At 38.2% G+C, this 576,716-nt stretch overlaps 5 protein-coding genes across 11 annotated transcripts in view; 1 reads left to right on the plus strand and 4 right to left on the minus strand.

Moving 5' to 3' along the window:
- Positions 1-127,301: 127,301 nt before the first annotated feature.
- RAB38 (RAB38, member RAS oncogene family) lies at positions 127,302-153,113 on the minus strand. Its single transcript, XM_079301097.1, has 4 exons — positions 153,092-153,113; positions 145,196-145,460; positions 137,395-137,675; positions 127,302-127,587 (listed from the first exon to the last, which is right to left on the minus strand). The coding sequence occupies exons 2-4, from the start codon at positions 145,398-145,400 to the stop codon at positions 127,435-127,437; spliced, it is 639 nt and encodes a 212-aa protein (XP_079157223.1). The 5' UTR covers positions 145,401-145,460; positions 153,092-153,113; the 3' UTR covers positions 127,302-127,434.
- A 6,563-nt stretch (positions 153,114-159,676) lies between these two features.
- CTSC (cathepsin C) lies at positions 159,677-176,211 on the minus strand. The gene is made up of 7 exons (XM_079301070.1): positions 175,983-176,211; positions 174,934-175,079; positions 166,676-166,842; positions 166,111-166,266; positions 163,964-164,079; positions 161,460-161,591; positions 159,677-160,725 (listed from the first exon to the last, which is right to left on the minus strand). Exons 1-7 carry the CDS (start codon positions 176,146-176,148, stop codon positions 160,223-160,225), a joined length of 1,386 nt encoding a protein of 461 aa, XP_079157196.1. The 5' UTR covers positions 176,149-176,211; the 3' UTR covers positions 159,677-160,222.
- A 46,330-nt stretch (positions 176,212-222,541) lies between these two features.
- On the minus strand, positions 222,542-462,876 carry GRM5 (glutamate metabotropic receptor 5). 4 transcript variants are annotated; one of them, XM_079301032.1, is made up of 11 exons: positions 462,752-462,876; positions 461,150-461,311; positions 452,663-453,542; positions 354,631-354,880; positions 279,824-280,059; positions 266,722-266,968; positions 260,913-261,081; positions 257,771-257,897; positions 246,505-247,444; positions 233,721-233,819; positions 222,542-224,627 (listed from the first exon to the last, which is right to left on the minus strand). In XM_079301032.1, the coding sequence occupies exons 3-11, from the start codon at positions 453,339-453,341 to the stop codon at positions 223,805-223,807; spliced, it is 3,570 nt and encodes a 1,189-aa protein (XP_079157158.1). In that variant the 5' UTR covers positions 453,342-453,542; positions 461,150-461,311; positions 462,752-462,876; the 3' UTR covers positions 222,542-223,804. The 4 variants fall into 4 exon arrangements, with proteins under 4 accessions (XP_079157158.1, XP_079157160.1, XP_079157157.1 ...); XM_079301034.1 differs by lacking the exon at positions 233,721-233,819; XM_079301031.1 differs by lacking the exon at positions 462,752-462,876 and having other exon boundaries at positions 461,150-461,824.
- A 26,342-nt stretch (positions 462,877-489,218) lies between these two features.
- TYR (tyrosinase) lies at positions 489,219-531,912 on the plus strand. The gene is made up of 5 exons (XM_079321040.1): positions 489,219-490,154; positions 499,543-499,759; positions 508,978-509,125; positions 527,011-527,192; positions 531,433-531,912. Exons 1-5 carry the CDS (start codon positions 489,312-489,314, stop codon positions 531,654-531,656), a joined length of 1,614 nt encoding a protein of 537 aa, XP_079177166.1. The 5' UTR covers positions 489,219-489,311; the 3' UTR covers positions 531,657-531,912.
- Positions 531,913-543,568: 11,656 nt separating this feature from the next.
- NOX4 (NADPH oxidase 4) overlaps positions 543,569-576,716 on the minus strand; it is a 121,840-nt gene continuing 88,692 nt past the window's right edge. For all 4 annotated transcript variants that reach the window (XM_079304331.1, XM_079304332.1, XM_079304330.1 and 1 more), the window contains 5 exons: positions 560,843-560,962; positions 558,104-558,212; positions 557,488-557,556; positions 555,323-555,423; positions 543,569-550,486 (listed from right to left, as the gene is read on the minus strand). In XM_079304331.1, coding sequence (XP_079160457.1) covers positions 550,366-550,486; positions 555,323-555,423; positions 557,488-557,556; positions 558,104-558,212; positions 560,843-560,962 — 520 coding nt within the window. In that variant the 3' untranslated portion in view covers positions 543,569-550,365. The remainder of the gene's footprint in view (positions 550,487-555,322; positions 555,424-557,487; positions 557,557-558,103; positions 558,213-560,842; positions 560,963-576,716) is intronic.

Below are 576,716 nucleotides of genomic sequence, written 5' to 3' on the forward strand. Positions count from 1 at the left end.
TGGGGACAGAGCAGAACTATTCTTAAAATACACTTTTGTTCAGAGGGCAATGCATAGCAACAGCTTGTTTTCCATTGTTCTCCATCACGCTCCAGAGTCCAGCTCTTTCCACTTAGAAGGACACAAAGAAATAGGCTTGGGAATAAACTCTGTTATGTTCCATTTCCTGCATTGGCAATAACCTTCTGGCCCATCTGTTAGGAAACCACACAGGATATGGAAAAGCTGGGTTCAGCTTTCTGGGGAAATGTGAGCCTGATTCCAAAAGCACAGCAGGTTTTGTATTGTGGAGGTACTTGAGAAAACTTCCTGGCCTTGAGCTGTTAGGGACAGCCATGTAGCACCTTAAAAAATTGGTGGCGTGAATGTGACTTCATAGAGAATTACAGGATCACAGAATTGCTAATATAGGAAGGGACTTCTGCAGATAGCCTAGTCCTACCCTCTGTTCAAAGAAAGGACAACCAGAAAGAGTCATGTACAGTAAAAATTGGAATATCTCAAAAGTATTCAAACACAGACTGTCTGGACATCATGCACTAGTGGTTTACTCTCCTCAAAGAAAAATAAAAAGGCCTTTTTTGTGCTTAGATTGAATTTTCTTTATTTTAATTTGTACCCATTGCCTCTTGCCCTGTAACGGGTCATCACTGAGAAAAGGCTGATTGTATCTTCATTACTCTACTCCATGAGGTATTTATAGGCACTGAAAAGATGCCCCAGAGCCTTCTGTTTTATAGGCTGAGTAATCCCAGCTCTCTTGACCTCTTGCATTGCAGATGCTCCAATTCCTGAATGACTTTTACTAGACTTAATCCAGTCTGTCTTTCTTGTGTTGAGGACCCCAGCACTGGATCCAGCACTCCAGATGTGCCCCCAGTGCTGAGTAGCAGGGGAGGATCTCCTCCCTTCACCTTCTGGTGATGGTCTACCTGAAGCATCAAGTTATGCTATTGATCTTTGCCACAACTTCCCAACTGTGGGTAATATTCAAAGTCTTGCCTCTGCAAAGCTGCATTTCAACCTGTTGCATGTTGGCTCATTTCTCCAGCTTGTTGAGATCTCTCTGTATGGAAGCACAACCTTACAGTGCATCAAATACTCCTTCCACTTCTGAATCCCCTAAAAACCTGCTGAGGATTCAGTTAGTCCCATTTTATGGGTTATTTGTGAAGATGGTGAGCAGTTTTGGCTCCAGTCCCAGCGGTGCCCCAATAATGTGTGGCCTCTGGGGACTCTGTCCTGATGACCACAACATTTTCAGCCTGACACTTGATAACAGTTTTCTGTCCACCTTGTTGCCCATTTGTCTTGTCTATGCTTCATCTGTTTGAGGCTAAGTTATGGGAGACTATTTTTTTCTAGAATCAAAATGAAGAATATACACTTCTCTCCCCTTATCCACTAAGATATTAATCTTTTTATCTTACTCATCTCTCTTTTTGGTTAGGCATGATTTTCCCTTCATAATTTTGTGCTGACAACTCACAGTCACCTACTTGTGCTTAACAAATTTGGAAGAGGTCCATCACCTTCCTAAGGATCAAGTTGAGGCTGACTGTCTGTACTTCTCTGCATCCTCCTTCTTGCTGTTCTTGAAGATAGGAGTGATATTCTGTCAGTCCTTAGGAAATTATCCCAGTTGCCTGGACTACCATGGCAGGAGTAGCCTCACAATGTAATCAAAGAGTTTCTCAGCTATCATTAGTTCTCATGTATGTCTAGTTTAAATGTTACCTAACCTGTTTTCCCTCCATTGAGGGTCTTACCTTCTTGTCTCAGGGTCTGAGATTCCTAAAGTCCACTTGTACCAGTCAATACTGAAGCACAAGTTTTTCATAATCATTCTTCTGCTGTTGATAGAGCTGTAGGAACTTTCTTACTGTTTTTGTCCCTTGGCAGATTCAGCTCTAGGTAGACTTTAACTTTTTTCAATCCTTACCTGTAGGTTTGGGCAGTATTTGTATATTCCTCCTGGTTGATCTGACACTGCTTGTATGCTTCCTTTCTATGTTTAAGTTTAGTCAGAAGCTCTTTGTTCATGCATACAGTCCTCCTATTACATTTTTACCAGGTTTTTGCATGCTGAGTTGGACCACTCTTGAGCTTGGAGAAGGCTCAATATGAATCTGCTATCCACCATTTTTTTCTCTTTTGTCTTTTTCTCCTGCCAGAATGCAAGATATTTGGGGTTGAAGTTTGAAATTTTCTGTGTGTATTTCTGCAAACTTCTTTTCTTTAAAACATCTCACATTTATTATGGACAAAATGGATTATGGTTTTCATTTAGAACTGCATATCAGATTTTAAACTAATAAAGAATGATAATTATTACCTGAGCACATTCCAGGATGAACAGATATTGTTGATTCATAAATAATTGCAAATAAGAGAATGTGGCTCAACCAATTCTATAGTTCAAAGTTGCATGTTAGTGATTTTGGAGGAAATATTAGCAGAACATTCAACAAAATCTGAAAGACTATAAAGTCCCTGGCAAAGACTAATGATAATTAATGAGTGGTCCTGTTTAAGACTTCCTTAAGGTAACAGAGTTTGTCTATGTGCACCTTGCTCCAGCTGCACCCTTCTCTGTGCTCCTCAGTCCAGTACCCTTCTGAGCTGGAGAAATATTATGCTTGGATATCCAAACTGAGGTGCAGAAAGGTTCTATGAGCTTAGACTGGGCCTGTTGGCCGAAGAGAGATCTTTTGCTTCCCTATGTTCTCTTCTTCATTTGGATTTTTATTCACAGACAAATCCTGGCTGCAAGATGTTCTGTAGTTCATATGTAGATTGAACATAGAGTAGAAAAAAATGCTGTGTTGTGATTCCCCTTGCTCTGTGGTTGAAAATGGCTGAGTGATACCTGGCTCTGTATGAATTGGCAAAAGTCTTTCAGAAAGTCTTGATCAAGAAGAAGATGCCCGCTGGCCTCAGTGGGGCACATTTATATCTTAGATGACAGTGTTATTAGAAGGTGAGTTTGCTATTCAAGCAAGAAAATTGCCATGATAAACTGAAGAAGCAAAGGTAGCTGAAAGACTTTATATTCTCTCCCTTATCTATAGTCCACTGTTTCCTACGTTTTATAGGATCTTTCCTACAATCTGCTATGTGTTGCAGCCCTCTGATTGTGAAAGATAAATTTTTTTGCTGGGTTTAGCTACACTATAACTATCAGGAGAACAGCAGAGCTACCAGAGCTCTGTCAGGATGTCTGTGTTGTGCCATTTGGATGGCAAAGGTAATCCATATCAACTAGCCCCAGTCTTCTACTTCATGATGTTCATTTTATCAAAGCAAGTTACTCAGAGTTTAGTCTCCTCTTCTGCACTGGATGCATAGATCAAACCTCAGTGTATTACACAGTGAAATCAATTGGTATTCAGCTGCAGATGCTCTGCACAGTGGCAGAGACTTGCTGGCTGCCTTCCAAGGCAGGTTTCAAAAGGACTCTTGAACATGTTGAAAATAGAAGAGACACTAAGAGGAATTATTTCTAAGTTAAGGATAAAAGAGACATGACTCTCAAAGTGACTTGAGGGTCTTTTACTGACCAATATTGATACAGTTTGCCTTACAGAGTATAGATCCCATTTCCCTTTGCTGCAATTTGCAATCTTTGGGGTTTTTTCCCATTCTTTGCTCTTAATCCTCTCTTACCCGTCAGTATGCCTCCCTCTCTACCTTGTGCTTGTTCAGTCAGCATGGGCTGGTTTATTTGGTGCCTTTTTAAAAGTGAAATGCATGGATGGTTCTGTCACTTGCCCATTATGGCTGGAGATCCGGATCTGGGAAACAGACACAATACATCCTTTTGTTTTGGATTAAAGAATCTTTTCCTGAACTGGAGCAGCAAGAAACACACAGCTCTCTCTGAGGAGAAATCACACTCTGAGAGTTGTGCTTAATGTCTTGATGTCCAAATGGATATTCCTTGGGAATTATTACTGGGACTAGTGCTCTTTTACATCTTTGGATTGACATGAACAGTGCTTTGAGGGCACCCTCAGCAGCTTTCCAACAGCACCAAACTGTGTGGTGCAGCTGACACAGGAGGGAAGGGATGCCATCCAGAGGGAGCTGGACAGGCTTGGGAGGGGAGCCTGTGTGCCCTGATGGAGTTCAACCCTTCAACAGAAGGCCAAGTGCAAGGTCCTGCACGAGGACTGGGACAATCCCAAGTAAACGTGCAGGCTGGGTGGAGAAGGTACTGGGACAGCCCTGGGGAGAAGGACCTGGGGCTGCTGGCTCAGGAGAAGCTCAGCATGTCCTGGCCATGTGCCACTGCAGCTCATAAAGCCACCAGCCATGTTCTGGGCTGCATCCAAGGCACAGTGGGCAGCAGGGGGAGGAGGGAACTCTGCCCCTCTGCCCCGTGAGGTGAGACCCCACCTGGAATGCTGCATCCAGCTCTGGGGGCCCCAGACAGTGGGGCCACTCCAAGAAGGACATGGATCTGTTGGAGCAAGTCCAGAGGAGACCAGGAAGATGCTCAGAGCTCTGAAGCACTTATTCTTCTGTTAGGACAGGCTGAGAGAGTTGGGGCTGTACAGCCTAGAGAAGAGAACTAGCATATTCCAGTACCTATAGGGAACTCAGGAGAGCTGGAGGACTTTTGACAAGGACATGTAGTGATAGCATATGGGGGAATGACCTTCAAACTAAAAGAGGTATGTTCAGATTAATTCTAAGGAAGAAATTCTCCACCATGAGGGTGGTGAAGCATTGATGCACATTTCCCAGAGACACTGTGGATACTTCATCCCTGTGTTCACAGGCAGGTTGGATGGGGCTTTGAGTAACCTGCCCTAGGTGCCAATGCTCATGACAGGGAGGGTGGAACTAGATGACTTTGAGGTCCCTTCCAGCCCAAATAATTCTATGATTCTGTGATTCTATGACTTGGGAGGAAGAGCTCTCCTGATCTCATGCAAAACAATCATTAAATAATGGTAAGGTGAATCATGTAAAAAGAAAAACAAACCATTTTTTTTCTTAAAGCTAGCACATAACATGACAAGATGCTTGCAAAACAAATAAGTCAGGCAGTTAAATAAGATCCCATCCTATGAAATTGTTGGAATAGTGTTCACTGTAAGGTTGGTGAGCACTCCTGATCTGTGCAAATGTTCATTTGCATAAGTCTTATAACCTGTCTGAAAAACTGCAGAATGGCCTGTCAGAGTCAGGCAAGAAGGTCAGCTTTGCCAGACAAAGTCTAATTATTTTCTGTATTAATTTTCACAGTAAGTCCCCTCTTGGAATACCTTTGTGTCAACCTGTCTGAATCCTTTGTTCTTTGAGGATCTGTCATCTGAAATACAGGGTAATACTCCAGGTTTTGGACAATCTTTCTTCTTCCTGATAATCTCAAAAAACCAGGGTAGATTCCAGATACCATTTCTGTCAGAAACGGGTGTAAGAGCTTCAAGTTTAAAGTTTTTCATTGTAGTTGTTAACAATGTTTAAGAGATTTATGTACCATTTTAAATTCTAAATATGAATGTTTTCTCCTTAATTAAAAAAAAAAAAAAAGCCAAAACAAAAGTTTTAGGAGACAAAGAAAGTTAAAATTCTAGGGAAATCAAGAATTTGGAAAATGCTGTAAACCAGACTAATCTTAAAATGTGGGATTTTTGAGAAGCTGGAAACTTTAATTATAATTCCATTTTCATAGAAACACATGATTTCTCCCTTAGATCTATGAAATACACTGGTGTGAATTTTGTTTCTGTTAGCTTTTATGTCCTTGGTCTGGCATTGTCTGGCTGTCAGAAGCAGCTAGGAAAGATGTCCAGCATTTTTCTTCTTGGATAGGGATGAAAATGTTCAAATGTCACTAACTCTAATCTGGATCCCTGTGACTGATATTTAGGGAATTTTTTTTTTCTTCTGGCCTTATTTACAAACCCCTTTGACATAAATGAACACTATTTTATGCAAATATAGAAAGGATCTTGGGCAGAAAGAAACTCCAAACATTTTTTGTGAGAGGGTAGGTGAGAAATGGATCACACTGCAGTGGGGAGGAGAAGATTAGGAAGGGGCACTGTCAATTTAAATTAGATTGGTAGACTTTTATATTATTGTCAAAACCTCTTCTCTCCTAATTTTAACAGTGTCTGGCTTGTATTTACTTAGGTGTTTAATACAACTCTTCTGACTCAACTTGAGTCCTGTTAGGCATGTGCACAAATGGCTGCAGTGATAAGAGTGGAAACATCCAAATGGAATTATGCGGGGATCCATATGTTTTAAACATCTGTGTCTTGAGTAGAGTGAAATTTGTAGGTGCACCAAAGCACTTAAATAAGTGTCTAAATGTAATTTCCAAAGTCTAGAGGGGTGAAAAACCTTGGCTTAATTTTATTGATTTATTCCTTGGTGATAAAGAAATAGAAACTGCAAACAAGTGTTCCATTAAATTAAACTACAGTTTTTCACAGTTTGCAAGTAGGCCCCAAGTGTCAGGGAAACTCATTGCAACATCAGCAAACCAGATTGCCACCTGCCAAATTGTGCTCAATCTGTCTACTTCAGAGCCAGAACAGCCCATGTGTATTATTTAGATACACTTAGAACAGTTGAGGGAGCAGGAAGAAGGGGAGGTTCTGGTCTAATATCTAAGATCATCAATATTGATGTGGTTTAAACTGTACTTCAGCTGCTGTTCCTCCTGCCATTTAAAACAGTGCAAAAACTCTGTGTCTGAGTGCTCTGGAATGTAGTCCTCCATGGTCAGTTTGTCTGTGCAAACTGGGTCAGAAGAAGAAACAATTTTAGCTGTTTGGATTTTTTCTTTGTTTGGATTTTTTGTTTGGTTTGTTTTTTGGTTTGTTTTTTTTTCTTGTTGTTTGCTTTACTGGTGAGGACAGGGGCAGAGAGAAGGTCAAGGCACTTTTTTAAAATTTCTTTCTGTTCCTTTGTTTCTGTTCTAGTTACTTAGGAATGTAGTGGTCGTCATGTTATTCCTGTCAAAGGATTTAGCTCTTGAAATAGCAACAAGACCAGCATGGCCAGTGCAGGGCTGCTCTGCCAGTATCTGGTGCCTTCTTAGTGGCCCTTGAAGGGAACCCTTGGGAATGGATGATGTGAGCATCTCTTGGCTGTAGGATGCTTGCAGCAGTGCCCAGGCTGGGAACCCCACAGTGGTTTCCTACTGTAAGAAAGCTAAAAGCATTCCTGCCAGCTGATGGAGTGTAAAGCCAGAGAGAGCAAAATATTTGCATACAGGGGCACAGACAAATGTAGGGATAAATGGAGATGTAATGTTCCTGGGATATTTCTTTCATCTCCTTGGATTTGTTGTCACTCCAAATCAACATTCAGTTTCAGTGACCAAGAGAATCTACAGGCAGTGATTAACCACAAAACTTCTTTTAAGAGGGAGAGATGGAGGCAGCAGGGTATGGTTGCTGTATCTCTGTCTGACCTAAACATTATGTTTAATTTGTGCTTGCATCTTACCTAAGCTCTGCTCAGATGTGCATGATAGACTCATCTGTGCCTACTGGTGTTGATTTGAGGTGACAACAGAGAGCTGATGTTGCAATCAGATGCTTTTGAAGCTGCAGCTTTGACTTGCTTTTGCCATAGATGGATGGACTTAGTTTAAAGGCTTCAGTTACTTTCCAGATGTCTTTCAAAGTGAAAGAAACGGGGCTTTGAATCTTTGGTGAATCTGGTGGGAAGAACTACCTGCAACTGAAGGATAAACTAAGCATGCTTTTCCTGAGTAAAGGTCATTTTTGCTAGCCTGTAAAAAATAAAATGGATATCTTTGATATGATGAGAATATACAGGACAGATGAACACAGACCCCTGGCAGTCCCAGGCAGTTGCTACTCTACTACATGTAAGAACTTCTTTCTGGCAGAGTTGATAAAAGAAAAAAAAAGTATTTTGGAGTTAATTAAAATACGTCAAATCATAAAAATATTTCCAGAGAATAATATAATGAGAAATTAGACTTACTGCTTCTGTAAATAGTAAAGCAGTGACTATTTAATGATTCACAGGTTTAATTACAGAGAAGATGACATCTTTATTATAACAGAATATAAGTAATTATGGATCACAGGAGCTGGACTGAACTGTGCCCAGTCCTGCATTCTCAGAGCGCAGCTGTGCAGAGCAGGTTGTCAAACACCCACAAGTCTGTGACAGTCTGCTTTTGTTTTGCAGTCAGCTGAGAATCTGTGAGAAATGATATCCCTCCCATGGCTAAGCAGTGTTTAATTGACCACAGCTAAAAAATTGGCAGGGTGGATTTTAAGCAGTCATGGTCTGAAACAAGAGATTTTGTATGATTGTATAGACAACAGAAGGTGCGTGCTGATGGACTACATATCTTTTAATTATTGTAAATAATGCTTGTTTTTCAATACTGAAAAATTAAAAAGATATTTTTAATCCTTTGTAATATACAGAATTTTTATTTGTGTGAAACATCCAACATCAAGTGAGTATCTTTGTAATAAGATTATTCAGGCCTCGTGCACAATGCATTATCAAGGCAAGTGGAATAAGAGGAACACTTCAGAAAGACACAAAGTAGCTAGGGACAGTTTTTGAGGGGGCGTAAAAAGTGACAAATACACTCTTCCAGTTTTTGTTGCTGTTATTTTTTATTTAATCTTTTACTATTACTATTATTAATTAATTAATTAATTTTGTTCTAGCTCAATTGTCTCTATGCCAAGAGAAAATGTGTCACTATGTTCACCTATTTTGTACTTCAATAAGTAATTTTTGTATGTGCATAGCCTAGCTGAAATCCAAAAGAAGAAGAAAAATATTGAAAGAAGGCAGAGTGAGAAGTAGGGTTCAGAGAAAAAGAATCTATTTAGGCAAACTTGCCTCAGTGTTACCAGGCTGTCACTAATATTTTGCTGTCTTACCTATTAACAAGCTTTCCTTATTGTCAGATTAAAATTTTCCTTTTTGTGGGTTTTAGATCGTGGTAATTTTCCCAGTCTCAGTGGACTTGAAAAATTTGTTTCCTTCTTCTTTGCAAATAACATTCACATATTTTAAAACTGCTCCTGTGGGATTCTTCTGCTTTTTCTTCTTTGCATCAAAAATCTCAGTCTATTCACTTTTTCCTCTTGAGACACATTCTACCATCCTCTAGCTATTACCTCTGCTGCTTTCTTTTGGACTTGGAGTGGCTCATTGTGGCAGCTAAAACTGCACACACAACTCCTGTTGAGAACTTTAATAAGTTACAGAGAGCAGAAAGATTGCTTCATGTGCCCTGCAGATTATATTGTTGACTTTTGTGTGACTTCTTTCAGATTTCTGCAGCACTGAAGGACTGTTTCCTAAGCAGCTTTCCCCCACTGAGTACTTGTGAAGTTAATAATTCCTATAAGAGTGAAATATTTTTGTGAATTCTGTTCCATGTTGTTGGGTTACTTTTTCAGTTTATCAGGGTCACATAGAATTTAAGTCCCAGTTCCTTCCATTTTTATCAGCTGAAAATTCAATCTCTACACTTAATAATGACAAGGATGGTAGGGCAGAAATATGGTTAGTACTGGCTCATGGACAGACTCGTGAAGGAACTGCACTTGATAAATCTGTCAAGTGACAGTACTGTTGTACCTTCCTGGTAATTACACTCTGACTGTGCTTCACATGAGTTTCCTGTGTGACAAGAATTTCATCCAGGTCATTTTGCCTTAGCTCTCCCTGAGAATGTTGTAGAAGGTAGCATGGCAAGCCTTATTACTGCTGCTCTGTCTACAGGGTGCTCTGTTCCAGGCTGGATTCACCTGAGGTACATTTTCTTGAGTCACTTGTGTTTTTCACATACTTAAGTCTGTTACCTGACACTTAAGAGGTAGTATTTTCTCACTCCAGGACAAAAAAGGGTGTTTCTTCTTCTGTTATAAGATAATTTAATTGTAAACCCATTTTCATTGTCATTGTAATATGTTTTCTAGTGTTAAATTTCCTCAGACCACAGTCTGAACATTAATTCAATATTCTAAAACCTATGAACTAATTTTCCTTCTCACTACCTTGTATTGCAGTATTTGTTGTGTTAATATTTTTTGAATAAAACCCTGATTCATCTTGGTATTGAAGAGATATAGACAAACAGATATCCAGGTGAAATCATCTGGCAGCTGTTAATTTTCCTTGCAGAGCAAGATAAAACAGTAAGTCAAATTCAACCCTGTTTTAAATTCTGTGGGTTTCAAAACATTTAAAAATTAATATTTTTCCCCAGGTTTGCTTTTAGTAAGAACAGTAGATCATGTAATTGTAACCAGGAAAAATAAACATTTTAGGAGGCCTGTTCTATAAGGGATATTGTGACAGACAGTGTTGAAAGCCTTGTTGAAGTTGAGGTAGACAATACCCACCTGTAATCCACACTAAATCTCCAATTGTGAATCAGTGAATTTGTGTTCCTTTGTTTGTAGAAGGCTGGCTGTGCCAGTGACTGTATTTCCTTGAAGGAGTGCCATGGAAATCTTCCAGAAGCTCAGGTAACTTGTTCACAAGAATGTTTGGAGTGGAAGTATCTCCCTAATCATCTTGAAGTTTAATTTCCCATAGCCTGCTCAGATAATTTTCAACTGTTGCCCATAGGAAAAAGAAGCAATATGACACATTTTTGATGACTGCAGGTCATTGTTCCTACAGTTCTTCAACTCTGGTACATTTGTGTGCAATCCACTTATGGTAAACAGGATGTTTGTGGGATCAATAACAGCAGGTTTTCTAGCTGTTGGTTATAACAAGACATCTTAAATAGTAGCACATCTCAAAAAAAGCCTGCACAAACAATTTCTTGTGCTATTGTTTTTTTTCCTTAACACTTACTAATCTCTGTTATGTAAAAAAATGTATAGGAAGATGTCATTGTAAGGCAATTTGAAATCTTTTTGGATTTAATAGCTAAAACCTCACTGTAAACAGATCCTACCAGAGAACAATCAAGTTCAGACATGATTTAGAGGCAAAGAAAAACATTCACAAGTTTTGGAAACATAAACAATTAGCTTCTCCCCTTGCAATTACAAAGAAGAAAAAAAAAGAAAAAAACACTCAGAGTTAAAAATCTGCTGGAAAAGTTTAAATCATCTGTAGTCTAGATTTTGAAATTATCTGAAACTGGCATTTCACAATTACTCATAACTGAGGTTTTGAGTTTCCTTCAGCTGTGCTTAATTCTGAATTTGAAGAAACAGTTCCTCATCTGTTTGCCCCATGACTTGGAAAATCAATTCAGGTCAGGATTAAAAATGGGATTGAATTTATTAAGATAATATTGTCATAGAGTAGCTGAAGTTGAAAGAGACCTGGAGACTGCCATCCCCCAACTCTGCCTAAAAGTGTCCTCTAGAATAAGCTGCTCAGGGCCATATCTATGCAGATTTTGATTAATTCCAAGAATGAAAACTTCACAACACCCCTGAATAGCTTTTATTGGCTCTTTCTCAATTGTTTAGGATTTTTGAGAATATTTTCTTTGCCTCTTTCTCCTTTCTGAAGCAGCTAAATTGTTTGTGCAGCATTATTTTAAAGCAGGAAATTGTATCCCTGTGGTCAAATCCATCATGCTGCTCTAAGAAATGGTCCTAGAAATGACAGGTAGGTAATGTCCATGCCAGAAGGTACTAGACAGCTTGATACATCTAGATTTGGATTCTTGGGCATACATTTCAGTTCTGTAGTTCAGATTATAAAAATGTCATCATTTAGACAACTTAAAATTATATTTTTTCTACTTTGGTTTTAGAGCTGTAGGCTGTTCGGGCTGCTTTTCTCACAGAGAGAATACTCTTGGTAGCATCTGTGCCTGGCATTCATGTTTCTGGGATAAAGCTCCTGTAAAAGACTTCTATGGAAATACAGGTCCTCAACCATGGAGCAGACACTCTCTTACATTCCATACCTATTAGTGGAGACACCAAATTCAGACTATATTGGTGGCTTGACTTAAATATGTGCTCATTTGCCTGAGTAACAGATGTCTTTTTCTATCACAGCCTCTGAAAGGTCATTTTACATAAAAAAAGAATTTTGTATATATTTGAGAAGAAAAAATCCTTCTTATCTGATAAATTCATTAGCATATGTTTTTCTGAACTACAAATATTAACATATTTTGTTCTAATTTATTAATTTGTATCTCACTTAATTTTGCATATCAATTATGGCACCAAAAAGCAGTATGTACTCCCATAATGTGTTGCTCTTTCATGGAATATATAGTATCACAGAAGCAGATCACTGATGATTCACAAATGCAAGAAAGAATCTAGTTTTGAAAATATTCTGCAATATGTCTGCAATTCCATAGGTTAAATATTTCTTGAAGGAAGCAAGATGTTTAAGTGAATAAACACATTCTGTATGCTAGTGTGAAATCATACTGATTATTCCTGCAAGATGGTACAGGCATAATCCTGATAGTATTGAGGCTGACAGAGCATCAGGAGTTTCAGGCAGGGCAAGCATAAATTCATCTCCCTACTGCCTTTATCCTTTGGTCACAGTGGTGGGATGCTAGAGACACACATTGTCACCAAGGCTGGTCATGTTTCAACCTTTAGCAATCTGAGGAGAGTTTGAGGAAAATCAGGTGTCTCGAAGTCCAAATATTCCAATTTGGAAACATCAGTGCCTGGGGATGGTTGATAAGGTGAAAGGCCAGAGTGGGTGGGATTTATTTAATGTGGAAGTGACTTCCTCAGCCATCTAAGCTTTGAAGTGCTAGAAGAGCCTTTCAGCAGAGGAGAGTTGTTTGCACAAGAGTTGCTCAGAACAGTATGTGAGATTTTCAATCAGGATAAACTTGCCAACCTCTCATTCCCTGTGGAGCCAGCAGGAGATACAGCTTGTGACAGAAGTGTGGAAACTAGTTTAGGAAATTTGCTTTATCTTTTCCACTGGAGAGATGACTCTTTTCTCTAGCTTGAAATAGCCTCTTTTCAAACCTGTATTGGCTTCATGTCCCTATTAAAATAAAAAGCTTTAAACTAATTATTCTAGATATTTTTTGTGGTTGTGTTCACTCTTTGCTTTGATGTAAAGCTAGACTTTTAAGCACAAAGTATGTCTCAAAATGCTGACCAGGATATCACTGGCCACCTGTGCCAGCTTTAATAGCAGATCTGCTGTGTGTAAAACCCCTTCATCCAAGGGGGCTTTGTTCAAAGTCCAGCACAAGCTGGAATGTGCAAACAAGAATATCTTAGAGGTTCAGAAGGTTTTTGGTTAAATATGTTCATGGGCTGGACAAGGATGAACTGATAATTGTCCATTAGTTATCAGGACAGGCCCTTCCTGAGGCACAGTAGGCAACCCTACACCCCTGTTTTTTCAGCACCAAACCTTATGTGGATAGTCATCCTGCATTTCTGCAAGAGGGTTTAGCTATGAATAACTTTAAATTCCTGAATTTATATATGAGTACAACCCAGTTACACATTCCCAAACCTAGAGAATACTTTTAAAAAATATGTCTTAGGTGCTTTTTAAAACTGTGTCTTAACAGCAGAGTTAGCAGAGTGAAACTCTGTTAAACCCAACCATTATCTCTGCATGATTTTGCAAATCTTCATCTTGTTAGGTTCACTCCCACATATTGGTAGAACTTCTCAGGACATGCCCAAAGGATCTCTTGAGTGCTGAAACTTGGGTACTTTTATGAATATTTTCTTGTGTGTTCTCTGGGGAAGGAGAAGTATCAGATACCACTGAGGGACTTTATCTACACTTTAAAATAGGCATATGGCAACTGAAATAAACAGTGGGGCCTTTATCCTACATACTTTCTAAGTTTTCTGGTGTTAAACCTGACTTAAAACTTCAACAGACTGAGTGAGATTACTTGGCATATGGAGGAAAGTGGGATGAGAAGTTTGATCTGACTTTAAACTTTAGCAAACTCTGTAGGGCGACAACTTGTGTGGCTTCAGATAATTTTCACTGTCATAAAAATTCAGCTATGTAACCAAGTTTACACCAGAATTTTTCCTGTTATGTCCAAGGTACTCAGTTCTGACAAGGAGGTTCCTTTGTATCCCTGTAAAATCCTACAAGGACAGAGCTTCAAGTCAACTATTGCCTAATGAAGGAATAAAATTGCTATTCTATGCTAAATCTGCATGAAACTTTCTATTATGAGACAAAAAAAAAAAAAAAAAAAAAAAATTAGCAGTGTGCTGATTACTTTTAATTAAGGAGTTGATGAAAAAACTAACCTAAAAATGAAAACTTCACAGTTTGCTGCATAAGAGAAATTGCAAAATTCTATCCTTTAATGCTTCTCAGGCTTGAGCATCACCAAAAACATTCTCCAGAGACCAGATCTTTTACTGCTCTTTTTCTCAAAGAGCCCCTGGAAGTTGTCAATAAATATGATTTTTGTTTGCCGACATATAAGGCTCTACTTCTTTGTATTTAGGCTTTTTTTTCCTGGAGCTTAGCCAAAAGAAAGCTTCTATTTGAGTGCCAGAAATTAGTAATTGCTTATTTCTTTGTAAGATCCTTGTGACAGACTGGATTCATCTGTTGAGGAAGAATGTCAGGTAGAATTTGGAATATCAGTCAGGTAGAATTATCAGAAGAAGTTTCACCCTCCTAAGCTTTAACTGAAAAGGCTAATTGGCTTTTAGAAAACCAAAAATGTGTGAGAATTACTGCAACATATCTGGAAGAAGCAAGATTCTCTGATTGGACAAACATAGAAATTTTTTTCTGGGAAGAATTGGAGTAACTTTTAATAGTAATCTTTCATCCATTGTCTCTTCAGTGTTTGGCAAGTATGAATCAACATTTAATCCACACAGGGAAACTAAGGCATAGAGTGCTTGTCGTCCTCAACAGTGGAGCCATTGTCTGGATCCAACATTGCTGCTAAGCTCATGTGTCTGTGAGCAAGTGAACAGTCCTTCTGACTTAAGTGGGTTTGCTACCATGCCTGCAGAAAGTGTTATTCAAATCATGATTTAACAGGAGCTGATAATAGAGATGAAGATACCCAATTCTCAGTCAGGAAGTTAGAATGGATGTAGATTGTGGTGCTCACCTTTCCTGACTGTGAATACCCATATCTGAACTACTCATCCTGTGCCCCTCCTCTCCTAGAAGAAATTGGCACTTCTAGGGCACAATTCATGTGAATTTTCATGGTGGGTTGACCTTGGTTGGCCACTACATACCCACCAAGCCATGCTCTTATTCCCTGTCCTCAGCAGGACAGGAGAGAAAATGAGGTGAAAAGCTCACAGGTCAAGATAAAAGCTATTTATTAAATAAAAGCAAAGACTGAATGTGAAAGCACAAAAATGAATTAAAGCTAAATGAATTTCTTCTCTACTTCCCATCAACAGGTGATTTCCATCCACCTCCTGGGAAGTATAGTCTTGCTATGTGCAGTGGTTGCTTTGGAAGACAAATGCCTTAATAATTAATGACTCCCCCCACTGCCTCTCTCCTTTTTCATAACTTTTATTGCTGAGCAGAAATATGGCATGGAACATTCCTTTGGCCAGTTGGATCAGCTGTCCTGACTATGTTCCCTCCCAGCTTCTTGCCTACTTCCAGGTCACTGTGCTTGGGATTCAGGGGTGGTTGGATTGTCACGATGCTGTGGGATCACTGCTCAGCAGCAGCTAAAGTGTTGGTGTGTTATTTTTTCAGGATGAGATGGACCTTGGTCTCAGAGTGCCTTTCTCACTGTGGACTGCAAAGTAAGTTAGTTGGGATGCAGAAAACCCAGAGTTTTCTCCTCTATTACTTAGGATTTAGGAATATTTTAGCTCACCAGACCTGTGTTGGATGGGGTCAATTTCTAAATAATTACTTTTATCTGAAGTTAGGAAGCAAGAAAATTTTATGGTTCTTTGTAATCAGAAATGTGTCACAGGTTTTTAATCTGACTGAAAGTGCAGAAATAATCTTTGTAGCTGCAAGTGCCTAAAACAAGGGTGCAAGGACTTTTCCATCTGCTGGACTTGATGAAGGTTGATGCAATCACCATGTTCTGCAATTATCACTTGACAACAGCAGATTAATACTTACAGTGGATGCTATTAATGCATGCTTAACAAGATGAATACTCTTGCTAATGAATCCCAGTACTCTCAGACATCAGAGAAAAGTTTCTGTGTGTGCATGTGCATGTGAAAGTAAAAGCAAAGCACCATGGGTTATTGGAAAGCTATTACCAACCCTCTGAAAGTGTAAATCAAGACAAAACAGCTTCCAGTTGGTGTTCCAAGTCTGGAAGTTCTACTACTAATAAGTATTTAGTGTTTGGACTAGCATATATGAAGTTTAATTTCTGTCCCAATGTACTGGAGACACTGACACCGTAGTAAGGCATGGTGGCCAAGGACACATGGGGTTGTCATTGCTAGTAAGAGGCAACAGACTGGAAGAATCTATCCTGGCATAAACCCATTTTGCATGCAACTTTTGTAAGTTGGCCATTTAAAGTCCAAAATTAGGAAAATTCAGGTGTCTACAGTTTAAACAGATGTCTTATGCACCACCATGTACCCTCAGTCTCAGTGGGGAATTATTTCCATCTAGTTCAACTGAATTGTATGATCGTGGTTTGCCATGGTACATATGGTAAAATGTGATCTTACCATATACAGAAAACCTCAACCAATTACCATGAGTAAAGAAAAATTACCTTGAGTCACACCAAGCTAAGAATCATGTCATAAGGCAGCAAATCTCATCAACCATCATAAGGTAGCAAATAAAGTCAGAGAACCCAAAGGAATGAGGGCAGAGCTTGCTGTGATGGGTTTGATGAGAGCAGTGAGCACTGGACTGTGGCTGGCTTGGGCACAGGGTAGTCCTGGGGCAGCTTTATATGGATACCTTCTGTCCATAGGGAAAAGGTGAAGATTCACCCCAAGTATCATGAACTCTCTCTAAGGTGTTACTGCAGGAAGCAGCAGACACAGATTGGAGATCCTGTGCATCTATCTGCCATCTTTCCTCTCTCTGGTAGGCCTTGCTTCTGATTCCTTAGAGTTGCTCTTTGTGAATGTTTGCACCCATCACATTTTAGTCACACAGTACATACAGGTGCAGAAAATCTTGGTTCCCATCTACCTACACAAGGCATTGTCCAGATCTGACCTTGATAGCTGTAGAAGTGATTCTGCCTTTCAATAGAGGTTACAAAGGCTCCCAGCTTTCCAGTTGTCTCCAGTCTCTGGTGTCCCATTGTTTGTCAGTGTCACATCTCTGGTGCCCTGAAGGACTGATTTTTCCATCACTCTGTGCTTCTGGCTCCTCTCTTCAGTAGCTGTTGTATCAAGATGAATGAACGTGAAATAGAGCTTCAGCAATTTCCTCTCTCTCTTGGCAATAGAAGGAGATTTTTGCAGGAAAGATAAGCCTTGGCTGTCTTCATCTGGACTTCCCTTTCCCTCTGCCACAGAACCTGCTGCTGCCTCTACAGGAAGACAGAAGATATCCATGGGCTTCCTAGGCCAGGGGCAGCTCTTGGTTCCTACAAAACTACAAACATTCAAATGCAGACCAGATTACAGAAGAAAGATCTTGCAGGCATCCAGCAAGCTTAGATGTTTCCTTCTTCTGATGACTATAAAGGGAAAAAAGATTAATTGATTAATCTTGTACTTATTTAGCTTTACAGTTGGATGCAGATGGTGATCTTTGCAGTGTTCAACTGCTGAAGCACCCGTAGCAGCTTCCCTAAGACACCACATCTAATCATATTCAGAAGAAGCATTTTTATTTCTTTTGAGAGTAGGCTGTAAGAATTGTATGTAGATTTCTTTTGAGATATCATTATGTCTAAATCTGACAGTAAGGGCAAGATAAAAATACCTACAGCAAATTTCATTCAAGGATACCATTTCTTTGCTAAAATAGATATCATTCATCACAACAATAGATGCTAGAAATAGGAGTCACAATGTGAAGCATTAGTACTCTAAATTACTGCCTTTTGCATAGAATAATCACTGAGCCAAAGCAGTAAATAGCTGATATTAAAGCACAAAATTTCTTTTTATATTCAATGTACTAAATATTTCTATTCTCTTGCACTTCCCTTGTTGCCTTCTCACAGTACTAAAGAAACTAATTTTTTCCTTTGCACTCTAACTGAAATGAATTTTCCTTCTGATATTAGTGCAGATGCCGGAGGCACTGCCTTTTCTATGGGGCTGAAAACGAGCCTGCAGTTCAATTCTGTTCTCACCAAAAAGGGTGATTCAACTTCCCAGTAACTGCATTAAGATGGATATAAATCCTGGAACTTTGCTTCAGGCAAAAACTCGCAGCCTTACACAGACAAGACTGACTCCTTCTTTCAGCACTTTACACATGTTATAACGAAAATGTTGTTTTTCCTTTTAAATGCTAGAAATTTGAGGGGAAGAGCTACACTGGGATCTTACCAGTGCTTCTGAGGAAGGATCACCCTTCAGGTACAATGGTGATTTACTTCCATTTCAGAGCACAGAGATACCTGTGCCTAGCACCTGTGAAATGGAAATCCCAGATCCAGATCTTTTCTCAACTTTGATATCTACATCTGTGTGATTACTGGAGCACACACAACTGATGCAAGGTGCTAGACCAATATCCTACCCTGATCTTCCTTAGCCTTTTCTGATCTGTATGGCAGCTGTAGGCAGCAGTGTTCCTCATAGTCAGTCCATAACTCCAGCCACAATGGCTGATTCACTTCAAATAAAGGTGGGAGTAAAGCTCACAGTTCAGCCCATTGGTTCTCTGTGGCTGGAGTCCTCTTTATTAATTATTTTCTTTAGGAGATACATTCCAGGCCATCACTGGAATTTCAGAGGTCTTATTTAGAAATGTATGAAGCACAGAAATGCCCATTCTCCACAAAGGTTTACTCATCACCTGGATGACATTTAGCCAAAAGCCTCCTGCAAGAAGAGTAAGAAAATTAATCTGCTGAGAGGTTATCAGCTCTTTCTCTGACTTTTTAAACTACTTTTCAAGACTATTCTCTTTAAAAACAGATTGTTGCCTGATTATTTCTATCTAGAGGAATTCTGAGCAGACCATGGGAATTCTGGGGGTGAGGAGAACCAGGGTACAGCCCAGGAAGAGTCTCCACCATCCTCTTTCTCCCAAGAAGCAGCCAGAGAGAAGTGAAAGCCCAAAGGTTGTTCTTTCTTACTAACCCTCTGGTACAAGCCTAGAAGTGCCTAGAAGTACAGGACAAGGATGCAGAAGGAATTTCACTCGTGTCTTCAGGTCCAAATCCCTCCTAACTCACAGGCAGAAGTCATGGGTGCAGCACTGACACATTTTCTCTCTGCAACCTGAGAAAAGTAATTTGATTTCTGCATTTCATCTCCCCCTCTCTGCACAGCAGGGCTAATAATAACCTCCCCCCACTGTGCTGGGTTTGCTCCATTAGTAGCTGTCAAATACCTGTAGAAGGGGAAGGGGTCATTCAAGGATATGCTGCTCTGGCACAGTGCAGCACAAGGTGAAGATGCATATTCAGGAGAGTGTAATTAGGCCTTGCTCTGCCCTGGTAACAAGCTCATGGGGAATATGAGAAATGCCAGCCAGAAAAAACCTTTGCAGTAGCAGCACCCAAAGTCTCCAACACCCAATGAGAGAGTAATCCATGCTTAAGTGCCTACTCTGGAGCTCATACACCAGCTCCATCCCTCTCTAACACCACTCATGCTTTTGGCCTGCTCTTAACCCCTTTCCCATGCATCCACCTGATCCTCAACCTCCTCAGGACCCACTGCACCTTGTTTTCTCAGGTGGCTTCTCTCACCGACATCCTTCGTGCTTGACCTCAGGAACACAGCAAAAGAAAGCCAGAGGCATGATTAGCAATCTGGGTAAAAGCCTTACAGAAGTTAAAAATTTACATATAGAAATAACTCTTTTCCAGGCCTGTAACTGTGGAACAAGAATTCTATTTTGGACTCAGCAGTGCCCCATCTCCCCATGCTGTGCACACATTCCTTGTGCCCAGGCAATTCACTGCAATCCCTGCTGCAGCCATAGCCCCCTCATTTCCAGCTGTTGGCTCTGTGTCTTCCCTTTAATTAAGGAAACTAGCCAAAGGAAATTCATTACCACTTGAGAGCATAAAAATGCCATTTTCAAAGCTTTCAAAATCCATTCAGAGTGTTGTAGGATTTGGAATTATTCTACTGAACTGAACGAGGCTGCAGCATAGAAAATATTTCAAAGCAGAAATTTCTATAGCTGGATTAATTGCTGGAAGGTTCACGTTCCTGGTGTGAACTTTGTGTCCATTATGTTTTAGATCTGAACTGTTCAGGTGTTTCTCTGTGTATTACTGAAGATCAGGAAAAACATTTGAATTGGTCCTGTTCTCGCAGAGAACTTCAAACAGTAAAACAGCAAAACATAGCACATGCAGCAGCAAAATTTAATTTGGGCACATATACACTGAATTCCCCGGATTATTGCAACATTTTTTTCTATATGAAATTCTAGTAGCAAAATGAAACACTAGCAAAAGAGTAGGAAAGAAGTAGATAAATTATGGTACTTTAGGGAAATATTTAAAAGCAGTTCAATTTGGGTTTTAAAATCAGATAATACAGTAGGATGCAATTAGAAAGGTAGGGAGAAGAGTTAGTTCATGTGTTGGTCTACTTAATATTAATCCCATCCACTGTTTCTGTTCATATTAATCAGCACATTGTAATTACTGTGTTGCCTCTGTCCTGGTGCTCCTGATGCCAACACTTACTGTGACAGCACTGCATGAGGATTAGGAAGGGTTTGATAAGAAATGAAACATTCAAGTTCAAACACTGAAACTCATTATAATGGGAACTGAAGTAGACTAGAAAAAAACATTCCACAAGTTTCCTTGTGCAAAGGTGCTCACATTGATATCCAGACAAAGGTATGTTTGCTGTGCTTCTGCCCCCAGAAACTAAGCTGTCACAGGAAGCTGCAGGGCAGGCACAAGGACATGATGTAGTAAATATTGTGTCCCTTTTAGATGAAGTGCTGAGTAGAGTAGAGTATCTTACTCCTACCAGTTAGTCCAGGGCTGAGGTATCTTTGGATGGTATGAGGCATTTGATTAAAGTGCTCCTCCCACTAAGTGCACACCAAGGGCATTCCCATAACTGCTCCACTTCAAAATCAGCTAATTACACAATGAAAATGTGGATACTTAACGAGAAGTCAGACTATGGCACAAGGCAATTTGGACTCCAAGTCCATTCCTCTTGCACCCTGATAACCTTGAGAACCTTTATTCATGAAACCAACTAAATGAGAAAGCACAGGTTACAAGAGGAGAAGTGTGAACAGTGGCCAGGGTATGATAAAGGATCATGAAGTCATCCTGGGATAATGTTGGTGAAATATTTCCAATGACACAATGACATTTGGAATGCAGATTTTTATCCTTTTTATTTCTTCTCTCTAGTTGCGCCATTCCCTGTCCCCCCCACCCCTTTTTTCTTTTCTTGGCTTTTTTTTTTTTTTTTTTTTCTGGCTCTTCAGTCCATTAGGCTGCAATCCTCCTGCAATCCTTCTTCTTCTTCCCCCTACAGAGCTGAGTGGGTATGTTGTAATCAGCACTTCAGACAGCTTTTCATGAGAAATTGCCAACGGATTTAAAAAATCACATATCAATGACTGCAAAAAAGTCACTGTAAATTGCTTGTAATCAGCATGGAAATTATCAGCAATATAATTACAGAAGACAGCCTTAAAGTATGTGTTTTGATGAATATAAACCATGAAGTGTCATCCACAACAGTTTCCCTGGTCTAAGATAAACCTTTGGATGCTCACAGTGCCCAACAGCCTCAATTCTTCCATCAACATCACATCCATATTCCAAGCCATGGTAATGGTGTATGGGCCATGATGGGCTTTTGAACAGGAGGCACAGGAACTCCTGCTGCTCTCTGTGACCTGAGAATCAACCACAGGGAGCATATATGTTAAGAAAGGGATGCCTGACCTACAGATCACATAACAAATTAACAGCAGAGGCAGGAAAAGAATTACCTTGTTTTAGCACACGTCAGCTCATCAGGCTGAGCTACCATCCAGCCAAATCATGTTCCATGCTAGTATGGACCAATGTTGAGCTGAGGATGGAAATGTAGTCACTCAGAAATTTAAATTGCCTATTTTTACATGCGGTAATTAAAGATTTCCTTCCTTTTCCTGAAGAATTCCCTTGTTTGAAAAAGAAATCTGTCATTTTCCACAGACAATTGGAAGCCTTTCTTTCCCACTCCAAAACACTCATTCAACAAGAGAGCAAATCACATGGTCTAAAACCACTCTTAAATAATCTCCTACCCCTCTAACAATAAGTCATTACTAGGCCATTAATGATTGCTGTTTAGTTTTGAATGTTTGTGTTAACTAATTAGTCTATTAATTACTGTTAGTTCCAATAAATAGGTTGAAATATTTCAAATTTCTTCATAAAATCAAACAAGAATGATGCATGTTTGACTCAAGAAAATGAAATATGAAAACATAAAAAATAAAAACATTTGTATCTGAGTCTCACTGCAACTTGAGCAATAAATGAATCCCCTCACTCTTCATGTGCATAATCAAACAAAATGCAAATGTACCTTGTGTAGATAACTTCCTACATTAGTCCATTTCTGCTAATAATTTGATTACACTTAAAACTGGTTTACTTTACAAGACTATAGAAATATCCATTTCACCAAATTTTAGTCAGCTGCATGTGAGCTTGCCCCAAATATTCACAAAGCAAGTGAAAATAAATGAAATATTTTTAGTGAAATTCTTCTTATCTGATGTACAAGTCTGTGACGAGCCATGACTTTAAATGCCTTCCACTTTCCCAGGCATTGGTAGCAACATGGACTTCGTTTGACTCTTGAGAAATTGCTAATCACACTGTATGCATTATTATGCATGATTTAATTTTAAAATAAATCCCAAATGGGAGGTGATTCCTTACAGGATAATCTTTCATGTTAAACACAGTATGGATGTGTAACACAACAAGACAGATAACAAAGAGCTTAAAAAAATAGGTGAGAAAAATAATAACTTTAAATGTTTCCTAAAATGAAATGGGAGAAGAGGTTGGCAAGACCATTTATGCAATAAAATAGTTATTGCAGGAGAGAGCCCTTCAAGAAGAAAGAAGACAAGAACAGACATTAACACATGTAATGACAAAACCCAAGAAGATCAGGGCACGGACTACAGAACAGTAATTAGGTAAACCAGCAGTATCAGCACTGAAAGTGACTGATCTGTGAAAAAGGATATAAAACCAGAATCAGGATGTCCTGCTTTGAATTTCTTTTGTACTTCTGTCTTGCCACTTACTTCACCTCCATTTCTACTTTGATTATATGACTATTCTATTTCTTCAGATTCCAAAAGACAATGTTTCTTTAGGGTGCAATAAGTTGTGAGGTTTTAATGAGTTATTTTTGATCTACTGGTTAGGAAGTTCATGAGTCTCTGTTTGAAACATCACATTAAATTTTTTTTTCAATTTGATTTCATTGTTAAATATCTATGTAATTTAGTTTGACTTTTGCTGATATTCTAGCTATTGGATCATATTGTGCTCTCCTGTATTAAAAAGCCTTATGATATTACATTACATTTTTATGAGTAGGTTAATTTAGACAATCCTCAAAATGGAAGGAAAAATATCTAACACCATTTTATTTCATGTCTTTGGAGAAGGAGCATGGTTTAGCTGTTAATGGAGAGAGACAGGCACCTCTACATAACAATTTATCCTTCCAATTTAATATTGAACTCCTGGAATTGCCTGACTGTGGAAGGGATTTAAACCACTGAATTTGAAGGGATGATCGAATCTTAAAATGGTAGATACAAGGTGTCATGACTTCTGACTTGGCAGGAGGTAGGAGCTCACTTGTTCAAACACAAAATGGAAATTAGTTGTTCACAGATTTGAAATGTCTGAAAACAGTACTAGTTAAGGATTGAAAAGAGTTCCTGAGATAAAATGTTAAAAATCTAGCCATTGATTTTTTAAATTTTGGTTGTCATGTCTGTGATAGATTGTAGCAGTAGATTAGGAAACAGGAGGAGTCAATACAATTACACTGAGGTAAAAAAAAACTATGACATCTGAATTTATATAAATGATAAATGATTGAATGCCATGACTTCTGCAAGACCATCATGTTGCCTCCAGTTTGGAAGTAATTTGAATCCAAGGGAATTATTTTGACAGACAGCATCAGATTCTGACATATGGCAGCATAGCTGAACTAAATTCCAAATTTCAAAACCTATTCACTCCTATGACAAGCTAATAGTTCAGGATACAAATGTGCCCCAGAAGAATAATGAAGCAGGGAAAGAGATAGCAATAGATTCTGCAATTTGAGATAAATTAAAGTACCTGTGAAATTGCTACTGGTTTTCATCAGCAAAACAGTTGGCTGCACTTGGGTCTTTTATCCATCTGCCAGTTTTGATTTCTGCCCCATTGTCACTTTGTAGAGGGTCCATGCAGCCTTGTGCCCTGACACAGACTGTCTGACTGATATGCTGCTGATCACTGCTGCAACATTATATTCCACACTCCCACATCTGTCTTTTTCTGAAGAGTGCTATTGTGCTGAGTGGGTGTAAACTGATAATAGAGCTAGCTGGCTAGATTATGTCATTGTTACACTCCATGGCAAAAATATTCTGTGCTTTTTTTTCTTTAGTGATCCCAAGTTTTTCAAATATTTTTGATGTCACTGGTATTAGCATTTAGCCCCTCTGATTTTTAGAGCTGATGAAAATTTTTAAAAAATTATATACAGAGGAAAACTTATATGTTAAGGGGTTTTGCAGTTGACTATTCTTGGTAAATGTTTATTTGAAATTTGAAATGCCATTAGCATCTTTAATAATAGTGGAAACGGACATTTAAAGAAAGAGTCCTAAGTATTTAAGTCCAATCCATCATGCATTTAAAACAAAACCATTTAAATATCTTCATTATGGAAGTTTCCTGTTTAAATTCTCTCAGTTTCAGGTTTATTTTAAATCCTAGTAGAATGTGGAAAATTAAACCTGCACTTTCAGTCTCTGGAAAAAATACTTTCATTGATCCAATTTCCTACATCTTTCCCATTCTTCTGCTAACTGGGAAACTCTCAGATGCCAATGGCTCTGGAAGAAGAGTATGAAGAGACGTGGTGGAATTATGGTGTCACCCTTATCTGCCTGCTCTGTGATTGGACATCTGTGAGTATGGAACCAGGTTTTCTCCCATAAAAAGCAATAAAAATGTTATCTCCAATCATAGAAATGAAAGATGATCAGTTGGTGAGATGAGAGGAACAGTTGGTATGGCCTACTGTTGGTAATTCTGTCATATAGCTCTAGAAATGCTATTCTGTGACTAAAGGTGTTCTGGCTAGAAATAAAGAATCAAAGGAGCAATAAACAGCTGGAGGAGGCAAGGGCTTGAAGCTCAGGTCAAATGGACAGTGAAAGTAGGGAATGGACACAAGTTAGAACAAAAATGTATATATTTTGTAAAGGATATGAGGATACCATGCAAAGATATAAAGTAAACAGGGAGAAATTTACAAGGAAATCAGAAAAATTATGATTTCAAAAAGCATTATAGAACAGTCTGTAATGATGATACATTGATATTGAACAAGTGAAGTCCTGCTGATACTGAGTACCCAGCTCCTCCCTGTCTCTGCAGCTTGCAGATCTTTTCTCACCTCAGGAATATTTGAATTCTTAACAATTGTTAGCATTGGTTGAATGATTGCAAATATGAGCTATGTTAATACTTTTAGGAGTACCATTTTCAAGGATCCTATTCAATTTACTTTTGATGAATAAGACAAACTGATCTATCCTTTCAGGATGTAAGATACATGTCTTTTACCTATGTTAGGTACTATGTATTTGTTCTCTTTATTATCAGTAAAGCCTCTTTGTCCAGGTCTAGTTAACTGCCCATTTCTGAGTTGTTTCTAGTGTGAGGTTTGCAGACCCCAGCTCAACCCCATCTCTTATCATCCCATACCTGTACTTCTTTCTGCTCCATCATGCACTTTCACATCTTGAGGCCTCTTCTATTTTGCCAGGTCTGTATTTCTGTATACTACATCACTATGTTAGAAATATCTCATTCCACACAGAATGACTTTTTTCTACCTCTGTCTACCTAAAACTGCAACTGTACTGCATGAAGATGGCAACAGCAAAAGAACTTAGCCACAGAGACCTAATCAATTAAAGAAATTGCTATTACAGCTAAATCAAGTCATTCAAACTGTAGACATGTCAATAAAGGCTTGGATGAAGCAAGCCTGGCAATCTCAGTCCTGAGGTCCTGTGGACCCAGTATCTGGGCTTTAGATTTCCAGTAAAACAGAGCTCCACAGTCACATGATATTCCAAGTGGATGTTATATAAAAATATAACTAAGCAACTTAATTTCAAAGGAAAGTATTATTTCAATTTCCTTTGGCCAAAATTCAAGTTTGCTCCAACCAATCTTATAACAAGAATATGTTTTATGATGCAAACCTCCTCATATGACAAATTATTTCAGATAGTGCACTATTTCTTCACTGGAAAAGCAAAAACTCTCCAAAGCTGAACTCTTTGCCAGAGTGATGCCTGAGTCATGACTTAATCACAAAAACAGTGTCTATTCTTTAAAAGGAAGGAGGCAGATGTTTGTGTTGGAAAGTTGGTCAGCTATGAAATAGACTTAGTCATAATGCTCCTCAAACTGCTAGGATGTGGAGGTTTTTGTGAACACTATCAAGTCACAAGGGTAATTTTTGTGATGGGATTATCTAGATGCAACTTTTTGTTAGAGTCACAGAAAGCACACCATGGCTGTGGTCTGTGAGGCACAGGAGAGCTCTGATGATTTACCCTGCTGTATTTAGCTGTATAGATTTCTAGTCTCCCTCAGCTCTGCTTGGTGGGGCACGGTATTGGTCTTGCCCAATACCTGGTATGAAAAGAACAGAGCTCTTTGAAGTCAGGTCTTAATTTAATAAAAAATCTCTAACTCCTTTTTTTTTTTTTTTTTTTCACTTTTCAGTCTTAGTCTATCCAGCTTTCAATTTTTTGTTCTGTGGACACGTTCACTTGAGTGGGTCTCTTTATTGCTTAGTAATGTGGTTTGCTCAGTAAGGTGATTTGGAGGCAAGTGACAGGCATAGGAATTATTTAAACCTAGGTTATCTTTATGTATATCATATTAAATCTGCATGACTGGACTTGGGCAAAATGCCATTTATTTTTTCCTTACTTCTTTAACCTTCTTTATGCTATTTCATTGTACTAATTTTATATTATAAGAGTGAGATTCTTCCCTGTTAATGCTGTTTATATTTCCAGGTATAGCTTTCTTAATGGCATATCCCATTGATGCAAAGACAGGCAGGGTGTGAAATTAGTCAATTATAAAGGGTGGCTAATTGCCTGACCTAAGATAGCCACATGGGCTAAGGAGAGACTGGGATAATTTTGCTGGAATAAAGAATTTATCCAAGGTAATTTTTTGGGAGCAAGTGGATGTAACTTCATGGACAGGGAAGCTGTTCAGACTTCAGCATGGTCTTTTGTGAGGTTGTGAGATTAGTTGCCTATGGGGGATGGAAGGGTTGGTGGATGGATGGATGGATGGACGGATGGATGGATGGATGGATGGATGGATGGATGGATGGATGGATGGATGGATGGATGGATATCTGATTTTCACTCACTGAAGGGAGCTGAATATAATTTTCTATACAGTTTGCATTGCTTTTGATAATCAGGGAAGGCAGGTCACTGCTTTTGAATTATGGACTCCACTTCTGTCTGATCAACAAAGATTAGTGTTCCCTATAAGTAATCTATTTATTCATGTCATCAAAAAAGATCTGATGTGGCAAGTTGCTCAACACTTACATCTTCTGATCTATTTCAACAGTTTGTTCCAGTCAGTACCTTGCAAAAATCCATTTGCTGGCTCTTTGACCATTTTGTGGCTATACTCTGAATCACCCAAGTTTTGTTGCAGTGGAGTTTTCTTAGGTAGAAACTGGGATCTCACTGCTATTGGGCTTTCCTCCCCAAGTAAATCACAATTTTCATTTCTAGAATTCTTACCACAGATCTGTTCCTGCTAACTAATGTACATTGCTTGCTCTGCTGAGAATCTGGGACAGACTGTGCAATGGCCTTGTCTCAGGGAGCTGATGTGATACAGGTGCCATCACATTCTCTCTGGCTTTGAGATCCATAAAATTTTCTAGGCATATTTGCATTTTTCATCTGTAAACCATACATTTTAATGGAGTAAAACATGACTGTACCCTTCCTTTCCAAACACTTAGAAAAATACTGTACCATTAAAAAATTAATGAAAAAGTTACTTGTGGGTTAATTCTTTTCCTACCAAAATCAGACAAGTTTCAGACTATTTCCTCCCACCTCCTGCTGCTTAGTACACCAACATTGTGTCCAAAAGTTGTGCAAAAAGTTAGAAAGCATTTTTCTCCTGCTTATTATTGTGATGACATTTGAATCATCCACCAGGGCAGAAATGATGAAAGAAAGACATCTAAAGCTGTAATTTTCAAGTTTCCTGTTTTTCTTTTTGCTGATGCTACTGCTTCAGCAGTCCCAGATCTTCAGTTAGATAAAGTGGTTTTCAAATTTATAAAACCCCTATCTGTTCTTAGTCAGCTGGATCTCTTCATTCATATCACTCAAAGCACATTAGGAGCTCAAGGAATTTGGGGAATAAATGCTATGTTGTCTCATGGGTTCACTTTACTCTTTTTTCTGCACCATTTTTGATGCAGATTTCCATGAGCTTTTAATAGAAATTCCTAAAAGTCAACCAAACCAGACTGTCACACTCACCAACAGCCTGAGTCTCCACTGGATCTGTTTACTTCATTCTGATACTTTGTGAAATAGAAAATAATAAATATTGTTCACTGTAATGAGAAATCTAATGGCATTTGTGCAAATTTTCACATGAAATAAAGAAAAAAGACAGGAAAAAGATAATCAGTTAAATTTTTGAAGGCAAATGAAGATTTATTCTTTTCTTTTAAAACAGGGAAAACGTTGTTGCCAATACTTAGTAAATATGTATTAATAACTGGAAAAGGAATCACTTAAAAAAAAAAAAAAACAACAAACACCAGGGCTATAAGAAACAACCACCAGCATTTGTGTACTCCACATTGGCTGCTGTAAGTCCACTGTGTGACTTAACATTTATAGATCAAGGATTTTTTAGATTTTATGATCACTCAGAGCTTCCCTGGGAATTTTGAGCTCTCTGTTTTTTCTTGAAATAGCAGGGCTGAAGGAGTTTTCTGAAAATCTGATATTGGAAGAAATCCTATATGTTAGAAATCTGACATTTTATCTTTATTTTATTTAGGGATTGATCCAAACGATCTGATTGCCTCTCAATCACTAATGGATTTAGCTTCCAAATACTCTTGAAGGTTAGGTAAATACTAAATATCTTCAGTTTCAAAAGCGAAAGAGAGATGAGGAGAGATTAATAGTTTAAGTTTCCATGGTATTAAGCAGCCACTTTTTAAAGACAGTCAATAGAAACAACAGCTCTCAGCACTTCTGAAAATTGAGTCATAATGGTCTTAATTAAGTCACCAAGTAAGTCAGTATCAGAGCTAAGAATGTAACTGAGGTTCTGTGACTCTCTGTTTGATTGTAAACATAAAACTTTCTTTTTTAGCCAGCAATCAGAAATGAGCATTGTTTGCAATTATTTTCATGTTCATAACTATCAGATTAAATGAAGTATGACTATCTGCAGGTTGATTTTTTGTTTGTTTGGTTTTTTGTGGGTGATTTGGGTTTTTTTGTTTGTTTTGGTTTGTTTTTTTTTTTTTTTTTTTCCAGGACAACCTGTGATTTAAGTCAATTGGTTGGTTTACAGCATAGCAAATGGCAGATAGCAGATGTCTTGTCCTACCCTCGTGAGCTAAGAGATCTTGGTAAAGTCCAAGGAAATTAAATGAAGGCACACATCTCAGATGTAAGTAGCCAGTAATTTATGTTCTAGGAAACATTCATATTTCAATCTCTTAGTGTTATACTGAATACCAGGATCACCCATCTCTTGGTTTTACAGCTAAATGCTTTTTTTTCCACTTCCTGAAAATCAGGACATCCATTTTCATTCTAGGTATTTTCAATGCTAGGCCAAGTCAACAATGAGAATTAATCTTCTCTCTCAGCACCCAAAACCAAGCTCTTAGCTATTTTTAATGGGAGTTTTTTTCTGTCTTAGAATTGCCACTTTATTATTCCTCATTATTTTACTGCAGTGATGCTGAACAGCCACAGCTGTGTCCCCTTAACCCTGCATTTCTAGACAGTCCAGAAGCAAATATCAGTCGCAGAGAATCCCTGGTTTTAAGGTAAGACTTAGACATGCAGTCCCTGGGTGTAACTATGGTCTGAAGAAGCTGAGGCTTGCTGAGCTCCTTGCTTATGCTTCCCAGTTGTGAAACTAAACTAAGGACAGATGAATTTGGGACTAAGTCCTCAAATATGGTAAATGACTTGCAGGCTCAGTGTTAGTTGTACTTGAAAAAGAGCTCAGTAACCCTAAAGTCATTATCATCGCAGGGAAGTTGATTGTCATTGTGTTAAATTGCAATCAAGAACCAGTACTAAGCATTGTGCATTATCCCCCTGTGCACTGTACATGATTATATAAATTTGTACATGTAATGATGCGTTTTTCTAATATATATATATTTCTGGATGTGACAAAGTGCTTCGTGCTGAGATCTGAGTGATGGTGTGCCAAATGAAAAAGCACTTAATGACCTGATTACAATATAGTTAAGAACTGGCACAATTCTTCACAGAATCTATTCATCATCAGGATGGGAGGGAGGGAGGGTTTAGCCCTTCCTAATGTTTGTCAGTAGGACTGGGATTGGATTCCACATTAGACAATCTAAATGTAGATGTCTGCATGCATGCTTTGTGTTTAGGATTCCCTCAGAGTCAAGGAAGAAAGCTAATTCAGGGATGAAATCTGTTGCCCAAATATGAACAGCTAGTATTATTTGAGATACTTTGAGGTATGTGAGATTACTGCCCATGTGAGAAGACATAGGACTTGCTACACCTGTGCCCTTCAGAAGCAGGAGATGCCACACTGGTTGCAGCATGTTGACCAACAATGTTTGTGGGCTCTAGGTATTCAGTTCCTGTAGTGGGAGCCCAGGCACCTGTCTCAGAACAGGGACTGCTACATACCTGCCTCTAAATGTCCATTTTCAACAGAATCTTAGTCTAGGGCCTTAATCTCCTAAATTTCTACCTCTGAGCTACATATCTACTCTTGGCCTTGCAAACATAAGTTCATGCATAGTCAGAGGGAAATAAAGGCAGTTTTGGATGTTTCTTGTCTGAATTTCTTTTCCACATAAAAATTTGTGAAATAACTTATACTCTGAAATGCCAATTTCTCCTCACTCTCTCTAAAGGGAATCTAATTTGACCGCACAAACAAGGACACCTCCATTTATAAGTTGCCACATTTGATCAGAATACCAGCACAGATTGCAAAAAAATATTTCAAAATGGGAATGCATTTTCAAAACATGAACAGCAATTAACTTAATGCAGAAGGATGAAAACAATTATTTATATCTCTGTGAAGAAATCCTTTCTGAGCAGGAGGGCCTAAAGGCTAAAAAAGCAGAATGGAACTGTGAGACCTGTTAGGATACACAAAGTTGTATGATTCTCTAATCACATCATCATCTCAGGAGACAGAGACAAGGATGAAGGTCTTGCCCAGTTACCTGATCATCAGCTGTGCAGCTTTGTTAAGAGCAAACTGAGAGTGGGAAGCAGACATCTCTAAGCATATGTGCTGATGTAAAACAAGATAGAGCTGTAAGCTGGATTTCAATTTTATTTCCTTGTATCTCTTTCTAAAAGATTACATGTATTTTATCTGTGTGATATGGAAGTTATTCATACTACTCCCAGAGAGCAGCAATTTGTGACTGATGATAAAGTCAGGCTTAGGATAGAACTTTAAATGTGAAACAGCTTTATGGTAGGCAGTGTCACACTCAGATACTCAGAGAATGCACCATGGATTTATATTTGTTTAGGCTAATGGTGTTCTTTCATTGTATTCCCTTCTAGAAGTTTTCCATCATCAATGGACAAAAGCAAGCAGATAATTATTGTACTGATTTGATTTTGTTCCCCAGAACAACTGCAGTTTTAGTAGATGCTTTAAAAAGGGTCACAATAATAAATACCCTGCACAGTCTTTTTAACTGTAAACGAGTAAAGTTATATGTTTTCAGAAATGAAATTTAAATGAAAGCAACAAACTTTACCCAGATTAATAATGTGAAATAGAACAAAATAGAAAGATAGAATTGAAAGACATTACTGTCTGAGTCTTTTTCTCACAGGATTAAACATAGCACCAGGAAATTCCAGATTCCTGCTTCAGATGTGCAAAATGGAAGACACAAGCAGAGGCAGCTATCCTCACATTTTTATATGGTCAATAACTGTGTGACTGCATCTTGTTTTAATGAGTGTATGAGTATACATCTGTTCAGTGAAAATGTAGATGATCCTTGTTTGTGAGAGAGGAGTAAGAATTTTGCTGTCATCCCTGGATATTCTCTTTTGTTTTTTTCCTACCAAACATACACCAAAAACCACAAACCAAACCAAACAAAAAAAAAAAAAAAAAAAAAAAAAAAAAAAAAAAAATCCACGTAATCTCCTGCCCCAAAGAAGCAAAAACCCAAAACCAAACAAAAAAGCCCTGCAGTCTGCTTTAAAATATTCAAACATTTTCAGCCTAGCACCAACTTTCATGCAATATTCCAATCTGCCAGACTCTCCAGCAGCAGCAACCCTGCTGTAATCCTGCACATACCAAAGCAAGTGCTGTAGTGACCAAGGCATCTTCACAGCCACGACAATGAGTGCCAGCAAATAGCTCTTGCAACACAACCAGCAAAATACATGATTCATACACTTTTACCCCAGAATTTGCTGTACTTCATGCACTACACAAAATGCCCTCCTGAATATTGTGTGGGTGAGACTTAACAACCACTATACATTAGAAAGAACTCACAGAGGGAACCAGCAAAGGAAAGAAACATGCAGTTATCACTGGAAAAACATTGCACTTCCTAATGCAATAGAATTCTAAAGAATAACTTATAAAGAAAGCCTAGAAAAGGAATTCATAACCATGGGATTATTAGAATTATGGTCTCAGCAGCAACACCAGCTATGGAGTTCATTGCAGTTTCTTTTTCCTGCCCTCATTCAATTGTACAAACACTAATCGTGTTTTCTTCTCACTGTTGCTCTTCTCTCTTCCCCTGCCAATCCCCCAAAGCCACCAACCATCCTTCTTTGTGTAACTGATTAACTTAATGAGGCTGGACTAACAGCACTTATATGCTGTCTGTGTTGGATTTTATTCCTTCTTATCATTCTGGATGAAGGCCATCCACTTTCCCAGCTAACCCACCTGAGGTTCAAAACACATGAAGCTTCTCCTAAAAACCTTGTTTCTACAAAATTATTTTTCACCTCATGACAATGTACTCTACTTGCTTTTTAAATAAGGAGAGTTTCTCTTAAACCAGTATTCAGTGTAGCCAGTGCTGAAGGCAGAAATCTCAGTGTAGCTCCAGCTGTGTCTGTAAAATGACTTCAGGGAATATGACCTTCAGGAGAGAGCTTGTTTCCTGAGAATTAGTGAAATTTACCTGTAGCTGCAGAATGGAAATCATGTCCTACAAGAGCTGATTGTCCCTGGAGAGACTGCAGAGTGAAATGCACTGGGTTATTCTGAAGCTAATATCTGGAGGTCTCCTCTGCTGAACTGCACAGAGGGGTGTTAGAATCACAGTTAGGGTTCTAATGGGATTAGGAAGGAGCAGTGCCTGTAAAATTCCCTGACCACCAGGCCAGCATGAGTAGCTAGGCTAGTAAGGGATGTCAAGAAGTTGCTATTTCATTACACTGGGGCTCTGAGCACCTGAATTCAAGTCACCATTCTGCCATGCCTCTGTGAGAAGTTAAGGCTGGAATTCAACAAATCATTTAGCACTGAGGATCTCAAGTACAAAGCCTGATTTTTTTTGCTTTCCCTGACATTTTGGTTATCTAAGGAAGCAGTCTGTCAAAAGCAAACAATTCCTGGCTGCAATGTGATGTCATTGAGTGGCATTTTCAAGATTTTGGCCTGTAGAGCGGATAGGTCATGGCTGGACTATTTAGGGACAGTTTGGATCACTTTAGAGCCTTTAAGTCTTAAAAGATTTGCTTGTTTGCTTGAATTGCAAGTGCCTAATTTGCAGCAGTAAAGTGTTTCCATAACCCTTCAGGCACAACTATTGCTTCAGCTGAGGCTGGGGAATGTAGAGATTTTGGAGGAAACAAAGCCTGGAGACCCCTGGGACAGAAGACTGCATGGGGATTTAGGAGGGACACATATGCCCAGAAGTGCAGGAATATTTCCACATGCACAGTTTAGGTGCTATGCACTTTACCATGACATAAAGCTTGACCAGTTATCCGGAAAAAAATTAGGAACAATGAAAATGACAGAGTTCAAGCATGCAACTGTTCTTTAAGTGTCCATCTGTGGAATGGTATAACTGCACATTTTCATTTTTAGGTATATATCAGAGTCCTGTAATACCACTACTGAAGCCCTGTGGTTTCTTTGTAGGATTCAAAAAGTCAGAATCATCAAAATTCACTATTAGGTAGTACCTACAAGGTCTCAAGTATTCCCTCTTATTTTCTGGTTAATGTTGAGATAGGTAGAACAGCATTAAAAATTCAAAGTATTCTGACTGCCACCAAGCCAAATCTGACTGCATTAAATTTCAGATGCATCTGAACTCTCTAGTGATACAGCCTTTAAGCCTTTGATGGTTGCTTTGATTCAAAGGACATTAGGCACTGTTTTTCCATGCAAATCCTCTGTACCTATAAGCTTCCAAATTGGGAAAAGTCTGAGTGGGAGGAAGAAATTTTCAGAAAAAAAAATAAAAATTCCTATGGCTCTTGTTGCTTGGCAACCTCTGCCTTTGCCTCTGTGTTAAGAAAAATAGCTTCCTTTGGAGTTGGAGTCTCAAGCCTGGCTTGAACTAGAAACAAGGGGGAAATAAGAGAAATGCATTCTGTAGGCTAGGTTTTTCAGTAATTACAGAGCCACTGTTTGCCCATTCCATTCAGCCAAAGGAAATAGGGAAAGCAGCCAACAAGGAGTAAGAATTCATGATCCTTCCTGTTGGTCATATGAATGAATATTTACAGAGTCCTTAAAATGATGCAAAAATATATTGTGGTGTGAGAATAAAAGATCTCTGTCCATTTCATGCATCAAAAAGAAGATGGAAGAGTCACTTCACTGTATAAATTAATGAATGGGGGAAACATCTTGTATAAAATTATTTTTCTGTCTAGGATACAAATGATAAATGAAAACCAGTTCTATGCCAGAAGGCATATTTGTGCTCAAATTAAGTGTCACATTTTTAACAATGGCAGCAATTAAGCATCAAAACAAACTGTCCAGGGAATCTTGTATTCTTTATCACTTGAAGTCTTCAGTTGAGATGGATGCTGTTTGGAAAACACACCTTAGCCAAACAGATTAAGTACAAGGGAAACAAGCTGCAAGGAAATGTTATGTGATACACAGGGTATCAATGTGGCTTTACTGTACATTTACCTTGGAACAGAGAGAAATGCTTGGAATGTTTTCCTCAGTTATAGTGTGCAGGGAGTGATTTTCCACTCTAGAACCTAGGACAGCCTGACACAATGGCTTCACCTCTGAAATATGAGGAGTGACACACTGAGAGTTTAGGGGCTAATGTCATACAGACAGGTAATGAAGTGACTGTTAGTACAGCTCTGCTAAGTTCCTAGGATAATTTAAACTCCATTAGAAAATGAAATATAGATCTGTAAATTTTACCCCCTTTCTCTTTTACTCATGCCAACACATAGTTTTTATGTGGGAGCTTCTTAATTTTTCATCCCTATGAGGACAGCTGGATGCCAAAAAGTATGAGGTACAGTACATACAGAAGAAGAAGAAACTTAAATTAAGACTGCTTCCTCAGATTCCCCCAGCAAATAGTGTCTCCTGATTTAAGAGTGCAATTGTCCTCAGTTTTTATGGTTGGTGAGGGAGAGAAGTTTTGCTCTTAATGACTTCTCAAGCTGTTCTGCAAGAGCAGCTAGAAGCTCTTGTAGTGAAGCACTTGCACTTGACTAAAGCAGAGAACTAATACAAAGGAAGAAAGAATTCCTAACCCATAAGAATCTCAAAGCTTCAGAAGATATTAATTTTATTGGCTTTTGTGGGAATTGTGTAATTTTCAACACAATTAGCAGAAGCTGTAGCTCGTATTAACAGGAGAGAATTGTTTCACACCAAAAGCTTGTGGAAAAACATATATAAAATATGATTCTTGTGTAACTACCCCAAATAGCATATGGCTGTGGTTAATCCCAGTAGGTGCTGAAGCACCATACAGCTTGTTCACACAACCACAACCCTGGTGGGCTGAGAGAACTGGAAGAGTTCATGGAAGCTCATGGGTTAACATAAAGACTTATGGATTGAGATAGACCAAAAGCTGTGCACCCAAGAAAGTAAAAGAAAGAATTCTTTCACTACTTAGCATCCTCAGGCAGAAATTTAGTGACTTCCAGGAAAACAGGGCTACATCACACATAATGATAACTTGGAAAGACAGATTCCATAACTCCCTCCTTCTTCCCCACAGCTTTTATCCCTCACCATGATGTCACATGTTTTGGAACCCCCCCTTGGACCAGCTGGGGCCAGCTGTCCTGGCTGTATCCCTTCCCAATTCCTTGTGAATCCCCAGCCCCCTCACTGGTGGCGTCAGGAGCAAGTGTTCAGTAATAACTAAAACATCCCTGAGTTAATCACAAATCCAAAATATGTCACTACATGATCTATGAAGAAAATTAACTCTACCTCAGCCAAAAAACAGTAAACATATATATAATACATATATTTATATATATAATATATTTATATTTATATTTATATAGCCTGTCATGATGAATACATAACCTGTACCTTCAATTTTCAGAATGTCACATCAGACAACTTACTAACTCATATGGTGAGGTATGCTTGACAAAGTTGGATGACAAGGGAGAGTTCATTTAATGAAGTTCCAGCAAAAAAAAAGAGAAGAAAAATGTTGGTTCCACTGATGCATGATGACCTGGGAGCAGCAGTTATGACAGATGAGTTAGGATCTTTAAATGGGCAGTCTGCCTAACACCCACATTGCAATCATACCCATCCATTTCCTCATTAGGACTGAGGGTCAGTCAGTCTAGAAACTAGTTATAAGTCATGAATAACCCTCCTGAATAAAATATGAAAAATTGGTGCTAGTTTAGACACTTGAATTAGGTAGTATAAACTTAGTGCTGTCTGGTTTAGAGAAAATGGGAAAATGCATTCTGAAAATATGCCAATTGTCCATTTACACAAATTTAGCATGAAAACAGTCTGTCTGTAACAGATTGTTTCTTAGTTCCAAGGCTATTGCTCAAGCAGGTTTTCATTGTTTTAGCTTAATCACATATATTTAATTGGCTCAATTCAAATCTGAGTAAGATTTAGCAGGAATTGCAGCTAAAGTTCACAACAAAACATCAAAATAGTTGGCAAATGCTGCATATTTAAAATGTCTAGTATATTTGCTTTTGTCAGTAAAGTGCCAGGCCATGAGAGTTTGTTTCACATCATAAATATGTGCTGGGTGGCTTCACACAGTCAGGACACCTGGTCAAAGCCAATGATGTGCAGATTGGAAGGCATTAGAAGAAGCTGATGGAAATGATGGCAGTCCATGCCTGTCGAGCATTTTGCATCTTCAGGTATGACCAAAAAAAAATACATTAGTCCCTCTACAGCTGGGGTGAAACGAGGCAGCGACTGGAATCATTATGAGAGAAAAACCTAAGATGGCATGCAGCCTAAATATGCTCTCAATTAATAGAAAGGGAGAAGCAGGATTTATGTTTTAGTTGAAGAGGAGATAGAGTATTTGTATGCCTTGGTCAAAGAATCACTCTAAACACTTTACTAAAGAGATGTGCTAACTTTCTTACTTGTCTTGTGTCTCAGTAATATTTAATTACATCATAAAAGCAGAACAGTTTTTATATGATGGCAAAAGAGTTTTCCCCTACTTTTGCACTGAACTGGGTGATTAGACTAATTTCCTCAGGGGATAAAAGAGAGGAGACTGTCTTAATCATGGGTCTCTCTGACACCCTCAGACCCTGAAAATCCTGGGCAGGAGCAGATCTGCAGGAAGCTTTATTCCTGTTTCATGGGTGCTGTAGCATGGCCCAGCACCTGAGTGATTGGATCTGAGATAATCAGTTTTGGACTTTGTTATGCACAAAGACTCTTAGTTAGGACATGGGCATTTGACTCCTTAATAGCCACAGCTCTAGGTGAATTTTTCATTTACAGTACCCTGAAGTGCTCTTATTTTTCCTCATATATTATTTGAGTGCTGGTGGGGAAAGGAAGATGATTATAAATTATGTTAATCATAGCACTGCCAAGTATTTCTGATTCTGAATTATTTTCAGAACGTGAGAAAAAGGACAATAAGTGGATTTAGAAACGAAATATAAGAAAGACAATGCACTTTGAAAGGAGGTGTGGTTTGCAAGATGTGTTAAAGCTATGATATGGTTATCATTAATAGTCCTTCTTCTGGTCCTTGACCAGGGAAGACCCTGATGGCTCTGGCCCTGTTTTGAGCAGGGATCGAGCCACAGGGCCCTCACATGCTCTTCTGAACTAGACTGCTGAACAAGTCAGTGTTTTTACACGTCTTGATGAATTAGGAACTGAGACTGGTTAGATACTAGCATGTACTAGCATGTTTTCCACCCAGGTCCCACTAAAAGATTGTGTGCAAATCTCATAGAAGTTCACAGTGATATTTTGTTCTTTAACTTTATTTTCACTTTCACTGTGTTCCTGAAGACCAAAAGGAGGACTAATAATGACAATCATGTGAGACTGACCCCCACCTGGCTAAAATGTCATTTCAGGCAGTTGTAGAGATTGATAATGTCACCCCTGAACATTTTCTCCAGGCTAAACAGCCCCAGATCCCTCAGTTCCTCCTCATAAGATTTGTGCTCTAGGAATTGTGGTATTAACTCATTAATTGTCAACATAATTTATCCACAGTGACATGAAGCACTTAATTTCTGAATAACAAAATTCACAAAATTTGTGGAAAGGGACAGAGTAATTTGGGCTGGGCAGAAAATAAGACTCTTAATTTTCCATAATAGAAGGAATGCAAGGATACCTTAAGGATCTGTGGCACCTTTAGCACGTGCCCTGTAGATGAAACCCAACCAAGGTTTGGTTTTCTTCTCTGCAAAGGTTCAGTGGCTGAAGATTGCACCTCTTAGTCACGTTGCCATTTGGCCTTAGTTTACAAAAACAATGCTTTGGGTTATTTACATTTCAGTAAATCCATTCATGGGGCTTAGTTGTTTTTTATGAATCTAGAAAGTAGTCTCAGAAGTTCACAAATCTGGAAGATTTGCCCACCTCTTTTGCAGCTTTGAATAATTGGAACAAATCAGACTGGCTTTGTTTTGCAGAAGAAACCACTCTGGATGTTCTTAGGAGTGCTTTTAAAGTATTTCCTTTTGATCTGTGTGTTCTCCAATTGATGTCAATTAATGTCAAAATGAAGCTTTCTATTTTCCCACCATTTCTTACAGCCTTGCAGAGTAATGGTCAGTGGACTGTAATATCTTGCCTGCCCATATCTTCCCAGCCATGCACACAATTTTGAGTGTAGGCAGCACTGAAACTTTAAAGGAACTTATCTAATTCCTGAGGCAATGGAAAAGCAAATTAGTTTCTAATATTTTTGTAATGGCCGCAAGAAAGCAGTTAAGAGATAAAAGCAAAATTCCCCTTTTCTGGAGAAATAAAAAAAATAGACTGAAACTTCAGGATTAGTAAAATTTTTCTTGGACAAAATCCTTTGTCTGACTTACAACACCACAGAACAATATATATACATGCCAAAAAAGAGTTGCTAAAGGATATTTTTAGACACTATTTGGAAGACCAACAGTGTAGAAATACTGACCAGGTTGTGATAGTAGTCTGTGCCTTTAACAAAGAAACATTTTCCTATTCATTTGCCTGTCTTTGTTAACAAACAAGGAGATGAGCCTGGTTAGAGCTGTGCTTTAGCAAACTGTTTTGAATGGGGAATGACTTTCTGTCAGAAGACACACACAGTCATCTTTCATTGTTCCTCTTTGCTATTATTTTGCTAATTGCTTCATATTCCCAGAAAAGGAGCACCTTTGGACTGGAATTAGAAATTCCTAGGAGCTGAGTAGGATGACTTCTTTTACATTTAATTTCCTGTTGCAGGAAGTTTTGGGTTTATTCCTATCTTAAGAAAAAAAAAAAAATTATATGTCTAACAATACAAAGAGAGGAAACCAAACACTGATTTTTGTACACTCAGAAACACACCTTTGGTACAGATGGTCAAAACCAGTTCTAGCATGCTGTTATTAAAAAGTTGATGAAAAACTAAAAAACACTTCTACTTTCTCCCACAACTTGCAACTCATCTGTAGAACTCATTGTTATATAACATTGCTGGAAGCTAAAAATCAGAGAAGAGTAAGGTGGGTTTTTGAAAAAGAAAACCTCATCCTTTTTCAGGACTATAATGTTATTCAAAATTATTACAATGGGCAACAAGAAAACCATGCTTTTTAAAGGAATCTATGACAGGGACAGGCTTACTCCTTGCAGGGTTCATGCAGGGAACAGACAAAGCTGCAATAAGGACAGGATACTAATGAGGCATGTCTCATTTTTAATTTTTCAGAGGTCAGAGTCCCTGGTGCATATTCCCCACTGCTGGCCACCTGCAGGCTTTCTTACCACAGGTGGCCACAGTCCTTATCAAGCACAGAATTTTGGACCAGCAACATAACTGCTCTAATGATAATGCTTGAATTCCTTGGAATATACAGGAAGACATAAAAGAACTCGTGCAAAACTCACACCACCTTGCATCTGAGGGGGTAGGAGTTTATTGAGATTGCTCATTGTAAAATATTGTAAAATTGAAAACAATCATATCAAGGAATAAAGGATTCAGCCATTGCCTTCCAATCTCTACAAAATGACATGTTAAACCAAGTGCAGATTTGACCCCCAAAACAGGAAGAATTGGGAGTTACACATTCAGCCCTGTGGACAGAAAAGGGACAGAATTTTAGTATGCCCTATTAATTCTGTAGCCATTCTGTTTTGCAGTGAAACTTGTAGGAGGCTTTTCAGATTCTTAAAGACTCCAGTCAGAAGTGAACACTTTGAGAGGAAAATTAATTACAAGTATCCCCCTGCCTATTATAAATAACGTGGACCTAACTTCCTGAAAAGGATACATCAAATCCCCTCTTCCAGTTCTGATACTGCTTAAATTACAATAATTTTCAGGATTGTAAGAAGCTGATAGATTGAATATAGTGATTTCCTGAACTCTTAATTCTAATTAAAATTCTGCAGGCTGACAACATAAAATACGAGTCAAAGTAATAATCCAAGGTCATTTTTTTGTGCTGCATAAAGTAACTTATTTGAAGTGTCATGCTTATTAGGAATATCTAACAGACAACACATGCTACTCCTCTGTGCTTGCAGCCATGTGATTTATTAGCTTGAAGGACAACTTTCTGCCATTGTCAAATAGACCTTGACAAAGGGGAAAAAAGATATTTTGAAGCCTGATCAGAAACCTGAACAACACAAAACACTCCTCACAATGGGGCATTCAGAAAAGATTTTTCTATTCTCTGTTTATTAATACTGTGAAGTATTTGTAACATTAATGTTATATATTTCTTACTGTAAGACAGAGATTTAATGGGCACAGTGCCTTGAACTCTACTGAGAAGGGGAGCAAAAATGGAGATGGACAGAAATCTCTCTCCTGTTGCTTCCAATTTTCTGCCTTTTTCCCTTCCAGGGACTGGCATTCACTATTGTTAGTGGTTTGACTCTAATAAGATGCAAAGTGCTGGCACATGTGAAATTCTGGTAGGTTATTTATAAATAAAATGTATGTTAGAACAACAGCAGAACTCTTGTAATGAAGAATGGGCACTGAAAATTTATGGCCATCTCTGCCAAATAGATGTAAAGTATTTTCTTTTTTTTAAAACATCATGCACGATGCATTTATTCCTGAATCAGAATTAACCCTGACAGGTAGTTCCAACATGCAAATCCAATATGATAAAATATTTTAAATTATTTTCATTTTACAACAGCATAATTACAATGAAGCTCTCTTAAGTGTAAGCTAGTTTCCCAGTCCTCAAATGTTCTGAAAAGAGTGGACTTCAAATTAAGTTTTCTAAGCCTATTCTCATTGCATTCATCATGTCTTTGAACAGACGAATTTCAGAATATCTTGGAGGGTTACATTTTATCTTCATCTAATAACTTCTGAGACTAAATTAATTGGGATTTTAAATCTTCAGTTTGAAATTTGTAATTATTTATCATTACAGTGCTAGTACTTGCCCTCAGAATTGTAATCAAGGCAAAGGTAGAAGCTATGCTAGGAAAAGAAAGAGAAGAATTCCTCACCTGGTTGTCAGTAATAACTCATTGTAAATTGATGGCAAAGACAAGGCAGGTTGACGTTTCCAAATACAGTAGTTCTAGTAAGCCCGGGGCTTGTTTATAATAAAGAGGCTTTATGTGTCACTGTCTCTTGGTTAGGGGAAACTCGACAGGTCCTATTCTATTTCCTTAAAAAAAAAAAAAATTGTTTTTAACTCACAAATGGGACAATTATTGCATATTTTTACTTCTGCATTTTTTCCATTTTCTTGCCATGTGCTCTCTTGGTTCAAGAAGTTTGCTGGATTTCAAAATAAAGCTTGATAATGTTCTGGCCTGGTACTGTTATTTAAAGAAATGAGCTTTGCTTTTCTGTAGTAGAGACTACAAGTGTGTTTGATGTGGTCATGCCCTTCCTGCCTTGTTCAGGCCCTTGCATTTTGTGCTAGCTTTGACAGAAAGTTCCTGACTTGGTATGCAAAATTATGTCCATGTGTGCTGCTGTGGCCATTATTTGCCATTTCCAGGGGGATTTGGATGTTTTCTTCCCTGAATCTATTGCAAGTCTCAAACTTTGCACCTCTCTCTCATACAGAAAATGTTTGCACCCAGTTAAAGTATTAGACTCTGTGGGTTGTGGCGAATAACATTTTTCATCTCCAGTATTTGGTGGTGTGAGTCAGTCCTTTTCTACAGTGATTTCACAGCTCTCTGCAGTCCTGGGAGATTTCTATGCCCACAGCTGCCTGTGTTTTCCCATCAGGTCTGCCTGCAGAATTACACAGCCCAGCTGAATTTTTTATTTCCCTGTGAACACTTGCCAAGGTGGTGTTTCAGACATCACCATATTTGAGATCCATCTCTTCTTTCTGGGCAAGGTGAAGCTCTCTATGTAATGTGTGCAAGAGACAAAATGAGCAAAAAGGTATAAAGCCCTCTTTATTTTATTTGTTTTATCATTTGGAAGGTAGAAGGTCCCTGTGAATGAATTGCTTGAAGATCATATTTCCTCAAATATCTACAATCTTTGTTTATGCACACACAGAAGACATTTGTGATAAGCTCTTAGCACATGGTGTGTTCCATTCCCAGGGCATTTGCATACCCTTTATAAATAGCCTGAACAAGAAAATAAGACTGAAAGATTTTAGGTAAATTATTCAGGTGATCAAGATGATTAAAAATAATTGGAGTTCCATTAATATGGTACCATAAAAAATAAAAAATGGAAAAGTACTGGGATGAGGTATGAAAAGAGAGACTTAAAAGGTTCATAGAAGTTAATTACACTTCAGTAATTTTGTATTGCAAAACACAATCATGTTTTAATACTCTAGTTTGTTAAGGGAAAAAACCTTCTGAATTTAATTTTTCCATAGCTACTATTGTCACCATTTTTAATACAGAAAGTCCTATATTGAATTACTTATAGATTTCACATTTAAGTATGGCATAGCTGAAGTTACAAAATGTTAACCTTGAAATCTTTTCACTTCCTTACTGCCAAGAAATACCATAAAATGGGGTGAAATCTATATTTTAATTTAGCACCAAATGAAAAAATATTTTTTTTGAGGCAAGGCAAATATTTAAATTAAAATACTATTTTTTTCACAAAAATGTTAAAAGTAAAAAAATTATGATGATCTATTTTGTCCATGAGTAGGTGATTTTCCACAGTAATTTTCCATTGCATATCTCTTTTTCCAGAAACTGATCTGACCGTTGTCTCACAGGATGATCCCCAGTCACCTCACACTGCATACTGATGCTTCTGTTGTTTCCAATGTTGCCCATGGTCTGTGGTGGATGAGTATGGGAGCTCTATTTGTCACTAATTCTTCTTGCTCCTAAACCTTCTTCAGTTCCCTGTTCCCCTGAGAATGACTCTTCTCTCTTTCATTTTCACTGTCACTAGAGGCACCATTTTTCATTTTCTTTGTGTTCTAGTGATTTAGCTACACCTTGTCCTTCAGGGAAACTTCTGCAAACTCAGGCTTGGATAATTGCAGTAGAGCCAAAAAAGGGCTAATACCTGCTTCTGTCTGAAAATCTTCTGTAGTGTAGTTTTCTGAGTATTTCTGAATAGTCCCCAAGACAGGATGCATCTGAAACTATACTAAACTCATCACAATGTGCCTGTACTGGACAGAAGAAGAGCAGGGACACAAGTTAGAGCAGATTACTGACAAAGTGGATGTTGCATTTGAGTGTCTATTTGGGTCAAATAGTGATATTAGTGATATTGCTCTGTTTCATGGGTGCTTTTCATTTTTTCTGGGTGCTATCTCCATCCCACGTGCTTCTTTCACTGTCGAAGTGGCTCAGGCCAAGTACTCATAGTAACCATCAAATCTTTCACCATTTTAATTTTAGGTCTCATTTTATATTGATGAGAAGGGATGAGATTACACACAGATCATTTGGAAGAAAATCCTGATTTTGCACTAGTTCTGTATTTCTCTAAAGTATCTTGAGATATATAAGTATTTGAATATTCAATAAGTGATGTCTCAGCTGGAATAATCTTTAGCTGGGGTATAGTATTTGGGATGAAATATTTACTGATTTGAGTATTTTGAGATTGCATGCTTACTGTATTGATTTCTTCCAACTGCATAAACACCCATTCAATATACAACTACAAAATGTCTTCACACTCTTCCAATCATCCATCTGCTTAGTTGCATCCATTGGGAATAACCCAGGAGCACAGAACAGACTATGTTCCCAGCTGTAGCAAATGTTCTGCAGTGCTCCCTGCTGTCAGCAGGATGATCCCCACAAAGGACAAGCTGTTATAAAATGTGATGTGTCCATCTCTGTGGTCTGGAGAGCACCCCCAGCTTAGGGCACATTTGGAGAACAGTCAAGGTGCAAAGAGAAGGTGGTTTTCTGGGTGAGGAGTAGGTGATTCAGGGTATTTTGGGTTAAAAGTAATGTTAACAACCCACTTGGGAGGCAATAAATAGCCAGTCCTCTATGAAAGTACCATGTTTCAGTAAGAGGAGAGCAGGGCAAGAACTGTCTGAGGAACAAAAAAAATGGTAATAAATTCTTCACTTGGCTCTTTACTGCAGCCTTCCCCAAAGATGAACCCAGCTACTCCTGTGAAGGGTAGTTTGATGCATTGTGTCTCAAAGGGGACACCTGAGTGTACCCTCTTAGCTTCTTTTTTTCTTTATGGCTATTTTGCAGTTCTCTATCACAGCAGTTCTCTTTTCTCTCACTTTTTCCCTATTTTTTTTCCCCTTTATTTGTTTTTTTTCAATTTTTCTCCCTAAGTTTCATTCCCTTCTTCATTTTCCTATGTGATTCCTCCTTTCCTCTCTCCATATACACAAAAAGAAGCCAAAGTGCCTTTTTATTCTTTCAGCATCTGCCTAGCTCTTTGGCTTGGCAGAGTTCATGGGCAGCTAGATTTCCTTTTGAAGCTGAACACTAACTTTCAAAGTCAGATTGGGAACAAATTTTAATGCTCCTTTACTGAAGTTCTTAATTCAAAGCTAGAATTTAAGCAGGCCAGCTCTCTTAGAAGCAAATGCCACAGGCAGGAAGAAGGACAAATGTGATCTAAGTTGCCTTCCAAGAGACTGAACATCAAAGAACAATCACTACCCATTCCCCAAGCTATGCAGAAGGCTGGATTTCCTGGGCAGACTTATTCTTATTTTAAAACCTTGCTCTTAGGACAAAGGCTTTCAAGTAAAGGACTAATTTTTTTTCAGTATCTCAAGTAGCAATGCACTGTGCTAACCAGTCAAAGGGCAGTCAGTGGGAGTGAAGCCTTTTGTTATTAACCTCAGGCTTTTGATTCTCTAATTTAAGTAGAAGTTTTCACACCAAAGGGGTTCCCTTCACCCCAATTATTTCTTCCTGCTTCTCTTCCCCAGCCTTGGTCTCAGAAGCATTTGCAACAGTTTGTCTTAAAGTTCAGTTTCTAATAAAACTAAGCTGGTGCTTCTTGACCTGTTCCAAATTTGACCCTTATCATGTGTTTTTTTTTTTTTTTAATAATTTTCAAGTTCAGAAAGACATCTTCTGAGCAGAACAGAGCATACGGAAGAAAATGGAAATGAAGGAATTCTCTCCTTTCCTTCCTTTCTTCCCTCTCCCTATTTATGAATCTCTCACTCTTCTCTCCCCAAGGGTCTTTCAGAGACAATCCCTGCACTCTCAGCTCCTCTGTTATGGCAGAGTTTGTTTGCTCTTTGCTTTTTTACAGATCCTGACACTTTTGGGAAGAAGGATTAAAAAGTTCTCATATTACCCTGCCCCTATCTCACACAATGCCCCTTTGAAAATCGGGGAATGACAGAAAGCAAAAAAAAAATCAAAGAAATTGTAACTTTTATACAGAAACTACCATCTTAAACTTGATGATGATTACAGTGACTTATTAGAGAGTGATGGTATGTGGTTTAGGAGATAGAAATGAAATGTATTGGCAGCTGTCAAATTTTGCTTTTTCTAGTGCTTGGCTCCATGAAAATATCAATAATTGAACCAAGTATACTAGAATAAGTGCTTTATTCCATGCTGAGAGACTGGTACTACTTTAAATAAATCAGCACACTCATAGCAATAAAACTCTTCATTTGAAATAAATCCTTGATGAATGATAGTATATATGGTGTTTCTGAATACCTTTCATGAAATTAAAATCATATTCTGATTATATTCTGGTTAGTGCAGCAGCCAAGCTTTGTTTACTCTGATTCAGGTAGGAATGATATGTCTCTTTCAGTAGCAAGCAAGAAGCTTGGAAACCTTTTTTTTTTTAGTTCCTGACAATAATTTCCAATACCTGTCCAGAAAAACTTCCTAAAAACTTCTTGCTTTCCCTTTTTCCCCTATTTTTAAATTACAATGCTGAAAAATCATAAACCTTATGCATCCTCAAGACACTCCTGTCAAAAAAGGAGAAAAGAGGTCCTCCTAGACAAGACATGAATGCAGAGAAGATTAATTTTAAATTTGAATATTTCTTATGATGTGCAGATTATTTGAATGATCTGCTTTCATAGAATGAAATATCTCCTTGTAGTTTGTCAATAAATAAAAGACAAGCACTTTTCTTCAATATCTGGAATCTTAAAAGACCAATAATCATCAAAAGAAAAAAGACATCAGGGATACTTTTTGCAATTGCACTCCAATTCAAGTGTATTTTTATGTTTTTCTTTTCTACAGAAATGACATAAAAAGTTTCAGTCATTATCTATATGAGGAAAATGTGCTCTTTTTCTCCTGATTTAAAAACTTCCTACTGTTTGGCATCCCGCAAAGTAGTATTATTGAAGTGATAAATTAGATTTTATTGCTTACTGAGCAACGATTGGACTTATGCTAATCATTTCTAATGAAGCAAATCATGTTAACAGTGGGTTTCTAGCAAATCAATGCCAGCAATTTTATTTTAAGGAACTTTTTTTATAAATTAGATAAAGGAAATTAAAAAATATTGTTGCTCAATAAAATGTAAAGGATTGGAAAAAATATGGCATTTTCCAAGTATGGGGCATGAAAATAATTTATATGAAAATATAAAACAGTAAATCTTTGTAGAAGAACAGAGGATTAATTCTTTCCCTTTGTTAGAAGAACCTATGTAGAGACAGGAGACTTCCCTGTGTACTGCTATTAGAGGATGAGGTTTCATTTCACTGTCTCAATTAACACTCCAGACTCAAGCATCCTCAGGATCACTTGCTAGTTATTAATATTTTAGGTAAGGTGAGCAAAGTCCCAACACAAATAATGGCAGTGATGAAATACTGTCCTTGGAGAAGCTTCAGACAACAGAAAGAAGTGTGAGTCTATAGTGGCTGCAGTTTTTAAATTTTGTTGCCCATATGATTTTATATTTCTCTCCTCCTCGTTGAATACTGGCCCTAGGTCTGGACCCCAGACCCCCATAGATGTGCCCTGTGGGTCTCAGTCCTCTTGCACTTCAAACCACCAGTAATCACCACTTTCTTCCTTACTTCCCTTATCTTTCTGACCTGAAACTTTTATTAATCCATTTTTCCTATAACCTTTTCTCTCTCTAATGTGCCTGATCTAGCCCCTGTGTGCAACTGCACAATTTCCATCAGACAGAAAACTCCAGGAGATTATGGAAATAATGTTTACCTTGGTGAACTAGATGTCATGAAAGTAGCTGTGTGCCTGGCACAAAAACTAGCATAAATTTAATAAGAAACTACATTTATTTTCCTATAAAAGAGAACACTGAAAGGCATCATCTGAAAAATTTAATTAAATGCAGCACAGTGGAAGAGTGCAAGCACCTTTTCTTTCTGGGCTTGAATTAGTTTGCTATGTTATGGGGTTTTTGTTGTTGCTGATATTGTTTTGTCACCTCTGCAGTGAAAAATTTTCCTGAAAGCATCTAGCTCCTCAAAGTGGGAATGGGACTGAGAGCTGCTCTTCTCCATGTCTAGGTTTCAGAAAGTTATCTGTACAGTTGGTTGAGGAAAGGGTTTGGGTCTTCACCTGCCATAAACTCAGTAGCCAAAATTTAAGTAAAAAAAATGCTACCCAAAATGCCACTGTTGATGTTTTATGCAGGCGTAGAGGATGGTTAAAGACAGATACCAGATAAGTAATTTTGTCATATGACACTGAGAATTTTACAGAATGATCCCATGGTGAGTGATTTGCTCCCTTAAGTACAAAATTAGTTGTCACTTTAACATCAGTATGTGGGAAATATTTGATGAGAATCAGTATGTAGGTGATGTAACTAAGGAGACTGCTTACTTTTGTTTTCCTAAAACATTTCTTGTGCTACTTTGTAACCTGAGAGTTTTTTCCTGTTTTCAATTTATTTTTCATCTCACAGACTCTGAAAGTGAATTTAGAAGACCTTTGAAAGAATTCTGGAAAGCCTTGGAGAGTTTTTGAAGAAATCCATCCTATTATTTTCACAGTAGCTCACATAAGAGTGGTCTGTGCAGTGCATAATAGAGACAGCTCTCCTAAACATCTCCTTCCTAGGAAAACAGTAGATTCCAGTCTTTCTGTTTCAGACTGACCTTCCCCACGTCCCCTTTATTAGGCTGTTTGTTAGAAAGTGACATCTGAGGACACACACTTGTGAATTGTCATTGAGGGGGAGCACAGGACTCACCTCTCAGGCTCCAGCTGCACTTAAAAGCCCTGAATGTCATGGCCTATTCATTCTTTCTTACCTTGGTTTTACATGTCTTGTTCAGGGCACAGCAAAGGCACTGATACCCTGGCAAAGACCTGACAGGGAACATCCAGCCCAGAATGCTTGGGTTTTATTTTATTTTATTTTATTTTATTTTATTTTATTTTATTTTATTTTATTTTATTTTATTTTATTTTATTTTATTTTGGGTGCTTATTTTATGGTACAGGCTGATGTTTGTGGTTCTGTAGGAGGGTACTGGAGCATCTCCTCACTGGTTCATTGAGCTGCTCAATCCAAATTAAAACAACTGCTGCTGTAGGGCCACTTCACTTTTCCTTAAATTATTTTAAAGTTAATCTAATTTAATGGACTTTCACCCACTTGTTAAATTCCACCTGCAAAAATAGAAGGTTTTTGAAAAAAAAAAAAATCTTCAAATCTTCATGAAGCAAAAATTTGACAGGATGACACAGCTCAGACAATGTTATAGGAAGTGGAACACGACACATGAGAGGCTGGTAATCTGTATATTAATTTATTTGTTATTGGGCTGCTAAAAATAACTCAGTAATAACAGTCTTGTTGGTACAGTAGCAAAACCATTCTGCTTAGTGCATCTACACTTTTTTCAGTGGGACAAATATCATGGTTTAGGAACGGAAACCCCACTGCAAAGAAATCCTCAAGCTGCTCCACTACCTGCCCTCTAGCTGGAGACACAAAAAGCAGAGACCAAGTTGAGATAAGAACAATTTACTGGAAACAGCAATGAGATAATGAAACAAACAGTAAAAGCAACAATATCAATAGCACAAAAGTGCACAAACAGAGGGTAATTTATATGCAAAATGCTGACCAAGCCTGAGACAATGAAAAACCCTATATCTGCCATGCTTTCTGCCCCTACTAGAAAGGGTCTCCTTCCCAGAGTGAGAGAGAATCCCTTGCCCCTGCCCCTGGTCTGCTTCAGCCCTAATTCTCCCAGGCTGCCAGAGCTGACTGAACTTTGCAGTGTAGCTGAAAAACACACGTCTAAACTACTCACCTGGGCTCATTTAGCAGCCCTCTGGAGATCCTTCCAGGAAGGTGATTCATCTCATTTGCCCAGAGAGCTGCCCCTGAAAGTACCTGTCACTTTCCATCCTCTACAAAGCAATCTTGGGCAATAAGCTGTAACTGCTCAAAGCCATCTTAGAGATGTAAGTTTTGGAAAGCTAATGGTAAAAGCTGCTGCTTAGAAGGGAAGACATTGTGGCCACATAGAACACATTATCCTCACCTCCATTTTAGAGATGGGCAGGTTAGGCAAAGAGGCTGCTGGTTGCTTTCTCAGTGTCCTGTAGTCAATTTATGGCAGTAATAGGTGCCCTATGAAATTCTGTACATTAACCATTAAATGAGCTATTAAGATGGCCAGGCATATAAGTTTATATAACAGTATGATGTGAGTGATTGTGGGTAGTTTGTAACATATTTATAACTTCACTGATTGAATTAATAGCTCAGATTTTAGGTCCTAATAAAACCAGCATGCAATATTTTGGAAATGATCTCCAGATTGCTGTTATTTTTCCTACTGATGCTTAAATAATTTTGATAGATTGATAAGTAGCTTTAAAAATGGTCAAACTGCATCTGACTTCAGCATTTGGACAGAATGACTTGACTGCAACAGATGTCATGTTTGTGTCAGAATGATGCATGAGTCACACTATTCTGCCATGTAAAAAGAAACATTTGTTATTTTTAGAATTTGGCTTATAAACAAGCCACATTTCCATTTGCTGCCCAAGGGTGAAAGAGTAGCTGTCACTTTACTGATTGCACATCCTGCACCATATGTCCGAACCCTGAACTCCTGCAAAGTTGGGTGGAAAAATCAAATGCAAAGTGGAACTTTCTTTCTCTCTCTCTCTGTCTTTGTCTTTTCAAGCATGAAATCTTTAGGGCATTATTTTCATGGTTGAACTCATTGTTTCCATCAACAGAGTGCAAGAATCAATCAATGATTATAAGGCTGCCTTATGTATTTACAGTGGATTTAAAAGTGACTGGGCTTTTCAGGAATTTGTACTCTTGACCCAAAAGACAATAGCATTTTTTGGAACTAAAGTTCTAAGGTTACCTAGTTCTGTATCCCCACTGTTGACAAATTTCTGAAATTGTGCCTTCTAGGTATATTTTTGTGACTATAATATCCCTTATTTTTTTCCTTGCCTTTTAAAACATAAAAAATCATGTCTTTGTATGAGAGCTCCTCATCCTTTGCTGTAGTTTTTGTCTCACTGAGAAAAAATTTTAAAGAAGAAAGACATTTAAATTATACAGTCATTTTCAAGAAAAGAGCGTTTTCATTATTTGTCAAGCAAATAAGATGGGAAGAATGTTGTACTGTGTTTTTGAAAGCACAAAATATTTCTTTCGTGTCCTGTTTTTTTACACTATTTCACTGTCTTCAGATACTTTTCCATTTAATATAGTCCCTGTAGTCATTATTTATCTAGGCTGAACATCCTCGTCTAAACTAATTCTTGATGCAACTCTGCTCTTTCTCTCAAATTGCAGCAGGGATGACATTATCTCAACTTTCTGTTCTTGTTGTGATATAAGGCAGGAGCTATTGTGAAAAAAAAAAAAAATCAGCTCCCCAGAAAATTCTTCACAGAAAATGAGACTTGATGGACTGACCCAGACTCAATTCTAGATAATATATTAGAGAGCCAACATTATAATCATAATTGGGAATGAAAATAAGAGGAATGAGGAATGAAAGAAAAGTCTGTATGAACAGCATACCTATGACTAAGTATTTTTAAAAATAAGTAGGTATCAATTTAGAAAAGAAGTGGATGGAAATTGGGAAAAGTGAATACAGAAGACCTGACCACAATAAAGACCTTGTTTGTATTCCTTGCAGAATATTCTATTCCCAGTGCAGAACTGAAAATAGCCCCTGTAATTTTAAAGTTTTTCCTTAAACATAGGGATTTTTTTTGCACTTGTTTATGTGTACATGTAAATATGTGTGTATATATATATATATATATATATATATATATATGTATATATGTATGTTTTCAGATAAACATAGGCCTTAATGCTCCTTCTGGTGCAAGAGAGGAAGAGAAAAGTTAATTTGGGCACATGAAAGCCTTCTGTTTGTGATGCTCAAATCTCTTGTCTCAAACTGATTGTGCTCCCAGAGCAGTGTCTCTGAGCCTGAATTCCTCAGTAGAGTCACATATCTGCTGGCTAATGGAGAGCCTGATGTCAGACAAATCACTTTTACCTCTTTTTAAGGGCTGGTAATTTTACACTGTCCTCAAACTAAGATCCAAATCAAGTTAGCCATATGACTTCCAATAAGGGTCAGTTTTAATAGTAATTAAATGGCGTTTCTCGTCAGCTGTGAAATATTTCAAAATTTTAACTATCCCTTAGTATTTTTCTTAATATTGAAATCTGTCACCTTTTCTTCTTTAAGTGGACATAATTCATAGCCACTTTCTTTGGCCAGATGTCACTTTAAATCATCTTCATGTTACTCAGAAAAATGTTGTTCTCAGTGATTTAAATGTAACTTTCTTCTGCTTGCCATCATTGACAAGTCTGTCTTCATTTTTTTACCTGCAGTAGACTCATTTTGGGAAGGAAAATGAAGCATAGCAGTGACTTTTGTTCAGTTATTGAAAAGGAATTGATTCTACATAACTGAAAGCAAGGAGAATTTGACAGGGTTTGAGTCCTAGTCCTGGCAGACTATAAATGTATGAAAGATTTTTTTTTTCCATCATAGATCATGGAACTTATTATGCCAGTAAAGAGGCTTTAGTAGCATGGAACTGACTCTTCATGATGCTGAGAATCCATCATGTTCACATATAAATTTACCACTGTGGCACTTTTAAATAATTAACCTTATTGACTGGTAGGGCTTTGGGTGTGCTCCTGGGCTAAGAGGCAGCAGATCAGAGAGGTGGTGATTCCACTCACAGCATGGAATTAGGGGTGAGATGGAGGTCTCCTTCTCCATCCACAGGAGCTGGAATAACCCATTAGATTCCATCCTCCAGTGGCCTGCTTCTAAACACCAGGACAGCAATGCCTGAAAATATTAAAATGCCTTATGAAAGAGCAAACATGTGACTCTCAAATGTATTATTAAACGTAACATGAATGGATGCATTTTTTAACACTTGGGATTGACAACATTGCAATATAACACTACTGTCGTAAGTTAATTTTGTGTGCTTAAAAATTTTATGAATCATATCAGATATAATTGTTTTTTGTTTAAGAAATGTCTGTTTCTACCATCAAGTTAATAATTAACACTGAAAGCTTCATTGGATTTAATTATGGAATACTCTGAGCAAACCAAACAACCTTTTTTGTCTTTAAGATGCCAGAGCAGACATTGTTTCAAGGACTAATGATGAGGCATTGGATAATGAGGGAAAAATGTGAATCTGAAACTCTTAGCCCACTCAGGAACTTAATGACTTTAATTTTTACACTGCAGATGAAGTAAAAACTAATTTTTCACTTGAGTATCCATCCCAGTAGCAAAACTGTTACAGCCTGTCCTGGAAGGTGAAATTTTAAAAACTGTTTTGCATTTATATTCATAGAAATTGGGAGAAAAAGAGTATTTTTTTAATTAAATAGCACAAGTATGAGGTTTTGAATACCACAGTGAGGGGCTTTGAACCATTCTTTACAAAAAGGAAGCATTTTAATGTTTTTTACAGATTCCAAAGCTGGTGTTCCTCCTATAAGGTGCAAACAATGTCAATAGAACTGCACCAGCATAAAACATGACAAGAAAATAATTTGTAACAGAGAAAAATGACTGTTTGGAAATTGCCCTTTGCTTATGGACAGTTAATAGACCAAAAGGAGGTCAAACTGTGCACAGTTGCTGTTAATCACTGCACAGTCCCAGTCTCAGCAAAGTGCCTTTGGAGACCTGAGAGCTCATGTACTTCCTTTGTTAGAAAATCCCTACCCACACAGAAAAATATAAGGCACCAATTTAGTCAACAAAACACACCGAAGCAGCAAAGACTGAGGCAATGGAATAAAGGGGAACCAAGAATCCCTGTAGAAAAGAGAACAAAAGTCTAACTAGGGATCCCTCCCATCTTTCTCCTACCAGGAGCCATGCCAAGTCCCAACACCAACCCAACTCTGCTAATGGTCAAAGGAGCATCTTGTCTTAGTTCATAAATTACAAAAATCCATTCATAATGAAAAGTCTTCGTCCACCCATCCCAGCTGGCATGAAGTGAGATGTGCAGTGCTCCACACCCCTCCCTGCTGGAACCTCTGGTCCAGAAATGCTGTCAGTCCCTGCCCATGGAGCCCCAGTTGAGCCCAGAATGGCCATCAGACAGGAAGCTCCACCTGGGTATAGGGGGCTGTCCACACGAGGCCAGAGCAGATAAAATACATTGCCCCAAGACAAATGTCACAATTTCCCTATTGTCTATTGGAGTGTATAACATAGAAGCCTCTCTGAGTTCCTCAGAGAGAGAAAAGAATGCAGGGATTGAATTAAAGCCTTCAGAGAAATTAAAATATATTTAGCCACACAGATTTGAAGTGTAATTAGTTTTAAGTAAGAATATACTTTAAGTGTTTGAAGACAGTAAAAAGCCCTAAAGCCTAAAGTTCAGTAACTTATCTCAAGACATAACATAACAAAAACATAGCAGAACATTGCTTGCATTTCTAGATAAAACAGATAGATCCATTTATGTGAATAGATAGAGCTATATGTGTTAATTATATGTAAGGACTGACACTACTTTCAGACTTTAGGATTGAGCTCTGATGGGTGTAGGAAGAATGCTTTAGATTCATGTTTTTTAGGTGATTTGATGATTTATTAGTAAAATCCCCTGTGCTGGGGTGAGACAAGAAGAAGAAGAAGAAATGGAAGGAGAAGAAGAAAAGGATGAAGAAGAAGAAATGGAGGAGGAAGAAGAAGAAGAAGAAGAAGAAGAAGAAGAAGAAGAAGAAGAAGAAGAAGAAGAAGAAGAAGAAGAAGATGAAGAAATGGAAAGAGAAGAAGAAAAAGATGAAGAAATGGAAGGAGAAGAATGAGAAAAATATGGAGAAGAAGATATAGAGAAAGAAGAAGAAAAATTCCAGGGAGCTGCTGTTGCCACTGCTGCTTCTGCTCATGACTCAATACCAGAAATCTTTTAGCATGAACTTCAGTGCTTTGAACTCTTTGTCTTCAAGATTGATGAATTCATGCAATAAACAACTTTGCAGCAACTAACAACTGCTCTTGCCTCTTTGAAGACCCAGACCCATGAAAAGCTCAACACCTGTCCTTTGATTTTATGGCAGCTGAGACCATGCTGGTTGCAAGGGCATTACCTATCTCTCTCTTTTCTCTCTCTCTTGCTCTCCTTTTCATCTCAAATTTTTCTCTTCTTGAAATATGGGTAATTTAAGGCTGGATGGGTTAGAGTCTGCTAAGACAATGTTTTCTGAGATGCTTTATTTTTGTTAAATGGTTAAGTTATCATCTTATAAAGTTTTCCAGTGAAGTTTCATCTTTAATATCAGGGGAACTTTTGCCAAGTTCTCCTTTGCACCACCTCAAGGAAAAGTAGTTCCTTAAACCCTTTTTAAATAAACTCACTAAGAGAGGAGCAGAGCTTTACAAGAGGCAGAACACCTCACACCCTTCCCCCTGCTCTAGAGTGGGGTCCCTCCCATGGGAGACAGTCTTCCATGAACTTCTCCAAGATGAGTCCTTCCCATGGGCAGCAATTCTTCATGAACTGTTCCAGTGTGGGTCTCTCCTACAGAGTGCAGTCCTTCAGGAACAGGCTGCTCCAGACTGCTTTATGCTTTGTTTTTATCTTACAAGATACAAGAAAAAAGGTGGGAGAAGAAAGAGAAATCTTCTGATCTTCTCTATAGATCTCCCGGAGACAGACAGCTTTGACATCAGACATGCTGATGAGAAGGAGAAAAAAGGCTCAGATTCCATTTCATGTACCAGCTATCATATAATAATTACAGCTGCTATATTCAACAAGACAAATTGCATTTGCCACTTCAAAATGACTGAGTCAACACAGCATAAACCTCAAGAAGCTGGAGATGATGAAGATGATAGAGTTACCTATTTTTAAGTCCAGTCACCACTTTACTCCAGGGTAATCCTAGAAAACCATTTCCCATGTAGGTGTGAATGTGTCCTGAATGTTTTCTTTGTTGGGTTTTTTTTTCCCAGTCAATTTTAATTTCGTCTGCAATATTTGCTGTTAATAATTTCAACTTATGGCTGAGTCTTCTTTCAAACATAACTGTAGAGACTGTAAAAAAATGTTATCTTACCAAAGTCACCACCCCTGGAAGTATTTAAAAGATGTGTTGGTGGGACACTTAGGACCATAGTTGACCTTGATAATCTTAGAGATCGTTTCCAACACTGGGCAAGAGGAAATGGCCTCAATTTGCATCAGGGAAAGTTTGGGTTGGACATTAGTGAGAAATATCTTCACTGAAAAAGTGGCAAGGCATTGGAACAGACTCCCCAGGGAAGTACTGGAGTCACCAGCCCTGTAATAGTCCAATAAATGAGTAGATGTAGCACTTCACTATATGGTTTATCATGCAGAGGGGTATGTGGTGAAAGGTTGGACTTGATGATCTTGACAGTATTTTCCAACCTTAATGGTTCTATGATACTCTGATTTTAAATGATTATATAATTCTATGATCTCAAAAGAAGTGGCTGCTGATCATGTGTGAGTTATCTCCCTGGGGTGTCCTTAAATATTTCTGTTTTCTAGTTTACTCTGTTATTTGTGAGAAACACAAGAACATGGGCATAAATCTAAGTATTGCCAGCTGAGAGAGACTGAAAGGGAGAAGTATGGTAGGCATATGAGTTATTTAATGAAATTTGAGACATCCAAGTTATTTTTTTCAAAGCACATAAAAAAGCCCTCAAAACAATCAACTTAAAGCAGCAGACCTATTTCCCACAGAACTGAAAAGATTGACCAGGTCACAGCAACCTATGAACAGTCTCATTCTGCTGTTTGTCATCCCTTTGTATAACAAAAAGTTTCTACCATTTTATTGAAAAGGTAGTACAGTTAACTACTGACTAAATTCCCCATAAAAGACTAAGGATGGAATAAAATCTATATTATAGAAACAATATATATTATATGTAATATTGTTCTTCTGTATTAGGCAATGCTAAGCTCGCTTTACAGAAGTAGGCTAATAAATGAGTATCCCTCCACAGACAAACTAGTACTCATTCAGTGGTCAATGTAAAACCACTGTAAGCTTACAAATTTAGTATGCTGTATGTTAAAAATAGATTGCTTAATTTCCATCCTCTGCTAATTATTCCAAAATTTCCATCTAATTCAAGTTTCCTGTGTTCATAGCAGACAGAATAAATTCACTCATTTTTACTGCAGAAAACTTATTTTTCTTTCAGATAAATTCACTGATTTCAGAAAAAGGTTCCACAAGTATACAATCCCTGGAAAGGGGAGACAAATGCTTTTGGAAATTTATATACATGGGGATGAATTTTAGTCGCCTGTACTGGAATGTCTCTCTAGTATTATCAAATAGCACTTTTAGTGCTAAAATAAGGAAAGAGACCAGTTACCCTGGGAGAAATATTTCTTTTATGATCTTTTTCCTCCTCACATACCTTCAGTTCAAAGTAACTAGTGTGAATCTCTTCTGATTGCAAGTAACAGATTTTCTTCTTTGAAGCAAACTCCCTATAAATTCTGGTAAAAATGTCTCCACTCTGCCATATTAAAAATAATTTGATTTAAAAGAAAAAGAAAAACAGCAGAATTTTGAAGTTCAAAATTACCAGTGCTAATACTGAGACATTGAAACACAGCTACAGTTCAGGGAAAAAAAATCAATTCAAAACAAAAACTACACCAAGAATAGAGAAAAAAAATATTTTCTTCTTACAGTGATCTTTCATTCACTTACAGTTTATGGGTTTCTATTTTGCAACTTATTTGAAAACATATTAAATGTCTTTTAGAATATCCCTGGGCAAAGAAAGGACAATGTTATGCCTCCTAGCCTTCAAAATATGGTGCTGTGTACTGAGTGCCTGCTGAGGGTGCTTTGTGCAAATTATAACTCCTGACTTCTGCCAGTAAAACCTGTGAATGAATTGCTGATATAGATAAGCATGTTTGAATGCCCAAGTACATTTCTTGGCATCATTTTAGTGTAAAGTATCTACTAGTGTAGGCTATTTCAATATTTAAAAGGAGCTTATGAGAAAGATTGAGGCCTTTTACCAAAGCCTGTAGTGGCAGGACAAGGGGTGGTGGTTTCAAACTGGAAGAAGGTAAGTTTAGAATGAACATAAGGAAGATTATTTTATGAGGGTGATGGTGAGACCCTGGAACTGGCTGCCCTGGAAAGTTGTGGATTGTCACAGACATGTTCAAGGTCAAGTTGGAAAAGACTATAAGTAACCTGGTCTAGCAGAAGGTGTCTCACTCCATGGCAATAGAGAAACTTAAAAGTACTTTCCAACACCACCCATTCTATCATTCCAATGGCCACACCTAGGGGGTCTTACTCCCTCAATTTCTACTGGAGGACTCTCCCCTTAAGAAAGACAGTGTAAGTAGAGATCATTAAAACCTAAAATCTTCCACTACATCATCCATAGCTCAGTGCATTAGGACTGTAAAGGAAGATGACTCAATTTGGCAGGCCTTGGAGAAGGCATTCTGAAGTGGAAAAGTTAGGGTAGGAACTGTGCATTGCTCCTGTTATAAGGCAAGGGAAATAAGGAACTAAGAGAGATGGAAGAAGACATGAGCTTTAAAGTCAAAAGCTCTTCTTCAGACCTGAGCAAGAAGCAAGACATTTAATTTCAATCAGAGACTGAGAACAATAGTTCTAAATTTAACTTATGGCAATGCATGAGATGGGAAAACCAGTTATGTGATACATTTCAAACAGAACATGGTGTTAGTAAGTGGGGGTGTGATGCAGTTATTGCTTCCTTTGAGATACAGAAAGGTGTCAGAATGAGCAGATCTGTCTTTTAATTTGACAGAAAAGCTATGTCTGTACATGAATTTTAGCAGCTAGACGAATTACATATTTCAATTTCCAAGTATTTTTGAAGGAGATGGGAGGCCCATATTGTAAGTCACCCTGAGGGCTCAGTACTGGGATATTATAGAAATAAAAAGTGCTTTGCTACTTGTAATAGTCTAGTTCTGCTCTCCTGATGCTTCCAGGACTTTGCTCAGTAAGTGTTCAGTCAACCACTGGCATGTCTTTGCCAGAGAGTGCAACACTAATGCAATAATAAAAAGTTTTGTTCCTGCAAGAACTATAAAGACTGTACATATCTGCCCTTGAGAAACTGCTGTGTGATCTTAAATAACTCAAGGGGATCAGGAACTTTCTGTGACAAGAACCACATTTCTGATAGAGTATTGCTTTTACCTATCATTCTTGAGGCAGTTCTGCTCTCCTGATGATATTTCTTTTTTTCCATAATCATATGTGGTAACACTCCCCTTTTAGATTTCCTGAGAGTCTCCCATCTCTGGGAAAAAAAACCAAAACTAGAATCATATGAATATATGTAATGATTTTTTAAAAGATAAGTGTGTTTCTTGCTCATCTTTTTCTTACCCTCCTTCAAATCTTATACATATTCTTTTCTGCTTCACTTCAGGTAGCAATTTCTGAAGGAGGAATTTTCATAGTGTTGATAGGTCCTTGTTGCCTAGGAACACTTTTCAATTTGCCACTGTGCTGGTATTTAGGTCACCAGTGAATTAATCTTTTAAAAATTATAGCTATGTAGTCAATCACCAATTCTGAACTATCCCATCGAGAATTGGCAGTACAGTACTTACTTGCTTATGGATTGAAAAGTTAAATTGAATGTTCTGTTTGGAAAGAAATTCTATGAAAGAGAAAAAAAGTGGTTTTCCTTTATAGTAAGAAAATATCTACACTTTGCAATAGTAAACTCTGATATTTTCTAACCTACATTGAATTTAACTGTGTTGTCTAAAGGACAGACACTGCCCCATTAGGGTTTTCACATAATTCCCTTCAATTCAGAAAAGCAGGATCTGTTCATATCAGAGCAAAGGGAATTCAGTCGTCTTTCTTTGAAGTCACCTTCTCAAGATCAATGAAACTTTTCCATATTTCATACTGCTATATATCTGGCAGTAATGACCATCCTTCATTTAGTAAAAACTAAATAGTCATCATTTCTGAAACATGAGAATAAATGAAAAAAAAAACAACTTTTCTTAATTATGAAGAAAGTTATTTCTTATGTCAGTATTACATTTTGAGCATCTAGAACACAGTTCTACTAATAAATTAGGGAAATTTGATATGTTCTGCTGATATGTTCTGCTACCTCATCATATCACTGGGAAAGAAAATTTGCAATTGAGGCTAATCTCTTACCATCTCCCTGGTAATTGAATCTGCTAATTCCTGGAATGCTGCAAAGAAAGAGAAATAACTGGATAAAACATCAATTGGAACATGCCTCGAGTCACCTATTTTCCCCACCAAGGATGAGTTCTGCCTATTGCCCTCAATATCTCAATGCTGGCCCTCAGAGCTCTCCAGGGATGCCCAAAGCTGAATGTGGTATTCCAGGCATGATTGTGGCAAAACATGTACAAAGGAACATTAACTGCCTTGCTCTGTAGTGCATCTCCACATATGCTGTCCAAATCAGTAAAGAAATTTTAATTATCAGCAGTTACTTCAAAATAATCCAGTAGATAATAAAATGAGTGTAATAGGCACAGAACACTGCTTCATTTGCACTGAGCTCTTCTGTCTTCTCATTATTAAATAAATAATGTGACACTGAATTTAGGAAAAGTTATGGACTGGATCCTTTGCTGGTGCTTACCTCATTACCATGTGCTATTATATCAGAATCCTTCCCCAGTTCACTGTTACAATGATAACTGTGCATGGCACTAAGGAGAGAGATCCAAAAATGGCCCAGGTAAAGGGTTAAAGACAAGTCTCAGGGGAGACCTTATTGCTCTCTGATACATAAAAGGAGTTTGTGGTGAGGTATAACCAGACATAGGACAAGAGTTGACTGAAGTTACACCAGGGGACGTTAAGCATGGATATTAGAAAAACATTCTTCATTGACAGAGTGATTAATCAATGGAACAAACTTTCCAAGGAAACGGTGGAATCACCATTCCTGAAAGCGTTCAAAAAACAAGTGGAGTTGTCAGTTTGCTATATGGTTTAGTGGGCATGGGAGTATTTGGTCAAAGGCTGGACTTGATTATCTTGAAAGTCCTTTCCAATTTCATTCAGAAACACAAATGGTTCACACTGGAGAGTGACTTCAAGTGAATGTGTTGAAAGGGGTACTAGTTCTAAGCCACACTCTAGTCATTACAGCATTTATAAAACTTATTTCCTGGCATTCTCATGAAGAATATTTTTAGGTTGATTGGGTTATTTATTGTATGTAAAGTTATGCTATATTATAATTTATATGTTGTTTTCTGATTTATTTGGTTTATGCCTTTTTAAATTCCATTTTTGATGAAGGTGAATGCCAAATAATATGTCAGACCCTTCATTCAGAAAAGGACACCAAACAGGTGAAAAACATAAGCAGCCAAAAAAGGGAAATAACTTAACAGCTTAGTAGATTGCATAATTAATCAAATCTTTAGGGAAATAAATTTAGAATTTCTGTATTTAAAAGTATTCTGGTAGAAGATGCTGTGATTGAATGAGGAAAGGAGGAGAGTGTGCTATTGTAAGCAAGAGTAAGGCTTTGTGAAAACTCTTTATAGTGATAACTGATGAACTGATGCTTGAGTTCCAAGTGAAAAAAAAAAAAAAATCCATTTTATTTGAAGTAAGGTTCTCTGACCATATTTACTGATTCTTCCATTTAGACCTCCTCTAAGAGCTACTGGAAATAGCTATCCACATTTACCCCACATTTTTATTCCTGACTTTACTCTGAGGATAAAACTCCACAGAACTCCTTTGCCCATGTCAGTTGGATAGAATTCTCTCCTGCCATGTCAGGACAGTAGAGTGGAGATTGAAGGAGACTCTGCCTCTCCCATTATGTGGGAACTTCTCACATCTCCTTTTGTGCCCTTCAGGAGATGCACAGTCCTTTGCAGGACATTCAGGAAGCTTGTCAAGTCCTGTTTGAATGCAGTAAGAGTAATTGGGTGCTGACTTTTGAAATGTTAGTTTTCATTTCTGTAAGAGACAAAGAATAACAAGCTGGTATTACAGAGAGGTTGTCAATTGCTCTCCAGGGGCACTTGTGCTCCAGCAGTTGACAAGTAATCTGTGCAGACTGTGTGTCATTTGTTAAGTTCCTTGGGAAGCTTTGGTGTACAAAGAGTTATATACTCAGTGCTTGTTTATTTTTTTGCTAAAATAAACATGCAAACATTGAAAGGAGTGGAAGAGCAAAAGGGATTTCTTTATAAACACGATTTTCACTTGCATTTGTTTAGCATTATTCCAAACTGTCCTGAAGATACAGAAGAGTGCTGCATATTCAAAGGATTTCAGCACTTTTGAGTCAATGCAGATATTAAGGGGGAAGATTTCCATAGCAACAGAATTAAAGAAAGGAAAATATGAAAAATCAGTGTTGGATAAGTACATGAGGAAATACATGTATTGGTGGTGGGAGGGGAGGGCAGATTATGAGGTGCTATAGAGCAAGCAATTGAGCTCTGATTGCTCATTTTTTCAGAGACAACAGAATCACCATGAAGTCCTCACTGTCATTTAATCAGATTTACATATGAGATCCAGTTGATCATCCCACTCTGACTGTGATTATTAATTCTATAAAAATTAAGATCTTAGTTATTTATTAATATTCTAAAGGATAGTATTTTTTCAGTAGTATTCAGTAGCTTCCTATATGATTGAGCAGTGACCTAAAATGATATATGTTGCTTCCCAAAGACCTCAGAGAAAGCATGAACATGCAGTGATTGTCTTGTCAATTATCAGACACACTGATAACATTCATCAAACACTCATTCAGGTGTTTTATTCAGCTGTATTTCTCATTCATAAATGGTCATTACCTGACAAATAAATTATTAAAATGCAATAGAGTTGTATTTTAATAAAAAATACAAGTAAAAATACAATAAAATTATATGTTAGTATGTCTTGAATAAAAGATTACAGGGGATTATAGCAATGGCTGTAGATTACTATTGAGTGAGGTCCATAGTCAAGAGAGCATAAAGACAGGTGTCTCAGTAGGAAGAGTGAATGTCCAGCTGTGTCCAGCTGCAGTTCACATTCTAAACTAATATTTTTCATTGATATTTCTCTATGAGAGAAGGCTCCAGAGAGACCTTAGTGCAGCCTCTGAGAAGAGAGCCTGTGTAAAATATGAACACAAACTTTCCAGTGGGGCTTGTTGAGGTAGAACAAGATGTAAAGTTTGCAATCTAAAAAAAGGCAGATTTAGACTACATGTAAGGAACAAAAATGCATAAAAATGGTGAAACATTGGAATAGTTTTACCATATTGGTGGTAGATGCTGTGTTCCTAGAAATATTCAGGGTCTCTTTGGATGGAGTTCTGAGCAACCTGATCTAATGGAAAAAAGTCCCTGTCCATGGTAGTGGGGGTTGGACTGGATAAACTTTAAAGGTCTCTTCCAATCCTGCTATGATTTATTGATGGTCTTAATGTTATGTTAGGGGACTTGATGATATTATGGTCATTTTCAGCCTAAATACTTCTATGAGGCTATGAAGAGGAATGAGATGTTTGAACTGGAATTGGCTTTATGGGAAGAAAACAGAGACAAGTGTGGTGAGAGCAAAAGCAAATGCATGGCTACAGGGTAAGGAGGGTCTGGAAAGGCAATGGATGAATCTGGAGCTGGAACTAGATAATCTCTAAGGGTCCCTTCCTACCTATTCTATTCTATTCTATTCTATTCTATTCTATTCTATTCTATTCTATTCTATTCTATTCTATTCTATTCTATTCTATTTCATTCCATTCCACTCCATTCTATGATATCCACACTTCAAGCAGTAGACAAAATTGTGTATCTGGTATGTTCTTGCCATGCCTGGACCTGTTCAAACTTGTAAGTAACTTCTTATGAAATATTTTCTGCTCTATCTGCTACGCTCCATGTTAGCTGTCATGTATAATTTTACAGCCAGTTAGGCACACTAAACATTGATTGCCTCTTTCCCCCATGGAACTTATCCTTAATTTCCAAACAGCTTTAATTTCTCTTGGCATATGTTGTAAAAGAGTAGAATGGAGGATAGCATATAATATTCTTCCCAGTAGTCAAACGATATTCTGCTAGTTCTGCCTCAGAAAACAGAAGCCTGTAGATTTTGACATCTGTACTGTACTTTTAAGAGAATGATGAATTCTCACCTGACCTTTTCTTCTGCCTCCACTTAGATGGACTATATATTTTTTTTTTTTCATATTTTGCAGACTTTTTTGTTACCTTTCCTTCTTCTGGATTCAGGTGTTGTCTCTTTCCTTCCATCATACCTCAATGTGCATCTCTGATTGCCCCACTGCTCACTCTACTTGTGTTGTTGGACTGGGTTTGTGTGGCAAGATTTTGGTAGAGGGGGAGCTATAGAGGTGGTGTTTGTGAGAAACTGCTAAAAGCTTTCCCCATGTTCAGTGGAGACAGTGCCAGCTGGCTCCAAGACAGAACTGCTGCTGGCCAGGGCTGAGGCTGCTAGCAATGGTGGTAGTGCAGAAAGGGAAAGGGCAGCTATGTGAGCTTGTGAGAGCCACAGCCCTGCAGAGCCCACAGCCAGTGCAAAAGAACTAGGGATCCTCACTGGAACAGTTTGTGATGGTCTGCAGCCCCTGGGAAGGACTCAGGTTGGAGAAGTTGGTGGAGGATGATCTCCTGTGGGAGGCACCCAGCTCTGCAGTAGGGAGGAGTGTGAGGAGTCTTTCTCCTGGAGAGAAAGGAGCAGCAGAAACATTGTGTGATGGACTGACTGCAGCCACCCTTACTTGTTCCCCTGTGCCACTGAGGGGAGGAGGAAGAGAAAATAGAAAGCAGGGAAAATGGAGAGTCAGTTTGTTTTTTCCTATGACATTAATTGATGAGTGATCTCTCCCTGTCAACCTATGAGCCCATCTTTGCATTTTCTCTCACCTGTCTAGTTGAGGGAGAGGTAGAAGTGTTTTTGATTACCAGCCAGGGGCTCCCCACCAAAATTCATGAAGCTGGCTGATGCTTCTCCATCCTAGCTTGTTTCCTTCCTGGTTTCTGACCCTACTGATTTCCTTCATCTCATTTCATTTACCCACACTCATTTTTACTCACTTCTGCACTAATTGCAAACAGTTCTTCATGTTCCTCTTTCTGTACCTGATCTTTATATTGAGACTGATTCTCACTATTGGGAGCACAGAGTACTTTGTAATTTTCCTGGATCTGGCTAAAATATTTTAAAATTTTGGTTAAGAATTCAGAGATGTACTTTTTTTTACTATCTTTCTTTCTTTCTTTCTTTTTTTTTTTTTTTTTTTTTTTTTTAACGATTTGACTTTCTTGTGCATTTAAAGAACTTTAATATAAAATCTCCAGTTTGTTTCCCTGATGCTCCTGAATGAATTCTGAAAATAGAACTAACATTATTAAAGGAATAATGGATAACAAGCATAAATCATGGGGTAATTATACAGTTGACTAATTGCAAAAAATACTTAAGACCAGGTGAAATTGTAGGTTCTAATGTCTTATACTGTTTTCAAAATTGTGCTAAACTTACAATTTTTCCACTAAAATTTGGATCACATATTGCAGTCAAGAGACTGCAATATGCTCAATTAACTTGCCCAATGTAACTTGTAAGAAAAATGCAGCTAGAAATATCTTATTTCAGCAAAGTAGCTGGGATGAATCAATAGAACCTGTCATAAAAAGTCATTGAAGAAACCAGTGAAGGTGAAGCCTCTGAAGAGACTTTTTAATCAAAATGATGTTGGCTTCTTCAAAATAATTTCCTCAATGTGATACTGTGGTTAAAGGCATCAGTAGCTTATTTTAATTTCTATTGTCCTCTGGGGAGCAACTGTTTTTGTGTTGAGGTTGATTTGCCATGCTGGCTGTATGTATGCTAATAAGGCATTTGAGAAAAACTTAAGGCACAATGTTGATAAACAGATTTCAAAGCTGATGGCACAGTGGGATTATTTAGATGCCTGGTGACATCTGTATTTACATTCACAAGTGTGGTCTGATATTTTCTGCTTCTTTCTGTAGTTCAGTCTGCAAAAAATGGGAAAGCATTTGCAGTTTTGGCATGAAGTCATGTGCCATATGTGACATTCCACCTAGTAATGAAATAACCTAAAGTCCTTCCTAAGTGGCCTTATGAAAAGTGAAAGCTGAGTTTACAGAGGAACAAAATCAGATAAAGCTGAACCAAGAGCTGTCCCTTGCTCTCCTGCCTTTACACTCTGGTGCTGTGGGAGAGTGAGGATAGGAAGCCTTCACCTGACCAACAGAGGAATAACCACCAAAGGTGTCATTCATGCTTGATTAAAGCTGGTGTAAGTGGAACAAGAATCAGACTGTTGTATCTATTTACTTTGTACAGGCACTGGGTTAACCTTGGCATTCTTGACTATGCAATATACCAACTATTTCAGTGATTAGCAGTTAAAAATGGCAACATTTCACCATGGTTCTGTAATATTTGTTTTGCACTGCAGATGGAAGAGGGATCTTATATAGGATTTCTTATACAGCACGTGCTACTGTGTGATTTGTAGCATACTGCAACCCTACAACTCCTACTTTGCTTAAGCTGTTTTTAAATGAAAATTTAATACTGCTTCTACTGCTTTAAAGAGCATTCAGATTTAAAACAAATCAAGTCAGCCAAACAGCCTTTATTTAACCCTTCAGAAATGATCCTTTAACTTAGTCCCTGAATAGCAGTTTCCCTTCAGAAACAAAAGAAACATATTTAGTAATTTTGGCTGAAGAGAATGTAGAAAGCAAAAAGGCACTAATATAGCTGTGCAATTCATATTAAATTACCCTTCCAAATGTATACATGAAAGTGTCTAGCAAGAAGAGATCCTTTCTAGTTCTCTAGTTCTAAGTGATTCCTACTAGAAAAGACCTCAAAATATCAAGTTCTCTATTAAACTTTCAATATGTATCTTGTCAGTCAAAACTCCCATTGGTTACACAATGGGCTAACCCAGAATCTTTCCAATGCTTGGGTAAGGTCTTTGGTGTCTGGATTTTATCCTCAGATTTTGCAAGAAATATTTATTTACATAAAAAAATGGTACATTTAAAGGCAATTTGTACTCAAAAATTACTTTTGTGAGTATCAGAGCTAACACATCTTCAGTCAGGTTGGATTAACAATATCAGCATTCCTATTTCACATTTTATTGTGAGATTTCTGTGGCTGTAACCTTGTTATTTCTAGATAATTTTGATTTTCTCTTTTCATTTGGTTTGTTAATGGAATTGGGGTAGGAAATCTATCCTTGCATGCAAAGTCAGGGTCCTGTGGATTACACAGCTCAGGGCTGTAACTAGTCATAACTAGGTTATGAATATCTCCAAGGATAGAAACTTCATAGTCTCTCAGGGCAATCTCTTTCATTGCATGACCATCCTCATAGGAAAAAAAAAAAAAAAAAAAAAAGAATTTGAAACTTAGATAGAATATGCTGTACTTTAATTTGTTCCCATTTGCTCTGGTCCTGTTGCAGGGTACCACTAAGAAGAGTTCAGCTCCATTTGCTCTACACACCCCACCAGGTATTTCTACACAATTAATAAGATCCCCTGTGACTCAGCTCTTCTTCAGGCTAAACAGGCCCAGCTCTTTCATTCTTTGCCTGTATGACTGATGCTGCAAGACCTAAATCTTCTTCCTGGCCCTTTGCCACTACAGTATGCCTGAGTCTCTCTTGCACTGGGAAGCCAAACACTGGACACAGAGCTCTAGATGTAGCTCACCTGTGCTGAGTAGAAAAGAAGGATCATCTTCCCCTTGAAGGAATTCGAACCTAAACATTTTCACCTCATGGAAAATGAAAAATCTCTCAGGTCTATAGCTAATGAATTCTTACTATGCCTTATCATTTTGTGACCCAGTGTGTGATTCCTGAACCAGAGTATTTCTTGTGGACAGCTGAGAGGCATTCTGCAATGTCATTATTTGCTTTCTGATCTGTATCCACCTCTTATTTGCAAGGAAAAAAGTTTGCTAATGTAGCCAAAAGGAAGGAGGCCTCTTTCTTTCCATGGAAAGATTATTCAAATTACATAACAGGAAAAGATTCAAATTACATAACAATTGAGACTATAAGACCTAAAGATACACAGTCCTCTTCTGTATTCCTCCATGCTGAATTAAAAATGCATTCATTTAAAATAGAATTTAAACCAGAAGATAATGTAACAGAAACAACAGCGGAGCAAATACTCTTGCTCCTCTTGACAGCATTTTTTTCTTTCAATTTTACTTTTGTTTATCCTTCTGCTTTTTCTTTATCTTTTTTTTTTTTTCTTTACATTTTTTTCTCCTTATTTTACTTTCAGCTAACCATCTAAATTAAATTCTCTGCTCCTCATACTGGCAAGTTTGAATGATTATTTGACAGAGCTGAAGTTCATCAGGGTAACCTATCGACTTCTCGACATTGCTCTGAGTAAGTTATAAAAAATGTTTCAAAAGTCTGTGGCACATTTGCAGACAAGGTGGTGAATGTCCACAGATGCAGTGAACTTATAAAAGAAGCAAGCAAGTCCAGCTGGACAGAGAATTTCAGTTTTTGGGAGTGCGCATGGGTGGTGTTGCTGCCCACATACAGATTTTCCTCACTTCTGGAGATGTATAATCCCCTTCAGTTGCCCCCACACAGGAGGCATTCTAAATCTTCACTAGACACAGATTTTGATGAAAAATCAAAGACATTTAGATTGATATTCCTAATATTTGTTCCACTCCAACATACAGCAGCCTAATTGGAGAATGGGGTGTGAATGACCTGGTGTAATTAAGTGGATTTTAACCCCAGCACTTCTTCAGGTTTAATGCTAGACCACAGGATGCTATTTACTGCATAACTTCAAAGAGAGCAAGAGACACACAGGGAATGTTTCAATCTTTTGAGTGCTGATTTTTTAATATCACCCTCTCTAGCAGTGCTGGCTTTTGGAAATGATTCCTGAAATTGTTCACTTATCGGTGCCTTGAGCAGGGCTGGGAAAAGATGTGTGAAGAAAGCAATTTATTAAAGAAGGAAAGAAAGAAGTAAAAAATAACTCAATAAATGCCGTACTTCCCAGCCATGCAACAGCTGGTGAGTCTCCAGAGGATGGGTGCAAATAGCTCTCCATGTCCCCTGGGTGTGCCAGTGGCAGCAGGCACATTCAGCATGGTGGCCAGAGCCCCAGGGATGATGGAGCTGGTTGATGAGAAGCACTGATCAGCTGGGCCCCTGCCAGCCTAGTTCAATGCTACTATGTGCATGCAGAGACAAAAGCCCAACATTGACATTGCCTCCACTCATTGTCTTTTTATGTCTCTTAAGCACGTGAGAAATTAACCTGCATGGTTATGTATTTATTATGAAATATAATAATGCATAAATTGGGAATAATGGATTTTACATGCAAATGTCTAGAGTAATGTTTTTACATTCTGCACATAAAAGTTATTCACAGGAAACCCATAACTTTAAATATCAGGTATTTCAAATATCAGTTAAACAGTCACAGAACCATATGAAGCAATTTTTATTTTTAGACCCTGTCATGATGGCAATATACAATTATTATTTATTGAATTATTATGGATTAAATACTTGAGGTATTTGCAGTGTTTTAACATGATGTATGTCTTAGCACTCGCTGGATTTTCTTCAGAACTTTATTTATTTATTTTGAGATAAAAGTGGGAAAAAATCTTCCAGGACACTGGGTCAAAATAAACCAGTAGCTAGTTTTATATTTCACAATCTCTGCCAGTGGTGATCAGTTAGGGAATAAATTAGTTTAAGTTACATGATTTGGGAAAAAGAGCCTGCTCTGAATTACATACAAAACCCCGTTTTATTAGCATTTGTAGAAGTTACACAAGCAGAACAAAAAGAAAAATCCTTGACAGAATTAGTAATATTGAAATTGGAAATAGACTTTTTGTTACTGCTTCAAGGGGGAGTGGTAATATAGGCTTGTCTCTGTAGTGAATTGACTCAAATAGCAGGACATCTATTATTTTCCATCTTTACAGCAAACCTCCAAACATCTGAATAGCATTGAAAATTGTGGTTGCTGAGAGATTTTATAATAAATTACTGGATATAAAAGGTGGCAAGGTAAATGATTGTGCAACAGAGAATAATTAAGATCATTATTTATTTTGCCTTTGGTAATGGCTTGAAAGTTGATGAGGAACAAAATAAGATAAAATGCTTATTAATTATGTTAATCAGTAAATATTAATGACATAAGGTGAAGTTTCCAAGCACCTTGGCTAGAAGGTCTTTTTTTTTCCTTTTGGGATTTACTGTTGCTTTGGGGGCCCTGAGGGCATGCTCCTTTTTTGGGGTTTGGCTGGTTGGGCTTAGGGCCAGCTTTGGTAGTGGGCTGTTAGCCCTTGCATTGATGAGCAGTGAGGAACCTCTGTGGAGGATGTCCCATTTCTTCTAGCAGCACTTTTAAACTCAACCTTCCCTGTTAGTCTCTGAGGCATTTTGCAGGTTGTTCCTTTACTCTGACTCTGATTGAACCTGTCAAATTGCCATCCTGATTTCAGCACACACCTCCCTCACCACAGTCACCTCTTCCCCATCTCACACAGTTCTTCTGTCACTGTTTGGGTGTATTATTGTAGCCCCAGCTTCTGAGCCTCTCCTCCTTCTATTTGATAGTTCTGGATAATCTGGCTTTAAGCACTTCAGAAGAGGACACACCATTAATCATAAATTTTAAATGACAGGAGAGTGAGACCTAGTGCAAAACAGAGACAGAGGGTTCTTCTGTGAGTGGCAGGGATTTTGATGCAAATTGCCTTTTTTTTTTTTTTTTCAGAGGAAATAATGGCAGAGTGTTTGTTAGAGAGAAAATCCTTATTTGTTCAGATCTTGGCTTAGGTAACACTTCTATAGGTGATCAAATCTCCTGTAGCCTCAGGGCAGTTGGAAGCTGACCAGCTGGCAAAGGGATTCTCTTGAACAGATCCTCACAGTGACATCTCCAGCTGGACTGGAGATGTATGCATTTAATATTTTAGTTTTGTATGTATTTAATAGCTTAACCACATACCAAATACTCTCCTACATGAAGGTAAACACCATCCCAGACAGAGCCAACACACCATTTGTGTACAGGCAGTTAATACTGCCTGTTCAGAGATGCCTTATGTGTGCCAAACACGATCTCTCCAGCAGCAAGGGCCACATAAGGATGTGGCTGGAGGGAAGGGACTGGCTGTCCCTTTGCTCCTTGAAGCAAACAGTGTGGGCTGGACAGAGCAGGAGCTGCCCAGGGGATCTCTACAAGAGTCTGAAATAGCCAGCTGTGACAGCACTCACTCAGTTGTGACTGTTCAGTCAATCAGCAAACATCAGGCTGGTTCTTTGTCTCAAACCATTCCATGGGCTCATCCCTTTAGATGACCAGCTCCTGGACCAACCAGGGAATTTATGATTTTAGTGCATGGCAGTGCAGGGATGATATCCAACTACATCACAATTATAAGTGAAAAAATAACTTCAGTTTCCTACTTATCACTCCTTCATGAATTGAATGTCATAGCTTGTGCTTTGAGGTGCATTCACCTTTACAGAGACAAGGGAGTCCTGCAGTGGGGTCACCTGCTAATTCCTAGAAACTGACTCTGGGACTGAAAATGCAATTTGTGAACAGTTTATAGATGCTTTATATTACATATATATTATGCATTGTTGAAGGCTGGTGAAGCTGTGCTCCACATGAGTCTGGGACTGGCTCTAAATCCTTTCTTGTACCCATCACTACAGAAGTTCAGGACCTGGAGGGGAATGCATGGTGTTTTACACCTGGTATTCCTTTCTTCTGCTCTGTGTTCACAGCATGTGAAACAAGACAATGTTTGCATGTGAAACACTTATGTTATTCTTTTTTGCTTTCTTGATGTAAATCCCTGTCTGGCAAGGGCAGAGGCTCAGTACAGCATGTCACAAATATTTATTTAGGTGTCAGGAGTGCTGGCTGAGCAGCAGAGCAGGCAGACCATGTGCTGATGTCTGTGTGTCTTTGTGTGTCTGTGTGGGATAAGACAAAGGGAGATGCAATTAAGAGCTATTGTAGATTGACTTTAGCACCATGCAAACAAGATTGAATTGGCCCATCTACTCAGCATATGGTTGGAAATCTGTGTGGCTGGATATATCCCCACAAATAATCTGAAAGACACTGTCATGGTTTACAGAGCTGGAACAAGCTATGCAGATTCAAAGAAGGGAGTGGGATGTGGGAAGGGGTTTGACTCTTTGTGATAAAAAAATATTTCAATATCAGTAAGAGACACATAAACATACACATATTTTTCCTGAAAATATCTTGAACATTATAAAACAAAGAACACTTTATTGTCCAGAAGAAACTTTAGGTTCCTGAATGCCAAGTGAATGGTTTCATTACCAGGGGTTGTTTTAAGGAATTGAATAAATATTTTACTAAGTGCCTTGGTAAAAGTAGGCCAGAGTTATTTACAAAAATAATGAACTGCAAATAGGGGTTCACTGTATGGAAGGAGAAAAGATGTTTTCTAATAATAGTTTTGATTCTAATGCTGTGACTGGCCAGATTCTCTTATATACAGGAAACTATCCAGTTACATTTTAGGGATCCTGGCTGGATGCCAGACACCCATCAAACCCTATCACTCCACAGATGGACATGGGAGAGGAAATTTAGTGAAACGTTCATGAGTTCAGGACAGAGAGAGATCACTCACCAAATACTGTAATGGGCAAAACAGACTTGAATCAGAGATATTAATTGAATTGATTACTAACAAAATCAGACAGGCTAATGGGAAGTAAGATCTTATAAAAGAATAAAAAAGCTTTCCCCCCACCCCTCCCTCCTTCCCAGCTCCAGCTCTCCCCCCTGAGCAGCCTAGGGAAATGGGGAAAGGGGGTTATGCTCATTATGTCCCTGCTCTAGCATGGGGTCCCTCCCACAGGCAACTCTTCCATGGTGTGCACTCCTTCGAGGACAGGCTGCTCCAGTGATGGTCCCTCACAGGGTACCAGGGATCCTGCTCCAGCATGGGCTCCTCTCTCCATGGGTATGTATCCAGTACAACTGCCCCTTCTTTTTCTCAGAAAAGGTTTTTGAGAACTACTTTTTTTCCTCTTAAGAGTTTTCTAAATAATCTAAGATTTTCACTTTCTCTAAAGCCTCTGAGAAAGAAAAGAAAAATATTGGAACTTTTTTTATGGCGCTGTCATTTATCATAAGTGATATTTAGTAAAAAAGAAAATGTGCAAGGCGATTTCCAAAACATTTTCAACAGTAACTGTAAATTCAAATTTAAGCAAAAAAAAGAAAAAAAAAAAGAAAAAAAAAAAGAAGTAAGAGTAATATGTCTCTTAAGCCTGTGAATTCTTAATGAAGGTGATGTTTTATATTTTGGCTGGCTCTGCAGACTGTGGGCTGGATGAAATAGAGTTTGGCATTTCTTCTGTAAGCTTCCTGATATGGAAAAACGACCATGCAGATAGCTTAACATTTCTGGTCTTTCTCTTACACATCACTCTAAATATCTACAAGAGGCTTTGTAAAAGAAAAAAAAAAGATTCTTCCTCGTGCATATGCTCTCTATTTCTTTAATCTCTCACCTTTTTGCCCAACTCTCACTTAGAATGGGAATTTTGATATTTTTTGTTGCAATCTGACTTCCACCTCTGATTTATGTTAACAAACTGAAAACTGTTTGGCTAAGCATGGTATAGTTACTATCAAGGAAACAGTAAATTATTTTTTTCTTTGTTTTAGAAGTCATGCCAGAAATTATCCAAATTGATCTTTAGTAATTTCTCTATTGAGTGTACACAAGCTTAATAAACTCTATTAAAATCTTATTACTGCATAAAATTTAGACTTTGATTTTTTTGTTTTTTAATCATGGTGAGATTTATTCCATAAGAAGCATCTCCTATAAAATGCAGAAATCTTCCATATGGTAAATTATGCTGAGAGAAGGAAGAACACTCTCTATTTAACACTGTTGGGCATCTGTTAATAAATAAATGGAAAAAGCTGATCATGAGTCAGTGTGTAGGCTGCTTAATTTCTTTGTAAGAATTTATTAAAACCATGAGGCAAATAATGATTTTAGGTGACATTTTAGCATCTTTCAGCTGTGAAAGAGAAAATTACAAAGGTTATGTTTTGAGAAAATATGTCTCTAATTCTCATCAAAATGTATACCCTTACCATTTGCTGTAGTCAGATATCTGATATGTTTCATGGATGCTGTGGTTGTCTTATGCAATATTGCTTAAAGACGAGACAGTGCCACCATTTATGTGTCAGCTTCCCAGATAAATTTTTTATAAGCTTGTTGTATTAAAAAGAAAATTTGGCTCAAATGCTCTTTATTTGAAAATCATAAACATGATGCCATGGCAAGATACAGACCATAAGAGTCCACTGTAAGGAATCAGAAGTTCATCTGCATTATTTTACTCTGGAGGAAATTAGATACCAAAATAAAGGATAAGGATTCCAATCCATGTTTTGTGCAGAAGGAATCTTTTGTGCAGAAGGAATCTTTTTCTCAAATCAGATACTAAGCTGAGAGGGTTTCTACTGACATTTGTATGCTGTCCTAGTCTTTCCTGTTTTTCACTTATTGGAAAAATCCTGTTGAATTTGCTAGGAATGTTTCTCATTAAAAGGTTTGTAAGACTGATGTCAAGACACCTTGATATAATAAATATAAAGAATAATAAAGATGATAACTAAGGAACAGAAAGTTTACACATTTTAAATTATATGGAATGTAATGTTTTAAAAGTCTTCCTTTTGAAAATTTTTCACTCAAATATCAGAGATACTCAAACTGCCTGTGACATAAACTAGGATGTTTTTATTTACAAATTGCTGAGAGCTGAAAGTCAAAAATTAAATGTAACTTGAAATTTATTACTTGGGCATCTTAATACTGACAATGTTACCTCCTGTACCAACTTCTCAGGAGAATATTAACTGACTTAGTAACCTCTGCAGAATGACTTGAAGTGGAAAAGTGCTATGCAAATGCTAGCTGCTTGTATTAATAGATTACTTTAGATCAAGAATCTTCTTTTTTGGAGGGGGCAACATAAATTGGAGGAAAGTGGTTATGTTTTTTGTGTTAAAAGTAAGGGAAATAATGTAATTCTGATTTATTGACTCTATCTCTTATTTTGTTTTCCATTAGGATCCTACAGATTATGTTGTTGATGTCCATCCAGTTTCACATCACTGTCAGTTAAATAACTTGCTACTACTCTTGTGTCATTGTGGTGCTGTGTCTTAATGATGTACAGGAACCCAGTGTCAGCCACTGAAGAAAAAGATAGCTTTCTGTGGCCCAGAATTTGCATATGAATAGTTGAATAGCCCTAAAATTATTAGAAAGATGCAGATGTACTTGGTTTATTAAAGTAACTACTCATTTCATCAAATTTTGGGGCTTTGTTGTGTGGAGGGCTGCACGTGACACAGTTACCTTGATTCATTTTTAGATCAGCAGGAGAAATACCCCTTGGCAGGCAGCAAAACTGGCCTCTTTTCAAAAGCTGGTTTAAAAAGGAAGGAGATTTGCCCTTTAAATATTTTTCTCTCCATTCTCTCTAAAGGGAGTCCAGCTCTGTAGCCATTCACTGTCTAAATATCTGGCAAACTACAGGACAGTTCAGAGGTAAGACTGAAAAAAGGATAATACAGCACTCTTGAGGATGTTCAGATGTTCTGGAATGAATCTTGGTTTGCACTACTGCACACTGAGTCAGACTGATGCTGATTATACCATAGAACCATAAAACTGAGCAGTGACTGTGAAGCACAGATGTAGTGCTCTGACTGTGTGATGTGTAAAGATGTATTAATTACTAGAATTAGCTTTGCTAGAAGCAATTCATCAAAGCCGTACAGGTAGTGCATTAAATTTTTTCTATTAAGAGCTAGTAAGTGGCCCTCAAAACTGTAAAAACTCAACTGACGTTTATAGGTTCATTTTCTCTTGATTTGTTTCCTCTCAGGTTTTCTTAAAGATTTTCCAGGAAAGATGAAGTATCTCAAAATATAAGCCTAGGTCATTAGTAGCTACAAATTCATTAGATAGATATCTTACCAGAGCATATTTCATATTCCTACCTCATTTCACATTTTTAATTTAACGCTGTTTTAATTTCAGATTGTGCTGCCTTTATTCCACCAAATAAGAGGAGAAATTTGCTTCCGAGGCAAATCCAGCTGCTGTGATCTACTTTGCAATCATTAGCTTGATTTTTTGTCTGTCAATGTTTCCTGTTTTTTTGGCCCTAGGAATGAAAATTAATGGTGAGGCATGACAGATGAGTGATGCCATCAATGGCCAGAAAGCTGAGAAAGAGACTGGAGATGTTCTTATTGCTGACAGCCTTTTGGTATTTTCTTGTTTACTGGAAGTGCTTGGGCTGCTGTTTTGGGATCTAAGGGTTTCTTGATACGAATCTCAGGAGTTTTCAAAAGGAGTTTCATTTGAGTTAAATACCTTTGATTCTCCTGCATGTACCACTGATTTGCCAGAAGAGACTTGAACAGCTGTGAGGGCTGTGCTGTCTGCTGTCTAAGCAGTCACATCAGTACCCTGACTGACAGTACTAAACAACAGGAAGAAATATCTGGAGAAAATAAGAGGTACTTTTTTATCAGACTTTGATCACAGATGAAGTTAAAGCATTCAAACTGTACTGAATGTCACAGCATTTGCTATGACTGTGGCTCAAGGGAGGGTCTGTGCTTTGCCACCTCTCTTGAATCAAGAGCAGTGTCCTTGTGGTTTTGCAGCAGATTGTTAATACAGTTTGATTCTTTCTCAATTGCTCTTGGTCTTTTGACTTTTTTGATTGCTGGCATCAGCTTTAGAACACATAGAAGCAGATGACAGGAAGGACTTGAGAAGTAGGTAGAATTTCAAAATTCTTTGTATAAAGCATGCAATCATGGGCTGATTTGGGTTGGAAAAGACCTTAAAGAACATAGAGCTCCAACCTTCTGCCATGGGCAGAGATACCTTCCACTAGACAGGCTGCTTAAAGACCCATTGAACCTGGCCTTGACCAGAAATGAGGAAGTCAAAACTTCTCTAGGCAACATGTGCCAGTACTTCACCACCCCCACAATAAAGAATTTCTTCCCAAATTTGGCATCTTTCATATTAAAGCCAATACTCCCTATCTTACCCCTATATGCCTTTGTAAAAATCAGTCTTTCATACTTGATAATAATGATAATAAATAAATTTATTCAAACCATGCAAATGTAGAATTATTTTTTACTCAACTAACTTCAGTGTCATTCAGGACAGTCAGTCTGAAAATCTGTTTAAGAACATTTAACTTCATTGTTTTCAGAGGAGGGAAAATTTTCTCATGTCACTGTTTGACTTTTCTTGGGACTGACAGTTCTGAGAGGTCTGAGCATCCTCAACAACTCCAAAAAGGTGCTGACTGAAATTTTTCTATTGTACCCAATATGACAAGATTTTAAACGTAAGTATAATTTCATTGCAATAAACAGATAGTCGGCTGGAAAAAAGATAATTTAAAGGAAGTACACTGAATAAAAGGACCTGAGCTCTTTTATTAGAATTCTACCAAAGAAATATGATCAGGGTGTCATGGACGTTATCTTATGGAGCATAACAACTAAGATAAAACTAACACATGCCAATTTCTGGAGCTTTTAAAAACAAGATTTCTGCTGTAATCTTGAAACAACTGTGGCTCATTGTGTATATTTCCCCAGTCAATTTTTGCTCTTAGTATAAAACATCAAAATTAGAGCTATGTCTTGTACCTTATTCAATTCTACATGGCCCAAATGTTAACCTAATTAATGGGAATGTGTAAATATATATCTCCATTGCCACTGCAGTCTGGGAACCTGTAAACCTGGTAGAGGACTCTGATCCTGCTAGCTATCAGATATGAAATGAGTGCCCAGCCTGGAGGACCAAGAAGTTCACAAGCCTCCTTCCCATTTTTCTAGTTCCTTTTCTGGTCACCTTCCTGGATTTTTATCTGCTGTGAGGTCACAAAGTTACACAGAGAAGTCTGTACTCAAGAAACCAATGTTTCTGCATGTAGTACCTGGTACACATCTTTCCTTCCCAGTCCAGGATGTGCAGCCAAGGAACAACACAGGACAGTAAGTTTAGTCTGCCTGTCTCTGTTCTCTCATTTGCATGGCCTGATAAGGGATAAGATGAATTTCATAAACTGCTTAGGAAACCAGCTTTGCTCCTAATCCCCGGTGTGGGATGCTGCCAGATGGGTTGTCAGAAGACAAGGGACTTGCAGGTGGCAAGGAAAAGGGACACAGCTCTGGAATCTGCTGATGTGGGGGCATTTGTTCCATCCTTCATGAATTTCATGGAGGGACAATCAAAATCTCCCCATTCAGGGCAGAGCAACAATAGTGCAGATCCATGCCTTCATTGTGGATAGCTCCACTCCTGAATTTCCCTGTGAATACTTTTTGTTGAGTCTTTGGCACTTCACTGCAATGACTAATGAACATATACAGCAAGAGTAGGGAATATTGTCCCAGTGTGACTGAGGTAACAGCAGAGGGCACTCAGTGTTTCTATATGTTCAACCTTTTGGTACACCCCACTCACCCAGACACTGCTGGGCAATTGGAGTACAGGCTTTCCTCGGGTACAGGATCTGTACAGGAATAACTCCTGCTTTATTACTGCATGTGCTGAGGTACAGCTTTTCACTGTGGGGTTCAGATCTGACCAAGAAATTTCCATTGTCAGCAGAGGGGTAGTAACATGTATGAATCCCACAGCATATGAAAAATTATGCCATTTTTGCCTCTAACCACTTCACAGTTTCCTGTTTATTTTTTTCCTGTGTTGCATCCACGTCTGCTGAAATTCAAATCTGGCCATTCGGTTATTTATGTTTAGCCACAGGATCCCCAGGTTAGTTCCCTGCTTGAAGCTTTACATTAATCCACTTTCTGCTTGGAAAAGATGTGAAATTTACTCAAGAATGAAATTGTATCCCACATCGTTACACTGTTCTCATTAAATCTATTATTTCCACATCATCGCCCAAGAAAATACCCGATGCAAGAATCCTCCTAGAGTTCACTTCCCTAATTCACAGGACAATTACAAAATTGTTTTTGCCACAGTGGGAAATGTTGACTGCTGGGTCACTTAAATTCTTGCAGAGCCAGCTAATAAGAAAGAGCACTATATCTGCTTGCAGAACTAGACTGCAGTAATGTAGCCAGAGAATATTAAAGAGCTTTTGAATTTGACTTCTTTTACTTCACTTTGTTTTGTAATTTTTCTTTTATTCTGTAAGAAAATATCTTTTCTGGAAAAAGTAAGTGAGATTTATATGTGGATTGTTGGGTGTTTTTTTTTTCCCCCAAGACTGCTGTCTCTGTGCTAAATTGAAGAAATTTTTAAATCAAGCATTACATTTATGTAAGTGATTACACTGAAATATATTTTAAGAAGATTCCCCCAAAACTGTTTTATTCCAGCATCCTTCTGATAGAAAAGTAAACCTCACATAAACAGTTTTAAGAGCATATTGACATATAAAAGCTTTAAAAACAAACCTCTCTCCACAATCTTTTATTCTGTGACAGTTATGAAAGCATGTACAGAAATATTTTTTGTCTGTAACAAAGATCTGAGTATTTTTGTAAATGCCTGAATAGCCTCTCCACAGAGAGCTGAGAAAGCAGCTGTGTGGACTAAAGGCTATTCTGTGTTATTTTGAGCAGGGACATGATCAGCAAAAGCACTCTCAAAATGCAGATGAAATAAATGATAGAAACATTTTTATTGATTTAAGTGAAGAGGCAAGGCAACTTTGAAGAATTTGGGCACCTCATCTTAAATTGTCCAAGGCTGCCCTGGAAAAGCAGAATCTTCCTCTAAGTTATATTAAATTGAATACAGAATCACCATGAGACAGCTCTTTGATTTCTCAATAGCACTGATTTGAATGATGGCACAGTGATCTTATCTCTAGTTTTTGCAAAAAAAAAACAACATAAGGCTTTCAAATATTTCCATGACAGGAGCAGTGTAAACTCTTCACCAGGCAATTAGTACTTGTCATTTAGATAACTTGAAAAGACAATTTTATCTTCCAGGGAAAAAAAGAAAAAACAAGAAAAACCCAAAAAAAACCACCAAAAAAACCACCAAAAACCCAAGCAATTTAGTAGTAAGCAAATATGGAAGGCTACAGTCCTTCATTAGACATACAAATGTAATCTACTTGCCTAAATGTTGCTTGTAGAGAAAAACATATTATGAAGCCAAATTTGACCCCACTTTTGCTGAACCCTGTGTCTATTCAATGCCTATGAAAGCAGCCTTCAGTGACTGTTCAGATGGTGCCTCTGTTCTGTGGATCTCCAGCATGAGAGCAGAAGACCCCTCTCTGATACTTAATTAACAGAACGAGAGGGTAATTTTCTTTACAATTTCCTCTTAATTATACAATTTACTGAAGCAAATTTAAGTCACAGCTACAAGAAAAACTGTGCCTTAAAAATACCCCACCCCCCCCTCTGAGAGACACAGTATTTTCAACTCTATTTTCTATTCAGGTTAATAAAGAGAAAAACAGAACCAGTTTTTATACCACATAAATATATATATATATATATATATATACACACACATATTTATTTATGTGTATGTAGATATCCATGTGTCTGCCTGTAATGTCTTCCATTCCTTCATGGTTTATAACCATGAAGGTTATAAATTAAAGCTGCCTCTGAAAGTGCTGCAGATTTTGCACATTCAAAGGAAATGCAGACTCCATACTTAATTTTCATGTGATTTAACAATCCTAACAGATGTTCAGGCAAGGTAAATGTTGCACACCTGTTTGAGTTTGTAAATCTGTTCTTGCTCAGTATATTTGCACTATTTTGTGTATCTAAAGCCTACAGCTTGTTTACATGCTTAAATGAAGATTCTGATCAAGACTCTGTGTAAAGTAGACTTGGATTCCTTACTCACTACAAGATATCTTCTCTCAAGCCTTGTCTCCTTCCACCATTCTTGGTAGAGACAATGTAAATAGATTAAATTCTCTGTAGATTCTACTTACTGGGCAGTGTTAATGTAGTCAATTGTTGGAGAAACAGATAAATACCTGAGCTTTTCAGAACATCACTCAAAGTTGAACATCCTAAAAGTTTCTTAGCATACCTCAGTTTTAACCTTCCAAGACTTTTAAAAATGTCTGGAGAACTTGAAAGCCTCTAGAGAGGTTACTTTTTCATTTTTATGAAAAAAACATACAATAATGTTCTTACTCCATTCTGATTTAGTATTTCATTTGAGGCCAAACTGCTACCTTCAGAACCTGTTTTCTGGACTGGATTAGAAGTTCTCTCTGAGGAATGCTGTATATTAAAGACACAGATTGATGATAATTTTACTTTATTCAAAAGTTAGAGGTGAAAAAAATAATACACTCCATTTTGATGAAAGAGTGAATGTTTGAAGACTATCTTCCACAGCATAAAAAAACTCCTAATCCTTTAGTGGCTCTGTACAGAAACTGACTGGTTTATGATGGTTTAGTGGAATTAAGCAAATAAACCTTTGTTTTACCAAAATGTGTTGCTGCATCCTCATCAATATCCAAACCAGAGAGTTGGGGAAGTATCCTGCTCAGAGGCATGTAACTCACCCTTCTTTCAAGAGCAGAGTTCCCCAAAATACTTGAGAGTTTTCAGATCTCTAGCAAATTTCCTTAAAAATAATCTATTCAAGGCTTTTTCATACATTCTGTAGGATGAACAACTATTTGCATTTCACCTCGATTTTAATTTTATATTATTTTTATCTTCTATGTTTCAGTAACACATCAAAAGCTGCAAAGTACTAAGGAAGTTCGTTTGAAATGCTTTTCATATTCTAAATGAGGGAAGACCATAAATATTTTAGTACTGGAGGTTTTTGCAAATGCTTTTTTTAAACATGACTAGTCAGTTCCAGCTCCCACATATTGCAGTCTCAAGGGTGATATGCAGTATGTTAAAAATATTTCTGCCAGATTTTACAGGTCTTAAAATATGAGATTCGAAGTTATAGATTGACTGGAGATCTTAGTAAAGCTAAATAAAAGAAGGGTAATTAAATTCATATTTTCTTTCAGGCTCCACACATGTATTTTCATCTTCCCAGTAACATTTTATCTACCATTTGCAAATGACCAGTTAATATTTGTGATGTTGACTGAACAACCTGAGAAAGGGCAAGAACTCAAAACAAGGCTAAAAAGGCCCAAATCTACCTGAAAACTGGTCAATTGAGAGAAATCTTCTACCAATATTGTTACAAATGGATCCACTTTATAAGCAAAAGCTGTTTAATTATTCACTAAAATCATATGAAACTATATAAGCTGTCTTGAAGGTGTTTTGCAGCAATTACACAGTCACAGATCTGTGTGGCCAAACTTATCTTTATAATGCTAAATGTAAGATGTGTTAAAGAGAAGAGATTTATGCAGGTATGGACTCTGATCAAAATTTATAGCAGAATCTAGATTATTTAGTTGTAGATAACCAGGGGTTTTTTGTAACTTAAGAAGTAACTGCACTACTAGCTAGTTGATGAAGAACTTTCCATTAAGTTGGATAATGTGCTTGGAAAAAAAAAGACACAAGAAAGTCAAGAAAGAGATTTAAGGAAAAGCTGGCACATCAGCTTTTTTTTTTTTTTTCCTTTCTTTTCCTAGCTATATCAGTCTCATAAAGGTTATTACATCTTCTTACAATTGCTGCCATATTGGTATCCTCAGACCTTTTTTTGCTATAACAACTCTGGAAGGTCTAGAGGTGGTGTGAATTGAAGGTAATGAGATTCCAGCTTAAATCAAGATGATCTGTAAATCTACTGTAGCTTTCTTTTGAATCTAGTGGAGAGTAATTAAATTGGGCAGGGAGGAGAGGAAATGTTATCGTTTCTCAGCCTGTATATCCTGGAAAGTATCTCACTCAAAGGAAGGTTTTCTTAGTCAAAAATAGGTAAAATATTTTGTATTCATGATATCAATGAACATTAATCTGGAAGAGACTGCACCACTGTCACCCAATCATAAAATTCACCTGCTAGGTCAATGTATGCCATGTTCAGGATAGTGCACTAAACAGTGCACTATTGCCTCTAAAGTGTGAGAGATATATATTTTAACTCAAGCATGTATGTGAAGTTCAGCAGTGGTTGTGGTGTAAAAAACTGCAGAAAATGTTAATTAAAGCATGGGTTTACAGCTTAGACATCTAGGGAATCCAAACTATAATTTATAAAAAAACTTATTTTTTACAAGTTTGTTTATGCTGTGAGCAAAACCCAATGTTGATAAAATTCTTCTTTGTACATTTGTAATTCTCTTGAATTCTTAAAAACAGAAAAGCCATAACTAATCAACACTGATTTGAGCCTTTCAGCTGATGTTTTATTGAGTTTTCTACTCTGGTCTTTCAATTAAGCTCCTTGGTAATAGCACAGATAACTGACTTTTTCTGACTGCATGGTGATCAAATATCCTTCTGCAATAATTCATAGTACTTTCAGATATGTATGCTTGAAAAAGTCCTTTTTCTCCTTTTGCTAGGTAGAGTGGGAAATAAATAAAAAATCACAAATGTATCCCTAAAAAAGTATCTTAATCATGTCATCCTCAAAGAAGTTTATGCAGTAATAAGCCAGGGTGTTATAATCTTGTCTAGTAAATCCCTGTGATGGCTCTGATGTGGATTCCTTTCACTTCTTTCATCTGCTTCTCATATAGGGTCTTTTACCTGAATTGGTACAGCAACCCACTTTGTATTATTATAATTTTCTTGGTTGGTCCACTGTTCTACAAAAGTTGAATAGACTGTATAGTTTTGAGTGCTGCAAGTACACAGCAGACATACATGATCAGACACTCACAGAATCTGTAGCATGGAGGCTAGTTTTCAATGAATAGTTGCTGGAGTGTTTATTTTACTAGGACAATTTTGATTTTAACTTTGTTGCTTTGTTCAAGGAAGCAGTCTTCTTCTTCTAGTGCTGGTTAATAGATGAAATAATATTTTAAACATTTTAGAGAAACCTTTCTCAAAGGGAAAGCCAGTGTCCCAAAACCAGAAAATATGTCATAAGAATGTGCTAATTTAGGCAATGCTTTTTATAAGGGAAAAATATTAGCATATTTTTTTTTTCAAAAGTACATAACAAGCCTAAATCAAATAAATTCAGATAATACAGTGGTAATAACAGATTTTATCTTATTAAAAATCACATTGCAAAGGTCTCAAGCTATTGTGGGTCATGAATCAAACCTCTGGATGATTTCCTTCAACCCTCACATTGATTCAAATCTCCCAAAGTTTTCATCTGTAGGAATTTTAGTTTAAATGTTTATGTTTCCATTTGGAAGGGGTGAGATGATGCTGAATTAGCTCAGTTGTTTTCTTTGCTCAGTGAGTGGATTATTACAGCTTCAGCAGCAGGAGCAGAGATGAAGTTCCAGGTGTAGCTGAAGCAGGAGGTGCTTGGTAGTTTTGTTGGATATTACCCTTGCTTGCAGTGTGGTTTGGAAATGCTGGGATTGTTGGCTTGCCAAGCAAGGGGTTATCTACAGGGGTTATCCTTCACTGTGGAGACTGGTTTGGAGCACATTGCAAGGTGGCTTTTGCAAAGAAAGCAGGCTCTGAACAGCTTTGCTGCTCTATTTCTTTGCACAGCCCTTCCTTGTCACTGAATTGTAGACATTTTCACAAGCTTTTCCCTAGCTGCTGACGTTTCAAGCAGCATCAGCTACTGTTTGCAATAGTTGACGACCTGGGTTAGCACTGGGTGCATTTTCAGAACATTTCTAGAGCAAAAAGGACATTTTTGAGAATGGAATCCATGTTCATATGAGTCGGTTCATTTCACACAGACTGTAATAGCCCTCAGACACATCTCAATGGACCTGGATTTGACCCAGATGTGATAAGGTCTTCACTTTTAATTTCAGAACTTCTGAGTGTGTTTTTTAACAGTTTCTTTCATTACCAGCTTCCTAATTTCATTAGTTTCTGTTTGTCGAAACTTCTCACAGCAGGAATTGTATTTAAAGAATTAAATTAAAAATATTTAAGGATCCTGGCAACTGCAAAAATCCACCAAAAAAAAAAAAATGGGGCAAGGAAACCGAGTATTCTTTGGTTTCCAGCTTCATCTGAAAGGGCTTAATAATATGAGACAGAACAATTCTGTGGATTCCCAACACTATATATTATTTTGAATGGATACTGTGAAAGGTGGTTTAACAGACAGAAAACTATTCAGCATGAGGTTGTAATTGTTATGCATTAAGCAAAGCCAACAAGTGTAATAAATAATCCTTTGCAAACATAATGACTACCACCTTTGTCATTATACAGAAAGTGAACCCATGACCTGCAGGGTTAGAACATCCATTGTCGGCACAAAGTATTTTACTGAATAAAATCTCACAGATATATTTCCTTTTCATTATTTTTTCTTCCACTGGTTTACTCCCTAAAATTATAAAATTTTATAATGTAGGATTTTCGTATTTTGCTCAAGAACAAAGTAAAATTAGAGAAATATTTTGGAAGTATGCTTCATAAATGAAATAAGCAATTTCTGTCAGGGATGGCAGGTTTTGCTAAGTACTCTTCTGGACTACTGCATTTATAAACAAATCCTGGTTGAAGGATTTTTACATTATTTAGGGAATAAAGAGGGAAATAGTTCCCAGTGTCTTGTTTTCCATTATTTGGAATTTGATACAATATATGATATTTTAGACTGATTTTAAAAAATCCTGTCTCTGCAGTTGAAGAAGTGTGCACAGAGTGCTGAACCTTTTGAAACCTGTTTGCCTGAAGCTTCAGTAATCTGGTCCTGTATGGGATGATGATTTTCATGGTTCTTTATTGATTTATTTCTGCATCTTTCTGTTTGAAAGGCTGCTTAAAAGGAACTTGTTCTGAAGCTGCATATAAGTAATTTTCTCCCTAAGAGTTCTGCTAGAGAAATTTTTTGCACTACAGTGAAAAGAATCAGGTGATATATTTTAAAAATGTGTGTAGATGCCTTTGGCATTTTTCATTAGTGCTGCAACAATTCTTGTTGCTATTTGCACTTGTTGTGCTTTGAGGGAAGGTGATTATGTGTTTTATATCAAAGCACTTAAAAAGGTTACAAAAGTCTGGGCTGACACCGAGGTTCTGATCAGTTTAACCAAGAGTGGATTATACAGCAAGGCATTTCTATTTCTACAGCCATTTTAACACATGGAGAGTAGGAATGTTATAATAATCATGTAGTGATGCCCATATTTATTAACTATTTGTACAATAAAGATTTTATAAATGGTATATGAGGCCACTGGCACTATTATTGCAGTAGTGGGATTTTGCTGATGTTTCATATATAGGATTGTAGGGCTGCAGTGTTGATAAACTTTCTGATTTTCATCATTGTTCCTGCTCTGTGAATGATTCTTCTGTAACAGTTTTATAGCAGAGTATCATGTGAAATGCAGAAATTCTTTTTCTGCTGGACAAAGACTGCATAAATAAAGGATTGGCACACTATAATGTTAATACTATTTTAATGTTTTGTGGATACATATGATATTACAGCAATCTAATTTATTATGAACTCTTTCCATCCATTCTAAGATGTCCATCCAATAATTATTTTAATTTAAAACTGTGGAAGTAAGTATTCCTCTTTTCCAAAGAGAACTCTGCATGTATCCACTAGGGACAAGGGCAAAGACAGGCTATGTTTCCTTCCTCACCTATTGTTTTCATACTAATCTTCCTTCCCTGCATGGTGAAAACTGGCTTTTGCTTAAATTTATACGGTGAATTTTTTATCACTGGGTTCCGTCCTTTGATCTTCATCATAACAGAATAGATATAAATACTAACCAGACAGCTTAATTTGAAAGCAAATATTAATTTAACCAGTGTTATTTAAAGCTGTATTACAATTTTAGTGTCTCTGATTAGCAAATCACCATACCAAATAATATCACTGATTACCAAACTATCTAAACCTATATTTTTTTTTCTCTTTACTAAAACATATATATATATATTATCAGTAAAGAATTTATCTTCTTTCTCTTTCAGAATTCTTTTCCTTTTTACCTGACACAGAATATTTATAGCAAATGTCTGCAAATAAAGAAATGTTATTTGGCTTTTTGGCTGCACATTTATTCTGCTGGCCTTGCAATACACCCATTTTCTCTTAGGTCATACCATTTAGAAACATTTCTGTTTGTGATCTTCTATACACACAGTCTGGAAGCCACAAAAGTCATAGCTTCTGCCTTTGGAATGGTAATTTTCAGGATTTGAGAATATATCTTCTTGCATCTAACACACAACCAAGCATTTTCCCTTACTTCTTAAAGCAAGAATAATCAAAAAGCCTTCTCTGATACTGAGGGTATTTTTTCTAAAATATATTTTATTTTTTTCAGTGGAGTGCAATTTTCCTCCTCCCCAAAAGTATTTTCTAATAGGGATGGAGAAAATTGTGTGTGTGGTTTTATAGTAAGATTGCTAGTCAGTAATCTGCACTATAATCACAGCTTTATACACGTGCCATAAAGTTAAATGCCTTACATGCAGGTTAGAGCTCTTTTTATGTTTTCAATATGTTCAGAGTAATCTTTCCCTTCCCTTATATCTTGAGAAATCAAAGCAAGCTGTCTCTTTGATTTGTTTCTGCTGCAGAATTCCATAAAAATGCTTCTACCTCCAGCCTGTCCTGTATCTGTCATTCCAGAACAAGTGGAGTGGTTTGCTCTTGGATGAATTCCAAGAGATTAGCTTGATTTGTGCTGATAGATGCACATTTCTCATAGTCTTCTTATTTCCACAGAGGAAATCTTAAAATTGTAGAAGAATCTAAACCCATCAAGCAAAGTGTGTGGCTGAATCACGATTTTGCTTTGCTGATGTATGCCATGTGCCCAGCATTGGCCACATCCCTACATATGGTTAGCATTTCCACAGTTCCACCCTTCAGGCAGGATGTGTACAAGGGTTCTGTTGCACCATTACTGCATCATTAAGCTCATGACTTCCCCTTTGGCTTATTCTCCAGGAATGCCCCTGGGAAGAATTTATGGACATCTCTCCCATTGCTCCAGGACTTTCCTCTTCAGTCACCATGGATTTATATAATCAAGAGGTAGGTCTACTTGACTTTTGAATGATGTGGTTAATCAAGGGTATATATTGTCCTTATGAGTGTCTGTCAAAGAAGAGAGGCTGGAGATCAGTATGCAACAATTTTCAGTAAGACGTATCAGCCTTTTCTCTAAGCCCTTTTCTTTGTACATTGTAATTATGTTATGTATATTTTTCTTGGCTTAGATGAAATCTCTGCAGATAAGAAGCAGGTGTCAAAATAAAGATCTCAGTTTGTCTGAAAATAGTACAACCAAACATATTTTATACCTTCATTAGATAGTCAAGTCTTTAGCTTCATAATTAAGCCGAATATCCTGCTATCTTGATGAGTGCATTTTTATAAAAAGAAACCATATACTTTTAAAATTTTGCTTAACTTTGTTTGACTTCTTTCATAGAAAAGAGCTGCAAAACTTATGGAAAGCAGAATAGAATATTTTTGTCTTAATATTCTTTTTCTACATTTTTCTATCAGGTTCTTAATATTGCTGGACTATTGCTGGAATGTCTGTGTCCATTTTTCATTCTCTGTTGATTAATGTGTCACTAAACCAAATATAAGCTAATTCTTAACAAAAATTCCACCTACCTCACTTGTTTGTGGGCTAAATTTCAACATTTGCAATGGTTTATTTTTCATATCTCAAGAGATTTCTGATTTGTTTTGCCAAAATTTGAACCTTTGCTGTGTGTAATGTAATCAATACAGTCAAACATCTGTCTGTAGAATAATTACAATTTCATTACTCTTTTTCTGTAAAGTCAGCATGCATAGGAATTAAATTCTCAAAACCATATTTTATTTTCTAAAAAGTATATTTTTTCTACAGTATGAAAAAGCAGTGCAGTTTCTTTGTACATTTTATACAGTTACCAACTTGTTCTTAAAAGACCAGTGCAAATATTTGGGCATATGGGAGCAAAACTCCTTCAGCCTCCTCCAGCCCATCACGTTTTTGAAATTTTTTCATTTCAAAAGCATCTGTGAAAATAATATCAGCCAAAAGTTCAGTGGTGGTATGATAGAGATCTTTACATCCAAATGATAAAGTTAAATGTCTTGACATGCCACTGAGTGTTTCTTTCCAATTATGTTTCTATCAGTGCTTTACATTTGCTAGAGCCTGTTGCTGACATATTTTCTTCTTATTTCCAAATTCTTTCCTTTAGCCACAATAAACATCACACACCACAGTAATTCTTCTCTATGGATAGAAATCTTTCTTAGTTTTTGAAAAGCAGCAGTACTAGGCCAGAAGAATAACACTGCATTTTATTCCAGGATTCTGTTTGCAGAAGATGTTAATTGTCCAAAATCTGTATTTCAGTAAAGTACTGAATCAACAGGTTGCCTGTTCCTTTATTTGTAGTCTCTTTTGAAGAGTTTGGATAAGCATAGTCTGGTACCTCTTTGCATGTTCAGATGTCTGCTGTCAGAAGTAGTTCAATCAGACTTATAACTTGTCACCAGTTTGGCATAAATTGGCAATGTGCTTTTCAAAATTCTGTTTTCTCATTATGTAAATGTTCCTTGACATATAAAATGGAATTGAAGAGAAAACAATGGTCTTAAATATTTCTCATTGAAGTGACTATGGCTGTGTGCAGTCAATACAGATTTTGAGACATGTAGAGCTTTTCCTGAGTTTTTTTTTTTTTTTTTTATTCTAGCACTACAAAGATATAGTTGATCTAGAGATGCAAAAGATTTGGAACTCCTGTACTGAGGTCTTGTGCTGCATATAGCATGCTTTACTTGTTCCCAGGATTGTCCCACAAAGCATAAACTGAAACAGCCAGTTCATGACAAACATTGCCAGTATGAAAAGCTGTTTCAGGAATTTGCTTTAAATGCTATTATTGATCCCAATGAAAATACACCACCTTACTTCCAGGAAATGGAAACTTTTCTTCCAGTCATGCCAGAGGTTTGTTTCTCCAAACACCTGATCATACTAGGTCAGTAGTCTCAGTCAGGACAATATTCTTGGAAGATTTCACTTGGAGCTTATGACAAAAGAGGTGCCACCATGAACCAGGCCAGAAGGATATGCTGATCCTTGTAATGCTGAAGCCACATAGTGGCATTTGGGGACATGGTTTAGTGGTCAATGTTGTGGTGTTGGGTTAACAAAACCTTAGTTGGACTCAATGATCTTAGAGGTTTTTCTAACTTAACCATTTAATGATCCTGTATTGAAGACCCAACACTCTTTTTCTAGTTGTTTCCAAATCATTCAACATATGCTTAAACAGGAATCTGGAGGCACCCAGACTTTCCATGTGTGCCTTGATTTCTGATCTGTCTAGATCTCAGAACTTTGAGGGAGGCAGGCTGTCACCCCCTGCCTTTTCCACAGAAAGCCAAACCAGTTTCACTTGCAGTTGAAGTGTGTCCTCTCCATCCTGCCACTCCTCACCAAGGTCAGCCAAGTCTGTGCTTGGCTTTGCTGACTTTACAATAAACTGGCTCTGCCTATGAATGAAGAGTATCTTCTTCCAGCCTATGTGGTCTGACAGACAACACTTTCATATTCAACCACATCCCAGTGCTTACATAGCACAGAAATTTCCCATGAAAATGGGGGTTTAATTGGGATTTTAAAAAATTAAATCCTCCTAACACATTCCTAACCTATATTTTTGGTGGCTCTTGAGGCCTCAAAAGGAAGTGGAGGGTCAGGAGGGATGACTGTAGTAGAGATCCTGAGGAGCCCTTCTGAACACACCCCATGAAATTTCCATGTAAATATCTTTATACAAGATCAGGATGCTGAAACCCATTTAGAGATGATACAGTAAAGTTTATATACCTAAGATATGGCTTATTAAATCCCCCAGTTGGTCAGATGATTCACATAAGTGACCATATCTATTGCCTAAAAAGGAATTCAAAGGAGACATGGTTGAATGCAGACATTTACACTATAGACATCACCAGACTGATAAATTCACTCCAAATCTCTTGATTCCACCACAAATATTCCAATAAAGTGGTCAGATGCTGTTTTCCTGCTTGTATGCAGAAATGCCAATGAACATTTTGTAAAGTTCACAGTTACTGGGAATATTACATCAGTGAGGAAATTCCATCACCACCCCCTTTGAAGACAAGATATTTAAAAACATTTAATTAATATTTTGCAGTTTATTTCAGGCCTCATGTTTTAAATGAGAGTGGTTTGAAATGTTAAACACTTTTTAGTTTTAATAAGTGAGCAAGCCTCCAGCTGTTCTGTAAATAATCAGGAAATGAAGGCCAATTGGTTCCCCTTTGCAGTCTGAAGCTGGATGAGATCTGAATGCTTGCTTCACAGTTAGAAATGAGCTTGCAACATCTTTAACACATTTCCCTCTTATTTATAAATAAATAAATTAGCTTTTTCAGTGGTCTTATGCTTTCTAGAAGGTATAATATAACTTTTTTCAGGTACACATTATCCTTTAGTCTAATTGTAACATTGAAATACTTTTGATGTTTCGCAATTAAATTAATTAAATGTTCTTCTTTTTCTTTTCTTTGTTTTCTCTGACATGCTAGCTTATAATTAGAACAGACAGTATCTCATTTTTCTCTGGCAGATATATTTATTTTTATTCCATAGATATAAGGAATTCTGATACTACATTTCTTATGTACCAGAACCTGTCTTTAATTAATTACTAATCTCCACAGAAAAAAACCAGTTTCCTTTGTCATAGTACAAATAGGTCTTCTGCATTGTTTTCTTTGAGATATTAAAATTAAAAAAATTCTCCTCATCTCTTTTTTTTTTTTTTTTCTGTTTTGAAAAATCTGGGTAGTCACAGACTTGTACGATCTTCCTTTCCCTTGAACCAAAGTTATCTGCTAAAATTGGCACAAAAACCACAGTCTATATGTATGTGAAATTGCTTTTGATAATCATGTTCTCCTTCTGAGAGAGCAATAATATTGTCAGTATCCTTCTTGGCACTTGTGGCATCACTGAATATAAAGAATAAGCATCAGAAAACAAATCTATCACCAACAATGTGAGCTCACAGCCCAGAAAGCCAAGGATGTCCTTGGGCTACATCATCATGGCCACCAGAGAGGGGCTCTGCTCTTGTGACATCCCACCTGGAATACTGCATCCAGCTCTGGGTCCTCAGCACAGGAAATCCACCCTTTGAAGGGGTTCCAGAGGAGACCACAGGGATCAGAGGGTTGGATCACCTCTCTTATGAAGTCAGGCTGAGACAGCTGGGGTTGTTCTGCCTGGAGAAGGAAAGGATCCAGAAGGACCTCACTGTGGCCTTCCAGTACCTAAAGGGAGCTTGTAAAAAGTGGGGAGAGGGTATTCTTGTACATGCAGTAGTGACAGGGCAAGGGGCAAGGGTTTTAAACTGAAAGAGTGCTGGTTTATGCTAGATGTTAGGAAGAAATTCTTTGTCCAGAGGGTGATAAAACATTGCAATAAATTCCCCAGAGGTGCTATGGAATTTCCACAGCTGGAAGTGTTGAAGATTGAATGGGATTTGATGGGGTTCTGAGCAGCCTGATCTAGAGAGTGGCATCCCTGACTGTGGTAGGAGGGCTGGAACACAATGATCTTTAATATCCCTTCTAACCCTAAACATTTTATGATTCTTTTTAATTTTGAAAGGCAGAATTTCATTCCACTTTTATTCTATATGCTGTATTTGTGGAAGTAGCAGCCATGAAGATTGAACTCCTAATCACTAGATAGATTGACTAAAAGTGTATGGTTTTGGAAGACAAAATTCCTCTGGTGCTGTGGTGGTATTTGCAATGAGTATTTGTGACTTTATGACAGTGTCTCTGCAATAAAACTTTTAGCAGAATAAAAGGTTCTTTGGAAAGGCTTTATTCCTTCTTCAGGAAGTTTATGGAACTGCAATGTCTCTGTTAGACATCAGGAGACAAATGGCTGAATGTCATTCTTGGGCTTTCAGCAGCTATTTGGGCTGTTTCACCTCAAGTGTCTGGATCATTTTGTACTCCATCCCTCATTTCTCTCTGGAGTCAAAAGAAGCTATAGCTTTATTATGATATTTAGCTTGCATGGATTCATTCAAGTGTTTTTTCAGGTATATGAATCTCTGCTGTAGACTGCTTGTTAATCTTGACACTGCTGATTCAGAGAGGCTTGTTAGAACCCACAGGTTTGGTATGATCTCTGTTTTGTCTTGGTATTTGATATAATGAGAGTGGCTCAGTGACTTTCAGTGTAGGCTGAAAGAACTTTTCCACCATTATACTTTAATAGTTCAGACTCCTGCCCATTGGTGAACATGAACATCTGCCCTGGACATCTGATTTCTCACTGCTAAAATTATCTTTCTATTGTTTTCATACCCCACTAGGAAGAAAACTATGTACTGGATTGTCTCTCTCATTTTCAATAGCTACTTACCAAGAAAGGTTGTGTGGCTGTCTAATCCACAAAAAATACATCATGTTTGAACAAATATGAAATTAATAATCAGACATTTCTGGTGCAAGTATTCAAAAGTTCTTGAATAATGTGTGAAGTCATAGTTTGGCAATGTCTGTTTACAATAATTCACTGTAAGGGCTGAATGTAGATTTGAAGATCCTTTGTCACAGATTCAACATCAGTTGGACTCACTTCACAAAGCCCCTTTACTCTCTAGAAAGGAAAATTAGAGTTGTCAAAATCTTTATTGAAATTTAAACTATCATTATAAGTGAAATACAGGTCTTAAAGATACTTTTTCAGACAGCAATTTCAGCCAAGAATTTCTGTGGAAAAAGAAACAATCAATAGGTGTTGCCAAATTCCCTGACATGTTTGGAACAGTTGGTATTGTGTGTTTTCTTCTTTACCCTGTATGCTCACATCTCTGCTTTCTCTGGGAGTCTATAATGACTAAACTCTCTTTTTTGTCTTCAGGCTACCTTAGAAAAACCTCCAGGCTGTATGATGAGTCATCCAGCTTTTCTTTAGGTATTTTATTTGTCTTCTGTAGAAATCAGACAGCACCATTATCCATTTCATACTGCTTTCCTAAGATTGCCTGTTCACAGGGACAAAAGCTTCAACCCTTGAAATCATTATTTTCCTCATAAAATGTCTTTAATTCACATTGAAAAATGGTAATGCACTTTGTTTTGGGAAGACGCCAGTCCTTATTAATTCTCTTTGCAATGAGAAAAACCTGTGTACCAAGAAATGGTGCACCAGTTTTCCAAATAACCTTTACAAAGAAAAACATTGAAATTCTCATTTAAGCCATCAAACAAGATATTGTATAAAAAATGTTCCTTCTCCTCTTTTATCAACCAAACTAGTCAAGTCATAGCAGAAGGTTATCATGCACCCTGCTTAATGCAAAAAAACCCCATGAATTATATTCTGCTTTCATTACTGGAATTCTCTTTCATCTTGAACACTATATCTGCTGTGATTGGAAATAATTTTAGTCCTGGCCAGGGCTTCAGGTGGCCCTGCCAGAACAGTGAGATTTGAGCAGATGACCTCCAGGAGCCCCTTGCAGCCTCATCTATTTTGTGATTCTGTAATTCTGTGAAAGTCAGAGCATTTTAGGTTTTTCACAGTCTTGCATGCACTTCTTCTAATTTCTCAAAACCTTTTTTTCCCCCCAGGATTGATTATTATTATCAGGCATGTTGAGGTTATGTTTTGTTTGTCACTTTTTTCTTTACCTTTGAGGAAGGAGGGGGATAAGAACCACTAATTCCCTGCAGCTTGGCCCATTTTGGATAGTGAACCTTCCTTTTTAACTATTTGTCTTCAACAAAGGAAGAAAAGCTTTCCTCAATAGTGGTGCTCTGAGGAAGCCAGATTGCACAAAGGAAGGCATGACTGTAGTTTTCATACACAGAGCTGTTTCTCTCTTAGTGGTGGCTGCAGGACAGTATCCACCTACTCATGGATCTTCTGGCTTCTTTTCTATTTCACTGAGATGAAGATTTGGCATTCCAACACAACCTATAAGTAAGCATCATATTTTCCTGCATATATGGTTCTCTTTCATGTTGTGATTTCCACTTTTCAACATCCTGAATAAGAGAAAGCATTTTCCTACTGTCTTAGGAAGGCAAGAAAAAAGCAACAGCCCTGTGATGATCAGAATTCCTTTCTTCTGTCTGCAGGGAGGAAATAATGATTTTTCCCTCCTCTTTGAAGTAATGTCCTTGCCTCCATAGTGAGACTTATCTTAGTCCTAGAGCCTTGCACTTTCCACTGTAATCCTACTTGTGCTTGCCCTCCTTCTCTTTTACAATGGTTTCTACTCCTACCTTTGTCACATTCAAATTTGTTATAGCTAATTTGCACCTAATTCCCAGTTTCTCTATAAAGGCAGCAGAGATGCTACACCTCTGCCTCTCCACTATACCCTCTGCCCTTCCCTCCAACACTCATCTTTCCTTCCATGTTCCCCTTACTAAATCCTTCCCATGACACATGCAGACTGACCCTGCCTTCTCATTCAGGACTGGAGTGAGAAGCTGACTCCTCTTTGGCCCCTAAAGTATGGATAGAAGCATTTTCCAGTGTTATTTGTCTAGGAAAGCAGAATGGTGAACAGATGATGATGAGGCAGATGTCAGCTTTATCTTTTTCTTACAGCTATGGGGACACCTTCTTTTTCCTAATCCAAATCAACTCTGTGTTGCTATGATTGGAAGAACCTTCAGGCACAAAACCTTTTCATAAGATATTGTTAGACCATAAGATTACAGAATTAATAAAATTGCATATTGCAAAATATTCCCTTTCTGAATTAGTTCAAATACCCCAAATACCTGTTTAAGTTCGTTTGTCAGGTATTTTGCTATATGTGTTTTCACATGCATATATTCACAAAGAGATTCTTTTGCAATTAGTGAATTACAGGCCAGATCCATCCTCTCTCTTGTTTAACATCAGTATAATGACTGTAACTTTATAAGTGAACTTGGTTTCTGAAGTCTGTAATTTTAATGTAGGTGCATTAAGTGCTGTTTTAGACACAGTCTCTGACAGTCATCCCATTACTTTTTTTTCTTTTTTCTTGGTGGGGTACAACTATGACTTTATATGGATAGCAGTAGCAAGAAGTTGCTCAAGGTAGAATGAGATACTTATGACTCTAACACAATAAACAGTACAAAGAAATTTGGCTCAGCAGTGCAGGTGAGCACTGTGGACCCCATACTATAAACTACCCTGTAATATTCACTTAAAAAAATTAAATCTGGAGTTGGACAAAACCGGGTTTAGAGGTAATGAAGAGAACAAAAAAATAACATAGGTAAAATACACCTCATATAATGCATTTGGGTGCAACCTGGTGTTACAGACCAATGAAGAGAGAAAAGTATAAATATATATATGTGAATATATAATTTATAATAATATAATAAATATATATGTGAAAAGGGTTTTCTTTTAGAATCGTATATTCAGTTTTTTAAATATCTTCAAGCAAATATGATATAAGGAATGATAGAGTGTCAACTGGGACTCTGATGCAATGAGCTAAAGATGTAGTAGGAGGCTTAGAATGTAAGAAAAGTGTGTTGTTTCAATAAGAATAACAGGTTCCATCAGCCTCAATTTTGTCTGTTGCTCACTTCTTAACACAATTTAGTGTAGATTGTTTTTTGTATCAATTCTCACTGTGAAATTCCTCCCAGTTTGTATGCACTCCTATGAACATTTTATCCTGATACACTGCATATTCTGTGCTGCTATCTGTGTTTATACCAAATCTTTCATTTCCTTATGTGAGTTCAGATGCATTATTATCATGAACTAATTTGAAAATGGAATGTTTATTGCTTGCATTTATTTTGGAACATCAAGATAGAAGCATTTCTGATTGATTCTCTCAATTTTCTACGCATTCAAGTTGCATTTTTCAGTAATTTCTTCACATTATTTGCATACATGAAATGCTGCATTTTATTGTGCCTATAAGATTGAAAGGAATTTCCTATCATTTTTTCTTCCCAAGGGAAACTGCAACCCGTAGAAATTTTCCACTGCTCAATTTTCATAAAAGCACTTGTCAAAAAAGTTTTTATATAATGGTCTATTATAGTAGATAGTTTTATTGCCAGAGAAACAGAAGCAGTAAAGTTATTCAAAGCTCACAACAGCACACTCATTCTATCTTCCTTCAAACAAGCTGAGCAGAAAGTATTATTTATTCCCTTTTTTAAAAAGTGAGGAGTCAATGCACACAGAAAGAAATAATCTTCCCATAGGCGTATAGTGCTCTAATTGATGAATAGCTAGCACTAATTCACAGAAGGTATATCAGTCCTGTGTAATTATTTTCTTTCTTGTGATACCTGCACGATGGGAGTGCTCCATTAAACTGTCTGTGTTGGAATATTTTTATTGCTGCACAGTATGCAATCATGAACAGAGCTACAAAAGCAAAACAAAACAAAACAAATCTTCAGGTCAGTTTCACAAGTAGTTGTATGTATTTGTGTGAATCTGTAAATTATGTATATGCATTGTATTTCCATATGTGTTCAGTAGAACATGCTGTGAAATTTCAATTTCAGATCTAATTCCTTCCCTAAAACCTTTCTTTGTAAAATATTACTCTTGTTTCAGATGTAAGCTCAGACATTTCTTATGATTGTGACCATCTTTTATTTTCCTGGGGTTGAAAAATCAACAGCCAACACTCAGAGAATGGTTTGTGTTGGAAGGGACCTTCCAGATTGTGCAGTTCCACCTGTCATTGTCAGGGACCTTTTCCACTAGACCAGGTTTCTCAAAGCTCCATCCAACCTGACCTTCCTCTCTTATCTGGAATTCTGAGGAAAGTCAAGACAAGACAGTTGGGGTTCTTTTGTCAGTTAAGAGTGTTGTGACATAAACTTGAATATCACTTGGGTTTTGGTATAAGTTATGCTTAACAGTGGCAGAACTTCACAAGGTTAAGTAAGAGATTAAGACACCTACCTTTAGACTATGTAAATATTAGCAAGTAGTTTGTCATAGCAGGGGTGAATCAGCAGTATGAAATATGTCATACCCATCTACACTAAGAGCCCAAGAGGACCCATCAGCCCAACTTCAATTCCTGTGAAAGTACTGGATTGAGTCCTCCACAAGGTGTTAGTAAACAAAAGAAGCAGATTATTGGGAAAAAAATAGGAGAGGTTTGCCAAGTACAAATCAAGCCAGACTAGCCTAGATCTCCTTTTATACCAAAATAACACTTTGTATTTATATGGGGAACGCAGTGGATGCTATTTTTCAGGTTTCAAGCAAGGGTAGAGACATGATCATTTGACTCTACTTAGCATTTGTCAGGCAGACCTGGAGTATTGTCTCCATTTCTGGGCCCCACAATTCAAGGAAAACACAGACTGACTGGAGAAGGTCTAAAGGAAAGCAACAAAGATGATCAAGGTCTGAAGAACTACCCCATGAGGAAAGACTGAAGATGTTGGATCTCTTCTCTCTGGAGAAGGATCAGGAAGGATCTTGTCACAGTTTCTAGTACTCCAAGGAGAGCTAAAAAGAGGATGGAGGCTCTGTTTTCCCAAGGCAGAAGATAAGGGACAAGGGTAGAAGTTGCACCACAGTTTTACCTTGGTGTAAGAAAGACATTTTTAGCAGTAAGAACAGTCACTAACTGGACCAAGGGAATTACCATCACCAGGGATCTGGTAGAATCTCCAGCACTGAAAGTTTTGAGCTAACATTGGATAGAGCCTAAACCATCTCATACAGATTCTCTTTCCCATGAAAAATTGTACCAGAGGATCTTCCAGGTCCCTTCCAGCCTAGGCTGTTCTCTGATTCTACAATATGAAGATGGCACCACTCTACCTACAGTATATGTCACTTGATGGGATTAGAATAGACAATTTCAGTCATGCAGTTCAGCTGCTGATTCAAAACCTTTGGTTTATTAAAATTTTCATGCTGTTATGTCATTTACGTATTTAGAAGAAATTAAATCTGTTTGTTCTGACCTGCAAATTCTTGTGTCTTACATATCATGACATAAATGACAGGCCATTCTATAAATCCACATTACATTGGTCACATCTATTAAAAAGTTAATAATTTCCTGCACAAACTAAAAATAATGCAATCAAAATGTTATACATCAATTAGTACACTGTGCATTTGTGAAAATAGGTAAATGAACCAAGAAAATATTTGAACATATGTAAGCCATGAGATAGCATAATCCTTTTTTATCCCCACTGTTATATATCTCCAGAAAACAGTCACATCCTCTCCACCTCTGTCTTTGGTTTGTCTACGCTCTAGAAACACAATTATTCAGTCTACAAGACATTAAAAATTGTGTGGTCATCTGACAGCTGCTCTGCCTATATGAGGTCGTGTCCTAAATCTACTGAAGTTAATTAGCACATCTGTGGAGAAATTCTGAAAATAAACTTTCTGTCATTGTTATTTAACTTCATTTTCTTATGCAGCCCCCTATGTACATTGAAGACAGTTAACTCCAGTAAATGAAATGCATTTTTGAAATGCATGAGACCAGCTGGCAAGAGATAAAATCATCGTTGATTGTGGAAAATTTCTTGATATCCTTTCATAACAAAGTCACAGTTATTTTGGCATGGTACCAAATTATATTTTTCAGCTGTCAGTGATGCTTCAAATGGAGAAGCAAAATAGTTGACACAATCATTATCATTGAATCACTGCAGTTTTGCAACTCCACCAACAATAGTTTGTTTCATAATTTCTATAAGTACAAATGAAACATTTGTGAAATAATCTTTTCCTAGCTGACTTCCTGGCTCTTCATTTTTTATTTACAAAAGGAAAGGGAAAAGCATTCTGAAAGCAGATTTTTGTCTATAGGAGCAAAGTGTTCTGTCTGAAAGCATTACACATCTTGTAACTTCTCCCTGAAAACCTGCATATCGCCTAAGGTAACTTCTTGATTAGTAATGAGGATTTCTTGGCAAATTGGCATCACTGTTAGACCTTTTGCCAGATGGAGGAGACTCCATTCTCACCTATGAGGAATAAAAACTCTACTGAGAGTGCTACCTCAAATTCTCATAGTCTTTTGCAAGTTGGATGAATCATAAACAGATGTCTTCTGTCTTTTGAACTGCCATCTGCTGTAACTGGTTGGAAGATCTCTGGCTATTTCTGTCAAAGTATGCTAACTTTTTTTTTTTCTGAAAAGACTATTCTTTAGACAGCATGTTCTGAAGAGTAACCCTGGAAAGAAAGCAGCTGTTTCTTCAGAGCCTAGCAAGGCTCTGGTTCAGTTAATTATTTCCTTTTTATTCTTTTCCTTTTAGAATGGAAACTGGTTGCTATTCTCATTCATTCTGAAAGTTTTAAGAACTGTCCAGGCTATATAACGAGGATTTATTCACATGCATCTTCTGCTGTATGGTTCACTACTGTTGAAACAGATGAAATCATAACAATTCCCTGAGTCCTTATTAAGCTGGTCCAATGTCATAAATGAATTTTTGTATGTGTTTGATGTGACTTTTTTAATCCAAAGGTCCTAACTGTCTAATTGAAGGAGCTCCTATAACCATTATAATGGGTATGCAGTTTTTGTGAATGATACACATGCTATGTGCATAAGTCTGTCCACATTATTTCAACCTTTAAAATAAAACCTTCTAAATGTCACTAACTTTCTAACTTGCAGAGACAACAGCATCATTTTAGCATATAGCTGAAATATTTTTAGGTCTTGGAACTTTTTGTATCTCGTATCACTCTGTATGAAGCTTGTTACCAATGACAGTGCTCTTATTCCACCCTGTCTGGGAGACATCAGGATTAAGTTGCACCCCTGCTATTGGTGCACTCCCTCTACATGGGGAATGTAATTTCTGTAGTCTCCACCTCTTCTTTTTCCCTCTGCTTGAACACCATAAATTGCATGCCAGGGAAAGACAAATTACAGTGGTGCTTTAATTGTAAGATAATTTGTCATAAAAATTGCCAGTCCCTTCAAAAAATTAGTTAGTGATGGAAGAAATCACACTTTAGCTGCTACTTATCCTCAGCTTTCAAGTAACAGATGCTATGAATACCACAGGTCCCCTGTTTTCTTAACCATTCACAAAAGCACTGCCCTTTGGTCCAATGAATTTGCAGAGCTGCCTGTTTCATTTTCTGAGCTCAGGGAATTATGAGTTATCACTTGCAAAAAGCATAGCTTCGCACCATTCCCTCACTGCAAGTGGGACTGCTCAGCAAAAAAACCCTGATTCTTTACACCAGGAGAATACTTCAAAGAGCTTGAAATACACTTTGTTTCTAGTTGCTATCTCAGTGCTTAATTCTGTCTCACTGTACCTAATTTTCTTCTTTCTCATTTTAATTTCAAGTCTGTGTATAACAGAACATTTATGTGACATATTAATATACGAAACTGAAAGATTTTTAATGTGGTATGTTAATGTGTATTCTGCAGTGGCCCACCATCCCTATGTATCTGTCAGTCTGCCCATCCATCCACACATCAATCTATCCATGATGGAAGCAAAACAAACAACTTGGAAAGAGAAAGTTGCTTCTTTCCCATACCTACATAACATTATTGCATTTGAGATAACAACAGTAAATATAAAAGTAAAGATATGAACATGTGAAATAGAGATATGACCCAAGAGTAAAAAATGCAGAAAAGAGAAGGCAGAGATTTAAAATGAAGTGAAAAGGTGTTGGGAAGGAATAATTCATGATAAATGGAAAGAATACATTTTGAAATTTTGTAGTATATTTTCCTCCTACTCACACTTTTGTGTTTGCAAGGTGAATCACTTACTCCAGGACCAAAATCAATTTGTTTTTCCATTGACAAAGCATAATTACAGACTTCCAGTTTAAACAACTTTGGATAATTTGTTCAAAGAAAACAACAACAAAGAAGAAATATAAACATCTGCAAGAGATCACAGTTATGTGTTTAACTTTGTACCTCCTTCAGGAACCTTCCTTCACATATGACTGACTAATGCCTAGAAATGACTGGAAAAATAAAAACAACCACTAGAAAGAAAACTAAAATACTAACATTAAAGTCTTCCCAGCAGATAATGGAAAGATTTCCTTCTGACTCAATAGATTTGAGAAAGGAAAAGAACAGAAAGAAAATTATATACATGACATTGACAGAACTGAATAATGTTTGAAAGCAAACCAAGCCAGAAAGAATGTTGAAGCAGTGACAAAAAGCAATGAAAAGTAGAAATGTTGTTTTGTATCTTTACCAACCTAACAAAACCCTTTTTCTGGTTTTCGTTACTTATAGGGCACAGGAGAAGTTTCCCCAAAAGCTCAGATCCTTCCTCATTTCCTGAGATCTAGGGAAAGGTAAGACAATGTTCTGAGCCTATGAGCCACAGGAATTTGTTATGGGACCTAAGGTATTTTTTACTCATCAAAGTTAGGAGGATCTAACTCCTAATCAGCTGCTTAAATTTACTGAGGATGCTGCAATAGCCTTCAGCCAACCAAATCTAATATTATTGAAGTGCAATATCATTATTAGTTATTTATACACACCATCAGCCCATAGCATACATAAGCAGATGTGAGAGCTTTTGTCTTTGTTAAACGAAAACATAATCATAGGGGAATAATCAGCAGAAATAAATTTAGAATTTAGGACTTCACAGTGAGTATATTTATCTTTCTGCTCATTTACTGTTGCTACTAAAGAAAGAGAGAAAATAAATGTTCCACCTTCAGGTCAAACAGCTCAATAGTTTTCCCAGACTCCTGGCACTTTCTCACCCCCCTTTAACATGGTGTGATGACACTGTCTCTGAGGCACAAAATGTCAAGTACAGCTGTAACTCTTCAACCAGTCAAGTTTAGAGCTTATTAGTGTTGATGATCAGCACAGGTTAGCAAAAACATCATGTTGCTTCTTCCTACTGAATTTCATCAGAATCTAGAGAGTGGTTTAAAACAGCAGGTTTTGAAGTGTTTCAACGTTGGCAGAGCACCCTGACAGAATTGAGAAGTGTACTGGGGACAAAGCCTCACTTTAGCATCTCCTATTGTGTCAAAGCAGTTTCTAAAGCTTCAAGAAGATTAATGTTTTTTCATAAGTATTCATTTCTTCCTCTCAAACGCTGTGTTGATAAGCTTTTTAGATTAGCAGATAATGTAAAGGACTTCAAAGGCTTATGCAGCATTCCCACTTGACTTCCTGAATACAGCTGGGAGTCAAACTAAGAGGCAGTCTGAGGCAATTAGCCACAGGATGAAGTAAATTGGAAACAGAGACCTAACATTATATATGTATAATTACTTGGATATGTGCTTTGTTTTGTGTGAGTGGAGCTACTATCAGAGTATTGAGATAGTTTTAATACACAAATACCTACATTTCATGTGTGGGACAGGTCTGAACATCCCCATTTGTATGCTGTAGACAAACTGGCCAACCAAGTAGGGTAAAACCATTATTTTAAAAATGTGTGTTCCAATTGCAGATTCTGTACTTGGTAAACCTGTACTAAAGAAGTGACCTCAGGTAGGTCATGACCTCTATCACACAGTAAAATTCAAACTAATTATTTGCTTTAATTACATTTTTCTGGTTTTCTTCAGAGGTTAAATTCTAATTCAGCTCAATTATAATTACATCATACAGAAAGAGTGTTTAAATTTTCCTTGGGCAGATACTGCCCAAGATAAAATAGATAAAATAATGAGACTGCTTCTTTTTTGTTTCTCTTGAGATCATGGAGGATGGCAGTAAATATCCAAAGATAATAGTCTTTTATAAATGAAAAAATGAAGTGGTGCCATTCACTGTGACAGATTAAATGATTTGAAAATATCATAGAATCATGTAATAAAATGCTTTGGGTTGGAAAGGACCTTAAAGACCATCTAGTTCCAACCCCCCTCTCATGGACAGGGATGTTTTTCACTAGATCATGTTGCTCAGAGGCCCATCCAGCCTGATTTTGAGCACCTCCAAGAATAGGAAGCCCACAACTTCTATGGGCAATTAGTTTCAGTGCTTCATCACCATTATAGTAAATAATTTCTTCCTTATATCTGTAAATTCAAAAAAGGAAATCCAAAAGTAACTTACACCTGTGAGTAGGAGGACTGAGGACTTCTCAGGTGAGTAAACACTAGATCAGGAGCAAGAACCCCCTACTGTCTCAATTCTGAGTTACCATACCAAATACTTTTCCCTTTTAATGTTTCTCTTGCAACCCTTCAGTGGTTCACCTTGAAATGATGTCATATGAGCCATATTCTACTTGCTTGGTAAACAGAAATACACAGCTGAATCTCTGTTTCTGAGATCTGGGCTGTAGTACAGAACAAGTTAACTGTTGCTTCTCTTCGTTTTCCTTCCTACCCTAAGCCAAAATTAAGTGCTCTTTTTGACCGCTAATGAAGACCTCTTGATTTCTTGGCATATCCTTTGATTGTATCTTCATCTCTCTCTTTGAAAACCCTTTGGGATCTTAATACCATAAATTTTCTACAAGTCTTTTAGGCTAACTCCCTAAAAGGTGGCTGTAGTAGCTAGTGCTGAATAGATACATAGTGACCTTGTTCAGGTGAGCAAGAAGTGGTACCATAAACACAGTGAAGTGTAGGTTGACGAGGTTATGTGGTATTTCATGATGGCAAGTGATATTATGACCTTGTCATCACCAGAAACTTAGCTAAGTTCATTAGGTGTTTCTTCACATCTACTTTGGAATTGCCCTCAAGTGGCCACTGCATTCTGAAATCAAAGTGGTGTGATCCTAAAATAGATGTTCTTGTCAAGAAGTGGCTTTGTGCATTTCTGCATTAATTGCTTTTATTTCAAAGCAGAAAGCCTACAGGGGTTACACAGAGAGAGCCAAGTTGGTTGCATTCCACCATGTATCATTAATATCCTCATTGCATTTTTCCACTCACTTTTCCCTCTTGGGCAGAATTTCATCTGTTTTACAGGGTTGCTAGGGAAGTTTGGGAAATCTGATGGAGTATTGGTACAGTCTTGCTGCCAAGAACAGGCAGTCATTTCTTCAATTTGTGGCTTGTCAGATGGACTAAACTTATCTAGAACAGGACAGTTCAGAGGGAACACTGTGTTGGATGTAAATATAGTGTAAGCCTAAAAAAAGAAAATTAGTTTAAAAGTGCAGAACTCTTTATGCATAAATATACTCCAGAAACAGAAATAGTTCTTTGCAGCATTTTATGGCTTCATATTAAATTATGTCTGCCTTGGTTGCTGTTTGTACTAAGGCATGACAGGACATTTAATGGCCCTATAAAGAAGCCAGAGAGGGACCCTTCATCAGGAGCTGTAGTGATAGGGAACAGGAGTAATGGGTTCAAACTGGAAGAGGGGAAATTTAGGTTAGATATAAGGAAGAAATTTTTTATTGTGAAGGTTGTGAGGTATTGGAACAGGATGCCCCAACCCTGGAAATGTTCAAGGCCAGGTTGGATGGGGCTCTAGTAACCTGGTGTAGTGGAAGGTGTCCCTGCCCATGGCAGGGGGGCTGGAACTAGATGGTCTTTAAGGTACTTTCCAAACCAAACCCTTCCCTCATTCTATGACCATGCAGACTGAAAACTAAAAAGCTTTGACAAAAAAAATCCTGTGATAAAATAACAGAAAGAGCAGAGACAAAATTTTAATGAAACTGAATTTACAACATTGCGACAGTTCTGAGGCACCTGCTGTTTAAGCCATCCAGTTTTGTCATTAATCATACGAGAAAAACATCAGCTGTCCCACCTCACTGGCTTTTCAATAGCAGCCCAAGGACTCTGACTCTCCAAACTCAGACAGTTGGAGACTTGTAAAGGAAACATCTAAACATCTACTTTTGCTCAAACCTTAATTCCACCAAAGGCAATTTTTGACAGGATGTTTCAACCTGCTGCGGTGTTGATGAATTACATTGCTGGCAGAATTATTTATTCAACAGTTAATCCCCTTATTCTCCCACAGAGCCATGTTTTTTGTTACTGTGAATTGGACCTTTCTAGTTTTATGCTTTTCCTAAACTATCACTTCAATATATGCAGCACCAGCACATGTTGCTGAGTCAGTCCACTCTACCAGTTAGATCCATTCCCATTATGTTTAATTGCATGTATTTAAAAGGCAAATATGCCATTTTCTTGGTGCCTTTGAAAATATTTTATTGTCCCCTGAACACAGATATGCCATATGTGGAGTTGCACACATTAAAGTTTCCAGTAGCAGATTAACTTGTTCTACATTTCCCCATTTAGCTTTTTAAATATTTGCTTGGATGTTTGTTGCTGTAGTGAACAGGATTTAAAATTATATAAAAGCAATAATGAAGCAATAAAGTGCTCCCCTGTGTAGAGTTCATACTGCATTTAATTGGCACAATGGAGCAGTTTACAGCAAGTATTCTTAGGTGTGTGATAGTTTACTGTTATTGTGCTGCAGATGTTTCTAGGTAACCTTTAAAAGGAATGGGAAATACAGAAATTTCAGATTGCTGCTCGAGTTTTATGAGTATATTTTATAGAAATCTATAGAGATGAGAATGACACAAAATAATGGTGACATTATTGAACAAGAATAGACCACCATTAATATGCCTCAATAGGGGTCCAATAAAACCCACAGTCACAGTGCAACAGTGTGAAAATCAAGTTTGACATTTTCAGGCATAGAGACCTACAGAAAATCAGCAGGGGCAAAAGCTTACAGGAAAAATTGTATATCCAAGGTTGAAAGAAGGATTACCAAAGCTAATTTAAAGAAAATATGTTATATATAATATTATCCCAAAGCATAAAGCTATTCATATTTAGGTATGTATACACACATAATGTATACAGGTTCTAAATACTTTCTAAATGTTATTCCCTTGCTGATAATACTTGACAGCTGCTTAATATCAGCTCTGGAATCAAACAAATGAAGATTTTGCACCACTATTTTTTCTTTTGGTTGTAGTGTGCTCTGAACTGTTAGTAATAGCAATTCAACCTCTCTGACGTCCCTAAAAGTCACTAGGCCTGAAGGGATTAGCAGTGCCTAATCATCAAGTAGAATTGTCATACTACAGCTGTTAAACTCTTCAGGTTTTGTGGGTCTTATCTCCTCACACATTTTTCTCTTATGATGTTGCATTTCTTTGTTCACCCTGTTTAGTGAGCATAAGTGAATATCATTAGTGAACCTCTTTACCAACACAGAATTCAGGAAAGCTCACTGTCCCAAGGTGCAGGAAGTTGAACTCAAATGCAAAGGACTTCAGTAGAAAAGACTTAGTGTTGGAGAGTAGATGTGCATATGTTCTCCCAGAAAAACACATAAAAATCAACAACAAAACCCAAACCCAAATAAATGAGATCCCAAACAAAGAAACAAGGGAGAAAAACAGACAAAGAAAAAATCCAAACTCACACATCTACACATATACCAAATAGAAAGCGTGGGGGATATCACCAATTCAAATTACACACACCTAGTAAATTAAGCACAAGTACAGGCTGAGCACAGGATAGGTCAAGATTAGTCCTGGGTAGAAAGACTTGGGGGATTGGTGGATCAAAAAGAAAAACATGATCCAGCAATATGTTCTTGCAGCCTGTAAAGCAAGTTATGTTCTGAGCTGCATCAAAAGAAGGGAGATGAGCAAATCAGAATTGACTCCTCCCCTCTGCTCTGCTCTAAGGAGACCCCTCCTGGAGTGTTGCACCAAGCCCTAGGTCCCACAGTATAAGAGAAATGTGAGAACTTCTTGGATTTTACCATCCACAGATTATAACAAGTTTAATATATAAGCAAAATAATTGCCTTATTACAATGAATTTGAGGAAGAAAATTTTCATTTTAGTTACAGACATCCTCTACTTGAGGGAGTTTTTCTGTAGAAATGAAGCTCACAAGTTTGGGTTTGGATGCATTCCCAGTTGGACTCAAGAATACTGACAATGAAAGTACATTTAACTTTAACCAATTTAACAGTTATCATCTTGTGTGATGCTGCCTAAACTGAAGGCATTCTTCATTGCATTTAACAGTGACAGCCATCCCTAATTGTTTTCACTGAATGTTTGAATCAAGATGAGATATATATTTTCTGCATGACTAGAGAGACCATTGCTTTTAAAATCCTACCTCCCTGCAATGACATCTTTGTTTCTGTCCATAGTTTACTTCTGGAAAGTTGAGTTAAATTTGCTGCCTGAACTGGTCACGAGGGTGTATCAGCATCTCTGCAGAATAATTCAGGGGATGACACCCTTAATGTATCCTAAATGGTCTTAAGGGAGGTAGTGAAAAGGCACAAGAGCCTTCTCCAAGGGGCACAAAGACAAGCAGCAAGAGACACAGCTTCCAGATTTCCAACAAGGAAAATTTCTAAGTCAGGTGGTGGAATTGTCATCCTTAAAGATTTTCAAAATTTGGCCAGCAAATACCCTGAGAATCTTCCTCTAAGTCTGAAACCAGACTTCCTTTGAGGAGACAGGTGGACTAAATGGGATACAAAGGTCACTTCCCACCTAAATGATTCCAAGTAAGAACCCAGACCTTGACACAATGAAAGCATTTTTTTTGAACAGTGATGGACCAATTACTATCTTGCTGTCATTCGCTTCAGAATTTCATAGACATGCACAGCCTGAGATCTCTGCCCATATTTTGAGCAATGTCATAAAACTTTCATAGAGATAGTCAGCAACCCTGTTCTACTAATTTTCTAAAAGTTATCATTAAAAGGAGTAACTTTGTTCACAATATGATGTTCCTTTTCTGCAATATTATCCAAACTGAAAGACTGTAAAAGGCTTTACACACACATATATATATAACCTATATGCAGGTTGCAATTGCAAAATTGAATATGCAACTTGATTAGATAAGGGATTGAATATGCTTTGGTGGTAGGAATTACTTTTTCCCTCCACACTGAGGCTCAGGACTGAACCTTGTTCCTGTGTTATTTTGATTCAGCAGGAGCATATGCAATCCAGCCAGATCAATTCAGTGCTAAACATCATGGCTTCACAATCCTCCTTTTTCTTACAAAGCTGAAGGATGCTTTATTTCAGTCTCTTGAACACTTGCAGTAGCTACCTCTAGAATGAACAATGAGGAGTTGTTACACACTGCTAGCTCACTTGATTAGTGCAGTAACTATAATCTCTGGTGCCTGTTTTGGTTTTGTATTTTGTCAGAGATGAACACATCCTCTTATGATGAAAGCTTTATTCCCCCAATTTTTTCCCCTAAAATCTCCAACATTTAAATAATTTAACATATGTTGGTTTCCATGGGGAAACATTAGACATTTTTAAATGGAAATTTGTCTAGCTCTCTCTGCCCCTTCATAAACTGGCACATCCTATATTTAGTGTGTTCAATGAATTACACTCCAAGTATTCTAGTTAGAACAGCACTGTCTGGCCAAGGACTGTGACCTAGAGGAAGGATCCCTGGTCTGGATTGACATTAATTAGATGTGACAGCCACCCAACCCTAAGGCTCAGCACAGATCCTGCAAGTGTCAGGACCTCAGCACATTTCAGCAGGGGCTGCTATCCTTGACAGCAAAGAGTTGTGAGTGCTAGTCTAACCTGCTTGAAAAGGGAGTTTGCAATATTCATTGCTTAGAATTGATAGGAGAAATACCATCTCATTAACAGTGGGATTCTTTAATTGTTCCTTGAATTTTTAATGTGCTGAGTAAGGCTCTTCCCCTCAGTACAGCAAGAACAGAGTATGGTAATGCAGGAGTGATAAATGTCTGTCTCTGAGAGTCTGTTGCAGATCCAGCAATGCAGTACAGGCCACTCAGATGGATGTTAAAATGCCTCTGCAGGAACACACAAAAATGCCCCAGCAGGAGCTGCAAGTGCAGAGCCCCTTTGAGGCCCAGTAGGTCTGACTCAGTGAAGCACTGGGGCATGTGATGGCTGGGGATGTCTCTACATTAAGTGTCTGTTCTGGGTCTTCATAAAATCACTGGGTTTTAAAGTGTGGCTTTCAAGATAAACACATGTGAGGGCACTGAGAACCCAGTTTGAGGGGAATGAGAGGAGGAAATTAATGGGAATATAGTTCCTGGAATCTTGATTTAGGAAAGCTCTCAAATTTAAACATAAACCCAAAGCGCTTTTCTGCACAGGATGTGTGGGATGAATCCATGCATTACAAAGTATGGCATAATGCTTAGTAGAGTGTGACATTAATAAGAGAACATGACTACTTAGCACTTGAAACAAGTGTTTTAATCTTTTAATTCCAGCATTGCTAATGGTCTAAAGCTTTTTAGGCTGGAATGGTTTCTTGCACTCTAGCCTCCTTTGTTTTCCTGACTAAGATAAGAAAAAAAAAATGTAACAGGGGAAACAGCTGCACACCTTCTGGTAACATCAGCCAAAACATCTAGTCTTGTGTTAGTGACCCTGGTAAGAATAAACACACACAAAGAAGCATGACCAGGTGGAGGACTGCACACAGGGTGGCAGTCTGCCAGTGCAGAACTACTGAGCATTTGTTTTTCCACAAAGTAATGTATGATTAGACAAATGGAGCCACATTGAGAGAGTAGACACACATCTTCCTGTGGGATAGGCAGTGGAAGATTTGTCTTTTTTGTGCTAAAATGAAGTTGGATATAATGTATTATGAATGAGGCCCCTTGACAAGCCTTGGTTGTCTCTTCTGGTAGTAATGACTGTATCACAGGCTTTATCTGCTGATCTAGGTGGCTATCCTTCTCCTCAAGAAATTTGTTTCTTTCTTGAAGGTTTATTGTCCCTGAAAATTCAAATCTAATATGCTCCCAGGAAGATTCTTGGGTCAGTGATGGACCCCAGGGAGATCCCAAGGCAATTGTGCTGTTTCCATCTCTTCCCCTTGCAGCTCAGAGGCAATGCAGTACAGGAGAGAAGTATATTCAATGCATTGTGAAAAGGAAAATGTTAAACATTTTTAAAAAGTGTTAAACACTTGTTAAAACCTGTGGTGAATTTAACTGAGTTCAATGCTGCTGTGTGTCCTAGAAAAATGTCTCTTGGGTGCCAAAATATGCTTCTCAGGAGGGAAACTGGAAAGAGATATCTCTGAGACTTCACTTTAAACAGATTTTTGCATGCTACTCTGTCATATAAAGAGATTTCTCTTTCAGATTGCTCTTTGTTGACCAGAGAGGTTGTGGACGCCCATCCTTGGAAGTGTCCAAGGACAGATTGGATTGGGCTCTGTACAACCTGGTCTAGTGGGAGGTTTCCTGCTCATGGTAGGGTCTGTGGACATAGATGATCTTTAATGTTCTTTCCAGCCTAAATTGTTCTATGATTCTGTGACCTAGTGGGATCCAGAGATTGTGAGCTGTGTGGGTAGATTGAGCCCCAAGGGCAGACTATGAGGCAGCAGCATCCTTTACATTTTAACGAGGGCAGAAAGGAAAACCTTATGAAGTAATCAATGTGATGAATGCCATGAGAATGTCTTTTGACAAATCCCAGTGTTTCTTGCTCCTTAGGCACAGTGGGAGTTAAAGCCAGCATTTTAATGTAGTGTGGTAGATCACTTACAGTGTCAGCATTTCTTTTTTGTGTGCTTTGTACAGAGATGCTTTTCCATCAGTATGACTTATTGAGAAAACCACTGTATTTTACAGCAGTAGGTTAAATTCTTCACTTCCCTCTATGAAACACATTTCATAATCTTCTGATTCACTGAACACAACACATATGCATACAAGACATTCCATTATCCAAAAATACCCTGATCTAACGTTTTAATACAATTTTTATGATACTGGTAGGTGGAATAATAAAACTAAATAATTTCAGAGAACTATCCACAGGACCTGCAAAAAAGATTCTTCTGCAAAATCTCAAAAAAGATTTTAGCATACTAAATTATTCCAGTTGTTTAAAATGCCCCTGTAAGAGTAGCTCCATTATGAGACCTGTAATACAGAGTGATAAGTATTAAGGCCACTTATAATTGAAATAAAATTCAGCAATAAAATAGATGTGTAAACTTACTGCTATCACACTTTTGTGGCCTCATACTTGAGTTCAGTCTGTAAATATGCCACAACTCTGTGGAGACAAGACCTGTAACTTTTGATTAACATCTGTTGGAGCCACCTTCATTGTGTAAAGGTAAATAATAACAGAGATTTTATCCCACCTAAGCAGGTTGGTTCATATACTGAGTAATACTCTTGTGTTTGGGCGATAGCAACCTTTAGGCCTGTGAAGGATTAACAGATTTGTGAGTTTTGAAACTCTATTGTAATTGAATTCTTAAAATTGCCCTAAATAAATCAGTACTTTTGTAATTTCTTTCTGATTCACTTAACATCTGACTGGTGGAGTGAGAAGGGTAGTTTTCAGTAGTTATAACCCAGTTCTTTCTAAATCTCTCCTTAATGAGTTTATTTCTAGGATTTTCAGCCAAGCAGAACTCTGAGCACTGGAGAAGCTACAAAGAAGGGATGGACTTAAATACTCTGAGTCATCTTCTGCATATAGGAAAAAGAAAGAACAGTGAAGTTTTTCAACCTTGCAAGCTGCTATGTACTCACAATTCAAATAATTTGAATTGTAACACAGACAGCTTCTGTGTTAATTCCACTTGCCTGTACTAAAATGACTGTTCTTCATGCATGAAAAGTTCGCATCACTTGATTATAACCTGGTGGAAAAAAGGCTAAGTTGCTGGAAATTAAGAGACAGATTTCTAAAGAAAAGAAATGGATTTTGGTGGCTAAGGCTTTAGCAGGACAGATTGTTCAGAGGAGCTTAACATGTGGATATAATTTGCTAAAGGATTTTCCAGAGGGCTAATGTGGTAAAAGAAGTCAGATGTGTTACATGATTAATGCAGCTGCTTTGTCATCAAAATTCAAGTGGTCATCAATTAGATCAGTGTAATGGGGTCAACCACAAACTGTCAAAACTACACAGATCACAAATGGGGCAGCCAGTGAGACAACGATGGGGAAAAATAGAGCACAACAAAGGCAGAACTTATATCAATTTTCTGCCTGATTGAATGTGTTATTATAGATTAACTAGCTGAAGCATCATAAATGAGTCATGAGAAGATTACCATGCTTATAGTCATTTAGAAATGGCAGTACATCTTCTACCAAATGACTTGGAGGAAACCATGTGTTGAAGCATGAATATTGGCAGAAATTAGGTAAAATCTATGTTGGAAAGGAAAAAATCATCTTCATTATCTGTTACTGTTTTTAACAAAAGATAAAATAGAGGAAGGTAAGATAGAGCCAAGAAAAAAAACAATTGACTTCTAATAAAAAACAGCCATCATAAACTTATGTCTCACTTTGTCTTGTAAAAGGGCATCAAAGAAGATGCAAGGAAGACAAATATTTCAAATACTAAAGGAAATTAAGAGTATATGAACACGAAAAGAGAAACTTAAACACTTCTGCTTCAGAAAAGCTATAGTTCCTGATGAAAACCAAGTTATTCTCTCAAAATATTACAATATATATATGTAAATAAAATGTCCTCACAGGAGTTGCTGTTAACCTAGGATTATTAGATGAAAGAGAATTTTTATATGTTTTCAAATTTTCCATGTTTATTGTATAGTCCTTACTTTTTTTTCAGTTAACCTTTTCTAGGTTTCAGTTTTATTTATTGTAGGCAGACTTACTAGAACTCTTGCTAATGTATCTCATCCAAAGTTTTGCCTTAAGGTCAGCCAGCTGTGCTGGTCCTGTGTGTTTCTGCCACATCCAGTGTCAAATCATATCCAAAGACTGTTCCTGGCTTCCTAAGATAGATACCAAAACAACATACCCTTCTCTTTGGATATCTCTCTTGTTTTCCACAGTCTAAAGGCAGAAAAGGAAACAAGCTCAGAGTAGATGTTGGCATCATTGGAAGAGTTGGGAGTGGCAGACATGAAATGTTATGAACTGACTGCAAATTCCATTCCCCATCCCCCTGCACTACTTGAGGGGACGAAAAAAAAAAATTAAAATTAAGTTGAGCCTGGAAAGAAGAGAGAGATGGGCAGAAAGTGTTTTAAGATTTGTTCTAACTTCTTGCTATCCTACTTTGTTATTAAATGGCAATAAATTTAATTAACTTCTCCAAGTCAAGTCTGTTCTGCATGTGACAGTATTTTCTGGGTCATGCTCCTGTTCTTATCTTGACCAATGAGCTATTCTATAGTTTTTTCTCCCCCACCCATCCAGCTGAGAAGGGGAGTGATAGAGTGGCTTGGTGGGCACCTGGCAGTCAGCCAGTGTCAACCCACCACATGTTATGCATAGAGACATTTCACATCATGTTAAGAATTAAAAGATAAATAATCAGATGCTCAAATTGCATTGCTCCAAAGAGTTACTGGAGAAAAATTTTCCTAACACACAGCACTGCACGATCTCTGCAGGCCAAAAAAAATTTTGCCCAATTACCCTGGATTCCTATTGGTTGAAGGCTTGTTACCTCCCCAGCACCAAAAGATTTCATCTGTCTTCGCTGATTGCATAACATAAAAAGGTTCATCAGGACTCAGATTAAGGGTCCAGTGCCCTATTCTTATTAACCATGAAAGAAGCAACAGAGGGAGAGCAAGGAAAGTGCAAGTTCGTGATATTGCCTCAGCTACCAACTATTCTTATTTCAAGAACATCTAAAGCTGCTTGTGGTTCTTCAGTAGATTCCTCTCTCTCTAATTTTTCTGATCACTGAATGCACATAAAGTCTTCTCTGACTCTTATATTGTCTTGCTGCCCTGAGATTCTTGCTTCATTAAAACTTTTTTTTGGTCATTGTTACAAGAAAATGAGAAGATTAATGACTGAAATCTTAGCCTAATGACTCAATCAATGGCAATGATTTCTGTGGCTGCCAGACCATCTCAGATTTTAGTGAGGATTTCTTTGAAGCCAGTCATTCACTGGTGCCCTATATGTCACTGAAAAAAATGGGCACAAGAAAAGGTGCAAAAAAGCAATTCAGCTGTTAGTTTGAATTGTGGCCTGAGGGAGGTGGATATTTAAATGCCTTACAGGGTAATTCCTACAGAATTGGTTCATGTGCTGAATGATGGGTACACTTCAGCAGCTCACTGCTGAATCTTTCCCCTTGGTATTTCTATCTTCCTTACCAAGGAAAGAAAGACCCACTTGAGACTTAAACTAAGAGGGTGGTTTTCATTGATCTTCACTCTGTAGCTTTTGTATAACAGTCACCAAGAAATAAGAAAGAATTACTCTTTCTGTAGCATGCTAAAATTGGTACTTCCCAAGAGACTACAATGAACTGTCCTTTCCTACATTTTATGATGATGTTTTAATCTGCTGAGTTGTGATATAAAACACTACTTTCCACTGAGCCATCTGCTTGCCATTTTCTGGATCTGTCCTAGTTTTCTGACTTTATAGGTCTGTGTGAAGGGGCTGTCTTTTGTGAGAAGACACCACCTCCCATATCACACACAGACACAGTTCCAGCTGGCTCCAAGGTGGACACACAACTGGCCAAAACATCAGTGATCTTGGTGATGCCTCTGCAATAAGATATTTGAGGAAAGGGATAAAACACTGCACAGCAGCTGGGAGAGATGAGTGAGGATATGTGAGAGGAGCAGCCCCACAGACATCAGGGTCAGTGCAGGAGGAGGGGCAGGAGGTGCTCCAGGCACCAGAGCTGAGATTCCCCTGGTGCAGCCCATGGTGAGACAGCTGAGCCCCTGCAGCCCATAGAGGTCATGGAGCCCATGGAGGATCCCAGAGCAGGCAGATTGCTCTGAAAGAAGCTGCAGCCTATGGAAAGCTAGGGCCAGAGCTGGGTCCTGGCAGGAGCCTTGGCCTATGGAGGTGAATCTACAGAGGAACAGGTTTTCTGGCAGGAACTTTCTCTGAAGAGATTTAGTATCTCTACAACCACAGTTGCATACAAATTGGCTATATTTATACTAAGCAAGCTATACAGATAATACCATCTATGTGTATTACTGAGTATTATTTCTATAAATTATATATGTATGTATGTATGTACAGTACTGTATGCTGTACTAAAGCAAATATTTTCAGAAATGACACTTGAATTTGGACAGTCACTAAAAGCCACTGATTATCACAAGTTAGTGGCAATGCTTTTGCTGGGCCTCCAGTTTCTGTAATCACACAGGTCTGTGAGAGTTTTCATTGCCTATTTTCAGAAAAAAGACATTCCAGATTTTTTTTTATGAGAAAAGCTGGAAGAAAACAATTGTATGAAGCCTTCTGTGCTCAGAAATCAGAAAAGAAGAGTCTATATATTTTTATTTTTTTTTAAGAATCTCATTCCTCTGAAACTAACAGGCTTTTATTTGGGGACAATTTTTCCTCATGACCTTTGAATACTTGTAAAGCATTGTTGTTGATTTTGTATATTTTGTCTCCCTGTGTAACAGTAACACACCTACGGACAGCTCCAGGGGCCCTGCAGGGCTCCCACAGTTCCAGAATTCATTCCATTTTCACTTGACTTCTTGGAAGCAGATACACTCTGTGTACCTATTCTGTGCACAATGAGCATACACAAATCTGTGACATGGTTTAAATGTCTGTGATTTTTGGTGCCATCTGCACAAATGCATGGCACAATGATTTCCCCTCTTATAAATATCATCTGCCTGGGATCATTTGGATTGCTGATGCAGGTTTGCTCAAAGAGTCATAAGAAGAGCTGCAATTCATTTTTGTTTCCCTTGTGAATTTGAAATGTTGTCTCTGTATTTTTTAAAAATTTCATCATGTTATTTCCTATATTCTATATTTTTTCTTTAATCATCTCAACACATTGCTGCACCATGTTCTTGCTGATAGCTCCATCCATTTGACATATGTACATGTTCTGATTTCCAATTATTTCCTTAATAAGAGTATCCTTTTATGAATATCCACTATGCAAGATTATCCCTTATACCTTTATTAATACTCAAGAGATATTTTGAAATTAATTTCTCCCTGTTCGCATTTTTAATTTTTTATTGTCCTCCTTTATTTCTTTATTAGATGGTAGATTGCATCACAAATACTTTTATTTTTTTCAGAGCAGAGGTCCAATGTGCATCCAGATGTACTTATAGCTTTTGTATCTTAAATCAAACCTGGCTTTACAGAAATGCAGATTGCAGCTATTTCATTTCTATTCACAAAGCTTACTTGTGATGCATGAACACACGGAGGCAATATATAAAAATGAAAAGAGACAGCACTTATAAAACCACGGAGTATATTTTATAGATTTTATAGACCTTGCACCTCTAAATCTTAAGCGTGATTCTTAGCTGTACTTCCACAAAAATCCCCAGATCACCAGGCCATGGGATTCTTGACCTGAGGTATAAGGCTTGTAAAAGCTCTGATGAAGCTTTCACCCTTCATCAAGTAGTTCAGGATTTATTAAGAAACAGGAAACCTTTGGCCATGTGCATTTGTACCATGCTGGCTCTTGCAGCAGGCAGGGAATGGGAGACATAAAATCCTGGGCTTCTTTTCTTTTATGTAAAGCCTCATGGATGTCTGGGTTCAGCCCAGCCAGCAACAAACATCACACAGCCACTTGCTCGCTACCCTAAGGCAGGAGGGGCAGTGAGAAGAGAGCAGGAGTGGAAAAGTGTGAAAAGGAGCTGTGTGGGGGAGGAAAACTGGGAATTAGTTGGGTACCAAAGTGCTGAGACTCGTCAGCACAGGGGCACCCATGAGCGTGCCAGGAGGCAGAGCGAGGCAGCTGGAGCACTGCTGCTGCCAGGAGCAGGGGCACTGCAGGGCTGCACACCTCAGGGCTGGCAGCTGCCTCTGAGTTTTGAAGAGAGTGGTGAATATTAAACTTTGTCTTCCACTAAGTGATCACACTCCATTTTAGATCTGGCTTTCTTTAAAGAGTTCACTCAGTGGTGGGTAAGTCTGCATATAGGTCATGTGGGGCTGTGCTATCAAAGCTCAGGTGAGACTTCACAGGAGCTGTGAACTGCTGCTTTTCATGGCAGGTTGGACCCATTCCCATATGCTGGCTGTATCAGGAGCTAGCAGTTATCTCCCCTTCAACTGCATCCTTGGGCCAGGGCTGTGTGGCTGCAGCCCTTGTTTCCACTTGCCAGCAACACAAAACCACTGCCTGGGGCTTGTATTTCCCTTGAACAAGCACAGAATGTGAATTCCAGCAGAGAGGATTTGCCACGACATTGCAAGACCCCAACTGCCCCAAGACATGGTGTTTCCATGTGTACTGCTCTGCATTCCCACACCAGACTGCAGCCTGGGGCATGAAGATGGAAAGTGACCCAGGCAAACAATGCACGTGAGCCTATTGAGATGGAAACGCTAAAATGATTGCCACTTATATATATATACATACAGCCAGGTGGATAAGCACTGCAGAAACAGGCATATAAAATGGGTAGATGGAGAAGTAGACCTGGTGAACATGAAAAATATTCATCTATTTTATTATGCTGGTCATAGAGTTTGCAATATTTCCAATCACTCTCTATATTTTTTTTGAGTGTTTTGATTATGAGACTCTTTTGGACAGGCCATTTCACTTTTTTCCATTAGTTTAATGTCTGCACTTGGATAGGGATGGAGACAGGAGGAGGAATCATAATTCTTGGCCTTGGAGACCTTAGAACATCAAAGCCATCTACTGTAATGTCAGATTCTTAATATTAATAACTATGAGACCTATGAAAGGGCAGACTCTTACCCCTACTCCTGCCAATTTGCTCTATTTGTGTAGTTTTCATTAATCTCAGGCAACCCCACTCATCAATTTCCCTGAAGGCTTTCTGCTGGCTGGATATTTTACTGTCTGAACTACCTGAAATGAGGAGCTTGTATAATCCATTTGGGGTAACCATTTCTAGAGACTGGCTCCCTTTCCTTTCAGCTTGGCTCCTTTCTCAATTTCATCAGCAGGGCTACTGGCAGAATTCCTCCTCTTTCTGTTCCACTGTGACTACATGTTGAGGGTGTCTCAATTTTTTCACCTTTCCCAGGCAGTGAATCTTTTCTGACTGACTGAAATTGAAAAGACAAGCTGAGACAACAGATCACTTTTGGGTAGTTACCCAGAACCACAGGTGCAAAATAAAAATTTTGATCAGGCTCTAACATTAATTATTAGTGAAAAAATGAAACACAACAATTTTTTCCATGTGTGAGTATGTACTCAGCAATCTGACATTACTATTAAGAAAAGGTTAAAAACCCCAAAATGATGTATTTTTTTTGTTTATTGCCCCTTGTTGCCTCTGCTTTCCTAACTCATTTGTGCCTTCAGATCTACAATAACAATGATAATTTGCAATGAAAAAGAAAGAGTGAAATAAAAGATAAGAAAAACAAGTGATGGAAATGAAAACAATTGCTCACCACCAACCAACTGATGCTGAGATAGTCATCAAGCAGTGACCACCCCACCACTAACCTTCTCTCTAGTTCATTGCTGAGTGAGATGTCACGTTTTATGGAATATAGAGCCATAGGATCATAGAAACATAGAATGCTTGGGTTGGAAGGGACCTTCAAGACCATCTCCATAAGGATTAGCTTGCAAAGAGCCCCCTCCAACCTGGTCTTGGACACTTTTAAGGATGGGGCATCCACAGCTTCTCTGGGAAACCTGATGCAGTGCTTCACCACACTCACAGTAAACTATTTCTTCCTAATAGCTAATCTAAACCTGTTCTTTTTCAGCTTGAAGTTATTCCCCTTTGCACTGTCACTGCACTTCCTTGTAAAAAGTCCCTCTCCAACTTTCTTGTGGCCCCCTTTAGATGCTGGAAGGCCACAAAGAGGTCACTGCAGAGTCTTCTCCTCTGCAGAATAAATAACACCAACCCTGTTGGTCTCTGTGATTTGAATGAACCTCTGTTCTGGTTTTGGCTGTGATAGAATTAATTTTAGATATTAGATAGAATTAGATAGATATTAGAGCGATATTAGATAGAATTAATTCCCAGTAGCTAGTATGAGATTGTGTGTCCTTTGTCTGAGCATAGCTGGCATTTAAATAAATTAAAAAACTGACAGAAACTAAAAAGTAACAGCCTCAGTCTTAATGACTGACAAAAGCTCCTCACCAAGTGTCAAGTCAAGGAGACAAGATGGCACCAAAGGCCAAAGAGAAAGAAATCCTGAAATAAACTAGATATTTTTGGCAAGCTAGTCAGTAAAGAAGCAAAATTCAAGGCACACAAGGCACAAGGTAAAAACAGCAATTTGTGCCCTAGAAAATTCATAGACCTCTAAGTGATAAAAAACTTTATGCTGTGGCAGATTTTTATAAAACTTCTTGCAGAGGAAGTTGTCAAGCATTGATGCTTCTTGAATTGGTTCTGGATCAGTCCCAGATGTTTCTGTTCACCCTGACCCTGGTTGCTGGCTATTCGTTGCTTCCCCATTCATTATGTTCATCTCCTTTGCAGGATTTTGGATGTGGCAGAAGCATCACTGTTAAAGGATCATTTGGAGTGGCCCTTCCCTTGCATGGTTTGTGAAGACCAAGCATGAACTCATGGAAACAGAAGACACATGGATAGATTTGCATGGAAGTTGCATGGTACAGCAAATTAACCTTTATGTACCACTAGCTAGGCACCACTGACTTTTAAACCTTTAACAAAGATGCCCTTTCTGAAATCAAAACTTTCAAATCTACATAAACTCTGTAGAAGCCAGGTGCAACTATTATCAGTTGCTGTGGAATTGAGCTGCTCTGGCTTAACAGAAAGCTCATTTTCTGTAAGAAATCAGGCAAACACCAAACTAGAAAAATTTTCTGTTATTGACCTGCAGAGAAGCCTACTGGGAAATTTTCATTTGCTCAGTCTCCACTCCTTGGAGTAGTGTGCTCTGGCTTTTCTCAGTTTAATATCTCATCTTTGTAAATTATTATTGCTGTACTTGAAACATAGGACACAGAGATTCCAATCTTAATTAGGCATCTGATGCTCTGCAACTGTAAAGGGGATCATTTTCAGGAAATTAACATTCCCAAATTGAGCAGTCAAATATATTTCCTTATTGAGAGATGTGGTGAGAGTAGCTGCAACTGTGCCACCAAGTCCTAGGGATTTTTTGAGGGTCTTGTAGCACCCTCAGCCGTGGGGTATGAGAGTGTCAGTTTGCATCATTTAAAAGGTCAATTAAACTAAAATGCTATATTTTTGCTTTTGTAGCAGAAAAGCTGAAAACTGTAAAATAAAAACTAGAGTCACATTGCACACATCCACCTTTTTTTTAAATTAATAAAACAATCTAATATTTCTGGGAATCATGAAAAGTCAAATGTGTAACACTGCTGCAGGAACCAGCCTGTCCTGACAGATGAAGAAAAATCCTAGGCATTCAGGTGCCCACTTTACATATTTAGGCCATTTTTTTACCCAGCCAGACTTCCAAGAATTGAGCCTGTGTTTACTAATGAGCCTCCAAACTGATGATGCATCTATTTGCTAGCCAAAAATTCTGACTGCAAAAACAAACTTTGAACGGAGGTTCTTTGAAGAGCTGGAGCCATAAAAGTTGCATCTGGAATTGGATATAAAATAGGGAGAAAAGGTGGAAGGTTTCTGTCTCAGATATGTCAAACATTAACCTGGATGGTTTAAAAGAGAAATTGTACAGAAAGTAAGCAGTTTAAATTAAATTAAAATATTAAAATAGACATATATATGTCATAAATTGGTTGCATATGAGGAAAGCTGAATTAGCTTATGGTTACTTGTATGTGCCTACTTCGGTTAGTTAATGAATTTTACAAATTACTCATATTCCATGTTTTGTCAGAAATACCATCTTTTATTACAATAGAACCTGCGGTCACATGCACAAATATTGGTGCAGTAAAAGATATTTCAATTGACTGTTTCCTGGCAATTAATTTCTCACATCTGTTTACCAATTTCAGTTCATCCAGCTAGAAAAGCCACTTCAAGAAGTAGAACAACACTGTTGTTATAGGTGAGCATTCTCTTTCCCTCTCTCCCTCCTTCCCCATTTTACATAGGCAGGTTAAAACAAAAAAAATAAATCTGAAGACAAAATATTGATGTACAATAATTCAAGCTGAATGCATAAAGTACTGTTGGAAGAGCTATTCCTGGATAGAAAAGTTATTGAAAATACATTATCTTAAAAAAATGGTGTGCAAGAATAACAAAGCCTGATTTTCAGATTTCCTAATGGCTTTCTATTGAAAGCTGAACCTGATCAAATAAATTATGCTCTTTCTGGAATAACTGAGTAATTAGCTTTCACTCCATCCATTTTCCTATCAGTAATATTTATATGCTGCCCAAGGTATTTAGGATCATGAGGGTTTTTTTTCCTATGGAGCTTCAAATACAAAATCAAAGACATTCTTTCATAACTGGTGTTTCAAATGATGTCTGGGTGTGAAGATGTTCAACAATCATTTTCTTTGAATGTTTTGGGGTGATCTCTGATGTCCAGCACCTCCCTGCTTGTGGTTTGACGTGCTGGGACACCCAGAGGGGTGTATCTGAATGAATGAAAATGAATTTTAATCCCACATTGCAGTATCCTTGCCCATTTGCAAGGCAATAGAGATACATCATTCATTACTTATTGCAAACAGAAAGGGAAAATGTTTAATTTTGAAACTGATGTGTGATTAAGATACCTGGTCCCTGGTGACCAGCAAAGAGGACATAGCTCAGAGTGCACAAAAAAAACTTAAGGAAATTCAAGATGACACAGTATAACCCAACTCTACATTTCCTGAAAGGGTATTGGCACAAACTGAGCTCATAAATTCTAATTTAAAGCTTTTATTCTGGCCTGCCTACAACAACCTCCTCTAGCTCTGTTTGCCAGATTGCATTCACGCATGTATTGTGTTACAGAAAAAGACTTGACAGATCTTTATCACTTTAGAACAAATAAAAATGAACATATGTAATTATGTAACTTCCTAAGGAGGCCTGTTTCTTTGTGACATTGTTCTAATTCTCATGGTGTAAATGTGTAGAACTTACATCTCATGTAGTCCTTAGTCTTGCAATTGGCCACACTCTGTCCTGCATCTACCAGAGGTGGAAAATCTGCCCAAGAAGTGACTGCAGTAGAACCTGACACAACAGAAACATTATGGAACAGACAATGAGCCCATAATTTAAAGCAGGTTTATACAATAGAGTACAGAACAAAAACATGTCTATATGTCATTTAAGTCTTTTATTTATGCAGAGTTGTTTTAATCACTATTGTACCAGATCTTTAGCCATAGCTCTCAAAGTCTTGCGGAATTTCCCATTATGCTTAGTGAGTATTTCTAGAAGCTACCAAATAAATGTGATATGAAGACAAGCAAAACACATTAGGAACTTCTAGGTCTGTTGTGAGTTGGGCATAAAAGTATTTTTGGATGAAATGGCAATTTCTTCTGCTTCACCTGAGATCCACAAATTTATTAGTGAAGTACGGGGCTCAACTCATGAAAAATCAGCCCTTTAGAAGCTATCTGAAACATCTAGTTCCTTGTGTTCTCCTCTGTGTTGGCTCAGGATATGAATTGTTATCCTTAATAAGGCACCCATATGACTTGACTTACATGATGCTTTAAATTTGCAATAACTGATGTGGCACTAGTTCTGAATTGCAGCTCTGTTGCTGAGATTATTAAACTAGCACCATGACATCTGTGCAGCCACAGTTTCTTCTTGCACACCAGCCTGACCATCCCATGCAGTCACACATTTCTTTATACCTTGACCAGCTTAACTGAGGTGGAATAATTGAACTTAATTTTGTAGCACTGGCAAGCCTTTGATAGGTTTAGAACACTAAGGCTTTACAGCACCATGTATTTATGCTAGAGGGCACTCATATTTCATTCTCAGCAGTGTCAGAGCTTGGCATTTGTAGAACATGTATCCCCAAAGCCTGGTGCCAACAGTAACTTCCAGGGAGTGCTGTGAGGTAGGTGTGTACATAGATCCCTGTTTTACAGGTGAGCAAACTGGGGCAGGAAGCTTAAGGTAATTGACACAGATCACAGCAGGAGTTAAAGGTTTTTTTTAACACAGGTGTTAAAGGATAACACAGCATTCAAGACAAATTGAAAATTACTCTCAAAAAACCCAGCTCATTATACATATGTATCCATACATCTAAGTCTGTGCAGATTAATTCTGGATGTGAATTTTTACTTTTAAAACTAGAGACCTTGCTTTCTTATTCCAAAATTCTGTGAGAAAAATTGAAGGCTTTAGGAAGAGCACATAAAGAGCTATGTCTCTGTCCCTGGCTCTCCAGGGAGAGAAGCACAGCTCCTGTCTGCAGTGCCTATATAGTAACAGAGCATTTAGTGAAAGACACACAAAGTCATAGAATCATTTAGGCTGGAAAAGAACTTTGAGTCCAAACACAAACTTTACATTGCTAAGTAGGATAAATTTTACAGGCACATGAACCTCATAGATCTCAAAGTATAAGGCCAGTTTGAGGAATTTTTTTTTTATTATTTTTCATGTTTCCTATGGAGCAGATATTCACTAGGCTGAGAATTTCACTCTCTCATTTCCAACTAAGTGTTCAGTGAATTATTGCAGTGGCATCTGCAAACATAAGGCATCATGAGATTTGTCTTCTCCCTTACATGCTGTTACACCTCTCTAAGAAGAGGAGCCCATCTCTGAAGACAGCTCCTGCAGCTGAGAGTTCACAGCTTAGGAAGGAAAAGTCTGAGTAAGAAGAGAAAATGAAAGTGATTTCTCTATGGCAGGATAGAGGCAAAGTTTGTCTTGAGGAGGCTTGCAGCCAGATGTCAAGACTAGTCTAGACACACTTCTCTGAATGACTCCACCAACCTGCATTTTTTATGAGATGCTGAAAACCAACAATTTCATTTCCACAGTACAACTCAATAAATTCTTCCAGAAGGGTGTCTTTTAAGACTGTTTCATTTTTCTTGCTTACTGTGATCATTCATATACATTTTAGAAGAATATTTTCAGAAGGCAAATACCCTTCTGCTTAACACGGATTCCTGAACAGTTCTGCTGTTATGTTACAGTGTGGATAGTGAATTTTCCATGAGCATAAACATAATGAAGGGATGCATGTTAGGACTTAAGAATACTCACAGTTTAAACACAAGGGGATATCTATGGCATGGGGGATGAGAGGCAGGGAAAAATCAATCTGGGCTTTCCTGAGGAAATGCTGGCTTTATAGAAAAAGGTTTCTGAAAAATCTGATCTGCTTTACCAAGGAGACTGTACCCCTGATTGCCTGTTTTGTCACCCCTCACACTTGAGTTGTTCCATTTTGCTTCATCTAAGATGAAGAGACTGCATCTCCTCAGAAAGAGGGAGCCAATTCTTCATCAGTCTTGGAAGCTCAGATCTTCTGGAGAACTGAATGATGTGAAATGTTCCTTCATGTTCAGTCCTGTCACTATATCCAGGAGACTGAACTTGCAATGGGAATATTTAACTGTGAGCATTCTTGGTGTCTCTTTCTCAACAGCTCGATTTTCATTTTCATCATCATCATCTTCCTCATATGAAACAAGATCATTCAAGTTTGAGGGGTGACAGACAATGCAATGATGGCATTTGCCTGGTCAAGGTATTGAGAAAACATCCTGGAAATCAATGGACATGTAGGGTGCTTCTGCAGACACATCACAAATATGAATTTTCAGAAACCACATGGCAAACAAATAGATTTTTGTATCAGTGATGCCACCCAAAACAGCCATCACCTTGAGTCTTAATTGACCAATAGCCTAAGAGAGTTTGAATATTTGCTATCAATGAACACCTCATAATAAATTTTAGCTGAAAAAAAAAAGGAAAAATTTAAATATATTTTTGAGAAAATGACAATCTGCTTAGGGACAATGTGGGCAGGCTGGTTTTGTTGAATAAAGTATAAATTGTGAATCATAGTTGTTCAGCTCTTGTAATAGTCTGGAAGTCTCTTAGGATTTAAAGCAAGCTGAACAACTGACAATCTTGGAGGAATTCAAGTGTGGTTTTATAATATCTGGTTCAACAGACTGAACTGGATCACTCTCACTAGCAATTATGTGTTTCACCAAGCATCTGGAAGCTTCATTGATGTTTATGTTTTCCTGCAAGTAAAAAAGAAAGAGAGGTTGATTAGTCAATATTAATTAAACCATGTTGCATATTTCCTGTGCATAATTAAACTTTTCTCTCGGCAACATCAAAAGTTTACTTACCTTAATAAACAGTTTTCAAAAATTGACTGTGTTAAATAGTGCTCACTGGAGTTTTGAAGTTGGTTAAGTTTTAGATATATTATGATTCATATCTCTTTTAAAATGTACACAGAGCTGATTTAAAATTACCTCAATCTCTTGGTGATTTGATTGCTTCAATAAACTAAAAAAACAAATGCCAGAGAGGTGTTGAGATCAATGACTGAAGTAAAGCTCTGAGGACCATATTTCACTGTTTGTATAATAGTTGCTCATTTCCAAATAATTAATTACCAAGAGCAATTACTGTCATGCATAGCACTTGTATTTTAAAGCCTTTCCTACAATTTAAAGATTTCTCTATGCAATGCTCACAATGAAACCTGTGATGGACCAGTTTCATTGAATAAATGATACAATCTCTAATAACTCACAAAACAGTAAAAAAGTTCTATATGATTTGGAGTTCTCCCTTTTTTCCTGTTGAGGCTGACTCCAATGCACAGTATCTCCAATGCACTGCTTGTGAAGAGATGCACCACCACTGGTTTCATTTGTAGAAATTAAGTCCTCACTCTAGGGGTTCAAAATGAAAGCTAAAGCACATCTTTTCCTACATGTGCCTGATATCAACTGCACATTTAACTTGGAGCAGCCATTATACTGTTTGTAGAATAAGTAAAGCTGAAACAGACTGATCAGTGAGACACAGCTCAACACAGCATAGAAAATAAGCAGGAGTACTGAGTGAAGGTTTATTTTCTTTTTTTTTTTTTTAAATAACAGACACCATCACCATGTTTGGAATGAAAAGTCACACTTTCTGGCATAAAAGTCACTCTTCCAGTGTAACTATTGGCATTGATTACTTATTTCACAAGGCAGGAGATAGAAACTCTACTGTAGCTTCAATCTTCTAGGAAATTGTGCCACACAGCCACATGCATCCATATGGAAATTCATCCAAATATATAGGCATTCATTTGTGTATTTGCAGACACTACTCTTGCTCAGAAAATATAATGTTTTATTTGCAGCCTAAGATTATCCAGGTTTTCAAGCTGAATCACTGAGTCATAGAATAGTTTTGATTGGAAGGGACATTTAAATGCCATCTAGTCCCAATTCTTGAGCATGTCCAGGTTCCCTCTGGATGGCAATCTGGAACCTGCTGTACTGAGGCCATAAACTAGCTATAAAAGAAAGAAAGGTTTGTGTTTCACTAGAGAAGACACATTTACAGGAAAACCAAAAGCTAAAGGAATGGATTCTGTGAGACTGACTTTGTCCAAACCCCTAGAAATCAATGTCAAAAGTCCACAAATTCCATTGTCCATCCCTTTGCACCACAGCAAAGGACTGCAATCTGTGGATCTAACTGAAAATGTGAATTAGTTCAAGATTTCACAAGTTTGTCCAATGACATACACAAACTTAAATATTTTGTATGTAAAGAATATCAGTAAGTTGTAGACCCCCAATTCTTTACAGAAGTAATGTACATAGTAACTGCTAGGAAGTAATATGAAACTGGGAATCGTCTCTGTACTTAGTTGTTAAAATTCTGCCTGTATCACATGGCTGTCTCAGACCAGACTAGAAAATTCCTCAAGCATGCACTGAAAACCCTTTTCAGACCACTGTGAAATTTTATTAGGAAAAAAAACCACAACAATGAAAAACATCTTTCAGTACTGCTTAGAAAACTAAAGCCAAAACAGGATTGTTAAGTGCACAAAAATAGGAATGTTTTGCACTTTTGCATTGTGTTTGTCTTTACTGATGTGCAATTTACTGACTGGTGAGCATTTCATTTGCTCATGTGCTGCTTCTGTGTTGAAATGGCAGTGTGTGTTTATTCAATAAGGTCTTAGGGACTAACTAAGGTACTGATTAATGCTGAGATGCAATGTATTAACAACAAATCTCTTTGTCAGAGGCTACCATTTTACAGCACTGGGAGAGGAGGAAGGAACCAAGCCCACAAAAGTATAAAATGGGTAAAGGTGGCCATCTCTCATCCCTGCTGGTGATAGATGGAAGTCCATGTGCCAGACATGAGTCTAAAAATGCAGAAGAAAAAAAAAATGCTCCAGCCAGTACTCAAACAAGAAAAAAAAAAAAAAAAAGAGGAAAGGAAGAAAAAGCCCTGGTCTGAATATAGAGAGGCAGTTTCTCACCCTCAACATTTATATAAACTGTTTAAGCTGTGTGGATGGCAATTTCAGCTGGGATACAAGGAGGAAGAGGAAGGGTGACCCTGGCAGACAGCACAGCTGGTTTTGAGTTTGTTTCTAGCTCCAGCTGCTCCTGTAGCTCAGATGACAACTGGCACACAGTATGGATGAGAAGAAATATGTTAAGGCACTGCTGCAAGGAGCCTGTGGTCATGCCAACAAAGCAACTCCTGCTGTCCCTGCCTTGACCACTTCCCTTCTGATGCTACTATTGCCTTTTGTTACCACCTTAATCCTGTGGCATCCTAGACCTGCAGATCAGACATTGCTGCATTCTGGTCTGATTAATGAAATATTGATTTCTCCACCTCTCCTCCTACAGTGTGTTTTGCAGAAGAAAAATCTGTATTCTGCTTGGTGAAAGAGCTACAGACAGTAGAAGGTGATCTGCAATCCAAACACAGACATCCAAAGGCCTGGTGATTTTAGAGAGCATGAAGTGTTGAAAGGAATAGAAGAGGAGGAAAGAGTAAAAAGAGAAAGTGAAAATCCACTCAAACACAAAGAAACCAACCATTAGAACATAAGATTGGACAGAGGGGAATAATCACAGACACCCTGCTAATGGTATTGAGACATGGAAACTGCCTCAATTATACCTAAAAATAAAATTTATTATGTTTCAAAAAAGCAAGAAAATATAGGTGGAGTGAAAAAATATCTTTCAGTGGGTCTCTATGTTGAAATGCCACAACTGTCACCTCCTATATGGCTTTCCCCTATAAAAAAGCACTACAGGTGTTCTGAATTGAGTATGATTGCTGAAGTTCAGACTAATTTTTATTCTCCTCTCCTCTCCTCTCCTCTCCTCTCCTCTCCTCTCCTCCTCTCCTCTCCTCTCCTCTCCTCTCCTCTCCTCTCCTCTCCTCTCCTCTCCTCTCCTCTCCTCTCCTCTCCTCTCCTCTCCTCTCCTCTCCTCTCCTCTCCTCTCCTCTCCTCTCCTCTCCTCTCCTCTCCTCTCCTCTCCTCTCCTCTCCTCTCCTCTCCTCTCCTCTCCCCTTTTTATCTTTTATCCCCTCCTTCTCTTTTATCTTTTCTCCTCTCTTTCTCACATCTGCAGTGCTTGTTATCCACTCTCCTTTGAGGCCACTTTTACTTTCACAGTTCTCCAAACACAGGAGACACTCTGTCTTCCCTATATTGCTTTTAAGGCTGCTATTACTCAGCACAGCATCTTTGATGTGTTTATCTGGACAGCAGCTTTCTGTGATAGGGAAGTGCTGCTGTGGCCATTTGTCAAAAGAAGAAAATGCACAGCCACGTGGAACTTGGTCCAGCGTGTGGTGGCTGGTTGGAAAGGGGGAGATAGCACAGGATGAAGTCTTCACATGATAAGGTAAGAAGGCAACACTTTCTCAAGTTCTTGAAGACCAAGAAGGATCTTACCCTTATTAAGGTGTCTTTGTCAGTCCTGTATTCCTGATTCATCATGTCAGCCTTTATAAAAGCCTTTCCTGAGCATCCTGCCTTGCCCTGTCCCCTGAGGTGCCAGCCCATTTCTGTGTGGCTCAGCAAGCCCCAGCATCTGTGACCCTACCCCAGTCAGTGCAAGAGCTGAGTTGTGAATCCTTCCCTAAGTGATTTATCCTGCATCATCCTGCCAAAATCTGCCAGAGAAAGGACCTGAACCCTGCTCCGGTGACAATGTCTGACTACTTGTGCCAGTCTTTCTCCTGGCCTCATCAAGAAGGAATGCAAAAGTGAAAATCAGAACATGCTACTCTTTATTCTATTACCAAACACAACAAGGCAAAGAAAATAACTCTGAGTAATCTCTGAAATCCAGAAAGGAATACTGGAGGACATAAATGAAATTAGTGCTGGCTTTGTAGATCGATCTCATTAAAATATATCCTTTCAAAGGGCAGTTTTATGGAAAAGATAACAACTGAGGGCAGGGAAGAGAGCTGCATTATTAAAACCCCTTGAACTGATTGCTATTAGAAATAATGTCTTGTAAGCAACAATCAACTACAGGGAAAATAAATACATTATCTAGTGTGACTCAAAGCAATACACAAGCTCAGCAATTGTTTTTGCATTCTGGATTACCTTCCCCCTTATCTGCCATCTCTACTGCAGATGCAGAACATTAACATTTAGGGCATTCCGTTTTAATATATGAAATAATTGCCCACAGGTTAGACTGGCTCTTAGCTCTTTATAGAAGAATAAAGGCCCTGGCAAGTTTTAAGGACCTGTCTCACTTTCAGATGAAAGAACATTTTGTTTTGTTACCATGCACATATCTTAGATTTGACTTTCTGGTTGTTTTCTGATAGAACAGTTTTCCCTTTTCACACTGATAGTTTTTTCCTCTTACAAAATCTGGTGCTTCTGAGTGTTACTTTGAAAACCAGCGTGAAGAGCAGTGTGTATAGAGGCACAGAGCACTTGGGGAGCTCTCAATCAGTGCTGCCTAGAGACATGACCTTAGACTACTACTGCAGCTGAAGGAAATTAACTTCCCATAAGCAAACATTTACAAATTATGAAATATTCAGGTGTTAGACGGGAGCCTATCATGAAGCTCATAGCTTTCACATTTTATTTCCATGCTGCACTAGAATCCAGGAGCAAAGCAATTATATGAAAGATGCTTTAACCTGCACTCTTCTTGAGCTAACACTCTGAGGGAATGGCTCCATATTCTCCTTTAGCAGAACTCCCTGGAAGCTGCTGGGAACAGAGCCTTATTAAGACGGTGTGCTGTTCTCCTGCAGTGGTGTTTCTAGGAAAATACAGCCATACAAGTTAAAAGACATCTGATGCATGAACATGAAATTCATGAAGTTGAGCAGCTGTAACTGCAACTCTGAGAACAAAATAATTTCTGTGATTGAATTCTTACAGCTGGTTGAATATCCTGCAACAAAATTATTTCACTAAATGGCATTCAGATATAAAAAAAATGGTGATTCTCTGAATTTCCAGATTTGGGACAGCATTAAAGGATGCATTTCATAACAATGATCCAAAGAGCTACAGGACAGTTCTAATATAGGACAATCTGAATCAACTCCTTTTAATTACAGAAAACAAACTCTGCAGAGGATTCTGCATAGAGTGACTGTACATCTGACATGAAATCTCCTGCCTTAAGTGCCAATTTCATTTCTTGTTTTATGTCAGAATCCGAAATATTTTCTAAGACTGTACAGTGAGATTGGTTAGACTTTTTTTGAGTGAATTAAAAAGACAATCTAGAGAGCCACACATCCCTAACGGGGTCTGCAGTCTCAAATGGATTGCTTGGATTTAAGTTAGCAGATCAGCACATTAGTTTAGAGTGCCAGCCCTAATTTAAAATAATTTCCAAACCTTGTTTCTCTTTATGGAAACCAGAACTGCTTTTCCCATTCCTCTGCAAGTCTACTGTATAGCTTGCTTTTTTCATATTTCATAATAGTTGTCCAATCAAAAGAACTGAAGAATCTGTGATTTAAACAAGAGCCAGTAGAGCTTGGGTATTTCACAGAATTCCCTGGTAAGATAGGAAGAATTCCTGTCCTTGCTTTTTGAAAGAAAGGCTGGAACAGAGGAGAGAATGACTTTCTGAAGGCAACACAGCAGATCAATGGCAAAGAGGACTTTTGATTGCTAGTCCAGCATTTGGGCCCTGTAGGGGGTTGGAACTGGATGATTTTTAAGGTCTCGCCAAATCAAGTCATTCTGAATCTGTGGTGACCATGGAGTGCCTGTCAAACAAAAGCTGAATAAAGGACATCTTATTATTCACATTTCTCAGAGGCAGAAAGGTTCTGGAACACTATCCTAGTCCAAATAGGATGTATCCAAACAGCCCAGAGACTCAAACTGCTCATGAGTCTCCAGGCCAGGGTGCTCAGGAGACAAGGAGCTGTGTGCCTAATCTAGTTTAGTAAGGATCTGGAAAGCACAGCTACCAACCCTTCTGGGCAATTTGGACAAAATGTGAATGTATTTTCATCTAATTCTGTGTTGCTGACAGCAGAATTAGAGCAGGGAAAACAGGAACTCAGGCATAATCACAGCACAGCCATGACCAGTAAGGTATTTCAAGTTATTTCTGAATTAGGTACTTTCAAGCACATTTAGTTTTGCCTGACTAGTCTGTTTTGTTGCACAAGTTCCATTTTCATTATAAAGTGATAAGAAGCTTGAAATTGCTCTGTTTCTAATCCAAGTCAAAAGCTCACTTCTTTGAACTAGGGATGGTGGTGAAAACAGTCTGGCCATGTGCAGGATAATTAAATGTGTGACAGGAAGAAGAAATTTCCTTCCTTTAAAAGAATGAATCTTTTGCAATAGTCGTGGTCATGAAGTTTATTAAAGAATTTACTGTTAAGGGTTATTTGGTGACTATCTGAGGATGTGACTCTCAGACAGTAATCAATATGAGTGAAGTGAATATGCAGAAGTAAAAGAGACCAGGCTCACACACCAACAGTATAACTTGTGACTATACTGTGAGGTGGTGTTGCCCAATAAGGCCTTTCTCACACGGAAAAATATCCAAACAAAACCTGTCTTTGTAGCAAGAAGAAGACTGAAAGAGGGTTATTTCCTTCAGATTAATGTAAGAATCAAAACTAATATCTAAGACTGCCTTAGGTGGCCCAAATGTTTTATATTGGAGCTGTTAACTTACAAAAATAGCACCAAGGAATAATACAGTGATTTTTTTTGGGTGCAATCTTCCAGTGCTACAGACAAAAGCTTAAAACCATTGACAGCTTGAAAAATGGTAGATACATATATAGCATGCTACTTTCTGCAAGGCAACCAGAACGAAAAGATGTTATTTTTGTAAGTAATCACCTTTGTTTTTCCAAGATGCATAAATCATATTCAGTTTGCTCTCAAGGATTTAACATTTCCAAGTACATCTCCAGAAAACCTCTGGAGATCTAATTATTCCAGGGCACCACAAAAAGAGAGTTACTACTTATTTGAACTGCTAAAACTTCTAGCTGCAACATGATGACTCCTTTGTCTGTGTTATTCTGCTTCAGAAGAGTTTCTATTCTCTGAAGCAAACAAAGTTAGCAATTTATTTTTCCCAGACCCAAGTTCAATTACTTCTGATGCCCTAGGCTGAAGGGATACCAGGTACGTATAATATCCAGAATTCTAAAACAGTAGTATTAATAACTTTTGTTTAGAAAAGGAAGTGTAGGGTTTACTTTAGAACTTAGACCAAGTGGGGAAATTATTTTGGTCTAACTTAGTTCAAATATTTTGACTCTACCGTCTTTACTGGAATGACTCTTAGCATAATCTTAAAGTCAAGAGCCTCCCTCCAATTATGGGTGTGTGGATTGCAGAACAACAGGTCCTAGCCTCTGGTGCATAGCAGCAGAGAATAGTCTGATTACAGCTGTGTGCCCTCAACTCTCACCATTCCCTTCAGGGTGGCTTTTGAAAACAAGGCTTGTCATAGCTGGATATTTTTTTGGTTCTTACATGATTGCATTGGCAATCTGGAGACTGCTTGGGTTTTGGAGTTAAATAACATAAGAAGAATCTTAATATTTACTATGTCTAAAATAACAGAAAAACTTATTTCTATGCAGCTTAGAGAAACTTGGAAAAATTTCCTCTCTTGTGACTTTTGAAAAATTTATGTCCTTTATACATATTTTATACTTCCATAGTTCTGCCCCAGACTGGCTCCATCATCACCACAGAACCTCTCTGTGATCTTTGAAATAGTTTGCATATTCAGTTTCTGTCATGACATACAATGGCCCTTGGCACAATAAATATGGTTGCTCTTACTGAGTGCTGGACATGTGCCTACTGAGGGCTGATGTATGGATTCCATTCTCACAGCAAAATGCAGTTTGTCATAAAGAGGAGCACTGGATTCTCTTGGCCTCACCCAACACAAATCAGCAGATGAATCACAGACCTGAATACAAACCAGGTGTTGCACATGAAGGAATAGGAATTACCCTGTTGTGGAGCAAGATAGTTTACACACTTACCTAGACCAAAATTTCTCTCTATAAATGGCATCTTGAAAAAACAATGGCTAGATTTGAGACCCATTCAGTAGGAAAGCAAAGACATTCATTACAAAGACATAGAATCATAGAGTGGTTTGGGCTGGAAGGGATCCCTTCAAGTCATCTTGTCTAACCAGCCTGCCAGGGCAGGGACATCCTCAACTAGATCAGCTTGCTCAGAGCCAAATCCAGTTTAGCCTTGAATGTTTCTAGGGATGGAGCATCCATCATGTCTGGGCAACTTATTCTAGTGTTTCACCACCCTTGTCAGAAAAAAAAATCCTTACCCCTAGTGTAAATCCACCTTCTTTTAGTTTAAAAGTATCAAAAAGGCCTTATAGTAGGTTTGTCCCTATCTTTGTTATAAGTCTCTTTAAGTACTGTAAAGCTGCAATCTCAGCTCTGAGCTCATGCAATGCTTGAAGCAGTCTGGGATATGCTGCTATTCCCCTGCTGTTACTTCTGTTGATTACAAGTGAAACATCTTTTAAATACAAATACTTCAAGAAGGTGTCAAGATTAGAAAAATAAAACACAAATATATACTCTAAAAATTCTTAAGTACCTTACATAATGTGTTTAAAAGGAATTAAACAATCAAATGAAGCATTTTGGCTTTCAGACTACTAAAAATCAAGCTTAAACCAGAATCAAACTGTTTATATTTCAAATAACCAAAAGTTCCTCAGAGATCTCAATGATGACACCAACTTTCATAATAGGAGGATACGATCAACACTGAATTGTTGTGTTCAAATTAATATTTCACATACCAGCTCTCCAAATCCTGCATGAAATGAAATTGTCTGAGACATCTCAAATTGATCTGTAGTACCAATGTACTTTTGGCCTTTATAATTTGAATGTCTGAGTGCCCTTTCTGATTTTTATCTCAATATTCCATGCACTCAGGAAATCTCTACCAAAGCGAAGAATTGAACCTCAGAGCAGTTCATTCAGCACTTTGACCACTGATATTTCCTTCCTCTCCAGATCTGTGATTTTTTTGAAAAGGCTTTTGAGAATGAAAGGTTATAACAGTGAACATTGTAAAAGCACTACAGTAGACTGACTTTTATTCTGGAATGTGAGGCAATGAAGCTATAGTCTCAAATCAGCATTTCTCGGGCAAAGTGGTTATATAAATATTTAGAGATAATATTCAATGTTAAGAATGATGAAAAACATCCTCATGTCATTCACAAGAGGTGGCTTTTATGCCTTGCCTAAGGTCATCTTCCTCCCCAGGCTATTGTGCAGTAATCTGGGTACATACTTTGCTGCTGGTCTATCCTATTGCTGCAGCTGCATTTCAGAATGTTTCAGTAAAAGACCTAAAAGAAATAGAAATGCATACTGCATATTTAAAAATCCACCTTTAATACAACCAATAGAGGAGCTTTCCAAGGTGCACATTTAGACCAAACAAACTATTTTAGGAACTGATTTCTCTGTCCTTAGAAACATTTGAAAAGAAACAGAAACATTACCTTGGCTGATGTCTCAAACCAGCCCACGAACCCGTTCTCTTTGCAGAACTGATCCATCTTGATGCCGTTGTTCATAAGAACATCTATTCCCTGGTCACATTTGTTTGCTAATAGGACAGCTGGCACAGGCTTGCCATTTGGAAGAACCAACTTAGAGTCCAAATCCTCTTTCCATTTTGTCACTGCTTCAAACGTTGCAGGTCTTGTAACATCAAAGACAATAAACGCCCCCATGGCCTCTCTGTAATACACCCTGGTCATGTTTCCAAATCTTTCTTGTCCTGTAATGAAGAAAGTAGGAGGGGGGAAAAAACACCACCTTGTAAAAATCATTGTTTCCAGTCTAGGTCAGAATTTCACATAGTAGGTTTTCTAGAATAACACTACTGAGTGCAGGACTTCATTTTATAAGTCCCTGGGAAACTACTCTTTGCCTAAATATTTGTAAGTACCATGCTAGAACAATTTGTATGAAAATGCAGGAATTTTCAACCCAACACCCAAGGAAATTTAATGAAGTTCACTATAAGTGAGTAATAAGTGTAATAAGTGAATAATAAGTGTATGATCTTATTAGTCTGCCAGATTTCTCAGCCTGTGGACAGTACCAAGAGTCTTTGGGTACATCATAGGACAACAAGAGTCACAAAAAAATATAGGTACCACATTGGAAGCTCCTTGATATTGTGGTATTTTGTCTAAAACATCTAACACAACTGAACTGCTCAAGCATGAAGAGCATCCTGCATTTTCTCATGCAAATGAAAATGACCAGCAGTAACATAGTAAAGCTCTGGAGCCATACCAGGCATCAGAGTAATTACAAGTTTACTTTTATGGCAAACTAAAACACAGAGGGAAGGAAGGTGAATTTAAAGCCTTACAAAAATGGAAAGTGCTCTAAGAAGTAGAACAGCAGTAGCAATATGAAGAGCTGCATTGCTCCAGTGAAAAGATCTGTGAGGAGAATTTCATATTAGATCTCTTCAGAAGCTTCATGGTTTTATTTGCTGAATTCAGAATGTTTTCTGGGAAAGGACAGAAGTTTTGTAAGTAAACAGTATGTTAGTATATTCAAACATGGATTTTTGCAAATATCTATCATTTTATATTATTAAAAGTGTGAACAAATTAACACATGACATCAGGATGTGGTATGGTTATCATATGTGTATTTGTTAATATATCTGCTGTTTTCATGGGAATCCTGAAAAAATAAATTACACAGAACTTTTCTTGAAAATTAAAAATAGATTTTCTACCAATGTCTACAACAGAGCTGTGATCCAAAGAAGAACTATAATCTCCTGAAACATTTTACAACAATAACAGTTTTTAAGCAAGGCAACTCCAGTACATGCTTTCATAGCTGGGAAAAAGTGCTATGGAAATAGAAGCACTGAATGCAAACCTGTTTGTAGCATTACTTCCTCAATATGAGCAATTTTGAGTAGGTTAGGAAGACAAGAAGATTGGCTGCCTCTGACCCCAGAAGGTTACCTGTGGAGAATTAATCTGATGGAAATTGTACTGTCAAATAAAAGGAGGGCTGAGAAGGGAAAAAGTGCCTATTGCTGGGCTCCTAGACCATGAACTTTCATTTAATGGAAATAGCACTGAATCCACTTAAGGGGTCAACACCATCAGTTTGTGATGGTTATCTTTGGTTTTAAGCACTGTGGTAGAAAGGCGAAAGTCATTCACATGATACAGAAACCAAAGAAGAAGCCTGTCTTCTCCAAATTAATGTCAAACTTTTTTTGTCTTAAAGAAACACTGTGTCCTATTGATAAAGCAAGATAGAAATAGATTATTTCTGGGAAAGAAGAGGTCATATTCAAAATTTCTTTCTTCTATATTTTATTCAAATGTCTTATGATTCCTACCAGTGGGTTAATCAGATGAATAGCTAAATCATGTGCTATTCAATAATCTCCTTGTTGAGAAATTCTTTTTTCATCTGCAAGAAGGTGCCTTCCACCAAACGCCAAGGTCTGATTAGAAACATAGTAGTGAGATAAGCACCAACATAAACAAATAATTTTTGATGGATATTGTATTTCACTGGTGCTTTATACTTCTCATACAAAGTTCTTGAGATGCTTACACTCTAGGTGATACAAGAGCAGCTTAACTCAGGCCTCACATGTATTTATTGAGACACAGATTGCTAAAATAGGTGGAACATAGTGTCCCAGAACATCAACCAAATTATTCATTTACAGCATGAAATTATTCACCATGAAGGAAGTTACTAAAGGAATAAAAGGCTAAAGGCTCCTAAGTTGTGATCTTCTGCCTCATAGTGGCCCACAAATTTCTGCCAAATTGTATGACACTGATTATTCCCCTTGCTTCCAGCTGTTTTTTCAGATACACGGGATTTTCACTGAACAGAAAAGCCAATAAGTTTGTAAAAACAGCATTTTGCAGGCAGACAGGGATAACCAATTTCCACCACCAACCACTTGAAAGAAAGAGAAAGAATGGAAGTGCTAGACTAATTGTCCTAACTGTTTTTGAAGTGGTCTTTTCCTCCATCAGTTATAATTAATGTATCAATATACTTGACAGAAAGACATTAGTCAAGTGTGAATGGGAAAATAGGTGCTTTATAAATCAGAGTTGTAGTTTTATGACATTTGCATAATGACTTTTATTCAATTTATTTAATTGTGGAAAAAGTGATTTCTAGTATTTGTATTGAGCTTGGAGAACTTAATAATATGGCTGAGGATGCAGAAGTATTCTTTTTTTCCACAGCTTTTTGCTTATGTGAACAAAATCCTATATTAGTAGATGAGGTTCTTAAAACTTTTTCATTTAGCAGAATTACTCATAAAAATAGGCACTATTTGATGTAATTAAGATGTCAACATCTGGCCTTAGGTTTTTCAGCAACAAACACAGTGTCTTAGGCAGGAACTAGGCCAGAAAATAGATCAGCCATTTGGTATTCAGTGGTATATCACAGGCAGCCTTGAGCATCAGAATCTGCTTTACTGCAAGAGCCACTGGGGAAGATTGGTTTTGCTTTTCACTGGAGGGGTCAAATATTTGATCTGGCCCATGGTACTTTATTGCATCCCTTGCAAGGCTGCTGGCATTTGGCATCAAACCCCACAATTCCAAAGGCCTTTGCCCACTGAGGTGATGCTGTATGTTGGGATTATCAGCCCTAAATTAGATTCTAAAAAATGAACTGGGAGTACTGAAGGTCCCTTTGTAGTTGAAGACTGAGAAGAATGTCCAATTGTTAATTCAGATGAATTCTACTCTATTTGGAAGTGAACCCAGTGAGACCAAGGTAACAAGGCACCAAGATTTCTACTAAAGGGAAGCTCTCACTGTCTAAAGGGCAGCTGCCTGCACATTTATCCTGATTTCAGTGGCACCTCTGCAGCAGGAAAAGCTATCAGTTCATGGGTTTAAAGCAGCCACCATCTGAATTTTCGTAGTCTATAAAAAAATTGCCTCACATAAATTTGTACAGTAATCTACAGTTTTCACTAACCATTATCATCTCTAATAAAGGTATAAAAAGTAAAGATGAAGTGCTGAAACTCAGATACTTTCCACCATTCTTGACCACAAATGTGGCACAAAAATTGAAATTAAAAATTGATTAAAACTGCCCAATGCTGATTTTTTATGATGCATCCTACTTCTTGCCACTGTCCTAAGAGAAAATGCTTTAGGGAACCACCTTGCTTTACAAACATCCTTTAGCTAACACTGAGAAGATGGAAACTCTGGAGAAGATTTAAACATTTTTTCACCTTTCACTTCAAAACATCTTTCAGAATATTCACACTTGAATTTAAATAATTGTCTTTAAGGACTGAAGCTTAAGCAACCCTTGAGCTGATGTTCAGAATCCCAGAATAAGGAAAAGCAGGCTGTCAGCAGGATCTGGCCCATAGATTCCACAAATCTCTACTGAAATAACACCCTCACAGCAAGAGACTTATTCATGTTTGCAGAACAGTAATTTCAAGGTAACTTAGCCTAGAAATCACCATGACTATCTTATTTATGCATATGTGCTGCAAAGCTTAGCAGCTGCAGAAAGCCTAAAAGGCTGAGGACGTGCTGTGCCTGGCATTAGTGAACAGGTTTCCACTTCCCCCCTCTGCAGCATAACAACCCTAAAAACTTTACAGCTGCAGAGCCACTCCTGTATCTGTGGGAAACTGCTGCTTCTGATGGTGAAAGTGGCAGGGAAAGGAAATGGAACTGTTCTTTCCCCAAAGCATCGGTTCAACTCTTTATGAGATGAGAACCAGACTTTTAAACACAAACCAGAATCTTTTTGGTAGCAATGAATAATCCAGCCCTCAAAAATGCAGAAGGAGTGATAAGGAGGGTGCTGAGATGGCTGTGGAAAAGGAGCAGGGTGCAGTCTATGATGTGCTGCTCTCTTCTCCCTGCAGTAAATCCATGGTTAAAGCTGGTCTTCAGAGAAATCTCTGGGCTGTTTGGGCTCCAAACACAGACAGCAGCACAGACAGCAGCCTTGCAGAGAAGGGAACAGACACACAGATCTGCTGTCTGCAGCCACTGCTTTCTTCAGAAGTGGTGTGCCAGCCTGCATCTGCAGGGCCAACCCCATCCACAGTAACCTTGTGCAAAATATTATTCAGTTTCTTTAAAGCCTTCCTCCTAACAATTTGTTAATGAATTTAAAGGATATGCACACAAAAGCAGCAGAAAAGATAAAAAGACAGAAATTGACTGAGGAGCAAGATTTACTGTTGTATGACACAGCAGTAGAGGTGATGGCACACTTTAACAGGAACACCAAAACTGATAATTTGTGACATAAGGTGAAACCAAATGGAATTGTTGTGAAGAAATTAAAGACACGGAGGATTTTATCATGTATATCTCCTCCCACACTCAATACAAAACATTCAGTCACCTCAAATTTAGGCACTTTACTGAATCAGATATAAGTTCATAGATTTTAAAGACAGCATGTTGTTACATCATATAGCATAAAGGTTAATCTTACTATTCCTGCCTAACACTCACAGTTTCAGGAATATAATTTGTGTTCAAACCACTGTCTTAATGTAACAATGTGTGACGCAGAGCCTACATTATCCCTTCGTTAATTTTTGTAATATTTATCCTGGTTTTTTGGCATTACTCTCTCATCTAAATTAAATGCAGTATTTAGCTGTTAGATTGTATTATAGCTTTGTTTACAAAATTAAACAACATAGAAAAATATATTACACAAATAGTAACTACATTTAATTGGACGGCACCAGATGAGCCAAATGTACTTTTTCTTCTTATGTACTGTAAGGGTAAGCCAGGCTAAACTGCTTGGTCCTACCACAGCTGGGATGTCACTCCTCCAATGAAGTCACCATGTACATAAATCCTCCTTGTAATGTAGGTAAGCTTGATACTGGTTTTACTCTCAATATTTTAATGCAAATTATTTCTAGATTGTTAAACCCACTGATCCACAGTGTGAAAAGCAAGGAGGAGTACACACATGCTTGGTACTGTGTTCACTTCCTGTATAATGGAGAGGGGACAGGATAAGAGCTAAAATAATACCCGATATCTATAAATACATACATATATAAAAATGCATTTATATATTATTACTGATATTAAATATTATTGATGTATTTGCAGAATTTGCTTCAATTCAATGTGTCCTGCATGCTAAGCCAACATCCCTCAGCTTGGTCAGAGACTGAGAGTTTATTTCCTTACACCAAAAGATAAATCTGAGCTGATAACAGTCCACTAAAAGACAGAGCATATTCTTAGACCAGAGATTTTATTTTCCTCCCTTTTCTCATTTGCCCATTTGTATTTTGCAAATGATGATACATGATCAGCCACATCCAGGAGAAAATTCCATTCTCTCCATATTTCCAATTATTTTTACTTGTCTTTCATTTTTTTAACCTCTTTTTATCTAACCAGCCAGATGCCTTATGTATGATAACTTTTATGCCTGCACCATGATCATTTGAATTCAGTGTGTTGCTTACAGAACTTGCTCTCTATGTACAGCCAGCAGCAGCAAAAGCCCCTCAAGCAGAAGTCATTAAAGCTAAGACAGCAACTCTTTTTATTATTGACCACTGTCTTGACCTTCACAATGATGCTTAGAATTAGGCAATTCATATGAAATTTAGTACTGTGCTGCAATTCTCTCTGTCATGTGTGATAACTCAGAAAGCATGCTAGTCATTCAGCACTACAACTAGGTGTAATTGCTTCTGCAGCCTGACTGAGAGCTACATCATATGATCTGCCAGCACATGATTAGTAGTGTAATAAATCTCTGAAACGAGGCATGCAAAATACATTCTTTAAGTCCCTGATACATTCAGAATTTACTATTCAATGCTCTTTTCTCATGCAGAAAAGTTTTTTCTGACAGTGTATGTATTTGTTGTTACAATCAGCCACTAGTGAACAGTAAAATAAATGTTTGGCCCACTATTCCATCTTTTCATAAAGAAAACTGAGAATAAATGCATTTATAACCATAAAACCACACACAAGGCTGTTTTAGTGTGTGAAAAAGTGGAGTTTATACCTTTTGCATAAAGCACTGTTGTTGCATAAGTTTTAGAACCTCAGTGCCAAATTCAGAGCTCAGACATGAGACAGCTCAGTGCAGAAGAAAAGCACTCCCTCCACCGATAAGAATGTCAAGAATTTTTTCATTTCATCAGTTTTACCCAGTGCTGTTCCAGACTAGATCAATGAGCCCACAACTCGGGCCACAGGCTGTTACATTTGCCTAACAGCTGATATGATGCCCACCTTTATTCCCCACTTAATGAAAGTAACTTCTTAATTTAATTGAGTTTTTAAATGCCATCCTTTATGCTGTAATCCATTGTTACAGCTGTATTTGATTCCTGCATTCGCTAAATGAAAAATTATTACTTACAGCATGGGACATATGCTATCAAGATAAACTTATTTTGTGGACTGAGACAAAAATGATTGATTTTCAGAAAGAGGGTGGCAGAAAAATGTCGTGTGTTTAATTTGAAGCCAAATTGAAAACGTCTGAAGCACTGACAGCAACAATGTCAAATTCTGTGTGTTTTAATGATGTAAGCATGTGGGGATATCTGGATTTCTTTTCTTTCTCCTTGCAGAGGGTAAATCGTCTTTTGTTTTGCTTGATGTTGGAATAAGGGTATTTAAACACAAGTAATTATAATTTAGCAACCAGAATTAGTGCCAAACGGAAACATTTTTCTTTCCAAAACATATAAGAATTTACTTTCATTGAACTTAAGGGGGGAAGGTTGGAGAGAGAAGGAGAAGGAAAGTATTTTGATAAACTAACTCAGATATATATTTTCTTTACTTTTTAAATTATAAAAGTAATTTTAATCATCTTACTGAATGCCTCATCTATTCCACCAAATTAAAAAGGTTTAACAGGACATTCTTGTTACTTTTCTGCCTGTCACAGATGTCTGTTAGTCCAAGAAGGCAAAACTGAACATTGCCAGCTGCAGGGAAACAGCTGGGGTAATTCAGAGAGAGGTGCCTGAATATGTCCAAGGGCTTGGGACAAAAATCAGCTAGAAGAGATTCCACTCTCTCTGACTTCCCTGGTTTGGGAGTCTGCTGGTTTTAGGCAGCTTCCAAAATGTCAAAGTTTTCTCTCCCCAATCTGCTGTCCCTCGCTGTGCAGGCAGCGGCAGCTCCCAGCTTTCAGAGCAGCACAGACAAACCGGGGGCTGCATTTTGCCTTGTCTTTCCGTAGATTAAGGGGCAAGGGGCTGTCCTGTGTACTCACCAGCAATGTCCCAGAGCTGCAGCCGTACCACAGTCTCGGCATCCCAGTTGAGCACCTTCAGAGCAAAGTCCACCCCGATGGTGGCCCGGTAGTGGGGGGAGAAGTTCTGGTGGACATAACGCTTGATGATGCTGGTTTTGCCCACTCCCAGGTCCCCGATCACCAGCAGCTTGTAGAGGTGCTCCTTCTGGCTGTGCTTCTGCATCTTCCCTGTGGCTGCTCCCTGCACACTGATTGCATGCTCTGCCCGAGGAATCCTGCCAGCCTGAGGGGAAGAGAGGGGGTGAGGGACTGGGAGGGAAGGAAGGAGAGCAAGGTAGGTGGAGGCTCTGTCCCTTCCCAAGGAAGCAGGATCACCAGGTCCAGCAGGCAGCCCTGCTGGGAGATGGAGTTAGGAAGGACTGGGGGAAGGAAGTCTCCCAGAAAGTTTTGTGCGTATGTGTGTAAAGGTCAGCACGAGGTGTGTCTGGGATTAGTCTGGCTGCTAAGGACTTTGCAGGGAAATTCATGCAACAGTCCTGCACTCTGTTTGGCTCCTTGCTGAAGGGACAGTGCTTCTGTTGTGCACTAGTTTTACACACAGTAAATTTTGAATCATTGCCTTGGAGATAATATATCACTCCATGCCTGTTACCAGATGCCTTTAAGACACCAGTCACTGCAAAAAAACCCACAAAACTCCCATCAGAGGTTTCATGACACCACTAAAGTGCAAAAAATTCAACCAGTATGATTTTAGCATTGAATGCAACTTGGTTCTGATCCTTGTAAGTTAATGTGAAGGCAGTCACATTACTAGAAGTGGCAGTTATAGCAATATACAGCAGTTTTACTTGTGTCCATACTAGCAGAGCTGTACAAATTTAATTACAGAACATAGACATTTTTAAATTTCATTCCCATAATTGTGATTCTCTCTATACCTGTAAGCATGTTCCCATCTGAATGCATCATGCAGCTCGTGCTTTGTTTTTTTCATACAACTGGACTCTAAAATGCAAAAAACTCCAGTTTTATCTCATGACTCCGATAATCAGAAGTTATGAAAGCATAACAGCATTAGAGCACATGAATGCCAGTGCCTCAACAGTCATCTGTTTTCCAAAACAAGTGATATAAAACTTGCAAACAACTGAACTCATTTGTGCAAATCATTCCACTGACATGATTGTCCCTATATTTTGAATGAAGAACATAGGGTGCTTAGCTGGAGACTTCTACCCATTATCTAGAGGTGTTTGATTCTTTTAACAGCTTTGATAGCAAACCCACAGATTTTAATATTGTATGCAACTTATCAGTGAATAATTTTTTGTATTTATTAGTGCTCTTGATATAATGAAACCATTTTTTTTACTTATTTTTATATTATTTGATAAAGTTCTTAGCCAAGTGTGGACTGAAATGGAATTAGAATTTTGTCATCTATCCAAAAAGCTGGATTTTAGTAGACAAAGAATTCAGAATATTCATATTATGCAATCTTTTATAATTGGTCTTTAAAGTCAGTTTTAAAGTTTGTGTATATACGTATGTACATAAACACACAAAATGGAAGTAGGTAACTAGAGAGGAAAAATTTCTTATTTTCCTTGAATCTTTTTTTAATAAGAGGATTTTTTTTTTTTCTATAAGATAAATTGTCTTTCCAAAACAAGCTGTACCTTGTTTGGAGAGAAATTTTAAAGGGCTTAGCCTTGTTAGGAATGGACAACAACTCGACAGGCAAACCAGTTTGATCAGTTTGTGTATTTGCATGATTTGAGCTTATTATTGTTATTACTAGTAGTGTGGTATGTCAGTTCTTGCCTTTACAGCACCACTGTTTCCTGAGAAGTTCCAATACCTGAGTATTTCTAAGCATTCACCATTACCCTCTAAAGTTGAAGATTTCCCCTTTTAGAGCTTAAACAAAGAACAGGCTGAGAGGATTTAGCAGTTTTGGAAATAAGGAAATTGGTGTTTTGGACGAGATTTAAATTACATCTGATGTTCCATTCTTCTTTGATGATGACCATTGCTCAGAGAACATGGAACAGTGCATGGAAGGTCCCTGCAAGTGTTTGGTAACTGGAGGTCTTAGGCTATTAGCAAGCACAGTTAGAGGCTGGCCTACACCCAGAAGCATGAGGCTTTATCTCTCTTCCAAAGTTTTTGTTAGCATTAGCTATAATAGCTCTGGATAATCGTGTTACTTGTTTAAATCTCCAATTCTTCTCTGGATGTGGCTAAATTCTTGGCCCCAGCAGCACCCTGGTACAATGAGCTCCTCACAGGCTTAATCAAGGTCACCCTGGGCTGGCAGCAGGGTGACCAGTGGGATGGTCAGTGAGGTGTTCAGATGTGGGGTGAGCATGGAGGAGGGATCACTGCAGTTAGAAGGGATGATTTGCTGAAGTATGGACTGAAGCACCTTGTAGGGTGAGAGCTGCACCCATTTCTCCTAACTTAATGGTGAGCTGGCTTTTATAGACACCATCTGCTAAAATGCTCCTGAAATGTCCTGCCTTGCTCCACCTTTTTGGATCTGTGTATCTGTACTGGTTTGGCCTCCTTGCTGTCCAAAGGCACTGGGGTGGGAAGATTTGGACCTATCATTAATTTGCAGCCCAGCTGGAGCACTGCCATGGGAGAAGGCAGATAATTTGGGCTGGTTATGGCTTAGAGGATCACTGGAAGGTTGTTTGGTGATGCCAGCTGATCCCTTCATGCACACAAACAGGTTACTGCAACTCAGCCATCTCCTGCAAGCAGAGGTGCCCAGGGAAGCACTGAGCTGAGCCCACACTTAAGAACAGGTAATATAAATCACACCAGTTTATATTTACCACCCACAGGTAGGAGGTTAGCAGGGCTCAATTGACTCCAAGTAACTTGTTAGGCTGGGTGAACCAGATGGTGCTTCCAAGCCCTTGCTCTGCTGCTTTCCAGGCAATAAGAGCATTAAAACATGCCAGCAACTTGGTTGATATTTGTGTTTCTAAGCCATTTGTCTGTGCTTTCTCTGGTATATTTTAAATTTTATAAAATCATTATAAAAATAATTGAAATTCCATATGACATTATATATATCTATGCTGTTTTGTTTTTGTATTTTCTGCCTATCCATTATTTTATTTTAATACTATACTAATATTAATAGAGTCTATTAAAATTATATTTTAATTGGCAGAATTGATCATAAATTGATACATCTCAGTTGTAAATAACAATATTATTAAGAATTACATCAAATTAAGGCATTACAAGCTGTGTTGTGCTCTACATAAAAGTGAAACTCATTTTACAGTGATAATTTTCAGAAATTCCTCACTATTGTTGTGTCATTAGTGGAGATCTTCTTCTCTGAGAGAAGTGATAAAATTGAAGATGCAATTACATTGACAGGAGTCAAGGGAAGCACAGCTGCATCCTGGATCCCACCACTCCTCTTTGTGTGGCATATACCACAGCAAAGGACATCAGCCTGGAGCACCAGACTTGTTATCAACATCCCTTTTAAAAATGGCAATGTTGTCTGAGACAATGAAACTGCAAGGCAATAGGTTTTTTTTGTCAAAACAAGGACATTCACAGAATCATGGGAAGTTGGAAGGGACTCACCAGGATCATTGAGTCACACCACAGCTATTAATGTTATACCTGGTGTCTACTAATATCTTCAAGGGAGTGAACTACACCATCATATTCATCTTACCTAATAAGATATAAATGACAGCACAATCCAGAGACATGCTAATACACATCTGTCTGTGCACAGGCATATATATATATATACACACACACACAAATCAGTATCATAGATCCTAAGATAATTTTATTTTAATTTTATTTTAATTTTATTTTAAAAATACAGAGCATTGACATTCTGCACAGAGTTTTTTGCCAGACTTTCATATTTCAATTAATTCTGGAATATGGAATAAATACAGTGTCATTAGCTACATAGTTAACAGCCCAATGGTGCATGAATCATTGTGTTAAAAGAGTGAGATTTGTGGCTCTCTTACAATTGCAATCCTTAGTCTGATAAAGGGACTGAGTTTGACTATTTATTGCATATTCCAACAGAGCTTCCATATCCATCAGCCCTGTGTGAACACAGTCAGTGCTCAGATGCAAATACCTTTCTACTCCAACAAGCTCAAAAATTAATAATAATATTATATAATTCCCTCTCTCAAGGATAAATTTTTTATATAGATCCATACAGCCTAATAAAATCCAAGTTAAAGTCTATTCTTTGGAGCCTGCAGCAAAAATCTTAGATGGACTGCAGTGCATTTTACACTAAGTGTATTTGAACAGCCACCCGGGAATACACGAACACAGTGCAACTCAAAAAAGCAATAAGGTAAGGACCAGAATGTCTGCCAAGGGTAAAATCTAATAACAGGGGGGTCAGAAATACTCTGGGAAAAGTAAAACAGCTTGTCCCTGAGGCCAGACAGCAATGAAAGCATCATACAGCACAGATTTAGTCTGAAATGTGCCCATTCCAAAGGAAATTTGTTGCACCTCAGATTCAATCAGTGAAGTGTAGGAGCACTCACTGAGGCTGCAGATGGAAGCATCACACTCCTTGCAGGAATTCTACTATGGAGCTACTAACAAAAGCCTGGACCAAACCAACAGTGCAGCAGCTTTAACCCTCTCCAGGTGCTGAAGAGCATTTGTGCAGTGAGAGTCCACCAGCTGCAGTGCAACAGGCAGGCATGTCTAAGCCACACTAGAATATTTCTGATAATCAGTAACCTGCATTATGCCCCTCCCATGAATTTGAAACTCCCACAGGAGGAATTTAGAGAATAGTCTACCCTGTCCTGCAAAGAGAAAATCTCCTTCAAGAGCAGGGCTGAATGACATCAGTGAAACTTTTGTCCAATTCATGTAGACTTAAGACTGGTTCTTGAAGACTCTCAGTCTTTAATGGTGCTCACACAGAAGCATCAACTTCATGTGCAGGGAAATTTGTAAGAGTGGATCCTAAATTAATATGCATTGGCTTACATAATTTCCCTTGTAAAAGTAAACCATGGAACAAAACAACAGAAGATGCTACCTTTAGCTGATAAAAGTTCATCAGAAGTTTATTTGTAAGTTGTATTCATTGTCACTTCAAATATGACAGAAGCACTGAGTCAGGAAAGTACTTCTGGAGATCACTGAACCTAATACCCTGCTCGAGGCAGGGCAGGTAAAGGCAGGCATGAAGACTTCACAGACTCTGGGAAATGTGTTTCAGTGACCACACAGGCAATAAAAAGCATTTGTTTTTAATGTTTAAATAGAATTTTCTTTCTTTTTTTTTTTTTTTTTTTTTGTATTCTTTACAGATTCTTTAAGATCTCCATGAGCCTTCTCTACCCCAAATGAACTGTTCCAGTTCTCTAGTCCCTCCTTGATGCTCCAAACTCTTAATCATCTTTGCATTCTTTTGCTGGACTCAGTTATCCTCATTTGTTTTACTGGGGAGCCCAGAATTGGACAGGACACTTATCATCCACTGCTCTCCCTTTATTCACACCCAGTGATTTCATCATAGTAGCTATCCACTTAGTAAGACATGATACATCCTTCATAAGCCTACACTGACTACTCCAAATCACCTTCTTATCTTTCCTCTGTTTTGAAATTACTCCCAGGCTTTGCTCCATCACCTTTCCTGTGATCACAGCAATGCTTGCCAGCCTGTAGTTCCATGGATTCTCCTTTCTCTTTCTGAAGATACCAGAGGAGGGACCTGGGTGCTCCCACATGGGCTGAACATAATGAAGTTATGTTTTGTGGGACTGTATGATGGAGAAGACAAGAAGAGAAACCAATGGGATGCTGTTGGAATCCATGGAGTGGTGGCATTTTTCAACTTAATCTGCCTCTCTGTCACTCACTTTCTCTCTTTTCTCTTTCTTTGTATACTGCTTTCTCTCTCTGCCTCACATTAACTTTAAAATAAAATTCGTACTATTCACTTCAGCATATGGTCTTATTTGCACCTTAATTTGGACAGAAACAGGCATTTCTATAATAATTTTAATAATGAGACCTTACCAAGGTGCAGATAGTGTGCATATATTCATCCTCAGTCACGTGTCCCCTCCATCTCTTTTATATATTTTTTTTTTTTTTACTTTTGTGTTTAGTAAGAAACTCCTTCTTCATCCTTGCAGGCCTCCTGCTGTGTTTGCTTGATTTCCTGCATGTGGAGATGGACCATTCTTGAATTTGGAGGATGTTATTCTTGAAAATCAATTGGCTGTCCCTGACGCCTCTTGAGTTCAGGGCCTTCCAGAGGATTTTCCCAAGCAGGAATAAACTGTAGTTTTTTCTCCTGAAATCAAAGCTTAAACCCTGACTTTTGCCTTTTTCCCTCTTCTCAGGCTCCTGAACTCCACTCTCTCAGGGTTGCTTAGCCAAAGCTGCCCCAGTTTTCACATCCCTGTACAGCACTCCCTTGTTTGTAAGTATGTGGTCCAGCAGAGCATCCTTCCTCACCAGCCCATTCATCTGCACAGGGAGGCATCACCAACACACTCCAGAAACCAGCCAAGACACAAGTAGACACAATAAAGGTGTTTATAAAGACAGTGCTGGGCTGGGGTTCCTCCCACCTTTCCCCAGTTGTTATTTAGCCTGCTCTGGGAGCAGCACTTTGGGGCTCAGTGAGAAAGGCTCCTGTGTGCTGAACTGCTCCAGCCCTGGATGGGGGCCAGGCCTGCTCCTGGGACCCTTATCTATGCAGGAAAGACAAACAAAAAATAGACATAAGGAGGATAAGTAACACTGCATGGATGTCAGCTCATCTGGTGAAGGGTTTCCAGACTGGGATTTTTGTCAGTGTTCTCAATCGCAACAAAATTAAAAAAAAATGCCCCAGTCCTTTCTGTTTGTGTATATATGCACACACAGAATATATTCCTTCTGTATATATATATAAAAGGAGTGTCAGGGTGTGCTATAAAGCAGCTGAAACTTTGCATTTTTCTCAAGTCTTCCCTTTTTTGTAGCTTTTTTAAGGATACATTTCAAAATAAGAAAAAAATCCCTAAGTAATTCAGAAAGTTAAGTTTTCTCACATTTTTCAGCACTTTTTTTCAGGTTTTAGCACTCTTCTCAAACAAAAAAAACCCCAAACCAACCACACTTCCCATTCTAAAAGTTATCTTAGCAGTGAGACAGCTGCCTTCTCAACTGGTAACCAGATACCCAGCTATGATTTTTTTTACCTGATACATAACAGAAGAGGACCATCCCTTGTCCTAGCAGAGCCAGCATTTCTTTTCTTTGTGGAAGTGGGATTGCGGGGAAGGGTGTAAACAAATTCAAGAGTAAACATGAGCTTTGCCATACGTGATTGTTCATGGCTTAAAGACAGCACACAAATGAACATCAAGGAAGGGAACTATGCTTGGAGACCTGTGGTTGAACTCTTAAGCCAGAGATTTTGTGGTAATTAACATTGCTTCTCTCTAGAAGCAGTGCAGTAAAACTCAATCCAATACCTATAGAAGTGGAAAGTGACTCTATTTTAAAACATACATCAACACTCTTGATACCCACCATCCTACAAGTGCCATGTTCTGTGTTATACTATCCTGCTTACCTATACCCAGATATATCACAGTGCTTTGGCCAAGATTTCTTGGAGCAACAGGAAGGAACTGCATGCCAGCCACTCAGCCTCCACCATCTCCTCAACCCTAGGACTACCTTCAGGTGCTGCTTTTGGAGGAGTGTTGTATTGCTTCACATCTGTTCCACTTCCATGAAACATTAGGTTTTGCTTATTAAAGCATCTAGCCTTCTTACCTGGAAGCTGCTGGAGAGGGTTTGTCCCTCTTTCCATCATCTCTTATTGGCATTTGGGGGTTCCCATATGTGAAAATTGGACATTACCTGGCAATGAGTGCTCACAGTGCAGAAACTGCATGTACTTGGCTGTGTGGCCAGCAGGGCAAGGGAGGGAATTCTGCCTCTCTGCTCTGCCCTTGAGAGACTCCACTGGATCCTTGTGCCCACTTCTGGAGCTCTCAACCATGTCTGCCCAGAGGAGGCCACAAAGATGATTGGGGCCTGGAGCATCTCTCCTACAAAGACAGGCTGACAGAGCTGGGGTTGTTCAGCCTGGAGAGGGCTTTGGGGAGGCTTTACTGCAGCCTTCCAGTACTTGAAGTGGCCTTATGAAAAAGAGGGAGAGAGACTTTTTCATGGGTAGATAGAGATAAGACAAGTGGGAACAGTTTTAAATTTAAAGAAAAAGATTTAGATTTATGAAGAAATTCTTTCATGTGAGAGTGGTGAGGCACTGGCACATTTTGTCCAGGGAAGTTGTGGATGTCCCATCCCTGGAAATGTTCAAGGCCAGGTTGGCTGAGGGCCTGTGCAACCTGGGATAGCAAGTAGCATACATGCTTAAGGGGGGAGAGGGGAGATTTGGATCTTTGAGGTCCCTACCAACCCAAACCACTGAATGATCTTTTTTTCCTTTAGATGGTTTGGGTTTTTTTAGGATGTCCCTTGCTTTATTTAGTTTACTCTTTGTTTCCTGTTCTGGGTGTCTCAATGTATTTCAGGCAGATGTGCTGGGAACTTAATTTGCTGTCACCCCAGGTGCCATCAGCACCTGCTTTTCCTATATCTAACCTGCTGTTATCCGTTTGGGTTCTTACACACACTGATGCTCCCATTCATTTTCCATTTGGAGAAGTTTTAATGCTGCTCTTACAAACCTCTAAAATCCTAAAAGATGAGATGGAGCTCAAGTTCTGGTTTGCCAGCCTCTTTAATTAAAAAAGAAAAAGAAAAGTCATCCTTTCAATATTACAGCTTAAAAATGAGCCCCCAACAATCAGGAAAATGCAACCAACCTATTTCTATTTTTCGTAAAGGCAGCAAAGATAGAAAATAGATAAATTCTGTAAAAAGAACATTTCATTGCATATATTTTATCATCCCACTGCTGAGTTTTATGTGTTTGATTCATCCTTTTAATCCATTTGTTGTAATAGATTTCTTCCCCTCTCATAATAGGATACAGGTACTATCCTGCTGAAATTTAAACCTGTGCATATAATCCCAAGGTTAACAGAGGGTTTCAGAAAAACAGAGGAAGTAACTGAGTGATATAATTCAGCAGCCTTATTAATGTATGTGATTTAGTAGGAAATCTTAATGAAAGCAAAATATAGTACAGACTGCAGAATTAGTCACTCAAATGTCAAACTTTCGGAGTGTTCCTGTTTGTGCTTAAACACCTACAGGGAGAAGTGAGAGAGTCTCAAAATAGGATCAGGATTCTAAATGGGCTGCAGATTTTCCTGAACTGTGATGCAGAGACAGGTCTGGGAGCAAGAAGGGGTATGGTCAGACCAAGAGCAGAGTGCTGAGTTAAAAGCCAGTTGGTTTGGGTATCACCATTCCCAGGTGAAGTAAAGGCTTCCCAGAGGTCATGGACTGTGTGCTTTCAGGAAGATTTGCCTTCTGAGATACTCAGCTTCCTTCAGTCATCGGTGCTAATGAGAACAAAAACCTTAAGGAATCCCATGTATAGTCCAGACCAAAAATCCTACTTATTCCAACAAAACACTGAACAGAATGATAGAATGGGCCATCATTTTACATTAGTGTTACAAGTGTTAAATAAGAGAGTAATAGAAAAGTTAATTAAATGAAGTTTTAAAAAATTCACATACTGTATCCTTATGTATCCTTTGCTAAATATAAATATAAGGGTTCTGTACAGTTAGTTAATGGTTTTGGGAAGTTTTTCCCATCTAACACAAAGAACCTCAAGGTTGGAACTATTGGATATTTAAGAATGCTCAATGTTTTTCAAGATTCTGAAATCCTCCCAGGGCAAAGACATCTCTTTTAATATCTTTGGTGGTTATGATGTTACTTATAATTTATCACCTGTCATATTGCTAAAGTGATATCAGCTCTTCTACACAGCCCTTAAAAGTATTCTCTATTTAGTGAGGTAAGTTAGAGGTCCCAAGGACCACTTCAAGCATAAACATGCACAAATACCTTAAAGTGCAAATAGCAAAATGTTCTTGGAGTGAGCTAAACTATCAGCCTAGTGAAAATGTTACAATGAGAGAGTTTAACTTGTGCATCTTATGCTAAATAGCCAGCTGATCCAAATGAAACAATTAGGAATAATTGGCAGAAGTACATGTCAGTGCCTTTCCTATTACAGATATAGAAAAATTCTGCATATGCACATGCCTGTTTCTCTCTAGGCTACACAGAAAGGCATCAACCTCTCCTCCTCCTGCACAGCAGGAACTGATAAAAAATGATGCTCTGTTAATGTCCTGTACCTGACCACCTCCTAAAGCTGCAGGTTATTAACATGATTTTACTGCCATTTAAACCTAAGCATACAGATACACTTGCTCACACTGGTTCATCCAGAAGCCAGAGTAATCAGCAGAGAAATTTCAGCCTGCTTGAGCTCTAGTCTCCAACACCTTCTCCTCAGCACATAAGATACTCTGGGTCTCAGTGAAACAGAGGCATGTCACTTAAAACTCACTGTTTAGAAGGGGCAGTCAAGTAGGTTATTTCACACTGCAGTCAAAGCTTCCATCTTTTGTTTGTTTATGACATGCTGCCCATATTGCTCAGGATATGGAAAGGACTTGTGTTTTCTTATAAATGTGCTTTAGGCTCACCCTCAAAATTTCAAATTTAAGGTCAAAATGGAGATCAACTTCTTTTAAAGTAAACTGATACCTCTACATGTGTAATGAATGGACTGCAGCAAGCAGAGTTAGCCATGAATTGGTCTGGGTTCAAGAGCATTCACACCCACAGGCTTTTGGACCTCACTAACACATTTTGTTTTACAACTCAAGTGTTACTTTCCCCTCATGGTGCAAAAGAGAGCATTAGTAAGGCGGTGGCATGGTGACACATGGTGAGGGCAGACCCCCTCTGAATCCTCCCCAGCTGTCCCTGCATCACTCCTGCAATGCCCTGGAGTTCCCACAGTCACTAGCAGGTCACTGCAAACTCCCCCAAACTATCCTCCTCACCCACAGCTGCACCACATCCCTGAGAGGCTCCTGGCATTGTATCATGCTCTTCATTACACTGTGGAGAACACGCCATTCCCTAGGGTATTTCCACCCAAAGTGAGACAGTTCCAGTGACATCAGGCAGCTCTATCCCTGCAGGTTGCCTAAAGTCAGTCCCACTCATTTAGCTGAAAGCAAAATCAGTCATGGCTTTGATGTTTTACCAGGATTTTTAACATATACCAGGAATGGCTTTTCTGAAGAAATTAATAATTTGATGGGGAAAAAATATGATATGATTTTTTTCCCTAAAAGAATGAAAAACTGAAAACTGAAAATCTTGGTAAAAGAAGTTCTTGTGTAGAGTGAAAGCATTGAGATAATGCTTTCCTAGTCCACCTTCCTTTTTGTCTTCTAAAATAAATAACACCCCTCCCTCAGCAGTTGTCCCTTTTAAAACACAAAAATTGAGGAAAAAGTGCTTTTCAAAATCCTGCATTTGACATTCTTGGAAATTTTCCATTAACAGCACCTCTAGACTTACCTACAGCCGTGTTTTAAGCACATCTCGATCAAAGTAGTTCAGAAATAATCTTAGTATTTTCAGAGGTCATAGGGAGTCTGATGTTAGCAGAACTTTCAAAAGTTGTCTAATGTTCTTAAGTCCATTTTACAAGCTAGTTTTAGAGCTCCAGCAATGGACAAGAAAGCAATGGATAAACTGTAAGTAATTAAAAAAAAATAAGAAAGCAAGAAATTATCAAGCTATAATACTCTTCAGAGCTTGCCATTTTAATAAAATCCATTGGTGCACTGGTTTTCCTTGTACAACACAGCTTTAAAATTATTCTGTCATAAATTCAGCACTTTGAACAAATCTAGAAAAAAACTCTGCTGTTGCTTTATATGAATTTTATTCACACTGCAAAGTTAGACTGACAACTTTGGAAGTTAAATGTCACCTTGTATTTCAAGTTCTCAAGTCACAGTGCAAGAAGGAGTCATAATGACCCTGCCAAGTCTCCTTCATAAACCAATTGCATCAGTCTCTGAGCAATTCTGGTGTCAGGGGCAATCCTCAAACTGGAAAATCATCCCACTCCAGTGATTGAAACTCTACCACAGTTCTTAATAATTTTTAAGGATTTATTACACTCACTTTGAAACAGATGTATCTTTTCCTCTGTATGTACTAATTTTCAAAACACCAGACTTTTAATATCTCTGCTGGGCTGACGATAAGCTTTATTTCCCCTGTAAATATTTATCAGTCATGACATTATCTATTAACCTTCCATGATAAGTCAAATATATTAGGGCCTTACATGCTCACTACAAGACACATCTGCCAACCCTACAATTATTCTCCTGAGCAATAGCATGTTTTCCATTTCAGCTAATACACTGTTAATAGGAAGAAGCTACATCAACAATCCACATCCACATAGCAGCTCCATCAGGCAGACTGACATTCTTCTGTGCAACTCTGGAATACAGAAAACGGGGACATTCACACACTGCAGTCAGCCAGAGGCAAAAAACATCTGCTGACAGTCACTAGGGGCAGTGACAGTGACAGACCGCTCTGGGAACACTCCCATCTTCCTGTGAGCACCAGTGCAGCTGCCACATACAAGCAGTGACAGACAGGTGAGGGAATTGCTGAGAAAGTAACACAGAATGTTATGCAAAACTCATGTAGTTAACATGATACAACACATGGTGAACAGCAAGTGTTTTTATATTCATAGTGCCTCAGTGTCAGCAACAGTTTGGTGATAAGGAATCAATTTCATAATGGCTGAAACATAGTAAAAAGAATCGAGCTTTTATATTATTCTCAAGCTAATCTCATATTCTTCAGCTATTAAAAAAAAAAATCCAAGAATTTAGCTCCTACCCTCACCCAACTCCCTAAGCTTAAACAATCCAATGCACAATACGAGCTATTTCAGAAGTCCTTGTTCCACTTCTGGAAAAATACAAGTTCTAAATTTCCAAACACATCTTCACAGAAGCACAGAACAAGCAGAGTTGGAAGGGTCCCACAAGGATTATCGAGTCCAACTCCTGCCCCCACACAGGACATCCCCAAGAGTGACACCATGTGCCTGAGAGCATTGTTTGAACACTTCCTGAACTCTGTGAGGCTTGGGGCTGTGACACTTCCCTAGGGAGCCTGCTCCAGCACCCAAACACCCTCTGGGTGAAGAACTTCTCTCTGATATTCAGCCTAAACCTCCCCTGACAGAACTTCAGGCCATGTCCTTGGATCCTGTCACTGGTCCTGATCAGTGCCTGCCCCTCCTCTGCCCCTCCTAAGGCAGCTGTGACTGCAGTGAGGTCTCCCCTCAGCCTCCTCCAGGCTGAACAGACACAGTGACCCCAGCCACTCCTCATATTCCCCTCAAGGCCCTTCACCACCCTCATGGCCCTCTTTCTCAATGGCTTTGTATCTTAGGTTGGGTCACCCAAACCAGCTCCCAGCACTGGGAGTGAGGCTGCCCCAGCTCAGAGCAGAGCAGGACAATCCCCTCCCTTGCCTGGCTGTACCTGATGCATTTCAGGACAGGCTTGGCCCTCCTGGCTGCCAAGGCACTGCTGACTCATGTTTAACATGCTATCAACCAGACTTAATATTTTATGGGAGAGGATTGAAAAAAAATGAAGCTATTATTTCTCTGCCACTCAACTTGAGCAAACTAGAGTCCAGGATTTCTTGTGAAATTCTGCTACTGAAGTAAAAGTGAGTTTTTCCCTCCCAAGTTAAAAGGGAGTTTGATCACAGACAACTGTTCCATTTTTCTGCATTTTAAGGATTTCCCTGTACCTAGAAAAAACAACCATGAGACTGTATCTTACACAGAAAAATATTAAACTTTGGTCACATTTTAATAGATGAACTTCACTAAGGAAGTTACCTTCTACACATGAAACTGGCACTCACCTTAATGCCATTTTTGTTTCCTCAGGTGAAGAGCAAAGACCAGTGCTGTGCTAACAAAGTACAGTGTTACAGCTGAGAAACAGTTAATTCTAAGTGCTGTGATCCCTCCTCTCAACTCTATGTTTCTACCTTGTATATTTGTAAGAATTAGGGCAACAGATTAACAGAAAGGATTTAAGCAGGCTTACTGGGGAATTAGTAAATTTACTCAATGAATTGTCCTACATCCACAGGAAGGACTACTGGACTTTTGGACAACATGCTGAATGCTGCTGTGATCATCTCAGCTTCAGATGCAAGATTACTAGCTCTTCTGCCCCCTCATCCTTCTTTCCCACTAGTTTAGACTCTGCTGAAGTAAGAAGTTCTTAACAGGAAGCTCAAAACTCAAGACAGGTCACCAAAAGAACTAACTTCTTCCACAAATACAAACTCCTGGAGTGGGGGTTTTTTACTGAGCTCTGAAATGACCAATTGTGAAGTGCAGCAATGAAATCCAGAAGCAGAACATTTAGTAACAGCCTGAAACTTAAAATTGATTTTTATTGTCATAAGGATTTGACAAGCAGTTTTTGCAGGACACTTAGAGCTTTAGAATTTTATTTTCATCAGTGTAATTGCTCATTCCCTCCTGAATACACACTTATGTTCCAAATTGCAGTGACTTCCTGATTTCTGAGAAGTAAGGCACTACAGTATCCCTTCAAAAGCAGTTACAGATTATCATAGCAGACACTTCCCTCTGAGATCTGAAGGTCAAGATTGCCCATGAAAAAAAATGTAACTGGTGACTGAAGGTACATCCAATGATGAGTAACTAATCACCACTGTTACCAGAACAGCCTTTCTGGGTGATCTAATGTCAGGCTTGAGAGGAAGCCTCCAGTGCACAGAGCAGAATTAACAGTGTTCATTTCCTTACATACGGAAACTGCTCTATTGTGGAAAAATTCCTTAAAGCTTTCTTTTTAAGCTAGGGGACAGATTTTAACCAGAATCTTCAACCATCAGTACGTTCTTATGCTCAGGACAAGGCACTGGATGAAGACCTTTACATTATAACTTTGGAATAGGAGTTGCAGCCACTGCAATGCTTTCAATGGCACATTCATCAGTGCCACGGCGGATTCTGAAGTAGCCATCTTCTCCCCATGAGGTGCCCCAGCTGTTCTTCACAATCCAGAATTTCTCACCACTTTCTGGGTCTTTTCCATAGCCCACCAGTAATACAGCATGATTGGTCAATTCAAAAGGATTTAAATTATCCCTCAGCCCTGTGTGATGGTAGATCCCCTCTTTATAAAGCATGAAATCATTATAAACCTCAAAGGCAACAGTCAGTGGGCCGTGCAGAACAAGCTCAAGTTTCATCAGGGCTTCATTGCAGCCTCCATAGAACCCCCCAACATAGTGGTACTCAGAGGCGTAGTAGTGGTAACAGCTGCGCTTGAAAAGGCACGGAGAGTCCTGGGCTGTGTAAGGGAAGCAGTCCTCTTCCACCACACCAAAGTCTTGCACATACTTTCCACCAATGAGATATGGGAAACCACCATCACAACCTGAACAAAAGAAAGGGGAAAACAAAGTGCTTCTTCCCTTGGAAATTCTATTATTTGAGGTGGGAGACTCTCCCACTTACATCTTTCATAATACTTCCAGATACAGTATTGAACACATTTCGGTGACCCAGATCATTTTAATACTCCAGTTAGCTAGTCAGCTTTCTGAAACACACAAGGCAAAATTCACATCTGTGGGAACTATTTTGGGAGCACTAATACTTGGATTCTTTATCATCCAATTGCTCCTGAGAATCCCTGTCAGAAAGAACAGCTAGTTATATGCAGTACAAGGATCTGTCCTAACAAGGATACAGTACTCTAGGAAGCTTTAGTCATTGCTTTTGCTCATCTCTCCCTCTCTCTGAATATGCCATTGGGAGAACATTTAGTTCCATTGTTTCTAGGTAAGCATTGTAATCAGCTACATTTTGAGCCCTACTCCTTAGGTATTTCCCATCTCACAGGTAGATGAAAAGTTCAGAAACATCCTGACCACAAGGGTGACTTCTTGTTCAATGCCATTGCTGCAGTGAAGTGGGCTGACAATTCTGTTTTCGTTATTTTTTAATTTCAAATAAAATATTAAAGTATACTGAAGTATAGCCTGCCAAATATTTTATGAGAAAAGTAACTTTGGTCTGATGGGGAAGGGATGGAAATTTTCAAACCAGTCTCCTTCTGCAGCATTATCATTACTTGAAAGGTGTCTTTACATACACCAGCATCCTTACCCTGAGAATACTGGCTGCAAGACACGACCTGCTGGGGACTGAAGACAGGTTTCTGAGTGTTGTTTGTGAGGATACGTATCCTTGCTTCCAGCATGCCCATGGAGGAAAATGCATAACAGCTGCCACATGAGCCTGGGAAGGGGAGAGAAAGGAACCATCAGTAACATAAACAAGGCTAGTCACCTGCCATCAGATACATCTATTCCTAAAGTCCACAGAAAAGAGTTAAAACCTACCAGACAGTTACTAAAACCTGAACACCAGTAGTGCAAAAACTTTAAATCTTCATTTAGCTTTTATGCATGCAATTCAAAACCACTTCTAACAACTTCTCAGGGAACACTGAGCTTATTCAAGAATAAGAGGCAAAGTACTGCTCCAGTGTTTTTCAGCATTAGCATTTAAGAACTATCCAATTACCCTATTCCTTCAGAATGAACCTTCAGGGACCACATTAGTTGGGCTGAGAAGGCTCTATCTACCCTTTATGCAGCACATATGCTAAGGGACAATGAACTTTTTGAAGTGAATGCTGACAATATTGCTCTTATTTCAACCTACCAATGGATTTGGTCCTGTAATTTCCAGTTGAAAAAATTATCTACTACTATTTTAGCTACCCCTAAAATAACTGACTTTTAAGAGAACAGTGACATAAATAACATGTTTGATACAGTGGATTCATCCCCACTCCCCTGGCTTCCCAAGGGCATGTAATTGTACACTGGCTTTTCAGAGGCACCTTAATTTCCCTTCTGCTTCCTGGCAGAGTTAAGTCTCCTTACTTTTGCATCAAAATTTAGTAAAGCTTCTAGCTTTAGGCCTCTTCACTCTCTAGGACCTTCCTTTCACTCATTAAAAACCTTTGGAAATGGAATGACAAGCCTCACAGGAAGAACAATTACTTGGATGAGGTCCTATTTTTATCTACTGATTGTCATCAAGGTGCCTGATTTCCTTTTGTTTCCTGACAGTGGGAAAACCAAATATTGTAGAGCTATGAAAAGGAGGGAGCCTTGAGAAACAAAACAAAATACTTTCTCTTGAACTGTGTAGGTGTATAAAAGCAGAGCTATTACAACAGCAACACTTCAAGAAATTGCACCTTCACTCAGATGCATCTCTGAAGAAAAGGGACAAAATCATCCTGAACAGGAACATTTTTCCCAGCAGGGCAAAGTAAAGCAGTGAAAGATGCCTCCTACTCACTGTACAGTCACAGCAACTGAGATGGGCCACACTGCAGAACACTTTGTTGTATTATGTATGCAAAAACGTAAAAAATACAGTTCATACAACCATTTTGGTCTGAAGTCTGCTGGATTGCTGCTAAATTTCTTTCCTGTTACCACAGTGGTATTTCTAAAGTCCATAGAATGACCTCTTTTGTAGGTTTTGTTTGTGTTTTTTTTAAGCCTGAAAGCTAAAATTCCAATTTGATGGAGCAGAATGTATGTCTGTTCCACAGACATTTAACATACTCAGCATGGACCCTGAGATTACATAAAAAGTGTAGGAAGCTCTTTTATTGGAAACAACAGGCTTATTCTCATTTAGAGAAACTTTGAAGCAACAAAACAGAGAAAGGCTAAGTCTGGAACTGAGTGTTCAATTGTTTGGAAGATAAAAGAGCCCTTAGGACATTCATAGTTCACACCAGGAGAAAGTACAGGATTCACACCTACAGAGGACCACATAATTTCCAGTTGCTATCTTCCAGTCCTTCCACATAGCTAGAAATTCCACAAGCCTTCCTATTCTGCTTCTGTTATCAGGAATACAGCTGGCAGAACTTGTCAGAATAACTAAGCCATAAATGAGTGATTGGTGATTTAAGTCATCCCTTCCCCACCATGCTAACATTATGTTTCTCTCCCCCAAAAGCTGCCACCAGATGCAAATTTATCTGCAAATGGTGTCATAGGGAATGGACACATTAAGGGAGCTCACTCCTGGCTTCCATTATATAAACATCTAATTCAAGAATCTCACATCACAGTGCTATAAACACTCCCTACAGAATCAACACATATGAGCACAGCATCCTTTTAGGTTCTTACCAGTATTTCAAATTTATCATTGTCTGCAATTTTCATACTGACTAACATCTCCTCTTACAACTAGCCTGTTAAGCAACACCTGAATTTATCAGGGAGATAAGATTTGGAGGCAGAATGAACAATTTTCATGGGTTTGTTCATTAAAGCTACATGATAACTTGCCATCAAAAGCAATCAGGGAAAAATATTAAATAAAAAATTAAATGTACATCAGTTCAGTCAGCGTGCAAGTCAGTGCTGTCTGAACAAGCCAGTACCAACACCTACTTTGGTACAGCATTGTTAGGCAGAACTCCACCCAGTTTCCACAGGTTATTCACAGTAAAGGTGCAATCTATCAGCTGCCAGACACTAGTCTAAACTTTCTGGTTACCAGCAAATTACAAGCTACATCAAAGGAGCTCTAGAACACTGAATTCAGAGGTTTTATTTATTCATTTTTACCTTGATTCCGAACAGGGCTGACATAATTGACACCATTCACATTCCTCCAGTCCCAGGATTCTGGCAAACTTGAAACTTTCTTGAGTAACTCAGGTGTCAGAGGTGCAGGCTTTGGTCTAAAGAGGAGAAAATGCTTTTGAGAAACATATCACACTCTAGGCAAGGAAACAATTACGTAACACCCAGTTTTCATCTTTGGCTTCTACTAGTTGGACTTGCTTCACACTGTGCAATTTAAAATAGTCTCCATCTAAAGTGAGTGAGTGTTAATATAAAGAGATAAGCTCGAGCAGGATTCAAGACCTACTCAAATTGCTCCCTGAGGGAACTGTTCTATTAACACTGTTGAGGAATACATTCAATGGAAGTAGCTCAGTCTGCAAGTTGCAGTGTGAGCTTCAAAGTGAGCTCTGGGTGGCAAAATCCTTTTATGCAACAAAGGGAGGAGGGACCTATGGCCCAGCCAGGTGACAGATGTTCAGAGAGGACCCCAGACTTTCCTACTACTAAGGCTGGGGATATAAAAGCCCAAGGGGTTCTTCATCTGGGGTCTCTCCTCAGAGTGACCCAGTTCGAACTGCTCTTTTATTATTTAGTTATTGTGCCAAGATTAAATTATTTTAGGGGTCTAGAGATCTCAGCTCTGCTATGGACCCCTGGGGTGGAGCAGGTAAGGAAACCCTGTGTGACTGAGTGGGTGTGGGGTGTAGCTACGAAGAGGCCTGGGTCCCAGCCCAGGTGGTGCATGTGTGAGTGCCAGAGCAGCTCCCAGGCAGCCAGATGGGGGAGTTTCCTTAACATCCACAGGCTGCTGACCAAGTACTTTTGCACCAATCTGAAGTGCTGAGGTAACTCCCAGATTGTAGCAATGCAGTTTTGCAAGTTATTTTACTACAATCACAAAGTATCTAGAATATCAGACCGCAGAAACCATCTTGCCTTGGCAGCATGCACTGACAGCAACTGCAGTTTCACTTCAGGTTCGGGCATGGCTTACATTGACAATCCACTAACTGCAGTTCCACTTGCCCTGGAGACTCCTCTGGAGCAAGTTTTTACTGTGACTTTTGAAGAAGTATTGAACGGTACCTGTCATCACCTACCACCTGCAGCCAAGTGATGCTTTTATCAGCAACACAAGATCTTCCTGAATTCAACTTTCACATAAACTAATGTTTGTCACCACAAACACCAGACACTGAAGTTTGTTTTGAAAGCAGGAGAGGGCCAACCAAAAAAATGTCATGGTACTGCATGGGTGGAGAGAACTTCCAAATAGGTTACTGTGTTTAAGATCATTCACAGGGTGACTTCTATCTATACAATGAAACCATAATCTGCATGATATTCCTATGCAAATCAGCATTTTTATTCTATGATAGGACCTTCTTCAACAAACATGATTGCCACAGTTTGGAAAAGTAAGGAGCATTCCTACTCACAGAAATACCAAGCGCTGAAAAAGCAAAACTGTGAAGAAAGTAAAACAGCTATAAGTAAGGGAATCTTTAGATCAAAAAACTCTAGTTCTCAATTTTTGTAAAGGATTATATACCCATCCCCATTACCACTCTCAGCTAAGTGATCTGCAAGACCCTGAAGGCATTCTCAGAGCTACTTCATGCTTCCTCACTGAGATACTCTACTCCTGCTAGAGGAATCTTGTTGCAGGCGTGGCAAATTATCAAAATAACTAGGGAATTCCCTCAGAAGTCTTTGATATTCATGTTTAGGAGCAGAGAGCAGTTCACTGCTTTTCAATTGCAATTATGAACTAGCAGAACCAAGATGAAGCACAAGCAGAAACTCCCAACTATGGCAAGCAACTGATAAGCAGACAGGACAGTGAGATGATAACTGAGACTGTCCCCACTTTCTCCCTGCACATATGAGTTCAGCAGTGAGTTAGTGGGCAAGACTAAAGGGTAGGTGACTCTATTTGTCCTAACTGCTTGAGACAACAGATGCCCAGAATCATTCAAATGATTTTCATTCAAATGAAAAATATGTTTGCACACCATGAACATGAACTGGAAGGCCTTGAAACTTAACTAAACATTTGAACTAAACATAGCTAAAAGCCAGGACAAATACAAGCAGGCTCCTGGCAGCAGTGGGGTTTGTTGCAGAACAAAGTGTCTTATTACCTTGCAGTTCTGGAATAGAGACCCCCAGCTCTTTTAGTTAGCTCTTCCAGGGCAAAATTCTCATACTCCTTGTACCTCGTTGCTCTCCATGACTTCTGGTGGGCATTGATAGCATTTACAAAGTCAAAGTTGTGCACATAACGTCTCTGGGAGAGTCTGCAAACAAAAGGAACCAAGTAAAACAGTAAGAAAGGATTGGGATTGAAACTAAAGGTGTTCTTTAAACTCAACATGTAACTCTGAAGTGTCTTCTGGTAGGTACTAGAAAGAAACAAGGAATTATTGGATCAAGGCAAGGTTTCTAAAACTTGAGACAGACTAGATACAACTGTCTTCCTTAGACATGCATGTTTGATAACAGGGCTTCACCACAGACTGAAGGAGAAACTGTGATGGAACAGGCAAACCCTCCTTTGTTCTTGTGTATTCAGGTTTATTTCCAACATTATCACTGGCATTAACTTTACCCTCAGTTCAGGAATTGGTTCTTACAATTTTAGCTAAAACCTCAAGCACTGTTACGAAACATTTTACTCCAGAAAAAGATCACTGATCTGTTGCTTACCTTCCCCCAAGCTTCTGCAGAGGTAGCTCGTTGATGTGAACATCGGATGGAGATGAGGAAATCTTGTGTCCTGTGAAACAAGCCCAGTTGTGGCCAAGCACATCATGCACCCATCCTGGTAGGGTCTCATTACAGTAGCTGGTTACCTTCTGGCCTTCCTTTTTGTACTGTAATGAGAAGAAGTTATGCTTGTGTTGAGCAGATGCATTTGTTAGCATAGCCATAGTTCCCCACCCACTCACAGCTGCTTCTTCCTGCCTGTGTTTCACAGGAAGCAGCCAAACACACTCCAGAGGTTAAGAAGATGAGAAAGGTTAAGAAAGAAACTGCTACTTACCAAAAAGCTGCAAAAGACATCTGGGTTGTGGCTTGCACTTTTAGCAAAAAGTATGCATTCATATCAGTATCAACTAACCTGTGTTAATCATTTGGTTCAACAATTCCTTTCTCAGCAAGATGTAAAAGTCCTCTTAGTATTCAACCTTTTCTTCAAGGCCCTGAGATTTCTTATGCCAAATATGTGACCAGTCAAGCTAACTCTGGATTGCCACAAAGCTTTGAGAAACTGAGACTCAAACACAAGGAGAATGGCAAGTTTGTCATCCAGCAATCTCACAGGAAGACATATACTATTTCTGTTTTAAAATGTATATACTATTTATGCATCATTTCACAAGTCAAAAGCAAAGATGTAACCTCCAGCCACTTTTTTAGGTTTGAGCTGTGATGGCTAAGCATCAAGAAACAATTTCACAGGAGCTATCAAAATGAGACGAAGAAATGATGATTCCACCATCATTTGATGGGATGATCAAAACTAAATGACAACAACTCATTTAAAGTTGGCACCAGAGACTGCTACTAAAGTCTCGAGTCCTCAGTCCTAATACTTTCTTGTTCAGCCACACACATCTTCATTTTACTACTGAAGAGGAGCAATAATTTAATATATTCAGCAAAATGAGGAGCAATAATTTAATATATTCAGCAAAATGTGTCTTCATACAACAGGTACCACTAACACTTTGTCCAGCTACATAAATTTTCTGAATTAGCAATTCTCTGACAACAAAATGTCTCACTGTGAGGGTTTGTGTGACTCTTTACTCATCTCTTAAGTTTAAAGTGTTTTGTGTAAGGTTGTAGTGTTTTGTGTTACACTACAAAGGCACCTGAAAACCCCATGCAACAAAAGTTTTAACTTTATTCTTCTAATCACAAAAAAAAAAAAAATCACTTATGCAGAATTCAAGTTTCCTAGTCCAACAAGACCTCATTAAATCTCATCCTATTTGAGCTGCACATGTACAATGGTAGAGGGATTCTGTAACTATGTTTCAACAAAATGCTTGCTCAACTTCTTTACTGAAGAAGGTGATGACTTACAGTGATGGAAATACCCCAAGATGGAAAATATTAATTAAAGAGACTAGGAGGTTTGTGACCATGTTGAGGTTTTGTGAGAAATATGAAGGAGAACTTACAATGAAATAATTAGGTTTATTTATCAGTGGGATAAAATGAAAGGTTAATCCTCTGACTGTTTTGGAACAATGGGAATTTGCTTTGTACCCAGTCTGGAGGATGCAGAGGCAACATCTACACCCAGCAAGTGTGTTTGCTGGCTGGAGCAGGGTGAGGGCACTAGAAGGCTGAGCTGCTGCTTTGTTCAATTCTTCCTTTCTTACTGTGCAAGATTGTGCAATGTGGGAAATAACCACACTTGGCCAAATACCAAGGGCAAGGTCCAGAAATGACTTTTGAGAAACACCCTCTTCACAACAGCAGAACTAGAAATCCAGACACTTCCAAAAGCAACAGGTAGTGACTTTACAACTAATTTGCTGTGAGATCACTTTTCTGGCTCTACATGACTGTGGAAATTAATACCTGGTCCTTCCTATCTAAAAGCTGCCACAGATTAAAACAGTACAGCCACTCTCAATAAGCATAGGCTTTCAATCTGAATACCTGAAGATTATCAGAGGACCAGGTCTGCTTCCTGCAACAATCCTGCCTTGCATAGTGTTATTCTGAATTAAAACAAGCAACACAGATTTGGGGCTTATCTTCATGGGAAAAAACAAAAAAGGCAACGAGTTATCTGCTAACTAGCAAATTAAAACAACAAAGAATTTATTTTTCTCCTAGAAATCTCTCTCCCTTTCCAGATATAAAATTAATTGCTTTTTTTAAAGACGTAAAGAGATAACCAGAATAGCATTCACACCATCTGTGTAACTTATCTTTTGGAAAAGTGAATGTAGTGAATTTCTTGCAATTTTTTTCAGTTCAATGTATCAACAGAACTAGAAAGGAGGTGAAGGGACAGACAGTAGCAATACTTCAATACAAACAAGACAAAAAAGCCAATTTCAGACAGTCTGCATAGAAGCCTAAAATTAGACAATTCAAATCCTCTGTAGCTACCTTTGTGTAGAGTGCCAGACTAAGTTACTACTGAAATAATTTTGAAAAGTGGACATGAAGACTTTGACACCTTAACACATGAGTAATATTTGGACAAAGGGAATTTCAACTCCAAAAAATAATATATCTAGGAAATGAAAATATACCTACATAAGGTCACAACTTGCTTTCCCCTCCCTCTGACTTTTAATTGAGAGCCACTGATGTAGACAAGCAGCAGACAAACTGCTTACCAGAAGGTACACCATAAAATCATTGCTAAAACAACTTTGCTAAGAAATGCAGCATTTCTTATTTCTACCAGTGAAGGACTAACAGATGAGATCTAGGAAATTTGACTGTACCAGTTTTAGAGGACCAAGTATGAGTACACCTGCCCAACTAACAGCCAGTCATATGGCAGGGATATGGCACCATTGCACAAGCAACAGCTGACTCAGGTGGATGTGAATTACAATGTCACACTCAACAGAAGCTGCCAGCACAGTACCCAAAACATCCAGAGTCCACCTCAGAACAGCATGCCTCATGGAGGATAACAGCCATACAGCTGTGATCACCAGCAACTGCTGGACAACTGCTTGCACATATTTCTCTGCAGACTTTAAAGATGGTTTTCATTTTTAAGACCACTGCAGCTGTAGCACATGATAATTTCATCAGCCAATGCTCACACCTGCAGCATTAATTCCATCCAGTGACCTGACCAATCTAGGATAACTCCTTTAGAAGGGCACCCAAACTATACTCATAGCTTCAATTCTGAGCTTTGAAAACAGTAAAATTTAATTCTATTTCAAATGCATATTTTTCTCAATCCTGAAAACTCACATGGTTTTGCCTAATGCCAAAATTTAGCCAAGCCATGCCAACACTAACCTTAAAAGACTTCACATAGCTAAATTCAAAGCTTGCTGTTAGGTATCTGAAACCAGGTAAGCTTTTCAGTGAAGTACACTTTTAATAAAGTCTTTCCTGTGCTGGTCATCATGACATAATCTAACTGCATGTTCAACTCTAGTCCTAGTAAAAACCATAATTGCTTAAAGCTTTTTGAAAATCTTTAATCTCACCAAGAGGAAAGCAAGAAAGGATGGAGACCTTATTAGTCACAGCATTTTAACAGGAATTCAGAAGTGCCACATAGAGAGGCAGCCATCCTAAGCTCTCTAAAATCTATTGCTCTCAACTTAAGCAATGTCTGGGCAATAAACCAACTTGAGTTCCAAGAGGCAGGACTACCCTACACATTAAACCTGGTGGAAAGACTTACCTCTCAAATTTGTGTACCTATGTACAAGTATACCTATGCATTTTACACATTAAATGAGAACAGAGCTGCAGACTTGCAAATACCCTACTACACAAAGATACAGTAGATGGTGGTACCAGAAAAACTACTGCATCTTGCTACCCAATGCAAAATGCAAGCAAATATCAACTCCAGGTGGATTTTCTTTACTCTAGGAAACATCCTGCAATTCTGAGTTTTGTGCTTTCAGATTTACACTTTAGGAAAGCAGCAGCTGCTTACTGCCAGTTAAGCAATCCCAAAGTAGACAGATTAAAAACTGACTTTCAATTGATTTGCAGGATGGTTAAATAACATTAGCAACTCTAGCACTTCTACTTTAGCAATATGAAATAAAATGGAGGTTTTATAAAACATAAACATTAACTGCTGTTACTTATTTAGGCTATTTATTTCAGAACAGCAGTCCTTGATTTTAACCAAATTTGGGAGCACTGGGGAAGAGAGAAAAAGATATGACAAAGATGTCACAAGTCAGTTTGGAAAAGATTAGTAACTTGAGTGGTGAAGTATTCTAAAATCTATCTCTTTTTTTTGCTGAAGTAGTGTAACGTTTCAATACAAAAAAGTGCCAGACTTCTGGTATTTGCTAAAGAACATCTCAGAAGTCAGATGTAGAATCACTTCACTTAAGGGACAAAAGTGAGAAACTCATGAGACTGTCTCATTGCAAAGTGGTAGTCTTAACAATAAATAAGTACCTCAAAGACATCAAGAAATTGAAACAAGTTTCCTCAACTTTCGTTTCAGCCTTATTCTAGCTTTTTATGTTATGTTGCCCCTATTCCTTTTGCCATTCCTTGGGGTAAAAAAAAAAAAAAACAAAAACCAAAAAACTTTAAAGTTTTATATATTGCATAACCCTAAAGAATCCTTGTATCATCCAGCAGAAGCACATGACCAAGCTTCTGCCAAGTACACAAACTTCAGATCCAAGTTCAGTACAGGGATGTTTCAGAAGCACACATTAAATAAGTTGTTTTGTGCTAGAAGCAGAATTCAAGAATGCAGTAGGATGCTGCATTTAATTTGGAAAACTTTAATTCTAGGTACAACAGTAGTTATAAAAAAAACACTGTTAGAGTATCTTTACTTCAGATTCAAAGTAAACAGAGGACAAAATAAAATTGATAAGCTCATCTAATCCACTACTCTGATGTATAAAGTCATTTCCCCACAGGCCTCAAGTGAAAGAGCAAATACCTTGTAAAGGCAATGAAACCCTACAAATATTTCAGTAGGTGTCTGTTTAGTAAGCCACAGGAACAAAAAGCTATTAAAAACTCATTGAAATATGCACAGCCAAACAGGCTGTGTCCATATCTACACAGTACAGTAGCCCTGATAAAGCCACCACTTAGACAAGACCACAGCATTGCTGTCAGCAATTAACAGCTTAATTCTTTAACACTAGGAAAAAATACACTGAAGGTTCTATTAGCAGAAGTGGCACTTCTTTGCCTGAAACTCACAAAGTACTGTATTGGCTTAAATACTGCTGCTCATTGTATCTGGCAAATCCTCCTTCTGCTCAATCTCAGACTTGTATTTCTATTTCATATGTAATGCAATGTTTTCTGGATCAAAAGTAAACAGATATGCACAGTTAAATATGTCACAAGGTCAAGCAGCATGTAAGGAACCACTTCTTCCCCCCATGTGCCCACTGACTGTTGTGAAATTGGGAGTTTTGCAGAGACACATTGCATATTGTTGCCCAATAAGAGCAAGTAGTTATCTACAGCAAAAAATGCATTTAGTAAGTGCTGTGGTAGTTCCTCATGATTCTTAGCAATAGACTTACTTCTTGGTAATCTGTTGTTCTTTTACAGCAGCAAAAATATTAGAGAGGGCACCTGAACTGGGCTCTAATCCTCTCTATGGTGTTTAAGGAAAGAAGTCTTTAATTTAAATACGTTTTGCTGATGAATTCCCCATTACTGAACAATGACCCAAACAAGCTTGCTATTTCTTAATACTGAAGCCAACTTCAAAACTAAGAATTAAACCATTACCTTACAGAGGGTTGAGACACATTCACGACCATAAAACACAAGCTGTTGTGTATTGCGACTGCTCAGATGCATATTTGACTTACTTTGTTTAGAGCAGCAAGATGAATCAGGTGACCATCAGAAGCTCCTTTCAGCTTAAATTATTCTGTAACAGTTTTGGTATGTTGTTTTAGGTGTACTTTTGCAACTCAATGCAAAACATGAAATCAGTGCAATAAGTGACATGAGTGCTTATGAGTCACTTGACTTAGTGTTCATCTTCTGGGGATGTATTTCACAAGGTATGGACAGCAGCAGCCTTCAGCTGCTTCAGTTCAACAACTGCTGAATTCTGCCTGCCAGAGATGACACCTCAAAACTGAGTTCATGGCCAACACTACAGAATACAGTGCTCCACTGTCCTCACGGAGACAGCAATCCCTGCCACTTGAGGCAGGTCCTCCTACTGCAGGTGAGCTCACAGAGGTGTCCCTGCCTGAGAAGTTTCAGAGTAATTCTGTTCAGTTAGATTACCCAGAGAAGTTTCAAAGTAATTTTGTTCAATTAGATTACCCCTCAGTGTCTGTGCAGTTTTCACTGTATCACCAGACCTATGAGGAGCATACATCATGGCAATATAATTTCACTATCTTATACAGATGTGAATGTCAAATCAGGTGTTTCTTACTCATACTTTGCTTTTGCTCAAGTACAAAACTCTGTCTTGTTTAAAAAACTGCATTATTATTTTAAAAAATTCCACTTATAAGAGTGCACTAGGCCTTGACAGTTCATTTTATTTATAGTGGGTCATATAATACCACATTTCAGATTTGTGAAGAAAACAGTATTGTTCATGCAGGGATGTTTTAATTTAGCTGAGCAGTGCCAGCACAGCACCGATGCCTCATCTGCTCCTCAGACAGCTCTGACAGCAAAATAGGCTGGAGGTGCATAAGAAACTGGGAGGGAACACAGCTGGGAAAGCTGACCCCAACTGACCAAAGAGATATTGCATGCCAAACAATATCATGCATAGAAATAAAAGCTGGGGAAAGGAGAAAAGAGAGACATTCAGAATCATGGCATCTGCCTTCTTATGTAAACAGCTGTGCACAATGAAGCCCTGCTTTCCTGGGTATTGCTGAACACCTGCTCATTATGGTGGCAGGTAGTGAATGAATTCCTCATTTTGCTTTGCTTGCATACACACACAGCTTTTGCTTTACCTATTAAAGTATCTTTATCTCAGCCTACAAGTTTTTGCACTTCTATCCTTCCAATTCACTCCTCAATGCACTGGTGGCTGAGTGGTGCTTGGCTGTTTACTGGGTTAACCTACAACAATAAGCATGTAAATAACTTTCCCAGTAGTTGTGCTACTCTATATAAAGTCCTTTCCCTTACATGAGCCTAAATCAGCACAGATGGAAGCTGTAAGGAGGTTGCAGTTAAACTGGAGCCTTCTATGTAGTTTCTGTTCAGTAAGGATTCCAGTTCTCCTGAAAGAATAAATCACTTGATTTTTTAACACCTGAAAACACTGATTTTAAAATAGTTGCTATAAAATAAACCATCTAGAAAGACAATTTAGAGCAAAGATTATTTCTTCACCCTCCTTAGCACTAGCCAAAATTCAAAGATTTTATGCTTGGACAAGGCCTGGATGTTTACTATTGACTCATCTCGAGTCAGACTTGTGTTTGTGTCACAATCTTGTGATTGTGCTTCTTGAAACAACCAAAACCATATTCATTGTTCCTGCTGAGGGCTGCACTCACCCGCTGAGAAGCCCTGTCACACAAAGCATCTGTCTTGCAGGTAGTAAAGCCATCCTGCTGAGATTACTTACTTCAAATCACTCTTCAGATTCACCATGCCACTCATCAGGAGAGCAGCAGAGTGCTCCTAAGCAAGTGTTTTCTCCTGTCTAACCCCTGCCTACCATCACTGTTTTCAGCTTGACCTGAAGGCATTAACAGGGACTAGAGAGAACAGCATTACTCTAAAGGAATAATTACAGGCAGCAGAAAGGTTCCTTAGATATTAGAGCAGAATTCTGAAATAAAATTCATAGATCCCAGAAATCCTCCATCAAGGAGAAGAGACGGCTCTAAAGTTTCAATGCATTTGACAATATCTGTAAAGAAAGACAAAAGCAATGGTATTTGCTATTTGACTTGGGTCCACAGAGTCAAAAAAAAACCCCAAAACTTCCAGCCTGTCAGGAAAGTCAGTTTCATGAAGTCTTCAATTTAATCATACTCAGAATAGGAAGTAGCAGCATCTGTATTTTTTTCAGGTAATGGCCAGTGTGGAATACCTCTTCTCTTTCTCTGCTCCCTACCCAACTACTGATCACTGTTTCCTTATGTTCTCAAAAAAAGGAAAATAAGAAATCCTTTATCTGGTAATCCAGGCAAACCTTAGAGCCAAAGATAATCAAGTGACTCAGTGTGGCACTCAGGGACTGAAGAGAAGCCCAGCTACAGACCATTTTGGCAATTGCCAGGTTAACTCACCTTAAAAAATGCAAACCACTTGTAGTCATTTATCACAATTTCAAAGCCTTGATTGTAAATCAAAGTGAAGAAACCATAGTTGCCCAGATTATCCTGAGCCACATCTAGCTTCTGAAGATTGACAACCACAGTTTTCTCCACAGGCCCTAAAAGAAAGAAATAAACATTATAGCATGATCACTGTATGGAAGAGACAAAAATAATACAAATAATGTATGAAGAATGTTGTAACATCTATTTTATTCCTGAGGATGCTAAAATATTCTAGCTGAATACTGTCTTCTGTAAAAGGGCATTGTGACACTTCAGGACCACCATTTACCTGTCAGTGGGTCTACATGCTCATTTTCTCCACTGCTAGACAGTATCAGCACATTTTATTAGGAGCAGCACTGACAGCTGTGACTGGGAAATACCAGCTTATTTAAACACACCTTACAGTAGAGCTACAAAGGTCCTGGATGCTGTGTCACTCAGGCTGTGCCTGCAATGACAACTCTTCCCCTACAAGATCTGGAAGAGGCATCACTCATCCTACACTCCTTCACACCAGCGCTCCAACCCTACCACGCACCTCACCTCCACTGCTGGTACTGCCACTCGTCTCCTCTGATCAAAAAGCAGATGACACGGAGAAATGCAAAGCACCTACTATTTTTAAAAATGACACTGACACGATCATTAAACAGTAACTTCTATTCTACACTACTAATAGCCCCTGGAGGGAAGCGATACTTCCATCTGTCTGGATGCTGTCAGCCTTCCCCGACTGCCAGCCCTGGCAGCCTCGCAGGGAGGCACCTGCGAGAGAGGGGCAGCGAGCCGGCATGCCCCACGGAGAGGCCTAGTCAAGTCCGGATGGGAAGGAACAAAAGAGAAACCGAACCGCACGCTGATGCGGAACCGCAGGAGCGCAGGCAGCCGCCTCCCCGCCGCCCATGCGGTCCGGGGGCTCGGGCACGGCCGGCCCCGCTCCCGGAGCGCCCCTCGCCCGCCCGCCCGCCCGCGGCCCCTGACGGAGGGCGCCGGCCGGCCCGCCGCGCTCTCACCCGCCTGCGAGCAGTTGCCGTGGCGGCCGCCGGCCCGCCAGACGCGGAGCTCCCAGGCGCCCAGCAGGTCGGCGAAGGAGCAGTTTGCCGGCGTGTCGCCCAGCACGGCGGCGGGCAGCGCCGCCAGCAGCGCCAGCGCCAAGCCCCGCAGCGCCCAGCCCGCCATGGCAGCGCCCGCCGCTCCGCGCCGCGCCGCTCCGCCGCGCCCGGCCGCCGCCTCCCCGCCCCCGGGCCGGGCCCGCCCCGCCGCGCCTCCGCCCCACACCGTGCCCTTCCCCAAGGTCGCCCTGTTCTGCGGAGCGGCTCGCCAAGGGGCATCCTCCCCCACTGAGGGCAGCCTCTCGCCCTACATCCACCCGCCTCCCCGAAGGGCATCCTCCTGCCCGCCTGCAGGGCTTGCTCCCCGTGTCGCTGCAGGCCCCGTGTCGCTGCTCGGGAGGACGAGGCCTCGTGCTCGCCATGGCTTTAGCAGCACAAAGTGGCTCAGAGCTCCCGCGGCATCACAGCCGGGCATCCCAGCGGCACGAACCCTGCTGGGGATGTAACCCCAAAACCCTGCGCACCTCTGAGACCCCTGTACGTGAGCAGCTGACGAAAAGCCCAGAAAACCCATCCTGAAAGTGGAAGCTTTGGTGGCCTGCAAAGTCTTGGGTGTCCCTGTGTTTGCAGGGCACAGGTGCTGTTGGGGATGGAGATGTCTCCACTGGAAAGTGAGACTCTGGGTACATGGCCGGGTGTGCAGGGGAGAGACTTTTTCCTGTCTCTCCGCAAGCAAAATATGCCTGCTTTCACATTCCCAAAGATATATGTGCAATCAAGAAGGCTAAAAGACTTGCTAATGAGTGAATATACCCTCATTTTAAAAAGCGTTATATAAAAAATAACCCCTCTCTAGGGAACAATAAATGCATATAGTATGAAAATTTGGGCTATGAAAATGATGCACTAGCTTGGCTATGGAGATAAATTTAAAATAAATGTTGTTAAACTGGTATAAATCTACAAGTAGTTGCTCATCACAGGTTTCAAAAGTGTAGCTTTAAATAACTCATGAGCTAAACTAGGTTTAAATTGTAAGTGTCCCAATTTATTTTTTTTATTGATTTAAAGCAGGATATTAGGAATTGAATCAGTAAATTTAAAGTGTTTTAAGCAATTTATTATTTTACCACCATCACTTTCTTTTTATGTCATCTTCTCAGCCTTTTGGGGAAGGATTAATTTGACATTTTGCTGCTGATTCTTCGAGCAACCAGCTAATAGATGCTTTTACTCATCCAACAAAGAGATAAAAACACTTGTTTAAGGCAGTGTTTTGAGGATTCTAAAGCACTGACTTAATTGGAAAAGCAGAAATTCCTCTGCGTTTCAGACAAGAAAATAAATGCTGTTTCCATTCACTAAGATTCTTTGTCCATTAGTGTTATGGTGTTAAAAAAATAGTTCTAGGTCAGTTTTTTTTGCAAGGGTAGCTGGACATGACATATGAGCTGGACATTTTGCTGCTCATGCTATACTAGTGCATGCACCTTACTGTTCCTGATCCATCCTCTCTAAAAAGGTGAGGCTATATCATCCTGTCTCCTTTCTTTACCAATGACTTTTTTTGTTCTGGCTTCACTTAATCAGAGATCAGCCCAAAAGTTCCCAATGACCTTAGGAAAAAGGTTAGTGTTCTTCTGGTTTCATGTGCAGGAGCAGAAAAGGTCTGTGGTATCTCTGTCTCATCCCCATGACACTGGTTGGATGATCCTGCCTCTGCACTTTCTGTGCTTTGAGTCTCAATTTTCAGTTTCAAATTGTAGCCACTGCAGGCTGTCATGGCACAAAACCGTTTGGGTTTCTCTGTAATTGCCTTAGAGTAACAATGGATTATAGAAAATAGAGATGTATTTTGCATAATGAGGTTGTACCGTGGTCATTGTGACCAGACAGATATGGTTCAGTCTGACCTATTGAGTTCACTCCAGTCCTACTCCTCAGCTGTAACTTATTTCACTTGTGCAAGATAAAGTCACTCCCTGTGCCTTCTCTCCATTAGTAATTCTAAGCTGATTACTTCAGTGTGAAAAAAAGTCTTCCTGGCTCAAAAGCATGGACATAACTGGATTTGTCAGTGAAATGCAGCCTTAAATTAGTGTGTGAGGCACATCAGATTGGGCATCTGTGTTTGGTGACAGACTTGTTCTTTCTTTGTCACTCTGTTTGTTACAGCTTTCTTGAAGACAAAATTTTATCACTTTTAAGACCTCCCTAAAACTGTGTTTTATCAGTGTTTTACAAAGCTCCTGAGGCTGAGGAGAGTCAGACAATGAGTAACCAAGTCAGCGTGATGGTTTATTGTCCCCAAGGGGAGTGGTTGGTCTATTAACCTCCTGATAGTTATGGTATGAACCGGTCTTATTTGTAAGGTGATTGTCACAGGGTGGGGGGAACCCCTCAACAATATGCAGTGCAAATCTTTCCTTCAAAAGGTGACTAGCTTTCTTCTGGGTTAGACAGTTGAATCAGCTCAGCAGAGGATCTAGGGCTCCTTGCTCACAGCAATCAGCAGGAATTGCATGGGGAAACAGGCAGATTTTCATTCAATGTGAAGATGTGAGAGATGGACTCACCACGTGTTGAATGGTTGTAAATTTAAATTTGATTAAATAAATCAGAATTTTGGCAAATAATGACAAATAAACCTTTTATTTCTAGAAGCAATCCTGGCCACTTTGATTTATCATTGTCTGTACAAGTGGAAGTGGTGTGTGACTGTACAGTGAAGTGCTGTGGGAAATGAAAGGGTTGAAGAGAATACTGGGAGCAAAAATCTCAGGCTTGGTTGTTATTCAGTCAAGTCAGTTCCCCAGTCTGGGAACTAACCATGACTTAGATGATAATCAGCCATCGACTGTACAGGGGAGAACACAAAGATTACATGCCTGGAGTGGTTCACAGAAAGCTGATTTTAGAGTGAACAAAATTAAAGGATCCTTGCTCACAAGAGCTACTCATTTATTTCAGTACTATCTGTCTAACAAAAAAATTATATCTTCTTGCAAACTCTGCTGCACTTTCATTGGTGTGTCATCATCCCTACCTCTGATGAAGCACAGTATATTGGGAGTAATTTAAAAATAATTCAGAGACCAAACACAACTGAGACTGCCTTTTCCTTTCCTTATTTTGGAAAGGTACAAGAATATGAGCATTTGCATGGTCCTGTGTAGGCTTTAAAATAAACTCCTTTCTGAGACAGTAGGTGCTGTTCTGCAGGTGGCTTTGCAAGAGCAACATCCTACTAGCCGTTAGAAAGAGAAGAGCTGTAGTCAAAGATTTATTTTTTAGAGCCTTAATTGAGACATGGTCATTATGTCACTATAAAATTTGACGATTTCGTTTTACTTCAGAGTGTTTATGCCAATTTAGCACTGTATGTGCATGATTGAACACATCCTGTTTACTTCACAGTGAAACTGTTTCTGGCTGCTTCCAGGAGGCAAATAGCTAATATGTACTCATTTGTTGCAACTATAAACTTAGGGCTTTTTAAGAGAAGACACTTGCTCTACAAAACAATTCAAGCAGTTTCTAGCAATTATGTGAGTTAATTTTGTGAACAGAATGAGCATGACTTGATGTGCAGCACTTTGTCTAGGGGATCTAAATTAGCAAGTGAAGTTTGCAGCTGTCTGGAAATAACGTTTTTCATAAAGTTGGTTTTGAAGGTTTTATTGGGAATTCATTATTTATTTTGATGCAGGAATTAATAATAAACAAAAGGAGTGATGATCAATTTCCTTCACTTTTTCTTTTTAGAGACAACCATATATTTCATCCTTTTATTTTGTTTTTTTTTTTTTTGCTTTTTTTTTTTTGTTTTTTTTTTTTTTTGTTATTTTCTTCAGTGGCTCTAGCAGGCAAATAGTTGCCTTCTAAAGTGCTTCCACTATCCAAAATCTAAATCAAAAATATTCATAGCAATACTAAATAGCATTGGGGTGGTTTTTAAGCAAAGACTGAGCCTATGATCTGGTCAGTTCTCTGACTCAGAGTATCATTTCTCAGAGGTACTGTGGTACACCTGCCTGCAGTGCAGCATAGTGATGGAAAATGATACAGCTTAATAGAAAATGCACAAAACAAAAGAGAAAGAAAGAAAAAGGGGAGGATGACTTAAATGAAGATCAATTCACCAGGCTGGAGTTTAGCACATGTCCAAATCAGTGTTGGTCCACCTGGAAGGTCATGGTGCTGAAGGACAGAGCTGGGAATAGTTAGATGTAGAGGAAAAGAGATTCTGTTCACTGCAAGTGCTGTGGAAGCACCCAAATTGTAGAAGGATGTCAGCAGAATCTGTTTGTTTTTATTTTTTTCCCACAGCACACTGCAAAGTTGGAAATTATAGCTGAATCCGATTCCATAAGTCATATGTAAATATCACCTTTCAGTTAGTTTGCCTGGCTTATGTCCACTGAAGACATTTTTTCTGCCAACCTTCTCTGAAAGATGATACACTTGTCTGCATAACCTGTGTTTATATGTCTTTGTGTGCACAAATATAAGTCCTTTGTTCCTGGAAAAACATTATATAATTTAAATGGTGTTTTTTTCCTCCTATTTAAAAACTTAGGAAATTTATTGAAAGCTTCCTGGAAACTATTATTTCGGTTATTGTATTGACTGTTAAAATAACAATGTTAATTCCATTTTGGTTAGGATATGCTGAAATATCTAGATAATGCTCCAGCTGGGGTAGAATAATAGGAAATGTCACTAATTAAAATCAACTTGAAAATCCTGTTGTGTTCAAAACTGCCAGGAACTTCAAAAGTTTCAATATAAAGAAATTTGACATTAAAAATCTTCTTTCCTTCAGTTATGTAAATGTGTACAATATTATAATATCAAGGAATCAAGAAGGCATCAGCTGGAAGATTTTGGAGTAGTCACTTGCAGAAATATGTGGGTGAACTACTGAGAGTTCACAAACATCATCCCATAGGAGATCATACCTGTATTGGAATACATGAGCTGGTATTGAATAGATGATGATTTCTTGTAGAGTTCTCCAGCCCAGTGGTTCGCGGAAAGAGAGTGAAGAAGATTAAAAAAAAAAAAAAACCAATTACCTTCTCAGAGCTGCCTTCTCTGAAAGAAATGCCATTTTCCACAAATATCTCATCTCATAAACAAACAGATTTGCTGTCTGAGTGCTTGGAACATATGTGCATTTTAATCTTCAAAGGGTAAAGGATTTTGCAAACCTGAAATAATTTCATATCTAACATCCCATAACAAAACACTGTTATTTCTACTGCTAGGAACTGGGAAAAAAAAAAAAAAAAAAAAAAAAAAAAAAGGAGAAGTTAAATAAGTTGATTTTACAGTGTGTAGATCAGATGGGAAATTGGATAGCCATGAAAATTAAAAATTCTGATAGCAATACAGCTGTATCATGTTGAAATAAAATAAGAAAATCCATTATACTTAGGCTTTCCAGTTGACTTTAAAATAGGCAAATAATTAAAATGGTAACTCATTTCCTTTTCCTGGTGTGTGTTTGCAGTTTGATGTTTGGCTTTAGCTGGTATAATTGCAGGCTGCCAATGCAAAAACCAGTCCTGCTCTGCCTTTTCCTACCTCTTGTATCAGACCCAGCAGGTGCTTTTGTGGCATCAAAGCCAGAGATAGAGCACTTGCAGGCAAGCAATTTGATTAGACAAAAAGAAATTAGCATGCCCTCACAAAAAAAAAAAAAAAAGGAAAAAAGTATTTTTCCATTGCATCAGATCACTGAACCCGTGTCTAGATAATCCCTGAGCATGATGGAAGGCATGAGCAGAAGCAGAAGGCAGCAGCATCTCTTTCACTACTGTAACTGCAGTGGACTTGAACTGCCTCCATAACAGGAATAATTAATTAATGATCTAACCCATTTCTCCCAGTTTTATGGCAGGTTTTCTTATTCTGAGATGCAAGTCAGCAATTTGCTAAAAATCACTTGTTTGCCCATGGTTTTCCTATTCCAGGCAAAAAGATCATCCATCCACAGCACCCTCGAGGTGAGGTTTATGTCCCAGCTCTTGAGGGGTGCCCTGCTGCCCACTGCAAAACCAGCTCAGTTTTGTGCCATGGAGTTTGAGGGCTGCCCCGATCATGGCCATGCAAAGTGTGGCCATAGCACCCAGAGGCTGTCCCTGCCCACTAGGAGCTGGGGAACCGAAGACATTAAAAATTCATTTCTCAATCAATTGCTAAAGTGAGATGAAACATGGTAAGCTCTCACTCAAAACCTCCCTATTCTCTATTTATTGCTATGTTTTGCTGCCTGTAGGCCATGAGAAACTTTCCAGGGCTGGATCAGGTATGCTTTTATTTGAGAAAGGGTGAAAAACAAAAGATATTTATAATCAGAAATGCTTAGCAGCCATCCTTTCCATTGCTGTCTGTAACACAGCTGAAGTCCTGTCTAGTTTTGAAATAGGTCTGCAGGAGGTGAATACACATGTGCAACTGCCTGCTATGACTTTGTGGTGTGACTTCAGAGTTAAATGCCAGCTAAACTATGTGTGCACCAAAGAACCCTGTGCATCTGACAAGCATTTAGTATTGCTTTTCCACACTGAGTTTTGAAAACAAACAATGAATGTTTGCTTTTTTTTTTCTTTTATTTATTCCCTTGTTACTCCAAGATGTCTGAGGATTATAAAACTGTTGCATTTTAAAGTGTGTCAAGAGCTTGTCAATTTGTAGCACTTTTTTCTGAAATGCTGACAGCCCAAAGTCTTTCAATTTTTGATCAGACATGAAGTCTGGCAGGAAGGAAATGCAGTCTTCTTCCAGAAAACTTTCTATCATTGTTTTCCTGTTTATCACTAACTTCATTTTCTAATTGTTTTTCACTCCTTTGATATCAGGCCAGAAAAAAACTAGAATCTCTCTTGAAATCTTTCCCTTTTACCTTGTTTTACATATGAGCTTTAAAAGCTTCTTATCTGAGACTATCCCTTAGCTCTTTTGAGACACAGATGCAATCAGACTTCAATCCAAATTGCAGGTTTTGCAAGTGCACTTTGCTTGCCTCCATTTAGAGGGGATAAAGGAGTCCATTATCAGTTCTGCCATTTACTCCTTGCATCCAGGCAATTAGGAAATGCAGGACACACACACAGGACACAACTGCTGGCTGTTGCTGCACTGGAGGAGGTGACACCAGAGACAAGGGCATGTGTAATCTGAAGCCAAATGAACTGCTGGCAGAGCAGCAGATGGGCACATACTGGCCAGGTCAAAATTCAGTTTGGAAATCAGAAGGCAGTTCCTAACCTGAAATCTGTTGGGTTATCCTAAAGAAGGGAGGGAAAGTTGGAGTGCCCTGTTTTAGGAGGATTACAGGGAGTCTGTTTGCCACAGCCCAGTCTGAGCTCAGCGACCCAGAGGCACATCTGCAGGCTTTCAATTCTACAAGTATATAAAATGTATGAAGAGCAAATAGCCCAATTTAGGCTCCTGTTTTGAACTAGCCTTTGAAAGAGCCTCTTTCTTTCTGTTCCCACTGTTTCCCAAATTGGGAACCTAAAGAATCACACTAACTTGTGCCGCTGGGTTTAAAATTGCCTATTTTCTGAATGCTGCTGTACTAAGAAAATAAGAGTAGGGCTGTTCATTTCTGTTATTCAGTAGCTGATTTTTTTTTTTTCCTTTAAAGGGACTGAATTTTCTCTTCAGGGAAAATCCTAACTGAGTTAGTGTTGGTTTTAATAGAATAAACTGAGTGTCAGAAGCTGCTGCTTCTGTTTTTAATCTGTAAAGCAACTCAGTCAATTATCTTGAATCTATCTCATCTTTAAACATGAGACTTTTTAGCTTCAAATACACTTGCAGGAAACCATTCAGTGAATATTCATTCATTTTTTCTTACAAAAAAAGTAAATGGTCCTATATTATCTAAATGTATTTTCTAAAATATCAACAAAAATGTTATGTCTGAGGTAGTTAAAAGGAATTTCTACCTTTCCACCTCCAGGTGTCCAAATTTGAGCCTGTTTTCCACATCATGTCAGGTGTGAGCCAGCTCAGGAGGAAGAAGTTGGTACCATGTGAAAAGCAGGGGAAGTGCTGTGGACCCTTACTTATCCATAGTGCTGCAGAGATGTGTCAGTCACCACAAAGCAAATGTACCACCCCCACTGAGACAGACCTTGGCCTTTTTCATTCACTCTTTTTTAAAAAATGCAAAAATTATGGATTTTTCATATAATTTTTTCCAGCAACTGGAGTTACATGTCGCAGCATCATTTTGAGCCTTAAAAATTTTAAAACTACCATCTCTGGCTTTTTTCCCCCCTCCTCTGCCTTGTGCATTTTGTTTTCTTTTTTGTTTGTTGGGTTGATTTGGTTCGTGGATTTTTCTTCATCTTGCTGCTCTAGTTTTCCACTTCTCATTTCTGCTTTGACTCTTCTTATATTGCTCCCTCTTGCAAGCAATTTTTGCTTTATTGGAAGCAATTTCAGACCTATTACAGAGCTGCAGGGCTTGCATTAACTTTAGGATTGCTTCACACCACTTCAGGTAAGAAACTGAGGGGTAGTTTCCCACTATGTCTTTGTTTGTACTCCACATCTTTTATCTCTAGTTATTGTCTTTGTCAGGAAAACCCACAAACACCTGAGGTTTATGTCCAAAAAGGAGACAGAAGAGTTTTGCAACTTTATTTAAATAAAGGGAGAGACTCCTCTTGGGTACACACCCACAGAGTTTTCTCTCTTGAGGTTTGGGAGGGTGCAGCCTCCTTTTATCCTGAATTCCTGGCTGGATATTGCCTCTTCCTTCCCCCATTGGCTGAAGTACTGGAAAGATACAGCTTTCCCAAGCTGATACCACATATTCCCCTCTTGAACCTGCTATTTTACCCCAAAGTTCACAAGTTCAGGCTTGTGCAGACCCACTTGGTTGTTCCAGGAGCCAGGGTGTCAGGGCTCTGCAACAAACCTGCTGCCCAACAAAACAGAATCCAACAACTCCTAGGTACCATTGCACTATAAACAATGCATAATTAAGGCATTTTTAAAATTGGATAACATGTAAGTTTGAAAATTATGAAACGGGAAAAGGAGATTTCTGTAATTTTCCCAGCTTTTAGACCTACAGACCTGATTGTTTTTGTAGTGATAATGTTCTTGCATTGATCCACATTCGGTAGAGATGATTTCAGAAGGCTTCCCACACTGGAAACTCCCAGTGGCCTCTGGAGACATGTGCAGTGATGATTTCATAGACAATTTACCTTTATTTACACTTACCCTATTTTCTAAAACAGCAGTGTTGAGATGGGAGAAGAGGAATGAGGCCTGAAGCATTGAGTCACACCCTGGTATATTTTCTTTGTATCTGACTTCCCTTTTACACAAATATAAAGAGATTAATGAAGCTGCAATCTGGAGCAGAGTGGGGCCCATCTGTTTGAGTGACAGTATAAATCCACCTTTTCACTCTGCCTCACAGTACATGGATACTTGCATGAGAAGTTAAAAGTGCAAAAAACATTAATGCAATCCTGAAATACCTCCCATCACAGAGACCTCTGAAAGGCCATAGCTGGGACATCTTTCAGGCTTGCATCAAGTATCACCCAACTGGTGATGATTTCAGTATGGTGGTTCCAAGGCTGTGACTGATTTTAGTACACAAGTGTGGTGGTTCCCTTTCTGAGCACTGACACAGTCTAACAAAGCATAGGGATTTTTGTTCTGATGAAACCAAGTCTTGCTTAAATAGTGCAGACCTCATTTCTGGTTTTACAATGTATGCATTAAAATGTCCCTCTGATTTCCTGGTCACCAAAGCAGTAAGAAATCAGACACTCTCTCCAGATAGTCCACAACTTTGCTGAAAAACTCTGCTCACAGAACATGAAAACTTGCTGAATGCCTCTTGAAAGTGCACTTTCAGATTTTTACTTTATGTGGAATAATTTGGAATTAATGCAACACTTCTCTGTTCAAGAGAGAAAACCTCTTATCTGCTCAGATCTTCCTCAAGGCAGTATCACCATCTCTTCCAACAAAGCAGTGCTTCCAAGTTAGCACCAATACTCATTGTGCCAGAGCTCTGGGACTTGCAGCCTGAGGCGTCACCATCTTGAACTCCTGCTCAACAGCACCTCAAGCCAGTACATGGGACACAGGGGCTGGCCCAGGCACAGGGCTTGCAGTCACACTGATCAGCTCTGCAGAAGCTGAAGGATGCCCTTTTGCCTCTGGTGCTATGATCTTACTGCAGTTATCTAATCTTGCTGTTAAACCAGGTGTCTGCCATTTATCAACACAGCACAAATACAGGAATGGGCAAAGTAGAAAGGCTGAAGGTCCTCAGAAGATGGCCAGGCTACCTGATGGTTCTGTTCAAAGCAATGGCTAGTTCACATCCAAACAGTGCAATTTCTCACTTAAATTAACATAATGGCTGATAGGGTGTATTTCAGATATGGCAATTTGAAGCTTTATTTGGGTTTTCCTCACTGGGTTTTGCACTGCTTTGATGCCACAGTTTTTGGATCAGTCAAGCTCTGCTCAGGAATTACTTGTATACAAGGAAGCACTTGATTGCTAAACATATTTATATTCACCATCTCAGAGCAATACTTGCATTCTCATTTGCATAAGGATGCATCCATGCCTCTTGCAGTCGTGGCCCAAAGTCCTGGCTGTGTGTGGGAGGAGTGAATTTCTGTAGCAAGGAAGCAAGGAGAGAGGTTGTGTTGTCTCCTGCTAACTTCTGCTGAAGTCTCTGCTTCTAAGACTTATGACCACTTGGACTAAGCTGGCTTCTCCTCATTATCTCTTCCTTCCCAAATATATCAGACAGCAGAGATTTCTCTGTTTTCTGCTTGAGCACTATGGTTTCCTCAACATTCTTCAGGTAGGGATGAAAATCTGCCAAGGGGTTCCTGCAGGAGCAGGAGACCATGTCCATGCACAGGGAACCTTGTCTTTCTGAGCCACAGCATAGACAGGGAGATTGCAGGCTTTGATGAATGGCACTTGGGGAGTTGTCTTCCATTTCCTTGGAAAAGATGTCCAAAATATGCAGGAACGTGGAATGATTTAAGGTGGGAAGGGCTTTGGGCATCTCCACTGCCAACAACCTGGCCAAAGCAAAATCTTCTCTGAATGAGGTCAGATTGCTCAGGGCTTTATGAAGTTGGGTTTTAAAAACCGTCAAGGACAGGGTCTTCAAAAACTCTGAGCCCCTGTCCCACTGCCTGACTGTCCTTGTGGTGAAAAAAAACCTGTTCCTAATATCCAGTCTGAATATTGCCTGTCATTCTCCCACCACACACCCTTTTTGGGACCTTGGCTCTGGTTTCATGAGGACACCACAGGAAAAGCTTTGCCCATCATCTTTCTGCAATGCTGTAAGGGGCAATGAAGCCATTCTACTTAGCCCCCTGCAAAGGCAGGGAGCATGTGATTCCTGCCTGATTTAGTACTCCAGTGGTCTCTTTACCCTATATCCATTGGACAGTGACAGATTGAATGCAGAAAGGGACTGCAGGAGGGCTTGTGAGTTTTAAGCAGTCCTTAAATGGCCTGAGGATAGGGAAAAGCAATCAGGTCTCTTTTGCTGTTGTCATCCTATGGACAGGAGAGTGCTTTCTCCAGTGCTAGGAATGGAAACAGAAGACACCTGAACTTCCTGCAGTACTCTCCAACAGAGTGTCCAGCTGGCCTCTGAGGCACAGCTCTCTGGAGGTTTTCTGGTGCATCCTGTCAGCCTAGTGGGTTTACCCTGAGTGTGAAGCCTTGCTTTTTGGTTGGTCTGAGGTGCAGGGGACATTGTAAGTTCTGTATTGCAATGTTTTTTGCCTGTGACAGTGAGTACAGCTTTGGGGATGAGAATGGAAGGGTTTAACCTCCATGTGATTACAGTTGTAAGGCAAAGGAAGAAACCCCAGCTGGGAGATTTGTACTGAGATTTGCAGCATTGATGCAGCAGTTTTGCAAACCCTCAGTTTGGGTGATATTTTAGCTACAAGGTTGTCCTCCTCCATTCACAGGAGAGACAAGGTGCAGTCTCAGCTTCAGGACCTCCAAAGACTCTTTTATATCAGAAGGCAGTGAATCCGGATGTGTACTTCATTTTTAAAAAATAAATTATATTCTTGTCCAATGAAATGCCACATCAAGTGATCTTTATTGCTTCTTTGCTTCACTAAGGCAAAAGGAATCAGCCTTTTCTTTCAGTGTAGAGTTCATTACTCTCATGCTCATTCTTGCTTTGCTACTTGTTTCTCTACCTCTGGAGTTTGTCCAGGAGTTTGGAGGATCTCTCACTTAGATCCTCTTCTCTTCCAGGCAATCACCTTCTTGCCCGTGGAAGAACTGCTGAACACAGACTGCAAAGAGCCTTCACTGCTGAGTGTGCAATGAGAGCAAGTCCTACTGCAAACTGGAGGTTAGAATAGGTACCCAAAAATATGGTTTGTGCGTGTGTATGATGTATAAGAATGTTTAAGCAGTCATGGTAACTTTTACAATCCTATGATTGCTCCTTATCTAGTTGGAAGTATTTGTTAATCATTGGCATTAAAAGCTAAGGTCCATGAAACCCAGTATGTGCCTTCATTTTAGGAAGATCATAAGGAAATTTTTTAGCCAGTTGGACACATACTCATTGAGCAAGATCTTGTCTAGAAAAACATACATACTGTAAACAAAGGACTTTCTCATGACTAATTTTGCAACATATTTATTTTTGTTCTCCGGGATGGCATTCGTGTCAGTGTTTCCACCACACTTATTTTACAGTCACTGGGTTTGGCCTGAGTTTTGTTTTTAAGGAAGCATGTAAGAAACAAAATCAGAGGAAATGTATATTTTTTATCAACACTAGATCAACTTCTTTATCAGTCATGTATAATTTTGCTGCCTACTAGGTCACAGTTGAGGCTTTGGGGTGGTGATTAGGTTGCGTCCTCTGCCTAAGCTGCCCATGCAAAGAGCTCTTTACATCTCTTTAGGACAGAGTCACCAGAGTCCAGGTCAGACTGGTTTCATGATGCACAAAATGAAGGAAAACAGGAAATTCCATAAGGGCAGAACAAGAAAGACCAGTATTTTGTTTTTAGACATAGCCCTCAAAGAAGTTTGAAGATTGGTTAGTAATACCTTGTCAGAATCTGGATGCTGCAGGCAAACAGATATGCCCAGATATCTCATTACCTAAAGAGACATTTGGGACAAATAACAGGTGGGAAAAGGAAGAAAAAAGGGGTAACTTAGGGCTCTGATGAATGTCACTGGGGTTACTGTTGCTGTTTCAGCTGAGCTGGCAGGACAGACATGTATGATACACACACCCAGCACAGTCTGGCTCAACCACAGCCTGGCACATGAGCTCGGGCTGAGGCTGGAGGGGCAGGGGTGGGTCACCCAGGGCATAAGGTTTGACACAAGCATCAGGGAAAGTGTCTGTAGTGTTCACATAATCCAACTGCATATTAAAACCTGCAGCTCATCAGCCTTCAGGAATAAAAGCTTTCAGACAGATGTGAACTCAAGCAGGTTTCCATGGTTTTAACGCTCAACATAATGGCCCTTCTCAAGAAGGAAGTGCAAATGAGAGATTTGTTTCCCTAAAGCAGTCAATAAAAATGTTATGCATTTTTTTCTCCCTAAAATATTGCAGAGCACTAAAATGCTGAAGTGGTACTGAATGATACTTGGAATCTGAATTCCTGAGTTTTCTAGGCACATTGTTGACAGCCATTGGGAAGCACACTGTTATTCATGTGAGCAGACAATTCCCCATGGCTCTGTCTGTAGAGATGCTCTCCTTACCTGACCCGGGCTGAGCTCTGCTGTTGCTCCCTCCTTTGCTAGGAAAGCCTGGCACAAGTAACACAAAAACAAAACACAATGCCAAGCTCTGCTCCAAAGTCTTGAACAAAGCAGAGTGCATGGGGTTTAAAATACCATTCCCTGGTCATGGAGAGAGCTGCTGCTGAAAGGGCAACAATTCATCTGGTAGCACCTGCTTCTTTTGTGTTCTTGGCTTGTCAGAAGCAGCTGAACAAAATCTATTAGGTTAACATGAAGTTAACATTTGCACTGTGTGTGGGGGGAACCACAAAGGCTTGGAATCACTCATAAAAAAAGGTCAAAAAAATCTCACTATGAGGAGTAAGCCTGAAGCTTTTTATTTTCTCCTTTTTGCAAGCAGAAAAAAAAATCCAACTAATCCTGAAACAATCTTAAAAACTTCTGATTTCATACAATCTTGACAAAAGGCTTTCAGACTAAATTTTGGCAGGGTGTTTGATAGACTATGGACTTGGAAATGAAGCACTCAAAGAAGAATTTGGGCTATTTACATTAGAAAAGCTGAACTCTTTTTAGTAGTACATGAAAGCACATAATTAACTTCTTCCCTAAATTGTTATTTTTCTTTCTAGTGATTCCACTTTTTCTGTTATGAAGGTTAGCAGTGGATGATTACCCAAAGAAAGTGAGTTTTAAAATTTATTTTATAGTTTAAAATAGAGCTTGTACAGTAAAATTCTCTTGGTCTATATTTTCCCATGCTTTTTTTTACTTTCACCACTACACAGATAATATGAAATATCAGTCTGGTGAGATTTTAAAATCCTATTGCAGAAGCAAAATCAGCATGGGTATTGGTGCAAACGATTAAGTGTGAAGTTTCCTGTAGCTGCCTTGCTGATGAACTCCCCTCTCAGAGGGTTGCCTGGTTTTGTGGTTCATGTGCCTTGCTGAGAAGGTCCCAGTGCCTGATTTGATACAGGGTCTTTTTCTGATGGAGCTGGAACCAGATCACAGTTGTGGGCCATGCTGACTTCTAGGGTACCAGGAATAAGATCCTAAGGTACCCCTGTGAAGGATTTTTTCAGTTAAAATAGATTTCATAGAATCACAAAATGGCCTGGATTGGAAGGGACCTACAAGATCATCTAGTTCCAACCCCCTGCCACAGACAGGGACATGTTTTACTGAAACAGGTTTCTCACAGTTCTATACAATCCAGTCTTGAACACTTCCAGTGATGTAACTACAACTTCTCTCTACCAGGGCCTCACCACCCTCACAGTAATGAATTTTTTGCTAACATCTAATCTAAACCTACTCCCTTTCAGTTTAAATCCATTTCCCCTTGTCCTGTCACTATATGCTCTTGTAAAAAGATCATAATTTCTCCTGTGGGATGTCTTCAGGTACTGGAAGACAGCAGTTAGGTATCCCTAAACCTTCTCTTCCCCAGGCTGAACAGCCCAAATTCTATCAGCTTTTCCTCCTGGGAAGTGCTCTCTATTCCCCTAATCATTTTGGTGGCCCTCCTCTGCACTCACTCCAACAGGTCTTTTCTGTACTGGGGACGTCACTGGTTTTACTTCAAAAAATCAAAAAGAACACAGGTTTTTCTAAAGAATGAGCTGTCAGCCAAGACAATAATGACAAAATGATTCAGTTTTAAGATAAAATGTGCAATGATGTAGCACAGGGAATCATTTTTGTAAAACAATTTTGAGTAACACCTCAGGGGATTCCATCCTCCTTTGGAGTGCTCTGCCAATTCACATCCACAATAATGCAATCTGCACACACCTGCCACGTGTTTAGCAGAGCACAGCTTCCATGGCAACTCCATGTATAGTGAAGTCATCCTAATTTAGGTGGAGGAAATGGAAGAAGGATGTCTGGCTACTCCTCCTGTCACAAACTCCTCATGTGACCTTGTATGACTCATATATAATCATGCAAGTTCACCATTGGTGGAGCTGGGCAGTGCTTTAACATTTTGATTCATCAAGGGAAAAGCTAAAAATATTCTTATAGGTGGTCCCAAACTGGGAAAAATGATAGGGGAATGTGGTCTCTGCCTATTACTCAAGAGCCAAATCTTCCACAAGTATTTATCAAAGGCATAGTGACCCAGCTGGAGCCCAGGCCATTACTCTGCCTCTCAGAGACAGCACCAAGCATTTCATGTGAGAGCTGAATGACCAAGCTGCAGACATCCATGGCATCTCCACCAACCAGCTCTGCTCAATACTGTTCAGAGATTTTCCTGACCTGTTGCATATTTATTTTCCAAGCAGAATTCAGCTGTCTTCTCACAGTGATAGCATAAAAGGTGATGAAATTTATTCATTCACCAGTGCTTCAGGCCTATATACAAGCTTAGCTGAAAAAAAAAGTGCATCTTGGAACCTGATGACTGCCTTTATGCACATTGATGATTGTTGATGTCTAATAATAGAAACCAGAGAAAGGAACAAGGGGTACACTTGAAATAAAAGAAAATAAAGAACAAAGGTTTGTTATTGTAGCTTTGCAGAATGAGGGTTTAGTAATGAACTGGGAAAATAGGAAGGGCAACTGAAATCAGAGAACAAATGTAATAAATATGATAATGTTCCTTTCTCAGATAGTTTTGTAGATTTTGTAAAAAAAAAAAAAAAAGGTTATTCATGCATCCTACAAACTCTGGATTTATGACTAGTAGATTTAATTACATGAAATATTTCTGCTCAATTTAAATGACTTTAAAATAGGCAAAGACAATAAGTTAGCTAGCAGCCAGGTTTCAGAGAAGATCTCTGAGCTGAGGCATTCAAACCACAGCTTAATGCCTTGTGACTGACTTTAGGAGGATGATTATCTCTTGATTCATGGTTCTGGGAACTGCAGCCAGCAGTCACTTCCTCTGGAACAGTGCTGATGTGCACAAAGTGATTTTGATGCTTTCACAGAAATGTTGCAAGTGATTTCTACTGGCCCTTGTGCTGGTCTTGCTCTTAGACTCGGAACAGCTTCTTTCTTATGCTTATTCAAAGATACAAAACACATGTAGCACTGCTGGCAGGTGTTTGCTTTTCTGCTCTGGGGAATTTGCTGTCTTTAATTTTGATTAACAACCATTTGCTAAAGGAAAGATGATATCTGTGGGGTTCTTTGTTTGTTTGTATGTTTGTTTTTTGTGGTTTTTTGTTTGGTTGTTTTGTTTTGTTTTGTTTTTTTGCTGTTGTTGTTTCTGTTTTTGCCAGTGCATTACTAACAACATGATCGATGCCAGGCTGTAGGAAGCTAAAAGTTTGTGTGCTTAAATGAGAGAATATATGAAAAATGAAGGAATAACTAACCTGCAGGAACCAAGAGCCATGACCCAAGTAGAATGAACAGGAGAACACTGTAAATCAAACTATAAAACCAAAGAACAGGTTGGCTTGAACTTTGTGTTCATTGGCTCAGTAAAGCACTCTGATAGGCTGAATAGGGTCATTGCCCCTTATTCACATAAGCTCCTTCCTCTTAGACCATGCACAGTAAAATCAGTGTCCCCTCTATCTTTATCTTTAAACAGAGACCAGAGAATGAAAAGCCAATGACTGTAGCTTTAAGTTGTTATGTATACAGGAGATGAGTTTTTTTTATTATGGAAATGTATAAAAATGACCACTTGGCATGAGCACACACATGAAGGTGTGTCAACTTTTTGGATTCATCATCCAGCACCCAGCTCTGCACAGATATTAAATGAGTTAAAATGTTTCAACTCTATATATGGGATGGCTTCTTGTACAGTGGAAGAAAGAGCCTATACTTGGCAATACAGGTTTGCAAAGTACATTCCTATCCTTTGTCAGTGGAGAGGAAACCATCAGATGGGAACTCAAATCCTAGAATTCAGAGATCTTTTATGACTGTCGTCAACATGTGATCACCTTGAGTCCATAAACAAGACTGTACTGGTAAATCATTCACCTGTTACTAATTCATCTTCACACTGTTTGGATTTGGCTTTCTCTGTTGCAGATGTTTCATGGGGACATCTAGTTGGAATAGGACAAAGGAAACCCAGGAGGAGAGAGTTAACCAGCAGTGCATACCATATAGGTCCAGTGCTTCAGATTGCTTTTACACTTTCCTTGTTTGGCTTCACAAATCTGCTCTTAAGACTTTAAAGATGGGTGGGATGGATGCAGGGTTCATTACCCTGTGGGCTGTGTCTTTCTTTTTCTAGAATGTTTTCAAATTGTTCCATCAAGGAGTTTTTGCTTACCATTGTACTCTACAAAAGGTGCTAATAGATATAGGATGTTTTCCCCCATCAGACCTATTCCAAGGACTGTTCTAGGGGATTTTTTAGGGCACATCTTTCTAATGTCCTTAGCACAGTACTAGTTATAAGTTAAGGAAGAATGAGGCCCAAGGCTCTTTAGCAGACCTGTGTGGCTGATGCACAGTTGGTACAACAATTGTGTTGCCAAACCATGAGCAGAATAGGTCACACCTGAAGATCTGATTTCTTGGCTATTGCACCTACTGGATAAGGCAGAAAAACATTTCACTTGATCATAATTCTCCTAAATCAAACTGAAAGCTCAATTGGAGTATTTTAAAATTTTTTAAAAAATAATTTACTCTGGGAAAGACATGCAGTTCATGATATTAGCGATGCAGTGGAAAGAAACCACTCAGAACTGATACAAAGTTTATCTATCAGTATTTTAGGACAAAATAAAGTTGATAGAGTTTCCTTACTTTGAAGTCTGGGGCTGTGCTGGTTATCTGATAATAGGCGTCTCAGAGCTGTCATCATATGACCTGCTACTGCAATTCAGAGGGAGGAGGAACAGAGAAGTGACACATAGTGAGAGAGCAAGAGAAGTCCTAATCAGCAGTTTTAAGGTCAAATTTTAAGTGATCTTATTGTTCACTCATGTTTCTTTTTTACCAGTTTCCATTGTGTTTTTGTCATTTCTAAATCTTGCTCCTAAAAAGGACAAAGTGCAGATAAAATCTAATCTTCTGATGTCAGACAGCTTCATGACTTTGCATCAGACCCTGTCTCCTTTCTAAAGATTAACTTACCTTTGTGGGAAAAGTAATCTCTAACACTAACTTTTCTTCAATAAAAATCTCTTGGTAAGGTGGGCAGGCTAGGTTCCATCCTGAGGCTCAGCTGGACAGACCATGAGAAACTGTGGGTTGTAACAACTAGCAGTGAGAGGAAATGGCATAAACCACGGGTTGCATTATGAAGGATTGTTAAAAAAATGATTAAAATCAAGTTTTACAGGTGTTAAAGGGGAATTGTGTGAGAAGCAGACATGCCCCACTGACATCTGTAGAGAAGTACTGGGGACCTCTGGGAGCTGAGGTGGCGAGGTCTAGAAAACCCTTTCAACAGTGTCTCGTGTGGCTGAAATGATTGAGATAACAGCATCATAGAACACCAAATTTGGGCACAAAGGTAGCAAAAATGGGACTGAGAGAGAAAAGTAATATGGGGTTGTTTATTTGGGAGAACAGGGAGCTAGAAAAAGGGAGATGAAGATGGGCTGGAAAAGAACAAGCTTAGGAAATGGGGAGAAGAAAGACAAAAAGGACTTTTTTTATGTACAAATGGCTTGGGCCAAACCCTCTGCTCCATCTTGCAGGCTACCCCATCTTATTAAAATCTGTTTCAATTTTCTGTGTGAGTTCTGGGTGTGAGATATTGGAACTCACAAGGGGTCTTGGCCAGTTCTAAAGGAAGTGAAGATGTGAGCCTAAATAAAAGGAGGAGGTGAGACAGCTAAGTTAAGACCTAAGTAAGACAGTGAGTTAAGGGCAGCTCTGGTGCATATGGACTTTATATTTCAATGAGGCAGAGGGAGCAAGGGAGCAGGGATCATTGACCTTGTTTCTGGAAATGAGTGGGCACTGACTCTATTTGAGTCCCTAAGGAATAGTTTACTACACTCCCAGTCAACTAAAGATCTCATTTTTTAATTCTACCTACTCTTCAAAGTCCAAAGGTTCTGACAAGATCTGTTTTCTCAGGAAGGTCAGCAGTTTCCCATGCTTCATCCAATTCTGATCCAACAAATAACTTTTGCAAGTCCCTGGGATCTAGGAAGTTGACTGATCTACAAAGTAGAAAAGCTTTCAGGACACTAAGAGAACAACTGGATGCAGAACAAAGTATTTTGTAAAAGAAAGGATCTCAGTTTGAGATTAAATACTTGAGACAGGTTCAGTTATATATCACGTTACATAGTGTTCATTTAATTTATTTCTTTTTTGTTTTTTTCCTCTAGAATATTCAGTTTTAAATCTGGCCCTGAGTGAGCTAGAGAAAACCACTGAGGAAAACATGAAAGACCACAGATAAACCCTATAAAGATACAGTGCTTCTATCCTGCTTTTTTTTCTTGGACAGTATCTTACTCTTTCTTAAAGAAAAGAAGCCTATCGCTAAAGCAAATGGCATTGATAGGTTTAAATATCAACTCTGTTTTCCTCCATAAGTTAATAGCATCAAAGGTCATAAATATGCCTGTTTCAAATGCACAGAAACAAACTATCAGTTGTAGAGGCTATTGTTAACAGAAGTGCTTGTTTATCACCACTCATTCCTGAAAGGTGATACCTTACTATCTTCTGATTTAGGACTTTTAGGGTTATTCCAGCCTCACCTTCAGGGTGACAGGTGGAACCAATTTTCCACTACACTCTGCATGTAGTGAGGTTGAACACTTAACAAACTCCCTGTGCCCTTGCATTCTTTGGAGAAAGTTCAGGACCTGTGGGTTGTTGCTGGCTTGGGAAGTTTATTTCTCACTCTTGAGGAGGTGACCCACTATGACTGAATTCTAAGCATTGACTCTAACTCATTATTGGGTCCAACTTTTGACATAAGATATATTCAGTTGCAGCATATTTTGTTGCCAACACACAGGCCAGATTTACTTTTCTGTAAAATTGGTTTCAGAGACTTGACATAAAGCCTTGCAAAGATGCTCCTAATTCACAGCAACGACTACAGCACCAGCCTGGGACACGGGTGTTCAAAATGTTCCAGCTGCCCTTGACAGGCATTTTTATGGAAACTTACAGCTGTTATGCCTTTCAGCAAAACAAACATCAACAGCAATCACTTCCATCCAACAGAATTAATAAAAGCACAGTAATCTCAGGTGTGTCAAGTCCATGAATGTCAAGTCCACATGTGGATACTGACATGTTCCAGTGGGAAGATGAAATACAAGGCACTTGCTTTCCAATGCTTCATGTTTCAGCTGCAGACAAATATTTTTAGATTTTTTCATTCAGGTCATGCTTCTATAGACACTCAGTTTAAAAGAAAAATGCAGAATTGGAACAAAGTGAATCCAGGTCATCTTAAGGGGTAGGTATCTTGTCAAGACATCAGGAAATGTGCATAAATATGATAACCAATGACAATTTTTCACGATTTTATTTGGTCTATGACAGCTCAAGTAAATAAATATCACTCTTTTTTCATGCATTCTTAAATTGCTTGATGACCAATGCAGTTTTGAAGAGCCATGGCACACAGCAAGAAAACTTCAGTAGCTGTAAACCACAAAGCCATATTTGATGAATGTGAGTGGAATTTTAGCTTTGTAGCAGAGTTTTCTAATCTAAGTGTCTTAACTTAAGCTCATCTTTACACACTTCATTATGGCAGATCTGGTACTCAGTGCTTACTTAGAGTTCTCAGCAACCTCAATGTGAGAACAAAAAGATCACCTGCATATTAGTGACAAGTTCATGGTCATTATGAGCTTCGATTTTAATGTGTCTCAGTTACCAGTTGTCTGGAAAGACTAACCCAGTTTTATTTAATGTGCTGGAGTGACTGTCTTATACCAGATATGCCTAAAATTAGTGAATCTCATGTGTGCAGGTCTGCTGAAATTACAGCCACTTCAATACCATCCTGAAAAAATTATAATATACTGTGAAAAACACGTGGACATGACAGATGTCAGAGAATGCAATGTGCCAACGAGATCAATGTATTACCTATATTTCATGTAAGTCACAAAATGTTTCATATATAGAGGTGACCTTTGGCAAAATGCTTGCCCCACTTGTTATTTACATATAATTGATAGTAACACTTCATTAGACTTCTAAAGTTCATGGCAAAATATTGAGTGCTCTGCTGTACTTTTTATCTTTAGCAACCAAACTTGCAATAAACCACTCAGCAAATTCATCTGCTCCCATCAAAATTTTTCTATCATATTCTGATTTCCTAATTAGTGGATTCAAGCAGTAGAAGCAGCAATATCTTTATATTGTTTTCTCTGAGGGCTATTTATAGTCCTTGATGGCCATGTCAAACTCCCATTGCTTTTGTGATAGCCATATCCTATCCAAGGGTGTAATTTAACCCAGGGAATTTGACAGCTACAAAATAGACATAAGCATCTCAGAAGAGGCATTAAAACTATATTTTAATTTTTCCCATTGTCATTATGCTTGATGAGCTATTTTCAGGTCTGTTACAAAGGGAAATGTCATAAAAACAAAAGGCTCCAGATGTTTGGAACTCCTCTGTAAAATGACTTCAAAGAACCAAAGCAGTCTAGGAATTATGGGACAAAATTATTAGTGAACAAAAAACTTTTTGTGTTTCCCCCCCCCCCCCCCCATATTTGTGAAGAATACAGACTGCTGCTTTCTTTGTTGAAGAACCACCCTCAGACCCTTGAGCAGGCAATGACAAAACTCAGCTCTTCCCTTCCACTGCACCTAGCTGCAGTTGCTACAAGCTCTGAGCCAAGACAGCTGGAAAAGCTAAAGCCAAACTTCTGATGTGGCAGGTAACAAAAAGCAGGGAGTGATTTGGATATACTGCTGAGATCTAGTAAACACAAAGAAAAATAAGCTTCTGGAAAAGTATCAGCAAACTGTTTAGACAATGGAAATGTATGGAAAATAAAATGTTTTCTCTATCAAATCAAACTGAGAGTGAGGATAATTGGTGTTAAAATAACTGCTTTCTGTAAGAGATCCAGTCCTGCTGTCTTCCTAGAGATGTGAGGTCCAAAGTACACCAGAGCCAGAAGAACTTATGTGGTTAAAAGACACTGAGAACAATTGTGTTAGTGCTGCAGATATCCATGACAGACAGAGAACAAAGGTACATATAAGAAAGTAGAGACAGCTCATAAGCAAGAATCCCAAAAAACATTTTTCATCTGAATTTTTATTTTTACTTCTTCAGACTAAGAACAGTATGTAATGGAGAAGATTTTAAAAAAAGTTTTTTAAGGGAAAAGGAAAGTAAAACCTGGATAAATATTCAGTTTAAAGAACATTTTACTATATCTAAGACTTCAGGGTAAACTAAGATAATAGAACATGAAAATGAGTACAGACCCCTGGGGTATACCACTGGTGACTGCTTTTCAGTTGAACTTTGTACTGCTGATCACAACCCTTAGAGTCCAGCATTCAGCCAATTTTCAATCCACTTCACTGTTTACTTATACAGTCATTACTTCATTAGTTTGTCTGTGAGTATATAATGGGAGACATGGTTGGAACACTTGCAGAATTCAAGGTAAAAAACATCCACTGCCCTCTTCTTTGATGAGGTCCTCTTCATCATTGAAGCAGTCACTTCAGTCACCTGAGTTATTTCTTTTCCTCTGTGAAATCAGTGTTCGAACTGACAATTCAATGTTTGGGAATTGCAGTCAGATTTATATTTTAATTCAGTTCCATTCCCATTGGTGCTACTGTGAGATTTAAAGAAAGGCTACATTTGCCTCCCAGTGAAAACTGACAGTGAAAGTAATTCTTCTCACCTGATTTTAAATGCCTAAAGATGAGTCTTAGTTCAAGTCATATATTTTACCTGTTGTATGTGAAAAAATGGAGTGTGAGATATCTCTGGACAATAAATTTTCCTGTACTGATATAAATTTCCAAGGTGAGAGGATAAAATTCCTCTTGGAAGTTGTTGTCTCCTTACACTGCTGATCTACAGAGTCCAAAGGAATAACACCTACATTTTTATAAAGATAAGTGAAATTATCCTCTCCCTTACAAAAGAAAAGCTGTAATTATGCCTATACCTTAATGTTCTACTGATGTTGGCACCATGCTGTACCCATAGCCTAAGGCAAACGGGAGACAAGGGAGGAAGTATCAGTCTTGGAGAATTAATCCACTGCCACTGGCATGGAGCTCTGATCCTGTAGAGGAGACGATTTTCCTCTGGGACGACATATGGAGGATTGTCGTCAATTTATATTTGTCCAAACCCTGGTGCAGTGGAACAAAGGAACAACAGCAAAGTGTCTCCCTGCAGAGCTGGCTAACAGCTCTGCAGCAGGGATGCTGCCAATAAAAGTGTAAGTTGCACCCTGGTGATGCTGCTTTGCTGACAGAGAGGACATCAGACTGCCTTCATAACAGAGATGCTGTCTATACTTCTGGACTCTTTACCTGCCTGTTTTAACTGCTGTGCTGGAGTTAATATTTTTCCATAATAGTTGGTATGGGACTGTTGTTAGGCTTGTGGTGGAAGCAGTGCAAAAATACAAGGGTGTTTTAGTTGCTGTTGATCACTGCTCAGAGTCAAGGCTTTTTCTGCTCCTCATCCCACCCCACCAGCAAGGAGGTGGGGGTACACAAGGAGGGGACACAGCCCAATTGATCCCAGGGATTGTCCACACCACATGATGAAATGCTCATCAGATAAAGCTGGGGGGACGCAAAAAGGGGGAGGTCAGGGTCATGGCGTTTGTCTTCCCAAATCTTGGTAAATGTGATTGGTCCCTGCTCTCCTGGGGATGGCTGAACACCTCCCTGCCCATGGAAAGAGATTGATGAGTTCCTTGTTTTGCTTTGCTTGTATGTATGGCTTCTGATTTCTGTATTAAACTGTCTTTATCTCAATCCACAATGTTTTTTGTACTTTTATTCTTCCATTCTGATCTGATGGAAGAGTGAGGCAAGAGAACTATGCGTGGGCTGAGTGGCCAGCTGGGATTAAATCATGACAATGGCTTACTGCTGTCCTTTTCTCTTCTGTTTACAGTGGCCTTACTAAATTCAGGGCCACATCATCATAAACATGATTTCCTCCTCTGCTATTCCATAGTGAAGCACAATTGCACCAATTGCATCATGATTAGCAGCAATATTCATCTCTGGCAGAGGAATGATAAGAGCCCTCATTGCAGTTAGATCAATTAATCTGTGAAGAAATGCTATGAAAATGTTCTCACTGCAGACTGAGAATGGAATACATTAGCACAAAAAGAGTCTATAATTTTTGTCAATATAACAGTTAATGGTCTTTAGTTGAGCAAGTAAAGAAAGGGTTTTCACCAATTTGAATAATCCATTTAAATGTTACATAAAATGGATAGATTGGTATCTAGTATCTGTTATAATAGGTCAGTACATTGTAGATAAGTTTCTCCATTGCAATAAGGCGATGACCAATCTGGAATATATTATTCTGGAATAGCCAAGACTGAATCAGCAATAATACACAAAGATGAAAGAAGCTATAAAACCTAATGTATTTCTATATGCTGCAGAAATCCGTCATCCATATAAAAATTATTGATACCTCTCTTCCAAATATTGGACTTTACTGTCCCTCAGTAGATACTTTCCATAAGCATGGAATGTTTATGTTTTGGCATGGTTTGAATGGAAGAGCAAACAGCCATGCCTCCATCCTGTAGCAGAAGTGATTTCTGATTCTGATATTGCAATTACTAGACATATTGTTTTAATTTTAAGTACTGGTAGGATTTGCAATTCCATAGTTATTTAAAGGTAATTTTTTCACAGGAGGACATTTGGCTCTTGCTTATTCTTGAGAGCACATACTCACTAAGTTCCTCTTTACCATGGGCCAAATGTCATGTTGGACATTTTTTGTATTTATCCTGAGATATTTCATTAATATTTAGTTCTGATTTTCTGTGGATTCTTGTAAATAATTGTGGTCATCCTCCAATTTTTGACTTTCCCTTTTCAATATCAATTTCAAGACTCTGTTGCCACCACGGAAGTTTTTGAAAGCTACTGGTAGTTACAATAGCTTTAAAAGGTCCAAAACAGTGAAGTAGTGATTTCTGAGGGATGAGAGTGCTTTGTTGTTATCTGGACTGCAACTTACATATAAACTTAACTTTTTTTAATGATGTTTAACTAGGAAAAACTTGCTGGGAAATCATTGCTATCACTATTGACTATTATAGTAATCATATTCTTAATTAAAGCCAAGAGATAGAGTATAATTGTATTTCTTAGCCAGGCATTTAAATATTTTTTTCCTACTTGACTTTACAAAACTTCTAGCTTTTAGTCTTGTCCTTCAACTTGGAAGGAAGGAAGGAAGGAAGGAAGGAAGGAAGGAAGGAAGGAAGGAAGGAAGGAAGGAAGGAAGGAAGGAAGGAAGGAAGGAAGGAAGGAAGGAAGGAAGGAAGGAAGGAAGGAAGGAAGGAAGGAAGGAAGGAAGGAAGGAAGGAAGGAAGGAAGGAAGGAAGGAAGGAAGGAAGGAAGGAAGGAAGGAAGGAAGGAAGGAAGGAAGGAAGGAAGGAAGGAAGGAAGGAAGGAAGGAAGGAAGGAAGGAAGGAAGGAAGGAAGGAAGGAAGGAAGGAAGGAAGGAAGGAAGGAAGGAAGGAAGGAAGGAAGGAAGGAAGGAAGGAAGGAAGGAAGGAAGGAAGGAAGGAAGGAAGGAAGGAAGGAAGGAAGGAAGGAAGGAAGGAAGGAAGGAAGGAAGGAAGGAAGGAAGGAAGGAAGGAAGGAAGGAAGGAAGGAAGGAAGGAAGGAAGGAAGGAAGGAAGGAAGGAAGGAAGGAAGGAAGGAAGGAAGGAAGGAAGGAAGGAAGGAAGGAAGGAAGGAAGGAAGGAAGGAAGGAAGGAAGGAAGGAAGGAAGGAAGGAAGGAAGGAAGGAAGGAAGGAAGGAAGGAAGGAAGGAAGGAAGGAAGGAAGGAAGGAAGGAAGGAAGGAAGGAAGGAAGGAAGGAAAGGAAGGAAGGAAGGAAGGAAGGAAGGAAGGAAGGAAGGAAGGAAGGAAGGAAGGAAGGAAGGAAGGAAGGAAGGAAGGAAGGAAGGAAGGAAGGAAGGAAGGAAGGAAGGAAGGAAGGAAGGAAGGAAGGAAGGAAGGAAGGAAGGAAGGAAGGAAGGAAGGAAGGAAGGAAGGAAGGAAGGAAGGAAGGAAGAAGGAAGGAAGGAAGGAAGGAAGGAAGGAAGGAAGGAAGGAAGGAAGGAAGGAAGGAAGGAAGGAAGGAAGGAAGGAAGGAAGGAAGGAAGGAAGGAAGGAAGGAAGGAAGGAAGGAAGGAAGGAAGGAAGGAAGGAAAGGAAGGAAGGAAGGAAGGAAGGAAGGAAGGAAGGAAGGAAGGAAGGAAGGAAGGAAGGAAGGAAGGAAGGAAGGAAGGAAGGAAGGAAGGAAGGAAGGAAGGAAGGAAGGAAGGAAGGAAGGAAGGAAGGAAGGAAGGAAGGAAGGAAGGAAGGAAGGAAGGAAGGAAGGAAGGAAGGAAGGAAGGAAGGAAGGAAGGAGGGAAAAGAAAGAAATCTTGCTTTCTTCACTAACCAGTGTGAGCAAACAATTTCTAACAAGCTTGCCAGATCCCAAGGTTGTCTTGGCACTGAAGAAGAGGGATGCTGCTTTTTATGATTTGTTTTTATATCAAAGAGCAATTTGTTTGCTGATAGATGGTGCAGTTAGCCATAATACTAACCCACAAAAATGATAAAAGGTGATTTTAGATTGGAGAAAATATAGCCAGGTAAAAGGCATACAAAATGCAAGCAGCCTGAAGCTGTTAGTAGAAGAAACAAAGGGGAAGAGCAGTAAACATTAAAACTGCCTTGCAGTTCATAAGGGATGAAATGGAGGAGTACCATCAAGTGCAAAAAAGCATCTTCAACAAAGCTTATTACTCAGTAACTTTTGGGTTGGTTACCAGTTTAGTAGTGTAACTAAAATCTTGATATGAGAGAAGAGGGGGAAAATGTCATGGTAAGTTTGGTCAAAATTTTAATAGAATGTGTGCCTCAAGGGAGAAATTCAGAGCTCAAACTAAAGTTAAAACTCTACAAGCTGTCCCTAAGCTCACTCATGAGACAATTCCTTCCAGTTGGAGGGAAGCTTTGAGATTCACAAAGAGGTCACAATGCCCCTGTAGAATTTAACACAGCAGGATAGCAGTGCAGCACTGGACAGTGTGTCACACTGGGGGAGGGCAGTTAACATCATTGTGAAAGAAAGCAGGGCTTATCATGAGTGACTGAAGAAATTCAGCCAGGATAAAAGTCATGCAGTATATTGAATGACAAAGCTTCCTATTGCTCTGGAGATCTTTGAACAAGAATATCTGGATGAAAAATCTGTGATCTCATCTTGATTGTGGAGGTGGTCAATAAAAATGGAGGAACAATTTCACCTAGTGAAAATTCAGAGTTCTGGGATTTTTGCTGGTTGCATTTTTACCATGAGAAAAGAAATATGCTGCTGTGGGCTGTAGCTGGCATCAAGAAGCTGAAGGCATGCACAACAAGGACAGCATAACCCATCCATCATAATGAAGCACTGAGTCAGAACCTGCCACTAAATTTAACCAGCTTGACACCACATGGGAACATGAGCACAAAATGTCCTGTTTTGTGTACTCACAACACAACATGAAGATGGCATAGATAGTAAAGTGAGTGATGGAATGGCAACACAGATAGGAGTGAGGAGGCAGTGTTGACTCATCTGTTGGATCAGAAAACATGACAACTTCTCTTGTTGTCTGTTTCACATGATGGACAGTCTGTTGCTGCCAAGGAGAGTTTTGCACTGGGAATGACATCAAATAAAAGCACAAAGCAAAACCAAATCCAAATACTGTGCAATGCACAGAAGATGAAGTAGAAGCAAATCAGGCAACAGTGGAGGCTGCAATTGCTATGTGTAGATAAATTTTCAACTTTCTCAAGCAGAATATTAACCAAGAGGTAAAAGAAGACCAGGATTTCAGCAAGATTAAAACAGGAGGTGTGGGAACTGGAACAGGTTTGTGGATTCCCCATCCCTAGAAGTGTTCAGGGCTAGATTGTTTAGAACTCTAAGAAACCTGGTCCAGTGAAAGGTGTCCCTATCCACAGAAGGAGGTGGAACTAGATGATTTTGAGGGTCTCTTCCAACCTTAACCATTTTATAATTCAATGATTCCATGACTTTTTGTAGTACATACTGAAAAAAATTAATTTCAGACTAAACAAGGCACCCAGTAAAACAATCTTGGGAACAAGGTCCATGTCTCTTGCATACCTTTGACATTTTTTTGGAATATTTGATAGTGCTATCAAGCTTCTATTGCTTCACCTTTCATCAGTCAGTCTCAAGATATGGGATTTAATTGGAGAATTCACTCAACTTTGTCAATTCAAAAGCCCAAAAATCTCTCTACCAAGTTATCTAGGTTATTTCTGAGAGAAATAAATATATCCTTCCATTGTATGATCCATCTCCATGCAAAGTGGTGTAATGAGGCATAGAGGACTGAAGGGACTCTCAGAATTATCCAGCAACAACCATGGATCATATCTACTAACTGAAATGTCCACTAAAGCATCAGGAAGGGGTATTCTCAGATGCACAGTGAGGTAGCAATGTATATAAATCATGCAGTCATTGTTTAAATTTCCAGCTCAAATAAATAAAGATCAATTAAACCAGACTATCACCTGATTCTAATGTACTCTAAGACTCATTATTCCTGTGGAATATGACAAATCCCAAATTATGAGATATTTTCACTTTCTCAGTAGTAGACTAGAATACAGTCTCAGCTGCAGAATGAGAAAGGATCTTATCCCTTAGGATTGTTTTTTCAGGCCTACATGTAATTCAGAGTATGTGAAAGTAACATTTTTGAGCACTATCGATTACTTTACCATAGTTGAAGTTCTGATAATTGGTTGAATTTTTTTTAACAGTGACAATAGTTTTTCTTCAGATGAGTTTCCAATTCCAGTATAAGAAAATCTGAGAAAAAATGTGTTGTCTGTAGCAGTCAGGTTAGATTTCATGATCAGATAATCTTTAGTGGTCCTAAAATGTTGGTTGCTACATCAGGTTGCCTGTAGTAGGAACAGAATGGTGAAATTATAGTCATTAGACAGTTGTATTCTTAAACATGTTTAGTGCTTATAGAGGCGTTTTAATAACTCAGAATGTTTTCCAAACATCTTTCTAATAACTTGTAGGAAGGTAAATACATGATCACTCATATTTGGAAATGAACACAGGAAGATTTAAGATTTTGAAATTTCCTGAAGCTGGTACTTTTGTACAGAGTATTGATCATGTCACTCACTATTGATTTTGTCACAGAATTAATTTTATGAGGTTAGCAATCTCTGTGATGGACTGCTGCTTGTATGTCTGGTCCTGCCAAACCCAAGTGATTTTGCATAACTTTCAGCAACTAAAACCATAAAAATCCATGTTCATGAAAATCTGCCTTCTAAAGTGTCAAGCTGGAGGACTTTCCAAACTGTTTTCTCTTACATTAATCTTCTATGATTCCTGAGAACCTGTCAGTAGTGTTTCTTGCTATTGATTGTGTTTGATTTATAGTCTCAGTGAAGCATATTTAACCCAGAACATGGTCCTGATCTCTACTCCTTTAATTTAAACCATCATGCAGTTACTTTACTGATTCTCCTAACACCTAAGAATTATTTTATGACAGCATATGCTATGCAATGGATGATCACAGACTTTCAATGTTTTTTTCAATTACATGTTATGTCCTTTACAAGCAAGGCATTAAATAAGCAATAGCCATGTGACATCTCTCCTCACTAGATTCTTTCCTCTCTCTGAATAATTTTGATGACTGTTGTGAAAATTTTTAGTTGCCTAGTAGCTGAAATGTAGAATTGCATTCTGTTTCAATGGTAAGAAAAAAAAAATCAAAACCAGAAATCTGATATAGATGTATTCTTGTTTAATGGACATAGTCAAGTCTTTCTGCTATACTACAGTATTAATGTCATGATGTAAGGGAGCATTTTTTAGACAGAAAGCATTAATTTCAGGGAATAATAATAACAAAAAAAAGTGAGAATTGAATCTTCAGGATGGCTTGAACCTTCACTATCATACTTTGTTATCAAAACAAGATGATTTTCATACAATACCCATGATAGTTGCAGGAAAAAAAAATTGTAAATTAACATTTTATAATAATCAATAGATAAAGTGTTTGAAAATTCCTAGAAAATTTCCTGACAGGTCTCTATGGGATAACATCAATAAAATATATATGTTCTGCTTGTTTCATGCATCACAGGATGTTCTCCAAAGCTAAGAAAACAGTACCTCTGTATCTGATGTGGCAGGAGTTTTGACAGGGTCCATAATTTGCTTGATGTTGATATTTATCTTCTGTAAATTTCAAAAGATGCAAAGGCAAGTTAAATGGGGCTTCTTCAACCTCTCTGTTAGTTTTAATACCTATTATTATTAGAAGTCTGGGACTTAACCATGTTATTTTTTTCTTTCAGTCATTGAAGATGAAAGTGATAGTACACATGCAAAACAGCAGATGGAGGTAGTAAGATTTGAGATAACATATTATCACAGATGTATGCATGCATTTTTATTCCAGGCAAAAGCCATGACATAAATAAATCTTCAGATGAAAATTTTTTGATTGTTCGTATTGTACAATGTTTTTGGACTTTTTTTTTTTTTGAAACTGAAAATGCAGTAGGTTAGGGAATGGTCTGCTTCTTGATAAAGTATTTGTTGCTGTGATAAGGATAGGAGGTCAGTACTGAGGTTCAGGATCTTGTTTTGTTAAATGAGGAAGCATGTCTTTCACATGAACCCAGGTGGATGCAGAAAAGGCAGAAAATTTCCCAAATGCTCACTAATCAGTTTTCAAAGCTACTTGACATCAGTGTTTGTGGCTGGCAATGGGATATAGATCCCCACCTTATTTTAGGGAGCTGATCTGAGTTGTGTCGCAGCTCTTGGCAGCATCACCATATACCTGCCACGAGGTTCAGCTAATCTGTCCTAGATACAAACCACCTAGGGCTTTTCCAACACCAGATTAGCTGTGGTGATGAAAAACATGGCATGAGCTGATGTTTAACTGTTTGCTAAGGTCACAGATAGATCCAGTGGTACCTGTGATGAGCTGCTGCCTGTCCCCAGGTTGGTGTTTTAGCTTTCTCAGACACACAACACCTCAGTGCTGTGAGCAGCAGGGGACTTGGTGCTAAATGCAGCTCTGCTTCACAAAAGAGGATATGCCACTTCCCCAGAGTGAGCCTTTCTATTCTCCTCCTGACTTTCCTATTTATGTATTATGGTCTTTTTGGCCAAGCTGTCTTGAAAGAAACGAAAGCCAAGCTGCCTTTCACAAGAGTTGTTAACAAAATTGAGCTCACTTCCTCCTCCATTACCCAGCTGGTGTAAATCAATACAGTTCTGGAGGATTAAATGGCACTTTCTGCCATTTCCTCTAGTTGCAAACTCAATTCAGTATCTCCCTGATAAGTGTTTTGCATGAGAACAAATGTCAACAGAACAGCATTATATCTTGGATTTCTTCAGTGGGGATGGTTTCCTTCTCAGCAGTCCTTTTTATTTTAATTCCATTTTAAATTTTGTTTGATTTCTTTGCCCCATTCTTCTGCATTAGCAGCTATGTGAAGGACTGTGAAGTAATCTTTTTGTTGCACTGGTCTTCCTGAAGTTTTTTTCCCATTAACAGAGGCAAGCTAGACAGATTCCAGTGGCACTTGCTTCTTGATCACTGCAGAGGCTTAAGCAACAGTTTTACACAAGAAGGAAAGAAAAGGCTCTCTGAATGCTAAATAGCTCTGTGTGGTTTGCCACCCACCCACTCTGCTGAAACATGGTCCATTAACTCAGTGTGGCTGATGCAATTTGAAAAGGGGCAGCAGTTCATACAGCAGTCTACATTTACCAGTAATAACTTCATAGATACAGGGGAAAAAGGGGGGCACAACATGCTAGCAGAAGTATACTAATTCACTCTGAAAAACATATAATAACTAGCAATGTCTTCTGAGTTGAATAATCTTGAGCATAATAGAAATGAAGGACAATATACAAAGTTTTTAGAATTTTGATTTTTATGATTTGAATTTCTGGACCATTTATAGTAGACATAATAAGAGTACATAGATGAATAATTGTAGGTGAAACCTTATTGATCTCTACAAATACCTGAAATGAAATTGTTGTGAGGTGGGTGTCAGCCTCTTATCACAAGTAACTAGTGATAGGACTAGAAGAAATAAATGGCCTCAAGTTGTGCCAGGAGAGGTCTAGATTGGGTGTTAGGAAAAATTTCTTCCATGAAAGGGAGATTCAGGCTGCTCAGGGAAATGGCATAATCATCATGCCTGGAAGTGTTCAAAAAACATGGACAAGAAACTTAAACACAAGGTTTAGTGGTGAACTTGGCAACACTGGGTTAACTTTAGGAATTGATGATTTTAGATTCGTTTTCCAAGCTAAATACCTCTATGAATCTATGGATAAACAATACATCTACCAGGACTCAACTACCCATATATGTGTTTGTGTTGAGACTGGAGTATTTATTCAAATGTGGAATGGTAGTGGCAGTATTTCCAGTGCATAAAACCAATCACAGTAGCTAAAAGGGGATGAAAGGGAGACATAATGGCTGCTGATCAGGATATAGTCTTTTTCACAGGATTTTGCTGTATTCCTTTGTAAAGTTTAAATTGTCAGCTCTAAAAGTGTATAATGGGAAAAAAATGTGCTCCTTTAGTAGGATATTCAGTGATAATTTTTAGCTGGTTCCAAGGAACCAAAGAGAGTCAAAGTGTTATTAATTTATTTGGGTAAGAAAAGACAAGTGTGTTGCCTAAAATTTGGGATGAATTAAATTCTTTGTTCTGCATAGACTTGGTAAAGCATTTGGGTGAAATCACTTACCTTCTCGTATCTCGTTAGAGGTTTGATGGAAACACAGAGGAGATGCTGAAGCTAATGATCATCCAATAAGTAATAAGGCATTAAAAGACTTGAGCAGGTTAGAAGGAAATATATCACCTGGAAATTTGCTGATATTTGCAAGTTTCTCTTCTCTGTAATGTGTTGTGTGCCTTATTTCATTTTTATATCCCTTGGTTTATAGCTTTTCATTTTCTTCATCCTTATGAAGCAAATTCAAGGAAGAAATAATAGGATTATCTCTGATGTGACAAGACTGGAAAATCCACAGAGCTGACAGCCAGCACCATTCTTGTTCCACCAAAGGGATTTTTGACATTTGGAAGTAGGATTGTGCTAGACAGAAGAAAAATAGTACTTAAATAACCCTATTCGGAAATAAAACCCTCGGGAAGAGCTTTGCAGAGATGTTTTTCTTTACAGGCCTTTTTTTTTTTTTTTTTTTTTTTTTTTTTTTTCCTTTGGAAATACTTAGCCAAGTGGCAGTTGAAAAAGGAAGTGTAGAAATGACAAAACTAGGGTTCTAGCTGTAATATTTATTGCACCGTGTCATAAGCTTTGCCTGTGGAGCTGAGGCTGAATGGAGTTGTGCTGAGGAAATAGGATGGATGAGATGGTTTCCGACCTTTTAGGCTGACCACTAATCCTCACCCATTACTGAACAAGGCTGTCTTTTTACAAGTCATAGAAATAATTAGCTAAATCCCACTGAGTGAGAGGTATGAGGGGTGGCTCACAGCATGTTTGGGGTCTGCCTTCAATTATCCACCATGGGCTGACCTCAGTTTGCTGCACTGCATAAAATGCTATCATTGCCTTTTCTTCACTCAGATTTTGCAATTCCATTTTTAGAAGTGGAAACACAGGTAATAGAATTAGAAAGGCAGAAGTTACAGATCATATTTTAGTCATACTTTTTCCCCATGTTTTGGTCTCTTTTACAGTGGAACAGAAGTTTCTTTTAGCAGAAAATAATTTGGAACTTTGTTCCTCCTGCTCAGCCTATTTTTTGCCTTTCCATAACGTTGAATATTTAAAGAATATATTTTTTCTTTTTAAAAGGAATGCTAGAATGAAAGAAATTTGGTTGTTCTGTTTTTCGAGGGGTTGTCATGCACCAATCAGCTTGATGAATTATGTTATTTTAGCTCATGTGTAGAAGACTGCTTTAAGCTTGTGATATAGGTACAAGTTCAGGGAAGAACTTTTACCACTTGGTAACACTGTGTATTGATGTTAGTGGTGAAGTTATCTTGCAAAGAAATGAGCTAAACCCCATTGCCTTTTCCATCTTTATGACTGAGGGAAGTTTTTGGAGAAAAAAGTATTAAAATACTACTAAAATAAGTAAATGGTCTTTTTAAAAACTCTACTACTTTGTCATAAGGAATCCACTCATGCCACTGTACTATCTACAATCAGCCACTGAAAATACCAACCTCAATAGTTATAGATAGTATCACAGTGGCTTTGAATATCAGATATCAGGTATCTGTCAAGTCTGAATCAACAACTAACAAACTGAAATGTTTGAAGAATGAAACCTTGTCACACAAACCATAATTACATTTGACCTATTCTGTGACTTTTGGTTTGATGTGTGGGTGGAGGAAAAAACCCTGGGTTTTGAGTTCAGGTCACATCCTTTGCCTGTTGTGTGCTGTGCAGTGTGAGATGACTGGCTGTGGAAATGCAGCATCAGAGGAACCAGTCTGTTCTGGTAAGAAGTTGTCAAGAGAGACAGGAAAACAGAGGGCAGTGAACAAATAGAATATTTTCACTGCTGTCTAGTGTAAAAAAAAAATAATAAAAAAATCATAAATTAAAAAAGTCGATTCCAGTGTTTGCATAAATGGCAACTTTGGAAAACACGAAGTTCTATAAGAAAGATCAGCCCTGGTTATTTGCTGAAGGCTACATAAAATGCCATCTCAACCAGTTGTGTACCAAAACCCCCAGTTAAAAGCATATAAAATATAGGGATGTATGTGTTTATGAGTGAGCCAGGGGTATTAGGAATTAATAACATGTTTATAACTCAGATAAATACTCTCCCACAACTTGAAAGCTGCAATGAAAACACTGTCATCCCTGATGAGAATTAAATTTAACTGTTGTACTGGTGGCTGCAGTTTTATGTCCCTGCAGCTGCAGCAAAAAATCCTTGACACTGGGTTTGAATACTGCATTGGACCTCTCCCCTTCTTCCCCACAGGACAGAAGAAGAGATGAGACATGAAATTTGTTTAATTGAGAAAGATTTTTCCAAGAGAGTGATCTTTCATCTCTGATCTAGTTGTGTTGAACACTTTGAATTCTATTCTAATTCTTTTCATGTTTCAAATGTAAGTAAGTCTGGAAACAGAGAGCATGGCTTTATATCTAGGATATTCTAGTAAATTTAAGATTAATGGGAACATTTCCTGGCACTGAATTGACTGACATGGTGTAATCTTTGATTATCCTAGTGAACTTATTCTCCCAGAAAACTGCATTAAAGGTAATTGGTGCGGAATAAAGCAGTGTGTTTAGTCAGGAGGAAGGCCAGCTCTAGTCAGGAGCTGTATTTTTGTGAACATGCAATCTGAAGAAAATTACCCCCTTCAGCAGTTATTGGCCAGGAACAGTGCCCCTGCTGATGCACATGGGCTGTTACCAGCTCCAGCTCAGAGAGGGCTTAACAATGAAATCCAGGCTGACTCACTGGTTAAGTAGTTCTGTGGCTGAATTCCCATCCGCTTAATTAGAACTGGGAATTGTTTTTCTGTGGTTTTGATTAAGTAAAAAATAACCAGTACGGGCAGTACTAGTACAAAATTACCAAGGTTTGATTAAAATTATCCAAGTAAAAGGTTTAATGGGATTTTCAGTGGAATTCAGGTGCCCTGATTTTTGTAGATAACTTTTTGAGGTAAATGAAAGCCAAGAAAACAGTGAAAATTATCAAATGTAGAAGCTTGGAAAAATAATTCTTGTAAATAAAAGATGCAAATTCCTTGGAAAAATTTTGCTATGGAAACATACTAAGAACAAGCAAATCCGTGAAGTGTTTCATTGCCAGCCATCCTGAGCATAGCCTCAGACTCTGATCTGCTACACACTCATAAGTCTCATTCACACTCACCACCAGGATTTTCAGTGAAATTATTCATGATTGGCATTGCTGTAATCTGAGTGTCTTTTTCACCTTGTTTGGTAAAACATGTTTTCCTTCCTGCAGCTGGCTTCATGTTCCCTCTGAGCCAGCACTGATGCATTGCTTGTATCTCCCAATCTATTTGGCAGACAGCTGCTATTGATGCAGTGTGATATGACAGAACAGCCCCTGTCAGTTACTGTGCTGTGTATTTGTTGTATGACTGGGGTAGTGAAAGGATGATGAAGAAATTAAAAACTCACAATTCCATGGTCTGTCATCAGATAACTGAGGTATAATAGAGGCAGAGGTAATTCCTATATTTTTATGTAATCTATAGCAGCAGTGCTGGAATTTTCTGTGCAATTTTATATGTTTCCTTTCCTTTGGCCTTCAGACTATTCTAACAAAGCTACAGGCAGAGTTTTGCCATATGGCACAAGAAGTGTGCACCTTTTGGTCTGAATTCAAGCAGTCATTGCCCAGTGAGCTCCCCTTCATTTCTGTGGGTGTTTCCAACAGTTATGAGCTCTCTGTAGCTGTGTTCAGCTGTGGATTTTCGTTTGTGGTTGGGAGCTTTAATTCACTGGAGACTGTTGTGTTATACAATGAATGTTGTGTTGAAACTGGGCTATGGCTGTGCTTTCCCCTAGCCTGAGCAGATGCAGTTTGCTGTTGGAGTAGCAGTGCAATCAAGAAGCCTGATGCTCTGTGGCTTAATGGGCCAAGCCTCCCAGGGCTATTTGGTTGGGATAAACTGTAAGGGGTACATGCCAAGGCACCCTATTATATTGCTTTAAAAAAACACCTTGGTAAAGCCTGCTTGGATGAACACTCTTTGATATTTGGTAGTCACATATGGGCAGTGCTGGCCAGCCTTGTCTTAAAGAGCATGGCAAGTCTTTGTTTTTTCAATTCTGCTGCACTAACTTGGTGCCAGATTTCCTTTACCAAATATTCAACTGTTCAGCATCTTTTTGATTATCAAATAACAAAGACTCAGAAGTTGAAATAATCTATTAGAAAATGAAATAATTTCACACAGTTTATAACTGTGATAGGATTTTGGTATGATGCTAGCATGGAAATACAGTGAGCTCAATAACACCTTTACATTTTTTCTTTTGTGCTCTTTATTACTCTCCTATCCATAAATTGTGCTTTATGCCAGTGTGATATTTAGCACTTTTGACTGCTCTGCTTTCAGATGGGGCTCCAGAATTGTATTGGCCTTTTAATTGCTTCCTAAATTCACAGTTTTATGACTACTCCTCCTGTAATATCTCACTTCTAATAGAGTCTTAAAGTTTTGGTTTTGGTGTATTTTTCTTTATTTGTCTTCCTCAATTTATCTCAATATTCTATATGCTGCTTTTTATTCTTTCTACATGGGTACAGACATCTTCTTTTCATATTTTGCTTCACTACAATTTCTTTTGTCAGCTTCACATTGATGGTTAAATTTGGGGCCCCCATTAGTGCTCATCTTCAACTTGGAAGTAAATATTATCTTCCAAGTGTTAGACTGAGATTTTAAGGATTCCATATCCTCTTGGCATCTTCCTCTCTGGGATCATCAGTGATGTGTCTACAGAGTTTGTTCAATATCGGCCTAAAGTGATTTTTAAGCTCAGATTCAAAGGACATCCGTGGTGCTTACACACATGTTTGAGAGTATTCAATGGAAGCTCTGGAGCACCTCAGGAAAGGCTTAGGCAGAATGTGATCAGTAGAGGAGAGCCACGTTCTTGGAATTACTCTCCTGAGAGCCAAGGACCAGCCCAGACCAGTCTTGTGGGCAACACCACACACCAGTCTTGTGATAAGCCCTTGAGCCTGCTCTTCACCTCACCAAATAAGCACAAATCTGATGTCTCACCCCTCATATACAAGTGAGCATATTGCAAGCATTGGAACAGGCTGCTCAGGGTGTGGTGAAATCATCATCCCTGGAAATGTTAAAAAATACACATGGATGTGGGGCAAAGGGACAAGATTGCTGGTGGACTTGGCAATATTGGATTAATGTTTGGACTTGATGATCCTAGAGGTCTTATCTAAAATAAAAAAAAAAATATATGATTCTATGACACATATGTTCGCAACATATATGAGAAAGCCCAGGAAACCCTTAACAGTGAAGGTTTTAATTTGCTGATCTTTGGGAAGAAGTTAAAGGTGGTAAGTTATGTGGAGGCAAGTTTTGAATGCCTGTTAAACAAAATCATAGTGAGCATGATGATTGCTTTGTTTTAGTCTAAAAAATTGACTAAATTCTAAGACTTGGCTTACAAACAAAGAAATAAAAACAGATGGTGATTTGAAACTACTGTCCTGAAAAAAAAAAAAAAAAAAAAGCAAATACACCACAAATGTCCCTGTATATGTAAAAGAAGCTCATCCATTCCTTTTGCAGTAATAGATGCTTTTGCACTCCACTGTGATTTGGTCTTAAACTCCTACAATAGAAAAACAAATTTAATAAATAATCCATGAACAGATTCAAAGGGGGATTGCCGTTCTTAGAATTCCAGCCCTTTTTGCAATGTTCTGTGAGCAGATGGAGGACATGAGAAGGAAAGGAGCACCCAGCCCAGGTACTAGTTTGTCTGAGGAGGACAGTACTGGCAGTAAGGCTTCTCTGGTATCAAATAGCAATTATGGACCAAACATGAAAGATAAAGCTCCAGACAGACAGGGAAATTAGACTACAAACTTTTTAAGAAATTGAGCTTTTGCTTTTCTCATAACTAAATACCCTGCTATTTCTGAAGGCATATCATGGAACTGAACCCCTCTCTTTTTAATCAATGTAAACATTGCTTTGTGATTTAATCTGAAATGGGATTTATTAGTTTATTAGTTTCTAAATGTCATCATTATGTAGTGATGGCTGAAACTCAGAAGAAGCACAGCTGAGAGGTGGTCAGAGAGCATGGTGTAAATTCACTGCTCTTGCAAACAAAACAAATTCAATCCAGTGTTCCAGAGACTACTTTAAAAATATTCTTCAACAAAACAAGATGTTGCATATGATTTTCAAAGTATTTCTCCTCAAATTACAATGTAGTTGCAATGCTTCTTTTGGTAAAATATTCTTCACCTAAAGCAGTATATTTCACTGAACCAGTTTCTGTGGACTTCTACAGTGAAAGAATTTACTTTAGGATGTAGTGTTTTAGGTGGTTCAAAGACATAATGTGAATTCACATTGTTTTTTAGCTGGACTTTGGCACTTTACCTACCATTGTGTTATGAATTATTTCCCTTAATTTGTCAACAGCAATAAGGTGATTCAACAGCATCTCTAGAAATGTGTTTAGAAAATAATGTGTGTAATAGTCTTTTATCTGAGAGCTGCAGTTCAAACTCTGCATTTCACTGCATGCAGTGTAATTATTCAATATTCCATGTCAGTCTGTGTAAGAATATTAAGACTATTAAAAACCCTTGATTATGGAATGGTGTGGAGAGAATTTCCAGACTAGAAGGTGGCTTTGTTCTCTTTTGGTTTATTTGTTAGTTGTTTTTTGGGTTTTTGTTTTGTTTTAATTTTGTGGGGGTTTTTTTGGTTGCTTTTTTGTATGGGTTAGGGTTTGTTGAGTAGTGGCTTTGTTCTTGTTGTTTGTTTTGGGGATTTTTTAGCATTTAGCAGGAAAGGTATAACAATACCTTTGGCTGTAAACAGAGTGTAGCCAGACCTGAGATAAAACATTTACTCCTAGTGGTCACAGAGGCAGAACTCTAGAAATGAAATTGTTAAAGGATATAAAAATTGTTTTCTGATTTTTTTTTTGCAGTTAAAGATTAGATGCGAACCTACAATCAGAGGAGTAAAATAGTTTCTTAACAACATCCATAAAAATACTATTTTGGTATATGATTCCAAGTTGAACAGCTTTATTTTCTGTTGTTCAAGACAAGATTCTTTTATTATTTTCTCTCAAATGTATTTATGCCTCATCAATGAGATTGCATGTGCTTCAAAAGACTAAGTTCAAACTATTCTAGAATGTTTTGTAACTATGATATACATTAATGTTAAGTTAATAATTTAAAGCAAAAGAGAGGGAGAAGTAAAAGAGATAAGGACTATACTTCAAGGGTTTGTGTATAGGCATACCTGATTTATACAAAAATGCACTGAAAACATAGCTATAAGTGTTTTGGAGAAAAATAAAAATCCAGTTTTCAGTCATATCACAGATTCTTTTTAATACTGTTCAAAAAGTACCTGACTATACATAAACACCAACTATAACATGATGTAGACATTTGAGAAACAAGCAAGTGTATTCTTCAATGCTAAAATAAATTACATTTGTACAGGTAGAAAGCAAACCAAAGCTGATAAAAATGTTAAATTTTATGAAAAATTATTTTCAGTTCACATCAAAATAATAACTTTACATTCTCTATGTTTTAATAGTATAAGCAGCAACAACATAAAAAAGAACAAACGGTCACAGAATGTTTGAAACCAGTTCTTCATAAGTTATTTGCAAATTAAAAAAAATAATTACAAGCACTTGTAGCCCACATAAATCTTTTGGAATTGGCACCATCTCTCTAAAACATCTATATTCTATATAGATTTCTAATTACAAATACCACCAGCAGCTGCCATATAATCCTATTAGTACATGTAATATACATAGTATATTTGTTCCCATTTGGCAGAATGGAGTGACTTAATGTTTATTGTTTGTTAGTACTGTCATTGCTCAGGTGAGACAAAACCAGCCATATACAGCAATTCATCACCCAGATGAATTTTTTACTTACCTTTATGCTCCACTGGCCTGTATCTCTTTTCCTTTTCACAGTATAAAATTGTAAATGGTAGTTGGAGACATTTGAACTGAGGATATAATAATGAACCACCACAAAAAAAAAAAAAAGTGAATTCAGATAATTCAACTTCAGTCTTTACTAAATGAAGTGCACACTGAAATGTGTAGCAGATGAATGATTTTCTTGTTCATGGAGGGTATTGACTTAATTTTTGGAGATTCATTCAACTGCCAGAAAACTGTGACCTCTTGGGTATTTTTGGATGTGTTTAGTCACATCCCTTAACACATTTATTTAGAGGATGACTTTCTCATTGGGATACCAGATAGAGTGGGATTGATAAAGATGAATGGTGGGAAGAACCTATTCACCAAGCCTAGCTTCAGGAATGAACCTAGTAAATCCATCTGCTGTTTGATTCAAATGGGAGTAGGAATAATATCCTGCCATTATCATTCTCTGCAGAATAAATAGTCAAAATCTAGATTCCAGTGGCCACTATCCAACTTTGATTGTCATTATATGGATACTAATCTGGAATTATTCCATTGACCCCAATAGATTAAGGAACAGTGCCAGCAAAGGGCTTCAGGACTTAAAATTATTCAGTGTAATACATAGGTTTTTTGCTCTAGTGTAGAGGTCAGGACCTTTTTTTTAAATATCTAACCTTTCTGTGGAGTTTATAAGAAGAGTTAGTGCCCAAGAAAGCAGCAAAACAAGGAAAGAGATGTCTAGGAATACTCTATTTGAGCCAGTATGGAAATGCAATATTCAGAATATGCTAATTTTTCACTGGGATCAAATTTTTTGAGATAATTATGCATTTGATTTCAAAGATGGGCCAGGTCACCTTTGTAAAAGGTGACTGGAGGAAAATGAAACAAGTCCCTTTTTCTGCAGTCTCAGAGAAGTAGGAACCTCAAGTTTAATTCCTTCACCTATCCAAGAAGACTTAGTATCTCCTTTCCAGAATGGGGTCTGAGAACTCCAGATGGAAGACAAGATTTTTGCAGATAAAAAGCTGTCCAAGGGCACATCCTTCTCTCCTGCCACTAGAAAACTTTTCAGGGAAGCATTAAACTTTTTTTTTTTTTTTTTTTTTTTAGCCAATATATAGCACAGACAAAAGGTAGCCTCCACTTCTTTGGAGTTAAAATACCTTGTCTCTGCTCCAGAGATTTTTAAAGTATTTTATATCAAATGGTAATATAAGATGTCTATTCAGTGTATGTCTTATCAGGTTGCACTGTTCCTTTTCCACTGCAATACTCTTGAATTTGTTCCTGTCCTGTGAAGCAGCCTCAGGGAAATGAGCAGAGATTATCCCAACACTGAGTCATTAGAGCACTTTCCAGCCAGGAAACTGTACTGTGCAGTCTGTGTACTCTCTGGTGGGATATGCAGGGATCTAACCTAGGAACTGGTGTTTTCTGCATCCTTGTTGGGTTTTAGCATTTAACATGAGTGAGGTACAAAGATCCTTAGATGTGTGGTGCTCAGCTTAGTTCTGAGCATACACAGACATACTATGATAGATGCTGGGGTGAGGGGGCATTTAAATAGTTGTTTTAAAACTGAGTTTAAAGTGTAGGTATTAGATTCTACTGAAATCTTAACTTTAAGCTCCAAAGTATTTTTTTTGGGGTCAACCCTGACACTGGTCTCCAGTACAATAAAGGATTAGTGGACACATTTCTAGTCCTGAGCATAGTTCTCTGATTTCCCCAAGGAGCCAGCTCTTTTTTATGCTGACTGTTGCTGTCATCTTTTATCCTCTCACCTCATAAATGATGCATTTAGCAGAATAACAAGGTTGCACACTTTCCTTTACAGAACTTACACCCACAGCTATATTGTCCTTCAGTTTGGTCTTGCGCACTAAAGAAAACATTTGCAGGGGAATTTCTCTGTCATCCAGAGCAAGAGTCATGGATTGGCCTTCCTGTTTACTCTCTTTTGATACTGTATTCTCTCAGTTTTTAACAAAAATTTTCCTTTTACAAACACAGTAACTGAATAAACATCCAAGCAAACTAATATAACCATTTTTTTTTTCTTTTAGAACTTATAACAGTTTCAAAATTAGGGTTTTGTAGCTGGAAATCAATGGAAGAAGCCAGCACCTTGTGACCAACCAGGCTCCCATGAAACATCAACAAGCAATTTGTGGACTATGGTCTAAAAATCTCTGGCCTAAGGTATCTGCATGAGTCTAGGCACCAAATGTTCAGATAGAAGTACAAGGAAGCACATCTTCAAAGTCATGCAATTATTCTTCAGAGGCAATTTAAAAATAGAGTTCTTCAGTATTGCAAAGGCTTCTTTCCAACTGGCCTGCCAGAGTGACTCACTTTATTTCAAAAGCACAAATCTAGAGGTGATTACACCATCATTCCTTGGGGTTGGCCTCAAGCACAAAAGAAATAAGAGATTTTTTTGAGGTCCTTGTGGTTAAGAATGACAGTAGTTTCAAATCCTTTAATTCCTTTTGTGGCAGCAGCTCTAAACTGGAAGGCATTTTTCAAACCATGCAGTTGGTTCTTGCACCTTGTTTAGTTAGATTGAAAAGTGCTCATGATTGTAACTTTTGCATTTATGTCTGAAAACCCTTGCCACTCTATCTTAATGTCCTAAACAGAGACTAGCTTACAAACAGCATAATGAAGTCATGAGGTCTGTCATTCCTGTTTTTTTTTCTCTTATGTCAAACCCACTGGCTTCTCCCAAAGAACTTTCCAGTCTTGCAAATCTCCTACTGGGCTCATTTGGATTATTACTACAGGCATTGCACCATTTTTGCCTTCTTCTCTGCAAAACCTTTCCTCCCTTTGTTGAAATTCAAACACATAATAAAAAATGGCATTGATGCACTCCAGTCCGCACAAATAAAGTGAATTCTGCCTCCTTTAAATTCCCCTAAGGTTGCCCATCTTTCATTAAAAATAGATTGACTTCAAGAGGGTACTACGTCAGCCAGGTCCATCCACAGTTCCTTGTGCAATTAAAAGTTCTGCTGTGGCTGATAGATACACAAAAGATACATGACTCCACTGAAAATGAGAGTGAACAAAAGTGCTTAAAATTTTGGTTGCACAACATTAGGGTTGTAAAAAACCCTTAAAACTCTCTTAAAACATGCATTCAGGGCACATAGTGCATCCTCATACCCATATTGTCATGACAGTATACAAGAACATTGTCAGGAAGCTCTGGGCAATATCTATGGCCAGGATGGTGCAGTTTGAGAGCAGAAGAGGTATATTTATGCTGAGCATGACAGTTTCTATTTTTCACTCCTTTTTACTAGTTTTATATTTAAGGAAAAGTCTTTATGTTTGTTTGTATAATCCTTATTTCCACTGCTCATTATTTCACAGTGCAGTGAAACCCATAGATTTTTGCAGGAATACAATTATATGAACTTTACACCACCGTAAGAAAAAAACAGGGGATCTAAAATGCTAGGGAAAGATCAAGGTGGAGGATGTTCTTGTAAGAACATGGGTCAATAGTTTGAAATATAAGAGAACAGATAGTAATAGAATCCCTTCGAAATTCACATTAATTATCTCAGTATACTCTGTTTATATTAAAACAATATTGCACAGATGGGAGACAAATATTATCATATAAGTCTTCCACGAACAACATTTAAATGGTCTAAACTCCCCTAATAAGAATGTTTGTATCACAGACTGATTGGACATGCTTTTCTCTTAAGTGTGGGTTGTAACCTGTGACAGAAGATGCTTTCTCCTGAAGACATGGACAGCTAGGGAATGATGAGACATGCTAGTACTGTGAACCAAGAGGGCAAAACTGAGCTGTAGTCTGGGAACCGTGCAGCTGCACAGAACGAGTCCGTGCTGGTCAGTCGTGCGAGGAGGCAAGAACTGCAAATGGGCCACAAGGGCCTTCAGTCATGCCTTGGTGTGGGGTGTGCCTTCTGGAGTAGAGCTGTTTTGTGACCTGCCTGCTCATGCTGTAGGCAAAGCTGATAAATGACTGTACCTGACAAGACAAGCATGCCCAGACTGCAATTGGATAACACTGCCTGGCTCTAGAGTATCTCTGTGAGATGCTGGTCTGGATTCAGTCATCTATTACTTTTTGTTTTTAAATGTTGTTGATCAGCAAATTGGGGTGCAACACATAATAGTGAAACATGCATCCCAAAGGAATAGAAAATGCTCTTTGCTAAAATATGTGAATGTGCTTTCATCTTTTACTTGTTTGATCAAATATTTATTTTGAACATGGGGGAGAAAAAGGAGGTACGAATTTTGATTACAAAATATTTGCTATCTTTGAAGAAACAAGATCTAAAGGTTTTGAAAATAAAATATAGCAGCCTTATTTCAAGGCTCCCTTCCTTGAGGCTGTCTTCTATATAAGGCTACGTCAACTCAACTTTGAATTGAAGTACATTACTCATCACTTCATGCTATCCTTCAATAAAATAAAACAAACCCATAAAAGTTTGGCACCTGAGGACAGCTATGTCATGAAGAAGAGAGCAAATACAGTGTGCGTTTAGGGTCTGACTTACAAGTTCTATGTAACTACACCTATCAAAAATTATTTAGCTACTATTCAAACTTTAAAACTCTTCCCTGCCTGTATTAAAAAAGTGCTGTGACAGTATGAAGTGCACTAAACTGTACTACCTTGATATAGGAAAAAAAATTTGAGGAATCCCCTTGTTTCTTCTGTGAGTTGCTAAGAAACAAAGATTCTGTTGGTTCATATCTCATTAGGTCTTCTTTGTTCTAACCTTTACTCTGTATTGCTTTGAATGTATTTTTTTCTTTTTTTTTCTTTTGTCACTGTTCATAGCTGCAAGGCATCAGCAGCAAAACAAAGTTTAAAATTGTTGCTTATTAAAGAGTAGTTTAATCACCTCTAAGCAGACTTTGACACAGGGTTTTTTCCCTATATATATATGTATATATTAATTATGATTATGACAACCTTTCCCACTGAAAGTTAGCATTCGTCATAATCCAAATTGATATCCTAGAATTCTGTCATTCAAAGGATGGAGAAAATTCTTAGGTCATTTACCTGTTTGTTACAAGCAAAGATGGGAATCTGAATAAGTATTCTAACTGATAATATTTTCACGAGGAAGTCCATAAAAATGTGTTAATTTCACTAGGGAGTGCAGCTATAATATAGCTTGGTAGTGCTGCTAGAAAGAGAATATTCATCAACTTGCCCTGATAAGGGAATTACAAAACAGTACTCCAGAAAATATTTTTTGCTACTTCATTATTAGTTGGCAACATGGTGAAATAGTCAGGAAATCTTCCTTGCGTTTTGTTGTTGTGAAGGTGAATCCAATGTTAACAAACTGAATTTTTGATACTGATAGAAGAGAATTTTATAAACAAATGCTCAGGTTGAGAAGTCACTTGTAAAGCCCTCCATATTGCAGTCACTCACTGCAAAGCCTCAGCTTAGTGTTATCCACGTGTAATGTATCACAGACACAATATTCTTCAGCAAAAAGTTTTGTAGTTTTTGAACATACATTACTGCTTTTTGAGATCTTCATAGAAAAAAAAAGAAAAAAAGAAAGAAAGCTTGACAGGTTGGTCCCAGATTTGAGTCTGTTAGAAAATGTACATTCAACGTTTGGTCTTCTATTCTTGATAAAAGATCAAGGTTCACTTCTGGGTAAGGGATCAGAGTAAACAAACAAACCATTGTACAGTTGTTTACAATCTTGTTCCCCCCCTTCCCCTATTGTACACACAGTTCATTGTAATACTAAAGCAAAGCACTTGGTATGTAACTGGATTAACAGACTCCTTATAAGCCCTCAAAAATAGATTCAGTGTTTCTGAAAAGCCCATGTTTTTTTAAGGCCACGATAATCTGCCAAGAGTAATTTTGTCTTTAAATCGGCATAATCAATCTGATGTTTCCACCTCTCAAGTGATTCCTCTTCTTCCCTTCCATTCCTCACAAGATGACCCAATGCCTCTCACTCTGTCTGCGTAAACACTGGAGATCTTGAAGACTTGGCTGCCCCCTCACTACTTGCTTGTAGTTGTTGAGACCCAATGTCGTCTTGAACTACATTCACAGCGAAGAAGAACTTTGAGTATAATCTCTGATGAGGAGTGTGTCATATTTGGGGGAGGACGGGATACAGAGAGCTGATTCAGAAGCCGGAGAGCTGGGAGATGCACTTCCAGAATCGATGGAGTCTCTAAAAGGAGAAGGAGGAGTTAAAGCCACCAGCTCCTCCAGGTCTTGCTTGGCTGTTGGGGTCTCTGAAGTGCCTTCTTTGATGCTGTCATTTGAAGGTTTCCTAGCAGCCTGCGAGGCGCCATTGACTTCAATGGCAGGAAGCGGTTGGATCTCTGCAAGGGTGGTCATTGTTGTAGGGAGCTGGATTTCCCGGGGAATCAGGTACGAAGAGCAGAGAGGAGCAGCTCCCATTGTCCCTGGAGTAGATGTGGAAAGCATCATAGAGTTCAGCTCACTGATATTGGCCGTGAAGCGAGTGACCACACTGCTGATCTGCTCCATGAGGGAGCCTTGAGAGGAGCTACTCCGTTGAGGAGGCTCTGACTGGAAGGTTGGGGCTTCATCTTCTGTTCGGCTGACAGAGGCAGTTCTGTGGCTCAGAGTGCTGATTGGTGAGGGAGTCTGTGGTCGGTACTGAGCTGGGTATTGCTCTTCGGCTTCCGAAACGTCGTACAGAGTTTTGGCACTAGCCTCGGGAAACGTAGCGCTGCTACTGTGCCGGCTACTGTCTGTGCTTTTGGAAAAAGGCTTGATCACTGCCGTCTGGTTGGGGTTCTCTTTTTTGTTGATGTGGACTGACAGCCGCTGCCAAAGGTGTGCTCCTCGGCTGCTTTTCTCGTTCTGGGCCCAGGAAACTGATTTCCCATTAGAGCTGTGAACACAAATGAGATAAGATGGTAACTTGCAACAAATTTAAAAATATCATTGCTGCATGTATATCAGGGATTGTGTTGTATTTCAGAATTTATATTTACCATAAAGCTGATTGCTATTTCATCTGTATCTATCTATTGCAATATATCTCTATCATCTGTACCTGTATGTTCTGGAAAACAAGCAGTGTGTCAGCTCATTTCACAGGCCAGTTGTGCACCCAGCCATCACTGTTCTGTGATAATTCATGGCCACTGCTGAGCCCTCTGTTGAGGCCCGTGGGACATAGACAGTGTCCATCCTGGGCAAGAGACCAGCTTGATGGCTTCCCTTCTGTTGGACTGGTGCCAGAAAGAGGGCCTGTGGGACTGAGGGATGCATAGAGGAGTGAGGAAGAATTAAATGCTTGAAGAGAGTGAGTGAGAAACTTGGACTGGCTAGAGTGCAGGGGCAAGTGTTAGGTTGACCTGGGAGCTTTCAGTGGTAAGAAGTTTGGTATAGTGTTCTGAACATGGATTCTCGTATGGGGCAGGGATTGTAGATTGGGAGATGGAGAAGTGCAATAGGTTAAGGCAGGGGAAAAAAGTCTGTTTGTGTCCCACTATTTGAAAACATTGGAGCAATACATCAAAAGGGGCTATACTTGTTGCAGGCAATGGGTAACTTCATCAAGGTATTTGGAAAGCTACCTGCCACTAAATTAAAGAAATAATTTTTTTTCTTTCAAATTGCAGGTCAGCTTAGAGAATGAAACTGTGTTCCTAGGAAAGAAATACCAGACAAGCTATACAAGTAGCTCCTTATGGTAACATGAGTTTGGAGACAACAATAAACATTTTGCTCCACTTTTCTGCAAAATGGTAATTTAGGGTAAATTGTCTTCAGATCTCATCATACTCTTTATCAAAGTTGCTCATTTGTCTCCTCTTGATACCTAAGAAAAGCCAGCTGTGGCCCTTATAAACACATAGTATTTCCTATTACATCTTAGTCTGATGAGCTGGTGTTTGCACATGCATTAATATATGGTTTTTGAAAATAAGGAAGATATTAGAAATATTTCTTAGCTGAAAGAGACAATGACTCTGAAATGGTGCCGACAGGAAAAACAGTCTATATATATAAACAAACATGATTTATATACAAAACACATCAAAACTGTAGACAATTCACTTTGGTTTCCTAAACATTTGCTATAGCCATTTAGGATTTTTGAAAAGACAACATTGGAGACCCAGGCAGATTATTGCAAATTTGTTTTTTGTTTGCTTTTTTAAGTCTGCAATAGATATCCTCACGTTAGCCTGCAGCATAACAGTTTACAAAGTGCATACTTTACTAAATACAGATGACTTTATACCAGCCTTCATGTGGAAGCTTCCCTCAGACTATCAATTTAATAGCTCTTCTGTCCAAAAAAAGAAAAAAAAGTAAAACAAAACCTCCTGGTGGGTTCACGTCTTGATTACGTTACATGGAATTACGATGGATCATGTAACACAACATATGCCAACAGATTTCCCCTTCAAACGCAGTATGACAGAATCCAGTAGACAAACACAGTGTAAAACAATGGGCATTTTAGAGAGGGAGGACTGGGAAATTATAAGTATATATAATTATATACTTATATAATGTATAAGTACATAAGGGTTCACTCTTTTGCTGCAATGGTCACCAGATGTTATTTGTATCTTGGAAGTTGACTGTTAGGTCCCTACCCCTAAAATGCCAGGCAAAACAACTGGTGGCTTGTAACTTGCTATTCTGACAATCCCTTCCTTCTTCAGTACCCCAATCAGAGCAAGAAGGAAAACCAAATTCTGTCCTGTAGCACTGCTCACTTTGAATCTCTGTGGGTACAGTTCTGCACTGAGCAGGAGCTGGTACTAATGTCATGCAGAATAAAATTGTTCTCTCTGAGGACCATGCATTCATTTCCTTGCAACACACACACTGTGGGTGTTCAGAACTGTTTTAGAGCCCTGGCTCACTGGTCATGCTGAGCTCTGAGCTCAATGGGAGCTCTGTGACACAGCAGGAGCAGAGTTTGGATTGTTTGGCAGAGATCTTGCCTCTAGTTCCAATATGATGACCATGAAACTTTGTCCTAGGTGCAGCTGTGTTTGACCTGGACCAGGAGGGAGAATGATCTGGCAGTTGTAACTGATCAGGCAGAAACAGAAGACCCAGATCCAGTCCTGGATGTCCTCCTGGTGAGCTCTTGGAAGGACCTGTGACAGACCTGCCTGCCACAGGGGTGAAACAAATCCCAGTAACATGAAGGATTAGTCAATGCAAATAGAAATATTTGCCCAGAGAAAGCAGTATATTCTAGCACTCCTCCTGACTTCAAGCACTTCTTAATACAGATGTTTAAATCCTTTAACAGTGTACTAAATGCATGTAGATATTTTCATGGCCTGAAGGTCAGATTATAAGAGTTTGTGAAAGCAACATACTACTCCCTCCCTGGTCACAGTTAAAGAGACAAAAGTGAAGGGGGGATATGATGCTGAAGAACTTTGAGAGAGTGAAAGGATGAAATTTGAGATTGCATCAAGCCCTTGGCAAAGACAGCAAATGGTTAAATCTTCAGTGGAGCAAGTCATCAGCCTCCCTGAATCTCAACTTGGGTTTGGGTCAGTCTTAGCTGAAACACTCACTCACTTCTTTCAGAGTAATCTGTGCATGAGGGTCTCATGTTGATCCTAGGGCTCTGAAGGAGACTGTTTAGTGGAAATTTTGTGCAAGTCTGAAAGATATGATCATTATTCATTGCAAATTTCTTGATATTAGTAACTGAATGGGACACAAACACCATTCACCAAACAGGTGGTAGGGCACTGGAACAGGCTGCCCAAGGAAGTGGTAGAATCAGCATCCCTGGAAGTGCTCCAAACACATTTGGATGTGGCACTTAGGAAAATGATTTGGTGCTGAACACATTGATGTTGGGTTTACAGTTGCACTTGATGATCTCAGAGGTCTTTTCCAACTTTTAAGAGTCTAAAATTTTTCAATAAGGAGTGACCCCTATAAACAGCTAAAGAATTTCTGTGTCAGAAATGTATCTTATGCTTTATCATGCTGCACCTACTTACTAGGAAGTCAACACTGGACTGAAGTGTGCAATCATTTATTACCTCTGTGAAAAAAGCACCACCTGTTCTCTTATATTGGCATGAAACTGGTTTGTGGATAAATTGCTGTGATAATACTTTAAGATCCTGCTCTAACTGCATATTGATTGGTACTCTGTCAAGTTAGCTGCAAACCACGCAATGCTCACAGCTTAAAAATAGAGAAATAAAGATAGATCACAGACATAGGATGTCTACTAATGGGATTGTTTACATTTACTAGGCCCAGCTCTGCCTTGACTCTTCAATGATTAGAAACTTTAGGATAGTGAAATTTTAAATTTTTCTTGTAAACAGATTTTGACTCCATCAGTTGAAAAAAGAAGAATTATACGTTTGAATTCCCAAAGGAATTACACTACACAATTTGGGTGAATACAAAGTTTTCTACCCTACTCTTCTCTTCTGCTGGCACATTGCATTGAATAGAGCAATAAAACAGAGGAGAGTGCAACAAACTTCAATCAGTGATACCAAAACTTTAGCTTGTTATTTTTTTTCCCTAAAACAAAGCCTTTTTCAGCACTTTTTTTTTGTTTTTGTTTTTAATTTCTTTTGGTATAGGTTAATTAGGTTCAGCTCCATGCACAAGAGAAATTTCCAGAGAACCAGATAGTAATTTTTTCTCCACCGTCTTTAGTAAAAGCTTCTTTGATTTTGATGGACTGGCTTTCTCCCTGCCTGCTAGATCTACATAATATGTACAAGAAATGAAATTGGAATAAATGAGAGAACTTTTGAAGTAGCTGGTATTTCAAATATTACTTCTACAGTTGTCCACTTGATGATAGAATAGTAATTAGTTTTGTTTCTCATTTTTTTCCATTACTATATCTCTTTAGAGACACTTGAGTTTTCTCTTTAAGGATTTTTTCTCTTCATGAGAGATATTAACTTCTTTTTATAAAATTAGGTGTAAAAAAGTATTCCTCTCTTTTTTTCACATTTGTTTTCAAACTGTCTAGAATGGATCACTTTGTCTTTTGTTTTGGTTGAGGTAGTATAAGTTTTATTGCAGTATTTTTTCCTCTGTGGTATGATTATTTATGAGATGGTGCATAGGTTTGCTACAAGTGTTTCTTTAGCCAGGTGCTAGTGAAGCAAATTTATTTTGTAAGGTACTTCAAAGTGCAGAAGAAATGAAAAACAGGAAGAGGAAATTACAGACACAGCAGCTGAAAACTCTCATATTTTAACAAGGGTGCCATTCTCATTAATTACCCAGTGCAGCTAAAATTAATTTTGATGCTGTGTGCCTAGGGACTGGTGCTGGGGACAGTTACTGAAAGCATATGCAATTTGAAAATAAGTCACTTGTTCTCTTAATATCTTTGCTTGAACTAGGAAAATCAGTTTAAAATTATGGAATTAATAATTTTTTTAAAGAAAGCTTAGAATGCATAACTGCATAGTATTATTCAGCAGTAGAAACCAATATATAAGTGGGACTATAAAAATGTAAGGGAATTTTTGTTCTCTGTCACATACTAATATGGGTATCTAACTCCAAATTTAAAATGGTACAATTGTGAACACACACTGGAGAATAACTTTATGGAGACATGTATGATATGTCCTGGTGTGACTATGATAAGGAATAATTTCAAATTCTTAAATTTATAAATCCATAAATAAAAGCTCATATTTGAGAACACTGATGAAAATTTAATGGAACTAAAATTGGTAGCAAATTTGTGCCCAGACATTTCAATGGCTGAAGTGTTGCAATTAAGGTATAGCTCCAACACTGTGCAGACTTCTCGTGTCTTTAAGGCAGAAGTTTTCCTGTGCTATCACCAAAAGCAGCTGGCAGTGATAAGCAGGATAAACTCCTGTACTTGGCTCAGCCCATTTAACTTTCTGCCAAAGAGAATCCTTGTTATTCCAAGTAAATAGTAAGAACATGTTCTCCTTTTAGACTCCTCTGCTGAAACCTTATTAAAGACTCAATGATATAATTACTCTGCCTGAAAAGGACTTGTGTGCTATCTGTAGACTTAATTAAAACTTCATTCTTCATAAGGGATAGGGTGGGTATGTGTGTGCCTGTGATTTATTCAAGTAGGACATATTCTTTCATCTTGTCTCTTGCAATCTCAGATCATTATTTCTTTTTCTTGTAGTGACCCACGTTCTTCATCCCTGGGAGAATACAAGTGCCTTACAACATGCTAAAAATGCTGAAATGAAATAAGTGATAGAAGTGGTGGAATTCAGTTTGAACTATGAAGAAGCAAGTCATAGTTTCACACAGGAATATAGGACAACCTGGATAACTGGATGCAGAAGCAAAGATGCCTAAATTAGAGCAATTCAACCACTGTAATGTTTTATGTTCCTATTCTTCTAATTTTAAAAAAGCTTTTAAGAAAACCTCTACATGCCTATGTAATTGTTTCCCTAAATAAAAGATGATTGTGCCACACACAAATAACCTGCTAGTGATATATCACTCCAGTTAATTAGTTTAAATTAATCTCATACTACTTTTTCTATGGAAATAAATGACAACAAGACAGAAAAGAGGAATGATACAGGGCAAAAAATAATTTTGTTGTGTCCTCAGTTCTAGCAATAAAGAATGCTTTGCAATTATTTTTCAGAGTAGTTTTCTGTTTTGAACAGCAAGGGCAATTATTTATATTACTCTACAAACCATAATCTGCTGATACCTCCATTCTTCATGAAAATTACAGTTTACATTTGTCTGACTTTAATACGTATGTATGAAAGAAACTACAAAGTGGGAGAGATCTGATGGACAAAACCTTTGCCAGTGACCTCCCAGTGCAGCCACCAGTGATGCTGATTCTGGCAACTGCTTCAGCAGCATGCCTGGTTAGATTGGGAAATGGAGGGTCTGCTATCTGAATGAAACATTTCTAATACATCAGTGATCATTACCCAAAGTGCAAAAAATGATGCTGGTATGAGGAGATGTGTCTTCTTTCCTCTACTCCCATGACCTCACTGAGGTTGTTAATTAAGGTAACTAGAGCTGTGTTATTCTTTTTGTCTGAAAAATGCCCTTTCAAGCATCTCTGAGCACATCTCTGTATGCTGGAGCATTCTATTCATGGGATGGAGAGAACACAATGACACCTCTTGAACTCTGAGTTCTGCTTCCTGATGCAGAACATGCTTTAAGGTGTTTTCAGCATTACTGAATGGTAACACAATTTTTCATTGTTTTCATTGCTAAAAGTATGAAATGGAAACTGGGAAAAATATGAACCATCACCTTATCTGACACTGAATTCAAGTGTACAAGCAGTGGACAAGAAAAAGAAACACAAAAAAATACAGACACACAAACAAAAAATCAATCAACCAAGAAACCAACCAAAAAAAAAAAATTATCTCTCAGTTGTATCTCCAAAGTCAAGAGTTCATTTGACTTCTATCTTCTGCAAAGAGCATGCATTTTGAGGATTTTTATGTTTGGCATGCCTGATAAATAATTACAGAAATATTTTTGCACATGGGACTTATCAGCAGGAAAATTACTCCTGTGAGTTATTACGCAGTTTCTTATTTATTGCATTTAATCTAATCAAAAACGTATATATTATGCAAGGAATAAAAAAAATGATGCTGTGATGCCTGCTTTGTGAAACCTTCATAAAACATCTCATTCCATAGTTGATTTTATCATATATATGTGAATGATAAACACAGGTGATACACAATAACTGCCCTAATTAGAAATAGCCTTACAAAGCATCACATACTGTATTCACAACTTCTATTTTTATGTCATTTTTCATCTTGAAGAATCCAAATCCATTTGTAATAATAATATAAAGGGATGGTTAGGCCCTGATGTGGAAAATGGGGTTGGAACACAAATACAGTGTTTCATGAGGGATTTGAATCATGAGCTGAACAAGTCTGCCCAGTATGAATTAAATAGCATTATTTAGACTGAAAGACTGCAAGTGGGATTTGGTCAGTACCATGGGACCTCTTTGTCCTGCAGGATGACAAGCTACTTTCATCATTCACAGAGGATCAGGCCTCTGTATCTGCCATTTTCCATCTTCATCTCAGTGGCTCCTAGCACTGCTGTGATACTTACTGGGACACAACAATGGTACCTACTTTCTATCCTGCAATGCCTGAGTTCTCTCAGGGATATTCCCAGGCTATTCAATGGCAACTCTGCTGAGCTCACAAAATTGGACAAGGAGCATTGTCCAGGACATTGTGGCTGGAGACAACAAAACACAGCCATCAAATGCAATTGCACTCTCTGTTAAGCAGCAGGTGTTCTTAACTGTTTGAGTAGGTCTTGCAGCTGACAGTCTTGCTGTGGAGCTATTAGACTGACACAGTTTCCAGTCTTTTTGACTGTTTGGGCATCCTCTTTAACAGGAACCTTTTTCTCCTCTCTACTTGACTCAGATCGATTACAGTCTGGAATGCAAACAGATTCTTCACTGTGAAGATATAAAAAAGAAGTTTTTCAAGTGTGTATATATGGCCAGGTAAAACAGAGTTGAATACTGTACAACAAAATACAGTTGTCTGACAATTACATGTACTTTTCCACTCTTCAAAGTTCCATTATATATTGATAGCAAATAGGTTTAAAATGAAGAGGAAATATTTCTGAAGGCAATGCAATGTAAGAAAAGATGACACATAGACAAGAAAACTTTCCAGTTGACAAAAAATTATACTTTGTGTGCAACACTCAGCAATCAATATTCCTGCAGACATTTTAACCCTCAGGTGTGTGCTATATGCTGTGAATGTTGATGTTCCTTTGTGTGTGTGAATGCTGTACCCAGAGGAAACATTGCACTGTGCAACTAACACCCTCCTGCTGTGATAAAATTTCCCAAGGAAAAATTTCCCACTTGGGAAAAATGATAGTATAATTTGGTCACTCTCTAAGATTACATTTCTAAATATCCTGCAGGGCTTGATAAGGAATGAGTAGATTTTTTAACAAATGGTGAAATGATTCTTACACTTAGTAGAACACAATGACACAATGCTTCTTAAGAGCATTGTTTCATGAAAGATGCATAATCATCTTTGGCATGTATGTGGCTTATCCATTTATGAAAAGACATGTATGGAGAAATGACATTTCTGTCCCTTGGGAGAGTTCTACTTTTGGAAATTTGGCTGGACTCAAAATGAGAAGGATTGCTGAAATCTCCAAGCATTTCCCAGAATTAGGTAGTTTGAAATATTTCAATAGTAAAACATTAAAATGATCATACTGAAGTATTTAATCCAGATAACATTGAAAAAGGTCTAGTATTTGATACTCATTAAATTGTAATGTTGGTATTTAATGTAATGCAAAATATAATAACAAATGGTGAAAATAAGTATATGAATTAAATTAAATGGACAAAGTTATGAAAAGGTGGTTTAAACTGTATGTAAAATTACTTTGAACCTTTTAACCTTTCCTTAAAACTACTGTAAAACTTAGCATTTTTCCATTAGACATTTTGATTGGGAAGAACCCACATTTTCATATTGAATATGTTTTCATCCATCAGTTTTTCTCTGTACTTTTAAAAATTTCTTTTGGTTAGACAATGTAATCCCTAATATGTAGCAGACCTACCCTTACTCCAGGTTTAAATGCAGTTCCTTTTCATCTGCCCAATGGGCATAATAAGTCAGGTGCAAGATTTCTCCTCCCCAAAGCACCATATTACAACAACATCACACAGGACACGTGGTTCAGACCACTGGAATGAACATGTTGCAGGGTTTTTTGGTAGTCAGATGGAACACAGAAGTCAGCAGTGGCAAAATGTTTTGTTTTTCTTTTTTTTTTTTTTTTTTTTTTTTTTTTTTTAAAATACTTTATGGGATACACAGGAATTACAGATGGAGGATATAGCCTGGAATTATCCAGGGCTGTTCCTTCTGTTCACAGACATATCACACTGAGCTAAGGCCACTTGCTCTTTGCTTACCTGGTCATTGTAGCTCGCCCACCATTCCCCATACTCCCTTTTGGGGTGAAACACTCTATTTCCGACTTGTGCGGGGGGGCCAGTCTCCTGCCTTTGTACCTAATAAATCACGACAACAACAGGAGCAAACAGAGAGAAGTGATTGTGTGCTCAGCTTTCTCGGACAGCTGCTGTGCAAAGGGCCATGCACATGAATGTTTCTGTAGCAGTGGTGGAGAAGAGTGCAAAGCAGCTGTGGGAGTGGTGGAGTAACTGCATAAAACCCCAGATTAGTGTTAAAGCAAACAGGGTTATGCAGGACAGGTGCTCGCCATTTTCTTTATATATATCTGTATCTGTATCTCTGCCTAGGAGGAGCTAGATTGTTTTACAGAATAAATAACATGCTAAGACTTTAATATTATTTGGACTTAGACCAAAACAGTTAGAAACAGTTTAAGAGAAACAACATTTAAGAATTAGTAGGAAATAAGCTGGTGGCCATGTTCTCAATCCTAACTTATTTCCCTTATCCTACATCTCTGTAATACGTGGCCTGTTCCACTTTTCAAAGCAAGCACCAGTGTAGTGGATTAGTTGGGTGAAATCTGTGTGGGCTCACAGTTCATGCTGTGAATGGGATTTTCTCTCTCCACTGGCAGCAAACAGAAGCCAGATGACTTCCTGAGATCTAGACATAAAGACAAGTGAAATCAACCCCAAACCAAGAGCCCAGTGCAGCACTATGCATATTGTATGTACAAGACCTTGCACTTCAATGAAAAAACTCACTTGGATAAACAGTCTAATACTTGGTTATCTATTAATGGGTTACAAGATAAAACCTGGTCATTGTTTACTCACTGAACACTCAGTTGGGAAGTGAGTAATGTGCAGGTCTCATACTGTCTCTCCTCCCAGCAGTGATCTTCACCCTAACTGCACAAATTCTTGTGCTAGGTGTTGACATATCTATTTAAGTCTTTTAAGAAAGATTTGGGCAAAATACCTGCACGTGTCTTCTCAAAGAGATTGTGATATCCCACCCCCAAATCCTATGAGCTGCACTTTTAACACACTTCTGTGGGGAAGCTTGTGCATTTAACACCATTAAAATCACAGAATAATGGACTTTCGTTGCTCGTTCATTAATCTGATCTAGATAACAAAAGTGCCTTGAAGAGAATCACCCTGTAAAAGAGAAATAAGCTGAGCACAGAAAAAGTGAGCTAAATATTGGATGCAGTTGAAGTAGACCCTCCAGAGCAGTGTATATTGCATAAATCACTGATGAAGAAGATTAGTGAAGCTGAGAGTGAACCGGAGATAGCAGAATGCAGTGCATAAGTGCAAAGTCTTTTGGTTGACAAATTATAACCTTATTGAAAAGGAGGAACAGCAATTTTGCAGACTGGCTACCCAGTTTTTAAGACATTCCAGGATGTGGTTTATGTAGTGCTCCCAGACAGGCACGAAGCTTGCACAGGACACATATGCACTAAATGGAAGTTGATTCCTAGAGCAGAGGAAAAAGTGGATGGGTTTAGACAGTAGATAAATTTACTGAAATGTACAAATGAAATCAAACTGGATAGTACAAAATTAGTTGGAATAGCCAGAGAAAAAGAGGCGAGAGAAAAGAATGTGCAGAAACTTCACCGGAAAAGAAAGGAAATAAACTTGGAGTGAAGATGTTAGACATCAAAGAAAGTAGAATTTAGGAGGAGCAGGATGGAAACCTAGTTATGTTTAGACTAAATAACCAAAAGAGATATTTCATCTAGCAAGGCAGGGAGAAAAAAATCAAAACTAAGAGATACTGGGAGACTCTAAATGCTCACAATAAGCAGGATTCTAGAAAGTAGACAAAAAAAGGAAACAAGAGATAAATGTCCTCAGTAACTCCATTCTGAAGAACTTCAGGTTAGGATGGATGTGACCCAGATAAATAAACCCCCACAATTGTCATTTCGCATTAGCATAAATTTCACTACCTTGAAAATCAGCAGAGACACTGCTGAGAATCTCTTAAGCTTATCCATCCACTCAAGAGCAAATTACACCATCAGAAACAATATGTCTCATAAAACCTCAAAGTCTTGAGCCACAGTAACTGCTACACTGCCATTCATTCAGTGCTAAATATTCATGTAATTAGCAAAAGAGTGACCAAACTCCAATCAGTCCTGCTGGTGTGGAAAGTGCATCTAACTGTTGAAAGGAAGCTGCAAATTTCTTCGAATGACTATTCTGGAAAGGCATACCAAAGGTTTTGTGTAAAATATTTTCAGCTCTCACAGCAGATTTCACAGGAAATTACTTTGGCTCAGAACACCTTACTTTAGAGAAATGTTCCCTTCCAGGTTGTTAAAACCAAGGATTGCCTTAAAAGAGCCAATCTGTTGAGAGGGAAAACCCTCAGGCATTTCTTTGCAGTTGATACAAGAAATACTAATGTGAAAAGTAATTGGGTATTTTGGAGGAAGCATAAAATACTACAGTGTGAGCAGTAATTGCAAGGGAAAATTTATTTTTTCCTTTTCTCCAACTCCAGGGCTATATACTGTGTAGAAAAGAGAAAGAATTCTTTAATTCTGTGCAGAAAGGCAACTACTAAATTCCATTAAAGGATTTTAAATTTTTTGGGTCATCTTTAAGTGTTTTGCTCGCATCTTTTGGTGGTAAATTGTGATTTTCGTATTTTTTCTCACAGAAGCAAGTTTTCTTAAGGAAAATATTTAATGATAAATACCAATATGTTTTATAATTATTGAACAGTGACAGGAAATTTGAGAAGTAATTCCTAGTAACTCAGTCACTGCAGAGCTTATCCATTTGCCAGATGCCTGGTCGCATCACACTATTTTACACATCAGTGCTCTGCTCTCTCCAGAGAGCCTTGCTAGAGAGAAAGAGACTCCTGGGCTGAGAAACCATGACTGTACTGCCTTGGTTTTTAGTGAAGTCAATGTAGGTGTGATACATGGTAGGAAAGTCCTGTGAGACTGCTCAGGTTTCAAGCACTTCTAGATCTTTCTCTGGGCTTCTTCACCTTCCAACAGAACTCCTCTTGTAGACAAATTTTAATGGATAATATGGGAAAAAAAGGAGGAATATGGGTATCATCATCCTGAATGAGATCAGTAGTGATTCACTAAAATCTGTAGAAATCAGCTTTTATGAATGTGTAGGTGTATAGATCCCTATATTTTTTTGTTTCCCCTGTGCTGACAAATCTCTAAATATGGAGAATGGGCTTTTTTTTAGACTATGCCTTCACATTAGATCCAGATGCTGGTATCCTGGTGGTGTTGACTCCATGTTAGGGTGAGACCTATCGTTTTCATGGTCCCTTGTACCTCTGCTCTTTCTAAGTTTCCATGCAGAAGGTGTTGGATACCTTGATCAGCAGCACATTTCATATGGCTGTACATCCCCTATCTTGAGGATGTTGGCAGGCCAGTCCTGGAAATTATGCCAATGCCTATATTTGTGAATAGTTTGGTCTAAGACATTGAATCCTTGAAAAACAATCTATGGATAGAATGTGGGTGGTAATGCAGAGGTTCTGTTAAAATGTCCACACTATACAGAGTGAGGCACTTCTCAAAATACAAGAACTTGCAGTAGCAAAAAGTAGTTTTTTCAAACAATCTGTTCTCTGAAAAATCAGTATGAGCAATTATAAACTGGCTTTTACTCTTTGACATGCGGGGCGGTTTTTTTAATCTTTTTCAGTAAAAACGTTTAACTAGCTGAAAACATCCCAGAGTATCTTTTTGTTTTTAAAGTGCAAATCAAAGCTAATTTATTGTGATGGAGATGGAGAACTGTCATCAATCCCTACTTCTAATGCAATCTCATACTACCATGAGGAAGTGTTATTAATTATTGAGCACCAATGTGTTCTTGACCCTGTTAGCTTAGATATAAGAAGCATATTTCACCTGCAATATTCCTTGCTCTTGATGTTAAGAAATTATATTTCATAGCAGCTGAGTCAAAGCTAGCCTTTAGATCAGGTAAGAAAATATCTACTTTAAGATTTATGCATAAATGCTAAAGAAAATAATACGAAAAATGATTTGTGTTTTTGCTTAGGGGCTGCTTTGAACTGCAAACATACTGTGTTCTTGAAAAGTCATTCTGTAAGATTGGTCATGCTATCTTGAAATTGCAGCATATTGCACTGAATATTTTGGAAGGGTCTCTTTTTATTGTGTGAAATTTCCCCATTTATATAATGGCTAAAATAAATTGTGTATTATTAAGCATGCCACTTTTTTCATTTTTAAAAAAGTCAATATATATACATTACTTGCTTATTAGAACAATTTCAGCAAGTAAAATTCCTTTAGAGCCAAACTTATTTTTTTTTTCCAAGTGCAGCATAATATATTACTTTTTTTTTTTTTAGCTTATTCTAATTAAGCAATCACATGCAATTGCAGCTGGTGAATTAAAATGACATTTTTGTTGGAATGATATACAAAGCATCATACTGGCTCAAAGGAAGATTAGACTGATAGCAAAACCAGTCTGTCTAATTGCCTTGTTCCAGAAAGGTTTTTTCCTGAAATGTTGGACAAACCATTGTACAGGATTTTCATACAGTAGAATTTTACCTATATAAGCATTCAATATATAATTCTATAGTCAAAACTATAGCAGATTAAAATAGTTATATATTACAAACATATATAATGTTTATATATTTTAGCAGACATCTGCCTTAAATTTCAGTCACACTCATGAAAAGATATCTCTCACCAAGCACAGCTCTCAGACAGATGAAATACCATCTTTCTGCCAGTCCACATCAATATTCAGGATGCAAATACAAATACCATTCATTATAATTCATGCAGCTGTTCCCACAGTGGCAGACTGGCTTGTGACTTGGTGGACCTTGGAAGGACGAGGGTGTATGTCCTAGCTTTCTGTTTATCAGATCAATTACAGTGCATCCAATTAATTACAATGCCAGTTTTTATCAAAGGTTGCTGTAGAAGGAAGCAGAAGTTCCTTTGGTAGACAAATCGGGTAGACTGGACCTACATTGTGCATGCTAATGGACATGAGACCATCTGCATGGATTCCCTGGGTGCTCTCCAGCATGTCTGATAAGGACAGTAGTGATACTGTGTATTGCATCTTTTATTTGTGATCAGAATTTTGGGAGACAGGCTTGAAGATGAAAAAAAAAGAAAAAAAAAGTAAAAGGGATAAACACTGTTATTAAAAAATAGAAAGTCTTTCTTTCCCCATGTAAATATAGAACTGTTGGGTCCCATCTTCACTGTTCCTTCCTTTTCTTTTTTGCAGAACATTAGAAAGACTTCATTTTGCAACCTAAAGAATATGTAGGTAACAGTGGCAGTTCACAGTGTCATTTAATATGCAGACTTGAGCTATAGTGTTTGTTTCAAAATGATGGTAACGGTGTCTTAATAATATAAATAATGCCAAATATTAGGCTTGAAGACATGTTCAGTTAATGCAGCCAAAAAACTATATCAATCAATTAATCAATCAATATTTTAATTAAATTTCAGAGAAAATTCGAAACAACAATACTAGCACTGTACACAAAAACCATTGTAATAAGGTCATTCAGGAGTATAAATTCATTATACAGATGGAATGTTTTAGCAGCAATTTATTAAAAGCTTTCAGTAATACCTTTCACTGAGTTTTATAATATATTCTTCAATCATTTCAGAGTATTTGAAGTTTAATTAATCAAAGTGTCAAGCTTGTCCAAAAAGACACCAAGACTAAATTATTTAGAAAAAAGTGAAGAACTCAAATCATTCAGTAATCTCTCAATCTAAATTTTTGTAGCATATTAGATTAAAATAGCTCCAAATGATCCATTTGGGAACTGATTCATTAATAAATGCAGACTAATCCATCAAAAGGATAATGACTTTTCCTGAAGAGTCATTTTTTTAATCCTGCATGCATCAAAATTCAATTTTAGCAAGGCCATGAAGCAAACAAATAAAATCTTGTACCGCTATGCCTAGACTTCCTTTTTTTAAATAAGAACAATAGTTGTTGGGCCAAACCCTCACCTAGTGTAAATTGTTATCTACTATAATTACATTAAGTCATGTAAGAAGCTTAAACCTCCATTTTTTACCATCAACTCATAATAGGGGCATCTAACCACTTTTTGCAGTTTGTCAAGGGTCCCATTAAAGAGCACCTGGAGAAATTAACTTATTTTTTGGTATGCAGTGATTTTTTGACATCTTTTGCTCTACAGTAATATATCATCCTGTTTAGAGTAGCTTTTCCACTTTTCAGTTTCTACAAAGATTTATTGCATTGAGGTGGGCAATGGCTAAAAGCTGGTCACTGTTAGAATTCAAAGATGGTACCAGTAATTTCTAGAATGTAACTTCTTAAGCATTAGTTCTCTCAGTTCACATTCTTTTATAATCTCCCAGCTAATTCTCTGCACACACAAGAGCTGATTAGAAACACTAAAAATCACCTCTAAATTATTTCTTTTGTCTATAAATCTTCAGGATTTAAATAATGTCTCCCACATTTTCTTTTTTCCTTTTTTTTCCCCCCATGGTCAAACAAAACTTGAATTGGAAAAAGCTTTTAGTGTAAAGCTAATATTAGAACCTGTTGGGATATAAGACAGGTGGCCTGGAACCTCTCCTCTGCCATTGACTGACATAAAAATAATTTTACTTTTCACCAGGCTAGAAAGTAACTTTTTTTTCCCCCGTGTTTTTTTCCCCCCATATTTTTTCCAATCAGTGTTTACTTTATACAAGACAGAATGGCTCCACCAAGTTCCACTTGACAGCTACACTGTCATATATCAGAAGCTGCTGATATTACTCCATACAACAGGTTATGCACTAGTCTTGAGCTCAGTCTTGTGGGGTTACAACCTCTTCTTTATTCAGTTTCTAGTTTTCCATATTTAAGTCAGTTCAACTACTCACAGAAACAGAAGAACTGATGACTTTTATGAAATCTGTGTCTGTCTAGAATTTAGGAAAGCTGTGTTTTGCCTCATTTTGCCAGGCAATGGACCTGATGGAGTGTTAGTCGTAGTGAGTGTATGAGCAATCAGAGCACCAGGAGTATCTCAGCCCTTTGCTTATGAAAATTTTGAGTAGGAACCTATAGGCTGTGTTCTGGACAAGTGTGGCAAGTAAAAGGTTTTTAAAAATTAGTTTGGAAGTTAGGTGTAATGTTCTTTTATCATGGTTCAAAACATGTCAGAGAAATTGTTCAGGCTGCATACATACGAGGACAAAACTGGCACCTGCACTATAAAAATGTGCCTCAATAGAATATGCTGTGGCAGAAACTCAAGATCAGTATCTTTATCAATGGGTCTACACATGAAGAATGAGAACCAGCTTCAGCTCTCCACAAAAATCTCTCAGATTTTCTTTTATTCCATGTTCTTTACAGGACTAAAAGCTCCACATATAGGTCTGTTTCATATCTCAGGCAAATTGCTGAGGCATAGGGAATTTGAATCTTTCCCATTTACATTTGAAATCCTCATGCTGATAATGCACACGAATACTCTAAAAAGATTTGATCACAGCTTGATGGCCATGACTTCAAATCTATCTGCTTATTAATATTATTATGTATGTGGCGTTCAGCCAGTGAAAAGTTGGTATCTGGACAGTGGGAATTGCATGGGTTACATCTTGGCAGAAGTTTATTCTGATGGGGATTACCATTTGTCAGGAAAATTAATGTCTTCCCAGGACTTTCTTTACAATGCAGCATAGCAATAGTGAAACCTTGAAGAAGTTTTCACATTTCTGATTCACTTGGCCTTTTCCAGTAGTTTATACAGATTTCAATCATATGCAACATTTGTTTTAAAACTTTCTTGTGGAAAAAAGAGTGGACTTATTGAGAAACTTCAGACTTCTGTAAAAGCTCAACTTAAGATTTCAGTGCTGAAATATGGCATGCAGATGAATTATATAATACTTAGACTGGAATATTTCTAACCATGAATGGCAGCTTCTAGGCTGATCCAGGCACATTTTCTTATTTTCTGGTCCAAAATAGCTCATGTTTGAATTGTAATGAAAGAGCTATAGTCAATCATAAGCAGGAAAAGCGAATATAGAAGGGAGAAAACCAGCTACTCCATGCAGAAATAGAGTATGCAGTGTTATAGTAGACACCTGTTCCCAAAATATTTCATTATGGCACAGTTTGGGACTGCCTGATGTTTAATTATACCCTAACTATAGACATTGGTGGCCCAGGACTGAATCTAATTCAGTAGGAAAAAAATCTGCCTTGCTTGTTTTCTTCATAAAAGAAATGGAATGGCAATTAACAGCATGGGAGCTCAGGCATTTTCTGATGTACCAGCATTAAGACTTGAGAGGGAGAAACCTGATTATGAGGTGGATGTGTGGGCATCTTTATCTAAGTTAGTAAGATACAGAATGATGGCGATTTATACAATAAAAATTTTGTGGTTCCCCTAACAGTGAGTTTGGCTCAGTAGGACAAGGAATCCCCAGTCCTGGATGAAGGCTGTCAGTACTATCACTTCTGCAGATGCATACAGAGCAATGCTCAATTCTGTAGTCATACAGTGCAAATTTCTTAAGTGGACAAGACAATACATTAAAAAACAGGCAAGTAATCTGTTTAGTTTGACAGCATAGCTTATGTTTAAATATTTAGAAAATACTTCATCACATAGTAAATGTAAGTAGAATAAAGTATCACTGCCACACCGAGTTATTAAGCTTTAGTCTCAGAAAGATTTGTGAGAGAAGTATCTATGATAAGGTGCAGAAATTTATGTGCATGGTTCTTCTGTTTTCTAGTATTGTGCTGGTCACAGCTGTATGGAGTAATTAGGCACAAACCACAGTCAATATATCTTGAATGTACCTAACATTATCTGGTTTAGCTGCTGCTGCTTCTTTCCTTTAGGGTGATCATAGCTACCTGCCTGGATTGCAGATTGAAAGTGCTGCTCAACCTTCTGGCTTAGTCACTCATGAAGAAGATGACAATCTGTCTTGTTTTGTTTCAGGAGGGTGGTTTTGGCTTGTGCTGGGCATCTATAGGCTTCTCTCTTTTGAGAAAAACACTGGTAGGTTTTAAAGACATAAATAGCACATATATATGTGAAAGACAGTGTTTATGGAGGTTTTTAATACTTTGCTAGTTGCTCAGAACAGTTTATTATTTGCTTCAAAGGGAAGAAATCTTGCTATTTTTCAGGTAATTATGGGGAGTGTGAAGCTTGAAAAATGGAGCATGTGTGCTTTGGTCCATTTAAAGACAGTCTCCAGAAGACATAAACAACTAGTGGTTAATTTTTTTGTGCGAAATCCAGGGCAATGATATTAGAAAGCTAAGAGGAGTTTTTGAACATCTGCATTGCTCTCCAGGTCAGGGTAACATGGCTGAGACCCTTTGATGTGCAGTCCTGACTAGAAATATCACAATAGAAATATAATAGCAACTCTTGCAGCAGAAATATACAGCTTTTATCTTCTGTGGAATAGCGAGTTATTAGAGAGTGAGAAGCTAAATTAGCCCCGTATTTTTGATCCTTGCAAAAAGGCTGTGTGGTACCTTAAGGTAAGGTTTACTCAATGTATTTATGCCCTTCCTAGTGTCTAAACTAACTGGCAAGATGACTGGAACCAGAAGTTCCAGATACCTTTTACACCAGTTATATGGCTTAGACTCCAGGTATGTAGTACTCCTCTGTGAAGTCACTTCTGATAATGTCAGGTTCATTAGCCCTACTTTAAATGAGGGCAGGATATCTTTTGGTGAGTACTGCTGAATCACAGTAGCCTACAATAAATGGTTTTCACCTCACTGGGTAATGAATAGCTTTACTCTCTCCTTCTACATATTTCATTATGTGAAGATTCATTCCAACACACAACCACAGCTTGCCTGAGTTTTCTTAATTGACGTACACCCCATGCAAAAAGTCATTTAGGACTGTAACAGATGCATTGCTTTATTTAGGCAAAAGCAGTCTTGGTATCTGTCATTTTGTGGCTAATGTGAAAGCTCTGAATGGCGTGTTGGCATTATCTGTTTGACAATGATTTGCTGCAATACTACACTGTGCTATAAATTAGTGTCAAGAAGCAAAATGCTAATGATAGAGGCCCCTCTATGTACTGGTGATTTAAATAGCATGTTTCTTTAAAATTCAACAGTGACTCACATTCTTTTAAATAAAAGCCCTCTGAGCTATTTAAATAATGCCATGAAGTTCTATTACATATTTTCTTCAATTCTGAATACTTTGATGTTTAATTGAATAACTACCCAAACAATCTTTTGAGCATTGTACTGAGCAATACCTTGAAACCTATTGCTTTGTGTAACCATATTTTTTCAGAGAAATGTTTGACTATCATGTAAAATGGTGGAACTCTGTTTACTCATTTTCTACACTAAATGGAATTGAAGCTGACAGTGATTTTCTGTTCCTTCTTAGTGATTGTACCAGACGTAGGTGAAATCCTGAGCATCATTTTAAATGTACTCACCACCTTTTAGGACTCTCTTTCATGTAATCAAATTGGCATTGATTAGAGAGAATTTCCCAGGATCGATGGAATAATTTTGCTCTTGGATGCCTAGACCCTTCAGGCACAGGCTAACTGAGCACTACATAACACAGTGACACTGACACAGTTTAATGGGCTGAGGATTCAGAGCAGGAGAATCTTCTTTGTTACAGTTTTGTGCATTGATGAACACTGCTGATGACATAAAAGTTTTTCTCCTAGTTTCAAATGCAAAGTTCAAGTTTTTGTACCCAGAAAAATATGTCAATGTATCAGATTTCTGCTGCCATTTTCATCCCTTCACGCACATACTGGGCCCTCTTAAAGCTCTTTTGGATTGAAGCTATTCCCAAGACAGTTCTATTGAAAAATAAGTCTTAATGATGATCTATTATATTCTACTAATATTTCCCTACTGCAGGTATTATCTACGCACTGAGGGATATCAAGAAATGAAAAGAGAGTCCTCTAAAAGAAGAAAATGCATCTTGTAATTTAGAATATTTAATAATGGGGTATGCTCTTTCCTTTTCATAACAAAATAAAGATTTTAGAGTAATGTCTTTCCAAACCAGACCTGAACAGATGTCAAAAACTTCCTTCCCAAGTATGAGATCTTTCTGTCATCTATAATTTCAAATTGTTGAGTAAAAATCCTGAACTCTGCAGTAAAAGTGAGATGAAATAATAATGATCTCAAAGAAGAATGCCTTCTAGTGAAGACAGCTTTGAAGAATGACTCTTTTTACAGTCCCAAAAGTTGCTATAGTGCTTCTAATTCGAATACCTTAGGTCATTTATACATAGGGACAGAAGTTGCACAAAAGGATATTTTAGGCAACCCTCACTTAATCTGAAAAATGATTTATCATTTGAAAATATTGCACTACTCTGCACCTGGAAAGGAACTGGAAAAAAGCCCCTCATCATTAACTGATAAGTATGAAATATCTTGTAATAGACTGGCCATTTTTGTACTGCTTCAAAGCATTTGAAAGAGAATAATCAGTAATATTCTGACAGAAAAAAATAATCACTTTGGCATAATATATCCTGCAGGTATTGCTAATAAAGTCCTCCCTCAAGTCTAAATTGTGGTTCACACATAAATAGAAGTACAAATTGTCCTTGTTCCATGCCAGCTGCAGTTGTGAACAATGACATGTCTGGAAATATTAGTATTATCAATCCTAAAATCCACGTGTGTTTCAGTGAGGAGAAAGATCTAGCTACATATCACTTCCAGGCTAGACATACATAGCTGAGGAATGACAAAATTGCTTCTTTGCAGTTTCATATTGACAGAATTTTTAATTATGTCAGCAGTTAAATAACCAAAATTATCATCATAACACCCATACCAAAAGTGAAAGGAGCAAAGGATGAAAACCAACCACTGGGCAAGCTGTACACCTTCAGGTTCTGTCTATGGAGCAGGGCAATTTCCACTCTAGAGCTCTCCTTTCTCTTTAGTGTTCACTTAAGGTAATTTTTATACATTGAACACACAAGTTGTCTTCATGATTGCTGAATTCAAATAATACCTTAGGAAGAAACAAAGAAATGTCTCATATGGGAGTATCTGTTCAATGGCAGGAAGAGTGGACGGAGCAGGGGCTGAGAACAGCTGAATTTGTTAGAGTTAGGAGGATTCTTATAGAAAAAGGTAAGGAAGAGAAGATAGGTGAGGACAAAAAGAGATAAATTAGGTAGAGATAATACAAGAAAGGAAAATCAAGGGGATGAGAGATAGAAGGTGCAATAGAAGAGTCATATGGAACAAATCCTCAGATTACTTGCAGTGGCTGCTCATGGTGACTTGTTTTTGACACTCTACCTCAATTATGGAGCTCTAGCAGCAACCCTGCTGTCTTACTGCTGTAGAGGCAAAATACAGACACTATGAAGCTCATTTAAAGGAAAGAGATTGCAAATGGGTACATTCAGACAAGGCAATGAATTATATTTCTTTTTCACTTGGGTTTTTTCCTCCTACGATCTTGTTTTTCTCCCTAGATTCACATACAATTGTCACAGCCAGTACTTCCAGCTTTGTTTTCCCATTGCTTTGTCCCCTGTAGCATTTTGACTAAATCAAACCCAAAATTTGTGGGAGTGAGAGGACTCACTTCACTCCAGGGCAGAGGCAAAGACAATTGGCACCCTTTGTTTTTCCAGTATTGGTAACTCTCAGAAGGTCGCCTCCCCACAGTCCCGCAATTAGGAAACTTTACCTAAGCGTTTCACCAGACGATCCCCTCCTTTTCCACAGGTTCACCAGGCTGCTGGAGCGGCTGGCGGCTGAGGATGACTTCCCATCCCCGACGTGCATCCGCACTACCGTCGACGTGGTGAACGCGCTGCGCACGTTCCTCTCCGGCTTAGCCAGGATGATGTAGACCTTGGGCACAAACATGCAGCCGAGGGCCACCGTGGCACTCAGACTCACCGAGAAACACATGGTGATTATCTTGTAGTTGCTTCCAAAGTATATTGGCACAAAAGCCAGCCAAATGATGCAGGTGGTATACATGGTGAAGGCAATATACTTTGCTTCGTTGAAATTAGCTGGGACATTTCTTGTCTTAAACGCATAAAAGGTGCAGCTCAAAATTAATAACCCATTGTATCCAAGGGGAGTCACAACACCCAAGTTGGTGGTGTTACAAATCAGGTAGACCTCTCGGATGCTTGGGTAATCATGCATTATATCTGGTGGCTCCATTATAAAGAGGGCAACTATGATGCCTAATTGTATACATATCAAGATGAATGCAATAACCAGCTGGGCGCAGGCACTCATGAACCTAGGTTTCTTTGTACAAATTTTCTTCTTGCTTCCTGCCAGGATTCTTGCGATGCGGTTGGTTTTGGTTACTAGAGCAGAATAACTCATAGCCGGCGAGAGCCCGATGCCAATTCGCTGAAGGTAACAGTAAATCTGTTGAGGTTTTGCAATCAGACAGAAAGTGCACAAGTAACCCAAGCAGATGCCGGCCAGAATGATGTAGCAAAGCTCTCGGCTGGATGATTTGACCACGGGAGTATCACGGTACATTATGAATATGATTGTAACAAACAGGGTGGCCAACAGACCCAGGCATGCAAAAACAACGGCTGCAATCGGCTCGGGGTCGCCCCATCTGAGATACTGAACTGGGATGAGGTCACAGCCTGCAGGAAAAGAAAAAGAGAGAGGTAAAATGAAGTATGTAGATGTGAGATTCTTTAACGATACTGAGAGGTTTCCTGGTATTTCTGTTCTTTTTGTCTTTCAGGAAGCTGCTATTGTGCTGAGTGCAGGTTCAGATTGTGTTAAAATAATGTCAATATAATGGCACAATAAGTACATTTCAGTGATAGCTTATTTCAGTAATACATTTTATCTGGAATAGAACATGATGACCAAGGTGATTAAGAGAAATGTCCTCTCACAGTGGAAATTTGTTTTTTAAGTTCTATGAAATATAGGAATTTATGAATAAATTTCTGCAAGTTGCACTACCTTAATACAAAGTGCTTCTGAGTTATTTGCATGCTATTTGCACTTAAAGGACTAGATGTCAATCCTACTAATTATACTGTATACTATGAAGGATATTGGTGTTTGCTTAATGACAAATGGAAGTGGAAAGAAATCTTGCAGATTCTGTCAAAACAAAAAAAAAAAAAAAAAGAGAATGTTTCTCAAATGTGCTGCCTTTTCCTAACAAACATTTTCTAACTGAACTCATAAGTAAGAGGTAATTTGGAATGACACACTTCTTTTTCTGCCATTCATCCTTATAAAATGTTTGAAAAATTGAGATCTAATTTAACTTTTGAAATAAAACTGAAGTTAATAAATTAAAGCTGAACAAAGCTGAATAAGCAGAGCAACAGGTTTAAGGACACTTGTTTTTCAGTTTTGCATAGGTTTTGGCAAATCATTCTATGCATCTGGTTCACAGGAAGTCTGAAAGGTTTTAAATTCTGCAGTGTACAGACCAGTAGACAGGAGTAAAAGAAAATTGTGTCAGAAAATTTGTTGCTGGCATCCCTTCTTTTTTCCTCCTTTGTGTTTGCACTGTGGAGGTTGGATAGATGTTTCTGCTTTCTGGCCAGTGATATCCACCAGGATTTTTGGGCAGACATATTTGCTGTGTTGCTGAATACAGCCATAGGCACATGATGGCACATCCATCTTTGCATTTTACTCCCAAAAACTGAATCTCCTTCAACCTCACTTCTTTTCATGACTCACTCAAGATGCAGATAGGTTCTGTGCCCTGTGGCACCAGAGTATACTATAGCAGTGCCCACCAAGAAAAGATTTGTTCCCTACTTCCCATCAGCTGTTGATATCCAGGTGCTTCCTGTGAAGCAGGGCTTCAGTAAATGTAGCAGCTGCTCCAGATCAAAAATATCATAACAAAAAAAAGTGCACACACCCATGCCTTTATCTTAGATTTTGTTGCTGAGCAGACATCATACAGGATGTCCCTTTGGTCAGTTTGGGTTGGCTGTCCTGACTATCTCCCCTCACAGGATCTTGCTCATACCCAGCACACATATTCCAGTGGGAGGAATGTTGGAGAGACAGCCTTGATAAATGGCTGTTGTGTTATCAACGTGCCTCTAGCTACCAATGCAGAGCACAACATTGTCAGGGCTGCTATGGGGAAATTGAGCACCATCTCAGCTGGACTCATTAAAAAAGGGAGGACCTTGATGCTCTTGTGTGTAACTTTCTGAAAACAGTGGACATGCTAACATTGCCATCCAGAGCACTACAGCAGGGAGTGGATGATGGAATGGAGAAAATGCAACTAAAAGCTTTTATTTCCCCCATTCTTGCACTGAGCTTGACTAGACTTGATTGCAAAATCTAAATTACTTCAAAATTTTGTATTTTTGTAATCATGTTGTTGTCTGCTGGTTAGGCCATGCAGGAGAGTGTCATCTTGACTTGTGGCTCTTGATAAGGCACTTCACCTTGTGAAGATGGAGTGCCAGGTGCTCACATCTGTATTTTCTGCACTGAGGGTAGTTATGACTGTCTGCTTGGTATGTAGATGCCAAGAAATTTCAATTAATTAGGCAAACTTAAATCTCAATGACTTGATGAGCAGGAGCAAATGTAGATATCAGGACTATAAATTGGGAATTTCTACATGCAAGATATAATGTATGACTTTTCTTGTATTTTAAGTGAAGCTTAGAGTTTTCCAAATCTGCCACTAACATTCTTAGCACAGAAAATCATTTCATGAAACCATATGGGTAGATATTAGGCCTAGCTCCTTTTTTCTCCAAGTATTTTTGCATTCGATGTCTCTGCAGAAATAATATTTTTGAAGATATAATGCATTCAATCAAGTGGCAAAAATACAAGAAAGATATTTCTGTGTTCTTGAAAGGAATAGAAAAATCAGTAGGATTGGGGTCAATGAGTCTTTGACATTAGTGCAATTAAAGTATACAAATTTGCAGTCACTTTAGTGTAGAAGAATTGGGCTCCTTATTGAATACAGATTAATTTGCCGTCCATACTTGCCTGTTTTGATGTGAAAAGCTTTTTCTTGCATTAATAAAATAATTGCCCCACCTAAACATAAAAAGGACATTAGATTTTTTTTCTGAAACATTCTCACTGCATTAGTTGATGATAGCTTTTAAACTCTTGCTGGTTTTGTGGATTTACTTACTCAGTATTCCATATGAGGGAGACACTATTTCTTTCTGACTTTTTCTAGTGTAAAGCAGCACAGTAATCACAACATTAACACAAGTGAGAGTAGTGAAAAAGTGTGAAAACAAGAAGGAATCTCTGTTATGTGTAGATATCCCACTGGGGGATTTTCCCTAGGACGTTTTGCAAGTAAATGACCTCTAAATCTATTCCTGATTTTTGCATGATTTGACTAATATTTTGTGGAAACAAATGGTTTCCAACATCTAACACTGCTACGTATTCTACAAGCAGTGACATAGGGACTAAATTTTGCATCATTTCTAACACTGTAGCAGAGGTGAATCAGAACCAAGTGTTTCTCACTAGTGTCAGACTATTTCATGCCTTCCTTACTTTATTGCTCTTTTTACATTCTCTTGATGAAATACCTGAGAAAACAGTTGAAAACTTGTCCTATTTTTCCCATCACTGAGTATACTTTACAAGGAGATTGCTAAACTTTATGATGGTTTATTCCTTAATTAAGATTTTAAAACTGGATCATCTTCATGAAACATTGATAGGTGAAGTTTTCAAGTAATAATTTTGCAGGCAATGGTTTCAGACAATGGCACGGTTCAGAGAAGGACAACTAGATCAAGTAAAAGAAAGAAGGGAAAAACAGCACTGTGAGTGTTCATGTTATATTGATGCCCAGGGCAATATCAAGACAAAAGCTGAAAAATGGTACCACAAAAAGAACTCATTCTTGTTAATGGCCATGACAATGTCCCACGGCCTACCTCTTACACTTTATCAATGTCTCCAAGCACCTGGAAAGTTTTTTCTCCTGGATGGCTCAGAAACAGGTGGAACAAAGCCAGCAGTCTTGTCTTATGGTTTCCATGGTGTGCTGTGGCCCTAAGGTGATCTTTGGCTTGTGGAAAGGCTGTTTGGACCCAGTCCAGTTTGGAGCAGGTGTGGAGGTGTTCTGTGTTCAGGGGTGCTGGAGCCAAGTAAAATTGCCATAAAACTACCCTCATGCTTTTCTGGCCAGAAAGATAGCCAGTGTGGAGTAAGACACAGATACACATGTGAATAACAAGATGAGGAGAGAGAAAAAAAAATAGAATTCCATTTAACATGCTAGGGAAAGGTTTTCTCAATGGACCACCAAAAATCACCAAGAAAATACAGATAAGAATGTCTAAGGATCTTCTGAGGAAAAAAAAAAAAAAAAAAAAAAAAAAAAAGTAGTTTCTGATATTTTGAAAAATGCTCTAGCTGCTTAATGGATGTACTAAACTTTGCCATGAACATGGAGAGGAAATGCCCTTGAAGGCCTGACCACTGTCATAAGTCTATTAGTAGGTCTCTTTCTGTAGAGACAAATTTGTCCTTTATTTCTGATCTTTCATATTGCATTAAAATAATTTCATCTGGGAGAAGAGTTTACAGATACAAAGCATTATATAATAGAACAAATTTTCTGTGTATTTGGTGCTTAGCACTCCCTTAATTTGTTATTATAGCCTTGACACCTACCAGATGCCTCCAGCATCCATAAAAATGCATTAGCTTAGAACTGAGAAATCCCTTCCATGGTAACCAATATGAAATACAGTATAAAATAAAGTATTTTCAAAGGTAAACGTGACAGTATAGGGATTGTGAATAGGATTGACTTTGAAAAGTGATGGTATTTCAATAAATTCTCTTAAGTTAACATCATGAGCTAAATCTCACTTAATCTGCACATGGAGATTAAAACTGGCAGAAAATTGCCATTAGTTTAGTAAGTTCTAAATATTTTTCAGTTGGATTTGGCAACTTGGCCAGCAAGTCTGACCTGTTAAAATAGATTTGGTTTTCTTGGTAATTTTTCAGACATCATTCCACGGTTATCAGAAATTCAAACACCAAGGTTGAAGCTCAAACAACCCATCTACATTTTAGTAATGAATGTATCTTCATATTGTATTTAGCACTCATTATTCAAAATCTATTCATGTTATGAAATTAAATATTTTATATTAATGCTTCTAAATTTTTCTCTTGTTATAATTCCAAAAGATGGGAGAGAGATATTTTGGTTAGTTATTTAGGTTTCCACAAATAGGGAAAGTTGAGATACAAAAATGACAGCATTAAAATAAAAGTCTGCATTAAGCTGATGGATGAGCTTTTATAATTTTATTTTTTTTTTTTTTACAACCCCACATTATCCAAACAGAGTATTACACTCTCCAGAGTCCTGGACACATATCAGGACCCTGACCTTCACATGGAATTTGGACCATCTGAAGGGATAGAGGACATTAGCATGTCAGAATTTTGTTCCGGTGCTACGGTAAATTACTGTAGTCACCAGTCCTGCTCCCTACTCTGGTGGGACCTTTTGAGCTTGCTAAAATAGCAGGGCATGTAGAGGTGTCTCCTTAGCTGCTGCAGCTCCCAGACTGGCACATTTACTGAAACTATCAGCAAAGGTGACTTTGCACAGGCAATGGGGGCAGCTGATGACTGTGCATGTGTGTATTCTGTCACCTCTACAGGACCGGATTTGGGGTCAGTCACATCTTAAACCATGAAAGCTGGAGTTTCTGTGGCGCAGGGGCTTGAGTCCTCAGGAACTGGAATATGTGGATTTAGCAGTGCATTGCAGTAAGAGGCAATGCCATGAATCTTAGAATGATACATTAAAGTTACTTTATGACCATATGGGAAATTATTCCTTGATTACACAAGTGTGCAGAATGATGGGAACAACTGAATTACAACAGTCAGGTTTATCCTTATGCCAGCTCTGCTGTTTTGATTTAAGTTTCTCCAAAAAGTGCTGTCTTTGTGTGTTGTAAATGTTTTGCTCCAAATGCAGACTTTCCATAACATAAGGCACAATTACAAGTGGATCCTTCTGGCTTAGTTGGCCAGCTCCCCTTCATCCAGCCCAGAGCCTCCAAGAGCTGCTTGTTGAGCTCAGCAATGTTGAACGAGCTCACTTGAGCCTGAAGTGCTGTGTGGCTCATGATGGGCTGGAAGCTGAAGATCACATCTTACCTGGAACAAGCAATTGAGGGGAGAAAAGTGTACAAACCCAGAACCAAAGGAGCAGAAAATGAGATCCTGGTCATAATATTGCCACCTGAATCCTTAACTCATCCACATATACCTTTGCCAAGAGGAAGAGAGGGAAAGTGACTTACAGCAGTGTCTACAGTCCATTTGGAGTAAGAAATAAACAGGAAAGAGAAATAAAGGGCAGAGAAAACAGGATGAAAATTGGACACTATCTCTGCTGATGTGCATTTATAACACCAGAAATAATTAGATGAAAATTGTGTTCTCCTACCCTCAGTCCCAATTACAGCCTTAACAATTATGATCAAAAGCAAGATCCTAGTAATGTTTCAGCAGGAAAAATCAATGTCAACACAGACGAAATTTTGTTCAGAGCTGTGTCAGACAATTGCTGAAATCACCCATGGCTGCAACATTTTTGCAAGAGAAAATAAAAGAAAGAAGTCTGATGGGAGCAAGCAGTTATCCTTTGAAAATATTTTGGGCAAAAGATGAACCACCTTGTGCTTGGGTGAGGGGCAGAATCCAGTCTGATGAGACAACTAAGACTCAGATGCCCATGACTTCTGCCTCACACCTTTTCCAGTCCTTTCCATACTAGGTTTTTTTGGAAAATCAATCTCTTATCTGCCACTTACAGATGGGCAGCAAAATCATGAAACTGCTATCCTGGCTTTACTGTACTTTATTTGGGGAAAGCATTTTTGTAGCTACAGTAAAATATATATATTTCTGATATATACTCTCACACTTGAATGGCAAAGAAAATATTTCAAGAGGTGTGAATAGTTAAGCTTCTATTTTCATGGCAATCCAATTAAGAAAACCAAATAGTCAGCATATTTAGAATATACAGAGACTGAGAAAAATGTCAATACAACCTGAAAATAATCCAGTTGTCACTGAAATAAATATAATCTAATTATCTTGCCATTCCTGAGGCTACTAGACAAAACTTTGTTTTTGGTATTTTTTACACCATCCTTGAATATCACAAAGGTAGAACTATTGCTTCTTTCTCACCTCAAAAAGGTTTTTAAATGCTAGTGGTAACTGAACCAAGATGTTCCTACGTACACTGGAAAAGCTCTGAGACATTGAAAAAAATTTATTTGGTCTTTCTAGAGCACCACTTTTGAAGGCAGAAGGCCACATACTCAGATTCTCCCAAAGCTTTTGAAAAATTAGCATCACTGTTGGTCATCAGCACTAAGAAAATCCCTCCACTTGTATCTAAACTTGTGTGACATCTATTTTCCTTCCACCTACTGTGAATATAATCTGAAGAAGAGTTTTGAGGAAGAGTGGAGTGACTAGCATATACTTCTGGTCTTAAAGCACTGAGTTCCTCCTGCTGTAGCTGAGTCTGTGGCTCAGCCCAGCTGGTCACACTAATGTGTAAATTGGTGCTGTATTGTATGAATGTTCCCAACACAACACATGGGGACTTGCAGGAGCTACAGCAGATTGGGAAGCTTAACTTGATGCTAAGCCAGGAGGAAGAAAATTACTTCTGGTACATGTTGGGATAATATGTATGAATCTTAAGGAAAGGAAGTAACTTACTAGGTTTCTGTCCAAGAAGGAGCCTGAAATTTGCGATGAAATAAAATATGGGCAGTTAACATTCTGTTTCTTGCATCAGCTTCACTTCTAGATGGAGACATTTTCCAGTAACTGATTTAATAAGGAGAAACTCTTGTTCCCACTTACCTTTTCTACCACCTTTGGATTCTCTGTGCCTTTCTGTACTTCAGTACTTCAATGTATTTTTCTGTTCTGAAAATAACTTTGTTTTCTTACACATATTGCATCCCTTCTGTCTTCCCCCTGCTGCATCTGAATTCTGATATTCTATAGGTGGCTGAAAAAGTGCACTAATCGTCCTTCCTTTCTGCCAGTAACATCCCTGCCATTACATGTTTTATTTAGTGAAGTTTGTGGCACAAAACTGATGCTGATCATTGATCATAAGAAAGATGTAAGCAATGCTTTGCAATGTGAGCCAAGATAAGGTTCCAAACAAGTTTTTATCCAAGGTCAGATCTCTGGCAAACAGTGAGGTGCAGCTCTATGTTGAAAGCCTTTTCAGGTGCGTGACTGATAAATTTACAGGACTCTCATCTGAAGGTGATCATGCAGGGAAGACTTATTCTAATGAGTTTTTATGTGTGTAGCCTTGTGGAGCTGACATTCCCTAGGAAATGGCTTTATCAAGAAGTAAAGGACTTAGTATGCTGCAGTATCAGATGTAGGGACATTTCAAGGAGATTGCTGTATACTTTAATAAACTGAAAGGAAATTTCCTTGCCGAAATACAAAATACATCAACCTCTCCTTACTTTTAATGCACATTTATTACTAAATCCTATGTTGTAAACAAGATTAAGAGGTGGGTTTTTTTATAAGCACAAAAGTTTGCACTAGCAATATGATCATTAAAAATACGGTTCATTATTTTGTACGGATAAACTGGGAATAGATTTCTTAAAATTTCTTTGTGGTATAAAGTTAAAAGACAAGATGCAGCCATCATGCTGATAATAAGCTGGGTGGGGACTAGACAGCTCTGAAGCTGTGAGATGGGTGTCCTGTTACTAGGAGGGCACATTCCACCAGCTGTGCTCATGGAGGCCAAAGAGGGAGGTTTAGTTTCCAAATAGGGCCTGCCAAATTTGTGCCTGGCTGAGGAACAAGTGTTAGATCTCCTGAGGAACATTGCTTGGCACTGATGCCAAGGGTTCCTTTGTGTACAGATTGATTTTGGTCCCCATAAAGGTATAAAATGCTTGTCTGAAGCCAGATGAATGGTTTGCAAAACATAATTTTGCAAACACAAAATGTTTTCTCATGTATTGCACAAATCTGTTGGCTTGAATAAAAATATAACTGATTTCCTCAAAAACAGTCACTGATAGGTGGAAAACCATTGACTCAACCTGTGAGTTTTTGAGGAGTAAACACATCACTCTTCCATTCTGAGGCAAAGTGAGACTTTTAAATGGTGAATCTTCCCATGAGACCACAACACCATGTCATGCTTGAACCATGGAAATTTGTACATCCTGGGGAGCCAGCTCCAAGCACAGAGCCTGAGGGTCAACTTGGCAGCCTGGCCACTTCACTTTACCTTACATTTGGTGCTTAGTGTCTGATTACACCAACTCACTAGGTCAGTGGGCAGTTCCTTCCCACTGCTGGTTCTCTGGCCTCTCTGTTGGCACTTGGAACAGATGCCCTCCTAACTGACTTGTATCAGTTCCATTTTTAGCTTACCTGTGCTGGGTAAAACCTCAGGTGCTCACCTAAACAAGGGCAGCAGCTGGGATCTACAACATCTCAGACAAAATGCCTGGAGGCTGAAGAGCTGACCCATTGCACTAATTGACCCTCATGAACTGACCAACCTGGTGCAATAACCTTGTGCCTGCAATGTGGCCTTTGGAACCTTTTGAGAAGTGTACCTCACATTGTAATCACACCCTCAGTACTCTGCTTTTGGGGACACATGCAGCCTGTTCTCTTTTACTCCCTTCTCCATTCTCCTGGCACAGAAATTTTTCCCTGAGAGAAGAAGGCTGGTTGCCCAGGGAGGCAGAACTGGGGGAGCAGAGCTATGGGAGTATAGATGCAGCAGAACTTGAAAGTCCATCTTACTGCTATTTCAGTTTTCTCACCTGAAAGTTTTTTTTTTCTGAGGAAATGTGTCATGTTTGACATTTTCTGAAAAGTGTCCCAACAGTTTCATGATTAAATGATATTCTTGCAATAATTTGGTAGCCAAGCTCATTTATCACAACAATGCAAGAATCCTTAAGCAGGAAAGGATTAACTTTATAAATAAAAATCTGCCTAGAGGCTAAGCCTTGCTTTACACTCTCCCATTTACATAAATTCATGCAGCAAACTGTATTTTCCTTTGTCTTCCCTCACACCTCAGTTTTTCCCCTCACCCGCAGAAACTATATGCAAATCAGGTCAGTGACCTCTTCTTGGAAAAAAACTATGTTTTCTCTCCTTATCTGTACAAAGCTTGGCACAGTGAGAACATGATCCCTGAACAGTGTTTTGAAGTAATTTGTACTCTGAAGGTTTTAGTACTTGAATTCTGTTTATTAGTCATAAAGAGAGGCTATGAGATACAATGTTGGAGTAATTGATCTCCAAAGAAGCCTAACTGGTATTCTGCAGGAGCATAGAGGTCTATGCCAAGGATGAACACTGTGTTCCAGAAGACTGTGATGAACAAAGGACTAATGCAAACCAAAGTTTGTTTGGAGCACTTGAGCTTTTAGCAGTAACTACAGCAACTAAATCAGAACTTTGTCAGATTAAAAAGAGAAGGTAGTGCACTATTCCTCTGCTTGGGAGGTGGTGGGGGGGGGGGGGGAGGGCGCTAATAAAACTCTTAAATTCAATCTTCCTTAATAATTTAACTGATAAGCAGTTAGTTTCTATATCTTTTTGGGAAAGGGTAGAAGATCTGTATTACTGAAAAGTTAGAACATGGCTGAATACAAAACCTGGACTTCTTTTTTAATTTCAGGATCTGGTAATTCAAATATTTGGAAATGAGTAGAAATATGTGAATAATTCCTGGATCAGTTTCAGGGACAAATAGCAGCTTCAGTTCAAATTTTAGCTTTATCTCCCTATTCCCTCTGACCAAAACCATCCTCATACTCACCTGTATCTGCTGTTTGTTTCCTCAGCTCAATAGATGAACACTTTCATTGCCAACACAAGCACAACCCCCACTCATTTACCTGTGAGGTCCTCGTTGGGCCAGGAGCCAAGCTGGCAGGCTTTGCACGTGTATTCATCAGAGACATACTCGTTTTCTTTGCAAGGGGTGCAGGTCCAACAGCAACTCACTTCTCCTTTACGGATCACCTGAGACAAAAATTGACATTTGCTTTTAGCAGCATAAACACACATTCATGCTGACCCAGTTGATAATTTATTTTTTTAATATCTTTATTTTTCCCCTAATAAAGGAGTTTTCCAAATTTTATTATTCTTTTTCATGATAAGTTTTCAAAGACAAAATGTGACAGAAGTTCTCAGTTCTCCCATCACGTGGGTATCAGAAGAAAGAATCCACCAATCCCAGAGAAGTAAAAGTGAATGACAAAAGACTTTTTTTCCCTTTTAGAATTTTCAAGCACCATAGATGTCAATGTGCCTACAGAAGGCAGTGCATGGCAATGAAGGCACATGATACACTCCAGTGTGGTCCATACAGAGAAACATGTCAATAATATTATGACCCTAAGGGTTGGTTATCCAAAGACTTTTGGATGCTTATTTTTCATCCTATAATGAGTGATTTATTAAAGTTGATTTTTCTGGATATCAAACTGGACATGCCTTTTCCAGAGTTATTTGATTACTGCATTTCCAATTACCATTTAATGGTGAGAATCTTCTCTTTCTCCATTCTAACATCTGACCTGATTTCTCATTTCATAATTTACCATCAAATGCATGCTCAGGATTAAAATGCAGATTTTTCAAGATCCTTATTTACCATCTCTGGGAACATCTGTGTTTTTTGTCAATATGTCTTTCTTTCAAAATAAAGTATTCCCAGTTTCTCTGCTCTTCCAAAACAGTTTATAAACAAATACTCTCAATACTTCCAATAAGAAATAGGTCAACTTTTTTTATCTCTTGCAATGATGAATTTAGAAAGTGTTGTCAGTGCCAAATGTCTTTATTGCAATTTTAGTTAAAAAAGCCAAACATGTAAAGGAGCATAATGAAAAATAATAGGATTGCTCTTTACAATACTGCAGTGAAAAAAAGATAATTACATTATCTAACTTTCATCAGCAATATAGAGACTTCAGAAACTTCAGATTTTGTGGTTTGGTTGTTTTTGGTTTGGTTGTTTTTGGTTGTTTTATTTTGTTTTTTTTTTAACTTGCAAAGTATGGAAAGAAGAACAGCAACACCAAAACAGTTAAACTGATGGAAAGGCTAGGAGAGCATAAGTGATTTATTCTGCAAGAGTTGAGACTAGAGCTACTTTCAAAACAGAATATCTGTCCTCCACAACACATCATATCTTGGGATTTCTTTCATTTAGAAATAGAATGAAAAGTTGAAAAAAAGGAGGAACTTTTTTGTAATTGAGAAAATAAATTTTTATAAAGCTTGTACTAATTTTTAGAGATATGCCTTAGATATATATTTTATTAGATAGCAAAATAAAACTCCTATGCTATTATCAAAACACCAAAAATTCTATGAACAATTAATATGCTCTTTTCAGTGTAACTTTCCAGCAAATGAAGATCTTCTGTAAAAGCCAAATCGATCAGTACACCAGTACACCGATAATTTCTTACCCAGTAGTGCCAGAGAAGGATTATGTATCCTTCTCTGGAAATCAAGATAACTGTTCTTCAAGACTCAGAATAAAGTCACTTTTTTGTGCATTAAATTGCTTAGCCATCAATTTATTAATCCTTTTATTTTTCATTTCCTGAATAATCCTTTGTCATATCACTAAAATGTAAACTATTTTTTCTGATCCTTTTAACAGAAATAATAATCTTTAAAACTCTTTAAAAAATTATTTTTCTTCCCCCTTGCCATCTGGACAATCCTTTGAACATGTATTCATTTAAATAATCATATGTCCACACAAGAGACAATAAAGGAACTCAGAGCCATGCAGTTCTGAAGATGTTAGGTGTTTGCCCTCCTCTGTCCTTCCTGTGTGTGGCTGTGCCTGGAGCAGGCTAACAAACCCCAGTTTGGTGACTGTGGGACTCACTCATCCCACCTGCATTGGTGTGTCTGCAGCTGTGCTCTCATCAGAACCAACTCTCCCATCAGGGTGTCTTTCACCCTCAATGAAGAGAAATAAGCTGTTCTACACCAAGATTGATCTTAACAGCTTTCAAAGCCTACACAAGGATGAGATGGCTCCTCATCTAGAATAACATTATTCATAAATCTGACATGATTCCTTATGTTTACATTGCCAACAAATACAATCGGTCTGATGAAACTCATTAATGACTCTGACAAAGACTAACTGGTGAATAAATCAGGGTGACTGTGCCCTAAAACTCTGTAAAATTCAGACTAAAGAGGGTAACTTCATGTTGCAGAGATTGCTCATGCTCAAGCTCTCTGCAGCTCCTTCCCAATTTTAAGTCATGCTGTTTTAATACATGAGAAAATTGAGCTTCCAGTGAGACTTGTTAGAAATCACACATGATTGTTTTTACAGTTAAATATGCCCCTCTCCTCATTCCACTGGCTTTTATATAAATGACTGCAAGGTAAGCTATGGACTTGCAGTATTTTAATGGTTCTGCAGGAAGCATCATGGAATACTGAAGGAAAATAGTGTATAATTAATATAAGACAGATTCATCCACGGTCCTTGCTTATTAAAGCATGGAAATAGAGGAAAGAAAATTTTTCTGAAGTTGGAAATAGTGGTAGTAGTTGGTGTTCTGATGATGTAGTCTGACAGTATCTGATGATACCACACACTTAAGGTCTGATTAACAACATTCCTGTCAGGGTGACTATGTCTAGCACTGAAATTTACCTGCAATTGTACTGACAAGTCCCAGTCAGGAATTTACACTCCACTGCAAAAATATGCAGCAAAAAGCCTCTAAACAATACCTATTTGAAAGCATTTAGAATACAAGTTAAAAAAAAAAAAAAAAATGTCAGCAGTACACAGATATAGGAGTCAAGAAAATGGCAGCATATTAAAATAGTGAGATGATTATGATAAGAGTAAGATCTAAATACTTAAGTCTGTACATTTAATTAAAGTGGGATTCTGCTTCCCCAGGTAAAATCAAGAAAAAACTTGCTTTCAAATTTCAAGGCTGTGCATGCTGCACGATTGAAGCAAATGAAGAAAGCATTTACCTTTATCTGGCCTTTTTCACAAGGCTCACTGCACACAGATCTGATGATGTTACTTTTCTCTGACCATATTTCATCATCGTCCATTTTCAGCTCACCATTGTCCCAGCTGCCAACGTTGATATAATCAAAGTAGTCCTTCCCCATTTGTTTAAAATTCATGATTTCATATCTTTGGAAACAGAAAGGAGAGACATAGCTGAGTTGAGGAGAACATCACGAAATATTTCAAATTAAAGGAACACCATAGAGTCAAAAATCAAGCATGTTGAAACAAAGAAGAAAAAATTTAAAGCATTATACTTGCCCTTGACTATCTCACAGTAGTTTCTGTGATATCATAATCTTACTTTTCCATTGTATGTTAAGTTGGGGTTGGGGTGTTTGTTTACTTTTTATTAAATTTTGTTTTGGGTTTATTGCTGGGGTTTTTTTGGGTGTTTTTTTCTATCACCATAAAAGTTCCCTGAACACCCTGGTGTTAAGTGACTGTTTCTGAGAATGACTATTTGTTTATGGAAAACAATGAAATGAGTCAAACAGAATTAAATCTGTCTGATTTCCAACCCTAGAAGCCAATTGTGTATGGAGCCCCAGTTTCCTCTACAGCAGATACTGAGTAATCTAAACCAATAATGCCAATTCCTAACACTATTCCTAACAGTGCTTCTCACTGTCTGAAGGTGCTTACTCCTCTCCTGAGGGAAGAAGATGACAGATAAACTCTCAGAGTGAGGTGGAAGTAACCTCTGTGCGATCAAAGGAAGATTCCTGTGCTGTAAGACTGCAAGAAATTTAGTGTGACACCCAGAGAAGAATCAGGCATCACTCTTCAGGCAGAGTCCAGAATCATTCATTTTCTTTTTTATTTTTTTTTTCTTTCCCCTTTCTTTTCTTCAATATTGCATCAGTAAATGCTGGTCTTTCTCATTTTTATATAATTCCTCAGCGATTGAAACACATTTAGTTCCTTGTACAGTGTGGTGTGGAAGAGAGAAAGTACTCATGACTCAGTCCTAGGCTTCTTTTGGGTCAAAGATAGAGCCCATCAGAGTTTTCAATTTCATATTCCTCTTCCTCCTACTTTCTCTTCAGTTCCCACAGAGTCTTGCAGAAAGTCTGTAGAGCCACACAAGAGTCAATTCCTCCTACAGCAGAGCACCAGCCCACCTTTCTGCCATACAGGCCTGTTCTTTTAGCACTTTTTTATAAAGAATGCTTGAAAACTTGGGCAGCTCTGAAGAAATTATGCCATGCTTTTCTTTGCCTCCTCTTTAGTGGATTTGGGATTAGTATGTATAAGCAATATGAAATTTACTGATGCAAAACAAAAAACCAATATAGACCAAGAAGTCTAAGACAATCTTGGCTTTAGAAAAGCTGTCTCGTTCATAAACAAGGAGACACCTTTTTTCCTGTCAGTAGGCACCAAATCAGACCTAAAAGCAAAGCATTTAGACAGGTCTGCATTAAGAGTGTACATTAATTACACTGTAAGAGTGTAATTTATGAAGTTGAATGTGCAGATGAGGAAATAACATGCTCATTAAATCAAACAATCTCATAAGTAAGATACCCTGCTGGGTTTTGTTGGAGTAGAGTTCATTTTCTCCACAGTGTCTGGTATAGGGCTGTGTTTTGGATTTGTGCTGAAAGCAGTTTATAATATGGAGGTGTTTTTGTTATTGCTCAGCAGGATTTACACAGGGCCAAGGCCTTTTTTTCACCTTCACATTGGCAAGGAGGTTGGGAATGAATGGGAAGTTGAGAGGAGACTCAGCTGACCCCAAGTGACCCAAGGAATATTCCAGACCATATGACATCATACTCAGTATATAAAATAAAGGGAAGAAGGAGGAAGGAGAGGATGTTTGGAATTATGGCATTTGTCTTCCCAGGTCACTATTATGCATGATAGGGCCCTGAACACCTGCCTGCTTAGGAAAAAATGAAAGAATTTCTTGGTATGCTTTGCTTGTGTGCATGGCTTTTGCTTTTCTTGTTGAAGTGACTTTATCTCAACCCATGAGTTTTCTGTCTCTTGCTCTTTCAGTTCTCTCCCTGACTCTTGATGCAGGACTAAACAAGCAGCTGCAAGGTACTTGGTTTCTGGCTGGGGTTAAACCACAACAGATACACAGATATCTCTCCTAAGTTTTGAGGAAACACATTTAGAACTGACATGCAGTATCCATACTACATTTAACATCAATATTTTTCCTATACTGACATAAAAAAGATTACAGCAAAACTATTTTATAATATTGTCTATCCATAGATCTCAGGATGCTTTGCATCATGAAAAATTCTGTCAGAGTGGGGAAACTATGGTACAGCAGAGATTCATTGTCAAAATCACACCCAGGGCAGATCAGGACTGCAGTCACTGAAAGGAAACGAAAGTGGAGTCTGACTGAATGGAAAATGTGATATTGCACACATTATATTGTTCTTGAATCTTTACAAAGAAGAAGAAATAAGCACATATACAATGAAAAAATTTTTATACATCTAGATTTTGAAATATTTAACTTTCCATATTGTATAAAGAAGGAAATGTTCACAGCTACAAAAATTATCTCCTCCAAAGTTGAGGATATGAATGCCAGACTGACACAAAATAATTGAATCCAGATGACACAAGCACAAACCCAAAGAAATAGACTTTTTCTCATGGTTATAGACTAACATTTTTTCTGAGGTTCACAGACAAAGTGACACTTTGTTGAGGATTAAACAGACTAACCAAAAAGTTACTACAGAGGCCACAGTAGAGCCATTATTCAACACTGTCAGACACTCCAGAACAGCTATTAGTATACTTGGTTAAAGCTTCGATTTTAGGGTTTCATGGACAGACAAAAGTACTGCCAGTGCTTGACAGGCCAATGAACCTAAAACAATGATCTTCCCAGTAGTAGTTCCATACATACATGACAGGGGCAATACTGGAAAGGAGCCTAACAAATTTAATATAGTAATGCCTCCATAAGTCTTGTCTCTCTTCCCTGTGGAGAACAGCATTGATGGATGGGTAGAAATAGCCAGATTCAGTTAGTCTATTGCTGTAGTGGAGGCTGATGAGTCACTGGTTCCCTGGAGGTTCCTCGAGATAATACAGGGGCAGTTTGTCACTTTAGGATAGGAGAGACCAGATGGTACAATAGCACATTTCCAGCAGTGCTCTAATCACTGTGCAAAATACTTGTTTCAAAACAGAAGTGCCATGAAGTTGCTGGGAATACATATTCTACTGGTAGCACAGTCAAAACATCAGAATTTTGTTTTTCTTGCCCGTTCTTCCCTCCTCAGTTTCTTCTTTAGCATTTTGATAGTATTTACAGAAATTTGTTATCTTCCTGAGGAATCATGGCTTCCATACGTTTTTTTTTCCACGTTTCCCAACTCACATAAAACAGGCCCTACACTGGACTGTCTGCCTGCTTGAAACTCAGCGTACACATAAAGGGCTTTAGAATAAGGCCAGGATTCAAAGCATCTTGTGAGATTAATCGTCTGTTGTATAATATCAAAACCTTTTTGCTATACATTGAAATCCTGAGCTATCTAGGTCAGAAAGGGTTTTTATGTTCTGATTTCCTGCTTAACACCACCAACACAGTACAGCTGTGAGGATTTAAATTCCTGTTTTACAAAGTGAAGATGTACTTATCAGTGCAAGTGAACAGGGCAGATGAGCTGTTTCAGTATGACTACACCATCTCCAAGCTCTTGCAAATAGTGTTTGACAGTGCTTAAAAGACTACACACTACTAAAAACCTGAAAGTTAGCAATGGAGCTTCCTACAAAATCTCCTTAATCCTGAAAGAGTACATTGTGACTCAATGTTGCCCGACTTAAGCAAATAGAGTGGATTTAATGATGAAACTATTGTTGGACGAGGGAACAAAGAGCTATGATTCAAAAGAAAACAAAGTCTGGGACCACTTTGTAACCACACACAGTTCATTAGTTTGAGTAGATGCAAATATCACGCAAATCCAGGGAAGCTGGACTTTCATAATTGGTCTATCCTGAGGTGCACATTCAACACAGTGTCCCCATGCTCTTCAGGGAAATACTTATGTCCAATTGTGACTGAGAAAATGATGACACATGATATAATTTCTTCATCATCTTCCTTAGAATTTGAAAAAATCCAAGATATTCAATTGAATTCCTTGTAACAAATGATGTTTAATTGTTCTTGCTAAGAACACCAACATGAGGAAAAGGTAAAGTAAAAGATCTCTTTGCAAAATTTAGATATTGTTCTTGATGTTGTCATGTCACATGTTTCTTTTTGGCAGGCCATACATCACTCATTCATCTCAGTCATTTCTACACAAGAAACTGATTGGAACAGGGTCAGATGCACTTCATTGCATCCGAGAACCTTTAAAACCCCAAAAAATCCTTTTAAAGAAGTCTGAGATAAGTCTTTTTGAATTTGGTCCAAAAAATTCAGACTTAACACTTTTCTTCAAAATTCAGCTATTTGCAGAAATAGAAACGTTTAGCAGAAGACTGCTTTGCTCATGCTAAAAAAGCTCTGGAAACAAGTTTCCATCTGAAATTTTCATAAGTTTCTGCCAAGTTGTGCCTGAGTTCTCCTACTAGCCCACAGTGCCCTTCCTCAGAGTTTGAGTATGAAGAATTTGAAAATTTGTGTCTCCAGAAACAGACAGAGAGTGCTGTGTAGGTGGCTGTCCTGCTTCCTTGCTTTTGGAGGGACTGCTGACTTCACAGGTTTGAAAATAGGATATAGAAAAAAAAATAAGGTTTGAAATTGCAGAAATTTTTGGAAATGTCAAAATATTTTGACCAATGAGTTTAAATTTCCCAATTCATTCTACTAGGAAGTTAATGATTTCCTTTCAGTTCACGTTAGTGGGAGAAGACAAAATTTAAATGAGTGTATAGGATAAAAATTTTCCCTCTAGTCATCTGTTTATATGGCAGCATAGCAAAGATGTTTAAAACCTTCCAATAATGTGGACATAGAGGGTTATGTCAAACAATATTGGAGCAAAAGCAGTGAATGAGACATGAAATACATCTAAATATAAGGAATGAATATACTTTGAAAACTATCATACTTGCTTCTCATCCTCTGAAAATTCAGTAGGCAGAAACCCAAAAAAATCTCCACCCCCTGTCTGTTTTCAATGTGCCTTTCTATGGATACATGTGTCATAGAAAAACTTGTCTTATACTTCATAGAAGTATATATACTTATTTATGCATGTTACCAGCAAAATAAGATTTGTTTAAATTCAACTTGTCTTAGGGCAGCACAGTATGGATTGATAGCTTAGTGTGTTATGCAAGTGGAAAGGTTTCATTTGGAATATAATCAGGTTTTTAATAATTCTGATTTTTAAAATCCTAGATGTATCATTACAATATTTCTGATATTGTTTTAGCTTTCTTACTGAAAGAACAAAATCTGCTATGATTGTTTATAGGTCAATTCAACACATAGACTTAAACACCCACATAAAGAGGCTGTGGTGGACATCATGGTCTAAAGATCTGATAGTTTGTGTTCAATAATAATACTACTAAATGGTACAGATGAAATGCAAATTCATGCAGGAAGCTTTTACACTTGAAAGTCCACATCTTTAATTTGAAATGCCATAAAAAATGCACAATAAAAAAATAATCACTTTTTGCAAAATAAGCACAGGAATTAGGAAACATAAAACTAGGAGTATGGGATCTTAGCCCTTTTGTCAAGTCTGCACATATCCCCTAGGTACTGTTAGCCTCTCTACTATTTAACAGTTTGACAAATATCAACATTACCTTCCTGGTGAGTCACCATTCTCATCAAACAAGATCATGTCCCCAGAGACCCCGGTAAAGTTAGTCTTCATGAGGGATTCCAGGAGTTTCCGACCATCTATGGGCTTCATGGCATCACAGAGGCCCACATAGCCTGGGCACAATGACATCTGCATGTTGTGGAGCCCATAGGCCATGGAGTATATTGCATTGATTACAAAACCCATCTTGGAGTCCTGAACGTGCTGCGTCCTCAGAGTCATCTGGCCTGTTAGGGAGCAAGCAGAGGGTTTAGTGAATAGGGCTGGGATACAGTCAGATCTTCAGACATCTGTTAATTATTAACACTTAATTTTTTTAACACTTTTTAATTTCTTGTCTTGGGTTGCAATACAGGATGTGGCCAGAAATGTGTATTCTACCCCCATCTGCTGAAGCTGGGTGGAGCAGTGATTCCTTATCTCTGTGGCACATACCATCTGCTAATGGGCCATCTTTAAAACCAGGTGGGGCAATCATCTTTATCTTTTCCACAACCCATCCTTCCTCCAGGAAGATATCATCTGCTGCTGGCCCATTAAGTCCCACTGTATGACTGATAAAATTATATCATCTGACTGGGAGATGCTCCAGCCAGGGGAAGGAACCAGGCCTTTCCCACTTAGACAAAAACTGAAACTGTGGACAAAAAGTTATCCATTTTTCCACTGAATCCCAGAGGAAAGCCGGACCTTTCCACATCGTCCCTGGACCTTCAGAAGAAAACTGCACCTTCTCCAGGAGCACTGCTTCAGCTGAACCACATCTGACACTGCAGGAGGATGCAGCCACCATTTAATGGGACTGCTGCCAACACCCTGACTGACTGACAGGGTGTAAGGTTGTATTCTGACTCTGTCAGGGTTGGGATTGTTCTTTGTAATACTGTATTTCTATTTTAATTTTCCTAGTAAAGAACTGTTATTCCTATTTCCTATATCTTTGCCTGAGAGCCCCTTAATTTGAAAATTATAATAATTTGGAGGGAGGGGGTTTACATTCTCCATTTCAAAGAGAAGCTCCTGCCTTTATTGGCAGATACCTGTCCTTCAAACCAGGACATTTATTAACACTTAATTGTTAATTATCAATAAAAGTATTTTAAGTGTTTTAAACAGTTCATAAAAGAAGTTTTAATTGGTACACACACTGACCATGTTGCAATAAAAACAAAGAAGTTAAAGTAGAAGTTCTCTTTAAATATTGTATTATCCAGATGATGCATTTCTCTTTGCATTTCATCAGCTCACCTCACATATGTTGGTTTTAGAGTGCTGCTCTTTCATGTGCATTTTTAAAGCATGCACCATGGACATTATTACATAATATTTTAGGTAACCCAGAAACTTCTCTCCATCTGTAGAAATCTCTTCATACCTTAAGAAATATTAGTTGAAGTGTAAATGTAAAAGGAGCTTTTTCTCTAGAAATCTCATAAAAACGTTCTGCTTCTGGAAAATCAGTGAACTCTGTTGCCCAGAGAAGTTTTGGATGCCCTATCTGTGGCAGTGTTCAAGACCAGGTTGGGTGGGGGCTCTGAGAAACCTGGTGTAGTAGAAGCTGTCCCTAATCATGGCAGGAGAATTGGAGTTACATTGTCTTAAGGTCTCTTCCAATCCAAGACATTCTATAATTTTTTGAATACACTTTTGTTTCAGAGACATGGAACTAATCCTATGAAAACAGACTGACCTAGGCACCATGCCTTCACTGTACCAAAAGTTTACCCCAATAACTCTCCTACTTCATCATCTCTTGCTCCTCCCTCTTTATGAAGTGAGGATAACAATACAATACAGACAAATACATTAAAATACATGTGAAAGATTTGACAGTGTGGGTTAGGCAATGACTGTTTAGCCAGAATTGGTGAATCTTAAATTTTTGGGCTTTTAAAACACATTGCTTGCATTTCTATGCTTCTATTTATGCTTCTGTGAAATTCAGGGAAAAGAATTCATTTGGCAGCATCTTGAAGACCTTTATTTTTTGTAAAACACTGCTATTACTAGCACAGATTTCCTCTGTTGACAACATCAGGCAAAATAAGAAAAGGGTAGGTTGTAGTTTTTCTTCCCAGCTGCACTCTGGCCATAAGGTCTTTAATATTGTGGAAGTGAGAAGAGTCAGAGATAAAACAACTGTATCAGTGGTGCTGGATATTTATCCAACAGCTGGAAAGATTTGTCTCTGGAGGCAGGGCAAACAAAGAGCTCTATTGGAACATTTGCTCTCCTTTTATTAACTGAGCAGCAGCACTAGGAGCCAGAGGAAAGGGAGTGCAAGTAGCCTGCCCACTCCATGAGAGTCTGCTGCCACTCTCAGGGCAGGTGAGGGGCAGGGGTGGTGCTCACACCTGCCCATCTGAGTGCAGAGGCAGCACAATCTGAGCAGTATTTTGTGCCATGAGAACATTGAGGCACAGACAGTTTTCTCTTTAAAGAAATTAAGACTAATATATGACTCTCAGGGTAGCACTCATCTAGTTTAACAATACCCATCCAGAAGACAAGGACACATTCTGATGTGTAGGCACCTTTAGCAGAAAAGAATAAGAATCTCCAGCTGGTGATCAATTCTATCATAAAGCATGTATGACTAGACACAAGCATACCTTTTCAGTGGTGAACAAGAGCATCACCACACAGTAATAATCACTAAAATCTATTTCAGCACCGGGAATATCAGGAGAGGTAGTTAAACACATAGTTTGAACTGAAAAAACACTGTAGATGTCAGAAAGTGAATGAGAGAACTGAGAGATTTCTTTTCCCCCCCTATTTTACATAGAAACTGGCACCATCATTGCCAGTCAACCTCAGGAGCAGTGATTATTAACATCTTGGAAGCCCAAACAATATGATTGTGAAGTATCTTAATGGAAAAAAATAAAGTTTGGGAAAAACACAGTGCTGCTCATTTGTTATGTTTAACTAAGGTATTACTTTTTTCCTAATTAAAAATAATAGGCATGAAACCTGCAACAGTGGAGTACATGTAAAACCCATATTAATTGATATTAAGTGGAAAATTGAACAAGCATATTACACTGCAATACATAAACTTGTTTTAACCAATTATTCACCCACAAAATTAGAAGCTCACACACGGTGCAGTTAATTATAGTAGCCATTAGAAGGAATCAGATTTGCATTGGTAGTAGTATTTCAGTTGCTTTATTGAATATGATTGCTTAAAAATCTAATAACTTATTTCTTAATTCTTACTCTCCACCGGGCTTTGTGCTTCAATTTTATGAAATTATTATTCTGATTTTCTTTAAACACTGAACCTCATCCTGTTCACCTGATGATTTATAATGAGGATGCTTAGCTCTTCCTAGAAGCTGCCGGCAATTGTCAATGGAGTTGTGAGGGATTTAGCTGTTGTGAGAATTTTAATATACTTCCTGCAGCTGGAGAACACATTCCCCTGTGATATTAATTGCCTCACTTGGTTATATCGGGGCAAATTCAACCTGCCAAGGTCAGTTTATATAGTACCACAAGATTCTGTATTTAAGGGATAATCACAAAAACTGAGAAAAAATATTTTTTTTTCTTTTTAGTGTATTGTAATAAAACCTTAAAAAATATCAGCATTAAAAAAACCCAATCAAAATCAAGGCTGAAAGTTACTTTCAGCCCTCTTCACAAAGTATTTTGGCATGTCAGACTTGAAGAATATAAGTAACCCTTACTTAGCACAGTGACCCTAGCAGTGGTTTGCAGGGAAGGCTGAACATACAAACTAAAAGGTAGTCTCTCACTCAACAACAATGACAAAAAAATAAAAATATTTTAAATCTTTCTCTGCAGCAATTATGATTTAGGTAGCCTTAAACACACTTTTCACTTAAGAGTTCTTGCATATTGTTCTTTCTGGAACTCTAGCACATATTCTTATATTCTTACCCTTATTACTCATCCATAAGTGGTGTCTTCAGTCAAGAACCTTTCCTGACAGGAGGTGGTCATGACATGGAAAGGTGGCATGGGTGAATTTAATAGGGATGGAATACTGTTTAGAATATATCAACCTATTTATGAATCTATGTTGAAGTTTTCAAAAGAGCAGACAGTGATAGGACAAAGGGGAATTACTTTAAATGGAAAGAGGTCAAGTTTAGAGGAAGAAATTGAAGATGGTAAGTCACTGGAACAAGATACCCAGAAAAGCTGTTAATGCTCTACCCTGGAAGTATTCAGGCTGGGGCTTTGGTCTGGTGGAGAATATTCCTGCCCATGCCAGAGAGAATTAAAGTACTTGATGTTTATGGTCCTTTCCTTTCCAATCCAAACCATTCTATTCAATGATTCTATTGTACAACTAAATGCATGGAGATGGCTCAGCACTAAACTCCTCATCCAAATCTGTTCTTTTCTGTTGTCAAGTCTCCAAAGCACACAAATATGTAGATGATGAAAAAGAAACATATTCTTTCACCAGGAAAGTGATTCCAGCTAGCCACGGGTCATTTCTTGGATCTATTTAGAAACAATTAGTGCACTTATGGGCAGTGATCCAAGGAAGCACTTATGGATGCTGTTAGTCCCTGGTGAGCCAGCTCTGGACTGCTTCCCATGCTCCAGAGCTACTCCAGCAGCTCCCAGAACTGGTGGTTCTGGTTGGTGAGACTAATAAAATAGTTCTTCCAAGACTGAATACCTCCTTACAAATATGGAAAAAACAAACTAAACAAAACCCACAACTTTGCAGCAAATTCTGAAATTTATCTATTGCTTTTAGCACTGAGAATGAAAATAAGTATTCTTTAATAGATTTCATTACTTTACAGATTTTTTAATGCAAAACTTGTCATTCATGGTTTTTTTCCAGGTTTTTACTCCCAAGGAAGATGAAATATATTTTTTTCTGCTTGCCAGCTTGTGACACTACAAAGCTTCATCAAGCAAGTGTTAGAGTGTAAAATTACCATGGTTCAATATGCTTTTTCTGCTTTCTAACTTTTCCAAAGATCACAATACTTTGCATATTAATTTTTTTAAATAAATAAAGGATAAAAGATATAATGAAAATACTTTACATTCCTGACAGTCCTCAACCCCCTTGTTTCATTCTTTGAGGAGAAATAGGAGAACCAAATATGAGACACAAAATGGGACAATATTTTTCTTTCAAAGTGAAGAGCAGTTTGTTTGCTGAACACTGAAATAAAGGAAAATTGTTTGTGTTTATTTACTATTATTATTATTATTATTATTTAAAAAATTCTCGGTGATGAAAAGGTTGTTTATGACAAAGTCATGAGAGACATTACAATGGAAACACATGCACATCCTACAGCCTCCAACTCTTTCATAATGTTTCCCCATCATTATATCACAATCTAGTTTCTATACAATTTCCCTAAATGTGCCATTAAAAACTTCAGCGATTCTTTGTGCTAAGTTTTGTTTTGATGGACAAGTGAAATGAGTTCTTGTTTTGCTGGAAAATATGCCCTACATTCACATTCTGCTCACTGTACTTGAAATCCATCAACCAATGTTTTTTTCCTATATTTTCTTTCCTTTTCCTTAGTGAATTTCTTAGAAAAAATTCAGGACAACAGGGTAAGCTTTCCAAGAAAACCATGGTAGTGTCTGTCTTCTGCAGGATATAGTGTGTGGCTGCTCAATTCTGTCAGCAGGTCCATGTTGTTCCTGCTGTGCTCCTTGTGTTACTTACCCTGGATCTGTGTTCTCTAGAAGGCATGCCACCAAGTCAGTCATCCCAGAAGCATGCATGTCTCTGCACTGAAGAAATGTGTGGTGTTTTATAAAACAGAGGAAGTGTTGTAAGTAAGAACCATATTGTTCAAATCTTATCAAATTCTCATTGTTTCAAAATACAGAAAATTACTGATTTTGGAACCTTTCCGAAAGCCTGTTATCAGAGCTTTCTATTAATATGAAATGATAAAGTAACTTTCAGTTCTGTGTTGTTTGTAAGGTTCTGGGTGTATTTTTCTGCTAAAAAAAATAAATTCCAGTAGTTTATTCATTTATTTATTTCCCCTATTTTAATGTATTACAAGCTCTTTGACTGGTGAAAAGAGGCATTTTTTGCTCTATGGGAAATATCTTTTTTCTCTGGGAAATGTCATTTTGATGCTGAGGCAAAACACATAGCATAAAACTGAAACAATGTGAAGATAAATTAAAAGCTTGAAACAAAGCTTTTCAGCATTACTGAGATAAGAAACAAAAGTGACCCATTTCAATGCAGCTATGGAACATTTTTGAAATTTGACAAGGGAGTAGCTTCCAGTGCAATTCCCTCATCATGCTTTTGACCAGTTCTAACTTTCACTCTTATTAACTGAAAGCCAGAATCAGCACTATTACATTTTATATATTGAGGGGCACCAAAATGTTGAGAGTGACCAAAAGACCAAATTCAATGCATGGAAATACAGAGATGACTTTAAAAAAGTTTTTTCAGAGTATTTAGTTGACTTTGGTGTTTCACATTTATTTAAACCTGCATAGCCACGGCATTCCCAGAGTGCTCAAAAATCTGACAAGAGCTGGATCTTCATCCCTGGGTACCCACAAAACAGTGGCAGTCTGCTTCTCTTGCCAAGTTCAGTCTAGTTACCAAGAAATAATAACAGAATAGGTAGTCCTAGAAAAGGTAAGAAAATAGATACCTATTTCTATATGTAATTTTCTTAACAGTACTATTCTTCCTCTACAAAATTCAGTTTTTTTGGTCACAAATTGCAACAAAGCTCAACTGCTATAGGTGCAAAAGCACATGAAATGGAGACATAAAACTCTCTGTACTTGCAAACATACTTATATGAAGTATTTTAATCTATAGAGGGAGTTGAACTGCTGAGAGAAAAGAATGCCAGGAGCTACTCCAATCGAAATATCCAATATGAAATGCATATAATCTGAATAAATTTGATTGCAATTTAATTTTTATGGCTAGAGAGACATGGTCCAGATAGTTTCCAAGGCTCAGGAAGGCAGTTGGAGAAGCAATTGCAATATAAAGAAGAAAGTCACATTAGGTGTATCATCACATACATCTAATATATTGAATGAAGAAGTCAGGGAACATAAAGAGAAGGAAAATCACATGTGGCTTTTTTAGTCAGATTTTCTAGGAGTTTGATGAATTCTGTAAGAACAATGAGAAGATTCAAGCTATTAAAATGTTTGAGTTACATATGTGTTAAATTCAGGATCAGTCTTTATGAATAAGGCTTTCAAAAATATAAACAAGAGTACATAGCAGTTTTTAGCATCACACTGCTTCTTTCTCTGAATCAAAAAAAATGCTCTGAATAAAAAAAACTCGTGACATATCTGTGTGGGTTCCTGGCTCAAATTACATGAGGCTGCTAAAAAATTCAGGTCTGGATTTATGCCTTACAGCTGATTTGCCTTTGGAAATTTCTGGATCTGACCCAGCATCACTGTAAAAGTAGTAATAACAGTGTTTGGGTTCCAGGTTTGAAATGTGGAGCATAAAAATGAGGGCTGGACCATAATTCAGCCTGCCAGCCCAAGCATGAGTATCAAACTGAATGACATACAGGATTTATACAGGAGAATTATAAATGTTTTCTAATTCACTGTTTAAAAAACAGAAATTAATTTTCACTAAATTTGTTCTGCTTTTATTTGCAATCTAAAAATAAAAGTATAGGAATGCTAAGTCTGAGGAATATGATGTTTAAACGTGACACATTCCTTGAAATATGGAAAATACTTTTCTATTCTGACAGCACTTATATTTTGTTGGCTGAGTTCTGATTAAACCAATTTTGGCATTAGACTTTACATTTAATCAACAGATTTGCATGTTGCAGTGCAAAAGACTAGACAGTCAGTCATGTTTAATTCCTTCATTCTATCTGGAAACCCAAAAGGGACATTTGTTAAACCAAACTTCTGTTCATCTGAAACCATGGACCTTCTATGTGTCCTTTGGAACTCATTAAAAATAGATGGACCTGGATGAGATTTAGCAAACAGGTAGGTATTTTTTTATGTACTTTTGTTTTAAGTGCACATTTGTACCTTAGGATGCAAAACTTTTCTTGTACTTAGCCCAAATTTCCCTAATCTCCCTTTCTGCTAATAAACTCATTAATTCTCAATCCTCTTCTAAATTGCTTGGAAATATATCTATCACCCTTCTTTTATGAGGGTTTTTACACCCTTGGAAAAAGCACTTTTATCTCAGAGAAGCTGCATGGCTAAATCATGAATGGAATTTGAGATTTTTGCGTCCTTTAAGATGCATTCAGAATGCTGCTGCAAATCTCCTTTTCCTGTGAGCTGTAGCCAGGACACCTGTACATCACTGTGTGCTCTTCTTCCCTCTCAGCCCTGCCACTGGGTCCTTGCTTCCAGCCATGTCAGATATAAGCTGCTTTCCTCATTTTCAGTGCCCTCTATGTCCCGTTTGTGGCTGACCTTTGTCTGTGATGACCCAGTCCCTTTGTTTTCTACTTCACTGCTTTGAACCACAGTATTTAATGTCAGGACCCTGCTGTAAGTACCTGCACAAGTGACCTCTCACCTCCCTTCAGATTCTTGTTCCCACTGCTCTTTTACATGCAACTCCTATTTTTTTTCTTAAGTCTGTTACCTCTGCCAATCAAAGTAAGATACTGCACTGCTTCAGCAGCATCAGTCTCCATTTATTTACTCTTTATTTTCCATGACTTAGATCAAAGATACTTGGGATGCATATTCTGTGTTTGAGTATCACCATAAATAATGCTGTTCCATCCATGCCTCCAGCTTTTGCACAGCATGGGAAAAATAATATCACTTAACAAGGCTGGCAAAATAAATAATTTAAGAGACTGGTAAATGGAATAAATATGCTTCTGCTTCTGGTGACTTTGACAACTTGTTGTGTTCCAGCAGTACTGTCCATTGGTCCAGAGCTTCCCCACATGATCAGCTTGTGTTGGGTTTTGTTCTTGCTTGGTGTTAAGATGCATATTTTAAAACACCCTTACCAGGATAAAAAGGTACAAGGAATTAGAGGTCTGGTGGGAAATTTGTTCGAAAGAAAGCAATCACATAAGCATCCAGTCTTCAAAGGTCTAAAGGCAATCAATACCAAAGGATTAGATTAGCCTTTGGAGACCTGAAGCTGGTCACTGAGTGGAGTTACTCATCTGGATAAGCTTGCACACCTTGTCATGAACTGCTTTGAATTATGGTCTTAGATATTATAACAATCTCTGACTGGTGCTAGAGGTGAAACCAACACCAAATCTTATAAAATCTCAAGTAATTGGAGGCCATTAAATGTCTCCTTTTACACATGCATTTTAAATTTTATGTTCTGACTCTTGTTCTTTAGAGTTGGCTTGTAGCAGCTCTCCTGTGGCATGGAACTGATTACACTGAAAATCAAGTCAGATAAGTCTGAGAACTTCTCACTTTCTGTAGTGCTCCAGCTGGGCAGAAAATCAATGTTCTTAGCAATGACAGCAGTGACACCCATTTGGATTAAACAAGTATGTTCTAATCTGCAAATGAAAAATGAGCTGGGTGGTGAAATTTTCATCTCAGTGTGAACTAAGTGTATGTGAAGCGATGGAAACGTTTTAGTGCTTAATAGAAATGAATAGAGAAAAAAAATCTTTACTGTTTTTTGGATTCTCTTTGGCTGATTTAATAATTTTCTTATACATATCTTACTGAATCATGTATTCTTTAATAATAATGTCTGCCCTGAAACTGTCTATGAATAGCTTATGTTAAAAACTGAGAAAAATACTCACAAGTCACTGGTTACAATGATTTATGGATTCGTGTACTTTCTGTCACAGAGATAAACGTAGCCTAATATTCTACTAGGCAGTATTCATCAAAGCAAATGTAGAGATTTTAACAGTTAAATTCATAGCTGGAGCATAGGTGAAGTCAGTTATTACTTAGATTTCAGCCATATCTTCCTGTGCTTATTTTCTTATTGAATAAACTGTGATTAAATACTGTTAACCATTCTTTATGTATTTATGACAACACAACTGGATTACAGAGAACAATTAATTTTGTTTCCCACTAATATAATGGTTATTGCCTTTTATATAGGCACATTGATTCAATAATGACCTTGTCTATTAACATCAGCTCTATGTTTGTCTTTTTATCATTATCCCAAGAAGTGAAAAATTGCTTGAATTTTGATATTAAAAACAGGTTTTGATTTCTCTCCAACATTTCTCAGTAAACTTAAACTCTTAATTCTAATCCTAAGAAACACCTTAATTTTTTTGTGTGTGTGTTTGAGTTTATATATATATATATATATATATATATATATATATGCATTTATTTAGTTAGATAAACAAAAGGACATAGTCCTGTTTTCTTACCAGGTGAAATCAGAACCACAACTAATTCCTCATCATGTAGAACCTCTTAGGACAGTCTGTGAAATATTTGTTACCACTGAAGGCAAGTATCACCTTTACAATTGTGAAGACTGAACTGAGAAAATTTAGGAGTCACAACTTTAAGCACTCACAATAAACAAATATTAATATAGGAATTGAAAAGACATAATTTTCAGATTCATATGGGTGATAGGAAATGAGGCAGAAACAGCAACTACCATGCCAATTTCAAACATTCATGGTAATTTTGATTTTACAGCCACAGCATCAAAATCTCTCCCTCTTGCAATTCTCAGTGAATATATTTATGTCTTTATTGCTGGTTAATCCACAGAGTTGAGTAACTTAAAGTTTCTTCAATTTATCATATACCCTTGCCTACTTTTGGAGCTATTATGAGAAAAGAAGCATAGGTGTCTTAGTACTTATGGCACAAAAAATGTCATTAAGTAACTCTGCATGTCATCTTTCAGGCCAAACTTTCAATTTCCCTTATATGGGTTTTGAAAGATGGTCTAGATAAAAAAATTAGAACTATAAAGCCAAGTAATATGATGATTAACAACTTCCTGTGTGAAAATCTAACTAAATGGACAGTTTTAACTGACAGCTGAACATAATGTTGCTAACCTGGGAAATTCCACAACTGAATTAACATCCTTTGCCCTACAGCAAATTGAGAGAATTAAAACTTTAATAATCTGGTTTTCATTCTTTTACTGTACGCATCATGGTCCAGCAATTAACATTACAAGAAAACTGAAGAAAAGGAAATTAGAACAATCTATTTGGAAAAAAAAAAAAAACAACAAACTTTTTTCTCTATTCATGTTTTGCAAGTCAAAAGATTTTTATTTTTGCACCTTTCTTTCTGTGTCTTTGACATTCCCAGGTTTTAGGAACCTATTTGACTTGTGGCTCTTTGTGAGAAAGATTCCGGCCGTAAGTTCTGTTCACATTAAACTATTCAAGCTTTATGATTAAGTTGTCTTATATCCATTACTGGGTGACTTTATGTACAAAATAACATCTCCCTGCACTCCCATGATAATGCTTCTGAGGTGATGAATTTTATTTTAGATGCTATAAGACACTTTCTTGGCACTTACATTTCATAGTTCCCAATCTTCCACATAAAACATAAATTAGATTCTCACATGTCTGGTAAGAGGTAAGGTAAAAAAAATTCAACAAAATCAAATTGAAATGTTTTTTACATGGCATACTGATGGAAACCAGGTCTTTATTAGCCTGCATCCAGCTATGCCCACAGCATTGACATCTCAGGAAACAGGTCTGCATTATCATGGGGAAATCAATGAAGTTTGCTGCTCAATATGCAGTACCTGTCAATAGTGCAAATAAAACCTGTCTCAGACTGTGTTAGAAGGGTAACAGAATAAAAGTAATGGGAAAAAGTCAGTTGAATGTGGAAGGTGTACACTGAGATTTTGGGATTCCTAGATTCAATTTACATCTCACTCACAAACTTCCTCTGCGACCTTGTCCAAATCAAAAGAAGGACTTTAAGATCATTAAGTGGGATTTAGGTAAGGGTTTGTGTTGTGTAAATCCAATACTCTGATCCTTTAAGACATTTCTTGGACTCATGGGTGTGTGGAATATATTGACATTTTTAGGAGGGAAGAACCCTTGGGGTTTAGAGCTGTTGTTGTACTAATTCCCAGCACAGCACCACCTTATCCCCAGCATTGCCAGAATACCCATTGTATTAGTGATATCTCAAGGGTTAGAAAAAAACTAAAAATCTGCCCAGAGAGTTACAGAGAATAAGAGGCTTGTGAAACAGTCCTCCTAGCTTCAGAGGAAGGACCCTGAACAAAGGTCCCTGAACAAATGATCCTGAACAAAGGACCCAGAACAAAGGACCCTTTCCAAGTAGTCTGGGGTCTTCTTGCTGAAGCACTGAATCTTGGGTTCCCACTGTGTCTCTTGTCATTTGACTGGTGTCAAAGGTTCCAGTGCTCTTTGGAATTCAAGACATGGGTGCCAGTTCACAGACTAGACAACATGCTTGTACTGTTTGGCATCTCATGAAATAAAGAGCAATTAATAGCAGTAATAAATAATTTTAAAAAAAGCCCCAACAAAACACCAGAAAAAAGTACCACATCTATCTAGTAGTGCAGAAATGACAAAACGTTACGGGAGTTTTTGCTAAAGTTAGTACAATTGAATGAAAATAATCAGCTCAAAATGGCATATCCTTAAATGACCCATGGCTGAAAGAAAATCTGATTACATCTTTCAAAGCTCCTAATGTTTTATATGAAGTTCATAAATAATCATCACACCCATAAGTGCTTCAGATGATTTCTAATAAATATATTAGGTCTCTCATTGCTTTTGTGATGCAAAGCAACATTAGCTCCTTTTTTTCTGATAAAGCACCTTTAATTTTGTGTTGCAGCATTTTTGAAAGTGTTTACATGCCTGTGGAGATGGATTAGCATCAAGTTTTTCAAAAACAGAGAGCAGTTAGGTTCTGAAGCTCTATCTCTTTCTTTGGAAATGTGAACACTTTCAAAATTGTGCTTTTCATCCTTTTGAAAACAGCAACCATTGCAGTTACATCTTCTTTTCCTTCCAATACAATTCACTATTTCACCAGACCATGCTGCATCACACCAGACCTTCCTTCACATTGTTTAACCCAGCAGAAGTAATAAATTCACTTACTTGTGCAAGTCTTGTTGTATTTAGGGTTCTCTTGAGGAAACCCTTCCAGCCTGCACTGGAACCTGTGCTGCCAAAACTCCTGGAACCATGGATTGCGATGGTTGGTTTCTGGCCGGAGCTGCAGGTAGTAATCATCGAACCACTTCACGTCTGGGGACTGCAGCTTGATGGTTATCCCACCAACAGCTTCGTTCTGGTACCCTTCTGTCACGTCATACCTGTCTGCCCAGCCGTCACTGCAGGGGTGAAGGAAAGGGACACAACCTTGACCATCCCAGGAAACAAGAAAAGAGCTGCCCCAACACTGAAATCAGAGCCTTAGAGCCACACACTAGCAGTTGTGGTTCTGAGTGGGGTCTCATAAGGCACCTGCCATTCTTCTAGAGGAAGTTTTCAGTGTTTTACTTACATTTGACATGGACACCTTCTACTTAAATTATCAATTCCACACCCTCTGCATCAAGTAGTTGAAACAATGTCAAAAATCACAGACCCTGAAATCTGCTGTATATAAGTATATTTCTGCCTCAATTAACCTCATTGAGCTGCAGGGGAGAAAACCTTGGATTCAGCATTTCCCTGACACTGGGTTGATGCTACTCTTACCTGAGAGGCTGTGACTCTGAGGGCAGGACCTCTCACTGTGCAAAGGGCAGGACTGTGCTGCAGACCATGTCCATACTTCTTGATGGAGCATGGTCCAAAGAGCCAGAAGCAAATTTTGAATGGGCTGTCACTGCTCAAGCAGGAACACCAGCACAGACAACATGGCATTGCACCTGTAGCAATTAATCCTCTCTGCAGACACGGCTAATGAAGCTGGGCAGAGCATTACACAGCTCCCGGTGTTGCTCCGATTTCTTTGTTACTTGTGGCTGGAGCTTTATGAAGATGTGTGATACTGCACTGCACACAGAATTTTAATCCCCTTCTGTTAACCTTTCAGCTTGCAACACTCTAATTACAAGGAGACAGAAGACCCCATTCAAATAAAATGTCACAAAGTTCTCAGGATCATTTCTTTCTTCCCAATGGATGTTCTCAGTAGTACTGAAGAATTTATGAAGTTTCACTCAACACTAAAAATGTACATATCTCATAAGAGCATTTCAGATTTCTTTTGTTTTATCATGAACATGGTATTTCAGTCTTTCAAAAGCCTCAGGTCTTACAGTCAGAGACTTGGAGAAGAATCTCAGATTAGCATTTTTTCCCCCTCTAAAAAGTCACTGACGTTGACTATAGAGAGTACCTTTAAATCCTAGAAGTTGAATAATTGAAGGATAAAAAATAAGCTCAACTTGTCCTATTTTAAAACTTCTTGATTTGTTTAAAGCTACCCCTTCTGTAAGTTAGTCATGCTGTAAGTGATGTAGGTGACCTTTATGTGTGTGGATCTGTTGTTCTATTTTGATCATTCCCTGCCTGTCTTAAACTTTTCTTCTGCACTGCAGAGCAGGCAGGAATCCTGCTGCAGACACCTGGTCCCCAGAACATTCCTTATACTGTGCACTCAGCTGTCCCCACACAGAGCAAAATCCCTCAGAGAGTGACTCCTGCACAAGACTATTTCAGCAGAGACTGGACTCTTGACTGTGTCTTCTTAGCACAGCTGCAATGTCAGTAAATAGCAGCTTCACCAGGAGGAAAAAATATCCAGTGTCTGAAATCAAAATGAATCATTGAACATGCTTCAGATTTCAAATGCACTGATTTACTCAGCACAGAAGAGTGAAACATGCATTCATATTGCAAGGAAAAAGGTGAGCATTGCTGTTCAACCTGAAGATAACACTTGGAAATTTTGCCTTCCATTTTAGGGATTAACAGAGGTGTTAAGGTTCCCAACAGTGCTCAAGAGGCTCAGTAAGACAAACACCCCCATTTCCACCAGGAATGTTTACTGGACAGAATTAAAACCTGTTTAGCATTGTTTTGTGATAAAAGCCACAGAAGGTGTTTTAAATTTATGACTGATTTAACCTTTCCTTTAAGAGATTTGTCTTGTTCTTTGGCAAGTTTTTAAGCAGTTTTATCCACCCTCATGAAACCTGACAAGCTTTTGAATGCGGGAAGTGATAGGTTTTGTAGTGTGGGATTTTTAATTTTTTTTTAACTGGGTAGAATTTAAAAGAATTAAAGCCATGCTGTCAGTATCCCAGCTTTATGAGTTGTCTCATAGAAAACCTGGAAAAAAGCCTGTTTTCTTGTAATTAATGTCTTTATCATTTTCAAAGGAGCAGTTTTGTAGAGCTAATCCAGCAGGGTGCTATAAAATTGACAACATTACTTTATGATTCCCTATCCCCTTTAAGAAGATTTGCAACAGAGATACCATTTTATACCTTTAAATTATTAAAAAGATAGAAATGATGACTTTGTATTGCATAACCCTCCTTCTCAACTTTTCTGCAGGAGACCTTCTTAATTCAACAGAGATGGTTCTCATTTGAATAAGTATTTCAGCTCAGCTTCTTGAACAAAAGTTATTGAGAAATATTATATAAAATCTTCTCAAAGTGTGTATTGTACAGACAATGATATAGAGATAACAAAACCTCAGATGAACAGCAAGGCAAAGCAAATGCTAAACTACTATCCCAAAGTTGGAGTAGGTAGCCAGGATAGAATAAATATTAAAAAAAATATAGTTATTAATTTCAGAGAAGAAGAGTGAACCAAAAACTGGGATGTTCTAGAAAACAAGCTTGGTTGAATTAGCTGAAGATTTATAGCCTAAAGAACCAAACACAACACTAGGGATGATGTGCTATTTGTCTTCAGGTACATCAAAAGTATCAGCAAAAAGATCACAAATTGTTTATCATATTGAGATAAGCATTCAGAACTCAGCCTGAAAAGAGAATGACTCATCTTAGATACCAGGAAAGTTTTCTCACAGTAAAGAGAATGAGGAACTAGAATAGCTTGAAGTGAAGACTCTTAGGGGTGCCAAAGAGCAAGACAGAGAAGCATCCATCTGGTATAAATTTGCCTGCCTTGCTGAAGGGATGGCAGCAAGCTAGATGACTTCTTGACATCCACTATGCATTAGGACTTGTTGGGATTTGACATATGTCTGGGAACGATGATTCTGTAAAACCCAGCAGGTTAGACAAAAAATTCAAAGAAAGGTAAAACAAAAACTCTCCTTCAAAGCTTCCCCAGATTCTCATGATGTTTTACCTTGGTTACTTTTTCATTATTACATTTTTTCTCTCCCTATAGTTGCTATGGGAAGCAACAAGAAGAGACATTTATTTAGGCTAAATGATGTGTTAGGCTATAAACAGCTAATTCCAATAATGCAGTCAGGGTAGGCGGGAGTGTGCACTGGGTCAAATTATTCTAAATGAGAGTGAAACTGTTTTATCTCTCTTTTGTTGGATGAAAGGAAGGTTTTAACATCTAATCCCCAAATAACACTATCTCAGTATAATTAAGATAATCCTTTGAGGTTTTAAAACAGAAAAGAAATTCCCTAATTTAGACATTTTGTTTGGCAGGTCTGGCAGTTTAAGACTACTTGCTCAGTTTGGAATATCCATAGAATCAATTCTGTAATATTGGCCCTATATGTAAGACTTGTCACTCCCATAGTCTAAATGAGTTTTGTCATGGGAAGTTAAACTCCAAAACCAATGAGTCAGTGATAAGATACCATATTTAAACAATCACAAAATGGTTTGCACTGACATGCCTACACATTAAATAGACATATATATAATTTTTAAAAATTGACAATCTTTTACACTGTTTAAGACATTTCTTAAATCTCAGCCATAGGGTTTATAATATTGATTTCAGTGAATATTTTCAGATTCCTGAAAAACCTTTCAAGGAGGTAGGGAAATTCTGCCACTTTTTAGGGACAGCTGGACTAGAAAAGTTTCAAAGTGGAAAATCCTATGTTGATAAAGAGACTAAATAAATACTATAATTGACTATTTTCCATTCAGTCTCACAATATCCTTCAAGGACAACTTCAGATTTAAGTACTCCTGAACAATGCCAATACCTGTTATGGATTTCTTTCATTCCATGCAGAATCCTAAAAGAGTTGGAACTTTGCTGTTCTGAGAATTGAATTATAGAAAACTATACACAACTTGTTATTTGAAGACCACTATAACTAACAAACTATAGTTACAACTAGTTTATAACTATATAGATATAACTATAGTTTAACTATAGTCTGCTTAAAAATTTAGCAAGACCATATGTTGGATAACACAAGAGGGGCAGAACAAACAGGTACACTGTGCAAATTGTCAGTCCCTGAAACTACTGCAACTCTTTGCAGTCACCATTTTGTGAATATTTGACCATCAACTAATTTTATTTTACTAATAAATTAAACAACTGTGAGTTGCAAATATCTTTTTGACTACTGGAGATATTTTTGCTAGCTGTTCACTCTGAAAACAAGCTCTGATAGCCTATCAAAGTATCAGGTATATGCTATCAAGATCTATCTGGTATACTGTCAAGATAAAAAGATTTTTGGGAACTAACTAACTAGGATGGTAGAGTTTTCTGCTTTAGGCTGCTGCCAGCCCTGGGTGGGAGAAGGTGGCAGGGAGAGGTCAATGCTAAACCAACTACAACTGCAATCTGGTGGATATCCAGATGTTCCTGCAGAAGATCCTCCTTATGCTGCCCAATGCCCTGTTCTTTTACACCAGTTCTTTAGAGCCTAGAAAGCTGCAGAGATATCTACTAGTTTGGTCCATTGAGTGACAATGAATGAAAGTTTTCAGCTCTTGGCTCTGGACAAATTATGGTGAGTAAAAAGTTGTGAATTAGTGCCAGTGAGACGGAAAACACAGCTTTAGGATTCCTGTGAAAACCACCTGGAAAATTCAGCATACATTCTAAAACTGTTTCTAAGATTAGACAAAATACTAAGAGACACATGTGTATGACAAAAAATAGACTCTCTTTTGCAAACTGTTCCACTTATTTTCTACTTTAAAAATGCAGCAGGGTCGTGGAATCAGTTGAGCTGATTTCTTTTGCTCTGAAGTCCCTTTCAAGCTATAGCTAACATTATTACAGTAAATGAGTGCATTCATTAGGCTGTAGAGTGATTTTTTTTTTGTTATGCAAAAATCTGTTTGTAGGCAGGACACATAATAATGATGGAAACTGCTGTTCTGCCCACATCTAATAACTCTCCTGCCAAAAATCTGATGGACAGCATTCGAAAACATTTCTCCACCTGTGTAGGAGTTTTTGTCTAAGTGGCTGTCTTTAATTTTCATTTTGCTGTATTCCTCTTCTCTTCCAAGGTCTTTTCCATATATTTTAAAAGTTCTAAAAGTATTAGAGTCCTCATGCTCTTCTCAAAGCACCACTGGTCTTGCAAAGATAAATTTGCTTGGTTAATATTGAGGGGAAGGTGGCAATGCTTTTGCTGATCAGCTGTAAACTGGTGCATTTAGATGAGTTCATTTTATAACAACTGTGCATGCAATGAATTCTTGTTTTGCTGCCTGGCTTTTTTTAGATTGCAGATCCTCTTTTTTTTTTAACTTCCTTTTCATGCATATCATATAGATAAATAAATTAAAGGGTAATTCAAAGGAAAGAAATTACTTGATTATTTTTAAGCAGTATGGTCCATAGTTTTCTACAAGATGATAGCTAGAAGTAGCTATGCAGTGAATTTGGCAGACACCTTACACAGGGGATTACTGCTACTAATTACTTGCTGAGTATCCAAACTTCCCCAAGCTGGGAAAGGTTGTGATGGCAACTTGAGGGATCGGTAGCCTATAGCAACATCTAATTTGCATGAAAACAGAGAGTTTTGCAGCTGCCTTCATCTGTAGTGCAGAGCTGCAAAGTGATTCAGCCTGACTGTATTAGGGTGTGCAAAAAAATACAGTTTCCAATGTGTGATTCCTATTTCTTTAACTTTGCCAGGTGTCAAAGCTGAGCATTTTAACTGAAGTTATATCTATACATATAAATCATATGAGGTGTCCCCTAAATTGAAGGGAAATTTGCCTGAAACTCCTGAAAACACCAAGAATACTCAAATTGCGCTGCATGCTCTCTTGATTCCCAAATAATTATTTCATGAGAAGAAAAATTGACGTATTTCCAAGAAGAAAGGCATTTGGGATGCTGGATAACTTGGTTTTCCTAGGATTAAATGGAAATATGTTCTTTTGAAGTCCTTTACTTTTTTACTACGTTCACTCTAGATCAATTATTTGTAAATACTTTGAGTTTTGTCTAGACTACATAAACCCATTTTTATCCAACTCCAGTATCTGATGAGCTGATTGCTGAATTTGCTGTCATTCAGGGTGCTATTCTTCCTGAAGTGCCCAGCTGGTCCTTGTCTCCACAGACTCAGTGCTACCTTGGGATGCTCTGATTATGCTGACAGTGTCATGGACGTGGCTTGGGTGCTGCTGTCAGTGAGAATCAAAAGGAGAGCTCTGTGGGCTAAAGATGAGAGGGCAGTGATGGAGTGTCTTCTTGTGATCTGTATAGATGTAGGAATGTCCTACCCCAAGCTAATGCTTGGCCACATTCCAAGCAGGCAGTTCCCACATTCTGTCCAGTCTTCTGGCTACAGCTACCAGGAGAAATTGATAAACCTTTAGTAAGGGGTAGGCAGGGAGGAGAAAGCAAGCTTTTCATGAATCTGTGAAAAGAGGAGTGGAAAGCATTTTTCTTCAGATTTTGCATTAGATAAGGATGGTCAAAAGAGTGTAGAACCAAACAAAGGATTGTGCCTTGTAGGAAAACCTAAAATGTATTTGGGAACTGGCCATCAGGTATCAGGACTGCTGCCATCACTGTTTTTTTTACAGGGTAAAAAGATTACTTAATATCCTTGATGTGCATTTTCCAAACATGGCAACAGCTTTTCTTTTGAACAATGTTAATGCTGTTGAGTCATATTTATAATTCACTCTAAGCTCCTCAAACTGTAAACTTCTCCTAGTGACAGCCTAAAAGCCACCACTTACATAATGTCAGCAATAGCAGAAAAACAGGAAAGGAAAAAGAATGGTTCATGTGTAAACCACTTCAATTTCCTATGTATTTTTACTGTGAAAATACTGGTTTTTATCTTCTCCAAAACTTCAGGATAGCTTGAGGGCACAAAAAATAGTGTCCACTGCTATATTATGTAATCAACAAAGGCTATATAAGCATAAATAAAAAGTCATTAACAGAAATCAAGGCTTGGCAGAAATGATAAGCAAATACCTACTGTCTTGAAAGGCTGTCACAAAACTATTGGCTGCATATCCCATGTCCTTGGAGTGGAAACATCTCTGGGATGACCCTAAATGCAGAAAGATCCTGTTTGTTCTACAGCAGCAGAGATCTATAAACCAGTGCTGCATTTCTACTCATGATTGCTTGCATTGATTCAGAGGGTTTTTTCATTACATCAAGTCCACCAGGAGAAAAATAAGCTATTCTGAATCAGAGCTATCTTATGATAATAATTTACTGAGGCTTCTAGTGCTGGAATGATCTCCTATTAGATATCCAGCCACTCTTTTAGGGATAGGTAACAACAGTCTTTAAGATAAATTCAAACATAGTTACATGAATGAACAGATAAGTGTGACAGCCTTACTACTTTAAAAATATTTCATAAATGGGAAAAAATGGTTTGAGTGAAGTAATCTACTTATTTGACATTAAAAATTGATTTATGTATGCATACATATATTTTTTTCCTATGAATATATATTTGCAGGATTTTCAGCTTGAAAAAAGCAGCATGCAATAATCTCTCAGGTCTGCATGCCAGCTATTAAGTGCTTTTAACACGTATTCGTGAAGTTACTAAACTGTGTCATGAAATACAATTGAAAGCAACACTTGAGATGTTAGTTCTATTTGTTATAGAATAACACTTTCAGTAATAAATAATATACTTAATGTATAAACAAGGGATAGTATGACTAAATGTAAATGAACAGATCTAGGTATTTTCTAGAGAAGTAAAAATTAAACAAAAATGAATTTAAAAACTGGACAACACTAAAATTTAAAGAAGCAAAAGTACATTTCATATTTCAGTAGTTACACTTAATAGCAATGAGTATGTTAGCACTAAACTTTATAATTTTGGGTAGAATTTGTTTGTGACTATTCAGAAACTTTAAAATGAACCTTTGAATGTGCAACAAAAAGGTAAAGATGGCATGTTAACAATATTATTTGCATTTTAGAACCTATTTTAAAACCATACCTATCTGGAAAGGTTCCACTGGTCTAATAGCAGAGAGGTAAGCAGAATATTACTTTCTAAAAAGTCTTAAATCTCCAGACTTTGGAGTATACTCTAGTAAATCTTAGAGGGGCTATTATAAAATTTCTAGTTGAATAATACTTAGCAAATTCTGCATGTGCAATTGTTTTAAACTGACCCGTTACGTAGGATTTTTTCAGAGAAAGAATAAGTAACTTCAAGCCCATAAATGCAATAATTAGCACACAGGTAATTAATAAAAAATACAAATGAATTACTATTCACAGTCCCCCAGGGAGTCAGTAATTTCAATAAGTTTTTAACATCCTGTTCAGGAAATTGAGCCAAATAGGCAAAGGAAGCCAAGCTAGAACTAAAATAATAACACAAACAGTGCAAATATGCTGAAATTCTCCTCCTACTGAAATCAGCTGAAGCTTTGACTGACATCAGTCAGGACTGCCTCTTGCTCAGATCAAGACACATCCCTCTAATTAATTCAGTGCCTGCCTCAGACAATATAATGTGTGGTGACTAGCTCATCCCTTCCACTCACATTGACATTATCCATGGATATACAGAGAACTGAATTATGGAGCAGCTTTATAATCCCTTTATCTTCTAAAGCCCAATTCAGACTAGTTCAGGCGTCATGGACTACAAACATGACGTTCATTTAGTCAGCTCTTTGATGATATGATGCAATGTGTACATCACAAGGTTTGAGAAGTCTAGACAAAAGGATTCGTCACTGCAGCAAATCACAAATCTTTTACAAGAATCAGAGCAAAGGAATATATTTACATCTTGGTGGCACAAAGTAACCTGAAATCAGAATGACTTCCATTATATTTCTTGAAGTAATTGGGTCTCTCTGAAAAACCTAGTTTGGTGGAAGGTATCCCTTCCACCCCAAGCTATTTTATGACTTCTTTTTCTGGAACAATTTGTATTATTTGTATTTCTCACTTCTACAGATTTAGAACCATCATTTTCAAAAGTGAATGCACATCTATGCACTCAACTGATTTTACATAAATTATTTGATTTGCTCAGAGCTTGAAGTTAGGCATTTTAAGTACATGACCACAACTCCCACAGTGAGGAATTGATTTCTGTGTTGCCATCCACACAGACATGATAGAACTCACTTGACTATGCTCAAACTAAAGCCAGCAATCTTCCCCTAATGGCACTCAGTAAAAAAATTTATATGTAGTCCAGGCCCAGAAGAAGAATTTGAATAAGTTTAGCAAACACCAGCTCACATGTTCTACCATTTTAATGGGTGAGCATCTGTGTCAGCAACATGAAGCAATAGAAGTCTGATTTGAATCCATCTTTAGGATCATTCCAATTTGGGTGAAGGTAAGACTGTAAATCATAGCACTGTTTACAATACCATTTTCCAAACAAGTACAGGAAGCCTTAAAAATTCACAGCTGGTGGCTTCTTTGCCACCTCTCAGTGTTTTGGGATATCATTTAAAAAAGTAATTTCTCTCAGCACAAATATTGCTGAGATTTCTTTACACTGTGCTAACCCATGTGTAGGAGGCACACTTCTAAAACAAGGTGAGAGAAGTCACAGATATGAAGCCCATTAGATATGGACCATTAAATTTTGCCTAGTTTCTCTGTTAAAGGGCCTGATTTTCATTGAACAGAACTTTTATGGCTCCTTTGTTGTGCTGAGTTGACAGAGATTTGCCTTAACAAAACCAGAATGAGACCCATGAGTGGTCTGTACCCTAAGTGTATAATTGCCTTCTGCTTAAAAATACAAGTAATCTAAGTGTAAAGTTGAAAACTAATGCCATCCAGAATATACTGAGAGAAAAAGCACAAAAATGTGATGAGATGATCACACTTCAAATAAAAATGTGTATTTTAACACACTATTTGTATTTATATCAGCAAAGAAAGCATTAGGATATGCTCTTAATTTTTGTTGAAATTACTGAAAACAATGCTTATACTCATTAAAAATCCTTAAGACATCATAATCAGGCTTTAGGTTTCAGAAATGTGCTATGGTTGGCATCAGTGAATCCTGCAAGTTAAAGTAGTCAGCACTTCCATGTCTGTCTATGAGAACACAGCCTATCAATAAAACTGTTCACTCATCTGCAAATACTTAGATCTGGTTTGGGGGGGGGGGGGGGGGTGTTTTTTAATCCGTTAAAACAAAGCTTTGAAAATAAAGGATTGTTAATGGCCTACAGAAAAAAAAAAATAGTGTGTTGGGGTTATCTAAAAAGCTTAAAAGCTGTAGCACAATAACACAATAGGTTGTTATTTGAGAAGTTCTATCAAAAACTGCATTGCAAAACACATTCCAGAACACATACACAGATCACATGGATGATATAAATTTAGGAAATACTGATTCAAAATCAATACCTGATTTTTTGTGCAAAATAAATTGTAACTTCATGAAGTACATGCTTGTCTATGTTGCAGTTATATGTCACAGATTTACAAAATCTGAAAATTTATAAAAACATGGTTGTTTGAAAATTGATATTTGAGACATACCTTGTTAATACTTCAAAGTGACATGAGACATAAGGCAAGGTGATGTGATTTTTTATTGCTTTCCTTAGTGTATCTTTGTCCCAAACCACTGATAACTCATGATAATAGAGACTAATCTATCATAATTTATCAGTTCATACATAGCAAGACCTTTCCTTGTGACAGCAGTGTAAGTGAAAACCTTAAATAGCAAAGTATGTCTCCAACTAAAATAGCTCACACATAATAACACATTTTCTATTTCTCTGTAAATGGCACAATAATTGTAGGGCTATATCCCTAGTTTAAAATCTTATTTACACATTTACATTTAAAATACTTTCTTTCAGGGTTCTTACTCAAGGAAGGTCAACTCTCTTGATGGTTGCAACTGTTTATCACTAATTTAATGGGCAATGCAAACACTATTTATTGCTGGGAGTAGCTTAATGAATTTTCTTGTTAGACTGTCTTTGAGCCAAATCCTAACATGAATATTCCACTGGAAAATTGATTCAAAATTTTATATATGGAGAAAGCATTTTCCAGAAATTTGATTGGCATTGGCCAGCATGAACAGAGAACAACAAAGCTTCTACATCACAGCCCTTTTTACATACCTTGAACTGTTACTTCCATAATTTAGTTCCCTCCTTTTAGTTCAGTGCTTTCAGTAACCAAGATATTTAATAAAATTTTATGGGAAAGTCTTTGTAACATTATGAATACTGAAGAAACAAGTATATATATATGTATATACACTTATAAAACAAACAAGTAATCTTTCAAAGCTAGAAAAAAGCTAAAGTGCTGAATCCATATCCATGTTGCCAAGCAACAGTTTTCAATTAAGAAAATATAAAAATATAGAAGGAAATATTAAAGTCAAGATGGGATCTATGCCAAAGCAAATCACTACGCCATGTTGAACATTTGAATGCACTCTCTTGAATCAAAGTATCAGTAGATAATCTTCCGTTTCCCTGGCTTAAAAGAAATATTGATTGTGGGCATAGACTTGCTCTCCTAACTAGGAAAAGCTTGATAAAAGGTGAGAAGTGACTCTGAAAAGGGTTAGTGTTAGGAGGGTTATGGTGCCTAAGTGAGTTTGAAGTACAAAATCATATAAGTACCAGGAGTGCTTTTGGTTCTTACAGCAAGTCTCAGTAGATGCTTTTCTCAACAGAGTGATGCCAATTAAATTTTGTGATAATTGAATGGTAGAAGCTCTGTTTTAAATAGAATTATGCCAAGGAGACAAAAAAAACCCAAACAAACAAACAAAAACAAACAAACAAACAAACCAAAAACAAAAACAAAACCAAAAACAAACAAACAAAAAAAAAAAAACAAACTAAAAGAAGATAACTTTTTGAAAGGGTTTATTTTGCTTTTTTTGCTTAAAAATCTTCTGTGCCATAAACCATTGCTAAATCCCATGAAGACTTCAGAAATACCTAACTATAGTAAATCAATGGACATACCTGACCTTTTAAAAGAAAGCTTACAAGAACTTTTCAAAAATACGTTGTATAGTCCAATATTAGCAGTGTCAGAGCCTTTGAAAGGAGCAAAAGAAAGGAAGGAATATGAAGGAAAAAGAATTATAAAATCTTCTCAAATCTCTAGGTTGAGGGACATTTAAAAGTTTGGTAGAAAGAACCTGTATGCCAAGTTTAACTAATTTTAATTTCAAAATGAAATTAAAATTGAAATTGAAATACTATTGAAATACTATTGAAATACTATTGAAATACTATTGAAATCCTTTTTCTAGTCCATTTAATCCCAACCAATTTGAAACAAAGCTGTTGTGACTTTTTTACCAGATAAACCTTTCAGAAAAACTGGCTGACATTATGAAACCTAGATATTTAAAATAATTTTATTTGACTGCAACTCTGTGATAATTAAATAAAAATTTCCTCTTTACACCAGTATTTTATCATATAATTGTTAAATCTATGTTGTTTAAAAGAAGATATGCTGTATGATTTCAGTACTTTCATTATTTTTTTAAATTCTGCATTAAAGATTGTCCTTTTTTATTCCTAATAAATTAATAAATATATCTTAAGAATATATTAACTCATTTTCATTTGTCAGTATCAACCAGAACTCTGAGTACCTCAACAAAGAGTGCCAAGGTTTTATTGGATGATGATTCTTAGTTCGTGTTGTATTCAATATCCTGGCATGAATATTTGTTTATACTACTTAATAAAATGAAGAAAATATTTATCATCAGATCTCTTTTTGGCATTCTTTTTCTTGTAGGTCTCAAGCTGGTATTATTTTTTGATAAAATCCTGTCTGCATCAATTTATTAATTGGAAGTGTCAATGGACATGACTAAACAATTTGGTGGTCAGACCATTAAGCTTGGAAATAGAATCCTTAGGCTGGAAAAAGACCTCTAAAGTCATAGACCTTTAACCATTGACCCAGCACTGCCAAGTCTACCACTAAAACACATCTCCAAGTGCCAAGAGTACATTTTTGTGATTTCTATGTAGTAGAACAGAAATACTGATGAGACTGAAAGAGAAGTAGCTCAGAATAACTTCTAAGGAACTAGTAGATCAATTGCTATCCTGACTGGAGAGAGAGAGGAGCTGAACACCCTTCCCAGGAAGGTAAACATAATGGAGGTTTGTGCAACCACAGTCTTACCATGACTGCTGTTTTGTCACAGGTGAAATAACTGTGACATTCTACCACACATTATTGTTTAGCATTTTTTTCCAGAGATATAAGTCTCTTATCATGTTATCAGTCCATGTATGCCTTCACCCTCTGCAATACCCTGGGAAACTTCTGAACAGCCTACATGAAACAGATACAAGAGACCCATGGTGGTCTCAAAGATAGGAACAAACACTGAAAACTGTTGGAGGGAGCAAAGCAGTCATTCCTTCTGCATATGTTATGCAAGTAAACTCCACTGACACTGATGTGCTCCTGTGTCTGTGAGTGGGCAGCTTTTGCTGACACTTGCCCAGTCAAGAACAGGAAAACCACTTCTCCAGTGCAGTGGGACAAAAATTTAGCCATGTGTTGTGTTTGTTGTGTTGCCATAGTTTTGGTTTCCTTGGGGCTGTTGCAGGGACAGGAAGGGCAAGGAGGAAATACTATTGGGTGAATAAACAGAGAAACGCTCATCTTGAAAAAATACCTTGTGTGAAAGGATGGTAGTATGAAGTAGGGGTAGAACAGCAGTTCATGTGGTGCAGATAGAGCCCTTGGTGTGGGGAGTGCATGGTATCCAGCCTTGAGGTCACTGCTTATTGGAAACACAGCTCCTTCATACTCTGAGATAAAAATGTCAGAGGTGAACAAAAGTAAACTACAATTTAGTCCATCTAGTCATGGCACATGAGATAAAATTAGGTCTACATGGCAAAGGTGGAGAGAAAGGAAAATCATGTGTCTCTGCACAAGGCAGGGGCTTGGAGCTAGATGATTTTTAAGGTCCCTTCCAACCCCATTCAACAATTCTATGATTCCTTGAACTTTGGTGTAAGAAAACAGCAACAATTTTGGACCTGAGCATACCAGAAAAAACACCATTTTACTTAAATAAATAGGTCACATACTGCATTACTTCTTTTTTTTTTTTTTTTTTTAATTTTATTTCCTTAACCTTGCAATAGAATGGAATTGTAATAAGTAATATGGCACGGGGAAATGTAAAATAAAGGTGCAATTAATGCAGTGACTAACAAAAAACAAGAACTTGTTAATGTAGAATTTTTCAGGAAAGAACTTAGCGATATACAGAAACTAGTTTTACCTTAATTCATTCCATCCCAAAAGAGAATAAGATGACTGGGAAAGATACTTTAATTTAGTAAGAAATCCCTAAATGCAAGATGCTATAGGTGACAAAGAGCCATCACAACTGAGGTCTGGAGAGGCATCGTGCAGATGGCTCCACCTAATGTTCAGGCCAGTCATGTCATGAAGAAGTCACTCTCCTCTGACAGGTTTTGCAATGATTTGGATTTTTTTTCTCTCTTTCTGACAGTAATTCAGGAATTCCACAAATTCCATTAGGCTGGAATAATGTAGGGTGTTATAACACCGTGTCTGTTCACCCAGTATTAGAGTGACAAGAGGTGTGGATTCTACTTGTGATGAAATAAAGAAACTTGTGCTGATAATTTCATAGTTCTCAAAAGTTTAGCAACTTGCAAATGCTCTTTTTGATTCTAAAACATGATTATCTCATAATTGCATTTTATGAAGTTTGAGCTTATATTCTTAAAATCTCTGCTGTGCTGTGGACTATCCAATCCTACACAGGTTTGGAAGAAAGAGATTTGAATTAGTTTTAGTGGGATAATGCATTTGATTTCTTAATTGAGGAAGATAATTAGTGACAGCAATGACGCTTGGAATTGGGAACTTATTTCTGAACTCTTTGTGTCTTTGGGAGCTATGTCTGAACCCAAGACTCATGCTTGTCTGCATTTGCCAACATCTATTTATATCCATCTATATTTTTATAATTGTTTTAACCACTTGAATTGCTCACAAAGAAGAAAGATGAAAAAGAGCTGTGGGGACCGAAGAGAAAAAAATGCCTTAAAACCAACACCTTCAGAAAAAAAGAATCCCAAAAAAGAAGTGCTTTTCTTGTGAGAACTTGTTTCAAAATGGACTCAGCAGTCAGGGTCTGATACAGCTAAAGAATTCTTATATTTTGATCTTTTATTGCCCAGACTGCCTCCTAAAGCTCTGCCAAAAGGATTGTAAAGGAAATTTAAGTATTTTGTGAGGATTTTTCATCCCAGAGAGGCTTCTAAAATAAAAGCACAGCCTTATCTGAGGTGCCTATATTAGTCACAGAAAGTTTAGAATGATAAAAGAGTTTTTGAAAGTGTTCGGAAATCAAAGTGCCTATGTGATGAGAAAGAATTAGGCAATAAGAATTAAAAGGAAAAAAAGCTTCTGAGGCAAATAAACATAGTTTCTAAAAAGAAACATATAACTTTAATTCAGAGGAAAAAATCCCAGCCTAATCCTCTGAAATGCTTAAGAAAAAAAAAAAGAATATCATATTTTCAAACTCATGCAACTTAAAATCTCAGAGATTTTTATTGTTTTTAAATTACTGAAATGAAGATAATGCTAATACAAACTGTTATGAAAAAAGAGGAGTAGGAAGAAAGAAAATACCTGTATATGAGTTATTTTTCTATCTGAGGCAGAGGTTCCCAAATCAGGAAGCATGAGCCAAGTATATGGACACAACTGAAACTAATAAATTCTTCTGATGTACTCTCTCAGTGGGATCTGCTCTGGCTGGTGTGAAATTTGGCATATAAACCTGGCAATAACTGATCCAGAATAGTGCCTGCACAACATCCCCATGCTACTCAGAAAGCTATACTTAGTTTGGCTATTGCATCAGTATTCTCTGCCTAAAATAATTAGAAGTCAAGCTGCCAAGAGACTTGTGACAGAAAAACAAAATATAAAGCTTTGATTACAGCTCGTGTGACAGAGCAAAGGCTGAGGGGAACGTAATAGAGGTGTTTTATTTTGTTTCTCTTTTGTTCATGGTTTTCTTGCTGTTTTCCAGCAGATTGCTGTCATATGTCTTGGGACATTTTCATGGGACTGTGTTTGGTAGGAAATACTATGATCATTCCCTAAAAAAAAATTAGCATTGTAAGAGACAGTTTTTACTCATCGAACCAAACCAATACAACCAACAATATTTTATTCTCTTTGGTATCTCCTGAGCTGAAAGTGAAATATTTTTAATAGAAAGACAGCCAGAGAACTCTGGTTTTATTTTACTTGAGTGTTTACTGGTCTTGAAATTATTTCTGCATTGAAGGAGGTCTTGTCTGTAAAATACACAAGCAGCAGTGAATTTAATAATAGAACATGAGTGCAGCCACATTGCCAAACTGAAAAAAAATGTAAGCCAGCAATTATTCAACATAGAATTTCATGGCATATGTAGCATAAATTAAAAGAAGAAAGCCATAACTAAAGATTGAAAAAAAAAAAAAAAAGAAAAAAAAAAGGTGATTTACAGTGAAAGTATAAGAAAATTTCTGCAGTTAGTTAGTACTCTGTGGGAGGGATAAATTTTCCCTTACTTTATTCTCTAGGATGCCTGTAACTGCCAAAGGACAACAGTAAAACATTCCAGAAAAGAGATAGCAGTGGTGCCAACTCCAAATCTAAAAAGAAACATTGCAGAAGTGCTATTTACATTAGAAAATATGGGGTGGTGAAATACAGGAGAGTTGAAGAAACAGAGGTTTGGTTAGTTAACCATGGTCATCGAGCAGAATTCAAGTGACTCTCTTTAGTTTCATCTTCCTTTAGCATGCCTTTTACTAATATTTATTGCTCTTGCAGTAGCCATTCCATGTAAAACCATGGAGCCAGAATGCCATCTCTTTGATATGGTGCTGTCTCTTTGATCTGGTGTCCTTTCCCAGCAGAACATGCCTGGCTTTGTCTGGTGCACTTTGTTTAAACTGTTCCTTGAGGTGTTCTTGATCTAGTAGCACATTAAGAAACCCAAGTTATTAAAGCTCTCATTGATGCTGGGCATTCATCAGATGTGAGAACTCCTTGGATCTGAGAACTGACAATGGAACATCTGTTCTTTCTGGTTTTATTTTCAACGATTCATTATTGAGAGACAAAGATTTCTACTGATGTACGTGTGCTGTGTGAGATGCTGATTCATTAGAAACAGCTATGAAAGTACCATGGATTTGATTTGGCATAAAGCAGTTGTAATTCCAATTGTCATCTGCTCTAAATTGAAGTATAATTAGAATTGACTACTGCATTATAACTTAATTCAGAGTACGCAAACTAAAATTCTAGCAATTTATACAGAATAAGTTTTTAATTTTATCCTATTCCCTTAAACTTTTGCTATAACTGCTTAGAGTGATGGACAGTGCAAACTCTTAGGTGAAACTGAATAAATATCTCTTCTTCATGAGAACTTACATGAAAAATTTAACAGAAGTATAATTATCTTTTTCCTTTTAATAAAGAAAAGAAAGGAAAAGGTATCTAGGTTGAAGTGTATCAACCTCACTTCCATTGAAACAGATGTAAGGCAGTAAAATGCTGTCTCATTTTATCAAAAGGTTTGAGATTCTGTGAACTTTGTGACAGACATGATTTTCTCTCCCATCTCTCAAAAGACAGACAATCCTGATGGTTTCTGTTTTGTGGTAGGTACATTGAGGTGTCAGCTCATGACTGTATCCTCTAAGGTATGAAATAATTAATAACTGCCTTCAGTACTGAACAGTGGGACTCCAACCTTCTGTAATACAAATTCAGAAATATCTTTAATTGCTGCATTTCTTTCTAAGTTGGTTTTGGTCATGTCTTATTTTATATAACTAAAATTATATACAAAAAGGAACCTTATGATATAAAGAAAGATGGCTGGTCTTTACTTTCATCTTCTGCATAATGACTATTTCACACAAACTACAACTTCAATCAGAGTAGAACCACAAATCTAGCCAACATTTTTTGCCTTTCAGACAGCCTTTCCACTGGGTGTTTAACACTGTCTCTCCATCCCAGTGTAACCCACTTCACAGGATGTACACCAGCCTGGATGAAGAAAGAGTTATGAAACTTTCTTAATATTTTTTTCCCCAAATCTATCTTGAGTTTAGGGCATTTGCTTGAGACATATAAACTCAATCTCCCTTGGAGAATCCAGAAGACAAGCTTCCTATCTCCTGGCCTACTGCTGTAAATATTGATCTATCACATGCAAGGTAAGTATTACCTCTAACAACCTGTCTCAGCAAAAATGATAATGGTAACTCTTCATGGGGGGAACCCATTCAGTAGATGTTTGGCTTTCTGTTGCACATTCCTTAATTAAACCTGTGTGAGGATTATATATGAATGTCAAGCTTGGCAACCTCCTTTTGGTCATGGGATATATATCATGATGGCATATCATGACTTTGTTCAGGTCTGTGGAATGATCACACATCCTAATGACATGGATTTGGGGTGTCTCCCATGTCTCAGAGCAGTGGTCAAGCAGAAGAGTGAGACAACAAGGTAAGCAGGACCCTCTGAGATCTGGAGGACTTTCTTCAGTTTGAAATGATGAGAATCATTGTGCAACAGGATAAGACCAAAAGAGATCTGATGAAGAGAATATTGCTTGTTGTCTGCATATAGGTAATAATAATTACAACTTATGACTTTGATTCACTCTTTTTCTGGTCTTCTCCATGCTACTCTGCTGGTATTTAGGGGTCTTTAATATACAGATTTCATCAAACCTGGTAGAATTCCTCCCTTTAAAAGCAGTCTGTAATCAACATAAAACCATCACATCAACCTTGTTCTGGCCATATGAAAGGACATACTGAGTAATAAAAGAGAAAGGAAAAGGTCAGCTACTTTTACATCATTAAGCAGGCAGTTATACCTTGGAGCAAGAAGAGAGCTAAAACTACTGCTCAAATTGGAGCTGTGCAGCAGCCTGGGAATTCAAGCAGCTACTATGATCTGAAGTCCTGGTATTCTGTTCAGCCTCATCTCGTGAGGCCCTTCTGAAAATTTCCGTATGAAGCATATTCACCATTACTATGATTTAACTCAGATAATTCCCAAACACAAGGACACCTGGGTTTACATCCCTGTGCAATATCACACTGATTTTACTGCTGAAGATTTCACTTCAGATGTGAATGAGCCTGGGGCACACTTGTAAAATACAGTAGCAATTACCTGTTGTAAGCCAAGCAAAATAGCTTACATAAAATCTGTGGATTCTACTCAGATTTCTTTAATCTTCTAAGTACAGTGATGTGATATAGCAATTTAGGATTCCACCTTGATTCAATTGTTGGACTTGCAGTCTCAGCCTGGAAGCAAGGTATTAAGGCTGTAAACTGAACAGAGGTTTTAAGGAATGTCCCATTCCCTTAGCACAGACTAAAATGCCTGGACACACACTCAAATGTTAGTGGTGACTGCACGTGTTGCTGGAAGCACTAGAGTAGAAATTATGCCACAAGTTGATTGCTACAAAAAAAGCACCAGGATGAGAAAAGAGCACTGATTCCAATCAGTGTCACATACTCTCAGAATAGCCCATTTCAAAATAACACTACTCAAGCTCCTGCAAATGAAGCAACAAGAGCTAAAAATGTAGAGCAAAACCTGCAAGTTATACACAAAAACATCCTTCTCAATGAAAACTCATCATGTAGTGAGTATGACATGGAATGCATCAGGATGGAGACATGCCAGTCATACTTTGGACAAAATGCAAGGAAGATAAAGAGGGTTTATACTCAGTATTTGGAGAAAGGAAAGAAAAACACCCCATCTCAAATAAAATAGTGGAGTAACATTTAATTGTCTTGCTCAGCAGCAGCTCCAGAGTCACACAGCAGTGACTGGATTAAACAAGTAAATCTGGGAATGGTGTGAAGATGTTGCTACCAGAGCTCAGATCCCAAATTCCTGTAGCTTGCATGGTAGAAGCTCAGAAGAATCTCAGCTGTGGACCAGGAATCTGACATATTAAATTACTACACAACCAGAGAATGAAACTACAGTTCTTGTCTCAAACCAACTCTGACAGAAGAGAAGATTTTTGAAAAGATGAGACAGCAGTTAGGGAGATGCTTTGGAATGTTGGGTCAGAATGGGTAATGATGCAGAATTGCCTCTGCATATGAAATTGCTTTCCCAGATATGGGTGTCTCAGGTACCCAGCTTAGTGGTACTTTTAAACCGTCAGCCAAGTGACCTCAAGAACAGAAAGTCTGTGCAAAGAAATAGAAATTATGAAGATGGATGAATGCAGCTGAGTTTGGAAAATGTTCCTTCTGTAGCTTAACTACATGCCAGGGGCCATTCTGGTGCATTGCAGATCATTTATAAAATCAAGAATAGACCCCACTATTTTTGCAGAATCACCTACTTGGCAGCTATAATTTTCATTTTAGGCTCCCTGCATCAGTAAGCTAAGTTCCTTTTTTCTGATTCAGGCATCAGACCTGATTTATTTAAGATGCATATCCTTTAAGGCCATATTGAATTACCTAGGAGAACAAGGAAGGAAGTAGTACTTCAGGTAGTAGTAAATTAAATAAATATATTAGAAGGTACTACATAGCTTAGCATTCTATTTTTCAACATTAAAAAAGTTAATGAGAGATTGAGGAGACCAACCAAAGAGACTAAATTTGGGTTACTGTCAGTGCTCTGAGGCAATGTATCAACTTACATTAAAAAATGTTGAAACCAAACACTTTGAAAAAAAAATCCAGATAAAACATTTTTCAAGTTATAACCTTATAAAGGATATCCCCATTTGAAGTGTTTGCAGGGCAGTTTGATGAAGTACGAAGTAAGTTAGGCTCTGAATTTCTTCTGCATTTAGTTGAATTTGATTCCTCTTATAGTTACCTATATATATACCTATAGTTACCATATATAGTATATATATATACCTATAGTTACCAGCACTCTGATGAAATGTTTTAAAGTCAATGAGAAAGAATATTTTGAACCCAAACCACAAAATAAACAACACTGCAAATGGTGTCATTACATTGAACTTATTTTCTACCTCCCAGAATAAAACTGCAGCAACTTAAAGTTTTGCTCATTAAAAGAAAAAGAAACCACAAGCAGAAACAAAAGCAAAAAAGAAATTGAACAAAACAAAATCCCAAACTAAGACTAATTGCATAAAAAGATTTAACTGTCCATAAAAGTGAGACATCGTACTTGTAAAACAGCTAATTGAGATTATGCTGCAGGAAAATCTTTGGTCCATTATTATGCACATTGGACAGTTGTGTAAATTTAGTGGCCAACAAGAATTTTCCTGAATAGAAGATGTATGAATTTATTTAAATACAGCCTGGAAATGGGCCAAAATTCTTCTAGCTTGTGCTAGATAACCTGTACCTGAGAGTGAGAGGATGAAGCAAGTAACATTTGGCATCTACTCTTTCTGGAAGAGCCTCAGAAAACGTATAATGACTAATTTGTGGATTTTATAAGTAAATAGGGGAAAAAAGTCACTTTCACAAATAATTCTAAACACATTATTGTGCAGAACAGTTCAGCACCATAAACTGGCCACTGCTCCTGCTAGGTTGGAAATCTCACTGCAATACCACCAAAGCAGTATCCAGCTGTATCCAGCCTCCAAAGACTAGTTCCCTACTCTAAAACTTCCACTTTAGGCACAATGACTAGTTAAGTTAAAAGGAAAAAATAACTTAAAGTATGCATTTTTACTCCTAAAACGTTCTGGGGCCATTCCCTGGCACTTTTGAGAAATGGCACTGTTAAATTTGCCCATGACTAAAGGTTTTCTTTCTCTCACTTCCTTTGGCAATATGATCTCATACTGCCTGCTGAGAGCAATTTATGGTATGTGCTATTTCCCAAACCATTCTCCTGTCCAGGAAAGTGCTGCTGGGTTCAGGTAAAAATCATGCCTGGGAGTGTGCTAATCATACAGCAGTCAGAACAATGATGGATTAATGCTGCACTCTGTGTCCTCAACCAGTTTCTAAACTAGTGTAAACACACAGAACAGCACCTTGTGAGTTACAATATCCAACCATCTGACTTTTCATGAGAAACAAATTCTTGTAATGCTGGACACAGGCTCTATCCTTAAGTTATTTTGGTTTTCTTCTTATTCTTCTCTGGAAGGCTGTTCAGGAACATCAGCATATTTGCCATTGGGGAAAAAAAAAAAGTGGCATTTCTAGGTTTCTTTTTTTTAAAAATAAATTTCTTCTTCCTCTCCTTCTGGTTTTCTTTTCTCTTTCCCACACAACCCTGAGGCTCCCTCTTATAGAGGAAACAGTTCAACTCTCTCTACTGACTCAGCAAAATGATTTTGTCTAACTTTCTTATAATACAGAATTCACAGCTTACTTAAGAAGCTTACTAAGCTTCTCTCCTGATTTGGATAGCACTATTTGGGACTAAGAGCAGAGCAGAGCATGAACTACTTCTACTGGAGTTTTTTATATCACCATTTATCTCATTGGAGGAAAACAATGTGTTTTAGGTGATCTGCCTTTTCTCTTGAGTTTATTTGAGTCCAGTTAAAGTCAATAGAAAGACTCTAATTGGATTCAAAATTATCAATTATCAAGTCTTTTGTGAACAACTGGGCTTTTCAGTTCTTTAAAGCTGGTGGCAATCTAGAATCCTTTAATTTCCTAAAAATCCTAAAAAGAAATTCCTAAAATCCTAAAAAGAATTCCATCACTAAATAAATTGTTTTAAAATTCTAGTGTGGGACAATGAATTTGTGTGTAATGATTCATTTTCCTGGTCAGTGCAAGCAATCTTGGGCTGTACCCAGGGTGTCAGAGCTACATCCATGACCTCCCCTCATAAAACACCTTGATATGCTCACCACCATTCATATTTTCTGCATGGCATTTCAGTGGATTTAAAGGGTATGAGATGTATTTGCAGTAAAGAATGCTGCCACAAACTTCTCTGGTTGGAAGATGGGGCTTGTTCACACACTCCTTCTCACCATATGGTCCCATCAGTTTGAGTCATTCCCTGTGTCAACAAGCTTTCACAGATTTGGAGCTGACACTACTTTTATTAAGTTGCATAATATCACTCCTTGTAATTGAGTTTCTTCTGGATTGGATGAAAGGATTCAGCAGTTCATTTTTAATGGATTCCAAGTGAGAATTGTTCTCTGATGCCTCTTTCTATCCTCAGAGTAGTCAGCTTAGTTGCACACACAGGTTTCATAGAACACTTTCTTCCCCTAATAAGCCAGCAAATTCATTGTAAATTAAACATGATATATGTCCTTAAAATAGCAAGTTTATGCTTGCTGATCTATGCCAGTTGTTGGAAACAGCACAAACACTGAAGGATCTTACTTGAACTCTCCTTGCACTGTAAACTCATCCTTTGAAAAAAAAAAAAATCAGGTTTCATTTACTAGTCAAATTAATTCTTCTAAAAAGTGAGATTTCTCTTTTAAAAAACATCCCATTATTATCTTAATTCCTTGAAAAATATAATTTGTCTATAGACAAATACAAAACCAAAGCCAAAGCTCTATTTTCTCAGTGGGAGCTGAGCTTAAGAATCAATAATTCTCCCTTTCTGATCAGCAGATTACTCCTGATATTTTTCTTCCTTCCTGACATCTGAAGGCTACTCTCCTAGCAAAGGGGCAAATTCTTGCCCTCTGGACTGTTTTGTCACTCTGACTAAATCAGATTTTTCTGTAGCTGAAAGCGCTTGAAAGTTTACTCATCAGCAAAATAAGATATAGAGAAGTGATAACAAATTCTGGAATGCTTTTTTGATTTGAATTTGTTTGTTAAAAATAGTGATTTCATACCATGATAGTTCTTGATGTTCATGTTAAATATGTTGCCCAGATCTGGACAACTCAGTACAAGAGAGACATAAATATACTGGGGAAAATCCATTGAGGGGCCACAGAATCCTTCACAGAGGTGAGCAAGGGACTGAAGTATCTCTTCTCTGAGGAAAGACTGTGAGAGTTGGGACAGTTCATCCTTGAAAGGATATTTGATACATGATCCTGGGTTACTGGGTCTAGGTGCTCCTGCTTGAGTAGGGGATGTGGACAAGATGCCCTCCAGAGGTTCTTTCCAACCTCAACCATTTTGTGATAGTGTGATTCTGTGATTAATGTAGACAGATAAATTTAAAAAGTATGTGATTTTTTTTATACGACTCAGGAGAAAAAGCAGAATCTGAAGCAAGTTTGCAAAATTCAGGAGCCTTCAGAGAAAATGGCAGCATTGTCCTGCAAGCCAACAGACTCTCATCTTAACCTCTTGACTTGTAGTGCTGAAGATGGAATAAGAAGTAGATTAGAAACTAAGACTGCTCATGTGATGCTGAGGCTACATCAAATGTGCTGTGGAAGGCTGAAGGTTTCTGTATGATTTTGAGTTTTAGCTGTATGCAGTGCAATGTAAGCTTAAATAAATTGCTATAGAGGTAAGAAAAGCTCATTATAATTAGGGTTAAGTTGGACACAAATAGGCACAAGAGCATTGGCCAGACTGTAGTATATAAAAAGCCAATGCATTCACTTCTATTATTTGTTAGTGTGGAAGCTGTCAGCCTGCCACACAAGCTGTGAATGCTGATGAAAAGAGCCTCAGCAAAGCACTGAGATGTAAGTCAGCCGTGTCCTTCAGCAATTCCCCTTAAGCCTCTTGAGCTGCTTCTGTCTTCTCAGCTTTGGACTTTTCTGGCTGACTGTTACCCTCATACTAACCTTGTCACAATTCTGGGAAAGCCTCCCAGACAATCCCTCCCTATCAGATGAGGCAGCAATAAAAAACTGAAAGATGTGAACCAGCTAAAGACATTTCAAACTCCTTTCATCATTTTCCCTACAAATCCTAGAAACACTGAGCAATCTAGGCAAAGCATACCAGGTTTACAAGATGGGATAGAAATCTTTGGGCTGCATCTCCCAGCCTCTCTGGATAAGATTTCAGGTGATCCTAAAATAAGCCCTGAGCATAACACATTCATTCCTATTGTGGACAGTATTCCACCATCTCTGTGTGTGTTCATCTAATACCATGAAGGGGCGCTGACCTGTGCCACACATGTCCATCAAACACAGCTATAAATGCTGTCTTATCCTACAATTTTGCCTTAGTACACAGTAACAAACAAGTCCAAGGACACAGAAATGCACCCTGTGCTTTGTGTTTATTCCAAGCATATAGATGCTGGAACAGCAATAAAATTACTCAACTTGAGTTGGAAAGCATTATGGCTGCTGGCAAGCAATGACACAGAAAATTTCTTACTTTGGCTATAAAGTTCCCATTTCAGAGTGCCTGTCCACATACCAATTGGTAGAGAGCTGTTCCAACTCCCAAGAAAACTCAAGCTATGTTTTCTTTAAAAAGAAAAGAAAGTAAATATCTGAAAACAGAAGTGCTAACACAGTGGGCCAGACCAAAGTGACACAGAGATCTCCACACTGCCTCCACTATTTGCCAGAACTGGATATCAGTACACATTTATCTTTCAGCTTCTGATTTATGCACATTTCCTACTACTTATCACTTGGCAGCTCTCTGAACAAGAGACTGTGTTTGGACCTATGGTATTCAATATTCACAAAGTTTACCTTTCCTGAATTTGTCTCAGGCTTTTTTATTGTGCCACTATAGGCTTAAAGAACTTAAAGCCTTGGGTTCAGAGGAAAAAGGCCAAAACAAAAGACATTTCATATTCTTTCCCATAATGAAAACAGTTTCTAATGATCATATTGGTTTCCAGTTGTTTCAAAATATAAATGATCCATTACTGACATTATAATTAAGTGTAGAATAATCAAAGTCAATTTTTAATATATAATATTTTTTAAGCATGTCATGAGATACGTGATTTCATTCAAGAATGAGAAAAAACTTGAAATAATCTCCACATTTATTTTGCTTTCTATATGCTGCCCAGGAGGGAGAAATTATTTTAATTAACTAAGAAGGACTTGGCCTACTTTCTATTTTACTTTTTATTATAAAATTGCTACTTTATTCTGCTGAATACTCATACCATTGCTTCTTTGTTCCATGGTGCTGGTTATAATAAATTCATCTCTGCTTCCCCAAGATGGACCTCCAAGAACATAAATTCGATTTGGTGTTGTGGGTAGCAGAGACAAAATAAACCCAGAAGCATGGTCCCCCCTGGAGAGCTTTGCACCAAAGAGAATAACATGTTCATCATTAGTCCCTGCAGAAAGTCAATTATCAGGAATCTGGAGTGTTTGGGTAGAATATTTGTATAAACCTAATAGACCTGGTACAATGCAACAAAATTTAGAGATGAACTAAAAGATTCATATAAAGCTAGTCAAAGGCAGAAAGAAAACCATGGCATATAATTTTCTATAATTTAGCTAGGAAATGCAGTACACTGTGTAAATGGACAAAAATAACCTTCACTTTAGGCAGCATTCTTTTCAAAAAGCAATTACAACTTGTTACCCTTTGAATTTTGCTTCTTTTTAGCAGCATTAAAAAGAACATGTATTTTAGCTTCAGAGGTCTAAAATGTTTTCTAGAAGTTTTGTTATAAGGTTGTTTCATGTGCCAAATATCCGCTACCTATTAAAAAAAAAAAATTAAACTCAGTGGTGTATTTTTGATGTTTCATTTCCAACAGAGACATTCTTCAAATCTTTTCTATTTTTCTATATTGCATAAACTAATATGGTGTATAATCATTTCTCAATTTTTCTGTGCAATCTGTTATCAGAGACTTTAATACTGACACAGACCTCTAGACTTAAATGAAGCTCTGCATGGGACTGCTGTACTGCAGAAACAGATGCTAAATTAGAAGGGAAAAAAAAATAACTTTTCTGTACAACATGTGGAGGTTAAAGAGACTTTGCACTGCACAATTCTGCATGATGTTTAAGTCTATGAGGACTTTTTTTATGTCCAGAGGTGTAAGAGAATCAATCTTGTTTTTTCATTCATTAACAGACATAAAATAGTGATACCAGAGATTAAGTTGTAATTAAATGGAATAACAGCACCTGAGATTTTCTCAAAATAATGGAAGTGGTGGGGAGAGAATGCAGTAAAATAACCGAAAAAAGAATAGATTTCCTGGGATCACCCTTGAAGGTTTGTCCACCCTTAACAGCATGATCACCCCTTAACCCCTGTGGTGTAGATCTGTGAGACACATTAAATCTGAAAATCTCTTCCCTGCACCTCTAAGTGCTCTGGAAGGGGTTTAACTAAATTTTGCAGCTGTTAATTTAAACCTATTCCTATCCCTACAACCCTGACTGGAAGGGAGCCTTTTTACTCTGTGGAGTTATGCTTTGTCCAAGAAACAGTATAAGTAACTAAAATGGCTTTTTCCTCAAGCACTTTATGAAGAAAGTTTCCTTCTTCACGCTCATTCTGTTTCTCCTTACAGCACAGTCACCTGCACCTCTTCTCTGTAGAGTCTGACATAGTTTGTCACCAACTTCAGAGCTGCTTGTCCCTCTGACTAGTGCTAGCTCTCAGCCCTCAGTTGTGGATAGGTGGCCTTCAGCTTGGTGTGGTTGTCAGACTTGTTTTGGGAGGTTCTGGCTCTCAGCAAGCCAGACCAGTTTAATTGGGAAACATGCTTTTAGCACAGTTCTTTCCATCCTGGATCTTATACCCATTACAGTGTCACACCAAAATGCTGCTCTAAAATGAAGTACACACAGGTTTAGGAAGCTCAGTCTGCTTGGACACAGATGCAGACCTGGCATTTCTACCTTTGCATGGCTGAGCTACCTGGCCAAGGCTGCTGACTGTGCTAGCGGCCTCAGATGGGCACCAGCTGCCTGTCTGTACTAGTTAGTTTTACCCCAAATCAGAGCTTAATCTCAGATTGAATTAACATATAACAGCATGTGTAACATGGTGATATCACGGAGGAGAGAAAATGTGCTTATTTATAAGTGAAATCACAAGTGAAGACTTATCATCTCCATGTATGCAAGATGGGAGACCTGGTGGACCATGGCATTCTGTTAGTGCTATCAAAAGCTAGAAGTATTTCTAATCAGTTGAAATAAATGACAATAAAAGACCTTTAAGAATGGATACTGTTGCTAATTCTGCATAAAAAGTTCTCTTTATCACAGAGCACCTACTTCTCTAACCCGAATTTCTCAACTTCTCACAATAATAGAAAGCAGAGGCTATTACATGTCAGACAAATGGTATGAAATTAGAAGTGTACCATTTCATTTTTATTGGAATAATGTCCCTTCTTTCTGTGAGCAGTTAAAAGAAATCTCCTAAAAATGAGTACAATCCATTGCTTCCCATTGTTCCATTGCTCTGTTACTATTAAATTGAATTCAAAGAACAGAGTGGAAAATGAATGGGCAAAAGAAGATCAGGGCCTGACACACACAAAGATGTGGGACAGTCAGAAATACAATTAGCTTTTGTATTGACACACCTCATTACTTTCTCATTCCTTTTGAGAAAAAACTGATTGGTGTTGTACTGTGTATCTTGCCAACAGTTGATACCTAGTCATCACAGACAGAACTCACAGGTTAAAGAGAGTCGCTGGTCAATGAACATTGCCAAAAATAGAAATAGTCTGAAGAAAATGGAAATTAAATACCTGTAATGAAATGAAGTGTAAATGTCTGTAAGTATGCTCAGTTGCCCATCTGTAATGGAAACAAGGGAAAGAACAATATCTGCAATGTGGCAGAATCCTTTTATTGCTTACCTAACCACAATTATATTCCTGACCCCTTTAATGAAAATGTAATACTGACCTAAATGTATGAAAAACTGAATGCCTGAGAGACATCGTCTACTGAACTGCTCAGATTAAAACTGAGCAACCAAGAATATCATGTTCATTTCAGTACATGCCCTATCAGTCAGGAAAAACCAAGAAAATAGAAATATCCAATAGGTCTGTCAAATCTGTTTAACTTAACAGATGCAGCCAACACACACATGCACACGCACACATACGCATATGGTTAAGGGAATTAAAAGCATATTTATATTAGGGCAAATGTATTTTAGAACTGGTTTTCCAAGTTATTTTTTCTGAGTTTTATTTTCTAGCAAAAGCAAGTACACACACAGACTGTTATCTGAGTTAAAATGATATTTCTTAAAAGTATTTATCACCTGCAAAAGTAAATTACCAGCCAATTAGGGAAGGGGACTTAAAATTTCTATTGGATTTTGATCATATAAGGCTCTTTTTTTTTCATGTATGTTTTCAGGTATATGGATATAATGTGTACAGAAATACAGAGAGAATGAGTTTAAAGTTGATCCAAGCTCCATTAAATAAGCAAGGATCACAGTTTATCTAGAGCTTCTTTTATGGAAGTATCACTGGAAATAAAGACACCAATTCTCTTAAGTTTTTTGAGCACACAAAGTGTTGCCAAGGCAGCTGAAAACATTTATCTCTTTGCAGTAATGCACCTCTATTTGAAATCCCCATTTCTCAGAAAAAGTATATTTTTTAGTTAACCAGGTTCAAATTCACTCCCTATTAAAGTAACTTTCAGGAGTTAAAACTGAGACCCACGTGCACTAGGAAGTGTTCATCAGGTGATGTACTGTGCCATCAGGTGTGAGAGAGACAGCCCAGATCAAAGGTCTGCACTGCCTCTGCAGGTCTGAGGAAGGCACTTCCTTAGGGATACAGCACAGAGCACAGGGCTGCCTGCTGGCACATGAGCTACTGATATTCTCATCCCTCCTCTAAGGAGGGACACACTGCTGCAGGACCAAGAAATAACACTGTAAATACTTAAATTTCAAATCCTGGGAGTCCTGCAGTTACTGCTTAACCAACAGAATTTGTATTTCAAATAAAAAGATAATCTAGAAGCCACAGAAGCTGCATCATTTTGCAGCAGATGGTGGTAATCCTCATTTGTTTTATGACTGTACTGATTTGAGTGGATTATAAGGACAGCTCACTCAGAGAAAGCTTAGCCCAGCTGGATGTCATATCAAAACAGAGCAGGCACAAAGATACACAGCTTTTACACTTTGAGCTGTAATGTTCAAAGGAGACTATCAATTTTAAATTATATCTCTGTCTCAGATTGTCTTGTTGGCTGCTATTATGAAAACACTTGTGTTTATCAGAATTGAAAACCATTATTTCTCAGGAATTTGTGTATTTGCATTAGTTTGTGTTTTTGGCATCACTTCGTGTCCAGTCTGTGCTACTTCTCTTGTAAAATCAGGCTGCCACTGTAGAGAAAATTATTTTACTTATGCATTTCCTTTGGTCTTGCATCTGAGATCTACAACTGTAGTTGAGTATGCTATCACCATTCCTGTAAAATTGCCAATATTGTCCTGACTTGCTGCTTCCAAAGCAAAGAGAAGGCAAACAACACTTACATAAGATATGAAAATAAGGCTGTGGAATAATAATCTCAGGGTAACTGGTCACAGGTATGCAGCTAAAGGAGATTTCTAAATGAAATATAGGTCTAGTTTTGCACACTTTTTTTTCTCTTCTGACTTCATTTCTTTTTCTAGCTGTGCACTTCTTTCCAAATAACAGCTGATTTCAATAACAGTTGTTTTCAGTAACAGATCTTTGATAACTTCTTAAGATTGCTGATAGAAAAGGTTTTGGGCAGTAATAAGAGATATGTAATCTCATAAGAATAAAGATAAGGTAATTTTATGACTTCCTGTGTGTTGATCAGCAAACAGCTATTATATAACTAGAATATAAAGCTGAGTCAGTGCATTGATTTCACTAGGAAAAAAAACATAATAAAAGCAAACAGACAAATAAAGTGATGGCTTGTCCAGTGACATACTTCTCTGAAAAATGCAAACACACTTTGCAGGTAAGAATTCCCAGTGACAATCTGACTGGTCTGAATTTTTAAGATTTCCGAATCCTTTTCTTTACCCCTGTTAGAGTCTTGTGGCTGGCTATCTCTATCATTTCTCTCAGAGGGAGCAGAAAATACCAGTACAGGAAACAAGGTTAATTTCCAGGTTAATCATCTTATTTGATACAAAAGGAAAAAGTGCTTGGTCTTTTTCCAGAAAAAATATATAGAATGGAACCAGGCCTTTCAAGAAATATTTTTCGGTCCCATTTTCAGCATGAAGTGTTTGTCATCTTCCAGTGCTCATGTCAGAGACAGAATTTTTCTTTTGACTCAAAGTAAACAATGTTGAGGACACCTTCTCCAACTATGGGATGTTGTGGTTCAAGTCTCATTCTTGACTTAAACTAGAAACTCAAGCTTCATTTTTTTGCTGATCAAATCTGAATGCTCTGGCATCTGCATTGCAGTCTGCCTAAAGGTCTCTACTCTTAGGATTGTTTCATAGGAAAAACCTGTACATAGTCATTGCACAGAAGAGGCAAATTGAGTCATGTATATTTTATAATACAACTGATAATTAATGCTTTGTTACCAGAAATAGGTCATGCCACAGAAACCAGTTATCCTCTACACCTCTTCCATGGTAGCCAGAAGAGTTGTTATGCAGACCCTTATTTGGGGTGTTGGTGCAGTACTAGGCACTTGAAGGAAAATGTGCTTCTCCTTTACATCTTAGAAAGCAAACTGAAAGATCTGTGCAATCTCAACACCTTTCACAATGCAATTATTTTATCCCTGACGAGTGTTATGCAAGGCTTGTGAATTTTAGTGCCTTGTCTAATGCTTGCAGGATTTATTTCCAGAAAAAGGGTGATAATGGAGACATTTGCCATAAATGCCCAAGCCATTTCAAATGCTCTATATCTGCATAGGACTGAAGGATACATACAGGGATGGGGAAACTTTTGCCAGTTGCTAGGGGCCAGGCAGGACTAAAAGAGATATCTGAAGCAGAAGTAGACCACATGCATCTAGGTCATCCCTTAGTGACTGGAAAGGGTAGAGATTATATCTAGAGTCTAGGAGGAACAAGGAGTAAAGCAGTGCTTCAAAACTCTTTAACTTTCTTATATCTCAAAATAAACACCCACAGGGGAAGTTTAATTTGCCTAATTATAAGCATCTAGTTCTATCTGAGATGCCCAAGGGTATCCCACCCAATTTCCAGCTGCTGCTTTAGCTGCAATCACTAAATCCTGTGTCACATATTGCAGTTCTGTGAAGATGCCCTGGTTTCCTACAATAAACACATACACACACAAAAATGTATGTAGGGGTGGCTTGTAGCTGAAGTAACAAGCTACCCATGATTTGCAAAACTCTAATTGATAGATGCAGACAAAGGTATTATGTGGCAGATATTTGTGAGCTTGCATTACATAATATGAATTTCTCCACTAATTCTCTGTACTAGTAGACAAATATTTGCTGTAAAATGATTGGCATAATTTGAAACCTATTTTAGTAGATACATGGGAGAGATAAACATTTTTTATATTAATCTTTCCCACGATTTGTTTTATATTTGCTGCATTGCCCAAATTATTGTTATTGGAGCTGTGATATTGTCCCATCAGTGTCATTGAAATGGTGCTGATTTATATCTTTGGGGAATATTGCTTTTAGTGTCTAATTCTGTTAGATTCTGTTAGATCTTGTTCATGTGTAGTGATCCCAAGGATAGGTACGTCAAAGAAAAGGTGATTTAGGATTAACATGGCATATAAATGTCTACAAAGTAGATGTCAATGTCTGATTAATGACTCCCTTACTAGTAATTTGAAAAAAGGGAAAAACATTAGCCATAATGACCTTAAAAAACCTGCAGAGTGCAATTGCACTAAAATACAAAATGATATCCTATCTCTGGCCCAAGGGGACTAGTTGAAACCATCTCATTTCTAAGGCAGATGAGTCTGTCCATGACATTCACTTGCAGAACTTTAAGACCTTGATTCATTTTGGAAGACCTGTCAATCATACTAATAATGTTTTAAAAAGATGAAAATATCTAGGTCAAAAGTGCTACATTGCATTAGTTATGAGGGCAGTCAATCACTTAGATCATATAAGAAATATCCACTTATAACAGCCCTCACCATGCACTCAGGACAAACTCCTGACTTTGTCAAAAGTGTACTTTTGTGTACCACTCCCCAGTTTTCTTTCTCCCTGTGCCTCAGTTGCTGGGAGAAGATGTGTGACAATGATGAAGGGAGGAAGGATGATAGAGGCAGCGTGACATCCTTTGTTCAAAAGCATTTTATTGGTGAGACTGGTCAAAGAATGCAGGAATTCCTAGTGCAGGAATGAGGCCAACAGAGGTGGGTGCAGCATTCCATTATTTATGCTGCAGTGCTTGCATCAGTAAAACTTTTATGCAATTGCCAGATTTAATGTATCCTACAATTACCATATACCCTGCACCCCAGCAGCTGAAAATAAGAGACAAGAGTTGTCTCTACATTAATCAATGCACAAACCACTCATTTTGGGTAGATATAAGCAGAGCTTGAATGTTTTCCCTCAAATAAATGCTACTATGGAGAGAAAATGCTTTGCCTATTGAGTCCTGGAAACATATCCAGTCCTTTTTGCCCCAAGTTCACAGATGTAAAAACCAAGAAGCCACTATTACTTTTTTCTGTGGCAAACAATCCATAGTGCTAACTTTTTAAATAATGTGTCAACCAGCCTGTGATTTAACACTTCATTTTAACTTATCCAAAAATCATTTCAACAACTACAAATTGCTGTACAGCAGTAATTTTCATCTGTTTTCTAAAGGTCTACAGATTACTGTACTCAAAAATATTTCAAAAATAGTTTCTTATTCTTCTTTTCTTCTAAAATGTCACTCAGTTCCAGACGGTCTTGCCCCAAATAAATGAAAAGCGAAGAATCTTGTACTGAACTCTCATTTTTCAAATAAAAGGTTCAGATTTGATGTCATCATATTCTTACTCTAAGGTTAAGAAATTGCTCATTTAGAGAATTGCTTATATAAACTATAACTGCATTCTGTTCTTGCAGGGCTCCAAAACTAAATTAATTCCTTTGGCTATCATCTTGTGAAAGAAGTAAAGAGAATAATGGTAAAAATGACTGGGTTTTTTTTTTTTTAATTTTGTTTTATTGATTTTTGTTGGTTGGTTGGCTTTTGGTTTTTGGGTTTTTTTTATCCAAAAAGAAAGCAAATCTGTTACTGCATATCAGAAAGACATGAGGTGCCTGTTTTATTCTGCAAACACTCTATAGGTTTGCATGTATAAAGTAAGGTATTTATAAAGAATTACTTAGTAAAGCTGTATTAATGAATCTGCTGCATAATACTCTATTTTCTGTGTGATAAATCAGTGTTTTTAGTTTGTTTCTATTTTCTTCATTCTTAAAGGACTCCTGCCCAAGCTCCAGATGTGTCACAGCAGCACAATAACTTCTTGAAATAACTCTAGTGGCTAAATCTAGAAAAGAGTGCATCAGCATAGTCACTGCATGTTTCAATAAAAAAGTTTATTTACATCTTTCTTAAGTTCTGCTCCCTTTAAGTTCTGAAAGGCTGCAATAAGATCTCTCCAGAGCCTTTTATTCTATGAGAACTGTTCCAGCCTCTGACAATTTTTGTGATTCTCCTCTGGGCTTGCTCTGACAGGTCCATGTCTTTCTTGTACTGAGAACTCCAGAGCTAGATGCAGCAATCCAGGTGGAGACTTATCAGGACAGAGGACAGGAGCAGAATCCCCTCCCTGCCCTGCTGCCCACACAGCTTTTGATGCAGTCCAGGACATGGTTGGCTTTCTGGGCTGGGAGTGCACATAGCTGGGTCAGGTCCAGTTTTTAATCCACCAGGATCCCACGTCCTTCTTGGCAGAGCTGCTCTCAATCCCTTCATCCTCTAGCCTGTATCAATATCTGGGGTTGCCCCAGCCCAGGTGCAGGACCTTGCACTTTGCTTTGTTGAATATTATAAATATTGCATGGATTTACTTCTCTAACTTGTTGAGCTGATTATTTCCAAGAAGGGATGGCAGCAAAAAAAAACAAAACAGCAGAGAGTGTGAAAGTCAAGATGTAATGAGCAGCCTCCATGGGAGGTTTTTCTGATCAGATCCTTGTCCAGCATTGCCCTTCTGAGGAAATGAACATGGAGAACAGACCACCTCTCAATTTCTCCTTATTTAAGGACAGATATGTAATAACCACTTTGCTTTCTGAAAGTTGTTTCAGGAGAGAGAGATGACAAGTATAAGGAGGAAGAGCAAACTTAACCAAAAAGAAAGGAAGAACACAGGAGACATAGAAAGAGACATAGGCTGTGCCAAATGAAGGGATGGACTGATGGGAATAAAGAATACACAGCAGCATATGGATGTGGAAGAACATACTTAGAGGGACAGCAAAGAGAGATGCACCAGCAGGATCAACACAGTGAATGGGATCCAAGCATGAGACTGACATGCTGGCAGAGGGCCAGTCTGAGTTTTCACACATTATCAGTGTAAAACAAGCAGAACCAGATCAACTAAAGGCATACTATGTCATGTGTAGAAAAAGTTACTCCTGGTTCCAGCCCAGCAATGGATACATGATGCAAAATGCCAAGCCAAATCTTTCTCATCAAGTTCTACAGATCAGGGAGACATTTCTGCTTCTATTTTTTCCCAAATGCCATTTTGAAACCTTTGTTTGTATCTCTGGACTGCAGTCCTGGAAAGTTTGGATTGCAAGAGTAGGGTTTGTGCATTAAAATTTTCTGTGGGGTTGTCCAGGGAAGCGGCTTTGTGTGTCACTGTTCAATTACATGCCAATAAAGAAAAGCAGAGTAATCACCTGTAATCTTTCCTCAGCTCTCATGTAGTGCTTCCTAAATGTGCAAATTTGCTAGTTTTCTTTGAAAATGAGAAAAAATCATTTAGAACTGAAAAAGAAAAGTCCACCTGAACCACAACTCTTCAAGGCACATAAAAATCACAATTTTTCTTTGAGTTGGAGAATGAATGATTATTATTAGCCACTGAAGTAAAAAAAAGGTGATGGGTAAATTTAACATATTTCCTTTAAAAAAATATTTATCAATTACTTTGACTTTAAAATATTGATCCAAGTCCAAGTATATGTAACCTTAAATTTTAGCTTTGTGTAAAGGAAAATGAGATTATTTTAAATTGATAGACTACAATACTCTGAACTCAAACTATATATACCAAAATCAGAGAGTTATAGAATATTCTGAGTTGGAAGGGACCCAGAGAACCACTGAGTAGAACTCCTGACTCTGTGTAAAACAACCTAAAAGTTAAACCATATACCTAAGAATGTTGCTGGGCTTGAGGCTGACTTAAATAAAAGAGACTTATTAAAGAATGGTTCTTCAGGCTGGTTCATAAGTTGTTAAGACTTTTGTTTTAATCTTTGCTTTCCTCTCCTCATATTTCATATCTTACTAAGATTCCCTACAATTACATGAATTCCAACTGTTTAGAGTCACATGCAATAAATCTAAAAAATCTAGGACACATCTGAACTATAGAACTGCGACAGAGCTTAAGATGTGAAACATAAGTACCTTGAAAGACAAGTTATCCTCTGTAGCTGTTTCTATGCTGCAATATAAGAGAGGCAAGGTCACTCAAATTTGCTGCTTAAATGTTCATATGAATGTAGGCTGGTATGTGTTCAGACCATGCCAACCAGCACTGCTATGAACAGCCAAACAAAAAGCATGGCCTGCAACAGCCCATTCTGAAAAGCAATGTGGTGGTTGCCACCCTGTTTGGGGAGAGGGATAATTGGTCTGTGTTTACATAAATTGTGCCAGTCTGGTAAGTCTCAAAGCCAAGGAATGGTCCCTAAGCTCCTTTATTCATTAGTCAAAGTGTTTCTTGCATGTCTCATCTGTTTGCCACTGGATGTACAGATGGTGCTCTGTGTCTAAGGTAGGGCCCCCAGGTAAGAGTAGAGTGATGGTTGGAGTCAGTAGGGGCCAAAGGGAGAAGCATGGTGACAATAATGATGTGTTGCTCATTTACCTTAGGAACAGATGCCAAGAAATTTAATTTATAAGAGTACCTCTCACCCAGCTGTGCTTTGCTTAGAAAGCTCAGATAAATGTGATATCTGTCACATCTCCTGGCATCACTAAACATGGATTATTTGGCTCAGTTTGAAACATGGCTGTTTGTTCTAAAGGTTACTGCTGTCCCATGAAATTCTGTAGTAGTGCAAGCCTACAGTTTTTGCATAGGGATCATAAGTCATCAACAACATTACAAATTAAATTATACATTGATCGTTGTGTGTATATATTGACTAAATGTAATTCTTCTGTGCTGGAGACTTATATGGCCATTTATCATTTTGCTTGGCTCTGTATAATGCAATTATTTTGTCTCTCCAGCATGCATATGTGCATGTGATATGCCTATTTTATCATGGATACTTTAGAAACCAAAATTACAGACTTCTATTCCTATCTTCTCTTCATCCTGAATTTCTTCTAGTTTTCATCATCTTTTATTAATGCCTCTCAACTCCTTGCCTTTTACTTATATTCTGCATTTATTCTTCTCATAACGAGAACCAGGCTTAGAGTTCCTTGTTGTTTTGTTGATGACAACAAACATAATAATCATGGTCACCTTATAAAAATATTCCTGGTTTAACAGTTTGTAGCAGATGACAATAATATGGAATATCATTTCCCAAGGCTGATACCCTGTGATAATGAGCAGAACTATATCTAGAGCAGTTTACCACTTGTTGTGAATAAAAGCATCAGAATCTGTCCTTAATTGCAATCTGCATTTACAAGTCACCTGTATTCCAGAAAAATATCTTTAAAAAACTAAGTCAAGCACTATTGTTAGCAGAAAGAAGATAACTAAAATAACTGGTTGCTCCTTGGTGCTTGAAGTGCCAGTGAAGTAGGACAAAATATTTGCCCTCTGTTAATGGTTTCATGGACTATGGCAAGAATTAGTGCAGACTGTATCCTGCAGATCTGCCTCTGGATTTTCTGGAGCAGACACTGGAAGCCTTAACAATTTCATAACTCAGCTGAAGGCAGTATCTCCCTCTATGCAACAGATATAAAACCTACAGAGACATTCTAGTTATTGAACAATTACTGGTGTAAATCCAATCATACCTATCATACATGCTTTATAAATTCAACTTTACAGTACTGATGTTAAGCAAGGTTACAAAAGATTTTATTTTGGTTCTGCTTTAAAAAAAAAAAAAAAAAAAGCTTGTTTTTATTTAAAAGTGGCATAATAGGCAAATTTCATTGGTGATTTATTTGAACCTTAACCTGAGTTCAACTTTATTGCCTGGCTTTCAGTTCACTGCTGTAGCACAATCTGAAAATCTTATTGTTCACTTTGCATTTACAAGCCCTGATATAATTTTGAATGCTAGATACATATGAAGACAGCTCTATGTGAGCAGTTGGTGGGCCTTGGCTGTAGATCACAGAAATGCAGGAAAAGAAACAAATACAAGAGACCTTTGGCATCCTACTGGTTTATTCTATATTATGTTTTATTCACCTCTGTAACAGATGCTCTTTTTTCATCCCCCCCTTTTGCAGTGAGACTCAGCTGTGGCCCACTAGGGATCTTGCCACAATAACATGAGTAGCTTCTCCAATAACACAGCAGAGAAGCTGGAGGGTTGCAAGGCTCTCTAACACCTTGGCATCACTACATGCTGCCTCTATATGGTTATATCTACAATGGCAAATAAAGCAACACTGGAGACTTTCCTGGCTCTGAAGCCTTGAGACTGGTTGGCCTGGAGTGACTTTATGATGCTTATATCCCCAATTGCCTGTTCTGTTTATGCTGGATATCAAGTTCTGCACTTTTAAGACTGGTTCTGAGAGCAAAGAGGGGAGAAAAATTGAATTTGCTTTCTGTAGGAGGCCACCTCAGAGGTTTCCTGACTACATTTGTCCCAAACTATGACACTGGTCATGGTCAGGATAGACAGCCTTTGTTCCTAGGTCCTCTCTGAACTCTATGCCAGGATTCTAATATACAATTATTATTTTTGTCATCAAGAAATATTCTTTATATAAGATATGTATATAATAACAGTTCCAACTCAGGCACATCATTTAAAGGTCCATTAAGGAGAGATAAATCCAGGACACAGATATCTACTTTCTGAGACAAAATGAAGATGTTGTTTTGCTTCAGGTGCAGATCAATAACAACTGCATGACCATTATTAAATGACAGAAAGCAAGTCAATAAAATCATGTTCTCACAAGCCAGTTAGAGGCAAACTGAAATGTGCAGACAAGTCATGGCACTCTATGACATTGCTAGCCTTATTAAAAACTACTAGTTTGAAAGGGAGATAGTTAACTCTGTAGGGTTTTCTTGTGTCTCATAATTGGGATTTCTAATGGTTTCTCCTTTTTCTAATTCTTACCCTATTTATTATTATTATAGCTATAACATTCTACTTTATTTTCTTATTTGAAGCTTGAGTTTCACATAACTCCTTGTTGATTTCAAGTCATGCAGAATCAAATTGGTGTGATAACATGAAAAATCACATGTTCAAGTGAATGGAAGGTTGAAACTTTTGTGCTCTGGTTTTTATCCTAATTTTAGAAAGATCTGAATCACTCAGGAAAAAGAGATTAGTTTTGGCAATATTTTTATGGTGGTATGGGGCATAAAGCTATATTCTGTGATAATAGAATGGTGTTTAAAGTGTTATCCTAAGATATAGAGGAGCCAAGTCTTCCAGTTTCAGAAATATGTAGAGTAGAATGTGTGCTTTCAATCAGCATTTGAGAACAATCTTCCAGAATTGGGGGTTTTCACACATTAGATAGTCTAGTTCTGGAACTGCTCAGCAAGACTCACATTACATTTTCACAGGAAAATGTGTTTGGCTTGAGGATTATCATAGTGTGAAATTAGAAAAAAAATTGAAGCCAGAAAAAAATATTATAAGAAGAAACATTGCCTTTTGTTCAGCTTCTTTTTCTTGGCAGCCAAATGAATACAAGGCAAAAATAATTAAAATGTGGTGCAATTTGAAACAAAAGAATTTTTTTTCCTATCTACCCAAAAAACAGTTGCAAGATTTACTGCATGGGCTGTCAAAATCCAGACTGAGAGACCAGATATGGAAATTTTGCCAGTGGTGGAGGAGGCAAAATGACATTGTACTCTACAAAAGGTCAGTGAAGAGTTGAAGTGCCTGGCGCTTGAATAGGATGGAATGTTCTGACATTATACTGATTCCATAAACTTTTAGCAGGTAGTTGGCTCAAATAATGCTCATGTTGTTAACATATTGCTGTGTTTTACTTATCTATGCTCTTGGTTTGCCTGTAACTTTCAGCCTTTAGAGAAGGCTGCATTGCTACCTTTGTGATGCAAGTCATCAAGGAGCTTGTAAGCTATAAACTTTCCACGGATAAAACACATCTTTGAGGTATTGTTTCTAATTTTTTTCAAATTATTCCTTTAAACCCTGGGAAAAAACCTCCATGTTTTTCATGTTGTATGTCCACATTACTTTTATATCCCATTGAAAAGATGGTTTCATATTAACCCTCTTCATTCTTTGTGAAAAAGATAAAATTGCTCTTTGTCACACTACTGCAACTCTGGAATGGAATAATCTGTGCCTTTACTAAGAAATATAACCAAAAGCATAATTTGGCCTATGATTTGCCATTTGTTTTGGAATAAGAGTGATTATACAAATAGAAATGGTTGTTATTGTTATTGTCAGTGGCAGTACCAATATGGCAACAAGAAAAAACAATAAAGTAATCTGTGTATCCAACCTGTTTTCTGCTGGCATACAGCTCTTTCTATTCCATCTTGTGGTCAATTCTCTTGCATCTACAATATTACACGTTTTTTTAATGAAATACCAAATGAGAAGACTTATACAGATGCACATTCTTATGCTGGTTATTATAATATGATGATCTGGAATAAAGGCTGCAATTATGTGAAGCACAAAACCAGAAGAAAAGGCACTATATTTTTATACAAAAACACCTCAAAAACCAACACAGAGTTGTTGCTGTAGGAAGTGGTTTATGATGCATCAAATGATTAAATTCCCTTCCCTTCCCTTCCCTTCCCTTCCCTTCCCTTCCCTTCCCTTCCCTTCCCTTCCCTTCCCTTCCCTTCCCTTCCCTTCCCTTCCCTTCCCTTCCCTTCCCTTCCCTTCCCTTCCCTTCCCTTCCCTTCCTTCCCTTCCCTTCCCTTCCCTTCCCTTCCCTTCCCTTCCCTTCCCTTCCCTTCCCTTCCCTTCCCTTCCCTTCCCTTCCCTTCCCTTCCCTTCCCTTCCCTTCCCTTCTTATGGAAGGACAAAACTGAGCAGGAGAAACTCGAATTATATTTCACTCTGTTTCAGTGATCCTTAGTGACATACTATTGTATCTGTTAACAGTTAGCTCTTTTCATGGCTTTTCAATATTAAAGGAATTGATGGGTAACCCATGAGGTACTGCACAAAAGCCCAAGATGGAACCACCACACATGAAGAGGGGTTTTAAAGATGTGATGATTTTACCTGTGTGGCAACCAAAAATCTGTGAAAGTTTTTTTAAAAGTTAAAGATTTTGAAAAGTTACTTTTTAAAAAATAATTTTGACTGAAGTTTTTTCAGGAGGATTTTGGTCAGACCCAAATTCTGACATTTATTTCATGCAGTGAGATAGAACTCTGATGGAGAAGTTTTGTGCTGGAAAGTCATGGCTTGTTCCTGACTCAACAGAATATAAGTTAGGCTATCTGTAGAGAAACTCCTTATTAAACCATCAGAATGTAAGTCACAGACAATCCTCTCTTTAATGAACTCTTTTGACCAGCAGTGAGCTTTCCTGCACTGAAGGAATGGAATTAAATCAGTTTCTTCCACAAGCTCTTCCAGAACATTAAGACAGAGAGAATGAAAGTGTCTGTACCTCCTTACCAGTGAGTTTTCTTCTGTTTACTACAAAGATGCATAATTCCTGCTTTATCACTCTAGGGGAGGAGGGTGAGAAAACCCATATTTTTGCATAGTTCAGGGAGATAAATAAGATATTCCTGTGTGCATATGCTGCTCTTCCTCACTTCAGAAGGCAGGTGATAACAAATACAGAATCCACTTTTGCTTAAGGGAGAGATTATTTATAGAGACTTTCCATCACCTGTGGCTAAGGGAGAAATTAATTCTGGAGCAAGGTCTTATACCTTGTGAGGAGATACTGCTCCATAACACAGTCATGAATGGAAGGAAGGGAGAAGCTGCGGATTAAAAAAAAACTTCATGAAAAAAGATCCCAGAGACCCTGTATCACAGGGCTGAATGTCCATAAAAGTTTTATCTGCAGTTCACTTTATGAAAAGTAAAGAATCAAAGGTAGACTAGAGAATCACAATTTGATGGCAGGAAGGACCAGTGTCTTCAAAGAGCAGAAAAACAACACAGCAAGGATGAGAAGTTTCAGATGGCTCAAATTCACCTGAAATAAATTCAATCCTCAGTATTTACTTAGTATTTACTACTTGGAAAACATTATATGGAAACATGAGATGGAAGAATGAAATGGATATCAAACTGGAGTTGCCATAATGCTTGGTCTGGCAGAATTTATCAGTCAAAATGTTTTTCTCTAGTCCAAAGGGAAAACTCCTGAACCTCTCAACAAAACCTGGCATTGTAAAAGTAGATACTGATCTACTCAAATAAGACTTTTTAAACTTAGAAATGGATGGAAAATACAGCATGCCTATGATGGTCCTCAACATCCATCCTGAGACTACATAATGGCAACTCTCTGAGAGAGTTGCCATTTCTCAGAGAGAAACTTAGTGTTTTCCAAAAATCAGAAGGTACACTTTTAAAGATTCCATGACATTAATTTATGAAGTTTCAACTATAATGAAAAAAAAAATTCTTACTGTTGAAAATAGTTTAGAACATACCCGCCCCCCCCCCCCACCTCCATTTTAAAAAGGATTGTAACATATATTTTTTGGCTTCCTGTTTGATTAAATCATGATGACTCAATATCTTTGCCATGTAGTGTTTTGCTCATTTAGCAAGCTGCATCAATCAGATGAAAAGGAAGAGTCTGTGTATGCTGGATATCAGGACATATATCTGAAAATTTTTCTATGAAAAATAGATTGGATTGTAAAGACTTCTATGATTAGAAAAGTGAAACTTCAATGAAGGGTAGGCATCTAGTGAGGATCTAATGAGATACTGTACTAATAAACTGCCAGGAAATAGGTAGCCTTGATTCTGAAAACTGTTGAATACTTTCTCTAGACATTTTAATCCTTTGAAAATCTGACTATTAGGTAAATAAGGTTCATAAGGGATGCATCTTCCACAAGTTTCTAATCATTTAGGGTGAGATCATCTCGCTTCATTTCAAGGGCTTAAAAGTTAGATGAAATGTTATTGGAGAGGCAATTTATCTACCTACACAGACATAACAGAGAGAGACTAAAAACTATATTATATAAAAGTCAATAGTCAGGTAAAGTGGGACAAATATAACCCTCAGTCTCTAATCTAATGTACAGAAATCACACACAGATGCCACTTAGATTATAGAACAGAGGCATGAAGAATAGACTAGTGCTTTATGGTTTGGCTTTTTCAAACTAAAAACCTTGAGTAAAAGGGACATACATAACTGGTAGATTTTGTTCCTAGGGTACTCAGTTCATCTGTTTTAGTATATTGTCATACTGACCCCTCTGATAATGAAATCCATCTATACCAAAATATATAAATGCAGCATAGCAAATAGTCAAGACAATGTAGATAATACAGTACATAAGAGAGGACAATGGAAGAAAGAAATTCATTATTTCATAGCAAAGCAAGACATAGGACAAGATTTATGAAAACCAGAATATTTTTCATACAGCAATTGAAATCAGTATAAAAACATTCCAGTTAACTTTGCAGTGAGATTTTTGAACATTGTTAGAGAAAGTTGCAGAGTAAAATAGAAGACAAGAAAGAGCCTCATTAATTTTTAATCTTTGCAAAAGTTGTCAGTGAAAGGGATTATGGATTCATTGTAATTATAATTTGTTAAATGTAAAACAAATCCATTTATTTAGACTTCTTTCTTAATTCCCTTATGGATAATTTAACAATTTGGATGATTTGATTTAACTGAATGATTTCAAGGGAAGTTCTTGGCCCTGAATACACTTGAAAAATACCAGACATTTTAAATTTAATATTCTGATTTTAATATCTCTAATATCTTGTTTTTATGATCAACACTTTATATTTGTTTTAGATTTGCTGTCTTATATATTGTATAGATGGATGTCTAAAAATTGTCAAATAATGAATGGATTCAATATAATGCTTTATTTCATTATACATTCATTATACCTAAATTTTTTTGTTTGTTTGTTTGCTGATGAGGAATTGTACTAGAGATAATCTCCATAGAAGAAAACAAAACCAATTATTCATTCCTGGATAGATATCTACCTGGTTATGCATAACATACTAAGTTTCTAGATGGCTGCATTAGTAGTTCCTTTCATTCTTTCAAAATTTAAAGGCAAATAAGTTCTTTGTAGTTATTTTCAAAACTTTTTCATCTATTCCCATCAGTCAATTACACCTTGGTTCAGCAAAGCACTTACATACCTGAAAAGCTTAATGGCAGTGAGAAGTGTCACTAAACATCTCCTGCAATACTTATTCTAGTGTTCAACTGTTTTTGCATTTTTGCTGATATATTCAGAGGTCATCTAATTTATCTTTTAATCATAACTTGTTTTCCCCTATATTTATTTTTCTCCTGTTTCCTTTTATCTAATTTTAATCCTCAAAAATGCTAAAATATCACCCTCTTGTCTTACTCTATATTAGAAGAATATCTGAGGTTGCAGAGACTGGCCGTGTGATCATAGTTAGGCAAAGAGTCAATGAAGGAAACAAAAAGACAAAATAATTTGAGTATGATTCATCAATTTAAAGGTGAACTTGAGTGTAGTGATTCTGAGTACCTGCAATGGGAAAGGCAGTCATATCTTGTATCAATGCCCTTCTCATACACTGAAACCTGATCACTTCTGCTTGGGGTCGTTAGCTGTAAACTAAACTTTCCCTTCAAACATTTTAATGTCTTTATTGGAATGCTTGAGCAGTCTAAATAGCTGCTCTTGTCCTGGTATTTCTTGACAGAAGACACAAGTTCATATAACTGCTTCTTGTGGAATACTTAAGATGATCATAGATCTATGGCCATCCCCCAGTTTTGATGAAATCAAAGCCTTTTCAATTGTGCTGAAAATGTGCTTGAGTATGTTTTACTGTGGCTTGCTCCTGCTGAGTTGCAAAAAAGAATTTGGAAGACTTCGAAATACAAGTGTTTATGGCAAGTCTGTGACTGACTCTGTGCTCAGCAGCCTCACTAAAAATACGAGAGAAATGTGGGATTGGAGAAGCCTTCCTAGATCACTAAAACCAATTCCCTGATGGCATAAGTAAATGTGAAGTAATTCCTTTCTTCAACTGCTCAGGTTCTCTCTGAAATTGAAATGGGTTTTGGAAGCTTGGTTTTCATTGCTACTACTTAAATGTTTGACAGATGTGTAAGAAAGTTTTTCAGACAGAAGGATTCTTCAGTGGACATAGCAGAGCAGTTCTGTCACCAGCTCTGAGTAGAGGAGAAGAATCTCCTCTCTACATGCTGGCAGTGCTCTTCCTAATGCCATCCAGGAGGCTTTCACCCTTTGTACCAGGACTTGTTGTTGGGGATTGTTTTTAAGGTATATTTCTCTCTCTTCAACTTTTATATTATATTTACTTCGACCTATTGCATTTACTGAAAGTAAGCATGATATCTTTCTTTCTTCAACATGCCACACCAAAAAAGCATTGTCTCACTTGGCCTTTTCAAATCATGCCACAGTGTTTTTTACATGCCTGTTCCAGTTGTACTGTATTTTTATAAACATGGAAGTTACTATGCAATCTTCCAGATGAGACTGTTAGAAGGATACCAGATCAGACCAAAATTTTGGTTTACTGTTTGAGTATCTTGTTTCAGCTGTAGCTCAGACAGTGGTTCTATAAGCATAGCATTATTACCTGATTTCTGTTGGAGATAGTATCAGCTCATTTTAAGAAACGCAGAGCATGATCATAGAACATAAACATTCACAAATTACTGTGTGGATGTGTTTGCTTTGTGATATTTCTATTTAATTGCATGCTTACAGTGGAAGACTTTTCATAGATGGCAAATACTGGAAGATCTCTCCTCAGTCAAACCATCTAAAAACGAATTGGTGTGATGATGCACAATTTTGCACATTGCAGTATTACATTCTCTCTTTTGAATTACTACAACTGTTTTTGTCTTCTTCATTTTTTTGATTATTCTTTGATTTGGCAACATGTCTCAATTTTGATGTATCAAGCTGAATTTTGATTCATTCACACTCTTATATTTTTGTGCCATCTGCCTTTGTGAAAATAATAAACATGACCCCAAGACTCTACTTGCAATACTTTCCCTTTCAACAAAACTAATAGTCATTAAGTCTTAACCTTTTTTTGTGATTTTTTCAAAATATTTATACTTCATTTCATTTCACAGAATTACAGAATGGGTCAGGTTGTTAGGGACCACAGCAAATCATGTGGTCCAACCCCAGTGGTGAAGCAGGGTCATCCTAAAGCACTAATCCTGCAACAGCTTATGTTTTGCAGTGCCACAATACCATCTACCTTACAGAAATTCAGGTGATAGATGGAATGTATTCACTTTTTCCAGTGGTTTATTTGTCTTCTCAAAGAAAGTTAGTAGGTAATTCCTGTGCATTCTACCTTTTGTATCTTGAGTTTTATTTAATTTTATTCCAATTTTTTGCTTATCTCTGTACACTTTGGAACAAACTTCACAAGTTATTAGTTATCTCCAGCACATCACCCTTCTTAAATATAGTATTTCTTTTATTAAGAAGCCTTTCTACAACCCTCACAAATTCATTTACCAATTTCAGCACATTCTGAAATGAAAAGCTGCTCCTCTGAATCACTGGGGGCATTAGTTACATCTCAGCCAACCTGAGTGAGCCGCTTTTCCAGACGTGGTGCAAACAGTGAACTCTCTACTCTACTTTCTGCTGGGCCGTACAACTGCTTTGGGCAAACACAAAGAGGCCTTTTCTCTCACATCCAGCTGTTTGTTGATTCACTGGACATATTGAGATATGCTTTCATGTGCTCTGAAAACTATTTTCTGACTCTTTATGAGCTGTCAGGCCAACAGCTATTCCAGTCCTAACAGTGGGTTTGAGTCCTGACATAGTGCTAAAGACAACTTATAGTAGAGGGTTAAGGTATGTCCTCAGTTTTACTCAAATAGTTGAATTTCAGTTCCACATCCAATAAACTAATTAATGGCTTCATTTTCTCACATTTGGAAAAACTATTCTTATGGAAAGCAAGAGGAAAGTATTTGGTTCCCAAAACTGCAAGGTGGGATGGTGTGGTGATGCTACTGACTTAAGCTCCATCCTGTTCTAGCAGGATTGTTGCTGTGACTAATAGACAAATTGATGCTGATTTCATGCCAGGACCAGTTGCAGAAGATTTGGGGTGACATTCAATACTTTTAATGTACTCTGTGACAAAATCAGCTGTTTTCATTTGTAATAGTTTATAAAGGTGTGATTTAAATATAGCTATAGAGTTATGTATGCAAAAAATAACTTGCTGTTAGCAAAATTTAAAAACCCTCAGGTTAAATATTTTACATATGAAGTTTACCAAAACTGTAGAAAAACTAGATCTTGACCTTCTGAAAACTTCTACTAAATAAATCCATTTTCACTTCCTGAGAAGTTCCATAAAACCAAAAGCAAACTAATGAAGACTCAGTCCTCACTGATTGTGACATTAAGGTCTTTCTTTCTAACGGTGAGGTAATATTTTCCTTTGTGCTTTAAACATCTAAGTGCTGCTTCTACCATTTAATTTCTTTAGGTAAATTTATGACTTACTGTATTTCATCTGATGTAGGCAGAGGTTAATAACTATTTAAACTTAAATGATATGAGGGCAACATCTGTTACTTAGTAACACAAATATATTCTGGGGTAGTTCACTGTTTTTGAGCAAATTACATAGCTCATTACACTTAGAGTCACCCACATCCTACACAGAATCTGTGGTAGTGCAAATTATGCACACAAATGGCCTTGGGGGCATTTTTGCCCTAAACTACTTCTGCTGGGGCTGATGTGCCTGGGAGAGGGCTGGTACCCACTTAAACTGCTGAATCACAGCAAATTCCATCTGGATTCAGGACGTGTCTGCACCTTGGAGCCTGCAAGGCTGCAATTCTCACCAGAGAGCCAGCAGGACTGTCTGAAAGGTTTAGCCTTGTAAGCAGAGAGGTAGAGGGACAAATGGGTAGGCAACAAGGATATGGTGAAACAAAACATATACATATGACATTCAAGGCATGTGAAAATTAACAGACAGAGAAATGCAGACAGCTGAAAGTAATCTAGAGGGGTCCCTGGAGTAATATAACACCAGGAATTTGGGCAAAGGTGGAACAAACAAGGAGCACTGTTGATTAAATAAGATATTAGGCCAGGTTCCAAGGTTTTTAAATAAAGCTTTCCTCTACTGGGAATGAAACTGAGGATGGATAACATCTCTACATGTTTTGAAGCATTTCAGGTAAAGTCATGTATCACTTGTTTTTTCTCTGTTGCAGCTCATGAGAATGATGACACTAGGTACATGGGACAGCTGTGTCATGCACAAAATGCATCACACACCACCCCAAACCCCTTGTATAGATGAATTTTGCACTGTGCTACAAAATGCTGCATTAAAAGGAGACAAGACCTGAAATGAGAGTAAAGAAATTTGTATCCCTGAAGATGAAAGAGCTGGATATTGCATCCTGAGGGAAAGCATAAGCAGGAAGAGAGTTAACATTCTGGGCCCTGATGTACAGGTTTTGATCAATTTTTTATCCTCTTGCCTTTGTGTGTGTGTCACTCACAGGTTATGGCACCTGTCTCACAGCAGCACCTGAATGCAGAACTGCCAGTGAATACTGAAGAATCATGGAGTTTTTGCTCAGCATGAACCACTTTTGCTACCATGCCTCCTCTCTTCTGCTTGCTAATGATATTTCTTCAGATATTTTCCTAAGTGTTTTTACTCCACAGCCTAGATTTAGACATTAATGTACAAGATTGACATGGATAAGCATAAACAATTATTGGGAGACTCATGCAAGTTAACAGGCTCTCAGTTATACTTCTTACACCCAATTCTATAATTTTTATGCTCTATCAGAAAATACTGCAAAGTGAAAACTGTTTTTCCATATTACAACAAGTGGTAGAATTTAAGAAAATCATTTTTGATGAGGAACTTTCTAAAAATTTCCAACTCTTAATAATCAAATATTTTAGAAAACAATACAAAATAACCTTTCCACTTGTGAAAAAAACTCAGAAGAAGTAACACTTCAGCATAATTTTCACACTTTCAGTTGATTAGAGTCCATTATAATCACGATGAATTGAGAGATAAATGAACTCTGAAAGTGTTCGTCCTTAGCAAAATTATTTATAGCATGTATAAATATTTAAGGATTAGACACATTTTATTATTTAGCACATCAAGGCCCCAATCTTCACTTTATACTTACAGTGAATTTTAAATATTAAAATAAAAAACTGAAACAAATACATTCAAGAGAACTATTTTATGTATTGCAACTGAAAGTTGTTAAGGTGCCTGGGGCTACAGAAACTGTGCATGGAAATTCATTCTGAGCCATAACCCAACACAAGGGCTCCCCACCACTCCCAAAAGATGATTTACTCTGGAGCAGGGCTGGGGCAAGCCCAGTCACAAACACAGGCTGGGTGAAGAATGGATTGAGAGCAATCCTGAGATGAAGAATTTGGGGGTGTTGGTTGATGAGATTCTAAGCATGAGCTGTCAGTGTGTGCTTGCAGAGCAGAAGGTGTGTCATATCCTGAGCTGCATAAAGGAAACATGGGCAGGAGGCCAAGGGAGGTGATTCTGCCCCTCTGCCCTGTGAGACCCCAGCTGCAGTGTGCTGTGTCCAGCTCAGGGACCCCAGCCAGAGGAAGGATGGGCACCTGCTTAGTCAGTGATACAGCAGAGGAGGGTGATAAAGGTGGTCAGATGGCTGGAGCAGGTTAGATAGGCAGAATCACATGTGGAGATTCACCTCCCCCTGCTGTATTCAGTGATGGAAAATGGACACTTGCATAGATGGATCACTCACATGCTAAAAAATTTGATAACAATTACCTAAAAGCATTCTAACTGCATGGAGGAGCCTAACTCCAAATAAAATTAGACATATGCATAAATTTTTCTAGCTCTGTATTCAAATTTCAGAAATGGAGATGTGTGTCAAAAATTTCATTGAAATCATGTAAATGTTTAGAAATAAGTAACTGAATATATTCAAAATATTACATGTAGCTTCCCAGGCTCACACGTACACATAAGCTATTGCAAAAATGAATTGTCACATACATGAAACATTTTATATCATCTTCTTAAACCATGAGGAATAAAAAGCCCAAAGCAAATGTCATATGCAAATAGCCATAGGTATCAAGAGTTTTTGGGAAATTAATTCTAGAGTTGGGCACAGATAATGACAACTAAAAAGAAACAAATATATGTTAATTTTCATTGCTTTTTTCATGGAAAACAAAACTTACTTTTTTATGTATCCATGTGTAAATGTATTTATTCAATATATTTTGGTTTTAGGTACTTCCCTACTCTCTTTCTGAAGAAACTCTAGGCAAATTATTACACACATTTTTCATACTAAAACATACATAATCAAACAACCAGCCTAGGATTCTCCCCCAAGATACATGGTAAAAAGATTCACCATAGAAAGTTACAAAAATATATTAAAAAACCCCTTTTTACTAGGATGATTGGTAACTCTGCTGTATGAATCTCCTCCCTCTTTCTACTTTAGACTATGCTTTGAACATTCCTATATACTTGGGACCATGCAGTTTTTATTTTAGTGCCTGTTTTACATAACATTCAGGAGAAAGAAATCTCTGAATTCCTGCTCTTGACCATAATGCTGACACTATGTGTCTATCAAATAGTGCTATACTGAACTAAATTTACTGTTACTTTGCTGAATTGTTGCAAATTGACAGGTCTTTCCAGGGAAGATAAGAGAAAGATTTTCAAAACCATAAAGATAAGATTAAATTTTAAAATTTAAATCTACTGTAAATTTTTTATCTACCTAAATCTCACAGACTGGAATTTGATGCAGTTGCCTATATGCAAGTATCTATTTCACCTATTAGCAGATGAGACATATGAAAAAGACTAGCAGATGCAAAACAGGAGTAAAGGATAGCCACTTTTCCTGTGGCTGCCAGGGGCCAGGCAGAGTAAGATGTATCCTGGTTTCAGCTTAAGTCACAACAGATGCAACTACTAAAACTGACATCTTGGATTCCTTCTATAAGTGATGAAATGACAAAGGAGTCTATTTTAGGGAAGGATTAATTGCCCTCCAGAAATGTTTATCTCTTTCTATTTATCGTAGAGCAAAACAAATTTACCAGATTGGGTCACATATTCAAATTCTAGCTGGCTGAAATTAAAAAAAATGAGTCCTATCTCAAACATTCCCAGTGCTATATACTTTTTCTAAGGATCAGAAATGTTTTCATGTAAGTCAAACAGCTCTAGTCTACAGGACACACACTTATTGTTGTATCAATGTGTTGACAAAACCTTTCCTCCTAACCTCTAAGTCTGTTTACCTTGATTTATTCTACAGATTCAGTCAAAGAATTGAACCAACCAGGTTCTATGGATAAGTTTGTTGGAAATCTTGCCCAAACTGCAGTTTGCCAGCACCTTCAAAGATAAAGTTTGGTAATGCCAGATTTTAAACCTGACCACATGCTAAGTTGCCACAAAACATCTGCATAATGTGTGGCAACTTCTGAAGCTTTTGGGAAACTTAAAATCATTCAACTTGGAGGACATAGGCATGCATTTATAGCCCAATTCCTTTCTGTAAAATTTCCACCGAGTCCAACAAATTATTTTATGTCTGTCTGTCATCACTAGTTGACAATGAAATACTGTGGAGGAAGTCTTGGTAAGTCATTTCCAGCTTCCTCTGCTTCCTGTTGAAATTTCTTAAAATAACAGCAGTTAAAAAAACAACTGGTGTTGCAGCTCTTCCATATTGGCTCTTTAACAATCACAGGTTCAGCTACACAATTCCATTGTCATCAAATGGCATGTGTTGTTGGCTTGCCATGAATATAAATGTTGTATCTTAAAAGCAATGCCTTTGCCCGAACCTGTTTCAAGTCCTGAGGATGGTTTTAAACTCACAGTTCTACAAAATTCCTGTGATGAGAGGTCTCTGGGAATTGTCAGTTTTGGCAGTACCTAATTCACACCCTCAAGCATGGGCAAATGGGAAATGTATTTCAAGACACATCTCCTTTTGTCTTTGACAAAATGCTTTTTGTCTTGGCATAGGGCTTACTGCTCACCACCAGTTAAGGTTTTTGGGAGCATTCATAATTATTTATTTTCTAGAAGTTACAGAAGAAAAATGACTGATGAAAATTGAAATTATATTATATGCATTTTTTTAGATAGCCTTTGATGGTGTTATTAAAAATCTGGTAGTGTAAAGGTGAATCAGCACATACTGAGGTTGTAAATGGAATGAGATCATCAGATTTAAGTAGTATAATGCATTTCAAGCCACTAGTACAATTTGGTTGTTTAGGATTGACATACAGATGGACAAAACCCTCCCTTATTTGTCAATCTTCAGTGTATTTCTTTTTTGGCGCCGGGACGGTGAAAACGGTTCAGAGGAATTAAGGAAGATTTCAATTCCTCCTCAAGAAATTTCTTTCAAAGTGTGTAAACAGTTGATATTCTGATTCATTATCACAGCAGTTTTCTTGCTTGTCAGCAACTCCGTTTCATTTTACCTTCCCATTCAGTTTAGGGTTTACATTGTTCTCAGTATATGTTATTTCTTCTGTCTTTCAATATATTATTATAGCAAGTCTTCCTCCATTTTTAGATATTTTTTCTAGCCCTTACCCATTAATTTGGGTTTTCATCATAATGCATTTATCCTTAAACATCAGAAGCCATTATTCTTAAAAACTCAGAAAATGAGACTAGCAACTTAATTTTCCTTAATTTTTCTGTATACTGACATGTAGCATCTGATCTCCTCATTATGTTTTTTTTAGATTTTTCTCTAAAGGCTTTGAGAACAAAAATGAAAATGGAACTGCTATTAATGACATTTATACATGTCTTACTATTTGCACTAGCTGAATTCACATTTTAATGTTTGCAATTCATCTATATAAGTAATAGAAATACTGTTTTCTTACTAGCTATTATGGGCAATGTTTTGCAAGTGGCTGTAAATCCATTGTCATAATTAATTGTAGAATGAAGGACAAACCCCCAAACCTGACATTTCTTTCAAATCAAAGAAGGCCAGACCAGTTTGATTGGACATTTTCAAGGGGGAAGGAAAAGAAAATGCCTTTTTGTTCTTTTGTGGAAGGAGAAACTGTCACATAGATAACAAATCTTATTTATTGTTTATTTTAAACATCTCAGTGCCTTCTGAGCAATCCATAGTCATTAAGAATAACTGTTCTATTTATAGAATTGGGGCACTAAAGAGATATTTAGTATGAATTTAAATCCAGAGGATTCTTCTTTGGATGTGCAAAGTCAAGTCTTGATTTTAAGGGCTAGCACAGAGTTTCTTCATGAGCAGGAACAAATGACAGGTAACAGTTATGCAAATGGATGTGGGCTCCTGCTTCTGCATTTGAAGGTGTTTAAACACACTCCAGGTTCATACCATTAGAATGTCACTGAGCTTGTGTGGATGCACTCTTCCTGAGAGACCACCTTCATGCAAAATGAGACTGGAGAATTTACCCATTCAGCACATACAGCCCACAAGCACATTTGCAGCAGTGCAATTGATTATCAGGAAATATAATTTTCAGCTATTAAAGGAAATACATTTTTCCTCATTAAAATTATAGGAAACCTTATTATTAGGTTGCTCAAAACATCCAGTTTCAGAGTCTGACATTAGCTGATTATGCTGGCTGGATTTCCCTCTATAGAGAAGACGGGATGATTTATACCAGGAACCACAGATTTCCCACTCAAATGTTAAATGAACATCATTAATGCTATGTACTAAATCTTCCAAATTTAATGGCTCATATTGATCTTAAAGGATCTGTTTAGGGCTCATCACCTTCTTCCTTTTTCCCAAAAGAGCCCCATGAATACGGCTGAATAGAAATTGCATTTTAATCATGGGAAGGAGCATACCATACAATAGTAATTTCAGAGTTATTAAATCTGTGTGTCCAACACAGAGGATGAAAGGCTCTGCCCCATCTGAAACCCAAAACTCCCATCTCTCAGATGTTCCAGGACCCAACACATTAGACATAGTCTCCCACACAAAAAGGTAACACCTGGCACATCTGAAAAATGCTTGAAGGTTCAAGGACTGGCAGACTATGGCACAAAAATCTCTTCTGGTGTACATAAAATTGAACAACTTTTCCCTTCCTGTTAACATCCCAATGACCCTGCACAATCAACAGCCAGCCAAGAGCCTTGGTTCAGAATAAATACATCTCCCTTACAATGATACATCAGGCCTGCATAAAGCACTTGGGTATTTTTAACCCAGCATCTCTCCTTCATTGTGCTTTGCAGCCTGCTTGAAGCTCCTCTGTATCATGAGCTCCTTGGCATGCCAGCAGTTCAGCTGCCATAACAAAATACACAATTTTAAAGAGCTTGTTTTTAAATTAGTGTCATCATCAGATATTCATTTGCAAAGTGCTGTGGACATACCTGGACTGTGCTGTGGGCATATCTACTTGAAGACAAAATGTAAAACATAAGCATGATTTTATTAGCTAAAATGCAGCATTAGGTTTCAATTCAGTAATTCCGGATTTACAGGCTTGGTTTGACTGAATTACTTACTAACCCATAGACTAAAAACTTCCTGAATTTTCTTGATATCTGTAAATCTAATGCCTGTGTTTTTTATTTTATGAGAAGGTTTTTATATTTGCTGGTTTAATTGACAAAAACTGCCATCAGAAACTGCATAAAGCTCCAAAGTTTCTTCACATGGGTAATATCAAAGTAAAGGTCAGTAAATCTCACAATGAAAAGCTGTATAATATGGAACAAAGTTCATTAAGTCTAATCATCAGAATCTATAAAAGTTGAATGAAAAAGCCGCCTGAAAGTTCACAGCTCTGTTATTAGTACTTAGATAGGAAATTCAGTGGGAAGCCTTGACCTTGGATATACAGGTAAACATGCTAGGTAATACATTAGTTTGCAGTATGATTGAATTTATTTTAAATTTGCCAAATATAAAGAAAAATGAGACCACAATTACACAGACATCTAAGTTCTTTTAAAATGTAATGGACTGACCTGCTGTAAATGGACCTACTTCTGTAGGATTTTGTATAAGTGCCTAGAGAATTTGTGACCTGTTTGGTTCTCTGTTTCTGCTAATTCCTCTTTTCTAGGTTAGGAGGCTCCATCCTTTACACAGACACATCCCATGGTTATTCCAGCTTGGATATTACAATATATAAGTACCTGAAGGATATATAAAAATTGAACTTGAAACAAAAGCTTCGTTATTGTCTCTATGTACTTCTTTGGGTAAACTGCCTAATGGAGGAGTGCAGGAAAGGATGAAGGAATGAGAAAGACAGGAAAAGGAGGAGTGCAGGAAAGAAAGACGGAAGGAGATAGAAAGGAAAAGGAAGACTGCAGGAAGGAATGAGGAAACGAGAAAGAGAGGAAAAGGAGGAGTGCAAGAAAGAAAGACGGAAGGAGATAGAAAGGAAAAGGAAGACTGCAGGAAGGAATGAGGAAACGAGAAAGAGAGGAAAAGGAGGAGGGTAGGAAGGAGGGAATGAGAAAGAGAGGAAAAGGAGGAGTGAAAGAAAGAACGAGGGAGAGAAATAGAGGAAAAGAAGAAGTGCAGAAAAGAAAGAGGGAACAAGAAAGGAAACTGAGGAGTGCAGGAAAGAGAAGATAAAGAGGAGTGAACGAGAAAGTGACAAGGGAACGAGAAAGAAACGATGAGGAGGAGTGAAGGGACTACGGACCAAGAAAGAAAGGACAAGGAGGAGTGACGGGACAAGGGAACAAGAAAGAAAGAAAAGGAGGAGAGAAGGGATGAGGGAACGAGAAAGGAAGAGGAGGAGTGAAGAGGAGAAAGAATGAGAAAGAAAGGAAGAGGCAGAGTGAAGGGATGAGGGAACGAGAAAGAAAGGAAGGGGAGGAGAGAAAGGATGACAGAACATGAAAGAAATGAAGAGGAAGACTGAAGGGACAAGGGAATGATAAAGAAAGGAAGAGGGAGAGAGAAGGGAAGAAAGGATAAAAAAGAAAGGAAGAGGAGGAGTGTAGGGAAGAGGGAACAAGAAAGAAAGGAAGAGGAGGAGAGAAGGGATGAGGGAACGAGAAAGAAAGGAAGAGAAGGGAGGAGGAAGCATGAAAGAAAGGATAAGGAGGAGTGAAGGGATGACAGAACATGAAAGAAATGAAGAGGAGAGCAGGGTTGAGGGAACGAGAAAGAAAGGGAGAGGCAGAGAGGAAGGACGAGGAAACAAGAAAGAAAGGAAGAGGAGGAGAGAAGGGAAAAGGGAAGGTAAAAGAAGGGAATAGGAGGTGAGAAGGTGCGAGGGAACGAGAAAGAAACAACGAGGAGGATTGAAGGTATGTGGGAACGAGGAAGAAAGGAAGTGGATGAGTGTAGGGCAGAGGGAACGAGAAAAAAAGGAATAGGAGGAGAGAAGGGACGAGGGAACGAGAAACAAAGGAAGAGGAGGAAGGAAGGGACAAGTGTCTGAGATAAAAAGGAAAAGGAGGAATGAAGGGACAAGGGAATGAGAAAGAAATGAAAGGGATGAGAGTAGGGAGGAGGGAATGAGAAAGAAAGGAAGATGAGGAAAGAAGAAATGAGGAAATGTGAAAGACAGGAAGAGGAGGAGAGAAGGCACAGGGGAACGAGAAAGAGAGGAAGAAGAAGAGCATAGGGATGAGAGAACGAGAAAGAATGGAAGAGGAGGAGTGTAGGCATGAGAAAACCAGAAATAAAGGAAGAGGAGGAGAGAAGGGATGAGGGAATGAGAAAGACAGGAAGAGGAGGAGAGAAGGGATGAGGGAATGAGAAAGACAGGACGAGGAGGAGTGAAGGGACGACAGAACATGAAAGAAATTAAGAGGAGGAGAGAATGGATGAGGGAAAGAGAAAGAAACAATGAGCAGGAGTGAAGGAATGAGGGAATGAGAAAGGAAGAGGAGGAAATAAGGGCTGAGAAAACGTGAAAGAAAGGAAGAGGAGGAGAGAAGGGACGGGGGAACACAAAAGAGAGGAAGAAGAAGATTGTAGGGATGAAGGAACTAGAAAAAAAGGAAGAGAAGCAATGAGGCTATGAGGGAATGAGAAAGAATGGACGAGAAGGAGTGAAGGGAAGACAGAATAAGAACAAAAGGAAGAGGTGGTGGGAAGGGATGTAAGTAGAAAGTAAAAAAGAGGATGAGTGTAGGGAGAAGGGAACAAGAAAAAAATGAAGAGGATGATAGAAAGAACTAGGACTCTTCCTCTTCCTTTCTTTCTCCTTCCCTACTCCCTACACACCTCCTCTTCCATTCTTTCTTGTTCCCTCGCCCCTTCAATCCTCCTTGCCCTTTCTTTCTCCTTGCCTCGTCCCTTCACTCCTCCTAGTTCTTTCTTTTTTGTTCACTCGTCTCTTCATTCCACCTCTTGCTTTCTTTCTCGTTCCCTCCTCCTTTCACTCCTTCTCTTCCATTCTTTCTTGTTCCTTCATCCCTTCAATCCTCCTTGTCCTTTTTTTCTCTTTCCCTTGTCCCTTCACTCCTCCTCTTCCTATCTTTCTCGTTCTCTCATCCCTACACTCCTTCTCTTCCTTTCTCGTTCTCTTGTCCCTTCACTCCTTCTCTTCCTTTCTTTCTCATTCCTTCGACACTTGTCTCCAGCTCTTCCTTTCTTTCTTGTTTCCTCATCCTGTCACTCCTCCTCTTCCTTTCTTTCCCCTTCTCTCATCTTTTCAGTCCTCCTCTTTTTTATTTCTCGTTCACCTGTCCCTTCACTCCTCCTCTTCCTTTCTTTCTCATTCCCTCATTATTTCACTCCTCCTCTTCCTTTCTCATTCCCTCATCCCTTCTCTCCTTCTCTTCCTTTCTTTCTCTTTCCCTTGTGCCTTCACTCCTCCTGTTCTTCTCATTCTCCTTCCCTTATCCCTCCTCTCTTCTTCCTTTCCTTCTTGTTACCTCTTCACTTCACTCATCCTCTTCCTTTCTTTCACGTTTCCTCGTCCCTTCACTCTTCATCTTTTTTCTTTGTGTTTCCCTGTATCTTCACTCCTCCACTTCCTTTCCATTACATTCCCTCCTTCCTTCTTTCCTGCTCTTCCTCTCCTTATGGTTCTCTCAGCCTTACACTCCTCCTCTTCATTTCTTTTACCTTTCCTTGTTCCATCTCTACCCCTATTCCTTTCTTTATTGTTCCCTCATCAATTCTCTCCTCCTCTTACTTTCTTTCACATTCCCTTGTCCCCTCACTCCCCCTCTTCCTTTCTTTTACATTCCCTCATCCATTCTCTCCTCCTTTCCTTTCATTTTTGATCCCTCTTCCCTTCTCCCCTCCTCTTCCATTCTTTTTTGTTCCCTGTCCGTTCTCTCCTCCTCTTCCTTCCTTTCTCTTTCCGTCACCCCTTCATTCCTGAACTCGTCTTTTTTCTCCCTTTCTTGTTCCCTCTTTCCTGCACTGCCCCTTTTCCTCCCTTTCTTGTTCCCTCTTTCATTCCTTCACTCGTCTTTTTTCTTCCTTTCTTCTTCCCTTGTTCATTTCTGCACTTTCATTCGTTCATTCTTTCATTCTTTCTCTTTCTTTCTTGCTATTTCTTTTTCTTTCATTCTCACTCTTTCATTCTTTTTCTTTCTTTCTCTTTCTTTCTATTTTTTTCTTGTTCTTTCTCATTCTTTTTTTTTTTTCTAATTTTTTTTTTCGTTCAGGATGTTTCTCATTGTTTGTTTTTTCTTTCCCTTTCTTTCTTGATCGTTCTCTTTTTTTTTCTTTCTCCTTCATTCCTTTTCTTTTTCTTCCTTTCTTTTTCCTTTTCTTTATTTTCTTTTTCTTTCTCATTCTTTCTTTTTCTTTTTTTCTTTTTCATTCTCTCACTTTTTCTTTTTCTGCCTTTCTCATTGTTTCCTTAATTTCTTTCTTTCATTCTGGCTCTTTCATTCTTTCTTTCTTTTTCTTTTTTGCTCCTTCATTCTTTCATTCTTTTGTTTCCTTTCTTTCTCCTTTCCTCATCCCTTCACTCCTTTTCTTCCTTTCTTTCTCATTCCCTCATGCCTGCACTCCTCCTTTTCCTCCCTGTTTTATAGCCTCTCTCTTTTCTGCACTCCTCCTTTTCCTCTTTTATATCTGGCATATCTGGACACTGGACTGCCAACTCCACCACTCTACCACCATATTTACATGTCTTTTAAATCCTTCCACCATTTCTCAGGGCAGGCTATTTCAATCCCCGACAAATCTTTCTGTGAAGAAATATTTGCTAATCTCTTATCTAAAACTTCCCTGGTGCAACTGAGTGTTTGGTTGATAGAAGCATGCATACTAAATGTGAGCTTTATTGAATGTAATGATCTTCTTGAAGTAGATCATGAATATTATGGTTTATAAAGCTGTCCTAACATTATTTGGTATACAGTTAATTTCCTTCTCAATAGCTGGTAGAGTGTTGTGGTTTGGATTTTGTATGAGAATCATGTTGAAACACCCTGATGTTTTGGTTTCTGCTGAGTAGCAGTTTTTTAAAACAGTGTTTCAGAATAAATTTCTCTCTATACAGAAAGAGAATAACTTTGTTATGCACATCTTTTTGCAGGGGATAATTAATAATCTCTGGATTAGTGTTGCTGAACATAAATCTGCATGGAGGAATAACAGTAAAAAATCACAGACTAGCTGTTAACAAAAGCCCAGTAATGAACAGTGTCAGTTAAATTAGTTTATTCAAAATAGTAACTTAAATAGTGTTCAGGACTGACAGTTATCTACTCGCAACACATTTTTTGACATTGAATTTGAACTGGGAATTAAGGAATGACAAATTCCTCTTATACACTCAGTATTAATCTGGTGTGGGACTTTAGGGCACAGCAATTATTTAGTCTTCCTTACCAAACCCTTCAAGAGAGCATCATATAGCAAAGACAAGCTGAATGGATGGTGTGAAATCTGGGACTATCTCATAAACAAGAGTTTTTAATTTCCTAAACATATTTTTAGGTAAAGAGCATGGCAAATAAGTAACATCAGATTTACATGTGTGCAAATCATTTAGTTCAAGGTAAAGATAATTCAAAGCTCTAGAGAATTTTCCTTAATCAGCATTAATTCAAGAACAGAGCTTGCTTCAAAAGCAGAAGGAAAGCATTTATTAAGATACTTGTTTCCATTCAAGTGATTTTTCCAATAACCATATCCACTGGAATACAAAATTCAATTTAGAAAACAATTTACTGTATCTTAATTAAATATCACAGACCGTTTAAACATTTTTTTTCTCAGATCTATTAACAAGATAGCCAATTAAGATGCTAATTCTGAAATAAAAGGCAAATTGTACCCTGTGATTTACAGAATGTGTCTGAGTTTAAGAGTTGTTTATGTGAGGACTGGCTGATAAAACAATCTCTAATTTAAATAACTGATTTACCTGTTTTCTCCTGAATGCTCCAACTCTTCCTGTCTTTTTAAGTGTAGAAGAGAAAATTTGCTTGTAAAAGGCTCAAACTGGAGTAAATGGACTAAAATATTTTAAGGCCTGAAACCAATAGCTGGAAAGCTACCTAACTAGGAGCAGTGAGTGGAATCTATCCTTAATATTACTTTAGAATTTAAGATTCATTGACAAAATCTAGGAGACTGAGATGCTAAGACTTCTGCAGGAATAGACTACATAAAATACTTAGAAATAAAGTCAGATAAAAGAGTAAAAACAACACAAAAATACATAAAGATAGGAAAATAAAAATCAACAGTATCATGAGATAATATGATATTGGCTTTCTGCTCACAATTGCCATGTCTTTAGAAGGAGTATAGAATATATAATATCTAAACTGAGATTTAGAGGAGGATGAGACATTTGTGATCTTGAGAGGAAGCATGTCCCAGCTGTAAAAGGCTGCCAGGTCAGAGTGCTTTGCAGAAATCAATACTTCCTGAAATGCTTATGGGCAGAAACACGGTTTATAGTTCACATCACTCTTTGACTGTTCCTCTTGATACAGAATAAGGTTAACATTTAATTTCTTTTTTTTTTTTTTTTTTCTGGGATGAAAAATAGCAGAAAAACCACCTTCCAAAACAGTCAAAGAAAACAAATGTTTTTTGATATTTCTTCCAGCTACTGTGTCTGATTTGAAATTCCCTTAAGGTGCCAAAGTTGTTAGTTTTGTCAAAACAGTTGTGAAAATTACATTCCCAGTGTAATACAACTATAGTGAATTGAATCATAGTGAGGGAAATGCTTACTAAAAAAAAAACCAAATCAATATAAAGACATAATTTTCTAGCTGCAAAGTTTTGTGAGTTGGGATCAAAAAACATGCAATTTGTAGAACTCTAGAAAGATTTTTTCAATTCTTGAGTTTTTTTTCTTTTCAGAACTTTGTAAGAACATGTATTATTATAAGAGGATTTTTCAATTCCTCTTCTATCAAGATAAAAGTCACACTTTTTCTAAAGCAAATATTTTAAAGAAAAATAATTTTTAATAAAATTTCAAAAAAGTTTATCCAGCAATGTCATTAAGGAATATTGATCAATATTTTTTAAAATAAAAATTAATTTATTTTGAATCAGATGAAGTTTCTGGTTCTTGACCACTGATACAGTTTATAATAACAAAACAAACATATATAACCTTAGTCATTTTTTTAGAAAATTCATTTTCGAAAAACATAATCTGCAGGAGTATAAAACTAATCTTAGAAGTTGTTTACCTTCTTCTGATTGTAAATCCTCAGTTGTTACAGGCATATAAACTTTTAGTATCACTGCATGAAGCTCTGGATTCTGCCTTAAGAGCCCTGAGGGAGCAGGTCACCAGTAAACCTGCTACTTATATAGAAGAGAAACCAATCTTGGAAATTGTTTTGTAGTGTATCTATGTATCTGGATTCACCTTGGTCTGTCTGATAGTTCCCAGACACTAAATCACTAGAAATGTCAGCATGCAGCATCCTCAGACAGAATCAGGGGAGCTGATTCAAGGCCAGGAAACAAATTTCTTCCTTGAAATTTCTCACAAATACCTGCTTTAAGCTTTTGAAGTTTGTAGTCTCCAGGATAGTCCTGGCTGGGAATTCCCAAACCTGGAAGAATTTTCAGACACTTGCTTCCTCAGGGTAAGGGGGAAGCAAGTGTCTGAGTGGTAGGCTCAGCTGTCCCTTGGCACATCTCACTGAGAGCTCCTTTTTAAGGTAAAGGGCAGCAGAGGATGCCAGAACCTGCCTCTGAGCACAGACAGAAGGTTCAGAGTTATGCAGGAAAAATGGATTCAAGATGCAGAATTTTCTTTCCTGAACATGAATGAGTTCCTACACTTGAGTAGGTTCCCACCATAGATGTACCCCTCTTTTAAAGAACAGGTGTCTGTTAATCTTGACTTCATATCTGTCCATCCACCTGAAGAAAAATGATATCTCAGTTTTTACAGAAAGCCAATATTCCCATCTGAGAGAGGAATACATTAGAGAAAATTTTATTTTCCCTGATTCTCAGCACACAATGGATGTTTGGAGTCATTCACCTCAAATCCCCAGAGGACAATTTTCCTTATCTTGGTCTGAATCACTCTGTGTACAATGCCTACACCTTGCTACTGATTACTGGAGTAAGTTCAGGCCAATTTAACACTGGCCTTGTTTAAGATGAGTCTTGTGCTTCTCCATCAGTGATATACAATGGTCAGATGAAAATCTGTTTAAATTAGAAATTAAATTCCTATGGAATTTCAGCAATGGATATAAAACCATTGCTGCTTTTTTTGAAGAGCAATTATATCTTTTTCTCTTACATGGATAACTCAAGGTTCAGACAACATTCATCTCAGGGGAACAAACAGGAGAGATATAACCTGAGTTCAGGATTAGCATCACTTTTAGTGCTATAAGAAAGCCTCAGATAAAACCCAAAACCTGTTTCCTTGCCTGGGATCTATGCTCTGACCCTGAGCACTTCAGAAGGAAGGTATTAATTTTCAACTGGTTGGTTGGAAACACCTTAACAGCTTTCCTGTGGTTAGGAATTTCTGCACCACCCAACCAAATTATTACAGTTGACCAAAATTCAGGCTCTTTTCTTTGTTGTAGTTCTTAAGGTGCTCCTTTGGCCCTGTTGTTCTCAGCTGGCAGAGAGGAGTTAATACTCTGCTGGAGTAATAATCACTTACTCTTATGATCACAAGAGCACAGCTAGAATGAAATAGCAAACTGACAGTTTCTGGCTGACAGTAGGTGAAACTAGCATATTAAGCACAATTTAGGGCAAAATGAGGGGGGACATGATTGAAAAATACTAATAACCTTGACCCAACCCTTGTACTGGAAGATTTCCCATGACATGGGCTTATGGAGCAGCAAGAAGGACTTATAGTTCTGACAGAGAAATTGCTGCACAAGTAATTAAGCTTTCTATTTTCTAATTGCTATATAATATCAGTTATATCCTATAATAAAAAGAAAAAAATATACATAAAGTTTGTAAAAAAAAAAATAGCTAAGAGATGATGACTTCAGAAGCAGTTCTGTTTTTGATTTTTCTTTTTAAAGACCAAAACCAATTGTGTATTAATGTCTTTCTCTGAAAGAGATTTCAAATATCAACAAAACCAGGCAAACAACCTGCAGTTGTTGTTTTGGTTTCTTGACACTCCCTTCTAAATGCAAGAGTTGCTGGTCTTTCTATAAATATCTGGTGTCAGGTCAAGCAGCTAAATAACACATTTTTGTGTATTACTTTTGCTTAAAGCCCCATAAAATCTCCATTAAATGTAAAACTAACATCAACCCCTCTATTTTGTGATGGTCATCTTCCTCACATATTGCTGATTTGACATTACATTATGGTATAGTTTTTCTCATGTCTGAAATGCTCAGGTAAAATCAGGTCTAGGGTGGCTAACATGGACTTGTTTTTACTCAGGTAGCATTTGCATGATGCACATTTGGCTATGAAAAGTAAACTGATTTAGCTAAGGCTTTTTGAACATATGAAGAGTTTCAGAAGTATATTTAATTTACTTTGTTTTAACTCCTAGGATACAAGGAATAATGTTCCTTTTGGCCTGCATTGGTAGAATTATATTAAAAATAATTTCAGCAAATCTTATTTCAAAATAGCATCAAAGACTGACACTGATTTGTGCATGTCAACATTTCAAGACACAGAATGCTTAAAAACATACCAGTTAAAATGTATCAAATCACCATGTTTTATGACTATACATTATCCCAGGATAGAGATGATTTACTCATTATAATTCAGTCTTCACCTCCCTCAGTGTCACTAATCAACATGAATAAAGGTCAAAAAGTATGACCCCTTAGCAAATATAAATTTTATTTTATAACTAACTTCCTAACAAAAACACTATTCCTTTATTCAATGCTGTTTTCACACATTTCTAATATGAAAATTATCAATAAATTTCAGCTTGGGCCTAATTCCTTGAAATAATATTTTTTTTTTAATCTGGTCTCCTTGAAAGTAGTATATTCTTGCTATTATTTATAGTATCTTTTCAAAGCAGGACAGGACTAAATTCCACCAGAATTAGGTTAAGTGAGTTCTGGTCCTTCATTCACCTTGTCACTTGCCTTCAACCTTAACCTCTGGAGAGACAATGGCTTCACTAGAAATTAAAAATTCAGCCATAGTGAAGGGGAGATGTTCTGCTGTGTGTGCTTTGTCACCTTAATCGAGTGATAGAAAAATGAATTACAACACGAGTTTACAAAACAGAAGTTTTCATTACTCCAAGAAATACTCTTCCATAATCACTCACCTGTGTTAGTGAGATTGGTTCACCTGTATAAATCTCTGCTGTGGGGTAATGTTTCTATGTTCAGATCTTCCAGGTGTTTTAAGTACAACTGAATCAACTCAAATGTGAAGTTAGAGGAAAAAATCTGCCTGCCTTTCTGAGTCCCACTGTTCTCTAATTGAAAAATGGAACACATGTGAAAGCAGTGGCAATGCTGGGACAAGTTGCTGTCCAAGGGGTTGAGTATTTCTTCCTCTTTGCTTACCTACACAAAAGATCTCTGTAACTAAGAAATTGAGGCATGAACAGAATTGATGGCAGATTTGCTGAGAGAAGAGGCAGTTCCTGGACTCCATGGCTTGGAACAGATTCTCTTTACCAGGACACAGTACCATGGAGCTACAAACCCTTGGGTCTTCCCCTTTCACAAATACCTTCTCTGCATACAGATGTGTGTGTACAGTGAGCCACTAGGCCTGGGTGTAGACTCTGGGATGATGCAGATAAATCAGAAGGAGTTAAAAAGAAGTCAAGGAAAATATCATAGCCACTTGCTGCAGAGAAAGACAACAGAAAGGAAACAGATCTTAAGTGTTGATCAGCACCTTACAGCAAAACTCTATTTGTCAAAGTGTTAATTTTAGAGGAGAAGAAACAGGATTTTTTTTAAAATAAAGACCATCACTTAACTTCAGTAATCAAAATTCTGTAGCTTTTCTAAAGATCAGAAAATATCAAGCCTAATGTTAATTTTCATCCTGTTCCAACTGTCTTTAAAGTTTTCTAGGAATATATACTCACATTTTTCATGACATTTTTCATCTTAGCTTAAATGTTTTAAAAAGTTACATTTTACTGTGTAGCCTGCAGCAAATTGTGGAATAAAAATGCTGGGGTTTAAGATCTTAGTTTATTTTTACCTCTTGTTTTTGAGAAGAAAGCATCTCATCTTTTCTCAAGCTTGCATAGAAAATGTTTTCACTGTTTCAAGGGTATTTTTGATTCTTTTTCTTAGTATTGAAAGAGTCTCTTTCATTCCCAAAATAGGTTTACATCAGAAAATTCTTTGTGATGGCTTCCTATTACTTTCAGAAGACATATTTGCAGAGAACAATCTTAAGTCAGCCACTCATAGACTTCTCCCATTCTGAATTTTAATAAGATGCAGGATAAAGTAGAGCTTCTAATATCAAATATAGATAGAGCTTCTAAGTCAAATATGAAATCAGAAGGATATATCTCTTGTATGAGAGCAGAGAGGAGCCCAGAAATGCACACAATTTCCCAGCAATGCCTCTGACTTACTTTCATGCAGACCTGCAAGCACAGGTCTGTTGGCAATGTGGAGTTAGTTTTGAGATTGCTGCACTGTCTATTTTCAACCGTGTAGGTCATCTCATGAATCTGTCATTTTGCAATGAAAATATATGTTATATAATTCTTCAGGATTGTTTAACATCTCTTTCTCTGACTTTGCCTCATGTCTCATTTCAACTGGGATAATAGAGATCTCATTTAATTCCAAGGTGTAAAACCTGCTTTCTGTTCATACTGAATGTTGTCAAAGCAGAACAAGGGTAAGAACAAGTCTTCAAATACAGAAATTGCAGTCTTAGAAACTTCTTCCTTTGTTCCCATGAGTAGGACAAGGAGTGATGGGCTTAAAAACTTGTAGGTTTGACTCTAGGAGGAGAATAAGGAGTAGTTAAGCTTAGGAAGAAGTTGACTGAGGGGACTGAGTAATTTTTGTCCTTGAAAGACTTTAAGCAGACCTAACCAAAGATGGATCAAGCATGAATTTGTAGAGGTGAACCAGTGCAGAAGTAAAAGACTCGAAGGACATCCTGAGCCACTGTCTTTTTCTACAGTGCTGAGGCACAATTCTGTTCAAACATATTGACTAACAAAGCCTTTGGCTGTTAATGATAGTTGTAGGTGAGAAAGAGTAGACCTCTACTTACAGGAAGTGTATAATTTAATTGGACACACATGATTTGTCATGTCATGACAAGGTTAGTGACAAGAGATGCCATCCAGAGGAAATTTGACAGATTGTAAAAGTGGATCCACACAAACCCCATGAAGATAAAAAAAAGCCAAGTGCAAGGGGCAATCCCAAACACAAGTACAGGCTATGCAAAGAGCAGCCCAGAGGAGAAGACTTGAGGTTGTTGGTGGATAAGAAGCTCAACATGATCCAATGTGAACTCCCAGCCCAGAAAGTCAAATTCATTATGGGCTGCATCAAAAGAAGTATGAATGAAGAAACATGAGGCAGGAAGTGATTCTCCCCCTCTACTTGGCTCTATGAGACCCTGGATAGCTGCTTCCAGCTCTGGGGTCCTAACAGGAGAAGGCTGTGGATCTGTTAGAGGGATTCCTGAGGATGGCCACAAAGATGATCACAAGGGCTTCCCTTGAATTCCCAAGAATTCTCCAGGAGAACTTTGCTCCATCCTGGTCTGATGTCACTTGCTGCCATTCATTTGCTGCTGTCCACTCCCAAACAACACATTGGTTTGATGGATTTTTGATCTGACCTGATAGAGTATTTTCTAATGTGTAGAAGGTGTGCTCACTTGCCAATATGCACACTTGGAAATTCTTCATTGTTTGCTCGATTCCATGGTAACATCCACCCCCATACCACCACCATCCACCCCAAGAAATACATATCATTCCTGAAACAGCAAAATTAAGACATTCTTCCAAATGAGTGTGGAGCCTACTGTCATCCCCAATTGCCTGATACACATCAGTGACTGTAAAATTGGACAGCAAGTGCAATATTTATTAGAAACAGGTCAGATAGATGCCAAGGGGGAAAAAAAAAGTATCTTAAAGGCATATAAGAAAGTTTAAAAAAACAGGCAGACTGATTTGCTTTCAGTTTGATATGTTTGCCCCACTTGTCTCCCTAAAATCCTCAAGCATAGTTTGTGGAGTCTGAACCACAGAAAGGAAAATATGGTTTTTTCAATCGTTGCACAAACAGCCTTGACCAACCTCTTCACTGCTCCCATCTGCAGCAGGACACCACTGCTACTGCTCACCCTGAGGGTCTCTGAGCCATGAGACTGCCTCAAATGGAGGCCACAGAGCTCCTGCTCAAAACTAAGTTATTCTTTTTCCTGTAGTAGGCTTTACTTCTAAAGGCTCTGTCTGGATATAGGAGGCAAGACAGCTTTTCAACCCCCTAATCTCTTTCACAGCTCTAGAAAGCAAACCTTTGTTTTGCTGTAAAGTTCCTGTGTTTTTTTGATAGAAATGAAGATTCTGACTTAATACTGCTATTTGCAGTGCATTTAATTACTACATATACAATGATACCTGCTTCCTTGGGCGACACATTGATGCCTGAACAAGGGAACAGAGATAAGTAATGAGTGGGCAGCAGACAGTTGTCTTAGAGGAAACAGCTTTCAGGTGAGGCTGCACCAGACTTCTGTCTGCTGTGGATTGAAGAAAAAAAATCAGACTGTTCATACAGGCTGGTGTTGCACAATTGTACTCTAAAAGTACCTTTTTACCTGCTTATTTTGTTCCTGGAGGAGAGAACTTACATTGCATTTATCTTCTACAGTTTTGTCACAGGTTAGGCAGTAAGAACTATTATAGATAGAAGAATTTTGTCTGATTAATATTTCCCAGAAGCAGAAGAAATAACCAAAAATTAATCTAGACCACATTTCAGGTCTGCAAAATTTCATATCCTAATTTATTTTACAGGAACATCTTCACCACTTGGGCTTGTACAAAGATAGAAAAAGGCATGTTAACCTACACCACACAGCATACTTTCAGGAAGGAAATCACTATATCCTTTGTAGGGAGATATTTCTTCGTCTAACAGACACTTCTTAAAAGTTCACAAAAGATTTCTTTTTGGACTGTTAAAAATAACTAATTTCCCTCAGACCATCCATCTTGCTATAATTTCAGCTCCAGTTGCCCTTTTTAGTTGATAACCAGCTTTTTTCATATCTACTACTGAGTTTTCTATCAGTGGAATTTTGGGATTTCCTGGAACTAATGCTTCTCCACATTTTATTCTTCCTCCTTTTCCTCATCTCTACTACTTACCTTCTACTTAGCTCATTTGCTGCAACATCTCTTAGAATCAATAACAATTTCCTCCAATCCATCTCCTCAGGAGCTAAGCAGATATTTTATTAGGAGAGGTGATTTGTGATAGAGCATATCATTGTTGTCCTGAAAGGAGTGGGTACTCCTTCAGTGGTCCTTCTGCCTTCTTGCAGAGCCTCACCTGACTTGTTTGTGATGCTCACACTGCTAGAAGTGGTGTCCTGCCCTTACCCTTCTCCATCAGGGCATGCTCTGCAGCCAAGGCATGCTTCAGAGGCACAGCCTGAGGCATCCCGAGGCACAGACAGCACATATCACAGAGCAGAGAGAACCCTGAAAATGCAGGATGTGGTTCTTCATCTCTGCAAGGACATTACAGCACATAGACATCAAGTCCTGACTACTTCAAAGAAGATGGAAACTCTGGAGGATGCCCTGCAGCCCTAGATTTCCAATTCCTTTGCTGTAGATATTGCAGACAAGTCACAGATTTAAATTTCTGTAAATCCTGGCTAAGTTAAATATCTAAGAGTCATGTAGAAAATAAATTAGGCTGATAAATTTTGTCCATATTTCTTCAATTAGACAGCTGAAAATCAGAATTGGTTCTATACCCTAGGGACATATTTCCATCTCACATACATTTTTTTATTCATTGTATATAATTTTGTCATTTAATACAACAGAAAATCTGGGTACTATTAATTTTTAAAAGTCAGATAGGATAGTGAATACAGTAGTAAATCTGATACACCATATGCCTACATGAATGTATGAAGCAAATGGAAGTCACAGTAATTTCTTGAAAATGAGTACTGCTTGTGGAATGTCACTTGGAAGCTGTAGACATTGAGCAAGCCATTTTCATCTCTAAATACCTCTATTTTCCCTTTAGAATCCCAGAATCATTAAAATTGTAGAAGACCTTAAGGATTCTCCACTGAACGCTATCCCCAAGTGCCACACACACATGTATTTTGAACACTTCCAGGGGTGGTAATTTCACCACTTTCCTGGGCAGGGAATTGTACCAATGCTTGACCATTCTCATGACCTTGTCTATTTTATTATTAAAAATCATGTGACCTATCATTAAGATACTTAGCTATTCTGAGACAAGTTTGGAATCCTTGCAGATGAAAGGCATAAAATAAAATTATAGTTTAGAGAATTATCACAGACATTTTGTCCAAAGATCTGAAACTAGAGTTCTAGGGGTTACAAGAGGAGCAGGACAAAGGTGGGTGTACAACACAAAAGAAAATTTCAGCTGTTGAGTCTGAATATTACAATAAAATGAGGAATAGCTGAATATCATGTACAACCAAGCTGATTTTATCTACGCAGTTAATACTCCATGGTTCCTTCTGAGATCTGTTTCATAGTTATGTGTGAAAGCATTTTTTATTCTCAAATGAATTTATCTGTAAAGATAACTCCTGGCATATGACCTGTAAATGACAGAAAAAGTGAAGATGAACAGATGAAGCCTAGTGTCCATATCTCAATTAAGCTGAGTAATGGTTAATTTAAAATTACATTTTTTTCACACTTAAAAGTCAGCACACTCATCTTTATATTTGAGGTTAAGTCTAATTCTTCAAGATGCATGAGGTAAATATTTGCCTTAAAGCATTAAAAATGTTTTTCATGAATCAAAAAGAGTTGGAGTGTTCCAGTCACTAATGACATGCCACCTTGCATATCTGTCACAGGCAGGCAATGCATTTTCACATACTGCATAGTAGGTCAACAGTGGACAGTTTATTGAAAGATTTCTTTTTATTCCCCTGGGGGTTCTATAAGGTAAATTATGTGATATGCACTCCTCTTGGCCAATCCATTTTCTGTTTATCTGAGCATAATACACACACTGTGAGAAATCCATAGCTTTAAAAAATCCCAATATTTTTGCAAGGATTTGGATAGAAAATATTAGGGGTGAAACCAAATTAAAAATGGAACATAAAAGAAAGCAATGAGGAAGCAGAAATGTTGATGTATTTATGGTTTCCCATAAAGCTACTATGTGTCTTTTTTGACTTTAGTTCTTTGTGTGCGTTTGGAAAAGAAACAAAAGGATTCTCCATTTAACAAAACAACAGAGAAGAATTTGTAGGAAAACAGAAAAGTATTCATTAGTAGATGGAGTTTTTCTTTTCAGCCCATTGCATTCCAGTGAAAGGCACTCTCACTACACTTGGAATGCCCTTTTATAACCTTCTCAGTTGAATGGGCAGCCCAGAGCAACTCCAGGATCAGACAATGAATGAAAGTACAAATCTTATCCTAGTCCGTTTTCCCTCATAGAATTGCAAGAGAAATTAATTTCATGAGTCTTCCTTAATTTCAGATGTAGTTCTTTCCCCTTAGAGCACTCTGAACCATCTGTTCTTCTCAAAATCTTACCTAGTGTTTTTTCTCCCTATAAATGATGTATAAAAGGGTCCCCAATATAATCTTCTTGTACAAGATCTGGGTTTGTACTGGTGACACCTCCAACCCAGGTCAGTGTCTTACACTGTTCTCTGCAGAACCAACCAACAACCCTGGCTTCTGACCAACAGTTAAATATCCACAGACAACAGAGCCAGTCAAACCCAAGAGAGCACACAGTACATCAAGGTCCTGGAAAACAGACCTTTAAATCCCTACAGGAACTAGGTTATGCCTATTGTCTTACACCTCAACTGTGTCAAGAAGTCTTCTTGCAAGTTCCCTGTTCTTTTTTTTTTTTTTTTCCTTCTGCCTCTGCCTCAAAGCCCAGAAATTAGCCCATAGGGGAAGGATAACATTTTTGTAAGAATGAATATTTTTGTGGAACACTATCACTCCATAACTTCCAACACTCTACACATGGTTCTTGCTGCATGGCAGAAACAAAACACTGCTCTACAGACTAAGGATGACTCAAAGCCTAAAAAAATTTATCACCTGCAAAACTAGCTATGTTTTGTTTGTTCATTTGTTTTATTTTTCCCGGTGTATAGCTGATTTTGATAACAAATCGGAAGTAAATCTAATGAAAAACACAACAAGCTCCAAGATCCTTGGGATCTTTGAAGTGCGGAGCTAAATGTAAAGAGACTGTATCTCTCCAGTTATCTTTGTCTAATGCACCAGTTCTCAGCCATTATCTCAGAATCTCTGATAATAAATTAAAAGGATAGAAAAAAATCCCTACACTTTCCTTTTTCTTTCTTTGTGAGCACTTCCAATCTGTGCTGTATTTTTCACAACTAAACTGTGTAGTACTGCCACAAGCATGGATACACCCCAAATAGTCAGGTAGAATTAAGGATTTTTGCTCCAATTGGAAAGACTTCAGAGTTTAGGCTTCTAAGAGAAGCTATCACTTTCAATTTACTCAATGGAAGTCATATACTGAATAACAACTTGCTTGTAATTACTCACGACAATTACCACCACAGCTAGAAACAGGTATTTTTCACAAAGAAACAAAACAAAACAAAAAAAACCCAAACAAATTCTTGAAGCAAAACCTCAAAGCCTGTTCTCCTTAGACCTTGTTTTTTAAAAGAGATAATCTAAATTGCTCTACTCTTTTCCACCATCAGCAGTTCCTGAAGTCCTTATTCATAAAAGCATCTCAGAGGGCTAAATTAAGCACTGTTGTACATAAACCCCACATAAAACTATGTACAGTTTGGAGTCTGGAATAGTTAAGAGCCAACATATTTTTTTTAAACAATGCTTATATGCTTATAAATTTGGATACTGTTGCAGATAGTTGGCAATTTCTTGTATTTAGGACGGAAGAAGATAGCAAACATCCTATGGCACCAGATTCAGCTAGAGATAGTGGAGGTGGCATTTGCTCCAATCTACTCTAAACAACTGACAAGTAGGCTCTTCCACCAAAGGTGGTGATCAAGAGTCATTGTACAAGCCCTTTGCTAGAATATGGTTTCTCTGAGCTACTTGAAATGTGCACATTACAAACAAGGTCTTATTTTGTTTGATTAACTGTAGAGAGAATTCTGATGGCTACATGGAAGTGTCTAAATTATAGACATCTAAAAATATTTAGGTGAATCTCACCTTGAGGACGGTGGTCCATTTGAGTGTCTGTCCAGAAAAGGACCATGACAGTCCATGGAAGTCCCTACAGATAAAATGTGTTTGAAAAGAAGGGTGGGGGCAGTTGCCATGTATCAGAGAAAGAACTAAGAAATTCCCATCTGAAAATACCACAATGTAAGCTGATGTCAAAGAGTAAGGGCAGAGACAAGAGCCTGAGTTTTTGCCTGTTTGCTTTCCCCTTTGCCCAAGGGGGAAGGGCAGCTGTGTGTAATGGGGCAGATTGGGAACAGAGCCTGGTGTCCCACCAGTTGGACACACTCAGCTTCCCACCTGCCAAGGGAGTCCTTGAAAGTGTCCCTGGAGGTCTTACCATGACTTCTGGTTTCACTGACTCCAGTTTTCTCGTGTTCCTGTAGGGTTCATGCTTGGGACAACAACAGCTCATCCTTCTAACAATGCACTGAAAAGGTGGTGAATTACATTAGCTGACTCTCAGTGTACTCCATTTTGTTTTCAATACATCATTTTTTTCTGTCTTTTTTAGGATCCACTTGATGAGTAAGGGGAAAATGTAAAAATTTTTTTAGATTAACATCAATAACTTCCTTCTCTGCTTACAAGCCCAGAATCTTTTCCTTTTGGTTGAACATACACTAAGTGACTTTTCCTTCCTTCTTTAGGAAAGGAAACACTGATATCATTGAGCTAAGATAAAGGATTATCTATATATTGCCCTTAGGACAGCATGCACATCAGCACATTGGCTCAGGAAGAAAAGGTGATAGTTAGCAAACTTTGTTTTGGGGAGCTCTGTTTCAGGTACACCCAGAGGCCACATCAGCAATTCTTAACACAGAATTACTGGAATGAGACACCTTCAGGCTGTATATGCACACAATGCATTTTAAACTGCAGTGAACAAAACAAGTGGTATAGATGAAAGATTTGTGTGCCAGCTTTCCACTACACATTGCTGCCAAGAGTGGCCAAGCAGTCTTGTGTTTGCCTGGCAAGTCATGAAAATGATGCATTTCTTTGTAGAGTTTGTTCTGCTATGACACAACTGACATTTCTTTCTATCTTTTAGATATGCCCAGTATAGGAGAGGCCATGAGTATGTGCTTTATGTCCAGAAAACCGGATCGTTTTCATTTTTTTGCCCTGCTGACTAAATCTGCTGGCTATCAGTGCACAGCACTACTCACCTGCCCAGCAGCAAAAACTCTCCAGCGAGTCCCAGGCGCCTCATAGCCATCAAGAGGCCTCTCACAGTCATTCCTTCACAGAAGCAGGCTACCACTCTTGCCTTGGGCAGGTGGCTCCGAAGCTTTCGCAGCAGCTTGTCGAAGCTCTGCTCACCAGCATTGCTGTAGATCTTGTAGGAGTGTGCAATGCAGATCCCTTCCTTGGCTGCCATGTCTTTGAAAGCTTCCATGCCACTTTCACCATAGTTTCCTAAATGCAAACAGAAACACAATTGCACATGTTAAAATCTGCAGCAGCTTTTCTTCCATTGGAAGCATCAGATATTTTAAATGTGCAGCATATCTGCAGAGAGATCACCATACCAATCTAAACAATACCACTGTAACCTTTTAATTAATCAATTTTTCAAGGCAATGTCAAAAAATTTTCCTGGAAAATTCACTAGTCTTCAAGAGACTGCATCTCTGCTTAAACAAAAGGTTGTTGTGTACCTCACTACCTGTAACTAGTGGTCCAAAATGTGTACAACAATGTATGTATTTATTTTGTTGAAGGAAAAACTTTACTGGAGAATGAATAATAAAATCGAGGATTACTATTACAGGGATCACTAGAGCACAGATGAACTTAATGTGCTTTAATATTTTTTCTGTTCTCTTTTCCTGTTTGTTTGTTCTGAATTAAATTTTTACCAGTGGGAAAAAATCATATTTTCTTTCAATATCTTCTTCCTCTGTGGGAACAAAATACTAATAGATGTTAACAGACATTTTTTTCCTTTATTCTGTCTCACCACAGAAACTTTCTTCATTGCCAGGCCTACATAGAAGTCACAGTGCTTAAACAGCAGATGTACTGGTACCACTGACAGTCATCCTGACCAGGATTGTGTGTCTGGTTCCTTGTGCTCCTCCATCTGGCTGTTGAAATCTGTTTTGTGCCTCATTTAAATAAGAAGGCCTCTGAGGCAGGAAATTTTCTCTAAAGTATTGTCTTAAACCCTCAGTAATATTCCACAGAAATACAGTCAATTAATTAATATAACTGTGCGTGTAAAGTGATGATGTTGCAAGAAACTGCTGATCCTTCAAAAATTTGTTAACTTGCAAATGGAAGAATCTGTTAGAAAAATTATCTTTCTTACCAGCAGAATTGCAAGTACATAGGAGCACTGACAGTGAAAATGTATGTGAAGCAGCGAGGATCAGATATGGATATGGACTGTCATCTTTTTTTTTTTTTTTAGTTTGGACTTTGGAGCCATCAAACAATCACCTTGCCCACCTGGGGAGTCATCCCTATCACTCTGGTGCTACAGCTCAGAGGCTTTGTTACACTCAGCACTGAATATGAATGTAAAAACAGTGCCCAGTTTTAGGATCTTACCATCCAAATAGTCAAAAGAGGCAAAGAACAAGAAGACAGGAAGTGACATTATCTTCCTTTCACATCAGGAATGAATCACTGAGGCCCTGAGACCACTAAATTTCCAAATTGCACCCAACCAGAATGGCAACCTGAATGCAGGTCTCTCTCCTTAAAGGGACTTTGATTTTCTTCCTTGCTGTGATTAGGCCTAATGGAAACCACATTACCATGCAGATTGTGCCTGGACAAAATGCCATTTAAACTCAGTTGTTGCAGTGCTTTCTGAGTAGTAATTCAGGAGTCCAGAGCTTTCCCCTGTGCCATGCCCTTAGGGCAAGCTGTGTTTCCTGTGGTACATGAGCATCAAGTGATTCCCACGCGATGCTGCAGCAGTTCAGCTAGAGGTCAAAACCATGGTGTCTCATGAAATATGCATTATGTCTGCCAAAGTCAGTCTGAAGGAAAAATGGGGGTCAGGAATATATTTATCTCCCAGCAGACTTAGACACTTCAAAAATAAAATTAGTTCATCTGACAGGAAATAAACTATTTTGTCTAAAATTATTCCCATTTAGGTCATTCTGGATCAACATTAGATGTTCTATTTCACTTTTTCTAAAGAAAATTTAAAAAACTAGGATTGTCATCATTGTCAAGCATTGTCAATCTTTGTCATAGAAGATGAAAGTTTGAGGCAAAATTGTATATCTCTGAGCTGGTTTTGGCTGTGGTAATTTTCTTCACACCGGTTAGTACAGTGCTATGTTTTGGATTTGTGCTGAACACAGGATTGATAATATGGAAATATTTTTGTTGTTGCTGAGCAGGGTGCACACAGACACAAGGTCTTTTCTGTTTTTTGTGTTCTCATGCTGGAGAGGGAGTTGGGAGTGCATGGGAGGCTAGGAGGAGGCACAGCTGGGACAGGTGATCCCAGCTGATCAAAGGGATGTTCCAGACCATATGATAGCATGCTCAGTACATAAAGTTCAGAGAAGAAGGAGAAAGGGAGGTGTTTGGAGTGATGGTGTTTGTCTTCCCAAATCACCATTGCTAGTGATGGGGCCCTGGTCTCCTGGAGACAGCTGAGCACCTCATGGGAAGCAGTGATTTAATTCCTTGTTTGCTTTGCTTGTGTGCACAGCTCTTGCTTTACCTGTTAAACTGCCTTTATCTTAAACCATGTGTTCTTCAGCTTTTGCTTTTCTGATTCTCTCCTTGATCCAGCTGGTAGAGGAGTGAGTGAGTGAGTGCCTGCCTGGTGCTTTGTTGCTGACTGGGGTTGGTTAAATTATGACACCCAAATGCTTTGAAATTCTGAATATCTCATCCTCTGTCAAAAAACTCTTAGTGGAAAATTCCCATCCAGGTCTAGTTGACTTAGAGAACTGCATATCTTCTATGTTCCAAATACTGCAGTATTTGTTTGAAAGTGTCATAAGTATTCAAACTGTTATCCTGAGGCTTGGTATAAAGTTGAGAATAGGTTTAATTACAGTACTGAAAAATAGTAGTCTTTCAGAGAACACAAAGTGCATTAACTCTTTTCCAATCAAATAAAGTCTGCTCTAGCACAAGCACCATGGTTTCATCAAGCATCAAGACAGGCAGATTTGATGAAATCATACATAAAGTTATGTGTCATCCAAAATCATAGGAAACATGCTGAACTACCAGGGGTACTTAGGAAAATGTTATGTTCTTAACATTTGGAAGAAAATACATCCTGGCACTCCAAATCTGAGAGTCACTGAGGTCTCCAACTGGGAAAACTACAGCTCTATGACATGAGCTCAAGGAAGATTTGATGAAAACAGAAAGCAGCTTTGCTTCAAGACACTCATACAAATACACCAGAGGTGCTCTTGCCCTGCTGATTAAACTCTATTAAAGATTCATAGTGAATTCTCCTGTTGTGAAAGTGGTTTGATGAGGTATGTATATCTTGTATGAGCTATACTTAGTGGGGATAATGAACACTCCTTGATGGCCAAAAAAACTCTTTCCTGTTAAATCTTTTTTCCACGATATATTAGAATAATTTCCTCTGGGCTCTCTTTCTCAATAAAACATGTATGTGCATGAACATATACATGTAGCATTGAAGGAATGAGAGTGGAAAAGCAGGCAAGGTACATTCTGTTATTTCCTTGAGGATGAGATGTAAGGTTCACAGTGGAAGAGGATCTCGTTTTTTGTATGGAACTGGCCTCCTCAAGGACGTGATTCTTCAGTATAACTATAGCAGTACTACCAAAACTGCACAGCAAGAACATGTTTCCATCAGTGGGGCAGTTCCCACTATTCAGCTCAATCTATGACACAGATAAAAGGATATAGGGGCTTCAGGATTCACATAAATGGATTGACAATGGTCATGTCTTACACAGTTTGCAGTTCCACTTCCGAGTGAAAATTAATTCAGAGCTCCTAAGCTGGAAACAAACTTATGTTCTTCAGTGAGTTCCAGGTGATGAAAGTAGCCAACATCCTGGGAATTTATACATGTAGCTATTTTTTTCCACTTCTAAATATAAAGAAATATAAATATCAAGAAAATTCTCTAGGAAATGTTCAGCAGAAGGGAGGGATTGATTTACCCTTGCTTGCCTAATTCCAGTTTCACAGAAAAGACTTTAAAAACAATACAAGCTAGAGCTTAAGTATGGTCAATTTAAATTCAGCTCCTCTTGCCCCACCAAACTCCATCTCCATTTCAATATTTAGAAACTGACACAATTTTGCTGCAACTGGTCCTGCTGGAAGAGGCATCACAGTTTTTAGTTGATGTTCCCATTCTATTGAAACTTTGTCTGTGGACCTGTAATCAGAGCTATTAGCAGTAGATGGTTTTTGTAAATGTGTCTTCCTGGCAACAAGTGGCAACTGGGTTCTTTTAAAATACCAGCCTGGATCCTGCATGTTACCTACCTGAATGTCTGGCCCTAAGCCCAGTCAAAAGATACTTCCATATGTCAGTTCAGGTTTTTTTAAAAAAAACGCTTACATCATCATGCAAAAGACTTATCCCTGCTGCAGAGTTGGAATTTTGTTCAAAACTCAAGCATATGTGTTCCCACCTACAGTCTAACTATAACAATCTGTTGGTTCCACTTCCCATGAATCAGTACTAGAAACTATTAAGAAGCTTAAAAAGAACAGATTGTGCTTTTTTTCCAGATGAAGTTTAATATAGTACAGCACATAATAATACTTCAATCTGATAGAAAAGGGTCAGGCAACCTGCAGGTGGTTCTTGCTTGCCCTCCTGCCCAGCAATTGAGCCAATTAAACTACATAACCATAAACTATTAAGATCTTATGTGCATTACCCAGAAAAAACCCCAATATTTTAATCCTTAAAGTAATTAGCAAAATGTACTGACATCTGCTGTATCACATTAAAGGTTATCAATAGGATGTGGGAAGTGTCTACTGCCAAATGGAAGAACAAGCTAGGCTTTCTCCTGCCCAGGAATTTTTAGGATGTCATATATGCTTTTATGCATAAAAGAGCTTTTTTTATCAATAGTTGTGTATGGAAATTGTTAACAGAAAGTCGTTTTGTTTAAGAGATTTTCAGTGACCATAGATGAGCAGCAAACTTTAGGAGAGATTTAAGATGTAGGATTGTTTCTGGCAGGTCACAGTGAAAATTCACAAAGCAGAAGAAGATGAGCTTTGAGTGAAACAGAAGAAATGCATTATGTCATTCATTAGGCTGGTAATAATCATACCTGTCAGAAAGCATATTTATTTAAGCAGAAACGCTCTCATTTTTCTAGACAAGGAAGAGCACACCAGAATAATATTCTATGTTGTATCTGAGCCATGGAAAAGAAGTCAAGTCAGATTAAAATTTGCAGTATATGTTTTGCAAGAAATAAAGGGAATACAGAGCTTCATTTTCCACTAGCTCCATTTGCACCAAAAGGATGAACTTAGACAGAAATATAAAAAAAGAAGGTATAACCTTGGTATAATTTTGAAAATGCATGTGGGAGTAACACAGTGTATTTATGAAAGGCAACATGTTGGTTGATTGGCAGGATGATCTTCCCAAACGTTGAGAATATGGGGGTGTTTCCCAAATGGAAAAGTTGTCTTTGACTGTTACAATTAAAATGAATAATGGAAAAACATCAATAGCACCTACTACCTGCTAAATATTTTCCACATTTTACTCTTGTGACTATGGGTCTTTTAAAGTACCTCACTACCAAGAATAGGGGAATAAACCAAGCCTTTTGAACAGCTGGAGCAACCACATGCCACCGATATAACATGATAAAAATCACAGCCTTCTGTGTAGTTATGTCTGCAAATAGAACATGACAATAGAGTGTTATTTTATTCTAAAGGGTACAAACCAAATTAAATCAAAACACATATGCCTGAAATTCTGGAGTTGTCTATGTGTGTTTAAAAAAAGAAAGAAAACGCAACTTCTTTCCATCTGATCCAAATGCATCATTTAAATAATTTCTAAGTGACATTTCAGTTTCTACATTAAATATATATATGGAAAACAATAAAAAGTAAAATAAAAGTTCATTTTGAAAGCAACCCATTAAAGAAAACTTAAATGAGAATAATTCCTCCAAATATATTCCACTTAAATATTTCCAGCTAGACTTTTTCCTTAATAATCACTTGGAGACTGGTCTGTTCCACTTCAATCACCTTGAGTGCTGGATAGCAACTTCAAGACTTTTGGACTCTTTCCTCATAAAATATTAAACATGAAAATCTGAATTTAATGGGAAAAAAAAAGATAAATATGCACCCACTTTTGTATGGACAGAAGGTTTCTCCAAGGAAATTACTCCTTTAGTGAAGCAGACAGGCAATGTTGGCTGGGCTTGGAAAAACCTCTATGCCCTGCTCAGCAAAGGAGTGGCACAGGGCAAAGATTCCATGAGGGATTAAATTAGGAATGCTACTTACTCCATCCTTAAAATTGCTATACTTGCCTTCTGTAAGCACAGACAGTAACAAAGTGATCCAAAGGACAAAATCCAATATCTGAGGCCTCTTAGGGGACATACACTGGTGCTGTTGAGACTCTGTCCTTAGCTGTTCATGTGACAATGGAGAATTATTTACATCTTTTCATGCATGTTAATCATATCTGTTCAAACTGGGAGCTCTTCAAACAGCATTTATCTATTACCAAATACTCACAAAACTCAGACTCAAAAGGGTGTCTATGTGCCTATATATTGCCTGCTACAATTCAAGATGTATTAATATAAAGAAACATTAGTTACCATGATATCCTGCTAGCTATAAAACTAATTTCCTTTTCTGTCAAGAGTATTGAGGTTTTTTCATTTTCTACATTTGAGGACTAGAAATGTTTTCACAATCACAAAAATGTTAGCTAAACAAAGCCACCCCCACCCCCATATTCTCAAAACTCAATCCACTGAAATATCATGTGGAAATTATAATATTTAATTTAGATATTGACCATTTTATTTGATAAAATAAAATATATTGACTCATATTACTTTCTACAGTGTAAAATGAAATCAAACATGCAGTTTGAATCAGAAAACGACTTTTATTTCTAAAGTACTTGGCTGAAATGCTTGAATATTTAAAGACAAATTTAACATGCTTAATTAGGAAAACACTTAACTGTTCCCTATGAGGTTAAGTTTCAGCTACTAGGTATTGTCTGACTAGAAGCTCTCATCAAAAGGCATTTAGACCAGCTCTATTCATAAGATATTTGTTTAACTAACCAACTTTTAAGTTGTTTTAGGAAAGTAACATATAATATACTCCAGATATAACTGTACTTAATTTAAACAAATCTTTTCTTTATCTCCTTATCTAAGACAGCTCCTAAGTATCAGTTTGATATGAAAGTCTCTTCTCGCTAATCTTCTCTGAGTTATTTTGAAATAATAAATTAATTTCTCAAGATAAAGATGACCTAGTTTCACAGTTTAATGCACCCCACTTTTATTTATTTTTAAATTATCACCTCATAACTTTAAAAGACAAACTCATTTAAGCATTGTTGTTATGTGAGCAAAGGGAGCAGTGTGGAAGCAGCCTTGTCTGCATGCTTCCTTTGATCCCTCCTGCTGACTGGAATGTCTGTGGCTTTGTGGCTCTTGCCCACTGAGCAACGTTTGAAGTCCTACATGATGCTAATGTCTACTAGAGGATTTAAAGTCTGACAGCTCTTGCAGAAACACGCTGCCATCTCTGACTGCTCTCCTTGTTTTCAGGCTGCAGAGATCAAGATTTTTCTGTACTTTCTGTTTGGGAAATAGCCCCTTCTGTCTACCTGACTCTAAGACATTCCATTAATAAAAGAACAGTTCCTAGTGGACTCCAAAGATGCTCAACTTTTCTTACATTTTCCTTCAGGGTTATACTTTTCAGTTTTTGTTTGGTTTTCAGATAGAAATGAGAACACCTGAGACTGACAGTATTGGACTGCAGGCTGTTTCTTCCAAGAGACAAAAGCTAAGACAGAAAGAAGAGGGCTTTGCAGTGGGGAGTCTTTGGTCTATGATTCTGTATCCTTCATTGTGGGTGTAGTGAATTCCCAAGGAGTTCAGCTGCCTGGGTTCTATTCACTGACATTTGTACTTAGTCTCAGCTCTAATTTAGGCTATCAATTATTATATTTCTCAAAAGAGCTAGTCAGTTCTACAAATCAACAACATTACACTTCTGTAAATTCACAAACTGGAACATAACTTCATGTAATATTAATTCTTAACTCTGCTATGTTTTGCATCTGGTCTTTTCTGAAATACACGATGTCCTATTTTGCTGATGCAGTGGGTGAGCAATATCAGAAGTCAGCCAGCAAAAGAAGGAATAATTCAGAGATTATTAGATTCTGAAGGCACTCAATTAATCTTGAGTTTCCTGCTAAGTGCTTTCCACTATGCTCTCTGTCCTCATATGTGAAATGAAGGTAAAAATGTTTCCCTGATGGTCGTGGTGCAAAAATAAATATATTATGGAAAATTTAGACAACTGCAGTAAAAGAGCACCATCTATATTAGTCAGACTGAATGCAACATGACAGTTTTGCCTCACAAAAACTCACTTTTGCTTTGTTGTAATAATGATCACATCATGTCTACTGTGGTAAAAATCTCTGTTTGCCTAACATTCATTTAAAAAGCAATGCCTAAAATTTCCCACCAGTAACTGAAGATGGTGGCAAAACTGCTCCAAAGAGTACACCTGATTTTCATTCTAAATTATTATGCACATTCATATTCAGAGCCTTCATGTGGAACAAGAGAGAGTTTTGTGACTTTCTCAGTATGAACTTGGAGAGAAGAGAGGTCTACCACAAATCCAAGAATATTTAGCATGGTAAATGGAAGGCAGGTCTATTGACTGTATTTTCTGGGAGTGCTTGTCAAAAGGGTTTGAAGGGGGCAATATGAAGTTTCTTGGGGTATGTTTATAATTCTTAGAGTGTACTGTGAAGGACGAGAAGGCCAATACTCTGGGACCAGCTACTTTCTTGCAGATGTTCTCAATTCAGGAAGATATTGGATAATTGTTGCATCTTAGTGGATAACAAAGGATTCTTACAAGAATATCAGAAAAATGTATTTGAGTTTGTTGGGGTAAAGGTGCTTTTTGTAATATACCTTCACATTATATCAACTGAGGCACTATGATCCTAAGCTTTGGGATGCAGAAATTGAAGAAGGAGAAAATAGAACAGGGTTGAAGTCAAGAATATGGTCTTCTTCACTGTGTGGGTGACTGTGACTGAAGCAGATTGCCCAGAGAGGCTGTGGAGGGTCCCTCATTGCACATACTCAAGAACCATAGGGACACAATCCTGTGCCATGAGCTCTGGGATGGTCCTGCTTGAGCAGGGAGGTTGGACCAGATGACCCACTGTGGGCCTTTCCAACCTCACCCATGATTCTGTGATTTGATGAATTTCAGACTAAGGTGCCCTGTAACAAAAGCACAATTGGTTACTAAAACTTGCATAATCATTTTTGTTTTATGAGCTCTCAGCAGTAGTGGAGCTTTCATGACTACCTTAAACAATCTGTCCAAATGCAAACTGATCTTTTCATAAGTTTTTCTTCTCTGGCTCTTAAACTGTTTATATAAATTCTCTTTGAATTTGAAACTATTAAATATTTTCTATCAAATATGAGAATAGCTTCTCAATACTTTCAGAAGCCTTCAACAGTTTTTAAGACAATCACCATGTGTCCAACTATTTTTTTAAGGATTAAACAAGCCCAGTATTCTGGTTTTCTTGTGGTGATTGCCAATTAGTTTGTATTGTCCAGGACAGAGTGTAGGCTGTTTCAAGATATGGTACTTTCCCATCTTGTACTTTGCCTGGGCAGAGTAGAATTGAAAAACTATTTCATGCCTCAAAAACTCATTACCTCTTTTTGAATTTTTCAGTAGGATATTTACCTTATTTAAAAATGGAATGACACTATTGACTCAAGTATAACTTGTGATCCATTTTAATTATCTAGCTCTTGTTTTCTGCAGAATTGCTTCTCAGTCAGCCATTCTTCATCTGGTATTTAAGGGTTAGAATGTTCTGTTCTAGGAGCAGTGTCATCCAACATGGTACTCTTTACAGATTTAATAACCATACTCTGTTTATCATAATTCAAATCACTGGACATACAATTAAAAATTGAGTCAAGGCAGATCTGTGAGAAGGCCATTGAGCTTATGTCTCCTGTTAGAAAATGAGAAATACAGTTTGAACAGTGATTTAAGTTCTGTTTTGCACCTAACAGAGGAAAGTCAGATTCATGGTCTATTAGTATATGGTTTCAAGATAGAGTCACTAATTCCACACAAATGTTCTGAACTGGATACTAGGTTGGCTTGATATGATTTATATTTAAGAATACATTATCCTTTTTTTATGACACCAGAAGGAATGTACTCATTTCTTACAAAAAATTGTTTATTTTTTTGCAGAAGTGAAAGATTGTTGGTAGCGTTACCTCGTTTCAGTTTCAGTTTTTTGGAAGGTTATGCACCCCCAGATAGGTTTTACCTAAGAGGGCATTAAAAATATATGCAATTATTCCAGAGTGCTGAGGTCCCCTAGGAGGACACAGAGAAAAAGCCTTTTGGCCTAAGTTATCAGAGAACCTGAAGCTCTTTTTAACTGCAGCATGGTCAAGTTTGAATGAGATGGCCTCATGTGATGTGCTAAACACTGTCATCCTTCATATGAGCCTCCTCCTTAATGGTCTGGAAAGGTAATAAACAATGTTAATGAAATTTGCAAATGGCTTTTAACAGGACAGCACTGAGGATGCCAGACACAGAAACATTGTAAAGTTTTCTAAAGTTATTGTTGACTTGACTAGAAATCGGGCAAATGAGAAAGATTCTTTGTCACAGTTGAACCAAAAATTATGGGAAAATTATCCAAGAGATTCAAAATTATTCTATAAAATAAAACATTCCTTCCTGTAATGCTGAAGCAAAGTATTTTAATGATTTGAATTGTCTGTAGTATTTTTCTTTAGAGAATTTCTGTTTGCTAGAAATTTAAAAATAATGCTTTTCCTTCAGAGCTGCAATTTAAAAAAAAAATCAAGATATTAAAAGCTATATTCCCAACAATCTCTGAGGCTAATTTTTATCTTATTCTAGAACAGACACATACTTTTAAAAGGGGTAGAAATATCCCTTATCCTAATATTAAATTCTTTTTCAGATGTATATCCACAAGGAACAACTATGTCCAAAAGGTTGTGGCAGGAGACCTCCCCTGTATTTGTAAATCTAAACCTGCCTGGACTTAGTTTAATTAAAAGAATAACTAAGGAGCACACAAAGGGGAAGCAGAAAATAGACTGAGAAGTCAAATGTTGGGTTTTTTTTTTTTTCTGTCTATATTTAAAGCTTCCTCAGAACTTCACTTTTATTTTGACCTGTTCAAAAACACCAACTTACAAGGCTCTAGCAAACTTCATTGACCTCTTTAAAGACCTGATAGTGTATTTACTGACTGCTCATCAACAGTAAAGCACTTCATTATGAAAAAACCACCAGGGTAAATACGAGGAGAAGGGAGACAAGAAAATTAAAATTATGAAAGAAACCAAACCTTAGGCTCTATACTGTAACAGACAAATTTCTCCTGCAGAGGTGGTACAGACACTGGTACCATATGTACCAGTCAGAAAGAAATAAGACAGAAAGGGGATGAGGGGGATTTTTTTAATGTGTTACTTTGTTCATAAAGCAAAGTATTGAATAGACAGATAGATTAACTGGCATGTATACCTATAAATGGTATATTATAAATTATTTTGTTTATAAGCAAAGATAGTCCTAAATATTGTTTGCAGGCCCCTTGACCTCATCACATTAAGTATGACACAGAGTCAGGGTAAGAGAGCACCTTTTCTAAAATACATAATTTTATCTATACAAGAAAAGCAGAGAATGAGAATGGAAATAAAGTCATGTTAATATTAAAAAAAAAAAAAAAAAAAAAAAAGTACTTGTAAAATGTCAGGCATCTGATTATTTATGAAGGAAGGCTAGATAAATTTCCCACTATAACACTTGCTAATTGTGATCTTAACCTTGTTGTCTGGGATCTTGAGTCATCCTCCTGGGCACTGCCTTTGTTCCATTCATAGCAAATGGAGTGGAAACAGCAACTGCAGGAGATGTTGCACCTACCTATCTCACACATCTTTCCTTTTTCTTTTTGATAGATGAGGTGACTAGAGTTGCACAGTGCATAATTTAGTTTGCTTAATTGCCTTATTTTCAGATACCAAAAGAAACCCATCCACAACATGCGAAATCATAGACTAATAAATCATGGAATGATTTGAATTGGAATGGACCTTCAAAGCTCATCTAGTCCAACCTCCTTGACACAGACAGGGACACCTTCCACTTGATATATTGCTCAAAGCTCCCTTCAGTCTCACATTGACCCTGGCCATTTTCATTTACTCATCTAATTCCAAGAAAATCTTCCTCCCTCTTGTCACAGGGAAAATCTTCATGATTTGCAGGGTGTTTTTTGACCAGGTGTTCAATGTAATCTTGGATCTTCAGAATGTTTCCCACACTTGAAAATAAATTGCCAGCTCTGGTAAGAGTGTCATCATGGAAATTATATAGTTCTTCACGTAAGGGTAGGAAACTGAGCCAGAGGAGAAATCAAATTCTAGATTTAGAAAATTTATACTATTAGGTTCCAGTGAAAGAACTAGGTTATTTAGAAAATTTTTGCATATATTGGAAAACCTCTCCTCCCACATTTCTGTGAGTTTTTTTGGTTGCACTGGCTGATTTTACACCAGGGGGAATGAAACAGAAATAAAAAAGTCTTCCAAAGAATATTTTGTAAACTGTAGGTGAGAGAGAACTTTCTTTATGTTCTTTTAGATGGCTCAGGACCAACTGTGAAAATTTATTACATTTGTTATAGAGTGGCTGGTATGCCTTTTGTTATTTGCATTACAGTCAAAACTGTTGACTCCTGACTAGCTGGACCATTGGAATGGAATGGAGAGCAAAGTGAGCTACTTTTAATTTGAAGCAGCTAGGGCAAAAATTTGCCTCTTATTTCAGTATGGCTTAGATGGCTGTTGACTTCCTAGTCCTTTATATCCATATATTGAGATCCTAAGCCCCAGTTAACCATTGCTCCATTCAAGTAACTCCATCATGACAAGCCCAGTTCTAGATTATGTTAGATAGTGCATAGAATTTCACCTTGGATCCTTTCCAGGATCTTCACACATCTAAAGTGTGTTTGCCCTTCTTATTTGAGGACATGATGAACTCATGACCTCCCTTTGCAATTTGCCCTCACTGTTATTCATTCTCAAACAGATGTCTCCAATAGCTTTTACACTGTCTTCATAACATTAGTAATATTCTTGTCAAATTTAATGAAATACTAGTTAAAAAGCAGACTGGCTCTTGCAGCAAACTTGTCTGATCTTCCAGACCTCTTTGCATTTCTATTACCTCATCATCTGTAATGGTGTTTGCATAAAAAAGGCCACAGCGGTGTGGAATGTGGATGTTATAAAATGTGCCAGGACTTAAGAGTGAGCAGAGGAGCCACTGAACACACCACAGCTGAGTGCTCAAATAGCACAAGGAGTAATGGACCACAATGAGCAGGTATCACAGCATGTTAATCTCAGTGTAAAGTAGATTTGACTCTAAGTAATGATGTTCCCGCTTGGACCAGATTCCAAAACTAGTGCAGAGAGCAGCAAGCTCTCTGATCTGCTGCCAGGTCATCAGGCACTGGCTTGAACAGATGCTCCTTATGGAATTTATTGTATGAAAGAAGGAACACCAGTTAATCTGATTTACAAGGTTATGCATAATATTTCTGCACCACAGATTTCTAATTTGTTATTAGCAAACAGCTTTAATTCTCCGATAAATACGTTTGAGAAGATTTGCACTGGGCTTTGTTGGTATGTACATGAAAAACTGCTTTGCAAAGATCCCTATCCCCACAGCATGTGTATGATTGTAATTCTGGAAAGTACATGAATAATGGAGGTAATTTTAACCAACATCTGCCGTGAGCTGTAAAAATTAGTAAAAAATAACATTAGCAAGGCTGGCAGGTGGAAATCTGCAATGGTGCCTGCTGGTCTCCAAATGATCATGGTCATCCCTGTATGTGCTCCTGTGCTAGTGAACTCTTGAATGTTTGTCAGCTTTTCATTACTACATATTGCAGCATTAATGACAGGATTTGCTTTTGAGTATTGTTTCTGCATAAAAGTTAATGATGTTATGCTGATTTTCTCTCAGTAAAACTGTTTAAGGCAGAACATTCTGATTGAAGTTCTGCAAACTTCTCTGTCTTTTTGGGATATTTTTGTGCTATATGAAGGGAAAAAAAATCCACTACTTTTGGTATTTCTTTACTTTTTTCCCTATTTACCTATAAAGTACTGTGTGCTTTACATGATTTATTTAGGTATCTGCCAAGATCTTTGTTATCCCCATTTTGCCTGTAATATATAATTATGTGAGAACACCCTGCTTGACAACATTGAATTTGCTTTCAATGCCTCTCTCCTTTCAAAAAGATTAGATATTGAAACCTTTCCATGAAATTTCCAAGTTGATTTTTAGCATCTGAAGGTTTCAAACAGAGAAGGACCTTCTGTGAACATCTCAATATTATTTTTCATGACAAAAGAAACACATTTTTTATGTTTTCACTAAATGAGTTATTTGCTTTTGTTTAAAGCAAATTCTTCAGAATTCTCTTCAAGAAGAGCAAAAATGCAGGGAGAATTTTTTTTTTCTCTAAGGTTTAATAAAATCAATTTACTAGTACGGTCTACAGCTAAAAGCATGCCTTTAACCTGATGTTCAGGTAATAACCAGGAGAATATCTGCAGTGGTGTTTTGTCCTTGCAAAGCTACAATATGCTGTCACTTGAACATGGTATCATGTGTGCTCATCTTTCTCCAAAGCACAGAACCTGGGCCTGTGATATAAGGGAGACAGCAAAGTGCTCCAGCATTCTGAGATGTGGTAGAAAATAGCCAAGTAATACTCAGCAACTGACTACCAAGGAATACCAAGAGGACAAGTGAGGATTTTGGTGCCTTGAGGAAGATTTTAGTTTGCGTCTGTGGAAAGTGTGGCCAGTATCATCTGTTGCAACTAGATCTTGATTAATGTCCAGAGAACCCAGTGACATCACTCCCTCTTTGCTGCCATTCACTTTGCTTTGCCATTATCTGCCTCACTCTAATGAACAGAGGCCAGGATCAAAGGGGCATGATCCATTGTACTAATTGCTGTAAAAAAAAATGGAAGAGATTTTCAGTCTCAAAATGTTAAGAAAATGTGATAGAAGAGAAAGATACAATGGTTTAAAAACATGAAAAAGAGTGGGAGATGAGAGAAACAAAATATGTTTTGCACAGAAATCAGAATTTCTACCAGGCAAATTCTCCCTGCAAACAGATAAGGTGTGCCAGTATGTTCACTTTTTTTTTCCTTAACCTTAGCATTGATTAGCAATTTTCAATCCAAATAATGCAGCTTCCAGAATCCAGTTCACACAGAGGAATGAGGCACTCCAAATTATCACTTCTGAGGGCCATAAAAAAAGTTAATTTTAATTTTGAGTAGGCTGAAAACACATCAATCCCATGAGGACATGAATGTTTATTTAGGTTAAAAAGCTAATGGGGTTTTGCTCCAACTTCATTTATTTAATGTTCCTCAAGAACCTTTGGCCCTTACTTATGCTGTTGTAAGCATCAACAGGATGCTAAAAGAAAATGTGACAAAGCTGAGTAAAATTATCAGAATAAAATTAAAATGTTCTTGAAATGAAACAAGACTTACTCAAACTAGAGACAAAATAGACATATTTAAGACATATATAAGACAAAAAAATACACCAAGGAACGTGGAAGCTGAATTAAACCATGAAGAAAACAATACTAAATCTATTTCCCCAAATTGATAATAATTTGTAGTAATAACTTTCCCTTTTATTGAATGAGTCATCAATGGATCTCTAAGTGCTAGTTAAAAATGAATGTTCACCTTTCCTCGTGCTCTCTGCTTTGGTACCTGAGACACAATATGAAGTAGATGCTCCAAACTTCTCCTTTATGCAACTGACAACATACAAAAAACTGTTGCAGCCCATTGTTTTCCATAAATCTAATCTGCTGTTTGTCAGTGCTTTACTGAATATTAGAGAAATCTTTGAGAGTGGTCATACTCACAAGATACATGCATGCTGCATCAAGGCCAATGCAGCATTGTATTTTGTATTTTTAGCTGGTTTGAAGTGCTCTGTGAAGTTCTGATTTGAGCAGAACACCTTTTCCTATCTGACTTTTATGCCCTGTGTCTTTGTATGAATTGAAGGTCCAGTCATTATTACTCATCCAAGAAGGTGGAATTAGGCAAAAAGGGAGAGCCATGAGATTATTCAAACCACATGGCACCATGGAAAGTCAAGTGCAGCATTAGGGTTGCAAAAAACTGAATACAATCACTGCTTAATTTCTGTTCACAATTCAGGTGAGACATAGCTGGCCCTCAAGAGCCATTCTAAAATATCAATTACAACAAGCCTTAAATAACTAATCAATTGATTAACCAAATAATGCATATGAAGCTAAACTGCTTTGTAGTAAAAGAGGGAAGAAAAAGAAATTCCTGAGGAGTCTAAGGACTAATCTACCAAAATTGCTGAAAACACACACTCCAGTATTCACCCTCTAGCTCTGTGGTCAACTGTTTTCTGGGCAGAGAGAGTACTTGAAAATAGCCCTGTAGGCAAAAGTCTTGGCATAAAACTTTTTTACTCTGAGGTTGATTTGGCATTATTTACACATAGAGCCTATCCAAGCGAAATATCCTCTTTCTTCCTTTAAACAGTGAAGAAAGTAAAAAGTGGTTTGGGATTAGTTGAGCTTCTGTTGTATCATGCTAATGGTGAAATTCTTGTTTAAAACTTTTGGGAGATTGAGTCATAGGTGTGCATAAGTAGGGCTGCTCTCCTAAGACTCTTTAATAATATTCTCTCAGAGCAATTCCTACTGTTAAACTCAAATTAATATACCTGGAAACCAAGTTGATTTGATTAAAATGGCAAAACCTTTTAAAACTAGGTAATAAACACTTTGTTGTATTTGGCAATAACTGTTGAAAGTCTGAGAGGTTTGAGGTTGTCAGGCCTCAAGAAGATGAGGCTCCAGGGAGACCTTACTGCAGCTTTTCAACTCATTATGGGGACTTGCAAAAGAGGCTGAGAGAAAGTTTGTACTGGGGCCTGTAGTGACAGAAGAAAGGGCAATGGTTTTAAGCTGAAAGAAAAGGCTTTGATTGAACATAAGAATTTCTTTACTGTGAAGATGATGACATGCTGCCTCAGGATACCCAGTGAGATTCTGGATGCCCCAAAGTTTTTTCAAGGCTGGGTTGGATGGGATGCTGAGCAATCTGTTCTAGTGGAAGGGTTCCCTGCCTATGCTAGGGGGGTTAGAACTAGTTGGTCTCTGAAGTTTCCTTCCAATTCAAACCATTATATGATTCTATCAATTTATCTAATCAGACCCTGCACACATAACAGAAATAGAACCACTTAGACCTAAGGAAAAATACAGATACAACTTTTTTATTGTTTACTGACCAAGTTGTTTACTTATTCCATTAAAAACCATAAATTTTGTTGGAAAAAAAAAGGTCAGTTATGATCAGGTAATGTATCCATTACGTGATGATCTAACAGTTCATGACATAGCTGGAATTCAATCATTTATAGCAATGCAAGTAATGATTGTCTTAAAATTTTAGCTGGCAAAATCTTTTGCCTTATATGCTACCTTCAGCTCTCTATCCTTTACATAGTCCACCAGTGTTTCAGTACATATGGAACATAAATTGAAGTACTTTCTTTTAAATTCTACGTTTTTGATTTTATGGTCAGGTCAGTGACTATCCTGAGGTTTAGTTATCTGAATAGGCCATGAGAAACTAATAGATATAGCTTGAAAAATTCCAGATGTGACAGAAAACAAACTGACAAGCTGACGAAAGTCATAGATGTTCCATGAATATGCCAATGGTCTCAAAACATGTGGTTATTTTCACTATGAGATCTGAAAAGCCACATGCTTTCAGTGAAGCTGCTGAATATCCTTTTGAAATAGTATATAAGCCAGCTACAAAAATCATTGCAATCTTTCAGCATAACATTATACTTGGTAAAATTCAAGCCTATTGTACTTCTAATAAAATCTCAGGATTTAATCAGGATGTGTCAGAGCACCCTTGAGTGGTTAATAAAACCACAAGTATCAACAAACTGTTAACCATATACCAAGTAAACTTGATTATGGAATATTTTCCTGGTTTTTGACAAGCAAATTGAAGCAAGAAAACCTTTCTAGATCTCCTATGTCACAAAATTTTATGCTAACAGTTTTGGACCCTTCAAATGATTTTATCATCGAGAAGAAATCCACTATTGGATATTTCAGACTAAACTCTCAATATGTGAGGTATTTTCTTTCCACAATCTTTTTCTTTCTTTTGTTTTTCAAAGTTTATGTCTTGCATGCTGCAACCAACACTGTACCTCACTTGTTTTTAGAGTAGGATACTGAGTCCAGATTTTGTGTGTAACAAAGGGAGAATCATGCTTCGATTTCAAGCATCAACATTGGGTTTAATATGAAAATACAAGGTAAAATTTAAGATGTCTGAACACTGCTTTGGGTAAAGTTTATTCTAGAATTATAAAGATATAAGTACAAATGTACAAATAAAAAAGTATATAACAATGATACTCCTGAACTTAACATGTTCTTTACATTCATCTCATGTTGGAAATCATTTGAAACTAGAGTTTGCTACACTATTATATGGGTACTACTGGGAATTTATTAAATCACAGTACATTATTGTTGCCTAGCTCATGGATTATGCTGTCAGACCTCTTCTGCACCAAAGTACAGGCAGAATATATTCTTTCCAAAGGATATGACAATGTCATGTTGATCTCCATTGCTTCATGGATATTCTTTGTAAAAGCAAAAATTGCTAAGGATTCTCAAAATGTATTATATCTGCAAGTTAATTCAGTCTGAAAATAGGTGAGTATTTCCTGAAAATGTACGTATGTCTGTGTAAGAATAGATACAATTCTTGCACTTAAAACTATGGAAGGTTTTTAACTATTATCTATGCCTTTAAAACTCTGGAAAGCAGATAAGGTTCAAAATTGTTTCAAACATGCTTTATAATTTTTTTCAAGGTCATATTAAACTGCTTTGTGAAAGAGAAAATCACTTCTGGAATATGAAATTACCTGGTCCCTATAGATTTCAGCAATTGTTCACCATTTTGCCAGCAAAAGCTCTAGAATAATAGACTACCTATTAATTTCAGGACAGATTTTCAGCCTTCAAACTAAGTGAGCTGTATTGCATTACTGGGTCTCTCAAATCTCTGTGTTATATGAGCTCAGATTTTGCCATTGCATATTTTTTCATTCTGTTATTTGTTAATACATATTGGCAGGCATCACCATCTCGGATTTTTGTGTGCTTCACTTCAGAACAGCTGCCAAGATAATACATCTCAGTCTGATGGCATTTCATTGATGTGGACACAGCATCCTCAAGGGAGTCTCCTCAGCAAAGATGCTGCTTATTAATGCAGACATCTATCTATCCTAGCTAAATGTATCTCTTTCTCTCTTGCATCATAAAAATTAAGAAACAGAGAGTGCTTTTCTGCTTATCACATGCAGAGAGATTCTGGAAGGATAGCTTGCCTTTTAGAAGTGCAAAAGAATACATTCTGCAGCAGAACATATAAATTTCTGTTCCAAATACCAACAGATTATCAGTAATCCTAACAAATTTAAAAGGAACTGTCATGATCTGGGTTGCTTAGGGTTTTTTACGTCTCTCTGCCAAAGTACTTATTTACACTTCTAGTTGTTTTTTCTCCCAAGGCAGCTTCTCCTCCCTCACTCTATCATCTCTCACTGTCCTGAAATATCAATTTCATTTTTGATCAGACTGAGATGTCAGCCTCTTCCACCTGCTTGTTACATTTTTAAGTAGGAACTTTTTTGAGCTCTGTAACACCTGGGGGAAATTCTTCATAGAAATCTTCAAGCTCACTCTGTAAACCTCTTCAATTCCTTGACATGCCCAAAGCTCAATAATTATTTCATTTCTGGAGCACTGAGAACACAGTATTGCATGTTATGTTGTCAGGCTCTAGCTTTCTTGAGTGTCCACAATATATACTTTAATGGAATATGAATGAAATTTATTCAGAGAACAAAACCTCACTTCCCCTCACCTGGAAAGTTCCCTGCCTTTGAAACAAGTCCCCTCTGCTCTTCATGGTATCTTTTGACTCTCACCTACCTGACAGCAAAAAATAGGGTAAAAATCCTATGAAACTGTTGACTAACTGAGTGTCAAGGATGCGTTTGGTGAAATTCAAATAGATCCTGGGATTGCCAGGAGGATGCTAAACAAATAAAACAAATGTATGAAGGTATACACTATGGGCTATGTTGACTTGTACTTTTGGTGGGACAGGGAACTCCAGCATTGCCTCCAGACATCTGCTTCCCCTACTCACTCAGAGGAAAAAACAGGAGCAGTGAAACATATGGAATGGATCCCTTTCTTCCATAGTTCATAGGATCCTGCATCTTTCCTTGTGTGTATACAAGCATAATGTGCAGACTGGGTTTAATTTCTTTCAATTAGGAGCATATAAAGCAAAAAAAAAAAAAAAAAAAAAAAAAAAAAAAAAAAAAAAAAAAAGGATTAGGGATATTGTGCCATTGCATAAGTGATGCAGACCAGACCTTACAATCACATTTTACAAACTTTAGAGCAAAAAATTCTTTTAGCAGCCTGGTGTATTGAAGGGTGTCATGTAAAAAAGACATAAATAAAGTAAGCAAAATAAACCACATTATCTTTACCTTTCAGCATGTAACTAACAAACATATTCTTTAGCCAGAGTGTGAGTTTGATTGTGAATAATTTAATCAAACTTTTACTATTTTACTGGAAAAAGACCAGACCATGTAAATACAAAGTGACTGAAGATTTGTAGAAACCATCAAATTTGGTTGAAAAAATAGCCCAATTTCTAGTCTATGTGTCTTGTGAACAAAAACTGAATTTAGCAAACAAGAGTTTGAAGTTTTCCAAAGAATTAGTGAAAATAATATGAACTTTCAGGATGTTTAACCAATTTTCTACTTATGATACCAACACAAATCCTGTCAGCTTATGCCCTCACTGAACCACACAATTTAAAAAGTACAAAAATATTATTCCTAAACATTTTAATGGGGGGGATAAATATAATTTTGTGATATCATTGTTGAAACATCTTGTGTTTTGTGACAATTTGCATTAGTTGAGAGATGTCAAAAATACATTTAAGGAAAGAGTGATATGATCCCACAAATAACTGACCTGAAGTGGTCAAGTATTTAGAAAAGTATTTTAAAAGCATATTTCTATAAATTCTGTAGGATTAACTTTTAATATCTCTACAGCAACATAACCATTTTTCAAACAGATAAGTAGGTTATTCTAAGTTCAGAATCTAAGGTGGATTTCTACCATGCTTGGAAAAGAGCACAACTAAATATAGTTTCATTCTATTAGGAGTCATAATAAATTTTTCAAATGATAAACATATCAAGCTAATTAAATCTCCTGCCTACTCTCAAAGAGAACACTCAGATGTATATCCAATCACAGAAAAGCCTGAAGTATTTGTTATGTCTTTACAGTTTTATAAATTTTCCTTTTTTTTATTCCAATATTTGCTTCAAAACCATTTTACCAAGAAGCTCAGTGTTCAAACCGCCATTTAAGAAAATTTTTTGCCATGCAGGAAATTTTGAGGTCTCCTTTGGGTGTTTGCCTATTCCTAAGCACAAATAAGGCCTCCTGGTTGGTTTTCTCTGTGATTTGTAGACTCATCAGAGTGATGAAGGTTGTTGGTCAGAAGGAGATACAGATGGACCTGAGATTGACTGGAAATATGAGCCCTTATAACAGGATAAAATTTACTGAGCTGAGCAAGTGTATGTGTGATGGGCTGGGTGGTATCTAGGGGGACTCAAGAGATTATCAGAAGATTGGAACCTAAAGGAATTAAGCAAAACCTAAATAGAGGAGCACAGATAAGCATATAAATCAACATGCCAATTTCAAAAAGCCAAAAAGATAACTTTAAATTGAAGGAACAATTAATGTGAGGAGTACCAACAACCACCCTCTTGAGAGTGACACATTTTTTCCTACCCTTTCATTTAGGACTTTGAATGCAGGCTGGCACTGCATCTACATGGCAGAATTTTGGAGCATTTCTCCTCTCCCCTGTGTGGTGGAAAAAAGCTGGGGAATACTTCCAGTAATAAATTGCCTCCATGACCATCCCAAAGATATGATCTTGTCCCTGTAGCTGCCAGAACAAATTGGTGACATATTGTAATATATGATAGCCTCACATATGAAATATCAGCTGACCTCAATATGATCACTTTCTTCCTTAAAATGGATCATTGGATTTGCTTGTTATGATTTTAAACCTCTTCCAAGTTCATTCCTTTTATTCTGAGGGTAAAGAATCATGTCATATCATATCTATCAAGATCTGTGTAGGAAGGTTTGTACAGTCACTTAAGTCAAACACTGGGGAAAAATCATCACATCTCAATTATACTTATACCTGTGTCACAGGCTGAAAAACACAAGAGGTCATCTGATTAAATTTGTGGCATTTCATACAATGAGACAATCAATTTTAAAGCAATTAAAAAACCTAAAGAGCTGATTTTTCTTTCTCTGATCTTAATTTTCTTTTCTCTGTTGGGAATCTATAAAAACTGCCTAAGTCAAAATACTTTCTTATCTCCCAGACTGTAACATAGATCCAGTCTTGATAAGGCACAAAATACGGATTTCAATGTATAATTTTCTTTCAGAGAGACACTCTGGGAGAAATGTTACACTAATAAAAAGTTTCATTTTTTCTCATATTGTCTATCATCATTTAGCTGCCTACACCAAAGCAAATGGGTTGGATGAGACTCTGCCAGGATGGTAAATCAAAAGACAAAATTCATGTTTGTTAATAATTTTTTAAAAATTATTTTCTGTGGAAAAACAAATCTTGAAATATTTTTTCTTTTCTTTTTTTTTTCTCCCAATTTTTCTCCTATGGATTTTTTTTGCAGGATTTTTAGCTTAGCATTTTTTTTCCATATTTATCCCAAATTTCATAATGGGACAGAAAATTAGGTCTTCTAACAGCTTTAGATCTACCAAGGTTTCTAGTCTTGAATAGTTGCTGAGCAGAGGAAATCTGGCATGATTGATCAATACATGAAGAGAGAAAATTAGCTGAAAAGTTGTTTGTTTAAATTATGTTCAAAATTACCTATTTTTAGCTTTCCAACACAATAAAAAGCAAGTCCTAGGAAGTATCACTAACTTGTTAATATTCATTATATATTTGAAAGAATGGTTAGGTTCTAAAAATTTCCCAGTTTACTCAGATATAATTTAGCTGTAGCAAGCTCTGTTCCATGGATACAGGACAGCTAGCATCCTGCTTTCTCCCTAGGTATCTTTTATTTCATGCAAAACTTAAGGATCAAAGAAAGCTGTAGTGACAGCCACTAGCAGGAAAAACAATTGCCAGCCTCCTTTACCTCCACCATGAGTTAGTTATGGTGGTTGACTTTGCTCCTTCATGTAAAAATACTAATTAGTGAGTTTGAGAAGCAGTGTCAATCTACAGAAAGGCTTCTCCCAACAGCATCAGTCAAACTCTCTCTCAGCTCTCCTAGTCAAACCTTCTCACTGTCTTTTTCCAGCACACAGTGCTCATGACATTGCAACAAGAAAAATCTTTTTTGTTTTTTCCCTTTCCCAAGCTCTTTATGAAGCCAGTGCAAGGCAGCAATGGGACAACACAAGAGGGAAAAAAAGAGAGTGGAACAAATGCTCCAACAGTAGTATCTCACACTAATGAGATTTGTGGGTGTGTGTGTGCAAGTGTGTGTGAGTGTAACTTAAACCTTTTTATTTCTGGCCAAGAACTTAAGTCAGGATCCTATCTTTTTCTCTAATCCTGAATTTTCCAAGGACTTGGAGAGGATTTCTTCTGTAATTGTCTGCCAAAAAATACCCTTAAAGGAAAGAATGCAGATGCCTGACAGAAAGATAAGTAGAGAGATCCATGGAGCATCATGGATTTATTTAGACGCAGTAACAGGTTCATATTTGGCTTGTTCCTAAACAAAATTTTTTATTTTTCTCACCAAAATGAAACAGCCTATTTTCACCTTTACTTTCCCTTTTATTTGTCAACTTCAATTTGAGTTCTCAAATAGTTTTGCTTCCCTTTAAGCCATACCCTCAGAGGAAAAAAAATGTTGCTAAAATAATATTATGTAGTTTTAGAAGAAAATCAGCATAATTTCCAATTGTGAGGAGACAACACTGTTCAGGTGAAACCTTAAAATAAATCAGACTAAAGGATGTCACAGCAACCCTTTGATCTTTTGTTTTCTACTTCACTCAATTCACTAAATGGTCCACAATTTAGTCCCCAAAATTTAGTTATCTTCCACCAGCATAACTCCAGAGCACAGACAAATTGAGAAGTCTGAGGGCTGATACTCCTTCAAATTAAAACATTGGAGCAACCCTCCTACACTTCTGATGCTCTACTCTGGAGATATTCCCTCCCTCATGCTGTAGGTCTGCAATTTCCACTGCATCCACATTTTGGTTTAGACAATCCGTCACCACCTCCACAGCTGACACAGGGACCTTGCATTTCTTCCCTCCCTCTGCTACATAAATATTGTGACCAGGTGTTAATTGGATCCTCCCAGCATCTGCCAAAAGCAACTTGATGTCATCCAAGAATGATGATGACTCTAGATGACTCTATTTTAAAAGTTATGCTAACTTCACTGACTAAAAATGCTTTGCAACCAACCTTCACACAATACTCTTTATGGCCTCTGTAGCAAACTTCTGTCTTAGCAGTCATGGCATGAACTGAGCCTCAAATGGCTTGGATGGGGCTTGGATGGGGATTGCAATCTTCAGTATTAATGAACTACTATATTTCTGAAGTACTCTCATTGTTTCACTGTTACTGAAACTGAATTAACCTAATAATAGATAAAATTACACATTGGAAGTTGACTTCATACATCTTCTGCTTTGAAACAGTTTGTTATAATACTTTTTTCTGAGAGATTTTCTGTCTTGTTTTTCTCATGTTCAATTACGTATAATGAAGACAATGAGGGTTTTTGACATGAAATTACTTTGAAGACATTATTTATTGTTCAAATTTCCCTGTTAAGGAATACAAAGTAGATCAAACACATCATGATAGAAAAGCAGAATGAATAAATATGAAGTTTATTTGTATCACAGAATCATTTAATCCCAGAATCTTCTCATTCCAAAATATTTAATATCATTCTCTGAATGGAAATAAAATTCTTATACAATTTAATATTAGCTGCTCTTCTCTGGATTCAGTAAACATCAGTTCTGAGTTTGACAGGGTTTATTGGACATGCTTTTTACCATTACACTTCCTGAGAAAACCAGTTGCAAAGCTAAGAAAGGAAGAAATTTTTAAAAATATTAAAATACAGTAAACATCTTCCTATTGTAGAAAAATGAAGAAAGAGAAATGTGGAAATGTTTTAATATTATTTGTACTAATGAAGTACATCTGTTTTTTAGCATGAGCAGAAATGTGATATATAGCAGAACTTCAGTAAAAACTGTTGTAGAGTCCAAAAGTGTATTTGGTTTATGTACCAAGGTTATGCTAGCATAAAAGCCACAACAGTGGTTTCTGTGAGAAGCATTTTCCCAAGTGTGGGGCTGAATCCTTTCCAGCTGGCTCCAAGGTAGACTCTCCACTGACTGAAGCTGAGCCTGTCAGTGGCATTGGTAGAACTTCTGAGATAACATATTTAAGAAGGGAAAAAACCCCTCACAACTACAGCAAGAGAGAAGTGAGTACATGTGAGAAGAAGGAGATGGCTGAGATGTAGGTGCAACTGCAGGATCAGGAGGTGCTGAGCTGAACTTGGGCAGAAGACCAGAAAGTACATAAAAATTGCTCATGGTCATGGGAGTGTATCTCATGTTTCTCTTAAAGAGCTGACCACACTCAGAGTGACAATACCAGTCAAACCAGGTATTTTCCTGCTCTATGCTGTTACTTTTATACTCTGATTAAGGTATTGCTGCCATTTATGGCCAGAATTGTGCAAGCCCATCTGGTTTTATTGAATCCACTACTACTCAGAGCAGCAATGTTAATCACATGAGAAAGAAGCTACAGAATCCAGATCTGTGTGAGTGGTTCTGCTGGCTCCATCAAGGATTCTTAGACCAGTTAAACATGTGCTTCTCTGCCAATCCATGCCCTGATAGTGAGGAGATCGGCTGTGATTTCCCTGCCTAGAATCAAATTTTCAAATTCCTCCCACATTCACAATGCCTTCCATACACTAGTTACTATTAAACTTGACAGAAAAATGCCACATTAAAAAAATTTCTTAAATTACATTTTTAAAAATTTCTGGCATTTTTATGGTTGAATTTCAAGTCTAGTTTGAAACCTAAATTTGTAAAAAAAATACATAGAATGTCATCAGTATGAACAATTTTGACTGATTCAAAATCAATTATTTTTAAGATTGCATCTTTTAATAAAAAAAAAAAAATTGCCAAAACTTCATTCTCTTAGACTGAAAATAAATGTCAAAATTGAAAAAAATTTCCTTTACAATGAAAATTCAGGTTTAATTCTTCATGTAAATTGCTCTTTTCATCAAAGTGACTGAACTACTCGGAGTTCTTCTGTTACAACTTCAAAATCAGTAAATAAGCAAGCTATTCAAGATTTATTAAAAAAAATAATCTCTGTGACCCCTGAAATAATCTTCTATCTACATGTTACAGTCTCACATTCTTCTTTTTTCCCCACTGCTGTTTGATAGATGTTTGCTCTGAATTAACTCAGAGTACACTTCTTCCTGCTAGACCTGGGTAGCACTGTATTATAGCCAGTAAACTGTAATCAGCAGGTAAGCTTGGTTACAAGAAACCAATAATTAAGGTAGTCCCAGGTCACAAATACCTATTTCCAAAGTGTCAGTTGAATCATATCATTATTCAGCTACCCATTTAATGTATTTCCAGTTAATCTTTGCCAAGATATAAAAATATCAGTTACTGCCATCTAAAATATACAATTTACAAGTTCATCTGATTAAACTGAACTATTGAGAATAATTAAATAACTTTACTTTCCCAAATGAAAACATTGAGCCAGTTTTGACTGGCTATTATTGACTCAACAGACTGATCATGGTTTATATCCTGTAAAGGGAACACTGACATGCAGTTTGCATATTGGAACTGATTTTCTTGCAATTTATCTGCTTTCAAAGAGTATATCAGAGATAACACTGCACAGACAACAAATAGATTTTTGATCATAATTGTTATGAAAATAGATTAAATTAACACATAATAATGTTCACAAAAGCTTACTCAAAACAAAGATGAAGAATGGTGTACAGAATGAAGGTGTGGAATGGTTTATAGGAAAGTTTGGTTTCTGATGTTTTCCTCATAAACACACTGCTCCTATCCTCCTAATTCCTACATTTGGCATGACAACACCAGCAATGACTGTAGTGCCAAGTCTGAAAAAGTGGTAGTGTGAGACAGCTGCTAATGAGACCTGGAGGAAGTGTCAACTATCTGCTGAGTACTTTACACCTTTATTAGACTGTTCATTGAGTACTCAGTCTTATTAATGTTGATTTGTTTGAGATAGAATCATTTCTTCGACTCAGATCTCATTTTCTTTATAAGTAGTGCAGCTTTTGGGCTGTTGCCTTGTTGAAGAAGCATCCTCTCAAAACACAGACCTGTTAATGAATCAATTCCTGACTAAAGTCCCTCCAAACATAGGTAAGTGATGGGTGACCTTTGTGTTGTGAGCCTTAAGTTTTCAACCTCTTTGATGAGCTTTCAGGAGGATCAGTACAGAAAGGTCACCATTACATATTTACCAGTTTCAGTATCATCACTATGCAGTGTTTTTATGTCACAGTGGATGAGACAGCCCAGAAGACACCATCTACATTTAAATATCATATTGGGGAAGAGCAAAGCAAAACACTCACTGATAATTAAGTTTAGTTTGATCTGTTACAGCAGCAAAGACCAAATTTTGCCCTTCTAGTCTTGGACTCAATTGTGAAAAATCCCTCAAGATAAAATATTTCAAGTCCAACGTTTATGTTCAGATCTTCAGCATGAAATATGCTATTGATATGGAATTCTTAACAGAATACATTCTTCCCAATGAAGACAAAAATATTATATTCTTTTTTGTATCAAATGGGAAAGATTTAGATTCTCAGTGTTCTTATGGTATCGAATGCAAGTTCCTTTCCCGTTACTTTTGCCAGAGTCTTGAACCTTGAAAGTACATTCAAGTCAGTTGAGAGGAAGAAGAAAAAGGAGGAATAATGTCTGTCTACATGAAAGAAAATAAACTTGCTATTTAAAATTGTACATGTTTTAAATAAAGCGAAATTTGTTTCATATTCATTCAGCTCTGGGTTTCAAACTACATAGCAATCATGATCCCTACAGTACTGTAAGGTACTTATCATAAAGTAATTTCAATAAAGTGTTTTAGTACCTAATGTATCTCTACATTACTCCATCACAATATGCTGATGGGACATCAGAAAGAAGACATAGAATGCTTTCTAATAGTGAAGCACTTGCATTCAGGGTGATCTACATGCAGCTAGTGTGGACCATCATTGTAATATCCTTTATGTAGGTTGGCTGAATTCATACTTGGTCCCTTCTTAAACTCTAGTGTTGACAGTCTGGTGATAAATTTTAAAGACCTTGGGATCATTAACATTATAGCAGTGTCCTGCAATGCAGTTCTTGCCAATGAAAAATCTAAAGGAAGAGGTAATTATGCTCTCAAAGGCTCACAATGTAATTCAAATGAGGATGTAAAAGGTGATCATAATTCAAAAGTCAGGAAAGCAAAAATGTGGTGAATGACAATAGGAGCACACTATATATTTACCATTGATGTAAATGGGTATATGACTTCACAAGAAGCCTGGGAAGCTTAGTTTGTATTTGATGTTCAGAAAAGAGGTCACCATTAATTGGTAAGTGTTATAGTCATTATCTGTTATTATCACTAATGTTAGCTCTAAGGATCAGTGAAGGAAGGCATGATAAACCCAGGAGGTATCTTAATATTTTAATACATGTAATTACCTCTTAAAAAATAATTACATTTTTCTGTGAAGTTTCTTTAATAGAATGTTCACCAGTCTTGACACACTTACTTTGCACCTACCTTCAAAATTTGTTGCTGAAGTGCCTGTAAGTTTTGGTGCCATGCTCTTTGCTATGTCAGTCACCTTTAGACTTAGAAATATGGTGCTGAAAATGAAATTCCACACTACAAATGATGGAACTCAGCTGTCATCTGGACTATTCAATGTGTAATGATAAAGGCATTCTAAAGGAAAAATTCTTCCTATTTAAGGGAGATATTTAACTCTGGTTGGAGAAAATATGGCATAAAAGGCTCTGCAGTTTTGGAGTGAATTTTGCATTGGGTATAAATATGCATTCTGTGTTTCAAGACCATATCAGTAAGGAGATGCAGTAGGAAAGAGCTAGAAATATGAGACAAGATGAAAACAATAATAATTAGAGGCTCTGCCTAGTTGTAAATCTGAAAAAAAAATAAACTGCACATGATGTTGGATTATTAGTTTAAAATGTACCATGTCAATATATGCATATTAATTTTTAAAATTATTCTGTCTCCACATCATAAAAATTGGAATGTTCAAGGATATTGAGGAAGAGTTTATTCAGTGTTGGTGGCAGCAGTGCTCACTCTTTCTATATTTGTGCCTCACCTAAACCACTTGGGTCAGAAGCGGGAGACAGATTTGATGCATCCTCCAACAGAAGGACCTGAACCTGCAGCTACTGCTGTTGAAGAGGGACAACAGGAATTTTCCAAGTCATGCACTATGGAGGGATGCTGGAAACATCCCTCTTGGTGAGACATGTCAGTGGGCAAGCAAAGAACCAAATAGATAAATGTTATTCTAAATTTGTCTTCCTTTCTCTAGAGATGCCATTTTAGGAGACACAGGAAACAGCAATGTGGATATCCTTGTATCAACCTGTTGCCTTCCTTTCCCCTTTATTTTCCATCTGGAAACTACTTACCACAAAGAATGCAAAAAGGCAGATGCCTTCTCCACAGCATGTTCAGACAACTCTGGTCTTAATATTTCATGTGGTCAGAGTCAGGTATTTTCTTTATAAGTTGCAGTGTCCCTGAATAACTCTGAAAAACCTTAAGAACTACCACTACTTGTCTATCTATACCTATCTATACCATTTGTGAAGAGATTTACAGTCTTAGTCTAGGAGCTTTGAATAATTCCACAAGACTAGGTATCTGCAAGACTAGGCTTTATAATGCCTAATTTATTGCTCAAAGTAAATTATCTGACCATGTCTCCATTATCCCATTAGTGTTTGATAAGTTTTCCAAGATTCTCAAAGCCATCTAAACATTTTGTTTCACCTCTTTTGGAATTGCTTCCTACTAAGAAAGATCTGATTTACTTTTTTTTATTTCACAGTGAAAAATGGTACAGCAAGTGTCTTATAATATCTTTAGAAACAAAAAAAACCCAAAAACAAATAACAACCTTGTATGTAAATTTGAGAAATTCAACTTCTATTTTTAACCAAAAAACTGGTAAGAAGTCTAATTAAACTTTTTTCCTCTTTTGCATGCCATGATATTGTCTATGGTAAAAATGGAAACAATAACACTGAATTATTTAGAACCTCTTGTTTGGATGCAAAAGGAATCTGCTCCTGGATAATAGTTGCAAAGGTGTGCATCTGAGTATCTCTCAAATATAGCATCTTCTCTATTATTCTTGCTTATTACTCACTTCAGTTGATGTTTTCCTATCTCTCTCATGCCCTCTACATTTCCATACTGTTCTTTTGTTTTTAGAGTGTCTATAAAAATCAAAGTATGCATAGTGAGCCCAGGCATCACCACCTGCTTCTTGCCTCTAACCTTTGTAGGTTTTTTACACCCTCTTTGCAGAGCCTACTGTAGTTCTAGCAAATAGAATAAAGTACATTTCCCTCCTCTTCAACACCCACACTTTCAGCATAAGGAAATGTTTTATCACTTGCAAGAATACTTCTACATAGGCCCTCATATTAGCAGAATAAGAGAAAAAGAATGCAACCATCATGAAATTTGTTGTAAGATGTTCAGTATGATCTCATCACCAACTCTTTTGAGGGTATAGATCTCCCCAGCCTGATAACATAGAATAAAGAGTGCTTGAAATGCTTTCTACAGTTACCTTCCTTTTTTATATGCAGATTTACTACCAGCTCATGACAAAACCAAAGGCAAATAGTGATGTCTCGTGCCCTCAGTGCTTATGTGCAACTTTCAAATGTCTATGAGTATTGCAAAATTCCTGTCCAAGTATTCAGTTTTGGGAAAGGACATTATATTGCTGTGGTCACATTTACATGACCAGTAGATGTAATTATATGGATGCACACAGAGTAAGCAGGGCAGCTGGAAGTGCTCACCCTGTCCAAGCCACAGCACTGGTCTCTGAGCCCTCCAGACTGAGCTGCCCATTGACTCCAGGCTGCACAGGCAAGCTCTTCCAGTCTGGAGCAATGAAACTTCTATCACTTTTGGTGATTATTCCTTTTCTGATCCTCTGTTTCCTTAGTTGCTTTCCCTTTTCTTCCCTTTTTTGGTATTCTTATCTTTCTCATTAAACACTTAATTCCTACTGCTTGCAAACAAATTATGTAATTCTACTTTTCTCAAAGTGATCAAAATATCTCATGTCATGCTTAATAAAAATGAACTGGTTTCCAGATTTTGATCATATTAGCCTGACTGAATGAGGTTGAGTTTCCTGCAGCTTCTTTTTACTGCTAAACTGTTGGGGTTTTTTTTCCATGCCTTTAGCCTACTCAGTATATTTAGTTTCTGACTCATTTCTTTAGAGCTCTGAACTATTTTCTGACTCACTGGGAATCATTTATTCTGTTTTGGTTTCACCAGGGCAGGTTTTCAGATTTCAGCTCTCAAATGTCATCATTAATGTCTCAAAGTTTGTTTACAAATGACTTTTTGTCTCACATAGGGGAACACTGATGGTGCCTTGCCAATAAAAGCTGTTCCAAAGCTTCCATGTCCTAAGATATTCTCTCTCTCTGTGCAACCTTTCCATAATTTGTTAATTAATGAATTTTTCCCACAGTGCACTGGTGGTTGGCTCTTTTCCCTAAGGAAGGAGGTTGCCCCCAAGCTTTCTTTGAATAAATTTAATATCAGCTATTAGTATACAAAAATAGCAGGAATGCTCTGTGTACTGTCTGATAAAATTAAAGCAAGAATGGAATTGATAAAACATGATACGATGTATCATTAGTGAATTTGGGGCTCTACTCATTTGCCTGATGGTCCTCAGAATCTGGGATGTACTTGGCTGACATTTTCAGCTTGTTCTCTGAAAAAATAAAGGCAGAATTTTATTTCACCAGTGAGATATGAATTTTTCCTCAATTTGTGCAATGGAAGGACTTGGAATATTGAAAAGAAAACATGCCAACATTATAATTATCATTAAAACTAGATGATAAAAAAAATCTGCATTATTAAAAACAACCACTACAAAAATTGATTACTGGCTCCCAGTTCCATTTATATGCCCTAATGTATCCAAACCATCTGCACAAAGTTGGCAGGAAGGACAGGTTTACAGAAAACCCACCTCCTTCTGGAGCTGCAGTTGGAAGAAAGGTGAGGTATCTTATCAACACATAAATTAACACTGAATATTTAGAATTAGGAAGCTGAATCCCAGCCTGTGTGTCCACAGTGCACTGCAGTGTTTTCCCTGAGCCTCATATGCCCAGTTGTGTTACTGCAGCATGACACTGAGGATGTTTATCTCTAGCATGGTGATGCATCAGGGCAGAATTCAGTGCTGTGCAACATGTGGTTCCTTGGGATAGTGCTGGAAGACTGAGTAGGATGGAGGGAACCCATCCTGCTCCCTGGAGCAGACTGTCCCCAGCCCCGCAGCTGGCTTGGAGAGCAGCACACGTGGCATGGCACACACTGCACTGCAGTCACATTTGGTTTGGGGCTGGGCTTCAGGGCTGGATCAGCTGGATCAGAGTTACCTGGCAGTGGAAATACAACCTGAGTGACAGCAAGGGAAAGAGCCAGCTCAGGGTCACTCAGCCAAGCCACCCCAGTTTGCTTCTACCTGGTGTCTCATCCATGAGTGCCCTGGTGTTCCAGCACACAGGGCCTCAGTTCAGGAGGTGCCTGCTAGGATCTAAGGCACCAGACCTGCTGAGATTTAAAAACAAGGGTATACACATGTGATTCAGGACATACAGGATATATTTATCTTTGGGGACTGGCAGCTGGAGAGCAATCTGTAGAAAAATATAGGAAACTTGGTGGCTACTTCCTAATGCAATGAATAGTCTCTAAGTGCAATAGAAGAGATCTCTCTTGATATCATGGGAATTTAGATCACAGTTCACATGAACATAGGTACATTTTAACACCTTAAGTTGAAGTTAAACTCCTCTAGAGGATTTATTTTTAAAATTTATATCCACCAGCAAATTGCACTCTGAGAAGCTTTTAAAAAGTTTCATTAAAATGGGAAATTAATTACTTGAAGAATTATTAATAACTTGAAAGTGTGTATAAATCGAAAAGTTGTATCTCTATTTGTATCTCTAAATTGAAGTTGTATCTCTAAGAGCAAAACCAAAGTTAAGCAAAAGAAAGAATTACTGTCATATCTAGGATTATTTCACTCATCATTTCCTCTTATCCTGTACAGGAGTTGAGCAAAGACAGATCAAACAAAAAAAAAATGGACAAAAATGTAGAAAAAATTCATTTTAGAAAGTATGAAAAAAATTACAACTATCAATGAACATCAGTTTGATCTTTTTCTGATTCTTACTTGGTTTAGTTTCTGATTTCTATAAATTTGTCTTTGAAATGCGAGCCTTTTGAATTTCTTTGAGCTTAGAACTACGATGCTATGTTGGAATTCATCCCTTACTTAGACACAAAATGGGCATTGTAATCATCTTTTCTAGGGTATCCAGGTGCCCAGAATAGGATTTTTTGGACAGCTGAAATTTCCCCAGATGGAAGTAGAAGAATTAGAGCTGCAAGAAGTACACAGTGATTCACTGATTTTGGATGGGGTGTCTCCGTTCTGTGAGTCAGTCACTTACAGAAAATAAGCAATTAGGATACATATTTAAAGTAGGCCACCTTTTGATAAATATTACATCCATGACATGCAAAATAGTAAAAAGTAGGACGATTTAAGTTAGCATGAAATAATCCCTTTTAATACCAAAATAACGAGAAGGAATATAAAAAGCCAAGATTTTAATGTCCTTCAAAGGGATGCAGCTTGCTTTGAAACCAGGCTGCCAAATGACACATGAAATATACTTTAATAAATTTAATGTGTCTTGGTCCCAAAATAAGCACAAGTACATAAAGGATGGATCAAGTAATGTTAAAACTTGTAAACTTTAAGTTTGTGTTAAAAGTTCTCATTTAAATCCCTCTTTCAAACTCTAGTTATTACATAGAAGCAGTTTCAACTGCTCCTGTGATTTATAACAATTTTATAACAGTAAAAAAAATCATTTATTGATAATAATTTTCTGTTCAGTAACATATCTTTATCAAATGGAAGGGGCTTCTCATTCAGCCTACTGCAGCTGAACAACATTTCCTCAGGCTTTCCTATTCTGTCTGTTTCTAGTTTTCCATACAGTCTGTCCTCAAACCAGCAACATTTGGATGAGTCAAAGCTAGGATGGCAGAATAGGCATAACTGTTTGATATAAATCCTAAGAAAAGGAAATATGAAGTTTAATCAACTAAAAAGGAGATGAGTAGCATCATTAACATGGTACAAGAAATTGCTGTTATGAAAGCAACATGATTTTAAGAATTAAATTAGAAGTTTGTCTGATTAAATTATTAATCAATAAGATTAATTTCAGCATAGTAATTACCAATATTTTAATTCATAGACTTGACTAACAGAGTCTAAGTATCACATTAGGAATTGACCAATAGCTTCTTAATCATGTAAAAGGGAAATTAATTATTAGACTGTAGCCAGATCCTGCAGGGAGTAATCCTGGACCTTCTGGCATCTAACATTTCTATTACAGGCCTGGAGAAAAATTAAGAAGTGTTTATCAATTCCAAAAGCATATGAAAGCAGATGAACTGAAAAATATAAGCAAAAATAGACCGAAGTTTTGGAACATCCTGGGTGATTCAGCAAGTTGGACATAAACTAGAGAAGTGTTTGAATATAGCCAAATGTGAAATTATAAATTTAGAAACAGAAGAGGAAGTCTGTATCTGAAGAATGGAAATCTCTGTTCAGACCATCAATGGCTCCTGAAAAGGACTTAGAATATTTTCATTATCAGAGCATAAGTTTCTGGGCAATGGTACATTCAAGAGGCTCTAAAGAAAACAGGTAAATTGAAGCTGAGTAAACAGTCACCTTATCTATGCGCTTGGCTTTGGTCCAGCTGCTGCTGTTAGGTTAATTCTGTATAAAATAACAGAGAAAATGATAAATTGATGATCATTCAGAGAAAAACCATCAAGAGTGTAAGAAATCAATGTGCTCATCTCATCAAAATGAAGAGCAACTTGTGTCACTGTCTGATTACTCAAAAGAAAATAAGAGATACAAATGGATGTGGAAACAGAGATTATTTCACTTAAATTTACATGTCTGCCATGTAGATAACTTTATCTAATATTGCCATAAAGGCATCTTGTAGCTTAAAAAATGACTGAACACAAGGAATCTCTGAAACCCTCATTAGCAGATTTTCACAGCAGTCTCTAGCTAACACCAGCTAGGTAAGCATCTGTAGTATCCTCTGCTTGACAGAGGTGACATGTTAGCAAAGGAGCAAACTCACCTGCTAATTCTGTGTGAATTAACACACAGAATTCAAACCCATCTTATACAGAACTTATTTATTTCAATAATAGAAAATAGAACCATGAAATTGATGCCTAAAGATTTTTTAGCTTTTTATATATTTTTTTATAACTTTGTCGCCTTGTAGGTCTCTAGTATATATTTGTGTAGCTTTTAGTATTTTTCCTGTCATCTCTCACAGTTTAACAAACCCTTACTAATACAGTCTTGAAATTCTGTTTAGTAATATTTTTCAGAAGAGAATTCCTGACAGAGATCTTATTTTCTATCAAAATTTAAGAGATATGAAAAGCAAATAGGGCAAAGATTAATTCATAAACCTTATAAAAGTTATAGAAATCCTGTATCACGTATGTGCAATGCTGTATCTTACACACCTGAAGTCTTCCATTAAGGAATTGCTTTTTAATCTTACCACTTTAACTCTGTTCCAAGGTTTTTTTCCTTTTGTTATTAGGCAACAAAATACTGACAATGTTCATCAACACATGGGTTTATAGGAAATCAGAATTTTAAGACTGAACATATACATGTACATATAACACTTGTATACATGTATGTTTTGTTCCACTGCAAAGTTGTTGGTGCTCTATTGTTGCTATGCTGATACATGTAAGGCTAGAAAATGGTCCAAAAAAAGGAGAAAATTGTTTTTTTTTCTTGTTTTCACAGTTCTTGTTCTGACTGGAGTGATTGTCATCAATAACTATTCAAATGAAGTGATCTCCAAACTAAATGAATCTCTAAACATCTGCTCTTTGGACAATATTGTGCCTACAAAAAGATCTATTGACACGGTAAAAGATATGTCTAGAGAAGGTACTCCATTTCAAGCAATAAAATTACCATAAAATTGAATTTATATCTTCTCAGCTGTTGTGCAGGCTTTGTATTTGGCTTGTTTGGTTCTGTTTTTATATTTTAATCCAGTTGAAGGCAAGGGAAATCAAAATCTTTTATTCCTCCTGGACATCCAGGAATCAGTTTTAGGTGCAGCAACTGACAGACATTTTTGTCTTGCAAGTCTGTCAGGCTGACTTACAAAAGAGAAAGTTTTACTGAGCATAAGTTATTCTCAGAAGTCCCCACTACATGTGGCCTGCCACTTGGATACATATATTGTGGTAGCTTCATGAAAAGACTGAAAAATCAAATTGCCATCATCTCAGTCATGTTGCCCACACTCAAAGATGACATATTTTACTACAGATAATCATACTGGCTTTCATTTATTGCATCACTCCTGTTCTTATTTAACATTTTTTGTTCTCCAGAATTTTCAGTCAATCCCTATTTCTTAAGAATAGGTTTTCTGTTTAGAAAAAAAATAGAAACTTAGACTTAGATAGGCTGAGAGTGTACAAGCAATTAGTTTAATAAAACTGAGCAACCTTCATGCTTTCCTTGCAGAGAAAATAAAGTTTTGCAGAAGATCATTTTATGAAAGTCAGCAGCAGGCTTTACCTGACCTCACTTGTTCTAGTTGAGGACCAATTTTCTCCTGTGTGAGAAGGATGGAAAAAGGTTCACAGAGAACATTGACTACCAGGTTTCAAATTAGGGTTGTGTCAGAGAGACATTCAGCCAGGCATGACTTTTGATATAACTGTGTTCTGGTTCAAGAGAGAAAGGAATTTCTGAATCTCAGAAGAAGAAATGAATGACTCTATAATCATCAAATGAACGACATTTTCCAAAATGCTCTTGTTCTGTTTAAAGTTGTTTTTGTGCCCCCCTCATCTACTCTGACACTCTGTGCTTGCAGCACGTAATGAGGGATTTAAACTGAAATAAATGTCCATACTGTGACCTGACTCATGCAGACTGAATCAAGGAAATCAGGATTTATGGCTGACATACAGTCCTTACCCGACCTCATTATACATCAATACTCCAAATTAGCTGGATAACCATCATAAAAATAATTATGTGAACATTATACGGGTGATTTAAAGATGAAGCTTAAGTTTTAATTTGGAAATTTCTTGACTTTGTAGGTTTAAAGGTGACTTGCAGCTGACTTGTTACAGAACCTAGCCAGCTAGAGATATAATGCACAATGCCATCTTGTGTTCAGGGTTAGTTTGCAAGTTTTGGCATAGATCTGCTGTGATTCTGATGGTTCTCAGTCAGATCCAATGAATTACTTGAATTTTTAGCCTAATCTTCACAACAATTTAAGATTTAATCCGCAGCTACCATAATCACCAAGAGATGTGTTTTTCTGGGTCAATAAAAATCATAAGATGCAGGGTGCTAGATACTAAGTGCAAAGTGAAACTTTATAAGTGATGTTATGAGAGAAATTGGAAAAAGTTTGGTGAAGAAGAAGAAAATCTTCCACTAAGATAAAACTGCCTTGTTATAGCCACAACAATGTCACAATATCTTCACTAGAAGAGACAAACAATTCATGACTACACAGTGAAGTATCCTGGTGCTATTGTTTTTGACAAATGGGTGGGTAAAAACACACATAACATTTGCAAAGTCTTGAGAAAATTCCTTGTGTTCCAGACCAATGAAGCTTAATCTCTTTATTTTGTGAGAAATAAGGGCAAGCTGACTTGATTATGAGGCATGAAAGCTCCTGATGTTGGGATGTTAGGAAGATGACCACAGATGTAAGACATTTTATCTATAGGGTGGGTTAATGTAGCAGTAGAACACAAGGGAGTGGATTTCTGCTTCAATCTGGCCTATGTGCTGGCAGATGGGCTATGCTGTAGGGGGAAAACCATCATGTTTTAAGTGTATTCATTGTGGAAACTTGGAACTGGAAGTAAAATTTATGATTTGGCTGATCAACCTACAGAACAAGAGAACAGGTGTATCAATGAACTACAGATGTCTTCAACTCACAAAATCAGTTACAATTTAAGTGCTGTACGAAAGAACTCAGCAACATTTGTAAGCTGTATTAAAAAGAAGCAGCTAGATGAGCTATTCTGAAGACTCTTTGTCCTAAGCTATGCAGTATTGGTACATGGAACAAAAGTCAGAGTGGTAAAGTGGAATCAGAAAAGTAAGGGTTGTGGTGAAGTGACTTGGAAACATATTGGCTATGTTTTCTTATTTCAAGATAATAATTCTCAAAATTTAGAGCACATAAAAAATGCCACATACTCCCCACTGATAGGCTTTTTAAAAATAGTAATTATACAGATTGTCTTTGTTGAAAGGTGTAATATACAGATTTTTCAAATTTAGATAAGTATTTTCCAGCTGGAAGCTCAAGAACATAATGACATTCCAGAACACTGAAAACAGTTTAATCATTATTTTTTCCAAGTTGTCTTATGTGTTCATTAAGCTTTTCTCCAGCTGAAACAGTTCTTTCATAGGACATAAACCAATAGATTTAAATGATCACATTGAAGATGAAATGAGATTATTATTTCACACTTCAATTTGGACTCCTGCTTTCTGTAATGTTACAAAACAAAAACTGTTCTATCTGTTCCTCCCTTATTCCTTTGTGATCATTACAAAATTACAAAGCTAACCAACCATCAGAGAAAAAATCAGTTCAATCTGTTATAGAAGTTTTGCATCCCTGTTTCTTATCACTCTCCTGCTTTCAGAAAATCTGTTTCTAATTTCTATGGGATTCACATAATTTTACACAAAACTTAGTAGAATGTGCAGGTACACACACTGCCAGCAATACACAAATAAGTAAGAATAACAATAATAATTTAAACTACCTGTTATTAAACTATCCTTATTATGTGGTATTAACATATTGAGCCTTTCAAGGTTAATTGGAAAATTTCAATGGGAAATGATCACAGCTTAAATGGTAATTATAATGGTTTTATTGTACTATGAATACACCTGGAAATGTGGAAAACCAATATTGTTTTAATAAAAAACTACTTGTTAAATTCAGACTGCAACAGAGGTTGCCAACATTTAGGCAATTAGTAATAAAAAAAATAATTAAGAATTTGAGCAATTTTCAGACAAGTATGGAAAATGAAAGTTCAGAACTTACCATAAAATTAAAATTTTGCAAACTTTTCAAAATTGTTAGTTTCAAAAAACCCTCTTGGAAATGAAAATTAAGGTTTAACATATTCTTCTGGCATGGATTTATGTTATACTCCTTTCATGTCATTTCACAATGTGTAAATAGCAGTAGAACAAAATGATGCATCATCATATTTTGAGGTGGAAGTCATGACATGCACAAAGACTGAAATGTGTTGAAAAACTGCAAGAATAGCTGTTTTGAAAATATGACAAATCATCATATTCTGAAGTGATGTGACATCATTTTGATCTACTACTGTTGTTGTACCATTGAAATTCTGGAAAATAGGTAAAACTACATGACAAAAATAGCATTAAGTATTATAATTATATTTCACTTAACTCAGTGTGATAGCATCCATTTTCTTCTCTCTTTCAGACTGCCCCTGTGCTCTGAAGAAGGGCATGCAGGTCCATCAAGCTTAAAAAACAACTAATCAAGACACAGAATAAAAAAAAATAAAAGGACAGCCATCCTGATTCTGTCTGGAAATTAATTATATTTCAATCAATAATGAAGTGGAAAGGCCATAAAATCTAAATGTTATTCTTAGTCTGTGAAAACCCTTTTAATCTAATTTGAGTGAATTGCACCTGTGATTACATTACTTTACATTACCTAACTAGAACAAAGTCTTGCTGATCAATCCAGCAGTAGCCTATTTCTACTACTGCTCTTTCTAGGAATATGTTCTGCTGCCAGATTAAAAATGTGAGCTCTCCTAGTATTCTCAAGTTGCTCTTCTGGGAAGAAATGCAATGACTCTGTGTCTCTTTGTTCTGATTACAAACTATACGAGTTCCTCTCACAACAGTTCTTGTGGGAGGCACAGACAGCCCAGATGAGGGAAGCAGTAAGACCTGTGCACACGTGGCAGCCTTGTGTGCTTTGGGAGCAGCTCTGGATGAGGGATTGGAGAGCAGTAAAGCCTTAGCTCAGCCACACCAGCAAACCACAACTGATCCCTCAGCCACTTTCAGTGGAGAGTGCTCACAGCAAATGGTTTGCAATCAATGTATGCAGTGAAACAAAGAGAAGAATCATGGAAAAAATACTCAGTGAAACAGAATAGCAGAAGTCCTTGAAGAAATTAATACTTCAATGGCCAATAAGAACAATAAAAGTGAATTATCCTATTTACATTGTTCTCTCAGATCATGTCTGCTGGTGTGAACCAGCTCAGTAATACTGTAAGACAAAATCATGGTTCTAATGCTTATTTCCAAGTACTCTTTTGTTGACAGTCCCAGAAATTGTTTGGACAATTAGAATAGATGAAGCAGATCAAAAGGTCTTGAAGTCACATTGTATTAACAATAGTTCTATGCAGTGACATTTACAGCTCTTGCTGAGACCTTCTTCATGGGAATGTGATATTCCTACTATAAATCATTATAATCTCCATGAAAGTCACTAATATTTGTTTATCCACTCAGAATGGAATACTTTAGCATTAGGTAAAGTTCTCTGTCTTTTTCTCAGTTTGTATAGTAATTTATATGGAAATATTCTTACAATCACTTAATAGAAATTAATATGCCAGTTAATTTAAATGAAGCCATTGTTTGTGTCTTGGTTATATTTGAAGCAAATTAACAATCAAAAACCAAAAGGTACTATTTATACATAAACAAAAGAACCAGACTAGTTAAAGCCAAGTTATTTAGGAGTTCAATAAATCTTTCATTTTCCTTCACATCTGACAAATTATTAATCTCATAAAATGTATTATGAAAGACTCAATGATGAAAATGAAGCCTCTGTTTATAAAAGGTAACCTGCTTTGCAGGATATTCACTTAAAGCACATCTAATTAGCTTTTTATTTTGCAAACCCAACTAATTTGATTCATTGTAGTTTAACTACCAATTTTAAGATTCTTACTTGGGAAATGATAATGTGGTTAATAAAAAATGGTATTGTATACACTAACATTGTCACTCATTTTGGGTTTCAGGACATCAGAATGCACAACAGGCAACTTTTAGATAACCAAATAAATTTTGTACAACTTCATGTCAGACAGTTGCCAGTTAAGTGAGCATTTCTGTAATTAACTCCTATATAAATACAAAAATAACAGATGGTTTCTGTTGGCAGGGTGCTTTTTTAACTTTGTTCAGAGGACAACACTGTGAAGATGTTTAAAACAGCATCAGGAACATCTGCAAGGAAGATGTATTTTTACATATTAGCATGGATCTTTGGAAGGTTTGATCTAAAATAAACCTGAAGCAGGCATTATTCCACTCAGAACATGTATGGGTGATCTGTGTTTGTAGCATAATGCTGCTTTACTGGAATAGTCTTCATTTGTGTGACCTCAAACCAAAATATCTGATGGGACAGTCGGGGACATTGGGATCATGTTCTTCTGAAAAAAAAGAGAACAATGCTAGGGAAAGCAGAAAAGAATCACTGAATAGATGGGTTCTTGGAAATGCACCAAGTTTATCATGCATTTCGACATGCAGGATGTAAGTATTCTTGAGCTCAGACTCTGCTGTTGAAAACCTTTCTGATAGTAAAGATAACACTGAAAAAATAAAATTATTTAAACATTAAAATTATCTAACAGATTTTACTTGTTCATCCTAGAGGACATGGAGGATAAGTGAGAGACAAAAATGGAAGCAGAGACATGAGCCATGGGATCTCCCTGATGACATTCTGGGGAACCTCTCAGACCAGCTGTTTACACAACAGAGGTTCTCCTGCTGGCTGGTTCCCAGGGGTGATACACTGGCAGGCATATGTGTGTGTGTCAAGAAAAATAGCCCTGGTTTTATCCTTATCAATACATTTCTCACAGAGTATGGCTCCCAAGACACTGATTTTACTGTACTAAATCTAAAAATGTTAGCATTATCAGCAAGCTGAATGTGCAACTAAGCTGTTTAAAATGCTTGGATAAAAAGCATGAAGCTCTCAAATGTTTGGCAGATGTGCTACCAGTCACAAAACTCATAATGCTCTATTTCACCAGCATGGAGTTGTTTTCTTGCAGCATCAGTGCTGCTGACAGCAGGATAGGGCTGGGAGCCTGATGTGAAACAACCTTCATGATTTCCCCACGATGAGCTGCTGTTCCCAGCTGCAAGGCTACAACCTCTATCCATCATCAACCATTGGTTCCAGGCACTGCCAACCAGCAGCAGCAAAAACATTTGATTCAATACAAAGGAGAACTAGGCAGTTGAGAACCATATAAACATCAGTACTTTTACCTTGTACTTTCTAATATACAGTATTGCAAAATGAAGGGTAATTTTTTCAAGCTAGTTGAGCAAATGCCAAAACCAAGAATGTAAATTGAGAGAAAGACTGATACTGAAAAAGTTTGATCAGACATCTTTCCAGATAGAACAGCTAAAATCTGAGATAAACAATTAATGTAAAAGCCCAGACAGCTTTCATATCTGTTTCTTTAAAGGCATTTAAACAAGACAACTATTTCAGAGTAAAGCTGTTGAAGTAAGCTGGTTAATTTTGTTTTAGTTAAAACTTCTCTTGTTCTGCCTTTCAGATAAATGTCAGCTTAACACAGTTCTAAAGTCACTCATCTGTGAGCTTTCCAATATAAGGAATAAATACAAGTGTGTGGTGATGATATTAAGTATTTGAAAAAATTAAAACATCAAGGTCTGTAATGTCTATATTTTCTGAGAAAAATAGGCTGTAATATAGGCCTCAAGAGAAAGAAAGTAGCAAATGTAAAGAAAATTTTCATGTGATGTATTGGCAAAAAGGACAAAAGTATTTTTAAATTTTTAAAATTGAGAAACCATCTCTCACAGATCCTGGAAGGTAAGAGGACAAGGGAATAATATTAAGTAGATTTTATAGTCTTCTCAACGGCTACAACCAATCATTTTGTCCTTTGGCTGAAGAAGGGATTTGATGTCTTCCATTAGAGCCAACAATGTCAAGATAGGGCAGTTGGAAAACCCAGTGATAGACTTGGAAAATAAAAGGGTTTGATTTTCTGTCCTCTTACACCCAAAGTGTTCACTAGTCTTAACCCCAGGGATAAAGTTTTTGAGACAAAAGTTTTGAGGCAAAATCTGAGGGAAGACTGACATGACTGATTGTAGGTTCTTAGTAAGAATAAACTTGGAGCACTGCTATGCAAATTGCTAGCACATCAAAGACCATTGAGAGTTGTCCATTCACCACACAGACCACTCAAAACTGCCCAAATAGAAACTATCTCCTTTGCAGTTTGAAAAGTTGATGAAAATAAATCACAAAACAGCACAGTGGCATGGGATTTGAAATGCCAAGATAAAAACAATCAGTTGACTGCTGCTTATGGTAATCAGTGTCCATGCCTGAAGCATGTGTTAATTCATCTGTCTGTGAATGCATTAGTAACAACTGAGAAAGGGCAAGACCTTGAAAGTTCAAGTCAACACTAAATCGTTCCTTATTTTGGAAACAAGCTATGGTAGTTTGAGTAAAGAGGATTCAACAGTATTTGAATTAACAACAAAAACCTGGTCTTTGATAGCCATTTGAAGATACCGATTTGAAAATTAATATTTGTATTTTCTTGTAAATAATTTAATTTTTTAATGTTGATTGAGCAGCACAATGGCCTTTTTTTGGGTCACATTATATATTTTTTTAATAAATGATTGGTGGTAACAAGGGATTTTGTTAAAATTTTGTAAATAAGTCAACTGTATGATTTTTTAGAAAAAAAAGCAAATTCCTCATTAATTTGTCCTCAAGTGTACATATTTTTTCCTTCTTCTGTCTTCTAACTACATGTTTATAGTGGTGCACAGTTTCCATGATTGAGGCTCATGATATTTATTTCTGAAGATTTAATTTATAAAACCTGAAGAAATATTTTCCCCTTTAAAAATAAGTGCCAATCAGTGTTAAAGTGCTCACAAAAATGTTCTACATATCCACAAAGCAACTTTGTGAATAAGCACTTTTGCAAATACCACCTCCCTTTCATGTTTCATAAATGATAAAATCAGAGAACATCCTGTCCCTAAGCTCATGGGGGCCATTTGTGATCCTTTCTCACATTCTGGGCTGAATGAAGGCCTTGAGAACTTAAAAAACAAGCTTCCACATCACTGGAAAAGACCAAAATGGTCATTAATGGGTGGAAAAATATTGTGGATAGGAAGATCATTGTCTCCAGTACCCAACAACACATGACTATTCTTTTCTTGCTGAGAATGTGTGGAATATGAAGGGACTCTGACTGACTTTAACAGTGAAGATATCTTTTGGGGATTCTTGGGAGGGAAATGTTCCAGCTGATGCCAGAAGAGTCAGACCATTGGATATCGTTTACAAATCTCCCTCATTTGTAAAAAGCTGAACATAAGAATATAATGAACATAGGAAACCTAAATGTGATAAATATTCTTCTTCCAAATCCAAAACACATTACTGCAGCAGCTACTGTGAAAATTAACTCTGCCCTAGCTGAAACCAAGACAGCACCCCATTTTCTGGGAGCTGCAAACTTCATTTGGAAAATCTATTGTTTCTCTAAACCTATTACAAAGAAATTTAGCTACCTAGAATGGGAGACTTCATCACTGAGACTGTTAGAAGCAAGCAAGCAAGCCAGTATTCAACACAGTCACATGAATACACATTTCTAGACCTCCTCAGAAACATATTCTGCTTCCAAGGAAATTTTATGTTCTGCATCAGTTTTTTTTAAGATATGGTGCCATTAGCTTACTGAAAAGTTCACTTAAAAATAATTAAAAATAATTTCATTAGTGCACAAATTTAGCTTTGAAAGGAATAATTGAACCATGTTTGGCAACTGATTTTTACAGGAACTTTCTATCTGCATTTAACCTTTAAGACCTGTGATCCAAATTTCCCTGTAACAAAGTAACACAGAAGCATCTGGACAAATAACAGGTAACCTCCACTTCAAAGAGCAGAGGAGGCTGTGGAAGCTTTTGAAGGAAATTGCATTACGTGAACTGAGAATGTAATGAAATATGTGTTTCTTCAAAATTTTTGCAATAATGAGGAGAATACAGGCTGGTTTCCACCATCTACCTGTTTATTTCCATTGCATTAAACAGCAATTTCTGCCAATGAAGGTTAACTAACTGAACAATTATTTTTCAATCCATTGTTCAAACTGATATTTTCCTTTCCACACATGCCATAATATTTAATAGAAAACTAAACAAAATGTAAATGGATGTAAAAAAAGATAATGTATTATGAATTATATATATTATTGTACTGACAGCTACAAATCCACTCTTGTCATGTTTTTCTCTTTCCTTTTTCCCTTTTCATTTTCTTGCCATTGCTTTGTTTTTCTCCTTTTCTTTCTTTTCCTCCTCTCTCTTTCCTCTTCCTTTTCATTTTGCTGAATGTATTTCAGGTCTGTAAAGCACCAATGGAAATAATTTGAGAGAAGGCTAAAACTACTTGAAAAATATGTCACATTCTCTACTTTGCTCAGTCTGAAAAATGCATGTTTTCTCCATCTGTACTGCAGATCAATTGAGACAGAATTGTTTAGTTCAGGATTCTATTGAGAGCATTCGTTCTCACTTGTTTCAGCCAAAAAAAAAAAAAAAAAAGAAAAAAGAAAAGATTATTACTTATTATTCACTCTATCTGATTGCAGAGTAACAGGTTCCTTAGAGACATACAGGTAGCTGTTCATTTATCTGAAAATCCATGGGCATAGTGATTGCCAAACCCCACTGGTCTTTCCAGCACCACTTGAAAACTAAATAAACTTGCACTTTGTTTTTCCTTAGATGTGCATGAACACTTTGTGTAGCAGGCAATGTATTATTCCTTCTGCATCCCATGGTCCACCTTTGAGGTCACAGGTACACTGGGGTTGGAAGACACCTCTGGGGATCATCTCATCCAACCCTGCTGCTCAGGCAGGCCCACCAGGATCCAGGTGGTCAGGACCAGGATTAGATGTCTTTTGAACATCTCCAAGGGCGGAGGCTCCACACATTCAATTTCACACTGCTCATTAAAAAAAAAGTCTAAAAGACAAGCATCATGAAATCTCCCACAATTTCTCACAATTATTGATTGTATTGAATTAGTGCAGAAAGGCAGAAAAATTCTGATTTTTATTTTCCCAGTCCTTTTTGCTATTCTTTATAGAATAGTAAACTGTCAATGTTATTATGTGTACGTACTAAGAACTTTTCTTTCTGTCCTGAAGTGGACTGCTTGCTATCCCATAGCAGCTTTAAAATGACCAAACAGGACAAAAAAGATCTGTTTAAAAGTGAACTTTACTCAATCTGATTTTTACTGTTTTATTTTATTGTATTTTTTTTTTCCAGAAAGGGTAAAGATTCTGCATACATTGCAAATTATAGTTGATAATCTGATCAGTCCTTATTCTACTGCTTCATTTTTAATGTCCATACACACAGTGACTGGAAATCATTGTTACTTCAGGTTATCTCCTTTGGAAATCAGTTTGGATTGGGTGCACCAGTGAAAAAATGTTATAAAACAATAATATAAACTGCCTTTTAGTTGTTTCCTGACAATCAATAACTGGAAAAAAAAGACTGATTATCTTTTGTTCTAAGAACAAAGAATAAATTTTCAGGCACTTTAACCCCCACTGAGTTAGAGCTAAATTCTGCAGCAGATCAATTAAGCACTAGAGTACAGCATTCCTTATCAACATGCCAACGTTTTTAAGGTATCAGTGGAGTTGTTTTAAGCTACTCTAAACAAACTAAAATGTTTTACAAATATAGCTGGCTTGTGAACACCTTCCTAAGTCTTTGCATCCCCTGTTGGCACCTGTTTTGATAGGTCCTGTTTTTAATCTGCATTTTTAAGTCCAGCTGAATAAATCATTGCTCTCTTTTGTTATCCTTCACACAAGTGGTAATGATAATTTATCAGTCTCCAATCAGTGATTACTTAATAAATATAAGGCTCTCTTCCAATATGTCACTATCTATATAACTTGTGGGAGATTGCAACTAGATTTCTTGAATATCTAAGAATTCTCTTTCTCTTACCCTTTCTCTTTTATTGGTAGTGCACAGTGTTAAAGATCAGTATTGTGATTAGCCAAAGAACAATTTATTGTAGTCTATTCAGTGGCTAAGCATGTGTCTCTCTTTATCTTTCTGCCCTTATCCTTTGAAGCTTTTATTTAATTGTAAAATGTCACAGAAAAATGACAGTACCAACTAAAAGCTTGTATCAATCACAAAACCCCATAAAAAACCCACAACACTAGGGGAAAACAGAGCAAAATAATCTTAAGCAAAAATCTCAAGACACCATGAGAAAAAACAAAACAAAAACTTTACAAATAAACAACAAAACAAAACAAGTACTCAACATTTTTGAAGTGGATTAGGAAATAAAAATAGCTTTGTCCACCAAATTCAGAATTTTTTCGTGCCTAGCAGTGCTTACAAATACATCTCTTTGCAGGTAGATTATTACACTCATTGGTTTTATGGAAGCAATGGAGCTATTTTCCCCACTTTCTCTGATTTTGCCTGACACTAGACAGTTGTCCTAGCTGTCTTCTGGAAAGTTCTATGGGTTTGTTTTTGTTTTTTTTTTTGGCAGTAACTCAGATTTACCACGTATAGGCGGGCATCTCCCCATTCCTGGTAGCTGCCAAAAGCTCTCTAAAAAGTGACTTTCTCCTTGAGTGCTGCATTGGTCACAGTAGGTTGATTGGGGAAATGTCTTGGACAGTTCAGTATCTTCAGTAGCTCGTCCAGAGAGGACACAACAGCCTCCTAAATCCTTTCCATGTCCTGTGGTGCTCCAATTTTCTGGAATATTTCCTGTCCTTTACTGCACATAGCTTGCTCATATTACTGTTAAAGAACCTCACTAGATGTGACCTTTCACCCTGATGTAGGTCCAAGAAGAGACAGTTTTTCTTTTGTAAAAATGTGCAACTCTAAGTCGAACTTATGATTCCCCACAGGAGAAAAATCTCTGAAATCTTGTAATATATTTGGCTACCTACCTCTCTAAATCCTTAATGAAAACTCTGTGTACTCTCACATTCCCCACATTAGTGTACTTTGGAAGGAACTGCAACAGTCAATAAATCTCATGCATTCTCGAGGTGTATTCCAGAAGAAGGGGAAACAAAAAAGACAAAACTTTTTTCAAGGAGAGGGAATGGCTAGAGATAAATAAAGTCTACTTTTGTGCATGCCTAGCCTGAAGCTGGAAGCTGTTTCTACACTACAAAGGCCATGAGAAACTTTCTGAGATTAGGATACCCTTATTTCATTATAATCATCCTGCTTTTCCTGGGGACTGGGGCTGTGTAATGGTAGACAGACCACTGCCTTTGTATGGACCTGAAGTTGCAAAGAAATCAACTGGCCAGACACAAGCTGGAAACAGAAATTTCCTTTTTACATGAACAGTTTTGACCATTTGTCATTGTTAGGGCATGGATGCAGAGGTTCACCTGTGATCAGATGCTACACTAATAAGATATTTCATGATGTCACAGATAGGGAAACTGTAAATTATGTATGCAGATTATTAACTCTGACTGCTGTGACTACATTAATGAAATAGCAACATGGAAAGTGGTAGAAATGACAGATATTCTGGGTAGGAAATGATGTACTAGCTTAATGGAATTGCTGACCAAGCTAGAAGATTTTATCATCATAGTACTGCTGCCCTGGTCATTTCTATATTTTGCTGGTATTAAGCCAGCAAAATCAGGGCAAGTGCGGAAAGAGTAAACAGGGATGAGCTGTTGGTTACAGAGGGGATGAGATTAGTGAATAGGAAGAAATTTGAAGGGGGGGAAAAAATGTAAGACACAGTGACTCATTTGGCAAAGGCCTTTTACAGTCAGGCAGCCTAGATCTTGATAACCACAGCTTGGAGCATGATAGCAAACATGTTGTTTCTCTGAGAATTTGGGTATCCAGCTGATTACTGTGGTCAGGATACACCTGTGGTGCTTTCCCCTCTACTGGCAGCTATGGTCCCTAATACTGCTACTAGAAATGCTATTCAAATCACTGTTGCTACTGTAAATATTATTATTATCATCATCATCAACTTTACAGAAACTATATAAAGCTCTGAATATATTGATGATTTCTGTAATTTGGAGATAAAAAACTTATTCTTCAAATTCTCCAGATTCACTAACAGTTTTGCTCTTGAACTCTCCCTTTTTTTTCTTGTTTTACTTGAGGAAGCCTGGGATTCTTTCAAAACAATTAATGTATCACAGTAAAGAGCTAGCAGAATATCTCTCTACCTCTCACACTTTCTGTGTGGTTTCTTATAGCACATTTTAAACCTATATTTTTTCTTCCAAGAATTAAATCATCTATCATTAAAGAAATGCTCTTGGAGATTAAATGAGTACTCAAGTCAAGTTTTTACCTGTAAATCAGGAAGAAGAGGTGTTAACAAGCAAAATTTGCTGTGGTCCAGTGTCATTGCTTAAGCCCAGTTGAAACCAGGATATTCAGTCATGTAAAGAACTCCTTCAATGCTATAATTTTATAATATAATTCAATAATATATAATTTAATTTATTTATTATTTCTTTATTATTATTTAATTCTTTTTTTTACTTTTATTTATAGGCAGAATCAAGAACAGACTTCAATAGTATCTCATGCTATCGAGTTTCCTGTAGCAACGTATGTGTCTACAGAACTCAAGATTGTAGGAATGTAAATAAAAAATCTACCTCACCTTCTTAATAAAAATTAAAGGTGAAATTGTTTTATTCACTGCCTTATGATGGTAGAGAACCCTCATTCTTCTCTACATTTGCAGTTTCCCTGACAAATTCCGTGTCCATAAGTTCATTTTTTTTTTTAGATTTTAATTTCAAAATAATGTCCACTAATTTAATTAAATAAAAATTCCTCTAACAAGCAGACAAAAATTTTATGTTAATTATCACAGGGGTCCTATAACATTGTAGCATTTGAAGCTCTCTCAAATCACATTTCCTTCAGCTCCATTCTGGGTTACTGAGCAGAGAAGGAAAATCATAACATTTCCACTGGGGTTTCTGTGCACACACTAAAATTTAGTTTCTCTCTCTGTTGGATGATTTCAGAAACTCAATAGCTGCACACGGATTACTTGTCAGTACTATTTAGTCTCCCCACTCACAAAAAAAACCTGGTAGTTGAATAACTGCGTTTTACCAAGTTCTAAATTAACAGAGTCATAATTAATAATAAATATCCTGGTGACTCCAAATCTCTCATGCAACCTCTGCAGCAGAGAGTATGCAGAAGAGGTGAAGTGAGCATCTCACCCAGCACCCCCTGAGCCTCTCAGGCACAGAGCAAGAGCTCTGAGGCCAGGAATTACAACTGTCCTCTGATATCACTGTCAGCACAACAAAAGCCACTGAAAGGATCCTCACAGATCCCCAAGGGTCTGTCTGACCTATGTGCACAGTCAGAGTCCAACAGCACAGAGCAGTGGACACCACTGCACACAAACAGGCACAGTGGTAAACGACTGACTATGTGCCACCAATAACAAGGGGCATCATTTAACATCTTGGAGGAGTAAAGAATGCAATCTGACAATCTGAAAAAGAGAAACCTAGCCTAAGATCTCAAATGGAGTAAAGGCAGTGGAGACTAAGGCTGTTTTTACAAAGGTGGGGGGAAACAGAGAATTTGTGGGGGGCTATTACATTCCCAAATCATCAAACCATCATCACATAGGGCTTAAAGGTTTCAGATGCAGCTATCTGCTGTCCTTATCAAAGTATGCCTTCCTGTATGAATCACAGGAGAAATAAACATGCATGATTCAAGAGGGCACAAGTCAATAAATCCCCAAAATCCCCACATATCTGAAAATTGCAGTCAGCTGCTAGGGATGTTGAGTGGGATATGATTAATGTCTTAAAATATTCAGCCTTGTGGAGAAAAATCAGACCTACTCTGCAAATCATCTGATAGGCAATTATGTTTAAATAATTCAGTGCTATTACTTAAAGGTGAAATCAGCTGCTTCTTACATCTGAGTTTCTAAGTTGTTGTCAGCAGGTTTCTATTAGTAGGTAATGTAGTCCAGAAGTTCTTGTTCATTCAATGGATCTTATTAAAGCAGTACATATTATTTTTATATGTCCTTTTTCTTTACATGATCACTTTAATAGTTACTTTAAGTTCCAGTACTGTTCAGTATTCACACTTCCACTGATGTCTGAGACAAAGACAAAAGGTATTAATACCTTAATATTCATTTTGTGTGGGATCAATAGCTTCAATACAGAATACATTATGTATTTTTCATCTTAACCTTCTGCTCTACATACTGAGGAATATTTGAAGGAAGAAAATTAGAATCCAAAAAAAAAAAAAGCAATGGAAATAATCCAGCCTGTCAGTTCCTGCTTTCACTGCTAAAATGCAGTAAACCTGTTTACCACAGTACCTGCTGAAAGGAATTTGAGTTACAGGTGTGTATACAGGTTATGCACAATGCATTCCACGTCATGGCACATTTAAACTGGGGAGCTTCGAGGTCTGTCAGCAATCAGCATTCTCCTCGCTTCCCTATTTAGGTCAGACAGCAGGATGCTAATAATACAGATCATAGTCTGCATGGTAAATTTTCTTCCTTAATCCTAAAATATTTATCAAGGTCTCAGATCTTTAGATCCAGCAGTCATAACTTGATTTGGAAGAAAGACATTTTATAGCTGAAACAGTGCTCTGTGATCATATTTTCATCTCTATTCATTTTAGCAGGAAAGATACAAAATAATGAGGTTTTTATTTTTCTAAAAGCTAGCTTAAAAAAAACCCAAAACCAAACAGGCCTGCACTTAGACACTCAGCTGAGTCAGCATTTTATATCATAAATTAATTACATTATTTAAGCCAAATTCATCAAAACAGTTAATTACTGCACCCTTCTCTTCATCTATAATGGAACAGAGAAGTCCACTTTCCTGAATCAAGGTCACAGAGACAGTCATCAATATCCATTTTATGTCACCATGACACAAGATTATTTAAACCTTCAGTAAACAGAGAAACCAGACTTCACTCTTGGTTAGTCTTCAAGAGCACCAGAAGAGTGTTAAATTATCCTTTCATGCTCTCTGAAACGAGATTATTGATGCTTTTTTTTCATCTCCCTTAAACCAGTGTCTAATATTCACTGTCTTTAATTTACCAGAATATGACTAGCAATCGTACTAAGAAAAGTTCATAAATTTAGTAAAAACATACTGTTTTGAATTATCATTACTCTTCTTCTTTTTTGAGGATCATGAACTATGATTATTAACTCAATTATTTTAATTAAAACTTCATTAGATTCTAAAATTAGCATATCAAATGTGATGTGGCATTTGGTGTAAGAAGTAAACACAGAATTTCAGAAGCAGCTCTGTACACACCCCACAGTGCCTGACACCATAAATTCAGTGAAGGAAATGTCACCAAAGGACTCAGCACTAAGTACAGCAGAAGGCAGGAACACTGGAGGGGAGATCAGAGCAGATACATTAGCAGAATGCAGAGAGCACAGGCACTCGATTAAGGTGAAAAAATTAACATCCTGCAGAGTCATAAAAACCACCTTCATGGTGTGACTCAGCTTTTCAAAGAGAAACTCTGCACATGCATATTTCCACACTGATTTATTGCTGCCTCTGAACAAACTGCCTTGTTTTGTGAATTATTAGGGAAGGCCAAGCTCTTTGCTTCATTTACCACAAGGCTGTCAAGGTTTTGTCCCTCTGTGCTGTACCTGTGTCTCGTGGAGGTGGGAGTTGGAGTATATCTACAAGTGTCTCAACTCATGTCTTTAGGCCTTTGAAAACAGTGAAAGAGCAGCAGGAGGTAAAACTCAGCTTTTTTCATCAGTAATAACATAGAATTTTTTCACAGAACATCTCTTTTTTCATAAAAATAGAGAATTGGGGCTGGTAGGTACTTCATGCGGATGAATGTCACCTCCAGACATGCTTGAAACACCATCAGGGATGAAAATTCCACAAAATTTCCATGCAACTTGTTCTGGTTTTTTGATCATCATTATTGTTAAATCAGAATTTCTTATTTAGTGTTTTTCATTCTTTGTTTTGCATGTGACCTCATGTCTGGAAACCTCTGTAGAAAATACACTTTTCATTTTTTGAATTCTGCCTTTTACACTCGTTTCTTGAACTGAAACTCCTGCATCTAAGCAATGTTTTTTCTCCCTCAGCACCCTTCAGTTGAGCTCCTCTACTGGCCAGGGAATGCCTCACCATTGTAAGGCCTTATGAGATGAACATGGATTTTTAATGATAGATCTGACATGATGGGGTCTCCCTCTGCTTAGAGCTTGTATATATAGTATAGGATTTACTTTTATTAGCGTGCACAGTCTGAGATTCAAAGAATACTGCAGCAGGCTTTTATGGATAATGACTTAGTTCATTGCATGGAACACTGCATGTTTCTCAAAGGCAAAAATCACAAAGAAAATGCTGAAACTTTCAACATGTTCCTTATGTATGGAATGACAGGGCAGACATATGAGTTACACAGACAGGGATGGCAAAAGAGCTTAAATGCTATTTGAAAGCCAAAGAAGGTATCTGGATCTGATCTTTCACAAAGCAGGGCATAGGTTTTTGGAATCAGGTTGAGAACTTAATCTTCTACTCAAAAGCATAATTAAGATCTCAATCCAAAAGAGGCAGGAAGTCCACAGCTTAAAACAAAAAAAAAACAAACAAACAAACAAAAAAAAGAAATAAATAATTAAAAAGCAACCCAAACAAATCCTAAAATACCTGACTATTTCAGTTACACTTCAATGGAAATCTCCTTGGGGCTGTGCTATTCAGTCAATAAATAATGTGAGAAGCTCTTGCAAAACTGTGACTGATTTCCATAGCAATCGAATCTGCTGGCAGTGTCCAAATTTAGGAGTTCTTATCTCTAGAAAACCTTGAATACCCTGAACAAGGCTTTACTTCCTCTTATCTCAGGTTTTGAATCTTCCACATAAACTTTATTTTTACTAACACAGAGATTAAAAAGGGTTAGTTAGTTTGTGCATTCTCCAAGGAAAAGGCATATTCATTTTTAATAAATTAATGCTGTAAATTTTACTCACCAAAATTAACCTAACACAAAATAATGAATCATATTCACTCTTTCTTAATATGATAAAACATAGGAAGACAAAAATACACAACCAATATTTGATGTTAAGTTTTATTTAGAGGCCTTTGCCTTCCTGGACTAAGAGAGACACTCTACTTTTTAGTCAATGCTTCTTTACATCAGAAAACCAGGTGATTGACACTCATTTTTCTTCTTCAGTTCGTGTTTGGAAGGCGTTTTCCATTTTAAACATATTTTTATTTACTTCTCAGGAAATCTGATGGCTCAGTAATAAATTCTGTGCCTGTTTCTAAGAAGCTGAGGTAACACTTCTAAATAGGTGTAAATAGACTTCATGGCATAAATAATGTTTTTTCACACCACCACTCTCCTGTTGCCAGCTGATACTAATCACACTTCTAATAAGCTATGTCTTGACATAATCTCTTATGTCTTGCTTCAACCTATTCCTTCCTACAGCCCTGAGGCTAATATCAACAGTATGCTTGCTTTCAGTCTAATCCCAACAGCATATTAGCATATGTACCCCTGCTCACCACTGCCACAGACCTGGAGATAACAATGTACAAATAAAAATCTGTCTGGATCACAGTGCTAGTAACTCTAACAATTTAGTGCAAATCACAACTAATTTTTTTTAAGTCCCATTTCCTGAATTCATGTGACTTATAGGGAGAAATAAATGTACTTTGGAACATAAAAGCCAAAGCAGGTGAAAATTAGAAATCACAGCCAAAGAAAGAAGTTGGAAAGAATCACAAACCAACCAACAAGCAAATGAATGTTGATTAAATCAGTGTCAAATCATTAGGCAGAACATCGCAGGTTTGGAATTGTCTGGCTGAAAGTTTTGGGTTGTCTGTGGGGTAGGAAAAGGGCACACAAACCATTAGCATATAGCTCCTTTGTGCTGAGGCCCTAACCCCATTACAATTCCAAGCCATGCAGTAGGGCTGCACGTAGGGCTGGTAAGGGCACTCATTTGTTTTAACTATCATGGATACTGGTAGGCTCTGTGCTTATCCATGATTGATGGAAGGCAGTAAAATGTCTTTCAGATATCAAGAAAATGAGATGTGACAATTTTCTGGCTGCCAGAATGTGAACTTTTGAAGACTGATGGAGCAGTATAATGAGTAGATGAGAACTGAAGGATGTCCAATGATAAAATAACCTAATTTGCACAATGATGGAAAAGCCTAGGGAAAGAAGTTTTACCTTAAACTATCTTCTGCTTTCATGGTAATTATGCAAAGTCTTCAGAATAGGTAAGATTTTTAGGTATTCATACTTATTTATCTTACTAGTTTTAATTTGTGATCTATTGGCTCTGAAAAGTGTAGGGGGTAGTGAAACTATGGAGGTTCAACATTTCTCTTCTCCTGACAGGTCTACCTGTGTGTTGTGTTGTCCTGAAGAAGAAGTAAATTGTTCTCTGTTTGAAGAACAGAGCTGCTTTTTTCCTTCCAAAATAGCAGCATTTTAAGATCGTCAGATTCAAATTATGCATTTTTTCCTAAAGTAAAAAGTTATTATTAATATATTAAAAGTCAACTGTCAAGGTTTTTGTATCCTAAATCAAAGCATTGTTCCAATGCCTGTTGCCATAGAAACAAAATGTCTCAATTCTTTCATAAAATGCTATTTACTTCCAATATAAACCGTGGACTTTTCACTCTATTCATTCTTCATTTCAACCATTTAAAGAATCATTGTACCAGTCCTTGAATATGTAGATGGCAGTACTACTGAAGATAGCTCTGCTTTGCTCAGCAGGCTTTCAATTCAAGAAGAAAAATGCTGGCAGTTTGAAAATGGGTTGTTATACCTCTGCAGTGCAAGAAAATTAAAAAAGCTGTTTATTTATCTAAATGAATTCTTCTGGCTTTCAAACCACAGATACTCTGCAGAGGTTTTGATTGTGGTTTCTGTTAAATAAAAATTTATTAAGTATAAACAAAAGCCAAATTAAGTAGAAATCTATCTTCAAGATATGGGGAAAAGGAATTAGACAGTGTGAAGACCTTGGTGGTATTTCCACCCATCTTGGTGGTATTTCCAGAGAAGATGAGGAGAGACACACAATGGTTTTATTTCAGCCTTTAACTAGAGCTATCTTTTCTGACACAGCCTCTAAGAGACCTCTTCACCCATCTGTTTCACTTTATCCAAAAACTCACAGAGTTCAAACACTCCTTCTGGCTATCCTCCAACCTCATCAAAAATATTTATTACTTTTCAGCCAACATGGGTTTGCATCTACAAAATTTCCTTTCTGAAACTTGTGGACAAAGAAAACGTAGAGTAATAGAAGCTGTTTCTTCTGAACAAAAGCAGATTTATAACACTGAAAGGAATACAAGATTCAGAGAAAAATCTGAGAGAAAAACTATTTCATCAATTTGTTGCCCTCTAACCTTTTTTCCTTCTCAGCCATCATCAACAGTGTTCAGATCACCTCCATTGTGCCCTATATTCCTGCTGTTGTTTCACTATTTTTGCTTGATCTTGACAAGTTATTTTTATCTATCTGTATGAATGCAAGTGAAGTGATCACTTGTTACCAGACTAACAGACTAAGGTGCATGTAAGATTGATAAAGAAAACACACTTACCCAAATATTTCTGTATTCTCCCTAGCATTTTGATGCCTTCCTCATTATAGCCTGGCCTGCAAATAGCCTGTCACAAAGTAAGGCATATTCTCATCCTTTCTCTGATCATGTAGTTGGGCTAATTTCCTGGATGGAAAAGGGTGCAGATGCATGAGTGCAGATTCATATTGTTAGTTTGGTTGCTGTGAAAATGTAGCCATATACATATAAATTTGCCATTATTGGTTAAAGGCCACAGTTCTTTTCTTGGCCTAACAGTGTAGGTTCTTCCTTGGCCTGAGCCAATTCTATCTTGTCTTAGCTGAGGTGGCAGTAATGCAGCAGTCAGCTGACAATTGTCTGAATTTGTTTCAGTTTTGGTTTGGCTTTGAACCACTAAATGCATAAGGAACTGTCTGGATTGTCCCACTCCAAGAGTTGTGGTCAACAGTTCAGTGTCTACAAGGCAAGTGGCACTCCACAGGGTCAATGTTTGGACTGGCACTGTTTGACATCTTTGCTAGTGACATTGACAGTGGGATTGAAAGCATCCTTAGCAAATCTGCTGATGACACTGCTGTTGGAGGGAAGGGATGGCATCCAGGTGGAGCTTGATAGGCTTGAGAGCTTGGTCCATGCAAACAAGGTCATGTGCTATGTAGATTTTGATTAGAAATTGTTCATCAAGAGGGTGGTGAGACACTGTAATTTCCAGGGAGATTTTTGGATGTTCCATTCCTGGAAGTGTTCAAGGCCAGGTTGGATGGAGCTCTGAGTAACTTGATCTACTGGAAGATGTCACTGCCCCTAACAGGGGGGTTAGAACAACATGATCACTAAGGGTCTTCCAACTCAAATTATTTTATGATTCTATGATTTCTAAAATTGTGTGGTGTAGCTGACAGTGTCCATTAATATAGTAGTAACTGGTGTCTTTCCTATGTAGAAGAAACTATCCATGATCAAAGATATGAACAAAGTGGACAATTACTGGTCCTTCAGTGATTAAAGGCTTGTAGGTCTGGTAATAACAGAACAAAAAAAAGTGTTATATGGAACTGTAATTCAGTAAGAAAAGAGCTGTTAGGCAGATTGTGTTAAAAAACATACAAAACTTAAGCAGATATAGCTGGAAAAAAACTGAGGGAAGAAATCAGTCATTCCCATTGCACTCCTCCTCCTGAGAAATGGGTCCTGTGATACTTCACAGTAGGACACCCAAACACTCACACACTCAAGCACACACACACTTATCAGTGAAGATCAGATAATAATTAAGCCCAAATTTTGAACTTAGGGCTCTGCTTATTGGGTATGTTCTCTTCTTGCCCAGAACACAAGGTTAAACTGAGGACAGTGTCCAGCTTGGTCATTAGGGCACTGGAGTGAAGTGGGTTCCCTGCACTCTTGCAATACATCTGTGTGTCTCATGGATGTGTGCTTTATGCACTAGGGTGCCTCAGTAGCAACCAAAACCCTGTTTATGCAGCTGAATCCCATAGTCAATATCCGGGGTTTTTAATCCTTTCTTCCAAACCACCCTTTCAGTCATTGAGGAAAATCACCATGGATGCACCTTCCAGTCCCACAAGCTCTGTTTGCATAGGACTGCTGCCAGCTAGATCTGGCAACCACTCTAACTCCAGTGAAAGGGAACTGCAGACAAAATCTCACTACAAAATGTTGTGTCTTAATTCTCCTCCCGTTTTACTGTGAACCCAGAAAGAAACGATGAATAGACCAGAAATTGAGGACAGCAGGTGAATTTACAAGCAGGAAGTCAGGCAGGTGAAAGTTAGCTAGTTTGTGGGTACTTCTAGGTATGCAAAAGATCAGGTAGAGAGAAATTCTGGGCAGTAGGCAGTAAAGTGCAATGGTTATCATGGCAGACTCAGATTAGCAATTTCAGTGATTCAAAAGCAGGTATCAAAGAAAATAATTTCCATCTTTCACCTATGTAATGATACAGTATTACAAATGAGTTTAATCAATGCCCAATGAAAGAAACATTAGGTTCTGAACTCAAAATCTCTTCTTCCTTCTTTTGCTCTCTGTCTCTCCTCAGGTTTCCTGTTTTTCATATGACACAGCTCATGTACAGTGCTTGGGGCTCTCATTGCATCACCAGCATCAAAAGTAGGCTTCCCAATGATTTCTACAAAACCAGGAAGGAGACTTCAAAGCATATCACAGGACTTATTAGCTGTGAATAGTACATTTGTGACGTCCCCCAAAAAATGTTCTTGGCCCAGCAATTGTGCAATCCATTCTCCTCATATGATCAGGGGTGGGGCAAATGGGAACACACGGATGCGTCAAGAGGAGCATGATTTCTATGGTGGTTTTATCCTTGCACACTACTGAACCCTCAGGGGATAAAACAGAATTTGCTACAGTGATTGATTTCTTTTTTTGGTAAGCACATCTTTGTCAGAGAGACAGCATGCAACTGCACTTCTCAGCTGTCACTTAGCAAAGTTGCCACCGAGTTCACTGGGACTTTGGCTGATGAATTTGCCTGTATTGCCAATATATGAGTGCTATTCCTTTCACTAATAGAATCTTTTATGGAAAAACATAATGACAGCTTCTCCTTCCTGTTCCACATGAAGATTTCTGTATAAATTTATTCAGTACGTCGTAGACCACCCACGGGTTGTCACACAAAGCACTTTCAGTATAAAAGACAAGCTCACTGTACAACTTCTCAGTTATGGACCAAAAACCCATCATCGAAATTCAGTTCATTCTTTAGCCAAGCACTTCTTGCAATCAGTGCCTAGCAATTTAGTTTCATAAAGTCTACTTTCCCCTGAAGTTTACTTGGAGAAATAACATACTGATATAAATATAATATTCAGCTTCTCAAACCATTTTGGCCTTTTTTTCAAGGGGACGGACAGACAGCAACCATTTAATTTATAATTCAATTCTGCATATTTACAGGTCTAAATATCTAAGCATTATATCTTCCAATTTCAAGAAGGTGTGCAATAAATATACATTCTGAAATATTTTTGAACACTTGGATATATATAGTCATCAAGATATTCTGGATAAGACCAAGCACCCATCTATCCATCCTCTGTAGCTTTGCACCCTCAGTAGCCAAAAGATGGTGCTCAGAAAGAACACACTTAAAAAGTGGCATAGATATCATGATGGTAACCATTCAACCTCAGCTTTTAGCTGAACACAAAACATTTTTACCTGTAAAAAAATTCACTGATGTACAATCACCATTTTCAGCAGAGGAAAACTGTGGTCCAAAAATCTCACTTTCCCCTGTAATAACTAGTGAATTCCTTAATTTGTCTGCTAGAATAGAAGGAGATGGACACTGCATCTTCATTCTCTTCCTGGGGGAGAGAAGGTGAGACAGTGAGCTGTGCAACCTCACGGACTAATGACATCACCCTTAGCTGAAATCTCCCTTTGCTTAGTGAAATCATTCCCTGACTGTTGTATAACTTAATCCAATGCTTTCTGTGTCTCATCTCTGTATTAAAAGCACTATCATTTCTATCTGTCCTACAGGCATGCAGTCAGGCCTAATTTCTGAACCACTTGTAGACTGTCAGATGAAATAGATGCATAAACGCCTATCAGCTAGAAAATAGATATATGTAAGCTGGGGGGCATGCTTTAAGTGTGCTAAAAATAGTATGAGATCTACAGTGAAGTATTTGAGATTTAAATAGGGATGCATGGGGTGGTTTTTTTCATACCCTTATACCATCTAGTACTGCAGCTCCCTAATCCCAGTGGGATTTGTTCAGCTTTGTCTTGTCAGTAGTCATTATGAAATATCAGTGATGTGCAAGTTTCAGGGAAGGGTTAGCAGAGGCACTGAAATGCATCCTAGTTATAACAGCTTGTCAATGGAATAAGCTTCTAAGGGAGGTAGAAGAAGCCTTATTCCCAGAGAAACTGAGGAACAGGGGAGAAAAATCAGTGGTGAGAAACTAACAACAGAGCCAAGAAAAATGTAGTGGACTACACTTAAGAATGTGGATTTTTCTGATCCTGTTTTATGGCATACTACCTATTTTTCTGCATTTGCTTATTGAACACAATAAAGTAAAAAAGCATTGATGCTTTCTAGCAAGCAGTCTGAGGACACTGAATACCGTCCACTCATGAGTAAAATGTAAGTGGCTCATACCTCTAAGTGGGTATGAGTTCATATAGGCCATGAGAATGGTAGATTCTTAAAAAATTCTAAAGTTTTAATATAATCATTGTTTATGATAACTTTTCTGAATTGTACTCTAGAAGTAAGCATCACTATCTGTGTAGAAAAGAGAGACATGACACTGGAGGTAGGAGGAAATCTGAAAACCCAAAATGCACGTGCCACTAGCAGATGATTTGGAACTCGCACAGCACAGTCAGATTCTCAGATGAATATATTATCATATTTTTCTCCTTTACCAAGATAATTTTCTTACTTTTAAAGACTACATGGAAATTATAGTCTGTGTGACTCTTTTCACAATTTATCTTAATTAACAGCCTAAGTCTTCTTGTACATTCCAGATATTTTAATATTATGTAACCAATTAGCACTGTCTTTATTCCCTCAACACATCAATGGAAATTTCCCTGCATATAAAGATAATTCCCAGCTTGATCACATTTGATGATAGAACTAATAAGGTCTGGAAATAAAAAAAAAAAGTTTTGTAAATGTAGGCGTTCTTAAGAATTCTGATTAAACATCAAGCTCTATAGATTATGGTAGGGAAAAATAACTACCAGGAAGAGGTGACTTCACAAGTTCAAAATTATGTGCCAATGTGAAGCCATTATGTTAAAAGTCATGTCCATTTAGTTATGATGTGCCTGGAAACCTCCAGTGTCTCTGAGTGTTATTTCCACAATTTAAATTAGAAATAAGATGTATGCTTTTAATAATGAAGGTACTTAAATGAATATCAAATGGAAGCATTAGATCCATTATAACTTGAAGCCTTTCATTAATTTTTTTCTCATATTGGCCACAAATCAGAATAACAGCAATTTGTTTTATTCTGGAAGAAAATGATTCCCAAAACAAATTAGTGCTAGTCAAGGTGCTATGCTATTCAGGCTCGACAGAACTTGAATTTTCTTTTCTAAACATCTGACTCTATAGGAAAAATGCTTCCAGACCTTTTAGCTCAGAGTTGATGTTTCAACTTCAAAGTAAAGCAAACACGCCAATGTCCATCAACTTTCAGGATCCTGAACTTGTTTACGTGAAACAATGAGTTGCCCACACTAAATATATTAACATTAAAGACTTTTGACATCAAAGCTTTTTTTTTACTGGATACAAATAATTTGCCTCCTTTTTTCTTGCAGCTAGTCTTTTTCCCTAGGTAACTAAGTATTTGCATTTTACACAGCTGATTTTTTACCAGGTGCTGCAATTGTGATTAAATGTTACTTTGAATGTAAGGACAAGGTGAAAATTATGGACTAAATTGATTGTGTACCATACAAAGCTTCAAAGGAAAAGATTAAACAGTGTTAATGATGTGTAACATTCTGGTGACAAAGAGCATTTATATCCTTTCCTTCAAGAACATTTCTCTTGTGGTTGAAAAGATCAGACTGACACAACATCCTTACAAAGACAGGAATCCAAGCCCAACCAAAGAATCAAAATTGCTACACGATTCCTGCTGTAGGAGAGAGCCAAGCTGATGGATGAGGCTGGGAGTGGCAAGTCTGAGAGGAGAGAGTATTTAAAGCTCATTTCCTGCAAATTTTCAGTGGGATGTCCACTGCACACATATATCTCAATGCCATCATTCCATATGGTGCAAGGATAACTGCTACACACCAGAGAATAAGGTGCCTTCCATATTAGGGGGAGAAAAATGTTACTCCTTATAAATTAAAAACTGATGAGCGAATTGCCAATGCAACTGCAGGAAAAGCAGGAAGAATGGCATGAAATGGGGGTTGCAAAATTCTAAATTTAGCATCTTTGATGCAAATTCTTCATGTAAAACTCATGGAATCAAAAATATAACCCAAAAAATGTGCACAGACAAAATAGTAACACTGACTTTCTCATTTTGCTATAATTCAGTATTATAAAATGTTTATAATCTTAGACAAATTTTGAAAACAGACTTCTATCTAGGTGTTTCACAGAGTCTGAGACCCTGCAAAATGTCATCAAAGTTGCATGTTTGTGCCTATACCACACATTTTGCTTGAATTTGTCTAGCTGGAAAAAAAATTATAAAGAAAAGAAAAGACTTGGAAATTCTTGTTGAACTGAAATGGGGAAATTAAGTTCTTTTGAATTGAAATGAAATGGAATCTTTTCCTTGTTGGTCAAGAATAAATGCAGAAAGGGAACAAAACTCATGATATTAAAATATGCAAAATACAGATAGAGATTGGGAGTTTATAAAAGGGTTGACAATTCCAGGAAATATGTATCTTTGATGTTCAGTGGGATCCAAGCATCTGATTCCTTTACATTCCCCTGAAAATCATAAAAAAAGCCACAGTTTGATTTTGCACATGTGTCAGGAAACCTTAACTGTCTGACTTCTAACACAACAGCTGTGGCTGGATCTCAGTGTTTCTAGGAGACAGAAACACACTGCTCTTAAAATTGGGATCCATTGTTTCTTATCCTTATTACCAATGAGATTGGTGTCAGCACCTATAGAGAACCTCAACTTGTTCTGTAAAGAGGCTCAAAGGTGAAGCACAGTCAGTAAATGCCAGGGATCAGCTATAATAAGGAGCTGAGAACATGGTGAGAGTAGAGTGGGGAAACCAAGGCCAGGGCTGGAAGATAACCCTATTTTGAAATAGGAAATAACTATGCATTGGGTCATTATTTCTCACTGGGTGAACTGTCATAGAGCAGCCTTTGTCCCTGTGTTTTACCTTCTAAAGCAAGGTCACTGCAATCTGGCTACTTATACCAACTATTCAGCTGTGGCTTGGACTTTATGCAAAAATGGTAATTTTACCAAGCCAGGGAGTTGGTCTCCAAGATGGGTGATCAGGAATCATGTATTCAGTTCAGGCTGAGGACTGTCTGGCAGCTCTGCAGGAAAAGATCTAAGGGAGGAAAGATTTAAACATGAAGTGTGTTCTTGCAGTGATGGAAACTAGTCACATCCTGGGATCATGAAGAAAAGCATACCCATCAAAACAAGTGAATTTTCCCTTCTTCTTGTCACATGTGAAGCTTCATTTTGGAGCCAAGCAAGGCAATTTAGATTAATAGGCAAGTAAAGTTGAAATTGTAACTCAGAATGAATGCCAGACATGAAGAAATCTTTTCAATGAGGAGAAAAAGACAACTTTGCTGCTGCCACTCACCTTTTCTCTCAAGAAGTCAACCCTATTATTGATATACACATATACAGTGACCTGACATTCTGTAAATAGGATATAACTATAGCCATGATTGTTACCTATGGGTTTCTTTAAGGTCAGTGGGGGGAAAATAGATGTTTCTGATGCAAGATTAATTGATGTCATTGGCATATCAACCTTAGGATTAAATAAATCTCATTCTGAAGGCAACTATATTTTGGCAGTAGAGATCCAGCCAAGACTCATTCTGAGGAAGACAGTAATGCTACAATCATATAACTTTCTGGTAAATCCCTCCTGTTTTAAAAGTTTCAGTCTGAGGATTGTTTCAGGACATAGGACTCCAAAGTGAGAATTCTCTAATAAACCTTTCAAGAAAAAACTCCTAAACTCTTATGGCTGCTGGTCAATACTTCAACATTTTGGTACCTGGAAATCTACTAAAAGGTTTTTGATGTTTTCGGGTAAAGAATGTACTTGCTTTTCCCATTCTTTCCTTCCAGCTTCCTTCCCTGTCCTGCTCATCTCTTTCTGCCATCCCGGAATCATTCATGGCTTGTGATAAACTTGGCTCAATTAATTTCCGAACCTAATTAAAATAATGGTTCAATTGTTCACTAAGAGAAATGTTCATACTCATTTATTTATTTCCCTAACAGCTTTCCTTTGTTACTTTGGAAATTTCAATATCACAGATGAAGTTCAGGAGAAAATCAGATTTCCAGCAGTGAAATTACTCTCTTTGCCCTATCAAATTATTGTCTAACCTTTTATTTTTCCCTTCATAAAATGGAGCATGCAAAGGCAAGATAGTGGAGGAAGTGTAGGAAGAAGCAATATAAAATATTTGATATGTAAGGAGGACAGAAACTTTCATACTTGAATGCAAGATTTCAAGTGTTTGTTTTATGGGTTTTAACCGGCTTCAACAAACTCTCTTTACATTAATAAGGGTTTGCACAACAGGGACTTAATTAAAAAAAAAAAAAAAGGAAAATACTAAAGATAAGACTGTTTACCCAAAGATGAAATTCCCTTCATTGTTTGAATCTTCTCTAGCAAAACTATCAAAAGAAACCTCAGAGCATTTTTTTCTATTCACTTTGACATGCCAAATGTCCAGAAAATATTCTGCCTAATAAGGATGAACTACACAGAAGTATTTGATTGATTTCAATTAGCTGTATATTTGGAGAGGACAGAAAAAGGATGTTTGTTTGAGGGTAATAAGGAATAGCTGAGGGGGCTGTATCCTACTTGCACTTTACTTCTGGTCCAGTACATGAGTTTTATGCATAAAGTGGTAACAGTCAAGCAGGTACTCACCCTTAGACCTGGTCTGTATGGTTTTGTGATCCAAACATTCTTTATACAACTAAAAAGTGATCAGAAGCATGGAACACCTCTCCTAAGAGGAAAAGGTGAGTTGGGATTTGCTTAGCATGCAAAGGAGAAGAGTTTGGAGAGACCTTACTGTGGCCTTATAAAACTTGTAGGGAGTTTATAAGACAGATAAGAGACAGAGTTTTTAATAATGCCTGAAATGGTAGGTCAAGGGGATATTAGTCTTAAACTAAAGAAGGGTGAATTTAAACTAGGTGGAAATTTTTTATTTTGGAGGTGGTGAAACACTGCTCCATCTTGCCCAGAGAGGTGGTAGATGACTCATCCATGGAAACATTAAGGACTTCATTGCAAGAGAGTTTTAATATAATACTTATCTATTAAAACTGAAAGCAGATAGAATACACAATGGAACTGAAAGCTGACTTTGTAGTCTGCCACATAACTTTAATGCATCTTTTGATAAAACATCACAAAGTAAATTCAAATTGAGCTGATCAGTAAAATTACTGCCAGCCAAATTCTCTTACATACCCGCATCTGTCCTGCTGTGCTAAACATCTGCTGAACCTTGGAGAAAAAGGAAACGGCCAATTCAGAAGGAGTTCAGTCTGGGGATAAGGCCAAGAAATTCACTGATATTTATTCTGTACTGCTCTCCCTTGCCTACAACTTGTCAAGCAGGTGCACCAAAGTCATCTGAATAGATATTGCTGGCCAGATTGTCTTGACAGCTTACAAAAATCCAGGGCTCTCATTTTATGCTGCCTGAATAACAGGATATTTTTTTTCCTTCTGTAGCAGACATTTCTCAGCAAATAATTGATGCATCCACATGTAGTTCAAACTTTGGTTCTGAAGTAAGGGTCCCAATTTTCCCTTTTTATTGTGGTCTGGTTTACTTGGTGATGTGTTCAGGGAGTATGACAGGTAGTTCCTAATGGATGAAGGTAACCTGGAAGATGTGCTCCAAAAGGCTGTCCTATGGTACACCAGCACAAACAAGCACTAGTCCTTGATGACAAGAGGAGAGCTACAGGCAAGGCAAAAGGAAAGAGAAAGCAAATAACAAATCAACATTTATGGTGGTGACTTGCAATCCTTATTACCAGCAGTCTTCCTCTACAAATATAGTTGTTGTAACCCTACTCCATCAATGAAACCACTGGAGCAATAGTATTCAGAATTCTGACATGCAGCACCAGCTGAACAGTTTGACTCAGTAAAAACTGTTTGCCCTGACAAGAAACTGAGCTGCAGCTCATCATGATTTCAGCATCTTTTCAGCTGCACTATAGGGAGGTATGGATGTACCACTGAATAATGCATGAGTTGTCTGCAAAAACATCAGAGTTTTATGTTCAAGAGCTATTTTATAAAGAGAGTTTTGGTGCATGCCATCAGTCAATAGCAACTCTCCCTCACTAACCTCATTTTTCCTATGCCATATATGATATTGTTTGGCTTACCAAATTCCCTTCGTGAGGGAAAAGAACAAACTCCTCAAAGAACAGTTTGATTTTGCTTATCAAAACTCAGCTTACATTTTTAGTAGGCTTCCTCTCCCTTGAAAAATAATTAAATGGCCTACATGTAACTGAACCCATTCACTTTTTACCTGAACAATGGACGGAAGCAAATGACGAGTGATGATATTATTGAAGACTCATGAGTCATAGTAAAACTTGTCATTAACTCAGACCAATTATACAAGTGTTTACAAGTTTGTTAAATGGAATAATTTTTGTAACCTGCACGAGTGTAGTGGACATGCTACTGTGACTGGAGGGATGAAAACCATAGAGAAAACTGGACAGGAGCCTGAGATTTTGAGTGGCTTTGCTTTCTTTCACTATCAGGGGAAAGAGCAGAAAATCCTTATATTAAAAGAGGTGCAAATGCTTGAATGGAAGATGTGGATACAGATAAAGAAGCTACAAAGAACAGGATAATTTAGCCTTCTTAGTCCCTAGAAAGCCCACTGTAGGAATTTGACCTGCCCATTTTGTGCTACTTACAGGGTTTCTTGTGTGTTTTGAATAACTACTTTAGAAATTTACAATCTACAAATGGGTTGTTTTTTGGAGGGAAAATTCAAGAAGAATCTGAACTAGTGGCAATATTTTTGGATTTTTTTTTTTTCCACTGGATGATGCTAAAAAAAGCACTTGGCACACCTTTGTGAATGTGCCTGCCATTTCATGATTAAAGTCTAGAAAAAAAAACTGTACAAGATCAAGTTTTAAAACAGTGTGAATTGAATTGTAAGAATGCTATAAATCATATAAATTTGAGAATTAAAGAGTGGCAATTCAATTAACTGAGAAATGTATTTTGATTTTTTATTCTCCAAGCTTCCTAAACATTAGAAACTGGGATGAAGTAAACTGACAGCTTTTGCATGAGATTTCCCTTTTGCATACAGCCTTAGTCTATTTATATGAGGACAAATTAAGGCTAGAGAAGTCTGACAGATGATTTAGTTGGTTCATTTGTATGTAAAAAGAAAGACAGTGGTATTAGTTTAACACTAGCCAACACAGCCTTTCCCAGATAGAGAGCTCTGCCTTAGTTGGAAAAGGCAAGGATTACCTGAGGGTAAGTGTTCTGGGAAGCATTACAGTCATTTGCTCTAGTCCTGGGTTTTTTAACTGTGCTTAATTTTTAAAAAATAATTTCCAGCTGTTTAAGATTAGACCAGTATTTTCAGCATGTGCTCTTGGATCTTCACAAAGCCTGAGGAATCACCTTTTGAAGTCTCAAACTGAGACATTCCCTCCAAGAATGGCTAAATTCATATGCCGATATTTTAAGTATCATCATAGTAATTATTTTACTGTGATCAGAATATATGATCAAAGGATAGAGAGTATGGCTTGAAGAACATCAACCTTAAAATGTATGGTGAAAATTATGTCAGAAGCTATGCAATGAGATGGCAACAATAATATGGTAGATCTGTATCTGTTTGGTTTTGCTTTGTTTGCTTTTCTTTTTCTCTGAAATGGATGTTCAGTTTGTAAAAGATAGATTGAGAGCATGGCTGTAATATTACCCTCACAGAGGCAAAAAATACAAGGAACTTGTGAGTTTAGCAATAGGTGCAGTAGTTGTGAATTGTATCTGGACATACTCCAACTGCAGTGTACACAAGCATTTCTAAGAATAAGGGTAACTCAAACCACCAAGAGCTTCTCAATCTGTTCATTTTTCACTTCAGCCTCCAACACCTTTCTAGAAGCTCATCCTTATTTAATAACAAGCTCTGAGGCCCAGCACAAAACAAAAAAAACTTTAACATACTTCAATAGGAAGGCATCCAGGCTAGGTGATCTAATGATCTTCCTATTCTTAAATAGTCCAAAAATCCAAATCTGTGAAGAAGGATTTGAGAAATGAACCTTGTTTTCCATAACACTGCATCCAGACTACCCTTAGCTTCCTCCTGTTTCCTGGCTGTCTTTTTGCTGTTTGTTTTTCTCTCTCAGCATGTCTGGACTCCAGTTAGATTACTTACCTTTTGAGAGAGATGCTGCAGCACCCAGGACCTGGGGATGTTGAGATGGAGCTGCAACCCTTGCTGTGCTCCACAAAGTAAAAGAAATCAACAGAAAACCAGATCTTGCCAAGGGTATTCAGGAGATGGCAGTGTTGCTCTCACCATCCGTCCCTGCTGCTGGAGATTTCATCTCAATCAGTCCTGTGTCAGTGGAAGTTTTCCAGGTTTTTCAGATCTCTTTTCTTTCCCTTCTCCAGTCTTTCAGCTTCTGTTTTTCTATTTTAAATTCTAATTATGCAATGGAACTGTACCCAATAAAAAGAATGTGTAACATGCATGGAAAGCAACCTCAGGGTAAGGGGCTCTCCAAAGCTCCCTGAATTCAGTAGCATTTCTCCTAACACCTCCAGAATAAAATAAAGCTGTTTTCCTCTATCTGGAAATACCCAGCAGTGCCCGGGACTACACCAGTGTTCTATGCCAGGCATTTGAGTGGCTGCTGAATGTCAGAGCAGTACTCCAGTGAAAAAAGTGTGAGTATCCACGAGCAGAAGTGGAGTTAAACTAAACTCTAGAGGATAAAGGAAACAAGGGCAGACTGATACAGCAGTTGCTGCTGATGTTATACAGGCAGGTGCCAGCAAGCTGGAGCAAAGCAGAATTGAGTTAACATCACTCTGACAATATTTGGCATCAATTACTCACAGCAGCAAGTAATGGGAACGTCTTATTGACTCTCTTAGCTTGCAGCACTGTGAATTCATACCTGGCAGTACTGCCCTGTAGGCAAACACCCAGGCAATTTTTCACCATATGCAGTGGAAATCAGGTACCACTTCCTCCACTATCCAGCCGGGAGACAGAGGAGTGGGAGCTAAAACTAGGCTGGGACTGGCAAAGACCTGGTTGGTATGACCATTGACAAGGGTACCCCAAATAGTCCACATAATAAAATTTGGGACAGCATGAAGAGTCTTTTCAATTGAAAATCCATCTCAGCTAAACTCTAAACACTGTTTAAATGTAAATGGCTATGTCATCTTGAAGTGTGAGCTTCACAGGGATGGTTAATTCATCGATACTTAATTCACATATGCAGAACCTTGATTTATATGTTGTTCCACTACACCACTTGGCAGCCATCAGCAGGAGCAGCTGAGCTAAACTGCTGGGACTGGCATCTGTGCTGACAGGAGTCTTGTATTCACATGTCAAGTATTGGCACAGGGCATCCTTTTTGGTTCTGACCTTATTTAAGGCAGAAGTCTAGTCTGAAATATCACAGTGCAGTCAGATCCAAACCACCGTGCCAATTTCAAGGTATGGAGTCTTTTCAAGCAGAATTATGAAGAAATTCAGTTTTTGGTCTTTGAGAACTGGATGCATCCATACAATCCATTTTTTAAAATAAAAATAACAGTTTTAAGTGTGTCTGAATTTTTTCAAACTTCTACCTAACCCAAATTTTTGAATTCTCAGAAAAATCAGGTAGTTTTCTTTTTTGCATTGCATTTTTATGGATATGTCAGCTTTATCTATGTGATGGGAGCCAGTAGGTGTGTGAAAAAGTGATGGAGCAACTCTGTCTTGTCAAAGTCTTGATTCATGCTGAGCACTTGCTGTACAGAAGGGAGATTTACTTTCTTCATTCCCAGGACCTTCAGAAGAGGTGACAGCTCTCAGTCCTATTTAGCACCAACCTGTGGGTGCACATCTTGCTCACCAGGTCTTTCAAAAACACCACCTTTGGGATTCTTTCCTTGCCATCATGCAAACATCATTAAATATCTCTCCATGGATTCAGTAAATAGTGGGTGAACACATAAAAATCAGAGTAGTCCAGAGGGCAGCTAGAAAAATGCCTGTTTCACACAGCACACAGCCAGATCACACAACTACATAAATCAAACAAAAATATTAATCTGCTTTTCACATCTGTGTCACTACAGCATTTAAGTGGGGAAAGAAGCAACAAACCATTCATCTATTCTGCCTCTGCAAAGACAAGTACATTGCCAATTGTTAAACAAAATCAAGAGACATGTAAGTGTGATTCCTAATTACAGAAAAGTGAGCTCCAGAAATGAACTTGTGTAGAAAAACTCATCGAAGCCAATGTTTTCTACTGGGAAATGGTAAGAATAGCTGGGGAGAACACAGGTTCTTCTACCACCAAAGTGAAATAATCCAGTAAGATTTTCTGTATTGAAAATAGAAGACATATTGTAAGCCATAACTGAAATGTAATATGGCAGGTAGGGTCCCTTTGTATGTGACTTAATTTCTTTTGGCTTCTGCTCTTTTCAATAGCAGCACTTATAAATAGCATTATGGAACAGACAGACAACAAGTCAAGCCTACAATTGGCAAGGTTTTATTAAAAAAAAATCTTATATATTCTGCCCCAGAAATCTGAGAAATATTTAATCTCTCATTAAATATAATCCATTATGATACCACTTCCTGTGCAAATCATATATTTGGTCTCTGAACAAATTAAAAAGTACCTCAGATGTATAGCTATTAACTGTAATAAAAAAAAAAATGATGAATACCAGTTCAATAAGCCTTGAAATGAATTGCATAGAGAATGTCCCTGTTTTTATTAAGTAAAATGAAAGTGGTTCTAAAGGTAGATTAGTAGATATAAGGTAAAACTTCAGATTTGCAAGTATTTTCTAGTCCTCATAAAGTATGATAAAAAATAAAAGTGAAAATGGATTGTGAGATATTTAAGAAGAGAAAGTTAAGAGTCGAGGGAAGGGAGAAAAGGAAACAAAAGTGGATCAATCTTGTCCCTCCCTAGGTTCAAACATAAATGACATTTTCATGTCCAAAAAAACCCCATGCTTTGACGGATGACATCAGAGATTGGAGACAATTTATTGGCCCTGCACAGTGTTGGTTTCCTGCAGTTCAAGAAAAAGTGAGAAATCAGAACACACCCAGCAGAGGGTCACCAAGGTGACTGGAAGCTGAAGAACTTGATATGTGAAGAAAGGTTGAAAGAGCTGGGCTTATTCAGCCTAGAGAAGAGAAAGCTGAGAGAGATCACGTTACTGTCTTCCAGCACCTATAACATCTTGGCAGAATAGAAGACAGTGTGCTTGGCACAGAAATCCATGGGATAGGACAAGGGATAACAGGAACTTTCTGCTTCAGGGGAAATTGCATCTCTATACACATAAACAAAACTTCCCTATGAGACTAAGTAAAGAGTGGAATAGGTAAACCCAGAGAGGTGGTAGAATGTCCCTCAGTACAATAATTAGCTAAATACTTATATATGCAATAAAAAAGCCACCAGTAGCATTTTTAATGTTGCTTTTTAGAAGAGGACTTTTTTAATTTTATGGTTTTTAATTTCTGAAGCACTTAAATGAATTTAAACTATGTATTGATTATTTTCCCAATCACATCTTTTTTCAGATCTGTTTAAAAAACAAAAATAATATTTTGGCATTGCAGTTTTGTCTTTTTTTTTTTTTTTTTTTTTGAGACACACAAGATTTTCATGATATAAAAGGCTATTGCTGTTTTTCTAGACATCTTATTAGAACCAGTATTTTTTAACTGCTGTACTAAAGCTGACCAGATTGCACATTGGGTTATTACCAAGGTGTAATATCATACTCAATGCTTTTGAAATCATTAGTGAATTAAGATGCTATGTAAGCAGTCAGTGGAAATCAGCCCTTTCCAATTCACAAATTCTCTGGATGCTGCCTATGTGAGGTAATTTTAAAACCCTCATCTCCATGGGGAGAAATAATGGAATCTGAAAAACATAATAAATGAAAATAAATGAAAACCCTTTCCAGAACAGGAACCAGTAACCAGTATGTTGCTGGTTTTAAGGGCCTCTCATGGATGATATTTGGTGAAGAGTACACAAAGTACAGTGGTTCTGAGCATCTCTGACACTAGTCCATTCTACCCAGTTTATGCCATGTCAATAAAATAGCATTTTTTTAATCACCGACTATATTTATTCTGGTATTTTAAACAGGTTTTATCAAGAAGAAAAATATATGTAGCCATGTATCCAAATATGATTGTTTCAGTCAAGCTTAGTCAGAGACAGACCTATGTCAAAGCTCCCAAATGCTGGATTATGCAAGGTAACTGGCTTGAGCCTGAACAGAATGTAAGTGTGTGTTTAGGAGATGCTGACAACAGAGGAGAAGGTAAAAATATATTAAGGACTTCCTTGAGTAGTCTCTGGCTTAGAAACCTAGATTTCAAAACCTGAAGTAATTTACACAAATAAATCACCCGCAGAAAATAAATTATTAAAATAAAGGAGTCAATTGCTATTTTATCAGGTACCTCAAGGCATAAGTACTGACCAATGAGTAATTGATCTGTGACACCACAGCATGATAAAATCAGGCTGGTATCAGCAAAAGGCAAGCCCCTCCTTGAGAGAAATTAATTTCTTTTTCAATATGTCTTTATGAAGGTGAAATCTGTGATATTGGCAAACACAGCTCAGAGCCCCCTGAGGCTGATAGCCAAGTTTGATGGAAATCAAAACTGGAAACTTTGATTAAGTTTGTTCAGGAGAAGCCAAAACGAGGCATGTTTTACAGATAACGATTTCTTCTAGCTATTAAGGGCAGCATGTGAACTGTGAGAGGCAGATTTTGGTATGCCTCATGCTCATGCAAATATAAAGCACATTTTTTGCCCTGATTGAAGGAGATCTGTATTTACACCAAGCTATCAGGATTCATCCATCAGTTGGAATGATTGTAGCCTAAGATTAAGACAAACAGTCTACAAAAAAAGGCAATAATGGAAACCTCTAGGAAGAGTGAGGTCATGGCACCCTATTCTTTCACAGAAGAATGTCTCCATGGAGACAGACACATTCACTTTGGAAGCAAGAGTAATTAACTATTGCAATATAATTAAAGGATGTATCTGATTAATCATCTCCTAGAGGCCTTAAATTTAGACCAAATTTCTTTCCATTAGATATACACAGGTTTAGTCACAAGCTCATGGGCTTGATAACCCTCAAATTAAAGGAAGGGATGACTTCTTCCACAGCTTGATTTACTGGGTGAAATCTCATGACCTGTGTTATGCAAAAGATCTGAGTGTCTGAGCAGATGGGCTTCTAGCATTTAAATTTATGGAGAAATGTAAAAACTCACAACCCCCAAGCCTGTCTGAGGGTGAGTAGATAAAGGAGCCTTATCTTCAGCAATACACAGAAATCAGTCATAATGTGCTCTCTACATTATTAATTTGGTTCTGCTCATGGATGGATGAAAATTTGGCCTTATGCTTCCTGTCTGACAGGCAGTAGGTACCTAGGGAAGAGGAAACTCTGCCCTTACATTTGGAAAAGTGGGCAGTAAGTGCAGATGAGGGACAGGGAAAACAAACAGAACACTGACCACTACTTCCTCTGCACCTCATTTTCCTTCCATACATTTACCTTGTTTTACATGTTTGCATTTGGCTATAATAGTCCCATGCAGGGTTTTTTGAGCTTTGGAATAAATTCTAATAATTTAATGTAACAAATATGTGTACATTTATTTACAAACGTGGAGATATGTGGGACCTATTAAAAAGATCTGCCCCACTTATTCCTCATAAAAGTCAACTAGTTTATATCCACTGGGTTGTTTAAATCTACTCATCATAGATAAATAAAAAAAATCTGGTTTTCAGTTAATGTCAGTAATTCAAGGTAGAATCCACTTAAGATCTTTTGACACAGTGAAATATTGCTTGCTGTCTGACCGCATTTGTCAGGGGGAAAAAAATCACCAGCACTGAATCATTGCAGCATTAACAAGGGTGGCAGAAAACTTCAGTACAGCTATAGTACAAGCACTGATAATTGTGTCACCTAGGAATACAGACCCTGAGTGACCACACAGTCACTCCACACAGACAGAGGGATCAATGACATGTAAATGTGAATGCACACATACAGATTTCCAAATGCATACAAAGAAAACTCTTTAGTTCTACTGCAGTGCCCAAATAAACTCTAGTTTGTTTTCCTGAGGTCAGAATGGAGCAATCCCACTCTGCTCCAGTTTAATTATTAATAGTTAATAGTGTCTATAAACACACAACCCAAGTCAGATTCTCACAACACAAATTTCTTTAACAGTTAAAAGTAAAGGGTTTTTACACTTCAACTTTAATTTCCAGTGTTACAGAAGATAATAAAAGGTCAATTTAAAAATAACACTTAGTAGCAGATTGGCATGACATACCAACCCACAGCCAATATGCCTACCTCCCATCTTGACTTTTTTTCAGCTTTCTAAAACTATTGTTTGATACCTAGGAGAGATACCACAGGTTTGCAAATCTCAGCACTGTTTACATTTACATGCTCAGATCTAAAGGAACATGCTGTAATTCTTGACAGTCAATTAATTTTCTTCCACCTACCTTCCTCAAGATGCCCAGAGTGCATTGTCAGGAGACTTTTCTGTATCTGCTGCAGAAAGTTCATATCTGACCAAATTAATTCAGAACCAGTTCAGTGGGAAGGACACTGGACCCACAGCTCCACCCCAATTTGGCCCAGATCAGTAAGAGAAGTCCATGCCCATCCCACAGGGTGTCAGTGAGATCAGTACCCACCTGCCCACCTGCTGATCCAGCCTTTATGCAGGATTCAGGAGTCCTGCTTCAAAAGCAAGTTTGAGGAATATCTTATGACCACTCTCATCCTGTATCCCTCCCTCTCACAAAACAAGGAATCACAGTCTGTCTCATAAGACTTTTGAGAGACTATTGTGATACCTACAATTCTAGATTAGGAGAAGAATAAAATTAAGATAAATCAAAATTCAATATAGTATAAATATACTTGCTCTTTTTTTTGGACTCAACAGTTACACCAGAGAATAAATGAAGTTGGAAGAAGCGTCTGGAGGTCCTCTGGTCCAACCCCGTGCTTCAAGAAGGAACAACTTAAATCAAGTTGCTCAGGATCTTTTCCATTCAAGCCTTGAATATCTCCAAGGTTGGAGATTTACAACCCATCTGGGAAACTTTCTACAAGATTTACCATCCTATTGTTAAAATCCTCATATATAACAATACTTCCCCTTGTTAACACCTGTGATCCCATCTGAATAAGAGAACATCTAGCTATGAAGTTACCCCACATCAAAACCAGCCTTCAAGGATTCTGCAGTGCAGGCAAAAAATCCAGCCTCTCCTAAAATTAGGAATATATCGAGATACAACTCAGATGTGTGGTCCTTCCTTCCTTCCTTCCTTCCTTCCTTCCTTCCTTCCTTCCTTCCTTCCTTCCTTCCTTCCTTCCTTCCTTCCTTCCTTCCTTCCTTCCTTCCTTCTTCCTTCCTTCCTTCCTTCCTTCCTTCCTTTCCTTCCTTCCTTCCTTCCTTCCTTCCTTCCTTCCTTCCTTCCTTCTTCTTCCTTCCTTCCTTCCTTCCTTCCTTCCTTCCTTCCTTCCTTCCTTCCTTCCTTCCTTCCTTCCTTCCTTCCTTCCTTCCTTCCTTCCTTCCTTCCTTCCTTCCTTCCTTCCTTCCTTCCTTCCTTCCTTCCTTCCTTCCTTCCTTCCTTCCTTCCTTCTTCCTTCCTTCCTTCCTTCCTTCCTTCCTTCCTTCTTCCTTCCTTCCTTCCTTCCGTCCTTCCTTCCTTCCTTCCTCCTTCCTTCCTTCCTTCCTTCCTTCCTTCCTTCCTTCCTTCCTCCTTCCCTTCCTTCCTTCCTTCCTTCCTTCCGTCCTTCCTTCCTTCCTTTCCTTCCTTCCTCCTCCTTCCTTCCTTCCTTCCTTCCTTCCTCTTCCTTCCTTTCCTTCCTTCCTTCCTTCCTTCCTTTCCTTCCTTCCTTCCTTCCTCCTTCCTTCCTTCCTTCCTTCCTTCCTTCCTTCCTTCCTTCCTTCCTTCCTTCCTTCCCTTTCCTTCCTTCTTCCTTCCTTCCTTCCTTCCTTCCTTCCTTCCTTCCTTCCTTCCTTCCTTCCGTCCTTCCTTCCTTCCTTCCTTCCTTCCTTCCTTCCTTCCTTCCTTCCTTCCTCCTTCCTCCTTCCTTCCTTCCTTCCTCCTTCCTTCCGTGTCCTCCTTCCTTTCTCTTCCTTCCTTCCTTCCTTCCTTCCTAGCCGTCCTTCCTCCTTCCTTCCTGCCCTTCCTCTTCCTGCCTTCCTTCCTTCCTTCCTTCCTCCTTCACGTTCCCTCTTCCTTCCATTTCCTTCCTTCCTTCCTTTCCTTCCTTCCTTCCTTCCTTCCTAATCCTGCCTTCCGTTCCGCTTCCTGTTCCCTTCCTTCCGTCCTTCCTTCCTTCCCTTCCTTCCTGCCTTCCTTCCTTCCTTCCGTCTTCCTTCCTTCCTTCCTTCCTGTCCTTCCTTCCTTCCTCCTTCCGTACCTTCTTCCTTCCTTCCTTTCCTTCCTTCCGTCCTTCCGTCCTTCCTTCCTTCCTGCCTTCCTGCCTTCCTTCCTTCCTTCCTTCCTTCCTTCCTTCCTTCCATTCCTTCCGTCCTTCCTTCCCTTCCTTCCTTCCTTCCTTCTTCCTTCCTTCCTTCCTTCCTTCCTTCCTTCCTTCTCCTTCCCCTATACTGAGAAAATTTTATTGATCAATTGCTTTTTCCTCCAAGCTGTAATTAGCATACTAGGCAGCCCAAAAACTATCAAATAATTCCTTTAGAATTTTTAGGTTCCTTTTATTCTCAAAACTACATTTCATTCAATTCTGCTTTCTATGGTTATTGCACACTGGAGTATAAAAAGAGAGGGGACAGGAGAATGAAGAACAGGACTCAGAAATCACCTCTGTTTAAGAGGGATTACCTCTTTATTGAATAGTAGGCCATTTTTTTCTGGTCTCTTTATCTAACTTGAACATGGCATAGCTATTGGTTTATTTAAATGATGGCACAGTTTTAACATCAGGCTCTATAACCTCTGTTCCATTTATCAGGGTTTTTATCCAGTTTATAAATATCTGCTCTCCACCCACTTACAGCCATGCAGCTCAGCCCATTTCAATCATCATTAGTGCCAGTGTTTATTCTCAGGGAAGTAAAAATATGGTAATCTGAAAATTCATTGTATTAGTGTCCTCATCAAGAATAACTGTGCCAATCTTTTTATATGTGTTTTCTTCTCCTAGCTGCTACTTTCAAATATGCTTTCAGATACACCTCCATGCAGTTTTATCTTTCAAAATATATCAAGACATACTTTTGAAGATGAAGCACCATTACTCAAAATCAGCTGCAGTTTGAACAAAAAGTTTATCCATTGTGGGGTTTTTCTAGGTCACATTCACCTGAGAGATGGAAATCCTTCTAATACTCAGCCTGGATTTATTTAGCATTTTTCTTTCAGACATAATAACCATTCAATGTGCTGTATTTAATAACATTAATTGCATTATTAAAGCTTCATTTTCATCCACTAAATAAAGACAAATCATTAAGGCTCTGGTTTTGTGATAGGCCCTTCAGATTGCATTAATAACTCTTCTCCACAGCTGTCCCTACTTTAATTCTCTCTTCCCCAGATATTAACTAATTCCAGACTTCAACAATCAGATGATAATTTACAGAATCCTGTACATAAGGACAAATAATCTATTTTTCTAAAAATACCACTCCAAGATTACATTTGCCTTTTTCATATCTTTATGATGATTCTCTTTCCTACTGCACCCTCTCTTCCTAAGTGCTGAGGTCCTGGGAAACAACAGAAATGAACATTACTCACTAAGGAAAAAAGAATATTTGTGGAAGGCAAAACAGAAACTTCATCACACTAGGCTTCACACTTAGTCAATAGAGATCATGACACACCTCAGAACTCCTCTGGAAACTACTTAAAAATGTTAACCTCCCCGGGCAGGCTTCAGAACTTCTTGCTGGTACACAGGCAGAGCTAAAGATAACTATATCCTGGTTAGACTATTTAGGTTAGACACCTAAAGACAGAGAAGATTTTAAGTGCCTAGTTGAATTTCTTTTAGCCTAGTCTCCAAAACTACCAAATTATTTTTGTACAGTTGCTCTTCTTTTTCTTTCAGCTGGTTGATATTTTTTATACCATTACACAATCTCAGGAAGTAGGCTGATCATACTTACATCAGATACGAAAGTACTTGTTACAAAAACCACTGCTGATCACTGAAGACTGCTGACAATAACCTTATGTAATTTCATACTTTCTTTTCCCATTTCACCCACTTTCCTGTCCATCCCAGTTTCACAGTAGTTTCCAGCTGCTATGAAACCAAAACCCTAACCCTAATTTCCTCTGTAGCACTATATTAGCACTTAACAAACCTTAACAGAGTACATCTAAACTATATTTTCTCCCTTTATAGAGAAAATAATTAAAATCAATGATGCCTTAAAAAAGGGTGACATATCCAGGATCTTACATTTACTTGTATTATCTTCTCTTAAAAACTTTTATTTTGAAAGCAAACATACTGCACAGACATGATCTGTGGATAATGATGTAATTTCACTCACACAAACATGTATTAAATAATATCTATTGTTCATGCTATTCTCCTATATTACAGTGCCATTCCTGAAATAATGTTTTCTTTGAAAAACACCCCAAAGATGGTCTAAAAGTCCCTCTAGATTAAATCCTGCTGCCAGATTTATGATTTTTCAAATAATAAGTCTTAATCTTTTGGGACCACAATTATCTGTCTTTAATTTTACTGAAGAGCTGTTCTTCCACTTTAGTTGCCATCCTTCCCCTTTCCATATCATTCTTCCTGCCAATCAATTTGCCTTTGCCCTCATATGCTAAAGTGTTCATCTTTATTAAGTCTGTTATTCAGCACACATAATTTGAAATGTTTTTCTAAAGAAACTGAGTTAGGAAGGCAGCAATCACTGATGAAAAGTAAAGTGAAATGGAGGGTGAAATCAGAAGTGACTCTGCTTTGTGTGAACAGGGTCTTTAGGACAATTTAGTTAGCAGCTTGAAAAAAATGAAATAGAGTCATCTTTTCTACCACTTTTATGCCAAGAAATGTTTGTTCTGGCCTAGGACCAAGATGGAATTACTTTTAATGTTGACTCAATCTGTTCTTGTTCTTCTTAATTTTGCAGACAGCAACAGTAGACTTGAGCTATCTGTTTTTATTTACTTTTTGAAACTTAATTCTTGACTTTTACAATTTTTACTTCATTATTATTTTGGATATCCATGATGCATTATCTAAATAAAATTTTTAAGGGTTTCATAAGCTCTTCCCTCTGTTCCAGTGGGAAAATCCATTACCAGTTCATCCCATTCCAGTTGATCATTAACTGGCATAAGAAAGTCAGAACCATAGAATCATAATCACCATTTTTCTAATGCCTCTTCTTTGTATTTGACTGCTTGATCCTGAGTAGACTAATTTATATAATCCATTATCTTTCTTAATTTCTCAAACACCTTTTCCTCTGAAATGAGTCCTCTTTCAATAAGGTAATGTTTATACAAAATATATTCATTTAATTAAAACTGAGTAAGCTCATAGCATTTGTTAGTGTCTCATTATTCACTCCAATAAAACAAAGCACATTTAATAATAATACATTTTAAGCTCCTAAATATCTCAACAAGCTGTAGAGAGCTGAAAAGAAATTAAGATCCTTGAAAAACAAAAAGGAGTGTGTAGATTCAAATGGAATAAAAAACCTGTGTTTGTGCTTCTACTGCTAACTGCTTTGTTTAATATATGCCTGCAGGTTAAGAAAGGTATTTATCAAGAAAAAAGGTAATATTTATGCTGGTATATTCATCATCAGAGAACATTCACTAGCTATGAAACACGATTCTCTACAATATTAAATTGCTATAATAGTCCCTGGAATCATTTTTGCCTGAACTGTCCCAAATAATTTCCAGGCACAGTTGGAGACAGCATGAATCACAAAGTATTCAAAATATGCAGGTCTGGTATGATCACATTTAACCAGCTTTTCAAGAAAAAGCAAATTGAGATTCTTTAGGCACAGCAACTGAAAAATCAGAATTCCATGACATTTACTTCTGTAAAGCTCCCAAGAAGAATGCTGCCTTTTTATGTTTATGCAGGGGCTTCTGCACAATGAGAGAATGGACAGAACAAGGACAAGCAACACAAATTATTCTGCATGCACTGTTTAGCTCCAGCCTTCATTGTAGCAGCTTTGCTTTGTAGAGGGGTCATTGCATTAGTCCATAACTAAGGCAGGGGATGAGAAAACACTTAGGAAGTGCAGTGCCTGAGCACAGCCATTGTTCTTTTTTATTTTCTGATATGCACATGCTCAAGCAGATTCAATTTCCTGTTTCAAACAACTGCAGGTTAATCTATTTCAAAGTCTACAATTGCTCTCAGGAATATGAGAAACATAAGGTGTTGACATCAGAACTGGAATAGTGCCCAAAGTTCCACGAGGGTACAATTTACAGATACAATTTTGAGCCACCAGCATGTTACAACTAAACTACACAAATATGCAGAACAAGCATATCAGTAACCATCAGTATTCCCCAAAACCAATTTTGTTCCAAGGTGCTGGTTTTACAGAATTTACAGTAATGTGCCTGTTTCTGATTCATTCAAGACCAAAGTGTCAAGTGGTTTTGCTCAGAGAAAAGTATTGCAGGAAGGAAAATGAATAAACTGATTGCTAAACACAATAAGAGTTCTTGATAAAACATGTAATTAAGGCAAGCAGGCAATTCCTTCAATCAGCAGGAACAGTTCTTGCTCTTGTTCTAACAGAAAATATTAAAAATTTGTCAAACAATAGAAGTCTATTGTCTATCAGAAAACGATGTTTTTTGATTTGCTGCTCCATAGGTTGCTCACTTGTTCAGAGTAAAAATAGCAAAAGGGTTCAGAGCACTTGCTGAACCAGAACCCTGCAGAGTATGTGATGGATTGAAACTGCCATCACTTTTAGTCCAATTCCATTGCACTCTGTGGACTACAGAAATAAAAATTGTTGATAAAAAGAAAGGACTTGGACTCCAACAGTAAAGTCGTGAATGTGAGTGCTATTATTTGGGAATAGTAATTCTTTTAGCAAATGACTTATAATGATGTATATGAGCACCAGCTAAGGTCATGGTACCTGGATGCTAGATGCTATTCAAATGCATAAAAAGAGAGGAAAAACTTTCAGTGCAAATAAGTAGACAACAGAATCACAGCAAATAGTGGTAGGAAAAAAAAAAAACCCTAAAACAATTCTTGCCTGGGAAAGAAATCTTCATTTCTTTCTTGTTGTTGCTGTTGAACAAACTGGCACTACATATATTCACAAATGATGTAGTGAAGAAATGCAGGACAGGACACTATACAAGCACAGCACTGAGTCAAGGCAATGTAGCTCAGACTAAAAATTATTCTGACCACCCAAGGGCTTTTTCCACAGCTCTTTTATTCACAGATAGGTCTGGTGACTCTGTTTGGTACTTTTTTGACTGCTTTACTACTGCTGACCTTCTATTAGAAATGTTAGATATCCAGCAAATGTATTATTCATTATTAATTGGTAAAAATTATTGTTTGTAAACTGCTCATTGCTTTAAGCAGCATGTGATTAGAAAGTGTGCAGCAAATATCCTTTCTTACTACAAGATCTTTCCCATCAAAAATCATTACTTGGTAACTTTCTGTAGACTTTTCAGTTGCAAAGGTTATGCTGGGTCAATAACCATTGTGGACCTTAGAATAATTTTATACATAGCTCATTTCAAGCAAAGCTCTTAAATAGATCATCTTCACAATCTGACTAACTCCCTGGGCCTCTGTTATATGTAATTACTCGATATGGTGCCCCAAATACTTTTTACATTATATTTAAACCCAAAGCAATCAGTTTAATTATTTATTCAGCAAATTTTGCCTGCATGGCAGAGTGCTGATCTTTGAAGTCAGAACGTCTTCTCACATATCAATGCAGATTAATGAAATAGTTTCACTGCAAATTCACTATTGCTATTTTTAGAGGACAGCAAAAATAGCCATTGGGCATATTATGTCCACCTGTGAATGTCCAGAACTGTGGGCAGTAGGTGATAAGACTACAGCAAATCCTACCAACAGAAGATGAAAATGCACAAACACCCACTCTTTCTATTTTGAAAAACATTTCCCATTAAAAAAAAATCCTCTCTTTTCACTATAAAATGTTTGTCACAATTATAGGTATGATTTTTTGACAAAGAATTCTACAAAACTGAAGTAATTACTAATTTTTGCTTTTCAAATGAAGCTAAAAGCACCTCTACCATGATCATATCAAAATTACACATCTTTCCTTAGAGAAACCATCAGCTTATGAGAAGGTATGAACATTATTGATTTGAAAAGTCATTTTATAAAGCAAAATTCAGTCATTTCTACTTGACATATTTAGGACAAATCAGCTGCTTATAAATGCAAACACCATTCTGAGTTACTGTCGTATTCTTTTGCCTTAGCTTGAAATTTAAGTTCGTCTTCAGGATAACTGAGCACTTCACTGCATTTTCACTTCTGTTCTGAAGAACAACTTCAGGTCTTGTGTTACACATACAACAGTTGAAGGACCCAGTGTGGCACCTCCTGTACACTTACAGGGCATGACCATCAGCCATGAAACACAGCCCAGTTCAAGGAAGAATAGAGTCTGAGAAGCCAGGTGTGTGCCATGTTTGTCCTCCAGTGCAGCATTACAGCTTTCAGGGCTTTGGTTTCCTAGCAATAAAATTATATTAACTTCATGAGGCATTTCAGGGCTTGTAGATGGCATTTTCTGAATTGGTGCTATGGTGTATTAAGTACTCATGTCTAGAAATTGTATCAGTGAAGCAATTCATTTTAAGCACCATTGCTATTTCTACAATTTGTTCCTCTTAATCCTGTACTCTTGTGTTTCTCCTTCACTTAGACCTTTGATATTCTGCTTCCTCTTACTAAGAGCCCTCTTAGCACTCATATACAATCTGCACAGAGTTCACTCTCCTGCCCTTCTAGAGCCCACCTGACAAAATAATCTGCAATGAAATTGCTGCAAGTGCCATTATGTTGTGCTCATATCTTTGAGCCAGCATCTCAGCAGGACAGACAGGGCAGGGAGAGCGCTGCCAAATCGGGGCCACTTTGTTCCAGGTCGTCTGTAGACAGAGAATGTCAATGCTCTGCTCTTTTAAAGAATCTGGCTGCCTTTGGCCAGATTTATGGGCATGACAGCAAAATGCTGAAATACTACTTCCTGGGAAGGCTCTGACAATTTTTTTAGTACACACAGATGATGCCCCTTCTCCTCTAAACTCTTCAATCTTGTGAGCAAAAACTTACCTTTTACTTCAGATAGATATTAAAACTTAGGCTCTATACAGCTCGATGAAGCCATCCATACTGCAAATTTCAAATGAACTTCTGATTTGTGTAGGCAAACATACTGTAAAATTCTACAGGTAATTCATGTACAAACAGCAAACAGGTCCTGTAGGACTTGCACCTGTATTTTAACTGTCAGCATAATTAGGTCCCAGATGGTTAATGAAATGTAACATGTCAGTATTTTGTAGGCTGAGATTTGTCACATGGAGGTGTTGGATGTAACACCCACTCTACCAACTGTTCAAGAGGAGAAAAAAACCAGAATCAGATAAAAGTTTTTGTGTAAAAGAGAAACAGGAACTAGGCTTACAGCTTTCATTGCCCCATGTTTCTAGTGTTCTCATTCTTTCTTCCAGAGGAGGTCTGTCAATCAAGATGCTTTTTCTCCATCATGTCATAGCACCTTCTCTAAGGTGTGTTTGGTTACAGAAACATGTATTCAAACTACATGCCTGTGAGTTTCTCTGCCCCACATTGCAAGTAGTGTCAGAGTGTCCCTTCCCTCCCAAGTATTGCTCCTCACAACATTTCCATCACACACTGGAAATGTGGGTGTTTGGAACAAATGCTTCAGAGACGCCCTTGTGTGCCAATGCTCAGCCTACAAAATGCCAAACCATTATAAAATCATTAAGTAGTCCCCTTGCAGATGGCTGAAGGCATGTCCCCACCAGGCTACAGATGGGACTGCAGGCACAGTCTGCAGCTCTGATCCTGCCTGTTTTATTGGGATGCTCAGCTCCAGAGTGTCATACCTCCCAATGGGCTGATGGGTTTGAGCCCAACACTGCAATGGTACAGCCCAAATGTGTGTTTGAACCAGTCTCTCCATCATAAGACATTGGCACAATATTTACAATTTCATCAGGGCCACACAGATAGACCAGAAGAGCATGCAACTGGCTCTCTCACTTCCACATAAACCATCCCATACTCCCTGCTCCAGTAGCCATTCCACTGTCTTCCTCTCCACGGACTGTATTCTCAGGCTGACTTTCCTGGTTTGGATGATTTGACTGTCACTCTTGAAGGGGGCTATAAAAGAGAGTGCTGTGTTTCCATCCACAGAGACACAGTTCATCAAGCATTAAAGGCAGGTCCACAGCACGGAGTACAGGACACAGCAGCCTTCCTCCTCCTAATGTGGCTGAGTGTGATGAACATGCCATTGCATGCATTTGGAGAGGCTTCACCATAGCCTGACATGGGCATAACTCACCATGAGTGACTGAGGCTCTTCTCATCACCTTGTCTCCTGTGCCTAACCTGTCTGCATGCCACTCCTCACAAGCTGGAGGAAATGGGCAATTAGTAAATCTACAGGCCAAGCAACTCTCACTTCTCAATAAAATTCCATGGCAGGATGCTGTTATAACCATAAAGCTTACACAGTTCAGTGGAATCTAAGGTAGCTTGCCAGAAGATACTATGCTCCTAGCCTGTCCCAGTCATTGCAGAAGTTTATCTTCTATGCAAAATCCATAATGTTGAGATGTCTGAATGCATGCTGCACCACATGTTTTATTGTGAACAACTTAAGTGTGATGACAGACGTGCTTTGCATAAATACCTTCAGATTAAAAAAAAAAAACCTCCATAGAAATTCTGAGTGAAAAAAATCTTCAGCTCCATACCCAGTAAGACACAGACTGTCTACATAACAACTTCTTTTAAGAAGGCAGGAATCTGCCAAAATAAGAAGCTGAGTATAGAAATACCCTGTACAGTGGGTTTTCAAGACAGATATTTAAGCCAGGGAAAGGGAGCATCTGATCCAACTTTAACATTTTTTTAGACCCCTTAAATTTGAGTTTGTCTCATACTTTCCCTTTAGGAAAATAAATAGGTCAGGCAATCACTTGTCTTTTTGCATATGCGTGAAAATGAGCAAGACAACTTCACATCCTACAGTGCTGCAGGAGTGAAAAAAACAAGGAAACCATTTTTGTATATAAAGATGATTGAAGACATATAAAAAGCTTATATTGGAAAGACAATATGTACTCTCACATAGTTCTATCTTGGGCATATATCCTAATCTTTTTGAAAGCTTCTGTTAACGTGAAAAGGATTTGAGTCCCGTATATTTGTGCAGTAAAGATGAAAGAAAAAAGAAAGCTACTTACATATAAAATGCAACCTGAAGTTCTGTTCTACTCATAAAACCAAATGAACAGGATCTACAAGTTTTTATTTATTTCCTTCCCTGGACTTCTTTGGAAACTTCTGATAAAATTCTCTGAAATGCAAAGCCATCATGGAAATGGGAAAGGAGCTGACACTCACTGCTTATTCTCCATCAACAAAGGTATAAGATCCAATTCCAAAGTTTGGAATGAGAAAGGAGCTTTTGCTCCTTTTTCATACTTAAATATATCTTGACTCATTTGCAGTCAGGATGCATCTCTGCTGCCCATTCAGCAGTGCTCTCAGATCATGGACACCTATAGTATTTTCTGAAACTTAGGGAACACCCCCAAGAGCACATCCACATTCTCCTCCAAGGCTGCTCACTCGTCCTGGTTACAAGAACCATATTCAAAACAACCTGATGGAGAGAAGGTGGACTGGAAATGGTGTTGGATTCTTCAAGTGCAACAGATATTGTGTTCAAGAACCCTATCCTAACATAATTAAGACTGAAGTTGGGTATGAAGCTTGTTGAAAGCAAAATAGAGGAAGATCTTCAGTTTATCTTTCACCTTCAATGCTTTGCTTGCATGTGTAAAAATGTTCTGTTTTGCACTAAATGCCAAATTTTCAAATTTAACAACTGTAATACACTAGGCTTTAGGAATGTAGACTTGTTGAAAAATATATCTAGTTAGAATAATATATTTTAAAAAGAGAATATGGACTTCAAAGCCTGAAATTTAGAATATATCTGGACTAAGTCTGGATTCTCCAGGCGAAAGAACTTTAAAAGAGTATGTAATTTTGATGGCCTTTATTTTATCCAGGGCTCAGTCTGCATTGCTTGATAGTCAGGGTCACATCGACCAAAAGGTCATCAGTGCATCCTGTCATATTTATAAAATTATCTACCTGAAGTTGCTCAGTAGTCTTATTTTGAGCAGGGAGGGATAAGAGGAAAAAAAAAACAAAACCAAACCTAACCGGGGTAGCAGTAAAGAATAAATGCAATCAGAAAAGAAACATTAGAAAGTGAATTTAAAAAATCCCAAGTAAACCTTGAGGACAGTGAGATAAGCCAGATAAGCAGAAGTTATGATAAGAAGGAGGCAGATAACTGTAAAGGGAAAAAAATAGTATATGTTTACAGGCCATGACTATTGTTTTGCTAATAAAGTAAAAGATATCACTTTGTGTGCTGTAGTTCTGCCTGACTTCAAGGTGAAGAAGAAAATGGAATACTGATTTCCCTGAGAAAAATGGTTCATGTTCTTAAAAACAAATTTGAAAAAACTGGAAAGATTCATACAGGGACTATAAGAAAAACTCAACATCTGGAAAATGCACTTTAAAGAAGTGACAGGAGAACTAAAGCTCTAGCTTCACCAAAATAAAGATTAGAACAATGCCTGGGAAGAGAAGCATTTCTCTGGGAAGAACATATCATAATAAAGAGGTTGGAGAAACACATCTGTTGTAATCCGATACCAGAAGTATAAGGAAGGTCTTACCTGTCCCTCCTGTCCCCATCCTATTGGCAGACAGCCAGAAATCCCCTCCCTGACCCTTTCCTAGAAAAAGCCAAGACCTGAGATGTTCTTCCTCTCTTGCCCTACCACCACCATGAAATAAAGAAAGGCAAGGAGCCTCTTTTGAACCTCGTGCTTGTCTCATATGCTAAGCCTAGCTCCTTGTTATGGATACATAGGAAGAAGCTACAGTTTGTAGCACACATCTGTTTATTTCATTTGAAGAATGAGTAATCCACGGTCTGAACAGACTACCTGATAGTGAAATCAATTCTGTCTCTGCAGGAGGTCCTTAGATGAAGCTGCTCTCTGTGTATCATCATATACACTATGTTTCATCCTATAACTACTAATAACTAGCTGTCATCACCTATCTTACACAGCAGAAATAAGATATGGAGAACAGATTTCTATAAATTCAAATCAGGTAAAGGTAAACATGTTCTGTGATTCTGCCATGTGTGATCAACTATAGTTTATATATGCTTGCCTTATTCACTCCAGAATCACAGTCTTGGACAACTGAATTGCCTGCTATCTTCACTGAGATAAGGAAATTTCCTTATCACAGTCCCTTCACTATGAATTTGCACCTCTGTTTTGGCAGTACTTGCTCTATTCTTCCTCCTACTCCCAGTAACTTCAGAAAGAAATTAAAAGAAAACTATCTCAAGAAGGAAAGGTACAAACAAAACATCTAATCCTAGTTAAAGACAAATAGGAAGCATCTGACTAGATCACAACAGACTGAGGAACAGTCTGTGGAAGAATTTTCCTCATACTTCCACTCTTCTCAACAGCTAGGTTGGATTTTGGCCATGGCACTTGTTGAGTGTGATGATTTACCATCCGCCCCAGATATTATCTTTGCAATTCTTCACATATATATTGCACTTTGAGAAAAGCCATTCCCCATACATTGTTTGCTTGCCCTTTAACAATGTAATTGATTTTATATGGAGGCTTTCACATATATCACCTGGACCATGTATCTGGCCAGCCATAAATGTTGTCAGACTTCCAGAAAGAAAAATCAAACCCCTCAGTTAAAAGAAATCTTAAATACTTTCTTTTCCAGCCAGTATATTCAGAATTATGAGTTACATTATGTTCATTTAAAAACAAGGCAGTGATTTATGAAACATATTGTCTGCAAATTCAGTTGCCAAGGTAGATGGCAATTGTTCTGTTAATAACCTTCCCAATCACTCCTTTAATGTATACACATACAATATAATGATATAAACACCGTGCATTACAGCATGGGCTGCCTCCACATCATGAGCCTGCAATCAGATTTCAGTAAGATGGATGCAACATTATTCTCTCTCCAGTGGCTTTCAAACTAAATTAAAGCAAAGCCTATAATTTTTGGCTCACCTCCAAGATCACTGTCTCCTGCATAATTCAAGGATCAGCTAGTCAGAACTGCCTTAGGGAAGGTGGAAAAGTTTCAAAGATCCCACACAAGTCCTTTGACCTTTCTTAGCTTTCAAAGAAATCACAAATTAGCTCTCATAGGCATAGGAAATGTTCTTCATGTATGGACCAATGTAAATATCTATTCTGCTCCTTAACTGCACATTAAGTTTCAGATGTTGAAGCATCATTGGTTTAATTCCTGCACTATTAAGCTCTCTACAATATGGTGTTGATGCATAGAGATACTGACAAGTGCAGGACATCCACTTCTTTCCTTGTTTCTGTAGGAAATGAAATCCTATTTTTTTTGTAAAGTCTTTTCCTACCTGTGGTCTTAAACTAGAACTCTGAAAATTGTGTTCTCATCCTAGTCTTTCCAATGGTACTGGATAGCTTTTTCTGTCTCACTCCCCTTGTTCCTGCCTCCCATCTCAACCTGTTCTGATCACCCCTGAATTCTCAATAACAGAATCCATTTCAAGAAATGTGAAATAATGTTTTGGAAATTTTGGGGTTTGGTGGTTTGTTCGTTTGCTTGTTTTTCATATATCAAAATTTAGTTTGACCCTAAAATCTATGAAAAATTACTTCACAAATTAATGATTTAAATTTCCTGCCACTAGGTAACATACATGAAAAAGAAAAATCAATGGTTTGAAGAAAAAAGAACATAGATTCAGAAGTACACAAATGTTTACAAATAATGAAAAATGGGACCTTGTTTATCATCTTCTCCTTAATTATTGGATTAATTTTGCATACATTTCAATGTACCTTAAAAATGTTTAATTTGTGTACAGGATTGGCGATATAAAATATATGCTAAATAAAATGTGATGTAAAGGGTACTTCCAGCTCTTTCTTGAATAAAACACTTTTTGTCAAAATTTTAAGCAACACTAATATTTGTGAAAAACACTTAAAAGTGAACACAGTTAAGAACAAAGATCCCATTTGATTTATGAAGTTATCTTTTATCAACTTTTAACATATTTCCATCAAGCAGTTTATTTTGACCAAATTCTAAATTTTTTCAGTGCTTTTATTCACTAAAAAATGTTGTTATTTTAGCTTTCAATTCTGACTTAGAACAAAATTTATTTCAGGAAATGTATTTTTTTTTTTTAATTGCATGGAATATCTGTTTTTCAACTAGTTCTATATCACATATTTTTAATCTCGAAGACAAGAAATCAATGAGAAATACTGAAAAGGAATCACTGCCACTACCCATAGGCATCTAATAACACATATTAGGAAAAAAAAAAAGCAAAAAACCAAAAAAAACCTGCTCTGACCCAGTAAGCACTATGCAGTGAAACTTGGTTTTCTGAGAGATTTCCAAACCTCATCAACTTTATGGATCCCTCTGTGATTGAAGAGGTGCAGCCTGGGCATGGGGACAGTAACAGCCATTTCCAGGACTCAAGCAGTGGAAAAATGGAAGATGTCGCTGGAGATTGCTGGACTCCCATGCTTCTTCTCAGTGAAAGCAGGTTTCATGACATTGAAAGTTTCAAAGAGTTGCTATAGAATCTAAGTATATTCAAAACTTAGTCCCTAAACAAAAGAAGCAAAATGACATTTTGGCAACACAAATAACCTACTCTTAGCTAAGCCTACCTTCCGTCACGCCTTTAAAAATTAATTTTCTTTTTCATCTTTAGAATAGCAAACCTCTTTGCTCATACTCCTTTTGCAGTCTCATGGTATTTTCCCTAAGAATTTTCATCCCCACTGCATTCACAGAATGCAGAACATACCCTCACTTTATATTTTTGGTCAGACAAGATCCTTCACAGCAGGTGCAGCTGGCCTGAGAACCTAACAGCAGTGTGAAAATGTTGTCAGAGCACCACAAACATTAACTCAGTGTTCCTTCACTTTTCTGCCTCAGTATTCCCAGCTGCCAGTTAGCATTTGCTCACTTTTCACAACTGGGATACTAGAATAAATATTTGAAATTAGGTGAGAAAATGGCTCCCTCTTTCAGTTGTTAACATTCAATAAAAATGAGCAAGCAATGGGATAGGACTGGAACTTGAACTGGGTATTTTTCCCCCCATATTTTCTTTAGAGATATTGTTAAGTTTTGCTACAAGATTAATGTGATTAAGAGAATATCTAATTGTGATAATTCTGATCTTAAAATTTATGTTTGAAACAATTTAAAAGTACTTCCAGAAAACTCCAAACACATAATTATTTTACCCAATAGTAAAAACTTAAAATTGCTGGAATAGAATGCTCTCCAGTCTTTAGACAGGAAATTCTTCAATTTTCATAAACGGATTTTTAGAAATAGATTTTGTCTGCAACAGAAAATATTTGCATGGACTAGCACAGAAATTCTTGGTACATTATTTCAATATGGGTCTTTTCTGCATATAAAGCATGAAAAAATATCACCTCTGTTTCAAATAAAATTAACTCAAAATTCAGTTGTATTACTTTGTGAAAAGCAAATAATATTTTTGACCATTATACAATTGTTGTCTGTATAGGAGAAAAATCTAGAGTCTGAAGGAAAGACCTGATATAAGTACAACTTGTTCCAGGCAACTGGTTTAACATCAACTTGTTGCAGCTCTTTTATTCATTTCTTCATCCTTTTCTCACAAACTATGACTAATTCTGATTTAAATTTTTATTTAGGAACAAAGGATGGGGGGAAAAATAATCTTTTAACCAGACACATTTGAATAAACAGGGAAGGAATCATGTGAAATAACCTGTATGTGCAGGGATAAAAAAAGTCTGCTTTCCTTATGTTTGCCAGATTACAACCCAAGGAAATGAATGTGAACCACCTCTTTATATGTATTTATGATTAATTTAGATGGAGGAAAGTGAAGTTCAACACAGAGGATTTTGAGGATGAGTTTCATTCAAAGTTTACCTGCAGAGTTGCCTGAAGAAAATGTCAACAAACTGTCTTATTTCTTAAGGCTGCATTCAAAAGCAAATTACACCTTTTACCTAACCAGAATAAATTTCTCCCTTGCCACCCCCAATATATTTGGCTTATTGTGTTTCAATTGTACCCATGTACAGTTCTGTTTTTCCAGCATACATCACCTCTTCATCCCATTCAGTGCAGCAAAATAAATGGTTTCCAATGGCAATGAAAATTGCCTTTTTAGTTATTAATTCATTTGACTCCAGGCAAATTTTAGGCAGAGATTCTCAGGGATTGATTTTATTTCTGACTATGAAGGTCTGATCCAAATGTCAGTCTTCTTAACAGGAGGGTATTGAGTTCAAACTGGCTTTCAGAATGAGGCTCTCAAACCTCAGTGACAGGAGAAGAGAAAATTGCACATATTTTTCTTTGATCTTTCAAAAAAAAACCACAGGGAATGCTTTCATATGGGAAACGAGGTAAACAAGCAATTCTGGCTCTTTTGGAAGCCAGCCAGCCCCTTCCTGATTTCTCCCACCATTTTCTATTAACTGGAGTGTCAAATGGTTAAGCAAGAAAAGGCTGTGAAAAATGCCCATAGTGCATGAGCTGCATGGCGAACCTGCATGTCAGCCATCACCAACCAAAAACACATGCACAAATTTCCCTCTCTGCACCTTCCTGTGAGCATTTGTTTCCACAGAGATGGACAACAGTTACATGAGCTAAAAAGGGTCTCAAACATTCTTGCAAGACTGGGAGACTTATTTAGGGGCCTTCTCTCTGCTGTGCTACTTTTCTTCAGACAGAAGCACACACAGAGTTCTTGGCTGCATTATTGACTTGCTGTCTGTCTGTGAAGTTGGTTCAAGAAGTAAATGTTGGTTTAATTTTAAGGAAAGTTTGTTTAAGCTTTGCTGCTATCACAGAAGTGGGGAAAAAAACATCTGTAAGATCAACTGAAAGAGTTCAATCAGCACACCCTTGCATGCCTGTTGTAGTAATCCTTAGGTTTGAAGGCAATTACTTCAGGCTTTGAGTGATGGATGCCTAGCACAAGGAGTTTCATGTCCCAGTTTCCCTCTCTCCTGCTCACTCCTAGCTCCCTGCCATGCACTGCTAACTTGTCTGTTCATGGGGCCACAGTGTGGACTGACCCTCAGAACTGATATGGCTTTTTGAAAAACAGCTCTCATTGCATGAGAAGGTTTTATTTTAAAGCCAGATTGGTTCAGAGTAGAGCCCCACAAGTGATTCAATGCAAGGAAGAGGTGGACAGTAGGGGAAGATAATGATGATAATGATGACAATGATTCCTGACAGAGCCAAGCAAGACAGAGTTACAACCCAAGACTAAGACTTGCAAAGGTTTCTCATTGGCCTGTGTAAAATACAGTACAGAAAGTGAGGATAACTTTTTTTAATGAGAAATGTCATTCATTTGTTGCTCACATTTTCTATTGAAGGTATTGAAAAGCCTTCCTCCTTAAAATTACAAGAGTTATTCTGACAGCAGTCCTTCCCATATTTAGGAAAAAAAAATTACTTTTAGAGGTCATTTGTGAACCAGTAGGCATCACCTAGTTTAATTTGTAGGGCTAAATGTCAAAGGACATGTCAAAAGCTTATGAGGATCTCTCAACATTTTTGTGTATTTTAAATCTGGAAGTATTAACTAAGGATTTAACAACACAATTTCAGATCAACCTCCCAAAACATTAATACACAGCAGAAAAAGATAATTAGTGAATGCATAAGGAAAGATTCAAACAAAGAAACTTTTTACTATGAAACTATGTTGATGTATGCCAGGCTTTTCCTACACTAGACCACAAAGAGACCTATAAATTTATCTGCTATTGGGACTGCCAAAGGAATGAAACTAACAGGCTTTTCATGCCTCTGTTTTATTCTCCTCCCAGCTTTGGAGGAGAAGACCCTCCCTCTCCATGGAAATAATTTACAGAAGCTAAAGATCATATTGATCAGAATATGATCATAAAGATCAGAAGAGTCTGGTTAATTAATTAATTAATTAATGAAAACTACCTAAAGAAAATTAATGCAGCTGGATAGAACTACCAGAAGCGTGAAAAGAAGAACTACCTTCTATGGGTGGTCAAGATCCTACATCAATAAAAATTGCAAGGAGCAGCATTCAACAATCTTTTTTTCTGTTTTGAAATAATACCTGTGAATGTAGGACACTGAGTCAAGTGGCATATTTGGAATGTTATAAGTTACAAGATATTATAGTAAAATGAAAAATAATTGCAACATAACTAAATAAATAAATAAATACATAATGTCTCTTTTGCTAATTTACTCAATTCCTTTTCTTTAGCATTAATGTGTAGGGCTTTTTAAAGGTCATTAAAAAAAATGCAAGGGATAACATGTGCCATAGTCTTTGGAAAGTGTCTCAAACATCAGGCATTGTCACATTTCAAAGTACCTTGATCAGCTAGAATTTTTCTATTCCATCATAAATACCATCTGTCCTATTGTAATAAAACTTTGATGTTATTTACCTGGAGAGCCTATTCATCATCCTTACCAGACTGTGCAACTAGATGATAGCATCATAAGGTTCACCCAAGTTTAATGTTTTTTCACTGAAGTCCGAAATTATACTGCTGTTAATATTCTATGAATGAGGCCTCAGGTTTTAGCAATGTATCCACTTTAATAATGGCAGAAGCAGGAACATGTTGTACTACATATATAATTTTGTTTTTCTCCTTCTTCGCATTCAGCTCTTCTGTCACTTACTTCTCATCTTGCTCATAACACCTATCTCCAACTCCAGCCCTTGTGTCCCTATTGTCTTCTTTCCAGTGCACAGTACAAAGTTCCTCTGCTGTAAGATTAACATGCCATGTGCTACCATGTGCTCCTAAGTGTCCACAGAAAATGGAAAAAGTACATATTTTTATTCTGTGAAGAATCAGACCTTGATATAAGCATGACTATTCCCACACTAAATATAAAAACATCCCATCTCAATAAGGAGAAGTGTAAAAGTTGTTCAAAAACTAGATGAGTCACCAAAAGTAGTCAGAATATAAAATCTTATGCTATTGTTAGTGGCATTATTTTTGACCATGATGTTATTCATACATATTTGTGGAGGGAAGGCTGCACACCTAACCTTGCCAAAGGCACCAACTGGTTCAGAATACCCTCACCATGATGTCATGTAGAGTGATTTATACACTGCTTTGAGCACTGAAGTTTTAGATTAAACTGTTAATGTATTCATGCATCACCATACAAAAGAGGCTTCAGCTATTTTCCAGCTCTCACTATCACGATGGAAATGTGGTTGTGACAATCCGCATGCACGTTCTGTTGTTTTTTGTTGTTTTCTTTTTTAATACTGCAGAATAAGCACTCTGTATATCTGTAGGAGGAAAGAGATCTCGACATATACCATTGGACCAGAATCTCCTCAGAAAGGGCTTTGAATAGTATAAAGCCTGCCAGAGAAGCAGACTCAGTGTGTGGGAAGGGCAATCTGCTCTCTATTGGTTGTAATAAAGCCAGCAGCATCTGCCACTGTTCAGCAACGTCACCACCACTACTTTATCTCTGAACATTTTCCATTCTCAGATTGCATTCTGAGCCTGCCATTCAAAATCTGTCTATTTGAACAAAGGCAACGTAATGAGGTCCTAAAACTCATCATAGAACTTAATTCCATAAACTCCTTAAATGGTGGTTGGTGTCATTAGGCAGAGGCTGATGAAGCTTGCTCTTAAGACAATATGAAATTCTAGTCACTGCTAGCAAGATGAACTCAATTCTATCAGTATCTACAAGGAATAATGAAATCAAGTACACTTTCCCACAGATTTCCCTTTAATCACAAACTCTTCTGAAAACTGGACAAAAATCTTAAGCTCTATGTCAAATAAATAGAAAGAGGAAAGCAATTTAGCACACAGGTCTGATTTTCTGGACATCTGATGGAGCGTAAATGTGTGAGGAAATTCAAGAAAGCTTTCCTTGCTCTCTCCCAAAACCAATGGCCAGAGGCAGAGGAAGCAGTGGTGCAATACTCCATGAAGTACTATAAAAAGGATGGAAAGATTTCTGATCTCAAGGAGCTGAGGCAACTTGCATTCAAATATTAGTCAGAATTGCATGTTTTCTAGTACCTGTACCTCTGTGGCTCAGGTATTAAGCAGGAACATATTCTGACACAACTATTTTTCCAAATGATGATGTAGTTCTCATCTGCACTATGAAGACCAGATGCTTTCTCACTACCCATTAATTCTAAAATAGTCATAATTATTATTCTACACAAATACACTGATTAGTAGATGAATAAAAGTAAATAAATGTCAACTAAATTAAGTTAAGGTCATTTGGAAGACTCCAGATCAAGCACTTTTACCAATGAGTGGCCCTAGAGAACACACCATCTTGTATTTCAAAATTTGTTTCCAGCCATTGACAACATGATGCCACTTCAGACCCACAGAAAATGTAAAGTTATTATTAAGTAAAAATCTATACAGTTGACAGCTGACTGGCAAAAAATGCAACGACATCAAACTATCATCATCCAACAACTAGTCCACATCAGAGTATTTCAAAGGCATTTCTATATGGTAAAAAACAACCTCTTACCTTCAGTGTGTACAGCAGAAACATAGGTCCAGTTATAGCGTTTGACAATGTCCACCATGGCCTTTGCTTGCTGTGCATCTGATGGCACCACTCTCATAAAATACTTGAACAGAGTTTTGTCACTCAGGTCCATGCTTGTGGCAGAATAAGCAATCTGAGGTATATTGAAAAGCTGCAACAAGTTCTGGACCTGGATAGCAACGGAGCTGGAGCCAGGCCCAATGACACCAACAATGGGCTTCTTGGAGCGGAAAGACGACGATGATCCATCCACACATCGCACCATCCCTTCCTCTTCTTCTGAAGAAATGAGAGAGTCCCGTATAAACTCAATGCTCTGCTCCAGAGCCACAGCAGAATGCCAGCAGGAGTCCCTTATTTCACATCCTAGTGTTATATTTGGCAACAGTGTGGGATCCATATTAATTCTGTCAAGGGTATGTAGCATTGCCTCCACTCTCTGAATACCATACTGCTCTCTTACCTCTCCACATTTCCTTTCATGAACTTTGTCAACAGTTGGTTGATGATGGACAGAGAATAGAGCTCCAATGATAATATCACCAGGCATGTGTGCAACCACTCTTCTCTCATTTGCCTGTGCTGAAACCAAAAGCCCAAAGTTCCCACAGACATCTTCCTTCAATAGCAGGATTGCAAGGAAAAGCAAAAGGACCATTTTAGGAAATTTTAGGCTGGTAGAGACAACATGATGAAAAAAAGTTGGAGAGCTGGTGAAAAGCAGTTATCAAATCTTCTGGATAGAAACAGCACTGTATTGATTGTTAACCACGAGTTGGCATCTGTTCTCTAAGGAGTCACCATCATCTCCAAGTGGACAGCTATGCAGAGCTGCACATGAGGTCATAATCCTCATACCCTTCAAAAATTAACAAATAAGAGAAATATCTTTAAAATTATTTATAAAGTCATCAACATATATAATCTTAATATATAAGATACAATATCTTCTAATATTTCTTAAAACTGCACACATTTCTACGGCTATCAGTGCCTGTAATACACTGCGTACGCTTGTTTTCATCATTTTCAAGCTGGAAAACTTTATCTCACTTGAGCACTTCACAGTCTTGGGCTTGTATTTCTGCTGGTATAAATCAACTTCTTTCTTTTTGACAATCATGTTTAAAAATTCTCTGGGGAAATATTTTCAAATGCACAAAGGACTGGCAAGTATTTAATTCTACAGAAAAAGTATGTTGCGATTTCTGATACGTGTCTTCAAAAACAACTCCCTTTAATTTCAGATGCTTTCTATATCTCTAATATACATTAATGAATCATGGGCTGCGATCTATTATCCATTTCAGTGCTAGGAAACTGCTGTTGACACACAGAGCTGTTATTCTAAGGAATGCAGAATGTATAAATCTGTTTTTATTTTGCAAGATACAACATGAAACAAATTGGCTTTTAAGCAAGACTAAGAAAACTGATTTTGTTATCCATATTTATATTTGTTTTAATCAAAGGAACAATAATTCTAAAACAGTAAAACAATTACATTATTTTCACCTTTTTATATCCTTACTTCAAAAATCATCAAAAAGCAATTTTAAAAATCCTTTTACTGTACACAACCCTACAGACTCCACTGGTATCAAGAAGTGAACACAAAGACTGCACAGATACACTAATGCCCAATATATTTGGTCAGCTACATTTGCCTATATACTGCAATGCAATCTGCACTCATCTTTACTGCTGCTGAAGGACAAATAAATAATTAAATCAGCAAACACTTCACACCTTGGGCTGTGGTTAACTTGTGGAGCTAGAAAATGTACTTGAAAATGTTCTGCACCTGCCTGTGGATTTGCAGCAGAATGCTTCCAGTTTTAAATACAGTGCTTAAACAGTTGCTTGCCAGGCCTTGATCTCTGAACACATTAAATACCTATTTACATCGTCTATTACTCCTCACCTGCCAGTGAATGTATTGATAGTATGGAAGGAAAAGTACACTTTTAAATCTGAGATGCTGAGCAACTTAGTGAATTGATATGCCCAATTCCATTTTTAACAAAACTACTGCAAAATTCTGGGAAAACCCCAGTCTCAGTTTTACTGATATAAATCTTTATATGAAATTTAAAATTTTTAAATTTCATATATTTCAGATGCCACCAATCACTTCTAATCCATTAACAATGACTCTAACAGAACCTAGATAATGTACAGTGAAAGAAATCATCACAATAGAAAATCTACCTCTGTTTCTTCGAGTGGAAAATCTCAGAGGATTTTAATCTTGAATTTACTCCTCACAGCTAAGTCATTCAGGATAGCAACACAGTGAAACTCTTCCTGATTCTGAAGATGAGACACACACATTCTTCTGCTTGATGCTAGGCTTTCTCAATTATTTTACTAGATGTATAAATTATAACCTATTTTCACAGAGCTGAGAGTGAGTTTGAGTGAGTATTCCCAAATAAAATGCAAATCCTTAAAAAGAGGAAACATTTAATATAATATTTAAATGATAATTGAAATATTAATAATTTAATGTAGCATTAATTTAGTAATATAAAGTGCTAATAATAAAATAAGGTTCAGACCATTATAAAACACTTCAAGAAGGTTTGTTTTTTTTAATGCTATGAAGAGTTGTCTTATCAATACTGAAACCCTTTGCCACTAAGGAATAACAGCAGTTCAGTTCAGGTTAATTAGTCCCTAATTACAGACTATCACTATTGCTTATGTCTTTCAATTATTTGTTCAATCACTCTGAAGTTGGTACACATAATTTTCAAACAGTCAAAAGGATGAACGATAGGGCATATCCTTGTACAAGATCACAGCTGTTAAATACCTGCACCTTTAACTAATTGAATGTATTATGATTAAAAAAAAAAATAATTATTTATTAACTTACTAACCTTTGAACAGAAATAACACTCTTTAATTTAACATCATGGGTGCTTATTTTTCTGAACTTCTCAAATTAAGGCTAGACATCCAGAACACAAATGTATCTAGACAAGTTCTAGCTCTGCTTCAGACTGTGACTGAATATAAAATGAAATGCCTTTTTATAACCTACCTGCCTGTGAATCTGCAGATGTACAAATAGAGAGAGAGTTCAGGGGCTTGGGGTAAGCTCATGGTAAAAAAAAATCTAATTCATCATTTTAATTCTGCAAAATATATTCACCATAGTTTTTGGTCTTGTGTCTATGGATTAAAAATTTCCATAGGATGTATGAAAAAGAGAGGGAAGGAAGGCCATTTTTATCTTCTTCCCTCCAAAGAACAGCTGTTTGCTCTTCTCTGCTTATAGTTGTGTCGATCAGTATAAAATTACAGCGTAAAGAATGAGTCAAAGCTGAAGGTCTCCTTCATATTTCTGTTCCACTGTACTAGGATATGTCGTAGCTGGGGAATTCCTATTTCTGAAAGCAATAAAATCTTTCCCCTCCATGGCATCCAAGGGAAAAGAAGGGGCCAGATGCAGGCTGCAACTGCTCCACAATTAATTAACAGTCTTCACTGTATTAAAGCTAAGGTCAATTTACTTGGGACTTAAAAGTCCCTAATTATACTGAGAACACTGCTTCTCTTTATAGTATTGGGCTTAGGATTCACATCCAAAGTACCTGAAGTCAATATTGTCTGTGGCCTCTCATAATGTAATGAAACATTTTATAATTGACTAATATAAATTGACTAATATTTTGATGTATTTGTATTGTGTAGTAGAGGTGTTGCACTCATAAACTTAAGAGCAGAATGGTTGAGGTGGAAAGGCACTTCAGGAAGTTATCTGGTCCATTTCCTCTGCTTACCCTAAGTTCTATTAAAACATATTTCTTAGCTTCATGTCCAGTCAGATTCCTAATATCTCTTTCATGTTCAGTCAGGTTCTTAATATCGCTGAGGATGGAGACTCCACAACTTTTTTGGTCAACTTGTTTGACCACAGTCGCAGTAAAAAATATTCTTTTTATAGAAATATTTATTCTTTTCGGTTTTCAATTTGCGTTTATTGCTTGTCATCCTTCTTATGGGCACAGCTGGCCACAGCATGAGAAGATACCCTGAGACTAATCAGGTAACAAATCCTATTTCAGGCAAAATTGTTGAGCAGAGAGATGCTACACTAAGCACACTAATTATATTTCCTGGAGAATGTCTTCCTGAAGAGAAGATGGCCAAGGGAACTATTCAGATATACAATTTCACTGTGCTTCTCTCCCAAAAGAATCACTTTCAAGTCCCTCCACATTTCAATTACAATTCTCTCTTACTACAAGCAGTTTATTGTTACAAGTAGGATAAGTACTAAAGCAAAATTAAGTAAAATTTCATAAGCTTAAATATAACTCTTGTTGAATTTCTTAGAGATAACCCTAAAGGGAATTTGACATGGTATAGCCCTCAGATTGAGAACAGAGGTATCAGCAGTTTCAAAGACAGTGAACTCCTGAGTACATGCACAAAGTAATGGGAATTGTTTCCCAGTTAATAATTTATCTGTTTTGTTTTCATTGATGGACAATATGCACAGCACTTAGGGTCAAATGTTTTTATCACGCTGTTTAGTTTCTTCGTCATCAATGGACTTATCCCAAATTGACTGAAACATAAGTGAAATGGAATCAGATACTTAATCACTAGTGTGTCAATGTTCCTTGCTTATTTCAGTTATGGATCTAACTGTAAATTTATCCCACAGTCACAGGCTTTAACAATAGAGGGCACTTTGCTCTCGGTCTTCTGGTGCACTAACATCAGGCTTGGAGCAATTGCAGAAGAAGTAGGACAGAAAAATAACACTGTCTGTCTGTACTTTGCTCAGTCCCACCCTAGACCAAAGTTTACATACTACCCAGATGACTGAAGACACAGATCTGATTAAGCACTCAACATGTACCTGTGACCTCTGTTCTCCCTGGCAATACAAACTTCATGCCAGACTGCCAGGAGAAATTCTCAGCTGTTCCCTTAGGGCAGAGTTCCAGCTACTTCATGTTGAGGTTTAACCGAGTAGAAAATGAGCATCTGTAATATTCCATGAAACATCATGCAAATCTTTCATTATTAAAAATACATAAATCTTTCAAAATTATATCCATCTCAAATACATATCCATCTGTACTTGCAATCTATAGAGACCAAAAGAAACAAAAAGCATGCTAATATCTAAGGGCATTAATTTAAAAACTTGACCAAAAATCAGACTGCTCCCCAAAAGCTGATTTTCCCACTATGTTTGCAGCTGAGAGTTTATACATGGGATGCATCTGACTGTTGTTCAGGGCTGCTGCTCCCGCAGGTGTGACTGTGTTTAAAGCTGCAGGGTGACCCCCTTTCCTCGGGGGCTTACATTATTATAGCAGCGCCCACTAGTGACCCCGCAGCGAAGCACCTGTGCTTTGCAGTCTAAACCCACTTGGCACGATGGTTTCTTACAGGCAAAACACCAACTCGGCTGAGGCAAACTGCTTTATTTATTCTAATCTGTGTCATGGGAAAAGAAAAAATAATAAAAAAAAAAAAAAAAAAAAAGGAGAAGTTACAAAGCTTCCCTTCAGGTTTCTTCTTCGTTATACTTTTGTAGGTTTGCAGCAGGCTCGTTCATAATTTTTGAATCTTCACACAGATTTAAATAATAAAAATAAAATGTCAGATTGCTTAATCAAAGAAAAGTGATGTAATAGAACGAAAACTCATGGCCTAATCCACGAAAGCACCTAGGAATATAGTCTGTGCTTCTCAGAAGAAGAATACTATTGGTCAAATATCTGTAAAGACTTATCTAAAGTTTAAGGTTTTTCTTAAAGGATTTTCAGGATCAGAAAAATCACAAAAACTAACATCCTTAAAATTCATTCATTCGTAGTGACAAAATTTACTTATACATTATGCTTGTATAACTTAAAGCCATTGTACCTGCTGATTAAATGCTTTTCAAGCATCACTTTACAATACATACTGCAATTAATTTAAATCCATCAGAAATGAGATAATATATGTTGATATGGACCAAATCAGTATATCCCAAGGAATTAATCTATGCTTTGTCATCAGAGGAGACAAAACCATGGCCAGCAGCAACTGAATTACTGGTTAAGAGTTAGTCATGTCACTTCTCTAACAATGAAGATATTACAGTAGCAAAATATGGAACAGCCTTTAAAAAACAGTTACATAAAGAGAACGACCTCTCAGCTCATCTTGATTTGGACCAGTGTTAGGAGGAAATACGCACAGGATGCTAAGCTTTGCTGAGTTCTGCTATGGCACTGCAAACTCCAATCATTGTGTTCAAGCTATTCTGGCAATCCATCTCCCAGTTCTGTGGAGGCTCATTTTGCAGGAGGAGGTCCCCCCTACCCATTGCTCAGAGCTAATTCACTTTGGTCACAAAAAACCTGATGCACTCAAATGGTCTTTATTTGAAAATCATGAAATATAAGCACCCTGTTCTGTTTTGAGATTTCTACTACGGTTAATTTTTTCTGTCCACAAACATAATAAAACAAACAAAAAACCCAACATCAGCCAAACATTACATTATCAGCTCTGCAAATTCCAGTGGGCATTGGATCAAGCTCTTTGAAAAAAAAAAAAAACAAAAACCCAAAACAGCTTTATGCAAAAGGAGAGACTACAGAGCAGTTTTCCACAATTCCACTTAGGAATACAAAAAAGCTAAGCAGCAAGGGACAATTTTCACCATTTGGTCAGAATGTCCACTGGAAATGACAGGCTGAAGTGTTGATCCCATTTCTTCATAGCTAATAAACAGAGAATGCTTTAATTATCAACAAGATCCTTAGCAATCCCTGGAAATTATTTCTCATACTATGTCCACACATGCTTTCAGATTGATAAAACAATTTTGGCTTTAATATGTAGGTGCTTAACTTCCCAGAAAAACTTACAAGATCTCTAATTTTGCCAAATAGAATACATATCGCTGCTGTTTACCAAAACCCAGTTACACCATTTGATGCAGGAACTAATAGTTCAGGTGTGTTTTCATGTGTAATCCTGGACATTTTATTAATTAATAAAACTGTATGGGATGGAGGAGGTGATCAACAAAAGGCAATAGCAGTTTCAGGAAGCATTTTCCAGCAAGTTGCAACAAGAGTGGTTATGGTGGGATGTCAGTACTACCACTATGCCAGCAATGTCATCACTATGTAGGAAGATAAAATGACAGAAAATCCATACAGAGACCCAAAAAATATTCTCTGAACATTTGAAATGAGATCAACCCTGTGATCATGTAGCATAAATATTAAAATGTAGTCAAAGTATTTGAGAATTTGCAAAAATTAGCATGCGATACAAATGTTTAGGAATAGGGTAATTAAAAAAAACAAGTCATAGGGAATTCAGAGCCTGACAGTTAACTCCTCTATACATCTTTCCCTTCAGGATTTAGCGTGGTGCATTTTCAGTATAATCCTCTGCCACTTTTGAGATGATCCCCTACTTTTTCTTCAAGACCAGGAGTAATAAACACCCTTGCTCTCCCTGCACCCAGCCACCCCCTCCCCACCAGGGGCAATCTCCTCTCAGGGAGCAGGCGGAGTGTGAGGAGGGCTGTCGAGCCCCGGGGTCAGCGGCGGGAGGGCAGCGGGAGCGGACGCTGTCCCTGGTGCTGAGCACCGCCCGCCGCTGGCGCTTGCCGCCAGCCAGGTCTGAGGACGGGGAAAACAAAAATAAAACAACCTAGAAATCAACCGGTGGTAAAAATTGCCGCGGTGGTCACATTTCGCACGCAGGATCGCAATTTTTGCAAATAAGTGCATAGATCTGGGTCTTAGAGAAAACTACTGGAAGAGGTTAACTCCCAACATAGCCACCTGCACTGCCACAACTAAGCGGCTGTGCTTACAGACATGCATGTGTGCACCCACACTGGTGCTTAGGTCTCTGTCTCCCTGCTCGGCTGACCCGAGCTGTCCCCCTTGGTCCATAATGAACCATTTTTGCACGTTGGGGGATTAGCTTTGATTATTAAATAAGTAACAGACGGGACTCGCTGAGCAGAGCCAAGTGATTCGTCCCAAGGTCACACAGAAAAGTCTATGGCTGAGCTAAGCCTGGCTGTCTCTGGAAAACAAATACATTCCCGTTTCCATTATAGCTTCCTAGCAAGACAAACCCCCACTTGTGAGCAGAGGGACTATACCACACACATCACCAAGCCCAGGTGTGACAGTGCCCCCCGTCCCTGCAGCCCCACACATACCATGCTCCCGGGGAGGGATCAGTGCCAGCTGCCCTGCAGCACCCTGACCCCGCGATACCTCTGCAGCCCCTAGAGAGGCACCCCACCAAGAGGCTTGTTGGTCCCCCAGGAGTTGTGCTAGTCCTCCATCAATCAGGGTACAGAGCAAAAGCAAGAAGGGAAGGAGGGGGGGAAGAGTCCCTCCTTCATCCACAGGGTTTCTGTCCACAATCCAGGGCACATAAATACCCCCTCCCAACCCAGAGTGTTACCTTGTCAGTGGCAGCAAGTGCTTCTTCTCACGGTGGTGGCAAAATGGTCCTTTTGGTAGCAATAATTAAGACAGGTAGGGGTAGGCACCTCCTATTTTCAGCCACGGCAGAGATAGCACTCCTCGCACAGACCTTCTGGAGCTGAATAATCCTCAAATGCCTCTGCAAAAATCACCAGCAGGTGAGCCCCACTCGGTTAGCATTGTCACTCCTCCAGCTACAGGCACATCCTATTTTCTTCTGATCACAGGCAAATGCTGAGGACCGAGTATCCTACCCCCGAATGCATGCACACACTCGCCATGCAACACGCTGCTCTCTCAGCATCGCCCAAATCTCATTTGCAAGAGGCGTGAACGGTCTCTGGATTTAAGGGAGGGGGAAGGCATGAGGAGGAGGAATAAACAAACAAACGATGAAAGAACAGATGGGTCTTTGCCACCACAGCTTTGGTCCCCCTAAATACTTGCTGCAGCCTGATCCACCTGCTTAAGCACCTCCGCCCTTCCTCACATTTGCACGGTAGCAATCTCTCTATGTTTATAACGAGCTAACCCTGCGTTCTGCCATGTGAGGAAATATCTCCAGATGCTCTGAAGGTTGTAAAGTCCCCCTGCAAATCGACACCTCTCTCCGGCACTGCGCTCTGGCAAGTAATAAAGAGGCAATCGGTTCAGAATAGCATCATCCAAAGGAAGGGGAAAAAAAAAAAAAAAAAAAAAAAAAAAAGCTGTTTAAAACGGGAGTCGCGGGGAAGAGTTTACTCCTGCGGTCCCGACGACCTTTTGCGGGTCGCCCCCCCGAAGTTTGCTGTCCGCCGAGGTAGCGGTGCCGGGGGCCGGGCACTCCGCCGCCGCACCGGGCTGGGGGGCGAGGGGGCTTTTCTTTTGGGCGAGTACCGGGCTTCAGCGCAACTTTTTAGTGCCACCAAGTGGCACAGATCCCTCCAGGAAACCAAGCTGCATGCCAGCCTGAGCTCTGCCTGCTGCTCTCTGGCAAAGGGAGAGAGAGGGATGCAAGAGCAGCTACCAGCCCTCTACACAAAAATGCTCACAGAGAGAGAGAAATGTCAAGCAGAAAGGAGGGACTGATTGCCACTGGAAGGACAGGTTGCCCTCTCCAGCCCTCGTCCCTTCCCTCGCCTGCAGGGTGACAGCACTGGGCACAGCAAGATGAGGAGCGATGCCCCCGCCAAGGGCAAACCGAGCCGGAGCCCCGCGGGCGGGATGCGCCCCCGCTCCTGCGCCCCGCGGGCTGCCCCCCGCTCCTCCCCACGGCAGGTGTTTGTTACCTGCAGCCACCCTTTCCTGCCGGGCTCTCTCCCCTCTGGCATCCCGGGCTCTCCGGACTCAGAGGCTCTGCAGTTCCCTGCCAGCCCTCTGCTTCCTCAGCCAGCATCCCCGGGCCGTATCTGCAGACCTACGGACAGGCTTTTATTTGCCTGCATTCTGCCCACCAACTCGGTACCCTCCGAGCCCTTCTGCTTCCCCGCCCTCCCGCAAATCCCACAGCAACTCTCTCCTGCTAACTACCTGCTGCCCGCAGAACACATCTACCTTTCCTTGGTTAACCCTTCCCTTCGGAAGCCAGCCGAAGCTTGACCTTCGGTGTCCCTGCATTTTCCCAAACCCTCTCCTCTCCTCTCTCCCCGTTTCACGGCTCAGCCCCATTCACGCGGCCGGCTCCCGGTTCCATTCCCACCCAGCCATCGCGCCCGGCCCCGCTCCATCCTCCGGCCGGGGTGGGCAGAGGGCTGGGCACTGAGCGGGGAGGGGTGCGGCTGGGCAGGGTGGGTGCCAAAGGTCCGAGCCAGCTGAGCCCTGGCAAACTCAACACATCCCTGCACTCCCACCGCAACCAGGAGCACCAAGGAGCCATCGCAACACAATGCCAGACAGAGATCGTCACATTAGTCAAAGCTATTCTTAGCAAATAAACAAAAAATTAAAGTGAAATAAATTAATAAATAAATAGTAAAGCAAAATGCCATTTAAGTAAGAGCTGATCTGGCATTTAAAAGGCTGCTGAGTCTGACCGTTTACCAGGCTGTAAAGGGGAAGGATTTGCTGGGAAGGATTAGCTCGCACATCCATTTTCAAGAATTAACAGCCTTTCTCTGCCACTGCTCCACAGCTTGACACTCCCTGCTGGTTCTCCCCTCTTTGGGTTGCTGCTTAAAATATTATCTCTTTTTTTATTTTTTTAAAGCAGCTGCTGAATGACCCAAATCCCAGCCACTACGTGGTGTGGCTCCCCCAGTGCAACTGCATTGCCATATCCAAGCTACACCACGTCCTACTCACACCCCTGCCCCTTCAAGTTAACTTTGATAAAGTAGTTACAGCATAGAGGAAAAGTCTTACAATTTCTCCATCTGTGCTTCTAATTCTCTGTGATCCCTTCATTGCTGTCTCTCTTCCACCAGATGACCAGCTTGACTGCTTCTTTCATCCTAGATTGTGAGGGATAGATATCTCACACGTCCTTACCAGGTGTGGAATATGGGCTCTTTCTCCTTCATATCATCCTTCAGTCCCAGCCAGGGCCTGGCTGAGAGCCCATCAGCTGGCACCAGCTTCACACCCTTATCCAGCTCTCCTGGCTCCTTCACTCACAGAAGCCCTGGAAAAGGCCAGGTCTTAATCAGAGGGCACTGTGAGTGTGTGTGACTCTAATTCTTTGTTTCTTCCATGCAGTTCCAAGAGCTTCTGTGCTGGTGCTTGAAGGGATGAAGGTAGATGATTACATGACAAGAGAAACTCCACTAGTAGCCATTCCTCTCACTGCCCTGGTGGGCTGACAGGTAAGGAGCATCTTTCCTCTTCTTGCTTAGACCCATGCATCTGTCAGACACTGTCTCCCATTAACCATGCACTGTGGAATGGCTAGAAGGAGACAGAAAAGAAGAAGGGACATATATTATTGTAGAAAAAGCACAAAGAGACAGAAGGAGGGGAGGGTTGTGTCCATAGAAAGGAATGGTGAGACCAAAAGCAAAGTGGTATTACCATGCACAGGGGTCTGGAAGGAATCAATGTTACATGAATTGGGGCAGAGGGGAGGTGCCACAGCTCTGCTGGGCTGTCACAGCAGTTGTCTGCCTTCCCCTGGGACTGTGTGTGATGAGGGAGTCAGAAAGCAGCCACAGCTCATTGGCAACAGAGAGAGCCAGCTGGCTGGCAGGGAACAGGGTGACCCCAGCAGGAGATGGAGAGGATTCCCACACAAGCACAGAGCTGTGTAGAAGCAGCCACAGGGGATGCAAAGCAGCTCCTACACACACATCCCCAAGGACTCCTCGTGAATCACATCCCAGAGTTCATTGTGCCAGATGTTTGGAGCAGCTGGATCAAAGATTAAAGGAGGCAAGCAGAATGGATGGGGGTGGCCATGGCATTTACATTCCTAATGCTTCTCCTTGACCCTTTAAACGGGGTCCCAATAAATACAGATATATAAAAGGTTCTTCTCCTTTGCTCTCTTTCTCCCCTTTCTCCCCTTTCTCCCCTCCTCCCTTTCCATCATTCTCAACAGAACCCATAAAATTAGCTGCAGTCTTCCCTACTGCTGGTAAATTCAGTTTTCCCTACCACAAAATTTCCCCTCCTATTTTGGCACTATTTTTCAAGTTAACAAAAAGAAAGTTTCCTCTTCCTGTTTGTAATAGCAAGAGATAAATAAACTGGTACCTGAATAAGGAGACATAATGACTGCATTTTGCAAGCCCACTGTTGGTAACACTCATTACTTCTGTGGCAGTAGCACCTATAAATACTAACACATTGGCAGGGCTGTACATTTGCTGTATCTTTGCACTCTGAGGAGCTTGTCCATACAGAAAATTGCAGGGGTAAAAAGACTATGAGTAAGTCTCTGGTATAATCAGTGTCTCTGAAGAGCATTCTAACCATACTAACATTTTAAGACAGAAAATAAGGAGGCTAAGGGAATACTAATTTGGATTCTCCTCAGTTCCAGAATTAATAAACCCTGTGGGACACAGGCAGAACAATCAAAGTGTGGACAAGAGGGTGATGCTGTATTGACCAAATAAGCCATATCTGCTTTCTTGCAAAGTAATCTTTAAAACAAAAGGGAAAAAAATTGATATTATATGTCTGTATTCATATATATATATGTATGTATATATGTATACACACACAACAGTATTTGGTCTCTTTCAGATAATATGGAATAATCCAACACACTTAGAGTTCATGGCATGCTTAAAATCAAGAAAATTGCTCTTGCCTCCCTAGCAAGTATACTAATGATAAGTCTGTTATGTAGGAGACAAAAAAAAGGTGCAAAGTATGCTATGCACCACATATAAAAAGAAAATCTAGCCTGCTAGGATATAATAATACTTTTGGAACTCTTATTCTTAGTTCATATTGTTCATTCAGCCTTGAGAAATGCAAAGGCCTGATTTTATATGTCTCTTTTGTAGACATTTATATATAAACTTCATATTCTCTTGAGTTATCCTAGTTTCAGCTACCATAGGGTTAGGTTCTCAGTGGCAGTTCCATTGCTGTGTTTTGGATGCAGGATGAGATATTTGGGAGTTCTGCAAAGTAATATTTATTCTTAGTCAAGGATTTATTTTTTTCTTGTATCTTGCTCTGCAGTGCACGAAAGAAACTGGTAGAGAACATAGTTGAGAAAGCTGACATGAACTGACTAAAGGAATATTCCAAACCATAGAACTGTCATGCCCAGGATATAAACTGGGGAGAGTTACCCAGAAGGGGAACAAATCTGGGATTGGGAAGAGGAGTCTGACATTGGTCAGCAGACAATGAGTGATTGAATTGTGCACCACTTGAGTTTTCCCATATTGTTATCATTCCTATCATCATTTACCATTAATAATGTATTTTTACTTTATTTTTGATTATTGAACTGTACTTGTCTCCACCTACAAGTATTACATTCACTCTCCTTCCCATTCCACCAGATTGGGGGTGGGAAGGATGGAGGTTGAATGAGCAGCTGGGTGGTGTTTAATTTTCAGCTGGGTTTAAACCACTACAGAGTGAATACAGGAATATTGTCTTTTACTGGATGCAGTTCATGTGATCTATTTCAAACATTTTGTTTAGGATGACAGAGAAGGAGACATTAAGATGCATCCACTTCTCTTCAGAGATTCCAAAGTGAACCTATTCCTCAGAGGGATATCCATAACTTGTGTGCTTACAAGGACTCTGACAAACCTTTCACTCTTGGTTGTGCATAGGTATAAAGGAGACGCTGAAATACCCAATGCATTCAAGACTCTTCTAGTTCTGTGCAAGGAAGCAACCCAGCTCTTAGAAGCTGAGAAAACTGAACCTAGGTCTGAAGCTCCTTCAATGTTATTCAGACCCTGAGTAAGGATTTTTACCTTAGATTTAGATTTAGAATCTGAAATTGGAAATGCCTATAAGATCTTGTTTGGCCTGACCCTAATGTTCATCAGTGGAAAACAGGACATGAGAGAGGAAGACAGAATATAGAGCTCTGAGAAGGATGCTTACAAGAAGTGTGTAAAAGGGGAACAAGGAGTTATCTATGGAGATTTATGTGAGTAATGGGGTGCATCAGGTGTGACTAAGAGATTGTAGCACACAGATGTCCTCAGATTTATCCACAAGAAATTATTTTAAGAGAATAAAACCAGTTTTCTACGCATCTGAATAGAAAACCAAAATCAAATTGTTGAATTTACCCTAGGAAACTGTTCTATGTGTCCTCCCTGTAACTCCTTCTTTGCACTTTCTAGAGAATTAATTTCATGCGTATAGAAGCTGTACTTGCTAGAAGGGGTAAGTGGAACTTTTGCAGAATTACAACTCTGGCTCACATTAGTAGAAGTATTCAGGGGCAGTAACTCAAACTGAGAAAATTTGGTTTATATTTATCTTTATGACTAAAGGTATTATTTCTATTATTCAACTACAATTTCCTGTTGCTTCAAATGTTCTAAGCATTTTTAACTTTATACAATCAATAAAAATGCATTACATTTACCTGATTTCTTCTTGCTTCCTTTGCTATTTCCATTTTCTTCAAATATCTGTGCATTTTATGTCTGCCTATTGTATCCTATGCTATTCCAATCACTATTTTCCACCATAGAATTGTAGCTCAGTCATCAAGAGAATCAAAACTGATGTGTGAGGATCTTAATTGAATGCAGTCAGCATGCACACATTAAAAGGAGAGCTTAGGGTATAGTCAGGCCTCCCTGTTAATATTGAGTGAAATGCACATCTCCAAAACAAAAATAAAAAAAGTAAAATTCAGTAACACTAAGGTTCTCAGGAAACTCCACACCCTACAAAGATGTTTTTGTCTGTTCTGAAAAAAGTGGTTAAGCATTCTCACATCACTCAAAATCTGATGTTGCTGCTTCTATTTCTACTCAGCGAGTTCCAATCTGAGTGGGGGAGTGCTTCTAATGAAGGCTGACAGAATGAAACCTCCAATTATGCTGTATAATACACTATCTTCTCTCTGCAGTGAGAGTAGAATATTGAATGGGTGAAATTCAACCAGTTTTGAACACTTGTTTTGAACTCATGCCCAATAGCCCCAGATAGGCATATTCAGCTGAACAGTGGGGAGGCAATGGCAATGGGGCCATCATGTTGTGAAATCCCCAAATGCACACAAACTGGGATCAGATTTGTGTCAGTGTTATTGATTCATGGGAATACAAGGCAGAGAAGTTCCTGGCTCTGGGATGAATTCTCTACTCATTCCAGGGTCCAGACCTTGCACTGATGAGAAAGAATGATATCAGAGGTAAACATTCTTATAAATTAATTTAATTCCTAAAATCACAGAATGGCACGTGTTGAGAGGGACCTTAAAAATCATTTCACTCAACCCTCCTTACCGTGGGCAGGGAGAGTCTCCATGAGACCAGGCTGCACAAAGCCCCATCAAGCTTGGTCTCAGGCATTGTCAGGGGTGGGGCATCCTCATCCTCATCCTGGACAGCCTGTGCCAGTGCCTCACTCCCCACACAGCCAAGATTTTCTTTCATATATCTAAACCTTCCCTCTGTCATTTTAAACCATTCCTTCTTGTCCTGTTGCTACATACCCCTCTAAAAACCCCCTCTCCTCCTTACTTGTCACTTTTCTTTAGGTACTGAAAGTTGCTAGGAGGTCTCCCTGAAGCCTTCTCTTCCCCAGGCTGAACAAACTCAATTTTTTCAACCTGTCTTCACAAGAGAGCTGTTCCAACCTTCTGATCATTTCCTTGGCTCTCCTCTGGACACATTCCAACACATTCATGTTTATGTTGGAGACCCCAGAGCTGGATGCAAAGATATTAAACAGCTCTGGTCCCCATACTTACCCTTGAGGAATGCCACTTGTCATTGGTCTCCACTTGGATTATTGAGCTGTTGGCTGCAGCTCTTTGTAGCTATCTGACCAAATCCTTATGTCCTGAGTGGTATACCTGTCAAATTCATGTCTATCCAGCATAGAGAAAAAGGTGTTCTGCAGGACAGTGTCAAATGCTTTGCACAACTTTAGGTAGATGACAGCAGTAGCTCTCTCTTCACTCACCAACACCATAAGCTTGTTGTTAGGAAGTCTTCAAATTTATCATTTGCCCTTAATGAAGCCATGTTGGCTGTTATCAATCACTTCCTTATTTTCCATGTACCTTAGCATAGTTTTCATGAGGATCTGCGCTATGATTTCACCAGGCACAGAGGTGAGACTGACTGGCCAGTGGTCCCCACGGTCTTTATTTTTTCCTTTTTTAAAAATGGGTATCTTTTTCTAGTCAGTGGGAACATCACTGGATTGCCAAGTGTCCTCACATATGAATGTGTGCTGCTTCTCTCTGTCTATGGAAGGCCTCATCTGTTCAGTCCTCCTGGCTGGAAACAGACACCTACTAAAAAGTGACCTGTCCCTGCTCTTCCTCTCAGCCTCTCCCATAAGCTCTTCCACTCCCAGGTGGAATTTCATGCACCCCAGCTCATCATTGACCATTATGGAGTACTGTCTTTTGACTGGAGAGTCTCCTTCAGAACTAACCTCCATGAAAATAAACAGAGTAAAAAGGTGCTAAATTTCACCTGAAAAACTCTGTTCTCCAGAAGAAAGTGGCAAAATGTCCCCGCAATGCCCACACTAATCACCTTACTGGTGTATTTCAGCTGAAACACTTATATTTCCAGCTATTCTTGTCAGCTGATCTCTCCTGCTGACACTGTGATATTCATCCCATTCCTCCTACGAAGACAAGTTGGCAAAAGACTGGGGAGTACGTAGCACAACCTTGCTCCAGCAGTAACACAGACTTGGATCAGCACATGCCTGCTTGGCAGTTCACCTGCCACAGAAGGTGACTTGGAGCCAGCCCTCTCTCCTTGCTTAAAGCTATTTCTGTGCAAAATGTCAGCTCAGGAGCAGAACTAGGAACAGTGGCAGGGGGCATAGAGACAAAATTATTTCAGTCCCTCACTTTCCTGCAGGACACCAAAAAGAGGGGGGGGAAAGGACTAAGACAAGCAGTAATCAGAGTTGTTAAGTTTGATATGTCTTTAAATGATAAATCCCCAATATTGTTTTCCTAGGTAAACAATTGCTGTAGTTGCCATAGTAACATCGAGTTGACAAAAAAAGTCTTTGTATTTTGAAAATGACTACTTTTTTGAAACCCAGCAATGTGGCTGCTGTTCACAAATTTACAGTTTCTGTCAAACTAATTAATTCTGTATGCTTCATTGAAGGAGCAGGTGCACCTCAATTTTTTATTGGCACTGAGTAAGCTCTCAAATTTATGAAATGTTGTTTTTTTGTTTTTGTTTCTTTTTTCATTCCAGAAAAAGAAGAGGCTGATGAAAAAAATTAGGAGACAAATTAATTTGAACTATAATTAAATACCAAATGCATTTCCTTTCTCTTACATATTGCACTGTTTTCCCCTTAGATAAATCTATCTACACAACCTCCCAAAATTCTTTTCTCTGTCAAACTTTCTTCCTTTGACTATCAGTGGACACTGAAAGAAAATACAACCAAGACAAATGCAACTTTGTTTTTGAATGCTATATTACTCTAGGTGTGTAAGGTTGCTTTATTAAGACAAAAACAATTGACTGGTCATACTCTATCTATACTTAGAGCTTCTCCTAATATCTCTTCTGGATTCCTCTTTGAAAATCAAGAGTTGTGCCATGGTAGCCTGCTGGATGAATAATCTCATTGTTGATGGATCCAAATCATTTACAGTAATGTGTCAGCATGAGCAGCTTGGATATTGAAAGCAGATACATAACAAAACTCTCCTTATCAAATGTAGGCTACTGCAAGGTGAATTCTACCTCTGGTCATCTATGCTTCCTTCATGATCAGTGGATAGGAACTGGTGCCTGGCTGGTACAACTCGTGTCATCCCTAAGAAATGAGTGCACCTTAAGATTGGCTAATTTTTGAAAACAAGAGTAATGGAGAAGCAGATACCTGCCTTATGAACTCTGAGAGTTAGGCCAGATGAATATGACATTGTTATCATAAAAAAAATAAAAGGAAAACAGTGTTTACAAAACCGGTTAAGAAATTGTTGAGACTCTGATGTAAACTTTTTTGAGAGTGAGTGAAATCATCTGTGTTTTCCCCAGCATGGGCCACTACATGAATATGAAGTTTAAATGATCATTTCTCCACTTTTCCTGTGCTTAAACATCAGTCTGGGCATTAAAGCAGCTCAGACACATGGTGTGCTAAAGAACATTCTGAGCTTATTCATTTGTCAAACCTACCTTATTGTGCATACTTCTAATGCAGCTACTCCCACAACATTGAGCTGACAGAAATGCTTATCACAGTGTGGCCCCACTGAGATTCCCAATATGAATTCTGAACTTAAGAAGCCTTGTGAAAAATCCCACTCTGGCCCCAAGAAGTTCTGAGACATTATTTCAGGCTTAAACAGGATGGGAAATAAAACAAATAAATGAAAGAAAAAGTATTAGAATTGTATCTCTGAAGGTGTCATGTATGAGCACTTGGATGATCCCTGAATGCAGAAGAAATAAAAAAGAATAAGGAATAAGTCAGGTAACAATGAAACCCTCCTGGTGTTTTGGTAGAAAAAAAAAATCAGTGTCTTTTTTTTTCCCTCCATAGGAACAGCTCTGCTCCACTTTATTAGAAAACTGCAATAACTGTTCCATGTTTCTAGTACAACCCTAGGGTAGGCCAAATGTTTGTCTTACCTCCATTTTCCATTTTTCTTTGAAGATGATCATGTCTTGATAAAATAAAAAATTTAAAAATTTAAAAATTTGTAAGGGAAGTAGACAAAAATCTGACATTCACAGTTTACTTGATATGAAACTGGGGTGAGATGAAGATGGATCTCATAAAGCCTTATAATATCCAAAGCCTGCACAAAGATAGAAAAATACTTATTCTTATAGAGGTGAATGGGCTTCTGATTGGTTCCAAACAAGTACCCACTGAATAAACAGCATTAATGAAAACAACTTGAAATAATAGGTCAAATCTAACAAAGGGAAACATCTGAACCTCTCAGGTGTCTGTAAGACATGATCTAGAGGAAGACTGGTGGTTGCATGTAAAGCCAAAACTGCAGTGATATCTCTGTATGTGTTATTGCAAAGAAGGCAAAGCTGTATTGTTTTAAGCACAGATAAAATGTTGTGCTGCACAGAAAAAAGAACCAACCACAACTCTCATGCACACAGTCAAATTTCAGAAGTAAAATGGTCCCAAAGCTCTGCTTTGTGCACAGATCTATTAACTCTAATGGGAGAAAACAAACAAAGCTCTCATAACGTGGTCAAGTTTGTTAGGACCATGTTTGAATACACAATTCCCTTCTGAGTTGATGCCAAATTTCCACAGTAAAGAGCTTCTTTTTGTTAAGCTTTTTATAAATACTGATAATACTTCTGGTTTTTTGACACTATTGTTTACAAAAAAAAACAACATGATTTTCTTACATTTAACATCTCTGAAACCAAGCATGCAAAAGCTTTGCTGATGCAATAAAGGAAACAACTTCACAAGACATATTGCCCTAGATTGTTTATTTTTTTCGCTTTTGCACACAAAGAATTTGCAACCTCTTTTGTATTGACACTATGGACATGCTTTCAGCAGCAAAAGGACACTTGTTAATTCTCCAGAAATACCCTTAATAATTTCAGTTTAAAAAAAAAAACAAACAAACAAAAAAAAAAAAAAAAACCAAAAAAACCACCAAAAACCACCAAATAATATAAGGAAATGGAGCTAAGTGTGAAGGAAGACTATAGAACAACTGCTGAGACTACAATAAATTTGGTAATGATTTGCCTTATTTAAGAAGATACTGAGCGTACAATTGTGCATTTTCTTTCTAGCCATATTCAAGAAAATCTTTCCAAAGGTATCAAAAGTGGCTTCTGGAATAAACAAAGATTTTTAAAACACCATTAGAAAAGTGACAAGAATCACCTTCCCATATTCAAGGCTTGTTGTTACAATTCAGCACCTAGGCCAGCTACCAGATCAGCTGATGTGATAGCAGTGTTCATCACAATTCACTTTGGGTTTTTGTGATATAAAGTCATTACTTTTTTCTATAACTTTGCTCATACCAAGATGTAATATCAAAATTCAATTTAACAAACCACATTGTCTTCAAAAAAACATGCCTTCTGGAAGACAGGACTTTGCTCTGTTACAGTCCTGTAAACTGCAATCCTCCAGGGTTTTAATATCACAACTGTCCATGTAAATTAGGTTTTATGGGTTCACTATGATTTGAAAGCTGTGCAGATTATCATCTTGCTGTGTGACCTTTTCCTGAACCTGATAAAATAATCAGGATTTTGATTTAAGTAGAAAAACAAGATGAGAAGTATTTAGCTACAAATATTTTAGAGCTTGCCTTCTCACTAATACATGTCGTCTTCTGGTTTTTGTAGGGGAGAAGTTGAGAAGTCAATATTCCAAAATTTTTAGGGCTTTTTGTGTGTTTTTGGGTTTGGTTTGGTTTGTTCATTTGTTTTGGGGGGAGTCTGTGCATGTGTGTTTTTCAGGGAGCTCAGGGGTGGGGGAGCACGTTGTGTTAAAATCAATTTACAGTGAAAGAAACTCCTCCCCATATGCCCACACCCCCAGATGTGGCAGGTACAGATAGCACTCCTCATGGACACCAAGAGGTGGAACTTTGTGGAACTGGGAATTCCACCTCACTACATCAATCAAAAATAGAGCACAAAGATTGCTCCAACTTTCAGCCTAAAAACCAGCTAGACAAAGGAGTATGAAACTTTGGAATTAGACTCTTGCTTATAATCAGGATTAAAATATCTATAGATTAAATCAGCAATTTTCAGCTTTCCAAAGCAGAGCTATAAAAAATATTTATATAGTGAAATCCCATCAGTTTGTCCATGATGATTAGTATTACTCAAATGATTTTTTAAAAAAATTCTTTATTTTACTTAAATATTTGCCTTAAGTGGAGTAGAATATATAGCAAGTGTCATCATTGATTGGCCTTCCACACTATGCCAAAGGAGTCAAGAATTTCTGACAACAAAGAAGTTTTAGTAGACTTTTCAAAAAATACTAAATTTAAAAATAAAATCCTCAATAAATAACTGTTGTAGATGAAAATGAAATTGAAGTTGATATGTGAAGTGCAATATTTCAAGAACTCAGAAATTCTTTGCATATTTTCAAAACTTGTAGACATTTTAAATATTGGGGGAGAAGAAATGAACTAAAAAAATCTAGCAGGATACGAAAAGTCTTTTTATACTTTTTCTGCTATCCTTTACTGTCTCCTGCAAAGGACAGTAGCATAATGCAAATATTTTTATGCCTTTTTGGCATTCAGATGCTCTATAGATAGAAGACACACTTGAATGATATTCTGCTTTGACAAGCTTTCAAAATCTGCATGAGAAAACGAGGTTGAAACTAGAACTTCTGCAGCTTCATACAGAGACAGATTAAGAAAGACTATCAAGAGAGAACATCTAAAAGGTCTTGGAACTGACATTTCTTGCTCCCTCTTCCCTTCACTTACCACAGAAAAAGCAAACAAATAGAATAAAATTACTTTTGCCAAGAATGAGCACTGAATTGCAGACCTCAATACATTTTTCCTCCTTCTGTACATAATCAAGAAGCCATTTGTTCTGCAGTAAAAGCTGCTTGATGCATTGCCTCAAAAGCTCTGTAAGGAAGGCTGATAACACACTTCACCATTTTAGAGGCAGCAGGGACTGCACATGCTCAGCGCCGCTATCACCTAGGAAACAAATGATTGCATCTTATTTTTGGCATAAGGCTGTAGGTGTAGGAAAGATCTGCAATCCGCTCCCACACAGAGCTGAGCTCATGGCTCATGGTGCCAACGGGAGCGCAGAGCGGAGCCGCTGGAAGCACCTCCCAGTGGCAGCCAGGGAACCACCCACGGGCACTAGACATGGCATCAGGGCTCCTCGCCGCGTGAATTCCCCAGGAACAGGCTGTTCCGGCCGGCAGAAGGCACAAGGCAGCCCAGGCAGGCACCATGTAGGCTCTCTGGAGCTGGGCATCTCCAAATGAAATCCGCGAGGCACCCAGAAGCAGCGCGCATCAAAATGTGGAAGCATTCAGATGGGGTTTAATGAAACAATCAATTTAAGTGCTCTTCAGAACTTGATGTAAATTGCCTCTGCATCAGAGCATTACAGCGGGAGGCTTAATATATTGATAGATTTTAGGGCCAGAAGGAACCATTATGATCATCTAACCCGACTGCTGGCGTAGTACAGGTCAGACACTCTCACCCGAAATTCTGTAAGTAAAGCCCATAACTTTGAATTAAGTGAGAGCATCTCTTCCTGAAAGCCTTCCAAACCTGATTTAAAGAATTTTAATAACAGGGGATCCATTGCAGCCCCAGATAAATTGTTTAATGGGATATTATCATAACTCTTAAGGTTTTGCCTCTTATTTTTAATCTTCAGTTTCCAGATTATTACCCATCATTGTTTTTCTAGCAAGGAGCTTGCAATATAATTGTGACCTACTTGGAAAGAGCTTCATTGTGAAATCTTGAGCAACCTTGATGATCACAAAACGTGTACATGCATATGCCTTTCTATCTTTTCTTCCTTCTGTCTGAAGAGTCACTTTTATAATGCTCCTAAGATAGATAAGCACATTCTCACCTTTGTTGGGGGGATCAGAATCACTCTTTCCTGCTTTTACATGTAAATATTTGCCATGGAAAACATAGCTGTCAGGAAATAAGCCTTTGGTTTAATTCTGGTGCCATTATACAGGATTTTCCTAAAAAGAGAACATCTGTAAAGAATTATAGGCATAAATTCATATGGAAATTGGCATTTTACAGAGCCTTTCCACATGGACACATTTACTGAATAGTTTACTGCACCCAGCTTTAAGAAAATGAGCTCCTGTAAGGTTATTAATGCACTACATGTTCCTTTTATCACTTATTCCACAGCCACCTCCCTCTCTAGACATGTCCAGAGTGCAAAGTGATGCTTCATTCTAACCTTAACACACATATGCACAACCTCACTGACAGCAGGAAAGAACATTTGTGATTTACACCCAGAAAGGAAATGAGAATGACCTCTTCCAGAGGGATGCACAATAAAGGGAATGATATAAAAATGGTGATTTCATTAAGTCTGACAGGGTAATACCGATATGTGCCATTTAACAACCTAGTCTGCCACCATAATGACTTGCAATATTCATGCTATCTGTACTGGGATGGTTTATCTGCTAGCACTAAGATTAGGTTTTTCCTTTGTCTGTACAGTGCCTGGCACAACAAGGCCCATGGTTAGGGACTCATGCATGTTATCATAGCAGAAATAAGAAATGCTAACCATAGTTCACTTCAGTGGGACTCAGTGTGCCCATATGGTCTGCCCATATGGAGCTGATTTCAAATTGGGTTTCTTTATGTGCAGAACCTTACTGGTTCACAGACGAAAAGATGAAACTCTCCATAACGAAAATATGTATAGAATAAAAAATAAACCTGATGGACAGAGACCGTAATACTATTTTTTCTTTCACATCTCACAAATGAAAAACAAAGATAAAAATAGCAACACAGAAATTAAAATCATGACTGCCTAGATTTGAGATGCTCATTAATTATGGATAGCACTTTGCATCACACAATGTTAACACTGTAGCCAGGATGTATGCTGAGAGAATTAATATCTAAAAGCAATGAATGCATGTGGGGGAAGCTGCTTCTTTCCTGAGCAAAATAATGGATACCTCTATTCCAGCCTGATAATGCTTCACAGATTATAGACTACTACTTGGTAGGCTGAGGTTAATATGATCATGTAGAAATTCCATGTCCTGAGACATCTGTGAAATTATTTCATCTTTGCAGAGGGGAATGCTCACAAATCGATGTTAATTGCAACATTTGTATTTCTGATTTAGTCAAATGCCTTCAAAGCTTGATGATAACAAGCTGAAATCAGCAAAGTGGATGTAGTGAGTTGCAGTAAAGACAAGGATCAAGTGATAAGAAAGGAGAACATTTCTAGCATCTAAGCCACTGCTTTGGAAGGCTCTGCCCATGGAAAACAGCTTGACCTCCCTCCAACACATCTATTATTGCAAACAACTTTTCAGAGAGGCTGCATAACATGATTGTCAGCAATCCTGCCACTTCAGTGTCAGGTCTGTGATGAGACACACCAAAAAGTGAAGATAAAAGATGGCATATTTTCTTGAATAACAATGGCTTCTTATGATTTAAGGCTGCAGAATGAATAATTCTGCAGGTAAATTTGAAGAGAAATGTCTGTATGGATCACATTGTCTGTCTCTGCAGCCTTTATTAACATTACTATGAATTTTTGTGCATGCCTAACAGAATAGCAGACCCCATGCTAGGACTGTACTTAGTCCTGTAATTACTCAGTTTTGTTCACTTTCATTTTGACATCCTGAAGCCACTGTTTACAGCAAACTGTTCTATCCCTTCTGCTTTTTCTTAATTATAATTACATTTTGAGTGTGTTAGTCTGAAAACAAGCCACACACTTGTTTTTTTCCCTCACTCAGATTTTTTTTCTTACTCCCTTGCCTACAAGTTACTTAGTGAAATTATTCTGGAACTTCTGTCCTTTGCATGCAACTTCCATAAAATATCACTTTTTGGGTACCATATCTCCAGGACAGGCCACCTTTTTCCCATTCCCAGGCTGTTCATCCCATACCTGCAATCCACAGAAAAGTTTACTGGGAAGGAGTATGTGGAAAACACTACATATATTGCATGTATACACATTGTCATAAATCCAGGACTGACAAAATATTTTTATTGAGTTTTGTAGTTATATAATTTAATTTCTTGTATACTCTGCCTTTGTAAAGCAGATGGATTGCCAAATGAGTTCTGTACAGTAGTCAGACTCATAACATGTATAAAGTGAAATGATTTATCACACAGGCTGCAATACTTTAAGACTGGAAGTGTCACTTTGCAATTAAAATGTTGGAACAGCTGGGATGATTTATAAAGGTGATATAATGAAATTATTATTTTGAGGTTTGTCTGTTTCTTGTAAATTTTGTCTACTCCTGGCATGTGCATTAGTTGTGTGGTATTTATAGCATGGACTTTTCAAGCATAGTTTCAGGGATTAATGTACAAAAAATTAATATATAAATCTTTGAAAATCAGATTAGCAGTATAAAATAATGAGGCTATTGTCAAAATAAGAATAACAGCCAGGCTTCTCAATGTATTAATTCCCTTTTGTAGGGCTCTGAAGATACAGCACAGGTCTAAATGTGCAGTGCTTTACACACAGCACTAACTGTGCAGATTCATCTCACCCAAGGGAGTCCTCTCTGCAGCACAGGCTAAAAGCATTGAGGACATGGCCAAGAAGTGGGAAATTTGAGTTCTCAAATGCTGATACATATTGCTAACATTTTCCTTCAAAGCCAGGTAAAAAAACCCAGGTAAATACATTAAGCTTGTGTAATTTCCTCAAAGGTTTTCAAGCTTTACTGTGAACCACTCTTTCCTGCAGCTAAATTCCAGTCCAAGGTGGATATAAACATAACATTCTTTCTATATTGGTATCACAATATGCCTTTTGAACACCAAGATTCTTTTTCATTAATTGTAAGTGTGGTTTTGTGACTAATAAGACAAGAGTTACCATGACATTATTTAGAAAGGTTGTTTTCCACAACAGGACTCCCTTGAGAAGCCTCAGTCTATTTCATCAACTTTCTGTCTGCCTTGTCCAGAAGGTACCAGAATGCCTCCTGGTCTCTCTCCTGGCTCTCTCCACCTGAAATGGCTCACATATCTATCTCCAGAGACCTGAACTAAGTCCCTGTCTCACCTGTCACATATCCATGGAGGCACCTGCTTGCAAGTAATAAATGTATGCATCTCAACTCCCCAAAAAACTGTATCTGCCAGAAACAATTTGATTTTTAATTAGTTTTGCCCTTTTCTTTGACAAGGCTACACAAAACCTTTATGTTCTGAAAACAGACTTTGCAAGGAAATGTCAAAATAAAGCTGTTTTCATTTGAAATTTAGCAATTTATGAAATATTTTGCTCTTATGAGTTTTCCTCTTGCATGTGTGTGTTTGTTCTGAAGCCAGATTGTGTGTCTTCAGATGTTTGAAGAGATATTTAAAAGAAAATAAAGGTCAGTTTTTCATTAATAAATATAGGATGATCGCTCTAAAAGAAATGAAAATTGAACTGGGAATTGGTTAAATGCATAAGAGGAAATTAAGACAAATTGACATTTAGTTTGAGAAATTTTAATAAAATGCATGAACTTTTAATTTAAAAATTGCATTTCAAGATATCTTTCAATAAATTAAAACAAAACAAAATTATAAAAACCTTTAATCAAATAATTTATAAACCCAAAATATAATGGTCCCAATTTTTTTGGTTTTTTGTGAGAAAATTATTCTCTGTTTCTTTTCTTTCTATGTACAGTGGTTTGGTTTGGTTTTGTTTTTTTCCATTTTAGGAAAAGTGGAAGAAGAAAACTAAACTGAAGAAAGTTATAATTACTATAATTCAACTCAAACCCAAACTCAGTATTTAACACTTATTTAAGTAAAATCAGCAATGAAGATTCTCAGTGTTCTCTATATTGCTATATTTTCAGATGAGTCTTTCTGCTTCCCACATTTTAATTGTTCTGTACCCTTATACAATATGTTCTGTGATATTAAAGAAACTCTGAAAATTCAATGGTTTTAAAGTATAAAAAACTGGCAACATATCTACTCTTCTATATCCTCTATTCCAAAGAAGTATATGGCAGCTGCAAAATCTTCTTTAAATGTCCTGATCATTCTTCATTTTTTTGCAAAATTATAATTTTGTAAAAATTTTACTAGGCACCTTTTTTGCACACTATTTAACAATAAATTACTCATTTTCACTTTTTTTTTTTAATGACAAGCAGCATTGCATATTCCATATTTTAGAAGCTTTAATATTTTCTCCCAACACGGTCTTTCACATCTATTTTTATTGTATTAAAATTTGAAATTTCTGTCATATTTTTATTTCTGCCGAAACCACCTTTTTGTTAATAAAGGGCTTGGAACACAAAATTAATTGATTAGTAATGAAACAAACCCTCTGAATTATTAGATTTTCATAGTTTATCAAAATACAAATTAGTTTCCAAGTCTCCTAGGACTTTTTCTTCATCTCTCAAGATTCTTTTAAAATTGTGTGTTTTTCCCTAGGATGGGTAAGTACAGTTATTTGATATAATCTGCATAACCTACTTTATTTGGTGTAATAGACAAGGACATCTTTATGATAAGCAATACACACACACACAAATATATATATATATATATATGTGTGTATATATATATAGTCAGTGTGTTGCAGATTCCCTTTAAAATAAATAGTGAGAAATAGGTGCTTATAGAATGCATTTCAGATCTTTGTGTCCCTGTGATTTCTGAAAAGGCCATACAGATTGCAACCAAAATCATTCATTTCTCTCCTTTGGTCATAAAAACCTGGACTGATATACTCAGGTGGATACTCTTGCAGTGCTATTTTTACATCATAATATTTGAAAGTGAAAAATGTTTAACAATTAGATACCTCAAAATTTGGGGCATTCAAAATTATTAGCCTTCAAGAAAACAAAATGTGTTATTCATGCCTTGCTACCAAAAAGGAGTGGGGAGAAGTCAAGGAATGAAAATCACATGCTGGAAGACTTTTGTTATAGAATTCAGCATGAAAACCTTCAGCTTTAATTCTCAGCAAGCAAAAGACTTGAAACCAGTCCAGGCATGGATATGAGCTTGGCACTCTCTGTGATATCCTCTTTGTTTGTAGTTTCCATAGAAATTGCATTTCAAAGTCAACATATATACAGACTCCTTTAGTCAAAATTGGATATTTTATTTTAAACAGTTCTGCTTTACATCTTCAGTACTATTTTTCTAGAAAGGTACAAATACTCCACATCATTTATTTGTTCATATATCTGGTAATAATTGTGAATTTTTATTTTATTTGTAAGAAATATACTGTTCACTATTAGAAAAGCTACTTATCTCCTAATGTTATTTCTGTTTCAGAAGGTTATCTAGAAATATAAGTCACAAAACAACTGATATTGTGGGAATTTATATTCTTTGATTTATTGGTACTTTGAAGTGTATAGGTGGCATAGTTCTCATTAAAAATTAGAGCATTAATCCAGCCTATTTCTTTGTAAGGATGGTTTTACAGAATTAATGTAAACTTAACAGCACAGTTTAAAAATGCAAGTTAATTTTTCTGATAGATGCCTTTTGCAACTCTATCAGCAACTCACTCAGGGATGTTTCAATTTCTGTTGCTTTCAAGAGGTAGAAAAATGTTTCAGTGAAGATGAATTCAAACCAGTGCAGTACTGGGGACAGCACATGGAATCTCTACTAGGCTCAAGGACTGCTCAGGTTTGCCCTGGTGAGGTAATGAATGGTTAAATGTAAGGTTAGGATCACCTTTCTTACATCTCAGCCTGCTTGAGATGTCTGTCTGGGCTGGTTCCCTTGTTCTTTCTAGTGATGGAGAGAAATTGTCACCTTCTGAAAGGGATCAAGCTGAACTATCCTGGTTGTCTGTTTCAGGGTGAAATGACTGTATACCTTCTGCATTATGTTCATGAAAATTATTTTTTTTATTGTTGCTTGTTTTGATACATTTCTCAAACATGTTAAAAATAGGTTTTGTGAGGCCTCAGCATGGGGCTGTTTTGTTTCTCTCCACCTCATTTTCTTTATCTGAGAATTAAGACAAAATACACATTTATATGTTATGCCAATACATTAACAGTTCTAGAGATGATATAAAGTATTCAAAGCCCAAGAAGTCACACATAGAAATATACTGATCACAATCAAATACATTCAAGGACAATTAAAAAAACAAACAAAAAACCAAAACAATTACAAAGTCACCCACAAAAGTAACTGCCATGCAAAAGACCTGTCACTCAAATTGTAAGGCCCTTTAAATAGTGAAGCCCACCAAATAGTAAGGAGCCCAACATTTTTCAGGCATTGAAATAGAAAACAGGAGATTTGCCCTCAGAAATGAAGACAGTCCCAAAAGTGGAGCAGAACTGACACTTACTTCTAGTTCTGGGAGATCCCAAAATATCAGACCTAGAAAACTTGAGACATCACTCCATACAGAAAAGCTACAGGCAAATGTTTTTAGGAATTTCTGAGCTTTGCATCTTTCCATGGGGAAATCTGACATGGCATTTGTGCCAGTGTTTGCTTTTAATCATCACCTGCAAAATAATAATAAAATACTGAAAAGAACCCTGACTCCTCAAGAAAGCATCCATCTAAAAGGGATTCAATCTTCACTGATATCTTCTTATTTTCAGTGTAAGGGGCAATTAAGATTAACCATATGTATGTTGGCAGTAATTTTGCACTTTTAGTCCTTCTCTCACTCCCTATTTATCACTCCTTAGTGTTGAAGAGATCTTTGTTCATGCTGGTAGGCATGTGCTATCAGGATGAACAATATTGCCCCACAGTTTCCATGTGCTTGAATTAATTTTACCTAACATAACACTAATGGTGGCTTTGTTTTTTGTGAGTGGAAGATCAAGTTCAAAGTAAATTTGGCAGTATTTAATGCTAGATCACCCTAAAATTCTCTAATGTGCACAAAGCTTCCAGCAAAACCTTTTATGTGTCTGACTATAAATTTATTTGAGAAGTGTAGCAATTTATTATTGGTGTGTCAGTCTAAGTCTGTGGTGTATAAAAGCCCAGCTTTGCATCATTGCAAGTGAGCATGCACACACAAAATAGAATCCTTTAATTTATTATGTAGCCAAATATTCCTTACGGGGAGATAAAGATATTTTGTCTATTATATCTGAAGATCAGCAAATGGGTGACAGAAGATCTTGGCGTAAGCATGAGGGCTTTAATATTTTTATGTGTTTTTATAGAAATGGAAGGTGCAATATAAAGTTTCCTTTGAGAACTTAGAAATCTTTGCTTCTCCAGCCTCCCAAGTGGTCTGCTGAATCACAGTGATCAGAACCCACTCAGTCCTTCACAGTTTCTGAAATTAGCCTTGCCATTCAAGGCCTTCAAAATTTCTATGTAATTTGTTTTTTGGTTTTTTTTGTTGAAAATATACTCTAACAAAAGGATTGGAATGATAAAATTGCTTAGGAAGTACATCTCATATGACCAGGGACAATTTAAGATTAATTTTGCCATTTAAGTCACAATAATCTCTTACACATATGTCAGAAATATTAAACATATCCCTCTTAAAGTTTTTGATTTGTCTTATTATCTTATTATCTTTATCTGATTTGTCTTATTACCTTAGTATCCTGCACAACTGACGCATTACCTGTTTTCTAAGCTATTTATTTCTGGTATATTCTATACCTTTGTACCCTGGCCTGGGGAGAAGAAAGGAATTCCAGGAACACTTGGCCATTCATTTATTTCAAATGTTTTTCTAGGTACATTCTGCCTCCCAGAACGTGTAAGTGGTGCACAAATAATGTTTACAGTATTCATGTGAATAACATTTGTTACCCACAAAATTGTTAGGCTTTTTTTTTGTTCCAGATCTTTGCTTTTTCTTCTGTAAAGTTGAAAGCAGGCCTTTTTTAATTTTTAAAATAAATTCCAAATCTTTGTGTCTTTTGCTTTCCAGCCACTTTAAGGATCTTGCTGTCAAATATCAAGGAGGTATATGTAGTATTATTTGCACTGTTGTGCAGTATAGACCAGATGCCTGGTGACATCTGTGCTGAAAATACCACTGCAACTGGACAATATTTAGTTCACTTTTGTAATAGGAATGATCAACATAAAGGACATTGTTGTCCATTATCCTGCTCCCTCAGTTGCCCTTGGCAGATGCACTGTGGTTTTGGGAGCAGAGCAAGCCTGTACAGACACTTCCCAGGAGTGATCTCCCTTCCTCAAGGAATTTAGAGTTCAGAGGCTTCAAGAGCCAGAGACAGTGAACTCATGTTCTATGATTCTGTGGCTCATTCTTGCCTGAATTTGTCTGGTCAGGATTTGAACTCATCAAAATTTCCAGCTATAATGAGCATAACAGCTTAACCATGACTTGTAGGAAGAAAAAAAGTCTCATTTTGCTTGTTTCAAACAACTGCATCGTAATGGCAAAAAATTAAGGGGAACAATGAGAAAAATCTCTGGTAATTCCTCCTCTCTTTGTTACTCAAAACTGTCAGCTATTATCAGAATAATTTCACATTGGAAGGACTTTTCTTTCCCCATTTTCCCAGATGCTTAATGTCTTACCAAGACATTTTGTTCTTTATTCAGAGAGTTTGCAGTCTGAGTAATAGAGTTTCCTATCCACTGTTTGCATTGAAGTGAAATTGAATGTCAAGGTCTTATTTATATATTTATTTAGTCATGGAATAATTAGTGAAGTTCTACAGAGAATGTAGAATTCAGTACGATTTGATTCTTCATTACAATCATAATTAGGCACACAAGGAGGTGGGGGGAAATCAGAGACCACATATAATATTTGAGTTTTTCATGCAGCTGGGCCTTTGAGTACTGTCAGACAGTTATGGAAGGTTAATAAGACTTTTTTGAATTCTAAACAATGCATGTCGTTTCCCCTTATCTTTCATGTGCTGTAAAGAGTTTAAATTAATAGAAACTTGTGTGGAGCTATTATGGTTGTCTTCTTTGTTATCTGCATTTACCCAGCATTTATCTGGGAGTGAAGGACCATAAGATCTCCCCTCTGTAGATTGAGGGAAGCAGAAGGAGGACACATCATCCTCCTGTGGACCCATTGGGTTTGCAGGTCATCTCCTTCTAGCCCCTTCCAGTATATTCCACTGCTTGCAAATCTTAAAAAAAAAAAAAAGCATGTATGCAGGTAGCAACCTGGGAATTAGGGAACATTTGCTTCCCACAGCTTTCCTCTCTCATTGTATCTTGTGGAAAATGTCTGCATGTTTTATATTGCAGTCTGTCAGCAAGGTTTTATCTGATTGCTCCTTTTACCAGAATTACAAAGATAAGTGGGTTTCTAGGGATGAAAAAACTGCAGACTTTAAGAATCCACTAGCAATAACAACCACAAAATTAAAGGGGTTTTCTGAGGTTTGTTGAAGTCTAGGCAGCTATACTTCTTTTCAAACTGAAATGAAGCAAAGTTTATTGCAGGTAAGGATACTACCCAAAGGAAAATCTGAAAGCAGCATATGATATTAATTTCTTCTGCACGTATTTTCTTTCCACTAGAACTGGACACATTTATTGCATTTTTCATGAGGTTTTTTGTGGGTTTTTTTTGGTTTTAATTTTAAAAGATATTCTTTTGGTGTGTAAAATTCAGACATTTTTGCCATCCACAAAGTTTTTATTTACCTCGGCAAATTTCTCAGATACACTTTAGAAAAGCTAGTAGTCTCCTCACTGCTTTTGAGTATTTAAAGGATCAATTTAAAAAAATGTGTGGTTGAATTTCAGAGAAAAATATGCATTTGAACTGCTTACTTGATGTAGTTCTATTATGAGAAAAGCTAGGTTTGAAGGAAGCCTAGCTGCTCTGGGTCCAGAAGAGGTTATATGAGGTGACCTCAGCCTCCAAGGGTCCCAGCTGATTTATATACCTGTACCTGTCCCAACTGATTCTCTCATTCCATTTTCAAATTTAGTTTTTTGACACTGCACAGCTGTGTTTGCCTTACCACCAGGAGCTGCTGAGACCTGCTCTGTGCTAAATGTCACTCTTGTGGTTTTTAATACACTGTTTGATTATCCATTTTCCAAAGCGTGCACACAGAGAAGACCAACACACAGCTACTAGAAGCTTTTATTCTTTTTCTCTTCAGAGCTGGGTAAATGGAGCAGGACAAGTCAGTGAGAAGCACCTAGAGGGACTTGCTAGATACAGCTGGTTCTGAAGATGATCCCAGAACCATGGGCAGGCCAGGAGGAAGCTGCCTTCAGTTGACAGGCAGAGGAATCACTGGAAGCAGAGGACACTGGAAAGGAGCAAAGGCTGGTCTTGTCCCTCCCTTAGCTGTTTCCATCACTAGTTTTGCACGGGTTGGTTTGCTTGTCTGGCCCCTCAGCAGGCAAGTTTCCCTTGGAAAATAAGCAGAACATTATCCTAGAAAAAACACAAATAATTTCCCTGTAGGTTGCTGAAAAACCTTCTCTGCTTTCAACCTCTCTGTGAGCTCTGAGAAGAGACAGAGACTCCTGAAACAGCACGACATTATCCACCTAGTTAAATCTGCACACTGGCCTGTTATCAAGGCCACAGGTATGAGCCACTTAGTACTAAGAAATTGTTTGACACTTTTCCTCTGAAAGCTGATAGGAAAGCATACCAAAATTTCCAGCATGCTGCTAAAAGCCAGAAGCCCAGCATGCTGCTAAAAGCCAGAAGTCAGGCTGCCTTTCAGCAAAGATCTGAAAGCAGAGGTGAACTGTAAGTGGAGTGTAACAAACCTGTAGGAAATATTGCTTTAGCATCCCCCTTAGATGCTGTCCTGTCATCAAGACTGACAGGTATAAGGCAAGTTTTGTGCAGACTGTAGGTTGATAGATTGGTAATTATTTTTCTGCTATTTGCTATCTTCAGCCTATAACAGGGAGAAACTGCATTTTGACTTTTGCTATAGTTTCTTGACTTGCATTGCTCTGATTGCATCAGCATCTCTTCTCCCTTGCTTTGGACTGCAGATCAACGATATTTTTCTTGATCCTAGAAGTCACCTGTAATATTTGGCCTGTGTTTTCATACCAGTCTGAATGCCTGTTTTCTGATGCATTAAGTCTGTGGCTACGTATCCCAATATCAGATAAAACATAACATGGCCACATAATAAAAGCATTGATCCAGTAACATTCACTGGTCCACACAATCTGAGCCCACTGGTTTATCAGACTGAATTTCCTGTCTGGCTAAAAGACTATCTGTCCTTCTATTTGTTCTCTAATTGTCAAGTGGTCCTTGTATTTATCCATCTCAAATAACCTTTTTTTCTCTTTTTTTCTAGACAATTCGTATTTCCACTGATAATTGAGCAGCATCAACTTTGTCTATCCAGCCTTTGTTTCCCACACTTTTATGCTTGACTTTTAAAATAACCACAATAATAATTATTCTCCATTTCCCTATCCCAAATTTCTTTTTTTCCCACTCAACATAGGTAGCTTGACCTAAAATCCCCACAGAATTCCTAACAAGTAATTAACAAGCAATTAACAAGCAATACTGAGGGATGCTTCTTTCATGGTGCCATCCAGCTATCAGAGTTTTATAAAACACACTAATATTACTTAAAACTTTGATCACTTCAGTATTAGCAGATGAGAATGGAAGTTTCCATGGCATTTTACAAAAGGAAGACATGATATTTTGAAGATCAGCCTGCTCAGCTTGGAGGAAACAAAGAATTAATTTGATGAGGTAATGTGAACCCCCATTCAGTGCCATAGTTTTTTATTTGGAACATTCCTTGTCTTTGTCCATAACTGCATCAGAAATCCACAGGCCTTGTCTCTGTGAAGCTCAGTTTAGCATTGCAGCACAGTGCTGTAAATCTGATCCTAACACTGCAAACAAGCCAGCAGGTGAGCTTCAGGGAGACTCCTCACTACTCTGGGAGTTTTCCTTCTAGTAACTATTGACATCTCTATAAAGGAAGAGGGGTGTGTGCTGCTCCTGAGTCACATTCCTGATTCAAAGCTTCTCTTCCATTCCACTGCACAGGGAATTCCCTGGTTAACCAGCTGCTTCGGAAACTCATCATATGACAACTCTCAAGGCTCAGATTCTTATTTTGTAACATTAAACATAAAATCTTATTTGAGTATTAAAACATGTTGTTGACTGTCTGCATAAATATATATTTGAGGGTTTTTCTGGTCCAGTTTGAGACTGCCTCAAATTTTTCCCAATCCCTGTAGCTTTTCAGCGAAAATTAAAAAAATATATATTGCTGCCTTCAGAGATGGGTCTTTCCTCATGCATAGCATTTTTGTAGAAGCCTCCATGGGAAGAACAGTAAATAAAATTTAGGTTTCCCAAACAGCCAGGTACATACAAAATAAAATAAATCAAACAAGCAGCCTTTCTATGATAGAATACGTTTTACAAGCCTAACATGGGAACCAGGGGAGTCAGCTAAAAAATAGTAAACATCAGACTACAGTTAGAAACATTTTTCTGAAAAAGCAAATACTTTCCCTTTGCCCTTCTTGCTCCAGGCTCCCCCATCACAGTCTCCCTGGAAGTGGGACTCAGGGATAATCCCCTGGAATACCTGAGGCGTGGAAGCCAACAGGATTAAAGCACCTCGTGCTCCTCAGCATGGTCATGTGATGATCTCCTGATCCCAGCAAAGGGCTCCTTTCCCAGCACAGCTCTCACTTCATCTGCCTATATGTTCCTGTCCTCCCTAAGCACAAGGAAATTATTCACAAATCTTTTAGTGAGAAAAAAAAAAACCCAGAAAGCCACTCTTGCTAACAGTAGTACTAACTGAGGAAAGTAATGGATAATTCATGTGTGCTTTGCTCAGCAGTGAAACAACAGTTGTCCTCTTGCAAGGGGCAGCTTCAAAGAACGTCTAACTTTTAAATCTGCTCATGCAGCTCTGTCAGTTCTGCTCAGGCTAATGTACAACAAGAAAGAGGTGGGTGGTCTGGAGGCTTCCCAGTAACATATTGAGTAAAGAACACAGATATGGTGTTTGCAAACTGCTTGATGGGAGAAAAACAGGAGTCAATGGTGTTTTTCCTGATCCAGAGACAGATGCTCAAAGTGCTTTCTGAAAATCTATTGGCAGATTGTCTGTGTTCCCCACAAAACTGTGGAGAAGACTGTCATGCAGATTTCTTTGTGTCATCAACTGTGAAAACGCTATCAGTTCTAGGAGAACAAAAATTATTTTCTTATGAAAAGTATATTACCTCCCTCACCTCCCTTTGCCATATGCTAACTCGAGAAAGGCAGTTTATATTGAAATGTAAAAATGCTAAGTCAAATAATTTTTTCTGCTTCTGCCCTGTGTTCACACTTAATCTGACCACATTTTACTTTTGTTTCCTGTTAAAAAATTAGTTTGCTCACAAATTCTGTATTATTTCATTTTTAGGTTCACTGTTCTTCCTATTTTACAGACCAGATTCTGCCACGTCTTTACTTAACCAACCATTTACTTTAAAGCATATAATCAAACTAGGAATTCTAAGAATCTACAATTGATTCTGTGTCAAAACTTTAATTTTACTTCCTCTCCAATTGCCAGAGGAGAGCAATCATGTGCTAGGCAGAAGATGAAAGTTTATAATAAATGCCTGTATTTTGAAACTTGTAGGGGGTGGGGGGAAAGTCACTTGGCTTTCACCTAGAACATGTGATGATGAGATTAACCCTGAAGTGTATTTTGTGTGTAAATGCATCTCGTGTGGGAATGGGGAAGGACATTGCAGGGTGCGCTGTAGCAGAAGTCAGCAGTGAAGCATTGCTGGTGGAGGGGAGGAATTCCTTTCACACACAGGCCTTTGGAGGGGCCAGAGAGAACACTCCAGGCACTGAAGCATAGCGCTGATGCTCTCCTGCTGCTCTGTCAGTATGCTGCTATTTGCCCTGGCTTTTCTGCTCGTCATCCTTCAGCCATCCACTGGGCAGTTCCCCAGGGTCTGTGCCAACGTGCAGAGTTTGCTGAGCAAGGAGTGCTGTCCCCCCTGGGATGGGGACGGGTCCCCTTGTGGGGAGCTTTCCGGCAGAGGGTCCTGCCAGAACATCCTTCTCTCCCAGGCTCCACTGGGACCACAGTTCCCTTTTTCAGGAGTGGATGACAGAGAGGACTGGCCCTCTGTGTTTTACAACCGGACGTGTAGATGTGTAGGCAACTTCATGGGATTCAGCTGTGGGGAGTGCAAATTTGGCTTCTCCGGGATCAACTGTGCTGAAAGGCAAGTGAAAATAAGAAGAAACATCTTCCAGCTCACCACCACTGAGAAGAACAAGTTTCTTGCCTATCTTAACTTGGCAAAGAGCATCCCAAGCCAGGACTACGTTATTGCTACTGGCACGTACGCTCAGATGGGCAATGGCTCCAACCCCATGTTCAGAGACATCAATGTGTATGATCTCTTTGTGTGGATGCATTATTATGCCTCTCGAGATGCACTCTTAGGGGGGTCCAGTGTGTGGCGGGACATTGACTTTGCCCACGAAGCCCCTGGTTTCCTGCCCTGGCATCGAGCCTTTCTGCTCATGTGGGAACGTCAGATCCAGAGAATAACAGGGGATGAGAGCTTCACCATCCCCTACTGGGACTGGAGAGATGCAGAGGACTGTGAGGTCTGCAATGATGAGTACATGGGTGGCAGACATCCCACCAATCCTAATTTACTCAGCCCAGCATCCATTTTCTCCTCGTGGCAGGTAAGAACTGGCCAAGGAAAGGGGAAGGGAATAATCCTAGCTTATTTTAAGCACTTAGGTGAGGTGCAAAAGATGGGAGCTTAGCCACTCTGCCTTCCCTTAGACAGAAGAGAAAGTAAGCAATAGCAGGGAGCAAATCCGATTTTATTTGGACCTAATCTTCACTTAGAACAATTTATTTGTAACTCTGTCTGATTTCTTTCTGACTGTAGGATTTAGACTGTTTAATTAAGAACATAAAAGCAAAGTGGAAGGGGGAAAGTTATGCCTTTGTGTCCAAACATGGCCTTTAGCAGGTTAAACATGCTTGATTCTGGTGTGCCAGTTAGGTCAGAGGAGCAGGATTTATGCACATGGATTTCTATCATCCTTGCAAAATAGGGGGTGACTGAATGATGGAAATAGAAGCAAGGGTTTTTCAGGCACTTTACTCCTCTCCCAGTGTATTCCTCCCATCCATGATTTAAAAACTATCAAATTAAACTAACCTGCTTTCAATGTTAAACAGACAGACAAGCAAACCACAGCTTTAGAGCAGAGAAGAATCAGCTGTGTAATCCACATCAGTCGTTCACAGAAATAGAAGAAATAATCTCTGTTGCTCAAGGGAACTGAGAGACAAACACAATAGTGATTCCAGCCAATTAAAAGCACTTCAAATGAGCCCATAAAACACAGTAAAATTACATGTATATGTGAGTGATAAGGTCTCATATAGCTGAGCTACAGTGTCCTCTGAGAAACACTGAGAGCTTTTTTTTGGTCTCTTGCTCATCACTGCCACATTGCCTGGAACACAGTGACAGAGGTCCATTAGCTTCAATAGACACACTCCATCATGACAATGGCAACAGTTGCTTCTGGCGTTGAAGTCTGTGATTATGTTCGTCTAAATCTATCTTCTGTTTATTTCTGTAGCAACAGCCCAAATGAAGGCTGGGCAGTTTTAGTGATTTAACAGAGACAAATGCAAGCAGCTCTGGGAGATTCTGGCATATCACAAATCAGCACCCAACTGGGTTTACTGGGCTGGTCGTGCTGTATTTAGTCTTGTTTTGTGCCTCCCAAATAATAGAGAATGTGCATACCTCTTAATTCAAGCATTTGGAAAAACAGTGACAGAACTATTTAGGCTATTCTCTGGCATTCCTTTTTCTCTCTCAGACAGGTACATTTCAGGGACCATTCCCAGGAGGATGTTTGCATAGAGACACCCTGTTTACAAGACTAAAATTATTTTACTGTCATAGACATGGACTATTTGCTGTCGCTTGGCCTCAGTGCCTGGGTATTCTCCTGGACATAGCCATAAAATAGTTAGAGATACAAATATGCATTTTCATCCCATTTTCTCAAATTCTTCTCATTTCTAACAGCATGAATATGGATCAACTCTACTAGATTAATTAGATTACATTATCAGAAAGAAACACTGAGCTGAATAAATGGTTGTGTGACAACTGTACATGTGGTAAAGTGGATAAAATGAAACCAGAATTGCACTGGTTACATGTGTCAAGTGGAACTATCAATACAGTATATTGGATGAGATAACCAAGGTAGGAGGAGACAGGTAATACACAGGAATCAGCAAGTTTCTAGCAGGATTTTCTAAAAAGCATACAGTTGTCAGAAAGTTGTGTTTAGCTGGTTTTTTTGGTTTGGAATTTTTTTTTTTTTTTTTAAGGCTTTATTAATTGTGTCCAGATTCTGCAGATATCTTCATCATGGTAATAAATACACAGAAAATGTATTAGTAGCAATTCATATATTTAAGAAACAGTCAGGTTTATAATTTCTCATTTAAAGTTAGTTCCCACTAACACAGTCTTAAAATAAAGTTGTTCAAAGAGGTAATTTTGTATAACTTTAAGAGGTGCAGGAATAAAAGGTATGTTGTGTTTAAAACACTTTCCATGCCAGTATACATAGGTAAGAGTAGTTAAGTAATTTTCCAGATATTTTCTGGAAATGCTTACCACTTGTATTTTTCAGGTTCTTTTCAGATTTTTGGAAATGTTACAATTTCATCAAAATTTCCAAAATAAGTGGTAACTTCACCTTCAAATACTATCATTTCCCTTTAGTATCTTCCATCTTTGTAGGGCTCTCCTGTCTTATCCTGAGAAAGAATGAAAGAGATTGAACAGATCTGCAGTTTCAGTCATGAGTTTGGGGTAAAGATATTTCTTTATTAGCATTGAATCCAAATTTTAAAAATTGATTAATAGGGCATAACAGTCAATACAGTTTCTTCAAGTAGCACAAAGTAAGAGATCAAAATATCACTCCAGAAAAATCCAAAGCGAGAAAAAATAGCCTTAGCTTGAACACAAAAACAGCCACAGATCTGCTGCAGAATGCTCTGATTATCTAAGCTCTGTAACAAAACAGCATGAGTGGAAGGAAAAAAAAAAAAAAAAAAAAAAGAGGAGGATCCAGAAATGTGAAGGAATTTGTAGGAATTTAGGCTTTTAGCAAGCATTCAAAATAATAAGAGGGCAAGAGAAACGTTTGAATAGCACATCAATAATATGGTATCCTTTTTAGAATTTTAAGTGTCTTTCAAAAGCACAACAGAATGATGCCTGCTATGCTGCTATGTTAGGAAATGGTTTAGATTTATTTTTAAAAAGGTAAAGTGCCTATTTGCAGAACACCATCCCTCTTGTTTTTTTTTTTTTTTTTAATCCCAAAGAAAGGAGAAAATACTTTATTCCATTGAAGGGTTGCCATGGCAACATGGATACCCATGGATACATGCAGAAATTCTTGCTTTCACCTTACTTTTTCTTCAACATGCTGCTGTTACCACTTGGCTGAGTGAATTATCCATCCACATTTTTCTCATATTTGTCATCTAAGTGACACTTCTGATTCCTGCCTCTCTTTTATCAGCAAGACGATCAGGAATCTTCACTGATTTTGTTTGTTTGCTTAGCTCATGTTAAGGGTGGGTGAGAAGGGTTTTCTCATGCTTTCAGTGACTTGTTTGTGATGATTCAAGTGTCATACTCAGCACTAGGACTGCATGAGACATACTAATGCTTTAGCAATTTTGGCAATTCCATGTCATCTTAACAGGAAACTATATGGGAATTAGAGGTATTCCATGACATTTTGAGAGTGAGGGGTTTTTTGTGTGTATGCTTTTGGTTTTTTGTTCTTTTTTGGGTTTTGGGGGGTTTGTTTAGCTGCTCTTTTCAGCAATTATTAAAAGTAATGGATTTCAAAAAACAGTTGATATGAAAGAAGTTGAACATGTCCCTGCCCATGACAGGGGGGTTGGACTAGCTGACCTTTAAAGGTCCCTTCCAACAAAAACTGTTCTATGATTCTAAATAGTAGGAGGTTAAATTTTTCTCCTTTCTGCACCCTAACTAATTTCAAGAAACAACTGAAGTCAACGGAGTTGCAAATGCATAAAAGCCTCCTGCAAATTAAAAGCAGAATCTTTGTGCTGGCAGTGAACATTAGAGTCTGGAAATCCCCACAGTGTGCTAGACATAGGATGAAGAAAATAAAGTTGGAGAATCCATGTGCTATTTCAGTTTGCTGTTGTGGTAAGCAGGAAACACCACCAACTTCAGCTCCCTCTATTCTGTCTCTGCTAAGACTTGAGAGCAGCAATTGCATAACGTGGAGAGTTGGCTGCTCTCAGATGTGCTGGGGTAAGCCTGCTGCCAATTCTTTGTTGCAAGCATGGAAAATTTCCCTTAGCACTTCATTCCATATCACCCTGAAGAACCAGTTACACAAAAGCAAAGCTACTACAAAAGAGAAACAAGTTACACACATAGAAAATTGATAAAATGCTTCTCAACTAATAATGACAGTACTTTAGATCCATTACCTGAAAACATTGCTTCATAGGAAAAATTAATTCAGCTATTCAGACACAGTTATTTAATTCAAAGTACATTTTATCGGGTAGTTGTATTGCTAGCTGAATTGCCTGACACATCATTTGAAACATTATTTTACATCTACCTTTAAAACTGCAGGGAATTTTCAGAAATACAAACACCAGAAGCCAGCACTTCTTGATTCTTAAAGCAGCCAAACTCTTACATCCATCTGTTTGTGGACACCCAAGGAGCTCCCAAACTTAATTTTTGTTGCAACTTAATGGGTTGTGGTGCCAGCTACAGGCAGGTACATTAAAAAGCAAGAGCCCAAATGGAGCAACTATAAAGAAAGAATTTATGAAGTGTGTTCTCTAATTATATGCTTACATGGATTACAAATTTGAAGCATTTCCTCTTGGAAGAGGTGCTTAACATGCCACCTCAGGACCACAGCAGGAGGGTATCCTGATCTGTGCAGGGCAGAAGCAGCCACTTGGGCATCCTCAGCCTCTATGTCCCTGTGACTGGCTGTCCATGGGATCATGTCTGGGTGACAGTGGAGCTGGGCAAAGTAAGAGATAAAGAATAGGCACCTTTAGAGGCATATAAATCAATAGCTACATTATTATCATAAAAACTGGGGCTTGATAATAATTTGCCAGCAGAAGCAGGCTACCACCTCTCTCTAGGAGGTGTGAGTGATTTCACTGCAGACATGGAGACAGCTGCAGTGATGGTACAGAGCTGGAGAGCAGGGAATCACAGCCTGTCAGACCAGGAGGTGCTAGAGAGCCCTTCATCAAGAACTGGTAGCAGACTTTCCTCTCCATCCCAGCACCATTCTGAGATGTTTAATTTGGTATAGGCTGCCCTCCAGTCTGGGCTGCCATCAAGCAAAAAGGTGAAACTCAGCCAGCTTTTACTGAAGGCTGAGAAAACACCTTGAAGGCCCCAGGTTTGTTTTAATGCTGTCAGTTTGTCTCATCTCCTTTTAGCTCCAGTTTCACAGCTCCCCCAGTTTATATATGTGCCATAAAGGGGAAAAAGACAATTAAGGACCTTGCACTTTTAGATGCTTCTGAGAATTTCTTCAAGGTTTTGCTTTGCATATGTTCTCCTTTTTTTTCAATTCTCTGCATGTTTAACTTTTCCCAGCAATATTCAGCAGTACATGAAGAACCACATAAAAATGTACAAAATCTCTTAAAACCCCTTTGGTCTGCTGCAGATACATCACCTTTCAAAGCTCCACCTATAAAAACAAGGTCCCAAGGCACAGTTTGTATCTGGGGATTTTCTTGCATTTTCCTGGTTTGGTGAGTAAATGGCTTCTGGATGCCATTTAATTAGGATTAATTATGCCAGGCTCTAATGCAGCCAAAAAAAGAGAAAAAATGCTTTAAATCCAGTGTGAGAGCTGTGCTTTAATGACATTCCCAAGCAAGGTTGTGAGAATAAGGAGAAGGACGGAGAAAGATAATGAATCAGTACAAAACATCTTTTGGCTCCATAACAGGGCCCAAGGCTCCAACTCAGGAGTCCAGATTTCACGTAGGACAAACAGAGATGAGGGGAGGTGTTCAGGAAGGCTGTGAAGTGCCTACATCACATGTCTGTGGCTGGCACACATCAGCAAATCAAGTGGCGGCTCTGACTGTAGTCTGAAGTGGTTCTTTTAGGCTATCTAATCTGCTACACAGCACTATGAAAATATGCTGGTACAGCTTCTGGAGGGGGGATCAGTGGCCTCAGAGGAAAAGCAGTGCAAGGGATCAGTTCTAAAGGACACAGAAGTGTGGTTTAGCCCTTTGAGTGGCTCCACTGCCCCAACAAACTGAAGAACTTCAGATCACTTTGTGAGTGAGCACCTATTTCAATAAAATAGAGAATCCTCTTTTCCCAAGTGTTTATTACCAGTGTTGTATGCCCTTGTGAGCACAGATCTAATAAGCAAAAGCAACCCCAAGAAATCTGTCAGAAACTTCCCCAAAGCTTTGAATTTAAAGACAGTAGGCAAAAGACTGAACACCACGGGAATCTTCTGTCATGCAGTTCCCTTTATTTTGGCACAGGGGCTGGTCTGTGCAAGCAGCTGCAAAGTAAAAGACAAAAGGTTTTCCTGTTAGCCAAAGGTGTGAGACAGTAGCCTCTACAATCTGTTCTCTAAGAAACACTCTGAAGAGCTGTGCTCAAGATCTCAACTGCAGTGCACAGAGGGGTATTTTTTGCTGGGTGCTACAAGGTCCAGAAGCAAGGCTGCATATTCTGGACTGCCATCTACTGGTGTTTACTCTGCTCACTACTTACATAAGCTTTTCCTCAGAGTATCTTCCTAACAATTTCCCTGTAACTAGTGAATTCACACAAGCAGGTGCAGCTGGAATTTGAAGGTTAGTCCAGGGTGTACTGAGAAATTTTCTCAGGACTGTTCTGAAAGAGAATAAAATATCATGTTTTAGACCAACACATTTATAGCAGAAAGTATTCATGCTGAAGGAAAAGAAGGCAGTGATGTGACCTATTTTATGTATGATTTATGCAGATTACATCCAGAAAGAACCATTTGGCTGATCTGTGTTCTAGTATCACTTGCACATTGCATGACTGTTAAAACAACAAATTATAGTTTCAGGACAGACTCATAATTGATATCACCAAAGTTAAATCTTTCTGGAAAAGCATTCTCATTCATTTTATGACCAGGCCTTAATTTTCAGTTCAGAAAAAGAAATAGCAGAAGATTACAGACACGTGTTTTCATTTCCGGGACTTATGGCATTTCTTGACCATGACTTTCCAAATGCCTTGTAGCATCTGGCTTTTGTTTAGGATGAATTTGGTCAGTCAGACAGCTAATGAGGGCTACACTGAGACATAAATGGAAAAAAACCTAAAACATTAGCACTCTAAAAATTTATAAGCCTCATGACATTAACAATTACATTAAATCCCACTGAAATGGATAAACAGAACAAAGGGGAAAAGTTTCTTTGTTTAGGGCTATATTTCAGCTCATGCTTGAAGATTCCCTCTCTGAATATCTGAAAACTGTGCATTGAACACTGCATGTGATTCTTCTTTAAGACACAATAGGGATATATCCCCAGGGCAGTAGGAAAACGATGAAAGATAGGAGATGGCAGAATGGAGAACCCAGGAGATTTGAACCTAGATAAAGCCCAAAAGAGACATAGATAGAAAATCCACACATAGGTAGTTTCTGAGCCAAGCAACAGCTGAGAATCAGGTTGAGTTTCACCAGTCAAGACACATTTGCCTTCATCACTAATGCACTTGTAGGGACACAGAATGGTACATTTTTATAAACAAAGAAATCATTTGAGCTTCTCCTGAATCATCCACCTGTTTTCCTTCTAGTGGGAATCAACTCACTCAGTAACACAAACCAATCATAAAACCAGCATAAACCATGGTTTGTTTTTATAACTCTGGGCCTCTCCCTGTCATGACCTCTCCTTTCCTGGTGGGGATTCTTAGAAGAGACTCCCTTAGAGAAACACCCCTGACCTGATCCTCTCTTAGATGGGTCAATCCTAACCCATTTGGTGAGCTTCTGGGGGAAATGAGCTTGTGCAACTCTGCTGGAAAACAATCTACAGCCTCCAAGGGCACCTCAGTAGTTTTAACAGACATGGACAGATTGCAGCTGACAGTGCAGTGTCTAAGGATAAATTGCTCTGATAAGCTTTCTTTTATACCCCCAAAAAAGATGAGACTATTTTTTCATTATATTCATAGTCACAGAAAATTTATCATTTAGGAACTCCAGATTCTTAAGGACTCTGTGTTATATCACCAGCTTCATCAAAAATTATCAGTAAATTTGTCATCAAATCACTTACAAAAGGATTCATCTGATCTCCTTCCACTCGTTCAAAAGTTAGCTCAGCAGCACATCAACTTGCCTTTGGCTCTGTCTTTAGTTAGTTCAGAAGCACATCTGAGCCTCCAGGGTGTGATTCATCCCACCCTAATGCAGAAATAGAGCATTAAGTTGAACACTCTTAGTTTTGCTTCCCTTGCTAACTGTAGTCCAGAGACAGTTTCTGCATTGATTTTTTACTAATTTTATTTCATTGACTTAGTCAATGGAGAGAGTTAGGCACCCCTAGAGGTAAGTACATCTCACCTACCAGACATCTGGTTTGGGAGAGCTGGATCACACTCAGGACATGCCTCCCTCTTCCCTGACTGCAGAGATCATCCTAAAGCGTTGCTTCAATCTCATAGTTTCCACATGGCTGGTATAGGTGAAATGAATCTACCAGCCACTTCCTTAAACATGTTCTTCCATCTCATTCAAAGCAGAGATGATTGCTTTCACTCACCTTCTTGTTCATTGTTTTGGGCCATGAAATAGAAATGTACCTTCAAGATAAAACAAGTTGTGTTTTCAGTGTTAGGTGTTTTCTCCCCTATGATGCTTCACTCACTAATCAGACCTATCCTTTCTCTACAAAATTCCTCATTAACCACATTGATTACTTGCTAACTGCAAAGTCCTGTGTTTTAAAGGGGTCTCTGGTGGTTTGGAGTTTTACTTGTTTTGGTGTTTTTTTCAGAAGGGAAACAAAACAATAGACAGTTGAGTGTGATTCAGAGCCTCAATGTTACCTGCTAAGAATACAAAAGAACTTCTGGGAATTCTGAGCCACTGTTGTTCTGCATCATTCTCATAGACCCATCACTGAACTACCTTGCTTTTCCAGGAGTCTCAAATTGGACTGGCAGCTTCTGCAGATCATCTGGAAAATAATGACTTTTTATACCATTGTAATTGAACTTTGTCTGTGAATTCAGAATATTTATATAAATGATGCTAGATTCTGGCAGTACTTTACATCTTTATCCACCTCTCTGTTTAAGATCCTTTCACAACATCCATCACTATGGTATTTCAGTTGGTGATATAAGTTCATCTCTGCAACATTTCAAGGAATTGCAGCAGCACAATTTCCCATTTCATACTTGTAGCATCATTGAGACATAAAGCAAGTGTTTATTTAACGTGACAATGCACACACAGATATTTTCATAATATTTTTTTTTATATTCCAAGTCAGCATTTTCCACTCTTACTGTGTGGGGTAAAAAAAATCTGTGATTATGGCTTTTTTTCAGTAGCCTGATGAAGCCAGAAATCCTCCATTTAGCAAATTCAGCAGCAGATTTAGCTCTATGTCCTGCTGCATTGGTGGGTAACACTGAATTTAACCTCAGTGAGTTTTCAAGAGCATGAATGATTTGATGGCTTAGTCCACATGGGAAATTTCAGATACAGATCAGTGTATTATTTCAAAATTTCCACTGCATTAGAGGGCTGTTTTCAATGAAATAACTATCTGATATTAAAATCATACATATGAAACGTAAAAAATAATATATACTCTTGAAACAAAGTTATTACATTCTACGTTTTCTTTGTTCTTAAAATAAATTTATCAAAGTGCCTCTTTTGGTTTTTTGGTTGTTTATTTTTTTGCAATTGCAACTCCTCTAATGGAAAGTGTTTTATACAGGTAATTTGCACTCGGTCTGAAGAGTACAACAGCCAGCAGGCTTTATGCAGTGCCACAGGCGAGGGGCCTTTAAGGAGAAATCCTGGGAACCACGATAAATCAAGGACCCCAAGGCTCCCAACCTCAGCTGATGTTGAATTTTGCCTTTCACTGACTCAGTATGAATCTGGACCCATGGATAAAATGGCCAATTACAGTTTCCGAAACACTTTGGAAGGTAATATGCTTTATTCTGCTACACCATTTCCATCTGTAAATTGATTCTCTCTGGGGTTAGAGTCTTCCAGCTCTGGGCAGTTTGAGTTGATTTCATGAAGAATAACTGTGAGAAAGAAAAAGTTATGCTTCCATCTGGAATAGCAGCAGACAGAAAGAACCCCATTAAAGGTGTTTGCTAACAAACTAGAAGCTATAGACTAGGTCAGACCCCTAAGTCTGTTAGGAGATATTGTCTCCTGCTACAGTCAGCACCAGACACTGCAAAAAATACAGCACAAAAAATATAGTGGAAAAGGAGAACATCCTATAATCTGCTTGTGCTCAACCATATGTAACCATGGAGCCATGGAGGGGACATGCTTGCCCTGGAATTCACTGTCTTCCAGGGTCCAGGCTGGATAACAAGGCTGAAAGAGGGTATTGCCAGCTGGCACATTATGTCTACATCATTCCACTGTGAACTGCACAGAAGACTTTTTCCCAGACTCTACGGAACATGAGTTATCCCTCAAAAATGACACTTAGTATAATTTGCAAAATAATTTTGTTGTTTATGTTAGTTATCAAGCTATTTAATTGGCTAATAAGCAAAAGTTCTTTACTAAAATATATTCTTAATTATCTGTCTACTAAACTCTTTTAAATACTGCAAAATTGTTAATAAGTACATTGTACATTTATCAATAAATATATTTCAACAATATCATATATCAGCTGAATCAAATGGGATCTACTTTTGATCTCCCAGAGCTTTTGGTTTTAAAGAACTGCATAAGGGCATAACAATACAAAATAGAGTAGGAGTGAGGATGAAAAGAGCCATAAATATGATAAGAGGAGTGAAGCAACTCTCCTATGAATACAGGCTAAGAGAGCTGGGGTTGTTCAGCCTGCAGAAGAGAAGGCTCCAGGGGAAACATATTGGGGCCTCCCAGCATGTTAAGGGGACTTATAAAAAGAAGGGAGATGGACTTTTTATATGGGTAGATGTTGAGAGGACAAGGGGCAATGTTTTTAAACTGAAAGAGTGAAGGTTTAGATCAGATGTCAGGAACAAATTCTTTACTCAGAGGATGATGAGGCATTTGAACAGGTCGCCCAGAGAAGCTGCCCCATCCCTGAAAGTGTTCAAGGTTGGGTTGGTTTGGGCCCTGAGCAACTTGATCTGATGAGTGGCATCCCTGCCCATGGCAGAAGGGTTGGAACAAGATATATTTAAGGTGCCTTCCAACCTTAACCAATTCTATGATTCTAAGACAGCAGAAGTTTTAATATGTTCAGTCTTAGTCTTAATGCAGTATGGAATGCCATAAAGCTTTTTTCTGGGGGGGAAAAGTGGAACATTTTTTTTCTTAAAAATAGTCAGAAATTCAGAATTTGTCCATTGCAGCCTAGAACGAATCCAATTATTGTCTGCATCTCCAAACATAACTGTGTTTTCTGTCCTTGAAAGCAGAATCTACATGAAGTATTTGAAATAAAAAGGTGACATAACAGAGTACAGGTTAGCCTACATTTTACTCCATAAAGTGTGTGAATAGATGCAGAGGTTGGAGTAGAAGCAGAAAAAAAAAGGAATTGAAGTAAACAAGTAACGAATTGCTGAGGGTTAGTATCATGCTACTGGTATTGCAAACAAAACAAAAGCATAGTCAGTGGGAGTGTTTTAATTTAGTTTTTTAACCTGAATTATTTCAACACAACTATACAGCACAGGGCCACAAACATTTCTGTCAATCAACTTATTTAGCTAACTAGACACTGAACTCCAATGTGAAGTCAAGAATTCATGACTTATGTTGAAAAAGATGGTGGAAAGTTTTAAAAGAAATTTTACTGAAAAAAATCCTTTATAATTGCATTAACTCCTTTCTTTAAAAATGGCTAGCTTAGTTTTCTGTTGTGTAAAAATGCCAAGCTTAGATTGGTGATTTGCATTTACATGTCTGTGCCTTCTTCTTGACTATGTTTTGACAAACCTGTTAACATTTTGTAAATCCTAACATTTTGTTCTTTTTCAAAGCAAAACATTTTTCAACCCTGCTTTACTTATTTGCACAATTTTGTGCCAATACACCTAAGGTCAAATTCTAATTCCTTTCAGATCCCAAGAAAATCCAAAGTAAGTGCATTGACTTTATTGGAGTTACTCTAGGTTTATGAAAGATATTCAGAACTTATCTGGTGACTGTAATTGAGCAGTTCCTGATCTACACCAATGTGAGATTTGCACCTCAGTTTCAGTTCTGTAATGAAAAATATTTGTTATCACATAGAACATCCCCTTCTGGGCAAAACTTTATGCTTTTTCATTCTTCAGTGCACTGGAAAAAAGGCTAAAACTTTTATCCTTCAAAGGGACAAGTATAAGCATCATTATGAAGCAGATGACAACAAGGCAGGCTGAAATTTCTGTTTGACTAACATAAAGTGCTGCTGGAGGGACAGAAATTATGTCACTGAAGAATTTGTATCACAACAGCCAGAGTGTAGAGAGTAAAGGTCAATATAGTTCAATAAAACACTCTCATGAGGCTGTGCCCATGTATTGCCCTCTCAATCTGACTGACAAGATTCTGTTATGAATGAAAAACAATAGGTTAAGAGCAGTTTACACTTTGCCCCTGGAAGCAATTATTTTAAATAGGATTTGTTGATTCGTGGTCCTAGCTGGGGAACACTTCTCATTACATTAGAAACTTCATGGATACAAGAGAACAGAAAATCAGCCTAGTTTAAAAGCATCAGAAAGATCAGATATGGATTAGCTGACTGCAAATTAAGCAATCTGGCTTCTTTTTTCAGTTCAGTTTTGGTGTGTGACACCTTGAATGCTGCTTCCTAAGAATAAGAGATGGCTGAAAATTTAGATTTTCTTTTTCGTTTATGAGCAGATTCCACAGTTTAAATTAGTTTATTCACAGCAACTTCAAATGAAAATCAGGGCTTTCTAAGTTTTGTACAAAGTCACAGAAGAACATGTAAAAAATTGTAAAACCCTGTATCACTTTCATTATTCCTGAATTAACTCATGACAAATGTTATCAAGCCAAACCATGTCATAGCATTCCATTGTCTGTCACAATTATGTATTGTTACTGCTATTCTGTCATGAAATAATGGAATCAAACATCAAACATTTCAAAATGTAATTTCATTCCAATAGGACATTTTTTCCTTTTTTTTTCTGAAATGAGGAATTTTCATCTGGAATACTTTTCCAAGTATTTTCATAGCAATTCATAAAGCTGTAGGAAAAAATGGTTTCTAAAAATGAAGTTAGCCAACAGAAAACTTCTAATTGAAAAAGTTTCAAGCTACAGCCAACATTCCTCACCCAGCTTGAACCTTCACCTCTAGGTAAATTTATGCAGCACACTGACAGAATGTCATCAAGTTGCAAAGAACCTTTGCTAGAGAACTAGAAAGATTACTCAGCACAGATCATATTGAAACTATACAAGACAAATTGTAAGGAAAAATAAGTGGATCGTGAAATGGTCTAAATTATATAATCACAAACTTCCATTTACTCCAGTCTCATAGGTCAAATTCTATGGATCTTGCAGCTAGCTCACTCTAGAGAGATTACAGTAATAACACCACCTGAGAAAGGACGTAAGATTTAACCCTGAAAAATTCCCTGTGAATTTGCCAATGGCATAAATACTGCACAAATATAAGCTAGAAGAACATCACTGACTTCAAAGAGCTTCAAGAAAATGGCCTTAAAACTCTTATATTTCTCCTGTTTTAAAGGAGATGCATCTATCTGACCTGAACTTCTCTAAATTGTGAAAATTTTATTAAAGAAAAATCATACTCAGGGGGAATGGGGAAAAAGCTGGACTCAGAGGATCATAGAATCATTTAGACTGGAAAAGACGTTTAAGGTTTTTGAGTCCAATCATAAATCCAACACTGTCGTGTCCATCACTAAACCATAGAATCACAGAATCATTAAGATTGGAAAAGAGTTCTAAGGTCTCCAAGTCCAGCTGTTAACCAGCCATTTTCACTATTAAACCATATTTTCAGGTACCATTTCCAGATGTTTTGTGAACACTTCCAGGCATGGTGTTCATGCCACTTATCTCAACAGCCTATTCCAATGCCCAGCCACCCTTTTCATGAAGAAATTTTCCTAAAATCTCCTCTAAACTTCCCCTGTGGCAACTTGAGGTAACTTCCTCTTCTGTTGCTTGTTGCCTGTGAGAAGGAACAGACCCCATCTTGTTGCAGTCTCCTTTCAAGCAGCTGTGAGAGTGACAAGGTCCCCCTGAGCCTCCTTGTCTCCAGACTAAACACCCCCAGCTCCCTCAGTCACTCCCCATCAGTTTTGTGCTCAGACCCTTCCCCAGCTCCGTGTCCCTTCTCTGGACACGCTCCAGCCCCTCAGTGTCTTTCTGGCAGTGAGGGGCCAGAGCTGAGCACAGCATTGGAGCTGTGGCCTCAGCAGTGCCCAGGGCAGGGGGACAATCCCTACCCTGCTCCTGCTGCCACACACTGCTGATCCAGGCCAGGGTGCCACTGGCCTTCTTGGACACCTGGGCACTCTGGATCATGTTCACTTGCTATCAACCAAGAGGTCTTTTCCAGTGGGCAGCTTTCCAGCCCCTTTTCCCCAAACCTGTAGCACACATGCTGTGAACCACCACTTCATCTAGTTGGACCTCAATTTTCCTCAGCCTGTCAGTCCAGCCCATCCAGATCCCTCTGCAGAGCTTTCTTCCAGTCCAGAGGAGGGCTATAGGGGTAGTGAAGGGTCTGCAGCACATGGATTTTGAGCATCTGCTAAGGGAGCTGAGGTTGTTTAGCCTGAGGAAAAGGAGGCTCATAGGGGACCTTCTAAATGTCTGAAAGGAGGTTGTAGCCAGGTGGGGTTGGTCTCTTCTCCCAGTAATTAGCAGCAGGATGAGAGGACATAGCTCCAAGCTGTGTCAGGAGAGTTTTAGGTTGCACATTAGGAGGAATTTCTTCACAAAAAAGTGGGATTAGACACTGGAATGGGCTACCCAGGGAGGTGGTGGAGTCACCCTCCCTGGAAGTGTTTAAGGAAAGACTGGACATGGCACTTAGTGCCATGGTTGAGTAGACTCGGAATGTTTGGTCATAGGTTGGACTGGGTGATCTCAAGGGTCTTTTCCATCCTCACTGATTCTGTTATTCTTTCCCTCTAGCAGATCAACCATCCAGCTTAGTGTTTTCAGCAAATTGTCTGGGGGTGCAATCAATCCCCTCTAAAGCAACATACAAAGCAGAATTTGATCTTTAAAATACCAACTGTCTTTACCACTTGCCTAGAAAGTCACACAAAACTAAAATTTATTTTGTAAGAAATACCATTCTGAAGTTCAGAAACACACTTGCAAAACTGTTACAGGTATCTAAATGATACTAGGGATGCCAGAGATGCTAAGCAGTTCCCCAGGATAATTAAAGCAGATAGAATTGCTGGAATGGATCCTCCATTTCTGTAGCACTTTGCAGTGCTAATGCTCTCCAAGCTCTGCATACCTGCTGCTAAGTGTAGTTACAACACTTCAGTCAGTGGCAAATGAGCAACTGAGGAAAACATTACCTGTTTTCAGCACATAAAGTTCTGCACTTGACTGATCGTGCTTGGACTTCTATGGTCTCTGTTAGTAGATTGCAAAATCCACAGTTAATATAATCAAGTACTCTATTAAAAGACATACACCTGACCTAATTGCATGCTCAATGAGAACCGCCTATATGCCATCCCAAAAACTGTCAGGCAGCTTCAATTTTGAGCAGCACCATTAGTTTCTATTATAATAAACTTTGGTATAAATTCCCACCTGATTTAATTTGGCCTAGCTCAGTAAAGCTGCTTCAAATCCACTGAATCACTGTTGCTGATCCTGTTATGAGCAGGAGCAGAATGAGGTTTATGAAGCCCTAAAACTGTGATTTTTCTCTCATCCAAATCATAGGAGAAACTTCACTTCAGTGATGTATGTCCTGATAGCTATTTCTGATGCACCATAATCAACAAAGGGCTTATAAGAATGTCTCAATATTACAGCCAATGTACTGGCCAAGATGATTTAAGAGCTCACTGCAGTCTCCTCTATCCATTTGTCTGTCACTCTCCCTCATTTTTGGTACCGTCACTTGCTCTCATCATATCCTTACATGAGATTTTGCATTTTAGTGGCCTGGAAAAAAACCCTGACATCCCACACTCCAGGGTAGTTTACTGCCAGGATAGTCAGTGAAATCAGTTCACAAAAGGACTGATGAGGTAAAGTCAGTGCAGAGGAGAGGAAGGCACAGCATGGGGCAAGGCAGTTGGAGGAAGAAGAGCTCCCCTATATAGAGACAAGGAACTCTTATTTCAGCTCACTGCTTATATCTGTAGTCTCACATCTGCTTTAGAGGTGATTTTACTGCAGCTACCTCAGCAAAGTTTCCTGCACTCTGAAAAAGCAGTGAAGTTTTCACATGTGCTTTTTGGGCGACTCTACTCCAGTATGTCATCCTGCATAGCTGATTGTACTGCAGTCTTTTAAAAGGTCTGAGAGAAAAGAACAAGACCCAAGCTAATAAGATACAGTGACATCACATCATGGCTTTATTCCTGCTAACTTAAAAATTTATATGGATTTTTCATAACAGGAGATCAGATATTACAACTTCTCACATGTGGGGTTAAACATGACATCACCTTTGACACTGACTGGATGCACTCCAGTTATCTGGATCAGGAGGGTGGGGTGGCTAAAGCTGTTCCAGTACAGAGACTTTGATGATTAAGATAAATTGCTCATGTGCAGATGTTCCATGAAAAGCAGTCCAGAGCCAAAATGAGTATTCTGTGTATTTTTATGAATGATTAGATCAAGTGTTTGCAATGCATTAGGAAATGCAAGAAGCATCCAAAGTCTGATATCAAACATCTAGCTGTCTGCCCAGACCCTGCAAAAAGTTTTTATTCCTTTAAACATATTTACATACTTAATGCAGTAGAATGTAAGGGGAAGAATTGCTTCAGAATGATATGCAGATATAGGATATCCAGTTACTGATCACAGAAATGTCCTAAATTCCAATAACCATGTGCTATGGCCAGCAGCAGGAAAGCCAAAATTGTTGCCACTGCTTCCTCTGAGTTCTGGACAGACTGCCAATATACATCATTCTTCATAAGTAATATTTTGCTCTGCTTTTCCCCCTGATTTGATAGCTAGGAAACAGTATTCACCATCATGCAGATTTCTGTGGGCCTAATTTTCACTTCAAGATCTTCTGTCCTTTGGTCTTTATGTCACTAAGCAGATTCCTCCAGAGTCCTGGTCCTTATCTGATGCATTAAAATCTGCAGGTGTTGATATATTCTTCTTTGTTTCAGACTTACTTCACTTTAAAGACTTACAAAGTTCATAGTAAGCCAACTCTACCTTCTCCACATGTCCTAATTATGTTTTCAACTCTGACTTTCCCTGAATTTCTCAAAAACTTTGTCATACTATAGACTCAGAAAGATGAATGGTTATTATAATATTTTGGTTCTTAGATGCTATCTTATCATAAATAACAATGGATTTTTACCAGATGCTCTCCCCTTGTTTGAAGAGGTTGATTAACAACAAAAAGCCCAATGAGGGAATTTAGAGTGACAAAGCAGAGCAATAATTTCACATAGAGTACCAGCTGAGTGTAAAACTCAGGTTTCCAAGTTCAGAGCACAATCCTACTCATAAGGCAACTGTAGCCACATCTCAATTAATACCTTGTATGACTCAGAGAGGAGCCAATCCAGAACAAAACAGCTGAAACTGTGGACCCAAATTCCATCTTAAACATTAGGGTTTCCACAGGGAAGGGTTTTTTTCATACCAGCTGTAGTTCAGTTCCCTGAACTGTACACCCACTGATAGTTGGCACATTTCAGATTCACTACAAAAAGAATCCAGCTTGCAAAGTGAGAAATTGCCCTGTGGTGGGAGCCATGGCATCAAATAGCAAGACTGTTGGGAGATTCACTTCAAAAAGTATATTAGTGATTCTCATTAAAATGCTAGTTCATGATCCAAATAAGTAAATAAAACACATGATCAAAATACATTAGGAACTTCCAATAAAGATAATATCTTTATTTTCTCCACCTTGTAGATATGATAAACTGCAACAGTATTTGGGAAACACTGAGGATCAACACAATGATCATATTGTTCACAGCTTTTTTTTAATTTGATAACTAAATTGTGAAGAAGTTCTAATGTGCCTCTAGTATGCTTTAAACAGCTTACAGAAATTATGAGAAGAAGACATCTTCAGTAACCAAATAAAAGAGACAGATATGAGAGATTTTGTGACGGATCAAATATCAGAACTAGCATCAGGTTCTGAAACAGACTAGCAGGACAGTACATCTTTCTCCTTCTATTCTCTGGGAAAATCCCAAAGAAGGATCAGATGGTTGAGTAAGCTTTTGCTAGGAGTTATTGAAATACACTGGAAGCATGATGAGATGATGAGCAGGGCTATAACATCAGAGTTAAATATAGACATGCTACCAAGATAAAAACTAATGCAGAAACTCATCTTCCAGTATTTCCTGCTTGGGAGTTGGCCTTTAAACTCTTCCTAAAGCCAATCTTTTAAATGTCCTCCAAAATAACAGCAAATTTCCATCCTGTAAATCTTTCTGTAAAAGATTATTGATTACTCACCAAATCCTTCTGTAGAGATTATAGCTTGCATTGTGCTGGCTCCTATAAATAAAAGAATGTGTTCTGTAGAGACAAACATTAATAAATGACTGAGTATATGATGAGATAAAATACCCTGTTTTATCTATCTTAGGAGCCTATAAGTAAGATTAAAAATGAAAATAAGTAAGTTTTCTCAACTTATAAGTAAATGTCCACACATAAATGTCTATAGGGATTATGCTGCATTTTACCAGCCAAAATGAACAAAGACATTTAAAAATACAACGCAATTAAGCAGTACATCTGCTGACATGCTGCATTAGCTGCATGGCAGGAGTTTTAATTCAGCTTATTTTAATTTCATCTTTGCTATGCCTTTGAAATATGTTTGCACTCCTTTACAACTTTTCCTAAGCTCTTGTCTAAAAAGCTGAATGCAAATGAAGGGGAAAGTAAGTGCTTTGATCTTGACTGTTTCAGGGAAAGGCATTGCAGCCAGTGTCAGCTCAGCACACGTTTTTCTCTCGAGTTACAGGCTTCGCGGAGCCGCAGACCGCGATCTCGAACCCAGCGCAGAGCGGTTTGCACAACGCGCTCCACATCTACATGAACGGCTCCATGTCGGAAGTGCAGGGCTCTGCCAATGATCCTGTCTTTGTGCTGCACCATGCATTTGTTGACAGGTAAGTTTCATTTTCCTCAGCAAAACTAATTCGTTATCTGGTTTTTGGTTTTTTTTTTTTTTTTTCAGTGTGCATTTCAAAGAGTGCAAACATTTTACACCCACAACATTTTCAAACATGCAGAAAGGAGCTGTGCTGCTTAACCAATCTGTATGTTCACTGGATTAAATATAATTTGATGAGTTGACAAATGCACTCAGCTTTTATTAAAAAGGCAAAAATAGTTCTCCGGTGATGTCATAATTATTAATATATATGGATGTGTATGTCAGGAAGTTTGGATCAAAAGTGAGTGACTCATTTTAACACGACTATAATCTTTTGGAGCAATTCCTTTACATTCTAAATGTCAGGGCTGTTTTAATTTCTATTCCATAAGGAAAATCTAAGCCTGCTATTCATAAATAAAGAAAAAAAAATCTGTATTTAAATGTGACAAACAAAATTATTACTTTCTCTTGATGAAAGAGAAGAGTACAGCTGTGCAGAATGAAAGGAGAGCAAACAGAAGGATATCATGTTTATTAATAAGAAAGGGTAGGAGAGCACAGTTTTGCAGGAAACTGGTGAAATTGCCACATTAAGGGCATCATTCCAAGATTTAATTTCTGTGTCACTATAGTACATGTGAATGGCTACAAACAGTTTACTCTGGACTGCATTTACACCAAATTGTGATGACTAAAGAGCAATTAAAAAAAAAAAAAAAAGCAAAGTAAAGTACTGTAAAAGCCACATAAAAGCCACACAAACAACACTTGTTTTGGAGCAGTTTATATTTTCTTATCCATCTTCTACTTTTTCTCCACTGAATATTGACTACTGCATTGCTTAGGACAAAAAAACCCAAAAAACTATTACCCTGCACAAACTTCCATAAATCTTCATGCTCAGAAAACTACTGTCTGATACTCTGCCTGCATACAGGAAGGTGCCTATGAGATGAAGATCAAAATGGTTTCTTCATTTGGGCCAGTGAGGCATGCAGCACAGGAGGAATGCAGATTACAACTTGCAAGCATAATCTTGCAGTTTCAGGCAGTTCACACCAAAACTCTTATATAAAACTTTATCTTATTTAACCAAAAAGCTAGTAGGTGTAAAAAGACAAAATTGAAGCTGGGTGTTTTCTCCTCATATATATTTAAAATATAAGAGGACTTAAAAAAATAATACCATTTATATCTAATTATATATATATGTATATATATACACATACATATAAATAGATGATATATTTAATGAGCCTAATTTTTATATTTCTCATATTTTACCCATCCAGAAATGGGGTATCAAGTCTCAGCAGGTCACCCAGGCTCAGTGGAATGGTTCATTCAATGGCTGACCTACATGTCTTCTGCTTCTCATAATGTAGAGTATAATTAGTTTTCTGGAGGTGTCAGTTTTGAAAATCTTTTATGTGAAAAGCTTTTCTTGAGGACATTTTAAAACTTACACAGTGTAGCTTAGCTGTGATTTAGCATATCTATGCACTGACTATTTCACAGGATGGATGTATGAGGGTTTCAAGTGTGGTTACTAATCTCAAGTTGCTGCCTGGAAATTAACTTTCCAACATCTAGGCTATTAAAATAAATGGATCAATTGAAGAGTTAGAGAAAAGGAATACAGAAGAGAAAAAAAATATATTGTGTTATATCAAATGAATGTTTTCCTCAGACATTGACACTTGTAGGACACCTATGCACCTTAGCTCCTACTCATTGCAGATCTTAAGTAGCACCTTGGCCTTCATGCTGACCCTTTTCACAGAGGAATTTCAGTTTTAGTTATTATTCCAGTATTCCCTGGAAATAATTCCCATGACTGTAGTTATTATCAATGTTAAAACAATTTTAAAATTATTTGCAAAAGATAGCCTCATTAAAGTGTGCTAGTGTCGAGGGAATAAACCACTGCACAGGCTCTGTGGGGGCAATAGAAATATGCATGATGCAACCTCATCCCACCTGTGGCAGAAAGGCATCACCAGTGCTCTGCAGCTGCTTGGATGTGGGCCTTAGTACACACAGATGTAAAATCTGAGAATAATGCTGCCTTTTGTGTAGGTGACAGAAATGCATTAGCCTGTTTCGGGTTACTTAGCAGCCCTATCTGTGACAGATTAATCATGCTTTTAGTTATAATTAATAAGCAGGTGACTGATAGGTACATACAGTACAATTTAGAAAACCCTGTTCCTCTCCTACATAGAACAGAAGGGCTGTGAAGGAATTCTTCTCCAGTAATACAAAGAACAGAGGAAGCAAGAGACAGCCTCCAGAGCAGCAGAAGCCCATTTTTTGGTCCTTATCAACTTTTGTCATTTGGGCAGGATACTTTTGAGCTGACAGCTGTCACTACATTGGGCCAATGGGCTTTTAATTAACTTTTTGACTGCATCTTCTGATGACAACAACCACAGTTCTGCTCGGTTTGCAGAGGCAGGGAGCAGCTCTGTGTCAGAAAATCAAGGTCCAGCACTTTAAGCATGCAAGTAGGATCCCACAGAGGAATTTCCTCACTCCACCACAAATTCCTTGGGTGAAACCCAGCATGCAGCTTGCTCTCCCAAACTTCCATCCCCTGGAGATGGGTTTCCTTCCCATCAATTTCAAGGAGGCTACGCATGGATCTGAGCTTGAGCTAACCCATCTGTACAGTGGGTGATATTAGATGCCTACGCAGCAGGGATGCTGTCAGGGTAAATGCATTAATGACTGTGAAATGCTCAGTTACAACCATAATAGGAGTGATAGCAATAAGGCAATAGATCATTGGAACTGATTTTGCATGGAAACATATGGTACAGAGGAGGATAAACAAGTGTATACGGAGTCTGCTGACAGGTGTGAGCCAAATGTTAGGAGCTGCTTTCTAAACTGAGCAACAGTCAGCCTACCATCTGCTGTCCCTCACCTTCCCTGCCCAGGCCTGATGCACAAAAGGAGGGAAGGAGAGATGAAGCAGAGGTGCACCTGAGGTCACTCAGGTGAAAGAGAAACATTGGCTTATAAACACTTCCATTGGTTTTTAGGTCATCCCCTCTCAGTAGTGCAGATGTATGCAGATGTATGAAGGTACCCAAGCAACAGCATTCTTAGCAATGATTAATCAGGCTCCTCGCCTCCTTAGTTGCTAGAAGATGTAGGGATCAAATCTCAGTGCTTGGTAAAAGCAGGTGACCACCCTGAAAATTATTAATTGTTAATTTAATGGCTTAAAAAAAATTAAAAGGAAAAAGATGCAACAAAATATAAATTCAGCAAAAACAAGAGCTTTTTTAGCTCTCTGAAGCATTTCTCTTAATTGCAAATCTCTTTACTATTCAGATATGCTCTACAGTCAGCACAAGGGAATAACAAGGGAGGAGTCAACCCACACAAGCTGTAAGGAGCAGCTGCACAGGCCATGAAAGCATGAGCCCACAGTCCCACTTGAGATCACTGGGGTGTTTTCTGTGCTCTGAGAAGGAACTCTTTCCTCTCTGCTGGATCTTTTAGACATTTCATCTCTAGAGGCATGCAGTATGCTCATCTGTTCTCCCTGCTTCTGTCCTTTGGATATTTCAGCTTTCTTCTCATTTATTTCATACCTCTATAACTCTGGATTTCCACACTCCAACCCAACAATTTCCCTAAGAAAAGCTAAATAGCAACAGGGAATAGAAGATGTCATTAAAAATCTCCTTTCAGCTTTATACCCATGCAGCAGCTAGTGCAATAGGGCCTGATTCCTCATGCTATTCCTCAATTCTGCAGCAATGGGCAGGGTTTATTACAATAATGAGGATCACTTTCAAAGGTCTGGTTTTAGAACAAGGAATTTAGAAATAAATTTCTGAAGACTCACAGATGTGTAGGATATCAGTCTCTTGCCTCTCTAAAGTCCAGTATTTCTTAGACAATTTGCATATTAGTCTAGAGCTAGATCCAGATTACCAATTCTAGTGATGTCACCCTTACCTGTTCTCTCCAGCTATCATAAATAGCAGCACAGCTCAGAATACTGCTGCAGCCACCATCACATTAACTCAATGTTCTTAACTCCAAGTGTTCTTCTCTGTCCATACCCTTCTGCTTCTTTTCTCTTTTCACATCAGATCAACTGGTTTCTGTTGTGAAGGCCCTTCTCTGGTTAACCTCAAATCACTGTTAAGGAACTCATGTACCCCTCCAAAATGTTCATTATACCAATCTTTTACACCTTTTTGGCACTCAGACAAGTCCCTCCATATTCTTCCTTAGTGAGTGAACTACTGCAGTCCCAGAGCACAGGTGCTTGGCCTTTCTCCTGTGTTATCTTTCTTTCTGTGTTGTGCCTTGTCCTGTGTGCATGGTGTGAGCTCTGTCATCAAGGGACTATCCCATTGCACTGCTCTGGGCAGCACCTGGCATATCCTTAGCTTCTGACTCTGATTCTCAGGCACCAAAGATACTGAGATACAGATTCTCCTGCATCAAAGACACAGGAGGCAGCAATTGTTTCGTTTACACTCTTATGGAATAGCAAAGGCAAGACACAGATGGACATCTCTGAGCAGCAGCATCCCATTCCCTCAGCCAACTTTATGGACACTTTCAGTCCCCATGGATCCAATATATTCACCATAATGCCAGCACCTTCTTCCACTTAAAGAAAAAAAAAAGTAGCACTATGGCAAATGTGGAAAAAAGTGATTTTGTTGCAAAAAATGCTTTAACAAGTGAAAGTTTGATTTTCACTCCCAGGAGATGTCAAAATAAAAGCTTCTCTTTTTTTACTCTGCTTTTGAAACAGAACATTTTTGTTTTCTCTTTAATGTCATCTCAGGGTTTTTAAACCAAAAAATGGCACAAGAAAAACCCAAGTTATTCTCTTGTTTTGAAATGTTGACAGGAAACAAGAACTTATTTTAGAAGTCAAAAAGTAATTGCTTCAAGAATTTGGAACATTTGAAGAAAAGACATTCAAAAAGAATAATCAGAAATTCTTATAAGACAACACCATGTCTCCAGACTTGTTTGATACATGAAATGAATGATTCTTTACCCTGAAATGTCTCCAGTGAGAGACAACACTGATAAAGCATGAGGCCAAAGAATTATTTTCTCCCTTTGGTATACAAAAGCCAAGAGACACCAAAACTTTCCACTGAGGTGCAGCTGATATGGAAATTGCAGTACAATAATACACCAGCTAATAATAAAGCAGTCTAAAAATGGAAAATTCACACTATAAACAACAGTTGTATGATTAATTTTATTCCTTGATATGGGCATAGCAAGGCTATTACTGCTTTTTGAAGTTACATTTGCAAATGACACAGCCTAGAAGTCATATTTTTCTGGAGCTGAATGAGCTATAGCTGGGAGCCACTTGAAATCTATTAGACAAAGGCAGGTCAAGGGACAGTATCCTGGGAAGAGGATTATGCACATTTTATGCACATTATGCACAATTACATCCCATCAGTGGGGTCTGTGGCACAGCAGCAAGGTAGCCCAGTTCTCACCCTTCCCTGGTATTTAAAAAAAATCACCTTGTCACAGCAGCTCCTGCACACAGAAAGCAGCTCTGTTCTATCACAAGGGACTTAGAGGAAGAAAATTACTCTCCAGCAGAATGTTTGAGATGAGGGTGGGCCAGGAATTACTTTGGTCACAAACTCTTGGCACACACAAACTCCTACAACAAGTGCGAGATACAGTGCAGATAAGTAGAGAAGATGGGGGGGGGGGGGAACCCAAACATGGAAGTTTTCAGAAAAGAAATTTCTGCATTTTTAATTTTGTGTTCCCTTGGGGATGTTTACAAATGTGCAGGAGGACACATGCTCCCTCTGTGACCACAAGCCCTCTCTTGGTACCAAGCAGAGCTGCTAACCTTTCCCTATTAAAGCTCTGTAGCATGTTAACCAGAGCTACTCAGCTTGTTTGATGGAGCTGACTCACTCCAAGTGGGCTCAGTATGTGGGCAGAGTGAGTTCACATTTACTGTGAAATACCACATAAATATATCCATGGAAAGCAGAGTGTAAGTGGGAAAGATGGGGTGTTGCTGAGAAACAGCTCCCCAGTATCTCTGCTGTGATATCAAGTGTCTGGGGCTGAAAGGCAAACCATGCACCAAGACACTGAGCTGGGCTCTAACATCTGCTTCAGTCAGCCTGAGCAGCTGCAATGGCAAAGCACCAAAGGGATGCAGGAACAGCCCTGGAGGGTCACATCACCCATCACATAACACATGCCATGGATAGAGGCAAAAGTGAAGGATACAGGTTTAGAGCATCCCTCCTCCAGTGGGCAGAGGGGGACTGAGTATATATACTACACTTGAAGGTGCACCTGCATTTAAAGTAATCTTAAATGTGTCCTCTGACTATCCACAGATAGACCATAGAGAGGCAGATACAGAGAGAAATAAGGACAGGGATTGGGCTCTGGAGATAAATATTATTTTTTATTGATTAGGCATACATATAACTTGTAGTGCTGCTGCTGCACCTTGCTTTAGGGGAATGACCAGAGAAAGGTTAAACAGACATCTTCTAGATTATATGTGAAATAAAGCAGTTGGCAATCTCACCTGCCATGTCATTATTCAGACTAGATGTCTGTAATGATCCATCCTGTTCATAAAAGTCAATTATATAGCAGGTTTAGTTCAAATATTTCCATTTAAAGTGCAGGTTTCATATCAATCTTACTGCAAGATTTTAGTTCAGCCAATACAATTACTGAATGGATCACTTCTTACACCACACATTTTGACAACAATTACTGCTTTTTGAAAGGAAAGGTTATACTGCCCTGAGACTTCACAAAAGCTGCATGGTTAGTCTTCACCTACTCTCTTAATGCTGGAGGAGGAGGAAGCTCCCTGTGGCACAGCAAACAAAATGAGCTCTGATGCAGACAGCTAGCATTTCCTTCCTGCAGCACTTCTGATGTAATTGTTCAAATTGTAAAAAATCACAAGAAAACAAGGTACTTTTCTCACCCCATGTAGCTACCTCCTATTCATCAAAAGAAATTATCACTTCACTTCCATAAATGTGATTTATGTCTTATATGCCCTTGTGAACCTCAATAATGACAATCTTTAAGTCTCAAAAGAACTGAATTGCAGAGCACAAAAGCAGGTTCCACAGTGTCAGTCCAGCTATCTCCACAGCAGTCCATTTTAATCTGCTTGTTATCTTCCTCTTCAGGGAAAAGCAGTTATTAAACTTCGGAGCAGCTGGCATTTTTACTATCTCCAACTTCAAGTGATCTTTTTGTGTTTGTAGCAACAAACCATGGCAAAAATGAATCTGAGAAATTTAACACATTATATGCATTCCATCAAATGCTAACTTCTGTTTTCAATGCAGCACATGGTTGCATTTGTATTTCCTCATTTACAAAGCACACAGGACAGCCCATTGTGTTTCATCCATAACTTGGGGTTTGCAACATTGGACAGCATTGGAGATCTAAATCTGAATGGAAAAAAAATATCTCTAGCCAAACATTGCTCTGGTTTGTCAGTGAGGGGTGAAGCAACACACATGATGACAGCTATTTAAGGAACAAGAATTTCTCTCCTGTACCTCAGGAAAGTAATTTACAACTTTCATTGGTGTTAAACAAAGGCTGACTTGACTAAGAAAAGCAAAAGAATTTAGATCAGATATCTGGCAGAATCTCAGTGCAGCTAATCCTCATTTAAACTCATTTCTTTCCAGGAGAGGTACAGGAAAAGCTCCCTCAGGAATTAGAATATTTTGCTAAGGACTACCTAGTCCTGTGCTAGAGAATAGGGACATTCCTCTGCACAGAGGATGTTTTTTTCCAACACTCAGCTCTTGACACTCATTTAGTATCAAGTTTAGCTTCCTCTTTAGTAGAAATAAAACTCTTTACATGGTAATATAACAGCAACTGATCAAACTTGAGCTCAGCACTTGTTGTTTCATCCTACCCAGTCTTCTGAGAAGGCAAAAACCAGTTATATTTCAGTTAGGCTTCTTTACTGGGAAAGTAGGCTACACAAACTCAGCTTGTTAAGATTTGTGGCAGGAGAGCCCAGACTTACATGCAATGGAATTGAAGTCTCAGGTAGCTGCTTTCCTGGGAAAGGTTAAGCAGTTTGTAATGTAAGCAAAGGAAATTGTGATAGCAAATGAGGAATAGAGCTGGAGGACTTCAGCAACCCTCTCCAAGAGAGGAACAGAGCAGTGATCTCTGCTCAGGATCATTTTATCAGAATTCTCTGTAGGACTCTGATGCTTGAGCAGCTTCTTTTCACAAGAGAGGCTTGAGGAGGTGGTGACATTTTTTTATTCTAGGAGAGAAACACTTGGAGGATTACATGATTATTAGAACAATGAGGGGAAGCTATATAGCCCTCTGAGCATGAAAAGCAGATATCTAACTGCATAGTCTTTAAACAGCTGTGGAAGCTCAAACTGTTTGACATAAAGAGGAAAAAAATTCAGATGGAAAGTCTGAAGACGCTTCTCTTCATTTAGTCCTACAGACATGTTGAGGGTGTTTGATAGATAAGGGAGGAAAGTTCTAAATCACATTAGTAGAGGAAATATTAAAAATATCTCATAAATGACATGGAACTGTGTCAGGGAGATTTAGGTACAAAAACGAGAAGCTCAGATAACAGTTCCCCGGTTTAAGGAAAGGTTCTTCACCCAGAGGGTGTTTGGGCACAGAATAGGATCCCCAGGGCAGTGCTCACAGCCCCAGCCTGACAGAGTTCAAGGAGCATTTGGACAATGCTCTCAGGCACATGGTGTGACTCTTGGGGTGTCCTGAGCAGGGCCAGGAGTTGGACTCAGTGATTCTTGTGGGTCCCTTCCAACTCTATTTGTCTATGAATGCAGCAGCTGCAGTAACCGTGAGGTTTTCAAGAAAGTGGGACATAGGCAAAGTGGATTGTTTTTCTCTTAGGTTGCATGGGACCATTAAACCCTTGTGGATTCCCTCCCTCTTGTCTCCTTTATCTGTCACTTTCCAAACATCCAGTTTGTGCAGTGAGAACAAACGAGATTCAATGTTTGTAGTGAGATCCATGAAGCAGAGCAGTGCCAAGATCCTCAGGTGTCACATGGCTCCTCCCCAGCTCTGATGTACTTTGTAGAGGGTGGGATGGTGTCAGCATAGTGTAGGTTATTGTACTTATTGTACCTCACTCAGAGAATGGTATTTTAGGAGACAGCCTGCAACCAGCATTAATCCTGAATAAAGAAGGGGCTTTATGTCACCTGCACTTTGTGCCTCCGTGTTTTTGGTGATCTACTCCATTCAAGTACACAAAAAAATCCCCACTTTTGGTTCAAAAGATGAAGTAAAAGGAAACAATGAAGTAGGCTAGACCTTTTCTGAAAATGAATATTATATTTCAGATGCATCTACATGGGGAGTACATGCTCTGAAAAAAAAATAATCAAAATCACGGCATTATGTGGGAAGACAGCTCCACCAGGCTAAAACATCTTTTTTTTTCTGTTTTGTGCAAGTCTGTCTTTTAAGTGTTGACAAATCTAGAAGCCCAAGATGGTTTAGCTACCACAGCTTCATGTTCTTGGGTGCAGCCAGTACTGATGTTGAGCATGTATTCCCAACCTCACACACACACTAGTATGTATATGTATGCATACATGCAAACATGCTTGACCAGATATGCAGCTCAGCACACAAAATGCAGTACTCACACAGAATTCCAACAGTGCCAACAGCCTCATCCTCTTTACCTGTGTGGCTGACCATGATGAAAGCCTGTTATGGGAAAATATACACACATACAGAGAAATATACATACACAGCCTGGATTCCCCAGTAACTGGCCTTAGGCAGACAGAGTAGCCACCAGCCCAAGCCCCAGCGTGCAGCTGCCTCACCCACAGCAGGCACAAACACACACACACACACACACACACACACACACACACATGCATGCACAGGTGTCTCCAGTGACTGGCCCAGGGACTGGCATAGGAGGAACTTTACAGAGCTACTGAGAGGGTTTGGGGAAGAGGCAAATTTGTCCAAAGATCCTTATTGCATGCTGCAGCTTGGAGTTGGTGGTGGAAGCCCCTGGATGTTCTCCAGCAGCTGGGTCTAGACAGAATAAACACTGTAACCCAGGGCAGTCCTCAGCAGTGATTCACCAGTGGGAGACACAGCCTCAAAGGCTTTGGATGGGTTTTCACAATAATTGAGGGCCGCATTTTAATTTTTAATCAGACACTTGCACTATGACGGTGTAATTTGTTTACAACCTTCCTGAGAGTCCCTGTAGTGCCTTTAGCCAACTTAAAACAGAACAAAAAACAATACTGCAATATAACTGCATACGTTGGCAAACAGTACAGTGCCTTGACTTTACAACCTCGGCATCAGCACCTCTTCCAGGACTGAAGCACCAATCTTTCTCCCAAATGTTTGGGATGGGAATTACCTGAGGTGACTTTGCAGTACCAGCTGACTAGTGCCAACTTTTAAAGTGATGACTACTCTGCAATCACAGTCCTTGGGCTGGCATTTCAGCTTTCTTTAATTTATTTCCTTTTTCTTTTCTTTCCAAATGCAAATACATGTTGCTTGCCAGATTTCTTCTACAGCATGTCAGATCTCATGATACTGAAATAAATTGTATAAATGAGTTCTAAGCAACAATGCTCTGTATTCCTTCTGGCATAGTCAATCTGACCTCACCTCAGTCTCACAAGTGAAGATGAGGAATGAAAGTCTCTGTGTCAAACCTGGCACAACAAAGGACATGGCTTTGGATTTGAACCTGGCAAATTTATTAATGGCTTACAAAGCAGCCATCCAGCAGCTGAGTGGTTGATACTGAGTGCAGGCTCACCTGAGGCACAGGATTATCAGGCTATTGAGAAACAAAGGGCACAATTTCAATGTTTCTTTATGTTAGTTTGACATGGCACATAGGTTAGGAAAAAGAAAAGTCCTACTCAGTAATTAGTGCTTCCCAGAGATGTCCACCTCAGTTTCTCTCTTGTGCTGGTACTGGCCTCATGCAAAAGAATAATGAATCAGACCCACAGTTTAATCTCACCTAAAATATCCCAGAATAAATGAAAATAAAGGGGAGGTTTGGTTTTAAACCAAATCAGTTCCTTCATGCTGGTCATGGCTCATGGTTGTGCAAATGCTTACAAAGGAAAGAGAGGACAAGGAGGAAGGAGGAAATCTGTCCTGTGTCCCCTGCAGTGCAAAGGACCCAGAGTGACCATGAGCCTTCACCAGAAGGTGACTGTATCCCTCCCTCTGGGCATACCTGCAATGTCACTCTTGTTCCTTGTGTGATAGAAATTCATACAGAGGTACTGAACCTTCTTCTTACCCCTTGACCTCTCTCCAGCTGTCCTTTATCAAATGGTAAAACCCACTGGATTACATTTTTCTGTTAAATCTTCCTGAAGGAACAGTAAGTTTACACTATGAGCCAGTGCCTCTGAGGTGGCTCAATCTTAGAAATGGATATTTAAGGTCTGGTTTCTCCTCTTACACTCAGTTGAGGGTACCTCTGCTCATGACTGTGGTAGCACACTTGGGAAATGACCCTTAGAAGGGTCACTTTGCAAAGAAAAGATAAAGAAAAATGCCTACTCTTATTTTTTGACTCCACTTTTTCTATATTTTAAGATTTCCTTCCTGTGAGCAGCATCTTTTTCTGAGTGCACAACACTATCTGGAACAGTAGGAAGGAATCCAGCCTACATGCAGGAATGCTTTTATACTCTGCCTGGTATTTCCCACTGGCACCATAAACCCAGTTATTTCTTGGCTCATCCTTTCATTAGTTATAATCCCATTGCATATATTATTCATAAAATAATATGAATTCCTATTCTCAGTAAGAAAACATATATTGGTGACCTTTTTTAATCATTCTCAAATCAATACTATTTTCCCACCACCCATTAAACCAAGGTGGGTTTGTTTGTTTGGGTTTTTAATTAATTTTCCACTATGCCTCATTTAATTTCATTTTGTATAACCTGGTATGTATGGAGCAGAACAAAGAAAATAATTGAGTCTATTTATATGCAATTAAATAAAAGTGATATATCCATGTCTTTTATAGATGGCTTTAATTTTCACTGTACCACACAAAAATGTTTTGCAAAAGTAAAATATATTTTCCCTGAATGAAAATTCAAACTGACAAAGCATCTACATACCAGGTGGGTGTCATTATTACTTTTTACCACACACCAGTTCTTTGGAACCTATTAGAGCTGGTACACACAAGTATTAGGCTCATCAGCAGTTACAGTGACCCATATACAGATATACAGCAAGAAATTTAAATAAAATCAAGACTCCATGCTTTGCAGTGGTATAACCTAACTCTTAGGGGTGCCACAGTTTGGTACAAACTGGCCCCACAGCTGAGGTCCCACTCCCTTACAGTGTGTCTGGTATGAATTTAGGAAAGTTAATTTTTTTTTTTCTCTACCTTTATGATTTTTTGGGAATCCTTCCAACCTGATTACCTTCCTCAGCTAATTCTGCATCAAACATGACTTCTGACTGAATCAGAGCTTAAATGACAGTGAATTTATCATGTCCCATTATCAATTTTCCAAGGTTTAAATACAAACCTGAGCTTTATTTTAATCTACAGTTGTCTAAATCAACCATTCTACAATATTAAAATTCTATTTCCTACCACAAAAATGTCTTTGCATACGGTGTTGATTATCATAATCTAGTAATTACTTTGATATTACACCCACTACAAAATAATTTCTAGTTTGGAAATGCACATTAGAGAGACTGAGCCTCTCTGAGTACTAAATGTGAGACAGAGCATCTTTCAAAATTCAAATTATTCTCTGATCTCTTTCAGTTCTTGGACCTCATACTTGAGACATTCAGTTTGGGCACTTTGATTTCTTCAAGAGAAGGAAGAAGTCTTCCAGATGCAAACAGTAGTTTCTATAATCTCTCCAGAATTATTTTTTAATCTGCCCAGTGGCTTTAATAAAAAACTATCCTTTCCAAGTCAATTTTGCTTGCTGCTGAAGAAATACAAAGGGCCTCAGGGCTATCAGGAGACTAACTCTATTTAATTTAGTTGTTTTTCACGTTTTAAATTTATCTTTCTTAAGCTTTGATTGCCTAGGTAGACCTATCATCCTCAAGAATTTGGGGGTTTTTTTGCTGCTAATCCCAGGCCGGGTTCTCCCCATTTCCATTCTCTGAATAAAATTCCCAACAACTTTTGGTTCACTCTTTTCTTCTTTCCTTTATCCCTCCTTGTCTTCCCACCACGCTCACATCCCATCTGCTCCCTTAGCTCTGCCAACATCTACCCAGTGATGCCAGTCTAGCTGGAATTGCAATGCTAAAAAAGTCCTTGTCTCTGGAAAATATCACTTCCAGCTATACAAATAGCTACTTATCTGCTTGCTCTCTTTGTCTAGATGCTGAGGAAGAAAGTAACCAACCAGACTTCTGCAGGAGCCAGAGAGATTTTTCTCCTCACTAAACTTATGTCCAGTACTCTTTTATTTTTTGCATGGAAATAGTGTGGAGATTGGATACAGCAGAACCTTGATCTGAATCTTTAGATGTCCTTATTGTTACCTTTAGTTAAATTACATCAAGCAAGGAAGGGAGGCAATATGGAATAAAATGGCCCTGAAGGTGCCCTTACCTAATGGCCCTGCTTTGTTAGGCTCTCAGGTCCAAGGAAGGTTCATATGAAGAGAGCATAGGAGCAGTGGTTTGCCAAAATAACCAACAATTCTATGGAGTTAATTCTGCTGCTTTGCCACAAACCTGGCTTTTCTACCAGGAACTTTGTCACTCCATGAAGGGATCTGCTAATTATCTCAGCATGTAGCATTATTTCTCCAGACATAGGCTCTTCCAAGGTTGCAGCTCCTGAGAAAAGAACAGGAAACAAACACACATTTTAAAGATACCAAAGGGAAATAACATACATGACTGCTTAGGGGAAGAAAAGAAAAACTTCTGTCAGCTGTAAGCAGATCAGCATCTGATGATGGGAACACTGATTTCTTTCTGTCATGGAAACCACATGCCTGTCATTGGATTAAACAACTGTCTCTATAGATCAAGGCACATGGAAGAATTGCAGTGATCCATCATAGCTCTTCAAATGTATTCTCTTTGCCTTCAGGAAAGGACAGCCCTGCAGGACAGAGAAAATATCTGATGCTAATTGCCTTAAATATAGCCAGGGCTGGAGAAGGCACCTTATTTGAAGAAGAAAGTATTCTACAATATTTAACTCACTGGTCACAGTACTCTGAAGCGAAAGAGAGCATGATTACTTTCTCCAAATATAGATTTTTTGGGGCCCAAATCTTTCCAATTAATCCCCAAAAATCCTGTGCCAGTGTCACCACCTGGCTGACAGCAAAAGCCATAGGCTACTTCAGGATTTCAATTCTCCTTAAAAATGTACAGAGATAATGGTCTTGGCTGGGGAGTCATAAAATGTAACTCTGATATGAAATGGCTTATGGTGCCCAAGGAGAACCATTTGTACTTTATCACTGGAAATGCACAGCTGAAGTTGTGCCCTGTCCATGGGCTTTTCTTCCCAACTGGATGCCATTGGTTTGTTCTTTTTTTTTCCATTAAGCCAGGAAACTGTTTTGAAAAGCAAGAGTAAGGTTCTTCTTCCATAACTTACAAAATATGAGTAAGGCATGGAAATGGCAGTGCCCCCTGTAAAAAGAGGAATACAAACAGGTGAAGTACTTGTAAAAAATATTACTGGTATACTAAATCTGTCAGTTTTCTAATGCAAAATTGAAAAAAACCCATGAACACTCTTGAAAATACAAATCACCATGCATTATCGGGCCAAGGAAAAAATTCTTTTTGAGTCCATCTTACTGAGCAAGCTGGGAACAAGCCTTTAAATTGAAATAATAAATGCAACTTCACTCAATCATTTTATTAGCAAGCAGAATATGATCCTAATCTTTCAAAGTGTCAAATAAAACCCAAAAGCAAAACACCAAAGACTACTACAAGATAAAAGCACACGACTAGCTGTTCCACAGGGAGTAAAAGAAAATGTGACTCTTAAAGCTATAAAGAATGTTTCTGAGATTTCTATGTTTGCACACAGATATGTTCAATGAAAGAGATTTCAGCCAAGATGATAAGATCTTGTGCCAGCCAATGGAGAACACTCATCCCAAACAACTCAGTGAATTGTGCAACATTATCTTGTGCTTCAGCAAAACTCATCAAATCAGGATTTAGAGGCACATGATCACATCTGAATCTAAAGATCAGCTGCAAGGACAGGCAATGTAATACTCCTGCTAAGCAAAGCTTGATACCCCATGTTGGAACCACACTGCAAATGAAGGAATCCAAAAGAAGGAATCCAAAATGACATATGTTCATTTCCATGGAAATGCTTTGCATTTTCATTCTACTTTAAAGATTACTGATCTAAGGATTCTTATTGAAATCTCTTATGCAACAGCAACACTTAACTCATGCAGTGAGGATGATGCATTTCAGGGCATTTCTTGCACAGCTCCTTCAGGAAAATGATGACTTCCAGCTCTGAACCTTGTGCTCATCAGCCTTCTGGATTTTCAGATTGTGACTGCTCAGCATTTTCTAAAATTCAGGCCCCAGGAAGTACCTCAGATTGAGCTTTCCAAAGTTAGGGTATAGATCATCACCAGACATGAAATATCTGATCCAAGTCCTACCTCTGCCTTCTTAAAATATTAAGAATTATATTATTATAATATGTTCCCACAACCAGAGTATCTCTGTGCCTCTAACAACCTTGTGCTGCAGAGAAGAGCTATCTCAGCTCCCATCTACAACTGCAAGGAAAATAAGATTCTGACAGTCAGGGTACTTTACCCAAGGCATGAGTAAAAGCCAGGCAGGGAAAAGACTGGGGTACAACACTTCCCCACATCCCACACCTCTCAAGCTGAATTACTCTTTTAAATTCTATGATATTTTAAAGTGATTGTTGAATTTCTTCATGCTGTCCTACAAAGATTACAATGTTTCTGTTCGTACTTTCTTGATATAACTCCAGCTGAAGTCTTCATATTATTTAAAAACTTATCCATCTGAAAGCTTCAACTAAACCTTATTATTCAGATAAGAGTTTTTCCAGACAGGGTTAGTGAAATTAACTGAAGAAGAGAGACACAAATGAAGATTTAAATAAAAATTAATACCTGCACTGTAAAGGCTAGGCCAGCTGTATTATCACAGGCATGTTTTCATTTATTAGAGGTTTTGATCCTAAAAAGAGAACAAAGATTTTGACTCTACCTCTATTTTGATGAGAGCTTTAATTTGGTGTGCTATGCAGAGTGTTTCTCAATATTTCTGCCCAAATATAAAAGATAGAAATCGACTGGCAGAATTCCTTGATAACACGAAGAGATCCTGATACCTCTGGACACTTGCACTTAGGGACTGTATTTCTGAGATAACCTGAGTCCCTGAACAGCTGGGGGGGGGGGGGGGGACGACACGACAGGGGAGGGAAATCCATGTCCTCCAGTCCGTATCTAGTGCTGGGGAGGAACAACTGTTGAACTAAGATCTCCATTAAAGCACAATTTACAGGTCTCTAACCACCTATATCCCTTATAACTGATAAATGAATCCAGTGATCCTTCCCTGAGCCTGATGTTGATAGTTACCTCACACCAGTATCTTCGGATTTAGTATGGAGTCCTCCTTCCTGTAGAAGATTCCTGCATCTGCTTGCCCTGCAGCAGTTTTCCAGCTTCCCTATTCCAACCTGGCACACTCAGGTGAATAAACACAAAGGGATCAGAGAAAGGATTTGAGGATTCAAAGTGAAGAGCCAAACAGAAAAAGCTCAAAGGGAAGAGAACTAAGAATGTTTTGGAAGGTTCTTAATTTTGCTTTCCAAACACATCAAACAGTTAAGTTGAAAATGCTGCTATATACTTCCCCTACTGCTGCTTTTATGCTTTCTGCATCCAAGTTAAAGAGCAGACATACAGCCTTATGGTGACAGACAGCTAATGGAAGAAATTTTGAAAGAGAACTATGGAATGGAGCAGCTGAGGCTGGAGGTGTGGGGAGCAGCTTCTATTGGGTTTACATGGCAAGGTTTGGGCAGTCAGGGTTGGCTTCTGTCAGAAGGCATCAGGAGCTGTCCCCATGCCAGATGGAGCTTGTTCCAGACCTGCCACTGGCCAAAGCTGAGCCCATCAGTGACACTGGGATAACCTATTTAAGAAGAGGCAAAATAAAGCTGCACAGCAGCTGGGAGAGAAAAGCATGTTAGACAACAGTGCAGACACTAAGGTCAGTGAAGAAGCTCTGGATAGAGAAAGACACTTTACTGACAGCTGACCTGGTTTGTCAGCTTATCCCTTCTTCCTCAGATGGTTCCACTCCTCAGGTGATGAAGGATCATGATGCAGCCATACTTCATTACAGGTGTGAAAACCCTTGCAATTAGAGGAACAGGACTGAGCAGCTAGAAACAAGCCTAGAAACAAGCAGCTAGCTACAAATGGTTGTGAGAGTGAGTAGGAAGGACTGAGGTCTTTAATCCTTTTTTTTTCTATCCCTAACAAGCACGTGAATTGCTGAGGATGGGAAGAGAGTGACTTACATTTATGGAATTTAAAAGCACATTCAGATTCTTTGCAGGACCACAGATATTTGCTTTTTGTAGGCTTGCATAGGAACTCAGCACTGAAGTGGATAACCCCAAATTGGAAAACACATAAGCACAAGACATTGCATGCAACTCTGTCTCCAGTATTTAAAAAAAAAACAAACAACCCATCACTTTCTTTAAATCTTCAAGAAGAAAATCTCTGCTAATCCCCATCATTAATGAACATGCTTTTTCTTCCACAGCATTTTTGAGCGATGGTTAAGAAGGCACAGGCCCATACTAGAAGTGTACCCAGCAGCTAATGCACCAATTGGGCACAATCGAGAAAATTACATGGTCCCCTTCATCCCTCTTTACAGAAACGGAGAATTTTTTAAACCCTCAAGGGAGCTGGGGTATGACTATGAATATCTGCAAGAACCAGGTAACGTTATAATTTTGGGTAAAAGGTAAAATGTAAAAATTTTTGCCTATCACCAGGAATATGTCTATCATATGATAAGATAAAAAAAAAAAAATCCTTCTAATTCCAGATTTTCCTAAATACAGTCACAAATTGTACTTGCTTGTTTTCACATTTCTGGTTTTATGTATGTGATGGGTGAACAACTGGACCATGGGTCAGGCACACGGGGTTACAGGGAATGGGGTGACATCAGACTGAGGACCTGCCACCAGTGGGCTCTGCAGGCCTCCATCCTCAGTGCTGTGCTGCTCAGCATCTTCATAAATGTCTTGGACACAGGTCTGGAAGGGACACTGAGCAAGTCTGGAGACAGTACAAAACTGGAAAGAGCTGTTGACTCCCTCAAAGGCAGGGAGGCTCTGCAGAGAGACCTCAGCAAATCAGAGGACTGGGCAATCACTAACCATATGAGGTTCAAAAAAGGGGAAATGTCAGATTCTGCACCTGAGATGGGACAATCCTGGATGTATGGACAGACTGGGGAAGGAGATGCAGAAAATACTTAGTCCAGGTGCTGGAATATAAACTCATAAAACAGACAGATCAAGACCAGAAATACATATACACATTTTTTAATAAAAGACATTAGTTTCCTAAACTCTTATTACTGCTCGAGTTGTACAACTCAGACAAAGCAGCAAATACTATGACTTTCAGGAATTCTGAATCCTGAAATTGTGCTGTAAGAGGAAGAAAAAGATAGAATACTTACCATTCAACAATTAATTTTTGTTGCCTCTTGAACTCTTGCCTTTTCCAAGGGGAGAACATAGTCCTCAGAAAAGGAAATCCTATTAAGTTCTGCCCATGTTTTTAACACAGAGGTAAGGAAAGTATTCCTTAATTTTTCTGCAAGATCAACACAATGAATGAAACTCAACCTTGTTCAGAAAGCCCAGATAATCCTCAGATGTCACTCAACCCCTTGTTAATCTCACTGAGAAGCAAGCTTAAGCTATTTCTTATCTGAAGGGAAGAACTGGTCACAAATGGAAAATGGTTGGACTCTCAAATTACAGATACAGATTTTCTCACTCTAGTGTATAAATACAGACTTCTCTTCAGGAGAAGTGAAAGTCTGTGATTGGCAAACAGGAAGTACTGGACAAGTAGGAAAAATTTATGGAAGAAGAAAGAAGTCATTTGCAAAGATCTGTGTGATCAAGAAAAAGCAGCATTTCTGCAGATCTTCCAGATGAGAAAGAAGAGGCAAGGAAGAGGAGGAGAGCAAGACAGAATGAGAAATGAGCACACAAGATCTGACCCCATCCTATTCTCAAACCCTGTCTTGTTTGCTCTTAAAGAAAGTGGTTTGGGGCAATTTTGATGGTTCTGGGTTTGCAGCTGGACTAGATGGCCTTGGAGATCTCTGCCAATGTTGAGGATTCTGTGACTCTGAAAAACAGTGATTCTGAGTTACTGTACCAGCAACTTAGAAGAGATGAAGTAGCACTACACAGAGCATGATGAGGCTGGTTACAAGAAATAAAACTTGGAAATAATCAATGACAAAATGGCATTTTAATGCTAAATTTTAGTGTTGTGTCTTTGAGGAGAAACAGATGCCTATAGCTCTGCTTTCCACTGCAAAGGAAATCAGTGTGTAAGAATACATAGTTTTAATTGCAGCTTCATTTATTTTCATATGTATGGGAGTGCTGAAGCAGAAGTGGTCTCAGTGTGTATAGAAACTCATCCCTCAGAACTCCAAGGTACAAGTGAGCTACTGGGGAGCTGCTCTGGAGCAGACACCCAGCTTTCCCTGACTTGAGAACTGTGAGCTGTAAAATGACCACAACCTGCACAGCTGCCTGAAAACAAACATGAGTTAGCATCAATAACAGAGATTTGGAAGACTAATGGCAGCACCTAACAATAGGTGTCAAAACAAGTTGCTCTGTTAAGAGCTATTTCAAGAGCTATATTTCAGCACCTGGACTAATTTTTTTCTGTATTTTTTTTCCTTCTTTCAGAAATGAAAACAGATAAATTTATAGATGCAGTCTTGATTTTTTCCCCAGAAAATCTTCCTCTCCCAGTGGGAACAGTGTCATAGACTCACAGAATAATTTAGATTGGAAAAGACTTCTACGATCATCAAGTCCAGGCACAAAACCAGCATTGCCAAGCCCACAACTAAACCATACCCAGCATCACATCCAAATGAGTTTTGAACACTTCTAGGGATGGTGACTCTACTACTTCCCTCAGCAGCCTGTTCCAAACCTTTCCATTAAAAAAGATTTTCCAAGTTGTAATAATGAGGAGACTGGTGAAATCTGTAGGAGCTGTAAACTTTTCACCAGTACAAAGATAAGTAACCATGCTGGAGGGAATCCATAACCTGAATCTCCCCTAGCTCATTTCACTAGTTTTGATGTGGAAGTCTCACAGGTATTTCTTTTGAACACCCAAGGGTACACAACCAGTGAATAAACACACAAGAAATGGCAGAAATCAATTACTCCCCTCTCCCTTCACATCTGCTTTAAAGACTACTCTATCAACCCTGCAAATTCCTGAGCCATGATCCTTTTCTCCCTCTGACTCAGGTGTACCCCATCCAACATGAGCAGACCTGGTGCTGTGTAAGCCACCCTGTGGACAGAAACCCCAAAATTCCACCTATGGCACCAGCCCCTTGGCCATGTATAGGTCTGTTGAGTTTTCCTATTCCTTTCAGTATTTCCCCCTAGTACTGAAGGAATCAAGGAGAACACTACCTGAACACCTACCCCTTTAACTCAATGCCTCAGTGCCCTGAAGTCTCTTTGGATTACCCTGGGACTTTCCCCTTCAGTCTCATCCCCATCTACCTGGAATATTAATAGAGGGTAGTCAGAAGGCAACACAGATCAGGAAACTTCCTGGCTACATCCCTTACCAGGCCCAGGGAGACAGCATCTTTTCAGGGCACAGTGCATATAACAGCATACTCTTGGAAGTACCATGACCCAGGAGGATATGTGGATTGTTTTTCTGGGCACCAGTGAAAATGCAGGATAACAGGAAGACATTTACAGCCTTTGTGGGCATACAACATTCTAAATATGGTTGAGTACATCTAAATCAGTCCAGATGCATAGAGAGCATTCAAAAATAAACCACCACAGGAGTTCCCAGAGAAGGTGCCCATAGAGGTGCTATCAGTCCAGATGCATAGAGAGCATTCAAAAATAAACCACCACAGGAGTTCCCAGAGAAGGTGCCCATAGAGGTGCTATTTCTTTTTCCTACTAGCTAGTAATTACTGCTAATAATGGTTTTTAGAGCTAGTAATTGGGAGACGTGGATTCCAAATCCTCTTTGGCTCAAGTGGACAAGTATTCCTATTTTTCAAATTCAAGCCAGCACGTTGTTGGGTGCATTTTGAACAGATTTCTTTCCAGCCTCTGCTGTGAAGTAAGAGCCCTGTATGGCAGGATTTTCATAACTCATTAAGCCAGAGCAAGAAAAACAGACACAGACACACACATTCATATCACAAAGCAAGAGGGCAGCTGATCATCTAACAGTGAGAAGCTGCCCTGGTTCACCAAATAAAGGATTTGTTGTGCAAAATGACCACAGAGTAGTTGCCTACTGCCTCTCCCCACACAGGAACTGTCAAAGCAAGTGGAATTCAGGTTCACAATTAGTGAAAGGAAGCTTTTATCCCCACTCAATATGTAATTGAGGCAGATATCTTTTTGCTGCTAAAAGTTGTGATAACATTTCAAATGATGATGGAAGGAGGAAAAAAAATCCTCCAACGACTATTATACACAACAACACCACATCTGGTTCATGAAATCTCTGACCTGCAAATTTATGGAGGCTTGGTAAGTATTTTTTGAAAGCATCCTAATAGACTCAACCTTTTCTTAGTCTCCCTAGTGTTCTGCCTCAGTTATTGATGCCAAAGGATGCTGAGCTAGCAGGAGCTTTGGTCATATAGTATCAAACTTCTTGGGTTACAATCTGAAGTTTTGAGGAGCACTGGGGACAGTGAACTCTGTGCCAGCCTTGGACATGAAAACTGAGAAACAGACTATCAGGGCTGAAGAGATTTGTTTAAAACTATTTGTGGCTCTCAATTTCTACCACTGCTGCCTCTTTATACTCAGCCTTCTAGTATTATCTATTATAGAATTTCCATGAACTGACAGTACATTGCATCAAATAAAATGATCTTTCTTTTTCTGTTTGATTTTTCAAGCTGTTCAGTCTTTCCAAGACTTTTTGACGCCCTACCTTCAGCAAGCCCGCCAGATCTGGGCTTGGTTGCTGGGAGCAGCTGTGTTTGGAGGCATTGTCACTGCCGTGCTCATGGGGCTCATCAGGGCCTGCAGGAAGAAAAAAACAGGAACTTCTTCAGAGATACAGCCCTTGCTCATAGAAAGTGAAGATTACAACAATATGACTTACCAGTCCAATTTCTAGAGGCCTCCAGTAACTCAGTCACGTTACTAAGGTGCTAATCGAGCATGCAGGGTTTGATTTATGTTTACAAATGCCTTGTTGAGGTGTGCTGCAGAAGCAGGATGGGCAGTCTCAAGTCTCTTGTAACCTCCAATGTTGTAGCATCTTATTCAGATCCACTCCCATAAAAATCTCCCAGATCCAGCATAAGCTCCGACACCACCCAAAGAACACTGTGTATTTCCTATGCTTGATTAAATAATGCTCCTATGAAACCAGACTGGCCTGTGTGGTGGATTTAATGTATGAGTCTCTTTTATTTGCTTTTTCTTAACTGTAGGGTCCAACTCCACAGCCCAATCCATGCTTGGCACATAGATACTGCGACAGGTGCCAGACTGAATAATTGGTGCTGCATCCACTCCATGTTTGAGTCCTTTAGTTCAGTAAGCAAAATATACAGTGACTGAGCAGAGTGACTGTCTCATACACACATTTTCTTCAGGTGTAGAAGAGTTTTCCCTCCAGCTCCATTATTATATGTCCCATTATATGTAGGACATTATTATAATGTCCCATAATGTTTGCCCTTGATTGATTTACATTAGCAGAAGAAATAGGAAGCTCAGAAACCACTTCTCACTTGTTTTAAATGCTCATTAGGGTCTGTCTTATATACTGCCTTGCATTTATTTTATATGGGGAGCTGGGTGATATTTAGGAGAGGAAACCTGCTCTCCCCATGCCCATCTCTGTTCCACTTGATGTAATGATTGCAGACTATTTAATTATGGCAGACTGTTGGTTGCTCAGTATGCACAGACCCCACGAGGTGACCCATATGTTAAAAAACAAAATGTGGAGGGTTGGCCCTGGCTGGACAGCAGGTGCCCACCAAAGCTACTCTATCACTGCTCTCCTCAGCTGTGCATGGCACAGATACTATAAAGAAAAGTTCACATGTCAAGATAAGAACAGGGAGAGATCATTCACAAAATACTGTTACAAGCAAGACTTGATCTGGGGAATTGGTTTAATTTTCATTTCCTGACAATCAAAAGCCAGAATAGGATAACAAGAAATAATAATAAAAAAATACATCTTCTCCACCCCACTCCCCCTTCCCCCCCTCTACTTCTTCCCAGGCTCAAATCCAGATTTCTCTACATTCTCCATGCCAGCAACATAGGGGGATGGAGAATGGGGACTGTTATATCTAAGATGTAAAGACCCATTCAATCTACAGAGGGAAAAGAAAAATCCTGTAAGTTCCCAGGGGCTTCCCAGGAAAAGTCTCCTGTTGGAGTCTGGAGCTGGTATGCTTCTGGGATTCCTAATCCTGGAGTTAGAACATGATTGGAATATGTTGGAATAGTGTAGCTTAAATTTTTAAATGTCCAGTCAAAGGCAGTCTGAATGGCTGTGGCAGTCTGGGACAGGCTGGCAGAGCTGTGACCCCTGGTTGGGTCCTTGCCCTGATAGAAATGCCTCCTGTGTTTCATTTGATGTTTGCTGAAAAAAGTGCCATTATACAAAATATTTCAGTGTTAGCAATGTCATCTTTGTTCTGAAAGAAAAATCCTAACTGTATTATGCAAGTTTATTTCAGTATTCCATGGTGATAGCATATCATTTTCACACTGATCAAGTTAATTTTTACCAGATGTCACCTGCTTACAAAAGACATGGCAAACAAGTAATTTCTGATTCAACTCTTCAGCTGTTCATGTCTTCTCCACAGATCACTAGTGCTCCCTGGGCCTCCCTCCTTTGGCCATGGCAAATCACCATGTGTGAAAGGATCAAAGTGAAGCTTTGACTCATCAGGTCTTCTAAATCCTACTTTTTGGCAGCTCTTGACCATCCCTTCTTCCTCAAAACCATGGAATGCAGAATTTATACTTGTGACCAAACTCATGACCTATTACTGAAAGTCTGTTTATGCTCTGCTGAGATCATTTACCAACCCCCAGGCAAGTTTTTCCTTTCCCTTTTCTTCAGTGAAAGATCTAACAGCCTGTTTTTTTCCCCTGGAAGTTTCATCATAGAGAACTCAAACCAGCTCTAAGTGCTGAAAGAGAATTTTTATCTCTTTCATATTTGTAGGCATACCCCCAAGCAATTTTCCCACTCACCATATGACCTGGAGACCACATCTGCTTTGAGAGGGAACAAAGAACACAGGCCTGTTTCCAGCAGTCAACATGCTCTGTGGCCAGGAATAGACAGCACAGTGTATATTAATCTTAGTAACTAGGACAGAATTTACACAAGCAACACCTGCTGGTTCTCTCTATCATTGTGGTGTTTCTGCTCAGACCAATGGCCTGATGCCAGCTGGGAGTCAAACCCCTCCAGAGGGGTATCTGACTCCCAGCACATGGAACCCCAGCTGCTTCTCTTTTCCCAGCAAAGCTGTTCAGGTTCCTTTGGCATGGGAAGAAAGCACCACTGCACCTGGTGTGGACTGACAGCACCAACCTTAAAGCAGCTGTTTTGGGTCAGGAGAAACTGTCCTGTAGACATGCCTTCCCTTTGGCTTTTTGGGGATCCTGGATCCTAGCCTGGACCTGCCTCCTAGGTTTTGGATGGGTCAGAAAGAAGGAGAGACCTCATTTATCACCATGGCACTAAATGTTTTCTTGGCCACCAGCACTGCCAGGAGACATCGTGCTTTCTTGTCTGTAAGTTAACAAATGCAATGGCACATTCTTTTTCTTCTCGGGGTCATGCTTAGGGTTGTGTTTACTCCTGTGCTCAGGCATATGTTGAACTAAATGTTGAAGGACCTCTTTTCTTCATAAATGCTTTCCTGAGATGGAAGCTAGAGCTGCTTTTTTTTTTTTTTTTTTTTTTTAATTGGGAATGAGGTAATGCCATGAGGCTGTGCATGCAATTTGATCTCCCTAAATCATAATGATCAGTCTAAACAGAACCCTGCCTTTACCTTTTCCTCTGTCTGGCCAAGGTATCTTGAAACAAGTAACTTCCCATTGCCATTAGGCAGCTGGATCAGGCTTGGAGAGCTTATCCTGATGGAATCAATGCCAAAAAAGTACTTGGTGCTTGAAAATCTAGATCCTGTGTATGTATAACAGGCAATCATATGAACATTCACCCAGCATTTGAAGTCAGGCTTGTACAGAAGTATTTGTTAGATGAGGAGCCCACCACTTTGAGTGTCCAGGGAAGTATTTGCAGCATTAGCACCATGTTGTTTCATATAACGAAAAAAATTAAGAAACTTAGAGTGTATCTGATAGCTTCATTATAAGGTACTCAGCTTTGCCCATCTCTGGCCTTTGCAAGAGACTTACCTCTGTCAAGCTTTTCATTTTCCAGCCTGGTTTCTTAGTTCCTCAGACTGTTAAGAGTCACATTTAGTCAAGGCAAGACAATGAACAGCTGTCAAGTCTTTTTCATTCTGTTATCCCTTCCACATTTTACCCAATTTTTTATTTTTATCACCTGGCCTCTCCATTGAGTTAAATCTGTAATTCACCATCTGTGTACCCACATATGCATAGATGTAAACTTTGAATCAGTCTCCATAGTGAGCTAAAAATTGGCAGGAACAAGACCTTGCCATTAAAAATGGCCTCCAAGTGCAATTTTTGTAATAAGCTTTGAATTAGATATGAAATAACTCTTATAACTACAAAATCAACTAATTTCTGCATGTCCATCTTCCACCCCTTGGGCTTTCTGGTGCCCCATTTCATAAATGGACATTTCCCCAGAGCTCTGCCCATTACCTCATTCTCTTGAGAGCATCAGTTATGCAGAATTCACATGATGCCAAAAAGTTCTAGAAATCAGATCGGTTAATAAAATATGTAGAAAAACAAATACTTTCCCTGCATATAGAAAAAAAAAATCCTCCTTGGAACAAGAATTTGGCAGCAAGCATTAATTTTGGATCCTCACTGTGGCTGAGCAGTTCAGATCATGTTCCTTCATGAAACTTCATTTCCCCTCCTATCATTCTAGACCTGTCTTATCTGACCAGAAAAGGGATCCCTGGGGGCTCAGTGGTGGGATTGGCTCATAGTTTTGGGCTGGTATAGTGGTGTTGTATGTATACGAGTGTGTCATACAGATTTTAAAGTAACTTCAATGGATAAAAGCACCTCCCTCCTTTTCTTCACCATTTTCAAGTAAAAGAAGCATTCTCAGGCAACAATAAGCAAATAAGGCATTTTCAGGTCAATTACATACTGTCAACAAATTTTCACACATTTTCCTGTAATCAAAACAATGTCAAAATGCTTCTGGTTTGAATTTCCTTCTGCTTTCTTGGAAAATGTAAGCACAACCATTTCAGTGTGCTACATTTTCAAACTGGTGTACATCTTCCCAAGCACTTTTGACAACAATGCCATAAATATAAATAGAGTTGCCTGCAGAGCCCCTTTACTCTTAGGGCAGAGACATGAACAAGGCTTTCCTTGCCTTGCATACCAAAACAACCTTCCTTATAATCAGTTTCTGGTTTTCCCCCACCAGTGACTAATGACAGGAAATTTTCTTCAACATTAATGTCTTTACCCACCTTCATTCCTTTGTGCAACCTACTACAAATAAATAGTCTATACATACTACAGAAGAAAATATATTTCTAGGAGAAGTGTTAAAAGCTTTTGTTCTTTGCATATGACCCCTTCATGCAACAGCAATAACATAAAGAAAAAAAAATGCTGGCTATTTTGTCACAGATTTGAACGCATTAGGAAGGCATATTAAAACCTTGAAGGCCTGGACCATTTTCTCATAAATTTATGGGACACTGGCAAGGTGGTGCTCTGCTAAATTTACTATGGACTAATTACATTGTCAGATGACCTGTATGAAATACACACATGGTTAAACAGCTTGAAGAATACCAAGTTATCAAAATGACAGTACCTGTATACAGAAATACTTAATTGTCCAATGATATGAAAATGTAATTTTTTTTTTAAATTGAAGCACGACACACATCCCAAAATAACAGAGCTACTACAGCCATTAGCTGATAGCAAAATGTATATACTCATAGCAAAAATACAAATACTGAATTAACTACACATACTGCAATAGTAAAAGTAGTGCAATAATGCATGCATGTTTGTGGATAGGCACTATAAGAACTTTTTCCAGCTCCCCTTTCATCTGGATGAAGTTATAGAGTTTTATAACAAAAGCAAGTGAGGGTAGGATTTCTCAAGTCAGAACAGCAACAATTTGTTTTAAATTTCATCTTGCCAGTTAATACCAGTGGCCACTGAAGATATAGACCACTAGAGAATTCAGGCTTCATGTCTGCTTTTACACCATCATGGACTTCAGATGCTACTTTAAAATTCATTTTAGTCTTTAAATTCTATAGTCTGTGGTCTCAATTATTTAATCCAGAGGGCTGACTTTCAAAGCATCAACCTCCTATTAATATTCAGGGAGAACCAGACCCTTAACAACTCCCATTTGAGAGCAGAAATGAAAACCAGGCTTTTTTGTCTTCCACACAGCTACTTCAGAAATCAGCTCACTTCTAATCAGAAAGACTCTTTCCTTTTAGCAAAACAAATATGCTTAAATCCAAAAGTCTAGACACCAGGTCTTAAAAGTGGTGGCCTTTTGTCTCCTGCTGGGAGCCATGGCACTCTAGAGCACCAAACAGGGATTTCTGCAGGGAGGCTGTCACTTCAGAAATTGTGTTTAGCAGTCTGAGCACAGATGATAGATTGGGAAAACGCTGCAGTCATCCTAATTAAGGTGACATTCTCCTACAAGAATGCATACTGCTGTAAAAAGTTACAGGAAGGCTTGTTTGCAAAATTAATCTGTAGAGAGATCAGAAACTGTGGCCTAACAAAATTAAGTTTCAGGTAAACCAGAAAACATTTCTGGGGAGGAAGACAAGATGATGGTTACTCAGACCATCAGTCATCAATCCACAATGCACAATTTCAGACCAGAAAGCACAGTGTTATTAAGGTCAATCTAATGCTTATGCATATCCTAACAAGAAACCAGAAAGGGAAATAATAAATTATGGAGCCATCAAATTCATAGGAATTAAATTTGGGAGGAGTTGGAAAATGGATGAGAAATGCAAATTATTTGAAGCTATCTTACAAAAACGATGATGGGCTTTCAGGAGAAACAACCCAAGTTGTTGCATTGATTACAAATTATTCCCATGTGCCACTCCTCAGCCCTCCTGTAACATCCACATCCTGCAATGTGCTTTAGGGCACATTTAGGGCAAAGCATCACGTTCCCTGCTGTGAACAAGGCTGTGACTCGACTGCACAGCTGCTCCCCAGCTTTCAGAGGCTGGTGGGAGCAGCAAGGGGGTACTCACTCCTTTTACTCCAGAATTAGAATCAGGAACAGGTAAGGAATCACCTTTGTGCACTCCTCAGATGGTTTCAGATTTTCTAGAGTTCAAATAGTTGTTTCAAATGGTTCTTCAGCTGAGGTAATTTAGGACAGAGGAGCCAGTTCATATCTAACCAGCACTTACAGCCCATATCATGCTGTATTCTCCAAATAAATTAATATGTTCTCTGTAACACCAATGAAGGGGGAAGAAAATCACTTTTGGAAGGATTTTGCATCCTAAAAAGCAAAAATCTGAGTCGGGTGTATCAGATCTCCCTGGAGGGTTTTCAAAAGTTTTCACATTTGCTCCCTGACAATGTGAGAAGGCTGTTCATTTATTTTAGGAGATTTGGTCCATTAAATATCTTAGATTCATGTGAGGTTGATGCCCAGGTCAGGCAGAGAGCTGCTGCTGAGCCCACAGCTGCATGTTTTCTCTCTAGAAAAGCTCACAGGTTACTGTGAGCAGTCTTTGCCTACTACTGCCCATCCTGCTCACCTCCTAACCCAGAATTGTCACAGTCCATGATGCCCATATAGTGTTGATGTGGGGAAAAGGAAGCAGTTTTTCTCTTCCATCAGGAGAACAGAAGACTGCAAAACATTCTTTGTTGTCCACTGTAAGAAGAGTTTGTTATTTGCATCAGTGTTTTCAGCCAGGTTTTGTAAAAAAAATTAGATTTGTGTTCCCCTTTCCATAATTTTCTTGCATGAACATTGAGATTTCTCTCTTGATCAAATGCATTTGTGAAATATATAGTTTCCCATAAAGACTCTCCAAATATCAGACAGAAAATCAAGAGCCAAAACGCATTTTGCCAAACCTCATTACTTGGCACAGGGAAGGTGAGTGGGAAAGGACATTCCTCTTAATGAAAAACACCATCATAATTTTTGAAAACATAAATTTTTTCCTCTGGTAACTCTGCCCTGCCTGCCACTGACCCTGCTTTAATATAATAAACACCTTTTGCAGTTGCATATATCAGGAACTTCTTTAAATTGAAGCTGTTAGCTTTCTCTATAAGTTTTTAGTTCTAACAACTAAAAATAAATGAGAATGACTATACAGTGTGGTTTTTTGTTGTTGTTGTTGGTTTTTTGGTTTTTTTTATTTTATTTGCTGTTGTTAAACCCTTATTCTGGAGGGATGGTACCTTTTCCGATCACAGTATCAACAATACTCCGTAATGATTAAGTAAAAAAAAAAACAAACCCTGGGATCAATGGATGCAGTTTAACTACATACCCTTACTTCTCAAAAATAAATTACCCAGAACTTCTAGCAATTCTAAAAAATCTCAAGGAAGTCTGCACACTTGCATTAATCTATGTTTGAGGTGTAGTTTTGCTATAAAACCCCTGCCAAATGCAGAAATGATTAGGCAGACAGCCCCCCAGAACATTCAACATCTTGTAGGTAGTGGATGCTCAGTCTGCAGTGCACCCAACAGACCCCTAAACACATCACTGCAAAGTGAATTATGAGTTCTAAACCAGTTGTTGCACATTTGCTGTAGAATCAGCAGTGTCTTGAAGATCACAATAAAACAGCAGCTCTCAGACTGATACAAGCAACATGGTCTGAGCACACTGTGAAATCCTTCACCAGAGCAAGCAGAATAAAGCAAATGCCCAGAGCACGTTTCAGTGTCAGGCACTCAGGTGGGGAGGATTTCTACATGCTTCTGATGTGGGAAGGAACTTTGCTCATGACTGATTTTGATGGATCAGCATCAGGCAGATGCTCCTTTCTTCTTCCACTCTGCTCTCAACAAAGACTGGCTGTAGTGGAGTGATATTCTTCCAAATTCCAGTGTGTGTGATGAATTTCTAAGGCAGAAAATTATTCTGGGTGACTAAACAAGGGTGCCTAGTACAATTCTGGTACTTTGGGTATCCTACCCAAGTTCCTGCTGTCATGCCAGAAGATCCTGGGTCTCCAGCAGCATATCTGTGAACCCTGTGTGGATGTATCAGCAAGTTTAGGGCATCACAAAGAGTATCAGAACTTCTGCTAAGGAGTGAAATCCCAGCCTCTCCTACCAGCAGTAATGCACACACACACACACACACAAAATGCTTCCACAATTAAGACAATATGTCATTAATTGAAATCAGGTCACAAACAGCAACTCAACCATGTTTTACTCAGTCTTGGAATGGTTGTTTATTCCAAAGTCATGAAGCTTCCTGTAAAGTAAATACCTTTAGAGTACAGTGCCATAATTACATGATGTATAAACACGGTGCTTTGTCAAATACAATAAGAGACATAAAATCACATTAAGATGATCTGCTAATATAACAGAATGTAAAAGTAACATCTGAACAGCAAAAGAACTCAGCAGCCAAATACTTTAGTTGTCAGGACTGCCATTAAGATATAATGGCTATTTCAGATGAGTATTTTGGGTGAGAAGCCTTCTTTCCATACTGCAACAAGAATTTTGTATTTTAACTAAACAAATTTAAAATTAAGGACTATTTACCAAGGAAATCAAAACTCTGTTCTGGTATGGCTGTCCTCATTTTGCTGGTAGGCAAAAAAAAAAAAAAAACCAAAACAAAAAAAAAAAAGACAGGATTTTAGAAAGAAACGTAATGCAGTTGGGTATAAAAATCCCAGTGACTTTGAATTCTTCATGTTACTCTGAAAATCCTACGCAGAGTGACTTGTTTGTAGGGGAACTGTAAGAGCATGGGATAAAGCTCAAGAGCCCTGTCTGAGTCCTTTTTTTAGCCAATGGATTTAATCTACCCTCACAGCACTGTGTAACTAAGAAAGGGACACTGAGGGAAAAGAGTTCTGTAGATGACTCATAGAAAGAAGAAATAAACCCTGAAAAACAGGAAAAACAAAAATAAAAACTCAGAGCTTTTTTAATGATCAGTTTTCTAGTTCTGGCTTATTATATAGACAACTGGTAAAATGTTTCCTTCATTTTAGTGGAACTAACAGACTAAGAAAGCTTATTGTTTGCTCTTTGAAGGTTTATGAGGCATGCAGGTACAACAGCAATGTATTTAAGTCCTTCCAGTCAGTGAAACAGTTCCTCTGTTCTGTTGGGGGGCAGCAAGCTGCAGCTACAAAATGGGCTGTTTCATACAGCAAGAGTATGACTTGTTATAGACATGAACTAACTAACTACTATTCTTTTTCTTAAAGTCAAGCTTGGGTGAAAAACTTACAAATTAAAGTTCAGACCAAATTTTGTTTTCTGTTCCACTTGGAAACTAAGCAGACATTTCTCTTCAAAGAATTGTACCACATCCTGATCTATAAAAACATAAGAACAGATTGAAATTACATTAATATAAACAGGCACCTCTGAAAAGAACACTGAGTACTCAAAATTGTGGACATTTATGTGAATACTTTCCAAAATGGTTATCTTGCACATTGTACAGAGATATAAAAAGTAAATGTCGCCTTCCTTTCTAATAAATTATTTTTATTTCACCTCTAGTGGAAAAAATATATAATTACAGAACTGGGAATTCAGAATGAATTTTCTGGTCTCGTCCTTTAGGGACAGGGAAGAGTAAGAGAAGAATGTGGCCAGAAGTGAAAAAGTTAAGACCCACAGCTACAGAAAAGACAAGACATTAATTTTTCAATCACATTATACATGTTAACTGTAAATAACTCCTTTCACAGCTGATTTCTTAAAAGAAAAATTTGAAAGCTGACCTTAGTTTATTGCTCACATCTTCCTTCCTGAGACTGGATTTTAATTAATTTTACTAGTGGGATAACAGGCTAAGGCCTTTGAACATATTCACACTTGTATCAGTGGCTCCAGTTCCTGTCTGTTTACCACATCAAACTCTCACATGGCTTTTGAGTCCCAAATAATTGCCCAAAGTAAGACAAAAATATGTCTTCTTCCTCACAGCAACCCAAGTCTAGACCTGCAACAGACGTTGCCTGGAAGGTTCAGATGACAGTGTAGATTCATGATCCTAGAGAGATACCTTGCTTTAAAAGGAAGATACCGAATTGCTGAAGCTTGGACTGTGGTACTATTCCTTAGTTCGAGCTGTACTTTTTTACTAATAAAAGTTGGAAAGAAAAAAACCCACCAAAACCAATGAATGCTTTGCTATTAGAAAATAGGAGTTTCTTCAAGCTGGTTTCCACTCTTCTTCTAAGCATCTTGGAAGAATTATTTTAAAACAGATGTGTTTTGGACATACAAACATTTTCAACGTAAAAACGATGGTTTGGATTTTTTTGTTTGGTGGGTTCTAAAAATGAAATTAGATTTACATAAAAAATGTAAAATCATAGATCATGAAAGAAACTACCCATATACATATTACAGAATAGCTGGGCCATTCAGAATACTTTTATGGACATAAGTTTGAGGGAAGATACCCCAATTATGACTTCTAAACTACCACAGACCAAGAGAACCATTTCTTACCCAAAAGTGTTTCATCAAATTTCTCCTGCAAATGATCAGAAGAAACACAGAGAAAGTAAAACCCAGTGGGAACAAGGGTTTCACATTTGGACTAAGGTTACCTGTTCCAGAAAAAGCTAATTAATAAGCCCAGACCTTCATCAATATATGAAGCCTGAAAGAGGGTCCTGGTCCCATCTGAATCTCAGTGAAAGCTCTTCCCTTCTCCACTCACAGCAGCATCAGGGCCTCCCTCTCAGACTCAGAGCTCTTGTTGGGAGCTGTCTGCTTAACAGCACAATACTTCATCCTTCCCTTTATAAACAATGAGCTCTCAAGCTCCCAGAAGCAAAGAAACCAGGCGAGGAAATATTTAATCAGTGAAAGAAGGAAATTATATGCAGCTGATAAAGTAGGGGCTGTATGGAAATAGCAAATGTAATTGAAAAAAGAAACCCTTTCCATCACTGCCCAGTGTCCTGAAATGTGTGAAAGCAGAAGCATGACTTAATTTCAATGATCAGAAGTGATCTGACTCTCACAGAACCAAATCCCCAATTCTCATTCAGAAGATGATGTAATCTTTGCTCTTAGGAGCTTGCCCATTTTCTACACAGCTGCCCTCGTAGCACTGCCCTTCCTCTGGCTGCCAGAAGCATCTCCAGCACTGGGGTGCTGTACCCCTCATTTTCATGAAGCTCATTTTCCTGAAGGTACAAGAGCCCCATTGGACTGTGCACACCAGGAGTATTATACAGATTGGTGTATGCTGCAATTAAAATTGAGGGCCCCTGCATTTCCTAAAATGGCATTTTCCTGAGTTATGGGAAACAGAGAGTGGGAAAAGCCTCCTGATACAACTTGTGCTATGGAGGGAGAAAGAGCACAAAAGGAGGACTATGTGATACATGGGTGATGATGTATCCAGTAACCTAAAGGTTTAAACACACCTCTATATGAAGGCTAAGGCTATATACAGAGAGGAAGAGAAGGATCTGAAAGCTCAGCTCCCTCTAACCTTTTGTAGAGATGGAGCAGACAAAGATGAATGAAGCACAAATGCATCCAGCTCCAACAGACAATGATATTTCACTATCAGGTGGTGATCCCCTGCCAAGTTCCATCTTAGCCACATTTTTAAGCTTTGGGGCATCATGCTTTTGTCAAAAAAGTGTATATCAAACTGTTGCTAGGGCTTAAACAGTCAAAAAGAATAATATCATAAGTGAATCTTCACTTCATAACAAATATTTTCAACAGTTAATTATGTTGCTCTGATACAAGAAAAGAAAAATGCAGCACTTCTGTCTTCTCTGCAGAGATTTTGCCATTTATTCCTCAGGAACACTACTGGAAAAATGAGCAGGGTATATTCAGTTGTGGGTGGAAGGCATTCACCATCCTCATCTGTTCTAAACAGTACATGCTTTCAAGCATCTAACACCTAATGAGGTAAAATAACATAACCTGCATCTCTGTCCCTGAACAACATGCTCCTACACAGCTAGAGAAAAACACAGGGTGTGTCTATACCTTCATTAACCACAGAACTGTGACTGTACCCAAAGGTCAGACCCACTCATTGCCTACACAATTCATCCTCAGGTATGACAGCTCTGAGCTCCAGGATTCACAGTGCACACAGGAGGCTCATCCAGCTCTGTCCAAAACACCTGCAGACTCACTCCAAGAGCCCCTGACTCTCCCTTTCCCAAAGCATACCTAGGGCTCGGCATGGTTCACAGATGTGACAGTCAGTGTGGTGACCTGGCCTGCTCCTGACTGCAGATCATGTATCACTGATGTGCTCTCCTTAAAGCAGTTACACAGAATCCCAGAGTTGGAAAAGACCCACAAAGAACCATCATTTAAGTGGATGGTCCACTGAACCCACAGTCCAGCCTTGCCTCCTCCCAGCAGCTGGCAGAGCTGCTGTGCAGCATTCCCAACCAGGCTGTGCCGAGTGCAGCTTGGGACACAGTCCACTCTGTGTGCTCTGTGTGCTCTGCATTTCTCTCAGACTATTCAAGGGAGCAGCAAAAGCTCAGAGGAGTTATTTATTCCATTCGGAAGCAACCCGTTATCACAGAGTTACACTTCTGACAGCAAACACCATGACACAGCACAGAAGGGAACCCGTTAGCCCTGAAAAATGCTCTTTTGAAATCAAAATATGTGCCCTGCTGTCGATGAATATGTTCTTGGGTACAGCACAAGGAGGAAGTTTTTGCTTTTCCTCCCCCACCTCTCATCCAAATTTCTTCCCCAGGGTTGCAGAGTGAGATGAGCAACGTGACCTTGCAATGACAGAATTTTAATGAGAGACTGGTGCACCAAAAGAAATGCAGCAGCGTCTTCCTGATCAGTTTTGCTATGTACACTAGACATTTATGTAACACTGCTTCTCATCCTCAAGGCTGTCCTCTCCTAGGGTCAGCAGCAACAAACAAAAAATTTATTTATCAAACTGTCAAAGCTACTTACAGCTGACATAGGGAACTCTACACTCCAGTATTTTGGTGAAAAGGAGTTAACAGGTAAAGCTATTTGCCAATTCCACAGCTGCAGAATAGAAGTAGATGATTTTTAGAAGTAGGTTAACTTGAAAGAGTAAAGGTTTTATTTCAAAGGAATTGCTTATTTCCAGAGTGTTGGCTACAATATACTAGTTTTCTTCTGGGCTTTAGCACTGAGTAGTGCATGGAAATGCAATGTCTCTGCATATATAAGCTTTCAACCCCCTGGGTGACTATATATCCACATCTGGAAAATGGGGTTTGCTTTTATTTTCTAAAACTGAGGAGCTAAGAAGAATGCCTCCTCTCTCCCCTTGGCTCCCAGGTGCAATATATTTTATCCTGTTGCTGGCATTCATCATCCTCGCCTGCCCTCCTTGGCTTGCTCTTCAGTTGACAGCAGTTTACCTGGAGCTTCAGCACCAGCCTTCCCTCTCATCCAAAGGCTCTGTTAAGAAACAATCTGCAATTGGGACATGTCACTTTTCCCAGCTTTTTCTCTGTGCCCATGTAACAATGGAACAGATCCACTGCTCTTACTACAGATCCAGCAGCTGTCTCTTACAAACAGGATCTCTCCAGAGAATAACACTTCAGGCATAGCAAAACTTGAGGATTCACTGCAAGTTTAGAGACATTCATAACATCAGAGGAAGTGCACAGCATTCCTTGGTACCAAAATGGATCCCATCCCTCTTACAACATGGGTGATACAATTAGCAGGATACTAAACCTTCACATATCTTCATCCAGTCCTTTATGGAGAAGTATTTTTTGCTCAAAATATTTGTGTCAGAGCATTCATTATACATGTCAGCATGTCAGTCCAGCAGAGGACTCAGGGTTTTCAACCTTAAAAAATGCTTATTAATCTACTGTGCCTACAAGGGAAATTTCAGTTTCTAGGATTTACTACGCTTAGTACAGGCACTAAAATACCAGGCTCTTTATGGGAATGAAGTCTCATTTCAGTTCCATATATTTTGCCAATGCATCACCATAGTGGCCTTAATGAAATACACCAACAGCAGAAACAATGCAAATCCCAAATCACTGTTCACACTTGAGTCATCAGCTATATATATATATACACACACACGTATATATATGTATGTATATATAACCCTGAAAAATGTACATTCATAGCATATAGCAGAAAACCTCTGCTCAGCACACACTCCAGTGGCATTTTGATTAAACCTTCTTGTTAAATCCTCTTGGCTAAAACAATAAAAACTGGTTGAAATTGTAAGGGATGGAAAATAAGCAGAAAAATTGAATGCATAATCCAGAGAAGAACAGATCCACCTTGTCTTATATCAAACTGGTGAGTTTATTAAATGATTGCCAGGCTGAAGTGAAAATTAATCTCCCTAGAAGCCCTTTTATTTTTCAAAAGAGTAAACACTGCATTTTAATAACTATGCCTCTTCTCTGACTTATGGTCCTGGAACTGCTATAGGCAATGACTCTTTAGCCTCGTGTCTGCCACCCCTAAGCCATGTTTTGTGACTTGAAACATTAACTTGGTGCATTAAATATTGAGTAGAGGTTTTCCTCTTAGGCTGCTATTCTCCAAGTCCTACTAAACCAATACTTCTCTGCTCTGTTAGGCTGTTACAGCTGAATCACTGTTCCCAACATGACTGGATTGCTACTTAATGCATTATCTGCCCTCTCTCAGACAGCTTCAAATCACTTTGCCACCTCTGTGCTAGAGGCTAGAAGAGGAGAAGAAAAGACAAGGAAGAACTCACATGCTAGTAGTGGTACCACATACTGCAACAGGGAAGTGCTGCTCCAAACACAGGGCTGGAATACTCACTGTGGAGGGGCAGACTGCTCTGCAGACTTCAGTGGTGAAGGTCAGCCTCCACCATACCTTCCCACACAACATCAGGGCTCATCTCTGCTGTTCTTTGCTGTGGCAGTGGACATTTACTCACACAAGTGATCTCAGTGATATGGGAATAGGTCTTAGGTCCATCTGATTAATCCTGCTGCTAGCTGTGTAAAGCCCTGAGTCCCACACTGCTGCACAAGGGCTGGATTCTTGTTGCAGGGAAAGGGCTTGGTTTTCATCATGGTATGAAAACATCCCTGGTCTAAAAAGAGAGTCCTGAAATAATTCTGATGAATAAAACAAAAGAATCCTGCTGAACAAACACTGAGAGGTCTGCAGCTTTGTGAAAGACTGAGTGAAAACTGGGAGAATACAGGGCTGGATCCTTCCCCTGCCAGCAGGACACTTATGACAGACTCACAGGACACAGTTTAAAGTGCAAAGTGATGCTCAGTTATATAAACCCAGTTGATCTGCAAATGTGGAATTGAGTCCTGTCAGCCTTCACTTACTTGTCTGGCACTGAGTTGTTTTTTTTTTTTTTTTAATACACTTGGATTACAGATATAAAAGCAATGGAGTTTAAAAGAGGGCTTGACTCTTTTGCATTCTGGAGACACACTCAGAAAGAGCAATTCCAACATAGCCCATAGAAAGATTGTGTTTGTTGTAATATCTGCCACTCCTGCAGCCAAGTCAGTCACTCAACAACCCTTCAACCTTTTGCATCTCTTAATAGAAGCATAGCTCAAGGAAAAGGAAAAATGCACCTGAAGCTTTTAGACTTTCCCCAAACTCTTCTTCACCTGGTCTAGTGATTACTCAAATCAGCAACAGAAAGGTTTACCCAAAATAAAACACAAGCACATTTGCATAGCAATTAGACAGATCTTTCCACTGCTTGTGCATCAAAGTGATCCCAAAACATTAATTAAGCCTCAAGACATCCCAGAAAGGCAGACAGTCCAGAGCTTGTTTTACAAGTGGGTCAGCTGAATCAGATACAGCACAAAGAGAGAAAGAGGACAGCTTAGATCTTGCTGTGACAGCACTGCCTATTGTACCAACATGTGTTTAACATGCCTACAAACAGCATCAACTCCTGCAACAATGCAGAATAAGAGCACAGTACTAGTATTATTATTTTAATTACGAAGTGTTACCTATACAGAAACTGAGCCAGAAAACATAATCTGCTTTAGCACAGAGCTAACTGCAAAGCTAGCTGCTCATTATATGGTAATGGAGCTGATATCTGTCAGAGGAGATGTAAAACCACAAACAACATAGTGATTAGATGACTCTAAACTGTATTTTAAAAGCATGAGATACTTGATCCTGAAACTAGAGGAAAAGATCAGGTTCTAGTTGTGGGTAACAGATGCAGGCATGATTTCCATCATGCTTTGAACTAACAGCCACAAATAAAAAAAGTGAGCATGGCCTACAATATCCAGTATCTATGCATTTTGCCAACAGTTTTATGTTTATTATAAAATCTATGCAGGCAGCATCAGAAATAAATCTTGATAATTAAAAAGAATCTAATCCTTTGCTGCACACCTCCAGTTTTACAGTGATGGATGAATGAGATCCAGTAGAAAGAAAATGGTCCTTTCAGCCTCAAAGAGAAAAAAAAGAAAATCAGTAGCTGTAATGTAGCCCATCTCACACTGCATTTCTATTTTGGCTTCTCTAATCTGGGCTACTTTGAGAATTTTTGTCAGTAAGAATTTGTCTATCTCTGATTCTTTCCTTCCTCCCTGGATTTCAAATTGGGCAGAGCCAGAGGTAAAGTGCCAAGTGTGGACACTGAGAAACATGTTGAACACTGATGCACCTCCACCCTGCTACTCACTGACTGCAACTCCCGAGCAGAACCTTCCAAGGCAAAGACCAAACTCATTCTCACTAGTTATACATACAGGATGCCTATACACCTACAGGAAAAATGCTTCCCTCTGAACACTTACACTGATACTTGCAGACTCCTGCACAGAGTCTGTGTCCCCAGCAGAAATTTAGTGCCTTTCCCACTGAAATAAGAAAGGTAATAACTGGACAGCTGTAAATGAACTCAAATGCACTGCCCTAAATACAGGTGAACCACAGGTACAAGAGTTCTCAAGTCAGCCTCTGCCTGTGTATGCAGCAAACACTACACTGTACTGCTCCCAAGCTTCTGCTGGAGATCAAGGGGAAGGTTTTCACCATGTTTAAGTGAAGATGCTCTATTAAGAGACACTAGAGTGGTGCCTATTTATGCCAGATAAGTGTCTGATTCCTGTTTAAATGGCCTCATCTCAGCAAAGTAAGGAAAAGGGAGAAAAGAAGAAATAAAGGAAGCTGGACTGGCTATTTGGATGGAGGAAAAAAAAGGTGCTCCTCAGAACCAAAAGGTTATGAAGTACCACTTTCAGCCTTTAGCTCTCCCATGGCATTTACAGGCAGAAAACAGCTGAGGGGAGGAGAATGGAAGGAGAGCTTAAAATTGGGATGTTTTGGGATCTTCTTCCTCTATGGAACAAACTGAAAGCATTCTGCAGCTGTCTGTCTGCACACACCATCCAAGGAGCCACAGGGCTGAGGAGTTTGTTCTCACTCTGCTGTAAATCTGGTGTCATCCTGCTTTCAGGGGCACCAGGGCAAACAAGAGTGACTCCAGGGAAGGTACTCAAAGGATCACAGTCAACCAAGCATACTCTGGGGTCTCTAAAACCAGATTTGTGTCTTAAAACAATCAGTCAGCATCTGAAAGCTTGAAGTATTTGACATTCAGGGCAAGTGAGTGCAAAGTGAGTGCAACTTCTATGTTGAGTGTGTGGCATAATAAAACTTCAGGTCCTGTCTGCTCCTGTTCATTGCTTTTCTTTCTCCATGTTTATGACTGCATAAATCATAATTATTTTGCAAACTCACTGAATACTGAATTGATGCAGGATACAGAGTTCTCCACGTACAGATGCGTGCCTGCCAAAAGGCTGTGACTAACATCACAGCAGAGGCTGCCTGCTGGTGCTACACAATTGTGCTCACTTTTCCTTAGGTTAACTTCATTACAGAAGTAGACTGGCAAGAGTAACACTCTATATTTTAAATACAGAATCCCAGTTCTGCAATGTATAATAAAATCTTTAATATCGAATATTTTCATCTCAAAGCTGTAAGATTTGTATACCAACAAAAGCAAGAATCTTTGTAATACACTGTGTTTCACCACTTGGATTAATCTGGGGTTTCACTTACTGATCCAGCTTCAGAGGACTGAAGTGGAAGAAGTTCAAACATTCCATAGATTCTTCTTCCATCAGCTTTTAAAGCAACTGTATCTCTCCCCAGCTTCTGTACTTTTTAATTACCAGAAACAAATCCAAAGAATCACTCCCACCACAAATATTGTGTGAGTGCATTTGAGTAAAAGCACTGATTATTTGTTGGCATACTGTTGCATCCATCAGTCTTAAATAATCATAAATAAAAACATTTGCGCTATTCTTTGGTACATTTCTGTCTGTTTAAACCACAGCTGAACTTTTATGTTGTACAAACAAAAAATTGCACTTTTATCTTCTAGAGAGTCTTGTTCCAACAGACTTTCAGCTGAAGGATTCTTTATTGTACTCAAACCTTGTCCCATAAGAGTTGCTGCTGTTGCTCAGTTTATGAAGTATCTTAGAGATCTTGTTTGGTCCACAGCAGAAAACTCCAATGGTCTTCCTGTTATTAAAAATAAAAAGAAAAAAATAAAAGTTATGACATTGTGAATAAACAGTAATTTCCAATAATAGACAGAAGTGGATCCTGGCCTCATGGTATTATACGTAAGCCACCTACAGACAGATTTTAAGGTGAGAAGAGTTCACTAGATATGCAGTTAGTTTTACTGAAGCCACAAAATCTCTCCCAAGTATCCCTACAACAAAATCTATTATTTATCTGACTAAGACAATTCTAAGGAAGAAGTGCTTCATCTTAGTCTCAAGATATCAAATGATGAAATGTTACTATTTTCCACTTTATTTTTCTTCCATGATTAATCACTTTTTTGTTAAAAATGTGTCTAAGACTTCCTTAGTGTAACTTATGAATTACACAAGCATATCTAGTCACTAACAGTGATCTGTTACACTAATGAAAACAGAGCACTACTAACCCATTATTATTTCTAGCAGCAACAGAATAATTTTACTGCTTTGCTTCCACATTAGCATGCAGTTTTCCCCTCAACATCCATATTGGGAAATCTTACAGAAAGACAAACACAGAGTATGGTCCTTGTTCATCACCCATACATTTCTGTCTGGGTTCTTTAGTCAACCTGATTTTTTCACATCACTCAATTCACAACAGGTCTTTGCTCTCTGGTCACCTTAAAAATAGGCTGCAAGTCAGATTCACAGTCAGACAACATTTGAGGGCTCAGAACTGCAGCCAACATCAGAACAAAACACATCCACCACAGAGAGATTGAACCATTCACAATATTCACTACCTCCCTTTTTTTAAAGATGAGAAGAGGGAAAGGAAGCAGAGAAAGACAATGCAATGCTGCACTTTCTGTATCATGAAAAAAAGCCCCATCTTCTTCCTGCTGAAATTGTGCCACTACAGAAAAAGACCTTAGAGATTTACAAGGATGAAGAAAAAGCATACAAGAGGGAACAGGGGTCTAACTATTGTGATCTACAGCACTCACCAAGAGGCTGGAGATTTGAGTTCTGGGCTCTGCTTCCAGCACCATTTCAGTGTTTTATCCAGTAGCTACTTAATATGCAGTATTTTAGCATATGCAAGATAATCAAACTCAGTTTAGAGCTGTGCATGTGTCTAATGAGAGGAGGGAACTAATATAAGAAGAAATCTGTGGTGCATACTGCCACGTGTACATGTCAGGTGTCAGGCAGCTGCTGGAATAGCATGGCAGTGCACACTGCACCAGTGCACAGCAACACTGGCACGGTACAACTGAGCACTCAAACACCAAAAATCATCACCAAGTTATGTAGGCACCTTACAATGCAGATTTTAACTGCCTTCAATGACATCATCTCTCATATCAATCCATGGCAAAGTTGTAAGCCATACTTCTCTCACCCTTATGTTTATCTATTAAGCTTTCATGTTCTGGCATACTCCTTTCAAAGGCAATGCGTGTTATGCTGGTGGCTGAATTTGCTGCAATAATGAGAGAGTTGTTGCCTGCTGCTCTCAAATAAGATTCCTCAGCACTTGCAGATTCTGAACTCCCTCTAATCTGTGCACACTGGAGAAAAAGGATTCATGAGCTGCCAGCAAGACTTGGTCTTCTATTGTGTATTTAATTGAAAGAATTAATGTTGTTGTTGGGGTTTTTTTTTTTTTTCTTTTTTTTTGTTTTGTTTTTATTTTTCTTTAGTCTAATTAGCACAGTAAACTGATAAAAAACCCCAAAGAGTTCAGCTTCCCCTCTCCCTTTCATCACATATAATCAGCCAACACAGTAAATACATGTCTAAGCAGCTCATGCTGCCAATGTATTCCCATCCCAGCAACATCCTTCTGAGATATACAGAATTTTTGGCTAGCAATCAGAACTACAGGAAGATCAAATGATTTGCCTGAAGTCACACAAGAGACCCATGCCTAAGGTCTCCTGAAACCCAGCTGAGTCACTGTTCAGTGCAGTGAGCCCACCATCAGCACTGAGTCTGGACACCCCTTCAGGTACCATCTGCCTTCCTCCCCTGTGTCCTGCCTGCAGATGCCTCCCCCTGCCTCGCCCAGCTCCTGCCTGGCTGCTGGAACACAAACAGAGACAGGGCTGAGGAAAGCTGCTACATGGAGCTACTACCCTGAGCTGTTTATCTATCACTTGTTTGGGACAAAGGCTCACTTTGTGGCTTAGAGGAAAACAGGCAGCTGTGTGTGGCAGCTATGCCTGAAAGTCTTCATTAATACCAGTAACATGTTTACAGTTAAGGAAACTATGTTATAAGCCATTCTTTATGATGCAATAATTATAAACTTCAATATAGTATTTACGCATTCAGAGCACTAAGCAAGTAACTCCTCAGTGCTCCTGTGGGATGAGGAGCTCAGCACATATTCTTACATCCATTATGAACAGCATGAATTGAGAGAGATTAAATACTTTGCTACATTGAGAGGACAGAGTCAGGACTTGACATTTTCCTGTTTTAAATCCCACATTCATTCCTACAGAGAGATTTCTCCTTTAGAGCACATGAGAAATGTATCATGATGCTCCATGCTTTTTTCCCCTACAGGTATTCATGTCTTTTTCTAGGTCTTTCTCTACCTGGAATAAAGCACATCCCCATTTGAACAGAGCATGGTGCAAGCTTTTCATCCAGGACACAAATGAACAGGAACAAGGCTGCTGCTCCATTCCCCCACAAAAAGCATGAAAAAGAAAGACCAGTAATTTATTATATAACTGTTCCAACTGAGACTGCTGGGTCTGCAGGTGTCATATGAAATATGAACAGTAGATGGCATACACCTGCTCCTCTTCTCCTGAAAAAAATAAAAGATCAGGAACCTGATGCTGGGCTGTCCCATGTCACGCTCTGAAGGTCTGGCAAAGCTCAGACACTTACAAATGCACTTTGCTTATTTGGGACCCAAACAGCAACAGCAGCAACAATTCACAAAGCACACAGCAATCAGACAGCTACACAGTGAGAGCTTTGCCAGCTGCCTGTTTATTTATATGCAGCTTTTCCTAAAATCACAAGATAAAAACTGGAAAATATCTTGGCTGCCCATAAACAAGCCCAAGGGGATGATTGCAAATGTGAAAGTCTGAACACTGGCACCAGATGTTGGAAACAACTTGATTGACCTGTTTTGCTTTAGTTTGGTTTTTTTGGTCTCTGTATAGCAGCAGGAACACTTAGGTGGAAAGTTACAGAGAAATAAGACCTGAAATAAAGCTAGTAGCAGACCTGGAAATTGGACTAAAGGGAAAAACTGAAGTTCTCATCTCATCCAAGGAAATACAGAGAGTAATTACCTACAAAAGGTAAATTTCTGCAGGACAGCTGAGGTTCACTACCCTGAAGGCTTCACTACTGTGCATCATTACAAGTAACTACATCTATAGGTACAGACCTATATAAACCTTGATAAAGAGATGACAAAGAGTGACAAAGCCTACATCTTAGCAAGGTAATCAAAAGAGTCAGAACGTTATTTAGGTTATAAAGACACCCTGACTGAAAATGGTAGCCCAATTTAAAGACTTGATGTGAAAATGCAGAGGAAATGGTACCTGAGGTCTAATCAGGAGTAATGCAATGGAAAGCAAAAAACAAAAATCAAGTATCACTACTACTACCAATGGCTTCATCTATATTATGTGCTCTTACATCCTTGGGAGGAAGTGGCAGAAGCCTCATCATTCTCATGTTTTAAAACTGTACTCACATAGTTAAACAAAGACATTAGAATGGAGCATAAAAGTGCAACATTCCACTATGCAGAGATATGTGAGCCCAGAGAGCCAGCTTGGTTCTCTGAACTCTCTATTTCCCCTTCTTTCCCATGGTTCTTTGCTCTAAACCCCTTCTCTAAGTGTGAAAATTCCACTAGAGATGTAGCAACCTGCTCACAACATCCCCTTTGATCTGAATTCAAGACCAGTATTGCCAGCAGCTCACACTGCCCACTGTGACACATTGGGCACTTGATATTTCTCAAGAGCCAGGGCTCAGTGCTCCCTAGTCATATCTAGCCTCAGAAGAGAAGAGTCAACAAGCCACAGGCAGATTTCACTTTGCAAGTGCAAGAGAGGACAAAAAGTTCTTGAGGGGAAGTTCTGCAGAGCATCTCTCAACCTGTTACACCCAGATTACTATCAACAGCTACTCAGGGGGGCTTGCTCCCACACCACTGACTTTGCCAGAAGAGGATTAGGGAAGATTCACACAGTCCCTTCTTCCAGATCAGCTTTTGAGGCAATAATCTGCCAGTGGCAGGTAAAATACTCAACCAACAAAGTTGGTTGATATGGACATACACATTCCATATACATTTCTTCTCTGGTTTACACTTGTCTTGTTTCAGACCATAATATACTTTCCCAACACAGTAAAAAGACATTGCCAGGTTTTAACATAGACTAAGAAATAGCCAGAAATACCCAAAGACCATAAATCTTCTGAATAAAAACAATACAGGTAATTCAAATTCTTCCTTGTGAATTCTGTTTGTAAACTAGCATTACAAATCATGAACCAACAATTTTAGGAAATGTAACTTTATCTAAAAAAACCAGCATATGTTGAAAGCAAGACATTGCCACGGACAAGAACACATGTAATCTCTGTGCAGTGAGATGGAAATCCACTACTATTATTTTCTGAGCCACTGAACATCTCAGCTGCAAGAAAAGCTGAACTGCTCTGAGCATAAAAAAAAAAAAAAAAAGTGCTTCAGTTTGTACAGACTATCTCTCAGCAAGATAAATCCCAGAAATATTTTCATACAAACATAGAAACAGATATGCCCAGCCATTGAACTGTGGCATCCTTCAGGTGGACAAGCACTTACCTCCTATTGCACTTTGCTATGTCATCAAACAGGAGCTTCCACCGGGGCCGTCCAATCAAAAGCCTGGAATTTAAAGCTTGATATTTTTCGCCAATTATTTTCTGCAAGAAACAAAAAATTTCATCATTCTGCCTGATTTGCAAATTTCCTCATATCACCCAGGGCTCCCATTTCTGCTACTGGCTGACGTGCCAGAGTGCTGAGGTGTAAAACCTGAGCACAAGTACCAAACAGTTGTGATGAGAACTGCAGCCATTTTATGCACCAGTACCTCTGCTCAGTACTTTTCCAATGGCTCTCCTTGGTGCTCGTTATACATTGTCCCTCATGAAGCTGCTCATTAATTTCTACATTACCTTAAAACAAATTTATTTAAGCCATAAAACAATAACCATACTCCTATTACGCATTCCCACACTGGCTTTTAATGCTAAGCTGGAAGAAATGCTGCTGATGCAAAAATCATATTTCTGTCTGAAGTCTCTTTTAAAACTTTGTACAAGCAACTATTAAGATGACTAGGTCTGAAACAGTAACAAGGGAAATCTTAGTTTTCTCCCTGAGAGTAGTTTGCCAGCTGTTTTGAGCTGCTGTAACAGCAGAAAGCAGCCAAAACTGCTCCCCAGATGGAACCCACTCCATTGCAGAATGCTAACTCACCAGCATTCTGATAAGGTGAAATGCCCTCCCAATACAGGGCACAACCCTGGGTGTGCTCTCCTGGTGCAGCAGCAAGAGGCAGAGAGTTGCATACACATTATCTAGGCTCCCACATTCCCTCCTGTGCTGAACAACCAGAAACATTGCTCACACCAATGCAAACACAGCCCTGGCCAGCTCAGCCTCCTTTGGGCTTTTACAGACAAGAGGCACCTGCTGCAGAGTGGGCTCTTGCCACACAGGCACAAGGGCTTCTCACAAAGGGAGCATGAAGTGCAACTGCCCAAATTTTGGCAGCAGTCAGCACTTTGGACTAACATCAGTGAGCACACCACCTGTATGGCCAGGGAGAGTTAACTCCTTGAGCAATTATGAGCAGCATCATGACAACTTTGTTCAACAGCCACGAAAAATTGACTTTAAAGAAGGACTTCAACTAAAAAGGTGACTTCAATAAATTCAGCAGCTGCTTAATTACTATCATTATGAAGTATTAGTGTGCTACATAGTATCAGAAAATTCCCTTTGAATTGACTATTATTTCACTTTACCTATCTCATTGCATTGCAGTCCCACTTCAGGTTTTAATTTTAACCTAACAATTACACACCAAGTTCATCAATTAGGCATTTTCAAGCATTTCATTTCCATCAACATATGTTGTCCAGACATTACATTTGTCATAGTCATAACTACTGTAGCTATCACATCATTTAAACTACAGGACTGTGCTCCTACCAGAGCTGTGAATGTTATTGCTATCTCCACCTGATAGCAGGCAGATCAAAATCCTCTGGGCATGGTTTTTCAATGCATTTCATGTTTTGCAGTAATTGTTAGCCTTGGCTCTGGGCCTCTTGTAGTCAATGGAAAGACTCCTGACACGGCACAGTAAAGACTTGTACCTAGGCTTATGTGTTAAATAATGTAAAATGAAGATTGCAAGCATAAATAGTTATAGGAGATGCCAAGAGTTGGGGAATTAGCCCGGCCTTAGCATTGGCAAAACATGTCAATTGACAGTTCAGTATAATTTCCAGTCTTACACATCAATAAATCTCTAGCTTTCATCTATATATGAGACAATGAAATAAAAAGCTTTTTTAACTAGCTAGATTATTTCAAAATATATATGGAAAAAGAAGACTTGAGCTTGCAAGTTCCCAGAACTATTCTGGTTTGGTTCTTAGCCCAGAAACAATGCAGATTTCCCATCAAACACGGCCAACTGTCTGGTCTGTGGCCTGGCCTGGAAGGACCTCATTCCTAGAAAAGCAAGATAGGGATTTCTGCCCACAACTAATCAAGTTAAGGGTACTGCACTAGATTCTCTTAATGCTGTGGGGATGCACTGGCTCTCTTGCTCTATTAATGGATCAGTCACCCGAGTTTATGGCCTCATCTCCTGTTTTTGCCATCTGCAGAAATCCCCTTCTGCCTTGACTGACAGTTTGCCTATTACTCCAAGGTCTAGTTTAGTTTACAAACAACATTTGGCCACCTACCTGTATTCCATCTGTTTGACTGAGGTACAGCTGGATATTTATATAGTCTGGCCGATTCTCCTGCCAAAGCTGGGAGGATGATAAAAACAGCTAGTGAAATAATATCCTTTTTCTGAATGTAAGTGTGAAGTCACTTGTGCCTACTACTATGCTGAGGGACATGGGTTTCAGCATCAATGAAGTAAGCTTCTTAATGAAGAGGATGTGCTTGCATAGCACATCATGCCGTGTAAAAATATTTTAGGGAGCTAAATGGCTCTTAAAATACACTTGAAATTGTAAATCCCACTCCCTTCTCAATCTGCCTACTAGCCAAATGACTGAAGGCCACTCAAGGCTTCCCAGACTGCATGTGCTGCTTATTCCATCTCATAAAGCAGTCTGGACACAGGTAGGTGTTCATGCTGCTGGAACATGGTAACACTGCCAATGCAACACTGGTGATGGATACTCAGACTGGTTTGTGCAGCTCCAAGCATAAATGAAGCCTGGATCAACTACCTCTGGAGCTCACTTGTTTTGAGCAAGGCTGCCATTCCCTACAGAATGCCAGGTGTGTAATGTGGGCACACTTTGCATTTAAGTTGTCAGGATCCCTCCAAGCAACACCCATTACCTTGTTATGCAACATACAGAGCAGATCTGCAAACCAGCGGAAAGACTCAATGTCCCTGCACACCCAAATGAAGTAGAGTCTTCTGAGCTTGTAGCATTTCCAGCCATCACTTGAAAATAAAACGTGTGGGTAGTTAAAAATTACAATTTCAAAAGGAAATATTAATTAGGATGCTTTATATTTATTAATGGAAACATGAATTTCCTTTAAAAGCTACCTGCTAAGTTGCTCTTCAAGCTATGATACATCAGACAGTCAATTGACCAACACAGCCTATTTGGATTATCCTGATAATACTAAATATCTAGCACAGAGCTAATAGCCATCACAGACACTGCTAGGAAGTTGTCAGCTATACAGATATGGATTAATGTATCATCACCAAGCTTTTATTTCCAAGCAAAGGAGACATTCTAAGTTCAGGTACCATGTCAGTGCTTCATTAGGTTTATAAAGAGGTGTGTGAGTGGAAAATATTGACAAATGCAATCACGTCAGGATTTAATTCTGCCTTTCTATGTGAAAGGCTCTGGTTGATTTTAATTAACACTGTAGCAAAATCACAAAGGCCAAATCAAATCAGAGCTCCATTGTGTTAGGGAGCTGTGTGACATATTACAGACTGGAGAAAATGCTGGTGGATAAAGTGCAGCCACAGGCAGATTCTGGAACTGCATTTAGAAAAACAGAACTCTGTGTCAGATTTCTAATTCAATTAAAACACAAATAAGTACAAAGGAAGGATTTGACTGAATTGGGAAAGAAAATAGAAATAAAATTATCTTGATAATGAGTTCAAGTCAAGGACAAGTATTCTGGAAGCATTTTCTTAGTTTGCCAACACTGCTTTTTCTTGTTCTGATCAGTGAAATGGTCAGTGCACAGTTTCCTCCTTTACTTCCTAGAATGATTGTCAGATAGAGAAGGCCATAGCCTGTTCACCTAAAATGCCAATCCTAGGAGCCAGGCCTGGTTGAAAAGTTTCATGATACATCTCACCATACCCCTTGTACTTTATTCCAAACTCCAGAGTTGCTGGCATATCCAGCAAGGATACAGGGTTAATAGATATTATAATAGATGGGGTTTTCTGATACTATTAATAAGATCTCCAACCATTGTCTTTCCTCCCCATACCCCTGCCCTGAGCAGCAAGGAGGAGACAGCAGCAGCACCTCAGCAGCATGTAGAAATGAGGACTCACCTTTCATGTATAAAACCAGAGAGAGTGAAAAAGTGCTTTCAGACTGGGGAGTACAGTGTCTTTCAAGTCCTGATTTCCAACTTTTTATTTGTTAACTGCTGACTTTCCAAACCAGATTTCCTCCATCTCTTTCTGACTGCCTAGACTAAGACAAGCACTTAGAAAGGGTCACAGTCTGGTCAGATATGACAAGAGAACTATAAGCAGTAGCAAGAAAAATAAGTGCCTTTCACCATAAAAAGGGATAAAAGAAGGGGAAAATGCAAGGCATTTTGTATTGAAATGCCACTTCAGTAACAAAACACTACTCTCAGTGATGAAACACTGCAGCTGGACAAAGAGGCTGGACTGCAAGACTTCAGCAAACAAGTCCAGCATGGAATTAAAATAGCACCTCAGACACACCTGCCTGGGTCTACCTCCAACAGGATATATTGTGCAGAAGTGCAATCCCCCTCTACAATCATGTGTATGTAATATTTCTTGTGTGTTTCTGTGTTACACTGCCCATTGCAGCCTTTATTTATGGACTCTTGTGCATAAAAGCCTCCAGCTTTCCATAAAGTACATTAAAATTTCTTAAAATAGGGCACAGGGTTCAACAGCTAAGTGTAGGGAAGGGCAGGGGCATGAACCAAATTGTGTACATACAACAGGAAAACAATGGAGCAGGAAACAAGATTTCAAGGACAGGCTTTGGATCTCTCCTAGACCTGCATGTCCTTGACACACCAGGACTGGCCTGGCTGCTCTGCAGTGCTGGCACCATCAGGCAGTTTGCATGTGCACACCTGCCAATATCTGCTTCCAAGCCAGGGCAAAAACACAGGCAGATCAGCCACTAAACCAGTGCCTTGTTGATGTTTAAATACTGAGGAGGGAAGCAGACTAAGACTGTTACTTTTTCCCAGAATGATTCCCTTGTATATTGTACATTGCACAGGCTATAAAGACAGATTATGGAATTAGCTCCTTTGAAGTCAATTTATGGCTTTATGCAGATAAATGGACATTGCAAAATCCTTTGGACACTACCATTTTCTTGCAGTGTCTGTGCAAATTCCTACAGCCTTGAATAACACCACACTGGAAGAGGCAAACATCTAATTACCTGCTGCTGGCCCATCCTTGTGTTCCATGACATTTTTGCTAAACACTATCAGGGATAATCCATCACAAGGAAAACAGTCATTTTATCCACCTGAGCCCCAGGCTTTCAGCAAAAATGTACCCTGCTTTTGAGAAGGTGATCTATACCCTCTCAGGAAAAGAAAATGAGGGAGCCCAAGATGGTCTTTGGTGGCTGGTGACACTGTCCCAGGTCAGTTGCATCTCTGGCACATCTCTGCCAAAACTCTTTGGGTTACAGAGCTGGTATGACAGGAGTTATGCCCTTCAGGAACATCCCAGTCCTTTTACATCTTTTCAAGGAATCATTCACTTGTGCCAGTGGAAGTTTTCTAAGATCCTCAAAGCCTTTCTGACATGCACTGTAAACTGGGGCAAGATGGCTTTAAAGGCTTAAGCTCACTTACAGCAGTGTGTTGAGCACAGATGCAAATGGTGTAACCCCAATACCTCCAGCCACGCAGAGGCTGACCTCATAGTTCAGGGATTCCTCAAAGGGACTTCCAAAAGGTCCATCCACATACAGTCTGCATAAAGAGAAAAAAGCACACTTTTAGAGGAAACTGTTAAGATCAGACAAAGGTGAAGAAAAGCAAGCTGGAATTAAAACCCCACAAAGAATTTGTTTTAAATTTTTATTAGTCTTGGGATGCGGAATGTGAAACTCTTTTTCCTGAAAACTTTTTGTGGACAAAGATGAATGCACAGGTGGTAAGAAAAAGTGTTATCTAAAATCTCTTGGCATGTTCCATGATTAGACAAGCCATTTTTTATTTGAGCAAGTGAAGGTGACTAAATTATGGCTACCTATTTTGTCTGGTGTTAGAGGGCAAGGAAAGGGCTGGACTGGAAACAATGACTTGGTGGATCATACATAGCAAAGAAAGTAGTTTGGCTAGGTCTGCCTGGGAGGTTCATCTTACACACATTTTCTGAAGGAGGAGAAAAACTGCTGAATTTTTCCCCTTTGACTCATGCCTATCATTATTATTACCATTTTGTCCACTTGATTTTAAACATTATTTAGGAGATTGTATCCCATTTCCAATCCATTTTTAATACTTTGTTTACTACTGGATAGTACATTGACTATAATTTGAAAGTTGGCTTTAGGTATTTTCAGAAGTTTGACCTCCTACAAGATCTTTCCTACACTGCTGGCAATCTGAGCAAGGTCACTCATAGCTCAAAATTTATGGGCTGTAAGATTTCATACACTCTATTCTACCTATGGAAAACCAACTGCATATCTTACCTGAGTAACAGATTCATCTTTAGAAACTGCTACAAAGAGAATCTGAAGAGGACATTTACTCAAGGCCTGTTCTGTGTATGAGTGACTCACTGGATCAGCACTTTTTAAAAAAATTTATTTAGGTAACTGCTGAATACAGCCAAGTGTGGACCAGCACTCAGTGAACAGTATTTGCCCAGAGAACAAGCTTTGGCCTGAGTCCACTAAAAAGCACCAATACACATCAGCTTCACACACACACTGGTACTTATTGCACAACTAAGCTGCACACACTCCGCATCTCATGAAAGGGCCTAAGCATCTTCTTTATAACAACAGCCAGAGAATTAAAGGCAGAGAAGACATCTCTTGTCCCAGACAAAGCATTCCAAACCTCATCTGATTAATTCCTTTGAAGGACTGGATTTTAGCCATAACTTAAGTTCTCACTCTGATCTCATTTATTTTAGTTTTGTGGTCTGACCCTTGGCATCATCTTACCAGCCAAAACAACATCTTGTCTGGGTGTCTTTGGCCAATATGGTCCTTTTTAGGAATATTTTTCCAGATCTCTGCTATTGTTGCCTCATATGTTAGGTTCCTTCTTCTGTGGGTATTAATTGAACACAGATAACTACCAACTTTCTGATGGATCTGAAGGCTCATCCTCAACTATCCTTAACTGTCTTACAAACTCCTTACTTGGTGTCCTACCTGGAGGGAATGGGAGAAGACACAGGCCCAGCCACAGACAATATCAGAAGGCATTGGAAATATTTTTAAGCAACCAAATTTTATAACTAAGCCATCTTCAACCTAAATATGCTTGCTCTTATTTCTGAATTTATGGTCTCTACAGTATTCTAAAAATGTTCCCTTGGAGAATCTCAAAGCTTTGCAATGTCAGGTATGTTAGTTCCATGATGGGAATATTAGAAAAAACAAATTCACTCCTCACTTAGGACAGACAAATTATTTTACACAATGGGGCCAAGAAAAACTTAACTGGCCATGTGCATACAATATAAAAATAACTTTAAGTATCTGCTCATTAAATGTTTTCTCTTACATAACACTTTATACCACATTTACTTAACAAGGGTTTATTTTCCACTAATGAAATGATACCACTGCTGGTGCAGAGTGCAGCAGCAGCTGCTTTAAGAGATCTAAAAGTTGCACTATTTTATGGAGGAGGTAAAGGAGTATCTCTTATTCAAACAAGCAACAGTGGAAATGTTGAGAAGCAGGTTGTAACACTGAAATAATCTGGTCCAAGGGATACTCTGAAAGAAATCCACAAATATTACGAGTTTCAGACGTGCATGTGACAGATGTAACAGAGACCTAATTTTGGGATGTCAAGAGTATGTCAAAACCAGAAAAAAGACCCAAAACAAGCAGATAACAAAGACCAGCAACCTTGACATATACATACATATACATACATACATATACATACAACTCATATACATGTTACCCTAATCAGCCCCCACCTAGCTAGTGAAATCTAGAGAATTATTCCTAAAGGTATGAAGGGCAAAAGCACAGGCTTGAGGGAAATTCCTTGCATTCTGAACAAGGAGCATCAGCTTTCCTTTGGATACACAAACTTAAAGCCAACACTTTGAGTGAAAAACACAACCCAGTGAAAAAAAAAAAAACAACCAATCAAAGCACATTTTTCCAGAAATACCAGAGTGGATGTGACAACAGTTATATACTGTAGGGGTGCCACTTAACATAACTGCACTGCTTGAGGACTACCTGATTGTATGTATGTAGGTATGCAGAGGGATTAAGCAATTCTTGGAAAGTCTGAGTGCCTCTGAATAATACTGACATGATCAGGAGTGGAAAAATGCAAAACTAGGTCTGGTCACCAGAAACCAGTCAAGCACAGTACATGCCAGAAATTCAAGAAACAACCTGCAATTAAATATGCATTTTGGTCAGAATGATCCAGTTTGTGGTCCATTAGCCCCATCTGGCCTGCAAAATATTTCTATTTGCCCACTGTGTCTTCCTCTGAGGGAGTGAGGAGCAGTTGCTTGGACAGCAGATGCAGTCAGAGAAGCCAAGAGCCTCCTGCTGTGTCTGCATGTGGTCCAGCACAAAGCAGCCAGAAGTCACTGCTTCCAAGTTTGAAAAAGAGAAATGGGGGAAAACCTGCAGAAACATTGCTACTGCATTAACCCACTCCACCAGAGTGCCTGAAAAGACTGATTCCAAGCATAACATGATCTCCCTAGAAAATTTTGTTGGAGGTCATAAACATGCACTATTTAATCCCATTTTACTACAGGGATAATTTATAACTGAGACAAATGGTGGACCTAATGCCTTAATGGCAGTGGTCATTTATCCTTTTGTTATTCAAGCCAGTGGAAGCAAGAAGCCTCCTGATGCCATATCAAATGGCATGGGGTTGAACAGAGCAGTGATTCAGTCATAGACTTCTGCAGAGATTATGCAATTTTTGTTTCCTGTCAACATGTTCCTACTTTCATTTGGTAGGATGGAAAAGTTTTGCATAAAAGCAGTTCATTATTGGAAATGAAATATCACAGCACTCAATAAAAAGCCAAGGGGGGTAAGATCACTTTTTGCTTCTTGAGCTGTGGCCCAGATATATCACACTACTATGCTATGCTCTCCTATCCCCCCAGCTTTCATTTAATTAACATGAAGGAAGGGAATGGAATTTTACTAAAAGTTTAGAAATTGGCCCTTTAGGCAAACTTATTCAAATAACAAGTTGTTCTTTTCAGATATATTCACTTCCAGTCTTAGAAGTGCTCTTGCTTATTATTGTGGGACAATTTTTTAGCTCAGAAAGAGATAAAAAAAAAACTCTTCAAAATAGAATACATCACAAAAAATAGCACAGCACATTATTAAAAAGCATCTTATAGATATTTTTCTATTTAAAGCATGCTCCCATTCTACAGTGTGGTACAAAAATAGCCCAACAAGCACTTAAACCAGCTTGTTCCAATGCTGGGCAATGCCACTGCACTAACATGGGGCTGCCCCTAAACTGAGGGACACTGTCTGAGGGACATAGGCAGCTTTTGAGATCCAAGTCATTATTTTCCATTAGGAACTGCATAATGATGTGTGGAGATACCTGCTCACACCTCTTGGACTTGGCTCTCACTGCCATGTGGGCACTGTAGGGTGTAGGAGCCCTTAGAAAAGATAATGCTTTGATTGTGCTTCACAACCCAACAGTCAATGATGTTATTCCTTTTTTTTTTCTAGGCTCTCTGGGAGCTACTGTAAGACATTATCTGGGATATTAGTGGAATAACAGATGGATAGGGGAGTTAAATCAAGAGCTCGTAGGAAATTTTAATTAAAGCAGTATCATCATCTGCAAGCTGAACAAAATGCCTGGAAACAAAGTACTGCATAGAGCACAAAAAGTGAAATCCTAGTCTGACTGAAGTTTTAGGCAAGCTTTTACCAAAGTCACCTGAAGAAGGATTTAAACCAGCAGCAAGACATTTTATATCCTTGGTATTCAGTTCTTACTAAGATACATGTATAAATATCTTTGTGTGAGCACACTAAGTTATGGATACAAGTCACAAAACACAGTCAGTAAAGCTAAGGGAGCTGAATCCCTCCCCTGATTCCTTATAAAAGCATAACTACATTCCCCAAAATCATAATAAGATCAATTAAACAACACTTCTCCCATGCTTGCTTTTCTCTTTTACTTGTCCTACCACAACTACATCTCAGAACTGATGGATTCAGCCTGAGAACTACAAGTAACCAACTCTCTGATGGCTGAAGAAGTTTCCTTATGTTCTTCTGCTGCTCTAACTCTGCTGCACCAGAGAGATGCAAACACTTCTCTCTGATAACCCACAATATCAGCTTCCACCCCCATATGACAAATATTCAAACAAGTGCCTCCATGTTCCTCCCACATTTTCCTTCTTGCCTGGGAGGAATCTCAGTAAACATCTGCAGAGCTATTTCATTATCTCCCTTCAAATTCTTTCTTAAGACTCCTCTTTCCTCTGATATCTGAAAAAGCAGGCTGATGTGCTCACTGTAGCTCAGTCATATTCTGGATCAGTATTGTTTCACTGTTTTCTTGAATTCTGCTGTCTGATTGTACCCATCTGTTGTCTGTTTCTCCAGTTTAAGTTGGTTTGCCTCTGCTGTGTGGCTTTGTCTATCAGAATGGCTCCTGATGCATGACTCCTTCTTCAGGGCACCAGCCTAATAGAGATTAGAGAAGGACTGCTGGAAGCCATCCAAATCTGAAACTTTTGCATGAGACAATCTTTCATAGCCTGCAGAAAGCAAAATGGATTCTGGACTGTTCTAGAACATCTTGGAGTCCAAGGCTCAATTCACATTTATCAGTAAAAGCCTAGCTACTACAAATTATGTGATTTTTTCAAAGAAGCTGCATTTTCTACTATCAAAGATTTTAAAATATTTTCTGCAGCAAAAATCAAGACAGCCACTTCATTTTATGAAGTCAACATACAATATTTCATGTCACTATGTAAGCCTCAATTTTCATGTGTACACTCTGACACTATTTTACCAGAGGGGTTGTGATTATTGACAGCATTTCACTACCAAGAGCCTTTTACCAAAGAACCACTAGTGAACAAAGCATGCCATCTTTGGATTTCATGGATTTCCAAAGCTACAACAGCTTTCAAGGTTTAAAAATGTCACAAAATCTGGCATGTGTGATCAGAGATTCCCATGTGTTCTCCTGACACTGTGAAGGATGATGTTTCCATTAAAGAAATCAGTAGCCCCTTAGACAAGTAAGTTTGTAAAACCCAGTGGGTCCAATTAAATTTATATACTGTTTTGTGCAAGATTGCAAAGGGTTATGATTCTAATTCAGGTTTCATTAGCCATCCTCTCCTGATTTTTTCAAACTGATTGAGTTTAATTTCTGGTCAATTATTCACATTTTTTTCCTTACAACTTCAAATATGTTCTTATGGTATGTACTAGAGCTTGCATAAGTTTCCTCCTCTTTTCTACCAAAGCTGATTCCTTGATCAGCTAGTGAAATATCTGATTATAACAACATGGATGGCTCAAAAAGCTATAGAATCAATTAGCAACAAATTCTCTTCAAATAGAAACCTGCTAAACCATTATTATTTTTAGAATCCTGTAAGAACCATCAGTTTTAGTACATCTCAGTTCCATATATTTCTCTCTGACTGGGCAAAACAAGACAAAATCACCTTTCTCCAACTTTTTATACTCTCCAGGGCACAGAAGTAACTAAAGAAGAATTTCCAGCTCTACAACATCCTTAGGAAAAGTAAGTATTATGAAGGCATGATGATAAGGGTAAGAAAGTGGAACAGCTGAGCAGGCACCCCTGTTTTCATGGATAATGGTCCTCCTGTAACCCACAAAGTGAGATTCATGGTTTGCTATGACACACAGTGCAGGTTAGAGAAGTTTCTACTGGAGTGGGCTGGAACACTACAGCAGCAAAAGTTGTACAGTCTCCTTTTGGGAGCTGGACTTGTAACAGAGGAGTGAGGAGAAGGAGAGAAAAGAGAAGAGAGAGGAGAGGAGAGGAGAGGGAGGGGAGGGGAGGGGAGGGGAGGGGAGGGGAGGGGAGGGGGAGGGGAGGGGAGGGGAGGGGGAGGGGAGGGGAGGGGAGGGGAGAGGGAGGGGAGGGGAGGGAGGGAGGAGAGGAGGGGAGGGGAGGGGTGAGGGGAGGGGAGGAGAGGAGAGGAGCGGAGGAGGAGAGGAGAGGAGAGAGCGGCGAGGAGAGGAGTGAGAGGAGAGGCGAGGAGAGGAGAGGAGAGGAGAGAGGAGAGGAGGAGGAGGAGGAGAGGAGAGAGAGGAGGAGAGGAAGAGGAGAGGAGAGGAGAGGAGATGGAGAGAGAGGAGGAGAGGAGCGAGGAGAGGATGGGAGAGGAGAGGAGAGGGAGAGGAGACGGAGAGGAGAGGAGAGGAGAGGAGAGAGAGGAGGAGGAGAGGGAGGAGAGGAGAGGAGAGGAGCGGAGAGGATGAGGAGAGGAGAGGAGAGGAGAGGAGAGGAGAGGAGAGGAGAGGAGCGGAGAGGAGAGGAGAGGAGAGGAGAGGAGAGGAGAGGAGAGGAGAGGAGAGGGAGGATGAGAGGAGAGGCGAGTAGGAGAGGAGAGGAGAGAGCAGGAGAGGAGGGGAGAGGAGAGGAGAGGAGAGGAGAGGAGAGGAGAGGAGAGGAGAGGAGAGGAGAGGAGAGGAGAGGAGAGGAGAGGAGAGGAGAGGAGAGGAGAGGAGAGGAGAGGAGAGGAGAGGAGAGGAGAGGAGAGGAGAGGAGAGGAGAGGAGAGGAGAGGAGAGGAGGGAGAGGAGAGGAGAGGAGAGGAGGAGAGGAGAGGAGAGGAGAGGAGCGGGAGAGGGAGGAGAGGAGAGGAGAGGAGAGGAGAGGAGAGGAGAGGAGAGGAGCGGAGAGGAGAGGGAGGGAGGAGAGGAGAGGAGAGGAGAGGAAGGAGAGGAGAGGAGGGGGAGAGGAGAGGAGAGGAGAGGAGAGGAGAGAGAGAAGAGAAGAGAAGAGAAGAGAAAGAGGAAGAGAAAGAGAAGAGAAGAGAAGAGAAGAGAAGAGAAGAGAAGAGAAGAGAAGAGAAGAGAAGAGAAGAGAAGAGAAGAGAAGAGAAGAGGAACCTCCTAACTATGAATGAGAAGTTCAAAAAAGCATGGGGCTCGAACTACCACTGACAGCAACAGGAAATAAGTCTTTCACCTCTGGGGGACACCTTATAAATAAATATGGCTCTTCCTTGTTCATGACTCCCTCAGCAATCCAAAAGCAACCTCTCAGACCAAGTTAGTTTCCCTCAGAACTGAGTAAAATTATCTAAACATTACCTGAAGTATTTAAGGAGAGGCCATATTTCTGACTACTCATTGCTGACTATAACAGGAGAGAAGCAATAGTTTAAACCACTGACTTTATCCATTAAAAAGTCTGCAAAATCACTGTGAGAACTGCAATCAAATATAATTATAAACCGAGAGAACTTTGTTCTCTGAAAGTACATGTACATTCTGTACCTAATTTTTGGGTCAATATTCTTAATTAATGTTCCATTAAGTCTTCTCCATAGCAACCTTTTAAAGGTCATTTTTATAAAATGTTCTCAAAATGTATTCCTTTGATTAAAGAAAACACAATTTCATTTCATTATAACAAGAAATTGTGTTGTACACCTTTTTCCTTACCAATTCCAATTTCTGTTTTGTGAAGTACCTTTCCTCTCTATAAGCTTGTGTCCTGCAAATTTTGCCTCAGGTAATCAAGAAAAATTAGAAGAGCATTTGTAATGACTGCACCACCTATTGTATCTTGCTTTTTGAAAATTTATCCATTACATCATTAAGTAATAAAATGCTGCAGACCAGCAGCTGCAATGAGGTGGAATGTGCTGGCCATATCTCTCCTCAACCCATTCACTGACACAGCAGTTATCTGCTTATCTCACTGCAAACTGCATTTCTGCTTTAGAGTAATCCACTCTCATCTCTGATCTTTGGTCTCTTTCAATATTTACAGGAAGCTTTCTGTTGCCTGTACTGCTGCCTTTGGTGGTCACCTCAGAGGTGATGCCATCCAACAGATGGCCTGGAAGTAGTGCCAATATTAGTCCTCTTCCCTGCTTGGTACATGATACTCACTGAGAGAGGATATCCCATGTCTCCACAGCAGTGGAAATACCTGCAGCATCAGTTTCTGTAGCAGTCTGGAAGGCAAGGTGGTTAATGTTCATGTCACAATCAGCAACAGCTGGATGGACAGCTGTGGAGCCAAACAAGGACAGTGGGTAGCAACAGCCAAGCACTGTCTGCACTAACACACTGTGAGAAAGGGCAGGATGTGGCTGGAGAGGGAGCCATAAAGATGGAGGGACAGCCCTTCCCTGGGACATATATCCCTGTTCTGGCTTCTGGAGAAGAGCACAGCACAGTACAGTAGAACTGCAGGAATGAGGTCAAAAAGTGGGAATAGAATGTAGGGGGTGATCAGGACCTCCAAAGACCTCCAACCCCTTTCTGTACTGATACTGCATATTGATGCAACCACTTTGCAGATTTCAGATGCTGTTTCAAGTTTTTTGCATCTCTAATTATTACACATTAACCAGCACTGGAAGTCTAACTCAATTCCCACAAGCCAGGGTTTGGGTATTTTCAATTGAAATAAGAATGGGAGAACTACGTGAGAGTTTAGGACTCCCCTGGCAACTCCTTTCCAGTTACAAATATACTCAAGAGAGATATTATTACACCAAAGGGCAAAATACTTCTTTAGATAGATTAGGCTGGGGGAAAAAGATGACCACTCTAGTTAAACATCCACATTGCTGTAGGCTTTCCAGACAAGTCCAGTATACCTTAGGGATGGGGAAAGAAAAATTGGCTGACAAATCACAAGGAAGACAAAGTACAGGATTTAAAATCCTAGCTAGGTATCTGCAGAAACAAAAGGTGAGGAGAGAAGCAGCTGACTGAGTGCTGGCAGATACAGCTGGCAGCAGATCAATCTGAAGACAAGGACAGGAATATCATAGTTCTCTCCAAAGTCAGCCTGATCAGGCTCTTTGGACTGAATGAAGAGATGAAGAACTCAAAAGTAAGAGAATATAAAGAAAAAACACAGAAAGGCAAATCTCACAACAAATTCTGCAGTTGGAGTGAAGCAGTTACTCCTGTAATAAAATGAGATCCTCAATATCTGGTAAACCTAAACACAAATATGTTATCTAAAATGCAATAAATCCCCTAGAAAAAACTGCCATGTCTCACTGCTGACTCTTTTCTGTCTTAGGGCTTTCACTAGGTAAACAAAGTGACTTTGTCCAGTCACAAGCCCGCCTTTTATTTGAAAAACTCTCTTTTTAAAAGAAATGTCTCAGATATACTTCCTTTAAGTAAAAATATTCTCCATGAGCCTCACATCCTGTACAGGCCAGTGATTGTGCCTGTGGGACTAAGTTTCCTTTGGGGCAGATTCATGAAGCAGCTCATTACTGGCTTGGGGTCTGTAAAATATCTTGAATTGCTTGAATTTAGCTGCCAGAAAGCCTAGAAAGAAATTCTCTAACTATTCCTCTGACAGTTGAAGAGAGAGGTCTGCAAGACAGTGATAATGCAACTTCAGATGGATTCCAGATGTTCAGTGATGGTCAGACAAGCTCATTTCCTTAGGCAGAGACTCTCTTATCTGGAAGGGGATACAGAAAACTGGCAAGGTCAAAATGTGAAGAAAGAACACCTGCCCAGCAGTAGAGTGAACCATACACAGTTGGAATAAAATGGCAGACTAAGGATGAGATCACCCAGCTTGGAGCAGGGATTTCTGAAGTCAACAGAAGCCTACAGATGAGTCTGCACATAGATTCATTGGCAGAAGCTTATCATCTACCAGAAAATATACTGCATTACATCATAGATGAGCTCAATGCAGTCCTGACTATCTTGACCTCTTGTTTTTCTCTGACTATGCTCCAACTTCTTATTTCCAGTTCTAATTTTTAGAGTGAATGGCCTATTATTGTCTGTAGTGTTCCAGTTTCAGTCCTGCCAAGGCCCTGGATAATGACATTATTGTTCATAGGTGGCAGTGCCATTGATATTACCTTTCTAGCCATACAAACATGCCTCTGTGCAGCTGCCTTGGGTTATTCAAAATAAAGAAATTTTTACCCTTTGAATTTTTAAATTCCTTTAAGCTCTTACTTTATGTGCTCATATTAACAGAGCCTTACTTTTTAGCATTTCTCTATGAGAAACTTACAGAGTACAGGTGATCCCAAAAAAAAGAGGTGAGTGACTTGGTGACAGACACAGATATATGGGACTAGTTTTTAATTACTGTAAATACAGAATTATTTTCCCCACCCTTCCCACCCTCATTTTTTCATAAATATCCTGAGGTTTACAACCCACTTGGTGTGAGACACTGCTGCAGGACAAGGTAACTGAGCAGAGCAGAGTCTGGGCATCACAGCAGAATGAATGCCTCTGGCACAGAGTCAGGGTCTAAGCCAAAGGAACCTCTTCTGTAGGTTCAGTATCAGTTCCTATCAACCAGAACCCCTGAAATTGCTCTGCAAATATACAGAGAAACACCACTGATGATAGGACTGGTCCTATCATTATACACAACAATTCACAATATATGAAACTTCTTGCAGAAAATCAGTGTCCTGCACTTCCACACTGATCCCCATCATGTTTGTCATCATTGTGAGATGCAGATCCCAGGGCTGTCTCAGGTCTAACTTAAAATGACAGTTTTGACCAGCCAGAGAGGAGGAGAAGTCCACACTTTTAACTCATCTCTTGTGCTTATCCACTGTCATTTCCAGAATGTCACTTACATCCTCAGTTAATGTTCTTTGTTTTGGTGAAACCAGAAAGCAACACATTCTCAGAACTCTCCTCCATGAGACAGGGTTTAGTTTAAGTTTAAATAGCTTAATGCTTAAGTTTACTTGTTCAGTTTTGGGTCCCTCATTTAAAGAAAGCTGCTGGAATGAATCCAGACATACAAGGGCAATGAAGCTGATGAATGGCATGGAGTAAGTACTATGAGGAGTGACTGAGGGAGCTGGGGTTGTTCAGCCTGGAGAAAAGGAAGCACAGGAGGGACTTATCACACTCTATAGCTACCTGAAAGGAGGCTGTAGCCAGTCTCCTCCCAGGCAACCAGCAACAGAACAAAAGGACATAGACTCAGGCTGTGCCAGGGGAGGCTCAGGCTGGACATGATAAAGAATTTTTTCACTGAAAGAATGGTTAAGCATTGGAATGGGCTACCCAGGGAAGTGGTGGAGTCACCATCCCTGGAAGTGTTCAAAAAATGACTATACAAGGCACTTAGTGTAATGGTTTAGTTGACTTAGTGATGTTTGGTGACAGGTTGGACTCTTGGAGGTTTAGTCCCAACCTCAATGATTTTATGATTCTAGCAGGTTTCACACTTTAATGCACACAGACAAAAGGCTGTTATAAAGTACAAGCCTAACAATTGCCTTAGCCCATGTCAGTTCTTCTTATTCAACAATTTCTCTTTTGATGAACTGTCTGACATTTCTGCCTATTCCAACTCATCTTCCTTTTCTTCCATCCATCTCCTAAAATTTGCCAGATGATTCAGAACTTTCATTCCATCTGCTCTGATGTACACTATCCTCCCTGGTCCAATATCATCCAAGGATTTAATTAACTTGGTGTTTACATCTCCCTCCTTATCATTCATTATTTGATATATTGAAAGAACACATCCCAAGATGAATTGCTCCTTATTTGATACCTTACTCATTTTTAAACTCTGTGCTTAAAAACTATTTGCTGCTTCCCACCTGTCAACATTGACTTTTTTTTTTCATTTAATACACATGTTATATTCTTATCTAGATAATACTTTAAAAAAATTGATTCCGGTACAAAACAAATGGCAAAAATGCCACTGAGTTACATGCTATCAGAATTAAGTTCTGCAGGAGCAAAAGGTGCATCATCAGGCAGAAATGCACTATAAAAGTAGATTAGCTTTAGTGGAACAGCTTTTTGCCATTTATATTGCTCTGGTGCCTCTGTCTGCAGGTAAGGACAATAATACATGGACAGTACAGCGTGGATGAAATTCCAGCCCTCTAGGTTCTGTGTATCTACTAAACCTCATCTTTTTAAGACCTCACTCTTTATCCCATCAGCTGTGATCAGTGATCTAGGTGTTCCACATACCACTTACTTTGCTTCTGTTTAAGGATTCCCTTAACAGCTGTAATTTAAACAAATTGTAAAGGTAGAATTGGACAGACAGATGAATACTTTCTGCTTGTTCCTTCCTCTCTGACATCCTGAAAACCACATTAATGTTTTTCCTAATGGCTGCATGTATCAACCATTCACTAAACTACCACCGAACGTTTCTAACATCACTTCAACTACTGTGAAAGAGCCTAAAGATCCCCAATCAAAAGGTACTTGACCCTTGTTTTAGGAACTTTATAAAAAGCAAAAAGAGAAAGGAGGAATGCAGCAGCTGAGGTCCTGTGCTGGGATCCACCCAGTCCCTGTCATACCTTTCTTAGGAGAACCCTGGCAAGTCAGCTTAACACTGTATAACATTATCTACCTGTTAGAAATAGTTGAATTTCTCAGACAGAGATGAGCACTGCAAAAATTACTTCATTCAAAGTTTGTGAGGCCCATAAATACCCTGTAATGGTGGTCATGAATCTCATCAATAAGTGCATCACAATTTTTAATGAGCAAGTAAAGGGAAAATAGTACAACATTACACAAAGGAATGTTTCTATATATTGTTGTTTTACAGTCTCCATCTGTCCAACTAATGGCTTTTATCTGTAGATCTGACCTTACAGTTTAAAAAAGGGTAAGTAATAGCTTCATATCTCATTGGAGAACCCTTGCCAAAACAAACAAATTAAAGAAAGGGTAAAGATGACTGTAGATAAAGCCACCATCCTTGTTATTTCCTTGTTAATCCTATTTTATCAGTTTAGTTAACCTTAGATGACAGTGTTCAAATACCTGAGTGCCCGGGGGGGTTTTAACACAAGTGGCCTAATGACAATAAAATAATACCTGATTTAGAATTACTTTTGTTATATATTTTTCTGTGAAGAAATTTTAGTGATTATTTCCCCTGCAATTTCATTCTTCAAGGAACCTTCAGTGCAAAGAGGAACAGACCCCAGATTATGCAAAACTGAGACATTTTTGATTTTTTAATATATGCTAAATATTTCAGCCATGATTCTTCTTGATGGATATTGTAAGAAGCATCAAACAAGGGAACAAGCTAAACTTAATTGGCTCATAATTGCCAAAACATTTTTACATGGTGCAGATGCTATTCAATGGTGCCAGAACCTGAGTGCAGGGCTTAATAACTAAATCCAAAGTTAATTTGGTGAAGGGGGTGCCTCTGACCACAAACAGCTGGCACAGCCAACGAAGACATAAATGGATTTCTTAAATTCCAGTGGTGCTCTTAAGAGCTGCCTGCAGCAAACCTGCTCTATTTTGCTATCAAATTACTGGAGAGAGACAGATCAAATTTTGATAGCTCCTGTTTGCATGGCTTCTTTAAAGTGGATTCCTTAACTGTAGTGCAAATATGCACCAATAAAAAAAGTTAACCATCAACGATTACATATCCAGTTACTGCCATCTAACAACAGAAAGACAAACTATACATAGATGCACACTAACTATGCTCTCAGACAGCAAGGCACAGCTACAGATGGAGCAGAGAGCTAAGAAAGTTCCCTATCTCAGCTTGTGCTGACTCTCAAAAGAGGGAAGCAGGGGCTGAGCTCCAGGGACAACCCCTCTGCTGCACTTAGAGCTTGGAATTAAAATGTTCAAGAGCTTAATGGAACCATGTGTGAAAGAAGACTTGCAGATGCTGAACTCAGCCTGTTTTCTCATCAGGACACAGCAATCTGCAAATAAATTGACAAGACATTCCTTCAACCTTCCTTCCTAGCACAAAACAGAGGGAGATGAGGCTGTCCATCAATACCAACATTGCTTGCCTGTCACAGAAGAGCAGTGCCCAGAGGCTCTCATTACAGCCTGTGTCACTGAACAAGCTCATTGCATTTTTCTTCCCTTCCCTTCCCTTCCCTTCCCTTCCCTTCCCTTCCCTTCCCTTCCCTTCCCTTCCCTTCCCTTCCCTTCCCTTCCCTTCCCTTCCCTTCCCTTCCCTTCCCTTCCCTCTATTCAGAAAACCAACTATATTAGAGTTTTTTACCCTTTGCTTCAGTTCAGAAGCCATGTCTAACAGATGTGAGTTAAAGCAGAATTTCATGTTGTCTCCTTGAAACAAAACAGGGCTGACAGAGAGGCTGGGCATTGTGGTAAAAAGTCTTAGCTGAAAACCATAAAACAACATTGCTAGAAGAGTTAAAAAGATTGTTGCTTACCTTATCATTCTATCCACTCATTCGTTTGTTGGTTCTTTGATCAAGTTGTTATGTTCTTTTCCCCAGTTAAATGTAGTCCCTATGTAATTCAAACCCTGGTTTATTGTATTTCCCCTATCCCAGTTACTTCCTCCTTCCGCCCTTCCCCTTACCTCATTTCCGGCCTTACCATTTCCGCCCTTTCCCTTACCTCATTTCCGGCCTGCTGCTGCCTGCCTATCAAGTTAGCCACACCCTATATGTAAATCTCCAGAAGTTTCCCAGTACCACCATTACTGGAAGTTGTTGTTGAAGAAAAGATTCACAAAAATAGTCAACCAACACCAAACCCAAGTTCACAGATCATCTCAACTAACAAGCCAAGTCACCTGCAATATGTCCTTTGTAACTGTTTAATCACCACAACCTTAAGGGCAGTTAAGAAGAATGACACCCCCAGACCAATGAGCCACTATTGAGATCTCGGACGTGTCCGTGAGGCTGAGACTCCCATCCCTACGTTCGTCGGGATCGGCAGGACCTCCTCCCGGCGTTGCCTGGCAGCAGCAGCAGCAGGCGTAGGGCCTACTCCCTGTGACCCCCCATTAATAAAGAGCTGTTTAATAAAGGCCTTGGCCCTGCTAAATTCATTACAACTTGGGGGCTCGTCCGGGATAGGCCACGCCCAGAAGAGGACGTCAGAGGGGGAGGCGCCACCCCGAAGAGGCCCTCTGGGACAGCTGGCCACCCCGGACCCGGAGCTGCGCGGAACCAGGACAACGCCTGGAGCACCGGTAAGTAGACCGGTGGCGGGCACGGGAGGCGAGCGAGTGTGGTGTGGATGAGACGGGGGCTGGCAGCTCAGACCCCCGAAGCGAGTGTGGACCCCTGAGTACCGCGGTTCCGGACTCCCGCGAGGGGGCCGGCCGGGAAAAGGGGGAAGCGAGTGAGGCCTACCAAGGCCTAGAGCATGAAAGAGGCGCCTCCTTGGGGCCTAGGCCCAAGCTTGGGGAAGAAGGAGAACCTTCGCTAGGACCCAGCTTTCTGTCGGTTGGGGAAGGAGGGGAACCTTCGCTAGGACCCAGCTTTCTGTCGGTTGGGGAAGGAGGGG

The sequence above is a fragment of the Erithacus rubecula genome (assembly GCF_903797595.1).
Source record: "Erithacus rubecula genome assembly, chromosome: 1".
In the NCBI taxonomy this organism is placed as follows: Eukaryota; Metazoa; Chordata; class Aves; order Passeriformes; family Muscicapidae; genus Erithacus; species Erithacus rubecula.

What these genes read in the sequence shown, in the direction of transcription:
- RAB38 (XM_079301097.1), bottom strand. Translation starts at nt 145,400, where the DNA reads ATGCAGAAGCACAGCCAGAAGGAGCACCTCTACAAGCTGCTGGTGATC. An exon ending in GCAGCTCTGGGACATTGCTG is followed by an intron (nt 137,676 to 145,195) that starts GTGAGTACACAG and finishes TCTTCATTACAG; the next exon opens with GACAAGAAAGATTTGGAAAC. An exon ending in GGTTTGAGACATCAGCCAAG is followed by an intron (nt 127,588 to 137,394) that starts GTAATGTTTCTG and finishes TTTTACTTGCAG; the next exon opens with GAAAACATAAACATCAATGA.
- CTSC (XM_079301070.1), bottom strand. Translation starts at nt 176,148, where the DNA reads ATGGCGGGCTGGGCGCTGCGGGGCTTGGCGCTGGCGCTGCTGGCGGCG. An exon ending in AGTGGTTTGCATTTTTTAAG is followed by an intron (nt 166,843 to 174,933) that starts GTGAGTTAACCT and finishes TTCTCATTACAG; the next exon opens with TACAAAAAGGAAGGCCAGAA. An exon ending in CTCTATTCCAGAACTGCAAG is followed by an intron (nt 164,080 to 166,110) that starts GTAATAAGACAC and finishes TCTCCTCTTTAG; the next exon opens with ACCAAAGCCTGCACCTCTGA.
- GRM5 (XM_079301032.1), bottom strand. Translation starts at nt 453,341, where the DNA reads ATGGTCCTTTTGCTTTTCCTTGCAATCCTGCTATTGAAGGAAGATGTC. An exon ending in AATGGTGACTCACCAGGAAG is followed by an intron (nt 261,082 to 266,721) that starts GTAATGTTGATA and finishes CTGTTTCCAAAG; the next exon opens with ATATGAAATCATGAATTTTA. An exon ending in GGGCGAGCTACAATGACCAG is followed by an intron (nt 224,628 to 233,720) that starts GTAAGCAAAGAG and finishes TTGTGTTCACAG; the next exon opens with CTCTAATGGGAAATCAGTTT.
- TYR (XM_079321040.1), top strand. Translation starts at nt 489,312, where the DNA reads ATGCTCTCCTGCTGCTCTGTCAGTATGCTGCTATTTGCCCTGGCTTTT. An exon ending in CACCATGCATTTGTTGACAG is followed by an intron (nt 509,126 to 527,010) that starts GTAAGTTTCATT and finishes TTTCTTCCACAG; the next exon opens with CATTTTTGAGCGATGGTTAA. An exon ending in TGAATATCTGCAAGAACCAG is followed by an intron (nt 527,193 to 531,432) that starts GTAACGTTATAA and finishes TGATTTTTCAAG; the next exon opens with CTGTTCAGTCTTTCCAAGAC.